Source organism: Siphateles boraxobius, unplaced genomic scaffold (genome assembly GCF_051911475.1).
Source record: "Siphateles boraxobius isolate OS27281-9 unplaced genomic scaffold, OSU_SipBor_1 24, whole genome shotgun sequence".
In the NCBI taxonomy this organism is placed as follows: Eukaryota; Metazoa; Chordata; class Actinopteri; order Cypriniformes; family Leuciscidae; genus Siphateles; species Siphateles boraxobius.
In genome coordinates this window covers 5,121,976-5,684,531 of record NW_027508855.1, presented here as the reverse complement: position 1 = coordinate 5,684,531, position 562,556 = coordinate 5,121,976, and the positions used below count along the sequence as shown (strand labels likewise).

The 562,556-nt window shown below is 40.8% G+C and overlaps 10 protein-coding genes and 1 long non-coding RNA gene across 19 annotated transcripts; 8 read left to right on the top strand and 3 right to left on the bottom strand.

The window, feature by feature from the left end:
* Positions 1 to 703: 703 nt before the first annotated feature.
* tbx3b (T-box transcription factor 3b) lies at positions 704 to 4,834 on the top strand. The gene is made up of 7 exons (XM_077240913.1): positions 704 to 1,227; positions 1,814 to 2,081; positions 2,322 to 2,468; positions 2,594 to 2,670; positions 3,315 to 3,448; positions 3,573 to 4,111; positions 4,322 to 4,834. The coding sequence occupies exons 1-7, from the start codon at positions 935 to 937 to the stop codon at positions 4,631 to 4,633; spliced, it is 1,770 nt and encodes a 589-aa protein (XP_077097028.1). The 5' UTR covers positions 704 to 934; the 3' UTR covers positions 4,634 to 4,834.
* A 2,730-nt stretch (positions 4,835 to 7,564) lies between these two features.
* tm2d2 (TM2 domain containing 2) lies at positions 7,565 to 12,858 on the top strand. The gene is made up of 4 exons (XM_077240912.1): positions 7,565 to 8,101; positions 8,223 to 8,310; positions 8,908 to 9,023; positions 11,870 to 12,858. Exons 1-4 carry the CDS (start codon positions 7,827 to 7,829, stop codon positions 12,081 to 12,083), a joined length of 693 nt encoding a protein of 230 aa, XP_077097027.1. The 5' UTR covers positions 7,565 to 7,826; the 3' UTR covers positions 12,084 to 12,858.
* A 50-nt stretch (positions 12,859 to 12,908) lies between these two features.
* htra4 (HtrA serine peptidase 4) lies at positions 12,909 to 25,353 on the bottom strand. Its single transcript, XM_077240911.1, has 9 exons — positions 24,745 to 25,353; positions 21,695 to 21,794; positions 20,540 to 20,744; positions 16,168 to 16,362; positions 16,042 to 16,074; positions 15,282 to 15,396; positions 15,146 to 15,203; positions 14,961 to 15,056; positions 12,909 to 13,876 (listed from the first exon to the last, which is right to left on the bottom strand). Exons 1-9 carry the CDS (start codon positions 25,151 to 25,153, stop codon positions 13,720 to 13,722), a joined length of 1,368 nt encoding a protein of 455 aa, XP_077097026.1. The 5' UTR covers positions 25,154 to 25,353; the 3' UTR covers positions 12,909 to 13,719.
* Positions 25,354 to 101,745: 76,392 nt separating this feature from the next.
* On the bottom strand, positions 101,746 to 104,371 carry LOC143748522 (uncharacterized). Its single transcript, XR_013206811.1, has 2 exons — positions 104,230 to 104,371; positions 101,746 to 101,995 (listed from the first exon to the last, which is right to left on the bottom strand). It is a non-coding gene; the product is annotated as an uncharacterized LOC143748522 (long non-coding RNA).
* A 51,353-nt stretch (positions 104,372 to 155,724) lies between these two features.
* On the top strand, positions 155,725 to 402,735 carry unc5db (unc-5 netrin receptor Db). 3 transcript variants are annotated; one of them, XM_077240896.1, is made up of 17 exons: positions 155,725 to 156,026; positions 312,363 to 312,578; positions 349,674 to 349,817; positions 351,394 to 351,497; positions 361,560 to 361,740; positions 362,956 to 363,123; positions 364,499 to 364,663; positions 365,730 to 365,762; positions 368,171 to 368,356; positions 371,935 to 372,291; positions 376,586 to 376,670; positions 385,531 to 385,702; positions 390,338 to 390,565; positions 391,831 to 391,980; positions 393,291 to 393,455; positions 399,577 to 399,755; positions 400,563 to 402,735. In XM_077240896.1, the coding sequence occupies exons 1-17, from the start codon at positions 155,936 to 155,938 to the stop codon at positions 400,744 to 400,746; spliced, it is 2,808 nt and encodes a 935-aa protein (XP_077097011.1). In that variant the 5' UTR covers positions 155,725 to 155,935; the 3' UTR covers positions 400,747 to 402,735. The 3 variants fall into 3 exon arrangements, with proteins under 3 accessions (XP_077097011.1, XP_077097010.1, XP_077097012.1); XM_077240895.1 differs by having other exon boundaries at positions 365,727 to 365,762; XM_077240897.1 differs by lacking the exon at positions 365,730 to 365,762.
* Positions 402,736 to 405,540: 2,805 nt separating this feature from the next.
* Positions 405,541 to 410,110, top strand: hdr (hematopoietic death receptor). 3 transcript variants are annotated; one of them, XM_077240904.1, is made up of 10 exons: positions 405,541 to 405,785; positions 406,809 to 406,950; positions 407,042 to 407,170; positions 407,355 to 407,466; positions 407,915 to 408,006; positions 408,216 to 408,305; positions 408,392 to 408,432; positions 408,592 to 408,690; positions 409,300 to 409,336; positions 409,426 to 410,110. In XM_077240904.1, exons 1-10 carry the CDS (start codon positions 405,765 to 405,767, stop codon positions 409,716 to 409,718), a joined length of 1,056 nt encoding a protein of 351 aa, XP_077097019.1. In that variant the 5' UTR covers positions 405,541 to 405,764; the 3' UTR covers positions 409,719 to 410,110. The 3 variants fall into 3 exon arrangements, with proteins under 3 accessions (XP_077097019.1, XP_077097018.1, XP_077097017.1); XM_077240903.1 differs by having other exon boundaries at positions 405,607 to 405,785; positions 408,216 to 408,293; positions 408,592 to 408,873; XM_077240902.1 differs by having other exon boundaries at positions 405,607 to 405,785; positions 408,592 to 408,873.
* Positions 410,111 to 410,720: 610 nt separating this feature from the next.
* cyb561a3a (cytochrome b561 family, member A3a) lies at positions 410,721 to 413,813 on the top strand. Of its 4 annotated transcripts, none has more exons than XM_077240908.1 (7): positions 410,721 to 410,978; positions 411,238 to 411,345; positions 411,597 to 411,793; positions 412,041 to 412,249; positions 412,794 to 412,948; positions 413,209 to 413,377; positions 413,564 to 413,813. In XM_077240908.1, the coding sequence occupies exons 3-7, from the start codon at positions 411,607 to 411,609 to the stop codon at positions 413,585 to 413,587; spliced, it is 744 nt and encodes a 247-aa protein (XP_077097023.1). In that variant the 5' UTR covers positions 410,721 to 410,978; positions 411,238 to 411,345; positions 411,597 to 411,606; the 3' UTR covers positions 413,588 to 413,813. The 4 variants fall into 4 exon arrangements, with proteins under 4 accessions (XP_077097023.1, XP_077097022.1, XP_077097024.1 ...); XM_077240907.1 differs by having other exon boundaries at positions 410,721 to 411,010; XM_077240909.1 differs by having other exon boundaries at positions 410,774 to 410,792.
* Positions 413,814 to 416,763: 2,950 nt separating this feature from the next.
* histh1l1 (histone H1 like1) lies at positions 416,764 to 418,607 on the top strand. Its single transcript, XM_077240894.1, has one exon. The coding sequence runs from the start codon at positions 417,119 to 417,121 to the stop codon at positions 417,836 to 417,838; it is 720 nt and encodes a 239-aa protein (XP_077097009.1). The 5' UTR covers positions 416,764 to 417,118; the 3' UTR covers positions 417,839 to 418,607.
* Positions 418,608 to 420,405: 1,798 nt separating this feature from the next.
* Positions 420,406 to 421,803, bottom strand: drd7 (dopamine receptor D7). Its single transcript, XM_077240901.1, has one exon. It carries the CDS (start codon positions 421,801 to 421,803, stop codon positions 420,457 to 420,459), a length of 1,347 nt encoding a protein of 448 aa, XP_077097016.1. The 3' UTR covers positions 420,406 to 420,456.
* A 1,064-nt stretch (positions 421,804 to 422,867) lies between these two features.
* Positions 422,868 to 466,486, top strand: loxl2b (lysyl oxidase-like 2b). Of its 2 annotated transcripts, XM_077240898.1 has the most exons (14): positions 422,868 to 423,435; positions 425,424 to 425,793; positions 426,280 to 426,455; positions 443,868 to 444,079; positions 448,970 to 449,186; positions 450,431 to 450,614; positions 452,376 to 452,533; positions 452,616 to 452,783; positions 460,253 to 460,418; positions 461,515 to 461,755; positions 462,530 to 462,645; positions 462,815 to 462,951; positions 463,083 to 463,194; positions 464,955 to 466,486. In XM_077240898.1, the coding sequence occupies exons 2-14, from the start codon at positions 425,454 to 425,456 to the stop codon at positions 465,023 to 465,025; spliced, it is 2,298 nt and encodes a 765-aa protein (XP_077097013.1). In that variant the 5' UTR covers positions 422,868 to 423,435; positions 425,424 to 425,453; the 3' UTR covers positions 465,026 to 466,486. The 2 variants fall into 2 exon arrangements, with proteins under 2 accessions (XP_077097013.1, XP_077097014.1); XM_077240899.1 differs by lacking the exons at positions 422,868 to 423,435; positions 425,424 to 425,793; positions 426,280 to 426,455; ... (4 more) ...; positions 452,616 to 452,783; positions 460,253 to 460,418 and adding an exon at positions 460,868 to 460,950.
* Positions 466,487 to 507,215: 40,729 nt separating this feature from the next.
* Positions 507,216 to 518,183, top strand: sfrp1a (secreted frizzled-related protein 1a). The gene is made up of 3 exons (XM_077240905.1): positions 507,216 to 508,025; positions 510,705 to 510,785; positions 516,138 to 518,183. The coding sequence occupies exons 1-3, from the start codon at positions 507,512 to 507,514 to the stop codon at positions 516,461 to 516,463; spliced, it is 921 nt and encodes a 306-aa protein (XP_077097020.1). The 5' UTR covers positions 507,216 to 507,511; the 3' UTR covers positions 516,464 to 518,183.
* The last annotated feature ends 44,373 nt before the right edge of the window (positions 518,184 to 562,556 follow it).

The following is a 562,556-nucleotide window of genomic DNA, read 5'->3' as shown; positions in this document are numbered from 1 at the left end:
GTCTATATTTCCAAATGTAAATTTCTGCATATTAAATGTTGAGGTTAAGTTGTTGCAATGGAACCATTTAACAATCTGTTTTAGGATCATCCTCAAAAATGGTACAAGTAGCCTAATGTACAAAAATATCAAATTAATTGTAATTGTATAAATGTAAAATATTGACTATAGCCGTGTGTGCCAAATATATAGGCTATATATATATATATATCAATGTCAGATATATAAGATAGGCCTATGACTTTCTAGACTGAATGTACAGTATTTCAGTGTGATTTTATTGTGTTCTTCTGCCATTAAACTATTATTAAATAATAGGGAATTTTTGTACATGTGTCATAGAATATACAAAATCACTGAGAAAGAAAACATACACCTGATCTGAGTAATTACTTTTGACACAAACTTTGTGACAACTAGATGGTCTCCTTTAAATGCCCTACATTCTTTCTTCACTTTCTTCACAAACATGAGCAGAACTAAACTCTGGACAGCTGATGTTCCATTTGTATCAAGTTGCAGTTGATTTGTTGCAGTTGATTCTTTATAAAAATCGATTTACCACGCCCTTATGAAGCACAATTGGTTTGCATGCGTCCGCGGAGCCAATCAGAACCCCCGACTGACCCGTCCCGACCAGAAACCACTATGCTCTCTGGAGATCCGGCATAAGGTCCCCAGGGTTCATCTGTGCGCACGAGACCCCTTAAAACAACCTTTACTGTCTCTGCAGTTGGGATTTTCTCTCAACAGGACAAAGACATGAAAGCATGAATGGATGACTCATTCAAAAACGCGAGATTAATTTTGATAAACAGTAGTAGGCTACAACTTCTGACACACTGAAACTAGCATGATTCCACATAAGGAGTGAATGCTGAAGATTTCAGGGAGGAGGTGTGGGGATGGAGTAGCCTAAATATAAGTTGCGAGAATGGCGTATCACTTTATACCGGCCAGTTCCACAGACTTCACGACTAGTTCGATGCTTGGACAGCAGTCACAGTTTTTTCCTGTTGGATACGGGAAACAGCAGTTTGCGAACGTTCTCCATAACTCTATTCGCCTGGCACTCAAAGAAGCCGCTTCCCCCGCGCACCTCTCTGTCGAGACGAGAGACCTCGGACTGACACCTGAGGATGACCCCGTGGTACACCTGGAAGCCAAGGAATTGTGGGGGCAGTTTCACAAAAGCGGAACGGAGATGGTCATAACAAAGTCTGGAAGGTAAGACAAATCTTTAAAACAACTCGACCCGTGAGTGTCTTTTAAAAATTCAGTGTGACGATATCAGTTATTCATGTGTAAGCAATTTATCTATTTTGTGGTGCCTGTGTCACTATGTAGCCTAATTCTGAATTGGACACTTGCAACATAAGGTTTTTAGAACTTTGACTGAAGTTCTGGCAAGGTTCTCTCAAAGTTAAGAAAGAAAATTCTTACAATAACGTGAATAGAATGTTCGTTCGAAGTTATCTGGCCTCCAAAAATGCTCTTAAAACGTTACTAGCCTACGCACGTTCCCCTGAACGTTTTAGTTGGACGTTCATGTAACATATTTCAAATGTTAGGCTACTCGTTGCAGAATGTTCAAACAAGATTAAAAAAATATCCCAAAATGTTTGCAAAATTGTTTCTTTAACGTTCGCTTAACCAAGATTTTTTGTTAACTGGTAATTATGAAATGTTAAAGAATATTTAGAATCAGAAATAACGTTTCCATATTTGAACATTAGGTAAAAAAAACATTCAAAGAACATATTTTTGTTATTTGAGTGTAAACGACAAGTGATAGATTGTTTGCTTCTTTGAGGCGCATGTTTCCAGCGTTTAAAGTGCGCTGCAGCGGCTTTGACAGGAAGGCGAGGTACATCCTGCTGATGGATATAGTGGCGGCTGACGACTTCAGATACAAGTTTCACAACTCCCGTTGGATGGTGGCTGGAAAGGCCGATCCAGAAATGCCCAAACGAATGTACATCCACCCAGACAGTCCTGCTACGGGGGAGCAATGGATGTCCAAAGCTGTCACCTTTCATAAACTCAAACTGACGAACAATATATCTGACAAACATGGATTTGTGAGTAGCCTATTTAATATGTGATTCATAATTTATGAACGACCTTTATTGTAAATTTCACCTTAAACTAATTTTCTCTCTAACCAAGCAAGTGTAGGCTACCCTTAAAGGCAAATTGCTCTATGAAAATTCATCAAGATTTAAAAAATGGTGGAATCCGAACAGAAATGTTTTTAAATTATTGTTTGAAAATCATTCATGTGCAATGATTATGAAAAAGGATATGATTTTGTTTTGCAGACAATTTTAAACTCCATGCACAAATATCAGCCGAGGTTTCATATCGTTCGAGCCAACGACATCCTCAAACTTCCTTACAGCACATTCAAAACATACGTGTTTCCTGAGACTGAATTTATCGCTGTTACGGCATACCAAAACGAAAAGGTGACAGGATGGATTAAAATGTTTCATCCATGAAACCATATATTATCCTAATAAAGTTGTAAACAATTTTCACAACACTTAAGAAATGTGATATCTTCATTAACACGTTAACATTACCGTTACAGATAACTCAGCTGAAAATCGATAATAATCCATTTGCAAAAGGATTCCGCGATACCGGAAATGGGAGACGAGAGAAAAGGTCAGTTTGGTCTTTCAGATTTCATAAATATGCCTATAAATATTGGCTACTGTTTCAATTTTCAATTAATGATTCTATTTAGCATTTTCATTTATTCTCAGGATAAATTATATGATCAGCCTTTAGCCTACTGAAAAGTTGAGCTAGACCTAATCCATAGGATCATTTCGGAATGTAGGCTATTTGGTCTGCCCTCTTTTGTTTTAATGACAGCAGCACTGGAGCTGTATGAACACAACTTTGTGTAAAACCTGATGATTATGTTCTCCAACATGATTTGACATTGATTCACAAAGGATCATTAACCTTTGGAATAAAGGAGTTCACATATTTGATTAGTGACAATCTTTCTTATTTATGTCTTTGTTCTGTTAGTATGTATGTAATACGTATGAATGTATGTGAAGTAACCTATGTTTATCCTGAGGTCCCCTTGAAAACGAGATGTCACATCTTAAGGGGTTTTCCTCTTAACAATAAATTTGACAAAGTATATTTATGTCATGTCTTTGTTTTTAATTTCTCACAAACTTTCTCTTTATTTCCATTTTGAATCTCAGATGTTGGACTTATGACTTATGATCAGCACGGTCCGAAAATAATCGTTTTAATATCCACTGACATGATTATTTTTCAATACTTAGGAAACAGATGTTGCATCAGAGGTGCGATGTGGAAGCGAAAAAAGCCAATGTGTTCACAGACGACTCATCGTTTGACCAAAGTTCATCAAATTATTTAATTCAAGAAACAAATGTCGTTACATCAACTTCAACAGGTTTCAATTGGAATTTAATTTATAATATATATATATGCTTTTATCATCTATTTTATAGGCTATTAATAGTATTGGTATTCTTAACACACATTTATGAGATATTTTTATTATATATATTATACAGATACGAATGAGAGCGACATTGATGGATATGGAGATGAGAAGGAAAGCAATGAAGATGAGAAGCAGTCAGTTTCTCAAAATGTGCAAAATTCCAGAGTAATCTCTACAACAGTGCAAGAGTCCAAGGACAATTCAAAAGAGAAGATACAAGGAGACTGGAACATAGAAGTCAACAACAAGGAAAAGCTTGGTGAGGAGGAGGCTACTGAACATTTACCCTTTGATAAAAAACATGCGGAACAATCCAAGTTTGCAGTTGATGTGACTGATGTTTCTCAGAAGGCTTTGCTCGCTCGGCCCTATTACATCCCCCATCCAGGCCTGATCAATTCGCTGCGTGTGCCGGCACAAGTCTTGTCAAATTTATGTCAGTTTCATTATTTTGGAACACTTCCACTTTTGGCATCTGAAGCAACTGGTCCTTGGTTATCTCGAAGGTCAAATGAAGGGGAGGGTCAAAGTCACACCACTTCAGTCTCAACCTCACAACAAAGACTTACTGGCATGCCAGATTTACCACCTAACAGAACAACCTCTCAGGTAGGTCCATAATTCATGATGTAAGCCTAATATATCACTAAAAATAAAAAAGAATTTAAAATAAAATGATTGATTTTAAAGTAATAAAATATAAAAGACACAAAACATGCTAAATGAAATATGTTGTGTTGTTTTATAGTCTTTAACTTGCATGTTCATTATAACAACAAATATATTTAGTATATATTTTTAATTAATTAATTTTCACAGAATGTGCTTGTTTCGAAGCATGGAAGTGTCTTACCTTATCCACAGAGTTACACGACTACATCTGCTGCCTCCTCCTCTGCGGTACCATACCAGGTTCAACACACACCTTTTCTCAACGTTGGCTACCAATCCCCATGCAGACCCTACCCTGTACCAATGTGGGTGCATGGCCGAAAAATGCCACAAACCTCAGTATTTATACCATATGGTGAAACTGATACAAATGAGCATGCTGGTATTAGAACTCCTGGATCAACTGAGTTTAGATCAAAACCGAATGAGGATCAAAACACAACGTGTCGGGATCTCTAGAGATGTCTGTACAGGAACAACAACAAATTTAGTAAGCTGTAATGATGTGCATTATAAGTCTATTGAATGTGTCAACTGAAGGTCTGGATTAAAAATAATATATACTATTTATTCTTTAGTCTTTCTCTGCTGTGTAAATGTATGAAAATGCATAAAAAACATGAAGTTGCAGAGCAACCATTAAATAAATTTCATAGCAATTTCTCTGTTTTCCCATTTATTTGCTTTACTTCTATTATTATTATTATTATTATTATTTAAACAGTACTAAAGCAACCCTATACTATAGATGTGGTAAACCTCTATTTCAAGATTTTTTTTAATAAAAAATGTTTTATTTATTTTCAACAACAGTCTGTAATTGATAGTTATGGCTAATCTATACTGTACATCTCACCTAAGTTGATTTTTACTATGCAATATATCACAGTGTTAGCAATATAATTGTTTATTTAAGACTGTGGAGAGGGCCATGCAAATTTTTTTAAAATAATATGTAAATAAATAAATCTTACATTGAGATTTTTTATTTATAGTTTAAGAAAATTTACATACAACCTCACACCTTTAGTATTCATGAGAGTATTTTTTTTTTATGGTGCAAGATCTACTGGGCTACTGAGTTAAAAACAACTTTAGTGATACACATTAAGATTTATTACATTTCTAAATATATTATTCTTTCTAAATAAAAAATTGTCATACAGTGGATTCTGCAGTAATGAGAATGAGAAATGAGAAAATCTATCCTGTCAAGTAACTTTTATTGAAAAAAAAAGTTTCCCATAATACATTTGCCACAAAAACGGACGTTGAACTTTACTCCGACATGTTTAATAATATCGATGTATTTCTTGATACAAATAATCCTGAAAAATTAATGTTTTTCTTTTTTCATTCATTTCTTTTTTTATTAAATGCTTGAAGAAAAGAAAAGGACAAAAACCCCATTAACAACAATTATTGTCATAACACAATACAACAATACTCGAGAGTCCTTTAGTCTTTCAGTCCAGATCAAGTTCCTTCAATCTTTCAATCTGGATTAAATTCCTTAAATTTTTCAGTCCAGATGAAGTGCCAAGTACTGAAAATGTTTTTTTTACATTTTTTTTATTGATTATGTATCAAACAATAAGCAGACAAAGGACAGAACAGATATAACTTCTACAGGAATGAAATTATATCAAATGTAAAGTTTAAAAAAGAATGTTATTTTATATACATATATATATATATATATATATATATATATATATATATAATATATAGGCTATATATATTTTTTTTTTATTATATATATATATATATATATAAAATAACATGATACACATATACAGAAAAAACATTATGCGTTAGTGGTATTACCAAAAACATCATCATAATATTTCAAGCAGGGACGTGCAGAGAGATCCTCAGGGGCAGGGGCTCAATATATATATATATATATATATATATATATATATATATATTAGTATTATAAGTATATACTACTATTTTTTATGTTTTTTAAAGAAGCCTTTTATGCTCGCCAAGGCTGCATTTATTTGATCTAAAATAAAAAATAAAAAAAGTAATATTGTGAAATATTACTACAAGTTGAAATAATTGTTTTCTATTATAATACACTAACCTTTGATACTTTTTTCAGGATTCTTAGTTAAAAAAATAACATCATCTTCAAATAGAAATATTTTGTACTAATATACACAGTGTATGAACGGTAGTGTATAATACACTACCGTTCAAAAGTTTGGGGTCAGTTATTTTCTTTCTAATTTTTATAAAAGAAATTAATACTTTTATTCAGCAAGGATGTGCTAAATTGATATAAAAAAGTGATAATTAAGACTTATAAAATAATTTCTATTTTAATTTAATGTTGTTCTATTTAACTTTTTCTTCATCAATGAATCCTGATCCTGAAAGTATTCAACATTGATAATAAATCAGCATATTGGAATGATTTCTGAAGAATCGACACTAAAGACTGGAGTTATGGCTGTTGAAAATCCATCTTTGCATCAGAGAAATACATTATATATTTTTAAAGTGTATTAAAATAGAAAACTATTATCTTAAATTGTAATATTTTTTTAAATTGAAGTAATTTTTACTGCTTACCATTAATGGTACTTTTGGTGCTGTTTTGTGCAGTGCTTTGTAGTCAGTTAGCATCCACTGTTTCAACGACCCAGATTCAGATCGCTTCATAAATGTAATTTTCAAACGATTTATGAATGACCAGAAAATTACAGCTTCACTTCACATTATCCAGTGAAATTTGAACTTCTTGTGCCCTGCAAGTGCCAGATGACGATTGGTCGGTGTATTATACATGACAAACAGGCTTCGATGAATTATGTAATATTTTAAAATATGTGATATGTTGATTTTTAATTGAATTGACACACTACCTTTTATTATTGAAAAAAAAAAGTTTAAAAATTGCCGTCGAGCCATATAGGCCTAACGTTACTCACTGAAAGATCCATATTTGGCTCGAGAGCATCGGTTCCCGAGCAGTCGAGTAGTCTAGGGAATACGTTTTACACCAGTGCATTTTCATTTTAAAACGCATAACCTTCGCTACGGTTGCGCCTGTCCACACACACTGAGAGAGAGAGAGAGAGAGAGAGAGAGAGAGAGCGCTTCAGAACTCCTGACCTGACCTGATATTTAGATACACTATTCAATAAAATATATTTGTTTGACGGGCTGTGCGCAAACAGGAATATATATTATTTTTTCAAAAATAAAAATAAAAGCACCCCAGAAAAAAGGGCACTTTTCTCCAGGAATAAAAAGGGCAGGTGCTCAAGCCCCTTTTGATGTCTATGTGTGCACGCGCCTGATTTCAAGAATCTTGAATCTTCTTGTTCTTAATCAACCTTTGAGATTTGACTGAAAAAAAATGTGAAATGACGTAACGCTACACAATAGCGTCATCATAATGCGCCGCCTATTTTGACTACTGTACAGTTCAGTTTTAGGCTTGTGTTCACTTGCAGCTCTGTAATATGGTTCATATTCGGTCACAATATGGTACACAAGTCGCATAATATTAAATAATACCGCCAGTAATATGTCGACTGGCATTTATAGATGTGACTGGCAAAATCACCGCTGAGTAACTTAGCTTCTGTCTCGTCCATTAACTGAAAGATCAGCTAATGTTAGCCGTTCAAAAACCATGCCTCAGATTTCAGTCAACTACATTTTATTATGCGGACAGTTCCTATTGCTCTTTTCAGTGCTACTTTTACAGTGTCTGGACGGGATTCACTCGGAAAACTCAACCGACCCACCCGGAAACATAGTAACGACCAGCAAAACAGTTCTGTACAGCGAACAACCGGGAGCAACACTTGTGACGGAGAGTGTTATAACGTTACCTACTGAAACATCAAATCACACGGAGCAGTACGAGTACAACCCTCCGTCACCTGTCGTCCTCTGTCGATACCTGTAAGTTCACTTCATCTTTCTGAAGCACGGGGCCTGTTTTTTGTAAACAACAACAACGACGTACAGTTCAGTGGGCGCTGTTATAGTTTATGAAGATGTGCTATGCTATTATCTCTTTTAGACCAGAGGAATTCATATTCTGCCAAGATCCAGTCGATCACGGAGGAAATGTCTCTGCCTTTCAGGAGATGGGCTATGGATGTGTAAAGGCAAGTTCAGTTGGGTTACACTTTATTTTAAGGTGTCCTTGTTACAGGGCAATTATACATTTAAATACTGAGTAGCATTAAATAACAATCCCCCGGTTTCACATACAAGGTTTAAGTCTAGTCCCAGACTAAAATGCATTTTTGAGCTGTTTTAACTGAAAGCAACTTGTACTGAAATATCTTAAAATATGTCAGTGCCATTGTTTTGTTTCAAGATGCATGTTTATAAAAGATACTCTAATGTCCTCCTAAGTCCTAATCCTGGCTTTATCTAAGACCTGTCTGTGAAACCAGGCCTATGTGTACTTAATATAAAGGGCTATGGTTAGGATTAGGTTTGTTGTAGGGTTAGTTGCATGGTATTATGCATAATTTTTAGTTGAAACTATGGTAACTACATGTGAGTGTAACAAGGTCAAGGACACTGTAAAATAAAGTGTTAAATACATTTTTATTGGAAAGTCATGTTTCCCCCATAATCTGCAGTTCAGAGCCTTGAAAAACTCTTGCTTTTTAATTTTTTCTTAAATAAAATCCCTTCAAGCTGATGTTTATTTCGCAAAGCTCAAAACATACAACATTTACTTTTTCTTGTAGTTTGGCGGCCAAGTGTACAAAGATGTGAACCATACCCAGGTGTTATGCACGGCACTGGATGACATAGAGTGTGCTGGACCACGGGAGTTTCTCAGAGGCAATGAGCCATGCATCAAGTAAGTGAAATCGAATATAGCAGGGTTCCATGTCCTGGGCATTCTGGAAATCTGGAAAGTGGAAATAACTGCATTTTCTTTTTGGACTAAGTATAAAACGTATAACATGCTATTCATACTTTAGTGCAAATAGTGGGGGATACTACAGTATTTGCATCTCAGTGTCTGTATTGTAAGTAAGTACAGTTTAAGTACAGTTTATTTATAGGGCACATTTAAATTCAGCTTACACTGACCAAAGTGCTGTACAAAACAAACAGAAAATACAATATTTTCATAAAATCAAAGATAACAGTTGCTAATCCATAATTTAAAAGAGTAAAGATGTGTCTTGAGTCTAGATTTAAAAACAGAAATAGGATGTCAGGTGGCAACTGATTCCATTCGCAAACTGCAAAGGCTCTGTCACCTTTCCATTTAAGACGTGGCCGTGGGACATGTAGTAGAGCTTTATTGGCAGACCTAAAGGACTTCGGAGCTGAATTCAAATAAATAAGATCAGAAATATAAGATGGTGCTTGTCTGTTAAGAGCTTTAAAAATAATCAGCAAAATTTTTAATTAAGTTCTAAAAAAGATAGAAAGCCAGTGAAGAGAAGCTAAAATTGGAGCGACATGATCACTTTTTTTTTGCACTAGTTAACAGTTTATAGCTGCTGCGTTCTGAACCATCTGTAAATGTGCCAATGAAGATTGAGGAAGACCATGGTATAAAGAATTACACAATAGTCCAGCCTTGATGTAATAAATGCATGAATACATTTTGTAGTACATTATAAAACAGTATGCAATAATAACAACAACAAGATATTTAGTCTATAAAATGTATTTCTAAAAATCATATATTGGATGCTGCCTTATAAGGTCCTTTTACTTTTCATTAACCTTAGATGATGGGCAGAGTTATTGTCAATAGCTTTTGCCAACAAAATACGCTATTTGCACTTAATGTAAATAGACGCTCCGATATTGTATTAGATAAATTATTTAATATTGTTACATCGCTCCCCGGTCAAGGAGTATTAGCAATGACGAAAAAGGTTAAATAATTTGAGAAAGACAAGGAGGTTTTCCCGTGTCCAACCTCAGCACTACAACCAAGACACTTAATCTGGTAAAACTAAATTTAGTCTTTTATTTTAGTAAGAAATAAAGAACAAACAGAATTAGTCATAGTCTCAGGAGGGGTTTAAGACAAAACAACAAACAAAAATTCTTTCCAATTCTTTCTATGGTTAAAGAAAAACTAACTTACCTGCTCAACAAAGGAAAAAAATTAAAATCAACAGGGAACTTCGCTACCTCCCTAACTAAATCAGGAGAAAACTATTAAACAAAAGGTGGCACCCGCCTCCCTACTCAAAAAGAAGTAATTTGGTTCAATAGATTAAATTTCTTACAATTCAATGTTGGGTGGCACACAGCACACCAATCATAATCATACAACAGATTCAGTCTTCATACTTAACAACAACAGGGTCTGGGAAAGGAACCCTCTCCTCACAACAAACATGGTGGAATAAGAGGGGAAAAAAGAGGAGAAATACACCAAAAACAGCAATACGCATAGCAATAACCTTAATCACATCCCGAAATATAATTAACAAAAGAAACAACATGTCCCGGGACGTAACAATATCATAAAATCATAGAAATGATTATAAACTAAAAAAAAAAGGAAATATCTATACTTGATTTAACTGTAAAATATTTCATCAGTTAGTTATTGCTAACTGTTAGTTATTATTCAATAGTTATTGCTCTTTTATAGAATAAAACTTGATTGCTAGCCATATAAATGTTTGTTTTGTAAGCGAAGTGTTCTTTTGAGTCGCTTTGTTTTAATGAATCACAAAAATGGTTCACAAAATGTCTGAATGATTCATTAGCAAGCTGTTCTGAATAATAATGATTTTTTTTAATCGTTATCCAGTAATCACAAATGACTAGAAAGGTAATGGAGAATAAATTTGTAAAAAACGTCGGAACCCTGATAATAGCTTTTACTGATCATTCGTTTCACATATTTATTATTTTAAGAAAATAACACTAATGAGATGACAGCCAGTTACAGTTACACAAAGTGTTTCCCGTTGTTTGACGTCTGCTTCACAAGAGAGAATCACATCATTTTTCATTTCTTGACCACAAGAGGGCAGTGAGGTACTGGAGATTCCTTTCACTAAGAAGTCTATACGTGCATAATGTATCTGGCCATCAGTAAATGAGTCCCTTGATGACAAAACCAGTCTTATGGGTCATTTTTTTGAAATGGAGATTTATACATCACACGAAAGCTGAATAAATAAGCTTTCCATTGATGTATGGTTTGTTAGGATAGGACATTATTTGGCCGAGATACAACTATTTGAAAATATGGAATCTGACGGTGCAAAAATATTAAAACATTGAGAAAATTGCCTTTAAAGTTGTCTATTTATGTTCGCGATTGTGCTGCATTCACTCACAAGTATAAATGTTTTATACATTTACGGTAGGAATTTACTAAATATCTTCATGGAACATGATCTTTACTTAATATCCTAATGATTTTTGGCATAAAAGAAAAATTGATAATTTTGACCCATACAATGTATTGTTGGCTATTCCCACAAATATACCCGTGCTACTTAAGGCTGGTTTTGTGATCCAGGGTCACAAATAGTTGTATCAATTCACAAGCTTTACACTAAACATTAACTATTATCATAATGAACTTAAACTGTCGACAGTGTGTTCAGTGCATGCATAGCTTACATGTGTTTGCGCAATTCTTTTTATTTTTTAAGTTATACAGTCTATTAATGCATTGACATTAATGGATTGTTTTCCTCTTTGATATTTAAGATACACAGGACACTACTTCATCACTACCCTACTGTACTCATTTTTCCTGGGGTGTTTTGGTGTCGATCGGTTCTGTCTCGGGCACACTGGGACTGCGGTGGGAAAGCTGCTTACCCTGGGTGGCCTTGGCATCTGGTGGTTTGTAGACCTCATTCTCCTGATAACAGGGGGACTGACTCCCAGCGACAGCAGCAACTGGTGCACTTTCTACTGACATAAAGTGACTGCAGCTTTTCACCTTTCTTGTAATCGCAAGTTATATTACATACACTGAATGCATGTGGGCTTACATGGGCCTTATTTGCCATTATTATTTGTAAAATACTGTTGCTCTTATTTCTTTTGTAAAGTGTTTATGTGAAGCAGTGATGTAAATAAATGCCATCTTCCAAGAGTAAAACTGTTACATTATATCTTGTTTATATATCAATATGTATGATGATCCAAGTGTAATCTTTACTAAACAAACAAAGTTGTCTCGGAAATTAGTTTGGTATTTTGAATACACACTACACTTCTCTGCCTTTGTTCTTTTTTGTTGTATGATCTGTCTGAACAAATGATGTTTAAAATCACCAAGTTTATTGCTGACCGTGCCAAAACAGCTGCAGAAATGTTACAGACCTTATTTTAGACTGAATATGTACAAAGAGCTGTCAACGGACAGATGTTATGAAACAGCTTGCAATTAAAAATACATACAACAATAGACTCTATTAAACATGCATCCCTTGGCAGAAGTCCCATGGCTTTTATCACACACTTTTCAAAAAACTATTGTGTGAAAAACTTTCCTTTTCATTAATTTCCTTTCATGTTTTGCAGTTTTCGTGTTCCTTGTTCATTATGTATGAGATTTATTTCCTGCTGAACAGTTGATCGGGCACTTTGGGGTATGATGCATGCAACACATCCAAGATTACTGCTTTAAAACATGTTCTCACAATTTTTGTTAAAACCATATGGATAAAAAGACTTGTTTGACTGGAGTGTGGCAGTGAAAATGATTCCTTACTTGACAACACTTGAAAGCAGCAGTTAGTACTTACACATGTACTTACATGTGGTGTGTTTATTGACCATGATTGAATTCAGCCTGACAGATTATCAACCTCAATATTTCATGCACTATAAGTCTCTAATTTAAAACAGTGCAAGAGTACAAGCTGTTATTTATTAAGTGGTTCCAACAACACCATCATACACTACTACAACATTTGAGGTCAGTAAGATTTATAAAAAAAAAAAGAAATGTGTACAAAAGATGAATATTTCAAATAAATGCTGTTCTTTTGAACTTTCAAATCAAAGAATCCGAAAAATGTGTCAAGGTTGCCACAAAAATATTAAACATTTCCACCAAATCAGAATGATTTCTGAAGCACCATGCGACACTGAAGACTTAAGTAATGATGCTGAAAATTCAGCTTTGCATTTACATTTTAAAGGTATTAAAACATTTAAATTGTATAATATTTCACAGTACTTCTGTTTTTACTGAAATTTGGTCAAATAAATGTGGCCTTTGTGAGCATAAGTGACTTTCAAAAATATAAAAATACCAGACTTTTAGGAATGCAATACCATATTGTGATGCTTGGCAAACTCTACAAATAACAAAAACGTGACATTAAACCCAGGAGAATATACACAGGAGAACATGATATCTATACATCATTCTACAGATAAATTACTTGTGTATTTGTATCAAAATGCATGGGCCTTAACACTTCATCATGAACCTCTATGTTATTACAAACTCTATTATAATGCCCTTTTCAAATAAAGCATGTTTGTGGATAATGCATTGTTTAAATGAAAACTATTAACAGAAATCTTTCTCAGTCCACTTAGTCAGGAACCACTGTTATAGTGATTTCTTCATTAGCACGTCGCACCACCAAAGAGAGGATTTCGTCCGACTGCACGGCCTGACTCACGTCCTCTGTAGAATGCACTGGATGTCCGTTAATGCTGATGATCACATCTTGGTTGACCAAGCCAGCACTACAAACAAATCACAATATGTGAAACATGTGTAATTTATTGTACCACAGAACAGAACATATATAAATGTTAATTGCAATAGAGAATCCAGGTTTTTTTATTTTTATGATTTGTTGTTTGTTTAATTGGACAATGCAGCTGAAGAGGACATAGCTCAATCCAATAGCTGTATCCACTTAAAGGGATAGTTCACCCAAAAATGAAAATAATATCATCACTTACTCGCACTCAAGTTGTTCCAAACCTGTCATTTTTTCTTCTGTTGAACACCAAAAAAGATATTTTGAAGAATGTTGGTAACCAAAAAGTAGACGGTAGCCATTGACTTCCATAGTATTTTTTCCTACTATGGAAGTCTATGGCTTTCGTCAATTGTTTGATTAACAACATTATTTAAAATATCTTCATTAATTAAATTAAATTCTGTTGTTTACTCACCCACATTTCATTCCAAACCTGTATGACATCCTTTCTTCTGTGGAACATAATAGAAGATATTTTGAAGAATGATGGTACTCAAAATGTTTTGGTTCAGACTTCCACTGTATTTTTGTCCACACAATGGAAGTCAATAAGAACAGAAAAAAATACAACAAACGTCAATGGGAACTGAAACATTTGTTTTACCAACATTCTTCAAAATATCTTTTATTAGGTTTCACAGTAGAAAGTAAGTCATACAGGTTTGGAAAGAAATGCGGGTGAGTAAAAAAGATTTTCATTTAATTTATTAAGGTATATTTCAAATAATGTTGTTAATCAAACAACTGACAGAAGCTGGAATGACGGAATTTTAATTTTTGGATGGATTATCCTTTTAAGTTTCAAATGCCGAACACTTAGCATATGAAATCAAAAGACCACAGGGGGAAATTTCATCATGGGACAGAGGTGCTTCAGAAAAAAAAGTGTATTCATAGGGTAAATATGTAAAAGCCCCTGTGGTACGTGATGAGGATATAAATCTTTATCTGACTGAAGGGTTATGATGGTATGAAACGGGCCTCTGGGCCTAGATGAGTGAAGAAAGAGCTGCGGTTAGAGTTAATGAGTATGATGAGGTGGTGTAGGCAAATCCCTTTACCTGAAGGCAGCTGTCCCTGGAATAACCTCATACACATACACTCCTGAGCTCACATCTGGGAACTTGCTGTCCTTCTCCTTAAGCTCCCTAATCAAACTGATTCAATAATGTCAAAAACGCTATCGAGATCAATTTATATCTTCATCAATGCATGTTTGAAAAAAATAAAAATAAATCAAACTTACGCAGCTGAAAGTTGAAGCATTCGCACTCCCATATATTTCTTTTTAGTCAGCATTCTTCCTGAAGTGCAAGAAAACAGCTACTTAATTCAAACAAGATAAAAACAAGCAAACAGCTAAACAGAAGTTGTTTGCAAACCTTTTATTTGTCTGTCATAGGAGTCTGCAAGGAACTGCCGTATGCGGTGTGAGGGAATGGCAAATGATATTCCAGGCGTAACCTTCAAAGTGTTTATGCCAATTACATCCCCATCCTTGAAACCGCAAACAGGGAGCATAATATTGAAATGCACTGTAATGAATGAACAGCTACCTTGAGTCACACGAGGGACGGTGGTCAATGGGTTTAACGATTTAATTGAACAGTAATAGGAAATACTGAGTTGACTGTTTAAATAACGGAAATGAAAGATGCTTTTATGAAGTATATGAAAAAATATATAGCATATATATATGAAAAAAGCCATTATTTGATTCCAGTTTTATGGTGCATCTGTGCAATACTTTTTACACGTTTTCAAGCTCCTATCATGCACTATAAATGGATTTTTTTTTTTAATGCAGAGCCAGATGCATGCTTGAGCCTGGGGCTTCTTCAAGGACACATGTTGTGTTTTCCTTTACAAAGATCAATAGAATAATATAAACCACCGCAGGTAATTTGCCCAGGGTACACTAAATTTCCAGATGGAAGCAGACATTGAAATAGTAGATTCTGCACAGTAATGATCCATGAATACCATCACTGAATGATGAACAAATAAAAACAAGAGTTATAACCTTGGGGGAAGTTTTACTGAAACAAATAAAGATACAAAAGAGCTGTAGCAGCTGAGAGAGAATTATTTTCAAAATGTATTTAATGCCGAATAAGAGACAGGAGAATAAATGGTTCTTACCAAGTTTACAAGGGGGCCTCCTGAGTTGCCATACTGTGAAAGAAAGAAAAAAAACTATTATATTCCATTCATTTACATGGACATACTGTCTATACTGACAATAATGTCTATGTGTAGAATGGTTACATTTATAATGGCATCTGTTTGAATATACTCCATATCAGAGTTCTGCAGGCCAAGTTCATGACCTCCTCGGTGGGTAGTGCTGATGATACCGGTGGTCACTGTGTTTTGAAGGGAAAACGGGCTTCCCACGGCCACTACAAACTCTCCAGGCCTCAAGTCTGATGAATGACCAAGTAAAAGCACAGGCAGGGGTGTCTGTATAAAAGAGAGAGATAGATATACTATATTTCATTAATTCCTCTAAAACAGATTTTGCCAGCTTGCTCATTTTTGCAGCTTGTCTACTCCATCATCTTGAATTGTTTTGACCCCTGAAACACATTTTTGTGCACAAATTATATCTTTAAGTGCCTGTCATAAAATAAAACTTTTGAGAAAAGGGCTCAAGATTACAAACAATTTTCTGACTTTTTTGATCAAATTAGATTTATTCCAGCCAGTGTTATTACTGTTAACTATATCTGTGAAAATATTTGTTAAAATTTCGCACATTGAAATCAAGCTACAATAAAATAGAATTAGAAATGTTGCCTTGACAACTAACCAAAATAAAAAAGTTTAAGTTAAAATTGTATAATTACTAAAAATTTAAAAAGTTACATATAAATTGAAGTCAAAGTAAAGTCAATAACAGCCATCTGTCACACCATACTAAAGAGCTTCAAAAAGACATTTAACATTTGAATTGGATTTATTTATTGTCATTGTATGCTTTACTCTCATTGCACCTGTCCAACGGAATTACACTCGAAGCTTCCTTAGATGCAGTAATGAAATAATAAGAATAATGGTAAGAATTATACTAATACTAAGCATTACATTATAAGATTATATTTTATATCATAAAAATAGATTAAATAAAATGAACAATTTAAAAATAAATAATCAATCCAGTGTGGAAATGACAGTGACAATAGCTAACAGCAGTACACCTAGTATACACCAATGTAAAAAGTATAAAACAATGTCAACAATATTAATTGTTCAGACAAATACCCCTGTAACAATTGTAGCAATTACACACCATTCTCTTAGCCTGGCTCCGCCCTCCTACGCACTTCCGCTCAATTTCATTTTCCTTCAGTACTACGTCTGGGATTGCGATGTAGACTTTGGTTTTCTCCGATCAATTTTTTACCGGGCCAATCAGCGAACAGAGGGAGTGGCTGAGAACGATGACGTTGATGTCGACTCGTGCGTTATTTTGAGTTGTAGTTCAAAATAAGAAAGATGCGAGCGAAGCCATTCGGTCCGTTGTGGCAACGCTGCCGAATATCAAGAAGTTAAAGCCGGAGCAAGAACAATCTTTGCTTAGTTTTGTGTTTATGGCCATCCTCCCACGGGGTTCGGGAAAAGACATATGTCACGACCAAACGTCAGCGATTGGTTATGGCAGATAGAGTGACTGGCCAAATCCAATAGTTTTAGACTTCAATAGAATACCCGCCTACAAAGAAGTTAACGCTTTTCAATGGAGCGGTGCCAGACTCTCTGTACAAATGAAATGTACGAGAGTCTGGAAGAACCAGGCTACCATTCTCTATGCATTCCATTAATTTTGCCAAACAATTAAAAGGTTACAAACTGATCGGCTTGGTTCAGACTGAGCATATATAGCTCTGGGAAAGAAAAAAACTATTCCTCAGTTTTGAGGTACGGGCATAAAATGCCTTGCAACGCCTGGCAGACGGGAGTATTTCAAACATGTAATGGCATAGGTGTGTGTGTGTGGTCTTCCTGATAGCTTTCATCAGACAGTGTGATCTATAGATGTCCTCTATTGCTAGTAGTTCAACTCATATTATCTTCTGTGCACGCAGGACAACCCTCTGGAGTGCTTTTCTATTACTAGCTGTACAGGAAACACACAGAGCATGACGCTTGTTAAAATGCTCTCTAGCACACCAATAGAAGGTGATCAGCATCTGTTAGGGCAAACATGCTTTAACATCCTTGGGAAAAACAGTTGTGGCTGTGCTTTCTTAATCAATGCAGTAGTGTTATGGACCATGTGATGTCTTCTGAGATGTATGTGCCAGAATCTTAAAACTGGACACTCTCTCTCCATTGATGAAGACTGGAGCGTATTAAAGCTTCTGTGATCTCCCAAAGTAGATAGTTAGCTCCTTGTTTTCTTTGTTGAGGGTCAGGTTGTTCTCTGAGCACCAGTTTACCAAGTTTTGTAGCTCCATTCTGTAGGCCGATTCAATGTTGTTAGAAATCAGACCCATAACATTTACATAATTTGAAAGCGGAAACTTAAATTTTTGTTTAAAAAAAATACACGATTCTCTACAAACGGCTCATTGCTACTTCCGGACCAACTCATGATACAGCGTGTCAAATCTTAGATAAAAAGCAAGTCATATGTCTTGTTCAGGAAAAAATAAATAAAATACTATCTTCTGTGCTGTCACCCTTTTAGAAAAGTCTAATAGGTTTTGGTGAAATGTTTAATGCCAGCAGCCAGTCTGGGCCTGAGCCTGTCCTTGCCTGCCTGCACTCTGTAGGGGGCGTTTTTATGACTTCAGACTGATGCACCAGGCTTGATTACCAGTGCTTCTAGAGCAGGACGGCTTTACACTCTGTCTCAACCTTGACTCCGCAGGCTACTGCTGGGGGCCTGAGTGCTGCAAAATAACAGATTGCCATCTGCCTCCCCAGCACTTTTCTTCTACTTTTCTACTCCTTTCTGAAACCACAGGCAGCCGTACACAGTCTGGGACTGAATTAAAGTGATTACCAATCATTGTGCTACATGCTGTTGCGATGGTTTGGGTTATGGCGAGACGTTATCGGTGTTGGCAGAAGATGCTCTATGCCGCTGATCAAAGACTCTGTTTAACATGCAATTGTAAGTTTATATCTCACAATTCTGACTTTATATCTCTCAACTGTGTGTTATTAAGTCAGAATTGCGAGATATAAACACGCATTTAAAGTCAGAGTTTATATCTTACAATTCTGACATTATAACTCATAATTGCGACTTTATGTCACACAATTTTCAGAATGTAAACTCCCAATTGTGATAAAAAGTAGGGGTGTAATTCGGACAGTTTATCACGATACAATATGATATCGATTCTTATCGATTCTCTCAGCCAGCGATACGATATTTGCCAATACCTCAAAAAATTCTGCGATATGATTACGTTTCGATTTGATTTAGGGCTATATCGATTGATTAATCGATATTTAGATAGTATGTGCCAAGTTTACACAACCAGTTACATTTTTATTAACTCACAAATGCAACCAAAATATAAAACATGAACGTTTAATTAAACTCTTTGAAAATTGCACACACTCTACCAATTTGGACATTGTTAGAGTTTATTTGCAAAAAGAGATCACTCCGTTCTTGTTCATTTTCATTAAATAATGTTTTTTTATTTTTTATTGTGCATTCCAAAGATCTTGGAAAGATCATTAGTTATTAACTTAGGGGGCGCTTACACAACACCGTAACAGAAAACCCTTAACGCGCTCCGGCTCGGCCAACCGCACAACAACAGTGCCTGGCGACTCGAGAACGCAAACCTTGAAATAGGTTTCAAGACTGTGCAAGCGTTGAAAAAGTTTGAAAAACACTATCATCTCCGCGCAAACCTCAACAATGCGTATTCGCAAAACGCTAACCGCGTGCAAATGCGCACCGCGTATTTAGTCTATAGGTATGTGCGTTTGAATATGTGCGCAGGATTGAACAAGACTAGCTAGCCTTGTCACCTGACCTGAATACGCGTGCTAAAACGGACTTATCGGGTTGTGTTCACAAACAACATGGGTGCTTATCGGTTTCTGCTGTAAAACATGAACTCGAGATGCCTTGACAGTGGACAATACCAGCTTTTGTGACAAAACTTATTTAGGGTTCAGTACTAATAAAAAGTCGCAATTACCTTTTTTATTCTGTGGCGGAAACAAGCTTCCATAGAAATGCCATTTTTACTGGTTGGGTTGTGTTTTTTTTTTTTGTCAGGAGATATTTCAGGGCTGGTCCTGTTTACAAATGTGGTCTGTCAGTGCCTAACAGACATGATATCTTGCATGGTCACAAGCGCACACCGAAAATAGGCAGAAAGTTGGAATTTGACCAATTTTCTCCTGAGAAAATCAGAAAACAAATTAACCATGTCAAGGAGAAGAATCTAATTTTTGGTGGCATAAGCCCTTGCTGACTCCAGAAACATCTGCTGGACTGCCTCCCCAAGATTAATTTATTTCCAGCAGCTGTGAAGCTACTCGCTGATGATAAACCAGAGGACCTGAGCCATAACATGCAAAGACAACATTTTTACCAAACAACCAAAGAGATTTTAACCACTTAAGACCCATGGAGGTTAGTTTTTGTCATTGGCCTACTTACCTCTGAGTCGATCTTAATTAGAGCAATGTCTAATTTTTGATCCACATCTTTGATTGTGGCATCATACAGCATGCCATTTTTCATCTCCACTTTGATACGTTGCTTATTGGACAGTACATGTGCATTGGTGACGATCCACCCATCCTCTGACACTATAAACCCTGAGCCACTGGATACAGGAACCTCTTGGTTGGAAAATGCTAGTCTGGAAGGAAATAATGAATCCCTTGGTGTACGAGTTCATGAAAAGCTTAGGTTGCCTATTATTTACAGAGAGATTTCTAAGTTTTGAATCACAACATTTTCATCTTGTCTGTTTAAGATACCACCAAATATATTTAAAATACTATATTATTGAAAGCATTTAAAACGTTTTTTTTTTTTTTTAAGAAAGGAATGCTTTTATTCAACAAGAATGCATTAAATTGATCAACAGTGACAGCAAAGACAGTAAAGTTTATAAAGTTACAAAATATTTCTATTTCAAATAAATGCTGTCCTTCTGAACTTTCTATTCATCAAATAATTCTAAAAATGTACCACGGTTTCCACAAAAATATTATATATGGAAATAATTAAATGTTTCTTAAGCAGCAAATCAGTATATTGCTATTTGCAATTACGAGAATAAATTACATTTATAAAACTATATAAAATATATATAGGGTTATTTTACATTATAATAACACTGTCTTTCATAATATTACTATTTTGTACTGCTTTTTTGTACAAATAAATGCAGCCTAGGTGAGCATAAGAAACTTCTTTCAAAAACATTACAAGAATCTTAGTGACCCCAAACCTTAGAAAGGTAGTGTGTTATAAACTGTTTTATGAAATATAACAGCAACTGTTTAAATGTTTGGTGGTGTTGAAACTGTTCATATTTTCTCACATAATTATATACTAATGTTTACTTATGCAAAATGAAATATCTTTACATACAAAAAATCTGATCTAAACAGCAGGTGTTTACATAGTTAATCTACTCTCATTTTTGAACCTCTGTCTAAACAACCTAGCAAAAACAATTATTTTCTCATAATTTAATCACATATGAAGAGTTTATTCTGAGCCAGCTTAGAATCCCAAGCATTATAACTAGCATGTGACACTCTGCTCAGCATCTAAACAACTACCACCATCTGTCCTTACCGACTAAACAGTTCTAGATGGACCACTGCAGGGGCAATCTTATCCACCACATCTGCTATGAAGTTAAATTTGTAGCGCATGCTGCTTGGATTTCGAGAGCCTATCAGAGCAAAGAGAACAGAAAAATTATACAAATTACATTAGAAAATATATCACCTGGGATGGAAAACTTGCCAGCTTAATAAAAAAACATTTTCTTTTAAAAATTGAGACCAAGCCAAAACATCTGAATAAAAAAAGAGCTTGACAACCCAAGACTAAAATCTAAAATGCATTACAAATGTCACAATGTAGCTCTTGTTTTGTCACACATCAACAGTAACATGTGGGCACAAGCTGAAGTAAAGCAAACAGCTATGTGGAGTTCTTTTCTTCACCCTGCTACCTGATGGCACTGGTGGGAGAACTTGTCACAAAGTCTCTGCATAAATTGATGTTACATGCCTATCTCCAAGTCTGTGGCAGCTGACAGCAGCCTTGCTCCTCTGAGTGAAAGTCACGGTCCAGACATTACATGAACAGGTTTCCCTGAGGTAAACCACAACAGGTAAACATACAAAAAAAATATCTATAGTTGTAAATGAGAAATCTAAACCACCGGTGCAGCACGTTAAATACCTGTTTAAATAAACATAGACATAACTGTTTAAATCATCTCCTCTCTTAAGTTTCTGTCAAAGACACCTGAGCAGAATCAGCTAACGCTTCATAAATCCAAATTTGTAGTGGAAGTGGATACAAAGCACAAAAAGAAGGTTATGTAATCCACATAACATGTTACCACTAGACGAAATTGATGTTCCCTTGACTATTTCGGCATACTGAGTCAACATTCAGAGCTGAATTGCTTGTGACACTGTTTTTTCAGCCCTTTGGGAACCCTGAATTAGGCAAGGCATAGCTGACAGAACATGCCACATGGTTTTCATAGATGGATCATATATCCTAAGGCATATCTGTCATAACAAAATAAATTTGAACCTCTTGGCCAGAAGCCACAGAACATTTGTATGCATAAAAGCAGGGGGTTCACCTGAAACATAAACCTTACCCGAGAATATCTTTTCAAAATTAGTCTGTTTTTAGTATATATATATATATATATATATATATATATATATATATACATATAATTATATATAATTATATATTATAATATATATATATAATTTGAACATTAATAATTTTATATTTATTTTCCCCAAAAAACTTTTGAACATTTTTCAAACAATAGTTTAGAGTTGCATAATATATTATTTCATTTTTAAATAAATAAATAAATTTACCTTTGAAAACCAATCTTACTTTATCCATCCATGGAAAATAAAAGGAGTCATTTAAAGTCAAATTTGCTCTTTTCCATACAATGAAAATGAAAAGTAACCAAACCATGGCTGTCAAGCAAGAGATTCAAGTAAGATTTTCTGTGAATAACTTAAATTTAAGATTCTTCCTTCACAGCTACCATATGACTTCAGAAGACTTTGAATATAATGCATGAGTCATATGCACTTTTAAGAAGCTTGACAGCCTCTGGTCGTAATCCACTTTTACTGTATCGAAGAGAATGGCTGAGGTTCTCCGGATGACATGAGGGCGAGTCAATTATAGCAGAATCTTTATTTTTGGGTGAACAATCCATTTAAAAAAGTAGACTTATTTACTATATACCAACATTTTCATTTACACAATTCCTTATCCTGAAGCATTAATTAGCTTCTTGTCTTCTCTGAAAGTAAAAGAAAATCCCACACTGTTCTCATCAGCTGGAATGATTCTGTTGTCAATGGGATTGAGGACTCACACATTGACAATGATCATCACTGCCTGCACCACATTTCATATATAGAAAATGGTTTCTCAGTGTACTAACAATGTAAGGGGAACATCTGACACAAACATTTGTCTGTCAAATCACAGTTCAAAGCAGTAAGCACGAGAGAAGAACACAATACAATTACTTGCATTATTGTTAGAAATTTAGATGGTGCGTGGAAATCACCCCGCAGTCATGACATGATGAAAATGAAGGCATTTAAAAATGTCAATAATCTCTGTAGCCTACTAATACTGTATGGTATGTTTTGGTAGTAGTAGCAATATCATTCCAAGTTTTCAGTTTATTTATAAAATCAATGTGCTATACTGATATTGATGTTTAAAAGTTGTTCTATGATTTGGCTTGTAACAACAAGTGTCAAAGAAATAAAGAAAGCGCTGACATTAGTCAACCACTGCTTCTGCAAAATGTAAAACAGCAGAATTCCAGCACTGACATGTGCTGAAGTGAATGCTATCAAAGTTCCTTTGACATTGAAATAGAATTGAAATGCTGCACCTCTTTTACTGCAGAGGTTTGTGGCTGAAGTCGTAAATCTATTATCACATAAATGCCTCTTCTTACTTTTTATGAGGGGATTTGGTTGAATTTTGCATGAAGCTGTAAAGTCAAGCTGTACTCACTCATATCTGATATATGCCCCTTGAATGACTTTTGATTTTTCACCTCAGTATTGAAAAGTAACTCTGCGCGCACAAACACACACACACACACACACACACACACACACACACACACACACACACACACACTGAAATGCAATAAACAAACAAAATTAAGAAGAAACTATATTATTAGAAATAAATCTAAATAAATTTTATTCACGGATCACCCCATACCCAGACAGCAACAATGTCGGCCCAGATCCGGGCTGTGTGGATTCCAGGTGTAGGCTACCATATGTGGGCCGATATGTTCCTGTCTGGGTAAATTCTAAGACAATTTATAGTTTTATATTTATTTAGGCTATATAATTTTCCTAGATTTACAATAGATTAATTTTGTTAGTTTAGTTGAGAATTTTTTTAGGCTATTTATGCTATTCTTTTTTTCTGTCATTCGTCGATCTGCTACATTATACTTTCCATTCAAATAGTTGCGTCCGCCGCAAGTAACTTGTGAGGGCGAAAAACAACTACACAGTTAGTTTACACTGTCATTCACTTCTGTCAAGGTGTTATGAACATCCAAAAATAAATTTCCCCCTCACCGGTCTCACAGGGGCCTCTCTGGATGAAAATGACAGCAGGTATGCCGCTCATCTTCGCTCGTCTGTTCTCAGCTTTCAGTCGACAGATACTGGGATAAGTTCTCCCATCGCTGCCGCACACTGGCTCATGGGAGTCGCAAACGCACGTACCGCGCTCAGAGGTGCGATATTCACAGTTCATCCCCTGACCGCAAAATCCATGTCCGGGCTCCCCACAATACTCCCCCTCTTCCGCAGCACACATCGTACAGCAGCCACAGCTGTCCTTCACCACGCCGAAGTAACAAAACTCGGGTGCAGATGAGCAGCGGGACAGGTCGCACACATCCATGCACATTGTCTGTCTTTTCCGTAGACCACGCGCCTGTAACTCAGAGGCCATGAGAACGCAGGCCAACAGTTTCCACATGATGAACAATAATCTTGAGAATCAATGTACAGATGTAATTTCAGTTTCAAGTAAACTTCGCTTTGATAAAATCAGCAGATGTCGTCTTGCTCAACTCCACAATGAAAATGTTCAAATTACTCAAGAATCGTTGCATATTGCTTTAATGACATATTATAATGAAGCTCAAGTTGCGGCTCGTTGTACGTACAGCTCTTTATGAAGGGACAACATGCTGTAACGCAGGTTTTGTGCTTGGGGTCTTCAAGAAAGGAATTAAGGGAGGAGTTCAAAAGTTTACCTCTCTCTGTGCCTTTCATCCCACAACTCATGATAGATCGCACGTGATAATATTGATAAATAACTTAAGCTAATAAATTTCTTGCAAAAAACTTCCCTTAGTTTATTTTTATTAAATTATATAACATTATATAACATTTTAAAGGGTTCACCTAAAAATGTAAATTATCCCATACACCACAAACCATCCTATTCCATGACGGCAGAAGACTGAACTCTGACCCAACGCATGATGCAACGTTAAGCAATAGAGATTGCTAATGTGACGTCATCGTGACGTATTACCAGTGGTGAACGCAAAGCATTTTGGGAATCCGCGGCACAAACAGAAGGCGCCAGACTTGATTGCATGGAGGGAAGAACGCAATATTCAAGTTGCCGTCTACCTGCTGTGTCATAAAACTGCAATAGTCCTTCTTGCACAGTTTTGAAAACGAACATTACGGGTTGTTTTAAGGACATGTTTGTGTATGCTCGCAGACACTCACTCTGAAGCGGTCAGAGGCGATTCTAAAAGATTCAAAAAGTCGAGACAGGACCCATCGTCAACATTCTACCCATCAAGTCAAGTCAAGTCAAGTCACCTTTATTTATATAGCGCTTTTTACAATACAGATTGTATCAAAGCAGCTTCACAGTGATAACATGAAAATAATATAACAGTTTGTTTCTAAAAGAAAATTGAGTCAACGTCCACCTTAAGCAAGGCAGATCAATAATATTATTGAATATTAAATGTCCCCAACTAAGCAAGCCAAAAGCCAAGGCAACAGTGGCAAGGAACCAAAACTCCATCAGGTGACAGAATGGAGAAAAAAACCTTGGGAGAAACCAGACTCAGTCGGAGGGCCAGTTCTCCTCTGGCCAACGAAGGAACAGTGCATGATTTATGATTCGGGCAGCATTACAAGTCAGATTGGATCGGAACATTTAGAATATTTATCCATTTCCATCTTTTGGAAGTCCAAGTAATCACGCCGGTGTTGAGACGAGTTGTTGAGGATCAGTGCCGTCCACCATAGAGGGTCCATATCGCCGGTGTTGAGTCGTCTCTTCACAGGCTTTGTGATTGGCGTATCTGAAGTCTCTGTGAAAGGCTGGATACAAACTGGAGCTGACGAACGCCGTTTTTCTCGGGACTCGCGTCCCGAGATAACAGCAGAAAAGCAAAAAGGGAAAATAATTAGCGTAGCTGCTGTTCATAATGATTTCCATAACACGGGCGTAAATGATAAAAAACATGAAGACAGTGATTCTTGCGTCCCAGAGTCACCCCCCTCCGTCCCCCACTCAACTCAGCCCTGCTTACTGACCTCTACATCCCTCCTGCTGCTGAGACCCAACCACAATCTCACAATCTCTCCGCAACCCAACCATACGCGCCGACCCGTTTGACTAAGGCTGTCGAGCCCCACTGTCGTCGTTAATGCAGGTTCAGTGGCAACGGTTCCGTATGGCATACCAACTACCGCAAAACACAATATCTACCCAACCACCCGTCATTCACGCAATATACACAGGAACGTAATGACTGTAAATACTATGCAACTTATACAAATAACCTACAGACTCTTCAAGTTTTATAATATTAAATGCATTTGATCTGATTCAGCAGTGGTATAAAAGGTAAGCATTATGTAAATGCTTGGCTAAAGAGATGCGTCTTTAATCTAGTTTTAAACTGGGACAGCGAGTCAGAGCTTCGAACAATATCAGGAAGGCTATTCCAGAGTTTTGGAGCTAAATGTGAGAACGCCCTTCCTCCTTTAGTGGACTTAGATATCCTAGGAATGACCAGAAGCCTCGAATTTAGTGATCTTAAAGAACGTGATGGATTGTAGGGCGATAGAAGGTCCATTAAATACACAGGAGCTAAACCATTTAGGGCTTTATAGGTCAGTAATAGTACTTTGTAATTGATACGGAACTTAATAGGTAACCAGTGTAGAGATGATAAAATTGGTGTTATATGATCATATTTTCTTGACCTAGTAAGAACTCTAGCAGCTGCATTTTGCACTAACTGTAGCTTGTTTATTGAGGATGCAGGACAGCCAGCTAATATAGCATTACAATAATCTAGTCTCGAGGTCATGAATGCATGAACTAACTTTTCTGCATCAGAAACAGATAGCATGTTACGTAGCTTTGTAATGTTTCTAAGGTGGAAAAAGGCTGTTCTTGTAACATATGAAATATGATTTTCGAAAGACAAGTTGCGGTCTAGTATAACACCCAGGTCTTTTACTGCAGTGGATAAAGTAACTGGACATCCTTCTATATTAAAGTTGTATTGTAAGTGAGTTTGTGGGTAGTTTTTTGGACCAATAAGTAATACCTCCGTTTTATCTGAATTTAGTAGCAGGAAATTACGCGTCATCCAGCATTTTATATCTTTGAGACACTCTGTCAAATTTGATAAGTTAGTGTTTTCATCTGGCCGTGATGAAATATATAATTGAGTGTCATCAGCATAACAGTGGAAATTAATTGCATGTTTTCTTATAATATTACCAAGTGGGAGCATATATATTGAGAATAGCAGAGGGCCTAACACCGATCCTTGCGGCACTCCATAGTCTACTGACGTTATCTTTGATTTTTCCCCATTTAAACAGACAAAATGATAACGGTCTGATAAGTACGATCTAAACCAGCTTAATGCCTGTCCCTGAACACCAGTGTAGTTTTGTAGTCGATCCAGGAGTATTTTATGATCGATAGTGTCGAACGCAGCGCTTAGATCGAGTAGAACTAGTATTGAGATACAGCCTTGGTCAGAAGCTAAAAGTAAATCATTTGTAATTTTAACTAGCGCAGTTTCTGTGCTATGATGCGGTCTGAATCCTGACTGGAATTTTTTTTATATCTCATTTTCTTGCAAGAAAGAGCACAATTGAGCGGACACAATTTTTTCTAGTATTTTAGACATAAATGGAAGATTTGAAATGGGTCTGTAATTTGCTAAGTTATTTGGGTCTAATTGCGGTTTCTTAATGAGAGGTTTTATTACTGCCAGCTTGAATATTCTTGGAACATGACCTAAAAATAAAGACGAGTTAATAATATTGAGAAGAGGCTCTTCCACTACAGGTAACACTTCTTTCAGTAGTTTAGTGGGTATTGGATCTAATAAACATGTTGTTGGTTTCGATGCAATGATAAGTTTATTTAGCTCTTCCTGTCCTATAGTTGTAAAGTGGTGTAGTTGTTCCAGAGGGGCGATAATTGAGGCTGAATCATAAGACACCATAAAAGAGTGTACATTTACAATTGTGTTACGGATGCTTTCTATTTTCTCATTAAAGTAGTTCATAAAATCATTACTACTATACTGTAACGGAATATTTTGCTCTGGTGATGTCTGTATATTTGTTAGTCTAGCCACGGTGTTAAATAAAAACCTTGGATTATTTTGGTTATTTTCTATTAGTTTGTGGAGATGCTCAGCCCTGGCTGCTTTTAGAGCCTTTTTATAACGTGACATACTGTCTTTCCACGCGAATCTAAAGACCTCTAAATTAGTTTGTTTCCATTTACGCTCTAAGTTACGAGTTTCTCTCTTGATAACATGCGTAGCACTGTTGTACCAAGGTGCTTTAGTTTTCTCTCTAACCTTTTTTAATCTAATTGGTGCAACAATATCTAATGTACTAGAGAAAATGGTGCTCAAACTGCTAGTCATTTCCTCTAGTTCATCTGTTTGTTTGGGTTCACTGAGCAGCTGAGATAGATCAGGTAAGCTATTTAAGAATCTATCTATAGTGGTTGGAACGATTGTTCTGCCTGGTCGATAACGTGGCGCAACATGACAAATTTCAGCAGTACGTATTATACAAGTTACCATGTGATGATCAGTGAGATCGTCACTTTGCGGTATAATATCTATATCAGTTGGATTGGTTCCATATGATATAATTAAGTCTAGTGTATGATTTAGACGATGAGTGGGACCACTGACGTTTTGCTTGACCCCAAAAGAGTTTAATAAATCTGTAAACGCAGTCCCTAACGCATCATTTGTGTTATCTACGTGTATGTTAAAATCTCCAACAATTATTGCTTTATCGGTATTGACCAATAGATCTGAGAGAAACTCTGCAAACTCTTTTAGGAAATCAGCATAGGGCCCTGGAGGTCTATATACAGTAGCCAAGGCTAGAGATAATAGGGATTTCTTTCTTACATCTAAGAGCGTAATATTTAGTACAAGTACTTCAAATGAATTAAACCTGTGACCTGTTTCCTGAATAACATTAAGAATATCTCTATAGATTGTTGCAACACCGCCGCCACGACCGATCAGACGGGGCTCATGCTTATAACAGTATCCTGGTGGAGTGGACTCATTTAGACCGAAATAATCATTTGGTTTAAGCCAGGTTTCAGTAAGGCAAAGTACATCGAAGCTATTATCTGTGACCATTTCATTTACAATAACCGCCTTAGGTGTGAGCGATCTAATGTTTAGAAGACCTAGTTTTAGAAATTGTTTTTGTTCACTGATATTTAGATTTTCAGGTTTAATTACAATAAGATTTTCCCTAGATCCTACAGTAGATTTATTATATGGCCTCACTAAACGAGGAATAGACACAGTTTCTATATAATGTTCTACACTACTTATTTCAATTAATTTGGCACAGCAAAGACTGTGATTTGGACTTTGATTTTCTAGTCATATGGTGTGTAACGTCTTGGAGATGTTGTCCGACAGAACAGCCGCTCCGATTCTGCTGGGGTGCAGGCCATCAGCACGGTAGAGCCTAGGTCGCTCCCAGAACAGATTCCAATTATTTACAAAGAGCAGTTTCTGTTCATTACATCATGACATTAACCATTCATTTAGTGCAAATAATCTACTGAACCTTTCCTGTCCTTGTCGGTACGTGGGAAGCGGTCCAGACACGATGATCGTTGCCTCAGGCGCTGTGCTGCGTACCGTCTCGATCAGGCTCTTGTAGTCCTTCTTCAGAACCTCCGTCTGCCGCAGCCTGATGTCGTTTACTCCCGTGTGCAGCACTACTGCTCCGATGCGCTCGTCACCGTTCAGGATCTCGGGAACCTGTGCGGCGACATCAAGAACACGAGCACCAGGAAAGCAGTGAGTGCGCACCGTACCCTTACCTGAGGTAGCGCGGACATGACGGACCATGGAACTGCCGATGATCACGGCGTCGTCGCGTTCCGACTCGCGAAGGGGGGAGAAGCGGTTCCGGGTGGAGATCTCGAAGACCGGGAGGGGCGGAGAGGTTCTTGCTCTGGTCCTGGCTCGTGTCTTTCGCTGTGGGATCACCCAGGGTCCATGGTGTTGTGTCGGTGCCGGAGTGAATGATGCCAGAGATGATCGCGTCCTCCTGGGCAGAGAAACGCACGGAGTAGACGAAGTCGGAGTCAAAAAGTTACTAACCACTGACTTATGAGCATCGGCGCGTGATGTTTCAAGCGCTGATCGCCGATCCCGCAGCTCGGCTTGTTTCTCCAGCAGACCACGGATCTGTTTCTCCACCGATTCCAGCTCCAATCGTACCGAAATCAGCTCGAATGTGTCCTCACCTGCACTCAGAGGTAACGTTAGACACACATCCGATATGTTCGCCATTATAACAGATGAACAGTAAATTAGTAGTGATACTATCAATATCACTACTAATTTAGGAGTGAAATGCTGGATATAACCTGTATCCTTTCAGTGAAACGGGTGTAAAATAAGACGGTCGGTAGGCGCGAGGCCACGCGTGAAATGCTAGCGGACTAAAGGCTAGTAGCCGAGATTCGCAAAGTTGGATCTAAGTAGCGATATCAAAGTAATCCGATTGTTTTTTATAAGGAATAGTAGCGAGGATAAGTTCCCATGATATAAAAATAGAAAGTGCTTGTTTATAAATTAGTTGAAAAGAAGAAAAGCAAGGATTAATGAATCAATTCGACGGAGCTCCAAACACAAACACAAACCGCCACTCACTCTAACTTAGTTCATCCAAAACAAACTAAAAAATAGACTCAAAGTGCTAAATACCTGAATTATCCTTTAAGAACGGATCAATATATTTGTTTTCCTTAATTTTAATGAACCCTAACTTTATTCTCATCTGAATGGTAAATAATTGATTTTCGTATAAAATTATACTACCATTAAAAACACATCTGATTTTTTTTTAAATCAATGTAGAATATGTAACTGCTCTGAAGAAAAGAAATGAAAACCAATGCGATATGATTAATGTCCAAAAGATGTAACCCACAGACTGTTTTGAAATGGGGTTGGATGTTGCTCTTAAAACTGTGTGTGTTTGGTTGGGTGACAGTTGTATGTTACAGCTTGACAAGAGTTTAGAGTGTGACAAAAGCACAATGTTGTGTTTTATTGCGAGTGTGAGTTAAATATAAGTAAACACTTTGCAGTTTGAATGATAACCTCTATGAACAAAATGAGGGAGTATGTTTTATGTTTCCACTGTTCGATCGCGCCTCTCTCTCTCTCTCTCTCTCTCTCTCTCTCTCTCTCTCACACACACACACACACACACAGTTCGATCGCGCCCGCGCCTCTCTCTCTCGCGGGCGCACAAACACACACGCACACACTCCAGCATTGCAATCTTGACATGAATTGCGATTGCATGCAGATAGATGAGAGAGAGCGAGGAGTGTGGTGCTTAAAACTTTAGCATACTTTTGAACGGACGACAGTTTTCTGGTATGGTCCGACAATGTTTTCTTTAGCCCGCTGCATTTTGTAGGATTATATTCTGTTTTTATAAAAAAAATTTAAAATGCACATGCGCAACACTCTATTTGCTCCCGAGAGGGAACGCCTATTAAACGTGTGCACTTCTGCACTAGAGAGCATGCACGAGCCTAGTTCACCTCGATACAATTTGGTCATAAAGCTACTTTAGGCTACTGTTGCTAAACGCATTGTTCACATGTAAGGGCCCTGTTCATGTTGTTCACATCGGAGCTGTGAATGTAAATGTTTGCGTACAAGTACGAATATTTATTGTACAAGTTCTCAAATTCACATCTACGTGCTCTCGAGTTTTGCTACTAATTTACCTTCATACTGGAAAACCCCATTAAAAGGACAAGATATGGCAGCGGACATTCAAACGGATTTTTTTTATTACGAATATAACCAGGACTGACCTGAAGGAGGATGCTATATCTACTGTAAATGCATAGGCCTACACTTGCTTACTCGATCTCTCACAATACTCTTCAAGTAACGATATCTGTGAGATTGAGAATATGTTTACGTTGCTAAGAGTGGTTGCTACGGGTATTAGCGGTCAGAAGAAGAAGAAAAAGAAAAAGAAAGAGAGCAGGTCCAGAGAGTCATGTTGTAAGCTTTATTATTGAGCAGTTTTAAGTCAGGGCGATATCACGAAAATATGTTGCTGATATAAAATATACACTGTTTGATATTTAGCCTACAGTGGTTAAAGTGGGATTTGGTAGGTGGGGGAACCCTCAAATTTTGTGTAGGTGCAACAGAGGAAAATGACTCACCGTGGGACAACATATTGAGTATCGTGGTATAGCAATACTTTTGGGACAAGAGTGTCACTGTGGCACCACATATCACAATACTTATTTACTTGATATTTGAATGGTTTTATTTTGGTCCATCAACACTGATATGATGACGATATTATGTTAAAATTGCTGAACACTGGGCCAAAAATTGAGCCCTGGCACTGTAGCCACATCAGCCCACATTACCCCCCACCCCCCACAGCCATATGCATTTAAATGTGAGGTAGTTAGGGGGGTTCGGGGACATGCTCCCCCTAGAAAATTTTGATTTCTCTGACCTACATATGTGCAATTTAATACTTTTGAAGGCCAAAAAAATGGATAATAAATAGCTTTAAAACCATGTCAGTGTACATTAGATTAATTGTCTATACCCTCATCTTAAAGGAGAACTCCGGGCAATTTTTAAGTTAATCTTGATCGTTAGACCTTTGTGAGTACTGACTATAGAAAAAAAAACGAACCGGATTGGTGCTTGCTACGCAGAGCTGCGACCGCGATTGCCCAGAGCTCCCACCCAGCTAAAACGGCAGCTATGGGGGCATCGACATAAAGAGCGTTTTTGAACCTCCTAACAGACACAAAATGCAATTAAAATGTCTGTCCAACATGAACAGGGACCCTACATGTGAACAATATGCGTTTAGCAACTTAGCCATTGTTTCAACTCACCTAAATAGTCTTTTAGACGGCAAGCTGTAGTCTCGCGCTGCAGTCCCGTGCTGTAGCCGGAAAAGGTAAACAATGTCCAGGTGGGAGGAGCGTTGATCATGTGCGACGAGTTAAGATCAGAGTTGCTTACAAGTGAAGAAGAAATGGTTCGTGTTTGTGCCTTTCCGAATTGTGACAACAGAATGCGAAAATATAAGAGCTTATATTTTCATCGTCTTCCTTTCCATGACCTCGAGATTCTGCAGTTTGTGGCTAGTTGTATTTCAACTTGATGTGCAAACTCCCGTAGAAGTACTACGCGCTAAAGATTACCGCATTTGCAGTGAACACTTTGACAAGGATGACTACACACACTCAACACAGCGGGGCCGTTTGAAGAAAAATGCCATTCCATGTACGAAGACTCGTCGCACATGATCAACGCTCCTCCCACCTGGACATTGTTTACCTTTTCCGGCTACAGCACGGGACTGCAGCGCGAGACTACAGCTTGCCGTCTAAAAGACTATTTAGGTGAGTTGAAACAATGGCTAAGTTGCTAAACGCATCTTGTTCACATGTAGGGTCCCTGTTCATGTTGGACAGACATTTTAATTGCATTTTGTGTCTGTTAAGATGTTCAAAAACGCTCTTTATGTCGATGCCCCCATAACTGCCGTTTTAGCTGGGTGGGAGCTCTGGGCATTCGCGGTCGCAGCTCCGCGTAGCAAGCACCAATCCGGTTCGTTTTTTTTTTCTGTAGTCAGTACCCACAAAGGTCTAACGATCAAGATTAACTTAAAAATTGCCCGGAGTTCTCCTTTAATCTTTCTTTTTCTCTCAGTCTGCTTATCCTGCCGTATTTCTTCCCCTCCTAAAGCTGAACTTTGACTGATAGTCTTTTCATTTTCGTCTGTGTCAGTGGAGAAGGTAAACATATATAGGCTTAAAGCTCCCGTCGGCAACAATTTTTTGATCATATTCAGTGAAATCGACAGTATAATCCGACAGAACAACATAAATAAAGTGGTTTTAGAAAAAAGACCGAGCTTCTAACTCCACCTGGAGTGTGTTATTTGTTTTGGAAAAATCCACCCGTCCCGGATCATCGGGTCCAATCAGCGCAGGGGGGTGTGAGATCTGACTGTCAAACACAGGTCGTGCACACGCCACCCCTCGCGCACGTTACAATCACATGCACACGCCTGAAGTTCGCGCAGTAATGACATCTCCTTGTACGCAATACAAGCCCTCCCGCGCGCGCATGATCATTTCACACGCTCTCACGCTTGATCTGCTCTCGCCTGCTGCTTTTGTTCGCTCGAACAATTTTATTTTTTGACAGTCGAGGGGTGGGACTTCCTGTTTTAATAACCTCAAATGTCATTGGTTACTTCCCATTTTCCGGAAGTCAGTTGTGATTGGACGCCTGTCCAATTACTCGTAATTCACTTGATTTGAGACATCACTTAATTTGTCTTTTATTGTGGTTTATTAATGTGTAATGTGATTTAATGCATTGTTAATGTAGAATATATTCTTACCAGATACTTTATTAACAGAAAGACTTACTAGTGATTGCATTGTGTTGTTAAGAGATATTTACAGACTGTAACAACGCATTTCCATGGTTATTGGCATTGTAAATCTACCAAAATTCTTATGCATTTTTACATAATATAAATGGTTCATTATATTTTATATTAAATGTAAAAGGGGTTCTGGCTTTGTAAGTTAAGATACAGTACACAGCATTAATTATAGCTTACAAATGCCTTTTCAGAATTTGCTAACGAATACAGATGAACAATATTAAACCCAGCAAATTATTAAACCCATCTTAAATCCAGCAAAGTAGCTATTACAACATTATATAGTGATCTTAATCATCTAACGTTTTGTAAGCTACATTGTATTTGCCTCATTACCATGAAAAGAAAGAGACAGAAAAGAGATACGCTAGAATCAGTGAACGTACATTAATATACTGACGAAATTAGCAGGGTTTGGGATTAATTAAAATCATGTCGGTTTAAGAGCACGACATACCTTTAAAATGTTATTAGTTTTATTATAAAACTAATACAATTTTATTACATACTGAAATGGTCGATGTGTCTCGGGAGTCTTCTTTATTATGTTGGCTTGAGAAAGCCAGCATATATTTAAACATTATTAGTATTTATTATTATTATTGTGAGAAATTGACTCCGCCTAGAACTTTAATGCTTCACCAAACTTGGCTCAGACCTTCAGACTGGTTAGACTCGCTTATATCTTTTCTAACTGGTCAGACTTACTTTCCCAAAAAATCCCATTGATTTGTAGCCTGGGTTTCCCCATACTGCCTTACCGCAGCGCGATTCAATTCACGCTGAAAGGCAGTCTGGATACCATGGCCAGATTTTTCGCCTCATTTAGGGAACCAATCACAGAACGGGGAGGGAGCAGCTAGACGATGACGACATCTATGCGACACACGGAAACAGTTTGTTTATATCGATTTAACATGGCTGAAGACGCGAAGCTACTCTTTGATGCAGCCTTAGAACAATGTCTAAGTAGTTTAGAATGCAAGTTCATTTTGAAAAAAGAACAGCTTTCGGCGTTAAACCATTTCTTAAACAAGAATGATGTTTTTGCCCTGCTACCAACAGGCTTTGGAAAAAGTCTGATATATCAACTAGCCCCGTTAGTGGCTAAGGCAATGGGGCTTCGCGAGACCCCAGTCGTCATAGTTGTTTCGCCATTAATCGCCTTAATGGATGACCAGTTACAGGAGGCTGTTAAGCTTGGAATTTCTGCCACTCAGCTGAGTCCTGATAAAGAAAATGCGATTAAAAATGGTCGATACCAACTTCTGTTCGGCAGTCCCGAGGCCTGGATGAGCGCAAAGTGGCAAGACATGTTAGCCACGGAGTTCTATAGAACCAACCTGATAGGCATCGTTGTAGATGAAGTCCATTTAACATATTTAAGAGCTTATTCATTTAAATGAGCTCTGCCCAGCTGGTTACTCGGCTATTGGGAGGCCCCGCCCTGGTCGTCGCGGTGGTGGACTGGCTATTGTGCACAAGGACATTCACAAATGTAATGAAATCTTGCCCCAAAAATTCTCTTCTTTTGAATTGCAGATGGTCAAGGTGGGTTTCTCATCCTCCTTCTACTGTATTTTGGTTTATCGACCTCCTGGCCCTGCTGCTGTCTTTCTTAGGGATTTTAGTGATTTCTTATCCTCTATAATTAAGCTGGAATCTGTCTTAATCCTTGGGGACTTTAATCTTCATGTTGATGACAGCTCATCTTGCCCTGCAATGGAACTTTTAACATTGACTGAAAGTTTTAATTTTAAGCAGCATGTATCTGGGTCTACTCACCAAAAAGGCCATATTTTAGACTTAGTTTTTACACTTGGTCTAGATATACTAAACGTATCTGTAAATGATGTCTTTATGAGCGAACATAATATTGTTCTGTTTGATCTTCACTTCAGCTCTGACCCAAAGCTTCCAGTAGTTAGGTCTCAGAGACGTGTTATCACGGCAAATACTGCAGATACATTTTCTGATTTGTTTGATCCTGCTCTAGTTATGGACTGCCTTGATGTGGATGATTTCGTTCACTGTTTAAACAATCACTGTGAAAAAATTCTGGATCAGGTGGCCCCTGTTAAATCAAACTTGGCTACTCGGGAAAAAATGTGGCCTTGGATTAATGAAGAGATTTTAAATCTTAAGAGACAGTGTCGAAAGACTGAACGCCTGTGGAAATCCACTAGCCTTGAGGTGCACAGGCTGTATCTCAGGGATCTTGTGTTGTCCTATAATGAGACGGTTGGAAAAGCCAGATCTGACTATATCCGTCATCTAGTAACATTAAACAAAAAAAATCGTAAAGTGCTGTTTGATACGATCAATACACTTGTTTGCCCTGCTGCCCCAGTTATCCCTGTTTTTTGTGAAGCTGACAGCAATGCCTTCCTGGGATTTTTCACAAATAAAATCAAAATGATCAAAGACAAAATCCCGTCCAATCCGTGGGGTACCGCTGCTGTCTTTAAGCCAGTCTCCAGCAAGTGGTCCACTTTTAGGACTGTGACGATTGCTGATATCTCCGAATTGGTGACCAGGATGAAGCCATCTTCCTGTTCATCGGACGTCATTCCTTTTAGATTATTCCAAAAAGTGTTGGAAGAAATTGGCCCTTGTGTAACCAAAATGGTTAACCTTTCGCTGTCTACTGGCGTTTTTCCAGATGCTTTTAAGCATGCTATAGTGAATCCGTTACTAAAGAAGCCAGGTTTGGACCCGTCGGATTTTAATAGTTTTAGGCCTATTTCTAAGCTCCCGTTTTTATCCAAGATCATTGAGAAGGTAGTCTGCGAACAGTTGACATTTTTCCTGGACAATAGTAACATCCATGAGCCATTTCAGTCAGGTTTTCGTAAACAACACTCTACCGAAACGGCTTTATTGAAAGTGTCAAACGACATTATGATGTCTGCTGACTCTGGAAAACACACTGTTCTAGTTCTCTTGGATCTGTCCTCAGCCTTTGACACCGTCGACCATCAGGTTTTGCTGAAAAGATTAAGTGATCAAGTAGGGCTGTCTGGGTCAGTTCTGCAGTGGTTCACCTCATATTTGTCTGGGCGTAGCTTCAGTGTTACAGCTAACCAAATAAGGTCTGAGTCTGCGGACTTGCTCTGTGGAGTGCCTCAAGGCTCTGTTCTAGGTCCTGTTTTATTTTTGTTGTATTTGATCCCTCTGGGAAAGATCATACAAAGGTTCAGTGATGTTTCTTTTCACTTATTTGCTGATGATATCCAACTTTATTGCTGCTTTAAGCCGTCAGAGATCTGTAAGTTAAACTCCTTGCTACTTTGTCTGGTGGAAATTAAAAAAATGGCTAAGTGATAACTTCCTGCAGCTAAATGCAGAAAAAACAGAAACACTGATCATTGCCCCGGAGGATGTAATCCCTGGGATTAAACAATACCTGGGTGATCTGGGCCAGTCTGCTAAGCCAAGTCTTAGAAACTTGGGAGTTATCCTGGACAAAGATATGTCATTAGTGCAGCACTGCAAGCAGCTGACGAGAAACTGCTTTTTTCAATTAAGGAAAATCTCGAAACTTAGAAATATGGTTTCACGCAATGATTTGGAGCTTATCATTCATGCCTTTGTGTCTTCGCGTTTAGACTATTGTAATAGTTTATTTTCATGCCTAAACCAGAAGGAGCTCTCTCGACTGCAATTAATTCAAAACTCTGCAGCCAGAATTTTAACACATACTAATAGGAGGTCTCACATTTCCCCTATCCTAAAAGAACTTCACTGGCTACCAGTGTCTTATAGGATAAATTTTAAGATTTTGGTTTTAGTTTTTAGAGCTTTGCATGGTCAGGCACCCTCCTATATTAGTGACCTGATTCAGCGTTATACCCCTGTGCGTGCTCTGAGGTCTGTGGATCTGAACCTGTTGACTGTTCCACGCACTCGCTATCGTACTAGAGGTGACCGATCTTTTCAGGCTGTTGCCTCTAGGTTGTGGAATGATCTCCCACCGTCTATGCACTCTCTTGACTCTGTTGATGCCTTCAAATGCAGACTCAAGACTCATCTTTTTGTTCAGGATTTTAATTAGCTGCTTGTGGGTTGATATGATCATGTACTGTCTATGCTTTTAGTGTGTGTATTTTATGATATAATTGTTTTTGTTGTGAAGCACTTTGTGGTCTTTACCTGTGAAAGGTGCTATATAAATAAACTTTTACTTTACTTTACTTACTTACTATATAAATGGTAAGTGGTATTTATTAATATCTTATTGTCATTATGTCTGTAGACTTCTTCCTTGTCTAATTTCTGTCGCTCTACATACGTCATCTGGTATAATCGAAACAATTGGCTATGAGCTACGTACAGGCATATTTGACAGACATTCTTAGCACCCAATAAACTGCGACGGGCTTTCTGAAACCACGCCTCAAATACGAGAAATTGCGCATGTGGTTCCCAGACCCAATTCTCAACGAGATTGGGTCTGGCGTTAGCCAGGCTAATTGATTTGCGTAATCTGAGCAATGAAGGCCGTAATACTTAATGCTGGCCACTAGAGGGGGCGACAGGTTAATACATCTTTTCTACTCTCTTTCCCTGTTTGCATCAGTTTAAATGACAAATACATGCATGAATTTCATTCATAAATAGGCCATATCTGTGTATGAGAACAAGCTTTACTCTGCAGAACAGGATCCTCCAGGGTCAGGACTAAGTGTTAAATCTATAAATGAATGTGTAAAGTTGGGTGTCTGCATGCAAGTCACTAAGAGTTTTGTGTAAAACATTCTTTTTTTCCCTCCACTTCCTGCAGTAACATTTGTTCAGTTAGTAAGGTTCAAGCATGTGATAAAGACAGAAATGTGATAAAGACATCTTCAAAAACAGTGCCGTTTTGTTTGCATGTGTTGTGAGAACAACTTAATAAGAGAAAGTATGAGGCAAGCACACAGCATAAATGATTACAACCCATCTGAACATAACATAGCCTATCTTAAAAAAATAAAAGGCATTCATGCTGCCAGAAGCACTTTTACATTTAATAGAAAATATAATAAACCACTCAAAAATGACATAATAGTAATACACAGGATGAAAACAAAAAGCTTACACAACAACTCTTTCTTATTGATATAAACAATTAATTTATCTTTTATTCAAAGCCCTTGTTATATTTACAACTATTTAATGGACATTTTTTACTTTTTACATTCTGAGGTTCTCAGATCCAATTTGATTTTGGTTGGATAAACGTAAATAACTGTTGGGGGTATAGTGGTAATGTAGTGGTGAACTACAGCAAATATGACTTTGCATTCACATTTTTCTCCAATTTCTTTTAGATATTTTAGATAGTGTTATATATACAAAATGTAAAAATACCTATGAATTTTGGTAGATTTACAATGCTAATAACCATGGAAATGCGTTGTTACAGTCTGTAAATATCTCTTAACAACACAATGCAAACACTAGTAAGACTTTCTGTTAATAAAGTATCTGGTTAGAATATATTCTACATTAACAATGCATTAAATCACATTACACATTAATAAACCACAATAAAAGACAAATTAAGTGATGTATCAAGTCAAGTGAATTAGCCTACGAGTCATTGGACAGGCGTCCAATCACAACTGACTTCCGGAAAATGGGAAGTAACCAATGACATTTAAGGTTATAAAAACAGGAAGTCCCGCCCCTCAACTGTCAAAAATAAAATTGTTCGAGCGAACAAAAGCAGCAGGCGAGAGCAGATCAAGCGCGAGAGCGTGTGGAATGATCATGCGTGCGGGCGAGAGCGTGTGAAATGATCATGCGTGCGCGCGAAGGCTTGTATTGCGTGCAGAGGAGATGTCATGAGCGCGCGCAGAGTATGAATGAGCTCGCGAGTTCCCGTTTCCTCGCGTGTAGATCTGTTATTCTCTCGCGAAAGTCATTTACCGCGCGCGCCAACATCAGTTGTGCGCTCGGTTATTATTGGCATTGATTTGCCGCCATACCATGAGAGTTGTAAACATTCAAAATTTTGCCTAAGTCCACTCAATCTGCAGGCTTGTCGACTGGAGCTTTAACTGATGAGTTTTAGGAATCATTTTCTTAGATAAGTTAATTTATTCAAGGCTACCAGATCAGCATTGCCAATACGAACCTTCTACAAGCGTTGGAATTTGAAAAGTAATTTTAAATAATACAAATTATAGGCAAAGTTTAACGCAGTTGGTGGAATTGGCAGACGTTCCCATAGGCATGCGTTATGGAAACGCGTCAAAGCATTCTCAGGTATAAATATGCTGCATTAATGCATGGTTATTTTGAACGAACTTTTAATGTGTAATAGGCTATTACAAGCCCTGGTCATTGGAGTTTGTGTATACAATGGGAATAAAAACATTGCTGTGCTGAAATGTGATTTTTTTAAATTTATTTTTTTACTGAAACAGATGTTAGCTATTATGTCGATCTATAGCAAATAGTATTATGTGCTCAAGAGCGTATTTACATGTTCATACCACTTCTGTGCTGGGTATTTTATTAATTTTATTATAATATAATTGCACATTAACAGCAGTGATTTTTTTTATGGTTATGCAGCTAGCCTAGGCCTATATGTGAGTGTTAATATTTGAAATTATTTTTATCCCGTAACTTAGATACGCAGATTAAAACATGAACTCAATGTGGTGGTGGATAAATAATTTATTTGATTTTTAATAGCCTAACTGATGTCACAGTCACCGAGTCGTTAACCGGTTCAAGTTGTTGTTAACCGGTTGACACTTATTAGAAAACTGGAATCTTTAAAAACGACAACATAGGGCTTTATAAAACCCTTTGTTTAATGTAGAAATGAGTTATTATAAAACTGTACTACATGTCTTTCATACTTTAGACTATATACAGTGAAATACATTTATAAATAAAATATATTTTTTTATATCAGAAAGTAAAAAAAGAAGCAGAAACGAACTATATACACATCCTATATTGGATATTAACATCCAATAGTGTAAATCGTGGCAGCAGTTTCAGGTTGGTAGTCCAAGGCATTGTTGTTTATCTTTACTTCCGGGGTTCTTCCCACCAGAGCCTCGCTTTCGATTTCAAAATAACGGCCCTCATATTTTATTATGGTAAACAACAAGGAAACATGAGTTTGCCATTTAACATTTTATTTGTACCAAATAATGCAAGCATTGGACAACAAATCTCCTTAAAAAATCAACAACAAAAAATGGTTGTGCTTTAGAATTTAAAATATTAAAATCCCCCCCATTCTGTGCTACCTGGAAAGTTTTTTTTCTTCTTGAACAACCTCTGGCAGTATTCCTGAAGAAAGGTTTGGCATGTTCACTTAACTCCCGCTGACATCTAAACAACTGCACAGTAAATGAGTGCAGAGATGTATCCTACAGCAGCAACAAAATCCTGCCTCTGATCTTGAGTTTAAAGCAGCATTTCACTTTGCCTCTCTCTTGCTCTGCCGGCAGGGTGTGTGAGTTGTGCTGACTCCAGATTTGATGTGGATGTTTTATACTTCAAAAGAACTTCACACATGAATACTGACAGTCTCCAGAGAAAACTCAGTAACCTGTCCATTAACGCCTCAGAGATACAGGTATTGTCTTACACTGAAAATGTTATGTCACATAGCCTAAAAATATTCTTCCTGGGGTAACATCTATACTACCTGATTTTGTCATGAAAATTATTTAAGTTATTCCAGCGAAAGGTTAGAGAGGTTTATAGTCTATTTTATAGTCTATTTGCAAAAAAGATTCGAAAAAGCTGAAGCAAAGACTGTAATAATGTTATAGAAACTGAACAAATAACCATTTGTGTAACCAAACTATTAGATTTTTTGCAATGATTTTTATTAAATGTCTTTCTTATGTGCCCTGAAATTAGACAAGTGCAGTGTTTTAACTTGTAATATATGTATGTCAGCTTGCATTAGTGATATTGAACATGACAGAAGGACCTTTATAGCCTTTCCACTTTAATGACTACTATAGTTTAATTGGCACATCATATAAGTCAAAAATTTTGATGGATTGACTTCATACACGTTACCGAACCATAAATCTGAAACCATTTTCCTCGTTCTTCAACCTATTCCATTCTGTCTTGTACAATTCCATGGTATTTTAGATGGAATACTCATAATTCATAAGCCTGTTAGAAAGACAGCAAAGTAAGCCTTGGGTCAGTTTTCTAACTCGGATTGGGCCAGTTTTAGAAGTCACAAACTGACTGAAAGAAAGTTTTTCTGGTTCCGATTTCATCATGGCTTTAGTGTGAAACAATTAAAGTGCCTGGATGATATGTGAACTGGATACTGTAAGTTAGCATGGTGTCTGTGTTGTTGGTGTGCTTCTTAAAATATTAATAGTCAAAACTTGTCAAAAATACATAGTTGCATCAATAAAATAATGTAAAATAAAGTGTACCCCACTGGAGGGGAAAAAGCAGGTAAAACCAGCCTTATTTTTTTAGCTAGTCTTCCCAGCCTGGTCGTACTGGTCTATTTTTAGAGGGGATTTAGAGGGGATCAGGCTAGGAGATGAGCTTAAACTAGCCAGTCATCAAGATACGGCTATTTCAGTGGGGTAATCATGATATATTTTTTTCACTGTATTGTTATTGATATTTTGTAGTGGTTTCCTATATGCTATAGAATTCTGGAAAAAAAAGCATTAGAAGCATCAAAATCTCTGTTCAATACTTGGCTTTATTAATGCACTGTGTAAGACTTTGAGAGCAATAAACACCATCAACAGTGTCACACAACACTCGTGTTTCTTTGTTTTGCCATTGCACCAATAGGGGGTAGTGGTGATCTATGCTCTCTTTTGAGATGAGACCCTCTGTGCAGAGTTTCATATCTGCATAGTCCTACAGTATGTTAATTGCATGGACTGGTGCTCTGCTTTTGATTTTTCCTTGTTCTTTATCACCTTGATTCAGTGGTCCTCAGAGAACCAACCTGATGCCTTAGGCGTCAACATGAACATACAGTTTACCGTGATACCGGTCACATGAGACTGTAGGAAAGACAGATATAGATATGATATTAGTTGGCTGTGGACATTGGTGGAAAACAAGGAGAACACTTTCATGCACTTTACGTCAGCTGCCAAGGGAGACATGATGAGAAACAAGCTAAGTCATGTATTTTACTAACAGTGCTGATTCAATCTATCTGTCATACATTCTGATGGTCCTAGAGAAAAAAGAGCTTTATTACTAAAGAGCACTGAGGTGCCTCCTAGATTATTTGGAAAATTACATAATAGAATTTGGAGGGATCGGATGAAGTAACATGCACTTTTCAAGTGGATCTGAATGCTGTTTTAGTCTCATTTATAGGACTTTGTAAGTTTGGAGAGATCATTGACAGTATGAGATCTCATTGCATTTTTGGTTGTCGTGGCTTAATTTACTCTTAATTGACTTTTTCCTAGCAGGTTAGCAACAGAGATCTGAACATTCTCTTGAAAGGACAAGGGTGTCCCAGTTCCCCTGTGCAATATCAATGGAAACCTAAGATTTAGCCACAAAGGCCAGTCTTTGTGAAAAAAACAAAAACATCTGCCTCAGTGATTTAAACAAGGATGACATTCACCTTTAAGATAATTAATTTAAACTCTGCTTTATTGTTATTTTTTTATACTTGGTAAAGAAGTTCAGTGTCTAATGGCTCAGTTATTTCCTTGTGTACATGATGAATATGGATGAGGATGTAAGCAGGACTCAAGACTAAGGGTACAAGTTGTAACATATATGAGCCATCTGCAAGGGGAAAACAAATCTGCCATGACAGAGTTGTTGCTTTTTTAAAGATTTGCCAGCGTATGTCCCTGTGTGTGTGATGGATTTGAAAGATGTATCTGTTGTCTCACACTGCTCTTTTTTTCAGTCCGAGCCTTCAGTACCGGGTTTTCCCAGACCTTTGGATAGTATCTGTCAAATGTGTTTAAAATTTGAAAAATGGCCATATTATGGGACCTATTATGCCAAATTTACTTTTACATGGTGTTTGAACATAAATGTGTGTTGGCAGTGTGCGCAACCACCCTGTAATGATAAAAATCCACCCACTCCTTTTTGGAGGACCCACCCGAATGTTTCAATCCAGAGAAATAAGCAATTTTAACCAGGGCGCCTAGCAATGACACCATAGTCGCGTTACCCTCGAACACCAAATATGCTTTAATATATTATGTGTTTTATAAGACAGGTGAGCTCTGTTTGGATACGTTCATTGACAGAAAGCTAATCATTGTAGCTCAACACAGTTAGTCTGAGTGTTTAAATCTTGTTTTCTTGATTTACCGTGAGTACTATGTTTTACCATACCTAATATTGATCTAGCATACTGCAGTGTGTAACAAGTTTCTAGTATTAGCGAACACACAGAGTAGCATTATAACATAACTTTCAACACACTCAAACATATATGACCTGAAGAAGCGTAAGAGGTCGTCTGCGGCATAATAAAAGCTCAACTGCTCTCGAGCCGAAATCACGGCGTCATCAAGCTGCGCCTTTGTTTTGAATAAGGCCTCGTTTACACTGCAGGTCTTGATGCCCAATCCTGATTTGTTGCCTATATCCGATTTTTTTGACCGTCTGTTTACACGTTCTTTCAATTGTGACCCATTTACGATTCATTCGTTTACACTTGACATATTATATCTGAAACATCGCGCATGCTTAAAGGGGGTTCTTGCACAGATTGACGAACACAAAATATGCTTGATGCTAGCTTTGTGATTTTTGGCGAACTTCCCATCTATCATCATGATTTTTAGGCGGAGGAGGACAAAAAGGGCCATCCGTGCAGCATGTGCTTGTGCTTCAGTTATTGTGTGCGAGAGAGATCTCAGGACTGGTGGGTACATACAACACGATCTCATGAAAGTGGGTATCTATACCATTTCATTTCTCGTGCCATTTATACGACAAAAATTGTTTTTGCGTGCATATGATACACACGGTAAACCCCTTGGGTAGGATTAGGGGTATGGAGAGTGCGTATGTATTACACGCCATAAAGTGCATATCTTATGCAGGTGAAAACTGTGTATCATATGCACGCAAAAACTAGTTTTGGCATAAATGGCACGAGAAATAAAATTTGTGCAATACAGAAGCTATGGCATAATGAGCAAGCCAACCTTTGATATGTTACGTGTGTCCACATTCCTCTCCTACGACGACACCATCCGTCCCTTTGCAGATCGGGGTTTCTCTCGTCATTAAACCGCAGAGACGTAGGCTAATGCCTCAGAAAATCCGATCTGCCTGTTTACATGACAGTCGCATTGGCACAAATCTGATTTATATATAATTTATTTCCACATATGAACGAGGCCTGAAACCGATATCGGAATATCCGAATGCATGCGTTTTTTTCCTAGAACACATCCAATCTGTGTCACATATGAGCAAAAAATCGGAATTGGGGCTAAGTGACCTCTAGCTGCGAAAAATTACATAGTGGGCCTTTAAATAGCCATAAAACCTCAACAGTCTCATAGAACAAGCTGTTTTCATTTTCTGAGCAATGTGACGTCACATTACGCAGGCCTCGCCCACGACTGCTGACGGACTTATAGCCCCCCCCCCCCCCCCCCCCCCGAAAAAGGCATAAAGTCTGTATCTGTTTACTGTTAGTTGTAACCATAGACAGTAAAAGAAATGGACACAGCGACCCAATTGATTTCAATGGAGAAGACTGAAGCCCGATTATTTCACTTCCTGTCTGATGGCTGAGCGACTGCTCAGGCTCAAACTGAGCGTGACGACAGTCTGACAGTTGTACATCTTGTAGTAGCTGTGGCAAAACAAATCTGAATCACCTAATTCCTCAAAAACGTTGTTGAAATATTTTGTACCCTTTGTTTTTATGGACTCTCTATCTATAGGCTTCTCCCTTGATTTTATGCCTCTATGTCCCCCCGATTGCCTCATAGACAGTAAAAGATTGCCTGCGAGCTTCTCCTCCTGTCTATACGGTAATGTCTCTATTGTGCGACATAAAGTCGCGTGGTTATGACGCAATCGTTAGCCTGTTTTTAACAAAAACGGCTTTTACGGGGCCATAACGTAAGATACAAAGTAATGGAGCCTTTTATACATTTTCGTGTTTATTTAGAAATAAATAATGGACAAATGAAGTCTTTGGACGCCTCAGATGTAAAGTTATTCGCTGTCAAAGTGACGCCAAAATGAATGGGAGTCAAGTCAAGTCAAGTCACCTTTATTTATATAGTGCTTTTTACAATACAGATTGTATCAAAGCAGCTTCACAGTGATAACATGAAAATAATATAACAGAGTTTGTTTCTAAAATAAAATTGAGTCAACGTCCACCTTAATGTAAGGCAGATCAATAATATTATTGAATATTAAATATTAAATGTACCCAACTAAGCAAGCCAAAAGCCAAGGCAACAGTGGCAAGGAACCAAAACTCCATCAGGTGACAGAATGGAGAAAAAATCCTTGGGAGAAACCAGACTCAGTCGGAGGGCCAGTTCTCCTCTGGCCAATGAAGGAACAGTGCATGATTTATGATTCGGGCAGCATTACAAGGCAGATTGGATCGGAACATTTAGAATATTTATCCATTTCCATCTTTTGGAAGTCCAAGTAATCACGCCGGTGTTGAGACGAGTTGTTGAGGATCAGTGCCGTCCACCATAGAGGGTCCATATCGCCGGTGTTGAGTCGTCTCTTCACAGGCTTTGTGATTGGGGTATCTGAAGTCTCCGCGAAAGGCTGGATACAAACTGGAGCTGACGAACGCCGTTTTTCTCGGGACTCGCGGGAACAGCAGAAAAGCAAAAAGGGAAAATAATTAGCATAGCTGCTGTTCATAACGATTTCCATAACACGGGCGTAAATGATAAAAAAACATGAAGACAGTGATTCTTGCGTCCCAGAGTCACCCCCCTCCGTCCCCCACTCAACTCAGCCCTGCTTAGTGCTTACTGACCTCTACATCCCTCCTGCTGCTGAGACCCAACCACAATCTCACAATCTCTCCGCAGCCCAACCATACGCGCCGACCCGTTTGACTAAGGCTGTCGAGCCCCACTGTCGTCGTTAAAGCAGGTTCAGTGGCAACGGTTCCGTATGGCATACCACCCACCGCAAAACACAATATCTACCCAACCACCCGTCATTCACGCAATATACACAGGAACGTAATGACTGTAAATACTATGCAACCTATACAAATAACCTACAGACTCTTCAAGTTTTATAATATTAAATGCATTTGATCTGATTCAGCAGTGGTATAAAAGGTAAGCATTATGTAAATGCTTGGCTAAAGAGATGCGTCTTTAATCTAGTTTTAAACTGGGACAGCGAGTCAGAGCCTCGAACAATATCAGGAAGGCTATTCCAGAGTTTTGGAGCTAAATGTGAGAACGCCCTTCCTCCTTTAGTGGACTTAGATATCCTAGGAATGACCAGAAGCCTCAAATTTAGTGATCTTAAAGAACGCGATGGATTGTAGGGCGATAGAAGGTCCATTAAATACACAGGAGCTAAACCATTTAGGGCTTTATAGGTCAGTAATAGTACTTTGATACGGAATTTGATAGGTAACCAGTGTAGAGATGATAAAATTGGTGTTATATGATCATATTTTCTTGACCTAGTAAGAACTCTAGCAGCTGCATTTTGCACTAACTGTAGCTTGTTTATTGAGGATGCAGGACAGCCAGCTAATATAGCATTACAATAATCTAGTCTCGAGGTCATGAATGCATGAACTAACTTTTCTGCATCAGAAACAGATAGCATGTTACGTAGCTTTGTAATGTTTCTAAGGTGGAAAAAGGCTGTTCTTGTAACATATGAAATATGATTTTCGAAAGACAAGTTGCGGTCTAGTATAACACCCAGGTCTTTTACTGTAGTGGATAAAGTAACAGGACATCCTTCTATATTAAAGTTGTATTGTAAGTGAGTTTGTGGGTAGTTTTTTGGACCAATAAGTAATACCTCCGTTTTATCTGAATTTAGTAGCAGGAAATTACGCGTCATCCAGCATTTTATATCTTTGAGACACTCTGTCAAATTTGATAAGTTAGTGTTTTCATCTGGCCGTGATGAAATATATAATTGAGTGTCATCAGCATAACAGTGGAAATTAATTCCATGTTTTCTTATAATATTACCAAGTGGGAGCATATATATTGAGAATAGCAGAGGGCCTAACACCGATCCTTGCGGCACTCCATAGTCTACTGACGTTATCTTTGATTTTTAAACAGACAAAATGATAACGGTCTGATAAGTACGATCTAAACCAGCTTAATGCCTGTCCCTGAACACCAGTGTAGTTTTGTAGTCGATCCAGGAGTATTTTATGATCGATAGTGTCGAACTCAGCGCTAAGATCGAGTAGAACTAGTATTGAGATACAGCCTTGGTCAGAAGCTAAAAGTAAATCATTTGTAATTTTAACTAGCGCAGTTTCTGTGCTATGATGCGGTCTGAATCCTGACTGGAATTTTTCATATATCTCATTTTCTTGCAAGAAAGAGCACAATTGAGCGGACACAATTTTTTCTAGTATTTTAGACATAAATGGAAGATTTGAAATGGGTCTGTAATTTGCTAAGTTATTTGGGTCTAATTGTGGTTTCTTAATGAGAGGTTGTATTACTGCCAGCTTGAATATTCTTGGAACATGACCTAAAAATAAAGACGAGTTAAAAATATTGAGAAGAGGCTCTTACACTACAGGTAACACTTCTTTCAGTAGTTTAGTGGGTATTGGATCTAATAAACATGTTGTTGGTTTCGATGCAATGATACGTTTATTGAGCTCTTCCTGTCCTATAGTTGTAAAGCGGTGTAGTTGTTCCAGAGGGGCGATAATTGAGGCTGAATCATAAGACACCATAAAAGAGTGTACATTTACAATTGTGTTACGGATGCTTTCTATTTTCTCATTAAAGTAGTTCATAAAATCATTACAACTATACTGTAACGGAATATTTTGCTCTGGTGATGTCTGTATATTTGTTAGTCTAGCCACGGTGTTAAATAAAAACCTTGGATTATTTTGGTTATTTTCTATTAGTTTGTGGAGATGCTCAGCCCTGGCTGCTTTTAGACCCTTTTTATAACGTGACATACTGTCTTTCCACGCGATTCTAAAGACCTCTAAATTAGTTTGTTTCCATTTACGCTCAAAGTTACGAGTTTCTCTCTTGATAACATGCGTAGCACTGTTGTACCAAGGTGCTTTAGTTTTCTCTCTACCTTTTTTGATCTAATTGGTGCAACAATATCTAATGTACTAGAGAAAATGGTGCTCAAACTGCTAGTCATTTCCTCTAGTTCATCTGTTTGTTTGGGTTCACTGAGCAGCTGAGATAGATCAGGTAAGCTATTTGAGAATCGATCTATAGTGGTTGGAAAGATTGTTCTGCCTGGTCTATAACGTGGCGCAACATGACAAATTTCAGCAGTACGTATTATACAAGTTACCATGTGATGACGTGAGATCGTCACTTTGCGGTATAATATCTATATCAGTTGGATTGGTTCCATATTATATAATTAAGTCTAGTGTATGATTTAGACGATGAGTGGGACCACTGACGTTTTGCTTGACCCCAAAAGAGTTTAATAAATTTGTAAACGCAGTCCCTAACGCATCATTTGTGTTATCTACGTGTATGTTAAAATCTCCAACAATTATTGCTTTATCGGTATTGACCAATAGATCTGAGAGAAACTCTGCAAACTCTTTTAGGAAATCAGCATAGGGCCCTGGAGGTCTATATACAGTAGCCAAGGCTAGAGATAATAGGGATTTCTTTCTTACATCTAAGAGCGTAATATTTAGTACAAGTACTTCAAACGAATGAAACCTGTGACCTGTTTCCTGAATAACATTAAGAATATCTCTATAGATTGTTGCAACACCGCAGTATCCTGGTGGACTAGACTCATTTAGACCGAAATACTCATTTGGTTTAAGCCAGGTTTCAGTAAGGCAAAGTACATCGAAGCTATTATCTGTGACCATTTCATTTACAATAACCGCCTTAGGTATGAGCGATCTAATGTTTAGAAGACCTAGTTTTAGAAATTGTTTTTGTTCACTGATATTTAGATTTTCAGGTTTAATTACAATAAGATTTTTCCTAGATCCTACAGTAGATTTATTATATGGCCTCACTAAACGAGGAATAGACACAGTTTCTATGTAATGTTCTACACTACTCATATCAATTATTTTGGCACAGCAAAGACTGTGATTTGGACTTTGATTTTCTAGTCATATGGTGTGTAACGTCTTGGAGATGTTGTCCGACAGAACAGCCGCTCCGATTCTGCTGGGGTGCAGGCCATCAGCACGGTAGAGCCTAGGTCGCTCCCAGAACAGATTCCAATTATTTACAAAGAACAGTTTCTGTTCATTACACCATGACATTAACCATTCATTTAGTGCAAATAATCTACTGAACCTTTCCTGTCCTTTCTGTACGTGGGAAGCGGTCCAGACACGATGATCGTTGCCTCAGGCGCTGTGCTGCGTACCGTCTCGATCAGGCTCTTGTAGTCCTTCTTCAGAACCTCCGTCTGCCGCAGCCTGATGTCATTCAGTCCCGTGTGCAGCACAACAGCTCCGACGCGCTCGTCACCGTTCAGGATCTCGGGAACCTGTGCGGCGACATCAAGAACACGAGCACCAGGAAAGCAGTGAGTGCGCACCGTACCCTTACCTGAGGTAGCGCGGACATGACGGACCATGGAACTGCCGATGATCACGGCGTCGTCGCGTTCCGACTCGCAAAGGGGGGAGAAGCGGTTCCGGGTGGAGATCTCGAAGACCGGGAGGGGCGGTGAGGTTCTTGCTCTGGTCCTGGCTCGTGTCTTTCGATGTGGGATCACCCAGGGTCCATGGTGTTGTGTCGGTGCCGGAGTGAATGATGCCAGAGATGATCGCGTCCTCCTGGGCAGAGAAACGCACGGAGTAGACGAAGTCGGAGTCAAAAAGTTACGAACCACTGAATTATGAGCATCGGCGCGTGACGTTTCAAGCGCTGATCGCCGTTCCCGCAGCTCGGCTTGTTTCTCCAGCAGACCACGGATCTGTTTCTCCACCGATTCCAGCTCCAATCGTACCGAAATCAGCTCGAATGTGTCCTCACCTGCACTCAGAGGTAACGTTAGACACACATCCGATATGTTCGCCATTATAACAGATGAACAGTAAATTAGTAGTGATACTACCAATATCACTACTAATTTAGGACTGAAATGCTGGATATAACCTGTATCCTTTCAGTGAAACGGGTGTAAAATAAGACGGTCGGTAGGCGCGAGGCCACGCGTGAAATGCTAGCGGACTAAAGGCTAGTAGCCGAGATTTGCAAAGTTGGATCTAAGTAGCGATATCAAAGTAATCCGATTGTTTTTTATAAGGAATAGTAGCGAGGATAAGTTCCCATGATATAAAAATAGAAAGTGCTTGTTTATAAATGAGTTTAATGAGTTTATTGACTTATTAAATGAGTCAATGGAATGCTACCAGCAGGTGAAGTTCTGCTACAATGGCGGCTCCCGCGAGGCTTCAACTTCCAGCTGATGGATTACCCCCTTGGTTGTAACGAGTGTTTATGTGTAAATCGCTGTGTGTTGATGATAATACAAGGTAGAGAGAGAGTTTATGGATACTTTAATCCGCACTTCTTTGTGTATTCAACTCTTTCTGGAGTGAAAACTACTGACTACTGACAGTTTCTGACATTTTCAGTGCATGAGATTGTCCTGTTTTGTTGTTGCTGGTATGCCAGAGCATGAGCTATTAAAGCTCCGCCATCTTCTTGAAAGGGGGCCGGGAGCACCAGCTCATTTGCATTTAAAGCGACACAAGAAACGGCACAAAAGTGGCAAATTTAACATGCTATACATTTATTTTATTAATATAAAAATTATTACATTATTTTAAATTGTTGCAATATGATTTCTATATTTGCCTTTTCAATAAAAAGTAAATTATCATAATAAATATTACTAATGATAATAGCAATTTTAAAATAATAAAGATTAAATAAAGTAAAATAATATCACCCTAGTGCAATGTTAGTGTGTTCAAGCATGTAGAATTGGCCAGCATGACAGGTATGTGTGGACAGCTGGGCTCTGCATGGCTCCTGTTAAATAAAGAAATGTCCACCCAACTCTCATTTGAAACAAATCATCGGCCATAGTGGGCTGAGAGGGCGTCTGTGGGTCATCTCCTTTCGTCCACAATATTCTCATAAAGACTCTTGATGAATTTCTTCAGCTTCCAACACATTCATAATTCAGCTCTAACAATTCTGACCTTGTAAAGTACTTTGTGGTTCACCTTCCTTGGAGTGATGAAACAAGACAACAATAGACCTAGATCAGGAAGTGTATCAAACTAATGGATGTGCAGACTCGCAGGAATTATATTTGGTTTCAGCGCCGCTGTGCTAATATGCGAACGGCGACAGTCACTCGCATTCATGAATCAGACTGATTGCTGGCGTGTCAGTGGAAACAGAGGTGGGGGAGCAAAGATGACACTTTCATATAGCGCTGACAGATGGGAAGTGATTTGGCGTTGGTGGCTCAGTCAGGATAGGTTAATTAGACTGATAAGCAAAATGTGTTTGGTTTGGCACAGTGACTCGTTTAGTTTAATACAACCATCTTACAGTTATCCTATGTCTTTCTCTGTGCTTTGGAATATTTGTTGATTTGTTTTTTCTCTGGATTTCTTATGGCATAAAATCAACGCGTGGGCCTACTGAATCGGACCATCCAGGCAAGGAATGTGTGATTTTTAAAAGCAGAATGTGGATTCTTATTGATGGCTGTTTTTTTTACTTCTGCCACTTTTTTTTGTCCCAGGGGTTGATTAAAATTAACAGATATTTTACCCAGACGTTGTCTTAAAATATGAAAATCTTTTATTAAAATATGAATTATTACATGTTTAAAGCTATGATCAATGAGTGAAATAATTATAAACCATTTTAATATACATTAACAGTCAAAAGTTTGGGTTAAGTAAGACGGCTGCATTTATTTGATTAAAAAATACAATTAAAAACAGTAATACCTGTATTTTACTTTAATATAGGCTATATAAACCGTGATGACAATACTGATTTTAAGCAGCCAGTCTTCAGTGACACATGGTCCTTCAGAAATCATTCTAATATGCTCTAATATGCTCAGTAAAATTATTATCAATGTTGAAAACGGTTGTGCTGCTTTTATTTTTGTGGAAATAGTGTAACGAGTGTTTATGTGTAAATCGCTGTGTGTTGATGATAATACAAGGTAGAGAGAGAGTTTATGGATACTTTAATCCGCACTTCTTTGTGTATTCAACTCTTTCTGGAGTGAAAACTACTGACTACTGACAGTTTCTGACATTTTCAGTGCATGAGATTGTCCTGTTTTGTTGTTGCTGGTATGCCAGAGCATGAGCTATTAAAGCTCCGCCATCTTCTTGAAAGGGGGCCGGGAGCACCAGCTCATTTGCATTTAAAGCGACACAAGAAACGGCACAAAAGTGGCAAATTTAACATGCTATACATTTATTTTATTAATATAAAAATTATTGAATTATTGAATTATATGAATTATTACATGTTTAAAGCTATGATCAATGAGTGAAATAATTATAAACCATTTTAATATACATTAACAGTCAAAAGTTTGGGTTAAGTAAGACGGCTGCATTTATTTGATTAAAAAATACAATTAAAAACAGTAATACCTGTATTTTACTTTAATATAGGCTATATAAACCGTGATGACAATACTGATTTTAAGCAGCCAGTCTTCAGTGACACATGGTCCTTCAGAAATCATTCTAATATGCTCTAATATGCTCAGTAAAATTATTATCAATGTTGAAAACGGTTGTGCTGCTTTTATTTTTGTGGAAATAGTGATACTGTTTTTCAGGATTCTTTGATGTGTTTAAAGTTCAAAGGGACCAGCATTTCTTTGAATTATAATGTTTCTGTTACATTATAAATGTCTTTACTGTGAGTTTAATTAGTAAGAGCCATTAGTAAGGACTATCGTTGTTATTATCTACTTTAACTAACTGTAATTGCTTATTGATGTCATTTTTATTCTACAGTGATTAAAACATTAATTGGATGTAAATGGCTTTAGTGACTCTGTTATCTCATTGAGTGATTTGTAACCCAGGTCATTAACTCGGGTCACTGATATTAATAATTAGTATTATTTTATTTATATCAATAAAAAAACTAATAGTAAGAAAAGAACATGAAGTAAAATTTATTTATTCTATTATACATAATCCCAAAGAAAGAAAAAGTTCCTAAACTGATTTCTGATTGGTGAAGTGAAAGGTTAGCTCCGCCTCTCTTGTAAAGTTTCAGAAGATCGAGTACAAGCAGAAATTAATGAGAGACACAAGAGATTACGTACAATGCGAGTGAGAGCAGATGCGATTGAGTGAGAACAAACTGTTCCAGCATTATAGATTATTAACAAGCTAGAAATAGATTTATGAGGTATTAATTCTTTAGAAAGCTCACGCTTTAAGTGTGCGTTGTGAATCTGAATGCGACGAGAAGAAAACACACTGACATGATAGGATCAATCTTCAAATATTTTTCCTTGAGAAACTATTTTTTTTGTTTTTTTGTTCTCCGATTTATATTTCTCCTTGGTGAGTACCAATTTCTTTATAAGAATTTTTTTTAAGTAATGTGCATACTGTTTTTGGAACATTAATGTGAAACATACATTTGAAAAAGTGATAAAATGTTTGAAAATGCTTTACGTGTTTTCTAATACAATCTGTGAGTGCATATAGTTAGGTTTAAATGTTTGAAAGGCGTAGAATTTGTTGATTATAACGAAGAAAACGAAACAAAGTAAAAAGAGAGTTGTGAAAGTTGTGAGAAAATAGTTTTCTGATTGGGTAGGAAAGAACTGCATACATTTCATTTTCTCAAGTTTTCCTGGATTTCTCTGAAGACTTTTTTCTTTCTTTTTTCTTCTTCATGGACTGAACTGTGATCATTTTCCGTGAACATTCCTACTCAGTAATTTTTTTGGGGAAAATTTGGAGAAAAAAAAGACATTGAACTTGAAATTGAGACACTGGTTGAATTTCAGAAATTGACATTGGTAATTTTTGACTCTCTGTCAGTGTCATCTATTTGTCTTTTTATTTTGTTTTTCTTTCATTCTCTCAATCCTTCCCTTTAAAAAAAAAAAAGAGGATACAACTCATGCAAAATACCAAACAAAGAGAAAAAATACACATACCTTTCATTAATTAGCTGCATTCCAGTGTTCTGAGTGGTTCATTTGTTTTATTCTTTCTTATTATCATCTTTGCAAATTTTTGCTTCAGCGAGTCGATCTAACTCTTCTGTTTCTGGTCCATAGTTTTGATTTCATAGGATCTAGTAACTGAGCCGTGTGCTACAGATTGTTTTTCTACAACCCCAAATAAGAAAAAGTTGGGACATTTTGTAAAATGCAATAAAATCAAGAATCTGTGATTTGTTCATTCTATTTAACCTTTTATTAGCAGACAAAAGTACAAAGAAATGTTTTCCAATGTTTTCACTGTACAACATAATTGTATTTTATAAATATGTACAAATTTTGATTTTAATGGCTGCAACACACCCCAAAATTTGGGACAGAGACCAAATAAAGGTGAAAAAATTATTCAAATTAGATTATCCAACTCTTTTGAAACAGTCTACAATGAGCAGGTGAATTGGTAATAGTTAAGGGTATCATGTATGGGTGTAAAAGTGTTCCTCAGTCTTTTTAATCAAAGATGGGTCATGGCTCATGATCACTTTGTACCAAATATCTTGAGAGAATTGTCAAACAATTAAAAATCCCATTTCTCAATGCAAGATTGCAAAGAATGTATGCCTTTCATCATCTTACTCTGTTAAATACAGACACATGTGCTTAGGAGTAATTTGGAAAACCGTTTTCACTGAACACAGTCTGACGCTGCATCAAGAAATGCCACTTGAATCTCTGTTACGCAAGGAGAAAGCTTTACATCAGTTCTATATGTGGAGATGCCGGCGAGTTCTCTGGGCCTGAGCTCATCTCAGATGGTCTATAATACAGTGGAAATGTGTGCTGTGTTCAGATGAGTCCATGTTTCAGCTTGTTTTTGGGAGAAAATGGACATCGAGTTCTCAGTCTCAAAGACGAAAGGGACCAACCAGACTTTCACCAGCGACAGGTGCAAAGCAAACATCTGTCCTGGTATTGAGGTGCATCATTGTGAAGGTACCATTGACATGGAGGCATATATTTGGATCATACAGAGACATAAACTGCCATCAAGATGACATCTTTCCTGGGAAGCTAGACAATGCCAGGCCTCATTCTGCACATGATAAAACTGAGTGGTTTCTAGACACTCCGCACCATAGAAGGGATGTGCCTGCCTGTTTACTGCAGTCCAGATATGTCTCTTATGGAAAATGTATGACCCATCATGTAAAGGAGAATCAGGCAAGGATGATCACAGACTGTTGAGCGGCTGTCTTGTATCAGACAAGATTGGGCAAATATTCCACTAGCAAAACTCCAACAATTAGTATCCTCAACTCCCAAATGATTAAAAAGTGTAATTAAAAGGAAAGTTGATGTGACAGAGTGGTAAACATGTCTCTGTCCCAACTTTTTTGGGGTGTGTTGCAGCCATCAAAATCCTAATTTGTTCATATTTACAAAATGTAATTATGTTGGTCAGTGAAAACATTGGAAAACTTTTCTTTGTACTTTTGTCAGCTAATCAAAGGTTAAATAGAATGAACAAATCACAGATACTTGATTTTATTGCATTTTACAAAATGTCCCAAGTTTTTCAGATTTGGGGTTGTATAAGATGTGTCTATGATGTTGCACTAAAATAGGATAGTGCACAAAATACTGGTTATTGTCTGGTGTATTTAGGCTTCAATATTTCATGAAGTGAAGGGTGCAAACGTCCAAAATAAGATCTCGCTCTCTCGTAGGCCATAGATGAATGGATAAAAACTTGAAGAGGAATTTTTCTGACTGGTATTGCTTTGAACATTTTGAATTTTGGTCCACAGGGATTTAAAAAGGCATTTAAACTAGCTGCATGTTTTTGCTCTTTTGTGCATATTCACCTCTGATGTGCTGAATATCTGATATTTTCTGATATTACAGATATAAAAGAGTGAAGAGCAGTAAGAAAAAGTACAAAAATAATGTAAAAGGTTTTATTTTTATTTGTTGTGTAAATCATAGATATTTACATGTTCTTTGGTTCTCAGGGCATCTTTTGAAGCTTCTAACCAAATGCAAGATGTTGAGATGCTGTTGGAAAGTAATCCTTGGATGTGCTTCTGTCAGTGTTTTTCAGTTCAAAGATAAAACTGACGGCCACAGTGGCATCATGTTTAACAACAACAACAACAACAAAAACTATTTGACCAAAGAACCCCTGGCCTTTATTGTAACTTTAATTAAAAAGTCAATCAGAAATTCCACACTGTACAAGAGTGTTAGAGGCAGTCTTAAAAAAAAGTTGAACCACAGGTTGACCTTACAACAAAAATAAACTAAATTGCTATAAATGAAACATTCTGTACAGGCAAACAAGCTCTCAAAGATCACACATATAGAAGATATCTGTGAATAAGAGTGGACAGAAATGTCTCCAATGTGGTTAAGGAGACTGATTGACAATTATATGCAATGCAAACAAGATTATTTTTATTGTACTTATTTTTTTCTCCAGGTAATTGCTTTCCTTACTTTTTGTGAAAAGATTGAAAATAGAAATTGCAAAAAAAAAACATATCAGATTTTAACAATCTTGTGGGAATCCTAATATGTCACACTGTTCTTTATTTCCAAGGATGATTAATTTGATATTAACTTAACAGTATAAAAATTCAGTTACAATTTTTTTTTTTTACTTATTATACAATTATTTTACATGCTCATGTAATGAGTTGCAGTGTATTATGAGTTTCTTAAGCATGCACCTATCCAATATAATTCACATCTGTGCATGTTCAAAATTGTTTTAACAAAAATATATGTCAGGCACATAATGATTTTTGTAGTGCCATCCTCCGATAAAGACTAAAGTCCCGTTCTTTTATTACGTCCAGCTGTTTCCAAGAATCCCCCCACTGAACTCAATCAATAGGACATCAGAAGACAGCTGGGCACTTAAAGAACCCTGCCACATTTACCCTTGACCTTCAGTTCTTCTTCTGCTCTTCTCCACTCACTGCACTTAAGGGAGAATTTAACAGCGTGCGGTAATAATAAGACCTTATGTTCAAATATGTTCTGCTAAGGTGACAAATTTTTCTTGCTATGTTGTATTCCTTTTTTTGTTCTTCAATGAACATAGTGCACATAACACAAGGCGTGCAAAATATATTATGTAGCCTATATTTAATTGTGTATGGCATGCTCATTTCACCCACTTTTACATCTAACGCTTTTTAAATGTAATCTTTAAAATTACTATTAATTTAGTAACCCTGTTAAATGTAATCTTTACCAAATCTCAAAATCATAAAAAAGTGAGGTCTAAAGTTATTAAACTTAAAAAGTAATTAAAATAGAGTTTATTTTTACTATTTATTTCATTATTTATTTTAAAACATAAAAAGATATAATATTTTTGCCTTCATGTTTTCCTTTTATCCTTTAGTCATCAAATTATATTGTACTCTGGAAAATAGTTATTCACTTTTTTTTCCACGCTATCCTTTTCCATCAAGTAGCGAGCTTGAGTCTATTAGGTGTTACTTGATATTCATTTTTTTAAGCAAATCATCAAGCTTTCTTCCTTGATCAACCACAAAGCAAACAGCACAGCGTCTTTCTATATTTTAATATTCAACAGCTGCCCAGGGCGCTGGGTTTGTTTGGACATAATAAATAGCATGTTTGTCTAAAAAATTATGCACCATTCAATTCCCTGGAACTGAAGGCACCACACTTTCCATCAAAATGTAATTCCTGCCGTCTTAAAGGTTTATTCTTTTGTAATCAAAATGTTCCTGCTTTAATGCAGTCTGGCGACCCCTGAGTTCTTTCACAGACTCATGATGCAGGAAATGATATCAGGCACAAATCAGACCTGTGTGAGGATCAAAAGAATTTGCTGGTGAATCACACTGAATATATTTCTCGCAGTATATAAGACAGTGTCCGCATCTAAAGAGGAAGACTTACAGGATCTTGTATCTACACAGAGATCCATAGCTAAATCTCTAGGAACGTCCTGATTTCCTTCTGCCTTGTCATATATAGCTTGAGGTGACGTGGGAGCATCTCTCCATTACCACCAGCACCATCTCGGGCTGGTTGACGTACCACACTTTGTAAATTACACGTCACATGGTAGTTTTTCAGCGCCTTCACTGCTGATTTCCTATCCTCATGAGGCCACTATATAGCTCGATGTTCGGTTTGGAAATTTCCATAAACGAGCAATTGCGTACAAGTGTCAAAGTGACACAGTTTGAATTAGAGTTGTTTCCCCCTGTTATGTCCTTCATGGATGATAGATGAAGGGAAAAAGTGTCATTGTTTGTTTTGTACACATAAACGAAAGATTGTACTATGTTATAAGTGTTGTATAAATAATGCATATTTTTAGTATATACTTTGCATTTGAAAAAAAACCCCATCTTATTCATTTTTTCAGTTCAGTTTCCAGTTCATGCTACCAGAGAAAGCTTTGAAATTTTGACCCACCATGACACCATTTTTATGTGACCTTCGTTATGAGTTTCATTTCTCCTATTTTAATTACTTTTTTAATTAGCCTCATCTAATTCTGTATTATAAGCCCATTTCATAATTTTCAGTGACTAAAATCTTTCTATTTGTCTTACAAATGTGTTTCAGCTAAGGAAAATGTAGGCTGCTACTTTTTACAGTTCTATTTCTGTTTCTGAAATGTTCTGTACATTCACCTGATTGGGAATCTGATTTGCAGTCCTGGATGTTTAGACGTTACACACACCTCATTACAAATGCTCTGCAGGGCCTCAGATTGAGCTGCGGTGTCTGAAGCCAGCTACTTAATCCTGCTCCAGATCTTTCTCAATACTGTTCGTTTGCATTGTGTTGACGGATATTCCCAGGTTATGCTGTATTGATTGCTGTTTTAACATCTAAAGGACAGATTCCTCTCCTCTGTCCAGCATGCTCAATATTTTGTTTCAGGCTTACAATTCACATTTAATTAACCCACTCTCCACTAAAATAAATCAATATGTAGATCTAGAGAATACTACTCATGTTTGGCCCTGGAACACAAAACAAATTATGGATTCCACAAGCGTTTCAAAAGGCTTATGAAGATCGAGGTTAGTTTCTGCTAAGAACGAGTCTAACATTAGAGAGCCATAGAAATCATACTGACTTTTTCATATCCTCAGCACTTATAGGCCAGTTTGACAATTTACATTGTAAATAAGGTGGCAAACCTGAAGTGGGGTTTATGTGTCTTATTTATAGTAATATTTCAAACAAGGTTTTCAAGTAATCAAATCTTGATCAGCATTTTTGGATTTAAATCCCCTTTTTTGACAATGGACAGCAAGAGCTCTGAAATCTCCACTTGCAGATAAGGTTGAAGTTTATAGCGACATATAGCGGATAGAGAGCAGATACTACTGTAGTTTCAGAGGAAGAGTACTAGATACAGATTTGCCTTTAGTCATTATGCAAGCACACAAGCAAATGCAATGAATGAGCTCTTGTTGCTATAAGCCGTTGGGAATGGTGATATTGAAGTTTGATTTACTTGCTGAAACTTGGCTTGGAGCTAATACTCTTGACTAAATGTATGCACTAAACTGATTTTACATCGTGTATTTCTTGTGTCTTTTGTGTTTGAAACCCTTCTATACCCACTTTTATCCCCTTTGGCTGATATTAAAATATGTAACTTGTTGGCTCGCATTAAAAGCACACTTCTGATATGTTACATTTGTAAGATACCACATAACAATTTACGTTTACGCAAAAAAGTTTACATCTATATTAATATTGACGTTCTTTATATTGTACAATAGCTGTTTTAAATTTTTTTTTTAAGAAATTAATACTTTTTGAAATACCTTTTTAATGCAAGGATGAATTAAATTGATCAAAAGTAAGTGTCAGTAAAGGCATTTATAATTTTACGAAAGATTTCTATTTCTAACTTTTTCTAACTATTTTAAACTTTCTATTTATCAAAAAAATCCTGAGGAAAAATTCCTGAGAAAAATATTAAGCAGCATTTTTCAGCATTGATAATATTAAGAAATGTTTCTTGAGCACCAAATCAGCATATTAGAATGATTTCTGAAAGATAATGTGACACTGAAGACTGGAGTAATGATAACGAGAATTCAGCTTTGCCATCACAGGAATAAATGTTTATATTGTATGAAAAATATATACAAATTAAAAAAACGAATAAATCATGCTAGCAACATGCTAAATAATGCTAGTGACATGTTAAATCATGTTAGCAAAATCATGCTAGCAACATGCTAATTCATGCTAGCAGCATGTTAACAACATGTTAATTAATCTTAGCAGCTTGTTAAAACATGATAGCATTATGCTAATTCACGTTAACAAAATGTTAAATCATGTTATCAACATGTTAAAACAATTTAACGTGTTAAATTATGCTAGCAACAAGGTACAACAACACTATAATTAATGCTAGAAACATGCTAATCCATGCTAACAACATGCTAACAACATGTTAAAACATGCTTAACAAATGTCAAATCATGTTAGCAACATTTTAAATAATGCTTGTGACATGCTAATTTATGCTATCAAAATGATTAAACTTTGCCAGCAACATGTTAAACCATGCTAGCAACATGCTAATTCATGTTAACATCATGTTAACAGCACACCCAAACATCTTCCTTGCCCAGCCAATCAGAATTTAGGAACAGATAGTGTTAATCTGTTTTTCGATTTGTGCATTGAATAAAAGCAATCTGAGGTTGTTTTTTGAAAGGTTTGATGAAGGGCTTTCGAAAGCCCCAAACAAACACCAGAAATGTGCAGTATTTAACCTTTATTAACTGAAAGTAACGGCGCGTCATGTGCGTCTGTAGCGGAAAAGCAGAGGCTGACAATCACGCAAAAACGGGCAAAAATGTTTGCATGTTATCAAGCTGTGAATTACGAGGAGTTGTATCTTCGTGAATACATATTTACTTGTATCCTAAATATTAATATAGGGTACAGCTCTGATTTGAGTTTTGATAGACAGATAGATAGATACTCAATTCAAACTTTAAGCTTTCAAATTTATTTCAAAACTTCCAGACTACACTTTTCAAGCCAACCTCAAAGTTTGTTTACGAATTTACGAATTTAGTTTTAAATCGTAATAATATTTCTTGGTGAGCATAAAAGACTAAAAACATTATCTTACCCACAAAAACATTTGAATGGTAATGTACTGTACATTTAATTTTTTTATAGTCTTGAAGTTAAATCTTCATTTAAGATTTACAGGCTCGGTCTCCATATTATATTATGTATTAATTATTAAGAAAATGTAAAAAATCTGAGGAAACATAAAGCTGGCTTAATATTGCATGTATGCTTGGCTCCTGAATATTAATTAGCTAACATGAATGAAAGATTTACCTACAATTGTCACTGTGAGTTCATTTTCAGGAGTGCGCACAGTCAACCTTCTTCTTAATAAACATGATGATTGTGATCATGTGTCTCGTTCTTTAGTGAATTTTGTCTGTGTGGATATTGTGGTCACATAATAAAGCTGCTTTTACATCCTTAACCCCTGCTCACTGACGGTACATAACACACGCTTGCATGCACGCACACACACACACAGATGTGTGAGCATGATCTGTTAGAAGACAGGAGGTGGACTTGCCATTTGTGTGAACAACAGATGGTGCAGCCCAAGACACATGGTTTGTAACCCATATGTACATCTACTCACTGTTGAATTGTGGCCATATTTTCTACTGCAGGACTTGCTCACATGCTTTTGTTTTTGACTGTGAACTCCCTGCCCTCTGCAGAGGCAATAAACACTAGGGTCAGCAAACTCAACACAATTAATTCATCTTTCAGGATTTCAATGGTGTATTCAACTCTGCTTTCACCAGTTGTTTGTCAGCCTATTGATTGCCTAACCTCAGGAAACTGAACTGTGATCTGTTGCTTTGCTTCCCTTGGGTAGATTGGAAAACAACTTGGTATATATTAATTTCCAAATACATACCGATCATCTTGCTGCTGTCCATCATCACCAGGACTATATGAAAGTGGAAAAAGATGAAAGAGTAAGCTGTGTAGGAGACTGGGATATGTTCTGCAAATCAAACTTTGGCATCATATCATTACTGGCTACATCAATTTCTGTCAAGATAATTCATTTCCCTCAAAATTGTGACATTCCAAACAACAAAAAACCTGAAAGACAAGCTTATTAGAATGAATTTATTCAAGTTTAAAAACGAAAAGGAGTTTTCCTACAACATACCATTAAAGTTAGGGGTTAGTAAGTTTTTTTTAACGTTTTTTTGAAAGAAGGCTCTTGTGCTCACAAAGGCTGCATTTATTTGATAAATAAATACTGTAATATAGAATTTAAAATCTATTTTAACATATTTTAAAATGTACTTTATTCCTGTGATGCAAAGTTTAATTTTCAACAGCAATTACGCCAGTTTTAAGAAACATTTATTATTACCAATGTTAAACCAGTTGTGCTCCTTAATATTTTTGTGGAAACCATAATTTTTTTCAGTATTCAGTGATCAATAGAAAGTTCAAAAGAATTTATATTAAAATATAAATCATTTGTTACATTATTATGTGTAATTTTTTGTCACTTTTGATCAATTGATCTTCCTTGCTGAATAGAAATTAATTTCTTTAAAAAAAAAAAATCTTACTGACCCCAAACTTTTAAACGGTGTACATAGATATAACAACACAGAGAAATAAAGGACTGATGTTAGCAACTTATGCAGGGTTAATGATCTTTGCTCCAGTTGGTTTGTGGTGTTTTTCAGCACCTGTCCTCCCGCTCACTGCTCAGAAAAAATAATCTTCTTTTATCATAGATTTTTTCTATCAGCAGGTACCTTATAATTGAAGTGAATAATACACCAGAAACAAATTTAAGTCTGCCTTATTTATTTAGTGGTGGAAATGTTCCATGATATTGACCCTGATTGATATCCCAATTGGTATAGTGCAAAAATCAGTTACTGTTTTGAGTAAGATATCCTAGCCATGACTTATAGACAGCTACAGGACAGCGTTATCTTTTTGTATCTTTAACATTGGGGGTATTTTAAGGTTGATGGTGACTAATTGCAGACATGGAGAGAGACACCAGCACAAATGTGATTAAATGTCTCCATGTTGTAGGATGGCAGGTGACCCATTTCCCAAGACTATTTAATTGGGTCTTTTAAACTGATTGCAGCCAATGACTCTTTAAGGGACAGTTGGCCTAAAAAGCTTGCGGATTTCAGATGAACTGCAACTGAAACTCATTTATTGGCTATTATCGTTCAGGAACTGACTCTGAAGAAATAAAACCTCCATCTGACTTAAGCTTGACTGAACTCTGATAAATTGCTGTGAAAGGAAAGAAATCTGCAGATCTTCCCCTCAAAAGCTGTTGATGGACAATTTATCTTCCCTTGTTTGTTGCAACCTAGCAGATGCTTTTGGAAATGAAAAACCGAAAAGAGGCAAGGGAATTTTACTCTGCTAAACATCATTTTGTCACTTTCATTCCACAGTGTTTACTCGGTCAGGTTTGTTTGGGTTTTCGTACATGGCAGATGCACAGATGTGAAAATGATAGCTGGGGAATGAAGAAAAATGCTGCAAAGTGATTTTTTCTGATCAATATTAATGCTGTCTGGACAAATCCTCCCACAATGTTAACAGGCCACTCCTAAGGAAAGACGGTCAATTTCCTGATTTTTATATATATTGATACATGTTGCTTTCGCTTGGAAATCATGAACGATAACAATTATTTTATTCTATTGTAAGATCTAGTTATAAACAGCACATAAAAAAACATATACATCTTTATACATCTCACATTACACTAATGTAATGTAATGTATATAATGTAATGTATATGATTCTACATGTATATGTAGAAAAAAGATTCACTGTCAACTTAATTCAAATTAAATATTCTCTAGATATTATTAAAATTATTAGCTTTGTCTTTAGTATAACATAAAAGTGAATTATTTAATTAATGAAACAGATTAAACTATGATGCTTAGCATTTTTTCCCACAGTACAAACTGTAAAGTTATAGAGCTGGCATATTTTGGAAAGGGGGGTCCCTTGCAAGGGGATCATCGTCTTTTGGGTTCTTGGTATCAATAGAAGAACAGAAAGATAAGTAATATAATAATAATAATAAACTTTATTTTATATAGCGCCTTTAAAAAGCATCTCAAAGCGCTTCACAAGAATAGAAACATGATAAAACATAATTAAACAAGCAATGCATTACTGACAAAAAACCCTGATAAAATGCAAAATAAAAACATTATGAAATGTTCGATTAATAATAAGGCAATTATAAACAATTATGTGAAAGGTACCCTAAACAAATAAGTTTTAAGTTTTAAATTGTCTTTTCATGTGTTTTTGGTGGTAAATATAACCTGCACAAATGTTCTCACTTCAATAACTCAATTTAATGAAATCCTGTCTTTAAGTTACAATGTTTGAGTTGTAGATGTCAAAAAAGACTGCATTAGGAATCAGGATGTGCCGTGTCGTGTCTGTGCCGGTGTCCATGTCGGTGTCCGTGTTTGTGTCGGTACCCGTGCCGGTGTCCGCTCTGGCGTCCGTGCCTGTGCTGGTGTCCGTTCTGGTGTCCGTGCCGGTGCCCGTTTCCGTGCCAGTGTCTAAGCCAGTGTCAGTGTCCGTGTCCATGTCCGTTTCCATTTATCTGTGCCGGTGTCCGATGCGGTGCTGATGCCGGTGTCCGTGCTGGTGTCTAAAGTGAAAGCAAACATTTGAGAGAAAATTGGGTACCATGCGTGTATATTAGATCAGCTGGTCTTAAAGTGACAGTAGCTTAATATGTTTGGTCCCCATTGACTTCCATAGTAGGAAAATATGGAAGTCACTGGGGACCAGGAACTGTTTGGTTAGCCACATTCTTCAAAATAACTTTTATTTTCAACAGAAGAAAGAAACTTATTTGGTTTTAAAACAACTTGAGAGAGTAAATGATGATAATTTTATTTTTTGGGGGGAACTATCCCTTTAATGTTAATAAAATAACAAAAAACAAAGAGAAATCACTCACTGCACTGAGAACGGTTCCTAACGATACTTTTTTCGATACCAATTTTATGAAATCCATTTTAACAAGATTACATAACACATTACCTCAGAAAAACTTTGGTTTTATTTTTTCAGTTTGACTCATGCTCCTTTTAGCCAGTGCAAAAAGGAACAAAAAAAGCACAAAGGAACACATTTTTTTATAAAGAGCTCATTCTCACCAAAGCTGAATTTTCTTAAATAAAAATTACAGTTAAACTTGTAATATTGTGAAATAGTATTACAATTTAAAATCTTATTTGAATATATTTCAAAATGTAATTTATTGAAATGAATTGAATTCAAAGCTGAATTTTCAAAATCATTACTCCAGTGTGAGATGACCCTTCAGAAATATGAAAACAGTTTGCTGCTTAATATTTTGGAAACTATGATACATTTTTTCATGATTCTTTGATAAATAAAAAATTCAAAAGAACAGCATTTATTTAAAATGTTTTAATGTTACCTTTGATAACTTTAATGCATCCTACTCCTTACTGAAAAAAAAATTCTGACTAACCACATTTTTGAACGGCAGTGTACATTTAGTAGGTTATTATTTATTGCAATATAAACACTGTCAGAGTGATCAACAAGGTATCTCTTCATTTACCTGTCGAAAACAGAGCAAGTTTTATGTTTACTCCGTGCGTCTTCATCATTTTTGTCGTGGTACTGGTCTTTGCAACAATTATTTAACCGCAAATACTGCATGCGCAGTATGCGCTTGGACCTGGAGAGTTTGTGCCTGCACGCGCGCGCCTCATATATGTGCGCGGAGAGTTCCACGCGTCTTGTGTGTGTAGAGTTTGCGTGTATGTGCATTTCATATGTATTTGTTTGAGCGCTGATGTTGACGAGTTAACTCCTTAGGTATCGAAATCTGGAACCGAAAAAGATGTAATTTTTCGGTACTCTATTGCAGTGTTTCCCAAACTTTTTTCAGTCGAGGCACCCTTTGAAAATTTAAAAAAATTTGTGGCACCCTACACTAGTGTTGTCACGATACTACTTTGATACTATACCTTGAAATGTATTGATTTTCAATACCACAGGGAATAACTGCCGTATATAGGCCTACTGTCATATAGATATTTTTTAATATTATCAATTTTTTTGTCCATCCATTTAAAGTCTAGGAAATCATTAATTTCTTCTGCAGAGATCACTTTACATGATGACATATTTAATTAAGGCTTTTATTCATAATTCAGCAAAACATTGCTCAATTACCATTGCAAATCTCACCTAAATGTTTGCTCACTCAGTAGGCCAATAGGCCTATTTGTGTTTTTATATTGGGATAATTTTGTTATAATTGCACAAGATAGCTTGTTTTTAATATATTTTATAATGTAATAATTTCACAGTTAATCTCCAAATTAATGTATAAACAACATAAAGACAGTATATTTTAAATAATTGTTTAATGGCATCTTTTTTATGAATGAAGCCCAGTATACAAATACTGCTGATGTCAGGAAATACACAGAAATTGAATAAAGTTATCAAACACTTTACAGTCTTCACTGCATAAATAATAAATTAAATATAGATGAATCCTTATTAAAGCTAAAAGCGTTCTTTAGTCAAGAGCAGTGAGTAATTTTCTCTGTTACCTGTTCTTTGATTCTGTTGTCACTGCTGCACTTGTTTATCTCACACGCGTCCCATCTTCTCACAACTCTAATTTAAGATTTTAACTAATTTAAGACTGCTCTCATGAGGATACTCAACAAAACGGACATTTTGGCATAACTGTGTGTTATTATTCGTTCAAGCACGAAAGAGAAGTCGATTCTGGCACGCGATGCGCGTCGTCCTGTGTCAGCAGGACATTCACAGACAGCGCGTTCTCTTTTGTCTTTTCGCGGTTGCATGGTTTAAAAGCATTTGCATGAATAAGAACGTGATTATATAATGTAAGGCTAGCCAAAGGATAACAGAAAAAACGGATGCTGCGTTAATCGTGTTTAAATATTTTTTAACGCGTAAAACTGAAAAACATTAATCGCACGCGTTACCGTTGACAGCAGCACGGACATAACCGATGTGTTTGTGAATATGCGGCAAGACGGACGTTGTGAAATTGTTTCGTGTGTATTTGACCGTAAGCGCAACAAGCCATGAAAAAGAGGCAGCTTTATGTGTGGACGCTGGGAATGAAGCACGAGAATGAAATCATGCGGAACCCCCGCAATTCAACGAACGCAGAAAACTTATGATTTGCATTTTTTATTATAAATTTGTGTGCATTATTTGTTGTTATTAGACGCTTCCGACGATGCGAGATTGATGATACATTTATTTTATTTTATTTTTTTACACATTTTAGCAATTTTAAAATGTTTAATGGAGTTTTTACACGGCACCCCTGCTCTCGCCAGAAGGCTCCCCAGGGTGCCGCGGCACCCCGTTTGGGAAACGCTGCTCTATAGTATCGAGGCAATTCGGTCGGTAGGCCTACCTAAAAAGTATCGAACTCGGTACCCAGCCCTTAGCCTATGTAGTGTTTAATTTTGTTTATTTAATTTCTTTCTAGAATACGTCGGTTAAATACACCTACTGTAGCTGAAAAAATAAAGCATTTTTTATTTATTTTTATATTGTATGTTGTGCATATGTAATTGTAACGCAGTTCGTTGTTGTGGGAAGAAGGCGAACATTTAATGACTTTAAAGGTCCCTTATTGTCAAAATTGGAATTTCCTGGATTTTTTCATGATAACAGAGGTCTAGGGGCTATAACTACCATATAAGTTTCAAAACAGTCAATCCACGGACAAATGCACACAGCCTGCATAAAGTAGCTGTGCTTTTTCACGAGCCGTTGTGACTTCCGTAAAAATGTGATGTCAGAACTGCTCAGTCACCACCTCAGTCACTACCCGAGCACTGCCCACCGTCCCTCCTTCATTTTTCCCAAACCCAGACAACATCGTTGCTGAGCAACAACAACACGGAAACATGTAGATAAAATGCTGTTCAGTCGATGGATGTAGAGACCTGCATTTCCGCGGGACCCAACGCAGCACAGTGTGGCGCGGGACTAGATTTGATGGCTGAGTGCGGGCGCGGGCGGTAAGGTACTCGTGTGTGTGCGGGTTGCAGGAGAATAAAACGATCAGAGGTGAAAATTCCAGGTTCAGAAAGTAAAAGTCGTCCTCAGTATTTTTTTCCAATCACCTGGATTTGCTAATTAGCACAGTTTTTCAGCCAGGAGACTAATTAGTGAAATAAAACATCTAAAAACAAATAAATTTTTATTCATATGCTGCACAAAAGCAACAAGAATAACTAAAACTAAATAAAAACGATGTACACAGGCCAGAGCGAGTTTCTATTTATAACATGTTTGCAGCGTTGAGCAATGTAGCCAATCACAGACATGAACTGCATTTAAGATAGAATCCACTCATAGCTCAAAACTGAGTTTTTGTTCAGTGCTGAATTTTGCATGCTGGCAAATCCTCTGATTATAACAAACGAAGTGTTGACATTATGAAAGATTTATTGTGCAGCAGCTTCATTGATAATAACAGAGCTTTGTGAGATCGCGATGAACTTTGATGTCAGCTTTTTAGGAATTATTAACGCACCATTCTTTGCGCTATTTCTGTCATGTCAAACCATGCACGCAGTAGCCTATGTTAAATTAACAGTGGTTTGTGAATGTTTATGCTTTAATAACAAATTATTTATCACCATCATTACAGGTGTTTTAATTTACCTTGTGTGTCACTCAGAAAACAACAGGCCAATCAGAAGAGAGGCTCATGAATATTAATTAGACATACCAAAATCGACCTGTGCTTGGTAGAGCTCCTGAGAAAGGAGCTGTAAAAATATATTGAGATGGTTTTTGGTACTTATACCGCAAATATATATTCTTAAGGACATAAAAACCTAAAATAAAACTCCAGAAAGGTGTACAATATGGGACCTTTAATAACACAAAGACAAAGAAAGATAACAAAATGAATAAACAACTACAAAATGAAAGTAAAGACAGCAGCCCCTCACGGACGACATATACATATAACAAAATAAAGCACAACATCTTCACTGTTGTCTCTCCTGCGTGAGAGATTAGAGGCCGGTGCGTCGCGCAGGTGTCGCTCATTATCAATCACGCCACCGGCCTCGCGCAGTTCTCTCACGGCCCTCGACCTTGTTCTGCTCGCCACAGTAATGTGTAGCTTTGTTCTTATCTTTTAATAAGAAAGAAAATAATGACAAAGATTTTGATCGCACGCGATATTCGCCGACGTTTAACGCCTCGTGATTAAACAAAGGGCGCCAATGTGAGTGTGCACTCCGACGCAAAAAACGCCACGCGTAAAAGCGTCATTTTAAAAAAAAATGCCTCTGGTCCGTTTATATGGTTTGACGCGCTGTGTCAAAAACTATCCGACCAATGAGATTGGCGCTTTTGCTCACGTGTCTGGAGCTTCTGAAGTTACAGTAAAACACAACTTGGGGGCGTTCAAATACAAAACGGTCTTGCTGAGCACACATACGTAACGGCGAAGAAGATATTCGCCGAGTAGCGTCTACACACTGCCGGAAAGAAGACGAGGAAGATGCAAGCCAAGATAAATGTAGAGCTGGTGGTCTCGTTGGTGTTGGAACATAAGGAACTGTATGACAAACGCGACATATTGATTATTGAAAAAAAAAATATTGATAAAAGAGAACTGTTATGGAGTGGTATTGCAGAGCAAATGGGCCTTGATGGTGAGTTTCATTTCACTTAATTGTCTTTCATGTACATAGGCTTGTAACTTTTAACTCTTGTAACGCCATATAATATCAGGGAATGAATTTCCATGTTCACTCGGCTCATCGTCATCGAAAATCGCTTGGGTGTGAACACAAAAAACGCGTCGAAAAACGCTGGCGAATAACGTGCTCCGATATTCGTCCTGGTGTGACATTAGTTTGGCTGTAATGCTCAGTCACTTGCAAAATAATAAAACCAACACAAAAAAGAATTGTGATAGAATCGGGAATCATGATTTTCTTGAAAAAAATTGTGATATGATATTTTTGACATTTCGCCCACCCCTACTTTTACCCGTCTTGCAAGGATAAGTGGAGTGGGGTAACAGTAGCTCACAAACTCAGCTCATTTAATTTGTTGGAAAAATAAGCAATTAGTCGTTAAGGATTCAGGTGGGATTTTTTGCGAACAAGCTGAACAGAGACTGCATGTGCTGATGGGAATTTCGCATTTACATGTAGCTCATGGTCGTGCTTGTATTTACATTTAAACCAGCTGGTTTCAATGTTGAGACTCCAGAGGCCTTCAGGCAGGAATGTGATGATGGAGAGTCCTTCACGTCTCCTCACTTAGCACCTGAACATAGACTCTCTGTCATAAAGCAGGGCTGTTTTACCATCTAATCTGTAAAGCAAGCAGGCTGAAGCAGTCGTTGCAATGTTAAAAAAATCACATTTGACAAAAGTGTTATGCATGTATATTTTTCAAGACAGCCACTGGTATGTGACGTGTGTTCGCCATCACCACTCATATGAGAATATATTACTCCGCCCCACCATTGGATTCAGTAAATGCTTGAAGGTCATCGTGAGAGCAGGGAGACATTGTCTAAATGTTATGGAAATGCAATGCAGGTTTTACTCGCACATCACTTTTGTCCGTTTGGTAAAACAGTGAGCACTCTCCTGTTGGCATTACATATTCCAACCTTTGCTGCTGAATTGCTTTCGTTACGATTGTACCTCCTGGATTGTGAGTCGTGGGTATTCAAATTCCTGGTTCGACTGTGAAGGTTGTTGTTTCATGTCTCTCTTTTTCATCCTTCCTTCACACATTCAATTCTATTGTTTCACAGTGATATACAAATGTTTTTAGAATTCTACCATGTAAAATTGGGTACACAAGGACGTCTTTCATGTATCCCTGTAGATGCATAACCTGAATTGGCTCTTGCATCCTTGTTTGCCTTTAGTTGTAAGGCACAAACCCTTTTCTTTTGTGTGGGCTACCCTTGTGGCTACAAATGATTTCCCATATGGCATTGCAGGGTTTTGTAACACAGTATGTGTCAGTGTTGATTTGTTGAAGACTGAAGATATCTTTCTGTGACCTGGAAAGGATGTGGCAGAAGGGCCCAGATATGATATCTGCTAGTTGTTGTGATGGTTCTTTGGAATCGAAAAGTTGAACTCAAACAAATGTCATTGTTTGTACCTATGTCAGGTGAAATATAGAGGCATTTGGAGTGAAATATCATTAAAGATGAGCTATGTAGAATGCAGAAACCCTTGTTATTAGCGACACCGGTGGCCGTTAAGTGAACTGCAGCCAGCAACTTATTGCTTGTGCTCGCATTCGTGCAGACGTAAGATACAAGAGACTGAACGTGATTCAATGCCACAATATACTCACTGTGAAGTTCTTTTTCGTTCTTCACTGAGGGGTAGGGCTGGGCGATATAGCCAAAAAAAATTATCACAATAATGTTTTTTTTATCAGTCGATATCGATAATTATCGCAATAAATGTCAAATCTTTATTTCTTTCAAGTTTAAAGGCAGATTTTTGCTCCTAAGTGAAAGTTGTAGAAACCAGAGTGTTAATTGTGTTTTAAAACTACCTTTTATTGTCAGAACATATCATGACAAACACTTGCCAAACAGGTGAACATTTCACAAATCTCAGGTAGAACATTCAAACATTTGTCCTTTTTCCTTAACAAAATAAATATCTGAATAGAAAAATATATTTCTTAGTTTCTGCATGTGCTAATGGAGGATATTGTTTCAAGTCTTGAAACAGGTTTGTGTTGCCTGACTTTGATGGCACGTATCTTCAGCACAGTTTGCAGTGCAGGCTGCAATATTAATATTACATGTTTTGTCTCGAAACGCAACTGTGACAGTGAATTGCCAGTAAATCTGCACTCTAACTCAAGCTAATACTACTATGTTAAATTTATGTTCATTAACAAAAACAGTAACATCTGTTAAAAAAAAGTAATGACTGCATTTTTATTTGGCAAAATGTAATATTCTGACTGTTTGAGTTTTATTAAAATGAACCATTGGTCATCCAGTATCATGCATTTATATCATGATAACCACAGATAAAACCAGGCATAGCCTATAGCTAACTATCATGGCAAAATGTAACTTTATGGTTTCTATGGTATTTGTATGAAAAACTGTAGCCTAAATACATTATTAAATACTGTAATTATATTCCTTTAGTCATTTAATACATTGTCTACATTAATAATATAATACAATTCAATATGTATATCCCACATTTCATGGTGCAGTTAGTAAATCCATGGTAAAAGGATTCAGTATCAATTCAGATTCTGACTGTATCGTTGCGCACAGTGTTTCTCCTGTTTGTCTTTGTCAGCGCTGTTTCATCTGCCTTTAAACTGATTTAAACTGGACATCTGTGTTCTTCGCTGAAATGAAGCGCTTCACTATGACCGATCAGAGTAAACGCGTCTGCTCTAGTGAGCTCGCGCTGCGCTGCGGTTTGGACTTTGAACCGAGCGGATAAATGGTCCGTGTGGCGCGCGGTTCAAACGAGTTTCGTTCCCCTTTTTGCGAATAAACATTATCGAACATTTATCGACCTCTTGTAAAAACAAGTTGAAAATACCTTTGCAGTGATATAATTTATTGTTAATGAACACACCAGCGACGTCCAAGTTTAGACGAATATGTCAGTAAGTGCTTCACGCTTTCCTCTCAATAACAAAATAAACAACAAAAATGTCAGCAGTGAGAAAGCTACAGTTCAGAAAGCATTGGATTATAGGGATGTGTCATGATCCTGTTTCTTCCTCACACTCACACATTACGCTATTTTCCCATTTTCGCACACACCTCCTCATTATCCTTGTTTCCCCCATAGACAGTATAAGAAGTGGAAAGAGCCATCTCATTGGAACTCAGTTGAGACAGTTGAAGCCCATTTTTAGCAATTTTTTAGCACTTCCGTTCCTGACGCGCAGACTCAAACCGACTCAAACTAAGCTTGATGACGTGAGCAACCTGTCTGACAGACGTAAATCTTCTAGTAGCTGTGCGTGAAAATTGCCAACGTTAATCACTTCATATGTATTCACTTGCCACATACCGAATAATTTCCAATTCCGCAAAAACGTTGTTGAAATATTTTGTCCCGTTGCTTTTATGGACTCATTATCTATGGGCTTCTCCCTTGACGGGACGTCCCCCCGATTGCCTGCGAGCTTCTCCTCCTGTCTATACGGTAATGTCTCTATTGTGCGACAAAAAGTCGCGTGGTTATGACGCAATCGTTAGCCTGTTTTTAACAAAAACGGCTTCTACGGGGCCATAACTTAAGCTACAAAGTAATGGAGCCTTTTATACATTGTCGTGTTTATTTAAAAATATATAATGGACAAATGAAGTCTTTGGAAACCTCAGATGTAAAGTTATTCGCTGTCAAAGTGACGCCAAAAAGAATGGGAGTCAATGGAATGCTAACAGCAGGTGAAGTTCTGCTACAATGGCGGCTCCCGCGAGGCTTCAACTTCCGGCTGATGGATTACCCCCTTGTTTTCCCCCTTCAGCTGTCTCTCGTTTACTCATCGGAGCTCTCTCCCCATCTTCACCTGAACCATTTTCTTCTGATTAGCGTTCCTATTTCTTCTCCTCTCTCTCCACCTATCTTTGTCTGAGTATTACATTCTCTAATGTGTATTAAGAGCCGTTTAACCTTGTTTTTCTTATCATGTCCTAGTCCTGTCGTGTTGGGAGCTGACTTAATCCTGTCGTGTTGGGGGCTGACTCATAAAGGGTGATCACAACTGTGCCGGAGAATCGCTGCTTGCCTCTACTCCCCTTCGGGAAACGCCAGCCCGCTCCACTTCCCCGTCATACGGAGCTTTCCTCGGAGTATTTCATTTCTTCTGGGCTGACTGCTGTTTTTGTTATCTACAAGCCGAGACTTTATTTGACCTTTATACTGCTATCAATAGCGCCAAGTTTCCCTTTGTGAAACCTTTTCTGTTGATTATTGAACCCTCTGGCAAGCTCTCTATTAAAGTGACATTATTTCTCCGCATCTGCTGTCTGGTCCTCTTACCTTCATGACAGGATGTGGATATGTTTGCACCAGCTCTACAATTCACCAGCATTATGTCGACACAGATGAGATAATTAAAAATACGCTAGCTTGATTATAAAGTAGGCTATATCTGAGACTAGGCTATATCTGAGACTATAGACTATCTAGATTTGGCTATGTGAGACTATAGTTTGAATTAATCCCTTTTCTTAGTATGACACATTAACATTTCAATTCAGAATAGCATTTATTACACATTTAATAATTTTTTAAAAATGTTAAATTTATTTATTTGTTAACTTATTATTTGCCACATGTTATAATTTGTTTATTTATTTGAAAAAAATAGCCACATTGTATTTAAGAAATTATTGATTTATTTAATGATTGCCAAGTTTTATGATTTAATTAGATATTTATGTTTATTTATTGGAAGATATGTTGGCATATTTAATGATGCTTTTAATGACAGATGTGTTTAACGTGTGTTACGTTCCCCTAGCCGTCTAGGGGTCGGAAGGAGGTAACAAAGGTAAAAAAAAGAAAGGCGAGAACACACTTCAATCCTCTGTCCCAGAGTGAAGACAACACCAGATGATATCAACGAAAGGATTTTATTTACAAAAAAAAGAAAATAAGGACCGAACATACGTTGTCAGGGAGCAATGGCGCAGGGGAGAGCAAGGCCTAAAATAACAAACAAAACAGCCCACTAACTAAGTTTGGGAGGAGTCCTAACTAACCTAAGAAAGGTTAACCAAAAAGAAATAAACAACACAAACCTCCCTAAACTCCCTTGCTATGCAAAAACAGGGACAAACAGTATTCAAAGAAAAAGGCACTCACCCCCTACAGCAGGGACTGGCAACTCCGGTCCTCGAGGGCCACTGTCCTGCAGAGTTTAGCTCCAACCCTGACAAAAAATATTTTTTAGTAATCCTGAAATCATTGATTAGCTTGTTCAGGTGTGTTTAATTAGGGTTGGAGCTAAACTCTGCAGGACAGTGGCCCTCGAGGACCTGAGTTGCCCATCCCTGCCCTACAGCTTCCCTCACAACAGTAACTGCTAAACAGGTTAACAATAACTTTAACTTCTGCTTAGTATTTTGCTGAAATGAGATCAGGATCTCATTAACACAGGTCAGTGACTCTCAGTTAGCCACAACTAACTCCCAACCACAGTCTCTGAATATCAGAACCAGCCCAATTTAACACCAGTGTTCAATCTGGAGCAGCGGAGAAGTGCGTCTCCCTCTGCAAACTCTGGACTGCAGCCTTATACTCTCCATCTCAGGCACACTCACAAAAGAGTGACAGGTGCTGATGATTAGGCCTGAGAGCGAGTAGAGAGAGAAGGAGAGACAGCAAGCAAACAAAAACACAGGGCACACAACCACGCCCACACTTTCAGAAATAAAGTAAATCAAAGGTTCAGAAGAAAATACTTATATTATTATAAGTAAATGAATAAATAAATAAATACGTCATAGGACATAACACATGGCACTCCCACTCCTCTATAAAGATAAAGGCAAGAAGTAATAAAAATCTTTGAGAGAAGAGAGATTTCATGGATGTAAGTGATCTGCCATATGATAGTAATCTCTCTCATGACTGATTTTATGGATCAGGCTGAGGATGAGCAAGCATTGATAGAGACATTAGGTAGTGCCATTTTCTAAAATCCACTGAAACTAAGCCCTGGTGGAACATCTTCAGATAAATGCACCAAGCTAACACCAAAAGACAAGGTGACATTTTCAACTAATTGTCACCTAATCTGTACTAGTAAGACCAATGTGAGATGACTGATCTTGGGAGTTTGGTCGAGGTAGCTTGTGAAATGTCAACGGAAATGAAAAATAACCCAACGGTGACTACAAAATAAGTGGATGTTCAACCTTAAGTTCTTGTGTTGAATATTTAAAAATCATTGTTAAATAAACATGGAGCAACTACAATGGTATATAAACAGCTACATAAAGTAGATGAAGAAAATGGTATTGCATTATATTAAGGTTAAATTCATTAACAGATAATGCAGTTAAAATAGATAATGCATTAAGGCTGCATCATGAACTAAAATTATGATGTTTTAGCATCTACTGTAGGTTGAGGTTAATTAATAAATGTAATATTATTCATTGTTATTACACTGCGCTGTGGATTACTTGATTTTGATTGGTCAATCGCGCCATTAAGCGGCATGTTATTCCCCAATTGCAACCGGTAAAAAATGATAACAGGCTCATCCAGGTAACTGAAGTCAACGCTAAACGCTTGCTAGGAACATTTTTTTCTTTGTGGAAGTTTGTTATATTATATTATACAATACATTAAATGGCTAGATCCCAGTGGTTAAGGATTTAAATTGCAGATAAAGCCCTTATATTCTCTAATCATATTACATGGGGAAACATGAGAGCTGAATGATTTCGGTGCAATTACTCATTTAGTAAACTAAAGCTGAGCATACTGGGACTGTATCTGAAAGTAAGTGACGTCCTCCCTGCGGAGCAGCACTGTGTGTTGACTTTCTTGTCACATGGTGATTGGCCCTCCAGGAACATAGTCAGAGCTTTAGAACATGCGTAGCAGGGGGCTTCAAACAGCTGGTCCCTGGAACTAACTAACTGTGCATATAAGGCTTTAATCCTGCACTGCATCTCCTTCAGCCTTTTGTAATTGCAGTTGCAAAGCCAGACTGCTGCTGTGCAGGGTGAAAATACTGAAAGTTTCTCTACTATTATGTTTTTTTTATTGTAGACCAATTTAATATTTGGTCTTCTAAAGCTTCATGATTATGGTTCTAACAAATCGGTGCCTCAAAAATATAGTTCAGTGATCTGTAAAAGGTAATTGTATTTATTCTCAAGCCTTTTAAATGGATAAGCATGAAATATTGTCTTAGGAAGCATGCAGTGATTGTGCACCTTGGTTTTGCTCCTATTTGACTAGGAGTCTGTCAGTATTCACACAAAATGCTTTGACTGGGCGGAAAGGTAGAAATTTCCCGGTGTGGAGCTGCCTGTTCCCCCCAATGTGTGCTGCCTTAGGGGCTTCTACCTGATTGATGTTACCTGTCATATTCTAAACACATCTATTTTTCTCCTGCTGTGCCATATGTTAAGAGAACACTATAGGTAAAAGAGGCTGTTTAGCTTTCCTGTCTCAACATTGCCACAAACACCCCACTGTCATTTACCTTTCCACAGAGGCTCCCATGTTTGAAAGTCATTCCCTGTATGAGAAAATGCATTTGCTTTTTTTTTTGTAGCTCAATTTATTTGTGAGTTTTATTTGTTTTTCAACCAAACTTTATTCTTAAATATTAAAAACCTGCATCATAGCCAGAGTTGTTGCTGCCATAACCTATCCACCATACCATTTAAAAAAAAAACAATTTCAAATATCATAATTTTATAAATTAGTAAGTTTTGCCTTCTAGGCAGGACATCTTATTTACCATGTTTTGTTACTGGTAGTCTCTCATCTATATTGCTTTATTCATGATGGCACTGCGCACTTGCTGTCTGCCTCATTCTATACTTATTTAGTCTTATTACAGTAATGTCCTCATAGTGAGAATGTGCTCCTGCTGACCTGAGAGAAGATATGTCTGGTCTAGCTCTTTGTATTGCTGTCTTTGTATTGTTTTAAATATATTCTGCATAATGATTAATTTAACGTTAGTTAATTACATTACTGAACATGAACTAGCAATGAACAGTACTTATTTATCAGCATTTATTAAGTTTAGTTCATGTTAATTTCAACATTTACTTTTATTATGCCATGCCATTTAAATATACCATGCTAACATTACGGAACCTGTTTTTGATATTTTGAATGTGAAGCAAAACTCAAATAAGAATAGACAAAACACCAATAATAAACAATTCTGTACTTTATTTAAAGATCACCTAAACATCATCTTGCTGTAAACAGGACAAAGCAAAGAAAGAATTGTGTTAGTGACTTTACTTTTCGTCTTCAATTGCATTAAAAAAAAACCTCATGTATAAGTCACTTTGGATAAAAGCATCTGCTAAATGAATAAATGTAAAATATAATGTAAATGCATAAGGTAAAATAATTACTTTCTGGTAGGCGAATGTTCCTTCTTTTTCATTCTTTTTGTATATATAAAAAATTACTCCAGAATTAATTAATTCAATTTATAGTTTTAGGAGAAAATGTCATGATTCTGCCATCATGTCTTTTGATTTCTCTGGTCTGTAAATCCTGTTATTGTGTATTCTTGTATGCCCTTATTAGAGTTTTCCATGTTTTGTTGGTTTTTATCCATGTCACGGTCTGTCTTTTCTTGTGTTTAGTTTCCCTTTGAGGAGCGTCTGGTAGCCGCTCCTTAAGGTGGGGGTTCTGTCATGATTCTGCCATCATGTCTCTTGATTTCTCTGGTCTGGTGGCAGAGTCATGACAGACCCATGTTTTGTGTACAAGCACATGGCCTTTTGCTTGGGCCATGTGCTTGTGTGTCTCGTCACGTAACCCCGCCCCCTTGTTATCCTCGTCTTGTCATTATTGTCTAGTCAGTTTCACCTGTCCTTGTCATTAGTGTTCCCTTTATAATCCCCTTGTGTTTGCTGTCCTGTGTCGGTTCATTGTTTGACTTTGTCATACGTTGTGTGAGTCATTGCTAACTTACCCGTGAGTACCTTTTGAAAGTGTTGTCTAGTGTATTACTGATCCTGTTATTAGTTTATGGTCTAGTTTGTCAAGTGTTAGTCTAGTTTAGTCTTCCCTCGTCAGAGTCCTTGTTTTACCCCCTCGTGGGTTTTGTTTTCTGTCTACAATAAACGTTCTGTGATTGGATACTGTCTGCGCCTGGGTTCATCCGTCAGCCACATAACAGAAAAGGTCTGGTAATTAATAAAAGGTCAAACGGTAAATCTGATTTAATTAATGATGACATTCTTTGATATTAACACAATGTATTTAATTGGTCTACTTTAATGTCAAAAAATGTTAATAAAATTTTTACAATGGCATATGTTGGTGTATCGATGAGTTATAAAGTAGTTTGATTAAAAAAGAAAACGAATGAGTATGATTCGCCAAATAAAATTGACGATACTCACGTTTTGGCTTAAGTTCTTCACATGTTTATCCGATCCAATTTGATAGGAGGCTCTGTCGAAAAACGAGGGGTCTGAGAATGCGGGACTCTGGGTGGGGGACTGTAGCTGCAGGCTCCGAGCCTCTATGAAGAGGGCGAAAACCAGATTGAAAGGGATCAAAGAGATTATTTTTGACTAGAAAAGACTGAAGCTGGGAGGCAACAACACTTTCTAGTAATTTTGTTATGAAGGGTAGATTTGAAATAGGACGATAATTAGATAAAACTGAGGGTTCAAGGTTGGGTTTCTTGAGAGCAGGGATAACAGCAGCAGTTTTGAGTGCCAAAGGGAATGAAGCAGAGGTAAGAGATGCATTGATGAAGTGAGAGATCGGTGCAGAGATAACTGAATGTCAGAGTTTCAGAAGAGGAGTTGGAGCAGGGTCAAGACGACAAGATGAAGGGTTGGATTTCAAAATTAACTCCGAGACAGAAGATGGAGTAGTCAGAGAAAAGAAAGCCAGGGACTGAGCAGATTGATTCGGCAAATATCTAATATTCGTAGCATCATTAGAGAAGCACTGGTGGACGGCATCTGTCTTTTCTAGCAAGTGATTCAGGAATGAAAAGCAAAGTTCATCTGAAGCTAGAGCAACTTGAGATGGAGGTTTGGTAAGTTTATTTATTGTGCTAAATAATGCTTTTGGCCTGTTGCTTGGTTTGTTAATTGTGGCAGACACTGTCGTGTCTTTCCCTTTCTATAAAGACAGAGGACACTAAAGAAGAGTCAGAAACATCAATTCAGGAACGAAGGAACTTGCATCTCTTTTAATGCTCACATTCACTTGTATATACTCTGCCGCACGTCACGACGTCATCATCACAAGACTTCACCCGTTACTTATGTCTTAAAGTAACAACGCTTTATACATAACACTCCTTCCCCCCAAAACAGAATGTCCTCTTTTTTTTTTTTTCAGGAACAAAATGTCAACACAAAAAGATCTTCAGTCAATTACTGAACTTAAATAAAGAACGTAAACTATGAGATTACGGAGTCACTCATTACCTTTTTTTCCCCCTTTTTTTTCACTATAAATCAAGTCTTTTAGGTGGGCGTCTTTCCCTTGTGGAATAACGGCGTTCTGCGTTTGACATGGGCTCTGAAACAGATATGTTGAATCCTGAGTCTGGTTGTTTTTCCAAGTTTTGCATTTGCGGAATGTTTTCAGTCTCGGGTGACACAGGTCCTTTTTCTGGTGTACGCGGTGTGTCCACAGTCACTTCTGGAACCATTGGATAGTCCGAACAAACAGTAGGTGTGACAACAGCAGACTCCACCTCAGTAGCAGATCCCAGCAACAGCTGATCCAAGTGTCTTTTCCAGGTAAGCTTGTCAGATGTTAGTACAGTGTATGACACTGGGCCGGTTTGAGCTATCACTGTCACTGGTACCCACTTTGGTCCTGAAGTATAGTTGCGTGCCAGAACATTTTGTCCAAGATGGAACAGTCTGCTTTTAGCCTTCATGTTTCTTCTGTGAACTTGTTTCTGTTGCTGACGAGTTACCACCTCTTTGACAGTAGAAGGTCTCAGTAAGTCAAATCCAGAGCGCAGCGGACGCTTCAACATCATAGAAGCTGGTGAAACCTTTGTTGTCCCATGGCTGGTGTTTCGGTATGACAACAGGAAATCATTCAGGCGCCGCTGAAGGCTCCCTTGTCTTTGGGATGTCTTTAAGGCGTGTTCGATGGTTTGAACCATTCTCTCTGCGAGACCATTCTTGGCTGGGTGGTACGGAGCTGATTTAATGTGTTGTACACCACATCGTTGTAAAAACACAGCAAATTCTTGTGATGTAAACTGTGGCCCATTGTCACTGACGAGCTGTTCAGGGTAGCCAAAGTGGCTAAACATTTCTCCCAGTTTCACTACTGTTTTCTCAGCAATCGTAGAGTGCATAACAACAACTTCAGGCCACTTGCTGTGGGCATCCACCGTTATTAACAACATCTTCCCTTCGATTGGACCAGCAAAATCCACATGTACACACTGCCAAGGGATTTCTGGCCAGTCCCACGGGTGTAATGGGGCCAATTGAGGTTCATTTCTAACTTGCTGGCAGGACGGACATGACTTTGCTTTTCCTTCAATGTCCCCCTCCAGACCTGGCCACCAAAAATAACTCCAAGCTATTTCCTTAATTCGCACAATACCACAATGGCCCACATGGAGCTGCTGGAGGACCAGTTTTCTCAATGAAAACTTGCGCCCTGACAGCAAACCGTAGGTATGGTCTGAGTCGAAGGGGAACGGAGACATAAAAGTAGGCGTCCTTCAGGTCGATCGCTGCAAACCAATCCTGTGGCCGCACACATCCAGAAATGCGTTTGGCCAGGAGCATCTTGAACGGTAGCCTGTGAAGGGAAGGGTTCAGATGCGTAGGTCCAAGATTGGCCGTAACCCACCAGACTTCTCCGGGACAATGAGGTAGGGGCTGTAACCCGGACCTCATTTCGGCTGGAGGGACAGTCTCAATCGCACCCTTCGCCAGTAGGGTAGCAACCTCCGCTCTCATGATAGGGGCATAGCCACAGACCAAAGTGGAGCGGACTCTCCTGAAGTGGGGAGGAGACCGTGCGAACTGAATCGCATAGCCGAGCTGATGGTTCGCGCGACCCGGCGGAACAGATAGGGAAGCTCTAGGCAGGCTCCCAACTGTGCCAGCGGCGTCTAGAACCACTGACGTCCCCCCGGTGGTGCAGCGAAGCGGAATGACAGGCCCAGACGTGGACGGCATAGCGGCCTGGTGTGGGGGCAAGGTCATAACCCACCCTGACAGAGGAGGCCAGGGAAGGACCAGCGTTCCACGGGGGCCTGCTCTGTCAGGGGTCTGGCGACAGAGGGGGACAGGGGCGAAGTGGTCCGTGGACGGCACGCCGTGTCAACCGCCTCTGGGACAGAGGGGGACGAGGAGAGCACGGCTTGTGGGCGGCACTCTATGTCGTCCGAGAACTCTGTATGCTCAGACACGAGAGAGTCAGTTCTTTCTGAATAAGTATTCTTCCCCAGCCCTCCACCGGGGAAAGGAGTGGCCCTGCTACCAACTCCTGGAAAGAACTGAGTCTCATCTCTGAGCAGCCCATCTCAAAAGTGCAGCTTAACCGGCGTTTAGCGGGGGGCGGGGCTGGAGAGGGCTGTGGCATCCTCCCTACGGTCTTCCAGAGCCAGGCCCGGGTGAACGGGCTCGGTTGGGACCGTGGGAGGGAGCCTTCGGCGGTGGGCAGACTGAGGGATCTGAGCGGACGGCGGGGCCATCGGGCAGAATAACCTCAATCTGCTCACGGGCGGTTGAGAACTGTTGGGCAGAAGCACTCAACCGCACCGCCGAAGAGGCCGACCTGGGAGATGGGGGTGTCGAGCAGACGGGTACGCCCGACATCGTGCACATCAGACCGGTCAGACCCAGACTGGTGAACATCACCTGACTCCGAGAGCGTACAGCCATTCTCGTCGCTCGAAGAGCAAGGTCAGTGGCGACGCGCAGCTCACTGAAGAGCCTCGGGTCAGTCCTGCCTTTCCCTGCATGTCCATGAGCATCTGGGTCAGGTAGACCAGCAGAACGGTCATGGGATGCAATGAGGCAGCTGCCTGTCCTGTGGCACTATAGGATTTCGCCACAGATTAGTGTAGACGAAAATAACTACAGGCTTTGGACGGGTGCCTAGGATTGCGCCGGGAAGCACTCTGAGGACATAGTAGCATGGCAACAGAGCGTTCAACCGGGGGAACCCCAGTGTACCCATGGGCAATGGCCACTGAGGGGAGGAAAGGCGGATGAGACCAACGAGAGGACCCGTGATCTCATCATGCACATCCGGGAGGAAGGATATTGGGGTGTGCCGTGGACGCGTCGGCGGCCTTACCCAAAACCAATCGTCCCGGGAAAGCATGGCCGTCATCTCCGGATCAGACTCAGGCACAGCCGTATGCACATCAGAGGGTTGCAGCTGTGACGAGTAGTCATTTCCAGAAGAATCAAGCCCACCTAGTGATGCTGCAACAGACACAGCATCATCCTCTGTAGCTTCAAATGAAAACACATGGGCCACACGAGGGTAGACTCGTGGAATCATCAGTTCGCTAGCGGGCACCGTCATTAAAGAGGGGGGGCTGGGGCGTGGACACGGAGTTGGCGCCTTATTCCAGAATAACACCCTCAGGTCACCCTGGCCACCAGCCGAAGATCGGGTGGTGGATGAGGGGACTCTCACTCTTGCGAGTTCACCGAGTCTCGACCTATATATGACGCGATGATCACGTTCCCAGAGAGAACATGAGTCATCCACGAGTGCTGTTCAAGCATGATCAAAGCCCAAACACACTAGACAGCGCTCGTGCCCATCAGAGTCCGATACCAGTCCGCTGCAACCAGAAATGCACGGGCGAGCCGTCTTTAAAAAGACGTGCCGCGTGCGAGCTCTTTTATGAGAGGAGAAAAAACTCTGCGATGTTGTAGTGCACAGGGAGACACACACACTGGCAGATTACTGCACAGATCAGCAGGCACTGTGAGCTCGCTGCAGATCGCCGTCACACCAACACCGGAGAGAGAAGCTCGTCTCGTAGAGCGAAATCAGTGATGATTGTGGAGTGAAGAAATACTCTTGGCTCCGCAGGGAAAACATATCTGCATGTTGCCGGCGTCTTCCTTTTATACCCACGCGGTGGGGGGGAGATACGCTATGCAAATTCCGCAGACCCATGGCATTTCATCGCCATTGGCTCGTTTTGTAATACTCGAAGTCGATAGGTGTTCTAAGCGAAACCCCCATTCGTCGTCATCCGACGTAACTCGGAGTGACTACGAAAGGGAACCACGTTAGCCAAACCCTGAACGTCACTTCACCAAAAACAACAGACTAAATAGGAGACAACGCACCCAGATAGTAAGCAGTAAACAAACAGCGCAACTGACTGAGAGAGCAGTAACTCACCCATCTGAGGAGCCGAGCGTGGTAGAGATGTAACAGGGTAGAGAGCTCACGGCAGCCCAATGGTAAACTTATAGACAGTCCAGTTCAGAGATCAACAGTGAAAAATGGAGTAATGCAATCAGATGCGAAGCGGCTGCACAGACACACACACAGCGTTCTCGAGGTCAAACTTACAGACAGCAGAGGTAGCTAGTGACAACAGTCCAGTTCAGAGATCAGCAGTGAGAAACGGATTCATTTAAACGAATCATTGAAGTGTCTTTATGCTCACTTTCATAATCCTTTAGTGAAAATTAAAATTGGATTGAAAATGAAGTCTCTGATCCTTCTATTGGTAGACGAGAAAAGGATGAAGATAAAGAGAAAATAAAGATTTGCAGCATAAACTGTAGTAGTAGTTTGTATCCTTTAATCGAAAAATTTAGCGGTTTCTTTACCCAAATATTTTAATGTCTTTATTCATTTTTACTCTACAGTAAATTGTCAATATTTTAAAAACATGTATGTGTTTTCGCATAAATATAGTCACCAAAAAAAAAAAAAACACCATTTAATTAAAACAAGTAGGCCTATTCCTGTTTTTGAAAATTCCCAATTCAAACACATTCAAAGACAGTCATTTAGAAGCACAAAGCAATCTATAGAGTTTGTGGTGATGTGCAAACAGTGTTGTTTGCAAAATTATGTTATTTTATTTAGTTCACCTCAAAGAGAGGTGTGTGCTTAGAGTTTGGGAAAATTACTTTGTGTACAGAATATTCTAACATTCATATGATATATTATGCAGACTTTCTAAAATGCTTAGAAGCTAAAAGTACTTTATGATTATAACTCATTATGAAAGTAAGAAGACTCGTCCCCCATCATTTGACTTCACATTTGCCTCTTCTGTATGGTCGTCTGCTGTGCTGGTTTACAATTTTAATCTTTGTGGATTAAAGTTAGGGCTTCTTTAGTGCATCGTTTTCAGATATTTCACTTCTCAGCTATAACTCCTTTGCATCTTTGGACTCACAGTTTATTGTTTTTATTTTAATGTGAGGACACAAAATCTGTGAAATTACCAGTTTTAAACATTATAGACTACTCTGGGATGGCATGAGCTGGTCATTTTTGGGTCCTGCTGAATGCATGCAGGACTCTTTTGCGAATTTAGCCTACTTTAAATGTCAGAACGGGCGAGTAAACAGGACAACTCTATTGGAGAATGAAGCTAAGAAAGATGTTTTTAAGACTGTGTGAGCAGGGGTTAGGGGATAGTGAGTTGTTTTGGGTGTCTGGAGATGTACTGGAAGGCTTGTGGTGACATGCTTGGCACAGTGGTAGGGTATAGGACAAAGAGATTGATCATATGAGTTCAGATTATATCCAGAGGTCCAAGGGCCCACTGACCACAATCTACTGTTAGATATTAGCTGAGGCTGGTTTTCAAATCAAAACCACAAGTCGAGTAATGTTCCTTCACGTTGTTTAACAAGCCTAGAGGTTTGAAAGTTTATAGGTCAGATGGATGCATGGATTTATTGATTACCTGAACTGAAGCCTTTTTTCAAAGCAAACCACAAGTCAAGACTTGTTCCATCACATTCTTCACTGTCATATAAAGCCAGGGTTGAGGAAATCTTGTCAATTCAGATTTTTAAAATGGATGGATGGTAGCAAGATAGATGGGTAAAGGGATGGATGGATTGATTGGTTGATAGGTAGGTAGAAGATAGATGGTGAAGGAATACAACTTTGTCAAATGTTTAATTTAACTTCTAATACTATCATATATAAACTGAGAAAGTTCTGTAAATTGAATTTAGCATTCAGCTGTGGAGCACGAAAGTCCTGTCTTATTCTGTGTCTCTATATACAGCTGTCAGTAAGGTTTTCTTTCTATTGTAAGTTAAATGAAACATGTTAGTGAAACTCTTGGAGACTCTCGCGAGCTTTTGTCTTAGCAAGAGAGAGTCCTGTCATTCCTGTTCTGGAGTCTCAGGGTTTGAATAGGTTTTTTCCCTCTCTCTTTTAATACAGGTTCCTAAACCTGTATATGAGTTTCCACCATCACAATGTAATCCCTCCCTCTTATAATGTATATATATTACAATGTTTGACTCAAGAAGTCAGACGATGTTGGTATGACTGCAGCGACAAGCAATTAAATAACTTCTGCTTGGAAAACTTCCTCCGTCTCCTGGTCTGAGCTTCTAACTTTTCTACAAGGAAAAAGTTCACTACAATGGGTAGATGGATAGATAGGTAGATAGATAAGTAAAGGGAAAGATAGATAGTTGGATAGATGGTAGATAGATGGATAGTTGGATGGATAGATGGGTGGATGGGTGGATGGATGGATGGATGGATGGATGGGTTAGTTAGTAGGTAGATGGATGGATAGATGGATGGATTCCAATCCATCCAATTCTTGAATTCTTAATTTTGCATAACTCCAAATTAAGCAAACCTCTTTCATATCATGACCTAAAACATTGAATGATACTGAATTAATGTATTACCATTGTGATTGAACACATGTCTGTATTGCATACATTATGTGCATCTTACTCGCATCAATCTTCCTCACTGTCAGTCCAGGCACTTCTTATCTATGATATTTTTTCCTCATATCCCCAAATGAGATTAAATGTTTGATCTGTGTAGTCTGCAGACCAGAGATCAGGGGTGGCTCCTCCAGCGCTCTCCTACTGCATCTACAATGAAATGATAGAGAGAAAATGAAGCCACACTTTAAAGGCAACTCGTGGCTTTAGGGAACTGAAATTACACCGACATTAGTGCTGCACAATGCACTTCAAAAGGAATTCCAAGATTGAACTGCCGGAGAAGATAGGATAGAGGGAGGCTAGAGCCCCAGTGATTTGCTTTATCTGTGTCACTGTTGTAGTGCTGTGGTTCTGTCAGACTAACAACTGATCTCCATGACTGTGAGGCTTTTTGATCATAGTGGTGTGGTCAACTTAACAAACAGACTAATCCTTCCTGCAGTTCAGGCCACTGATACTGGTTTAATCATTATAAAGCTACCACAATAAATAGATTAGAACTAAATTTAGAGATAATTGTCTCAAAAATGTAAATAATTTTCATCAAATTGTCAATTTCAGTCTAAAACAATTGGAATTTAGTACAAAAATTTTTATACTTTTTATTATGGTGCTTTTTTGTCATTCTTTGGAGTTTGACAGCCCTGCTCACCATTTTCTCTCATTGCGTGAACATCCTAAACATCTCCTTTCAGGGTATGCGTACAGTACAAAAAGACAATCACATGACTATCTTTTGAGACATTTATTCACCGATATTAATGCCACTGTCATGTTTTGTTTAATTCAATTTTCCCTGTTTCTGTTTGCCTGAGTTGTCATTGCTAACTATGGTTTCTGATTGAGTTTTGCACCTGCTCCTTGTTCTGTTGATTATCTTTCCCTGTGTAGTGTATATATACACTCACCTAAAGGATTATTAGGAACACCATACTAATACTGTGTTTGACCCCCTTTCGCCTTCAGAACTGCCTTAATTCTACGTGGCATTGATTCAACAAGGTGCTGAAAGCATTCTTTAGAAATGTTGGCCCATATTGATAGGATAACATCTTGCAGTTGATGGAGATTTGTGGGATGCACATCCAGGGCACGAAGCTCCCGTTCCACCACATCCCAAAGATGCTCTATTGGGTTGAGATCTGGTGACTGTTGGGGTCAGTTTAGTACAGTGAACTCATTGTCATGTTCAAGAAACCAATTTGAAATTATTCGAGCTTTGTGACATGGTGCATTATCCTGCTGGAAGTAGCCATCAGAGGATGGGTACATGGTGGCCATAAAGGGATGGACATGGTCAGAAACAATGCTAAGGTAGGCCGTGACATTTAAACAATGCCCAATTGGCACTAAGGGGCCTGAAGTGTGCCAAGAAAACATCCCCCACACCATTACACCACCACCACCAGCCTGCACAGAGGTAAACAAGGCATGGTGGATCCATGTTCTCAGTCTGTTTATTCTCCTTTATTGGTTCTTTATTTTTTTTAAACAGCAGACTTAATATTTATCCTTCTCTGGTCATGATTTGGAGACGATGAGCATGAATCGTTTTGCCGTGCTGCTATTGATCACGCAGTAAAACCACACGCCCAAAACCAGTCGTCCATGGATGATAATCTAAACCAAGCACTGGTGGGACGTTGTCCTGCTCCACTTCACAGACGCTGAGTGAAATGAGAAAATTTTTTAATGACGGAACACTCATTTATATTCACTTTATTCAACAGGAAGAACAGCTTGTTCCACGCGTCATACGTCATTACGCTATTTCAACGTCATTGCACATGCGCAGTCCTTTAAGTTTCGGTTTTCAATCCGATCAAGTGTTTACATGTTCTCTCGATCGGATTACAAAATGAGTAAACCACCCCTTTCAATCCGATCGAAATTTCTATCGGATCGAGCTCAATCGGATCGATTAAGGTGTTTACATGAAGGTTTTTTAGTCCGATTGAGCCATCAATCCGATTATAAGTGTCCATGTAAACGCAGCTAATGTTTAATGTGAATAAAAGTATTTTTGTTCCCATTTGCCTGCGTCACGCATTTTCCTTGTTCTGTGGATCATACTACACACAGCGATTACGGGACAATAACTCCATCAGTGCCTTTAAATCAGTTTGGAAGTTTCAAGTCTTTGTGTTGGTGTTTTCCAGCAATACATTTTATGTCAGAGGAAATTCATTACACTTTCCAAATCCAATTATTATGTTTTCAAAAAGTATTTAGCAGGTGAACACGATAAAAGACAGCCATTTGTGGAGGAGACGATTCTCATTTTCACTATGACAGTAGAAGGTGAAACTTGTAGCATTATTTTGAAGCCCTCTGCCCCTGCTGTGTCCTCTACTGCTGTAATTATTTAGCTGCTTGAAAGGAATGCTGCTTGACATTTTGTATTCCCTTTACAGGAGGAGGAAATTGGAACAAACCCGTGTATTACTGCTTGCTCTTTTGTGAGCTTACGGCCTTGAATAGATGTGCTTAGAGCACTTTGCAACACCGGGAGCAATGTTTATCTGACCATTATTTCAGAGTGCAAAGATTTGATATGAGGCACAGACAGAGAGTTTAACTTCTGTATGCATTTTGTTTTGAGGAATATTGCGCGACAATATTTCATAAACTCTCAAAATCCTCTCTCCTCACAGGGCTTAAGGTACATTTGATATTTTATTGGTTGTAAAGTCTCTGTTAAAGAAGTTTTCCTGCAAGGAACTTCCTGTGAATTTTGGCACTTTCTTGCATATCTCTCTTTATGACTTATACTGTATATTCTTATATTTAAATGCAACAGCTTAAATAATGTTTATGTTTACAGAATGTTGCTCTGTAATATTAGTTCACATGCTCATATCTTTCATATCATTCCTTAAAAGTGATACATGTTAAATGATTTGGCTTGCTCTTTGTTTGTAACTGTTGAAACTGAGAGTGGTGTGATCAGAGCGATGCCGTGGGGCAAGTGTTAATGAGCGTCCCATGGTGGAGCTCCAGAAGGATAAAAGGTGGAGTGACGGCAGTGCAAGACGAGAGAACCAGGCCTTCGACATTTTTTTTTTTGTGGTTATACTTTATTTTACAGTATTTGCAATTACGTGTACTTACAGGGTACTTACCTAAGAAAGTACTGGTTAATATAAGGTAACTACATGGTTTAACATTAGGTTTAGGGGTAGGTTCAGGATTAGTACCTAGTTATTACCTAGTTATTGTAATAACTATAATCAGTAAATACAAGACTGTAAAATAATAGAGAGAAAGTAGAGTGCTACCTTTTTTTGTTTTAGTTTACTTTCATTTGGTTGTTTGTTTATTTTATTATTAAAGTTATGTTTAACGTTTGCCGGTTCCCACCTACTTCATCCTTCCAAAAAAACCTTTCTTTCATTGGTGCCGAAACCCGAGAGGAAGGCGGGGCAATCTATTGGAGAGCCCCAGCTGGTGAGGGGGATTACGGTGCTGAGGAGATAGGGCAGCATGAAGGAGCGGTGACTGCCAGTGGTTGACAGAGGCGGTGGTGCTGGAGCGATGGATGTGCGACGGATACTCGCTGGTTCAAGGAGGGGTGGCTGCCGTCCTTGAAGGGACGTTTTGTTGTTTATTTTAAGTTTATTATAACACTTAATAAATAACACTTCTTTGGTATATTGAGAAACAAAAATGACCAACCACTATTAAATTACGAGATCTGACAAACACAAGGGCATAAATACACAGGGACACACTAAGGACTAAACGAAATAATTAACAAGATTCTGGTGTAACACATGAGGGCAAACCAAAATCAATGGCAACTGATGAGCTAAACATTGAAAAAACAACAAATATACGCCTGGTTGATCCTCCTCAATTTACATCCTGTCTCTCTGTTGACAATATTAATATTGCTGGTGTCCTAGTTTGACTTTCCACCACTGTTAAAAAACCTCTTTCTCTCCTCATGTCTCATCACTTACAAAATCAGCCTTTTTCCACCTCTGGAATATTGCTTATTTATGTCCGTTCTTAAATATCAATGATGCTGAGACCCTAGTTTATGCTTTCATTACTTCCCGCCTATAGACTACTGTAATTCTCTCTATTTTTTGGCTTACCCACTATAATATTAAATAAGCTCCAATATATTCAGAACTCTGCAGCCCGGGTCCTCATACATATCAATAAATCCTCCCACATTACTTCTATTTTACTCCATTACATTGGCTACCCATTTGTTTCCGTAAGCAAGACAAGGTACTTCTCATCACTTTCAAAGCCCGGTCCGGAAAACAATAAATAAGAAAGAGTAAAAACAACTGAAAAAAAATGTGAATAGGTGAGAATAGGTTTAACTATAGAAACTTAGTTTAAATATGTAAATATATAAATTTATAATAATGCTTTGACCTTAAGCACTCGACTTTCTTCTGAGCATCCATTCAATTCGTGGTGTGTTTTCTCAGCACATAATATTCAGACTTCCATAAACTCATTGACTCAAACCAAAGGTCAAATGTCACATAATCCCAGCATGAGTGATACAGAAGTGTCAATATACTTGTGTAATAAGATATCAGATATAAGTCTGTTTCTCTCTCAAATTGTCGTGAAAAGACTTTAGGTTCCAGTTTAATTCAATAGTTAACACATTTTGCATTGATTTTATCTTCACAAGGATAAATTCTATCAATTCTGTCCTGACCCACAACAACTAATTTCCAATTTAGTCCATTCTTATTTAAGCTCATATGTTGGTCCACCAGAGCGAGAATGTTCAGAATGTTAAAACACAAATATTGTAATGTAACCAACAAATAGTTAACAGTAGCAACATTTTCAATGATTAATTAGACAGTACTGTTTTCCAATTAGAACGTTGTTATTATTGAAAGTGTTTCCGAGAGGTTAGTTGCTTGAAATTAAGCTAATTGGCACAACCATGCAACATTTTAACCTTTAAGAGTTTGCTTGTTTATATATGGCAACTTTTTAAAAGATGGCTAAAAGGGAAATCAGTTGAAATAAGAAGACATTATTTACAAGTAAGAGTAGTAGAAAAGGCCTGCAGGTGGTTGAATGTGTGCAATTGCTGATATGTCTGTACAAATAGTACGCTTATTACTTGTAATTAATATTGAAGTGTTCACTATGATTCTGCTTAATGTAAATGTATTTTATAATGTCTTGCATTTGGATGTAGATAAAACATCATGTTACCATTTTATAATAAATATGTTGGTTCATATCTCCTATGCATTGCTTTTAAACTATTCAGAAGTATAGTAGAAGCATTTGTTCTTAGTTGGACGTTGGTTCTTCCAAAGGATACTGTTCCCTTAGTTCTTCCAAAGAAAACCGTTACATTTTCCACAAGAAAACAATTTCTGCAATTTGGATGGGATCATTTTTGTAGCTCCCCTGAGATGTTGCCTGCTTTCTGATATGATTTTATGAAGTCACAGAAGTCGTATATTGCAGTGAAATTTACAGAGCTTAGCAATAACTTATTGCAATAAAATATAATGTCTGGTGTCTCGACCTTTGGTATTTGAAGTGGCAACATTTGGTCCAAGGGACTACTCATCTGTGACAGCTGCTCCAATACATGACGCCCCATAGATATTCCAATGATTCCCCCAAAAAGCTTAATTTTTAAAGTTTTCCAGAAAGTTGTTTGATATTTAATTTGATCAGAAACAGGCATATAAAAACTGTAACAGTGCAGATAACACACGTTTTTAATACACCTGAGTTTAAAGTAAATCATCCACATACTCTACAGTATTTCCTCCTCTTGGCACCAAATCAATCCTGATTCTTTTAAAAATGAACACACTCATGTGTATCTCCATTCTTTCTTTTCATAAATAGATCTTTGGCTCTGACAAACAAGCATATGGTGCCATGTGGTGTTTTTGAACAAGTAACCTCCAAGTGTGGAGCATTCGCATTATTATTCTTTTTTTCCCCAATAAAGTCGTAGGCATCCATTTGGATTTGCATGATGTGTCATTTGGGCCACATGGGAGTGTTATTCGGGAGTCTGCTCTCGTTCTTCAGCTCCTCTGAAGACTTGTGGAGCAGATGTTCCTCTCTATGTCAGTTTGAAGGTAATGTGCCTTTAAACTTGATTGGGAGTGGAACAGCTTGTTCCTGCATAAGATCTGTTTGTTGTGCAAGTGATATGGTGAGCTTAAAATTATATGCTGTGAAAGAGCGATGGGATAGATGGTAAACAAAAGATTGGCAGTAAAAAACCTGGTATGTTAGCATAATCTGATTACAATCAAGAATCTGCTAAAAAGTACTAATCAAACACCTCGTATCGGGTTGTTTGTGCATTCATATGTGTTCTGGAATTTAAGAGCTGTGATTTTTGGATGTTTACAGATTTATTTTTGTTTATTAAGCTGTGAAGCTGTTGCCCTGCATTCAACACCAGAGCTCATCTTTATTAGTGATATGTACTCTGTATACTAATCCATTTTACTTTTCCTTTTTTCTTTTTTTTTTTCTTTTTTATATCAGCTAATTTCACTACAGGGAGCAAACTGCCATAATTTGCCAGATGTCCTGCTATTAAAAGCTAAGATGTAAAATCTAGCTGTTTGAGCAACTGGTTGCCTCCTAGAACCCGAGTACTATTTCACATCTGTCTATACAGTACAGTGCTATCTATAGGATTTTTTTTTTTTGTGCTGATTTTACAAAGCAGAAATGGATGCAAGGCATAATTTACAGTAAGGGTTTTCCTGTGTTCCTTTGTTACAAGAAGTTATGCAGAATGCAATGATTTTGTACAATTCACTGTGATATTGCTTTTTGTCTCTTTCTGTCTGTGTATTTGTCTTTACCTCAGAACAGCCCAATCTCGGTGGCACTGAATTGCACCCTGTTTGGGGACACTGTGCTCATTTCTTTCTTTCACACAGTGGGACTGATTAAAAGTGAATAAGTGAGGGCTACTGCCCTTGTACTCATTCTCTGCCTGTCCATCCCATCAGAGAAACTCTGTTCCCCACCATTTCTTTCTGGCCAGGTTGTACTAATTCAAACTCTTGCTCCTGCCTCTTGTTGAACACTTTATCAGTCACAGGAAACCTCCCAGCCCAGCTAGAATGATCTGGATGATAATATATAATTTTTGTAAACTATTGAATGCTTCATGTTTTCCATTTTCAATTTAAGAAGCATTAACCTTCAGCATCGAACTCTCCTTAATCAATAGTCCTTAGATTGCAATAGAAGTAAACCAAATGATGCGGTAAGGTAATCACTTGACCATAGATGTCACAAATCAACAAATTTATTGAACGATTGTGCTCTTATTAAGTGATTTATTCCATCAGGACAGTTAAATGTTAATTTAATCTATTCATCTATTTTTTGTTTTATTTGATAATAGTGATATGTGAATTTATTTTATGGTTGATATTAATCAATTTATGTCTATTTGTTGATAGGGGATTGATTGATATACAGCGATATCTATCTATCTATCTATCTATCTATCTATCTATCTATCTATCTATCTATCTATCTATCTATCTATCTATCTATCTATCTATCTATATGTCTGTCTGTCTGTCTGTCTGTCTGTCTATCTTCTAATCTATCTATCTATCTATCTATCTATCTATCTATCTATCTATCTATCTATCTATCTATCTATCTATCTATCTATCTATCTATCTATCTATCTATCTATCTATATGTCTATCTAAAAAGTATTAATTTCTTTAAAAAAATCTTACTAACCACAAACATTTTAACTATGTTGAACATTTCAGACATATTTCATATTACTTATAACCTAGACCAATTGAAAGGAATAATTCAATTTAACTAATTATATAGGCTTGTAAATGATTTAAATAATTAGAATATATAATTCGGTATCTCTTTGACTGAGATTCTATTATTTGATTTGTCATACACAATACACAAAAAAATACACAATACACACTTTTGTGCCCTTTTCATCTCTCATTCCTGTACATGCTAAACTCACCTCTAAATTTACTTAGTATTGCTCATCTTCCCCTGCTTATTACTCTAAATTCTGTTTTCGGTTTGCATGTTTCCATATTAGCATAACATTTGTAGCAAGAAATGAAAAACTGAATGACAACAACATAAACCACAGCATAAAAACATAAAAGATTTCCCTCTACGTAAATCATAATAAAGTCAGTACAGCAGAGTGCTCAATTTTTCTACTGATTGAACGAATGAAGTGAAATTGTTTTGGCAACTCTTCCCATGTTGAGAAAGTTATGAATCACATGGCTTGCCCTTTTCTCTGTCTGCAAAAGGCTACAGATGAACAACTGAAACACCACAAAGACAAGGCGCACCTACATTACCTGTAGTAAGGACAAATCCTCAAGAGATTGGAGGACGTTTCATCTGACTTCCTATCCTGAATCTGTAATGCACATGCCAATTGAATGCAAAATGAGGATGCAGAGGGACATCAGGCAAGAAAAATGGCAGTCACATTCACTAGTTTCATGGTGTTAGTTCTGAGATAAACTATTTCACTTTATGTAGCACCTATACCATAAATCTTATGAGGCTTTACATACACAGTACTTGCCCTTTTATTGTACTCCTTTATTGCTTGCGGTGCACTGGTAGGCCTGATGTGTTTGTGGGTTAGCCCTTCAGCACTGTGCCATTATTTTGCTGTATATATTTTCTAAGGTCATTTCACTCACTCACTAATAAGCTGAAAAGTGTAAAATCCTTATACAGAGTTAGCAATGACTCTCTTTTACCATTACAGCAGTGCACTCAAACAGTACTGTACATACTATACTTCAGTAATGATTTGCATTGAACAGCAAGGTTCATTAATAATAAGACATGATAGTACTGTAATTAAAGGGGCCATATCAGCCTTTCCTTGATCTTATAAATATATTATGAAAATACCGGTATACTGTAACTTTTGAAACTTCTGCTCCAGTCCACCATTTGTTGAAACTGAGCCACATACATTTCTTGTTTTGAACTTCTTCAATGAATATTTGGGTCAGTGTCAAATAAAGATGTCTAAGAAAGAATGAAAAGTAAAGAATTAATGTATTTCACATATTTCAACAGTTCATTTTGCTTTTTGAATAAATGTCTTTATTAACTAAGGTCAAACACCATATAATGGCAGTTCCTTAAAGTGTTTTAATTTGTTTTAATTAATTAATCAATTAATTAATGTGGCCTCTACACATATCTATAAATAACGGCTAATGTTGTTCACAACCTATTGTGCATTGGACATGGTGGATGTGTGAGACCAGCAGTGAAATAGGGTGGTTTGGAGAAAGGGGTTTGAGTGAGTAATAATCAGTATCTAACCTTACGACAATATATTTATTCAATGTTATCCACATTATATTTAATTTGCAACAGCATTATGAACTTTCATAAAGATACATTTGGTTGGTCATTTATTTTTAAATGCATCATTATGCAAACACATGAGGAGAGTCCTCTGAATGAAAGACTCACAACTGGCAGATTAACATACTTAATTTCTCTCTGATATGGTAGGAAATTAAATGAATTGAATGTGGAGGATTTTTACTGTGAGAAGATTGACAGGGCAGTTTAAACGGTGACAGACTGCACATGTCACGGAACGGGTAAGGCAAAAAGGTGTGAGGACTCAAATGCAGGAGAATGGTTTATTACAAAAATAAACAAACACAAAGTAAAAAACCCACGAGGGGGGAAAAACACAATGAATAAAAATGAAACAACAACTGAACCTTAACATGAAGCGGGGAACAGGGAATCACGGGGAACAGGAGACATTAGACAAACGATCCGACAAAGACTGCAAACAAGAGGAGACTTAAGAAGGGAACAAATCAAGAGGGGACAGGTGGAAGAAATCAAACAATAATCAGGTAACGAGGGGGAGGGATCAGACAACGACCAGAGCACATGGCCCAAAATAACAAAACACCCATGTGCAACACAAGACAGGACAGGCATGTGACACTACCCCCTCCCTACGGAGCGGCTACCAGACGCTCCATAAGACCAGGGCGGGACGGGAGGGACAGACCAGGGCGGGACGGGAGGGACAGACCAGGGCGGGACGGGAGGAACAGAACGCTTACTCCTGGGAGGCCAGGGCGAAGCAGACAGTCCATCGGGCGGCCAGGGCGAAGCAGACAGTCCATCGGGCGGCCAGGGCGAAGCAGACAGTCCATCGGGCGGCCAGGGCGAAGCAGACAGTCCATCGGGCGGCCAGGGCGAAGCAGACAGTCCATCGGGCGGCCAGGGCGAAGCAGACGACCCATCGGGCGGCCAGGGCGAAGCAGACGACCCATCGGGCGGCCAGGGCGAAGCAGACGACCCATCGGGCGGCCAGGGCGAAGCAGACGACCCATCGGGCGGCCAGGGCGGTGAAGACCCCTCGGGCGGCCAGGGCGGTGAAGACCCCTCGGGCGGCCAGGGCGGTGAAGACCCCTCGGGCGGCCAGGGCGGTGAAGATCCCTCGGGCGGCCAGGGCGGTGAAGACCCCTCGGGCGGCCAGGGCGGTGAAGACCCCTCGGGCGGCCAGGGCGGTGAAGACCCCTCGGGTGGCCAGGGCGGTGGCTCAGGTACCGCAGACACCGGCTCAGGTACCGCAGACACCGGCTCAGGTACCGCAGACACCGGCTCAGGAACAACAGACACCGGCTCAGGAACAACAGACACCGGCTCAGGAACAGTCACAAGAACAAACTCAAACACAGAAACAAACACTGGCTCTGGAACAGGCGCTGGCTCTGGAACAGACATTGGCTCCAGCTCTGGAACAGGCCTTGGCTCTGCCTCCGGCTCTGGAACGGGCACTGGCTCTGCCTCCGGCTCTGGAACGGGCACTGGCTCTGCCTCCGGCTCTGGAACGGGCACTGGCTCTGCCTCCGGCTCTGGAACGGGCACTGGCTCTGCCTCCGGCTCTGGAACGGGCACTGGCTCTGCCTCCGGCTCTGGAACAGGAGACACTGGCTCCGGCTCTGGAACAGCAGATACGGGCATGTCCAGGATCCGAGCCAGACGCTCCAGATAGTCCGTAAGTGCCTTGGAGGCCACACAAATGGGCATTTCCGGATCTGTCTCAGACTGGGCAGACTGGACTTGCTCAGTCTCTGACTGGGCAGACAGAGCGTGTACTGTCTCTCGCTGAGCAGACGTGACGTGAACAGTCTCTCGCTGGGCAGACGTGAAGTGAACAGTCTCTCGCTGGGCAGACGTGACGTGAACAGTCTCTCGCTGGGCAGACGTGACGTGAACAGTCTCTCGCTGAGCAGACGTGACTTGAACAGTCTCTCGCTGGGCAGACGTGACGTGAACAGTCTCTCGCTGGGCAGACATGACGTGAACAGTCTCAAGCTGGGCAGACGGAACGTGAACAGTCTCTGACTGGGCAAACGGAGCGTGAACAGTCCCTGGCATGGCCCCTCTTCTTCGCTGAGTCCTCATGAGGTCGGATCGTTATGTCACGGAACGGGTAAGGCAAAAAGGTGTGAGGACTCAAATGCAGGAGAATGGTTTATTACAAAAATAAACAAACACAAAGCAAAAAACCCACGAGGGGGAAAAACACAATGAATAAAAATGAAACAACAACTGAACCTTAACATGAAGCGGGGAACAGGAGACATTAGACAAACGATCCGACAAAGACTGCAAACAAGAGGATACTTAAGAAGGGAACAAAACAAGAGGGGACAGGTGGAAGAAATCAAACAATAATCAGGTAACGAGGGGGAGGGATCAGACAACGACCAGAGCACATGGCCCAAAATAACAAAACACCCCTGTGCAACACAAGACAGGACAGGCATGTGACAGCACATAACTAGGCGACAGAGCGGTCCGTTAAAGACACAATTATAATGAAGTATGATGATTAAGCTTGCCTATTCTGCTAAACAAAAATTATGTACCTTTTTTCTTCACAAAAACAGTACATACTTTCAGGGGATAGTATAAGTATGTTGTCGTTGATTCATTAGGGGATTGATTAGTCCCTCCCTGTGCCTTGTTTTCCTCCTCAGTTATCCTGTGGATAGTTTCCAGTTGTTCTTGGTCTATTCTTGTTGATGTATGTGAGGTTTGCGATCTCCTGTCACTGATTATTCTCTAGTGATCTCCTGTAAATTACGTCTATTTAAATAGACTATTTTTGCTTGATATTCCAAGTCTTCTTTGTGTGCAAGTTATATTGACAGACTGCTTGCGTATGTTTCTAAAATTTATTTTGACTGATTATTTTTTCCTCTTTTTCTTACTGAAAACTATATAGAAAAAAAGGAAAACTTTTTATTTAAAGTTTACCTTTTAAAAGTTTTAATTTAGCATTTTGAGCATTTAGCATTTTAAGTAGCATCTGTCACGGCAATAATGGCAAGGAAGCAATATGCAAGTAAAACTCTTCTTTATTAATGAATGTAGAATCTGATGTTGACTGGACACGGGGTGTGTCGCAGGGACGTCGATGGCCAACAGAGTGCAGCTGGAATGATGAGAAGAGGTGACGATGATGATGGTGGTGAGTAATCCAGAACACGGAGACGAAGACACGACCGGAAACCAAGGACAGGAACAAAGCACATGAACTGGACACCAACCGGGATCAGGAACACACACACGACAACACCAAACAACGATCTGACAAAAGAGAGGACAAAACGGTGAGTATAAGAAGGGTAAGGTGGATGAGCTGCAGCTGATGATGAAAGTGAAACCAGCTGCGCGCTGATGAGCGATGATGGGTTGGTCACTCCCCCTACTCACAAACCCACACACGTATAACAACAAAGACACGAGACAAGAAGGAACCAGTGAATTCATTAACCGTGACAGTACCCCCCCTCCTAGGAACGCCTCCTGGCGCCCCCAGACTCCCTTACCTTGCGATTGTAATCATCAATAAGGGAGTGATCCAGGATGTCCCTAGCAGGTACCCAACTTCTCTCCTCCGGACCGTAACTTTCCCAGTCCACCAAGTACTGGACTCCGCGTCCCCTCCGTCTTGAGCCCAGAATACGATTGACCGAATATGATGGTTCCCTATCTACGAGTCGCGGTGGTGGGGGAACCGGGGCTGGCGGATTAATGTGAGAATAAAACACGGGTTTGACTTTGGACACATGGAACACGGGATGAATTCTCCTGTACGCAGGAGGAAGGTTAAGGTGGACTGCCACCGGACTAACGATCTTGGTGAACGGGCCAATAAATTTGGGAGCAATCTTATTCGAAACGGACCGGAGAGGAATGTTCTTCGTTGAAAGCCACACTTTGGAACCGACGACGTATACGGGAGGCCAAGGCTTTGGCCTTCGTGCGCTTGGTGCACTTGGAGTAGAGTCTCACAGGCTCTAGTCCAAGTGCGGTGACACCTCTGGACGAATGCGTGAACGGAGGGGACCGCGACTTCGGACTCCAGACTGGGAAAAATAGGTGGCTGGTAACCTACACTACACTCGAACGGAGATAGGCCCGTGCATGATACTGGTAACGTATTGTGGGCGTATTCCACCATTGACAGTTGCTGACTCCATGAGGAAGGATTCTTGGAAACCAAACATTGCAACGCTCTCCCCAAATCTTGGTTGGCTCTCTCAGTTTGACCATTGCTCTGGGGGTGAAACCCTGAAGACAGATTGACAGTCGCCCACAGTAACTTACAAAACTCTCACCAAAATTTTGACACAAATAGGGGTCCTCTGTCGGAAACCACGTCTATCGGTAGGCCATGTAAGCGAAAGACGTGGTTAACGACGGTCAACGCTGTCTCCTTGGCTGAGGGTAATTTGGGCAAGAGAATGAAATGGGCCGCCTTCGAGAACCGGTCCACCACGGTCAAAACTACAGTGTACCCCTGAGAGGGTGGAAGGGTGGTAATAAAATCTAGCGCTATATGGGACCAGGGTCTCGAAGGGACCGGCAGCGGTTGAAGTAACCCATCAGGAGGTCGATTTGAAGTCTTACCAGTGGCACAAAACTGAGCAAGCCAAAACAAAACTGTGAATGTCGCGAGCCATAAGTGGCCACCAGAATCGTTGCTTGACTAAAAATCTAGTACGACTGACTCCTGGATGACAAGCCACATTGGAACAATTCCCCCACTGAATAACATCGGACCGCAATCCCTCCGGCACAAATAAGCGTTTCGGTGGACACCCGTGCGGAGGCGTTACCCCTTCTAAGACCTTCGATTCGACCCTTGACCTTCGATTCGAGCTCCCATGTGAGTGTGGAGACGAATAGGGTCTCGGGTAAAATGCACTCTGGAGTAGACGGGCGTTCGGAACGATCAAAAATGCGCGATAAAGAGTCGGGTTTTACATTTTTGGAACCCGGGCAGTACGAGAGAGAAAAATCAAAGCGACCGAAATAAAGTGCCCACCGAGCCTGCCTGGAGTTCAACCTCTTGGCAGTTCTAATATATTCCAGATTCTTGTGATCGGTCCAGACAATAAAAGGTAGCCCTGACCCCTCTAACCAGTGACGCCACTCCTCCAATGCTAGCTTGACTGCCAACAACTCTCTGTTACCAATATCATAATTACGTTCAGCAGGAGATAAACGATGGGACAAAAACGCGCACGGGTGCATCCTGTCATCTATGGGAGAACGTTGGGATAACACTGCACCTACCTCCACCTCTGACGCATCGACCTCCACCACGAACTGCCGTGAAGAGTCAGGGGTAACCAGGATGGGGGCTGAAACAAAGCGGCCTTTGAGTTTGGCAAACGCAGCCTCGGCTGCGTCTGACCACCTGAACGGAGTTCTGGGGGAGGTCAAGGCGGTCAGAGGTGCAGCTAGTTGGCTGAAATTGCGAATGAAACGCCGGTAGAAGTTGGCAAACCCCAGAAACCACTGTAGGGCCTTACGGGAATCTGGACTTGGCCACTCCACCACAGCCTTAACCTTGTCAGGATCCATACGTACTCCCTCAGACGAAACGATGTACCCTAGGAAAGGAACAGACTGTGCATGAAACGCGCATTTCTCCACCTTGACAAAAAGCCCATTCTCTAGCAACCTCTGAAGCACTCGTCGGACGTGCTCCACATGTTCCTGGAGAGAAGAAGAAAAAATCAATATGTCATCCAGGTAGACATAAATGAAATGGGCGACCATATCTTGCAGCACGTCATTGACGAGTGCCTGGAAGACCGTTGGGGAGTTCGATAATCCGAATGGCATTACCAAATATTCAAAGTGACCCCTGGGGGTATTAAAAGCGGTCTTTCACTCATCCCCCTTCCTGATGCGGACCAAATGATAAGCATTACGTGAATCCAATTTTGTGAAGACCGACGCTCCCTGCAACCTCTCGAAGGCTGAAGACATCAACGGCAAAGGATAAGTATTCTTTACCGTGATGCTGTTCAACCCTCGTTATCAATACAAGGTCGCAGAGACCCGTCCTTCTTCCCCACAAAAAAGAAACCCGCCCCCGCTGGAGAAGAAGAAGGGCGGATGAACCCGGCTGCTAGAGAATCAGAAATATTTTTCTCCATAGCCTCCCTTTCTGGAGCAGAAAGCGAATATAACTTGCCCTTAGGCGGAGACTTACCTGGCAGTAAATCTATGGCGCAGTCAAAGGGACGATGCGGAGGAAGAGAAGCAGTACGAGACTTACTGAACACTTCCTTCAGGTCGAGGTACTCTGCAAGCACGTTTGACAAATCCACTGTCTCCTCCTGAAACATAGGAACAGAAACAGACGAACAGGCAGACACAAGACAAGACTCATGACATTGACTGCTCCATGACACAACAGTACACTGCTGCCAGTCCACATGGGGGTTGTGATGTATGAGCCACGGGTGACCGAGAACGATGGGTGCAAGGGGGGAGTCCATGATGTAGAATGAAAGTCTTTCAGTGTGATTGCCAGACGTGACGAGAGTGATGATTTCAGTGGTGAATTCGATGGTGGGGAGATCTTGACCGTTGAGTGCACGAACTGAGATCTTGTGTGTGAGGGGTTTGATGGGAACATGAAACTTGAGTGCAAACCAATAGTCCATAAAATTACCTTCGGCTCCTCGAGTCCAACAGTGCACGGTGGTCGTGTGTTTGTGTTGACCATCTAAGTCTTACCGGGAGGAGGGTAGATGTTGATGAGGTCTTCTCGGCGGAGATCCCTCCCGATAGTAGCCTCATAGTTTCTATCGGGCTTGGCCTTTTACCGGACAGCTGTAAGTGTGGTGACCAGTCCCACCACAGTAAAGACATAGTCCCTGGGATCTCCGCCTCTCCTTCTCCTCCCGGGAAAGCCGAGCTCGCCCCACCTGCATGGGCTCGTGATCGTAAGTGGAGCTGACCGCATCCGCTCCGCTGAAACGCTGATTCTCAGCTCCACTGGAAAACTGACTGGGCAGAACCCGTCTCTCGACTCTGGTCAAACGAGCGTTGACTCTTAAAGCCAGTTCAATAAGCCCGTTGAGGGATGTTGGCAGATCCAGGGTGTAAATCTCTCTCTGGATGCGGTCAGCCAGTCCATGCAGGAACATGTCCCACTGCTCCTCCTCGTTCCATTGACACTCAGCTGCTAATGTCCGAAATTCGATGGAGAAATCTGATACGGATCTCTCTCCTTGACGTAGATCAGCAAGAATTCTAGCCGCTTCTCTCCCAGCCACTGCCCGATCGAAAACTCACTTCATCTCAGCGGTGAGTGTCTGGAACGAGGCACAGCATGGATCTTGGTTCTCCCACACCGCCGTCCCCCATAGCGCCGTCTTCCCTGATAACAGCGTTATAACAAACGCTACCTTGGACTGTTCCGTACTGAAGGTTCTGGGTTGCAGTGCAAAATGCATCGAGCATCGAGTGAGGAATGCCCTGCAGAAACTGGGCTCACCTGAATATAATTCGGGCACTGGTAGTCGAGGCTCTGTCTGGGAAGGGTTCGCTGGTGGTGTGGGGGGAACAGGCGGTGTGGGTGGCGCAGTGGGAGCTCCCAAAAGTTGGAACTGCTGGGTGAGCTCGGACACCTGCGCCACTAGAGCTTGAACTGCTCTCCCCCTGTCATTGATGTTCTTCTCACAGGAATCCATCCTCTGCATGCTGTTGTCAACGAACGCCTGAAGAGACGCTGACGACTCACCTGCTGCTTCCATGGTGGTCAGATCGTTATGTCACGGCAATAATGGCAAGGAAGCAATATGGCCAAGGACAGGAACAAAGCACATGAACTGGACGCCAACCGGGATCAGGAACACACACACGACAACACCAAACAACGATCTGACAAAAGAGAGGACAAAACGGTGAGTATAAGAAGGGTAAGGTGGATGAGCTGCAGCTGGTGATGAAAGTGAAACCAGCTGCTCGCTGATGAGCGATGATGGGTTGGTCACGCCCCCTACTCACACACCCACACACGTATAACAACAAAGACACGAGACAAGAAGGAAACAGTGAATTCATTAACCGTGACAGTATTTGCTCAATTTATTGAGTTCTTAGAAGTGTTAAAGATTATCATAGAAACATTTTTATCATTTGGACTTGTTAAAATCACAACTTGACAACTTATTTTTATTTCATATAGGTTTGAAATGAATGTTTTTATTAAAGATCTAGAGTTATGGACAGAAGTTTATATAATGTCCTTGAGGTTCATATGTTTATTTTCCTTGCCTCTTTCACCCTTGGGGCAGTTAGTTCATCAGATGTATTAGTCTTGTCTGATCTTGACTGATATTTTCTTACCGCATAATAAGGAGCTTAAAGGCAGTGTTATAATGGAATACCTTCTCCGTGACTTTTCTCTTCTTTTTCAGTGATAAACTCAACTTTTCAGCAGCCACTCTCAGTAGCTAATCTGTTACAGACTATCATGGTGACATTTGCACTTAAACATTTTTTGTGTGATTGCACAGGTAATCTATTTCTTCTGATTATATGGCTTGATTGAAAAATGCTGCATATAGCTGAATGAGCACAGCTGTTAATAGGAGAGAATGTGAATAGCAGTTGAAAGGAATGCTAATGAAAGTTATGTTTTGCCAACCCAATGTAAAGGAACCTTCAAGGCTTCAAATATTTTTGAGATTTCTTATACGCACATAGAAAATTACTGCTCGGCCTTGGTAAGAAAGCGCAAAAACACATTCATTACTGTAGTGGTATATAGCAAGTTTTTCCAAATAGAATTCTTTGTCTTATTTGAATTTTTATACAATAATTTTCTGTATTTTACATAAAAATGTGTTGCTTGATTTTGTGGTTATTCACAAAGAACTGCAGTCAAGTACTGAATACACCAAAACAGATTTTAGGATTCAGACTGAAATAGAGTGTGGATCAACAAAAAGTTCAAAATATGTTCTCAATTTTCAAGTAAAGTCATCTGAAAATTATTGCATCAATGGATTTCTGCATTGATCTGATATTCGACAAACAATGTTTATTTTCATGTCTTTATTGAATACAACATCTAAAGTATACGGAGCCCCTAAAGGGACGTGGTGGTGGAAAAATAATTCTTTTTTTTCTAAATCTTTTGCGTTCTTTCGCAAAACTTTTTAGCCTGGCATACCAGACCTACATCAAGATGTTAGGTCTGGGAACTCTCCATTGGCATGCCTCATTCCGAGGGGCGGGATAAACGGTTGTCTTTCAGCGCCACAACCAACCAGAGCAACAAAGAAGGTGACATAGTCAGAGTCAGAGCAAAGCCGTTCTTTGTTCTTGTTTCAAAGAAAAGTTTAACTTCAAATCCTCCAGAGTCACGGCCAAAGCCGAATCGAAAGGCCGCTGTTCGCCAGCAGCAGCAGTCATTCTTTGTTTTCAAGTAGCTGTGAACCGTCGCAACTCTGTCGCCATTACGTTAAGCCTGCCCGCCGACTCAATACACGATCTGATTGGCCTGACCAGTTTTTGGTTTTTCCAGCTCAAAAAAGTCAACGGAGAGTTGCTAGACTACACTTACTGCAAAATAATTTTTGCTGCCACTAGGCTGCGTCTAGATTTCTAGGCTAAAAACGTTTGCGTTCCCCCGTGAAACTTCGTGTTCCCTTGCAAAGATATTTGCTTTCCCATGCAAAGTTATTTGCGTTCCCAAGCAAAACCTGTTGGGAGCTCGGACAGACACTTCCTGTTTAATGTCCCGCTGGCAGTGCTTCAGAGCTCCGTACACTAATCTGGCATTACATAATGTTTGAACTTGCACTCAAATATAAAGAAATGCAGTCAATGCTTAACTCAAGGAGTTCAGAGAAAGTTGGAAATATATTCACATAGGCTATTCGAACTTCCGGGATCAATATTCTTGAGCTAAATGTTGTTAAAACACAAACAACACCTATTTACAATCACAGTAACCTAGACAACGAGCTACATCCCAACTCTCCTCAAAACTGTCTGTCCGGAAGTGTCTGTCCGAGCTCCCAACAGGTTTTCTTTGGGAACGCAAATAACTTTGCGAGGGAACACAAAGTTTCTCGAGGGAACACAAAAGTTTTGCGAGGGAACGCAAAAGATTTCGGGAAAAAAATTCTCCCATCCTAAATTTTTTTCCACCACCACGTCCCTTTAGGGGCTCCATTAAAGTATATGTGAATCCCATGCCACTGAATATTTCTCACAAAACCTGTCAGAAAAGAAATATCACCCCAAAACCTAAATCATAAAGATCTAATCTACCATTAGGGATGTTTCAATTTTTTGCTTTATGAAATTATTTTCAGGACAGTTAAGCAAAATTCTCATGGGTCTGGTAATGTTTTTCTTTTCTTTTTTTTTATGATTGTTCTCTTGTACTTTGGTTTTAAAATAATTATTGTATGAAAATCAGTATTCTTAAAGAAAGTGTATTTAATATACATGATGTATACATAAAAAACTTGTAAAAAAAATAAATAAAAATGTCCCCCCCGTTTGTCACGGATTGGCCAGGTTCTTCCACCACAATCACCCAACGATCACAGTCACCTGAGTTTTAACAAGAGACACCTGCACCCCATTAGCTACTCTGCTTCATAAGCACACACCTCTCATTGTCCGGGCTCGTTCATACCAAGCGGACTAATAGTGCTTCTCTCTACGAGTATCACTAACCTATCTACCCTGTGTTTACTTACCAGTTCTCTGTGCCGATCCCAGTCTGTCCAGATCATCTCTGCCGTGGTGTACGAGCCGTAAGCCTTTCAGTCCAGTCAAGGGGTGCGTGAGTGTGTGCCGTCAGCCTGTTAGCCTCTTCTCCACTCAGGATATCTCCATCCGACGTTCCTGCAAAGGAAATATCCATTATCCATCCACGGACTGCACTCAAGTATTATCCATATCTGAACTCTGTTACTCACCCATTTCTGCACGTTGAAGTATCCTGAAACTCTGCTGTTTGAATTAAACATTATCATCACTACCTACCTTGTTGTCCGTCTGCTTCCGTAACACCGTTTTTGTAGTAATCGAAATATGGGGTAAAATCTTAGAGGTCCCAATAGCAGACTTTTGTTTATGCATCTTTGTGAGATGATCTTGGTTATGCTGGAAAGGGTTACAAAAGTACTTCAAAGCTTGATGTTTAAAATGGTCTATAAATGGAGGAAATGGCTGCTCTCCTTAGGAGTGTATATCCTGCAAAAGATGACCATCCTGGTTTGGGTCTGTTTTGTTGCCTCAGGGCCCGGGCAGCTTGTAATCATCATCGGGAAAATGAATTCCCAAGTTCGTCAGGAGAATGTAAGGCCATCTGTCTGGCAATTAAATTAAAAGTTGGGTGATGCAACAGGACAACGACTCAAAGCACAAGAGTAAATCTATAACTGAATGACATCGTTTGGGGGGGGGGGGACAGGCCTTCTGGAGTGACCAGGTCAGTGTCATGACCTCATCCTGATTGAGATGCTTTGGTAAGAGAGCAATTCACACCAGAAATCACAAGAATATCGCTGAACTCAAAGGCTTTTTGTAAAGAGGAATGGTGTTGAATTCTTCCTTATCGTTGTGGAGGTCTGATCCACAATTACAGGAAATGTTTGGTGGAGGTGATTGCTGCCAAAGGAGGGTCAACCAGTCATGAAATCACACATTCACATTCCTCCAGCACTGTGAAGTTTGCATGGTGTGTTTAGTACAAACATGGAATTCTATCATTGTTTGAGTGTTGGGACTTTTTTGAAGGGTAAATAAAATGTTATGACCAATTTATGTAGAAATCAGTATTAATTGCGAGTGGTCCCATACTATTTCCTACATCTATTGAGTACTTTTTGATGAGCATTTGATGAAAAATATAGAAAAAAAAGAATACTGTGTAGTATTATTACCATTTAAAATAACAGTTTTCTATTTTAATGTCTTTAAAAATTAAATTTATTCCTGCGATGGCAAAGCTGAATTTTTAGTCTTTTCAGTTTGGAAATCATTCTAATATGTTGATTTGGTGCTCAAGACATGATATTTCTTATTATACTCTCATATTATTATATTATTACTTTTTAGGATTATTTTGATGATTAGAACGTGCAAAAGAACAGCATTTGTTTTAAATAGGCTAGATTTTTTTTGTAACAATGTAAAAGTCTTTGTTCGGCTTGTGGTTTTAACACATCTAATCTTATTGCTGCACAGTTTATTAAAAAAGTGCAAGCAACAATTGGAAAAAGTAGCACAAATGTTCCTGTTGTAATTTAAGATTGTTGAAATAACTCCACATTATTAGCATAATAAAGAGCTGAACATAATTCATGAGGATCAAATAGAATGAAATTTAGACAGACCCCCTTAAATCTCACATGGTAACTCACTATCGTCCCGTTTTGTAGTATTCTATCTGCAAGAGGTTTATGAAATGTCTTTTTCATTTACTCTACTTTAAGGGATTCTGGAAGTAACTGGATCACTTGAACAAAAAACTGAGGTCTCTAACCAGATTTTAGTCTATAAAACCAAGGTACAATGAGAACATTGTGTATTTTGATGCCACACAGGACATTTGCCAATATCCATGAAGACAAACTGCTCCTTATCAAAAGTTTTATTAGAGGCAATCATGCTAAAAATACCACTAAACCCTCTTCTGATACCACGGCATATGAGGAAAATGACCTGAAGGTCTGGTTCATGTTTAGTCCAATTGCCTCCCAGCAGCTCTAAATGTGTTGTTTACCAAGTCAAAAACACTATAATTTTATCCTTTAAAAACCATATGGGTCCTAATTTATTTCCTCACACAGACAATTGTACACTAAAAGTGGAAGACGAGAGAAAAACACTTCTGGTATCCATGGTGATGTCTTATTCCAAGTGCCGTCACTGCTGTGGTGTCTGTGTGTATCTTGAGGCAACAATTCAAATGTAGATTGCAGAATCTACAAATACAAGTTTAGAGTGCTCCAATCAAATCTAATCATACTATTTGCTTCTCATACTTGGAGTTGTTATAAAAGTGTTTTTCAGTCTATCCAACAGAGAGGCCGGTCTGTCTCTATCATAGCATTTTACATGCAGTTTACAGTCAAATGGAGAATATTCGTGCAGCACAAATGTGTTATTTCTTATAAGTAGAAAAGTCCTTGTTTTGAATCAACACAAAGGTCAGAAGAGTGTCATTAAAGGCATGAAATATGTGTCAGAATTCACATGTCTCCTGTGGGGAAATGTCAGCGAGATCAGTGAGTGACTGAATTCAAATGTCAGGCAATATGGATACAGAGGGGAGGAGAAACTGTTCAAACTTAGTTTACATTGCATAAAAATGAGCACTTGTGATGACCTTTAGTCAAGTATTAAGTCCAGACGGGTTTAGTGACAGTGTCATCGGACTTGTTCAGATAATAAATTATTTTTAAAAAAGCTTTAAAACTGTTAAAAAGTTTGGGGTCAGCAAAACTTTTTTTGGAGGAAGTCTCTGATGCTCATCATCAAGGCTGCATTTTTTTGATAAAAAAACAGTAAGAACATGTTACGAAATCATGAAATACTATTACATTTTAAAAGAATTGTCTTCTATTTGAATTTATTTTAAAATGTAATTTATTCTTGTGATGGCAAAGCTGAATTTTCAGAATCATTACTCCAGTCTTCAGTGTCACGTGATCTTTCAGAAATCATTCTAATATTGATTTGCTATAAAAACATTTGTTATCAATGTTGAAAACAGGTGTGGTGAATGGTATTTGAATAACAAAGCTTGAATTTCAAATTTGGATGGCTGTCTTGCTTGACGGAGTTTTTTGGCTCACATTAGAGCTAATGTAAACCCTTGGAAGCATTTGTTGTGTTTGAGCATTGATAATAAGAATCAATCATAATTCGTGTTTAATGTCTCAGCTGGAAATATGTTTTAATAAGAGAACCAGATTTGTTTAATTATTTTTAGTGGGCTTGTTTCATTCTGCGAACCTGTGGCAGTGTTTGAAATATACTCATTTATTCTTTCATCAAAGTAAGCGGGGGGGGGGGGGGGGGGGGGGGGGGGGGGCGGGGAAATGTTTTCCACTGAAAACATTTTATCAGTGGACTCCCAACTGCTATATTCACCTGATTTGATTGTTTTAAAAAAAGTAATAATGTAAAATTGCCACTTATTAAAATGCTTATTTCATATATCTTTAAGCATTTCATTATAACATGCCCTTTTCTCTTTTAGCATGGCGTGTCTCACCGCATTAAATGTTAATGTGATTTGTTTTAAAGAATTACACTTACATAATTGTGAATCAATACAAGGCCTATAAAACAGAGCAAGCACAGCTAATGGCACCTTTTCTTTATCTTTGCAAGGAAGCATATCTTAGACTTAATTAAAAAGACCTTGATTTACCACCCTTATCTTTTGTAATCATGTTAACCAATTGTTGTCTAAAAGCTCATTAAGAGTATGGATTTTAATTAGGAACCTTCTTTATGCTCTATATATCACTGACTCCTTAGTGACTTCTTGTGAGCAGACGGTGAGATCCATCTTTATCAAACTGGTGAAGATTTGAAAGCTTGTGAGTGGCTTCTTTTTACTTTATTTTATTTATTTGTTTCACACTGTAGCTCAACTGATGCAACACGAAAGGGGAGATATACTGACATAATATACTGTACTTTAAATGCACTACTGCAAGTCACTTTGTATTAAAGTGTTGGCCAAATAACTGTAGTTTATGGCAGATAAAACAAGAGTAAATTATATTGGCCAACCTGACCAATGAACATTTACTTTCCAAGCAGACACTTTTATTGCAGAATGATTTATTTTAGGCAAGAAATGGCAAAAAGAATGTAGTGGTATGAGTGTATTCTGTCAGTTCATTGGTTATTTTGATGTGTAGCCTACATTATTTTAATAATAGTTCAACAATAAGAAATGGGTAACACATAAGTTAACATGAGCTAACAATGAAAAATACGGTAACAATTTACAATAAGGTTTCATTGGTTAATTAGTTAACATGAACTAATAATGAATTGCACTTCTAAAGTATTTATTAATCTTTGCTAATGTTAATTTCATCCTTTACTAATACATTATTAAAATCAAAAGTTTTATTTGCTAAAATTAGTTAATAAATTGTGAACTAACATGAACAAACAATGAACAGCTGTATTTTTTTAAGTAACTAACCTTAACAAAGATTGTAAAACCGAACAGTTGTTCTAACTAACACTTTTTAGTTAACTTTACTTAATGTCGAATAATTAGTTGAACTTACTTAAAACAATTTAGTGATCTGTACTGTTTGCATGCTATGTAGTATGAAGCTGCAGACTCAGGGCCTGCAGCTACAGTCCCCGACCCAGAGTCCCGCATTCTCAGACCCCTCGTTTTTCGAGACAGCGCCTCCTATCAAATTGGATCGGATAAACATGTGAAGAACTTAGTCCAAAACGTGAGTATTGTCAATTTTATTTAGCGAATCATACTCATTCGATTTCTTTTTTAATCAAACTACTTTATAGCTCATTGATACACCAACATATGAATAGTCCATTTAATATTTGTAAAGATAGTTTGTAACAAAATTTGAGCCGTTATTGTATGTTTTTTCGCCTTTTTTCCCCGAAAATATTTTGATAGCTAACTTTAGCCTTTAACCTATGACTTTTTGTAGACATGCCATTGTAAAAATTTTAATACAATTAGTTAACATTAAAGTAGACCAATTAAATACATTAAGTGTGTTAATATCAAAGAATGTCATCATTAATTATTTAATCAGATTTACCGTTTGACCTTTTTTAATTACCGGACATTTTCTCCTAAAACTATAAATTTAATTAATTAATGCTGGAGTAATTATTTTACATTATATAATTTATGTAGACTACTTAAATTAGTTCTTATAAAACGTAAGTATTAAAATGAATCAATATTAATTTAACTGTGATATGAAGTTGTTGCCAGCCATTTACAACTCATACAATTGCCTAATAATCAAATTTACTATGCCTTCACTATGTATTAACCAGTCTATGGTATTAACATGTGAGCTGGAATGTGTCATAGGTATGCTTGTAATTTGCATTTGCAAAAAAATTAAACTTATTTATTATTACACAATATTTTTGACAATGACATTCAGTGAAGGCGAGGAATTTGACAGAGCGATTGCAAAAAGAAGGAACATTCGCCTACAAGAAAGTAATTATTATACCTTATGCATTTACATTACATTTTAAATTTTTTCATTTAGCAGACACTTTTAACCAAAGCTACTTATAAATGGGGATTTTTTTTAATGCAATTGAATTCTAACACAATTCTTTCTTCCTTTTTTCTTTGCTTTGTCCTGTTTACAGCAAGATGATGTTTAGGTGATCGTTAAATAAAGTACAGAATTGTTTATTATTGGTGTTTTGTCTATTCTTATTTGAGTTTTGGTTCGCATTCAAAATATCATAAAACAGGTTCTGTAATTTTAGCATGGTATAATGTTAATTAGACCATTATAGGTTAAACTGAGAGAAAAATTGGAATTTGAAAAAAAAAAACCATTGTATATAATATCACATAATATTTTTCTGGAGATCTGTAATTGTATCCCTTATCAGTAATTTTCTTTCAATTACACCCACACTCAAAAAATAATTACTGGGTAATTTGTTAGTCAGAGAACACAATGAGTTTTTTTTGGCACATGCATTAAACAGGAAACGCAGATATTTTTTTGGTTAGCTTAAGACTTAATAACAGACCGTAATATTGCATCCTATTGTTTTCAATTGCATTTGTATAAGGTGTTATACAATCTTCCGAACAGCAGGAGGCGCTGTCTCGAAAAACGAGGGGTCTGAGAATGCGGGATTCTGGGTGGGGGACTGCAGGGGACTGTAACTGCAGGCTCCAAGTCTGCAGCTTCATAATATTGATGCTATGCCTTCTTTACTCAGAAAACCCTATTAAACATTACTTGGAAAACAAACAAAAATAAAAACAAAGAAACAGGCGGGGCAAATGGTTTTTGAGACGGGGTAAATCTTAATAGACTTTTCACTCATTTCTTCGACTTCTGCAGTCATCATTCTTCTTAGTTGCATTTGCTAATTTTCCAGTCATCTTGAATGTTATTGTCAAAACAACTAACAATTTTGGGAGAACGTCACATAAGTTGACTTCATAAATTCATGTTGATTTCCTAAAACTTCACATAATTATTGTGATAAGTGTTCCCTTTGGTTGGACACTGGTTTATATTACTATATTACATTATAAACTAATTTATATTACTGTAATTTTATTCCAATTGATGCAGTGATGCAACATGAAATCAGTTATATGATTTCAAAGGAAGTGAAGTAACAAATATTATATATATTTATACTTAAATTATTTCCATGTTTTGAATGAATTTATTAATGATATATATCATAACTATATTTAATGTATAATAATGATCTTTTAACATTTTATTGCTAACACTTATGGCATAAACTTTTAACTGGGTTGATATAACCCCTCTATAAAACCACAACAATGGTAACAATTTTTTAAAATTAATTTAATTAATTAGATCATTACAATTTTATTTGTTGTCTCTTGTCAGTATAACCCCAATAACGATAGCAAATGCAATTGTAATGGTAAAATAAAGCCAACAATAGTAAAACAAAGCAAATCATTTATTAATGCCGCAATGCACTCTGGGAGTACACTTCCTCAGATCACAGACAGAATTAAGTTGACAAAACTTAAATGGATTAAGTAAGAAAAACTTGATGCAATTAAGTTATGCTTACTTAATTAAATTAAGGCAACGAGTTACCTTAGTTTTTTTAAGTAGATTTTACTTATCCGGGTTTACAGTGTACAGTAACAAATATATTGCGCATGGTTAGTTAATGTTAGTTAACAAAATGAAAACCTTTTTGTAACGTGTTACCAAAAAAAGCATGTATTATTTTTAGCTAATTTATATATAATCTATCTGATAATATTATATAATAGACCTGAGCTAACATGAAATAACAAAAAAAAACTACATTTAAAAATATTCATAAATGCTGTAACAAATGTATTGCTTATTGTTAGTTAACATTAGGTTACTAACATTAACTAAGGGAACCTTATTGTAAAGTGTTACTAAAAAATATAACAGTTTTAGTTTATTTACTGTTGGTAAACTGTTAATTTAAAAAAAATCAGGACATCAAATTATATGTGAGTGTTTAATATATATATAATATATAGTTTGAAGTAATTTTTTATGCTGTCATCAACTTAGCTCAGTGTCAGATTACACAATGTCATTTTTGATTAGACATTCTGTTAAAATAATGTTGCAGTCATCTGAAGGTACGTTTACACAACAATGATGTACTAAAAACGGACGTTTTTTGCGTACACAACAACGTTGTCAAAATGATTTCTGTTCACACAGATCCACGGAAAAGCAGAAAAACACTGTATCATGCATGCCAGGCCAGTAGTTGGCGATGTCACTTTGTAAAGAAACATTACATGCCTATAGGCTGATCAGAACACATACGCATGCGCATGATATCACCACTTTCACAAAATCACAATTTTGTAGTTAACATGGAGACGATAGCAGCATCGTTTAAAAAAACGTGCACTTTGGAAACTTTGTTTTCAAAATTTTGCATTCTCATGCCCCCAAAATGCATAATTTTTTCCGGTTTTAGTTGAAGACAGTGTTGTGTAAACAGCCCCTCAGTGAAATCATTGTACCAGTGCAGTTAAAGCCTTGGTAACTGTTGAAATAACTTGATAACGCAGGCAGCATATGCAGGGGCTATATTGATTCATTATCAGGCAGCATAGGTCACTCATTATTTTCTGAGATTTAATTAGCAAACACCTGTTTCCTGTTTGATTTTACGGTAATAAAAGATTTTCTCAACAGTCCTGTTAATGGTGCAAACCATTAATTAGTGATGACAGGCACTGCCGATTACACTGGTCTACAAGTTGTCTGCTTCAGAGATAAAATATGGTATTTATTATGTATATTATTATGATGTGCTTAATTCAAATATAACAATTAAAACAACTAATTGGCTACTGTTTCCAAGATTCTAAAGTTTTTACATTTTACATATATTTTGTAGATAGTACCTCCCTCACGTCCTGTTTAAGTAACACTTCAACTATCAGCAAAAGGGTTAGCTGCAGTTTAGTCCTTTTCAGTGTCTATTCTGCGCTTCTTGGCTTGTCTCTTGTATTCAATAAAAGGAGCATCTCTTGTCACTGTCCAGCAACAGCCTGAATGCATTGATGGGCTCCATTTGCCCTGATAGCGTTTCTCCATTGTTGCAATGTCCTGATGAAATCTCTCGACTAACTTTTAGCTCAGTGCTCTGCAGTTCGGTGGGAAAGAATCTAGATGAGAGTGCAAAAAATATATCTTTACTTGCATGTTGCAACCAAGGCTTTTGGATTCCTTGAGGAGGTTTTCCACCAACAACCTGTAGTTCTACTAGAAAGACTCGGGAGATAAAATTATGTAACAAAAGCATATATTTATTAACAGCCCAGCAAGCAAGTATTCTTTGGTGTAGGCCCCTTCCGTAGTGCCCAATGTAAACGCAGGGGCGCAGCCGACCCCCCGGGAGATATGGGAAGGGACCATCCTGGTGGTAGTGGGGAGGATGGAGGGGAAGGGACCATCCTGGTGGTGGTGGGGAGGATGGAGGTAATTGTTTTGCGTCAGCATCTGCAAACTGCTGTGCCCGACAAATCAGTGTTTATTCCTACGCTGATGACCTGTTGAGCTAAGAACGCAGGTGCGTGCCACTATGCGTTTGGGTTCGGCTACGTGCAAATGTGCTTTAGAATTTTTCCTGTGCTGATGTTGGTCTGAGAACGCCGCGTGCGTACAACTCTGCGGGATCACTCGTGTCTATATGCCAGCGTTTACGGACGTTTGTACGGAACAGACTGCGTTAAAACCCACTTGTGCCTTTCATTGAGACTGTTATGTCCCCGTCAACCAAGTGAACTATAGAGTATCGAGTCTCAAAACCTCCTTTGGGTGGTAGCTATCGTTTTGTTCCCATTGAAATATTGAGATTAATTTGTTTTGGTTATCTTTCGTTAATTGGATAATTATACCTTTTTCTTTTTTGTGTTTTTTTTATGGTAGTCATTTTGTGAAATCTTTTGTTTTATGTATTGGTATACCACTGTAAGGGAGGTCTTAGTTTGTGTGTTTTACGTATGGTTTGATTGGTTTTGACTTTTATTTGGTTTGGATTTTTGTTTCCTCCCATGTGGTGTGTTCTCCAATTTATGATTCAAGTTTGATTTGTTTCGAGTGTTCTATCTGTCATTTTCTTCTCTTATATAATTTAATTATAATTTATCAGCTCAATTAAATTTATCATTGTCTTCTCTGATACAATTTAGTCATAATTTGTCAGTTCAATCAAATCTGAATTCTGGATTCACTTTGTTTCTTTAATTAATTGTATTTCTTTAGTTAATCAATCCTGATTCGTTTTGAGTATTGTTTTCATTTTTGTTTTTTGTTTAATGTTTTCTTAAATTGAGTTGAATTGTTGTGGGTTGTTTTTGGTTCTTTTGGGGTTTTTGTTCGAAATCTCTGCTAAACAACATTGTTACCAATTAGGTTATTATTTCAACCACCATACCTGTGGAGAAGGATTGTGCCTGTCATTTTTAATAAATTAACAACTTTTGTACTCTGGCTTCTAGTTCATTTATTTGAACCGCCTGTGTTAAAAATATCATTGTTAGGGTCCCCCATCCCAGAAAAGTGGGGGTGGCATAGTCAATTTGGTCGACATTTCTAATAGCCATATTGTCAAGGTCACACAAGTATTAGAACATGATTGGTTAGATGTGAAGGCAATTAGTTAAGTAAAGATTGAGTCTTCCTGGCCGAACTTATGCTAAAGCTTTCATTTTTTTGCATTGTTGTTTCCAAGAAAATGTATTCCTACTGGAAGGCTTTCCATGTCGTCTTTATCCAGATTGATGTGTAAGGGTGGTAACAAAATCTTCCTTGATTCAACAAGTGGTGGATGCTGCACACTTTTCTTTCTAGGCTCCAATGACTGTTGGAGTGGCCAATCTTTCTTGATGTAGTGGGAATCTCTTGCACAACTATCCCATTCGCATGAGAAAACAGTAGTACTTTGTGTATCCAGTCTGCAGATCAAGAAATAGAGCAACAACCTTCAATTCGCCACAAAGCTGCCACTGATGTTGGTCATAGTTTACGTACCTAAAAAGTTGTTTCATGTTGTCATATGTTTCCTTCATTTGGACTGAATGACCAACTGAAATTGGCAAAACATTGCCATTATGCAGCAAAACAGCTTTAAGTTTATACTCTCGTATATGTCGTATATACTGACCAAATATCTTGATAACTGGAGCCAATCAATAATTGTAAGTATTATTTTCGTTCTCAGTGAGCCAGAACCCCAGACCCCCCACCCCCCTCCCCCCAAAAAACTGATTTCTGCTCTAAAGTGGGGTGACATGGACACCTTCATTCATTCATTCGTGAGTAGGTAGATTCAAGGTTTATGTGTGTTTATGATTATTAAAATAATTATCAAAATGAATGGCAAGCTCTTACACTGGACTCTTTGCATGAACATATCACTGACCATGACATTTTATTGATATTGCTGTGTAACAGACCTTGGAGTGTACTATTTAATATATTTAACGTTTCCCCATTGATTTACAAGCTCAACCTCCCCCCTGTTTATGAGCGTTAGCAGGCAGCCACTCAACTTCATGAGGAACCGAAAATGAAAAAATAATGACCCTCATCCATTGTAAAAGTTCAACCTGGTGCTGAAAGAAAGGTGCTGAAGTCAACTCTGGTAATAGATTGAAATGAAAATGTAGAGTACTTTCTCTACTTTTGGTCACAGCATTTGTACGCTACTTTTTTTTGCACATTTCCAAAGCTTTCTAGTTTTTTTCTTTCTTTCCAGAGCTCTGTGAATTACTATAGCCCTACAGTTAGATACTTGCAGAACTGAGTTGGCTCCTGATGAATTCTGCTGGAGACAGTAGATTCACACATGAGAGAATTCAATTGTGTGTGAATAAAATATTCCTCTGAGTGCAGAGATAATTTTGACATTAATTAAGAGGCCAGTAAGGTAGATGTCATTATTTTGATCCTTTTCTGTATGCGGTAAAACTCTTTGCCATAAATAACTTCTCCACTGTTGTGGTGCCAAAGTTGGACTTAGATGACAGTCCAATCAACAGATATGCTGTGTTGAGAAAAGTCAAAATTTTGTACATCTGGCTGAAAGTGCACCTACACAATTATATGTATTTTCATTAATTGTCTGTACATTTCCAGTGAGTGGATATTGCTTTGATATGCGTCTGACTATAGCCTCATTAAGTTGAAGAAATGTGAGATTCTAGCACTTAATGATCTCAGTGAAAGGCACTTCACCTACTGCTTAGATGTTCTAAACACCAAGTTTGAAGAGTATGGAGTACCAGGTGTGAAAAGCCAATAAACAACTAAACAATTTACAGTCTGTTGTTGTTGTGTAACCCAAGGACAGGACATATGTCTGGATTTGATTTACTCTTCAGCGTTGACTGCTTCTTTAATGATCGTCAGGGAAAGCATACTTTAAGTGGTACTCAGCTTTCCAATCCTTTTACTTCAGGAGGTGGTCTAAAATCTGCTTCTGTTCTGTTTTGTGTGACACTGTAGAACCATATGGAAGCGATTTCCAGAGAACAAAATAAAAAGTAATGGTGAAATAAAGTTTTAAAAGTAAAGTTACTAGATTATTGATACATGATTTGGATTTATGATGCATGAATTGACATAAGATCTGACGTCAAATTGACTTATATAAGATCTGAAGTCACACTGTGAGATGTAAAGTCAAAATGTCTTGCAAATTGCAAGAAATTACATCACATTGTGAGATACGAAGTGGCATTTTACAGTATTTATTTAGTTTATTTAAATCCAGAATTACGTTTTTGTATCTTGCAGTTGTAAACCCCCCGGTGCAACTCGCCCCATTCTGAGCGGGACTCGAACCATCATGTGAGGTGTGTGCACTATCAAGGACACTAAAGACCACAGTATTTAGTGCGCCTCTTGAGGCCAGGGGAGTTAGGTGTACATCTCCTTCTAACTAGCCTCCGTAACACTGACCCCCATAAACCTCACTCCCATCCGGGTCATAGCACCAATGTAACCTCTCTGGTCCTACTTGCCCCGCACTCGCACCGTTGTCTCCGGCATGGGAGGCGGGTTCGCTTACAAGGTCTCTAGAGACTGCAGTCTCTAGCATCAGTCGCTAGTGCGCCTCTTGAGGCAAGTACGCTGTATTCGCAGAGCTCCTACTAGCTAGCCTCTGTTACACTCACCCCCCTAAACCTCACTCCCATCCAGGTCCCCAAGGGCGCAACTACCCAGTGTTAGAGGGGTATGCAGCAACAATTTTGGCGCCCCCCAATACACACACAAACATATATATATATATATATATATATATATATATATAACAATGTTAACAAATTATAAAAAGTTACAGAATAAACATTACAGAAACACAATAAACATAGTTACAAACATACACATATACACATACATACACACACACACACATATATATATATATATATATATAATAATCATATTGTGTGTAGTTGTCATTTGTATCAAAATGATCATCCATCAAATCTTCCTTATCCCATAAAATTTTCTTTTTTTCTTTGCAAATCCCTGTACTTGTGACAATGACAACAATGATTACATAAATTATGTCAGTGAAAAAAAAAAAAAAACAGAAACCTGCTCGGAAAAGCCAGAAAAAAGCCTCGTTGCTGTTTGCCACTTGATCATACATATTATATAGTACAGATCTTTAAAGAGAGAGAGAGATGTGACCCTAAATACAGCTTCCATGTCACCCAGCAGATGTAACTATAGCTTGTATGTCTGATAGCACAGCTAACATGAACATACATGAATGGTAAAACAAAATCTATTTGTTTCCATGATAAACCAGCCTTATTGCATAAGTCATGTTTTCCAGCTTCTAGTCATTTATTGTGCATGCTACCTTATATTTTCCAGTTGTTATTTTACTTTAATAAAATTGAGATATGTCATGCATGGGATTGGTACCATAAGGTTTAACCAAAATCTAAATGTAGATATCAGCAATATTATTTTGCATTAAGTTAGCAAAAACTTGCTGTTAACATTAATATTTGCAAGCCTCCAAGCTTGGTAGCAAATCTACGCATGATTCCATGGTAAACCAGAGATATTCCATTAGTTGTTTTCCAGATTCTTGTCATTTATTGTACATGCTACCTTATATTTTTTAGTTTTCAGCTCAGCAACCTCGGTTTTGCATATTCTAAACTAGCTAGCTCTGGCTGCTACATTACCAGATTTGGCAAACGTTAGTCTGTTAACATGAATATTTGCAAGCCTCCTCCAAGCACAAACATCACATACCTGTTGCATTTCACCATCCACTTATTTAGCTGCTGTCGCATCCCTTGACATGCCATCTCCTTTAACCTCCTTTTTCTATTTTTAGCCCCCGACCGCTTTTTTTGCTTCATTCATCTTTTTCGAGTTTTAACGATAACGCACTCCTGTGCTGCTCACTCAGCGCTCACGCGCGCGCCCCCGCCCGCTCGCGATACCCTTCTATGTCAAAATAAATTCTATGATGGAATATTATGAGGGAGCCGGCGCCTACTCTAGCCTGTTAGTCCTCTAAAATTTATGTAACTTTTTTTTATATTTAACTTGTATAACTTTTATATAAATGTATATAACTTATAAAAAAATAGATTTTTTTTTTAACCATCGCTTTGGCGCACCCATGATGCGGCGCCCCTATGCGTCGCATATAGCGCATACCCACTTTTTGCGCCACTGCAGGTCACGGCACCAATGTAACCCTCTCTGGTCCTACTCACCCCGCTCCGAGTGGGACTCGAACTGGCGTCTCCGGCATGGGAGGCTGGCTAGCTAACAAGGACTCTAGAGACCGCAGTCTCTAGCATCAGTCACTAGTGTGTATCTTGAGGCAAGGGGAGTGTGCTGTAATTGCACAGCTCCTACTAGCTAGCCTTTGTTACACTCACCCACCTAAATCTCACTCCCATCCGGGTCACGGCACCAATGTAATGTAACCCTTCTTACTAGCTGGCTTCTGTTACACAGTGTGAAAGCTTTTTTTTTTTTACTCTAAGGTAAAGATAGACTACACAACCAAACACTATAAAACTATAACTCATTAATCAACACTAAGGCTTGTTTACACATAAAAGTGAAACTAATGCATGGGGCATTATATAAAACTGTCAATATAGCTCTTCAAAGTGAAAGGAAAAAAAGAAAACTAGTATCAATTGGATGGGTAAGTTTCCTTTTTTTGTTATCTGAATTGCATCTTAGATACACAGTAAGATAAATGTATGCACTGAGAAGAACACTAGGGCCAGAGTCAAGGTCAATCACTGTGGGACTGTTGTTGATTTAAGTACTTTGGCCAAGAGCAAAAGAGTGGATGATACAGAAGGAATCTGACCACAGCCACCCTTTAAATGATGTTTATCCACTCCAATGCTATGGATTAGGCATATGCCCCAAGTAAACGAAAGCCCATATCTTTATTTGTTAGGTTAGCATCATTACAAATTTCTTCTTATGAGACTACAGCTTTTCCCTCAGGCTAGTACTTATTCTGATATTAAATATTACCGTGTCTTAATGTTCATTTTGTAAGTGTTCCCTAAATAATTACGATACATAAACACCTGTAAATAACAGTATTTGCATAGTTCCTGCACGAAAACTCAATAATAATTGAAGCAATTTGTATAGTAGTGTTTCACCTTACATGGATGGTGCACATGCTGTCATTTGTCTGCTTAACGACCTCATTTAGTCCACAAAGCAGTATATAATGAGCTGTAGGATATTTTCGAGTTGTATAATGAAGCCATTACTATATGCTGCTCTCCTAACTCAATTAGTGGAGTACACAGACAGCCTGTTTTTATCAGAGGTGAGCTGCTTGATTTATCTCGGGGGCAAATTAACAACAGGGACAACGTGTGTTCCTTCATTTATTTATCCATCTTGCTAGTTTTTTCTTTCCCTGTGATAATTTCTTACTATTCTTGAAGTAACTTTCACTGAGAAGTCATTAAAGGTTCTTGGCCTGCTAGGATGTTCTTGGTAACAAAAGGGAAGATGTGTTCAGTGGTGACCATGACTTTAAGTCAGACACATTGAGCTAATTATCTTGGGAAACAGTGCAAATCTGTATGTGTGCATGCGGTCACCAATTACAACGTGAAATGATACAACGTTCAGGTAAGAATATTTTGTGCCCAAGCACCCCCTGAGAATCCACTTTAATTACCACTCTTAGAAGAAAAGGTTCTATGTAGAACCTTAAAGGGTTCTGTTAGACACTTCATATAGAATCTTTTGGTCACTGTGATTGTGCCAAGGCATTCATGTCTGAAAATTTAGTTCTAACCCTAACCCTATCCCTAAACCTAAACCTAACCCATATCATACTGTATCCCTAAAATCCCTGCTTGTAAGCCTAAACTTGACATAAACTGTAAACTTGTCCCTCAAATCTGATTGGTTGATTGGAATGTTGTTCCAGGATCAACAAAGTATTTGATCCAGGAACATGTTGTACTTGGTGAAATTACGTTCACCAGAATATTTTAGCTGGATTTAGATTTCATTGTATTAATTGTATTAATTAGTTTTTAATATTTATTACATTTTATGAATTTAACAGTATGTATATATACATACTTTATCACTACATACTTTATCACTAAAAAAGTGAAATAACCATTAAGCATAAAAGTATTGTGCAATCATTTAAGTCAAGTCAAGTCAAGTCAAATATATTTATATAGCGCTTTTCACTATACAGATTGTATCAAAGCTGCTTCACAGTATCAATCAAAACAACTTAACAATGTTTGTTTATTACTGGAAAAAAAAGACATCCAAGTTTGGTAGAGCTAATCAATGGTATGATTGGTTAATTAATTTGAATATCCCCAACTGAGCAAGCCAAAGGCAACAGTGGCAAGGAACCGAAAAACTCCATCCAGTGACCTAATGGTGTCCTAACACCCCATCAAATGACCCAATGGAGAAAAAAAAAAACCTTGGGAGAACCCAGGCTCAGTCGGGGGCCAGTTCTCCTCTGGCGTTTATGAACTAGAGGCCGAATTTACAGTAACTGTAAGATAAAAATGTATATGAATGCCTGGCTAAATAGATGCGTCTTCAGTCTAGTTTTAAACTGGGAGAGAGAGTCTGAGCTACGAACAATATCAGGAAGGCTATTCCAGAGCTTCGGAGCTAAATGTGAAAATGCTCTGCCTCCTTTGGTGGATCTGGATATCCTAGGAATGACCAGAAGCCTCGAATCTAGTGATCTTAAAGAGCGCGATGGATTGTAAGGCGATAGAAGATCCGTTAAATAGACTGGAGCTAAACCATTTAGAGCTTTATAAGTCAAAAGCAATATTTTGTATTTAATACGGAACTTTATAGGTAACCAATGAAGTGATGATAAAATCGGTGTTATATGATCATATTTTCTTGATCTAGTAAGAACTCTAGCGGCTGCATTTTGGACTAACTGTAGCTTGTTTATTGAAGATGCAGGACAACCAGCTAATAAAGCATTACAGTAATCTAGTCTCGAGGTCATGAATGCATGAACTAACTTTTCTGCATCAGAGACTGATAGCATATTACGTAGCTTAGCAATGTTTCTAAGGTGGAAAAAGGCTGTTTTTGTAACATATGAAATATGCTTCTCAAAAGACAGGTTGCGGTCTAGTATAACACCCAGGTCTTTTACTGTAGCGGATAAAGTAACAGGGCATCCTACTATGTTAAAGTCGTGCTGTGAAGGGTTTTGTGGACGGTTTTTAGAACCGATAAGTATTACCTCTGTCTTGTCTGGATTTAATAAATGAAAATTACGCGTCATCCAATCTTTTATATCATTAACACAATCTGTCAATTTGGATAATTTAGCATATTCATCTGGCCGTGATGAAATATATATTTGAGTGTCATCAGCATAACAATGGAAACTAATTTCATGTTTCCTTAGAATATTACCAAGTGGCAGCATATATATTGAGAATAATAAAGGGCCTAACACAGATCCCTGCGGCACTCCATAGTTTGCCGAAGTTATAATCGATTTATCTCCATTTAAGTAGACGAAATGGTAGCGGTCAGATAAGTATGACCTGAACCAGCTTAATGCTTGTCCTTGAACACCAGTGTAATTTTGTAGTCGATCTAAGAGTATTGTGTGATCTATAGTATCGAACGCAGCACTAAGATCAAGTAAAACTAGTACTGAGATACAGCCTTGGTCCGAAGCTAAAAGTAAATCATTTGTGATTCTAACAAGCGCAGTTTCAGTGCTATGATGTGGCCTGAATCCAGACTGAAACTTTTCATAGATGTCGTTTTCTTGCAAGAAAGAGCCGAGTTGAGCAGACACAACTTTTTCTAATATTTTTGACATAAATGGAAGATTCGAAATGGGTCTGTAATTTGCTAGGTTATTTGGATCTAATTGTGGTTTCTTAATAAGAGGTTTTATAACTGCCAGCTTGAACGTTCTTGGAACATGACCTAAAGATAAAGATGAGTTAATAATATTGAGAAGAGGCTCTTCCACTATAGGTAACACTTCTTTCAGTAGTTCAGTTGGTATAGGATCTAATAAACATGTTGTTGTTTTAGATGAAGTGATAAGTTTATTTAACTCTTTTTGTTCTATGGTTGTAAAGCATTGTAATTGTTCTTGCGGGGTGATAATTGCGGCTGAATTATAAGGCGCGAGCAGAGATCGAACGTTTACGATTTTGATTCTGATGCTTTCAATTTTCTCGGTGAAGAAGTTCATGAATTCATTACTACTAAACTGTAACGAGGTATTTTGTTCAGACGACGTCTGTTTATTTGTTAGTCTAGCCACGGTATTAAATAAAAACCTTGGATTATTTCGGTTGTTTTCTATTAATTTGCTGAGGTTCTCCGCCCTGGCCGTTTTAAGGGCCTTTTTATAACGTGACATACTGTCTTTCCACGCGATTCTAAAGACCTCTAAATTTAAGACATTTCTTCTTATGACCAATTGAAACGGTTTTCTAAAAGTAAGCAACATGCCGCCAAATTTGAAACTATAATAAAGACATGGCCCCATATACAGATATAATTCAGATAAATCATTTATTTTAAAAAAAATTACACGCATATATATATATATATATATATATATATATATATATATATATATATGCGTGTAATTTTTTTTAAAATAAATGATTTTTATTTGGGGTGGGGCGAGGATCCCTCCAAAAGGTAGCGGCCGCCAGACACAGGTGCACCTGTGTCGTGGCAGACCACTCAACTGGAGGGACAGCCTTGCAACCCTTCACCGCTCCTCCATCAAGGGTAGTGAGGGGGGAAAGCTATTCAGGCAGTTTCTGGCAGAGAAAGGTGCCGTCCACAACCTGATAACCTCTCCATGCATTTCGGCACTTATTTGATATAACACTGAAGTCTTGATTTCCTGATTTTCTTTCCAATGACCTTCACTTTACACTGTTCTTATAGTGATATGATATAGGACATGCTGGAATATCCTTCTTGTTATTAAGTTCCAGTGCAGGGCTCTTGTAAAATTCATCTCCTAATAAAATGCTCAATGAATTATCAATAATTGAGATTGTGCCTTCATCTTCACCTTATTTTAAATGCCCTAGCAGTGAGATTTCCTCCCTTCTCCCTCTTCGCTCTGCTGATGACCAGGTGAGGAAAAGAAAGCTGGGGGTCTGGTAGAATCAGCCACAGGATGTTGAAGACATTTGTCAGCCATTGTGGAGTTATTCAGCTTCTCATTCACTCATTTCATACAATTCTGTGCAGACATGAAATTTTTATTGGATGAAGGAGCGTCGTCCATATAAGGGCTTTCCGTACAACTTCAGATCTCTCTCTGCATGTGCATCATGATCTTTAAGTACCTTGTGGCATTTGCAAAACCTGGAGCATGTTTTTTGCACACACTGATTTGTTTTTAGTTAGTCTAAATTTTATCATAAGGTATCATATAGAGTTGATATTTTTCATATGTAAATTTTACACACTGATACATGTGAATGGTTAATAAATGACACATATTTGTTGAATGAGCATAAATGAATGAGTCCACAAACAAGCTGATCTAAAATAATAATCACCCCAATAAAATTACTTTTAAATCAAAGTAATTTTTTAAATGAATACGTTTCGGTTGTAAATGGTGAAAGAGGAGTCAAACATCCAACACAGCCATTCTAGCTGTGAGCTATATGCTCAACCCTGACCTACGGTATATGTTTCTCCTTATCAGCACTCTTTCAGCTACTGTGTAAAGAGCTAAACATTTGTTTGGCACATTATGTTAGTGTTGAATTCCCGTCAGTGTCTGTCAGATTATATTTTGTTCTGTTTTGTTTAGTTTATTGACTAGGCTGTGTGAGACAGACTGAATATTGTCCCAGAGGAGCTGTTTGGCACTTCCTTAGTTAGGTGACATGCCACACAAGATGCAAACTAATCCTCATTATCAAAGCCTCTTACTCCGTACCATGCTGAGAAGTAAGACACTTCTACTCTAATAACCAGGCACCTGAACACACATTTAATACCAAACATTTTTTCTCAGATAATGGAAAACACAGAAAGCATCAAAACCTTTATCTGGATTCTGTTTGAACCAAGGCATGTGTGCACGCACATTATATGATTAATTACGCTACAACTCTGAAATATGTTCGGTGTAAATTTTGCTGATGTCGTGCAACTGTGTAAACACTGTTTGTGGGTTACCCAAAAAAGACCCGAGTGCTTTGACTCATAGCCAAAACCAGGTTCATTGAAGATTTGCATTTAAAACTGTGACAGGCGATAAATAATGCACACACGGGAAAAAATCCAGACTCCAGACTCACTACAAAGCCTTATTTTATTAATGTTCTCGCCAGTGAAACTGTAGTTGATAATAGATGCTCATTTAATCCTGAAGGAATAGTAGGACAAAGTCGAAACATAAATATGTAAATAATAGCCCTGTGCTAGATTACTACTATTTGTCAATGTCAGGGCAACTGTCGCGTGCCCTCCTCTACTCTAATACACTGCACAGTGCTCTCACTACACCTTTAGAAAGTGTTACATCACCTTATATTTAATATTTGCATTAAATTTCATGTCGTTAAAATATAGATATTGAAATAAATTAGGGTATCAAATGACATAGAGTAGCATTAAATGTTGAAAAAGCACATCAAACTGGTTTTCAGTAGCTCATGATCTCAATTTTGTAATTTTATCTTTGATATCAACTGATTTTGTGCTAGATATGATATAGAAAATATACAAGCTCAGCACAATGGACAATAATAAAGCCCTGCGTTGTGTTTTAGTGCTGAAATTACTGTGCCATGATATGACTCTTAAAGGGAGTTGATGAGAAACCTTGATTCTTCGCTGGTTCAGTTACCTAAGGTTGCTTTAGTAATGATCATACAGTTCATAAACTCAAGACCTTGGGTGTGTGTCATCTTATTTTATGATTCTCCATCCTCTGAGCTGTAGGCTATCCCATGACAGTATGAAGCTGAAAATGCTTAAAATGATGATGAGAATAACATACTGTACAGCTGCTTCAATTGTCATAGTCAATAAAACATCTTCAAAAAAATGTATTACAGAATTGTGTTGCACAAATGTTGCTTGTATACACACATTCTGGGATATTTTCCTCTAATAATAATCCTTGGACTGGCAAGTTATATTTATTCGAAATTATAAAAGGATTAGTTCAACCAAAAATGACAATTCTGTCATTGTTTACCATCCTTCATGTCATTCCAAAACTGTATGCCTTTCGTTTTTTCATAGAACACTAAAGTTGAGGGTGATTTTGAAGAGACACTGGTCTTTATAAGAAGTCATAATTGCAAGAAAAAAAGTTTATATCTCACAATTCTAATTTCTTTTCCCTCAGAATTGTGAGATATAAACTTGTAATTGCGAGTTATAAAGTCAGAATTGCAGGATATATATATTTGCAATTCTGACTTGTGAAATGTAAATTAAAAAAGTCGCAATTATCTTTTCTTTACATTTGTTTATTTCCGTGGCAGAAATAAGCTTCCAATGAAGTCTGGCCTGCTGTGACACATCATCCAACCATTTTGGTTACCATTGATGTCTATTCTATGGACAAAAAACAAATTCTCAAATTATTTTCTTTTATGTTCCACAGAGGAAAGTAAGTAAAACAGGGTTAAAATGACATGAGGGTGATTAAATGATTACAGAATTTAAATTTTGGAGGGAACCATCTAATGCAGTGATATTCATATTTATGTGGAGCAAAATATTGTTGGGGCTACTGTATGTACTGTAAATAGAGTCGTACTGTAAGTCAATCTGAAGTTTTCAACAGTCCTCCCTGCCAGACCTGATGTTATTTGCAAACAGTGGTATTGACAGCTTTGATGGATGTTGTGCATGGCAGCAGAGTGAATGAGATAGTCTAGCTGCTCTCTTTCATCACCGCTGAAATACTTTACATGATTGACTACTGTTGCAGTGCTCCACCTATAAAACTTTGTTTACATCTGATTGCTTTGTTGTTTTCACTGGCATAAACATGAAAATAATTCACTTTATTTCAGTCTCTGTTGAATTTTTAACCGAATTTGGACACATGTCCGATGAAATATATTCAAGTCAAGTCACATCTTGTTGTCACTGCTCTCTCACAGAAGAAGAAAAGAGATGAATGTATTTCCTATAGGCAATAAAAATACAAAAGTATAAACAATGTAAATTTACCATGTACACAGAAAACACACATTATTATACAGTGAAACGGTCTGTACAATTTCTATACAAGGTGTTGCAGGCAAATGAAAAACAATTCATTGATTAAGTGTCTATACTTTGAATGAGCTACTTAGTATCAAAGAAAATTGCAAAGTGCAAAAAAATGTTAAAGTGCGTATTTTGTCAGAGATGACTGGGTGAAATGTCTTACCAAACAAAACATCATAGACAGATGTTGGCTCGCTTTGAAGGTCACAGTATAGACTTAGCACCATTTTACAAGTACACTACTGTTTAAGATTTTGGTAAGATTTTTATTCTTAGCCTTTTATCCTCACCAAGGCTATTTGTTTGATCAAAAATAAGTAAAAAGAGTAATATTGGGAAATACTCATATGCATGCAATCTGTTGTTTTCAGATTATGAAATACATTTTGATTCTGATTCCTAATATAACGAGTACATACACATTCACATAATTAAGGAGAAATCAGCCCTGCGAATAAACAAACGCCGGCTGTGCTGCTCACGTCCATTAAGAGCTTTATTGAACACTATGATAAAGAATGATTTCATGTGTATAAGCTGAAAGTGCCTTCACAACTCTTTCAGAAAATTTCACCTGCCATATAAGAAGCTTCAGATTTCATGTCAGCCCCTGAGGGAGTAAGTTACTGTTCTTTTGACTTGAGATCAGGTAAGTGACAGCTGATAAAAGCAAGATGCATCCTGTTACGTGATGAGTAACAACTTTGATATTAGAACAACAGCTGTGTTGTTTTCGTTTGACATCGACAAGATCCAGCGTTTTCCGAACTGTTCTGATTGGCAATCTGTCATTCGAATCTGTCATCTGCTTAGAGACTACTGAGGAGATGGGTGTAGGATGAGTTCTGTTGCCAGGATATCACATTATAAAACAAGGTGGGGAAATGACACGCATCTGTTCTAATGAGCAGGACCTGGAGATGAATGTAGAAAAAGCATAATTGAGTGTGCAAACAATCTGTCAAAAGCCAGAACAATCTGTCAAACTTCAAAGGTGAAGTGTGTAATTTCTTCGAAGTCAATCTACTTTCTTTAATCCCAGTTTAATTTGCAGAGACAACTTAGTGGAGCATTCATAAGTTGACATCCCAAAGAGATTATTATGGTTGAGGGGTCCCACATGAGTTTGTCTGAACATTGTCAGCAGGGGGCGGTAGTAGCTTTTGGAAAACCTGTTTGAAAACAATTGACCCTTTTCACGTTCCCGGGGTTCTCAGAGGTGGAAGTTGCCATACTTCTATAGTGGTGAACAGAAACTACTACAATATGATTTTTGTGTTCCCTTGTGCTTCAATAGTGTAATAATGTTTACGATTCAGGGAAGAAGGAGGCGGGAACCAGTGAACAATAAACATTTTTAATCAAATAAAACAAATACAAAAACAAAAGTAAGCCAGTAGCCCCTCGCGGACGACTGCTGGCCACACAAAACATAAACAAAACACAAAATAAACTCAGGCCTGTTCCTCTCTCAATCTTCAGCGTCGTCGCTCCTCCTTTTATGCTTCCGCTCCTCCGTGAGAGATGCGAGACCGGTGTGTCTCACAGGTGACGTTCATTATCACTCACACCACCGGCCTTGCGCCGTTCTCTCATGTCCCTCGCCTTGTCCTGTTTGCCACAAATAGAAACAGAAAAAAATCCATGATAATGTTTCTATGACTTTACAAAAGAGGAAAAAATATTGAGAGCTGTAGCGGCTCCTGACCGTAAATGTAGGTAGGGCAGATTCTGGGTCTTTATTCTAATATCTGAACACACGCTGAGGTACATGCAAAGAATGCTACATTTGAACTGTCGTAATTGATTGCCTTTGAATGATGTTTCAGAATATTACAAGTTGTGGAGGAATTCCAGAGAGGAAAAGAAAGGGATGTCTATTCTCTTAAATATATAGAACAAACACAACAGAACTATATAAAGGCTATTCACATGAACACGTTTAACCTAAAGCAGGGTTTCTCAACCCTTTGCCTAGTGCCTACTGCCCCACTTTTTTTTGTATGCCAGTCATACGACCCACTAAGGTGGGAAATAAATCAAATAAATCAACTGAAATGCCTCTTTATATCTTGGCTACACCATAGGCCTATATGCTTATTATAAATAATTTCACGAAAACACACAAATATTTTCAATAATTAGGCAAACTATGAGGCAAACAGATTTTTTTACTCATGTTAATGTGACACTTGAGACTGCGGCTCTGAAATTATCATATTCAGATGCGGTGGAATTTGGAAAAGTGCGAATCATAGTGTTGCACACAAACTAGCTGTTGTCAGCCTATTCCTGCTTTTTGTTTTCGTGGCTGCGTACAGTATAGGGGTCTGGCATAGCAATAGTGCTAGTGTGTGTAACACGTAAAGAGAGTAGGACTTTGTCCAATAAGAGCCGTTCACGGCAAAAATAAACGACTGTGATAGGACAGTTGAAAAACAGCGTTAGAAAGTTAAGGCTAGGCTACGACATTCGAAAATACGATTCGTTGGAGGACCGGCTACGTTTACATGCACAACTTTTGTTTCAATTGAACTGAATTAATTCCGGATGAATCTGAATTTAGTGTTTACATGAACGCTAAACGTGATCGGGTTGATGTGTGCGTTTACATATACTGTATGTTGCACTATATACATTAATATATAAACTGAAGGGGAGTGATGTTGTCTTGGAGTGAGGTTTATGTAAGTTTTACGTAAGGTAATGTGAAAACAAGCGGGGTAGTCTAAAATCTGCCCCAATTTTTCAGATTTCCATCAGAAAATTGTGGGACGCTGTAAGCTGGGCAGGGCTCAGGAACCCTGCTGCCTAGTATCATAAAACATGCCTGCCGAAGCCATACGTTACATTTTAATATATCCTCGTTACTTTACGCCTTTAAACAGTTTAGAAAATCAGAAAAACATTTGTTGCAGAATGATGAATACCATTACAATTTTTTATTGATTCAGTTTATAGAGGTCTATGTTTTGGATGAATATTTTAGTGCCCTTACCTGCCCTTCAGACGAGCAATGACTGATTGAGAAATTGATTATGACAGTCAGCAGAGAAATTGATGTAAAATTTGCCATCACTCCCTCAGCCATTGTGTTAGATAAACTCCTGCAGCAACATTGACTAGTTCCCTTTCGAGGGAACTCAACACTGCGTCGAGAATCGACACTTTGGGGACACTCCCTTAGCGTGCGCCTCTGAAGTAAGAATGAAACTAATCCAATCCTGATTGGTGTTGCGTCGTGATGTAACATGTGACGGCATAACCGGATGCATAAAAGTGACGCTGACACACACATACATCAGCTTTAGCTCTTCAGCAAGCGCTCTCTGTGAAACTGTCTGTCTTATTTGGTGTTGTTTGTCTGTGCAAAGCTCTGTATTATGGCGAGTGAACAATACACTAAGTGTGTGCACCCCTGCCCAAGATAATATATATGCCACGGGTGGGGACACGCATCAGCTGTGTGTGTGTGTGTATTGTTTAGGGGCGCAGCACGCACTGTCAGCTCTCGAGAGGGCTTCCTGTGCACACTGTGAAGCACTTCCTATTAAAGTGCTGCGCTCCCGCTTGGCTATATTATTTCCTGATGATGGCCAGGCTCACGATCCCCGCGGTTCGCAGAAGGATCTCGCGGATGAGAACGAGACTGCTGAGGCACCTTTTCTCTCATCATCCGCAGATTCTATGACACTCGTTCACGACGCAGAAGCCCGCGATGCGGCTTCTTCTGCCCGTGACAAGTGCCCAGTGCTCGAGCTATCTGTTTATAAGGAAGTAGATGTGCTCAGCATCGGGAACGAGCAAACATGAGTCACACTCGCCGGCTTATGTTTCTGCTTATGTAGAGCTCGTGGAGGTTGTGATGCGTGCGGTGGCCAGACTAAATAAATATATGAATAAATATATTTATATATATAAAATATATGAGCTGGCCACAAAATAAGCAGGATGATCCCCGTCAAAATGAACTAGACGAGAGATTCCTGCAGCACCGTTCACAACCTCCGAGCCGGGGCTTACTGTTTTTCCCAGATCTTTATAAAAATATAAATATATATGTGTAGATCCTGGGAAAAACCCCATTCTTTAGGTATCTCACCACATTCATTATATGTTTATTCGAATGTGGTGGGTGCGAGAGAGTCGGGTTATGGCAAGTTGCCGCAGATGGAGGAAGCTTTAGCGTGCTATCTTTCTCCTGATCTGGCATCCTCACTTTAAGCCCCGGCGCTGCCCAACAAACCGTGCAGGGACACCTCTGCACTGGTTGGCTGGGCTTATATGGTGCAGGAAATCGATGTTGCTCTTCCGCCGTTAAAAACGTTTCGGGACACATCGGTTTCCAGCGAACGCAGGCTGCACTGTCCGCCCCACATTTTTGCGGCCAGGCAGCATTCGCGTTCGCCAATCGAGAATCTTTTTCGGTCCAACCCTTCCGGAAACCCGCTTCAGGGGGTCGAGAACGAGTCCCGATTTATACCCGAAGCCAGGCTCGAGAGCCTGGTTCCTTTGGTAAAATATTTAGAAAAGAAAAGGTCAGGCTGGTGCGTGCCTGCACTCTAGGACGATTTTGCAGGCGTACCAGGTCGATCTTTTTAAAGATCTAAGTGAGGCAAATATTTCCTGTTGGCCGCTCCGCTATCTCCTTCTGGCCTGTTTTCCAACGCTGTCACTACAGTCGTTGACAGGTTTCAGGAAGCAAAAAAAAAAAAAAAAAGAGAGCGTTGCCTCTAGAGGCCCTCCTGCGGGAGTTTGGCAAACAGAGGAAGCACTCTCAACCGAAGTCCTCCAGCCAGAAGGGTGACCTGAGGGCCGTCCTTCAGGCGAAGAGGTCCTAATTGTAGGACCTCTGAGGGCTGCGCACTCCGTGGCGTTCGCCCCAAAAGCTTGCAACAGGGCACCGACTATGGTCACAAAATCTGTATCGACTTTTATCCTCCCGGTCCTCCGCTTCAGGAAGTCGAGAATAGTGAATAGAGAATAGTAACACCCGAGGCCAGTCTCGAGGGGCTGGTTCCCTTAGTAGATTTTGTAGAAGAATGGCAACGCCTTCCGAATATATCTCTATGGGTACAGATTGCAGTTCGGTGCCCGACCTCCCTAGTTTGCTGGGGTGGTACCGACTGCAGTGATTCCAGAACAGGCTCGGGTTATGGAACAAGAGGTACAGACTCTACTGGAATTTAGGGGCCATAGAATGTGTTCCCCTACCAGACAGGGAGTCCGGGTTTTACAGCCGGTACTTTATAGTTCCAAAGAAGGATGGCGGACTGAGGCCAATTTTAGATCTAGGGCTTTTTGAATCGTTCTTTGAGGAGATTCAGGTTCAAAATGCTTACTATTCCCATTATCGTGAGCCATATCAGATCCGAGGACTGGTTTGTCACGATGGATCTAAAAGACTCTTATTTCATGTCTCCATCCTTCCATGTCACAGGAGGTTCCTGAGGTTGCTTTCGGGGGCGAAGCATACCAATATCGGGTTCTTCCGTTCGGCCTAGCACTCTCTCCCCGCACGTTCACAAAGTGTATGGATGCGGCTCTGGCTCCACTGAGGCTTCAGGGCATCCGTATACTGAATTACATCGGCGACTGGCTCATATTGGCCCAGTCTCGAGAAATGGCAGTTCGGCATCGAGATGTCGTCCTTGGCCACATTCAGAACCGGGGGTTGAGGCTCAACACTAAGAAAAATGTGTTGGACCCAGCTCAGAAGACTACTCTTCTGGGCGTGGTATAGAATTCGGTTACGATGCGGGCACGTATGTCTCCCGCTCGTATCGAATCCATGCTGGCCATGGTGTCCGGGATAAAGCTAGGCCAGGCCATCACTGTAAAGCAATTTCAAAGACTGCTGGGCCTCATAACAGCGGCATCCAACATAATTCCTTTGGGCCTGTTTCACATGAGGCCCCTTCAGTGGTGGCTCAAAGCCAAGGGTTTTTTCCCCAAGGGGAATCCGTTCCATATAATAAAGGTTACGCGCAGATGCCTTCGTTCCCTATTAATATGGAAGAAAACCTTGGTTCTTGTCCCAAGGGCTAGTGGTAGGGGCGTCATGTCGCCGGGAAACTGTTTCGACAGACGCTTCCCTCGCTGGCTGGGGGGCGGTCTCGGACGGCCGCTTTGCCAGGGGTCTGTGGCAGGACCATCATCATTCTTGGCATATAAATTGCCTAGAGATGTTGGCTGTGTTCAGGGCTCTGAGGAGCTTCCTCACAGACATCAAAGGTTACCACGTCTCAGTGGTAGCTTATCTAAACCGACAAAGAACACTCAGATCGCGCCCTCTATCCAGATTGGCGCATCAGATCATTTTATGGCCCCAAGGGAAAATATTATCTAGAAGAGCAATATATGTCCCGGGGGATCTGAATCAGGAGGCGGACATCCTGTCGAGGCAGGGGCTGAGGCCCGGGGAATGGAGACTCCATCCAGAGGTGGTGGAGTTCATATGGCAGAGGTTTGGACCAGTGGAAGTGGATCTGTTTGCGTCTCGAGGGACGTCCATCCCACTGTCCACTTTGGTTCTCCCTCACTCATCCAGGCCCGCTGGGGTTGGATGCCATGGTACAGGCCTGGCCGAGGCTTCGCCTGTACGCTTTTCCCCCCGATCGCTCTGCTCCCGGGGGTCCTGGAGAGGGTCCGTCAGGAGGGCATCAGTCTTCTTCTGATAGCCCTGTTTTGGCCAGCACGAGTATGGTTTTCAGACTTAATTTCACCCCTGATAGCTCCGCCATGGCAGATTCCTATGAGGAGGGGTCTGTTGTCTCAGGCGGAGGGCACTATATTCCATCCTCATCCAAAGCTGTGGAAATTGTGGGTCTGGCCTCTGAGGGGGCTCAGTACCTAGATGCTGGTCTATCATCTGGGGTGGTCGAAACCATACTTATCTCTAGGGCTCCGTCTACTAGGAGATTATATGGCCTCAAGTGAAATATTTTTCTACTTGGTGTAGAGAACTTGAGTTAGACCCAGTTAACTGCCCAATGGCTTCAGTTCTGGAGTTTCTTCAAGATTGTTTCTCTGCGAATCTCTCCCCTTCCACACGTAGGGTGTACGTGGCTGCCATTGCGGCGTTCCATGCACCACTAAATGTTGGGCCTTTAGGGAGGCACCAACTGGTCATACTATTACCTGGGACCTGGCGGTGGTTCTCGAAGGGCTATCCCTGGCTCCCTTCGAATACCTCCAGTCGGCTTCGCCTAGGACCTCACGTTCAAGATAGCCTTTCTCTTAGCTATTTCTTTAAAGAGACTGGGAGATCTCCAAGCCCTGGCATTATCGCCAGTTTGCTTGGGGTTTGCCCCCGGCGGAGTTAAGGCCATCCTGCATCCGAGACCCAGCTATGTGCCTTAAGTGCAATTTATCATGGCTAGGTCCATGGTCCTGCAAGTATTTCATCCTCCACCTCATGTGTCGGCAGAAAAGGAGAGGTTCCTTGCTCTGCCAGTCAGAGTTCCGAGTATTACATTGAGAGGTCCTCTTCTTGGAGGAGGTCGGACCTACTGCAGTGTGTTTTGGATCACCTATTAGGGGCTCCCGGCTATACAAACCATAAGTAGGCCTACAAGGTGCGGAATTTCCCTTCACCTTTGGCCGTTAGGGCTCATTCTACTAGAGGCATGGCGTCCTCTAGGGCCCTCCTTTCGGTAGTTCCCATCAAGGAGATCTGTGAGGCAGCCGGTTGGGCTACCCCACACACTTTTGTTAGGTTCTATAGTCTGCACCTCCCTAGTACGCTTGGCGCACACGTGCTATCGTCCTAGCTGAGTGCCTGAATCAGTTTCACTCCGGGGCAGGCCTGTTTTCGGTGCGTGGCTTAGTGGGCATTCGTTCCCCAAAGTGTCGATTCTCGACGCAGTGTTGAGTTCCCTCGAAAGGGAACGTCTCGGGTTATGACTATAACCCTTGTTCCCTGAGAAGGGAACGAGACACTGCGTCGTCCTGCCACGCCCCTCGAGGCCTTAGAGCGTATTGCTTCATCGCGGAGCTGATGTGTGTGTGTGTCAGCGTCACTTTTATGCATCCGGTTATGCCGTCACATGTTACATCACGACGCAACACCAATCAGGATTGGATTAGTTTCATTCTTACTTCAGAGGCGCACGCTAAGGGAGCGTCCCCAAAGTGTCGATTCTCGACGCAGTGTCTCGTTCCCTTCTCAGGGAACAAGGGTTATAGTCATAACCCGAGACGTTTTCTGTAATTTAATGTCAAGGTAATAGGCCTATAAAAGAAAGTAAAGTGTACACTACTTTTTTTTAAAATAAATATATATACAAAAAAACATTGTCCATCGTTTTGCCATTAAAGTTTCCTGTCGCTGGAAGTGCAGAAATGACACACTTTGAGCAAAACTCTTACACAACTAAAATACAATATTGTCCAAAGGGAATTTACCTCATCATATGAAGCTCAGAAGTGTTATATAATAGTTTTAGAGAGATTACAAGAATGAGAACAGAGCGATTGATCAGCAATCTGGACCTGTAAGCCTCCTGTGGTTTTAAGAGGTAGTAAACCTCTGCATCAACACTGCCTTTTCTCCATCCAGGTCAACAGTATGAGCAAAGCTGCTGTAAAGTCCTGACCCAGCACCACCGTGCTGCAGCCCAGCTGAGATTACCTGCATGAGAAAGTGACCCCAGGCCAAACCTGCCTGATGAATTCTCGTATGAAAGGGAAAAAAAGGAGTGAAAAAGGGCTAGATTGTGATAGATGGCCAGGCCCCAAAGCCATTCCTCACGTGCCTCTCCAACAGCTGCACTACCAGTTGTAATGGCCTCCATAGGATGGCACGGAAATGCTATTTTTCTCTTTAAGTACACAAAAAGTTGCCATGTTGGTGCCAAACTCAAGATTTAAACCCTCCCCTGAGCATGCAGTAATTAAAGGAATTTATCATAATTGCAAATCAAAGTGCTCTGAGGGGGTGACTCCTTCTCGTAGATATTATTTGAGCCAAGACCTATTACCGTGCTTTGTTTAGAAATCATTTGCACAAATACTTGGTGTGTGTGAGAGAATAATGTGCTGGCGAGGTAATGTTGCAAAATTACCTTGAACTATAATCATCAGAACAGAAACCTTGTTGTTTGGGGTTGTTGATGTTGAAAATACAGACAATGTGCTCATTGTCTTTCAAGGACATGAGGAAACAGAGGAAAAGGAGCACTTAGGATTGAGAGTGAATAAAAAAGCGCTACATTATTTAAAAAAAAATCCCCTCAAAAGTGCCTTTAGATTTAAAACATCACATGATGGCAGTCACATCTTTCAATTTGCATCTAAATTGTTGCTTTGATGATTCTGAAAATATTCAGATCCCCCCATAAATTACATTCGCAGCTTTGAAGGAAACATCAACTATAGTGATGTTAGAAAAGCACACAGGGAGTTTTGAGTTCAGTTTATGGTGTGTTTATAAACAGTAGTACATTAAACTTTAGGAAGATCAAGATAAAATCCAGTATTTCATGATAAGACCCTTTTAAGCAAAGCTGACCTCCTCTTTTAAGCCACTGAGTGATTTATGAGAATAAAAAGCCTGTTCTAGCCTTTGAACATTTTACCTTCTACATCATACAAGGAATGCAAAGCCTGTGAAGCCGCAAAATGGTTTCTTGTTTTAATTGCTTTAATTTGTCAGAGTGTGAAATATACTTGGCGAGACACTTGCAGGCAGAAATAAAAGGTAACAGCTATATGGTAGGATTTAGAAGCAGCAGTGCTGTCTTCAAATGCTCATCAGGAAATGGGTAATGCATGAACTGCTGTTAGACAACACCGCGGGACTTTGGCTCACTCGCACATTCATCAAAGACAGCCTGAGGGTTCTGAACACCCCTCTGAGCCTCATGACACACCTAAAAAACACACTTAATTTGTACAACTGTTTCATTGGTTCATACATTCCTTTTTTTCCTCTGAAGGCTTCCATGAGGGCAAATGTATCAGCTACCTTATTCAACTTGCTCTGCTTCGATGCTCGTGCTCTATAGGTGACTATGAAGCAGAAGGAACAGTATGGAGCATGTGTTTGAATGACAAGAAGCAGAGCACACTCTGAGATAGAACATCTTAAAAGTGCTGCAAGTGAAGTTCTAGAACTTCTGCCAGACTTATCCAGTGAATTAGACATAGTACATCTCTTTCCATAAACCTGCTCTACAAAGGTACTGCTCAGTGTGCTGTAATCAAATGACGGTTATTTAGCAGTTGCACTTTCTAATTTTTCAGACAAACAGCTGTTCTGACTGTCTAAAAGACGCAGAACGCTCCAGATAGATTTTCAGCGCCCTGACAGGGCAGAGAAGATTAACTTCCCCATCCTCAGCCGAAGGGGGAAGGGCTGATAGCCAGTGTTGGGGAAAGTTACTTTTAAAAGTAATGCATTACAATATTGCGTTACTCCCCAAAAAAGTAACTAAGTACGTTACTTGGTTACTTTTTATGGAACGTAATGCATTACATTACTTTTGCGTTACTTTTTCTCACCTGCATGGGCTTGTTTGTTTGTTTTTTAATAACAGCTAAAACAATCTATTTTTGCCAATTGTTAAGGCCCTCTCACATCAAAAGTTAAATGAATAAGCCTAAGGCTGAAGGAAATGCATATTTACTACTGTACAGTAGAGGGCGCCGCTCAAACAAACCTTTCAGCTGCTGCTGTTCTTGATTAAATAACAATAGGATACAGGAGAAGGAAGTTCAACACTCTTATTTCTAAACCTAATCTAAAGTCATTTTTGCTTATTAGTATGGTTGAATTAGATCATTGTAGGTCAGCAGCAAAGACATTGGCTAATAAAGTGAGATTAAATACATAAAGTATATTTTTGCAATTTAACATAGTTAATTATAAAACTTTTGCACAAAATTCTGAGATTGCATTTGACTGTTTTTATTCATTTTGAGGAATACTGAATGTTGTTGTGCAAGTGAGATGAGTAAATGCATGTTCAATGCAAATGCACACAACACCTCACTTTATTTCTCTCAACATGGGGACAGGAGAGCTGTCAGTCAATAAATGTGAAAAAGTAACTAGCGTTACTTATTTGAAAATGTAACTAAGATATTTTGTTGTAAATTGAAAAAGTAATGCGTTACTTTACTAGTTACTTGAAAAAGTAATCTGATTACGTAACTCAAGTTACTTGTAATAAGTTACCCCCAACACTGCTGATAGCGTAATAACTCGTGCTCTAAACAGCGTTGAGAGCACCTTGGGTACGTACCCATGCCTAGGTTTGAGAATGGCTCTGGAGTCATCCTTCCCAAACTCCAAACATGCAGGACTCACAGAGAGAGCCTGCAGATCTCCCACTCGCTTGATAGATGCCAATGCCAACAGGAGAGCAGTCTTTAGCCAGAGTGGTTTTAAATCAACCGACTGGAGCGGCTCGAAAGGCGGTCCCTTCAGAGCCCTAAGGACAGTGGAGAGGTCCCAAGGCAGCACCGAAGGGGGCCTGGAGGGGTTAATCCTCCTAGCGCCTTTCAGAAACCTTACCACCATTATTTCTTCCCAGTGAGTGGCCAGCCACCAAAGCATGATGCGCTGCGATGGCTGCCACATAAACTTTGAGCGTGGACGGGGTCGGGGATGCCATATCGTTCCGTTGGCCTCTGTGAGGAGATCCTTCCTCATTGGAACAGGCCAGGGGATCTTGTCTGACAACTGAACCAGCTCTGGAAACCACAGTCTAGATTTCCAGAGAGGAACCACCAGAAGGACTGGGCATCCGCTCTCCCTGACCCGTTCGATGACCTGTGGGATCATCGAAACGGGGGGAAAAGCATAAAGGGGGCGGCTGGGCCAGGGATGAGCCAGTGCGGTTGCCTGACCTGATGCCACCCTGGCGATTGATGGAGGCCACCACTGACATGTTGTCCGTACTGACTAGGACGTGGTGACCCCTGAGGTTTGACAGAAAAGCTTTCAGGGCCAAACCAACTGCTTTCATTTCCAGACAATTGATATGTAAGCTCTGCTCCGTGCTCGACCAGAGGCCGGAAGCAGGCTTGCCCTCGTGCAGCGCTCCCCAACCTAGTTTGGACGCGTCTGTAAAAACCACCTTCCTCCGGGAAACTACCCCCATGGTCACCCCCATGTGGTACCAGTCCTGAGCCCGCCAGGGAATCAGTGTTCTTAAACACCCGTGATTCACCATAATGCGCAGGCTGTTTGACTGCCATGCATGGGTTGGCACACGGCTTTTCAGCCAGTGCTGCAGCGGGCGCATGCGCAGTAATCCCAAGTGGAGTACTGACGATGCAGCTGCCATTAGACCAATCGGTTTCTGAAATTTCTTCAGATGCGCACTCGCGCGCCCTGAATGCAGCCGCCAGTGTCTGTATAGAGAGCGCGCGCTCTTGAGTGAGCCGCGCTTTCATTGTCACCCAGTCTAAAACCGGGCCCAGAAAGACAACAGTCTGGCTGGGGGTCAGTTTGCTCTTGGTCACATTGATTGTGTGCCCCAGGTATTTTAGATGGCTGAGAATCAAATCCCTGTGAACTATCAGTTCGTCTCTCGACTGCGCCAGCACCAGCCAATTATCGTCGAGATAATTCAGCACGCGCACTCCCTGACTTTTCAGTGGGGAGAGCGCTGCATCCATGCATTTTGTGAATGTGCGGGGTGCCAGGGACAGACCGAATGGTAGAACGGTGTATTGATATGCCCTCCCCTTGAAGGCGAATCTCAAGAATGGCCTGTGACGAGGGTCGATCTGAAAATGAAAATATGCATCTTTCAGATCCATTGTAACAAACCAATCGCCCGGGCGAACTTGCGCGAGAATTTGTTTGAGTGTTAACATTTTGAAAGGCCGTCTCGTGAGAGCCTTGTTCAAATGTCTCAGATCTAGTATGGGTCTGAGTCCGCCGTCTTTCTTTGTAATTAGAAAATAGCGGCTGTAAAACACCGAATACATTAGCGCTGGAGGGACTGACTCTATCGCTCCTTTTGCTAATGAATTCTGAACTTCGGTGCGTAGCACGTGACCCACGCTGCTTCTCACCGACGTCTCGATAACCGCCTGGAATTTCGGGGGTCTGCGAGCGAATTGGAGCGAGTAGCCTCGGTTTATAGTGTTTATAACCCAACTCGACACACCGGGGTTGGCTTGCCAGGCCATGGCCCGTGTGGCTAGGGCATGACACACTGAATGGGACGGGCCGTCTAACATAGGGGGACCTGATACCCTTAAAATGTGATTTGTGCACATACTGAGTGTTTGACTGACTATACAGGCTTTTGCCCGGGGGGAAGTCAGTGTTACAACAGGGAGGGGGCCAGCTAGTGAAGAGGGACCGTGAACCCGTGTGTTGTGATTGTGAAACATGCTCTTTTTGTGCTTTATGTGGGTCGCCGTGAAAACGGCGTTTGTTTGCAAAGACGCGCTCACTGCTGCGGGCCTGTTTACAATAATAAAATCCCCAGCCGCCTGAACTGAACAGGGAGCTGTGGGAAGTTTTGCTGGTTTTTTCGAGGGTGGTCCGGCTAGCGCGAGACACAAGCCCTCTCTCTTTCCTCCTTGTGCTAGGATGACTTCGGAGGTACCTGGTCAATCATGGCGCTGGGACGCGGGTCTTGACGCCGGGGGAGCGGGTAGCGCTTCATTGGCCTTGACTGGCGGTGGCTATCAGCGGCCGCGGGGCGGGGCTGAGTGGCCTGCTTCACCGGTTTGGCTGGATGAGGCAAAGGCGGTGGCTTGGGCTTGCTGGTCGTGGAGCTCGAGTGTTTCGGCAAGAAGTGCCGCATAGCCTGGGACGCTTTCTGTGCCTCTGTGTACCTCTCCGAGAATCCCTTCACGGCCGGGCCAAAGAGACCGGAGCTGTAAACCGGGGCGTCGAGAAATCTAGTCCTGTCGGCTTCTTTGATCTCGGTGAGGTTAAGCAAAAGATGGCGCTCGAGCACGACCAAGCTCGCCATGTTCCTTCCGATGGCCTGTGCTGTAGCCTTAGTAGCACGCAGCGCTAGGTCTGTAGCACTTCTCAGGTCTCGAAAGGCCTCCGGGTCCGGGCCAGCCTCGTCCATAGACTGGAGGAGTTTGGCCTGGTAGACCTGCAACACAGCCATCGTGTGCAGGGCCGATGCAGCCTGACCGGAGGCGGAATACGCGCGTCCAGCGAGGGCTGAGGTGTTTCGGCAGGGTTTGTTGGGATGAGAGGCTCTAGCTCCCCAACTAGCTGCAGTGCCACAGAGGAGAACCTCGCGGAAACTGCAGATCCCACACGTGCTGAGTACGGAGCGTGCCAGGACTTGGTGAGCTCCTCGTGGACCTCGGGGAAAAATGGCGCTGGTTTGTGACGAGGGGCCTGCTGGCGCCCCGACAGGAACCATCCATCCAGCCGACTATGCGGCGGCTCCTCGGGCGTGGTCCACTCTAGCTCGAGGTCCGCGACGGCCTTCGTCAGGATCCGAAGCATTTCGGCGTCGGAGTTTGTCCTGGTCGCTGAACCACTAGCCACAGACTGAGAAGCGTTGACAGGGTCGAGAGAGCCCGGCCACTCATCCTCCGAAGCGGCGATGGACAGGCTGTAGTCGCGCTCGAGAGATCCGCCGAAGGAGACCAGGCCCTCCACGTGGGGGGAGGGCGCTGATCTCCTACAAACAGGACCGGTGATGTCGTCCGAGTAGGAGAAAGTGAAGCACGCGGGGACGCGGCCGGCATGCGTTCACCAACTTCCATACCCTCCGGTTGCCGTTGGCTGCGACGCTTCTTCTTCCTTGGAATAGACAGCATGGCTGAAGCAGCATCGCCGTCTCGAGAGAGAGCTAGCCGATTGCGCAGCACGGAGTTAGGCATGCTTTCGCAGGCATTCTCAGCATTCTCCGCGTGGTCGATCCCCAGGCAGGAAATGCAGCTCGAGTGTTGGTCTGCCTCGTGCAGACGGCCTCCGCACGTGGCGCAGGCTGAACGAGGCATCTGAAATAAAACACAAAGCTTTCGAACAAAGGACATAGGCTGTCGCCGGATAGCCACAGGTGAGACGGCGTCAGGAGACATCGGCGTGCAGGCGAAGTCTGCTGAAGAGAAGCTCGCTCAGGCTGAAAAGGCTTGTTCGACGGCGAATAACAGTAGAAAGCTCAGGGACATGTGTACTGTCGCTGAAGGAGTAAAAATCTGCTATAATGGCTAATTCGGGGGTCTATATAGGCTAGGCCACGCCCCCTCGGTGGGCTCTGACGTTGGGCTAGCTCATTGGTCGCACGTCAGAGTCGCCCGCGCCATTGGATGTGCAGTTGCTGCAGCACAGCCTATGAGAGTGCCAGACGCAGAGTGTGCTAGCTGTGCAAGTGCAAATGCGTTTTACATATAGGCTCAGTAAATCGAGGAAAAGGAGTTTCCCCACTGCGTATAGCTACGTAATACGAAGTGACCGTTCGAAAGGGAACTGATGTAGATGTATTTCCCCTTGCACTTTTATTCCTTGGATAAAAAAGAATGACATTGTCACTCAGAATGCGTCTGAAATCGAGTTATACTTTTATTGTAGTTAAGAATAACTCGCATCCTGCAGCAACTTTTAGAGTAGCATGTTGATGGTAGGATAAATGTAATTTTCCGTATTATCTTAAACGTTACCTGCTGCTCGTTTGAAGAGACTTGCGCGAACTGCTGCATAGTACGTACCAGAACCGTTAAATGCGTATGAGGCGCTGCAAAGGAAACTCCGCATTCCACTTTTCCGCAAATTTATTTTTAATATAATATTTGTTTGTATTATTGTTGTTAGTGGCAAGGGTGTGTGTGAGTTTCATTTATTATAATATTTATAATAATAATAATTATTATTTACAATTATCAGAAAAGGGCACAATACATTTTGAGACAAAAGGGGCAGGGTCGAGAGCCCCCCCGGGCTCCAGGGTAATTGTTTGGAGTGAATGTTTTGTTTCATTGGTATACTGTATGAGGGCAGTGCCGAATAGCAATGGTTATGTTAACATTCTATCCCAGAATACCCTGTTCCACCTTTCCCTGTACTCTCTTCCTCGTCTATACTTTCCAGATTCAACACTGTGCCAGGGACAAGACGGTGGGAGAAATATGGTTTAGGCTCACCCCATCCATCACAAGCTGAAACCGCCCGATGAAATACAGGCCGAGCTCCCCGAACAAGGAGTCCTATCTTGTATGTTAGACTCCTTGCCTGTATATTTATCACCTGAGCAGAGGCACAATGGCTGATTCACAGGGCAGTCAGGCTGATAAAACACACAGACGTGATCTCTGGGCCGATTACTGAGTCTCTCCCTATATCCTTCCTAGTCTCCCGTTCCTGTCTCCAATAACCTCTTCAGAATTAGAGTTTGGCTCTGGGCCTTTTCTTTTTGTTTTCAAATAGACCACCTTCATAGTGTTCCCTAGTCACAGTAGCTACTTAGGTAGCCTACTGATCATGTAGACCTACTTTTCTTTGAGGAAAAATCGAATCTGAGAAACAGTCTTATTTTTTTATTATCTTCCTTTCACAGTCCTTTGTCACAAGTCTAGTGTTATTTGCCAGTGAGTTTTCTTTGATTATGAAAATCATACCAAAATATCACACTAACCATACAGTATTTGTCATTTGGATGTTCATTTATTTGTCCTTTTTGCCCAAATTGGCCATTTAATATTTTACATTAGGGTTAAGGCTGTTGTGATTTATCAATATCATGTCCTAGAGATATAGTGCCACATATGCTGAGCTGGCTGACTGTTACATGGCTTTTTTTGTTTTGTGCAGTTGTGACTCTTTTGCAGCCCATTGATTCATTGATTGATTTACTAGCATGGAAAGGGAGCCAGACTGATGACGGGCATGAGTGAAGGTCTATAGCTCCTTTGGATAGCCTTGTCCTTGATTTAGACAAATTAATATCTAGCAGGCAATAACTCTCTATGGCTCATCTAGCCCAGTGTCTCCTCCACTGGGCGAGAGGTGGAACACACCACACTGCTGGTACTTATATCAGAATCATGATTGATGACAATTATATGCATAACTGAAAAGCATTCCATGTGGGGCCTCTAGAAAAAAATATCAGGAGAACGCACAAAAGTTTCAATAGTTTACATAATAAAAGTTGGTCTTGTGCAAATTAAAGATATTTTAAGGCAATTATGCTCAGAATACATGTCATACCATCAGCTTTCTAGATGCTATCACGTGCATGTAACTATAAATAAATGCTAAACTGCTTTTAGATTATTATATTAGATAAATATTTCATATGCATGTGTAATACAGTATATTCACAAAGTTCAGAGACTCAAATCGGTGAATTGCTTTTGTACATTTACACGAATCGTCTGAATGAACAGTTTTACTAAAATGAATCTGATTTGCAGTGCTACATATGAGAGAAAGGATTGTTTAGAACTAGCCGATTCACTAAAATGAATTGGACTTTCAAAAGTTACACATGAGCAAGTGGACCAACATATAAGACAACAGAGCAATGTGGCGTTTGGTACACTTGTAATTGAAGTAAAGTCAAATGTTTTGATGTGAGCTGGTGATCTGACTCGGTTGCCATTTTTTATCAATGAACAAACTGTGGAGGGTCCTCATGCTGAGGCCTTCAAGTGGAGTCAGAAATATTGGAAATGATGTGTTCCTAGCACATGACCAAATAATGTAGTGGGAAACTCTAAATACTTTATGATACACAAGTTGGGGGCATGTCGATTTGAAACATTGCAGAAAAAGATCTATAAAATAGATCCTATAATGTAATATATATATATTCTATTGATCCAAAAATTAGTGAGCTAAAACCAAGCCTTTGGTGAATCAAAATGTATGACTTTGCATTCATTTAAATTTTTACATGCTGTATTTCAATATTTTTTTAAGTGTGATGGGTACAGCTTAATCAAGTTAATCACTCGACTTTCCCTCAACTTTATTTGTTCCAAACATTTAGTTTTGATACAATGTATAAATAAGTAATAGAAATTAATTTCCCTCATTTTGAATGAACATGTACAGTAGTTATTTGGGTTTATTATTCACAATATAATTCTATTGGTTACTTCCATGTTGATTACCAATAGAATGCCAATTGAAATGCAATATTGAATGCCCAACTCTGAGGTACATGTTTTCCAGGTGCATTTGAAGGCAGCATAGATACCTAGGAATGGATAGGAAAGGGAATGGATGATTTTTCAGCTTTTTTTTTCTGCAGTAGAAATTATCGAATGCACCAATGAAGAGTGCATAATGATGATCTTTGAGAGACTCTTAACAGATGCATTAAAATCATTTATTTGTTCACCCTGTGATTCTGGTGATTTTAATTTCTTTGATGCACTTCACTGGCTCCCCTGCTGAGAGCCAACAGTCTCCCAGTCTATGCTAAACTCTTTGTGAACATGCTGTGTGCTAAATAATTGACTGGAGGTCTGATCAAGTCCCAGTAGCAGCTGGTCCAACAGACGCCATGCTGCTATCACACTTCATCATTTCATTTCAAACCATTGATAATATCTGTCAATGGTCATCATTTGTGATGGCCCTGAATTCTAGAAATGGAAATCTAACAATCAGTTAAAAGACATACAGAAATCTGTACTAAAAACTTGTACAAATTATATCTGGGCCACTGCATGATGAGACGCGCATTCATTAGTCAGGCAACATAGTTTTTGCCCGTTTGTAATGAAGCTCATGGTTAAGTGGTTAAGTATCTCTCTAAGAGCAGGGCTTTGAAAAAGCTTCTTTCATCAGAAAAAGTGCCAATACATATACAGTACAGCACCTACATACATACAATAAGACTCTGTTTTTAAAATAGACATATTTTCACTTTTTTGCATTTCAGACTATTGCAAGAAAGGTTTTACCTGGTTGAGCTTCTTGTCTGGTGCAAGCATCACCCTATGACACATTTTCCAGCTTAAATGGATCATTAATGCCAGCCGTATTTATAAAATAGTGAACAGAAACAAGCCTTGGATTGAGCGACCTTTTCAGAACAGCGTAAATGTGATGTATACCAAAAGAGTTAGAGAAAGAGTGCAGATGGGTGTCAGTATAGCCTTTGTGTGATATCACAGATTCAAGTGTTTCAACAAGCTGAGGAACTGTTTGCGATGATAAAAAGGCTTAAAAATGGAAGAGAGTGGGAATCTTTATTGACACTTTGCAATTCTTGTAGACAGTCACTTTCATATCTGAACATTTGAACAGCTTATGCGTTAATTACATCTGATGCTGTTTGTGATTGATTTATGTACAGCTTACATGACAAGATTCATGCTCTATGTTAGAGCTGAAGGACAGACATGCCCAACTTTCAACTGTGAAAAAATTGAATATCTCAGGCAGAGGCATTGTTCACATTAGATGCTAGTAGAGGCGGCCGGGATATACTGTGGCCCACTTCTCAGAGAAAGGACTAGCTGTTATATTTAAGTATGCTTGATGGACGCATTGTAAAAGAGTTACTTTTAATTTAGCCTTGATTTTTAAAAGTTTATTTCTTTAATTTGCTCATTTGTTGCAGTACATTAAAATAATGCAAGAAAAAGTTGAGAAATATTATCCATTTATGTGACATGGGAAACAAACATCACTGTGATGAAACTCTTGGTTATGTTCCATTTCATATGGTGCAGGAAGGTCAGCAAGTGAAAGAAATTGGTCAGCAAACAATCATATGAATATATATGGTTTACAGTATAAACTTGTTTTTCCTTTCTTTTTGAAGACCCCTTGAAGCTTGTGACCACCCTAATGACAGCTTTTTTTCTGAGTGTATGGACTAAAAAACAATATTTTTGCTAAATATATTTTGTGTTCCACAGAAAAAAGAAAGTCATACAGATTTGGAATGACATGGTTGAGTAAATGATGACAGAATGTTTTTGGAGTAACTATTCCTTTAACTGCAAACTATATGATGCTTCAATTTTCCTAGAAAAAGTCACAGCATAAACAAGCAGAAAGACAATTTTGGATTGCCATCAGATCTCACAGAGATATCAAAATGAAGGCAGATATTGATGCCTTCTTAGATTACCTATAAGTGCTGACTATCAGTTTGCCTTCTCCGTTCAGGGGTACAGCTCGAATGCCAGATTTTCATTCCATTCTTCTGCTCTGCCAGCTGCAAGTCGATTATTTCGTTTACTCACCCTGAGGAGGTTAGTTCAGGGCCGCTTAAGAGACTCGAAGGCTAGACCTCTCCAATAGCAAATGTTTATTGCAGACTCACCATATGGAGAATCTCTGTGGGAAAAAAAGAGTTATACCAGTGAATTGTCCATGCTGTAGTCTAGTCTCTGGTGTCAGTAACCTAATATCTAGCTTCTATAGCTGTTAACCAGATGGTGCATTGAAATCATACACAAGCGTGCCTTCAGACACATTTCAAATTAGGTTATCATTTGTGGATAATTTGAAGAGCATCTGACAATTTCCTCGAAACTGAAATATCAAAAAACTACACAATCCGTAGACTGCTTAACAAGTTTGCTGTATGCAAATAGATGAGATGTTTTGTACCGTTTGTATCATAGAAATTGTATCAAATTTTTAAGGGATTCAAAGAACAATTGTTTTATATCAGCAGTAAAATGGAAAAAGGAGTAAAATGTCTGTGCATGCATTTGATGAATGAGAAAACTGCCAAAAACACTGGCTCATTGCTCATTAAAATTTCTCCCTTCCTGAATATATTGCCCGTGGCTCATTTGATCTATCCCATTGTGTATTCTTACTGTACTTTCAATGTTTTGGTAAAGTTATAGCTCATGCAAATGGTAGCAAAGTCAGACCAGTTAGAACCTCTAGAAAAAAAAAAAATCCATCACCCAAAATGTATTTACTTATGAAGCTTACTGTTTAGAGAGCTGTTCAGAGAGCTACTTCAAAGTCCTGAAGGTTGATTCATATATTTACATGTTCAGTGATATCAGTATAATATATACTGATATGATATACCCAGCCCCCCCCCCCCCCCCCCCCCCCCACAATATTACAGCTTGCTTGTTAGTAGTTCTCCGACACTGTCCTTCTCTGTTCATGGAAGCAGTGCTTTCTGGTGCCCTACTCATCTTTAAGATTTGATACAAATGGTGAATAATACTCAGCTCACTCTGTAATTTGTCTGAAAGATTAAATTTCTGCTTACCATAAAAAGCTGAGGAAAACAAAGACGTTCAGAGCCTGCTGGAAGCTATCGTTGCTGAAACAATTAAATGTAACAATGAAAGACTGTCTTCAGGACTTTCACTGGCCTCAGATGAACTTAGGACAACTAATCCTACAGGAATCATTTACAATTACAACAAATTGCTCTTCTGTTTTTTTTTTTGGTCAAGCTGTTAAACGTATGGTGCTGTCACCTTTGAGAACAATAGGCCTATGTTTTGAGCAATCTTAATTAACACAATTTTATGGAGGGTATTTATAGCTTGGTTTGCTTTGGTTTGTGTAGGTTGATGGAGCTGTGTGATTACACAAGAACCATTTTTAAGCTATACTATATGGCATTAACTTTGTGTTTTTAAACCCGAACAACCTTAAATAGTTTGAATTTCCTTACAGATATAGAAATGTATCCATTTGAATAGTGACCTTTACCTCAAACAATGATATACAAACTACCACAAATACTCATACCCACTCTAAAAATCATGAAACTGTTTTTCGTCAAACTTTGTAATGCAGTTTTCCTCTGGTAGGAAACAAACAATGCATGATATTTCTCTTTTGCATAACTCAGTTTACAGAAAAACGTTATGTTTCTAAATGCCGCCCACTATGAAAGGTTATTCACATTATACATTCGAATTGCTTTCTCAAATGTAATATTGCCCCCTCAGGTGCATCATTTATGTCTATTGGATATGTAAATTGTTTCTTACTCAGTGCCTCTATCCAACTAAAGTGGAGATTATTGCATTATTGTGAATCTATAGTATGAAACCATTATAAATGTTTGCACATTCCTCCATTATGGGCCACATTACACATCCTTTAATGCTATATGCATTTATAACATGTTATTTGTGTTAAACTATTATGTAGATTTTGAGATGCCGCTATTTACAGAATAAAATGCTTGCTCAGCAAAATAAAAAACAACAACAAACAAACAAGCAATGGAAGACTGAAGATATTAGCCTATAATCTGGCCCTCAAATTTGTTTACATGTTCCAAAAGTTTAGACTACACAGCATAAGGATTTTCACTTTTTTTCACTACGCTTGTACGTGTTTGCAGCATTTCAGCGTAAACTATACTGTAAAAAATAATTAAAAAAGTGAACACAACAGAGTGGAAATGGAGTTTGCCTAGAGCAAGGAACAGGTTTTTTGAAAGTCGAAACATTTGTGTTTTCTTTGTCAAATGAATAGCAGGATTTCTCTCTTTAGCATGCTGGGAGTGTGAAATGAAAACTGGAGTGGAGCTGGAATCTCTAGTCCAACATTAAAGCTTGATACTTTGACTTCTTTTGGAACTGTTTTCATTGACTGATAAGAAATATATGAAATAGCTGGCGAGTTTTTGTCTGAAACATACATCAAAAATGAATCAAAATTAGCTAAATTGAATTTGCAATCATGTTGCAGTAGTACTAAATATATTAACAATGTTGCTATCTGTGGCCTTGTGCCTACGGCTGAATCACAGCTGTGCTGATAATAGATACAACAGCAATTCTGTTTTTAATGTAATATTGGTTGATTTACGTGCACTAAAGTCCAGGGGCAGGATTCATGAAAATCTTCTTAAGAAAGCAGGTAAGAAAATTCTTAAAATAAATTCTAAGAAGTTTATAAGAATGTTCCTAAGTGCAATTCTTGAAAAATTCTTAAGACATTCTCAGATAGGTCTTTAAGAACATCTTAAATGTTTTCTTAAGAAGAAAATCAAGGTTTGGTGTTATTTGTATTGCTGAAGACTTGGCAGATGAAAACAACCTGAAAGCCTTGCTGCATCTGAAATCGGATACTGTCTGAGCAGGTACTACATTTGAATTTAAACTTATTTCACAGCCGTTCGAGTATGAATGTAGGTATGAATTAAATTCGGACGTAGGCTACTACATCAGTCAGTTGTGTCGCTTCATAAATGGTCTCATGGGAGAGTGTCCAATGCACACCTCAGAATTTCTGAAAGTAGTAGGAAATTTAAGGCCTTTTTACCTATGTACTGTTTTTTGAATACTATGTATTCGGACATACTGCTTTATTGGCGTGCTGTTTTTTGCATACTGCTCTATGTAGTAGAGAAGTATTCGATTTCCGATGCAGCATCTGTCTTTTTGCGCTGCCTGTAGATTACCGTAGTAGAACTTTAAGAAGTAATTTACGATGACTTTTAAGAACATTCTTTTCAGGAATATGAATAGCCTACTTCTTAAACTCGTAAGAACAATCTTAAAAAGATGAGAACATTCCTAAGAAAGTTTTTGGGAATACATAATATTCTTATCTTTTTTCTTAAGTCAGAAAATAAGAATAAAATAGCAGTTAAGAATAATTTTATTCTTAAGAATGTTTTGTATAAACATAAAATATGAATTAAAGGTTCTTACCTCCAATTATATATTTTCACATGTAGGCCTATAGAAAAAAGTACAAAACCTTGTTTCTACCATGAATTATTGGAAAGACTATTTTTTTTAAATAGGAGGAGCGACAGTGCAAGTATTTTTTAATTAATTGGAAGAAATCCAGCAGCTGCCACAGTCGTTAAGTGTTAAACTGTTTTTAGTGAAGTCATTTGATGACAGGAGGTAACAATATTTCTCCCTATTAGATTCCAGACGACGCACTTCAAACGCAACATCAAAATTAAATTATAAGACAACGCGATTTCTTCCCAGCGTAACTGCGTACATGAATATTCCCACCTGACTGGTGCTGATGCTTGTGGTGAACTTGCCTCCGCCCACCACAGTGCGCCATTGGCTGGTTCGGCTAGTGAGCATGCGGCACCTGCAAGTCTGGATGCACTAGAACGAGGCTCTCAAGCAGGGAGGGCGCAAGCCTGCACGGTGTCTGAAGTTCAGCTCACAGGAATGATGTCTCCTGGTCAGTCAGAAAGAAGTCAGAGCATTAAAATGAGAGAGAGACCGTTAGAGCTGAACACAATGAACTGTCTCAACATCATAATAACGGGCGAATTTGCCCCCTAAAACTATTGAGAGAAACAAAATAGAAATGGGAAGTAACGTTACTGTGAAGGGACATCGGCGTGTTTTTGAGATCATCTTGGTTCTCGCGCTTTGTCCAACCTGCACCAACGGTCGAGGTAAGAGCTGTAAGCGTCAGGAAATATGTTGTGATATTTACAGTATTATAAGCGCAATAAATCTCCTGATGTCATTTGTTCAACTTTTATACTGGGTAGAGAAATTCAGGAGACCTGCTTGATCTCCCTCTTTGTCCACGCGATCGTTCCCGCGGAAGCGTCTATCTATGAAAAAACGGACACAGACTGCGTAGTTTTTAATACGTAGGCTATCTGTAGGCTTCCTACTAAGTGAGCATTTTATTTTTTTAAATGTTGTTTTGGCTGTATATTCGCCGTTTTTAACGGATTCGGTTGATGTAAACATTGAGAGGACTGACAGTTAAATTGAAAGTTTGTAACATTCAGTTCTGAAAAAGAGCAGCAGTTTTCCAATAGCATCAGTGTCAAGGTTATTGGGGAAATGAAAGGAAACTGAAGAAATGTGTTGATACAGCTGGAGTATTTTAAATATTTCGATAGAAAGTTCATGTTCAACAGGCGACCATATAGTAGCTCTAGCTTTCTAGATCACACACATTTAATAATCATTACTGTGACACTGTTAAATTCTCTAAATGCAACTCTGTTATTTAAACATTGTGCCGAAATCAGTTTGTGAGCGTGAGCGCATATATCCGACTCGAGACAAACATGATTTAAGATGGTATGTATTAAAAATGCTGTGTTCAAAAGTAGCTATTGTCCTGCTGTTTCTTCACTCTTGTTTGACTAAGGTGAAGTTGATGGATTGTCAGGCGATATGATGGCAGTTATTATTTTTCCTTAGATATACAAGGCTTCATGGAAAACATCAAGGGAAGTTAAAGCAAAGTATTGGTTTTGAGCATTTATATAGGCCTACTGGTATTACATGTTTTGTAATTTATTCGTGTATAGTACAGTAACACTTTACAACAAGGGCCCTTTACTTAACGATAAGCATCATTAAATGAGCAATACATTTGTTCCAGTATTTATTAATCTTTGTAAACGTAAGTTAATTAAAAATACATCTGTTCATTGTTAGTTCGTTAGCTCAGGTCCGTTAACGAACAGATACAACTTTTGATTTTGATAATGTATTAGAAAATGTTTAAATAAGTTAAGATGAATAAATGCTTTATAAGAAATTTTATGTTAACTAAGGTCATTATAATGTTAATAAATATTATGAAACCCATGTATGGAACGGTTTTTAAAAATATTTTAATAAAATGCTAAAGTATCAGACTTCTAAATCATAAAATCAAAATTTATCCAAAAACATTTGATCAAAAATCGATCGTTGTGAGTGCAATCTTTATAAAACTTTTATTTTTTTAACTATCCAGTTGTTACAAACGACTGTAAAAGCCTCAAGGCTGTGTAAGCTGCACAAAAAGTCAGCTTTTAAGTCACGGCTTGTTATTTTTGTCTGGGATGTCTTGAAGCCTGTCAGGTTTAGCTATTCTGAAATCAATGTGGATGAGCATCAAATCTTTACAATGAGAGCAACTGAAGTGAAGGAGCAGGAACTGAGACCTTTTGCGTGCTACACTGCTCTCAGGAAGCCCAATGGGGCCTATATGAAACTTTAAAAGGGTTCTCAATGCATCCACCCGAGCGTGCGTGCCCCGTGGACCACACATAACGGCACGCGATGGTTCGCTTTCTTTTCTTTTCCCTAGCAGAAGGTGGCACAGATTGCATAGACATGCAAATAAATTAAGGTGTGTCAGCACAAGGTTGGAAAAAACTGAGCTATATGACTCCATATAGGTAGGTTCATATTTGTTTGTTGGCGGAGGTGCATTAATTTATTCTCGCTATTGAAAAGGTAGATTTGGCAAAATTCTCTCATTCTCAGGCATATACCTCAGCTAGAATATGAAGATCGGCATGACAATGGTTTTAACCACATTTTTTTAACTAGATCTTGCTACAGATGTCTCTTATTAGAAGTTCACTTTTGCTGTACACTTAAATATGGATGAAATGTTATACCTTTTTTATTTTATAAATATGTTTACACACACACTTTAAAAATTCAATTTTAGGCTAAAACGATATTATTATTTTTTAATTTCATATAAATACTTTAGTTTGACTGAAAATGAACCAGTCCTTGTTTTTTTTCCGTTTCTTAGCATTAAGTAGGTCTGTGTTAGTCCGACTTTGCAAAGGTGTGCCATAATTGCGTGTATACATGCTAATCGGACTACACTTGTCCTTGTGCACTTGCTCCGAAAGACAGAGTATTGTTTATTTATGTTCAAGATTTTGATTGAGCATTGTGTAATGTACACTTGGGCACATGGATGAAGAATGTAGCTTAACTACACAAAAACCCACTGTAGAACTACGCAGGTAAACTTTTTTTTTGCCTTATTTGAATTTTAATTATTGCACACATATACAATGTAGGTTTAGCAGCAACAATCTAATTTTAGTAGCGGAATTGTCTAGCCGCCAAACTCTGCCAGTGGACCGTTTGGTGAGAGAAAGCAGCCAATCTGGAAGCGACTAAGGTTATAAAAAGCCATCACCAACTCAGGTCTGCTAACAGTGTGCCAATGCAGTGCTGCTCACTGCTCAAATTTACATTTAAATGAAACCAAATGACTGAACACTCACAGATGAGAGTCAGTAAAAAAAGTACCACCTCCTTGTTTTGCAAAAGTACAATTCTCTACCTGAAACTGTTATTAGGCCCTAATGGGACCTGTGTTGGTATATAAGGAAATTACATGATCGATCCTTGTTTTTGTGAAAGAAAAACTATTCTCATATATGGCCTCCAGAGGTGGAATAAATCTGGTAAGAGAAAGTACCTATAGTGTAACCTTGAGCATTATTAACTCATTGCCACACTTGAGTGTGAAGAAAATATGTGCTTGCTGTGACTGCTTTTCTGTGCACTTCTTCAGCTAGGGGCCCTGTGCAAATTATAATTTTTCTTTGGACGAAAGAGTGAATTTAACTTCATTAGTCTAAAGTAGAAGCTACGTGGGCTTATCTACCATCAGGCATTTTTTCTGTTTTTCATCAACACCTCTCCCACCTTCAGAACGATCAGTGTTTAGCCATGTGCAGTCAGTAAAAGCTTTTACATGCTATAAACAGACTCATATTCAAGAAATGTCCCATTTTAGCATTTTTGTGTCATTCAAATTTCCTTTATTCTAAGGATATGCAAGCTTATGTTTGAAGACGCAAGATAATATCTGGGCTCAGCAGATACATTCACACATTCTGCAACATTTGCAAGATAACTTCCGATAACATGTGGACATGTGCGATATTATGTATTAGTCATAAGTGTTAGATCTTTGGAATCAAGATAATTGGAGAATTACAATTTAAAAAAAACTCTTGCTGCCATCAGTGCATGATTTATACGGTAGCTAACTAAAATATTTACATTTAGAGAATGATTGTCTTAAGTAGACATCAACCGATATTGATTTTAGAAATTCATTTTTATATATAATGATACAGAATATTTGCATGTTTATGTCCCCGATATATAAAGAACCAATATTTGTTTAATCTGGACAATTATATATAATTATATATAATTATATTATAACACCACTGAACTGAACAAACTGTTTTAACACTTTTTTTCAAAACTGTAATTCCTGTAATTTAACTCCCTCCTTGCATACAAAACAAAACACACTTCTACATCAATAAATAAATAGTGTCTTTAAAAAAATAAAAGCTTTGATCAGGTTAACAAACAGGTAACAAATAAAGCATGTGAAAATAATTCTAACATTGAAAAAAAAAAATTGCACAAGAAAAATTCTAAAAGCCTGAATAAAAAACATCAATAAATAAATAGTGTACACTAAAATACTTTAGTGTAGCTAGTACTCCCAATTGCATCTCTTTATTTATAACAACAGCAGTAATATTAATAATAGGCTAAATACATTTACAAAGACTTAAGGTTTTAAACGTAGAACATAAATAAATGACTGGGGAGTCTATCAACTTTGCATAAATATAAACATTTGTTTTAAACTACAGTTTTAAAAGTTTTTTGTATAAGCTAAAGAGTTGAGAGAATAGAACACTCTGGAATATTTGCTGGAATACAAATATACTACACATACATTCGCTGGAATATGGATACATTGTCAGAAAAATAAACACAACGATAAATGCATCACTGTAATTTCCGAGTCCATCTCATCTGGCTTGTTATCAGAATTATTAATAGGCAAGGCCTAGAGTTTTTGTCGGTGATTATGAAATACCTTGCTGACAGAGCACTTTTTTTATCTATACGTTTATACAGAACTTCTCTTGTGAATGATTTAGATGTTATTAGTGAAATAAAGGTTATATAGTAAACGTTAATACAATTTAGGGAGTTTTAAATGAGTGGATCTTGTTAAAAGCTGAATACAGTGGCCATGCTGGAGCAATCCTGAGCATCAGGTGAGTGAATGGCATTATGAATGCAACTTTACCAGACAAATGATGAGCATATACAACAGAGAGAGAATTAAATTAATCTAACATGCACTCATTCATGGCTGTTTTATTTAATGAATGTAAAGTTACATCTTTATTGTGAGTTTGTCTCTATTTTTTAGCACCAATTTTGTAGCAACTGTCACAGTCTTCGTCTGCACCTGTCTGTCTTAGTCATCTTCACTACACTTCCCAGAATCCTTCTTGTCTCCACACCTGAACTCACTCCCTCACTTACCAGCCTGTCCCTCGTTATCATCATCAGTGTCACCTGTTTTCACCTTGTTATGTTTGATTCATGCTTGTATTTAGTTTGCTTCTGTTCAGTGTGTCCTGGTCGGTTGTTAAAGTTATATGGATGTGTTTAGTGTGTGTTTCTGCCCGTCATTCTGCCTGCCTGTCTGTACCTGTGAGTTTGATCAGCAAAACTGTTTGATTTGGAGCTTTTGACTCAGCCATCTTCTTCTACCCGCACAACACCGTGACAGAACAACCGACCATGAGGAAAAGGAGGGTTGGCAAGAAGGCAGATCACTGGATTTCCCAGGATGGGCGATCACTGGAGGAGTATGTGGAGGTCTATATCAACCTGTATCAGGACGTGAGTAGAGATGAGGAATCTCTCAAGCAGCAATTCTGGAGTGGGATAGACGATCTACTCGCCCAGATGCTGCTGTTGGGAGATCTTCATCTCCCTTTTGTCGAGTTCATCGACCACACCTTGTGGGTTTGTGGATCCTCCCTCACTGTGGGCCCTGAGTCATGTTCTGCCGAGCCTGAGTCTGAGCTTTTTGACGACCTTCCTGAGCTTCTTCCGCCAGAGACCGTCCAGCCAGAGACCGTCCAGCCAGAGACCGTCCAGCCAGAGACCGTCCAGCCAGAGACCGTCCAGCCAGAGACCGTCCAGCCAGAGACCGTCCAGCCAGAGACCGTCCAGCCAGAGACCGTCCAGCCAGAGACCGTCCAGCCAGAGACCGTCCAGCCAGAGACCGTCCAGCCAGAGACCGTCCAGCCAGAGACCGTCCAGCCAGAGACCGTCCAGCCAGAGACCGTCCAGCCAGAGACCGTCCAGCCAGAGACCGTCCAGCCAGAGACCGTCCAGCCAGAGACCGTCCAGCCAGAGACCGTCCAGCCAGAGACCGTCCAGCCAGAGACCGTCCAGCCAGAGACCGTCCAGCCAGAGACCGTCCAGCCAGAGACCGTCCAGCCAGAGACCGTCCAGCCAGAGACCGTCCAGCCAGAGACCGTCCAGCCAGAGACCGTCCAGCCAGAGACCGTCCAGCCAGAGACCGTCCAGCCAGAGACCGTCCAGCCAGAGACCGTCCAGCCAGAGACCGTCCAGCCAGAGACCGTCCAGCCAGAGACCGTCCAGCCAGAGACCGTCCAGCCAGAGACCGTCCAGCCAGAGACCGTCCAGCCAGAGACCGTCCAGCCAGAGACCGTCCAGCCAGAGACCGTCCAGCCAGAGACCGTCCAGCCAGAGACCGTCCAGCCAGAGACCGTCCAGCCAGAGACCGTCCAGCCAGAGACCGTCCAGCCAGAGACCGTCCAGCCAGAGACCGTCCAGCCAGAGACCGTCCAGCCAGAGACCGTCCAGCCAGAGACCGTCCAGCCAGAGACCGTCCAGCCAGAGACCGTCCAGCCAGAGACCGTCCAGCCAGAGACCGTCCAGCCAGAGACCGTCCAGCCAGAGACCGTCCAGCCAGAGACCGTCCAGCCAGAGACCGTCCAGCCAGAGACCGTCCAGCCAGAGACCGTCCAGCCAGAGACCGTCCAGCCAGAGACCGTCCAGCCAGAGACCGTCCAGCCAGAGACCGTCCAGCCAGAGACCGTCCAGCCAGAGACCGTCCAGCCAGAGACCGTCCAGCCAGAGACCGTCCAGCCAGAGACCGTCCAGCCAGAGACCGTCCAGCCAGAGACCGTCCAGCCAGAGACCGTCCAGCCAGAGACCGTCCAGCCAGAGACCGTCCAGCCAGAGACCGTCCAGCCAGAGACCGTCCAGCCAGAGACCGTCCAGCCAGAGACCGTCCAGCCAGAGACCGTCCAGCCAGAGACCGTCCAGCCAGAGACCGTCCAGCCAGAGACCGTCCAGCCAGAGACCGTCCAGCCAGAGACCGTCCAGCCAGAGACCGTCCAGCCAGAGACCGTCCAGCCAGAGACCGTCCAGCCAGAGACCGTCCAGCCAGAGACCGTCCAGCCAGAGACCGTCCAGCCAGAGACCGTCCAGCCAGAGACCGTCCAGCCAGAGACCGTCCAGCCAGAGACCGTCCAGCCAGAGACCGTCCAGCCAGAGACCGTCCAGCCAGAGACCGTCCAGCCAGAGACCGTCCAGCCAGAGACCGTCCAGCCAGAGACCGTCCAGCCAGAGACCGTCCAGCCAGAGACCGTCCAGCCAGAGACCGTCCAGCCAGAGACCGTCCAGCCAGAGACCGTCCAGCCAGAGACCGTCCAGCCAGAGACCGTCCAGCCAGAGACCGTCCAGCCAGAGACCGTCCAGCCAGAGACCGTCCAGCCAGAGACCGTCCAGCCAGAGACCGTCCAGCCAGAGACCGTCCAGCCAGAGACCGTCCAGCCAGAGACCGTCCAGCCAGAGACCGTCCAGCCAGAGACCGTCCAGCCAGAGACCGTCCAGCCAGAGACCGTCCAGCCAGAGACCGTCCAGCCAGAGACCGTCCAGCCAGAGACCGTCCAGCCAGAGACCGTCCAGCCAGAGACCGTCCAGCCAGAGACCGTCCAGCCAGAGACCGTCCAGCCAGAGACCGTCCAGCCAGAGACCGTCCAGCCAGAGACCGTCCAGCCAGAGACCGTCCAGCCAGAGACCGTCCAGCCCAGAGCCTTCACCGCCGGTCCCGTCCAGCCCAGAGCCTTCACCGCCGGTCCCGTCCAGCCCAGAGCCTTCACCGCCGGTCCCGTCCAGCACAGAGCCTTCACCGCCGGTCCCGTCCAGCACAGAGCCTTCACCGCCGGTCCCGTCCAGCACAGAGCCTTCACCGCCGGTCCCGTCCAGCACAGAGCCTGCACCGCCGGTCCCGTCCAGCCTTTCTGAGCCTTCACCGCCGGTCCCGTCCAGCCTTTCTGAGCCTTCACCGCCGGTCCCGTCCAGCCCAGAGACTTGTAATGACTCTGTCACTCTCCCCATTAATTTTTTTGGGGGGGGCCATAGGCCCTCGCCGTGGGCGCCCAAGGACCCACGGCCACCCGAAGGGGCTTCTCCGCCATGGCCGCCCGAAGGGTCCTGGCCGCCCGAAGGGTCCTCACCGCCATGGCCGCCCGAAGGGTCCTCACCGCCATTAAAGTTATATGGATGTGTTTAGTGTGTGTTTCTGCCCGTCATTCTGCCTGCCTGTCTGTACCTGTGAGTTTGATCAGTAAAACTGTTTGATTTGGAGCTTTTGACTCAGCCATCTTCTTCTACCCGCACAACACCGTGACAGCAACTACATATCAAGCATTTATATCCCTTATCTCATTTGTTAATTAATTGTTATGTTAAATAAAATGTATTAATTAAGAGAGGCTCATGTTGACTCATCTCCCCTCAGGCGCAATGCTTTAATGACGGTCTTGCATTTAATTTTCCCATTTTTTTGAAACCAATACTACAAAACCGAGACCTGGTTATGGAAAAATGCTTAAATATCGGGAAAAAGTTTTTGTAAAACTGATTATTGGTCGATGTCTAAAGAGTGCCTTTTCCCCCAGAAGTCAATGGCTGCAAAATATCTATAGGCAGGATTTTATGCTGTAGACAAAAATGTAATGCAAAATGTGAAACACTAACAAAGGAGTTGCATGTCAGGAATGTTAAGGCATATTCGTTTTTATCTTTAGAGACGCACAATATGTTTTGACCTTAAGGTTAAAAACAAATATTTACCAGCTTTTTTTTTTTGCCTTGACTAGAGAATAACGCGAATCTTCTTACAATGATCTACATATATGCTCTAAAAGGCATTGCTGATAAAATCTGTATCATACTTTTGTAGCAAAATAAAAATAAAATAAGCACACAGCAGTATCTTTATATCACTGTAGTGTGGAAGATCACCGTGGTAGAGTAATGTGGTGTACAGAATTACACAGGTTTTGCTGTTGTAAATTCGTTTAATGTCAAAGACAATAAAGAGGGCTGCAGGAATGAGTCCTTAAACCTGGAAATGAGTTAGCTTTTTTTCATTGGGAAGTCATGGTTTTTTAAATGGGTTTTTGGTTAGCTACCTGAAATAAGGTCTGTGGTGAATACAAGCTCATTTGTCAAGATATTTTCACATTCTATTCTTTGAGAAAAAAAAAAACCTTCAGTTGTGCTTGTACTGGCGCTCTCGCAAACTACACTAGTTTAAACTTTCCAACATGTAGATTTTGAAGTTTTAGTTTATTTATAGTTAATTTATAGCCTAACCTTAGTTTTTTACTGCTGCCGATTGTGTTTGGGCATCAAATTTCTTAAAAAGTGTTCATTTGTGAAGATTATCTTGATGAATAAATGTGTACAAACCATAAACTTTTGTTGGTCACAGAGCTTATTTTCTGCAGTAATCCAAAAGCCAATAGAAAAACGCTGTTATACTTAGACCTTTTTATAAGCCGGTTTTAAGATAGTCCCTTTTGCCCAGGCAGTTTTTAGGTTTGCAGGATTTATTTGAGTCTGTTCTGCAAGAAGATCAGTCTCTGTCTTCCAGTAAATTGTTTTATCCACTCACATTAAAGTGAACCATGAAATATCCAAAGTGTTCATCCTCTCTTTTACAGATTTATTTACCGCTACATGCAGTAAAGTACAATTTGCTGGCATCAGCAAAGGCATCAGAAAAATATTATTGCAATTCGAAAGTGTTTCTTAAAGAGGAAGAGTTTTCTGTCTCTGAATGAAGCCGCAAACCATTGGATATTTTTTTTTTTAAATCATCCTTTTGTCACTATTTATCAAAGTTTTTTTTGGATAACCAGAAATGCAGTGAGTGATACATTCCCCTATAGTTTGAATCAGACTTTTTTGGATTGTAAGTTATGTGTGTAGTATCACTGTTTCACAATTATGTAGGAGTGTATAACAGGAGATCAAAAGAAGCAATAGTGTGGGGGGAGAAACCAAACTTTCATAATCTCTGGTGGCATTTATTGATTTTATTTCTTCTCTCTGCTTGACTAACTTCCACATTATACAATACATACACACTTTCTCTGATCTGCTTTGAGTGGTGTAAAATCACTGTTTGAGTGCCTCAAGCCATTTTTGCCCTCTCTTGTCTGTGCTTTCCAAGTTTCGATCATGAGTGCCCTTTTCTTTTGTTCCAGTGCCTAAGTTTTTCTGAGTGCAACATACAGTGGGCTCCACCCGCCTCTCACTGACACTACATTCTTCTTATCCATCCCAGGAGGAAGCTTGGCAGCTTTTTTCTTGATTTAACCTACACCTACACCAAAGGTCATGGTAATTCTTGTGCTTTTTTGATGCTGCATTTAGGAGTCACAGAACTAGAAGTGGACAAAAGTGTTCTGGAGTGTTCTGTAGTAATTTCACTATACCTTTGATCCATTAGAATGAAGTAGGTCATAAATATTATACTGCAAAACAGTGCAGTTTCATGTATTAGCTTTCAGATTTTTCTTCTAAATTAGAACTGTTGATTATTCATATACCAGCCAGTTCTCCGTTCAAGCCAGTAGCGTAATCATTTAGAGGTTAATCTACCTTTAAATCACAAGCAACCAATTAGGCACCCCATGGCACTTAAAATTGAAGCCTTTCCCAGATTATAAAGCATTTTTTCTTCAGTCACAATAAAATATAGCCAATATTTCTACCCTAACATGAAGGTGACCAATATCAATGACTTTTCAAATTAAATTTGGCATAGATTATGTGTAGTCCAAAAATAGTCATATTCATATTCATGATGTCAGAGGCATATGCACAGAATAAGGATAAGTGGGAGGGTTTAATGCAATGTATAAAACCTGAAAAAGTATTCAAAGTGACAGTTTTTGTTGAAGACATCTCAAGCTCTTACATCAGACCATATACTCACATCCATATATAGAATAAGGGTCAGAGCATTGGGTCAGCTGATGGGCCAGATGAGATTTAGCTTACGCAGCAATAGGACGACAGGAGAAAGCTAGATAAAATGGAAAACCCTCTGAGTAATAACATTCTCACCTTGAAGTGCTTTACAATATCACATTGCACATTAGGTCAGTGCCAGAAATAACCTCTTTTTTATTAAAGGGCAGTACTTGATAACTACATTTTGATTGGCTTTTTTGCTTTTATGAGCGTAAACGTTTTTAAAATAAAAACACAGGTCATCATCAAATATTCAATTCATATCACATAAAATGCTTAGGAAGCTGTTTTGTTGGCTGCTGCTTAGGGGCTTGATCAGACAACGTTTTTGTTAGTAGCCTACCTACTCCGCATTAAATCTTTGTTTATGCATAGTATTTCAAAGTTATAGCTTGAAAGAAGTTTCACTTGAGCAATGAAGCTTTAATGAAATACCATTCTTTTTTCTCAGATTATGTTTTCTATGCTTAAAGTAATGCTTGCCTTGCAACATGTTATACATTTAAGTGATGGATCATGTCAGTTCACCATATGTGCACATCTAGAAGCATGTTTTTAGGACTGCTCGCATGACTGATGTTTACTTATACCTTGTCCTTCATTTCGTTCTTCATCTTCGTAGATGCAGCTGGCTGGGAGTGATTTAATGTCTCTGCACTGGAAGGACACGCAGATAAAGGCCATCTATGCAAACTGAAGGATGCCCCATTTCCATATAATACTCGTCCTTGTTGTGTATAAACTACCTACTATCCAAAGGGCAAATATCAAATTAGGAAATACTATTAAAATTACACCTGAGCTCTTTGAATGTAAAGACAAGGTCAGACAAGGTCAGACAAGGATTTTAAAACTGTTCTTCTACCGTTGTTAGAATGTCTTATGGTCAGGACTCAGGGACTGTTTGTATGAATACAGAGTTGGCAAAAATGACAGCATTAATGGCTGTGACATTTTATCAGGGAAACATGAGCCACTACATCAACAGAATGGGCATACATGTCTAACGATGTAATTTGTTTGTGTAAATATATCAATGAGTGGGCAGGTGAATATAAATTTTGAATAAACTGTAATTAATGGAAACACATTGATTGTGCATCCAGGGTTCAAATAATTAATGAGGTACTTTGAAATATTTATGCTGTCTAAATGAAGTGCTTCTCTGAAAGCAGTCTGGCTGAAAAGTAAACTCAGCCCCTCTACTAAATATTAAACAAAACATCAATCTGTGAACTCGCTTTTCATCAGTTAGCGCTGCGGGACAATATGAGAGCAGAATCAGAGTAATTATGTTCCCTACTAGGGAGAATTGCAGTGCTATGTCATTATATCATTATGATCGGTCTGAGGTCAAAGGTCCTAATGATTTCAAAGCCTAAGGCTACATATTCATGACATAAACATAGATTTGGTGTACTGTTATTGTCTTTTCTAGTTGCGTACCCCAAGGTATTAATTTATTTTTTCTAAAAATTTTATTGAATATGAAATTTTGGTTTCCATTAACGATGTTATGCGACTAAAACTTCATTTTTTCCTCTTGCGATAAGTCATTCCAAAAATCATGGCAACGGACGTTGGTAGGTTTATGTATATCCCAGCCACTGCACAGGCCATTATTATAAATCGAAGGAGACGTATGCGTGTTATCCAATCATTTTGGCAAGGAAAGACTCTTATACAAGTTGAGAGTGGTACATATGAGGTGTTTCTGGATGTTTCTCCCTTATATCTGCTTCGAGGTCTTGATTGTGGCATTTCTTTGAGGTTTAGAATCCAGTATTCCTGTAATTCTTTTGTCTTTTATGAATTTAATAAAGAACTCTGTCTCGTATTCTGTCCAAACATACTGTGTCATCTACGTCAGGTGACCTTCAAATGCGCAAAAACTGTTTCCATTGCAGTGGTTTCCATTGCACTTTTTTGCGAAATTGACGTGTTTCCATTGGGGGTATTTTCAATTTGCGCAATTTGAAGCGTAATGGAAACGCGGCTTGTGATTATTACATCCAGGCCTATTTTGAGATGTTTCTTCTCTGAAAGCTTGCACATTACCATTTGAAAAAAACATGCGCAGGCAAATGTGTTTAATTTTATGTTTAATAAGTAGTTTAAATTTATTTTCAATTAAGTTGAAGCAGTTACAATTTGTGTTATGCTTGAGATAGATTTTTTTTATAGATAATTATGCACACATTTCCTTAACCTTTAAAAAGCAGCAGACTGCACAATTATGTGTTCTTAACTTTTACTTCAGAGTAAATATATTTTTCCTAATTCTTAGTACTGTGTAGCTGAAGCCTCTCTTGTGTACTGCCGCATAGCATAAGATCACCAGTTATTTGTGGCACTTGAGGCAGCTCAATCCATTTGTGCTCATGGGTTTGAATCCCCACATAAATCTGGTGATTACTGTTGTGGCTCTGACTTCATTCAGATCAGTAAAGGGAAAGGCACAGAAAGCAGGAGGGGAATTAGCTGGGGTTCATTTGGTCTGTGATTAATCTCCAGCAGTAGTATTAGTGACTCTTAGACACAGTCGGGTGTGGATATTGTAATAAATACTACAAACCACTCTCTTGGGTGGTGTGTAGTATGTTTTTACACTCTAAAGCCCTATTCGGACAGGACTAGTTTTCTAGGGGGTCGTTATAGAAATTCGTGTTTCACAGACATATTTTGCGATTTTTATCCCATCCAAATCTGCCAAGTCTGTGTTTCACACAACCTCTCACACAAATTCAGGAGCAAATTACCTACTGTTTTTCGGCAAACTCATTGGTCCTCTGAGTATTCTAATCCTGTCCAAAAAGCACAATTGCGTCCACTGGACCCGTCCGAGGGTGGAGAGGATTGGCGTCCAAGCTGGCTGATCCACCACTGATATCTGCCCGATCAGCCGCAATCCCGAGATTTTCACTGGTCTCAGCGCTCTTAAATCCCCAGGCTGCCATGCCAGTGTCTCGTTCTGTCGAGACCACCCTTCCAGAGTTCCTTCACGTCATGCCTGACCAGCCTGATCTTCACGTCATGCCTGACCAGCCTGAGCTTCTTCACGTCATGTCTGCCGAGCCTGAGCTTCACGTCAGTCCTACCGAGCCTGAGCTTCACGTCAGTCCTGCCGCACAAGAGACTGTTCACGTCAGTCCTGCCGCACAAGAGACTGTTCACGTCATGCCTGTCGAGCCAGAGACTGTTCACGTCCTGGCTGCCGAACCAAAGACTGTTCACGTCATGCCCGCTGTTCTAGAGTCTCATTCCGAGATGGCTGCCGATGTTCCAGAGTCTCGTCCCGAGATGGCCGCCGCCACGCCAGAGTCTCATCCCAAGAAAATTTTGGGGAGTGGCAGTATGTTCCTAAATAAGGCCTCAGAGGCTAAGCCTCCTTAGCCACCTGAACTGCCGTCTCCGCCCTGGCCGTCCGAAGGGTCGTCTCCACCCTGGCCCCTCGAAGGGTCGTCTCCACCCTGGCCCCTCGAAGGGTCTTTTCCACCCTGGCCCCCTGGAGGGTTGTCTCCGCCATGGCCGCTCGAAAAGTGTGGTCTCCGCCCTGGTCGCCGGGACAGCCTGATCCGCCCTGGTCGCCTGGACAGCCTGATCCGTCCTGGTGGCCTGGACAGCCTGATCCGCCCTGGTCGCCAGCACAGCCTGCTCTACTCTGGTCGCCTGGAAACCTGATCTGCCCTGGTCACCTGGACAGCCTGATCCGCCCTGGTTGTCTGCACTGCCTGCTCCGCCCTGGTCGCCGGGACAGCCTGATCCGCCCTGGTCGCCTGGACAGCCTGATCCGTCCTGGTGGCCTGGACAGCCTGATCCGCCCTGGTCGCCAGCACAGCCTGCTCCACTCTGGTCGCCTGGAAACCTGATCTGCCCTGGTCGCCTGGACAGCCTGATCCGCCCTGGTTGTCTGCACTGCCTGCTCCGCCCTGGTCGACTGCACAGCCTGTGCCGCCCTGGCCTCCCGTCCTGCCACAGTCTCCAGGTCCTCTTCCTCTCCATGGACCTAGCCCTCTATCCCTCCCCCAAGACCACCACCGCTCCACCACCCTCCTGGACTGTTGTTTACTGAGGAGCGTCTGGAATCCGCTCCTTAAGTGGAGGGCTCTGTCATGATTCCTGTCTTGTTCCCCTCGTCTTGTGTGGACTTTTATTATTTCCTGTTTTGTGCCATGTTTTTGTAGTCCTTTGTAGTTTTTTTCTGTTCATTAGTTCATGATTGTTCCCAGGTGTATCTTGTTTCCTAATTACTTAGTTAAGCTTGTTTGTCCCTGTGAATTTATAACCCTTGTGTTTCACTTGTTACTTTGTCAGTTGTTGTACATTTAATGGTGGCCTCTGTGATCCCCCTGGTTTTGTTCCTTTCTTCTTCGAGTTCTGTGTTCTCTGTTTTATGTGTTACTTGATTAAATAACCCTGCGTTTAGATCCTTGTCTTCGCCTGCTTTCCTCAGCTCGTAACAGTTTATTATAAACATCCACTGCTATAAAGTTGACTTAAATGTTTTTTTTTTATTATAATAAATTAAAATCATATCAACAAATAACTAATTAAAAGACATGCGTGACGCATGCACAGCACATGACCTTCTGTAATGACCACGTCTACAAAACACACACTCAAACTTCTGTAATAAAAACAATGTTTATCGTTAGTCCCGTCCAAATTGGTACATGAAATCACAGACATCGAGTGATCAGAATTGTTACTCAAATGTCATTTAGAAAAGTAGTCCCGTCCGAATAGGGCTTAAGGTGATTTTTCAGATCTATCAAATTTTCTTTCTTTTTTTTCCAGATATTTATTCTAGATAATAATTCCTCATATTCCATCTGATCTAATAAATATTGCTGAATTTTTTATAAGGTACCTGGGATTGGAAGCTGTTAGCATGGCATGAGGGATAATCTGGGGATTGAGAAGGCATTGATTTTTTTTTTTTTTGGATAAGTCAAAGACTCTAGTGGTAAGTTTAAAGCCAAATCACAAATAGATAAATTATCAATATTTTTTTAGTGACCAACAATGGGGTTGGCTGACACTATAAACAATACCATCACAAATCCAGGCACAAAAAAAATTATATGCTACAAATCTTCCTCAGTCAAAACTGGGTTGTGGTCAAGTTCAAGACCTGTTTAAAGAAGATACAAAATTTAGGAATGATTTTTGTTACGTAACCTGGTTTAACAATTTCAGATATCTAAAAATATCTGCATTTAAGGCAAGACTGTTTTAGCAGAAAAATCCATAATAATGCTACTGGTTGTCTGGCATTGTGGCATATCTTGATAAATGACATTTTCTATTTGCATCAGCAGCATGGTATTAGACTTTGATAAATGTTATTTTCCTTGGTTTGTCTTCAGTCAAATGCCTTTCTTAAAGGCCACCTTTGTCATCATCACAGCTTCCTTTTGATGAGCTGAAACTTGCCACAGTTATAGGGATTTAAAAAAAAATACAGACATAAATGTCAGGGTAGGATTCATGTGCCCTGCTAGAATTAGCTTCTTTCACTAACTAAGACTGGTTTCAAATCCTATACTTCTCATTATACATGGTCTATTTTTAGTTAATCTTAAAAGGACAACCAAAGACTGCACTGGCGCTTTCCACAGCTTTATCAAACGTAGTTGTGACTTGATGTGTCTTCGGTCTAAGGGCAACAACAACACTAGTGTAATTACCTGCTGAAATCGGAGAGGGCGGAAGCCCAAAGCAAATGTGCAACAAAATAAGATCTTGATCTTGGACTGAGAGGCAGACCGGTTGAGAAGTAATAAGAAGGCATGATATCACAGGGGAGAACAAAGTGCAGTGATTACATTTATCTCTATTGGTCTGCTACAGGGCTGCTAAAGGAGAACAATCCCTGAGCTCTCGACGCAGCAGGTCTGCAGGCTTTACTTGCTCTGCTTTTATTCAAGGCATATCGGAAAACAATCCTCTTTGCAACAGTCCGAACAATTTGGGCCAAATTCATCTCTATTTAGATCATGTGGGCATTTCTGTGCAGAAACCATGAGCAGAGCATAGATCTTTTGTAGATGCCACTTACACCAATACAAAACATTGCAGAATATTCCTTTGCGCATATCGCATTTTAAATTGGTGTGTTGTTGTTGTTATTGTCTTTGTGGACTTCATGAATAAATAAAAAATTAAAAAAGTTAATATGAAAAAAATTACTAAAACAGAGACTTAAAGGACAATTCCGGCCAAAAATGAACCTCGGGTAAATAACACATAGGTACCGAGTCAACCGTTCTCTGGGATGCGTTTTCATGATAATCGAATGTACCCAGTTTTAGCTTTAGTTTAAGTTTTACCACAGATTAGCTTATAACACTAGTATATAGGGCATATAATAAGTAAAAATCGCTAGTTAATACCACTAACAAGGCTCAAAATAGCCCCACAGTAACACGGTAGCATAAATGAGGGTCTCTACCTGCAAACCGAAGCATTGAGAACTTTGTATGTGTACAGACAATTTAAAAAGAAGATACTTTATAAAGACAGTACACTTTGCGTATACAAGCAGGAGCCATCTTTGAAAAACAGTCTCAACCAGTCGAACCACGAACCCCGTGCTACGTGAGCTGAACTGTGACTATCGACCAGCATGTAGTATGGCGTTCATGGTTTGAATGGTCGAGACTAAAAACTAAAACTGGATACATTTGATTATCATGAAAACGCATCCCAGAGAATGGTCGACTCGGTACCCATGTGTTATTTACCCCTAGGTTCATTTTTGGCCGGAATTGCCCTTTAAGTCTCTGTTTTAGTACTTTTTTTCATATTAACTTTTTTTTTTAAGTTGGACGTTGAAGTTAACAATGTTTGCTCCCTGCAGTTTTTAAGTTCAAGCACACATCTTGTGTGAACGGCTTTTAAGTGTAATGACTGTAAATTAAACCATCAACCCGTTCATCATGTGTTTCTGTCAGAGCATGTCTCTATGTAATCCTCACTGACATTTCAAACCCAGCATGTGTCTTCTCTCCTATACTGTGTTGCAAGAAAAGAGCACTATCAAGAATGTTTGAACTTAAGAAATGTAGCTGACAGTTCATTATGTAACACAATATATTGGTATCTGAAGGCCAATTCACAATGCACCAACATGTTCAATTGGCAAAAACAAGAACCGACCAATGGCAACAGATGCAGATGGGTAAAACCAGAGGTGGAAAGAGTAATAAAATATTCTACTCAAGTAAAAGTGCTACTACTTCAATGAAATTTTACTTAAGTACAAAGTAAAAAGTAGCTCATTTAAAATTTACTCAAGTAAAAGTTACTGAGTTACTTTTTTAACTGTGGGGTGGGGTGGGGGGCTCTCCCGTATAGGGTTGTAATGGTATGAGATTTTCACAGTATGATAACGTCTAAGAAAATATCACGGTTTACAGTATTAATCAATTATTAAATAAATAAACGGTATTATTAAATTATGGTTATTATTATTATCATCATCAGTTAAAATGAAAATTAAATTAAAGAAAAAATTTTTTTTGGGTTGAACGAATGCTTTTATTATAACAAACTTGAAACCATTTGTTTGTTTTGTTTATTAAAATTTCAATAAAACGAATCAATTAAATTCAATAATTGATAATGAATTAGATTAACAACTTATCTTTAACATTAATAATTTATTAAAATGTTTAAGAATAATATAGTCCTATGAAATGTATTTTATTCAGAAAATTAATGTTTCCTTTTATGATTTAATCCAAATATATTATCAAAAACGGTGGTAATCAAATGAAAATTTAAACTTGTATCCTTTCATCTTTTGGGGAAGAGCTGCAAAAACAGATGTACTAAATTAAACAATGGACAAAAAATATATTACTTTATTAATGTTTAAATAAATTGTATTATTATTGTTGTTGTTATTATTATTATTATTTTGAGGAGTATTTTCTATTGTATGCCTACAATAATAATACATTTCTGTCATAATTGCTCCTAGTTAAATCAAACTTTTATTTTGCCGGGTTGTAGTGAAGACCTGTTTCAAAGTGTATTTGACAATATTTTTTCTCAAATAAAATGGTGAAAATGCTCAATAGGCGTTCTTTCAGAGCAGCTCTGGAAATGTTAATGTATTCATGTCCTCAAATTGTTTGTGAGACGCTGAAAACAGCATGTACTTGAGTAGCCTATGTATTAACTTAGACAAAGCGGACCAGCTCATTCACACCGATTCACACAGAAACGCAGAACAAGCAGGTTATATATTTACATAGCAGTCTTTTTGCGCTTAAATATTCACAGACCATGTCGCGATTGGAACATACTTTGGATACATCCAAAGTATTTCCATACTGGCCATAATTCGCTTCATAAGAATTCAAGGGCGCTTCGCTTTCAGCTTCACCTTTCAGCTTCACCGTCTGCGTCACCTTTTTTGCGTGTTTGTTCTCCCGCCCTTCAATCAATGCAGTAGTTTCCGGAGTGCGATTTTTTTTTTTTTCTCCCTTGTATTATTTTTTACTCAGTAACGGATATGATTTCAAATGTAGCGAAGTACAATACTTCCAACAAAACATACTTAAGTAAAAGTCAAATTACAGATTTTAAAAACTACTTAAAGTAGAAGTAGGGTGTCACGGTTGTGGTGTAGATGAAGACAGGCTGAGGCAAAAAAGCTCCAATTCAAGGATTTACTCAAAAGCAACAACAAACAGGTACAGGCAGGCAGAGGGTACACTCACAAAACACTATAACTTTACATAGACGAGAACCGACCAAGACAGACTGAACAGAAGAAACTAAATACAGAGACAAATGAACCATAATGATGTGAAGACAGGTGACACAGATGATGATAACGAGGAACAGGCTGGTAAGTGAGGGAGTGAGTTCAGGTGTGGAGACAAGGAGGATTCTGGGAAGTGTAGTGAAGATGACTAAGACAGACCGGTGCAGACGAAGACTGTGACAGAATGCCCCCCTTCAACAAGGCACGACCTCGTGCCGTAGAACATCAATGGGGTGGGGGGGGCGGGCGCCCTGAAGGCTGGCCAGGGCGTGGCCAAACTGGGACGGGAAGCCTCCAGGGCGGATCAGGAAGTGCAGGCGGCCATGGCGGAGCAGGACGTGGGCGTGGCCATGGCGGAGCAGGACGTGGGCGTGGCCATGGCGGAGCAGGACGTGGGCGTGGCCATGGCGGAGCAGGACGTGGGCGTGGCCATGGCGGAGCAGGACGTGGGCGTGGCGGAGCAGGACGTGGGCGTGGCCAGGGCGGAGCAGGACGTGGGCGTGGCCAGGGCGGAGCAGGACGTGGCCAGGGCTGAGCAGACGAACCCTCGGGCGTCCAGGGTGGAACGGTCGGACCCTCGGGCATCCCGGGCGGTGAAGACCCTTCGGGCGGCCGTGGCGGTGCGGACCCTTCGGGCGGCCATGGCGGTGCGGACCCTTCGGGCGGCCATGGCGGTGCGGACCCTTCGGGCGGCCATGGCGGTGCGGACCCTTCGGGCGGCCATGGCGGTGAGGACCCTTCGGGCGGCCATGGCGGTGAGGACCCTTCGGGCGGCCATGGCGGTGAGGACCCTTCGGGCGGCCATGGCGGAGAAGCCCCTTCGGGCGGCCGTGGGTCCTTGGGCGCCCACGGCGAGGGCCTATGGCCCCCCCCAAAAAAATTAATGGGGAGAGTGACAGAGTCATTACAAGTCTCTGGGCTGGACGGAACCAGCGGTGAAGGCCCGGCTATGCTGGACGGAACCAGCGGTGAAGGCTCAGAAGGGCTGGACGGGACCAGCGGTGAAGGCTCTGTGCTGGACGGGACCAGCGGTGAAGGCTCTGTGCTGGACGGGACCAGCGGTGAAGGCTCTGTGCTGGACGGGACCAGCGGTGAAGGCTCTGTGCTGGACGGGACCAGCGGTGAAGGCTCTGTGCTGGACGGGACCAGCGGTGAAGGCTCTGTGCTGGACGGGACCAGCGGTGAAGGCTCTGTGCTGGACGGGACCAGCGGTGAAGGCTCTGTGCTGGACGGGACCAGCGGTGAAGGCTCTGTGCTGGACGGGACCAGCGGTGAAGGCTCTGTGCTGGACGGGACCAGCGGTGAAGGCTCTGTGCTGGACGGGACCAGCGGTGAAGGCTCTGTGCTGGACGGGACCAGCGGTGAAGGCTCTGTGCTGGACGGGACCAGCGGTGAAGGCTCTGTGCTGGACGGGACCAGCGGTGAAGGCTCTGTGCTGGACGGGACCAGCGGTGAAGGCTCTGTGCTGGACGGGACCAGCGGTGAAGGCTCTGTGCTGGACGGGACCAGCGGTGAAGGCTCTGTGCTGGACGGGACCAGCGGTGAAGGCTCTGTGCTGGACGGGACCAGCGGTGAAGGCTCTGTGCTGGACGGGACCAGCGGTGAAGGCTCTGTGCTGGACGGGACCAGCGGTGAAGGCTCTGTGCTGGACGGGACCAGCGGTGAAGGCTCTGTGCTGGACGGGACCAGCGGTGAAGGCTCTGTGCTGGACGGGACCAGCGGTGAAGGCTCTGTGCTGGACGGGACCAGCGGTGAAGGCTCTGTGCTGGACGGGACCAGCGGTGAAGGCTCTGTGCTGGACGGGACCAGCGGTGAAGGCTCTGTGCTGGACGGGACCAGCGGTGAAGGCTCTGTGCTGGACGGGACCAGCGGTGAAGGCTCTGTGCTGGACGGGACCAGCGGTGAAGGCTCTGTGCTGGACGGGACCAGCGGTGAAGGCTCTGTGCTGGACGGGACCAGCGGTGAAGGCTCTGTGCTGGACGGGGCCAGCGGTGAAGGCTCTGTGCTGGACGGGGCCAGCGGTGAAGGCTCTGTGCTGGACGGGGCCAGCGCATCATGGGACTCGGAACTGGACTCATGGGCCAGAGCTGATGTGCGTGCCGCCCACACACACAGAACAGCCACAATCAGTACCGTGTCCTCATGAGCAGATCCAAGTGCGGCGTATTCAGTCTCTGGCGGGCAGGCGATTGGCTCTGGTTCTGGCAAACAGGCGACGGGCTCAGGCTCTTGCTCGAAGACTGGTTCAGGCTCTTGCTCGAAGACTGGCTCTGGCTCTTGCTCGAAGACTGGCTCTGGCTCTTGCTCGAAGACTGGCTCTGGCTCTTGCTCGAAGACTGGCTCTGGCTCTTGCTCGAAGACTGGCTCTGGCTCTTGCTCGAAGACTGGCTCTGGCTCTTGCTCGAAGACTGGCTCTGGCTCTTGCTCGAAGACTGGCTCTGGCTCTTGCTCGAAGACTGGCTCTGGCTCTTGCTCGAAGACTGGCTCTGGCTCGAAGACTGGCTCTGGCTCTTGCTCGAGGACTGGCTCTGGCTCTTGCTCGAAGACTGGCTCTGGCTCTTGCTCGAAGACTGGCTCTGGCTCTTGCTCGAAGACTGGCTCTGGCTCTTGCTCGAAGACTGGCTCTGGCTCTTGCTCGAAGACTGGCTCTGGCTCTTGCTCGAAGACTGGCTCTGGCTCTTGCTCGACAGGGCGGATGAGATGAGGATTGGGCTGGACGCAGAGATGTTGATACTGAAAAAGTCTAGACCCATATCCTCCCCTGTGACCTCCACGGTTCCCACGGAACACAGCTTGGCGGGTTCCCACAAAGGCTTGTTTCCAGATCTCCATCTTCCTTTTTTCCTTTCTTTAGGGTCGGTTCTTCTGTCACGGTTGTGGTGTAGATGAAGACAGGCTGAGGCAAAAAAAGCTCCAATTCAAGGATTTACTCAAAAGCAACAACAAACAGGTACAGGCAGGCAGAGGGTACACTCACAAAACACTATAACTTTACATAGACGAGAACCGACCAAGACAGACTGAACAGAAGAAACTAAATACAGAGACAAATGAACCATAATGATGTGAAGACAGGTGACACAGATGATGATAACGAGGAACAGGCTGGTAAGTGAGGGAGTGAGTTCAGGTGTGGAGACAAGGAGGATTCTGGGAAGTGTAGTGAAGATGACTAAGACAGACCGGTGCAGACGAAGACTGTGACATAGGGTTGTACCGATAGACGATAGTATCGTGTATCGACGATAGTCTGAGATTTCGCCGATGGCAGATGCCTTTGACGATATCAATACGATATTGGCTCGTTTTACCATGAACATATTAAATTATTATTATTATTATTATTATTATTATTATTATAAAGCTGGTATTGTTATTAAATTAATATTAGGAACTACAATTAATTTGCCTTGCCTAAATTCATAACGACATCACTTGCCTAACACTTGCGACAACACCGACACACGCGTATGAGGACTCCTCTAAGAAAATGTTTTTAAAAAAGAATAAAAAACTAGGCCTACATCCCACATCAACATTGAATTGCAAGGTGATCCATTCACAAATTATCAAGAGTGCTTGTTTTAACAGACGCACGCATATCTTATAGCCTACAGATCCAAGATGATAACGGCATCGTTATTCGTCGTCAGTAGCCTATTTTGTTTCCATAGCACATTAACAAAAAGTTTAAAGACACTAATAACACTAAAAACAATACAATTACTAAATATTAATAATAATAATATCACTAAAATTATATAGGCCAGTCTTTAGTTCACAAACACAGCACAACTCTGCCATCTGTGAAAATCAAAAGTAGCTTCAAACACTTGTTTAACAAGAAATATTCTTGTAATTTTTTCACTGTCATCATATAGGTCCACAAGAGAAATACTAAGCCAGTAAATTAAGATAGTCGCTATAGCCTACCGTTATATCCCATCGTCGACTCTGAGAGAACACGGCGTTAATGCAGCGACAGCCGAAATCTCAGTCCGTTTCTACTTTCACTTTGTTAATAAGCACGTTTACAGGCTCGTTCTTAACCCGAGTATTCTGAATAAACTGACAATGCATGTGGTCATGTAAACGCATTAACCTGTTTTCCTTTATCGGAATCAAGTCATAAGTTTAAGTATAAACCAATCGACTTAGCCAGATTTCTGCCCCTTACTCTGATTTCTCCCGGCATTAACACCCGCGTTCTTTGGGCTTATTGAAGTGCGCATATGTGAAGTGCATCCAGACAGAGAGAGCACTGGTAGGAGGACATATATCGAAAACTCCGACTCTTTCTTGACCTTAGAAATTATTAAAACGTGTTTTCATCTCGTGCAGAAGTACAGTCAAAATGCTGCATCTGTAACGGCTTGAGAGGATAATGTGTGTCCGTAAATTTCCTTCTGACATGTTGAAATACTCTGAGTCAGATACAAAAATGATTAGGATCTTTTTTTACCTCACTATACCGGGAAATAACCTGATCTAGCCTAGTAATAAACACTCCACCTTTGCTAGCAAAATAGAAAAATATTCTCGTATAAAATGAAGTAATAAAACAAGCAAATTAATGAGTAAATAATCAAGTTAATAATCAAATTAGTAAGCCCCGCCCCCTCACGATAATATCGTGTATCGCCGATCTCACAGGCTGACGATAGGACGATATGAAAATGGAGCATATCGCCCAACACTAAGTAGAAGTACACAAAAAAACGACTCAATTACGTAACGCGAGTAAATGTAATTCGTTACTTTCCACCTCTGGGTAAAACACTGATCTGACAAAATCTGTTATACAGTAGAATGTTGGCCTGCCTTTGTCCGTGCAATGTAAATTGATCTATAAAGGGATAGTTCACCCAAAAATGAAAACTATTTACTTGCCCTCATGTCATTTCAAACCCATAATATATCTGTTCATCTTGGAAATTTATTTTTAATGAAACCCCTCCACTAAGGTCTATTCCACCAAAACGGACATCTGAATCGTTTATTCCAAGTCTTCTGAAAAGATATGGTCGTTTTATATGATGAACAGATTTAATTTTGGCTTTTATTCATGCATAAATATTGATCAAAGAACATACATAGATTTATCAAATATGGTAAATGGAAGCTCGAATGTCCCTGCTCTTAGGCAGAATTATTATTTTTGGGTGAACGGTTCCTTTCAGTATTTCTAATATGCATACTTGCAATTATGTGCTAAATTATGAACTGTTTTATGCGAAAATTAATTGCAGTCTACTCATTTGATTTCATAAGCATTGCTCCAAGAGTGTCTATTTAGTCCAACAGTACTAGAATTTTTTACTTTTTGTATAACTTGTTTTTTTCTGTGTCATCTTTCTTTGGCACCTTTTGGAAGTATTTGCATTAGTGGGGCAAGAAAAAATAAGTAAATAAAAATAGCTTTCTCATTTCTGTTAACCCACTTTTTAGTTGTCTGAATGAGCAAGATCATGATCTTAATTCAGTGCTAATCTCCTCCTTTTGTCCAACATGTGTAATTTGTGTATTGTATTTTATAAAACCTTTCCTCTCAGCTTTTATGATTCTGCTTCTCTTCAGCATTTTTTCATGCAGATGTGGCTCTGGGAGGATGACATGACAGGCAAACAAGATGGATACGCCTCCATTATCAGTGGCCAATTTTTCTGGCTCCACATCCCAGGGGACAGCACTGGGGTGATGTTTATTAATCGTATGTGTATAATTTCTAATAAAAGCCCTTAAGCACAGCACCGCATTTGCGCTCCTGAACACTGTGTGGACTGTAAAGTCACATTAGTATGCCAGTCACTCAAGTGAATAAGAGGTATTGCTAATGCTTCTTGTAAGCCTTTTTTGGACCAAAATCCACTTGTGGGATTGGAGATTGGCCTGAATACTTTTTTAGATCGTTTAGAGGGAGAGAGATGAGGGTGGTGTTATTACATTAATGACAAAATGTTGCAGTGGTTCTTCTTAGTATGACATTTACATGGCATTGCGGCTGCCTTTGTTTTCTTGGAGCATGTTTTGTCACAATTTTCCTACAGTAATCGGGTTATCTCTGCATTTAGAGGAGATGCGTGAGAGTGCTAAAGCTAATTCAGTTTTGTTTTCACAGACTAAGATGGCTGTTGATGGGCTTGCAGCCAAGAAGGAAGTAAAGTTTTAATTAAAAACTTTTTTTCTGGAATTTAATCTGAAACTTTACAAGTATTCACACCAAACATAAGCAAGATAACAAGTCATGATTGATTTCATGAATTTTTGTTAGAATAGAAAGAAAAATGTGCAAAGTAGATGAAATATTATTGTTAACTTTTGAATATCATAAAACTGTAATGATTTTTAAGACTTTCTGTTGCTTTGATGGACAGAGTTTTGAGTTTTACCACCTAAGCACAGTGGTTAAATTGGGCCGGGGCTCTCCGGGGCTGAGCCCCGGCACATAAGCCTGCTCGTTTGTGTCCTGATGTGCCTGTTTGCAGTCAGTTGCCTACTGGAAATTGTCACATAAAATTTGATGAAAGTGATGCTTTTGAAAACATATTTCTGACAATAAATGAAAGATTTTTGAAATGGCATGTCTATTTTGTCTCGGCGGAGCTGAGATGAGAACAATCGGAACACGGCCGTATTCTGGATCAGCTGCTTAATCTCGTTGTCAGTCGACCATGATCGCGCACCACTCGCGCATGCGCATCTAGGTGACACGGATAAATGTACGCAGCAATATATAATGAATGTTCCTGGGAGATCCGTAGTTGCTTGGGATGTGGAAGCGCCCAAAAGTTCCAGAAATGTACAAAAAGTGCCCTGGCCTTGTTTTCGCATGGGCCCGGTTGCAGTCTCTCTTCCAAACTCTCACTCCAAAGTCTTTTGCATTTTACATCGGGTGAATCTCCAGCTGTCACTGCGATTGTCGTTTGAACCTTTGTGGATCTGCCATCAAATTGATAAGTTTAATTGTATCAAGTGCTGTGAGAAAAGGCTATAAATCTCCAACTCCAACATCCTCACACTCGTAGTCTACTAGCCGAGACCCCTTCTTTATGTGTACAGATGTGATATAATGACGCAAAGACATGCTAGAATTTCCCGTGGAAATCCACCAGTTCCACTGGAGTTATAAACATTATTACAAGCTTACCGTTTTGAATCGAGCTACGGCAAGCAGAGAGTTTTGAACACTGGCTGGAATATGTACTTGCTCAATTTATTTTGGATAATTTTAACCCAAAAAAGCTACGGACTGCAGGTGTGTGTGTGTGTGTGTGTGTGTGTTGTAGTAGTAAAGAGAGAGAATGGGAGAAGGAAGTTTGTGTGAGGTGGACCTGGTCACCACAGACACAAATCTTCTCAGCTGTTGCTTCTGTCATATGCTGCACTTTCTCTTCATGTGGCACATTGTATGGGTCACTATATCATAAAAAGGTAATACAATGTGTAATCACGTGATGACTGATTAACAGTAATGTAAATGCTAAGTGTCCTAATACCTGTTGTTACTACAAAAATGCAAAGTATATGCTCTTAACCTTGCAGTTTTTCACATATGTAATACTCAATTTCTCCATTTCTTTGCACACAACACTCCAGAAAGTGCCATTTAATAGTGTATTTTTTTTTTCAATTCCTGGGGGGGGGCATACCCCCGGACCCACCTAGGGAGAGCACCCCCACATAATAAATCCCAATTTAACCTATGCCTAAGCAGGATATAGGGATTGGCGATATATACCAGTAGACACGATTTACCGGTAGAAATTTGTCAACCGGTAGAGATTTTTGACTAGCATCTCTATCTCAGTTACGCTAATGTGATGTAATGTTGCTGTGCAAAAGCTTATCACGTAAAAGCTTGTTACGAAAGCTTATCGTTTGCGTATGTTTTTAAGTACTGCGGTTTAAAACCATTTTAAACCATTGAAGTGCAATTAGCAGTGAAAGAAAACTCATTTCAGTATATGTGTGCACTCTCTGAGAGAAGTCTCTCAGAAAGCACCGAGAAGCAGAGTGTCATGAAGCTGCTGCTCATAGCACATGAGAACTGAACTGAGTGCTTTTTGTCGACTAAATTGGACTTGAATTGTTAAATACACATACCTATGTAAAAGTGACATGTATTTGCAAGTAAATAGAGTAATTTATTTCTTAAGTGAACGTAAACAGTTCTGAGAAATTGAGCGGTGAAACACAAAAAACCGGATAAGTTAATATAACTCAAATAAATAGTTGAAACTGATTAAATCGAAAATTTTAAGTGATACTAAATTTTATAAGTTAAAGAAACATAATTTTTAAGTAAATAGTACTAGGTAATGTTATACTAATACTAAGTAACTGATACTAACTTGATATTACAAGTTAATGTAACATTATTAATCAAGTAATTTTACAAGGAGTTTTTGGGTTCACATAACCTATTAAAATTAATTAAAGATAACTTACATTTCTTTGTAACAATACAATTTATTTTACCTTCATAAAAACATTTTAGTTTAAATTTCTCGGTAACAAATTACTCAATTTATAAAAATTTTTGTACGTTTTTAGATTTACGTCATCAAAAAACTAAATTACTTACTATAAAATTCTGAAATGAAATAAAAACAGGTTAACACAGACAATTTAATGCAAGTTACTCTTTTTTTTAAAGTAACTACAAAACATCAACAATAAATTTGCCAACTGGAAATACTCCAATACAGTGCAAGGCCCTTCAGAAATGGTCTGAGATAACTATCACTTTTAGAAGTGGACAATATGTATATCTGGATATCTCCCAACTGTAAACACTTCCGTCAAGAAGAAACACTATTCAAAATTCAGACATAGCAGTAACCTTAACAATATAAAAGTTCCCTTTAGAACGGTCACTTCGTATTGCATAGCTATACGCAGTGGGGAAACTCCTTTTCCTCGATTTACTGAAGCCTATTTGTAAAACGCATTTGCAGCTGCACAGCTAGCACATTGAGCGTCCGTCACACTCATAGGCTGTGCTGCAGCAACTGCACATCCAATGGCGCGGGCGACTCTGACGCTCGACCAAGGAGCTAACCCAACGTCAGAGCCCGCCGAGGGGGCGTGGCACAGCCTAAATAGACCCCCGAAACCGCCATTATAGCATTTTTTACTCCTTCAGCGACAGTACACATGTCCCTGAGCTTCTCTGATTATTCTCCGTCGAACAAGCCTTTCCAGCCTGAGCGTGCTTCTCTTCAGCAGACTTCGCCTGCACGTCGATTGTCTCCTGACGCCGTCTCACCTGTGGCTATCCGGCGACAGCCTTTATCCTTTACAAGCTTTGTGATTATTTTCAGATGCCTCGTTCATCCTGCGCCACGTGCGGAGGCCGTCTGCACGAGGCAGACCAACACCCTAGCTGCATTTCCTGCCTGGGGATCGACCATGCTGAAAATGCACTCTCTGCCGGCGGATGTGAGGCCTGCGAAAGCATGCCTATCCCCGTGCTGCGCAATCGGCTAGCTCTCTCTCGAGACGGCGATGCCGCTTCATCTACACTTTCTGTTCCAAGGAAGAAGAAGCGTCGCAGCGAACGGCAACCGGAGGGTTTGGAAGTTAGTGAATGCACGCCGGCCGCGTCCCCGCGTGCTTCACTTTCTCCTGCTCACTCGCCATCACCGGTCCTGTTCGTAGGAGACCAGCGCCCCCCCTCCCATGTGGCAGGCCTCGTCTCCTTCGGCGGATCTCTCGAACGCGACGACAGCCTTTCCATCGCCGCTTCTGAGGATGAGGGGCCGGGCCCTCTCGACCCCGTCACCGCTTCTCAGTCTGTGGCCAATGGTTCAGCGACCAGGACTAACTCCGACGCCGAAATGCTTCGGATCCTGACGAAGGCCGTCGCGGACCTCAAGCTAGAGTGGGCCACGCCCGAGGAGCCGCCTCGTAGTCGGCTGGATGGATGGTTCCTGTCGGGGCGCCAGCAGGCCCCTCGTCACAAACCAGCGCCATTTTTCCCCGAAGTCCACGAGGAGCTTACCAAGGCCTGGCGCGCTCCTTACTCTGCACGTGTGGGATCTGCAGTTTCCGCGACGCTCTCCTCCGTGGATGGCGCAGCGGAAAAGGGTTATGAGTCTTTGCCGCCCCTTGAAGAGGCCGTGGCCGCTCATCTTTGCCCGAGCACTGCGGCTAGCTGGCGAGCTAGAGCCGCGCACCCAAACAAACCGTGCCGAAACACTTCAGCCCTCGCTGGACGCGCGTATGCCGCCTCCGGTCAGGCTGCTTCGGCCCTGCACACGATGGCCGTGTTGCAGGTCTACCAGGCCAAACTCCTCCGGTCCATGGACGAGGCTGGCCCGGACACGGAGGCCTTTCGAGACCTGAGAAGTGCTACAGACCTAGCGCTGCGTGCTACTAAGGCTACAGCACAGGCCATCAGAAGGAACATGGCGAGTTTGGTCGTGCTCGAGCGCCATCTTTGGCTCAACCTCACCGAGATCAAGGAGGCTGACAGCCTCGACACCCCGGTTTCCAGCTCCGGTCTCTTCGGCCCGGCGGTGAAAGTATTCTCGCAGAGGTACACAGAGGCACAGAAAGCGTCCCAGGCTATGCGACACTTCTTGCCGAAACGCTCGAGCTCTTCGTCCAGCAAGCCCAAACCACCGCCTTTGCCTCATCCAGCCAAACCGGTGAAGCAGGCCTCTCAGCCCCGCCCTGCGGCCGCTGATAGCCACCGCCAGTCAAGGCCCGCGAAGCGCTACCCGTTCCCCCGGCGTCAAGGCCCGCGACCCAGCATCGTGATTGACCAGGTACCATCGAAGTCGTCCTAGCAACAAGCGGGAAGAGAGAGGGCTCGTGTCTCGCACTAGCCGGACCACCCTCGAAAAAGCCAGCAAAACTTCCCACAGCTCCCTGTTCAGTTCAGGCGGCTGGGGAATTTATTATTGTAAACAGGCCCGCAGCAGTGAGCGCGTCTTTGCAAACAAACGCCGTTTTCACGGCGACCCAAATAAAGCACAAAAAGAGCATGTTTCACAATCACAACACACGGGTTCACGGTCCCCCCTCTCTAGGTGGCCCCCTCCCTGTTGTAACACTGACTTTCCCCCGGGCGAAAGCCTGTATAGTCAGTCAAACACTCAGTGCGTGCACAAATCACATTATAAGGGTATCAGGTCCCCCTATGTTAGGCGGCCCGTCCCATTCAGTGTGTCAAGCCCTAGCCACACAGGCCATAGCTTGGCAAGCTATCCCCGGTGTGTCGAGTTGGGTCATAAACACTATAAAGCGAGGCTACTCGCTCCAATTCGCTCGCAGACCCCCAAATTCCAGGCGGTTATCGAGACGTCGGTGAGAAGCAGCGTGGGTCACGTGCTTCGCACCGAAGTTCAGAATTTATTAGCAAAAGGAGCAATAGAATCAGTCCCTCCCACGCTAATGTATTCGGGGTTCTACAGCCGCTATTTTCTAGTCCCAAAGAAGGACGGCGGACTCAGACCCATACTAGATCTGAGACATTTGAACAAGGCTCTCATGAGACGGCCTTTCAAAATGTTAACACTCAAACAAATTCTCGCGCAAGTTCGCCTGGGCGATTGGTTTGTTACAATGGATCTGAAAGATGCGTAATTTCATATACAGATCGACCCTCGTTACAGGCCATTCTTGAGATTCGCCTTCGAGGGGAGGGCATATCAATACACCGTCCTGCCGTTCGGTCTGTCCCTGGCACCCCGCACATTCAGGAAATGTATGGATGCAGCGCTCTCCCCACTGAAAAGTCAGGGAGTGCGCGTGCTGAATTATCTCGACGACTGGCTGGTGCTGGCGCAGTCGAGAGACGAACTGATAGTTCACAGGGATTTGATACTCGACCATTTAAAATGCCTGGGGCTCACAATCAATGTTACCAAGAGCAAACTGACCCCCAGCCAGACTGTAGTCTTTCTGGGCACGGTTTTAGACTCTGTGACAATGAAAGCGCGGCTCACTCAAGAGCGCGCGCTCGCTGTACAGACACTGGCAGCTGCGTTCAGGGCGCGCGAGCGCGCGTATCTGAAGAAATTTCAGAGACTACTCGGTCTAATGGCAGCTGCATCATCAGTACTCCGCTTGGGATTACTGCGCTTGCGCCCGCTGCAGCACTAGCTGAAACGCCGTGTGCCAACCCATGCTTGGCAGTCAGGCAGCCTGCGCATTCTGGTGAATCACGGGTGTTTAAGAACACTGATTCCCTGGCGGGCTCAGGACTGGTACCACAATGGGGTGACCATGGGGGTAGTTTCCAGAAGGAAGGTGGTTTTTACAGACGCGTCCAACCTGGGTTGGGGAGCGCTGCACGAGGGCAAGCCTGTCTCTGGCCTCTGGTCGAGCACGGAGCAGAGCTTACATATCAACTGTCTGGAAATGAAAGCAGTTGGTTTGGCCCTGCAAGCTTTTGCGTCAAACCTCAGGGGTCACCACGTCCTAGTCCGTACAGACAGCATGATGGTGGTGGCCTACATGAATCGCAAGGGCGGCATCAGGTCAGGCAAACTGTATGCTATGGCGAGGGACCTCCTCCTGTGGGCACAGGCCAATCTGAGCTCGCTGAGAGCAGCGCACATCCCGGGCGTCCAAAATGGAACGTCTCTCTTTCCGTCTCTCTGGAAATCCAGACCAAGGCAAGGCAAGGCAAGTTTATTTATATAGCACATTTCATACACAATGGTAATTCAAAGTGCTTTACATAGAAGAAATTAAAATAATCAAAAGAAATCAGAATAATTAAAACAGTTTAGAATAAAAGATAAAATACAGAAATCAGAATAATTAAAACATAAAATAAAATACAGTGCAAACAGTCGGACGAACAGTGGCACAGTGCTCATTCAGTAAATGCACAGTTAAACAGATGTGTTTTGAGTCTGGATTTGAATGTGACTACTGTAGGAGCACATCTGATCTCTTCTGGAAGCTGGTTCCAGCTGCGGCTGGCATAGTAGCTAAAAGCAGACTCGCCGTGCTTCGAGTGAACCCTTGGTATTTCTAGCCGATGTGATCCTAATGATCTGAGTGATCTGTTGGGTTTATATTCACTGAGCATATCTGCAATGTATTGAGGTCCTAGGCCATTGAATGATTTATATACCAGTAATAATACTTTAAAATCAATCCTAAATGTAACTGGCAGCCAGTGTAAAGACCTGAGGACTGGTGTGATGTGTTCATATTTTCTGGTTCTGCTCAGAATCCTAGCAGCAGCATTCTGTATGAGCTGCAACTGTCTTATGGTCTTTTTGGGAAGGCCAGTGAGAAGTCCATTACAATAATCCACCCTACTGGTGATGAAAGCATGCACAAGTTTTTCTAAGTCTTGACTGGAAACAAAGCATCTAATTCTTGCAATATTTTTCAGGTGATAATATGCTGATTTAGTTATTGCTTTGACATGACTACTGAAACTAAGGTCTGACTCCAGAGACACACCCAGATTCCTGACTTGATTTTTAGGTGTTTGACCCCTAGACTGAAGGTATGCGTTCACCTTGAGAACTTCATCTTTGTTTCCAAACGCAATGACTTCAGTTTTGTCTTTGTTTAACTGAATAAAGTTTTGGCACATCCAATTGTCTACTTCATCAATGCATTGGCAAAGGGAGTCAATGGGGCTGTAATCGTTAGGCGATAGGGATAAGTAGAGCTGTGTGTCGTCTGCATAGCTATGGTAAGCGATTTGGTTCTTTCTCATTATTTGGCTCATTGGGAGCATGTACAGGTTGAATAGGAGTGGCGCAAGAATTGAGCCTTGAGGGACTCCGCATGTCATGGATGTCCACTCAGACTTATGGTCTCCTATACTCACATAATAACCTCTGCCTCCTAAGTATGACCTGAACCATTTTAGGACTATCCCAGAAAGCCCGACCCAGTTTTCCAGCCTGTCAAGAAGTATTTTGTGATCGACAGTGTCAAATGCAGCACTGAGGTCGAGTAGTACCAGCACTGATAATTTGCCTGTATCAGTATTTAAGCGAATATCATTTATTATCTTTATGAGCGCGGTCTCTGTACTGTGGTGCGGTCGGAAACCAGATTGAAAATGGTCAAAGTATCCATTCGAGCTTAAGAATTTGTTCAGCTGATTGAAGACAACTTTTTCAATGATCTTGCCTATGAAAGGAAGATTTGAGATCGGTCTATAGTTGTTTAATATGGTCTTATCCAGATTGCTCTTTTTCAGGAGGGGCTTGACAACAGCAGTTTTCAGGGAGGTCGGAAAACTCCCAGAGAGAAGTGAGGCATTTACCACTTCTAGGAGATCTGCTTCTAAGCTGTGTAACACATTTTTGAAGAAAGATGTGGGAAGTGCATCAAGGGCGCAGGTTGATGTTTTTAGTTGCTGTACGGTTACTTCCAAAATTTTGCCATCGATTTCTTCGAAATCAGACATAGTGGCTACTTTCTCGTGCTGTTGTCTGATCTGCCTGACACCAGCGCAACTCAAGGATGAGCTGATCAACTTTCTGATATTATTGATTTTCTCAGAGAAGAAAGAAGCAAACTCACTGCACTTTCTCACTGATAGCATTTCACTGGGAATCTGGCTTGGGGGGTTTGTCAGTCTCTCTACAGTAGCAAAAAGAGTGCGCGTGTTGTTTATATTGCTGTTTATAATATTCGAGAAAAAAGTCTGTCTAGCTTTGCTTAGTTCCTTATTGAAAGCATGGATGCTGTCTTTGTAGATGTTATAATGGACTACAAGTTTTGTCTTCCGCCACATGCGCTCTGCTTTTCTGCATTGTCTTTTCATATTTTGCACTGCTGTTGAGTTTCTCCAAGGTGCTTTTTGTCTGCCACTCTTCTTCCTGACTTTCACAGGAGCAATATCATCAATTACACTCTTAACTTTTGAGTTAAAAGAATCAAGGAGAAAATCAACAGAGTCAGCAGATATGCTTGGTGTTAAAGATATAGCCTTCATAAATAGTACACTAGTGTTCTCATTTAAGCATCTCTTCTTGACAGACACAGATCTAGCTTCAATGGCAGGAGAGATCAATATATCAAAGAAAATACAAAAATGATCAGACAGTGCTACATCCTTAATAAAAATTGATGAAATGTTTAGACCCTTACTGATAAGTAAATCTAGAGTGTGTCCACGATTATGTGTGGCTCCATGTACATGCTGAGTCAGATCAAAACAGTTTTGATTTATTTTGCCATATTGTTTTCTGCATTATCTATGTGGATGTTAAAATCTCCAGCAATGGCAAAGCAGTCAAACTCTGAGGAAATTGTTGATAACAGTTCTGTTAAGTTCTCAGCAAAAGCTGGAGAGTATTTTGGAGGCCTGTAAACAATGATAAGTAAAATGCGTGGAGCACCTTTTAACACAATACCCAGATATTCGAAAGACGGGTAATTCCCAAATGATATTTGCTTACATTGATAGACATCTTTATAAAGAGCAGCTAAATCTCCGCCTCTTCTGACAGCTCTGCAGACACTCATAAAAGTAAAGTTAGGAGGGGCTGTTTCATTGAGGACTGTTGCACTGCAACTTTCTTCTAGCCAAGTTTCATTTAGCAACATAAAATCCAGGTTGTATGTGGTTATTAAGTCGTTGACTAAAAGTGATTTATTTTTAAGTGAGCGGATGTTTAAAAGTGCTAACTTAACAGTCTTACTTTTTGTCCCCACAGCAATCTTGGTATGTCGTGTAATAGGCACCAGATTAGATGGGTTTGCTGTACGGCTTTTGAAGGCCTTAGACTTTCTATCATGTAATCGAACAGCAATAGAAAAAGATACAGGCACACTGGGTTCCCGCTTGTTCTGTAAACATTTGAGAAAGTTATTGTTATCATAGCGGGGACCCGACACATATCACTGAGAGCTGGTATCAGTTGTTTTTGGTTCACCTCGAGCCGCCGGAGGAGGGTGTGGGCCCTGGCGGTGTGGCAGAGGCCGAAGAGCTCTCACAGGAGGAGGGGGAGGGCGAGCTGGGCCCGTAGGCTTTGGTGGTTGTGGGGCCTGGCGTTTTTTGGTTGGTATCTGGGGGCTCGCAGCAAAAGAGTGGGATAGTCTAGTTCCAGCATGCACCAGTTGTTCCATTTTCTCTGAGAAGCACAGAAGTGGAGATGCTGGAGAGAGTGATAATGTTTCCGGTGAGAGTGATTTTTGCTCTGGTGTTATTGGAGGCTGTAATATGCTGTCCTGGTTTCCCTGGCTGTTTTCCAGAAAGTCGTCCTTGGGTGCTGTATGTTGGAGCAGTGCTGGTATGTCACAGTCTGTCTGTGGTGAGCTCTGTGGGCAGGGCTCAGCTGAGATTGTGTCCGTGAGCAGAGGTTGTTGTGGCTGAGTGGTGTTATCACTGTCCTTGTGTGATGTGTCAACCGCATGTCCATTCAGGGGCTGAAGTGAAATCCTGTGGTCATTCATACTGTATCCAGGTGTGTGTGTGCCATTCCGGTTGAGTGGATTGGCACACATTGCAGAAGGATGACGGAGGGAGAAGTAGATATTGTCCTTTAGCACTCTTGAACCAAGTTTGTTTGGGTGGTGGCCATCCCGTTGAAACAGTTGCCTCTGACTCCAGAAAAGATTGAAGTTGTCAATAAAGTTCACTCCTTTTATATTGCAGGTTTTTTGCAGCCATGTATTAAGCCCAAGCAACCGTGAAAACCTGTTTGTTCCTCTTGCTGGGAGTGGTCCACTGATGAATGTTTGAACTTTCAGTCTTTTAAGTGTTTCAAAAAGTTCATTGAAATCCTTTTTAAGAAGTTCCGACTGCTCTTTATGAATATCATTCTTCCCCACATGAATGATGAGTCGATTTGCAGTCTTATGTTTCATCAGAATGTTCTGAAGTTCCCTGTTTACATCAGATGTTGTTGCTTGTGGAAGGCAGCACGTTGTTGTATCCCTGCTATTAATGTTTCTGATTACGGAGTCGCCCACTATCAGAGTCCTGGGCTCGGCCGCACTGTGAGCTGAGTGCCGCTGTCTACTCGACCTTGAGCCCCAGTTAGCATCAGTGTTAGTTACTGGCTGATTCTGTCTGTGTGTGATCACATTCATCAAATTTGGGGATTCCTCATTCATTAATACTTCAAATCTGTTCTCAAGATGTATAGGCGGTGGTAGGAGACCAGTGTTTGCAGTCCTTGTCAGAGCCGTATTTGGGGTAGAGGATGCTACTGCAGTAATATGTGATGCTCGTGACAATCTGATGTCTCGAGTGCCTTTGGGTCTCGCACCCTGTTTGTGCCATCGATTAGTAAAACGATCGGCTTGTTTCTCTACACTCAGTATGGCCTGTCGAGAAGCACTAGATTCATGGGACTCACCGGCTGTATGCTGAGGACGTCCATGACGAAGCTCTGTTGTGTGTTCCGTCTGGTTTGGTGGTCCCGCAATTAACTTTGTTTCAAGAATTGCAATCCTTTGTAAAAGTCTGTGGCAGTTGGAGCAGCAAGTAGATTCCAGAGGAGGCATTTTCTTATCCGTATGAATGTAGGCAGTTTTGTTTTCTCTTCCCCGGAATGTAAGCTTTCAGTGGGAGGCTGGTTGAATAAAATAATTCTGCTTTTTTTTTTGTAGTAATCCAAACGTTTGAGCACTGTGCTGATTTGCTGAAGTTAAAATTAGGTGATAAAAGGAGATAAAATATAGAAATATAAAAGCGATAGAGCAAAGCGCGGAGCAGTAAGCGAGAGCGTCCGAACAGTAGCTGAGCAGGAAGTTTTCTCCAGTTTCTCCAGACCATGGTTTCTGGAACTGGTTCAGTTGTCAGATACGATCCCCTGGCCTGTTCCTATGAGGAAGGATCTCCTCACACAGGCCAACGGAACGATATGGCATCCCCGACCCGATTTATGGGTCCTCCATGTGTGGCTCCTAAACGGGTACCCGGGGACCTCCCTGACAGGGTCTTAAACACTATCTCTGAAACAAGGGCCCCGTCTACTCGGCGCCTTTATGCTTTAAAATGGTCAGGTTTTACCAGCTGGTGCTCGAAAAATCGTATTGACCCAGAGTCATGTGAGGTTTCTGTGGTGCTCTCTTTCCTGCAGGAGCTACTGGACGCGGGCCGCACCCCGTCCACGCTCAAGGTGTATGTGGCAGCCATCGCAGCGCATCATGCTTTGGTGGCTGGCCGATCACTAGGAAGGAATGACCTGGTGGTAAAGTTTCTGAAGGGTGCTAGGAGGATTAACCCCTCCAGGCCCCCTTCGGTGCCGCCTTGGGACCTCTCCACGGTCCTTAGGGCCCTGAAGGGACCGCCTTTTGAGCCGCTCCAGTCGGTTGATCTAAAACCACTCTCGCTAAAGACTGCTCTCCTGTTGGCATTGGCATTTATCAAGCGAGTGGGAGATCTGCAGGCCCTCTCTGTGAGTCCTGCATGTTTGGAGTTTGGATCGGGTGACTCCAGAGTCATTCTCAAACACAGGCATGGTTACGTACCCAAGGTGCTCTCAACGCCGTTTAGAGCACAAGTTATTACGTTGTTAGCCCTTCCCCCTTCTGCCGAGGATGGGGAGGTTAATCTTCTCTGCCCTGTTAGGGCGCTGAGAATTTATCTGGAGCGTTCTGCGTCCTTTAGACAGTCAGAACAGCTGTTTGTCTGCTTTGCTGGCAGATCTAAGGGTGATCCAGTCACTAAGCAAAGACTGTCTAGATGGATAGGTGATGCCATTTTTTTGGCCCACACCTCAGTGGGTCAGGTTTGCCCCATAGGTGTCAAGGCCCATTCGACCAGAGGCATGGCCTCGTCGTGGGCTTGGTGTTCTGGGGTTCCCATTCAAGATATTTGTGATGCGGCCGGCTGGTCCTCGCCTTCCACATTTATGAAGTTCTATAATTTGGAGGTACCTTCCCTGCAGGCAAAGGTGCTTTCGGTATGATTTAGGCCTGACCGTGTCTGGTCTTGTCTACAAAGATTACTGTGCATAATCACATACATATTATTAAACCCGCTTCGGCCGGTTATAAAGTTATACTAATAATCCCGACGGTGTCTGGTTTTGTTAGTATATTCTGTTAGTTGTTACTGACTTATATATATTATTCAGACCCGACAGTGTCTGGACTGTTATATATTTTCATATATATATTTATTATTGGGTTCTGGCTTGTTCTGTTAACTCAGGGGTCCTGAGTTTGCACTGCAACCAGTTACTTGGGTGCGGCGTTTTGCATGGCGTCCCCACTGCGTATAGCTACGCAATACGAAGTGACCGTTCGAAAGGGAACTACTCGGTTACTATCGTAACCTCAGTTCACTGAGAGAGGGAACGAGTATTGCGTAGCCGGCCGCACTGTGGTAACTGGTGAAGTTGTCGCTTCAGTCGTATAAACCTGCTATAATGGTGGTTTCGGGGGTCTATTTAGGCTGTGCCAGGCCCCCTCGCGGGCTCTGACGTTGGGCTAGCTCCTTGGTCGAGCGTCAGAGTCGCCCGCGCCATTGGATGTGCAGTTGCTGCAGCACAGCCTATGAGCGTGACAGACGCTCAATGTGCTAGCTGTGCAGCTGCAAATGCGTTTTACAAATAGTCTTCAGTAAATCGAGGAAAAGGACTTTCCCCACTGCGTATAGCTACACAATACTCGTTCCCTCTCTCAGGGAACTGAGGTTACGATAGTAACCGAGTAGTTATATATTAGAATACAATATAAAAAAAATATATAAAAAAAAAGGGGTTTAAACCGTCATCTCTAGGAGTGGTATATATATATATATAACTTCTACCATGGTAGTCATTTTTTACATAGTAAATCAACTGAGAAACTGTTCTGCAAATTGCACAATAGAAAAATAATGTAAAAATCCAATATTGCCATAAACATTTTGTTCAATGATTTACTAAAGTGAACATAATGATCTATGTAATATGTAATGTACTATGTATTAGCATACATACATCAAAGATATGATTACTAGTGTAAACTGCAATGCACTGCATTGTCTGTCGTACTGTATAACACATCAATACAGTGGAAACATGCCAACTTGAACAGCAACACATTTAAACTGTATGTTGAACAATCATACTTTAAAACACACATGTAAGCTGTTTTCCAAAAAAATAATTTCCTTGCACTATGGTGTGCACTAAAAGTGACAGAGGTGAAATTTTAAATGAAATGTCAAATAAAGGAGTACCTTTGTAATCGTTGTTCAAACACTGAGGTTATTCCACTGCAAAAAGCTCATTTTTAAGACTCAACACTCTGGGCCTTAGCTTTCCATCCTCCAGACCCATCAAGACTTTCTGCCGCAGTGGATAAGACACATGCCTTTGGTGTGAGAGACCCGGGTTCGAATCCACTGTGACACCAATGTGTCCCTGAGCAAGACACTTAAGCCCTAGTTGCTCCAGAGGCGTGCGACCTCTGAAATATAGCAATTGTAAGTCGCTTTGGATAAAAGCGTCAGCTAAATGAATAAATGTAAATGTGTTGGCCAACTCTTTTGGGTAACTTAGATCCAATGCGTAAGTTAGTCCAAAAAGCATGACAAATGCATCAGCCAATGTGGGAAAATCGATAACCATGTTACCCTCAAGTACAACTGCAATCTTCTCTGGGCAGAAGAACGTGGCATCTGTTGAATTGCCACAAATGGAGAGGAGACCGAGTGGTACGTCATCAATGCCTGGTTCATTAGATTGTTCAACCTGAAGACAAGAGCAAAGAACTGTTACTCTAAACTCTCCAAAGGATGACTGCTAATAAGTGACAAATATTTACATCTATTTCAAACCATTCTATCCCATACAGTAACTACAATTTAATTCCAATTAATATATTAAAAACATGGAACAAGAACCAGGATGACATCTGAATGGCGATGAGAGATTGTTGGTAATCAAACAGTGCAACACTTACATCCCACGTAAGCACGAGAGCACGGAGGACGGCAGCTCGTCGAACATAGACGTCCACGTTTTCCTTCAGTGTGAGAATTAGAGACACGAGTAAGAGAATCTTGATTTAACATGGAATATAATCCGAACAGCTACACAATACTATGCATCTCTCAAATGTCTAACCAACTGACCTGGAGGTCATATATCCTGAAGAGCTGACTCAGTACTTCAGACACTTTCGCTGTGCGAGCAGCTTTCTTTCTGAACAAAGTCTGAAGACGGGGAGCATGCTGGTCCAACATGGGCATAAAAATGGTTCTTCAGGTTGATGTTTGTAATTTTATGAAACTCTGAACAGATCTGCACAAATGAATAAGTGATTAAGCCAAGGTATGTATACAGTTTACATTTGTGATCCTGTAGAGAGAGAAAAAAACGTGCTGCAAAATAACATTTTGAACTTCAACTGTCAGCTATAAGTGTAAACCTGACACACTGAAAAATAACCACAAATAAAAATGTGCTGTCAGTTTACTTACCCTTCAACCACCCAAGATGTAGGTTACTTTCTTCAGATGAACACTAACAATTATTTTTTTAGCTGAACCTGTGGTCCTTGGTGATTCATAAAATGCAAGTCAACGGGTGCCCCCACTTTGTGAGTAAAAAAGAAGATGTAGACATCATATTATAACATTATTACCGGGAAAACAAGAGTCTGGAGCTCAAGATTTCTGTCTCACAGGTATATATATTTTGTATTGCTATTTTGTTTTTTGACTCGCAAAGTGACAGCACCCGTTGACCTGCATTTTATGAGTCAACAAGGACCATGAGTTAAGCTAAAAATCATCTTTAGTGTTTAGTGCTACATTTTGCATGGCCAGAGAGAAAGTAAATTAATAGCAAATGTTTATTTCTGGGTCAACTATTCCTTAAATATAACATTTTCAAGTGTACTAAGAAAAATATTTTTACCTGTGACTCCATTTTAAAGGCAGGCCAGCGTTCCAGGATATCACCAACAGGTAGGTTTTCAGTGATGACCTCTTTGCGTCTCAGGGCAAAGGTCGTCTGCATTAACTTCGTAATCAGGACAAGGTTTTTGTCACTATTCTTAACTTCTTCTACAATTTGTAGCCTGAGTTGTTCCAGGCTTGCCGTGTCTTCACCTATTGGGAAGTTAGGGAGGAAATTCACTTCTGCCCTCTTGGGGCGTTTGATATTTGTGTGAGGAGCTTGCCTGTCCGGGTTGTTTCTACTCCTCTTTCCACAATTTATAGCAACCTTGTGAAATCCTGCTCGACTCAATTTAGTGCGGTAATTTCCCATCTTAAACTTCAGACTGTTTTTCCAACCATACCACCCTGTCTGAGATCCTGGCTCTTTTAGACAATGATGCTTGGTGACAAGTGCTTCTGCTACCATTGAAACTTCTTTATCATTCGGGTATGCTTTGAAACTATGCATTTTGGCTGCAAGGGTCTCAAGAATGTCATGCTTTTGTCCCCTGGATAACTTGAGAGTCTTTCCTGTTTTCTCACATGTAGCATTTCCCTCACCAAGTATGAGTTCTACTTCGGAAGAAAAAGTGGGCACTGGAAAAACATAAGGCCATCTCTCAGTCCTGTCTGGAGTCACAGCATGGGACAATGTTATTGTGTCATCTGATGCTACTGAACTTGTATCAATCTCAGATTGTACAGCTTTTAGCACAGCCTTTTGTGGAAGTTCCTCAATGTCTACAAGAGAACATAGCTGCCCGTCAAAATCTTGATCTTCGTAAGATAGGTTAAAGTCAAAGTCTAGCTTAAACTTTCCTTTTATCATTGTTTTTAAATCATTCACAGATTCCGGACGTGAAGACAGAGTCATCTTCCTCACAATGTCTGATGAGATATGGACATGAAGCAGGAAGTTCTGAGCTGCCATTCTTACTGTTTAAAAGAAAATAAAGATTCCATTAATGAGTTTAAATGGAATGTTCACCAAAAATATGAAACACTCATTCCATATCAGATGTATATGACTCTCTTTCTTTATTTACAAAAATAAATGAAGATTTTTAGAAAAATAATCCATTTCTCTGAGTCCATATAATAGGACCATAAGTGAATAGGTTTTGAAAAGTTAACACTTCAAACAGCACATACAGCAATAATGATGCTATCCGTTCAATAACAGTAGATGAATCAATGTCTTCTGGAGTAAAATTATTGGTGTAAGAATTTTTTAATAAATGTAACTTTTTTTTTACTTGAAAGCATTGCTTTCAGTCATAATACGCGTGTTTGTACATGTTGTGAACCATGACGTAACAGAGAAGCTTGCACAAAAATAAATATCCTTGTGCGCTTCGTACGTGAGTTTCACAACATGTTTACATCATGCATCACAACATGTTTAAATTTACATCAAGCATGAACTTGACACTCTCCATGAACACGATTATAGATAAAAAAAAAAGATTCAAATATTAGAATGTTACTAACACACCTATTGTTTTGCTCCAGAAGACATTGATTCATCCACTGATGTTTTATGGATTACTGTCATTATTGCTATATGCACTTTTTGAACTTTCAATTTTTTGGAACTCATTCACTATGGACTCACCGATATGGTATATTTTTCTAAAAAATTATCAGTTTTGTTCATTTGAAGAAATACAGTCATATACATATGGGATTGTATGAGGTGTGTAAATAAGAATTTTCATTTTTGGTATTCCTTATTCTGTACACTATTCTGACCACAAACTGTTCTAGGTGACTGTATATTTTCCCATTTCCAAATGTGTTTAATCCTCCAAATCTCTGATCAAAATAGATCTTTTCTGTGTTAACAGCCAATGTCCATCGATAGTGTATGCTGTGAGACTTACTGTGTCATTTAGTTCTGACAGTTGATGCACAGAGAAGATGTCCAATGATGTCAGCTCAAATGATCTTAAATGTTCTCTGTACCAGGACTCGTAGTTCCTGCAAAGAAAGGAAGCAGAGTTGTTCACAAGCAGTATATTTGCAATCCTGCTGAATTTTGGAAGTACTCTTGCCTGCCCTGCGGAAACAAACATTCCATTTGCATACTCTGTGCCATCAATAGAGACTTTTGATGTACTGTATATGTTTCGGCTGTCTGTCTTGGTCTCTATGAAGTCTCTTGCCACTTGAGGCAGAGTAGTGACTTGGACAGTAGGAACACTTGAGACCTGTATGTGGGGTTTGAAAAAAAATGGTGCTTGGAGGTGATACGCCATCATGTGCTGATGCCTGGTAGCCAGGGTTTTCAAGACATTCTTGAAATTCTGTGTGTCATGCTTCACCCTTTTGAAAAAGCAGTGTTTTCCCTCAAATCTCATGGTCCACAGATGAACCAGAGGACAAAAACACTTTGTCAGTTCTGGGTAGTGTTCGATATAATGATGCTTGGGTCGGAGTTTAAAGTCTGGAAACACTGCTTTAAGAACCTGTCTGTGATCACTTATTTTAGTTTGCATGTACTGGATCGATTCTTCTGTGAAAGATGGAGACAACTCTAGCTGCACAATTTCTTTAAGGTCCATCAATATGGCCCATGCTTCATCTCCTTCAGGGACTTTACTTCCTACCATAAGTGGTAATAACCTCAGCAGAGTGGAATTTTCATGCCCATTCCCACCAATGTTTCGTTTGGCAGCAAAGGTTTTGGGGATTTGGTGAGGTTTATCGAGCCTATCAGTGTGCTGATATGGAAATGTGAGGATTTTTTTGTTTAGATCTTCAAGGGTGAAATACTTCTTTCGAATCATTTCACAGATGCACAAGGCCAACTCAACAGGCAAAATACCCTCAAACAAATCATGCAGAATATCAGGTGGGAATCCAGTAATGGGATGAAAATGCTGCAGTGCCTTGCTGAGAGCACAATCACCTGTAACCCCAAAATGGGTTACATTTTCTCCTTGCACAACATTTTGCACATGAAGATCATGGCAGGCCTTCGTTCTCATGCAAAACTGTCCTTCAGAAACTTCACTGGCTTGTCTTTGATCTGCAGTACAGCAACAAAATCAACAGAAAAATGTCCTCGGAAAGACTGCACAAAGTCTGCAAGACCATGAGCAGCCAAATTATCAGCTGCCACAGACAACACAGTGCCCCTGATGCACTGACCAAGACTTTCAATGAAAACACCATCCTTCTCAAGTGTTTGCAAGTCTTTCAACAAAGGTGACAGAACACTTTCATAACCACACTTCTGCACGTCTGGTACTTTGCATAGCAGAGCTAGCTGTATGACATGTAGGCTGGATCTATACTTGCTGGGTAAATTGGCAAGTAACCAATACACTGCACAAAGCTTGTGGATCTTTCTAGCTGTGCCTAAAGGATTTGCTAGTTCAAGGTCATCCACATACAGAATCAGTGACAATTTCACCTCTCCTACTTCAGACAATACCTCATTTTGTTTGAAGTACATTCCATCTTCATGAGACATGTACGTTCCAGGTGGCGATGGTTTGTCTTCTTGAATTTTCTCGAGAAGATCAGTATTTTTAAACATTGTTTGAAGCATCTGAAGTATTGGAACATACACGGCTGTGTGTCCATTGGAATCTACTCTATATTGAATTGGAAATACTAGAGGATAGTTAATCTCCACAAATCGTTTCCTTCGCTTTGCAGTGGACAACTGCGCACCTTCTGCAGTAGCACTGACAAAGATGTTATTTTTCACTACAGCTTCCACTAATTCATTAAGAAGGACTTCACTGAGAGTCTGATCATACTTTTGCAGAACCATGATAATTGAGTCTCTCACAAGAGGTTTGGAAAGTGAGAATATCTGTATCAAACATTCAACTATGTCTTGTATAGCCATCTCTGATACATGAAGAACACTGTGCATTTTCAAGAACAAAAAAGCCAAGTTGTTCCTCAATTGATCTTGCAATTCATCTGTGTCATATCTTGACTCAAGAGGATTAAAGTCAGTAGTCTCTAGCTCAAAAGAATCCTGAAAGGAATCAGGCTCATTAGATTCAACTTGAATTTGCATGGAGGACCTGTCAGTTACTGTCAAGATGATCTCGTCCTTAAAATCTGAGACATCACCATCTGGATGATTCCTACTTTTGCGGGCATTAAAGGAGGAATAGACATTGGTAGAGTACTGACAATTTCTGAATGGACAGTCCACCATCTCATGTTGTTTTAAATGTGTCCTTAAACGACTGAGAAGGGTTTTATCGCTAAACGGCTGCTTCAGTCCACATATAGAACAGATGAATGATACACATTCCAGATGATTTACACTATGCACAGCTGTCTGAGTATGCAACCGTGTTAAGTGAATTTTCAACGCATTTATTGACTGAAATGTGCAGATACAGTCATCATAGAGACATGGCAATGGGCTTATTAAGGAAACATTGCCATGATGCAAACGATAGTGTTCAAGCACCTGTACCCTTTTATCAAAGACTGCAGCACAAAGTTTGCACTTCCATGCCATTTTTTTTTTCAATTTGTGTTGTGCACTCAATATTCATTCACATTTTAGCATCTCTATGCAATGAATGTGTATTAATAATTGGACATAAACATACCAAAATGAACTGCCAGCTGCTTCACTTTTAGCCTGAAAAAAGAGAGATTGAGAAGTTAGTCAGGTTGTAATATTTGCCAAAATACTAGTTAAAATATGTGAATACATACACAACACTAATCAGCTATGTAACTTAATAGGCATTATGCTCATTCACTCTCAAACCTTAAACATTTCATTTAAATATTTTTTTATACTGCACAATTTGCTTTTTGAAATGTCACATTTTAAGCAAGAACAAAAATGTCTCCGCTAAATAACTAAATAACCGCTAATAAAGCTACTGGTATGGCTTTGGCAAACTATTTAAATACCATTTTATAAATGGCTGTCCTAACAAAAAATGTACAACACATGGAACAAGGTGCATCAAATTATTGTCAAACCTCTATGAAAACCACCAATTTACTTGTCTATTCATGTGTGCCAATTAAATTGAGTCACAGACCGCCATTTTGAGGTCATTAAAATGTGTTGCCCGAAAACGTTTTAATGTGCAAACTGATGCACATTACCGATGCACATTAACCGATGCACAAAGACAAAATGATATCTAAAAAAATAACTAAATACAGGTCAGTTGCTTCAACACTTGTAAAATGTCTCGAGACATTCTTATTTGCTTTGCAAATGCATTAAATACATTAACTGCTAAGACATTAAAACTATTTGCAGAAAATAAAACAGGGAACTTACCAGATTAGCGTCCCCAAAGAGAAGAGGAATAAAATGAAAGGCAGCACAACGAAGAAAAGATTGTCACCAACAGGTTCAGGAAACTGCATGTCGCGTTTCTCATCAAAGGTCCTCACAGGCAACACCACTGCAAATTCCCGATCGAAAAATATCACCACCTATTCTATTTTTATAAAATATGATCGAGTTTTTCATGTTTTGCAAACTTAGCTTGACTAATTTTTCATCAGAGGCGATCAACAAAAACATGGCGCGTTATCACGAACTTGCAACTGCTAACGTTGAAGGAGGAGCACGTACACACGTGCGTGACGTCAGACGGGAGTATAGTAAAATAATTTGAGTGCAGACAAAAACAAATGAAAGCATTTAAGTGCTGTAAACTTAAAATTTCACTTTTGTTTTAATTACACAAAAAATTAAAGGCGAATGAACGTTTTTATTTTTTTGAGTAATTACAACCCATTTTATTTATCTAAGTTGTACTGTTTGGTTTTACAGTGGATTTGTGCAGTCGGTCTTAAAGTGACAGCATCCAAATTTACCTGCTGTCATTATTGTATGCTAATCAAACAAAAAAAGAGAGAAAATCTCTCACTGCTCTTAACTGAATCATTTTTGTAAATTTAATAAGAATACATGTATATTTAATTTAAACAGTAAAGATGCATTGTTTTTTATACATTTGATTACTTTAGGCCTATCCCTTTATGTAATATTTATTTTTTAATGAAACTTACCCACATTAAAGTGTATTAAAAAAAGAATGCATGAAGCTAGATTTTTTTTAAAGCAGAGGGTCTGTTTTTTCTTTTGATATATTGTATGTACAGATGTTCATACAACAAAATATTCTGGGGGCCAAAGTTTTGTGAAAATGATCAAAAATAGTGGTGCTGGCTGGCAACTTTAAAGAAGAAAAAAAAAACACTGGCAGGGAAAGAGTTAACAGGGAGATTGTTGATTTACATTCAGACCCCTGTGAGTTTTTTTAGTCTGATCACATCAATACTGCTACTCAGTCAGAAATTATGGCACATGCTAGAATTTTAGTCAACTCTTAACCCTGCAGTTCTGAAAGCCTCAGACTGTTCTTTCTGTTCACTTTAGACTGCTATGCACTCTAAAAGAACAACCAAGCCATGATATTTGCTGATGACAGAATATTTATTAGCGTATCTGCAATAATTATCTGCATAAAGAGTAAGAGTGAGATGGCCTACCTGCTAATGGCACCACAATTACAGCTTTGCTTTAGTTTCTAACAAGTATGTTCCAGTAAACATGGGAATTAGGATTACCTATGCACCACATTTAATTCTAAAAACCAGCTGCACAATGTGTTTACATTGCTTTTGAGAATTGAGAGGTTCTTTGAGGGCTATATTATTAATCAAAATAAAACCAAAATTGTGATATGGCTTAGTGCATTTATCAGAAGCGGTGATTTAATTAAATAAATTAATGTGTGTTCTTGCATGTGAGCAGCTTCTTATATGCTGGTGTTTGCAGCATCTCAGAGTGGCTCAGTTCACGGTAAATACTGCTGCACATGAGCTCCATCTCTGCAAGTGCTCTGAGTTTAGGTCACTTTAATGTCCATCTGAGAACGCAACATGCGCCAACAATTCCCATACTTCTAATAAGACGTGCTTCTCAGCAAAAGAGAAGCAAAAGTACTCCTTGCAGTTTTGAGTCAAAATAAAAGTTTGATGGTATAAAGTTTAAAAATGAATACATTATTTGAGCTGTAGTGAAAAGTAAAACTATTATTCAAATTTTTATCTAAATATTACAAGTGTAATATTTCTTATTTTTCTTTATTTAGTAAATAACAGTACTACTATTACTACTACTACTACTACTGATTAGTATTATTATAAAGCCATATTGATATTACATTTTGGGCAAGTTGTGCAGCCCTACAAAAACAATCGGGATTAAAAAAAGAAAGAAATCACAATCACAGTTATTATCAGAAAGAATTTCCCCCCAAATCATGCATCCTTAGTATTCACTGCATAATAGAATGAAATAGCAATAATAATAATTACTGTTAGCAGTGCTTTAAACTGACTGGGAAAATGTTGTAGGCATCTGAATGGCTGAATGGGCATAAACCTGTGCTTAAGGTGGCGAAGCCGTATAGAAACATGTCACTCTATAATCCTGATTTATGCAGATTTATCGCCACGTCCTTCATGCAAATAAAGTGCAAGTCGCCTTGTTCACGAATACCATTTTCTGATTTTGGTACCTGTTACATTTCAAACTGGTCAGATTATTCCATATTTTAATTGCTTCTTGCAATGTAAAGTAATGTTTCTCAATATATGATCATATTTTTTGCGTAGCAAAATAGCGTTTTCAGCACTGAAACAAATTGAGGGATGAAGCAGATAAAGAAATATAAATTAATCCAATCAACATTTTTCTTAAATATTCCACCAGGGTGTCCCATATCTTTTTCTTCTTCTTCTTTTTTTTTTTAAGCATACTACATAAGTGATAATTCACAATCTCTTTATTTAGCACCTGTGGTACTAATGGACCCAACTGCCTTCAGTGACGACTGATAAGTACAAAGCAACATTGAAGCTGAAAGAAATGATGAAATCATCAAAAGGGACTTCGAATTGGCATCTTAGACTTTGTCATGCCAGTTAAACGATCATAAATGACAATGTGAAAACACAAAGCAATTTTAAAAAAATGTTTTTGTTGCTTTTATCACTGCCTTTCAGGAAATTGCTAGCCGAAAAAAAAACCTAGAAAATGATTGATGCACTGCATCTTATAATATACCTGTTGAAAGTAATGTGAAAATGGTGCCAAGGAAGCTTAAGAGTCAGCTGTGTGTAGAAAGCTTTTTCCTCTATGATTTCTGTTTCATTGCAGACGGCTCAGTGCCAGAATCATCATGCTAATCAATGGTAACAGCTGTTTCTCCTCCCCCTGGAATCATTCTCATTGACACATCATAATCCAATCCGTTCCCACCAAACCTTTACTCTTCATAATGTGTGCATGCGTGCAATGCTGCCGCAGTATATGCCCATATCTCTGCCGTAGGTTCCACCGCATACCCCTAATCATTATAGATTTGCTGTTACTGGCTCAAAAACAGATGGTAGAAACCCAAAGCCTGTGAGTGCCAGTGAGACTACAGTATTTCTGAATTTGAATTACTTTAGCCTATTAGGGGACTGTGTTTGAAGCAATGTAAATGAGCTTTCTGTTAGTCTTTTCCCTGTTGTAGCTAAGCATTGCCTATGCTCCTATTATTGAATACTAATTCCACCCTTCTTCTCTGGAAAAAGTGCTCAATTGTCCTAAAGGGATTATAGAAGGGTGATTGTATTCATTTGTTTTTATTTCACTTCATACTTAAAATGCTTACTGCTTCGGTAAGCATTTTCCCCCCTCTAATTGTGGCTTGTAAAAGACTGCTATACTGGTTTGATTGATTAGTTTGTGGTCTCCCAGATTTCTCTTAGTTTTATAAGCCATCAGTTCCGTCAAGGTTGCCTAAATGACATTTCCAATTGTATTTCCTATTTAAACATTGCGTTTACATTACAAGAATAGCTTTTTATATAGCTGTGAATCGAATGAGAACCTAGAAAGTCTATCGAAAATAGACCAAAGTAACATCAAGTCCCCAGCCACTATTTTTTCAGCACAAATTAATTGAATTTTTTTAACATGTTACATGTTTTTCACATGCACCACAAATAGATTGTATTTCCCCCCATTTTGTGTCCTTGATTGAGCTGAACTAGATGATGCCTGCTGCCTTGACACTTAGACAATGAGAGTGAAGCTGTTAATGTCAGTAGAGGCCCTTAGTGGAGTGGCTTTGAGGCAGTAGAGACACTATTCGTCTCAGGATGAGAGAGGAGGGATGCCGTGCCATAACACAAGGTCAGACATTGTGCTGAGTGATGGAGGACACAAGTAGCGAAGGCAGCCATAAGTCCTGCCTCTTCCATTTAGTATGGCCCCAATGGATGGGGTCATTCAGAGTTTTATACCGACCCTGCAGCTGCAGCAAAGCTGAGAACAAGCCAAAGATTTGACTTCCACGTCCTTTAAACTTCTCGAACTCGGCTCCTATGCATATTATAGGAGCCTGAGTTTATATATTAATAAATTTGTGTTTTCTGAGTCAGTGTCAGCTGCAGAGACGATGCTGATTCATCATCTCTGAAGTATAGTGGATGCGCCTTAAATGCACCTTTCATGTGGATGACATAACCAGAGAGTATTTGTTGCAAGCAGCCTATATGCTGAGTTTCGGTCAATTTTTGTGACGTGCTGCAGTTCAGGGAGACAGAAAGTACATCCTGTTTGTTTTCTTTATTTTACAAAAGCACAATATTTTGTTGTTATTGTGAGTTTACACAAATAAAAGTAGCCTACCCTTTACAATTTTGAATAATGAGGTGAAAAATTTTGCCGTGAGGGAGAAAAATTTAAAAAAATTGGGAACTTGCATGTGGTTTAATATTTTAGAGTCAATTGATTTCACCTACCAATCATATTCGAGGAACGCAGCTCTAACTAACATTACAAGCCTATCAGAAGAAGAGCAGGGCGGGTCCTGGCAACATAAGGTGATTGAGATCCATACCTCACGTTAGCGTCGTTGGTGAAAGCATGGAGCGCAAGCTCATGAAGCCTCCGTAAATTAGCTCAGGTCAGGATAATCATTTTTTGTCTTACACCTTTTGATGTTAGCCTTGTGTTGACCGAACTAACCTTAACGTACACTGCTGCTAGGTAACTTCAGACTGTTAGTTAAATATTTAATGTAGAACATTCTGTGTAGCTTACTAAAAAAACATTCTGTGTAGGCCTACCATGAAAACGAGTCCACTTTAAACCGAGCAGCATGTATGACAGCAATGTCAGACAGGTCAGCAATTCCGTCAGCAATGTATGACAGGTAACGTTATTGCTGTTAACGTAGGCCTATGCGATTTATTTTTTTGTCCAGCTTTAATGTGTTAAAATATTTAACACAATTAACGCAGCATCTGTTCTTTGTCATTCTTTAGCTAGGGTTATGATCACGCTCTTATTCACGCAAATGCTTTAAAGGGGACCTATTATGCCCCTTTTCACAAGATGTAAAATAAGTCTCTGATGTCCCCAGAGTGTGTATATGAAGTTTTAGCTCAAAATACCCAACAGATAATTTTTTACAGCATGTTTAAATTGTCACTTTTTTGAGGCTCAGAAAAACGCACCGTTTTATCCCTTTAAATTCAAATGAGCAGCTGCTTTCGGCCCAGAACGCGGAGCCTCACAAGCCTTCAGGACGTGTGTCAGGACAATCTCCATCTCACGGAATGATAATATCAAAACATAAACTCTCAGTACAGTAGCCGTGTTCATTTCGACCCAGAGTCGGACAATAATGCCCACAGAGCCAGATAATATATACTGTATGGAGATTGAACAGGTATAGTCTAGTTTAATTACGGTTATAACTTGTTTTTCCATCTTTCTTTTATCAACTATTAGTACAAGCCTGTTGTAGCGGACCGCGTCCGAATGTGGTAAAAATATACTTATGAGTTCAATGAAGTTTATTGTACATCACACAAAAGATGAAGCGTCAATTTAACTCTAAAAAAATCACCGTAAGAGCTGAATAAATACTGTATAAGAAGTCTGCAATAAAGTATTATCCATAAACTCTCTCCCTCTCCCTTTCATTATTATCAACATACACACCGAAGTACAAAAAACACTCGTTACAACTAACAGTAAACAAATATTATACACACCTTTTCAGGGGGTGCTTAATAAACTGGTAAACTGTATATCCGTAAAACAACTCTATGAACTGTAATTGTGTGCGCTCTCACTTTCATTACTGCCATGATCAGTAACGTTAGGCCTATTGCTACAGTAAATAAATAGAGCTATAATTTGGATTAATACATCTAGCTACACAACACCGACAACGCTTGGGAGACATTCTCGTCAGTGCTGCAATGGCGGATGTGTACAACTATCAACTCCCTGTGACCTCGATCAGGGCGGTTCTATGTTAGAACGGCAGTGTCTGTCAACACTCGTGGGTGGGGCCTGTGGCTTTAGTGACGTCTCCAAAGCCGCAATCTGAAAACAGGTCGTTGGGAGACACTGCTTATGATTTATGGGGATTAAAAAAAAGAGTGGGTGGATTTTTTATCACTGCAGGGTGGTTGTGTACACACACTGCCATCACACATTTATGTCCAAACACCATGCAAAAGTGAATTTTGCATAATTGGTCCCCTTTAAATCATAATGCGTGACAAGACAAAAGAGAAGGCGCTTCAGTGAAAGTCCTCCTGACACACACACACACACACACGAGGCACAGAAAGTCGTGCGCCAGTATAGAGTTCTCTTTCACGCTTGAACGAACAATAACACACACATTTATGCCAAAATGTCCGTTTTGTCGAGTATCCTCACAAGAACAGTCTTAAATGAGTTAAATAAAATCTTAAATGGAAGTAAAGAGTAGTGAGAGAATGAGATGCGTGAGATCCTGTCAGCAGCGGCAGATCTTAAAGTGACAGCAGCCACTAATTGTCTCTGTCAGTAAAGTTAACCAAAGTTGTTATTATTTTTGAAGCCTAACAAATGTTTAAAATTTTGGGGGAAATCATTTTCATCGAGACATCAGTAGCTATATTAATATCAGTGATACTGGCCTTCATTAATAGAAAGATGCCATTAAGATACAACAACATTTAGCCGTAATACTTGAAAATAAATGGTGCCATTGAAGATAAGTCCGTCTGGGCAGTTTCTCCCCCCTCCCCCCCAAAAAAGTTCAGGCTCAGGGATTTTTTTCACTTTAACTCCTCTAAGTGCTAGCCAGAAAGTGTTACTCCCGTTGTGGATGCACTCTTCCTGTAACAATGTTATTTTGATAAAGAAACATCTAAAAGGATTATGACTGTCTCAAATAACCCAATCATAGTCACCTAGTGAACTCGGTAAATATAGCAACTGCCTCACATAGCATCCAGGCACAGGACACAGCACACATGTGGCACAAGTTCACACCAGTCTGAAAGACTATTATATATACCTGTTTTAACAATAGCTTCCAAATTCTTGCGGTTTAATAATCTTGATCTTTTTTATTGTGGTTAATTGTGATATCGGGTGATCACAACATCCCCAATGATGATATATGATACATGTCTTCAGTATATTAAGCATTTTTACAAATTTCTAGAGCCATATGGGCTTGTTTCTTCCTAGAAGGACATTACTGGCAGTATGTTCACTTAGATGGTTACCATTGAACTCTCTCTCTTACTTGCGGTAGTGAGATTTCTCTTGTCAATTTTACCTGATGTGCCCTGAGAGGTTGTGGTTTTGAGAAGACCCATTTGCTATTGTGTGCAACTTTTCCGTGGTGGCCTGAGGAACTGTCAGGTTTCTTATCAGCCAAAGGAGAGCTGAATCCCATTACAGCCGTCAGTCAGGCAGACACAAAATCCATTACCTGATCAGAGAGATCAATTGCAAAAGGTTACATTTTTGATGTCTGCATTTAAAGTAGCTGAGGGGATGATGGATGTTTTTCAGCTACTTAGGTTTCCAGGAAGTTGACTGAAATTCCCTCTCAGGTTTAACCAGTGTCGATATGAACTGTGCAATGTAGAGCGACAGAAGCACAGAATGCCTCGGGGTGATGAGGAAGTCTGGTTAAGAGTAGACAAGTCAAATGCTCCATAAGACCCAACCGAACTAAAACAGTTACAGTAGAAACACTGAGATAGGATTTATATTCTTACCTCATCTGGCCTGGTTTCTGTCTCTATGAAGGATTGCTCATTATGTCCTCTCAGTGCTCAAACAGCAGGCTATCTTAACACCCAGAGACTGCCTTTTAATAAATGAGCTACTTTTCATTTGCATAGACAAAATGAGAAGTTGTTTTCGTTGAATTAGAGAGAGCCGCTTACATTCATAAAAGTTTGTTTTGCTTGGAAATCCTGTTTTCTCTGAGTGACAAAGCATGTGATCTAAGGCCAAATTGTCTTGGCTTTAAAATGGAATAACAGAAAGACGCTGTCTCCAAAGTGATTGACAGTTAAAACAAGCGTGTTGGTGGTGAGGGAAGCAGTTCATTAATCCATGGTAAATCCCCAGCAGTTACTGAGGTGGAGATTCAATTTTCACATTTTTTCTATTTAATTTCCGCTAAAAGATTAGTGACTAGTTGTTGGCAGTAATCTCACATAGATAGCAGTGAACTATGTAATTGGTTCATTTAATATTCTAGAAAGAGTACTAATTGTGTTTTTTTTTTTTAAACTTTGCTTACTTTTGCTACACACATCTTTGAAAACATACCGAATTAATGTGTCATTTAGATACAAATAGGCGTAATAAATAAAGAATAGACTTTGCTTTTACTATATTTGATCAAATTAATGAAGCCTTGGTAAACATAAGAGTATACTTTCAAAAACATTACAACATTTTACCAAGCCCAAACATTTGAATGAAAAAAAAAATCAAAATAAGTAACCGTACATGTACAATTCCAGAAACACTGAGAACAATACTACACTGAGAACAATACATGGACAATACTAATTGAGTATATAAGCGTTTAAGTCATGCACATAATCTAGACACCTCGCAAGTGCATAGACAATTTGTGCGCAACTGCGCATAGTCACGGTTTTGGTTTAAGTTGGAGGAAATAGCCGCAGGGGAACTTAACCTTCTAGGTGTAAGGGTAGCAGTTTGAATAAATAATAAACATAGCAGTTTGAACTCTTCTCCACTTTATTATAACACACATGATCAGATCACTAACTCCAAAACCCTGCGACACTCCAGTACCAAATGCGCACGACCCATTCCTATCTACGGCAAGCCCCGAGGGGAAAAATAGATTGCATACACACATACAACGAGCGCCAGTACATCATTACCAGTATTATAGTAACAGACTTTGTTGGATTCGGTCATGTACAATCCAACAAAGTCTTTTAAAATAATAATAATAATAATAATATAAAAGATTTTGAGGACAGTTACACTGTATTGAGACAGTTGAGAAATAATAATATTTTTTTACAGTTTTCAACAATAATTGTCATTGTTGAACCCTTGCTCTTATTATGTTTCTGATTTCTCAGTTTTGTTTCATTTTCTTTAGCAAATAATTTATTTTATATGATTTGAGACAGTTTGTTTTAAGAAGTTTCAAGGAGTTAGTAAAAGAGTAAAGTAAAAGTTAAAACATTTTTATTTAAGTAGGCATCTATTATTTATTAAGTATTTATTTTGTATTAATACATAACCTCACTGTATTAATTTATAATGTATCATTATTGCGTGACATTTATGTCAATATTCTTCAAGCACAGGTGACTTTGCGTAGTGGGAGGGGGCCCCCAAATCAAATTCTGCTTAGGGCCCCCAAAAGGCTCGGACCGGCTCTGGGTAGTACGCTCCTCTTTAAAGAACTTCTGTTTGGGATCATTATTGAATATTTATGCTGATTATATACCCAGTAGTTCTCGTGGACCTGAAACTGTTCATTCATTACCAAAGAATTGTAGAGCTTCCCTGCCATATGCTGTGGAGTGTAAGGGCATTAGAGTTAATTGTACCACAAGCTACAACCAACTCTTCCTAATGGCCCTAAACAAATGGACCATTGAAAGTGCAGGATGATACCTCTGTCCTACCTCTGAACTGATTACCCATAGCTAATCATCACTCATTTAATGAATGAGTAAATTAGGAGCATAGAATGTGGATATACTCATTGGAAGCCTCTTATGGGGACAGCATACATCAGGCAGACCAAATGGAAAAGGACTAATTGAATAAGGGCTTGGGTGCAAGAACAAAAGAAAGAGAAAATGAAAAGGAAAGGGAGACTGGAAGAAATCGCTGCTCAATGAGGTGTTCTGAATTGGCCTGTGCTGTTTGGCACATTTGTCTGTAATCCATGGCACAGTTTGAATTGGAGCTCCAGCTTAGTCCAAGACAACCTCTCAATCACAGGAACAATCTCCTCTCTGCATATCCTACGGCCTCCTGGACTCACATTACTTTCTGATTTCCACACCACTTCGAATCCGGGGGTCTAACGGTGTTTGCTTTGTACAATAGAACAAACTGTTCCTCCTGGGAGAAACACTGCTATTTGTGTTGTGCTCCCGGTGTGGCTCTCCATCTCCTTTAAGGTTATTCTGGAGGTCACCAATTGTTATGTTTTAAATTATGTTCTCTCCGAGGGCTCATTTTGGAGCTGTGCTGGGCAGCACTTTACCTGTCGAATAAGCATATATGATTCATGCAGTCCAACACAGGATGGGTGCGATAGTTAAATAAAGGGAAATTGCAGCTTTTGAATTGTCTTTTGGAAATGTTAGAACACATTTTTGACAAATAGGCTGTTAAAGATTGCTTTTATTTAAGCATTTTGCATTGAACACAAGTTGATTCATAACCATTTTTGTTGATTTGGTAGACTGTAGAGCCACTCTCTTATCAGTAGTGATTTTTGTTTCAAGATGTTTGTGCGAGTTCACTATTATTAATTGATGCCAGCCATAGGTTTGAAAGTGAAAGACTTTCCCCCCCATAAGGACCACTTGTTAAATTACTCCTCTTATTGCACCATTCAGAACGGTGGCCGCTAAATTTCATGCAAAGAGACAATCCATGGCCAACAAAGATAAATTGCCCATACTCAACATCTTAACATGATTCTTTATGATAATAAATCTTGAACCCCATATATCAAAGCGTCATTCACCGCTTCAACAGCCATATCAAGATGAATGAGGTGTGTCATAACAATCACATTAAATCAGTATTAGACTGGCTGTGCCAATCACCATATGTCTTGCAGTCCTAATTATACCCATTATTCAATCTGTAAAAAATCACTGCATGTATTCAGAGAGAAATTAAAAATAAATATAAAAATAGATTAGATCTGGAGCCTGCATTTGGACTTGTATTTGTTTTAGTTACAGTCCATTGAGTTACTTGATAGATTCATTAACACAGATGCATGCTGGGATTTTATAAACAGGCTAATGGTTACACTGCTGTCAAAGTTGAATGACTCTTAAGTGATTTTGAGCCTAAGATGAGGTTCAGCAATTTGGTTTCAATAGTACTTTATTGTTTTACACACATAATTTGTTCTGCCTTGGCTTGATGTTTCCACTGCGCATTTCTGCTCTGGTCTAATCGAAATCAAAGGCCTGTAAATTCTTAAATGATTAAATTTATGTATATATTATCACACAGCATGTCCGCTCCTGTTGAGTCAGTAAGATTTTGCAATGTTTTTGAGAAGCAATGTTTTTTCCCTTTTTTTCTATTTTAATATATATATATATATATATATATATATATATATATATATATATATATATATATATATATATATATATTGAAATATTTATTGAAGTATTTATAATCTACTTGGGCATAATTGTATTGATGTTTTCAACGATACCTACAAATATAGTGATAATACTAAGTTTATTTACATTTTTATGACATAAAGACTTCTGTCTCAGAATTGTGATTTCTCTAATGTCATTCCTGGATAACAGACATAAATTACCATTTTGGACCATAATGCATTTTGGTATGTCATGTGACATAATATTGTATCAAAAAGAAGACCCTGATGAAGCACCAGAACATGTGCAAATGTGAGTAAGCTTCTCTTAAAATGTTGATATTTTGACCTTTTCGGTCACTGGTGCACTTTGCAGCAATATCATGTGTTCTTTTGGTTAACACTAATACAATATTTATAATGATTTTATATTAAAAAACTATCTATTTGATCTAAAAGATTACCTTATAGCGATGATAGCTAAGTTGTAGTTTTCCATGGTGGTTAAGTTAGTGCCTGATTATAAAGAAAAAATATTTGTTTTGTCATCCCTGGATAACACATGTCATTCTTGAATAACAAAAAACCTCTGTTAGCCAGGACATGTCATCCGTTATCCAGAATGACATAAACGTAACAATCTAGTTTTTAATTAACATTTGTAAACTTTTAGGCATAGTTATTTTAGTTATATTATTAACATTAACATTATTTACATACATAATGAACCACTGACAGTTCCTACATAACTGGTTTGTAAATAATGCAATACTTCATTTAGAAATGATAAATTGATAAATAATAAAATATAAAAATACAATTATTAAACATTATAGATATGCTTTTAAATCAAGAATAAAGCATTTATAGCTGTATTTATAAAATATGTTAATATTTTATCACAAAATGTATGAAATACTGTTGCATTTAAGTGTTGGCTGAATTAATCAATTTACATGAAAAAATGTTGATTGACACGTTTTTAACGATTTAAAAAAAGTTTTAGTGTTTCTTACTTTGTTTAAAGTTTGAGTGTTGGAAAGAAAAATGATACCGAGGCTGGTTTTCATGGTAATCCTGAAAAATATTGCAGAATGTCCTTCCGTCTAACAGTATGTCATTCCGGCTAACAACGACACAGGAAATTAATTTAACCCGTATTTGTGGGTTAGATTACACAATTCTGTTTTTTGTTGAGTTAAGGATAAAACAAGTCTTATTTACTTTATTGGAAAACATTTTTAAACATTTCCCAGCTTTTTTTTAATTTGGTTCTGAATTTTGAGTTACGCGCAGCCAAAAATTAGCCCATGTCTATCTGAAATCCCATATTGATTATATTAATTATTATTAAAATGTAGTTTTCCGAGCACTAATTGTTTGTTGAGCTCCAATTATGGATATCAGTACATTTGTATATGTAATGTAAATGTAAATGTAATTAATTTAAAAATTCATTACGTTACCCAGGGATGACATTTTCATGGGGAAAAAGATCTGATTCACCAAAAAAAATGGTTAATTACATTCTTGAAATGTACATGTACATGTCATTGCATTACATACACAACACTCTAATAAGTATAGTAAGTCCTAAAATTTGAATTTTCTGCCAGTTTTATTTTTTTTCACATTTTAAATCCTTATCCGTCATTCACCCATATATTTCAATCAATCAATATATATATATATATATATATATATATATTGGGGATGCAACAATACAGTTAGCCCACGGTTCAATACATACCTCGGTTATTTAACCACGGTTTTCGGTTCGGTTCTGATGACTTGACACATAAGAGTGTTTTTTGTTATTCTATGCTTAGGCAATAGGAACAGTAATAGGTTAAGGGGGAAAAAATAAAAACGATTTATTGCACTCCTTTATTTTACTTAAAAGCTAAGAAAAGTCCACTAGTTCCTAGTGTATTGTATAATATAAAATGAACACTGACATTTCACCAGTTGAACCAGTTGGGTATGTATGCTGGAAGGATTCAATGAGGGACTTTTGTTTTTTGGAGGACTTTATTACCTGCTTTGCTATCCTGCCTTCAGACAGTGATATTGCTGGGTGATGGGGCCACAAATGTGCAGTCATGTTGGAAGTGTTTCCGTTTGAGTAGGGTACACGTGTAAAACAATGCTTGCACACAGTAGTTTTTTTGTTTACCGTTTTTTCTTCCTCGGCATTATACTCAACGGCAAAACCGAAATGTCCCCACACCACGGATTTGAAAGATGCCGGCGCTTCCTCGTACTGTAGCCTCACTTCACCGCCGCTCGCCATGTTAAAGTGTGGAATGATGGTTAAGCCGCGCTCCCTACCTTTAGAGCATAGTGATTTAGTTAGTTTCCTCATCTCAGCTCGTAGACATACAGCACACACAAACAGTCAATTCGGAGAGAAATAAAACGCACATAAATTATTTAAACGTAAAACCGAAAAAAACGCAATTCACAAGCGCGTATTGAACCGTGGATGTCGTACCGAACGGTTCAATATTATATTGAAAATTGTGGCATCCCTAATATAAATTTATAAATATATAAAAATTAATTATGAAAAGATTGATTCCTGTCAGGGCAAGCTGGATTGTCAGCAGCTATTACTCTACTTCACTGCATGGTGACATGATCCTACAGAAACCATCCTAATATGCTGTTCCCTTTCAAGGGAACTCGAGCTGCGTTGAGACGCGGTGGAACGCTCTGCGTGATTGCGTCGTGAAGCACGTGTATAATCAGTCCAATGGAAGAGCGAGACGTCATAGGCGGTGACGTCATAGACCAGAAAGCTATAAAGCACACCAGAAAACAGACCGCGACAGCTTCTGTTGCCTTCAGCAAGCGATCTGTGTATTCTGTCCTTGTCATATTTATTGTTGTCTGTCAAGTTGCAATATATATATATATTATGGCAAAAGAGAGCAAGCAGCTTTTGTGTTGTTCCCTGCCCACGTTATATCACGGGTGGGGACACACACATCAGCTTTTTGTTACTATTTGGGAGTGGAGCATGCCACAGTCAGTTCTCGAGGGGGCTGACTTTGAGCATTGCGAGAAGCTGTCCGTGAGGACGCTCCGCTCCCGCCGGGCGTTCTTCGAGGAGGACGGTTCGGTTCGCGCTCCCCGCGCGGGTCCCGCTGTTGCCGATGCACGGCGGCGACTCGCATTTTGGGGTTCGCAAACGGATCTGACAGCGGGGGTTGGGACGGGCCCCGCCCTATCTCAGCTTTCACCTGCCAGATCCAGTGCTGGCGATTTCCAGTTCCGAGGAATTGGTATCGTTAGTGTTTTGTTTAGAAAAAGAGAACAAAACAAATAAAGATATTAAGAAAAGGCAGATGTTTGAGTTTTCAATAAATAAATAAATAAGTCAGCTCATAACTCTGTTGAATAAAGAGGAGCTTTAAAAGGAGGTTTATCTAGTGCTGTTGCTAGTTAAATATTTTCTGGCCAGCTGAACATTATGAGAGTGAAAATAAAAAAAGTTTATTAGATGAAATAAATCTAAAAACAGAAAAACTCTGTATCTCAGCCTCCTCGTCGGGGACTGTTGTTTTTTCCCTATCTCCACACCACACTGAGGTGTCGAGATCGTGGAATAAGTCGGTTTCTATTTTATGTGTTTAATGCCCAACGTCTAACTATAGTAATGCTATGGGTATTAAGTATCATGGTATGACAGTGCCTCGGGTTAAAGAGACGCTTGCTAGCTTTCTCTCTCCCGAGTCGGCGTCATCATTTTTAACCCCGACGTTACCCACCAGCCATCTAAATAAAAAATGTTATTAGGCAACGCTGGTGGGTAAATTATAAAGACATGGATGAATGTGAGGTTGTCAGCACTGACGCTATTCGAGAATTGCGTCGTGCAAAAACAGATAAACTATACTGGGGAGGGACGGTTTCGAGAAATCGTTTCTCCTGTGTGTCCTCTGGGTGGCGACTGTCTGAGGAGGGTCGCAGCACGGCTAGTTCGGTTGTTTTCCTGCTGGTGGCCACAGAGTGATATATTTATATATATATATATACGTTTTTCTGATTTAAAAATAAAGAAAAATAAGATAAAATTATGTCTGTTCTTCTGGACGCTCCGCTTTCAAAAAAAAAACAAACTAAGAATAAACCGTTCAGCGGCGTTCCAGAGGTTTCTTCCTCACCAATCTAATGTTCCTGAGACTGCTGGGCGGAGCAGTCTCAGTCTACTAAGCTCCTCGCAGCACAGAGTGCAAGAACGAGCATCGCCATTTGGGCTCCTCCACAATCGAAGGGGACTTGGGTGGCGGTAGCAGTCTAGCCAGTTAGAGATATGCAAGATCTGAGGACTATTTTATCTCTAAAAAAGCTTGGACAATAGGAAGCCCTGACGCCGAGGCTATCAGGCTTCTAAAGGGTGGTCCCCTCCGGGGTAGGGATGGTTTTGAGAAAATCGTTTCTCCTCGGCGCCCTCTGGGGTGCGACTCTCTGAGGAGGGTCGCAGCGCTGCCAGTTCGGTTTTCCTGCCGGTTCGCCGTTCAGGACACCAAGGTGTCAGTGTCCCCAAACGATCCTCCGAGGGGGGTCGTAGAGCAGTCAGTTCGGTTTCCCTGCCGGTTTGCCGTTTCAGGGTGCCGAGGTGCCTGCTTTTTCCAATGATCCTCCGAGGAGGGTTGTTGGAACTAAGTTATTTAAAGGGAGGCAAGATCTGAGGACTGTCGTCATCTCTAATAAAGCTTCTGAGGGCTCCTCCGGGGCAGGGGCGGTTTTGAGAAATCGTTTCTCCTCGGCGCCCTCTGGGGTGCGACTCTCTGAGGAGGGTCGCAGCGCTGCCAGTTCGGTTGTTCCCTGCCGGTTCGCCGTTCAGGGCACCGAGGTGTCAGCGTCCCCATACGATCCTCCGAGGAGGGTCGTAGAACGGTCAGTTCGGTTGTTCCCTGCCGGTTCGCCGCTTCAGGGCACCGTAGTGACTGTTCAACCAAATCCAGAGCCCAGTCTTGAGAGACTGGTTCCCCTAGTAGAATTTCTGGCAGCGTGGAAACTACTGCCACATATTTCTCGGTGGGTCCTGCACACTATAGAAAAGGGTTCAGAGTTCGGTTCTTGTCCGCCCAGATTTCTAGGGGTCCTCCCCACTAATAGAAAAAAAAAAAATGAGAAAAAAGAAAGAAAGAAAGTGGTGGACCCCGAGCAGGCTTTGGTTATGGAGCAGGAAGTACTGACACTTCTGCAAAAGGAGCTGTAGAAGGGGTTCCTCCTCCCGGCAGACAGTCAGGGTTTTACTGCCATTACTTCATTGTTCCGAAAGAGGATGAGGGGTTGCGTCCTACTCTAGACCTGTGTCAATTAAACAGCAGGTTTCAGAATCTTAAGTTCAAAGCATGCTTACGCTAAATATGATTGTGTCACAGATTCAGTCCGAGGACTGGTTTGTCACAATAGACTTAAAGGACGCTTACTTATCTATCCATCCTCATCACAGGAGGTTCCTGAGGTTTGCTTTCAGGGGCGAAGCATACCAGTATCGGGTTCTTCCATTCGGCCTAGGTTATCACCCCACACCTTTTACAATATGCGTGGATGCAGCTCTGGCTCCTCTGAGATTCCAGGGCATTCGCGTATTAAATTATATCGACGATTGGTTGATTTTAGCTCAGTCTGAGCTTTTGGCAGTTCAACATCGAGATGTCGTTCTGTCCCACATAAGGAGGTTGGGGTTGCGGCTCAACACCAAAAAGAGTGTACTCCTCCCAGCTTAGAGGACCACTTTCTAGGTGTATTATGGGATTCGACAACAATGCATGCACGTCGGTCTCCTGCACGTATTTCTGCGATTCTCACAGCCGTAAAGAATGTAAAACTAGGTCAGTCACTCACTGCAAATAGTCTCTGAGACTGTTGGGGCTCATGGTAGTTAAGTCTAACGTAGTTACTTTTGGCCTTCTGTACATGAGACCCCTGCGGTGGTGGCTCGGGACCAAGGGGTTTTCTCCGAGGGGAAATCCGTTTTCGCATGATCAAGGTCACGCGGCTATGCCTTCGTGCCTCGGTCATGTGGAAGAACCTTGGTTCCTCACCCAGGCCCAGTGTTGGGGGCTTCTTGTCGACGCATAATGCTATCGACGGATGTTTCCCTCACAAGTCGGGGGCAATCATGAGTGCTTGGTCGGCGAAGGGTCCGGACAACACACTGATGGTCTCGTATATCAGAGCAGATATACTGTTGAGGCAGGGGCTGTGGCCCGGGGAATGGAGACTTCACCCCGAGGTGGTGGAGCTTCTTAGGGAGAACTTCGGTCAAACTACAAGTCGACCTTTCGCATCGCTTGTACAATGCATTGCCCTTGTGGTTCTCCCTCACGCATCCAGCTCCGCTTGGACTGGATGTAATGCAATAGGTGTGGTTGCCGCTACACCTATACGCTTTTCCCGATATCTTTGCTCCTGGGAGCTCTGGAGTTGTGGATACTGTGGGCTCGGCCTCTGAGGGGGCCCAGCTCATAGATTCAGGTTTCTCGACCGAGGTCGTGGAGACCATACTCCAGTCTAGAGCTCCCTCCACGAGAAGACAAATATGCTGTTCTCTGCCTGGTGCAGAGAACGCCTTCTGAATCTCGTTTCTGCCCTGTTGGTACAGTACTTGATTTCTGTAATGAATGTTTCTTTGCTGGGCTATCTCTGAGGAGAGATCCTTAATTTCGTCTTCTCCGTGGTACATGAGGCTGAGGCCTGCACGTACTTGGATTTGCACCTGGTTGGTGGTAGTATTTCTTCACCCCAGATCGGGTTGTATTTCTAGGTCCCTACTAAATGCTCGGGTCATTTGTGCTCCAGGCCTTCTGTCCTTCACCTTTAATACCCCAGATCAGGAAAATCTTAAATCTGTTATGCCCTGTCCGGGCTTTGGATGCTTAGGTCCACAGAGCTGCTCAGTGGCGTTTATCAGAACAATTATTTGTCTGCTTCGGGTAACCTAATGAGCAAGTGGGTAGTTGAGGCTATCTCACTTGCTTATGAAGCGGCCGGACAGCGTTCACCTGTGGCTGTTCAGGCCCATTCTACAAGGAGTATGGCTGCCTCTAGGCTTTAATTTCGGGTGTTTCCCTTCAGGATATTTGTAATGCGGCAGGCTGGTCCTCACCTCATACATTTGTCAGATTTTATGACCTACACCTCTCCACTCCCGGGGCTAGGTTGCTTGCTTCTAGTGTGCGCAAGGACTTCACACAGAACGGGCATTTGTCTTATGGCGTAGTGGGTATGGGGTTCCCACCGCGTCTCAACGCAGCTCGAGTTCCCTTGAAAGGGAACGTCTCAGGTTACGTATGTAACCCTGGTTCCCTGAGAGGGAACGAGACGCTGCGTTCTCCTGCCATACTTCCTGCATGCCCTGATCGACTTGCTTCAGGCTTTTTCAGAAGCTGTCGCGGTCTGATTTCTGGTGTGCTTTATAGCTTCCTGGTCTATGACGTCACCGCCTATGACGTCTCGCTCTTCCATTGGACTGATTATACACGTGCTTCACGATGCAATCACGCAGAGCGTTCCACCGCGTCTCAACGCAGGGTCTCGTTACCTCTCAGGGAACCTCTGAGACGATTTGATGCTATTATTAAAGATATTGAAAACGTCCCGGGTTACGTATGTAACCCTAGTTCCGTGAAGGAACGAGACGCTGCATGAAACGCTGCGGGAACGCCTCTTGCGTTGTGCGTCATGAAGCACGTATGGAATCAGCCCAATGGCGAGACGGAACGTCACGAGTGACGTCATCGACCAGGAAACTATAAAGCACACCCCTGAACACAATGGCGACAGCTTCTGGAAAAAGTCTGAAGCAAGTCGATCAAGGGAATGCCGGGAGTATGGCAACGACACGCAGCGTCTCGTTCCTTCAGGGAACTAGGGTTACATACGTAACCCGGGACGTTCCCTTTCAGGAACGTCGAGCTGCGTGAAACGCTGCGGGAACGCTAATACCCACGTCGCCATAAGAGCAAGTGACCGACTGTGTGAATCAAAGATTAAATTCAGCCGAAAGCACCTGCGCCCAGGCCAAACGGAAGAACACGATATTGGTACGCTTCGCCCCCGAAAGCGAACCTCAGGAACTTCCTGTGTTGCGGAAGTATGGAGATGTGGAAGTATGCGTCCTTCAGATCTATCGTGACAAACCAGTCCTCGGACCTGATTTGTGACATGATTTGCTTTAGCGTAAGCATCTTGAATTTGAGCTTGGCTACAGCACGATTTAATAGGCGCAGATCTAAAATTGGACGCAACCCCCCATCCTTCTTTGGAAAGATGAAATATCGGCTGTAATAACCTGACTCCTCGCTGGGAGGAGGAACCCGTTCTATAGCCTCCTTTTGAAGGAGCATTTTCACCTCTTGTTCCATTACCAGAGCCTGCTCGGGGCCCACCATGGTGGGCAGGACCCCGTTGAATCGAGGAGGAGGAGATCTGAACTGAATGGCATAACCCCTTTCTATCGAATGCAGAACCCACTGAGATATTTTTGGAAGACTTTTCCACTCTGCCAGAAAATCTACTAAGGGTACCAGCCTCTCGAGGCTGGCCTCCGGAATATTTTGAGCAGCAGACACAGCGCCCTGTAACGGCGCACCAGCAGGGGACAACTGGTCTGACTGCTCTAAACCCCTCCTCAGAGGGGGCGAGCGTCCCTCGGGAAAGCGCTCGCTGGGCCCGTCTGCGCCCCGACACGAAGGCGGGGTTGGCAGAAGGGACCCCTGAGGGCACCGTGAGAGAACGGGCACCGTCTGAAGCGGTGAACACCTTCTAAGACGAAGCCTTGCCAACCATAATGACTGTCCTCAGATCAGTCTTACCACTAGAAGGCTTCGCCTGAGACTGTCGCGTCTGTTCCCACTGTTTAGAAGGGGGGCCACGAGACGCGACACTCTGCCTTTGTTGCGCCCTATGTGAGGAGCTAGTCGACGGCTTGGTCTGCCAACGCCCAGCAGACCCTGGGACATGAACTTTAAGTGGGAGGAATTTTTGAAAAGCTGCAGCTTGTTTCTTTTCTTCCTGAAATTTATCTATGACCGTGTTTACCGCGTCACCGAATAAACCAGATGGAGAAAGTGGAGCATCCAAAAGAAAATCTTTCTCTTTATCCTTCATATCAGACAGATTAAGCCACAAGTGTCTCTCTGCGGCCACCAGGGCTGCCATAGAACGGCCCATTAGTTTAGCCGATTCCCTGATGGCACGCAGAGATAAATCTGCAGCCTGACGCAGTTCTCGAACCACGTCAGTGCTGACCTCCTCACTCTCACTCATATCTTTTAAAAGATCGGCTTGGTATGCCTGCAATATTGACATCGTGTGCAGACACGCCGAAGCCTGACCAGCCGCAGAATAAGCCTTACCCACCAGAGCCGAAGTATTTCTGAGAGGCTTGGTGGGTAAAGCTGGTGCCTTAAGAGACGAGGAAGACACAGCAGAAAGATGGCTAGCTAGAGTCTCCTCCGCCTTGGGCATCGCCCCATAACCATATAACTTAGCCCCCGATATATTAGAATATGAGGAAGTCTGGGGGCTAAACACACGATAAGAGGCGGGTCTCTTCCACGACCTCGACACCTCGGTGTGGAGATCGGGAAGAAACGGAAGGCACCGCCGTGGAGGCTGAACGCGGGAAGGCAAAAATCGTTCGTCAAGCTTGCTTTTAGAAACATATTCCTGCCTAACAGCTGGCCACTCAATTGCTTAGTTTTGACACAGCACGAGTGAGCACCTCCATAAGCTCCTCGTGTTCAGGGGAATGAGGTGACGAGTCCTCAACATCCCCTGTCTCAATACTGACAACATCCAACTCCTCAGAACTGGATAGCTGCAGTATTGGTGCCTCAGCCTGGGGGGAAGAAACCGCAATACGTGCTTCCACACCCGGAACTGAGGCACTGGAACTGGCAGGTAAAGGCTGAGATAAGGCAGAGCCCGTCTCAAACCCCACTGACAGATCCATTTGCGATCCCCACGACAGGCGCCGCCGCTCTGCCTCGACAGAAGCGGGACCCGAGCTGTGGGGAGCGCGAACCGAACCACTCTCCTCGAAGAGTGATCGGCGGGAGCGGAGCGTTCTTAATGGAAAACGCTCGCAATGCTCACAATCAGCCCCCTCGAGAGCTGACTGGGCATGCTGCACTCCCAAACAAACAACACACAGATCGTGTGTATCCCCACCCGTGAGAAAACGAGTACAGGGGGGAACACACTTTCTGTATTGCTGCTCGCTCGTCATACTGATAAATGTGAATATATATATATATAGTTTTTTAAGTGAAAAACTCCTGCCTAGCAATCACTAAGAACAGACCAAAACACAGGGACAGATTCACACACAGAGCGCTTGCTGAAGACAACAGAAGCTGTCGCCATTGTGTTCAGGGGTGTGCTTTATAGTTTCCTGGTCGATGACGTCACTCGTGACGTTACGTCTCGCCATTGGGCTGATTCCATACGTGCTTCATGACGCACAACGCAGCGTTTCACGCAGCTCGACGTTCCTGTAAGGGAACAGTTGTGCTGCTTCATTTTTATTTGGAAAGCATGATTTTTTCAGGTTTTTTTGAATGGAAATTGCAAAATAACAGCATTTGTTTGAAATAAAAATGTTTAGTAAAACTGTAAATGATTTTACTGTGTTTATGGTTGCGGGTAGTTATAATCCACAGGAGGGATGATGCATGAGACAGAATGAATGATACAGATATATTTAATGACACTAGGAAACAAGAACTACTACTCACATTATCATTGACACCGAACAATGAACAGAAGGAACTCTGGTCGACCGGAACGAAATCGGAACCGGACGTTTTTTTGCTCCAAACACACAATCGGTTGTTAGTTTTATTTTGGCCGATCTCTTTCTGGACTTGCACAGAAACTGCATTCATTTCCCAAAATGTAATTTGTTTGGAAATATTACTAAGTCTGTAAACAGAACGTTAACACTGGCCAGAGTTGGGACGCGCTGAGGACGGACACAAAGAAGCACAGACACGCAAGCAGAAAAAATACTGTACCGGGCACATCAAGCTCACTGTTCACAATGCTCGAAATATACGAATAAAAATAATTGGGGGTGGGGGTTTACTGTATATGAATGTATCTCTGAAGGGAACTTGCTGTCTTCAGAAAAGTTTCGATGGCATTTTCTTTTCCTCTTACCTATGTGTAAAGTAGTGTTTATAAGTGCAGCGCTGATTTTTGTACAGCAGTACAAAAAGAAACTGCTGCTGTTCCAAATGTGCCACCTACTTTTTTCAGAACTAATGTAGTATCTTTGTTTGGATCGTGATTAAAATGCAGTGGTTGCCTCTAATTTCAAATGGCTTCAGATATTTTTTGTTTAAGGCCAGTTTGCCTGTTATACAGCAAATTTATGTTATAGAGCTTTTAAAAAAAATCGTAATCGCCCGTTAAAAAATCATGATCGGGCGTAACTAAACTCGAGGCTTAAATATACAAGGATGTTATCAATGCAATGTGGAACAGGTGCATAACTCAAATCAGCAACCATGGTAACAAATGCATGTTTGCTTGTTTTGTTTTATTTTGTTTTATAATATATTATAGTTCTTAATAAATTCAATTATTTAGTTATTGTGCAAAACTACATATTTTCACAAATGCTGGGTTGTCTAATAAAACTCGACCAGACTAGTTTTGGTCATTACTCTTACTTGACGAAGCAGTTTGAGTCAGCACATCATTCCTTAGAGCAGTACAGATATTCCTGGCATGTCTTGCCCTTTCTTTCTTTTTAGCTCCTATCTATTTCCCTTATTTTTATTGCTGTCTTGCTGAAATGCTTTCTGGTAGCTTGGGGCTGTTTAAATATATTTTTGGAGATGTAGATACAAACCAGGAGTTTTAAGAGGGCTGACCGTGTTTGCGACAAATGTTTTAAAAGGAACGGATCAGGGGAGTTAGGACAGAACCTGCCTGTCAGATCGACTGTCTCACAGGAACATTCTCACACTTGCCCTGATTCCCTTGCTTTTTTTAAAGGACACAGTCATGTGTGTGTGTATATATATTGTCACGGATTCACCCAACGACACACCCCAGCCAGCTTCAACCCAACACACCTGGTCCCGATCGCAATCACCGGAATTCTGATTCACCTCACCTGCACCCTCATCACTTCACTCACCACGCCAGCTCTGCATATAAACCCCAGTCAGTCTACAGCTCATTGTCAGGTCTCGTCTTTCGATGCCAGTGACTCTCCGGTTCCTAAACCCTTCGGTCTGGTTCCAGTATCCTCAATATATCTACGCAAGTATTGTCCTTCTACACTAACCTCCCTGTGTGTGTGTATATTCCAAGCAGCCTCTGTGTGCGGTGGTTCCCCGGGATTCTCCAAACCGCCTCTCTGTGTTCTACAGTGGAATTCGCGGATCTCTATCAGGATTCCAGTGGTCAGCTATTTCCAGTATCTACAAGACGGACTCAAGTTCAAGTCTTCTCCCTGTGTTCCCTGTGTGGATCTCGAAGCTCATTCCTGTATTCAGGAGTTGCATACAGTGTCTAAAATAAAACCTGTTAACGCCATTCTCTGTGTCTTCATCCTTGCAGTAGTGCGACAGAAGACCTGACCACACACCATGCAAGCTTCCTCTGCTTCTGAGATCCATGCTGCATCCACGAAGCCCCTCGGGGTGCCGCCGCACCCCAGCTGCTGATGGATGCCTCTGCTAATGCAGCCGTCGCTCCGCAACAATCACTTCAAGAAACCCTCATTGAATTCCGTCACGCTCTTCAGAACTACCGACCTGCCTCAGTAAGTCCCATGGCCAAACCAGCTTCATATGCAGGCGGGGAGGATTGCAACGGATTTCTTCTTCAATGCAAACTCTACTTGGAGGTAAACGCTGCTCAGTTTATTTCTGAAAGAGCCAAAATTGCTTTTATAATTTCTCTGCTCTCGGGTCGCGCATTAAACTGGGCTCAAGCTCTCTGGGAATCCAATGCACCCGCATTACAGACTTTAAATGGATTCTTTGAACATTTTCACACTGTATTCGCTCAAACTTCTAGTGCCATCTCCGTTCATGATCAGCTGTTTCGCCTACGACAAGGCACCTCCTCTGTTTCAGAATACGCTTTGAAGTTTCGGACGATCGCGGCAAGCAGCGGATGGAACGAAATCGCTTTGATGAGCGCTTATCGTCAAGGACTCAACCCAGATGTCGGGCTACAATTGGCCATCTATGATGACACCATTGGGATTGAAAAACTCATCCAACGCTCGATCCTCATAGACCAACGTCGCACTGCATGTTTGTCTAATCTCCTTGCTCGTACTCGCATCTCCTCGTCCTTAAGCCCTCCAGTACCTGAGCCAATGGAAGTCGATACAGGACGTTTAACTACATCTGAACGTAACCGACGTCGAACTAATAATCTATGTCTCTACTGTGGTGCTTCTGGACATTATCATGTCGAATGTCCCGTCCGTCCCAGCCGTTCGGTGGTGAGTACTGTAGATCTACCATTTCCAGTGTTAAACCTAAAACAAAATCCAGTCTTAATAACATATCTGAAACACTCTATTCCAGCGAAAGCTCTGATTGACACCGGCGCGGCGGGGAACTTCAGCTTCTCTACTCAACCGTTTGCAAACCCCCCGTTGACGATTAAATCAACCACTGAATATTCACTCCATCCTTGGAAAACCCCTTTGTAAAAGAAGTATTCAGCACTGCAGTCCCGAATTACACCTGTCCATCGGTTGTCTTCACCAAGAAAGATGCTCTTTACTGGTACTGGAGGGCTCCACTGCAGATATCGTCCTGGGACGCCCGTGGCTTACTCAACACTCGCCTGACATCTGCTGGACTTCTGGAGAAGTAAGTCGTTGGAGTGATCACTGTAAAAAGCATTGTCTACGTCCTGTCAAGAAACAATCCTCATCCGCCATATCCGCGGTCTCAGCAGTCCTGGGTTCAACCTCCGTCGAAAGTCCAGTCACCGAGTCTTCCCACCAGATCCCACCGGAATACCGGGCCTTCCAGGACGTGTTTAGTAAACAACTCGCCACCACTCTACCACCTCACCGGCCATGGGACTGTGCTATTGACCTGCTGCCTGGGGCCACTCTACCGCATGGGAAGATCTACCCGTTGTCCATCCCGGAGCAGAAGGCCATGGAGGAGTATGTGGAGGAAGCCTTACGCCAAGGATACATTCGACCTTCTACGTCCCCTGCCGCCTCGAGCTTCTTCTTCGTCGGGAAAAAGGACGGAGGACTGCGCCCATGCATTGATTACCGCATCCTTAATGCTTCTACCATCAAGTACAGATATCCACTGCCCTTGGTACCTTCGGCTCTGGAACAGCTACGTTCAGCTCGGGTCTTCACCAAACTCGATTTGAGAAGTGCTTACAACCTGGTTCATGTACGTGAAGGCGATGAGTGGAAGACTGCCTTTATCACTCCTGCTGGGCACTATGAATATCGGGTTATGCCGTTCGGGCTGTCGAATAGTCCAGCAGTCTTCCAGGGCTTCATGAACGAGATATTCCGAGACATGCTCCATCGGTTTGTGGTCATCTACATTGATGACATCCTAATCTACTCCTCCAACCTCGATGAACATGTACTACAGGTGAAGCAAGTCCTTAAACGCCTCCGTGAGTACCAACTGTACCTTAAGTTAGAAAAATACGAGTTCCATCAAGAATCCATACACTTCCTGGGGTACGTGATTCAGCCAGACGGCATTTCTATGGATCTAAATAAGGTAGAAGCGGTGATCAACTGGCATAAACCCCAGTCCCTGAAGGAGCTGCAACGTTTTCTTGGCTTTGCCAATTTCTATCGTCGGTTCATCCGCGATTATAGTAAGATCTGCGCTCCAGTAACTTCCGTGCTGAAGAAGGGTACCACACGGTTAACCTGGTCTGCTGAAGCTTCCGAGGCCTTTGAGGGTTTGAAGAACGCCTTCTGTTCTGCTCCTACGCTGTGTCATCCCAACCCTGATCTCACGTTCATAGTGGAAGTGGATGCGTCCACCAACGGAGTTGGAGCTGTTCTTTCACAGCGGCAGGGGACCCCTCCTCGACTCCATCCATGCGCCTTCTTTTCACGCAAGATCTCCCCGGCAGAGCAGAATTATGATGTCGGTAATCGAGAACTCTTGGCTATTAAATTAGCTTTAGAGGAGTGGAGACACGGGTTGGAGGGAGCCAACCACCCATTTCAAGTAATTACAGACCTCCGCAACCTTGAGTATCTCCAGGAGGCCAGAAGATTAAATCCTCGCCAGGCTCGGTGGGCTCTCTTTTTCACACGCTTTAATTTCACAGTTACCTACCGCCCGGGTTCCAAGAATCTCAAAGCAGACGCTCTATCACGCCTCTATCAATCCGAAACCTCCACAGAAATCAACGAAACCATACTCCCTCCAGCCATGTTTGTCAGTCCCATCCAGTGGAACATCGACGAACTCATTGCCGACGCCACCCTTACCGAACCTGCTCCACCGGGGGGTCCTGAGGGGAAGGTTTTCGTACCTACCAACTTCCGCCTTCACCTCATGGACTCTGTACACACCTCTCCGGGCTCTGGACACCCAGGCAGCCAACAAACCCTCTCACTTCTCCAACAGCGCTACTGGTGGCCCGGCATGGCCCAGGATATCTCCCGATACGTGCAGGGGTGCACCGCTTGTGCTATGGCCAAGGTACCTCGACGTCTCCCAGAAGGGAAGCACATGCCCCTACCAATTCCGAACAGACCCTGGTCCCATCTCGCCGTGGATTTTGTTACCGATCTACCATCGTCCAACTCCAAGACCTGCATTCTAGTGGTCGTTGACAGATTTTCCAAGTCCTGTAAATTGATATCCCTCTCCGGACTCCCCACAGCCTTCAAGACAGCAGAGATGTTATTCACCGAGATTTTCCGCCACTTCGGAATCCCAGAGGACATAGTATCGGATCGGGGACCACAGTTCATATCAAGAGTCTGGAAATCGTTCTTTAAGCTTCTAGGAGTATCGGTCAGCCTGACGTCGGGGTACCACCCTCAATCCAACGACCAAGCGGAGCGTAAGATCCAGGAGATCGGGAGATACCTGAGAACCTACTGCCATGACGCACAGGACCGCTGGGACCAGTACCTCCCATGGGCAGAGTATGCCCAGAACTCTCTACGCCAAACATCTACAGGCTTGACGCCGTTCCAATGCGTTCTGGGATACCAACCACCTCTGTTCCCATGGACAGGCGAACCATCGGACGTTCCAGCGGTCCAGCACTGGTTCACCGAGAGTGAGAGGGTCTGGGACTCAGCCCACGTCCACCTACAAGGGGCAGTACGGAGGTTCCAACAACAGGCCGATGTACGTCGAGGACCCACACCCCACTACACTCCTGGTCAGCTGGTGTGGCTCTCCACCAGGGATATCCGCCTCCGACTGCCCTCCCGTAAACTGAGTCCCAGGTTCATAGGTCCATTTGCGGTGCTGAGGCAGGTCAATGACGTCACGTATCGACTTGCATTACCCCATCACTACCGGATTGCACCCACCTTCCATGTTTCCTTATTAAAACCCTACACTGCACCTCTCTCTTCCCCTTCCACAGAAGCTGAAGCTGGCGAAGTACCCCCTCCTCCTCCAGTGGACCCCACAGACGAAGCCGTATACCAGGTCCGCACCTTCTTGGATTCTCGACGACGGGGGGGCCAGCTGCAGTACCTCGTGGACTGGGAGGGGTTTGGACCTGAGGAACACTGTTGGGTCCATCGGGACGACATCTTGGACCCCACGCTCCTCCAGGACTTCCACCGTGACCACCCGGATCGTCCAGGCCCCCGTCCACGAGGTCGCCCTCGTCGTCGGGGTCTACGGCCCTCAGGAACTGGCCGTGGAGGGGGGGGGGGTACTGTCACGGATTCACCCAACGACACACCCCAGCCAGCTTCAACCCAACACACCTGGTCCCGATCGCAATCACCGGAATTCTGATTCACCTCACCTGCACTCTCATCACTTCACTCACCACGCCAGCTCTGCATATAAACCCCAGTCAGTCTACAGCTCATTGTCAGGTCTCGTCTTTTGATGCCAGTGACTCTCCGGTTCCTAAACCCTTCGGTCTGGTTCCAGTATCCTCAATATATCTACGCAAGTATTGTCCTTCTACACCAACCTCCCAGTGTGTGTGTATATTCCAAGCAGCCTCTGTGTGCGGTGGTTCCCCGGGATTCTACAAACCGCCTCTCTGTGTTCTACAGTGGAATTCGCGGATCTCTATCAGGATTCCAGTGGTCAGCTATTTCCAGTATCTACAAGCCGGACTCAAGTTCAAGTCTTCTCCCTGTGTTCCCTGTGTGGATCTCGAAGCTCATTCCTGTATTCAGGAGTTGCATACAGTGTCTAAAATAAAACCTGTTAACGCCATTCTCTGTGTCTTCATCCTTGCAGTAGTGCGACATATATATATATATATATATATATATATATATATATATATATATATATATATATGTGTGTGTATATATATATACAGGTCCTTCTCAAAAAATTAGCATATTGTGATAAAGTTCATTATTTTACATAATGTAATGATAAAAATTTAACTTTCATATATTTTAGATTCATTGCACACCAACTGAAATATTTCAGGTCTTTTATTGTTTTAATACTGATGATTTTGGCATACAGCTCATGAAAACCCAAAATTCCTATCTCAAAAAATTAGCATATTTCATCCGACCAATAAAATAAGTGTTTTTAATAAACAAATAAGGCACTGCTGAGGTGCTATTGGGGCCCAGGATGCTTGATTAGCGGCCTTAAGCTCATCCAGAGTGTTGGGTCTTGCGTCTCTCAACTTTCTCTTCACAATATTCCACAGATTCTCTATGGGGTTCAGGTCAGGAGAGTTGGCAGGACAATTGAGCACAGTAATACCATGGTCAGTAAACCATTTACCAGTGGTTTTGGCACTGTGAGCAGGTGCCAGGTCGTGCTGAAAAATGAAATCAGATGGAAGCATGAAGTGCTCCAAAATCTCCTGACAGCTAGCTGCATTGACCCTGCCCTTGATAAAACACAGTGGACCAACACCAGCAGCTGACATGGCACCCCAGACCATCACTGACTGTGGGTACTTGACACTGGACTTCAGGCATTTTGGCATTTCCTTCTCCCCAGTCTTCCTAGCACCTTGATTTCCGAATGACATGCAAAATTTGCTTTCATCCGAAAAAAGTACTTTGGACCACTGAGCAACAGTCCAGTGCTGCTTCTCTGTAGCCCAGGTCAGGCGCTTCTGCCGCTGTTTCTGGTTCAAAAGTGGCTTGACCTGGGGAATGCGGCACCTGTAGCCCATTTCCTGCACACGCCTGTGCACGGTGGCTCTGGATGTTTCTACTCCAGACTCAGTCCACTGCTTACGCAGGTCCCCCAAGGTCTAGAAATCGGTCCTTCTCCACAATCTTCCTCAGGGTCCGGTCACCTCTTCTCGTTGTGCAGCGTTTTTTGCCACACTTTTTCCTTCCCACAGACTTCCCACTGAGGTGCCTTGATACAGCACTCTGGGAACAGCCTATCTGTTCAGAAATTTCTTTCTGTGTCTTAGCCTCTTGCTTGAGGGTGTCAATGATGGCCTTCTGGACAGCAGTCAGGTCGACAGTCTTACCCATGATTGCGGTTTTGAGTAATGAAACAGGCTGGGAGTTTTTAAAAGCCTCAGGAATCTTTTGCAGGTGTTTAGAGTTAATTAGTTGATTCAGATGATTAGGTTAATAGCTCGTTTAGAGAACCTTTTCATGATATGCTAATTTTTTGAGATAGGAATTTTGGGTTTTCATGAGCTGTATGCCAAAATCGTCAGTATTAAAACAATACAAGGCCTGAAATATTTCAGTTGGTGTGCAATGAATCTAAAATATATGAAAGTTTAATTTGTATCATTACATTATGGAAAATAATGAACTTTATCACAATATGCTAATTTTTTGAGAAGGACCTATATATATATATATATATATATATATATATATATATATATATTCAAATGATGTCCTTCATCATCCACAGCTACTGCACAGAGAATATAATAAAAAAAGACCTGAAGCTGGTCTGGAGAGTAGACTCAAATGTTTCCTTAAATACACTTCTTGGAAGAATAATGATGTCATTATTGATATATGGGGCCGGTTTCACAAATATAGACTTTGACTATGGCTTAGATATAGACCAGACCAGCTAACAATGTTTTATTTCAGAACCGACTCCGAAGAGAGTTAAGCAGTCGGATGAATTATTGATATCAACTTTGTTGTGACATGGTGAAAAGACAGATGAAGTTCATTTGAGCAAATTCTTGACAGCTCTTCAATGGAGCTCCAAAAACTTGAGAGAAGCTCAGGCAGACGCCTCTCTGTTCTCTTTGCATCTTGATGTTTTGGAGGTTTGTTTGACAGTTTCATTTATACTGATACATATGTCTTCATTTTGATTGCATGTTACAATGAACAAATGATTTATTTTAGCTTTTCCTTTTTGAATTAAGGAAAACTACTGAGTGATTCATATGTGAATGTATCATCTGTTCATTTTCTAAATAGTGGTGCTAGCTAAGAGTATTACTGTTGCTCATACTTTGATTTTGAGTATTAGGCCTAAGCTTTTGAGGAATGCTTTGCTATTACATTTCTAAAAAACATTTGGCCTGGCGAACAATAAAACCTACAAAACGTTCTATAGACTTCCATTAAAAGAAGATCAGAACCGTATCTAGGAACCATAATGGTAAATATAAAAATGGTAAATGGACTGCATTTATATAGCGCTTTAACAGACCCAATGGCCACCAAAGCGCTTTACATATTGCCTCACATTCACCCATTCACGCACTCATTCATACACCGACGGCGGTGTCAGCCATGCAAGGCGCCATCCAGCTCGTCGGGAGCAGCTGGGGTTAGGTATCTTGCTCATGGACACCTTGACATTTGGTCAGGTGGAACCGGCGATTGAACCACCAACCTTTCAGTTTTTAGACAACCTACATGAACCACAATATAATAATTGTGATAATAATATAATAATATCACAGACTTGCCCTCTTTTGACTTGGTTCAGTGTGAAACCACCAAGCAACCACTGAGAACATCCTAGCAACCAAACAAAACACCTTGGCATTGTGGCAGTGAGTTTTGCATGGGCATTTTTTTTTATTGATTTTGCCTTCTTTGTCCTTCAAACTTCATAAATAATTGCGTTCTCATTGATTTAATAAAATGGTGTCTGACTGTCTCTTTGAATTTTCCAAATGTGTAATTTCCAGCTAAGCAATATCATACAAATGTATGGACAAAGTAATTGAACTCATCAAGCAGAGAGTGATTGATTTAAACCGCAATGATTACACTGTAATATAATCAGTCTTGCTGACCGTGCTTGGTTTACCCTCCTGCCACTTCATCTTAACTCAGATTTAATGGAGGAATCTTATTGAATCTTATTGTACCAGGTTTCCGGGCATCAGGCTATAACATAAGTCAAGACAGAGGTTGCTGACAAATCTGTTATAATTGTGGCCTATTTTTGTGTTTTCATTACACCCCTAAGAAAACTGACGGTGTAGAGCCCCACAGCTACAAAAGCACTTTGAAGCAAATATGTTTTTTTCTTTACAACAGCCCTGACGAAAAGTGGCATAGAAGACTCCTCCATTTCTATGATACACCTACATCTATGATTTCTAATTACTTTCTCCTCCCAATGTTATTAGTATTTCTTTTCACTTTCTTATGGATTCTTTCTTAGAGCGTGTCACCGCATCCATCTGTTGTCCTCCTCCTTGATGAGATTCATCTGTGTTACTTGAGAATAATCCGGAGGTGATGTTCTATCCACCACTCTCATATTTCAGCATATTAACATATTTTGTACTGCATTGCCTATAGAGAGAGGGTGAGAAAGAGAGAGGTGTAGGGCTGGTCAGCCTCAGGTTCCTCAGTTAAAGCCTTGCGGTAGAATGGAGTGTGACTCCATAATTAAAGTTTAATCCTTTTGGTAGTTCACACTGCTCTGGGAAAAGCGTATGAGTTTGAGTCTAATGGATTTTTCTTGCTCCGGTAAAATCTCATACCTTTGAGTTTTCACACCTCTATGACACTTGAGTTGTTTGCTGCAGACATCTGAATGGGAATCTCAGATAACTGAGACATGGTGGCTGATGAAGATGTATGTATGCTGATATATGTGCATGTGAATGTGTACATTTCTCATAAGAGATGTTTATTTCAGTTCATCATGCCTCAAACACCCTCATCCATCCTGTTTATTACTCTGTTTTTGTTGTTCCTTATTCTTTTGAATTATTCAAATACTCTGTTCTTGAAGGTTTTTAAAGCAATGTCAGCACTGTATATGAATCGTTGCTCTTAGTATAAAGTGAGATGGGATTTTCTTCAAGCTATCATAATCATTTTGGTTACATCATGCTGCTCTGAGAGTTTAGTGATTCGTAACATTGTTCATGATTGACCAGCTGCTTGGACATCAGAAGCAATGAATAACTAATGAAGGCAGGAATCTGATCTGCCATGCCGTGGAAAAGTGAGAATGAGTTTATGCCAGCTGAAAGATAATGTTTGGGACACTTGAATGCCAATAAGTTGACTTCCTCTATTCACAGACGGAAGGCGTGTTACACAGTGGATGCACAATGGCACAGTGTTAGACTCCATTAGGACCAGAAGCCAACAGAAAGACAATGAAATTTACATAAAATGTAAATATAAGTAATATTTACTTTTGCAGCCTATCAGATTATATAAGGACATGACTATAAGAGGAGGGGGAGGAGGAGGGAGGACGGAGGAGGGGGGGGGGATCAGAGGAAACAAGGCAAGAAATGAAACCCAATCAAAGCAATACATCAACACTCACTCCAAATAAATATTCTAGTGTTTCACAGCTGTAAAACATTGTTTGGTCTAACAATAGAGAGTTGTGCTGTTTTTCAAAACACTGAACAAAGCTAAATAGTTTAGTTTAGTTCATTCATTTATAAAGCACATTTGAAAACAACAGATGTTACTGTAAAACCGTAGTGCTGTACAACAAATAAAGAACATACTTAGAACATAATAAAACATCTGAAAAACCAATTGGACAAATGAAAATTACACACCCTCAAACAATAGTAAAACATAAATAATAAAAATAAGACTTCAAAGATGATTTCAGCATAGAAATAGAAGGGGGAGTTCTCTTTCAGTAGATAACGTCGGACGTAGTCGACGTCGACTGAATGGGGATTGCGTCAGAGAGCCAATGTTCTTCGAGTACTATTGAACGAGCCAATGGAATTGGCGTGCGTGATTCGCATCACACACTCTGCCCCCGCGGCACAGGTATAAATACGGAAGTGGATGTACGCACTAGTTGCCTTTCGCTTCGGAGCCGATCGTTTGATGTCTCTGAGTGCTGTTGTTTACAATGAGCGAGTGTGTCGGTGTTCTGTAGGAAGACTCTGTGCAACGCGAGTGCAGCGGTGATTGCGAGCTTTGAGCTCTCAACTGCTGTTTTAACAGCAACAAATTCAAAATGTTTGTTTGTGTTGACGGCTGATTAGAGGGCAGATAAGTGAGTGCTTCACTGTTTCAGTTCACTGTTCAGTGTTGCCACGGTCATTCTGCTGTGTGCTCTGGCACTGGTGATGGGTCCTATTTCCTGAAAGAGCAACACGGGTGCGTTTGCGTCTTTTTCAAGATATCATTCCACCTGTGCGTTTCTGGATGCGGTTCTTCCCTTTTCCTCTCTGATGGTCCCAATTGTTGCATCACGTGTTTGAGCTATATATTTATGTGTATATAAATATGTATATTTATATGTTCAGCACGCTGAGGCAGCTTTTTTGGACGGCTCATGTTCTCATTGCGGGTGTTGTGATGGAGACTTGCCTTTGTCTGCAAAGCGCGAGTCCCCATTACCATGCCCCACCCCCGGGTGCCTTGTGGGATGGGTGATCGGAGGATAGTGATGGATGTCTCGCCCGGTAACCATTCCCTGTGGGCTCCTCACTTCTCCATCACACCGCAGGCGATGGAAATTCCTGTTAAGCATGCTGGTCCCTCTGTAATGGACCGATCAGCTGTTTCAATGGGGGTTCCCCCAGAGGATAAGATGTCGATAGCAGCATCGGAGGGTGAGCTGGCCTCTGGAAATGACGACTCGGCTGTTTTATCTCCCTCTGGGAGTGTTTCATTTGGACAAATGAAAGGTTGAGTATCTCTTTTTCAGTTTTGGAGGTGGAATCGGTCCAACACGTCTCTCCAATGAGAGTGTGTTCAGCTGGTGCGTATAGAAATGAGTAAGGGTCCCACTGAAAGAACTTTCAGATGCCCCTGGGTAGGGCTGGGGCGGTATGGGTTTTTTCTAACCGCGGATGAAAAGCAAGATATTCCCGTGGTATAGCGGTAAACCGCTTTAAATATACACCACCCCCCCCCCCCCCCCCCCCCCCCCCCGACAGACGTTCGCGCATACACCAGAAGTCGTTTTTGCAAGACATACTTTAAGTATTGTCACCTACATCCGAAAAAAACGAGCACATTTTGAAATAGTCAAATTTTCATCAAGCAGTAATTTGGCATGAACCAATCACTGAATAGATTTCCTTATTTAAGAATATTCTCAGATACATTCACATTGAATTCATCATTTTCAGGAGAATACATTATGATGTTCACATTGAAAATGAAAGATGTGGATGTGGAAACAACACCTTTTCCAATATGTCTTAATTACAAAAATGATATTCCATATTTATGTTTACATAATATAATGTTATTTTTTATTTAATCTATGTCGATTATATGAAAAGTGAACAGCATGAGTAAGATAGAATCAAAAGATAGGTCAGACATGATTTTGACCACTTTATTAAGTTTTGTTTTGTAGAAACCTTTCTTTAAATTAAATTTAGTTTTTTATAAATTGTATCTTAATTTTAATCACTGTTTCAGTAACTAATTGCTTGGAATTAATAAATAAGAAGCAAATATAGCAGACATGTAATCAGGAGTTCGTGGAAGCGTTGGTGCGATCTCTTGCGCGTGAACTGGAGCTCGTCTCATAAATGAACCGAAACTCGGCGTATAGGCTAGGCCTACTTGCCTCATAGACATGAGAAATAAACAGAAAGCTTAAATCAGAATCAGAATCAGAAAGAGCTTTATTGCCAAGAGTGCTGGCACACACAAGGAATTTGTTTAGGTACTGAGGCTTCCAGTGGACATATACAAATACAAATACAACAAGAAACATAATACTACAAATTAGAAGAATAAAAAATAAAAATAAAAATATATGAGAATAAAAGTATCACAGTTGGGTTTAGTCAGAATAGACATTTTCAGATTTACAGATTATGAACATATTTACACTGTTTTGAATATTACAAAATAAATAAATCTACATATAAGTATCACCTGAGTTGTAGGATATTGCACTTAACAGTGGGAGTATTGCACTTAAAGGCATATGCCTTGGGAGATATGTTAACTGTTCAGGAGGGAATTTACTTTAGAAATGTCTACTTTTAAACAAAATTCAACACGAAATGATAAAATCGATCATTTCAGTGCCCTCTTTCCTGCAAGATGGTTCGGAGTATGCTGTTTTCCTTCACCCTCCAAATGATGTTACCTCTGTGTTCTTGATGCTCATCATGATTTAGAAGCGTGGGAAGCACGTCCTGATCGTCAGGTTCCTGAGGGAGCAAGGTAAAGTAAATCCTTGTGCCCCTCTTTATCCTCTTGGGCATTATCTCTGAAGAAACTGCACTGCAGAGAACACCCCTGAGCCACTGCAGGCAGTGAGTTAAAAATTCTGTTAAATCAGTTCTCCTGCTCGCATGGTATCTACTAGAGGTTAGGGACTTGCTCGCTTTCGGCCAACGTATTGTGCCTGGAGTTCGGGCCGGCTAACTCTTACGAGCTGAGACCCCGGCCTGGATTGTGCCCAAGGTTCCTTCCTCTCTCGTAATAGGATCAGGTGGTGAGCCTGCAAGTGCTGCCCCGGAGGAGGCAGACCCAGCCCTGGCTTCTCTGTTCGTCCGCTTCATAGCGTTAAGACGTGTACAGAATGCAAGCCTTAGACCTCACACGAGCTCTTGTCTGTTAGGAATTCAGCAGAGAGGGAAGGCTGTTTTCAAGCAAAGTTGGCTCACTAAATGTGCTTGCCTTATTTCGGCGAAAGATTCCGAGATGCTCATGTCCACTTAAGTGTTGAGCTCCTCCATAATGAGTGTTTTGCTTCGCCTGGGCGTTGACAGAGTGCTTTGCTGACAGATTTAGAGTTGGGGGCTGGGCGACACCTAGTTGAACCGCTGCTTCCTGTGGGCTCCCTTCTCATGAAGCCAGTTTCTCCGTGAGCCCGGTTCAAGTGTCGGCTTGCCGCGCCATTCCCCTCCTATAGACTGGATACATGCGCCTTTCTTCTCCAGGTGAGTTCCCTGAAACCGAACCCTGTTGAATTCCTCCACACCCCTCCGACGTCGGATGTGCGGAACGTCTGGTGTTAGGCCTACCACTCGTAAGCAGTGTGAACCTGTGTTAGGTCCGCCCAGTTCATATGTGTTTCTCCACGTTACCTCCCTTCAAGTAGGATGTGGCTTCCTCAGCGTCCCTTCCTTCCAATGTATGGGAACCCTTTCCCAGTGGTCCTGTAGGAACAACAGTGACTTCCCTGGCCTAAGCCCTGTCCTTCCCCGCCTTAAAATTGTGGGGGCATCAGGAGGCTTTGTCTAGGCACTGGAAGGTGGCAGCTTTAGTGGTGTTTTCAATGGTTATCCCCATTTAGTTGACGTCGACTACGTCCAACGTTATTGACTGAAACGGAACGTCCTGGTTGCATATGCAACCCACAGTCCCCTTGCCACTACTGCTGGACCACTGCTGACTCAGGGTTACGCTCGACTCCTCAGCGAAAAAGCAACTAGTGCTTGCATCCACTTCTGTATTTATACCCGCGCCGCGGGGGCGGAGTGTGTGATGCGAATCACGCACACCAATTCCATTGGCTCGTTCAATAGTACTTGAAGAACATTGGCTCTCTGACGCGATCCCCATTCAGTCGACGTCGACTACGTCCTCCGTTCCCTTCTTCAGGGAACAGTGGGTTGCATACACAACCAGGATGATCATATGTGAAAGGGACGACTATTCCAGAGCCTAGGTGCAGCCGTAGAAAATGCCCGGTCACCTTTAGTTTTAAGATGTGAACGAGGGACTGAGAGGAGAAATTGATTTGATTACCGAAGAGATCTATATATAAGGTAATATATGGTGTAAGGAGATTACAAATATACTGGGTAGCACATCCATGTAGAACTTTAAAAACAAATAGTAAAATGTTTAAATTGGCATTGAACTTGACTGTGCCAGTGTAGAGAGGTACAGGAGTAATATGTGGATATAGTAAGTATAGTTATACTTACAAATATGAGTGTTGTTTGTCTTTGGAAAAAGCTGCAATGCTAAGGGGAGCTGGGGTGTTCTGAATGATTGCTAGGGCACTGCTAAGGTGTTCTGTGTGTTCTGCTAGGCAGTTTCACTTTGGCTCAAGTAAAAAAATCACATTCCTTCAGTGCAAGTATAATCTAACAATGTTTGCCATGTTCCCAACCTTGTGTGTTTTGTTTGTTTAAACTGCCTTCCTGTGCTTGACCCTTTGCCTATGTTTGACCTCGATTCTGGATTACTCTATTAAACTGCATTTGGATCCTCACCCTGGTCTCGGAGCAGTTTTGTGACAAGTGTAGTTTAGCTGAAATGGTTGGCTGTGAAAATGTTTTGTCGGCATCAAGAATGTACAACTCGGTTATTGTTTTTTTGAAAACCCTTGAGTTAGCAACCATTTTGGTTGAAAGTGGAGTTGTTAGTGACAATATTTTTGTTCCAGTGTTACCGTTGTCTACTTCATCCAAAAAGGTTATTATATCAAACGTGCTGCCTTTTATGAAAAATGAGGTGCTTGTTCAATTGTTGGAATGATATGGCAGGTTTGTTTCCCCAATCAAGATGATCCAAATCGGCTTTAATTTGACGTTACTGAAACACGCAGTGTCATTCAGATGTTTTGTGTACATGGTAATAAAGGATAACAAAGAGGAATTGGATTTGACATTTAATTTCAATCATGATGACTTTAACTATGTTGTTTATGCCACAACTAATAGCATGAAATGCCTTAGTTGTGGTGAAATAGGACATCTCGCGAGGGTTTGTCCAAAAAAGATGAGAAATCCAAGAAAAACGTTTCAGCGGTTATGGTTGAAATAGTTGGTGAGGACAAGGAGGTAGCATAAAATGTTAGGAGTAAAGTGCCTACAACAGTGAATGTAGTTGAGGAAAACATTGTACAAAAACCTGTAGATGCAAACTTAACAGATTCATAAGGTGATGCTTCAATTTTGAAGCAAATGGGGAAAGAGCAAGTGGCAGTGGTAGATATAGAAGATGCTTCTGTATATGATGAAAGGCATCAAGTCAAGTCACCTTTATTTATATAGTGCTTTTTGTTTATATAGCGCTTTTACAACAAGCCTGGATTCAGAGGACTGCGGTAAACCTCAGGATAAACAGAGAGACTTATATTAGCGTAGACGTCATCCTTCTTATGATGTACCAAGTACATCAGGATTTATGGGAAGTGTTCCTGGTTCCGGCTGATCTAAACTATGCAGCCTAACATTGAATTATAGAAGTCTATAATGTGTTATGTGTATCCTAAGCCAAAGAGATGTGTTTTTAGTCTAGATGTGAACTGACAGACTGTGTATGCTTCCCAGACAATGTTAGGAAGTTTGTTCCAAAGTTTTGGTGCTAAATAGGAAAAGGATCTACCACCAGCAGTCGATTTTGATATTCTAGGTATTATCAACTGGCCAGAATTTTGAGATCGCAATAGACGTGAAGGACTATAATGTGTTAAGAGCTCGCTCAAGTACTGGGGAGCTAAACCATTTAGTACTTTGTAAGTAATCAGCAATATTTTAAAATGTATACTATGTTCAATAGGGACCCAATGCAGTGTCGAAGGAACCGGGCTAATATTGTCATAATTCTCATAACAACCATTTTCAGTCACAATTCATCTCTAAGTGGCAGTGTTGCTATTTTATTCTCTAAGAACTCCATTCCAATTTCTTATGAAGCAGAAGAAGTTGTAAAAGGCAGATTTTTAAAATAAGGGCTCTGTTTGAAAATGTATTTTATTGTTTTGGTTGTGTTTATGCTTCCACCAATGCAGTTGAAAGAATGGGTTTTCTAAATATATTATGTAAAGCAGTAAGTGATTGCAATACTGAAGATTTGTTCTTAATTGGAGGAAATTTTTCATTTGCACTGAATTTGCATCAGATAGAAATCATGTTGAGCCTCATATGGCTTCTCGAAAAAGGTTAATTCAATTTATAGAAACACATGATCTTGTAGACATTTGGTGGAATTTTCACAAGACACAGAGACAATATACATGGGTTCATTCTTATAATAATATGTTGTCTTTAGCAAGATTGGACAGATATTATGGTTTAAGTCATCAACTTAATCTTTTTAGAGATTGTTCTATTATTAGTGCAATGTGGCATTTTAATAACAGCCTTTTAACTGATATGAAATTTAGAGATATCTTTAAATTTCTTTGGAATGACTCTAGAGCCACTAAATCTGATTTCCAATCTTTGCAGCAGGGGTGGGATTTGGGAAAAATGCAAATTAAACAATTGAGTCAACAATATGCTTACAACATCACTAAAGAATGAACTATTTCAATAGTACATTTAGAAGATGATATAAAGAAACTTCAATAATCCATTGGAACTGAACAGAATCAAGAGCTTATTGAAAATTTTAATAGAAAAAAGAAAGAATTGGCAGGAATTTTAGACCTGAAAGCACAAGGGGCTCTGATCAGTCCCCAAGATTTGATTAATCTACAGAGTGGCAGCTTTTCGGCTAAAATATATACAAAGATTTCTTGAAAGTTCTGTAAATGAGAATTGGAGTTTGGTTGTGTCACGGTGTCTGGTTTGTGTTTCCCTGGGTATCCACCAGAGGTCCTCTTCCACCACGGTGTCCTTCACTCAGACTACATTTCCCATCATCCTGTTTGTCACTCATTGATTATTGCACACAGCTGCTTCCCGTCACCTTGTTAGTATCTGTGTGTATATATACCCTGTTTGTTTCTGTGATTGTCGTCGAGTCCTTGTTTTATGTCAACCGCACCTTGGAGATCTGTTCCTGTTTTTGTTTCTTGTTTTTGGACTGCTTTGTATGGATTTTGAACCTTGCCTGGATGACTTACGATTTTGGATTGCCCCAATAAAACCACTGCATTTGGATCCTAACCTTTTGTGTGTGCGTCGTGACAGAAGGACCTGACCATGAATGGATCCAGCAGTACGGGGCCTCCGAAAACATTATTTTATTATTTTGCCATGGCTGCTCGTAGGACTGAGGAGACCATGGCAGCCAACCGTCAGTTTGGAGAGGTGGAAAGCCCAATTTCACCACCTCATCACCAGAGAAGGAGAAGGAGGAGGAGGCCGGCATCCACCACCCCTAAACACCCAGAGGCTATCTCCGCCCTGGCCGCCCGATGGACCGTCTCGGCCCCGGCCACCCGATGGACTGTGTCCGCCCCGGCCACCCGATGGACTGTCTCCGTCCCGGCAGCCCGATGGACCGTCTCCGCCCCGGCCGCCCGATGGACCGTCTCCGCCCCGGCCGCCCGATGGACCGTCTGCGCCCTGGCCGCCCGATGAACTGTTTGCTCCACCCTGGTCACCTGTTAAGTCATCCATTCTTGTTCTTGTTCCCCTCCATGGACCTGGCCCCCCATCCCTCCCACTGATCCTCCACCATTCCACCTCCCTCCTGAACTCTTGTTTTTTGTTGTTTTGTTTGGTGGGTTCTGAGGAGCATCTGGTAGCTGCTCCTTAGAGTGGGGGTAATGTCACGGTGTCTGGTTTGTGTTTCCCTGGGTATCCACCAGATGTCCTCTTCCACCACGGTGACCTTGTTAGTTTCTGTGTGTATATATACCCTGTTTGTTTCTGTGATTGCGGTCGAGTCCCTGTTTTATGTCAACCACACCTTGGAGATCTGTTCCTGTTTTTGTTTCTTGTTTTTGGTCTTTGTTCTGGATGAATCTTAAGAAGTTCTCTGTATTTAAGTTATCAATTTTTTATTGTAACTTATTTAAAGTATGTTTACTTTTTTTAAAGTATTGAGAAGTGAAAAAACAGGCTCTTTGTACCGGACTCTTCAAGAACTGTTGACTTGTGGATCACGTTTGGATGTGTCAAATGAAGGATATGTTCTAGCATTCTCCCTGGTTTCATGTCTCTTGGTTTTTGGATTTCTTGCCTGTTCCGTGGATTACTCTTTTACCCGTGTTCCCTGCCTTGTTGTGTTTGTTATTATTTGGACTAGGGGTCGACCGAATATCGGCGCCGATATTGAGCATTTTATGGTTATCGGTATCGGTAATTACATTGTGAAATACGCTATATATGGCTCTGACGCAGCCATATCTGTCGGAACTCACCACTCTGTAGACTAGACCAATGTCCCCGCACATCTGATTTGTTGGGAGTCACAAGTCCGGCCGATCAACGCGGAAAGCTGAAGGCACTGAAAGTTTTGCACTCTCACACCGAAAGCACTTGCTGACTGGAGCTACTTCACTGATCACGCATCAGTTGGCTCTCAAAGTTAAGGCAGCAGCAGACTTTGCTGAAGTAGCAATAAATTACTACACTGAAGTTGCAAAACACCTCTATATAATGGGGCCCGTGATTTACGCAATGCAGAAAACACGGACAGAATCGCGGAATCCAGTCATAAAAACGGAATTTACTGTATAAAGCGGAATGTCATGGAATTTGTCAACTTTTTGATGAATTAATAAAAAGCAGGTCAGTACAAATCAAATCGAATTTCAAACCTCAAAAAGATTATTTAAATATGAATCCTGCCTGTCTCTAAATGAATGGCGTAGACGTGTGATTTCATTTACCACACACACACACACACACACACACACACACACACACACACACACACACACACACACACACACACACACACACACACACACACACACACACACACGTCTATATTACTAACAGGGGACTATCGCTCTACACTGGCCAAGAGGGGACTGGTGTTTCTAGTTCTGTTCACACACACACACAGGAGCACGCGTAACGCTTGCACTGTTTTCAACCTCAGCCACATCATAATATGAGGACATGATTGCGTAAACATCATCTCCAGAGCCGCTTAGTCACTTCATGAGCTTTTTAATGCTTCAACTGCAGAGACGGACAGAGTACACAGCTTCATTACTTGAGTAAAAGTACAGATACCCCTTGCTAAATTTTACTCAAGTAAAAGTACTACAGTCAGATGTCTACTTAAGTAAAAGTACTGAAGTACTTGTTTTTAAAAATACTTGAGTATCAAGTGTACATTTTCTAAATATTGCATTACTACTGCCACACGTCCGGATTTTAAGCCCCCTGTCCGGCGAAGCCTCAAGCCGGACACTCATTTGTCCTCGTTTTTGGAGTTGCGCTGAATTGTTTAAAAAAATTAACCTATAAAAATCCCGCATAATTGATAGCGGTTCCCTGATGCCAGTAAATTAGTTCAAATCTCATGTAATCTATAGCCGCGAATGCGAGACAGAACATAGCCAACTGTATGTGCTTCAAACCGTGTAGTGCGCGCACGGCAGAGAGGGAGAGAGCGAGAGACCTTCCGTGCCATAGCCGTGAAATGACTTCTTGCAGGTTGGGATGTCTGTGTCCTCCTTTTTGGTGTTATGGAAATGGCCACCCTAACCACAGTGCTCTACATGGAGTTATGAAAAATGTGAATGTTAATACCTTGGAGAATGTAAAAGGAATTGAAAGTAAAATCAAGTCATTTTCATCTTTTTACCAGGTTGCTTTATTTAACATTTAAGAAAATTTCAGATAATTCAGAAAATTGAAATAGTCTGGGGAGGTGGGGCCACGGGTTGGCACATTCCCGGGATCATCCATTGATTCGTCCATGGTTTTGTCTCTTATCTAAATCTGACCATGGAGTTGACTTTGGCGGAAAGCTGAAGGTGATTGCTGATAGGCTGTCCCAATCAGTGGCGCCTGCACAATCCAATCACGTTTGAGAGGGAAACAACAAATCGAGGGTTTCCGAGATTTTTTTTTTCTTTTTTTTTTTTAGAAGTAGTAACGGGTACTCACGGTTATGGATAGAAATGTAGTGGAGTAAAGAGTACAATATTTGCCTCTCAAAAGTACTTGAGTAAAGTCACGAGTATTCCCCGAAAATGATACTCGAGTAAAGTACAGATCCCTCAAAATTTTACTTAAGTACTGTACTCAAGTAAATGTACTCCGTTACTGTCCGGCTCTGTTCAACTGAGAAAAGTTATCATATCATAAACAGAAAGAAACTCAAAGATCTCCACGGCAACCTGTCAAAATAAAAGTTAGGTTTTTCATAGCGCCCTAAAATTTTTTGATTTAAAAAAAAATGAATAAGTTTGATTTAAATTAATTAGAAATGCTTTTTGATTACTAAAATGTAATTTAAACATTAAAATAGAGTCTTTAAGTTTTACAAAATGTTTACAGAATGCTGCTGGGTGCTCCCTGCACTTTTTAAGTTATTGTTGTTGTTGCTGTTGTTGTTAATAATAATGTTATTATTAACCATTCTCAGATTTAAAGATATGTTTAAAATCATTTAAAGAAAGTATTTGTCAAAACCCTGTTTTATTCTTAATTTTGACATTAACTTACATTTTTACACCAGACATAGACTATATATTGGTTCAAAATATCGGTTATCGGTCTACTTGGTCTATAATAATCGGAATCGGCATCGGCCCTGAAAATCACACCAGTCGACCCCTAGTTTAGACTGATTACCCGGTGTTTATGACCTTTGCCTGTTTCCGACTACGATTGTGTATTACCCTTCCAATAAAACTGCATTTGGATCCTCAGCCTTCCATCCATGTCTCGGACCAGTTTGTGACGTCACCATGTCTTAAAAAAAACAGGGGACTTGCAGTGAAAAGTTTTGGTTTTAAGTATTCGAGAAAATGTTCTTATGAATGTCAGTTGTTTAACTTTTTCTTGGGTCAAGCAAAAATGGCAATCCATTTAAGTAGAAAAGGTAAAATTGGAATAGATTCTGATACAGATGTAATATTGCTCTTTTCATTGTTGTTGAAATCAAGAATCCTAATTGATTTCCGGCATTACAATGCTACAAAGAATCTAATGTTGTTTGAGCAAAGATGGTGTATAAAATATGTTCTTTGTAATATATAATTAATACTATTTTAACTTGTATGTATGTACTCTCTTGTGTGACCTTTTTTGCTGTGAATGAAAAACTGAATTGTAATAAAAAAAATTTTAAAAATAAAAAAATCTCTCTCTCTCTCTCTCTCTCTCTCTCTCTCTCTCTCTCTCTCTCTCTCTCTCTCTCTCTCTCTCTCTCTCTCTCTCTCTCTCTCTCTCTCTCTCTCTCTCTCTCTCTCTCTCTCTCTCTCTCTCTCTCTCAGGGGCTTTCTGGCTCCCGAGAGATTTGGGACTGGCCAAGTTAGAGAGGCCAATTAAACGGCCATGCTTGGTTTATTTTTCAGCTAAATTTATGTCATCACTGTCTTTCAGCATTTTTCCCCCTCTCTGTATTGTTGTCTTGTTTCCTCCTGTTTTCTTTCTGCATGCACCCATGGCAGTAGTTTAGATATACCTTTCAAAACAGCTGCATGATTAATCTCAATTAAGATGAAATCGCGCTTAAATCGATTTGGCTTATTGCGATTATGAAATCGCAAAGGCTGCAAATATTTTTTTTATGCGCAGCTTGTCAGTGAAGCACAGCTCTGTGATCAGTAGTAAATGTTGCTCCATCTGAAAGCAAAGCGAGTTGCGAGTCTCTTATAATGCGTCAAAAATCTTTTTGAACATGAGAAGCATTTATGAAACTCTTGTCCAACAAAAGACAACATTTAATGACTGTTGAGCATTCTTCGGTCAGATGATGTGGCTTCTTACAGAGAATAATATATATATATATATATATATATATATATATATATATATATATATGTATATATATATATATATATATATAATTTTTTTTGGCAAGGGCACATTTAAATTGATGGAAAGTGACAGTAAAGATATTTGTAATGATACAAAATATTTCTGTTTTAAATAAATGCTTTTGAAGTGTATTTTCATTAAAGAATCCAGAAAAAAAGTATCATTGTTTCCTCAAAATATTAAGCAGCACAACAGAAATGTCTCAGCATACTAGACTGATTTCTGGAGGATCATTGTGACACTGAAGACTGGAGTTATAGTTGTTGAAATTATAACAACTATAATTGTTGTTATATTATAGTTATATAATATAACAACTATATTTAGTATAGTTATATAGTAGTTATATAATATAATACAATATAATATAACTCCCCGCCCCTGTATTTATGATCAAATAAATCATAATCCTTAGTGACCCTAATGGTAGTATATATGGATAATATAAACTCAGTGGACATAATTAGTGCAGAGTCAACAGCGATGCTCTATATTGTAATAAGATTTTATCTTCTTCCACCCTTGTCTGTACCAGGGGGCCTCACCATAGCTTCCCTTGTCTGTGCCTTGTTCCCCGTTCCCTGCTCTTTACGGAACCTCTGCTAAAGTCAGGAAGAAGAATGGCAGACAAAAAGCACCTTGGAGAAACTCAACAGCAATGCAAAATATGAAAAGACAACGCAGAAAAGCAGAGCGCATGTGGCGGAAGACAAAACTTGTAGTCCATTATAACATCTACAGAGACAGCATCCATGCTTTCAATAAGGAACTAGGCAAAGCTAGACAAACTTTCTTCTCGAATATTATAAACAGCAATATAAACAACACACGCACTCTTTTTGCTACTGTAGAGAGACTGACAAACCCCCCAAGCCAGATTCCCAGTGAAATGCTCTCAGACAGCAAGTGCAGTGAGTTTGCTTCTTTCTTCTCTGAGAATATCAATAATATCAGAAAGGTGATCAGCTCATCCTTGAGTTGCGCTGGGGTCAGACAGAACAGACAACGGCCTGAGAAAGTAGTCACTATGTCTGATTTCGAAGAAATTGATGCCAAAATTTTGGAAGAAACCGTACAGCACCTTAAAACATCAACCTGCGCCCTTGACGCACTTCCCACATCTTTTTTTCAAAATTGTGTTACACAGCTTAGAAGCAGATCTCCTAGAAGTGGTAAATGCCGCACTTCTCTCTGGGAGTTTTCCAAACTCCCTGAAAACATGCAGTTGTTAAGCCCCTCCTGAAAAAGAGCAATCTGGATAAGACCATATTAAACAACTATAGACCGATCTCAAATTTTCCTTTCATAGGCAAGATCATTGAAAAAGTTGTCTTCAATCAGCTGAACAAATTCTTAAGCTCAAATGGATACTTTGGCAATTTTCAATCTGGTTTCCGACCGCATCACAGCACAGAGACAGTGCTCATAAAGATAATAAGCGATATTCGCTTAAATACTGATACAAGCAAATTATCAGTGCTGGTACTACTTGACCTCAGTGCTGCATTTGACACTGTCGATCACAACATACTTCTCGACAGGCTGGAAAACTGAAAACTAATTTCTTCTATGTAAAGCACTTTGAATTACCATTGTGTATGAAATGTGCTATATAAATAAACTTGCCTTGCCTTGCCTTGCCTAAAGGGCCATAGGGATGGACCTGATTATGATGGCTCTGGTCACATCACAATTACTGCACTAGGGCAAACAGAACCTGTTATCTAATGAAATGTGTCTCCTTTTGTGCCTGAGCTTGTGTTGGGTAATGGGGCATGTTGAGTAAAAATGGAAAACTGCTCCTATTAAAGGCAAGTCTGCCCACTGAATCGTTTTCTATATTTGCAGGTTACATGTTCAGGAGAAACCACCTATTGGAACAGTCTTTTTCTGAGAGTGGCGAGTGAGGTGTGTTTACATTGAAAGCTAGGTGGGCTGATCCAGAGTGCTGAAGGGGTAATTACTTGAGGCAGCAGTTTGCGAACATTGCCTGGTGGTTGGTGATATGTTCTAGGTAGTTGTTCAGCCTCATTACGGCACAACATGCTGACACTGCTTACCCACACCGACACCACCAACAACAAACCACAATGTAAAACTCTCGGTGATGCACTTTCACTGGAACTTACGGCTGATACGGAGAACACTGAGCAATCATGTTGACGACAGTAGAAAGGGGATAGAGGGATTACATATCTAGTTGGATATCTAAAGGTGCTTCTGTTGTCTGTTTTTACTCTGGGGTTGTTGAGATAAGGGGAAATAATTGGGTTGCAGTAGTTCTTTTCTTTCTTTTTTGTTCTTCTCTTTTTTTTTTTTTTTTTAAAGGTCTGTTTTCTCAGAGTAGCTCTGCTAAAGTAGCTATGATCTTTGAGTGCTAGTAGCCTAGATCAGGGGCGGAGCGGGGGGGGTGGCTAATTGGGCTTAAGCCCCGAATGGTTTGTCAAAAGCCCCGAATCTTTTAGGTTTTTTAAAATAACTTCAACTTTGTTTAATTTCCTCTCAGAATTTCTGATGGAGCGGCAAAAAATTAAACAATGTGCGTGGTGGCGGACGGTAATGCATCGCGCATCACTCAGCTTGTTTGCCAACTGCCAATAAAAACTAACGAAGAAGAATATAAATTAATCTTCTTCGCCGTTGTCATCAGGGGTTGGCCGCTTGCGGGCTGTTGTATGTTTAAACCGGCGTCGTAGCGAGCTTACTGGCTAACCGGCTGAAGTTATTATGGACATCATAAAGTTTTTTTATACGGAACACTAACAGTAAACCTCACCGGCCGGAGAGAGGTTCAGAAGCAGCGTCAGACGAACCGCGGACAAGTGTTACATGTGAATCTGCTGTTATAGGCCTAACACTTGAGTTAAGTGATGACAACAATTCCAAGTACAGATGCATCAATATCGTCAATAAGTTATTTTTCCCCCCATACTTTAATTTAAAAAGTAAATCTTTAATATATTCTAGATTCATTACATAAAAAGTTAAATATTTCAAGCCTTTTATTGTTTTAATCATGATGATGGGCTTACAGCTCATGGAAATCAAAACTCCAGTACGCCTATCTCAAAATGTATTAGAATTTTAGAACAAAGAATTTTTTATACGACCTGACAAGATCTCTAATCAGCTAATCAACTCAAAACACCTGCAAAGGTTTCCTGAGAATTCAATCTGTCAGTTTTGTTCTGGTGGTGCAGCACAATGACCTTTTCCACAATATTACATTTTTTTGAGATGCGCCTGTAATAATGTAATAAACATATTAGTATTTACATAATTAAAGGAATTGTTATGGTGAACAGTGATAATGAATAAATGGTAGCAGCAGAGTATTGCTAATTAAATGAATATCACTGTCCACAATTTTATATGTAAGCTTTTTGGGCAACGCATCATTAATTTACTGTAACATATTGCACAATATCATCAATATTTAATGCAGCAATTCTGAACAAAAAGTATACATATTTAATAATAAGACACAGGTCTTTGGAACTTTTATTGCACACATGAGACTTAAATTATTCTCAGCGAGTTATGGTGGCGTTTTGGCCCCAGTCTAAAAGGGCTGCTATATAAGTTTTACACGCCACCAGATACCACTGTGTTTTACCTATTTAGGCTAACTTAAAAATAGTCAGATAATGGTTGCCTCTTTTTAGTTGCCAGGGGTGAAAATGAGTCATCCTTAACATTTTTGGTGTTTTGGATTCACTACAGCTGGAGAACAATTACATACAAAATAGGTTGTAGGCTTTTTTTTTTTACTGAGTAGGCCTAACTATCATAATTTTCCCAGGTAGTGTATAGATTTTTAGGCTTTCTAATATCTCAAACAGCCTGAAAAATAGTGCATTTAGCTGACGTAAATGGGGAAAAAATCTCCAAGGGAGTATGCCCCTGCCTGGACCGCCCCTAGGTTTGGGCTAAGCCCCGAATGTTTACATCGTCTGGCTCCGCCCCTGGCCTAGATCTGTTAAAGGGATAGTTAAGCCAAAAAGGAACCATCACTATCATGTTGCTTTAAATATGAATTGGTTGTTTTTTGTGCAACACAGTATTCATATTTTTCCACACAGTGAAATTTGAAGGTCAAAAAAGTAACAAATGTAATTTTCAGAAAATTGAAAGTTGTCTCGTTTAAAGCATTAGTTATTAGGGCTGTGAATTTTTGGCTCGGCATTCTTTAAAGAATAAAACAAAATAATGCATTTGAAAAAAAATGATTTGTGAATCTCAATGAATCATGAATTTAATCAATACACTATTCGCTATTTTTTTACAAGCAGAATGTTTTATTTCTATTTAATACACATTTCAATATAGTATGATTAACAGTGAATCAATTGTTGATTCACTGAGGAGAAGCAGTCAAGCAGCATGTTTATCATGCTAAAGTTGTGTTTGTTCTCGTGCTGTGTCATGTGGTTTGTCAGTTTCGTTCTGTTAAATACTAAGGCATGGCCAAAGCCAGGTAAAGTACTTAAACAGTGTTAGCAAACACTCATTATGAGAGCCAGTCAAGCAACAGAAGTGGACAGCATCCTGTAAGTATATTTGTTTTTATTCTCATTTGATTTTAGCACAGTTGTCATTGCTAGGAAACATTTTGTTTACTGTGTTTACCGTGCTGTGTCGCATGGTTTATCAGGTTCTGTCTGTTAAATACTAACGCGTGGCCGACTGAATTCAATAACAATGTATCAGGCGGGTTTATAATTAATTGGTATACTATGGTAAAGGACGCGGCAGCCTTTGTGTGAAGCCCTCATCTTGTAAAGACAGAAGAGTGTAAAGACTGTCAAGTCTACCTGTGCAAGGACACCGACATGGCACTTGAGTATTGCTTTTTGTGTTTCCTTCCTCTTTTTTTACAGCTTGTTCTCATCTGTTTGTTTCTGTCACTTATCTTCACTACGTGCTTCCAAATCCGTACTATTTCTAACTATTTTTAATATTATTTAATATATTTAATAGTAATTAATAGTATCTAATTACTATTTCGTAAATCATGTCACACATTGGAGGCAGCGCAGTCCTAACAACCTTGTACTTTCTCTATGTTCTCTATACATTACTTTCTTTTCTCATTGGTCTCTGGAATTGCCAGTCTGCTTTAAACAAAGTAGACTTCATTACATCTATTACTAGTCATTCAGGTCTCAACCTCATGGCCCTGACTGAGACCTAGATCAGAACACTGTCACACCTGCAGCCCTCTCCATTAATTTTCTCCACTTTTTCACTACCGTGTGACAATAGCCACTTTGAATCACATGCAATTGCTATCACCAGCCCTATTAAAATCCACTTTCTACTTGTTTATCATCCCCCAGCCTCGGATAAACGCACTTATTAAGATACCCACTCTAAATCCAGTACTTTTAGTAAACTACAGACTGGTATCCCTTCTATTCATTGCTAAAACACTTGAACGAGTTGTGTTCAACCAAGTCTCTACCTTTCTTACTTACAGTTTGGTTTCAAAAGTGGTCACTCAAATGAGACTGCCTTGCTCTCGGTTATTGAAGCTCTGAGATTACCAAGAGCAGCTTCCAAATCCTCAGTATTCATCTTGCTGGATCTGTCTGCTGCTTTTGACACAGTTAACCACCAGGTCCTCCTGTCAACCCTAATGACGAAAGGAATCTCTGGAACCACTCTCCAATGGTTCAAGTCTTACCTGTCAGGTAGGTCCTTCAGGGTATCATAGAGGGGTGAGGTGTCTTAGTTGCAACATCTAACTACTGGGTGCCTCAGGGATCAGTGCTTGAACCAATTCTCTTCTCCATCTACATGTCATAATCTGTCATACAGAAACATGGTTTTTCCTATCACTGCTACGTTGATGACACACAACTCTACCTCTCATTCCAGACATATGATCTAACGGTAGCTGCTCCCATCTTGCCCTGCCTGACAGATATTTCTTGCTGGATGAAGGACCACCACCTGCAACTCAACCTTGCGAAGACAGTTGGCCAACCCAACACTCCACCACAACTTTTCCATTCAGCTAGGTTCATCATCCATAACTCCATCAAGGTCAGCCAGGATCCTTCAAGTTTTGATTGATGATCAACTAAACTTCACAGACCATATTGCTAGAACTGCCGGTCCTGCAGATTTGCCTTATACAACATTTGAAGGTTCAGGCCCTTCCTCTCGGAGAATGCTACTTGTCCTTTTCAAAGCTCTTTTTCTATCCAGACTGGACTATTGTAATGCTCTCTTGGCAAGCCTTCCAGCATGCACTGTCAAACCTCTGCAAATGATCCAGAATGCTGAAGCAAGAGTGGTCTTTAACAACCCTAAGAGAGCACACGTCACACCTCTCCTCATAAAATTGCACGCGTTGCCAATTGCCCCTCTCATCAAATAATTTTTTCAAATGCATTTTCTCTAGTATTCTTTTAATATAACTTAAAGATAAAGAATTATACATCTTTATATAACTTAAAAGATAAAGAATACAGGGATTAAAGTTCTCCGTCGCTACGACGGATTTCTGTTATTTGCAGTTTTATGCAAAGTTTATGACGGATTTCCGTCAACTGCAGGGTTCCCGTCTGTCCTTAATGTCTTAAGTTCACTTTTCATAATTTTAAGGCCGTAAATAGGCTTTCATTTCTCAAATAGTGTGATAAATGTCTTAATTTTAGTTTGAATAGGTCTTAAATTAAGGAAAGACGAGGTGTATTCACCCTACTGAGGGGGATGTGATAAAGCCTGGATTGGAGCGAGAGCATGTTCCTCTATCCACTCTAACATTCTAACATTCTGTAATCACTTCGCTTATGGGCCAGTCCGGGTTTTCAATTCCCGCTCACGGAAAAACTGCTCCGTGTTAACTCAATTAATCTTAGTTTTGGAGAAGTGCATGTCAGGCTACAGCTGGTTCACTGCGGTCCGAATCCGAGCGCATTTTTTCCCTGCACCTCTTTTCATTTATAAATGAACATATTAATGGCCACACAAATGTGGTTCAGGCAACGCACATTGATTATCAACCCTGCTTCTTTTTGTTTTCATTTCAAAAATATGAAACATTATTGATCATTAAAACTGACATTTAACAAACAGAGACAGGGTTGTATCGTTTTATTTTATTATGCATGTAAACATACAGTGAAGAGAATGCATAGTAAAATATATTTAAAGAATATTTTATATATTTTAGAATATATAACATTACACAACCCTGTCTCTTTTTGTTAAATGTCAGTTTTAATGATCAATAATATCCATTATAAAAGTATAAGTAGCCTAATAGGTAGGCTATACGAAGCTATGCAATGAGAAATAAAGCAAACAATTCAGTCAAACATTAGTCAGCTCTCTAATAGGCTACACAGTTAAAGTTAAATAGCCTAAATATATAAAGTTATGAAACTTCACTTTGCCCTCAGCCAAAACGATTTGCCATGGAACAAACTATATATTAATGTAATTTAGCATTGTTTGGTCTTATAAGATAAATAAAAACATGCACTAAAAAGTTATGTAGATGGTTGAGTATTTTTCAAGCTAAGTAATTTTTTTTCATAAATGATTTCCATTACACGAGATTAGGTGTTAAAACTTCATGCTGATTTGTACTCGGCTTTCGCCAAGATAATCACCAACTAAGACATAGCTTTACAGTAACCTATGTTTCTCCATCCATTTATGCTTCTTTCCATCTGGTGACGTGAATCTCCTTCTGTCTGGTGGTAATAGCTGCAGTGTATTGCGCGTCAGCACACACAACGGCTGCAACCACAGTGCGGTCCCCCCATAACAACCCTCTGGATTGAGCGGAGTAGGGAACATCCCTAGGGTCTTCAAGTGGGCACCTTCCGTCCTCAGTGTTTCGTCGACTAGCCCACGACACCTCAAGAGGGCTCGACAGTGACTCTGGCGTCCCAGAGTCACCCCCCTCCGTCCCCCACTCAACTCAGCCCAGCTTACTGACCTCTACTTCCCTCTTGCTGCTGAGACCCAACCACAATCTCACAATCTCTCCGCAACCCAACCATACGCGCCAACTCGTTTGACTAAGGCTGTCGAGCCCCACTGGTGCGTTAATATGCAGTTTCAGTGGCAACGGTTCCGTATGGCATACCACCTACCACAAAACACAATATCTGCCCAACCACCCGTCATTCACGCAATATACACAGGAACGTAATGACTGTAAATACTATACAACCTATACAAATAAACCAACAGTTTATAAGTTCTATAAGTTCTAAGTTCTTTACTGTGCGACGCAACTCTTGGCCACTGAATCCGACATCTCTGAGGAACCGGGTTGTAGAGTGTGCCACAAAAACCTCGACAACCCACTTCCACTGGATAAACCTGGACTCTCCATCCTCGCTGTTCTGCCTCAGTGGCCAGATGAGCATACCGCAGTTTCTTCCTCTCATATGCCTCATCTACCGCATCCTCCCATGGCACTGTTAACTCTATCAGTTGAACAATGCGTGCTGATCCAGACCACAAAACAATATCTGGTCGTAGGTCAGTGGTGGCAATCTCAGGTGGAAAAATAAGCCGTTGATCAAGATCAGCAAGCATCTTCCAGTCCCTAGCAGCTTCCAGTTGTCCTGGGCGAGAATTGGTGTTACTACCTTTTCTTGATGGTTGCTCGCCTGGGCGGAGGAATATTGTCTTCTGCGTGTAATGTTTTGCTAGAACAGGCGGCAACTTATTGGTCATACTACGCTTGCATTCCAATGCTAAAGCCAAACATCGCAATACTTGGTCATGGCGCCAAGTAAACCGACCCTGGCTAAGAGCCACCTTACATCCTGTCAAAATGTGCCTTAATGTGGCAGGTGATGAACACAAAGGGCAAGAGGGATCCTCTCCTACCCAGAGGTTTAGGTTCTGCGTTAATGGGAGAACATCATATGTTGACGTAATAAGGAAACTGATCCTACTCTCTTCCATTGACCAAAGGTCTTGCCAGCCCATTTTGCGTTGTTCCACACTCTCCCATCTCATCCACTCTCCCTGCTTGGCCTGGGAAATGGCCTTTATACATCTCATCCTCTCCTCCTGCTTTCGCACCTCGTTGACTACCAGCTTCCTCCTTTGACCTGGGCCTGCCTTGTGCCATTTAGGAGGAGCTAAACTCAGCCCAAAACCCCCTCTTCCATGCTGTACCTGTCCCACGATATCCCCAATTAGAAGGTCAGCCTTTGTCTCTACTACAGATATCTTTGCTGACCACTTTCTACCAGTTATAATAGCTTTTAAAATATGCAAACTGACAATATTAAAGCGGTTTACAACATCTCCCCTTAAAACGCTATTGGTCTCGACTATTTAAATAAAGTTAAAGAAATATGACTTGGCCAGAGAAAAATTTCAGTCAGAAGAATTTTTTTCACTTTAATCCCTGAGAATATATCTTAAAGATAAATAAAATAAAACTGAATTGTTTATTGCACCAAAAGAAACATATTATCTGCTTAAACATAGACTACATGGCAGGGCCAAACTCGAAGGATTTTCTATTCGCACAGTCAGGCCTGTGGTTCAGATTTTACTTTTGGCCCCACCATAAATAGAAGTTATTGTTCCCATTGTTTTTTGACCTATGTAATCTTGTATCTTAATTAATAAATAAAACAAACTTTTAGATACCAGCAAAATTTAACAATTCTCGATTCCAGTTTAATACCACAGCAAAAACAACTAGCTTAACTAAACAGTATGTAACAAAATCTGAAAAAATAAGTTCAGTATCTGGGATACTATCATTGACCAGTTCACCTTGAGAGACTTTTAGTTTAATTATACATGTCAGGAACCTTGAAATTCTGGTCAAGGTCAATTTGGAGTTCAATGGTTTGGTCATTGGAGTCTCAGTCTCAGCTGAATTGTAATGGCTATTTTTGTATTTATACTGACAGATCAAGAGGCACTGATCTGCACACCTGCTCCTTAGAGCAAGGAGAAAGAGGGGAGTTGAATGGATACTCGTACATCATTATGTCATCAAACAGGGTTGTCCAGTAAGCCTGTGGGATTGAGCTTTCTGTGTTGTCATGCCCAGAGCTGTGCCAGAAATCTCTGGTTCTTACTGACCCTTTGACCTGAACTGTATTTTCACTTTTTTTTTTAAAACCATGTGGCCTCTACTTGTAACGTTAAGGTCTAGATGATAAAGATGAAAATTCAAAAGGTACAAAACCAAGGTATTTATTATAAAACAAACTCAAGTAGTCCACAGATGAAGAACAGGTAACGTAACAGCGTGCAATACACGACAATACCAGACAACTGACGTGAGAACAGAGGAATACACAGTGATAATAACAGCTGTGATGATTAACCAGTGTCCATGGAAACTGATGACTGGCAACTAGGAACAAAGGAAACTGACTTTAACCAAAAGTTCATCAGAGTACAACTAAATAAACAGATTTTGACAACTATAATGGTGTGTTCACACCAAAAGCTAAGCGAAAATTCGCATCACGTTAACTCGCGGGAGGTTTCTTGTTTTTCGCTTCACTTGCGCCAATAAAAACATTGCACGATTAGGATTGTTACGTATGTCAACATCAACAACAATAACATTTCTTTTTGCCATTTCCATCATCAACCATGTTGGAAATAATTACTCTCGCTGCACTGTACCTGTTGTGGAACTCCGAAGCGCCGAGGTGTCTGGGTTCACAGCACCATCCAGAGGCGCACACAACTTGGTAAATTGCACCGTCTACTCCAGGAACTGCGCCTGAATGGCAGCCGTTTCCAGCACTATACTTGAGGATGACAGGTGCCCAGTGTACGGACTAATCAAAAAGCTGATAACTGATTGGCTTGCGTGACAACGCGTCATGCGAATTTTACACTTGAGTTGAATTTTTTCACTTGCGCGGAAGACGTGATTGAGGCGAATATCGAGCGTTTCCAGCAACCGCATTGCCCAATTCACGTCATTTGCGCTGTCTGGCGCGATTTCGCGTCTATTCACATCTTTGCATTGACTTTGTATGTAATCTACGCGCACAAATAATTAAATCCGCTTTTGGTGTGAACACAGCATTAGATGTTATGCTCATTTCTGAGCGTTTTTTTAGAAGATTCATGTGGTGTCTTTTTGTTAGTTTACTTTTTAATGTATCTCCTTGTTGTGTCTGAATGGATACCATTCAACAACTTCTCCCTGAGCCCCAGGGTGTTGATTTACAGAAGTTTTAAAAAGCTCCCTTGGGGCATCTTTTGTAACTGCTTAACAGATGTTAATACCTGAAAATGCTTCTTTCATGTGAGAGTTAGCAAAGTCCTTTCAGCGGGAGACAGGGAGCATTTGGAAATTGTGATGATTTTAGAGACCTAGAGCACACACAAGCCTCACACAAGTCATTTGCAGCAGGTGAGCTGTCTGTAGCAGGGCAGCAGGCTGACAGATGGGTTGCTGAACCTCTGGAGAACAGGTGGGGCTGTTTAATTGGGACTCTCCGGCTCACAGGCTACAAAACAGCCAACTTTCAATGACCCTGTGCCACAGCTGTGGTCCAGAGATGCTATGGAGCTTTCCAGTGGCCTGGTGCAAGAGCAAAGATGAGAACTGTCATTGTGGTCTCTTGAGGCTCAAATATGTTGGTGTCATTTAAAAAAAGCAGCATTCGGTCCTCATTATCCATCCTCAACTTTGTTTTCTGGTACAAGTAAGCAGTTGTTTTTTATCTGTGTAAGTTGCAGCAGGGCAATGGTGCAATGTAATGACAATGCTTACCCACAAAAACCCATTGTGCAGAACTTCTCAGGTTCACACCTGTTCCCTTTGTATACAGTGCACTGCAGTTCAACAACACTGCGTTAAAGGTGCTGAATACACATACACAGTTTATCTTAGTCTCATTATGTCCACACTCAAGCACGGTGTAGGTGTTCTCTCTGTGGTTTCCATTAATTGCAAAATAGTATTTTTCCTATTGTCAGTATTTTTCTTATTCTCAGTATTTTTATATTAGTATTTGTATTTTTTCCTGTATCTAATATAATATATAAATTTACATGAGAAGTGCAATTGCTCAATTATTTTTCCTAACCCTTTGGCATATGCTTTTCCTTAGGTTGTTTCAAACAATAAACCTCATATAAAAAACCCCAAAATCAATTTGCTATATTTTCTGAAAACTGTAAGTTGAATACCTTATTCATTTAACAATGTTTAGATTTTTGTTTTTGTAAAATAAGAGAAACAAATACTGATTTTATTTTTTTCCCCAGTACTTATTTTTAACAATGTGCTTTCACATAAATTTTTATCTTCAGGTGTATACAGTCATTTTTTCCTCAGATTCTTCCCATTGTGGTGGGTGACTTAATAACAAAATAATTCAGTTGATGACGTATTTTAATACAACCGTTCAAAAAGTTTCGAGTTTCCAAGATTTTTTTTAATGTCTTTTATACTTACCAAGACATTTTAAAATGACTGTTTTCTATTTTAATATTATTGTCATTTGTAAATTTGTAATTTATTGTTGTGATTGCAATTAGTCCTGAAATCATTGTAATATGCCGATTTGGTGCTAAAGAAACATTTCTTATCAATGTTGAAAACATTTGTTCAAATATTTTTGGCGAACATTTTGATAACAAAATCATTCATTTGATGACACATTAATACAACCGTTCAAAAAGTTTCAAGTTGTCAATATTTTTTTTAAATGTCTTTTATTCTTACCAAGACATTTTAAAATAACTGTATTCTATTTATTGTAATTTGTCTATGTAATTTATTTTTGTGATTGCAATTAGTCCTAAAACTATTGTAATATGCTGGTTTGGTGCTCAGGAAACATTTCTTATCAATGAATGAAAACATTGTTACTAATATTTTTGGCCATTTGATGCATTTAAAAAAAATCTTTATTAAAGTTTATTATTTATTACGTTTTTTAAACGTTATTAAACAGCTTTTATTTGAAATGGAATATTTGAAATATTTTTGTAACAGTATAAAAGTCTTTACTGCTACTTTCGATCAATTTAATTAATGCTGGCTGAAAAAAAAATATTTCTTTCAAAAGAAAAAATCTGAAAAAATCATTGAAGTGGTATGGGTTTTTAATGGTTCATTTCCAACATTAAATAATATAGAGCAATAAAGGCTCCTCAACAACTTTTATCGTTGTTTGAATTTTCCATTTTCCTTTTGTCCTTGACTAACTGAAAGTCATCAGAAAAAGAAATAGATTTTATTGAGCCCAGAGTGCGAATTACCCCACCATAATCGGGGGGTACTGCCCCTTCACTTCTTCTATGACCATCATGGTCCACTACCATATCAATCCCCACCGCGATCGCCAAGTGCAACATTGTGTTGTGCAACACACATACAAGGTCTAAACATGCGACAAACTGATAATCAGTAAGCTACAGAATATCTCATTGTTATTATATATCCAAAAGAGAACAGTTTTGATCAACTCCCAAAAGTTAGAAGTTAAGTGCACTGAAATACCATTCTAATTACTAGTAAAAGTAATACCTTTTCAAGAAGCCTATTGCCTATTTCATGAAATATTGATTTGGTTTATTTTTAGATTTCATAAGACCTGGAGGTAAGACCCAACCCTCTCATATACTGTATAAACAGAAACCAATTTTCCATTGTAGTCGATGGTAGTCAGTGTCAAATCAACACAATCTTTAATGTGATTAAGGAGCTGTTGTAATGTCTGTCTGTGTTCCCCCGGTCTTTGTGCTTTTGGTTCAGTCCTGTTCAGTTTTCCCGCTCCTCGTTTGTGTTAATGTATACCACGCCCCCTTGTTATCTTGTTTAGCTTGTTTGGCCTTGTATTTAAGCCCTGTGTTTCAGTTCAGTCTTTGTGAGTTCTTAATGTTGTTGTTGTACCTTGATGTTGGTGGTTCTGTTCCTGAGTCTTGTGCCCTAGCCAGAGTCTTTATGTAGTTTGAGTTTATTAAATAAAGTGTGCTGCAATTGGATCCTGCTTCCTCCTTGCTTCCACCTCATCGTGACAGAAGAACTCACCGCCAATGGATCCAGCAGTTGTTAGCAACCAGGCCTTAAGTAAATTCCTATCATCTCTGTCTCAAGATGGCCAGCCCTTGGAGAGGTATGTGAGGGACTTTTTGGCGTGTTGTCATCTGGGAGCGCTAAATGACGCCCAGCTCGTGGACCTGTTTTGTAGCGGGCTGGATTGGCACATCGCTCAAGTGATGCCGGAGGATCATACTGGCTGGACCCTGAAAGGGTTTGTTGATCTGGCCCTTTCCTTGGGCGGTTCGGCACTTGCAGAGCCTGAGTTTCCCCGCGTCACGCCAGTCAGCGGGTCTGACACCGGATCGGTCTATGGGCGTTCAGGGCTGATGTCCAGCTTGGCAGATTCCCCGCTAAGGTCCGTACGGTCTGCAAGGATCACCGTCCTGCCTGAATCTCGTCCCGTCAAACCAGTTCCAGAGACCGTCCAGCCAGAGACCGTCCAGCCAGAGACCGTCCAGCCAGAGACCGTCCAGCCAGAGACCGTCCAGCCAGAGACCGTCCAGCCAGAGACCGTCCAGCCAGAGACCGTCCAGCCAGAGACCGTCCAGCCAGAGACCGTCCAGCCAGAGACCGTCCAGCCAGAGACCGTCCAGCCAGAGACCGTCCAGCCAGAGACCGTCCAGCCAGAGACCGTCCAGCCAGAGACCGTCCAGCCAGAGACCGTCCAGCCAGAGACCGTCCAGCCAGAGACCGTCCAGCCAGAGACCGTCCAGCCAGAGACCGTCCAGCCAGAGACCGTCCAGCCAGAGACCGTCCAGCCAGAGACCGTCCAGCCAGAGACCGTCCAGCCAGAGACCGTCCAGCCAGAGACCGTCCAGCCAGAGACCGTTCTCGTCACGTCTTCCCAGTCAGAGACTGATCACGCCACGCATGCGCCGCCTGAGCCCTCAGTGACCGCAACACTAGCCATTATGGCCACAGCCATGTGGTGTGTGTGGGCTACGCACACACTTGAGCCGGTGTCCGCTGATCCTGCGCCAGAGCCCGCTGATCCTGCGCCAGAGCCCGCTGATCCTGCGCCAGAGCCCGCTGATCCTGCGCCAGAGCCCGCTGATCCTGCGCCAGTCCTGTTCAGCCCAGAGTTTCCTTCACCGCTGGTCCTGCCCAGCCTAAAGCCCTCTTCACCGCTGGTTCTGCCTCTTTCTCCTGAGCCGGTGCCTTCTCCAGGCTACGACCCCGTAGCTACCCCCAAGAATTTTTTGGGGGGGGGCAGTAGGCCACCACCATGGCCACCCGAAGGGTCCTCTCCAGCATGGCCGCCCGAAGGGTCTTCACCGCCGTGGCCGCCCGAAGGGTCTTCACCGCCGTGGCCGCCCGAAGGGTCTTCACCGCCGTGGCCGCCCGAAGGGTCTTCACCGCCTTGGCCGCCCGAAGGGTCTTCACCGCCGTGGCCGCCCGAAGGGTCTTCACCGCCGTGGCCGCCCGAAAGGTCTTCACCGCCGTGGCCGCCCGAAGGGTCTTCACCGCCATGGCCGCCCGAGGGGTCTTCACCGCCGTGGCCGCCCGAAGGGTCTTCACCGCCGTGGCCGCCCGAAGGGTCTTCACCGCCCTGGACGCCCGAGGGGTCTTCACCGCCCTGGACGCCCGAGGGTCCGACAGCTCCGCCCTGGACGCCAGAGGGTCCGACAGCTCCGCCCTGGACGCCCGAGGGTCCGACAGCTCCGCCCTGGACGCCCGAGGGTCCGACAGCTCCGCCCTGGACGCCCGAGGGTTCGACAGCTCCGCCCTGGATGCCCGAGGGTCCACAGCCTGCTCCGCCCTGGTCACGCCCTCAGCCTGCTCCGCCGTGGCCTCGCCCTCAGCCTGCTCCGTCGTGGACACGCCCACAGCCTGCTCCGCCCTGGCAGTCTGTTCGTCCAGCTCCGCCCATGTTCCATGGCCCAGGTCCGCCATCGCAAGACCCCGGTCCCGTTCCCTGCACGGACCTGGCCCGCCATCCCTCCCCCGGGACCGCCTCCGCTCCACCACCCTCCCGAACTATGTCTCTAGTTTTGATGGGCGTCGGGAGCCGCCCATAGAGGGGGGGCTATGTTGTAATGTCTGTCTGTGTTCCCCCGGTCTTTGTGCTTTTGGTTCAGTCCTGTTCAGTTTTCCCGCTCCTCGTTTGTGTTAATGTATACCACGCCCCCTTGTTATCTTGTTTAGCTTGTTTGGCCTTGTATTTAAGCCCTGTGTTTCAGTTCAGTCTTTGTGAGTTCTTAATGTTGTTGTTGTACCTTGATGTTGGTGGTTCTGTTCCTGAGTCTTGTGCCCTAGCCAGAGTCTTTATGTAGTTTGAGTTTATTAAATAAAGTGTGCTGCAATTGGATCCTGCTTCCTCCTTGCTTCCACCTCATCGTGACAGGAGCATACTATGAAAAACCATACTACCACCTGGGGTGGCAAAGGGGTGGTATGAGGTTTCAGGAGGGGGGCCATGGACATTATTCATAATTTAAAATGCTACGGTTTTCATTGAATGTGTTTTGTTCTCTACACTAAATTACACGGAGTGGGAGTCAAATCAGAGATGTAGCTGGGTTTTTGGATGGTGTGGGTCTTCATTTGTGAATTGTGGACTCTTTCTCTGTGTAATCACTATCAACAGTCTGTGTAGTCTATACTTAAATTGTACTTTGTGAAAAAGCAATTCTTGGGGGTTTGCACCCCAGGAGATTTTTTTTTTAAAAAAAGACCCCTCAAATGATGTCTTCTAGTGAGTTTTGAGGAAATATGAACAGATTTAGTCATACGACACACACACACACAGTTCGATCGCGCCCGCGCCTCTCTCTCTCTCACACACACACACACACACACACACACACAAACAAACACAGTTCGATCGCGCCCACGCCTCTAATACACTAACAATGTTGTTTGTAGATCCGCCCCTGATTTTACCTCACCACAATGTAAAGCTTGATTTAAATTGAGAATTATCTTGCTACCTAACCTTGCTAACTAACCTTGGTAACTAACCTTGCTAACTAACCTTGGTAACTAAGGTCCACTTAACTAGCCTCAGTGGGTAAGAAGCAGTTAAGTAGCCGGTAATTCAATGTATGAAGACGTGACATGAGCTATGAAAGAACAAAACACGTTAATAAATGAAGGTTGTAAAATTAACAAGCTAGACGTCAGCTAGCAACTTACATTTATCCATGCACGTCAGCAGCAAACCGTCCTCTATCTCCGTCGCTTCTAGCCACGGTGGTTAAAAATGGTACGGTCCACAATAGGGGTGTCTGAAATCGCTTTACATTAAAATGTTCCTACAGTGAAAATAGGAGTTGACTTGTAGCCTATTGTTACTCTAATTATATTTTTTCACAATATCAGAAAAATTATCTGACCCCCCCAAAACTGATGTTTATGTCCCTTTGGGAGGTACTGGGTCTTCATTGGGGGGTATAGTACCCCCCAGTACCCCCTGTAATTCGAACTATGATTGAGCCACTTGACATGTTGTAGTTTCAGATACTTTACACTGTTTATACTGTATAATGTACAGCTGTAGTTTTGTGCATTGATTTACCTGTGGACCAGTGATAAAAAAAAAAATTGTATTTATTTATTATTATTATCTCTTAAATACGTCCAGGACACATGGACCGGATCTGATACAGATTCAACAAATGTTTGTACCATCTCTGTGATCTATTCAGAAAACTTGTATAAAAGTTTAACTTACTATTAATAATAGCAGTGCTGAACCATTCCTTAAATGTATTTAAAAAGCTTTTCGTAAGATGAAAGACTTATTTGGAGTCTGTCCATAACTTCCACTTTGTTTCCAAAAGATCCATTACTTGAATGATAAAAGGAGTGCTAAATTAAACATCACACATTATAATACAGACTGTCAGGGTTTCAGAGATTATAAGGAGGACTAAATGAATGATGGAATAGGTACCTGCCCATCTCCAGCGATGATCTGCTGAATATAAAATGCATAATGAAATCTATGATCTCGTAACCAGTCTTACTCTAGGGAAACTGTAGAGTTATTATAGGTTAGAACAGGACAGGATATTGATTTTCCCTGAAAGCATAACCATTTCAGAAAGGCTCAAAACAACATGTTTACTATTTGGTTTATATTCGGTTGACCCATAATGTCTCTTGCTGTAATGTGCTTTTTAAATCGTGGGGTGCACCTTGTCAAGTAAAAATACACAATGGGCATAATTACCTCAAGCCAAACCTCTGGTTTCTGTTTTCCCACATTTATATTCTACACTTTTCTTACCTCATCAATAATAGCTAAAGGTGAGCGTGAAATTGAGTGGTTGTCCTGCTCTTTCCTCTGACCCAGTGAGGTCCCAGAGCAGCGGTGTTATGAGGCCTGCTCCTCGGGTTTCTCCGCAGGCTAATGATACAGAGGTTCTAGACCTGTGTGTGTGTGTGTGTGTGTGTGTGTGTGTGTGTGTGTGTGTGTGTGTGTGTGAGAGAAAAAGAGAGAGAGAGAGAGAGAGAGAGAAGAAGAAGAAGCCCATCTTATCTATTGAGTGATGGAGATGCACTGACTTTCATTACTCTCTCTCTCGCTCACAGCTACGGATTCTCCATTCTTAACTCAATGCCTACAGGATGCTGGGCTGGCTTTAAAGAAATGGTCCTTCTTTTTCCACTGTGTGCTGTTCAAATGTAAAGAGATATAGTATAAAGTCTAAAGACTTTTGCACAGTACTATAGTTCACCCAAAAACTACAATTCTGTCATTATTTACTCACCCTTTTGTTGTTCTAAACATATTCAATATTTTGAAAAAATATTTAAACTGTTTTTTCATGCAGTTGGGGGTCTGACAGACTCCAATGACTTTTATTCTATGCACATAAAACACGTTTGTTGAAATGAACTCAACTTTAAGGGGCTACTCTCATGCTCACATTGGTGAAACAGCATACAGTTTAAAATGAAACCATTACACAAATTTGGGCATAAGGGGAGCCTGGAGAACATGTCAACAACTTATCGTCTGAGGGGACTGTTCAGCAGGCATCCCCTAGGCATGGCAAAAAGACAGAGTGTCTTGTTCCCTGTTATCAGTGAATATAGGTTACAGTCGTAACCTGAGACGTTCCCTTTTGAAAGGGAACTCGCACTGCATCAGAACGCAGTGATATTTCATTGAAATGCCAAAAACACTGCCCCTTCGGGTCACATACAGGCTGTCATTGACAGTATTCCCTACAGGCACTGCCCAAGCTATAAGCCTCAAAGAGGCCTCCTATACAATGAAGGCCTACCAAGGCTGCTCAAAGGCTTTGGAACCAACAACTTCCGTGGAAGGGGTTCCTTTAAGGGAATATGGCCAGGGGGTCGGAGTCCTGTCCAGTCACTTTCTGTGTGGGACATGAAGTCAACACCACATGCCACCAGGGAGGCTGATCTGGTCTAATTTAATGACTCACCTGGAGGGATCCGATCGGGAGGACTGCAAATAGTTGTTACAGATGTCTGTCCCTCTTCCCTCGAGAAGAGAGCAGATGAGAGAGGAGTTTTCTCAAGGGAAAAAAACTCACAGTGGCACAACCAGATCCCTCAGGAACTGATCGTGCATGTTCTGAGCCTAAGCAATAAACACACAAGTTGTGTGTCATCAAGTATCAATATCTTAGACACGAATGCACACACTTCCTGAAGCATTTTTCACAAGCCAAAAGTACCTTTTTGAAGTTTTCAGGTTGAAGCATACAATCAAAACAGTCCCTGAAGACGAAAAAGCTGTTGACATGTTCTCTAGACTCCCCTTATATACTTTCGGGGTCACACTAGTGATGATGCCATAGGCTGTTGCCGGCCAATAAGATTGCCGTGATTAGATAAGCGTTTCAGACACCGGTTCACGCGGAGGCATTCTCCACAATGAATGGGCTGAATGTGCAATACAATAATAATGTATTGCCCCATAGAAATTTCAAGGGGTCTTAAAAATATATTGGATATCAAAATATGGATTTTGTTAGATCATTAGACTCTACATTAAACCGCATTTATGAAAGAGGAGCTTCACGTACGAATAAGTAAAATAACATATAGCCTATATAGGCCCCGTTTGTGTTGACCATTTCCGTTGTGTTATGGCTTGTTTAACATTGTGTTATGGTAATTTCAATAATTTTTTTTTCGTTCGTTTTGTTGTGCTTTACTGGGCCACCGTACTGACTAATCAAACTGCAACAGTCCTTTTTCTTATGAGGATGGCTACTCTGCCCTACAAAGCAAAAAGGCAGTAACTGCATTTTTGGTCAAAAATGAGTTATTATCATTTTCATGACATTCAAGGCATCCTTTGTTATGTGACAAAACATCTTATCTCAAATGTGTGTTGTTTTGGAGAAAAATGGTAGTCGTTTCTACAGTAACTGCAAAAAGCCCTAGTGAAACAAAGCAAGAATACAGTAACATCCATTACTGTATTCTTGTAATGATTTACCTAACAAAAAATAACCGTGTTGCTGCGCAGTGTAGTTACTGTTGCCATGGTGAACACACAGCTGATTTCGCGGCATCCTCACGGGACGGTTTTAACATTTTTACCCTTCTAACTTCACACAAATTTTGTTTGAGATGGCACAAAGCCGGGGAAAGAAGATGGTCGAACTGGCGTTGAAAAGAAAATACCCGGAGAATGGTAAGTAAGAGTGACAGATTAAACATTTAGAGGCTAGGCTATCACAATATAAACTCCTGTCAGCCGCCAGGGCGGGACTTCCTCTCAGAGGTCCATTCAGATAGCATTATGCTAATTGACAGGCGATGTTTTAAATAGCTTTGCTAACCTGCCCCTGATCCTCCCTGCTTCGAGCTGTAACTTTATTCTCTGTAACTTCACATCATCGCCGATGCCATGTCATCATTTTGTTGTTCATGTCACAAAGTTATAATCCAACCAGCGGTGAAAAAATATTCAATAACTAGAAAAGCACTCGGAGAGCACTAACCTCTGTCAAGGTAGCCTAATAGGTCACTGAGGCAATTCCAAATGTCCCGTGTTCCGGATCACCACCAAAATGTAGTAATCTGTTCCTTGTCCTAATACCCATGTTGTCCGAAAATGTCATCCGAATTCGTACAGTACTTTTCGAGTTATCTTACTAACGAACAGACAAACATACACAGCACCAAAAGATAACCTTTGGGCGGAGGTAAAACTTCTTAAGGCATCAGGCTATCCCATAACATCCAAGCAGTCAGCGTGATCTTCTTCGCTCTTATTAGCCTACATGAACGGCGTCTTCTTTTTTCATAGGCTAATCATTCACAGCGTTGTTGTCCAGCAGGAGAATATGTGTCCATAAACACAGCTATCGGTGTAACAGTTATTCTTTAACGTGACAGGTGTCTGTTCAACTTAAAACACACTCTCTTCGCGGCCGCTGTTTGAAGACTATGTCCGCTGTTTAGATAAGTTAGCAAGTTGTGAGCAAAACTGACATCTTTTTCTTTACTGTTGTAAGCATCCATGCTTTCAACAAAAACAAACTTCTGCAGACAGAGCGAGCCGGCAGGTATTTACACCCCCCTTAGCGCTAAGGCTCAAACACATTGGTTCCTGTTCCTAAGCATTTATTTATTGCACGGTTTCTTCTTCGGAATATAAAATTATATATTTAATTTGGATTCCCCTTAATTATATTAACCTATGAAAATGTTGTCCCTCTGCATGAAAGCAAGCTTCTATGTTTTATCCTATTATAGGCCTAATGTAACTTATGAAGCCAGGCTGCTTTTTGTGTGTTGGCTTTTCTTTCTTCATTTTCATTAAGGGTGCAAAATTATGAATTTATTGTGTTAGCCTAATTCATCCATTATTTTGTCATGGACCTAATTTAAGTTATTTCCTGTACAATGAAATATTATGATATACAGACATCAATACATATATTGATCAGAGTGAAGATGCTGTCCTGTAGGTCCATATAATAATAATAATAATAATAATAATAATAATAATAACAATTTGTTGCAGTACACAGACAGACAGACAGACAGACACAGACACTTTGGCAAAATGTTTTTGCTTTGCTCTGTTGAATTGGAGTTTAACTTGCCTATTATTGCTCCAAAGAAAAGTTGTTTTGCAGTGCTTTAACATTAATGTGATTTGTAGGTATAGCAGATACTACATTACAGATACAGAAACACCCCCAGACACACATTAATCTAATACTCACACATAATAATGTGGTCCTATTCAAAATAAATTGTCCCCATTTGGGCCTTGATACAGCTTAGCAATGTGAGACTTTAAGCAGCCGTTTTAGCACCAGAACAGCTTCCGGGTGGAAAATATTGACCTAAAATGGTCAAATTAGTTTGGGTTTGGTATATCCATGTTCAGAAAAACAAATGGCTCCAATTGTTTCAAATACAGTGTATCTAACACACCCAGAGCCCAAGTTGTGGCAAAATAGTTTTTGGAGAATCTGTAGTTACTGCCTTTTTCCTTGGTATTGTGCCACGTTTTTTGTTAAGTAATACAAAGCAAGAATACAGTAACTGCAAAATAGGGGTAAAATATCAAATTAAATATGAGGATTGATATGTACAAAGAATAAGCTAATATAAAGTAACAAAACAGCCACATGTCCAATAATCTACCTACAACTACTTAGGCTGGATAACAGGATAACTTTAAAGTCATTTTTCTCAGTTCTGCACTCTGCGTAGTTACTGCCTTTTTGCTTTGTAGGGCAGTACTATGAATAGAGGAATTGCTGTCTGTCAGCAATGTGGCGGTTTCTACTCTTTGCAGTGTCTCTCAGTATGTACTCTCTAATCAGGGTTTCTTCAGTGACACTGGTTTGTAGAGGTTTGTGTGTGTCAGAAGAAGAGTGAGTGCAAGACAGGAAAGAGAGATAAGACATATATAGAAAAAAAACAGAGAGCAGTTTTTTTGGCTAAGAATAATCGGTTTGCCAGATGTTTTTGTAGAAAAGAAGAGGAAGCAAGAGTGCTGTTCCGTTTAATTTGTCCTTGTCCTAAATTGTGCACTTTTAAGTGTCTCAGTCTTGTGTTTGGCTAAATCTGACTGTGGAGTAAACATAATCCATTATCTATTAATTGGTTTTAAGTTTATTACTTATACAAATTGTTTTATATCAATTGCTTTTACATTTTTGTTTTACCAACATCCATGGCAAAGAATGGAAAAGTTATACAGTAATATGTGATGAATTAATATTAAATTTAACAATACCCTGGCTGCCGCTCCCGCTGGACCTCCGCAGCAACCTCCAGCCTAGCCTGAGCATGGAGCCAGCCGCAGTAGGGACGCCCAGCCCCCTCCAGGCATTGCCAAACCAGGTGGCAAGTGACAGCGAAAGCATTCCGGAGCAGGCCGCCCAGGGATGGAGGAGGATGCTCTGGAGTTGGTCACTGATCCACTCCCTCCCCCCGGGTGAGGGCCGGGTGGAGACTTCGTTTGTGTGTGTGTCTGTTCCTCCTCTGGCTCCCAAAAAAAGTGGAGCAAGCGGTACCCACACTTCAAAGAAAGAGCAAGTTCCTCTGTTCCTGGATCCCAAGAGGGCAAGTCTGGCGGTTTGCGACCCTGTAAAGCCTTGCACCCCTCAGCCCTACGAGCTGGTACTGGTCTGAACATCGCAACCGTTGCGCTAAGCTTCCCTTGCACTTCACAACTCGCCCTGTCACCTCCTCCTTGTAGTCAGAAGCTTCTGAGGTCGCTTCATTCCACTAGTTCTGCCGGCCTGCTCAATCATTCCGCCAATGAGCCTCATGACAGCTATGGCCAGGGCGAGTGGAGACTTCATCCCCTGGCGGTCCAGCTGGGCAGGGACCACTTTGGGGCCGCACAGTTACATCTGTTTGCCTATCCAGAGTTATACGATTCATTGTCGTTTCTTGCCTGCTCAAGTTCAGTGATGTTCATCACACTCACATGTTGAGCAGAAATGATCCTGAAAGCTCAGTGAATTTCTTCAAACTCAGGTGTTGAGCAGAGTCGCTCCTGAAGCTCAGTGATCTTCACATGTAGTGTTGAGCAGTGCTCCGGTCTTGTGCGTGTATGCCGCTTGCACCTATTGTGCTAGGTCAGGAGTGGAGCAGGTCTTTACAGTTGCCCCTTATTGGCCCAACCAGACCGAGATCCCCTCGAGAGCCCTCCTGACTTCCCCTGAGTACATTTCAGGGACGGGGCTTGATAGCACCCCTGGAGAGATTGCAGGCCGGTCCTAACTGGACGCGGAGGTTCAGGTGGCTACCACAGGAACACTTCTGCGAGCCCCCCCTAAAATAGGAAGTTGTGCTTACGCCAATGAAAGTGGAACCTATTCGTTGAGTGAGTCTTCTCTCCGTGAGGAGATCCTGAGAGCGTTCGATCATTCAGTGCTCTTTCCTGCAAGATTGGTTGGAGTAGACTGTTTCCTCCACCCTCAAAATGATGTTGCCTCTGTGTTCTTGATGCACATCATGATGCAGAAGCATGGGAAGCACATCTGATCGTCAGGTTCCTGAGGGAGCAAGGTAATTGCCTTGCGCCCCTATATATCCTCTTGGGCCTGTCTTTGGTGCTACTGCACTCAGAGACCACCCCTGAGACACTGCAGGCAGTGAATTAGAAATTCTGTTTTTAAACAGTTCTCCTGCTCGCCTTCTCTCTACTGGAGTGTAGGGACTTGCTCGCTTTCGGTTAACGAGTTGTGCCTGCTAACTCTCGGGCCGGCTAACTCTCACGAACTGCGACCCCGGCCTGGATATGTGTCCAAGGTTCCTACCTCTCCCTTAGTGGGACCAGGTGGTGAGCCTGCAAGCGCTGCCCCGTATGAGGCAGACCCAGCCCTGGCTTTCTCTGTCCGTCCGCTTCATTGCGGGTTACGTATTGCAAGCCTTAGAACCTCACACCAGCTCTTATCTGTTAAGGAAATCAGCAGAGAGGGAAGGCTTTTTCCAAGCGAAGTTGGCCCACTGAATGGTGGCTGCCTTCATCGTGCTGAAAATGCCAAGATCCACAGGTCCATTTAGGTGATGAGCTCCTCTTAAATGAGTGTGTGCTCCGCCTAAGCCTTGACACAGAGTGCTTCGCTGACAGAGATTCTAGAGTTGGGGGCTGGGCGACACCTATACTTGAACCGCTGCTTCCCGTGGGCTCCCTTCTCATGAAGCCAGTTTCACCGTGAGCCCGGTTCAAAGTGTCGGCTTGCTGGGCCATTCCCCTCCTACAGACTGGATACGTGCGCCATTCTGCTCCAGTTGAGTTCCCTTTACCGAACCCTGTTGAGTTCCTCCGCACCCCTCCGACATCGGACGTGGCGGAACGCCTGGTGTTAGGCCTACCAATCCCTCTCACCGGAATCGTTATCACTCTCTCCAGCATCTCCACTTCTGTGCTTCTCAGAGAAAATGGAACAACTGGTGCATGCTGGAACTAGACTATCCCACTCTTTTGCTGCGAGCCCCCAGATACCAACCAAAAAACGCCAGGCCCCACAACCACCAAAGCCTGCGGGCCCAGCTCGCCCTCCCCCTCCCCCTGTGAGAGCTCTTCGGCCTCTGCCACAGCGCCAGGGCCCACACCCTCCTCCAGCGGCTCCAGGTGAACCAAAAACAACTGATACCAGCTCTCAGTGATATGAGATCCCCGCTATGATAACAATAACTTTCTCAAATGTTTACAGAACAAGCGGGAACCCAGTGTGCCTGTATCTTTTTCTATTGCTGTTCGATTACATGATAGAAAGTCTAAGGCCTTCAAAAGCCGTACAGCAAACCCATCTAATCTGGTGCCGTTTACACGACATACCAAGATTGCTGTGGGGACAAAAAGCAAGACTGTTAAGTTAGCACTTTTAAACATCCGCTCACTTAAAAATAAATCACTTTTAGTCAACGACTTAATAACCACATACAACCTGGATTTTATGTTGCTAAATGAAACCTGGCTAGAAGAAAGTTGCAGTGCAACAGTCCTCAATGAAACAGCTCCTCCTAACTTTACTTTTATGAGTGTCTGCAGAGCTGTCAGAAGAGGCGGAGGTTTAGCTGCTCTTTATAAAGATGTCTATCAATGTAAGTAAATATCATTTGGGAATTAACCGTCTTTCGAATATCTGGGTATTGTGTTAAAAGGTGCTCCACGCATATTACTTATCATTGTTTAAAGGCCTCCAAAATACTCTCCAGCTTTTGCTGAGAACTTAACAGAACTGTTATCAACAATTTCCTCAGAGTTTGACTGCTTTGCCATTGCTGGAGATTTTAACATTCACATAGATAATACAGAAAACAATATGGCAAAAGAAATCAAAACTGTTTTAAAAACTTTTGATCTGACTCAGCATGTACATGGACCCACACATAATCGTGGACACACTCTAGATTTACTTATCAGTAAGGGTCTAAACATTTCATCAATTGTTATTAAGGATGTAGCACTGTCTGATCATTTTTTTATTTTCTTTGATATATTGATCTCTCCTGCCATTGAAGCTAGATCTGTGTCTGTCAAGAAGAGATGCTTAAATGAGAACACTAGTGTACTATTTATGAAGGCTATATCTTTAACACCAAGCATATCTGCTGACTCTGTTGATTTTCTCCTTGATTCTTTTAACTCAAAAGTTAAGAGTGTAATTGATGATATTGCTCCTGTGAAAGTCAGGAAGAAGAGTGGCAGACAAAAAGCACCTTGGAGAAACTCAACAGCAGTGCAAAATATGAAAAGACAATGCAGAAAAGCAGAGCGCAAGTGGCGGAAGACAAAACTTGTAGTCCATTATAACATCTACAAAGACAGCATCCATGCTTTCAATAAGGAACTAAGCAAAGCTAGACAGACTTTCTTCTCGAATATTATAAACAGCAATATAAACAACGCACGCACTCTTTTTGCTACTGTAGAGAGACTGACAAACCCCCCAAGCCAGATTCCCAGTGAAATGCTCTCAGTGAGAAAGTGCAGTGAGTTTGCTTCTTTCTTCTCTGAGAAAATCAATAATATCAGAAAGGTGATCAGCTCATCCTTGAGTTGCGCTGGGGTCAGGCAGATCAGACAACAGCACGAGAAAGTAGCCACTATGTCTGATTTCGAAGAAATTGATGGCAAAGTTTTGGAAGAAACCGTACAGCACCTAAAAACATCAACCTGCGCCCTTGACGCACTTCCCACATCTTTTTTCAAAAATGTGTTACACAGCTTAGAAGCAGATCTCCTAGAAGTGGTAAATGCCTCACTTCTCTCTGGGAGTTTTCCGACCTCCCTGAAAACTGCTGTTGTCAAGCCCCTCCTGAAAAAGAGCAATCTGGATAAGATTATTATTAAACAACTATAGACCGATCTCAAATCTTCCTTTCATAGGCAAGATCATTGAAAAAGTTGTCTTCAATTAGCTGAACAAATTCTTAAGCTCGAATGGATACTTTGACCATTTTCAATCTGGTTTCCGACCGCACCACAGTACAGAGACCGCGCTCATAAAGATAATAAATGATATTCGCTTAAATACTGATACAGGCAAATTATCAGTGCTGGTACTACTCGACCTCAGTGCTGCATTTGACACTGTCGATCACAAAATACTTCTTGACAGGCTGGAAAACTGGGCCGGGCTTTCTGGAATAGTCCTAAAATGGTTCAGGTCATACTTAGGAGGCAGAGGTTATTATGTGAGTATAGGAGACCATAAGTCTGAATGGACACCCATGACATGCGGAGTCCCTCAAGGCTCAATTCTTGCGCCACTCCTATTCAACCTGTACATGCTCCCAATGAGCCAAATAATGAGAAAGAACCAAATCGCTTACCACAGCTATGCAGACGACACACAGCTCTACTTATCCCTATCGCCTAACGATTACAGCCCCATTGACTCCCTTTGCCAATGCATTGATGAAGTAAACAATTGGATGTGCCAAAACTTTCTTCAGTTAAACAAAGACAAAACTGAAGTCATTGCGTTTGGAAACAAAGATGAAGTTCTCAAGGTGAACGCATACCTTCAGTCTAGGGGTCAAACAACTAAAAATCAAGTCAGGAATCTGGGTGTGTCTCTAGTCAGACCTTAGTTTCAGTAGTCATGTCAAAGCAATAACTAAATCAGCATATTATCACCTGAAAAATATTGCAAAAATTAGATGCTTTGTTTCCAGTCAAGACTTAGAAAAACTTGTGCATACTTTCATCACCAGTAGGGTGGATTATTATAATGGACTTCTCACTGGCCTTCCCAAAAACACCATAAGACAGTTGCAGCTCATACAGAACGCTGCTGCTAGGATTCTGAGCAGAACCAGAAAATATGAACACATCACACCAGTCCTCAGGGCTTTACACTGGCTGCCAGTTACATTTAGGATTGATTTTAAAGTATTATTACTGGTATATAAATCATTCAATGGCCTAGGACCTCAATACATTGCAGATATGCTCAGTGAATATAAACCCAACAGATCACTCAGATCATTAGGACCACATCGGCTAGAAATACCGAGGGTTCACTCTAAGCATGGCGAGTCTGCTTTTAGCTACTATGCCAGCCGCAGCTGGAACCAGCTTCCAGAAGAGATCAGATGTGCTCCTACAGTAGTCACATTCAAATCCAGACTCAAAACACACCTGTTTAGCTGTGCATTTACTGAATGAGCACTGTGCCACTGTTCGTCCGACTGTTTGCACTGTATTTTATTTTATGTTTTAATTATTCTGATTTCATTTGATTATTTCTGTATTTTATCTTTTATTCTAAACTGTTTTAATTATTCTGATTTCTTTTGATTATTTTAATTTCTTCTATGTAAAGCACTTTGAATTACCATTGTGTATGAAATGTGCTATATAAATAAACTTGCCTTGCCTTGCCTTGCCTTACCACTCGTAAGCTTGTGGAACCTGTGTTAGGCTGGGTCCATATGTTGTATTTTTCAACGGTACGGCTATAATATATAATATATAATATAGTACATTGGCGGCCCATTCGTTTAGTTTTGTTTTGCTTAATTGGCGGCGCTGAGATCTTTGTGCCGTTCTAATGCATTGGACAAAAAAAAGTCAGCGTAGGTTTTTTTTTCTTCTCACAGACCTGCCCATGAAACGCGTAGATCAGCGGCCCAATGGTTATTTTCTTGATTGACACTGGGCTGGTCCAGTCACATCTTTAAACACCTCCCCCTCTGGGCTCTGAGCGAGCATGCAGTTTCAGTGTGTATCTGTCAAAATAGTCAGAGAGATGGAGAAGAAACGTGCAAGAATATGCAGAGAAATAGTGTGAAAAAAAGGAACGGGCCCTTCAAGTGGTTGATGAGGATAGGGAGGAGTATAAGGAGAGAAATGAGTGAGTGTAGAGAACTGCGGTAAGCAGAACTAGGCTTCTTTCAGAACACTTTGGCTATGAGTGTAGGAACCCATTACCCAATTACGCATTATTTCCACATTTGCATATTTGACGATTACACATTTTACTAGAGTTGTAGTGAGACGTATTTGTAAACCATGTTTTCCGTCAAAAACAAAAGATCATGAGTTTATCTCTTTCAAGTATAGAAATTAGTACAAAACTAATTATGAAAGTTTCTTTTATTTTTCAGTGCATTTGTTTTACAATATATGACTATTACTGTCATGGGATTAATATTATAACTATTATAGTAGTGTAATGTAGACAGACACTATATCACAACTAAAAGAGTTTTGAGTTTTTCTGTGTTCAATTTTCACACTGAATATGGGTTGGAGCTCTTCATTTTTAACTCTCAAAGTGCACCAGATTAGTGAATTTAACATTAAAAAGCACAACATTTTCTTACGGGGGGCATGCTCCCAAACCCCCCTAGAGAGACCGAGGTCCACCCACCACAGTTTTACCAAAGTATGTAAATTATTTTTTTTTTTATTGTATTGCTATGCCAATGCAGCTTATAGCTTGTTTTAGGATTCATCACGGTGGAGTATAGTTAGGGTGACCAGACGTCCCAAAATCTAAGCTGTTGTCCCGAATCCGGAATATGGCCCTAATTGTCCCAAAAATTATACTTTAGCAAAATCTTGAGAAGTTATTGTCTGATAAAACATTAAAAACTGTCCGTGGAGGTTGAGTCGTTCTGCAGCCAGCCCCCGCCGGCTGCTCATTGGCTGCAGCATCTTTTTTGTTTCTTTTTTTAAGATACCGTAGGTGCGAATTTAGATATGCATTGATAAGCTTATTTTCATTCATTCGTTTCCTTGACATGGCTGGTGAACTGGAACCCCAACACGCCGCTAAAAAGCAAAAAATGTCTCTGCAGGTACCGGGAGGAGTGGGTGGGGAAGTATCCAAGTATCCATGTATCCATAGTAGGCCTTTTTCTTCTATTTGATTTAACTGTACAGCCCTTTGGTTAACAGTTGATTTAATGTTTTATTGTTGTGTTATATGAATAAATCTAAATGACTGACTTTTGTACTTTTAATAGTTCATGTGCACCTTGTTGAGTCAGTTTTTCTAAGTAAACAGAAAGGTATTTTCCTGGTCGGTTAGCACCACCACACCATTAAAGTTCAAACTTCTCGCAAGTCATTGTCATTTCAAACTCACTGTCTTGTTATACCACCCCCTAGTTACAATATCTGCTTTCCCTTCAGGTTGACAGTTTAGACTCAGTCTGAAATGCTCTCATTATATCTAAAGATAGAGTCAGGAACAGGATGGTCAATTCTCCATCTGGCCATTGTTAAATGTCATTCATTGTGCCATATCAATGTAAGGAGCAAAGACGGGCACCAAATGATGTTTTCACCATGGCTTTCAGTGCTCTTTTCTTAACATCTTTTGACAAATGGAAAAGAATACCAAACCAGACTCGTTATTCTGTTGTGTTCAACATGTCAGTCGGGGTGATGTAAAATCATTGCTTGAGTTGATAAGATTGTGAATAAAATGTGAGTTTGTGTCACATAATATCTGGGATTATAGTATAACGTGAATTTTCCTTACAAATAATCGTAAAATGTATCACTGTTTCCACATATTTCCGGCAAATTACAAATTTAAAATGTATTCAAATAGAAAACAGTTATTTTAAATTGCAATAATACTTCATAATTTTGTTGTTTTAACTTTTGTTTTGATCATGTATGCAAGCCTTAGTGAGCATAAGGACTTCTTTCAAAAACATACAAATCTTACTGACCCCAAAAGTTTGAAGTCATAACATTTTCTGTCTAATTTATCCAATAATCATAATCTAAATAAATCATTTTACTAATTGCAGTATATTTGGTTGCAGGAATGCTTGTCCCCATTTAAAACATCAAACTCTGAAATTGACACTTATTTTTTTATGGAATATTGCAGTATTTATTACTAAATGAGTTATCCATGCACGTCATTATTTTTAATTCACGTTTCCTCGTAATCTTTAATAAAAAAAATAACTTCACCTCCCTCATGCAGCGACATCTCTTCTCTGAAGATGTGTTTACTGGTGGGAGGGCAGGAAAACCTGTCAATCACACAGCAATAGCAAAACTGACTATGCAATGATCCAATCAATACCCGATGGACAAAATCAAGTCCCGCCCTACATTTTTTTTCTTGTTCAAGATGACATTTCACTCGGATATACGTCACAATAAGGAAGAGAAGACTATCACAATTTCCATACCAACTTGTCCAGATGTACTGTACATCACTGGATTTTAGTCGACTGAATAGCAAAGGTCAGGATTAGGAATGGGATTACTGCTGTATCTGACCGTGTGCTTTAGTTATACTCCGAAATTGTTGTGGATCTTTAAGGATGACCTGCTATTTAGTTTGTGCTGTACAATGACCTCTGAGCTATTAAATCCCGGTCCAAAATCAGCTGTGCAGCTAGTAATTGATTTTCCAGATCAATAGCGTCTAGCCCAGTGCAGCGATATTTAAACAAACCCTAAGTGATAGTTGGAGAATTTAGACATTGTTTTATTTAAACTGTGCATGCAATAACATGCTGTTATATTATCATCATTCATTGTAACTCCTGTACCAGGGATCATTAGCGGACAGCTTATTATGTAGTTTTTATTTTAAGGGGCTGCAGGATGAGGCTTTGTTGGCATTCAGGGCGGATTGTGAATTGCTCACCCTTTCTTGCTCTCTGCCTACAGCTCAGCTGACAACACACTTTCTTCATCCATCAGAGATACCACCACATCAATGTGAGACTTTGCAGAATTAACACCTCATCACTCCTTCCCCTCTTGTCAGTTTCCTTCGCATCTCTGCCTGTTGCTCTGTTCTCTTTGTATTTTCGTTTTAGTTTGAATATCATGGCACCAGAAAAAGTGTAAGTGTAATCATTCATATATATATATATATATATATATATATATATATATATATATATATATATATATATATATATATTAGTGCTGTCAAACGATTAAAATATTTAATCGCGATTAATCGCATTAATGCCATGGTTAACTCGCGATTAACCACACATTTTTATCTATTCTAAATGTCCCTTGATTTCTATTTGTCCCATTATTTTTTCTAATTTTTATGCTCTTATCAACATGGAAAAGTGGATTGGCAGTAAGTTTGTTCTTAGCTGTGGTATCCATGTGCTTCTGTCTGAAGTCATCCATTGTAGAGCTTAGATCGGGCCCAAAAAATCACACATAACTGTAATTATGAGCCCGAGCCTGATTTAAACCCGTCGATTTTTTAATACGTGGATCATTATAACTGACGTTCTCAACTACTTTCTATGTTACTTTCTCCCGCCCGCAACATTTTTGTCCCGCTCCCGCCCGCAAATAGACTTTTTTTTGTAGGCTACCTCCAAATACTTTCGCCTACGGTTCGCCACTATACACATCAGCATAAATGCTCCTGATAAATTATTTGTTATTAAAGCATTAACACACAAACCACTGTTATAACATAAAAGCAAGCAGGCTACTGCGTGCATGGTTTGGCATGACTGAATGTGCGCAAAGTGCGCTCCCTTAAAAATTCCTAAAAAGCTGACATCAGTTCATTGCAATCTCACACATCTGTTATTATCAATGAAGCTGACTGCACAATGAATCTTTCATAATATATACACTTTGTTTGTTATAATTTGAGGATTTGCCAGCATATAGAATTCAGCACTGAACAAAAAGTCAGTTTTGAGCGGTGAGGGAGTCTATTTTAAATGCATCTGATTGGCCATTGCGTTGAAGAAATCAACACATATGTCTGTGATTGGCTACATCCCTCAACGCTGCAAACATGTTATAAAAAGAAACTCTGGCCTGTAAATTGTTTCTATTTTGTTTTAGTTGTTCTTGTTGCTTTTCTGCAACATATTAATAAAAATGTATTAGTTTTTATGTTTTATTCATAGATATTTCTAGTTTGCGGGAGTCCCGCGAATCGTTTTATTCTTCCGTATCCGCACATACAGAGTGAGTGCATTACCGCCCGCGCCCGCGTTTGCACTCGGCCATCAAATCTAGTCCCGCGCCGCACTCTATTGCGTTGAGAGTGCACGTCTCTAGATCGGCGTCTCGCCTCCCGCTATCCACTCAAAACGTAACGTTAGCCTACTACTCTTTGGCCGGCGCGCAAGCCCAAACAAGTGTGTGCGGTGTGCCTGTTGTTTTGTTTCCGGTCTAGCTATCCGGTGTGATGTTGTAGTTTTTCTAACGTTACTAGTTGTTGCAACAGCATGTGAAAAAAACTACAAAGTTTGCTAGGCCAAAAAGAGCGTTAATCTCGCGATAAAAAAATTGACGCCGTCAAAATGTGTTTGCGTTAACGCCGTTAATAACGCGTTTAACTGACAGCACTAATATATATATATATATATATATATATATATATATATATATAGTGGCGGGAGGAGCAAACGACAGACTCTGTGTACACAGACACAAAAATAACATAAAATGTCAAAAAAAAAGCCTCGCTGTGACAAGGCTTCAATATCTACAGGTTTACCTCATCACGTGTCGCCAGTTCTCGTTGTTTCAGCGCCCCTCCTCTCTCTCACACCCACTCCAGTCGGGAACCTGGCGAAGGCAAGTCCAGACCGGAGATCTCCAAAATAGGGCGTGAAATCCAAAAGTGGGCAGAGCCTCCAAAATGGGGCAGAGTCTCCACGTGCTGATTCTTTCACCATTGACTCTGGCTTCAGCCAATAGCACAGAGCTCATGGCCATGGACTGGAATTTACTTCCTGGAAGAAAGTTTTTACTCTATCACTGTGTTCTGGGGCTCGAGATTTGCAGGGAAGGATGGGTCAGTGACATTGAGTACAACTAAAAAGGTCCTATTGTCCGGTGAGGTCCGGTTGGAAAGTTACGGATCTGCCCTGCTCGGCGATCTCATATCGCATAATCATATTAACTGCCATGCAGTCTATTTCACTTGTCTATTTTAAGGTTTGGGTAAGGTGTAGGGTAGGTTTAGGGGTTACAATTTGTTGTATCATAGCATTGTGTAGGAAATCAGCACTGTAGAATCGGCTGTCGGGCGGACTTTGCGCTGAACTGGATTGGTGGAAAAAATCATGCATGTGTGTCATGTGCTTACCTGCCAATGAGAGGCAGCCACGCCCTATTTTGGAGCTCCCACCCCGTTTTGGAGTTCCCACCACCATTTGAAGATGTTCAGGCTGCAGTAATAAACCTACTCGGCGAAGGGTGGCGATTTAAGGGTTGAGGTGGCGCTGGTAATTGGGGGAGGCAGTCGTCATTTATTTTTTGTTGTAATTTTTCTGTAATTAATCACACCTAACATTAAACTTTTTAATATATTTTTATATTGTAGTAATTTCACTTCTACCAGAAAGACTCGGGAGAATAAATACTGTAACAATAAATACATTTATTGATAGCCCAGCAAGCAATAAAGTTCTTTGGCGTAGGCCCCGTCCATAGCTCGCAATCCGAGGGTCCGTAATCTGCATTTCCTGCCTGAAGACGAAGGCAGGGGCGCAGCCGACCCCCTGGGAGGTATAGGAAGGGACCATCCTGGTGGTGGTGGCGAGGATAGAGGGGAAGGAACCATCTTGGAGGTGGTGTAAGTGTGTAAGTACCGGTGTTTTATACCGCAAGTATTAGACATGATTGGATAGATGAGAAGGTAATAAGTGATGTAGCAATTGAGTCTTCCTGGCAGAACTTATTGTTCTTTCAAGTGCTGTCTGAAGCAGCTTTCAGTGCGCATGAGTTTTGTGTGTCAGACAGACAGGAGATTCACAGACGTGCATCAGTACTGCACTGTGTTCTTATAACGTTTGAATGGTGTAAAAACATTTGCACAAATAAATGTGTGGTGTAGCGAATTAGCTCTACGAAATATTAATAACCAATTATAACTTGTTATAATTGATTATGAATATTTGTGTCAGTTAATCGGGTTAACTTGATGTAGCTACATTAACATTAACCAATTACCCAGTTCATTCTGTGAACCCTCAATATTGGTTATTAATTAGTTAATAGAAATGAACATTTCCGGGGCATGGGAAATGTCTTTCTTACTAAGTACTACTAAGAGCAAGTAGTTAAGATTGATATGATTAGTGACTCCGGATATGAGCTTGAGGCACGGACAACTTGACGTGTGATATGAACAAGACTTTATGGTAACACTTTAAGTGAAGGGTACAGAATTATCATAAATTCATGCATAATTTCTGCATTCATTCATGCATTAATATCTCATGAATCATCAGGAACTAACACAAGTTCAACATTTTTCATTCATGACTTCATGGATGAACAACACCTTAATTAAAACATTAACTAAGATGAGCACATCATCATGAGTTATGATTTATTTCGCATGATCATGACGTTTTCTTCGTTCACAGTTATGCCACCATTAATAGCACATTGTTCATCAGTGTTTCAAAGGACTAGTCATCACTTTAGTTGAGGGGCCACACACATGATGAAGTCATTGATAGATAATGCTTAGTTAATGATGACTACTGTATTTGAATATCAACAGAATTTGTGTGCTATGAGTTACGATTGGTCTATTTTGGGGTGTGTCCAATACAGTAGTCATCATTAACTAAGCATTATCTACCAATGACTTCATCATGTGTGTGGCCCCTCAACTAAAATGGTGACTATGTCACCGACCTAGACACAGAACAAAGAAAACATAATGATCATGCTTAATAAATCATAATTCATGATGATGTGCTCATCTTAGTTAATGTTTTAATTAAGGTGTTGTTCATCCATGAAATCATGAATGAAAAACGTTGAACTCGTGTTAGTTCCTGATGATTCATGAGATATTAATGCATGAATGAATGCAGAATTCATGCATGAATTTATACATGAATTCATGATAATTCATGTACCCTTACCGTAAAGTGTTACCGTGTTTATTAACTAGACTAAACATTTAAACTACTCTAACATACACATACACTCACCTAAAGGATTATTAGGAACACCATATAATACTGTGTTTGACCCCCTTTCGCCTTCAGAACTGCCTTAATTCTACGTGGCATTCATTCAACAAGGTGCTGAAAGCATTCCTTAGAAATATTGGCCCATATTGATAGGTTAGCATCTTGCAGTTGATGGAGATTTGTGGGATGCACATCCAGGGCACGAAGCTCCCGTTCCACCACATCCCAAAGATGCTCTATTGTGTTGAGATCTGGTGGGGGCCATTTTAGTACAGTGAACTCATTGTCATGTTCAAGAAACCAATTTGAAACAAGCAGCAATTACCGGGGCCAAGTGCATAAAAAGCAGACAAGACATGCCAACATGGCTGGGAGTTTCAGACCAACTACAGCAAGGAGCAGTTAAAGACATTTTAAGATGAATTTAGGCAAAATGGCTGAAAAATCACATATAGTAACTAAAAATATGATTTAATTGATTATCACTTTCGACCAATAGGCGGCGCAGTTACAAAACTGATGTGATCAGAGTGAGCTGACAATGACACATACAAAGTTTGGTGTCAAAATGTGAAAGCATTTTTGGCAAAGTAATTTTGGGCAGCATGCCTCAAAAAATTGAAAAACGTTTTTGTCTATCGTCACGAAATCCATAACTTTTAGTCAGCATGGTCTGGAGATGATACGATTCGATTTTGGTGAAAATCGGACAAACGGTCTAGGAGGAGTTTGAAAAAGTAGGTATTGAATAAAAATCGAGATGACGGACAGGAAGTTCAGCCAAAATACGGCAAACTTGGTATCTATGTTCTCGGAGTGACCCAAGGAATCTATTAAGACCAATGACATTTTAATAGGGAGATTTATTCAAAAGTTATTAGCATTTTTGTACATTTTATTATAACTTTTGACCAACAGGTGGCGCTGTCTCGAAATCTTTTGAATACCTTCAGGGGATTTTGCTGGTGGCAAATTCTGAGTTTCATAATGTTACAGCAATGCATTTGTTAAGTATAGCATTTTACATCACAAAACTGTATTGAAGTCAATGGGAATTCCATGTTGGGTTCTATTATAGCGCCACCAAGAGGAAAAATCCCACAATTTTTGTTTCATGTGTCCTCAGAATGAGCCCATACATGTGTGTGCCTAATTTGGTGAAAATATCTCAATTCGCTTCGAAGTTATAGACATTTATATGAAAAAACATGTCAAAAATGACTGACACGTGTCTTTGATTGAATTTTACTACCCCTTACTATCAATATTTTGGCATTTGGGTAAATTGAATTTAATTAACCAGCTATGGTTCCAAACTTCTGACAGTGGTTTCGTCTCGATCGGACTAACTGTTTCGAAGATATCGGCAAGTGTTTTTTAAGCGCTAAATCACAACGCTACACAAACCGTAAGGCAAAACCTAGCATATTTGGTATCTGTGGGCTCGGCAAGGATTCAGGAACCTAACGAGATGACTCCCGTGAAAATAAGTCAACCACACCCAGAGTTATAAGCATTTGAAATATTAATTTTACCACTAGGTGGCGCTGTTTCAAAACTTCTCAGACTCCTTCAGGGCATCGTACTGATGACCCATACCGCGTTTTCGTAACAATTCGTTCATGCGTTCAGAAAATACAGCATTTTAGCACATAATTCAAAATGGCCGACGGCCAAAATGGCCGATCTGGGAAAATTGGATATCGCTCGACTCGACATGATGCCCTGAATCTAACGAGACCCCTTTTATGATGTTTGGACAAACCGTTCAGAAGTTATAAGCAAAAATAGCCATTTTCTGTATCTCCGGACTAGTAGGTGGCGCTGCGCCGAAACACAGCATGTACCCTCAGGTCATGCTTGTGATGACATGGACCAAGCTTGGTCTGAATACGATAAAGCGTTGCAGAGATACAGCCTTATGTCTATTTTTGCAAGCACCTCATAAAATTAATTTGTGCGGTATTCGAGAATGTTTTGACGAATCAACTTCAATTCCATAACTTTTTGTCAGCACTGCCTGAAGATGATCTGGTTCAATTTTGGTGCTTGGCCCCTAATGATTCGAGCTTGACATGGTGCATTATCCTGCTGGAAGTATCCATCAGAGGATGGGTACATGGTGGCCATAAAGGGATGGACATGGTCAGAAACAATGCTCAGGTAGGCCGTGGCATTTAACCCTCTGGGGTCTGAGGGATTTTCTGGGTCCTGGAGGTGTCCTGACATGCTCTGACATTTGTGCTTTTTTCAGTTATTTATAAACATGTTAATGGCAAAGGTGTAAATTCACTCTATATAGCACAAACGGGGCTACCGTAATATGTGAGCAACATGTATGTACATGTTTGTATTTTTTAGAGAATAATGTTTATGCGTGGTTATTGAAAAAACTAAAACTTAAAGTGTCTGAAATAAGGCCACAAAACACATACTAAATATGTGTCCACAAGACTTTTGACTAATGTGTGTTGTTGCCCAGAATTTTTGCTTCAAAATGATCTGAAAATCATCCTGCCTAATCATTTACACAAAACAATACATTGATTTAAATTTTATAAGACACCTTTTGTTTGGAAAGGGAATATGCGTGGACGCGTGTTCACACCTGAGAAGACAAAGGCCGGATAATGTGCCACATACATAATGAGCTGCATATTAATTAGCCCTTTCACACAGGTGTGTCACTGGGTCCCAAAGAATGCAAAGACAAAAGAAGTTATCTATATATATATATTTTACAATTAGAAGTTGTAACCAATTACAAATAGGTTACAATTACAACAACAATTACAATTGTAACAATATTTCAAATGTATTTCTTTGTAAAAAGTATACATTTTATCATTCGTATTAAAAAAGGTAAGGATTCATTAGTTTGAATATTGGAACAAACAGTATAATAACATCTTAGTTGATAATTCATACCCACTTTATTTTTGACAAAACATCATATAGTATATTTAACTATGAGCAGAAATTGGTGAACAAAAGCGTACCTATTTAATGTGAAAGTAGTCTTTTCTTACAGTCAAAACTTTATAATCTATCCAAAACTAATCACAAAATATTGTCTAAACATTCATATTTAGTCTTTGTTACAATATTTGTAACATATTGTGTATGATATATTAGCATATACATGTGAATTAGCAGTTTGTTGCTTATACAGACATTTTATTTCAACATATTTCAGTCTATTTTTACTCATCTTAGTAGGCTATAGCAAAATAGTTTGGATGTGTTCATGTAAACATAACGTTTACTAATGTAGGTGCGAGAGTGAATGAACGGCACAGACACGCGCTGTATAACTGTAGTAAACAAAGCAGCACGCACCTGTGCCGTTCACTCATCATTTAGCCTACACACAGACGCGCAATTCATATTTAAACAGTCTTTTTGCGGTTTAAAGTCAGACATTATTCAATATCGCGATTAGAACAAAGCACTTAAGAATAAATGACTTACTACATCAGCTGGATCCGTTGCCCGCGAAATGAAATAACCAGCACTTCTGGTAAATTTTCCAGGGTTATTAGATAGTATTATTCATCACAGCGTAGGGATACACTGTGTACACAGCTCTAGTAAGATACTTACTGAACACGATGCGTTTTATAATCCAGCTGGTGGGCGTTGGCATGTTTGCATGGCTTGCCTTAGATCATTTGCGTTAGAATACCGCGGGCTCTCCGTGGGCGTGGCACATTAACACGTAATCAGGTATAATGAGCTGGAAAGAAAAAGACTGACATCTCTCTCTTTTCATACAGATTACATAAACTGAGAATAGTTGTTTTTTTATATAAATTAATTCATTTAAAAGAAGAGAGTTCAAGCTTCATTATGGAAAAACACTCGTTCCTGTATGACAAGTATTGACGGAATTACAGTTAATTTTCGGACGCGTTTCAGAATGGACTTAACTGACAGAGAGAAGGCAGAACGCGCATCATGTTTGTTTTTCTTTATTTGGCGACAAGCACAACGACTTTATTTTGTTGTGAGAATCCACAAAAAAAATAGACACTTATCAGGATCTAATGATGTACAACACTTAATATGTAAGATCAAAATCAACAGAGTATTTTGAGTTTCTTTTGCAGTGATAAGAAAAAAAGCGAGACTATCGCGCCGACCTCAGAGGGTTAAACGATGCCAAATTGGCACTAAGGGGCCTAAAGGTTGCCAAGAAAACATCCACCACAGCATTACACCACCACCACCAGCCTGCACAGTGGTAACAAGGCATGTGGATCCATGTTCTCATTCTGTTTACGCCAAATTCTGACTCTACCATCTGAATGTCTCAACAGAAATCGAGACTCATCAGACCAGGCAACATTTTTCCAGTCTTCAACTGTCCAAATTGTAGCCTCTTTTTCCTATTTGTAGTGGAGATAAGTGGTACCCGGTGGGGTCTTCTACTGTTGTAGCCCATCCGCCTCAAGGTTGTGCGTGTTGTGGCTTCAGAAATGCTTTGCTGCATACCTCGGTTGTAATGAGTGGTTATTTCAGTCAATTTGACATTTTCAGTCCTCTGACATCTAGCATCAACAAGGCATTTTCGCCCACAGGACTGCCGCATACTGGATGTTTTTCCCTTTTCACACCATTCTTTGTAAACCCTAGAAATGGTTGTGTGTGAAAATCCCAGTAACTGAGCAGATTGTGAAATACTCAGACTGGCCCGTCTGGCACCAACAACCATGCCACGCTCAAAATTGCTTAAATCACCTTTCTTTCCCATTTTGACATTCAGTTTGGAGTTCAGGAGATTGTCTTGACCAGGACCACACCCCAAAAATGCATTGAAGCAACTGCCATGTGATTGGTTGATTAGATAATTGCATTAATGAGAATTTGAACAGGTGTTCCTAATAATCCTTTAGGTGAGTTTACATACATACATACATACATAGATGCAACAGTTTACCAAGGGAAAGAGAGCTGAAGTAGAATACAGGAAAGCAAGAAGTTATAGCATTGTTTGAAATTCAGCAGATCAACAGCCTTGTGCAAACCATCAGTTTAGTTCTAACACGTCCTTTAAAAGTGTAAGGATACCTAATGTATCAAATAATGAGACTAAGTTTGATACTTGCATGTCTCGCCCATTTGAATTAAACTGTCCTGATGCAATTTGTTGAGGCTCCAGTCGATCTTTACAGATGTTGTTTTGATGAGAGAGAACCAGTTGAAGTCACAGGATCTTTGGTGAATGGAAAGATAAGGCCGCAGTCTGGCACAAGCTTGGGGGTCCTTAGAAAACTTCTAGTTTAGCATCATCTTCACATCAGGACTTCTCAGGAAGGACCAAGAGAAAGAGAAAGCTAAGAGAAGCTTAGAGCGCGAAGAGCAAAGAGAGTCAAGAGGGTCAAAAGGCAGCTGATCTTGTGTTCAGTGAATTTAAATAGTGAAGATGTCACATCCTCTGGAGGTGTGTGAGCCAATAAGAAGTTGTCCCTTTGGAGGGAGATTTTACGACCCTTTGTGTTCGAGCAAGGCGTTTGAATCAGTAATTTCATTGAGTGTTCAAGAAAAATAATCTTCAAGATTATTATAATACCCATGCGTCACAAAGTTAGCAAAATGTAATGTAAATTAACAAATGGAGAACGAAGATTGGAGTTTATAAAGACCAAACATGTCACACATATGATTTTGGTTAACCATAGTAGGCAAAGTCTGAAACATTAACCCATTAAAGTTTACAAGAAAAAAAGGGAAATTCATGAGATGGGAAAATTAGATACATGTTTATACCTTTCTCAAGTGGTTATTTATATAGGATATATAGGATTAACAGGGTTTATTTCTCCTTCTCAGAAGGAAATTCCATAAGAGTCACAGCTCCCAGAAATTTCCTTTTGGGGTCGTAAAAATTCTTATCAGTGTAATTGGACAGTGGTGTTAGTTTCATTGTGATGCTAGTTTCGGGGGAAGTTACACAGATCTTTGTTGGGAGAGTGAGTTTGCCAGATTATTCATTAAATATAATGAATAATTTGTTTGTGTGATTGGTCCAGACGCTACAGTGGTCATACATTGTAACGCTAGGCAAAGGATGACGGGAAAGAACAGATGCTGTGTTTATTGCGTTAAATATTTTTAACGCATTAAACTGATAAAATGTATCGCATGTCAAGTGACACCAGCTCAGGCCTCCCTGGAGGTATTTCGGGTGAGTATGTACCCCTGAATAGTGATTGGGAAACTCCTTTGGGATCTCTAGCCACATTCCCTAGAAGGGACCCCTCTAAATTTGAAGCTGTGGTCATAAAACGTTCCACAGGAAAACCTCCATAAACATTGTTTACTGAAAGGCCTACCTGGGCCTGCTCAAGGGCCTAGGACCACAGCTTCAAATTTAGAAGGGGTCCCTTCTAGGGAATGTGGCTAGGGAACCCAAAGGAGCCCCAACCTATCACTATTCAGGGGGACATTCTCACCCGAAATGCCTCCAGGAAGGCCTAAGCTGGTGTCACTTACATTGTACATTTCAGTCTGGCCAAATTATTGTCTGTCCAAAGACAGATACTCTGGACACTTGCCTTTTAGATAAGGCATCCAACCCGAGGGACTGCGAAGCTATCAGTGAACCACTCAGCCCAGATCTCAGATGGGTTATCCAGGAGAGCATGACTCAGCATAGCGCTTACAACCCTTGCCAGCGAGGGGAATTTATCTGCTCGATCCACAGATCTATCCAGCGCTAAGGACTGATCTAACTGGGAGGCCTCACGCAAGGCCTACGACTGTCTGACCAGACTCAGGAGGATGAGTAATCATAGTGACCCTAAGTGAGGGGAGCACATGGCCTGCCTGGTAGGCAAACCAGGCTGTAGGCTAGATAAAAGAAGTTCCGGGAGGGAACCAGTAGCAGAAAATGACCATTAGTTATGCTAGGGCGCAAGCTCGCCTTCAGAAAATGCCTGCTAAGGCCAGCTGAAATGATAGCAAGCGGCCACTAGCTGTCGGTGGATACGGGCAGACATGGTTCTTCCATGTCCTCTCAGATCTTAAAGACATGGAAGGCTCACTTGAGCTGGTGGTTTATGACAGGGGAGAACCTGCTCTTATTGCAAGTGATTACTCCCCCAGTGCGCTTCCACGGCAGCTGCAGCCTGCCCACGGCGCATTCCATAACACCAACCACGCTCAGCATACACGGGGCAGGATGGCTTAGAAGATTCAGGTTCAGAGATCCATCTCCTGTTCGTCCAGAAGAGCAGTCGCTGCCGGAGAAGTTCTCTTTTTTTTAAATGGATAAGCTTTGATCATCCACCTGCAGCTCACCCTCGTCAGCGGCGAATCGTCTGAGTGGATCACACTCATCTTAAGGCGATCGGCGAGCTCCATCTGGGAACCCCATAATGCATGTCGCCGCTCTGCCCTTTTTTTTCTTCTTTTTTTTAGCACGTGCGAGACCTGAGCCGCAAGGTCCAGACGGCGAACCCTCGACAAGAGGGCCAGACGAGAGTGGAGCGTTCTAAAAAAAAACGCTAACAATTTGCACAGGCAGTTCCCTCGAGACCTGTCTGTGCGTGCTCTTCCTTCCCAGACAGAAAACGCACAGTTCATGCGTGTCACCCGGCGTCAAATATCTTGAGCACGGGTCTGCACACTTCTGAAAGGACTCAGCCTTCTCTGTGCATTTCATAATTACCTGATTTTCAAGCGCTTACAGACAGAACAGTGCCTGAAGACGAAAAGATGATTATCATGTTTGCAAGGTGCCCTTATATACTTTCAGGTCACACGTTAATGATTCATGGGCTGCCACCGGTCAATATGATTGCCGTGATTTGATAGTAATTTCAGACAGCTGTCACAACTGAGGCTTTCCCTTTTATCGTCAATCGGCGCAGTGCAAGTTCACTTTCGAAAATGAACTCTTTTGTGCCGACTTCGGTTAAATTGTTAAATAGAAAATTCCAAAATTGGTATTTTTAAGACTTAGTATATTAGTTTCTAATATACATTTGGATTTTTGTACTATTTTTCTTCTTTGTTTTATTGTATTTTGAATTAAATGTGTAATGTGAGTCTAATGTTGAAAACAGGCCGTGTCATTTGAAAATTTCCCAAAAATGGGACAATAAAGTATATTAATCTCAATTAAATTCCATTTAATAGACTAGTATAAATAAATATAAATGATAGTTTTGTAATACTGTACATTCAAGTACATTTATATTAAAAAAAAAATATATATATATATATATATATATATATATATATATTCATTATAAAAAATATTGTAATATTTTTAATAAGACAAATGTTTTATTAACCTACTATATGTACATTTGTTTTCTTAATGTTATGTAACCTATGATCATGCATTGTCAAGCTCTTTATAGTGACGGTTAACTGCCTAGTAACCATTCCCGATATATGTAAATGGAGATGCCAGATCCTGTATTAGTGATGCGGTGTAGCCTGGTTAAAACCAGACCCTTCTCAATCGTAACTGAGTTAGGGTCTGGGGAAGGTTCATTCACAGATCATTTCCAAAGGGGCGTCACCAACGGACATCGCTCAAATGCCTCTGGGCGCAATTGGATAGACCTTAAAACCAATCAGATCGATCGTCATCTTGTAAAGCCCGCCTCAACGTTTGTGATTGGTGCCTCGATATGGAAAGATTGGAAATGAGCTTGAATGGTCTCTTCGCTAGACTAACTTGCAGAGCAAATCTAAATTTGCCGGAAGTTTGTCTGGGTTTTCCCAGGCTAGATGCGGTGAGCAATGAGCGGTGTGTACATTTCTCTCTCCATTTGTTAAGTACACTGTACTGTACATAATGGTTCTCTATTCTGTTTGCAGTGCCTCTCAGACTGAGCATATTTATTTTTTACATTTTGATTTCCCTTACTGAATACCCTCTGAAATCCATTTCCCAGGGCACCGGGGCCAGATTTCCCTAATATTGTGACATTCTGACTTCATTTATCTCATTTAAGACTGCTTGCAAGGTTGCAAAACGGGCATTTTGGCATAATTTTGTGTTTTTGTCTGTTCAAGTGCTGATTGAAGCAGCTTTTTGTGTGCACGAGCCAGGAAATTCACAGACATGCACCAATACTGCACTGCGTTCACTTTTGTGTCTTATCACGCTTGAATGGTGTAAAAACATGAATAAGAGCGTGGTCATACAATGTAACGCCAGCCAAAGGATGATGGGAAAAAAAGTATGCTGCGTTAATTGCGTTAAATATTTTTAGAGTTTTCATTTTTCATAATTGTCCATTTTATTGAACATGATTTCTTGTGCATCTGCCAATGGGTTTTTCCAACAACACTTATATACCGTCTCCCTTGCACTTTTCCGTTGTCTTTCTTTCCCCTCATCTCTCCCACCAGCCTTAATTAGCATTAATCACTTCTCACGCTTCTCGCCTTGTAAAAACTGCCAGCTGCCAATTATCAGTGATTCTTCACCTTTAGCTGGGGGGAAAAAAATCACCAGGGCAGGATTTTCCTCTATTGACAAAGGCAAAATAATTTTTTCTAAACCCCGCCCCACTGTCGGTCTGAAACCTTTTCAGGTTTTAGAAGATTTTTCTTTTAATAATTAAAAACTGTTTTGTCAAAGAGGATATTGGGGCTTTATATAGGATCATATACTTGCATGTGTCATTATATTAATAACATTTAGCCAAAATTAAGCTCAAATGAAGTTACAAAGTTTCTGACCAGCAAATGTTGTGGTTTTTTTTCCTGTCATTAGATCGGCTGTATAAGTGAGGCAATAAGAACATCGCATTACGTTTTCATCAACATCAATTTATGAAGTTTATTGTAGCTATGTGTATATTCAGTTTTTTTCTGTCATTTGACCAAAATCTCATGTTATAAAAGAGGAAGTGCTACGCAGAGGCCATTTAAGACACTATTGGCTATGACTCATTATGTTAGATTAATACTATTTTGTTCCACTAATACATTAAAGATTAATTTTATTCATTTATAAATATATTTTTTTAATTAATTTATCAATTTGACAATTAATTGTAGTAATTTATACATTTAATTGTTTTAGCATTAGAGTTAAATAATAAAATGACATTGCTTAATTAATAATTAAATTACATGCACCCTCATAATGCAATAATGGGATTTTGGCAATATTGCAATTAAACTTTACCTCATGTAAACGCAATACTTCAAACAAACTAATGTGATCATGATCGTAGGAACCATATCCGCATTAAACTATGTGGCATACACCGATTTTAATCACGATAAACAGGCATGTAAACACCTTAATCGCAGTAGGTTTAGGATTAGGAGTGGGGTTGGGATTAGGTTTAGGCAATCAGGTAGCGACTTCAACGAGGTGGGTAATAATTTGGCAGGCAGTTGAAATTCAGCACAACACCGGTATTGCGACGTTCAACACGGCGCCGAATAATGATGTGAGTAGATTAAAACAATGGCCGGTAACATGCATACTGTATGCATACCATACTTATTAACGAATAATCAGAATAGTGAAAATTCCATGTAAACTGGAGTGAAGAGTTTTTCTTGTGTCATGTAAACATCTCAACCACCGGACGCTGCCTAGAATGCCTATGCATGAATCCAGCCCTGCAGGGCACTATCAGGTTATTGTAACAGTTTTGTGTGGTCATTACAAAATTTTAATACCGGATTGTGGACTGGTTCATTCATTTCTTTCTTTTGAAAGCACCGCCCTCATTTAGCTACCATCAATCAGATAATCTGATTTAGACTTTGCAATAATTTTAGTGAAATAGTCTGTGCATGTGTTTTCTCCTAGTCTTTCATTTACATTAGTATTTTTTAAATTAGCATTGAAGATGTACCTCTGACTCTCAGACACTGTGGAGTATTCAAAACATTAAAACCCTTTTACATTTCAGATAATAGATTTTTCCCCACCTGTCTAGAATGTCAGTCAATTCTCTTCTCTTTTAGTTTTAATTAAATCCATGACTGAGTTCCATCAAGGTTACATGCCAAGTTTCGATCAATAGAGGGGGACTGACCAAAGATGGAACTGGTTCGATAAATCTATAACATCGCCATAGTCCTCCAGTTGGAATCTTCTGAATTACATTGTATGTTGCATGGGGGTTTATTTTTCTTAATCTCCTGCCTTCAGTTTCTTGTTCTGTAGTACTAGAGTAATTCATGTAAGGCACAGTAGCATAGGATGTGTGACTTTTTAAAATATCTCCTCTTGCAATTAGTGTTCCTTAGTTTAATGTATACCACAAAGAAATAATTAGTAGGTTTGAATTAAAAATGTGAAAAGTGAAAATTAAAACAGTTATTTCCTTTTTTTCAAATAGTTCTTAAAGTCCCTGTAAAGGCAATTTAAAAAAAAATTCTTAACACATTATAAATGTTAGAAATGTATTGCTAAAAAACATTACAAAGACTGTGAACTGTGAAGTACTGAATTGTGGAGTTAGACCGTTAAACAGTTTTTCACCATTGATATTTTACGTATTTTTTGGGCGGGGCTAAAAGGGTACTCGATGACGCACTGGAGACCCTGAGCTCCTAGACACGCCCCTACCTGATGACGCACTGGAGCCCCTGAGGCTGGCCGCTCCACTCACAATATAAATAGAGCACATTCGCATCAGTTTGCCCGCTCAATCGCGAGTTACTGTCAGAATTATTAGTTACTACAGCTTACAGTTTGCTAGTTAGCTATGTCTTCGTCACGGAAATCCGTACTACCTGGATGCGATCACGTACAAAACAGATCAGTGTCCTTATTTAAATTTCCTAAATACGATCACATCAAGAAGAGGTGGATTAATTTTGTGAAGAGCCACCTTGATGGAGAGCTGAGGATCACCACCAAAACCCGCCTTTGTAGTGATCATTTTACACGGGATAGTTTTATAAACTTTCGTCGGAGACAACTGGGATTCACTGATAATCCGCTGTTGTGTTACTGGTGAATGGGGCCAAACCACAATCTCCCGCCTCGGCCTTCCTCCTCCTGTCGCGCCGACAACTGGTGACATCATCGGCAGTGCGTGCCCACCAATGAGTGTAAGTTGCCTTGTGCGCTTATGTTATAATTAACCTAATAAGCTGCTAGGAGCATCCATTCCGGCTGTAGCGGGTGACAGTTGATTGTGGCGACGGGAGCTTTTCCACGAGTGGGCGTGGTTTCAGCGCAGCCAGCGGACACGCCCCCAGCGTTTGAGAGCAGAGACTACTGTTCATTTTTTCAAGATTTTGATAGCTTATTTTATGTACTTGCCGGCTTTTTTATCATTCAAATTTAGCTGGGTGTCTAATAACACTTTTATCTGTGATATGACAAACTCAGAACACATACTTCATTTTGACTTTACAGGGACTTTAAAGGGTCATGAAACCCTAAACCAAAATTTCTGAGATGTTAACAGAGGTATCTGTGTTGAACACCATTGAAGACAATGTTTGCATCTGTTAGATTTAATAGTAGGGTGAAAATGGTTAAATTTTAGTTTTTCCCAATGTTTTCGTCTTCCGGGTTTAAAATCTTCATCATGTCCACGTCACAGAGCACTGTTAGTGCTTTGATGACTCATCGGTGTCTCATAATTATTAATGAGACTGAGTTTTCATATCCTATGAGAAGACACTGTCTCTTAATTATTCATGACACCACGTGGATCTTTCCAATGACAGAAATGTCAAACTGTGATATCGCGTAGTAGATGAGAAAGCCAATCATGGGACGCAAGTGTTTGTTTTCGTGGTGCAAGTGCGTTGAATATTTTCCCCGCGATGCTGCCAGGACTAGACTGACTCTGGCTCCGGGTGGTTGGTTGGCCATTAACCGCATACACATCTAAATTATATGTGGGCAGCAAACATTTTCAGCTTCGAGAACTGGAGAATGGTGGACTTTGGCCTTGTTGACGACCAATGCCAGTTACGTCTTGCGAGTAATGCGAGGTATGTGTGTGTCTAAAATGTAACCCTGATCGTTTTACTTGCCTTTTGTTAAACAAGGGGCCGTTCGGTATTTATGGATTGGACCACCGGAGGAAAATAGGGGAGGGTCATGTCTTTTTTTTCTTTGTTGAGAGGAGGGTCATCCAACTTTTTTTAGTCTAGGGGGAGGGTCACCCAACTTTTGTATTCATGAAAACAGCAACATTTCAAAGTGGCTTGTTTGGTGCATAATTGTCCATGTAGCTCCATCTAGCTCTCAGTCTAGCATTTCCTCACGTTTTACCACTGATTTTTTGTGACAATCGATATGCATGGGCCACTAGCGATGATAGTTCCCCCCTCTCCCCTCCTGTGCCATACCACACTCCCTCCCTTCTTCTCACAGCCATCCACGCCCTTTTAAGTTGCATTTTTCAAAAAGATTGTGAGCTAGACTTGAGCTGAAAGAGGGGGGTTTCATGACCCTTTATGTTTGTTTTTTATCATGAAAAAAATGGTGAAGTCCAACATTGAATTTTGCAGTATCTATAGAAATGAAGCAAGGAATTGCAAAATTAACTTGAGCTAAAGAAGTATAAATAATAAATAAATGAATTAAATGAAAGGCTATTGTCATCTATTTTGGTAACAACTATTTATGTTTGCACTTTAGACTTTTACACTTGCACCCACATAATGAAAAGCCACCACTGTAGTCTGCATTTTACCCACCTATACTTTGTAGATTACATGTTAGAAGGGAATATCTTGCAGCTGATGCAGAAATGAATATGGCTGCTTCTCATGTGTGATGAAACAACATTATTTCTGATAACAGTGCCATTTTCAAGAAAATCTCTGAGAAAATGATGTCCAGCTGGGTTGGTATACCTTTCTGAATACTCTCATCTGTTGTGGTTAGTCATCATATTCCATAAGGTTAAATGTGCTTTGAGGGAAAAAAACTGTTACAGTGTTGACTTACAATTCTGCGGTAAAATGTCAGTCGATGAGTGGTGGCAGGTGGACTGAGATATGAAGTGAAAGATGCATTAAGGTTGGGCTGGATCATATGAGATTGCTCACTCTTTTGCCATTTGGGCAACTGATGCACAGCAGATGCCTCAAAAGTTTCGGTATTGCATGTCTGCCATGTCAATATCTATAAATATGATATACGTACCTATGATAGTCTGCTGGAAAAATATGATTGATAGTTACAAATAAGAGACCGCTCACAACCTAGACCTCAGACCATATTAAATAACCTTAATGGTGAGTATAAATGGATTGCATTGCTAAGAGATGTGATAGTATTAATTTTTCGGTTCCATACACCCAAGGGGTCTGGTTTAGAGAGTCTGAGCTCCAGAAAACACATTGCCTCAGGGGACAGCTGACCTTTCTTTGACTTTCTCTTAGTTTAGTATTGAGGCTTATATACCATGTTTTTACAAATAAAATAAAAAGGTAAGATCAAAAAGCTATGATGTTAATGTTCCCCTGATTAATTTGAGCTGTAAAATGATTTAAGTACATCTGTTCAAATTAATTTTATTATTATTATTTTTTTACATTTTATATCTCTGTACTATGTTTTTGTACTATTACAAATAGGCTACAACTATCTAGATGTCTATCTATTAGATGATGGCCTTGTTTTCAGGATCAGTGTTTACAGGATCTGCTACTGAATCCATTTGACATTCTGCTCACTGCTCAGTGAACATGTTACTTTTCTCTGGATAATGGCTTCAACTGTGGTGCTAAAGTGATGCAATATTGAAACTCTGTACCACGATTTGTTTACGTTTCGATATTGGGAGATATAATTGCTTGAGAGGGAAGAGAGAAAGTAATCGACTGTATTACATTAAACTTGCAGATTAATGAAGTGACAACATTTTTCTTTTTCCTATTTAAAGATCATTGGTTTGTTTCTTCCACTGCTATCTTAGAACATAGCACATTATGGTGGGCTAACTGGCTTATATTCCTATTTTTTGAAACACAATAGCTTTAATGGCAGAATTAAGAAATACAATTGGCTACAATGCGGCAAATGGATCTGAAATGGCCCTGTATATGTAGATCATCATTTTAATGGTGACTCATGAAATACTGTAAGTGCATTTGCGTGGTTAGCTATTGTTTTAGCACACTTGACTTAGTCCCCCCTCCCCCCCCCCAATTTATCCCTTAATTCACACATAATTCAGCTTATGTTTTTTTTTTAGAAGTGATGAGAGCATGCTGTGGGTAATAACTTTGAAGCAAGTCATTATATAGTAGAACTTGTTGCGCCACAAAAAAATTATCCGACTGGTTATTTCCATAGCTAAAACGGGTTTATTTGTTCTCCTTTCTCATGCATAAAGAAGAGTGGGTATTAAAAAAGATTGATCAGATAGGGCCAGTGTTGGTTTTATATGTAATTTCCCCTGGATCTTTCTCTTGCCCATGAGAGTCCTCGTAAGACCACATGGTAAATAAATCAGCCTATGTGACCTAACTTCCTAGATTTAATTTACCTCACAACCACTGAGCTGGAGAGGGCTGTTTTACTCACCTGCCGATTACAGGGAGGCTGTAGCCACAAAAGAATGAACTGAGACAGTAATGGAGGAAGAAAAAGGGGATGTATTTTAAGATTAGAATGCATTCTAACCTTTTTGTGCTTTGTGTCATCTAAAACAAGTCAAAATCAGAGGTTAGAACACAAGACACAAAGGTTCTGCTTAGTATTTGTAGAACAAATGTAGCAGCCAGTGCATCAAATACATTATTCTATTATTCACATAAAACTGCCTGAACATTTACTCATTTTTAATGAGCCTTTCAAACTCTCTCATCTTCTGCAGATGAGTAAGACATGACTGTCTGCTCTTTGCTGTGCCACAATAATATGTATTTGGTTGTATTTTTTTAGACAAATATCTGTGATATTTCTACAGAGGGCTTTTTATACATCATTATTTTTCAGACTTTATAATCTAAGTATAATACAGTAGAGTACAGTGCTTGTGTGTATGTACAGTTGTAGGTTTATGCATTTTTAATGTTTTATGACCCATTTTATGTTCATATTGATTGAATGCATTTCTTTGTATGATTACTCAAACAGAATGCTCTGGAAGAGTGCTGAATATGAATGCTGTTTAACATTCAATGCTTGTGCACGCTAAACTTAGATAAGCCATTGGACGAATGTTTTGATTTTATGTTGATAGGATAATAGCCACTACTGTATCTCATTTGATCATATTAAGTTTCATTTCATTTGTACTTTATTGCAATGGATCTTATTTCTTTTTGTGTTATTTAATTTGACTGGATTTTATTTCATAGCTTAGATTTATTTTCAAAAACACCCTTGAAAGTCTTTCATTTTAAGTCAAACTGCCATCGATCACTGTTCTGCTCTCAGATGGCAGTCAGGATAAAGAGCCCAAAATATATTTCTGCACACTCTGGTCATAGTATTTTCACTCTATCTTTCTTTTTTTTTACTCAACGGCAAGAAAGTCAGTAGCTCCTGTAGTAATATTCTCTGTGCTGATATAAAACATGCCTAATGTTATGCTTGAAACAGAAGATGTGACTTGATGAGGGTAATTGTTCTCAGAGAGAGTTTCTTTTAGCTTTACTTCCTCACCACTTAACATTCAATTTATTCACTTTTCTCCCTCCAAACGACTGTTGACTGTAATTTAATGAATTTCCATACCTCATCTCACTTTTAGAAGATTTTTAATGCAATACGGGAATGAATGTCTGTAAGGTGGGGTTGCATTTGAATGTAGAATGTCGTATTATATTGCTCATAACAGCATTTGTGACATTAAAGCTCTATTGTTCAAGTGCGTCTTTTATGTATCCACTGTGAATATATTGCCTTATCTAGAGAATGAAAAATGAAAGCCATTGGAGTAGGGCCCAAGCTAACTGAAAGTTTTTCTAATCTATTGCTACTTTATGAAATCTCTTGAAGTGAAACAAGTCAATTGTTATTTAATTGATATTACTTGATATTATTAGATATTTGGAATTTCAGGAAATACCAGTATGCAACATGAAGCAGAAAGAAAATGCAATCATGAAACATTTCTGATTTGCAAATGTAATTAATCTAGCCGCTCTTTGAGGGTTCTCAGACCCTACTTATTACTTGTAATCACCTGTGTAGGAAAACATCAGATAAGCTCTCTGGGAAATTACACTCTTTGACTTAATATCATTATTAGTTACAAAGGTGGAGGCTGGAGTGCTGTATTTTTCTCCTTGAACAAGCTCACAGACAGAACAAACTCTTAAAGATGCTTAAAAATGACAAATTCACATTCGCCAAAATCTGACATCCTCAACGGGCATCATTAGTGGCACCATGAGATGGCAAAATACGAAAAGCAAGTAGTGGCAAGGTCTTGATGTTATTGTTTTAGCCACTAAAAGGCACAGCCAACTCTGGCCTAACTGTGAGGATTGTTGATGCAGCAGAGCTTTTTTCCCCAGATCTCTTCTACCAGCCTGGTTTGATGGCTCCTAGTGCCTGGAGAGCAGATGGGCATCAGTGCCGTCTAAGGTAAATGTGAGAGGGATTGAGGGAGCCAGCAACCTCCTCTTTGTCACTGCTGACAAATCTGAGAACTAATGTTGCTGATAAGGTAAAATGACACCTGTAATGAATCCCCGACAATGAAAATGTGTGACCGGAGTGCTGAATGTGTGGAAATGAGAATAGAGTCAGATCTGTGAAGTAGAGGGAGAGAAAACAAGTGAGTGTAGGAGAAGGTTTCTGTGTGAGCTTCAAGTACTGGCTGCTTTTCACACTTCTGACCATACGTTCAGCTTGTGAAACTACTTTTTTAACATGCAGCCCACATCTGTTAGTGAGCAAAAAGCTGGAACTAAAACAAAAACTTCCTCTTCGAGCGAAAAGACGAGTTTTGGACGAAATGAGGCGTGCACAGACTCATTTGATTGTTTGGAGGGTTTTGTGGGTTGTACTTCTATAACTTGAAATCTCAACAGATTTAATTTACAGTTTTAATCAAATATTGTGAATTTTCTCTATTGCATGACAGTCTTAGAGCAGTGATTGCCATCCAGGGGTAGCTAAGCTGGTTCTAGTGAAGCGGCAAACCTATGGTTAACGAGACAAACCTAGCTCTTTAAACAAAATCATGTGGCTCGCCAGATCTCTTACCAAAAGATTGATTAAAAAATGACGCATATCTTGAGAGATCAGCTTTCTGCAGAAGACACAGCCAATTACAATTCCTTTGTTGTACAGCCTATACCGAAGTTAATGAAATGTTTGGAATAATATATTTCACGTTGTACTGGCCAAAGTGCGTGCTCAGTGCTGTTCACGGAGTTCATGGGACTGTTTAAAGTTTTTTAATAAAGAAACATGGATAAATGAGAAAGTAAAGAGCGGGATGCACTTGATATTAGAATTTAATTTTACGTATGTAAAATTAGGAGGGAACGGAGACGTTACGTCAGTGAATAACGAAATGGGGGTTTCGCTTAGAAGCCTATCACCTTCCAGTTTTCGAAAATGAGCCAATGGCATTAAAATGCCTTGGGTCTGCAGAATTTGCATGCCGCGACTCCGCCCCACCGCGTGGGTAAAAGGAGGAGCGCTGGCAATCTCGCATTATGTTTCCTCACTGAGGAGCCGAGACCGAACTCCAGACTATTACAGCGGTAGTGGCAGAGGGAAGTAATGTCTCTGTTCCCTCCTCAGGGAACGAATGCTACATACGTAACGAGAAGTTCCCTTACGTTCAGTCCCAGTTTGTACTATATCATTTGTTTTGGTACTTTTGATAGTTGTAGTTCAGTTTCCTAAGATGTTGTCATGGGCTGACCAGAAACAAGCTGAAAATGTTGATACTTATCAAAATAGAAATGAAGTGTCTCTCATCTAAGCATGAGAGGATCACTAATTTCACCATGAGTGTGATGTTAATTACCATGAAAGCATATTTCTTCAGTGGTAATAAGCCAGAAAGTTTGTCGAGCTTAGATGCATAGAGTGCCATGAAATGTCATGTGCTCTAAAGATCTTCATCAAATAATCAAAGCCCACTGGGTCCCTCAATTAATTTATGTTAACAGGATCTTTCCGACCCTGCTCTTTGTCTCCTGATGTGGCCAATTTTTGACGACACCTTTGGTATTGTATCTTTTGGTTTTCTTTAATATTCTGCTGGCTGAGAGACTATTGGCCCATATAACTTAATCTATCCATCTGGGGTCTCAATCTCAAACAATCTATCTAGCACCACCAACCATTTACATTTTCATGTACATATTTTGCGGATATCAAATAAAAAATATAATTTCTTCCACAATTCCTTGGTTCATGCTAGGTTCAGTGATCCTTGTGGGATTTCCACCCAACTAGATATGGTCAATATCTGCCCAGCTAGATTTTTTGCACAATTATGAAATTGTCAAACACTTATTTTGTATTTTTTTTATATGCCCTACAGTATACATGTTGACGGTTAAGGTTTTTTCTTTTACCAAACTATTCATGTGTAGCACATCAACAAATTTGGCAACGGGGACGCCAATCGAGAATGAGCTGGTATCTTAGCATTGCTTTGGTTAATTAAAATTAAAACTTGAATTTGTCATATTTCAAATTCTCCTCCTGGAGGGCACCTGAACAGTTTGAGAACACTCCACCAACTGGTAAAGAAAATACCAAAAAATGAAATGAATGCTGCTTATATTTTAAAGGAATAGTTCACTCATAATTGAATGTGATTTCTGTGTGTAACTACCTTATTTTCACCTTATTCCTGGATTTAATGAACATCACTGTTATATCTGTATTGGATTGGATTTTTTGTTATGAAACTAACAATGAATCATTTTAATAGTATCACTATTTTTCTTTATTGTTAATTAAAGGCAGCGACACTTTCCATATTTTCCTTGACCCCTGTAGACAGTGTTTGGATGTGTGATTGAATGAACAGTAGGTATATTTGAGACATCAATTATAACCCAAAAGCCACCTTCTCTTTTAAACGCGTACTCACTTTCTGTCACACTTCCTTTCTCTCACTCTCATCCTTTCACCTTAGCTGGGATTATCTTGTCTCTTTCTGACACTTCTGCCTTAAAATTCTCAGCTTGCTGAAATCGAACAGAGTACTCACCATATAACACCCCCCCTCCCCCACCCATGCTCACTTGTACACACACTCTCCTCCTCTCATGTCAAACCCTTTTCTGAAATCTATGAGAGGCTTGGGTAAGAAATTAAAGTCCATGGTTTTAAAGGGCAGGGGCTTTTGGTGCATGTGCTGAAACCGTGATGTGTAACTACATCAAGTGGGTGCTTGGTGATGAAGACTGATGTGTCAAATGCATTTCCATGTAATCCACTTCCACCAGCCAAGCTGCTTTCCATGCACTTTCATTACAGGAAGATTGAGAGGCCAAAATAGCTGGCATGGGAATTGCTGCTGACACATTATGAGCTATTTGGAAATGTGCTTTAAGATTATTAGAATGAGAGGTTTAGTGTTGCACTGACTCGTAATGACTGAATTCAGGCATGGTCAACAACATCAGTCTGACAGAAACACTGTGAAACATTTTGGTTGTTATAAAGACATATAAAGGTCTGGGTTTTTTTCTTTCTTTTTTTAATTAAAAGGATTCATTTTCTTTTTTAAATGAACATTTATCATTGAAAAGTTAGGGGTATTTTTTTCATGTTTTTTTGAAACGTGTCCTAGGCTGCAATTTTTTTAAATAAAAAAATACAGTAAAAAGGTCATGTGTAGGTAACAGTATTGTGAAATATTACTACAATTTAAAATAACTGCATTCTCTTTTATTATATTTTAAAATGTAATTTACTCCTGTCATGACAAAGTTGCATTTTTAAGTAGCCATTACTCCAGTCTTCAATGTCACACAAACCTTCAGAAATCCATTTAAATCAATTAAGTAAGTATTATTTTTTAATTATTGTTTATTTAAAAAATGGATCGCTTAATTTTTTTTTTTTTTACCGTTTCAAAATTGTTTTTGATAATGAGTCTATTTTATGTGGGTGAAAGAGATTAAGATCAAGAAGTTAGCAGGAAAATATGACAAGTAAGCTCAATTTTATGAATCAGACTAATCATTCAACTAGAATTAGCTGTACAAAATAACCTAACCTCCATTATATCATGGAGGATATGACATTGTTAGAACAGAAATCCAGCAAACCATAGAGACAATCAAAAAGTCATCACTAATTTAAATTAGGGCTGCACGATTAATCGCAATTAACATGAAATAGCGCTTAGAGTTGGCTTATCGCAATTATGAAATCGCAAAGGCTGCTATTCTTTTTTTTTTTTATGCGCAACTTGTCATTGATGTACGACTCTGTAAACGCTGCTCCATCTGAAAGCACTGTGAGTTTGAGTCACTTATAACGTTCATTTGAAAAAGCAACACATGTCAAACATCTTTCCAAACATAAGAAGCATTTACGAACCTCTTGTCCAACAAAAAACAACATTTAATAACATGCCTTTACTCCAAACTCACTTCATAAAGACAGCTGAGCATCCTTCTGTGAGATGATGTGGCTTCTTACACAGAATAAGGCAGTCGTGTGTTTATTAGTCATGTTTAATCAATCAAAGCTTTCCAAACTTGTATTTATTCAGCTACAGATAGTATGATGCCCATTGGGATTTCCTGGAATGACGTGCTTTCAGATGGAGCAGCATTTACTACTGATCACAGCACTGGCAAGCTGCACATAAAATAATTGCAGCCTTTGCCAAAACGCGTGTGGTTTCATTTCGATTAATTGTGCAGCCCTAACTTAAATGACAAATCTCACTCAGGACAGACAGGGCTGTGATTTAACAATCAAAACAGAGCATATTATACTGCATGTAATGAACTGACAGTTGAATTGAAAGCGAGAAGTGCACAAAATACACATTACAAAAAAAAAAAAAACTCTGGGGAGCTGGTGTTATGTGTCGCACTTCATAGTTTGCAGTTTTTGTAAGAGTGTGATAAACACATCATTATGCAGTTTTTGCAGTCTTTACTGAAACGCACATCATTATATGAATTGCCTGAATTACCTATATTATATACCTCTCTTTACCTCTCTACCCCTGCCTGTTAAATGTTGGACTAGCTTTGGAGCTTCTTTGCAGAGGTTGTATTAAAATTTACTAGCATGAGGAAGTGATTGACTTATTTGTAGCTTGCTTGTTAGTTATTGGGACTTGCGTTTATGCTAATTTATCATAGGAGGAACAGCCACAATGGCTTCTGCTGTTTTAATAGAGCATGGATTGTGCCAATTATCCATTACCTTTTATTGCAGTAAGTGTGCAGGCATTGCTAAAAGGATAAGGCCTACAATTAGCACTCTGGGAATCAGTGTGAACTTGAACATAGTTGGAAATATGCAAGGCCCCATTCACCTCCACACCTCCCTTTCATTCTTGTATACTTCATTACTTTTCATCATTGAATCTGCACATGGGAAGGTGTTTATAATAGGTGTGTTTTATGATGCCAACTGTATTGTTGTCTTGCTGCTGAATTTGGTGTTGATTAAATTTTCCTAGAAGACAAACTCTGAGAATTAAAGGGATAGTTCACATATTGTTTACCCACCCTCATGTCGTTTTTCCACATATAAAATACAAACTTTTTAAGAAACTAGCAAAAGTCCATGCAAAGGTTTTGTATCAGAAATGTTTTAATTCTTATTTACTGATAATAGTGAGATGTTAAAAGTAGAACTTCTGTGACTGGATCATTGATTGAGTGTGTTAAACTCTTGATTCTTAAATTAATGTAAATAAATAAGTTTATTAACTTGATCAACCAAGTGAAAACAAGTCGATTTTTGGTCTTTGCTGTTATTTCTGATTTAAATTTTAGGACTTCAGCCCCTGGTTTCACAGTCAAGGCTTAAGCCTAGTCCCAGACTAAAATGTATGTTTGAGCTGTTTAACTGAAAGCAACTTGCCCTAATCTTACAGATACAGTATGTCAGTGCCTTTGTTTTGTCTCAAGATTCATTTTCTAAGGCATGTTTAAAAATATTCATAATTGTCCTAATTGGACTAAGGTCAATCCTGGCTTAATCTAAGCCCTGTCTGTGAAACCAGGGCCAGAATGCTTTGAACAAGTAATATCAACATACTTGTATGATTTTAGTTTTTTTAGTGTCTGTTAGGGCTTGCACAGACTAGTCGAGTAGTCGAGAGATCGACTACTTCAACCGCTAGTCGGTACTGTCGTAAACAATCGACTACTCGAGCGTACATTAACCATAAATTAATAAAAAATGGCAAACGTCACCAGCAGACACCACACATCAGTATTTCATCAAAATGACAAAAATATTGTAATTTGCCAACTCTGTAAGGGGCCGTTCACATATCGCGACTAAAAACGCATGGAAAGCGCGCATGGAAACTTTCGCCTTTCCACAAGTGCTTGCGCTCCCGTGGCGTCTGTTGTTGCTATGCAACCATAGAATGAACTGCGCTCTCCATGATGACGATGAAGTATCAGCAAATGATTAATTGATTTCTAGCCCTTGCATTAGCTTTACTACTAGATATTTATAGAGATGAGAAATAAAAAGCCGCCCAGTACAGCTATGATCAGCTGTTCAGCCGAGCTTTTGTTGTTGTTACGGAAAGGCCGAACGGTTGTACTCTCTCGCGGTACTTTGATGTCATTCAACGATCTGTCTGTTTTCACAAGCCTGTTTTCATTTTGCCGCGGCACTATATTTATGCGGACATTGCATCGGAAATGAAAGGCAAGAACGGCCATTTATTTGGCTTTACGGTTACATGGAAATTTTAATATGTAATGTCATAATTATGATGTTTTGAGAGTTTACTTATGTAGTTGTTGAATTAGGCTATGAATTAATAAACATTTACTGATAAGAACTATTTCATGTCTTTTCATTTACAGAAGCATAAACCACGAGTAGTCGAATAACTCGAGCATTGTTTTGATAAGAAATCGACTAGCAAAAATCAGTTGTCGTGCAACCCCTAGTGTCTGTAATGTTTTGAATGTAACGGACAAGGTCACTATGAAAACAGTGAAAAAGAGCTGAATGAAGACTTCTATTTGTTTTGTTTCTCATTTAAATAAATAAAAGCACACAGAAACAACATTGAGAGAATGCAAATTACAGAATTTTCATTTATGGGTGAATCCCATTTAAAACAACTTTCCTTCCATACATGCAGGTTAGCTTGTGACTAGTCACTAGTAATTAATCTCGTAATTGCTTAAATATATAGTGACAAAGTCAAAGTACAAAGCGATCTTGCATATTCACCCATTGGCCCATAATGTAAAGGATCATTTTAAGCCGCTCTACTAATAAATCGATGGTATTAGTTTGTACAGATCAATAGAGGTTTGCATTTAGTTGACAGAGCAAGAGGTTAAAAACATAACATGCATATGGCATTTAAAGGGATAGTTCACCCAAAAATGAAAATTCTGTAAGTATTTACTCACCCTCATGTTGTCTATCCCTTTAAATCTTTCAAAATTTTTCTTAGTTTAGTGCTTGATACTGTGTCTGAGTCATGTTTAATTCATTGCAAGGCAGTTTGTGTAAAATAAAGTTTAGGCTCTCTTTACAGCAGGAGGTAGATCAGGAGTAATTTCAGGTTATTCCTTCTATTCATCACTGGGATTTGAGCAACAGATATGGGGAAAAAGTGTATTTGTGCTGGTATAGAAAGGATCAGACTACTCACAGGAAATTGTTCTTCTAATAATAAATTAACTGGAACAATTTAAATTGGAGATATACCAAGTGATGTGCAGGGTAGACATTTGCATGAAACAAGCTAATATAGCGGTGCACTTGGTTTTGTAGTGGCAGATCCAGACAGATTCTATAGGAAGAATAATGAATTCTGTCCAAAGGTTGTAGCTGCCTTTTCTACCATCGACCCTCTGTAGCGGAGGGAAGTGATGTCGCCGTATTCAGCTCTGGTCAACCACCTATCCGCAACACTGCACAGCACGATTGTGTCCCTCTTTCTCTTTCATTTGGGAGCAAAATGCAGTGGAAATTCACGTTTTTACACAATGGAAGGGAACTGATGTGATTGAAGCTTCAGGCCTGTTTTGTTAAAATCCATTTTTCGTTCAAAACAAGCTTTAGGAAGTGGTCTGTATGCATAGAGAAACAGATTTTTTTTTTTTTTTGAGTTTTGATACTTTCCAGAATTTTGAACTGTTATCGCCCCCATACTGAACTGAATAAATAACAGCTGTGAACTGATTTTGACACCAAAGATGGTTGCACATGGTCTTACCACCCTCTCAATTTTAGTCACAGGGGACAAAAACATCCAGAATTCACGAAGGATCTGAAGTCAAATATGCTTTAAAAACTGATGTAATTGTGCGGTTCCCCTCCCCCCAATAAATCTGTGCAACCAAGACAAATTCCTTCCCACTGTGAGACTGCCAGCAAACATCTTCAGAGGAAGAGTACATTTCATTTTGAATTATTTAGAGTGAGCTCTGTTTTGTACCTTGAACTTTGAAACCCAGTGTTATATTGTGCATCTAAGATTTCCTGCTTTTGCCTCCTTACCTATGGGGTGATGTGTGACAATCTCCTGACATCCCTAGTGTGACTATGCTTTTCCACTTGGTGATTCTGCAAATAGCCCAGAATGCACTTCATCGTGAACTAGGTATCACACTATAGGAATATAACTCTGAATAATGTCATTCTTTTCTTTAGTGCTTATTCAAGGTGTTTTTCAATACACAGCAAAAGAGCATTTAACAACGAATGTTTTTTAATTGGAGGTTAAATACTGTCGGCATGTTTAATATTATACAGAATTAACATGTCCACTCTTAAGCAAATTTTTGCCCCTCAGAAAAGCTCGTCAAGATGAAATCATGTAAGATGAGAGGGGAATTGTGCTATCTGCTTTTTCCTTAATCACAGTGCATTTGTCTAAAGATTGAAGTTAAGTAGTAGAGACCAGGGGCAATTGTAACACTACATTTCTCACAAACAAGGCAGAGAGATGACATTTGAGTGCAGCTGCTCACATTGACTGCAATTAAATTGCTGGAGGTCACCGGACTATTCACGCTGTTGGGTTATTATAGTAGCCGTTCAGACTATGCAGTGGTATCTAACTATATGAGGTGGTGTTTTGCTGTCTGCTCTTCCAATGCTAGTCTACACAATGTTCATTTACATAAAGTTGGTTGCACTTAGGGGTGCATGATGTATCTGTTCTATATAGTTATCAAATGTTTATTAGAGATTTTTTAATGATGTCTTTTAGTTTTCATTTATTTGATCAAAAACACAAATCAGAATTCATTCTAATATGCTAATTTAGTATTCATAGAAAATGTCTTATTACCATAAATGGTGAAAAGAGTTGTGCTGCCAAATATTTTTGTGGAAACATTTTTTTTCTTCAGGATTCTTTGAATAGAAAGTTCAGAGGAACAGCATTTATTTGAAATTTAAATCTTTAGTAACATTATAAATGTCTTTACTGTCACTTTTGATCAATTTAATGCATCTTTGGTGAATAAAAGCATTAATTTCTTAAAAATCTGTTCTCTTGCAGTATCTAAAGCAGAGGTCTTCAATCCTGCTCCTGGAGGGCCACTGTCCTGCAGAGTTTAGTTCCAACCCTAATCAAACACACCTGAATCAGCTCAACAAGCTCTTCAGGATCGCTTGACTATACAAAGGCAGGTGTGCTGAAGCAGGTTGGAACTAAACTCTGCAGGACAGTGGCCCTCTAGGAGCAGGATTGAAGACCTCTGATCTAAAGTAATAAAAGAGAATCTGAAATAGTATGTATCTTAACTGCTCTTCACAAAACATACTGTAAGTGTGGTGTGTATGTGTGTGGTTCAGGTATTCCCTATGTTGTGAGGAACCCAGAAGGATGGCAACGTGTTTCTGTTTATAATGTTTAAAATTGATTTCATTTTCGCTTTTGTTTGTTCCAGTTAAAATTTCTTTAGTTTCTGTTTTTTTTGTTTCCTTGTACTGGTTCAGAACCCTGGTTTGCACAGTATAAAAATCATTATGTCTATGGAAAGTCCCCATAAAAAAATGGAAACCCAGTGTGTGTGTGTTTGCCTAAATTATCCATTTCAAATGACAGCAAATGTGGGAGGTGGTATAGATTGAAAGACTATTAGATTTCAGTGGGCAGAGTTGAATTAGCTGCTTGTTTATTGGCTTTCATGGGACTATACGCATCTGACAGACTTTACAGTATTCAACGGTTTACAGCCGAAAGCGGCGAGTTTTATTCCAGAGTCCAAGGGATGCGTGTGCAATTACTATTATTACAATAGCATGGATGTAAAAGATCTCTACATAAAATCTTGTTTTCTTCCCTCTATCCTCAACACCCCTTAACCTGTTTATTTTTCTTCTTCTATATTGTTTTTTTACAGTTTTAATTCTTCCTCCCTCTAAAGAGAATTGTAGCAGAAAGAAAAAAAAAGAAAAAAAACACTTGGCCTAAGCAAAAGCTTTCTCACTTTCTTCTGCACCGAGGTGCATTTTAGCTCATCAGCCAAACACAAAGCAATCAGTCGCCCCCTCTTCCATCGCTAATTCTTTTATTCTTTTCATCACAAAAGCACTCAGGGAAACCTAATGCGTTTTTAAAGTAGAAAATGGCTCGAATTGTTTTAGTGGAATTGTCTCTTTGGCACACAGTTTAAAATCAATGGGAAGCTAAGAACATTCCCCAGAGGAAAAAGCACCATATTTACAAACCTGAAGCCGTTTGAAATGCAGACCACATTCAGATAAGATTATGACATTATTTTTCATCAAATAATTGTAAGTACTAGGCACACATATAAATAATGTGTCTGGGATGTTAATTAATCAAAAAATGGTCCTAAAATTAAGATTTTATAAGTTTAAATTCTGAATAAATGTGCTGGAGTAATGTGCTCATTTCTTGCATGCTTTCATTGATTTCACAGGAGCTGTCAGTGATACCCTTTCTGATTCCCTGTCATCAGTTGGTGGGACATTACCCCACTTCCTGCAAGAGCCTGAGGATGCTTACATAATCAAAAACAACCCAATCAAGCTACGCTGCCGTGCAACTCCTGCCCTGCAGATCTTCTTCAAATGTAACGGGGAATGGGTCCATCAGAATCAACATACCTCACAAGAGTACATGGACCAAAACACTGGTAAGACACATAATCTTACTGCTACTGTCTGCTACTTAATCATTTCTTTCCAAGGAATATTTTATGTATATCCAGGCAAGCCTATTGGTTAATCTCTAGTTCAAATTCACTGGCGGGTATAAATACGGAAGTGGATGCACGCACTAGTTGCCTTTCGCTTCGGAGCCGTTCGTCTTTGATGTCTCTGAAGAGTGCTGTTGTATTCAACGAGCGAGTGTGTCGGTGTTCTTGCGGGAAGACCTCTCCAGTGTTGGTGTTCTACAGCGTGGTGCAGCGGTGATCGCGAGCTTCTCAGCTCTCAACTGCTGTTTTATCAGCATCAAATTTCTATTGTTTGTTTGTGTGTTGACGGTTGGTTAGAGGGCGAGAAGTGAATGCTTCACTGTTGGTTGAGAGACTATTCAGTGTTTGCCGCGGTCATTCCCTGTGTGCTCTGGCACTGGTGACGGTCCCATTTCCTAAAAGAGCATCACGGGTGTGAGTGCGTCTTTTTCAAGATGCCATTCCATCCGTGCGTTTCTGGGTGCGGTCTGGCGCTATCCCCCTCTGACGGTCACGAAAGTTGTGTCGCATGTTTGGGCTTACAGCATGCCGAGGCAGCTTTCGTGGATGAGTCATGTTCTCACTACGGGAGCATGGCCATCTCTGTGTTGAGATCTAGACTCGCCTTCGTCAAAAGCGTTGGTGCAGTCCCCACCTCACTCCTCTTTAGCACCGCAACCGGTGGAGCTCCCCATTGATCCCGCTGGTCCCTCTGTAATTGACAGGCCAGCCGTGTCATTTGGGGCCCCTCCAGGGGATACCATGTCAATCTCAGCATCGGAGGGGGAGCTGAACTCTGGAGATGATGACTCGGCTGCACTGCCTCCCTCTGGTAGACCAGTGTTGCCCGAGCCAGATCCAGAAATGTCAGCTATGCTGAAAAAGGCCGCCGAGGCGGTAGGGCTCGTGTGGAACCCTCCACCGTGTCCCGAGCCGTCTCGGTTGGATGATTGGTATATCGGGGCGGGCCTTACTGGTTCTCAGTCCGCCGCCCCGGTTCCTTTCTTTCCTGAAGTGCATGAGGAGCTTACGAGGGCATGGATGGCACCTTTCTCTGCCAGAAACCTCCTGAGTGGCTCCTCCCCCCTCACTACCCTTGATGGGGGAGCGGTGAAGGGTTACGAGGCTATCCCTCCAGTGGAGCGGGCTGTTGCGATGCAGCTATGCCCAACGGCGGCCGCTTCCTGGAGAGGTGATCCTCGTCACCCCTCTAAAGCCTGTAAGTTCTCGTCCGCTCTTACGGGCAAGGCTTACAAAGCTTGTGGGCAAGCCGCTTCCTCTCTGCATGCCATGGCGTTGCTCCAGGTCCACCAGGCCCAGGCACTCATGAACATGTCCCGACCGTGAGCTCATGGGTGAGCTCCGCACTGCAACTGACCTCGCACTCCGGGCGACAAAGGTTTCAGCTCGCGCGGTCGGTTCGGCGATGTCCACACTAGTGGTCCAGGAGCGCCATCTCTGGCTCAACCTGGCCGATATGAGAGAAGCGGACAAGGTTCGGTTCCTGGATTCTCCCATTTCCCAGGTTGGGTTATTCGGCGACGCTGTGTAGAACTTTGCCGAACAGTTCTCTACAGCCCAGAAACAGACGGAGGCCATCCGGCACATCCTGCCTCGGAGGGACGCTGCTGCCTTCACGTCCGCCCGCAGCCGCCTCAGCTCCCGCCGGACCACCGCAGAAGCCTTCACCCAGGAGCCGCGGAAGGGGCGCCCAGCCTGCTCCAGGCGCTGCCAAGCCAGGTGGTAAGCATCAGCGCAAAAGAAAATGCTGAACCTGGACAGGCTTTCAGGGATGGAGGAGTTGCTCGTGGAGTGGTCGCCGATCCACTCCCTCTGGCTGGTTGGAGGGCCGGCTGGAGTTTTTTGTTATGTGTGTGTTTGTTCCGCCGCTGGCCCCTATAAAAACTGGGTCAGCGGTACCCACATATTCAGAAAAAGAGCAAATTTTCTATTCCTGGGTCCCAAGTGGACCAGTCTGGCGGTGTGACCCTGTAATAGCTTTACATCCCCCAGCTTCCCTTGGTCACCAGCAGGCAGCTTGGGGCGTTCGAGGACCCGGTCATCCGCCTTCCACGTCCCCCTGCCGCTAGTGGAGACAGGTAAGTGTTGCACTGCACACTAACACCACTATCTCTACTTTGCTGCCCCACCTCAGGCTCGGCTACCCCGCTCAAGTCAGTGATAATCATCACATTAGGTGTTGAGCAGACGTGCTCCTGAAAATTCAGTGGTATTCATCACACCGAGTGTTGAGCAGTGCTCCTGACTTGTGCGTGCTTATCTTATCCTGCTGGCGAAGGATTTGATATAGCCGCTCCTCCAGCCGGTACGAAGGCCAGTTGTAAACTCGTTCTTCGTGCTACTAGGTGGTGGGTCGTGACCATCTTGGCACAAGATTGGTCTGCAGCTCCGACCTGAAAGACATGTGCTTCAGATCTCTACCTTCCGCACCACAGGCCATCCTGTGTGTTGCGTGTAAGGGTGGAGTATCAGTACAGTGTCCTTCATCTCGAGTGCCCCAGAGCCTGTTGGGTCTTCAGGTCAACTGGAAGAGAGTAATCTCGCCCACGGGCTGAGTATCTCTTTTTCAGTTTTGGTGATGGACTCGGTCTAACACGTCTCTCCAATGAGAATGTGTTCAGCTGGTGTTGAAGTGAGAAAGGGTCCCACTGAAAGAACTTTCAGAGGCTCCTGGGGTATATGGTAGTTGCAGCCTTTGGCTTCCTCCATATGTGACCGCTTCAGCGCTAGCTTCATGATTGAGTCCCGAGGTGACCGTGGCAGAGCAGCTCACCCTGTGTGACTATAGTTCATCCTGGTCTGCTGCCAAACCCTCTTCAACAGAGGGGCCATGTACAAAGGGCGTGTTTTAACGGGGGCCTGGGCGACCCTCGACTACACGGGCATTCGTGCCTCGAGTTGTTAGACATTGCGACCGTTGCGCAAGCTTCCCTTGCATGTCACAACTCACCCCTCACCTCCTCCTTGGAGTCAGAAGCTTCTGAGGACGCTTTGTTCCACTCTTCCCGCTTTACTCAATCGTGCCGCCATCGAGCCTCACGACAGTTATAGTCAGGGCAAGTGGAGACTCCATCCCCTGGGTCCAGCTGGGTCATGACCATTCCGGGGCCGCTCAGTTGTCCCTCCGGTTTCGTCTTCCTGCCAGTGTTTGTATAAACCGAGCAGACTACCCTTGGACAAACACTGGCTCTCAGCTGCCCCAGGGGCTGCAGAAATGCGTTTAACCCCAGTGAGCCTTCTAAAAGCGACTGCGACTCATGGTCGCCTTGCGCCTGCTCAAGTCAGTGAAATCATCACACTTCATGTTGAGCAGAAATGCTCCTGAAACTCAGTGAAGCAGCAATGAAGCATCGCACTCAAGTGTTGAGCAGCAATGCTCCTGTAGCTCAGCGAGTTCATCACACTCAGGTGTTGAGCAGAAATGCTCCTGTAGCTCAGTGAATTCATCACACGCAGTGCTGAGCAGAAATGCTCCTGTTGCTCAGTGAAGTTCTTCGCGTTCAAGTGTTGAGCAGAAATGCTCCTGAAGCTCAGTGAGTTTATCACACTCAGGTGTTGAGCATGAATGCTCCTGAAGCTCAGTGAACTTATCACACTCAAGTGCATAGCAGAAAATGCTCCTGAAGCCCGGTGATCTTCACATGTTGTGTTGAGCAATGCTCCTGTGTTACGGCTGGCTCGTAGACCGCAACATAAAAGAGGCAAACCACAAACACTTGAACAATAAACCAATTTATTGACAAACCAAACAAAACAATTATTAACTAATCAGAAAAATCAATGTCTAGGGGAAAAATAAATACACGCGCGTTTCTACACAAGATAAACAATATCTGGCACTAACAATAAAGATGGGAGAACAAACAAATACCCAGAAGAAATAAGGTGGGAGAGAAAACAAAAAAAACGTGAGAGAGCTCAGCTCCCAAGAGAGACCGAGCCTCAGAGCCGCGAGCTGAGACTAAGAGCTGAGACTAAGAGAGACCGCTCACTCCCCAATCACAGATCTTTATACTACTCCATATAAGGAGTTAATTAGGGACGGAATACACCTGTTGCTCAACTAACGCCTGCACTGTGTAGCAGAGCCAGTAGAGGCAACCAGGCGGGCGTAACACCTCCCTCACAAAAAGTATTCCTCTAAGCTAAGGAATGCAACAAAAAACAACAACAACACAACAACACGGTTTATCCCACTCCACTCGGTTCCTGGTTCCTGCTTCCTGGGCCCTAGGAAAACAAGATAGAAAGAGAAGGGAGAAAAAGGGAAAAACACAACACATTATATACTCATGCTCGAGATAAGGCATCAGCGATGACATTTTCCGTGCCCCGGATGTGTTTAATGTCAAGGAAAAATGGCTGTAAGAAGAGACTCCACCGCATTAACCTTTGATTACGATCCTTCATTCTGTGTAAAAACACCAAAGGATTATGATCGGTGTAAACCACAATTGGACTTGTGGACGATCCCAGATAAATTTCAAAATGTTGGATGGCCAAGATAAGAGCAAGTGTCTCCTTTTCAACCACAGAGTAAACTCGCTGATGGACGTTGAACTTTTTTGAAAAATAACAGACTGGGTGGTCTATTTCATCTTGACTTTTCTGTAGGAGAACAGCTCCGGCTCCAGTATCACTGGCATCAACAGCTAAACAAAAAGGCTGGGAGAAATCGGGTGCAACAAGCACAGGAGCACTAGCCAACAGTGCTTTGGCTCCCTCAAATGCCTGTTGGGCAGCTGTAGTCCAATTAAGGGATACTCTTGGGCTTATGAGATCAGTCAAAGGTGATACAATAGAGGCAAAATTTGGGCAAAACCCCCGATAATATCCGGCCATTCCCAGAAACCTGCGCAACTCCTTGCGATTTGTCGGCACTGGAAAATCACAGATGGACTCAATCTTAGCTTCGATGGGGCGAACATGTCCGTTTCCTACTATTTTCCCTAAATAGGTAACCGTAGCTTTCCCAAATTCGCACTTTGCTAATTTTAAAGTTAAAGAAGCGTCAGACAAGCGAACAAACAACTCCCTTATTTGGACTAGGTGATCCGACCAAGAGGAACTGTACAGAACCACATCGTCCAAATAAGCGTCACAGTCAGGTAATCCACACAACACCTTATTTATGAGGCGTTGGAAGGTAGCGGGAGCATTTCGAACCCCAAACGGCATCACACGATATTGCAGGAAGTTATCAGGTGTTACGAATGCAGACAGTTCCCTTGCTCTATCGGTTAATGGAACCTGCCAATATCCTTTCAAGAGATCGAACTTGCTCACAAATTTTGCAGCCCCCACTCTATCCACGCAATCATCGATGCGGGGTAAAGGATAACAGTCAGGCTTAGTTATGGAATTAAGCTTACGATAGTCGGTGCAAAATCGGTAGGATCCGTCAGGCTTATTTACAAGAAGACAGGGGGAACTCCAGGCACTAAAGCTGGGCTCAGCCAAGTTGTGATCTAATAAGTAAGTCACTTCCTTTTTCAATAAGTCCCGCTTCACAGGGTTTACCCTATACGCATGCTGCTTAATTGGTGAAGCAGAACCCACATCAATATCATGTTCAATCACTGTAGTGCAAGTGGGCACATCCGAAAACAACTGAGGAAAAAACTCCACTAGCTGAAGAATGTCGCGTTTCTCAGAGGGAGATAGATGAGGTAAATGAAAAACCAAGTTTGAATACATCTTGGAATTATTCAACCGTCCCTCGACAACCCCTCGAGAAGGAAAATGTATGGAATCATCCCTCATGCAATTCAAGGAGGATGTCTCCGAAAATGGAGTTCTTTCCACGCTCAACTGTGAAGAATCAGCAGGCACAATGGCCACTAACCCCACAGAAGATCCAGAAGGAAAGTAAGGCTTCAAAAGGTTTATGTGGCAAACCTGTACTCCCTTACGTCGTTCTGGGGTTTCCAAAAGATAATTCTGTCCAGAAAGACATTTGAGAACCGGATAGGGACCTGCAAAACGGGCTTGAAAAGGATTATTTACAAGCGGCAACAAAGCTAGTACCTGGTCCCCAACCTTAAATTTCCGAGCCACTGCTCATTTGTTAAACAACCTCTCCATCTTACTCTGTGACTTCCCCAGTTTCCTCTGAGCAATAGCTCGAGCCTCATGTAACCGATATCGGAAACCGCTCACAAAGTCCAAAACATTTTTGGAGGGTTCAGAAGGACTCCAATTGTCAGCTAAAACCGCAATAGGACCACGAACTTCATGACCGAATACCAGATCATTTGGACTAAATCCAATGCTTTCCTGAGTAACCTCTCTCACTCCCATAAGCAACCAAGGCAGCCCCTCCTCCCAATCAGAACCAAGCTCCACACAGTAGGATCGCAGCAATGACTTTAAGGTCTGATGAAATCTTTCGACAAGTTCTAATAAACCTTGCCACGTCCCTTTTCAAACCAGGCCAGAAGAACCTGCGTTGCAATCGATCATACGTTTTCCTTACTCCCATATGTCCAGCCATTCCATCATGTGCTAACGCGATCGCAGACTGCCTAAATTTAAAAGGAACTATCACTTGAACATAAACCTTAGTAATGGGCTCAGATTCACTGACCCACCGTCTGAGCAACAATTCATCTTTCAGGAAGTAGCAAGAGGGTAACCGAGTCTCAACATCCCCCTCGACACAAACCACCGAGAACAAAGGCTTAAGCGTTACATCAGCTAACTGTTCTCGAATCAGGTCCTCTCTAGAAACATGGAAAATGGAAGATAGAAATTTCTCCGAAACTGCCGTCTCCCCAGAGGCAAACTCTTCTGAAAAAAAAACAGCTGAGTCTGAAATATTACCTCGTTCTACATCATCCTCAGACTGAATGGATAGCTGTTCCTCCATGGTTATTTCACCATCAGGATATAAATAAATTTCACCTTCACTCTGTCGTTCAACTTCAAGTTGTCTTCCCCTAGCTCGGGTGACAGCACAGGAAGGAAACACGTGGGGAAATTTCAAACCACACTCATCAGGAACATCTGTAAGCATAGGTGAGGAGACTACAACAGTTGATGGTACAGGTTTTAATGTTCCCCAGACATTTCCCTGAGCAAGATCGTTACCCAAAATAAAAGACACCCCTGGTACAGGAAGGGAAGATCGTACTCCAACAATCACATCTCCATTTACAATATCAGAGGCAAGGTGTACCCTGTGTAAAGGAACTTTTAAGAAGGTCATTTCTATCCCCCTAATTAATACATCCTTCCCGGTCGCAGTCTGACCTGAGAGTGGGAGAACTCCCTCTAGCAAAAACGACTGAGAAGCGCCAGTGTCTCTCAAGATCTTCAAAGAAACTTCTCCCTCTTGCCCTGGCAAAGACACTATGCCGGTAGAAATGAATGGAGCATACTCCGAATAATTATCTCCGACATCTACCTGTTTTGAGATTCCCTTTTCAATCTCAGGATTCTGTTGGTAAACATAACTCTCCAGCGGTTCACGTCCAACCAACCCAACTGGCTTAGCAGACTTCTTCAAAGCGTTACATTCAGATATCTTATGTCCTGCTTTGTGACAGTAAAAACAAATCACCTTACCCTTCTCTGATGAAAATTTCTGACTGACAGGGGGCACACTTGGGATTGTATTTGATGTACTCACTAGAGGCATCCAACGATTTCGGAATGACTTTCTATTCGGCTCACCTGAACCTCTATCAGGAAAAGAAACTCGGTGGGTCAGAACAAATTCATCAGCCAACACAGCTGCATTAGCTAATGTAAGAGCCTTCTGTTCATTCAAATAAGTAGAGACAGACGCTGGTACACAGTTTTTAAATTCTTCCACAAGAATTAACTCCCTCAACTGGTTCAAGGTTTCTACTTTCTGAGACTGACACCACCTAGTAAACGTAATTTATTTTTCCCGAGCAAACTCAACATATGTTTGCCTTTCAAGTCTTCTATAACCATGAAAACGCTGACGATAAGCCTCTGGTACTAACTCATACGCTCTCAAAATGGCTATTTTAACTTGTTTGAAATCTTTTTGCGCCCGTCGCTTGCACCTACGTGCCAAGTCAGGAGAGGAACAGGTCTTCATAGTTGCCCCTTATTTGCCCAACTAGACCTGGTTCCCATCGACAGCCTTCCTGACTTCCCCTGAAAACTCTTTCAGGGACGGGGCACGATGGCACCCGCGTTCTTCCCCCGGAGATTCCAGGTGGTCTTACATCTGAACGCGGAGGTTCAGGTGGCTATCACAGGGACATGTGATAGTTACCATCACTTCTGCGAGCACCCCCTAGAAATGGGTAGCGTGCTTACGCCTTTAGAAGTGGAACCTAGTCGTTGAGTCTGCCCTCCAGAGGAGATCCTGAAAGCTTTCGAACACTTCAGTGCTCTCTTTCCTGCAAAATGGGTTGGAGTAGGCTGTTTTCCTTCACCCTCAAAATGATGTTGCCTCGGTGTTTAAACGACGCTCATCGTGTTGCAGAAGTGTGCAGAAGCACGTTCTGATCATCAGGTTCCTGAGGAGCAAGGTCTTGTAAATCCTTGCGTCCCTCTTTATCCTCTTGGGCCTTGTCCCTGCACTGCAGAGACTGCCCCTGAGCCACTGCAGGTAGTGATGGGTTGGAGTAGGCTGTTTTCCTTCACCCTCAAAATGATGTTGCCTCGGTGTTTAAACGACGCTCATCGTGTTGCAGAAGTGTGCAGAAGCACGTTCTGATCGTCAGGTTCCTGAGGAGCAAGGTCTTGTAAATCCTTGCGTCCCTCTTTATCCTCTTGGGCCTTGTCCCTGCACTGCAGAGACTGCCCCTGAGCCACTGCAGGTAGTGATGGGTTGGAGTAGGCTGTTTTCCTTCACCCTCAAAATGATGTTGCCCCTGAGCCACTGCAGGTAGTGATGGGTTGGAGTAGGCTGTTTTCCTTCACCCTCAAAATGATGTTGCCTCGGTGTTTAAACGACGCTCATCGTGTTGCAGAAGTGTGCAGAAGCACGTTCTGATCGTCAGGTTCCTGAGGAGCAAGGTCTTGTAAATCCTTGCGTCCCTCTTTATCCTCTTGGGCCTTGTCCCTGCACTGCAGAGACTGCCCCTGAGCCACTGCAGGCAGTGAGTTAAAAATTCTGTTATATCAGTTCTCCTCCTCGCGTGGTCTCTACTAGAGGGTAGGGACTTGCTCGCTTTCGTTCAACGTATTGTGCCTGGAGTCTGGGCCGGCTAACTCTCACAAGCTGAGACCCGTGCCCAAGGTTCCTACCTCTCCCCTAATAGAAGCAGGTGGTGAGCCTGCAAGCGCTGCCCTGGAGGAGGCAGATCCAGCCCTGGCTTCTCTGTCCGTTCGCTTGGACGTGTACAGAACGCAAGCCATAGACCTCAGACCAGCTCTACAAATATCTGTTGGAATTCAGCAGAGAGGGAAGGCTGTGTCCATGCAAGTCGCACTAGTGCTTGCCTTCATTTCGGTAAAAATCCAAGATGCAACATGTCCACTTAGGTGTTGAGCTCCTCTATTATGAGTGTAAAGTGCTCCGCCTGGGCGTTGACGATATGCTTTGCTAAAACAGATTCTAGAGTTGGGGGCTGGACGACACCTAGTTGAACCGCTGCTTCCCGTGGGCTCTCTTCTCATGAAGCCAGTTTCACCGTGAGCCCGGTTCAAGTGTCGGCTTGCTGCGCCATTCCCCTCCTATGGACTGGATACGTGCGCCTTTCTACTCCAGTTGAGTTCCCTTAAAATTGAACCCTATTGAGTTCCTCCACAATCCTCCGACATCGGACGTGCGGAACGTCTGGTGTTAGGCCTACCACTCGTAAGCAGTGTGGAACCTGTGTTAGGCTGGGTCCATATGTTGCGGTCCCTACGGCGACCCCATATGTGTATTCTTCCACGATACGGCTCCCTGCGGTGAGCCCGTGTCTTCCCTTGGCAGAGTCTCTCTGCCGTCACTGTCCGGTGTGTCTCCCCCCGTCTTAGGCTGGAGCCACCCCAGTGACATTCCATATGTTAGACTGCCCGGTTTCCGCCCAGTTCATATGTGTATTTTCCACGTTACCTCCCTCTGGGTTGGATATGGCTTCCGCAGCGTCCCTTCCTTCCAATGTATGGGGAACGCTTTCCCAGTGGTCCTGTAGGAACAGCAGTGACTTCCCTGGCCTAAGCCCTGTCCTTCCCCGCCTTAAATTTGCGGGGGCATCAGGAGGCTTTGGTTTAGGCACTGGAAGGTGGCAGCGTTAGTGGCGTTTTCAAAGGTTATCCCCATTCAGTCGACCTTTGACTACGTCTGACGTTATCGACTGAAAGGGAACGTCCTGGTTGCGTATGCAATCCACCGTTCCCTGAAGGAGGGAACGGAGGACGTAGTCCCCTTGCCACTACCGCTGGACCACCGCTGACCCCGGGTTACTCACGGCTCCTCAGCGAAAAGCAACTAGTGCGTGCATCCACTTCCGTACTCATACCCGCGCCGCGGGGGCGGAGTGTGTGATGCAAATCACGCACGCCAAATTCCATTGGCTCGTTCAATAGTAATCGAAGATGGTAGGCTCTCTAGCGCGATCCCCATTCAGTCGACTGTCGACTACGTCCTCCGTTCCCTCCTTCAGGATACGGTGGGTTGCATACGCAACCAGGACGTTAGTCTGTATCATAGAAGAGGTTTAGAGATTTAGATGCTCACGTGATATTCTCGTGAATAAATAAAGATGACTGTTGGTGTGATTTGGCAATACAATGCTATATTGACATCTGTCATGATACAATAACATTGCTATTCTTTATCCTTGTGATTCAGAACTGTGATATAATACATTACTAACTTGTTTCTCATTCAGTATTACTGGACATCAGTGCTTTGTGCAGCTTGGTTGAAAAGAAATAGAGTGTGCACTGACCAATGCTACAATAAACTGAAAATATTTTTTCTAAAGAAATGACTGTAAAAAAATGTAGCTAAAAATATCTCATATAATTTTTTTCTTTTTCTTCCCCAACTCTACTTGTGAAGTCAGCTGTGATGTTGTTTTGTAAGTTCTGTAAAGTTAATTTCATGTTTCCTTGGCAACTTGCCGGCTACAATAATTTCCAGTGCAATTTAGGCTGAATTACAGGAACTGGCATAGGGACACACTCAACAGTGCTTTTATTAGAGGATTTCTGCTTTTGTATTACCAAAAAAGAAAACACCTAATCCACCAGCTCCTCTGAAGCACACCGTGATTAGTCCACATAGGCGTTTGCCTCACATGATGGCTTTGTAGCAGGAGGAGCCTTTTAATTGCTTCTGGAAGTTCATTATTGTGTGATTGCTGTGCTGTGAAATTGTTGAGGGCCTTATAATTGAAAAAATGAAAAATCACAACAAATTATTTTCTCGTTTACATGTGGGAAAAGTCAGTGAAGTTTAGGCAAACGTGCTTGCCACCGTCACATACTGTAAATGCATTGCCAAACAAAAAGTGATTTGCTAACTAATTTAATAACTCATTTAAAAACATAGATTTATATGGCTGTTCTCAGTTAGTGCTGTGGCTAGTTAGTGCTAGTGTTGTTGTGGCTTAGAACAGGAAGAGGAAGCTACAGTACATTGAGCATGTAATCACTGAAATGGAGATCTCAAGATGGTCTCAATTTCTGCTTTTACATTGATTATGTGCTTAGCAATTGGTCAGAAAAACATTGAACCATTCGTCTTTTCTGTCCTTTGTCCCCAGTAAAGATGGAGGTTACGTTATTTAGATGATGATTCATCTGGTGAGCTGACTGGCCGATTTAACACAGATTTTCTGTTTGCTGATCCCTGTTTCATCTCGATACTGTGCATGCATGCTCAAGACTTTGCAGCATGTTTTCTCACCCCTATTTCTGCACCCTTGAGCATTTGCATTTCACGTATCCTTGCACACAGATTCATCACATTATTGCCCTCAAAGGACATATTTACAACTTTGAGTCAGGTCCAGTGGGCATAAATGACGAACCACAACGATCACATTTCATATGTGAAATAGCATGCATTAGGTTCTAGGATGTCACATGCTCATTCCACTTAAAGTGTTTTTTCTTTATTTAGCTTGCTATCTGTTGTACGACAGATTTAGAGCAGATGTCTTAGGACAGGTTTTTCAGCGTTGCCTACTGGCCCTTCTGCCTCTGTCCAGCCACAATATGGAAAGCAGTAATTTCCTCTCCTGAGAATATACTTCCCCCTTTACCAGGTTCACTACCTTCAGTGTTGCCAAGGCGATGAAATGTATCAGCCTGGACCCAAGTGGATTTGCAATTAGAAGAGCCAGAGGAAGTCTCCATTCGGCCAATCACATTGCCAGCTTTACATCAGTGCTAAACTCATAACCAGTGATAACGACATCCTTTATAGCACCCCACCATGCCACCATAATGGATAACAAAAAAGGCGATAGGATTAGGAGGACGCTAATCAGAGCCACAGATCTACAAAGAATTGTTTTTTATTGATTAAAGCATGGGTCTTCAATGTCATTGCAAGCGGAAGATAAGATCTCTTACTTACCAGGCAGACAGATAAGCAGCAACACATTGCCCTTGAGTTTAGTCCATGTGCAGATCGAGAGGTACCAATCCAAACCTTTTGGACAGGGTCCACTTACCTCTGTGACAATGTCTGGACTTAAATTGTTACCTTATTTTGTGTGATTTATTTGTTATTGTAGCAACAAAAAAACCCAAAAAAGTCTTAATTTATGTTCACTTTTATGTTAGGAACAGAAAACAGACGACAGAAGGCCAGCAGAAGGGACTGTCATGTTTATAGCTGATAAATATAGCTGATTTCATAAAGAAACAGGAGACAGTGTTGATCAACTCAAATGTGTATCTGTATCAAATTCATTTAACGTTTTCCCATGGTGCATTAATTGGCATTTCTTTAATGTGGTACTCAAATTGGTGAATGCACACATAGAGGTGTGACAGAAAATGTTTTTAATGGCAGAAAGTTTATTTAGTTAGAATATGTTTTATTGCAGATAAAGTTCCTATTACAACAAAAAATATTGCTCTTCTCAGTTATAAACACTTCTGTTGACAATACAGATGGGAAGAATTGGTGAGAACTGACAATTAATGTGCCTTCATATTGAGTCACTCTCAACAAATGGACAATTTAATGAGAATGATCCTGAAAACTGCCGTATTCACTATCCATTTCACTATAATTATCTTCATTATACGGCTCTATTAAATACGTGTATTAAAATGTATTACATTTTTTTTTTTTTATTGTAATAATACTTCACATTATTATAGAATTTTTCACCAAATAAACACAACCTTGTTGAGTATAAGAGAATTCTTTCAAAACAATTCAAAAATCTTACCAACCAAAAACTTTTAAATGGTAGTGTATATTTTTTTATTAATGACCAGCTAACAGTTGTCTTTTATTTATAAAAGTCTCTTCTGATACACAGTGGAAATTTTCATGAGCAAAGTTGTTTATTATTGTTGCAAATTATTATTAATGTGGCTTATGATGCTAGTTACTGAGCATCCCTGGTGCTTCAATAATTTGCTCGGCTAAACTGTTGCACAGCAGGAGTTGAAGAAGGCCTTGTTTATGCTAGTCTTAAAGTGACTGTTAAAACAGCAAGATGCCCTTCCAACATGAGCATTAATACTGCTTTAAGAAACAATATATAAAAACTTGTTATATATTTCCTTTTTATTCTTATGTTGACTGGGGAAGAGATCTGAAATGTTCAAAGGTGTTCGATGAACCTCAGTATCAGCCCATGAGAACAGTTATAGAGCATAACCATCTTATGAAAAATCATCCTCCTCTAAGTCATTTATCACGGATTTGCCAAAGGAGGAAGACACGACTGCCATGCTGCTCGCTGTGCCTCTATTATTGTCCTTTACTGATAAATGACAAGCTGAAACTTCTGTGCAGCAGTATACATATAGGCCCCACAGACTACTACATTTAGGATTATAACCTGGGGATTTTGAAAAAAAAAAAAAATTCTGTGTTGATATTGTCGGTGGAGAGAGAATCCAATTGAATGTGACCAGAAACTAGACAAAGCTTTTTCTTCCTGTCTATAGATTAGAGGCAAATAGAAAGAGGCAGATCCAGACAAGTTATAAACTTCATAGGGGGCACAGGCAATGCCTAAACCCGATAATGAGCTCTTTGTGTCCCTGTCATACCTGAAGTGAAGGCCTTGAGTCCTGGCGACCAAGCAGCAGTGACAAACTAACAATGACAAGATCTGGCCTCTGGCAGTGTGACTGAATGCTTTTCTTCTTTGCCATGGAGTGTCACATTCTAATGGCTGCTATCGTCGGGTATCAAGTCAATTTGTTCCTGGAGTTTTATGGGTTGAATGAGTGGAAGTTGTTAACTAGGATCTGAAATATGCTTTGTGGTTTTTACAACTTAAAAGAGCAATTTTTATTTCAACGTTAAAGCATTTGGTTTTGTTCAGAGTCATTTATTTCATTCTTTATTTTCAGCTCCACATGAATATCGTAATGCAGCTTTCAAACAGAGTTGTTACCTGCTCAAAACCCTAGCTTTTCTCACAAAATTTAGAGAAAATTATGAGCATGCTCAGTAAAATTATATGAGCTCACCATTGCAACTGTCATCCACTCAAAACCTGTGAAAGTATATATAATAAAACAGAATAAAAACTCTTGTATGTCTTATCACTCTTGCATTGAACAGCCTAATTGATAATAATGTGAGCGATGTAGTTGTCATGTCATGCTGTTCGCTTTCACACTGCGATTGGCTGCTGTTTTATTCCTTTCCAAATCCAACTGAGAAAACCTGGATTTTATGGCTTTCAGCCATCATTAGTTCTGCTTTCGTTAGTTAGGCCTTCTGGGCAAACGTAATATAACAAAATTAATTATTGATAAGCATATTCTTTACCTCAGTAAATTGTATCTAGTAAAAAAAATTACACCTCATAAAGCATTGGTTTCGCTTTCATTAATTGGTATTCATTTCATACTGGTAAATGTAATACTTATCAATACTATTAACACACAATTATACCACATGTATAAAACACCTGTTACCTTGTTCGAGAACAATCATAAATCTCATTAAATCTCATAAAAGTCTCAAAAGTCAGAGCCCATTTTTCTTTTGCATATTGCATTTTCCCTAGAATTATTTTAAACTGTGCTATATGTTCCACTATTATACTTTAAAGGGGTCATATGATTCTTTAAATGTTTTCCTTTTCTTTAAGTGTGTTATGTATCTGTTTGTGCATGTATACAATCTGCAAAGTTGCAAAGTTACAAAACTTATAGTCTCCCTCAAAACAATTTACTCTATATAGCAGAGAATACTGATCCAGACCTGCCTAAAACGCCTCGATCGATTATAACTTCCCTAAATGTCTACGTCATATGCATATGTAAAGAGCGAAGACGAGGCTTCAGTGTGTTTGAATGCGAAAGCATACATATTTTGGTTTAAAGGATCTTTTCATCAAACATCCCCCTATCAGAAAATAGTAAAATAGAGAGTGGACAGTTGCGTTGCTTTGTGAAAGTAAAAACAAAGCTTGAGTCACCATGCAAGTACCGCATTAAGTTATTTTTCGCAGCTTATTGTGCTTAATAGCGTTCTGTGCTTTTACTCATTCATGCATGTTTCTTTATCGCTCAAATGTGTCAAACTTTAATCAAACTTTACTACAGTTGCTTTTGCTGCGCAAATATATTTGGGAATGTAATGGAAGCAGAGCGTTGCTAGACGCAACAAACTCTCACTTCACACAAACAAACGGCTCTGTCTCATGCACATAAAAAACTGTTGCACGCATGCTTTGGTAAATTTATTCATCAAGCAAACCGATTTTTTTTCCTTAGAATGTGCACCATATTATATGTTGCACTGTACAGCCCTGCATGAAAGTCTCATTCATTTCATATTTGAATTTTCACTAACTACTAGAAACATTTCAAGATTTGTCAAGCATGAAGTTTTTCTAATGAATAATGAATGTTATAAACCGTGTCATATATATTGGTTTATAATGTGATCAGCTGTGTCTACTGTTGATGCTGGTAACTCAATGGAAACTGAAAAAAATAATGCTATTTAAGATCTTAAAGATATATAATATCCTTTATCAAATATCAAATCACATTTTTTATATTTTTCAGTGCTTGCTTGTGCATAAACATATTTCATTTGAATTGTGTATCCTGTGTTGCTTTGTTTATTTTACTTTGTTTGCTTGTTATACTGTTTTTTTTTTTCTTCGGATTGGTCTGGATCAGTTGTATTGAGGCATTAAAAAGCTGACTGTGATTGTGCCTATAAATATTTGAATTTAGTGCTACAAGTTTTACTAAACACAAATCTAATAGTAAAGCCCTGTTACTGTGTCACTTCTTTTCTATTTATACTAATTTCTCCTCTCCTCTGTCTCAAATCATTTGGTAGTGACTGCACAAAGCTTCAGGGCAGTTGTAGCTCATGTGGCTCAGTACAGCTCTGTGTCATGGACGAGAGAGCCAGCTGACTACTGTGAATTATGACGTGTCGGAATTGACATGTGATGTGGTGTTGACATCTGTTAGCGAAAGTTTCTAAAAAAAAACTTCTCTCTGAGAAAGTGCCTCTGCGCTATAGATGGAAGCTGACTGCCAATGAAGGACAGAGAAAGAGAGAGATGACTTTTGCCGCACAACAAATGGAAGCTGACTGCAAAGCAAGGGCAATGAAAGAGGACAAGTACAGGGCATTAACCTTCATTTTGCTGTTTTTTTTTTTTTTTGAGAGGGAGGATATTATGAGAAATTACAAATTTAAATCAGACCTGCAAAACCTGTGCCTTTCAAGTTTCAGACTCTTGGACTTCTTTAATAGCAAGGGGTGAAGCAACCATGTAACTGGAGAGAATATGTCCTTGCCATATGTATTTTCAAATTTTAAGTTAGTCCTTTCCACTTTTTGTGAGGTAATCATTGTGTTTTAAGAGTTTTGGTTTGGTGTAGACAACTTTAAAGGTCCCCTGGCATGGGGTTATTTTATTATTTTATAATGTTTCCTGGGTTGCCCTTATAATGTTAGTATGTTTTTTAGATCAAAAATAGTCATAATTTAGAAATAAAAGGCATTTTTCCTAGCCTGATTTTAGCCTCTGATTTGAACACTCTGTTTGAAGGGGCGTGTCTGCTGTGGGATTCACTGTAAATGTGGCCACTGCTGTGATTGGCTGACATGCGTGCATATGAAATAGCTACATGTGAAATTCTCTCGAATACCTTTACTACTGCTATTATACGTTTTTACTAATACAGCTATCGAGATTAACGAATCGTGAGAAGTTTTTAAAGTATTTACATCTATTCCCATCACATAAAATGTTGCTGTGATGAGCATTGAGCAAGCAGATGACAGTCTGTAGATCGCGAGACTGAAGATCTTATCATTGCAACGCAGTTTCTGCACTCTCTCTAATGCTTTCACCAATGCAAACACGATGATGTACATACAGTAAGAGCTTCGTTGTGCTGTCACGTGCGTCATTGATTTCATAACTAGTTGTCCAGATAAACTCGCGCTGTGTGAAAAATTGTTCTTTGATCGATTTCTGTAAATAATTTGTTCACAATTTAAATAAGTTTATTTTTATCCTACTAAAAGAAACGATGTGAAGGTGATATTTTAGTCACTGGCTTGACTTACTTATGCATTAACAGTATTCAACGATTTTGAGGGAAAGATTACCTTTCTGAACTTGAACTTGAATTGTTGCTTGGTAGCTCGATCGATTTATTTTCAGACGTTCATCGAGGCCAGCTCTTTATTGGCCCAAGTTGAGGAAACAGTCGTCGGTGAAATGTTTGGACCATCCAAAACTTTGGAAAGTTGTATCGGCGCATTTCCAGAGAAAATAAAATGAACCCATTGTTTCTTCAGAGGCTCGGATAAAGGAACTAAAAAATACTTTTGTGTTCATTTGTACATCCGAACACTGATCAACTGCCATGCTTCGCTCGTTTTGCAAGCCATTATATCTCTCCATTCAACTTGTGTGCTTCGATAGGTCACACGCCATGATCTCTCGAGGATAAACTAAGATCGCGCGCGCGCGTTCGTACTTCCTAGCTCGTTTTCTCATGGGCGGGTCAAATTCTCTGGGCGGGCAAAGCAGAGAGGGGGGAGGTAACCTTTCCCCTATATGACGTCATATAGGGGAGATTCAAGATCAGCCCGTCTGAGATCTCATTTTCTCACAGGCAGAGAAAGATAGCCAAAACTCGGTTCACACCGACTGAAATTTCTAGACACGAGGGGACCAAATACAGGCTAGGGGAACTAATATTAATGTTAAAAAAACTCAGAAAGTGGAAATTTCATGTCAGGGGACCTTTAAGACCAAGTAAAAGCCTGGGCTAACCAATAGCGTAAGCAGTAGACCGAACAAACTGGTAAGCGGTAATCCTAATATGTATAGCACCTGCTTATCAATGTCTAACTTTTAGAAGGGTGTGGGTGAATAATACGTGTCATTAATATTCATAAGGAAAGCTATTCAATTTTAGAAAGCTGTTAACTAGCAAGCCTTAAGTCAACAGATCCAACAGAGGTGACGCATACTAAACCATTATTAAACAGGGTTACACAATGCTCTTTTTGCTGTACGCTGTGTAGTTTCCAATCTCTCTTAAAAGATTCAGATAAAGACATTTATGTATAATACCACACTCATATTTACATATGTAATTTGCTGTGTATAAGAAACCATTTATTTAGCTTTCATTTGTTGATGTAAAGCTAATATTTTGCCATGAAATAGAAATTCATCTATTTTCTAAATGCTTCTTATTGATCTTATTGTGAACGATTCATCCAAGCATAATTTAATTATTTTTGAGCTTGTTATTTTAAATAAAACCTCGATCTTCCAGTAAAACAAAAGACTATGTGGCATATGCTGATCTTCTCCAATCATTTAGTCTGCTTAAACTCCGCCCCTTTCTCACAATCCACTGCAAGCTCACATTCAGATCTGCCTAAATCCAATCAGAAACCGATAGATAGAACTCTGGCTCGCCTTAACTTTTCTTTTATCTTTTGCAATAAAACATTTCGCTCGGATTTATGTAACAATACGGAAGAGAATATATTACACAGCTTCCATTTCATTGTGACTTTAATGGTACCATAACACAAACAGCCTAATTCTAAGAGTGGGAAACAGGGTCGAAAATAGTAATGTGTAACTAATTTATATATAATTTAAAAACAATTGGTTTGAATAAATGATTCAATGACTGGATGATTCAGCATTTTTGAATGAATATCTTGAATGAATAATTCAATGACAAATACAATTTTTTAACAGTCACTTGTCACTACCTACTGGTATAACGATGTAATTATTTGAAACTTCAAGTTACTTTCAAAAGGTGATTTACTCCATTTTGTTACCGTAGACATCAGTGCTTATATCCTAACTATAAGCTTTTATCCCAGTACTTCTGTGATAATTTGAATTATTGTAACACACAAATAATGGTACTGTGTGGTTGACAAGACTGTGAAGGTGTTTCATACCTATACATGACAGCTGCTCTCTCTAGCTCAGCGACAGCACCAAAGCAGATTTTAATGTTTGCTGTGATCATACTTTCCAAAGGTTTAATAGACACAGCTGGATCTCTGTCATTTAGTAATAAGATTGTGTGGGTATTTAAATCGAGATTGCAATCTTTTAATGATTAATCGTGCAGCTCTACCTTACAAAGTGCAGTATATAATGGGAGAGAATAAAAAAATGAAATAATGTTAGCTCTGAAACATTGGTATAACACAATTCAAAGACCTGTAATGGTTCCTCAGGAAGGGTAGCTTGTAAAAGAATTCAAACCTTAGATGCAATGGATATGCTATTGCAGACACATCCTTGAATATAGATCTTGTACATATACAGGTCCTTCTCAAAAAATAGCATATTGTGATAAAGTTCATTATTTTCCATAATGTAATGATAAAAATTTATCAATTACTTTAATATATTTTAGATTCATTGCACACCAACTGAAATATTTCAGGTCTTTTATCGTTTTAATACTGATGATTTTGGCATACAGCTCATGAAAACCCAAAATTTAGGCCCAGGCCCAAAATCATCAGTATTAAAACAATAAAAGACCTGAAATGTTTTAGTTGGTGTGCAATGAATCTAAAATATATGAAAGTTTAATTTTTATCATTACATTATGGAAAATAATGAACTTTATCAGAATATGCTAATTTTTTGAGAAGGACCTGTATGTCTTTCAGTTAATTTTTTTATTTTTAAATTCTTGAAGTCTTCCCATCATTGCTCCTAATAGCACTTTGTGCCATGGCAGTTATGATAATTATTTATTTAGAGTTACGCTGGAGGGAGCTGCCATGTAGAGCGGGTGGGGAGAACATGAGCGTGTGATGGAGGATGACATTAATGTGCTATTAAAGCTTCTACCCCCTGAGCAAAGTGTCACATTCGCCACTGTGAGCTCAAGAACGCACACATGCACACAAAGAGATGAGTCCTTTGGAGGAGGTCACTCTAATGCTGTATAAGTTAGTTGAGAAATGACCTGTTACCCACAGCCATTTGGAATCTCACACTGTAGGCCCACATTAGTAATGCAAGTAGTCATTTAACTGATGCTTTAGTATAAAGCAACTCTTATTATCTGGTTAGTCCCCCTTGGAGCAAGCTGGGGTTAAATGCCCTGTTCATGGGTGCAATACTTGTTTGTATATCTGCTGACAGTGAGAAAATTGGTTAAAATGGTGTGTATATACATATATTAAAGGCAGGGTAGGTAGAATTCCCCAAAAATACTTTTTTTCCAAATTTGTTTAAACTGTTTTTATATATCAATGCATAATTAAAATGTAAGTAATCTGGAAAATAAATTATAAAAATCGAGTGTCTGTAGTCCTCTCAGGACTGCAATAAACACAGCTTATTATTCCATTAACTCCCACCCCCTCCCTTTTCGGCTCCTTCCAAAGCCACGCCCCTAAAACACATGAACGCCCGATCCCGGTCGTTCGCTCAATTGGAAGAGTCGAACACGTTAACCAGCGCTGAGCAGAGAGGATCGCAGTGCATGTAGTGACATCATGTCAAAATCACAAGTAATAAAATAACTAACTTTATCAGTATGAATATAAACAATTAACATGGCTGTTAGTACTCACTATCAAGCTCGCATATCGTATCGATAAGTTTAAAATATTTTACTAGCTCGTAACCGAATGAAACTCAATATAAGGCAAAGCTATAAGTAGCTTCATTGATACAAGTTTCCCGTAACTATCAGTTACACTGTGATGAAGGGGAATTTGTAAGATTCATAACATATACAGGTGTTTTGCATGTAAGAGCTTCCACGATGAAAGCACTGTTGGCTCTGATGTATTGAACAAACATGTTCAATACATGTTATCAAAACATCACGCAAAGTTCGGACTCACCCATTCCACAATTGCAGCAGTACCCCTGGAATGGATGTTGACCTCAGATGGTCTATTTGCCCCAAACTCTACATTGGTGTTTGTGTCCTTAGCAGTACACGTGTTGACAGGTGGAACAAGATATTCTGCAAGCAGCTTCAGACAATCGTGGTATGTGATATATGCTGGCTGGCCAATTATATCATCTTCAACCAGGACTTTAGAAGTCTCTGGGATTGGATGTATGTCTGAGTTAGTTGGGTCTTGGGAGTTGTCTTCAGCATCGTGCACTGTGTCCTCCATACTGACTGTTGGAAGTGCATCCAGACAAATCGGAGTCTGCAGCGCACCACCAGTCCTGTTGTAACACAAATATTTCTAAAACATCTCTCAAAAAAATAAATAACTACAATATAATAGCCATACAGTATTGAACCTACCGCACACAAATATGTGGCACATAATCTTCATCCTCACTGTCATCATAGTCTGTATTTATTTCCTTTGTTTCTTCTTCTTCAAATGATGACATAGACTCTGTCTCTATATCAGGACACCAGGTGTCATCTTCCCAGTCTATACTATGTAGTAAAGGACAAATTTGAAGAGTACATTTACACCAACAATAACATTTAAAACATATTTTCAGTCAACACAACAACTTACGTTGAGTTTTGAATGTTGTTAAATTCATCTTCACTAATGACATCAAGATCCAGACCAAGTGATGACATACTAATTGCAGAGAAAAAAGTATATGTCATAATCACCACAGGTGGTTGAAGTAATGAAGGAACCATGACTGCAGAGTGAAGTTTTGGAATTATTACATATACAAATTTCTCACTTATCAATACCTTGCATCCAATTGCTGAATGGTTTTCTCCTGAACGCTGCTATTTTCCAACTCCTCAACTCCAGCTACTGAGAAGTCATCATCTCTGCAATTGACAATATGACAATAAAACAGATAAAAATGTGGATTGTTGTACAAACTGTCACTCATTCACTGAACGACACAACATAAAAGTCTCACCTGTCAGAAAGCGACTCCGTGACAATAGTGGAAACAGAGGGTGGTGGCCTTGTAAATCCACTTTTTGATGGCGTGGACGTTGATATGTCTTTCTCATAACTATAAAACAAGCAAATCACCATAACATTTATATCACCACATTTTTTAAAATGTATTGTTTACAGATAAACTGAGTAACATACACCATAGCTAAGCCAGTGTAACATTAGTTATGCTACGTAACGTTAGTTAGCTATATTAGGTAGCTACGTGTGCTAGTGATACATGCTTCATGAAAAAATAAATTGCATCAAAATGAAAACAGCAAGATTACCTGTCCAGCACAAATAAAGACATCATGGAGTCACTTTTCAGCCCCTTGAGATCCCTCAGTTGTCGCCACCGCTGGAAAAGTGACGCCGATATCGACTCTCGTATGATTTCTTGATTTATTCAAAGACTTTTTGTTCATAGCCTTTTCAAATACTGTCAAATACTGTCATACTTCGCTGCCTCTATATGCAGGTACTGAGAATTTTGACTGTTCTTTCTCTGCCATTATTGTTATTACTAGCTTCCGTGCCTCTTCAAACGGGTGCGCGCATTTGGGCTGCTCCTGTATCAGCAGAGGTGGTATCCATGGTAGCGAGGGAGAGTGACAGTCGGCCCAGCCAATCATTTCTTTTGTCCCGAATGGATCCCGAATTCTACCTACCCTGCCTTTAATATACAAAAATCCATATACAATAATATATTGATATAAATAAAAAATACATTTAATTTTATTTATATGATTGTATAAGGCAACATTTTATTTAGGAGATGTCACAAGCATATTTATTTATTTATTTATAAGGTATTACTGTCACGGTGGGTTGCAGGAAGGCAGACGGAGCCGATATATTCCCAAAGCGAAGGTTTAATTGTAATTAAATACAGGAAAGTAGAACAGGCAGAAACACACACTAAATATAACAGAGATCGGACCGGAAATAAAATACAAACACAGATGACACTGATTAACGGAACACAGGTGATACAGATGATGATGATGATGATTAACTAAACACAGGCGATACAGCTGAACTTATAATGACAGTGAAGATAACACGTGACATGTGATGACAGGCAGACAAGTCCAAATGAAAACAAACTAAACCAAACACCACTGTGACAATTACAAGTGGCAGTTTTATTTACTTTAAAAAAACAAGCAATAATAGTGCAATTTAATTTCCAAAGAATTTCAGGTAATTGTTTTAGTGAGTTGCATTTGAAATCCACTTGGCTCAAAAATCTGAGGGGCATGTGCTTCTTTTAGTTTGAATGAGCATTGTACTTCTGTGTAGGGCTGGGCGATAAAACGGTATCGGTATTTATCGACGGTACACCCTCGTCAGTAACGATATAAAAAATGTTCGATATAGCACTCTATATTTTTATTAAAATGTGCACACATCGCCCGTAGATCTTAGGGGCCGTTTACATATCGCGTCTAAAAATGTGTGGAAGCATGGCTGTGCCACTTTCTCCTCCTTTCCAAAGGAGCTCCCGTGGCGTCTGACGATGCTATGCAACAATGAACTGTGCTCTCCACATCATCTTGAGTGAAGGTGCGGTGACATTCGACCGTGATTCATAAGTGGACTGCGAAGTTAAAGATGGCGCGACCACAACAACGTTGCCCAACATCAAATGGCACATCTAATGTTAGCGGAACGAAAACTGCCCTACTCATTATTTTGTGCTTCACGCTCAGTTTGTACCAATGTCAGTGCAGTGCGAGCCGATCTTGATCAAGCAACACTGTTACTACACAGCGCTAAGATCCATTTAAGAAAGCATTTGAATTCACCACAGAAGTAATAACATCACTGCGAGATCTAGTGATAAGCATTTAAATTTCTCCATTATCAACCGTAGATCTCTATAAGATCAAACAGGCTGGCGTGGAAACCAGGAGAAACATTGTGCCATGAATGAACTAGTTATAGGCTTTAAGTCCACAGATCAGCAACATTCACCATGGGTTTAATATAGTAACACTAAGTGTAAAAGTTTGGTGGGAATAGTAAAATGCTTTCAAGTATGTCACACATCTTTTTCCAGCACTTTAAAACTCAAATATTATCATATTTAAATGGTACTCTTTGTGTAATGTGATGACCAAAACATTATTTGTTTATCCTTCAAAGATTACTCCCATTTATCAACCTAAAAGTTTCAAGATGTAGGAAAACTCATACTTATTAAAAAAAAAAAAAGATTTTAATAAATAATAAATTATATATATATATATATATATATATATATTAAAAATCAAAGAAATTTCTCTGGCATTTCTTTCTTTTTGCTGAATCGAAAACATACCGAACCATGAATTTATCAAACTGAACCGTGAATTTTGTGACCCATTACACCCCTACTTATTGCAGATGTTGATCTACCTCAATGTTTGCCTTGATTGTTCTACATTTACACTTTTACATTGCACACACTTTGTAAAATTTTATTTAAGTTCAAGAGTTTCTTTAACACTTACTTTTTTATATTAATATAAAGACACAAAGAAGATATTTTTGTTTCAATATAGTTTTTGACTGCTAAAACTAATATAATTAGTTTTTTGCCTTAATAATGTGGATAAAAAAACTCAATTCAAACTTTTCTTTAAAAGACTTTCTTTTCTTGTCTTAAAAAAAAGGTTTAAAAAAATGTTCAATAATTATCGATACCGAACGATATGAAACATTATATCGTGGTAAATATTTTAGATATATCACACAGCCCTACTTCTGTGTGTGACCAATTAATTTCTAAAAGTACAAGATTTCCTTTAAGCTTGAACTTAAATTTGAGCTCATATGAATTAAGAGACTTAAAGGGAGAATATTTTATATTTTTTAGATTAATTTTAGAGATTAATTATTTAGAAATGTTTACTTTCAGTTCTGTTGGTTCTTTAGGATGCCAAGCTGCTATAGTGCCATTGGTTGTTTAAAGTACTTAAAATTAATTTATCCAGTCTAAATTCATACTTAATCAAAATATCTGACTTGGAATACACCAAATACTATATGAATGCAGCAGCTTCACTTGCTGGTCCTCCAATGGCTGACGCTCTCCATGGTGCTGAAATAATCTTTCTCTGCTACAGCGGGGGAGACAAAAGCTGCAAATCAGTTGCTGGAAGCCTTTGCTAAAATCACATGGAACAAAACATTACACAGTTCTCGCTGTGCTGTGCCATGTCCTGTTCTAAGTCTGTTCAAACACTGAAATACTACTAAAGTCAATCCCTATGGCTGCTGCCTCTTAATGTAAGCAGCTTTCTTTGAGTCTAGCTAGTGAAGTATTACGAAAGGAACCGGTGTAAAGCAACGCACATTAAAAGTGACTTGGAAATGTTGCTCATTGACGTTGTACTATTGTGAATGAAAGTGTGGTTCTTCTTGAGTGCTGCTTTTCAAATTCTATGCTGTCACAAGTATGTGCCTCTCATATAAACATCTTATTAGGATCTCAGATACATTTTAACATCAGGTTTTTAAGGTTATGTTCATGTAGCACACCTATTGTCTGGCTGTCGCTCATATAGGCTTACACAGACTTTGCTCTAACAGTCCATTGCACACAGAGCACCAGAAGCATCCGCTTAGTAGATCTAATACTGCTTGAGCTAAGGCTTCAAATGATTGTCATGTCCTGTCAGTTTCTGGCCATTAAATTGAGTCCGTGGCAGTGCCACATTTTGCAGCTGAGGCAGGCTGAATTAACTAGCTCTAAATAAAGCTTAGAGGAGACCTGAAATCTGTGTTTTTATTTTAATTTTACATTGCTGACATAGTTAAATCTCATCCTGACCATCTTGGTCATTGTCAAAAGGCAAATGAGATGCTGAAATGTAGAAATTGAACCATTCCACTAGGGGAAGTACATAGAGATGTTTCTTTTATTTATTCTACAGATCTGAGGTGGATTATCCATTGTTGCTTTCAGTATGGCTATAAAGGGCGCACAAAATTGTATTCAAACTCTCATTAAACACATATAACATTAAATAAAGAACATAAAGAGTACCTGAGATTACCATTGTCATACTTTGTGTTGTTTTACAGCCTCAACATCACAAACATAGAAACCGTTTCTAAAATAGAATAGCCTTGTATTGCCAGTGCAGCTGGTTAGGACAAAAACATGGAAAAGATACCTTTTATTGTGTCTCGTGTCTGGTTAGGACTGTAATTCCACAAAGTCCACTTAAAGTAAAAGATTGCCGTATACTGTATATTCAATATCTATACTCTAAAAAGAGATATATCTATATATATATGACCCCGATGCCAATTTAACCTTGTTTGTCCAGGTCCTTGCCTATTCCCAACCAGAGTTGTTTTAAAAAGTGATGCTGACAGATAAAAACTTGTCAGCCAGCTGGTCTCTCCAGAATATCACCTGTCACCTGTTGATATTCCTGCAGGAAATTTGACTTTCTAACAGATAGAAAGACCATCTCCTATTAACATATTACTCATATTTTCATCTATCAGGCAGGATTATGCGCTGTCATTAGTCATGATTTTCCTGCCTGCCGGCTGCCACTGAATTTTATCCCCCACACTACGCTGTCAATGGAACATTTCAGCTGGGGAATGATGAATAATGTCTGTGTCTCTCAGAGTGTCCATGAAACACAGGCGTCTGTCTTGCTTTGTTTACCCCTGACTAACAGTACCATGTAGAGTCAGCTCAGAAGCGAAGGCAATCTGCTTTCATGATCAATAAACCTGTGGGACAGACAGGATGCACCACGCTGCTCTGGTCTGCTTTTTTCTTTGCAGTCATTCATTTTTGGGAGAAAACCAATTCAAGAAGGCACTTGATTAAATAAGATGTTAGCGTTTCGCCTCCCCGCTCTCCCATGACTCTTTTCCGCAGTGGCTGAGAGCTGCTCATTTATTAAGGGAAGAATCACATCCAATTCTGCTAAATCAGACGTAAGTGCCGTATGTGGTGCGAACAACATTCATTTTGTGTCATCATCTCGGCAGGATCTGTCTTTAAAGATTTGTGTTCCTTTGCGAAACTTTGTGTTAACCACATAATGATAGAAGGTGAATTTCGGCAAACCTACAACATAATTGGGAATGGCCTAAACAACATATTTTCAAAATTGATTAGACAGTGGGTTGTCTGAATGACTATTTAACTAGTTGCTCTTAAAGAGATTCCACTTTTCCTGTTTCTTCTGAGAAAAAAATTATTTTGTGGAACACAAAAGAAGATATTTTTGAAAAATGTCTCTCTTTCTGAGATGTTGTTTGGACCCCAACTTTCTTCAAAATATCATCTATTGTGTCCCCACTTTTGCCATGAATGATTTTGCCAGGTCTTGCTATCTGTTTTAGGGAAGTCATGAAAGATAATGCAAACAAATGTGTCCCACTCCTGACACATCCTCTGACAAACCAGACAAAATGTATATTATAGTGATTAAAACCTTAATGTAAGGATCCACTGGAGACAAGTTGTAGATAGAACCCAAGTGCAGTTTAATTATATATAAACAAGATCAAACAAAAATATGGCGTGGCATGAAACTCAAGACTTAAACGTGAACTAAAATTTGAACATTAACATAAACTTCCAAACAGTGGTTACAGGTAACAAAACTTGACCAGGACACATGGCAAACATGAGGGCTTAAATATACAGACTAATGACAAGACAAGGGACACCTGTGAACAATGAACAGATATTAACCAATGACAAGACACATGGCAGGATCACATGACTAACAGGGATTCACATGACAGACATGGCCACCAACGAAGACCATTTTTGACCCAGGAAAAACCATGTACTTGTCTCCAAAACACTGCTTGCAAACAGACAGCTGGCCTATACTCATACTCAACCCCACAAGACCATGCTGATGAAACAGTGTAACCAGCTCAGTTTAGCTTGAGAACAGCATGAATTTGCTGGTCCACCAGTTAGACCAGCACTATACATGCATAAACCAGCCTGGATTCCATGCTGGTTTATGCTGGATTTTTCAGCAGGGATTGTCAAATTTTTTTTGGTTGAGGGCGGTGAATTTGTTGCAAAAGTAGTGCTTTGATGGCTGGAGTAGTGGTGCTTTAAAGGGGATGAATATAGAGAGGGATTCAGTGTGCTGACAGTCTGACAGTTACTGTTACTAAACTCTAAAGTGCAGACACTGCCAGCATGCTAAACCCCTTTCTTAGTAGCTTCATCCCTTCTACTGCAAAAAAATGTTGATATAGAAACTTTCTTGTCCAGTCTAGTTAACCATTATTATTGCAATATTTGTTCTCAACAACCAACCAGAAATGTCACTTATATAATGCTTTTTGCACCAGTTTCTAACTGTTCAAAGCTGCCCCGAGATCTGCCGAAATGTCACTAGTAGAGTCCCATCTGATTTGCATTGTTTTAGCTGCCTCAATAACAATTGTATTCCTCTTTAGCAATCACACCAATTTTCAGGTCTGAAATCCTCTTCGTTGTACATTGACACACTACTGTTCTTAAGTTTGGGGTCAGTAAGGTTTTTTTTTTCTCATGCTCTACAAGGTTACATTTATTTGATCAAAAATATATTTTAAAATAATATATTTTAAAATATAATTTATTCCTGTGATTGCAAAGCTGAATTTTCAGCATCATTACTCCAGACTTCAGTATCACATGATCTTTGAGAAATCATTCTAATATATTTTGATCTGGTGCTCAAGAAACATGTCCTAATATTATCAATGTTAAAAACAGTTGTGCTGCTTAAAATTTTATGGAAACTATGTTTTCAGAATTCTTCGATGAATGGAAAGTTAGAAAGAACAGCATTCATTTGAAATATAAATCTTTTGTAACATTTAAGTGTTAACTATCCCTTTTGATTAATTTAATGTGTTCTTGCTGAATAAAAGTATTAATTTCTTATCACACACACACACACACACACACACACACACACACACACACACACACACACACACACACACACACACACACACACACACACACACACACACACACACACACACACACACACACACACAATCTTACTGACCCCAAACTTTTTGAACAGTAGTGTTGGTATTAAGGAGAACCACAACATCCGGCTATATAGTTTGAGAGAGGAAAAGTGAGGATGTGAAACACTTCAGGATGAGAAGTATCATGTTTGTTTGGGCTTCTTTGCTGCCATCTTCCAGGGCAAAATTCAGAATGCAGTGTCAGCTAAATTTCCTCTGTTTATCCCCCCGCACTGGGGCTCATCCTAATCTCACAAGAAAAAAAATTGTTTCAAAATGAGCTGTGCCTTCTTGAACTGATCTGTTTACATAAAATGCATGCCATCCTTTTATATTTGAGCTGCAATAGTAATCCCTGTATAGTTGGCAGGCACTTTCAGATTTATTTGATATTTATCTGGTTAAAGTGTTCTGTTGTTAGGAGACGTATGGTACAGGAGTATTCCAGATTACAGAGTAATGTTTGAACAAGTGGAGTGCATTAAAGTGGAGGAGCAAACAATCTGGATTGGTTATCGTGGTTCTCAACATATAGCATACAATTCTTTTTAATCCACATATTTTTACTATTTTGTACTATTTTAAGTCTGTAGGGATACTGTTGGAAAAATGTAGAAGAAGAAACTGATTAACAGTGAAAGCCTTTACTAATGCAACAAATCTGCAAAGAGTGACTTCAGGTTCACAACAGGAAAGTCAGACATTTTGAAAGTCAAGGAACATTAAATTGTATCGCCTTAGTTTTAACAATTATAGATTTGAGAGTTTGAAGGGTTCAGATTGTGACAATCTCATCTGAAGATATTTGTCTTAAATGAAGCCTCAGGGGTAACAAGCGTCCCTGGCTGTTGTGCTTTTAGGCTAATGCAACTTCAGCTATCTATTTCCATCTTGCTAACGATCTGTGGCATAGACAACAAGGAAGGGCCTCCTGGGAGAGGGAGAAAAAAAAACCCTGTTTTTTTTTTTCTTTCAGTAATGCACTCAAAAACTTGGAGCAGAGAGACATGAAACGTCTCGGTTACTTATGTAACCCTCGTTCCCTGAGTAGGGAACGGAGACGTTACGTCGGATGACGACGAATGGGGGTTTCGCCTAGAAAGCCAATCATCTTCGTGTATTATAAAACGAGCCAATGGCGATGAAATGCCATGGGTCTGCGGAATTTGCATAGCGTAACTCCGCCCCACCTCGTGGGTATAAAAGGAGGACGCTCGGCAACATGCAGATATGTCTTCGCTGAGGAGCCGAGACTGAACTCAGGCGTCTACCCAGCGGTACAGCGGAAGTGGCAGGGAGACGTAACGTCTCCGTTCCCTACTCAGGGAACGAGGGTTACATAAGTAACCGAGACGTTCCCTTTCGTAGTCACTCCGAGTTACGTCGGATGACGACGAATGGGGGTCCCCGTGAAATCACGCCACCTTCACAGCTGTCTTCCAGTGCCCTGCGAAAAGTCTGATCCCCCTGTCGTGATACTGGCACAGACGAAGGAGTCCTACTTAACACAGGAATACCAAGGTACACTGGGAAGCATATCTCAGAGGAGATATGCCGCAGCATGCCTACCCGTAGGGAGGACTTAAGATACACATATGGCCGGAGGGCTACATATGGAGGAACACTGGAGTGACCAGCCCGAGGGGTGGCAACTTTCAACTCCAGGAGGGCAAGATGGCTTGCCAAGGGAAAGACACATGCTCAAGGAGGCTTACAGTGGAAATACACATGTGGGGGTTACTCAGGGAGGAACCATGCACACGGAGGCACCTAGCCGACGCCCAGGCAATAGACACTGGCGCCAGCATCAACAGTGCTGGAGGAACTCAGGGCTTCAGAGAGGAAGGCTCACCTGAGGAATAATCGCACGTATCCAGTCCGTGGAGTGGAAAGGCGAGCAAGCGAAGACACCTGAGCGGGTCCAGTACTAGCTGACTGAAGCGAGTACACGAGAGGACACAGGCTCCACTCGGAGATTATAGAATCTGGCGAATGTGTTGGGTGTCGCCCAGCCTGCAGCTCTACAAATGTCTGCCAGCGAGGCGCCATGCGCTAGAGCCCAAGAGGAAGCCACACTCCGGGTGGAGTGGGCTGTCACACCAAGGGGGCACGGTCGGCCTTGCTGTTGGTAAGCCAAAGCAATGGCGTCCACTATCCAGTGAGACAACCTCTGCTTTGAGAGAGCCTTTCCCTTCAGTCTCCCACCATAACAGACAAAGAGCTGGTCTGAGGTCCTGAAACACTGCGTTCTGTCTACGTAAGCGCGGAGAGCGCGTACTGGACAGAGCAGTGCCAAGGCTGGGTCTGCCTCCTCCCGGGGCAGCGCTTGCAGGTTCACCACCTGGTCCCGGAAGGGAGTGGTGGGAACCTTGGGCACATATCCAGGCCGGGGTCTCAGGATCACGTGAGAGTGACCGGGCCCGAATTCCAGGCACGCTTCGTCAACGGAGAATGCGTGCAGGTCCCCTACCCTCTTGATGGAGGCCAAAGCAACCAGGAGCGCTGTCTTCATAGACAGGAACTTAAGCTCCACTGATTGCAGAGGCTCAAAGGGAGCCCTCTGCAGGGCATTTAAGACCACTGAGAGGTCCCAAGAGGGAACGAGAGGAGGACGAGGAGGATTTAGTCTCCTCGCTCCTCTCAGGAACCTGACGATCAGGTCGTGCTTCCCCAGAGACTTACCTTGAACTGCTTCGTGATATGCGGCGATAGCGGCCACATACACCTTCAGGGTGGAGGGAGACAGCCTTCGCTCCAACCCCTCTTGCAGGAAGGAAAGCACGACAGAGATCGAGCACCTCCTGGGGTCTTCTCGACGAGAAGAGCACCAGTTGACGAAGAGGTTCCACTTCAACGCATAGACATGTCTCGTGGACGATGCTCTAGCGGAAGTGATGGTAGCCGCCACCGCTGGTGGCAGGGTACTCAAACCTGCCTCGTCCCGTCCAGGAGCCACACGTGGAGCCTCCAGAGATCGGGTCGAGGGTGCCAAAGGGTGCCCCGTCTCTGAGAAAGGAGATCCTTCCTCAGAGGAATTGGCCAAGGAGGTGCTGTCGCGAGGAGCACCAGTTCGGAGAACCAGGTCCGGGTGGGCCAATACGGCGCAACCAGAATGAGCTGCTCCTCGTCCTCCTTGATCTTGCACAAGGTCTGTGCGAGAAGGCTCACTGGGGGAAACGCATACTTGCGTAGGCCCCGCGGCCAGCTGTGCGCCAGTGCATCCGTGCCGAGAGAGCCCTCGGTCAGGGAATAGAACAGGGCGCAATGGGTCGAGTCGTGAGAGGCAAACAGATCTATCTGTGCGTCCCCGAACTGGTCCCAAATCAGCTGAACCGACTGGGGATGGAGTCTCCATTCGCCGGAGATGGGCCGAAACCGTGACAGCTCGTCGGCTGCAAAGTTCCGATCTCCCGGAATGTAGATAGCACGAAGGGACCTCAGGTGCTTCTGACTCCATAAGAGGAGGTGGCGTGCGAGTTGCGACATACGGCGGGAGCGTAGACCACCCTGACGGTTGATGTACGCTACAGTCGCGGTATTGTCTGAACGGACTAGTACGTGTTGACCCCTGAGCAACGTGAGGAAACGGTGCAGGGCAAGGCGTACTGCCAGCAACTCGAGGCAATTGACGTGCAAAAGGCGCTGGGGTCCTGTCCAGGAGCCCGCGGCAGCATGTCCGTTGCACATGGCGCCCCAACCCGTGGAAGAGGCATCTGTGGAGACAACAACATGCCTGGAAACTCGTTCTAGGGGAACTCCGGCCCGTAGAAAGCTGAGGTTCCTCCACGGAGTGAAGGACTGACGGCAGGTCGGAGTCACTGGGACTCGGAACGTGCCGTGATGCCATGCCCACCTCGGGACTCGATCGCGAAGCCACAGCTGAAGCGGTCTCATATGAAGCAATCCGAGCGGCGTTGCTGCGGCTGCGGATGCCATATGCCCCAGGAGCCTCTGAAACAATTTCAGTGGGACCGCACTCTTGCCATCGAACTGTCGAAGGCAAGTCAGCAGCGAGTGTGCGCGCTCGCTCGTAAGCTGCGCGGACATGGCGACCGAGTCGATCTCCATACCGAGAAAAGAGATCCTCTGCACGGGGCAGAGTTTGCTCTTCTCCCAGTTGACCCGAAGGCCCAGACGGGCTAGGTGCCGAAGCACAAGATCCCTGTGTTCGCAAACCTGGTCTCGAGAGTGAGCTAGGATCAGCCAGTCGTCGAGATAGTTCAGGATGCGAACCCCGTGTTCCCGAAGGGGAACAAGGGCAGCCTCGACGATCTTCGTGAAGACGCGAGGAGACAGGGCTAGCCCGAAGGGGAGAACCGCGTACTGGTATGCCTGCCCCTCGAAAGCAAACCGTAGGAACGGTCTGTGTCGAGGTAAGATGGAGACATGAAAGTAGGCGTCCTTCAGGTCTATGGCTGCAAACCAATCCCGTGGCCGCACACATTCGAAAATGCGTTTGGCCGTGAGCATCTTGAACGGCAGCCTGTGAAGGGAGCGGTTCAAGACGCGCAGATCCAGGATCGGCCGTAACCCACCGGATTTCTTGGGGACAATGAAGTACGGGCTGTAAAACCCTGACCTCATCTCGGCTGGAGGGACAGTCTCGATTGCACCCTTCGCCAGCAGGGTAGCAACCTCCGCTCTCATGATAGGGGCATTGCCACCGACCATAGTGAAGCGAACTCCCCTGAAGCGGGGAGGAGACCGTGCGAACTGAATCGCATAGCCGAGCCTGATAGTTCTGGCGACCCAGCGAGAAAGGCTGGGAAGCTCCAACCAAGCTGTCAGATACTGAACCAGCGGGGTCATACGAACCACAGGCGTCCCCCCGGAGGGGCAGCGAAGCGGAGTGACCAGCCCAGGCGAGGGTGGCAAAGCGGCCCGGAGCGGGGGCGCGGTCATGCTCCGCGTCCTGACAGAGGAGACCAGGGAAGGACCAGCGTTCCACGGGGGTCTGCTCTGCCAGGGGTCTGGCGATAGAGGGGGACGAGAGTGGTGAGGTCCGGAGACGGCACACACTGTCGCCCGCACCCTCCGGGACAGAGGGGGACGGGAGTGGCGAGGCCCGGAGGCGGCACACACTGCGGTCCGAGAACTCTGTGACAGAGGGGGATGAGAGCGGCGAGGCCCGGGGGCGTCGCGCACTGTCAACCGGCTCTGTGTGCTCAGTGATGGGTGTATTGATTCTTTCTTTGACCATAATAGGGTACTGCCCACCCGTGGGTGGGCAGCGGGAGAACAAAAGATTCTCCCCCGGCCCTCCGCCGGGGGAAGGAGGGGGCCTGCAACCACCTCCTGGGAAAAAACCGACACCATCACTGAGCAGCCCGTCTCAGGAGCGCCGCTTAGCCTGGCGTTTAGCGGGGCGCGGGGCTGGAGAGGGCTGTGGCGCCTTCCTGCGGCCTCCTCCACGACGCGGCCCGGGTGAAGGCTGCTGCTGGGGCCGTGCGGGAGGGGAGGGAGCCACAGGAGGGCGCCCTCGGCGGCGAGCAGTCTGAGGTGTCTGTACCGACGGCTGGGTGGAGGCAGCAGCAGGCCGTCGGGGCAGAATATGTTTAATCGCCTCAGACTGCTTCTGTGCGGTTGAGAACTGCTGGGCAAAGTCCTCAACCGCTCCGCCGAAGAGGCCGGCCTGGGATATGGGGGCGTCGAGCAGACGGGTACGCTCGGCGTCCCGCATATCAGCCAGGTTCAGCCATAGGTGACGCTCCTGGACCACAGAGGTGGCCATCACCTGACCCAGGGAGCGTGAGGCCACTTTCGTCGCTCGGAGAGCGAGGTCAGTGGCGGCACGCAGCTCATTGAAGAGCCCTGGGTCAGTCCCCGCCTCGTGCATATCTCTGAGCAGCTGGGCCTGGTAGACCTGCAAGGTGCTCATCGCATGCAGAGCGGCAGCCGCCTGTCCTGCAGCTCTGTGAGACCTCGCCACTAAGGTGGACGAGAATCTACAGGCCTTGGACGGGTGCTTAGGATTACCACGAGATGAAGCACTCTGAGGACATAGTTGCATGGCAACAGAGCGTTCAACCGGGGGAATCCCAGTGTACCCATGGGCGGCTGCCCCATCGAGGGGAGGAAAAGCGGAGAAAGCTGACGAACGTACACGGGAGGTCAAGGGAGCCTTCCATGATTTCGTCAACTCCTCATGCACCTCCGGGAAGAATGGCATTGGGGTTGGCTGTGGCCGTGAGGCGGCAGCCGCACCCAAAAACCAATCATCCAACCGCGAGCGCTCAGGGCAGGGCGGAGGGTTCCACTCAAGCCCGATGCTCGCGGCGGCCCGGGAGAGCATGGCCGTCATCTCGGGATCTGATACGGGCAACGCTGGAGCTCCAGAAGGAGGCAACGCAGCCGCATCGTCACTTCCCGATGACTCTTGCCCGCCTTGTGATGCCGCGATCGACATCGAGTCTTCCTCTGGAGCGCCGAATGAAACACGCGGGGCATCGAAGGATGAACCCGGTAGAATCACCGCGGCACTCGCGGGTTGCAACACTGTAGAGGGGGGCGTGGTCCGAGGACGCATCGTCGGATTGTCCCACACCGTAACCCTCAGATCACCCTGTCCACCAGCCGAAGTACAGCCTCTCGTGGAGGATGTAGATCGGGGTGTGGATGAGGGGACTCTCTCCCGAATGAGATCATTGAGTCTAGACCTCAGTGTTGCGATGGCCATGTTCCCACAGAAGGAACATGAGTCATCCACAAGCGCTGCTTTAGCGTGCTCTAAGCCCAAACACGCAAAGCAGCGATTGTGCCCATCAAAGGAAGACAGGAGACGACCGCACCCAGAAGAACACGGGCGAGACATCTTTAAAAAGACGTGCCACGTGCAGCTCTTTTAGAGAAAAAACTCAGCGATGCTGAGGCGACCAGGGAGAAACACACAGACTGGCAGATCACTGCTCAGATCGCAGGCAATGTGAACTCGCTGGGTACCGCCGTCACACCAACACCGGAGAGTTCGCTCGTCACAGAAGATGAAGTCAGGATTGGCTTGTGGAGTGAAGAGAAGCTCTTGGCTCCGAAGCGAAAACATATCTGCATGTTGCCGAGCGTCCTCCTTTTATACCCACGAGGTGGGGCGGAGTTACGCTATGCAAATTCCGCAGACCCATGGCATTTCATCGCCATTGGCTCGTTTTATAATACACGAAGATGATTGGCTTTCTAGGCGAAACCCCCATTCGTCGTCATCCGACGTAACTCGGAGTGACTACGAAAGGGAACTGGAGTTATGTAGGGCAGCTTGTGAATGGAAAAGTAACCAGAGGCAATAAAGTTTTTCACGGATAAAAAAACAAAACAAAAAAACAATGCATGAGATATTTTTAAACCTCAGTCTCAGTCAGTACCCTTTCATCCTTCTGACACCCAGAGTATATTCTTACAGTCAATCGCTATTAAGGACCCTGACTGAAGTGACCAAACTCTGAAAATCAATAGTTAATGGGTTTTGACCTGAATTCAGATGAAGATGTTAATGCTTTGTGTTTCTCGCCATACAGGGCTGAAAATCCGCGAAGTGACGATCAATGTTACTAGGCAGCAGGTGGAGGATTTCCATGGTCCAGAAGACTACTGGTGCCTGTGTGTGGCCTGGAGTCACCTAGGAACCTCAAAGAGCCGTAAGGCCACAGTGAGGATAGCCTGTGAGTATGCTAGGTTACAACTCTGGTGCATAGAAAAAGACAAATGCGAAGATATAATTTAATAAATTTGAGGGTCTTGGGTATCAAAAAGTTTGAAAATACCCCTTGTATTTAACAATTCGATTTTTTTTCTCCTTTAGCATTTGGTCTCTTGAAACTGATTTAGATAAAAGCTTGCAAGCTAAATCTGAAATGCAACTACACGTGATCACGTTTTCCACATCATGTTGACAACAGGCTTGTTCGACTTCATGCAGCGTTGTGTAGACCGATTGGCTGCTGACTTGAAGCAGTGCATGGCGGTTAGGAATTTTGTCCAACTTGAGACCGCGCCAATAACATTTGCCTGTGACATATGGCATCAAAGTACCACAAGAGCAGACGACTGACTCACCCTGCGCAGCTTCTCAAGAGCGGCTGCACAAGCTCTGAAGACGACACAGCTGTTCCACGATTGGCCGCATGACAACAATCACGTGTGTTTAGTGTTTATTCTGACACCTTCAGTTCCACTAATGCTCACAAATCTCTATTTTCATAACAGTAAAGTAATCATGTAGTAGCGATATTTTATTGTGGCGTTTATCAAAAAATGAAAACTGATTAAAAAAACTAGACCCTACTACATTAGTATTTAAATAGTATATGCTTATGTTGAACTTTATTCTTGTACAAACAGATGCTGTATTAAGCTGTACATAAAGTATTGAATGAAAATGTCTCTGAAACAATCTGTGTCTTTGACAAATATTGAATTTAAAGTATACAAACACAGCATGAGCGTCACTACGGGAGCAGAAAGTGTCCGACTTCACGGCTTTGTTTTCAGCTCTTCCCCGACTACACATGGCAACTCTCGCAGATCGGTTACACACCTAACGTAAATAAATGTCGAACAAACCTACCATGTCACCACATGTGATCACATGGATTTCACATGGGAACTGTTCCAAAACCACATGTTTCCCATCTGCAAATTATGTTTCTCACATGTGTTCCACATGTAACCACATGTGTTTTTTCTGTAACGTAATATAAACACATAGATGTAAAAAGGGCAAGAATCTGTGTTCTGTTTACAATTTTTTCCTTAATGCACTTAATGTGTTAAATCTGAAGGCATATTTAGATTTACAATCTATTAACAGCTTTATTTAGTTTTTATTATTATTTGCTGTGATCATCATTATCATCATTTATTATTGTTTTTAAGAATTATTATGTTGTATCCTAATCAGTTGTTATCAATTCACAACTTTATTCCACTTGAATACAGGGAGCATTATTTTGATCCTACCTGAAGCTGGACCATTTTTTGACATTTTTTCTAGTGTTTTCTTTCTACAAATTGAAAGATTTTTGCATTGTACATAAAAAAAAAAATCTGAACCAACGACACCTACAACTCTAGCTGATGGCCAGAGCACCATTGAGAATGTCTGCACTCTGCAGCGCTTTTGCGTTTTGAGCATAGAGAGTGCAGCATGCTGAGCGGTAAAAGCGATTGGCATAGATAGGCCAAATATCGCCTCGGACTCTGCCCGCTGTGACAGCTGCCTCTTATCTTTTCAAACAGACCTTCGCAAAAACTTCGAGCAGGATCCTCAAGGGAAGGAAGTGCCAATCAAGGGCATGATTGTGCTGCATTGCCGTCCCCCAGAGGGAGTGCCCATGGCAGAGGTAAGACCCCTCCTTACAGCCTCTGACATCATTCCCACAGGGAGGATATCTGGGAAGGGCAGTACATGCTCTCTGCTGACTGGAAAAGAGCATCAGCGCTTTTTTAAACATCTATACTGAGTGATGCCTGTTTCTGTGCTTGTTCATCCAGATAATTGTAATTTACTCATGTCTCTCATGCCGTTACATACCTGTTTGACTTTCTTTCTTCTATGGAACACAAAAGAAGATATTTTAAAGAACTGCTTTGGCCCATTTATATTGAAAGTCAATGGGTTCCAAAACAACACAGGACCATATTGACTTTCATTGTTGGAACAAACACTGTGATATTTTCAAACTATCTTCATTTGTGTTTCACGTGAAAAAGAAAGCCATACAGATATTTCAAAGAAACTCTTTTTGTCCATATAAAAAAATGTGTGTATTTTCAAAAATATCTCTTTTCCTGCTCCACACAAGGAAGTAAGTCATACAGGTTTGGAATTACATGAGGGTGAGCGATTGATGGACAGATTTCATTTTTTAGGGAACTATCCCATTAAAGAGAACCTCAACTTACAGTGCACTGACTGTTGTCATCAAATTTGATGGATTGATTTCAGTTTAATACGCGTTTGGGAGCAGTCAAGGGTCAGTTAAGGGTCAAGTAAGGGACAAAAACGACAGGTCCACAAATTATTGATTATGAGCAGGCAATATATCCATGTACGTGTTTGTGTGTGTGTGATTATAGTAGGATTTGATTCTTGGCAGCCACCAATGCTTTGTGAATGATTCAGTGATGAAATGGAAGAACTCTGCCAGCGTCTTTCTATTCAAGTGCACGTTGGACAGATACAGAGGGAATCTGGAAAGTACTGGAAGACAAGAATCTCCCTTCAAGTACTTTGTCAACATAAATGAAGTCAGCTATAAGAGGGGCTAGTGAATAATGTAGGGTGCAGACCAGCAATTGGCGATCGAGTCCATTCCAGCACACCTCCGCCATGAAAAATTTAAATCCAAGCTGTGAGGGGGAGTGCAAAGATTTATATGGCATCATTTTACCAACATGCTGGATGCTAACTCTCTCTCTCTCTCTCTCTCTCTCTCTCTCTCTCTCTCTCTCTCTCTCTCTCTCTCTCTCTCTCTCTCTCTCTCTCTCTCTCTCTCTCTCTCTCTCTCTCTCTCACAATCTCTTTCGCTCTGTCCTAGTGGACTGTGTTTGTGGTTTTAAACTGTCATAAACACCCCCTCTGAGAAATGGTCTGTAGGATTTTTGTGGTCACAAAGCTAATGAGACTCACATATTTCTGGATAGAGTCAGCTTGTCATCACTGTTGGCTCTTAGGATAATTAACCAGTCTGATCTCTGTTCTAATAAGTAAACAAATACCATTGTGTTTTGAAGTAAATGCGGTTGCTGGTCATTGTTACTTTGCATGCATTCTTATGAGGCAGATGTTTGAGCGGCTTTATTTTATGCTACAAAAGTGCATGGTGTTTTATACAGACCAGCTCCAAAAAACAGACAAAAAGCATAATAAAAGTGATTAAGATGACTATAAGTCAGTAAGTGTTCTGCACTATATCCTCTTATATAATAGCGTTGTGTGAGGAAGAGACTGAAATTTAAGCCCTTGTTCATTGATAATAATAATCTTCCCTCTCTCACACAAAGCTATAAGGCTTATAAAGACATATAGCAGTAGTAATATTGAGAAATAATATAGCACACAAATAACCCTATAAAGCTTGACATGAAAGAATAGTGAGACGGATAAAATGTTTGGAAATAAAACAGCTTATTGAGCCTTTAAACAAAATATGCATTTTTTTTAGTATCAAATTTGATACATCTGTTTTTTTATGCCTTATATAGTATGATATATGAGAATATGAAATGATCAAATTCTGATAGCTTACTCATCTCTCAGTAAGATTATATTTAAATGCTCAGTTTTATTATCAAAGCTCTAGTTTTTATTGTGGGGGGCAAAGCATATAATGCAATGAAACACAATTGCGATTGAGAGATTAAGTTGCTTCAGTCCAGTATAGTTATTGTAATATATACAGTATCTAACAATATAAAAGTTATCTTTATGTTTACTTTATAAAAATCTTTAAATATTTCACAGCAAAAAGACATGTGTAACCATGACTTGAAAGGGGGATGATTTTAGATTTATACTGAAGGCCTTTTTTCTTGCTAAAATGTAAACTATCAATCAGACAAAGGAAGGCGTGCAGTAGATTGTGTAAAACAGGTTTTCCAGAGAGTTTTGCTCAAGTTGATATATTGTAGGCCTTCAAATTAAAAAACAGCAAGCTTTTTATGGTTATTTGTGCTTTTTGTCATTTCTACAGTGACCATCCATATTCAATGTATTGAACACAAAAGCTTGGACATTCTGCTGCCTAATTTCTCCTTTTGTGAAGAGCAAAAATTACATAGGGTTAGAATGAGTGTAAAATATGACATCTTTATTTTGGTGGTTATCTATTCCTTTAAATGGGTGTGTTGTCCTTTTAAATAGTAGCAGTATTAATGTGTTGAATCTGAGTGGTGAATTAAACTGTGATATGATCCTGTGTCTACGCAGGGGGGCTTCTTAGCACTGTGGTACTTACAACTTAAACATTAAAAAAACCTCTGAAATGACCTTTTAGAAAGAACAAGTTTTCTATTTTGCAGCTAAACTGTAACTATAAATGGGTTTCCCCAGAGAGCTACTTAAGCCTTTCTGCATAGTTGGTCTAGACTCTGCTATCATAAAAATCTTCTTAATGAGATTATGCACTCTGAATTTGCTACTGAGGAATAGTGTTAATTTGGCCAAGAGATATTTTGCTCCCAAAACTTTTTGTGAAAAACACGTATTGATTTTAGACCATAAATGGTCTCAACTTCCCTTTTACTGTGTTTTCTTTACCCGCTATTGGCTTAGAAATCTTTAAGAGGATACCATAGGGAAAAACAGTTACATTAGTATAAATAGATATTTTAAATATTTTGCTTGTAAGAAAAGATCATGCAGCATGTTCCTCATCAAAGTTTTTTTTTTTAATTCTCCTAAAATAATTTGTCAAAATACCAGCGTTTGCAATCAAAAGTCAGATATTTTGACGTGAACTCATAAAATTCTTCTACGGCCAGATTATCTGAGCCTTTGCGATTCACATTTATAGCTCCATTACCTATTCTGCATGATAATCGTCTCATTTGTGTCTAATTTTATTTCTCTTTTTAGGTAAAACATCTGGGACCAAGTTGATACTTCAATGAAACATAATTGAGATCACCATTAAGTTTTCTTAGCACCATTAAATGCTTCATTCCATTCAAAAAGCGATAGCTCAGCGCTCACTTCATGTGTTCCTACCTGTTTCCTGCTTTTTCTCTCTCCTGTCCGTTTCCAGTCACCATGAAAGTGAGTGATGATCCCCATGATCTAACAAGCCAATTACAGGCCGGTCGGAGCTGGGTGGTATCCTGCCTCTGTGTTTAGCTGTGATAAGGCTGATCTGGAAAGAATGGTAATGTGGTTGTGTGTTGAGGAGAGGATGAAAGGGACAACTCAGTGCTCTGTGCTTTATGCTTGTGGTTGCCTTTACTTCTGTATTATTGGCCAGCATAGTCCTAGAAGTGTTTCCACAGCATTTTCCTCTGTGTTTGCCAGGTCTGGGGTTTATTCATTGTGTGTGTGTGTGTGTGTGTGTGTGTGTGTGTGTGTGTGTGTGTGTGTGTGTGTGTGTGCGTGCGTGCGTGTGCGTGTTATTTTAAGGATCGTAATTAATTCAAAGGGCATCAAGGGATATCAAAGCTTGGGTGTAAATTGAAATTTGACTTTGAAATTGAGAGGATGAGAATAAGAAAACAGTGAGTCTGTGCAAATAGAATTAATTTGTGGATTGAGACTGCAGGCTAGGGATGACTTTAACTGGGATGACTTGGATTACAAGGATCACATCCACCCATGAATTGACCTCACTATTTCTGACTGCACACTATTTCAGAGATGATTGCTGATTTAGAGTGACCAAGACTATTTTGCAAAAATTGATTGGCTGTAATATATAGGCATGTGAAATGTCAAGCACGTTCACTCTTGAATTTTGAAATGTGTTTTAGATAAACATAACAACGAAACAGAAAATCAAGTATGTTCTTAGTGTTCATTTATGTAAACTTTGGAATTAAATTATTAATCACACTCTTTCAAAAAGTCCAATAAATCCGGCATGATGGAAAGCTAAACTATATGCTTGCTAGTGAATGTTTATGTTGACAAGTCAGTGGAAATTGCCTCTGTGTCTGTAACAAATGGGAGTTACATCTTGAAATACCACACTAATAAGTAGGACTTGTTATCCAAAATATTATACAACAAGTTTAAGTAGAATAGTAGTTGACCTCAGTAAAACAGGGATGATGTTAAGTTAATAGTCCATCAGATCAGTTCCGCGATTTCAAAGCCCTGGCATTTCTGCAGTTAAGCTTAATAACACTAGTCACAACTCACTGTAACAAAACAGCAGTTTACTCACCCTGAGAACTTGGTAACCCTTTAATAACTTGGAAAAATTGGATAATTTTCAGAAACTGCGGACACTTTGTGTTGCCCACACTCTCTAGCTCATTGTCTTCTATTTTTCAAGACTGAAGTAAGCCCTTCCTGCCAAGTCCTTGCAAGGGTCCTAAGAAAGATTCTGCCATAAATAAACACCAGTATCTTGGTTAATTTTTATCTAATATATAAATCTCATTTCACATGCAAAACCATTATCCAGTCACTGCAGATGTTTTATATGTCTTACCTGTGGAAATATTAAAGGTACCATGGCAAAAAGCAGCATGTTTAATTCTAAATGTTAGAAGGAAAGGTGGACCAATGGTCATGTGAAAATAAAGCATGACTGTTTTTGGTGCAAGAAACCTTGCCTAATGTTATTAGTGGACTTTTGTGTAGTATATTGTGTACATTTGGACAGCTACTCATCAAGAATCTTTTATGTCGAGTCAACAAATACATCAAGAATGTGAATGAATTTACACAAGCATATTTTATAGATGTAACCGCCGTAGTTTGTTTAAACTTAATACTCATTTTAAAGTTGTTTGTTGAATTGCATGCTCATTATATACCAAAGATAAAAAACATTTGCAGAAATTCAGATTTAGCTGTCTGCACTATCAAAGGTTGGTGTCAAACGCAATTTAAAAAGTGATTGTAGGTGTGTCTGCTTGTGTCAGTCTTGTCAAAGTGTTGTGCTCGTGTGGGTTTGATTGAATTCACAGTCAGTGAAGCGGCGTTATATTTCTGCTCCCTGAGGGCCGTCTATCAGAGCTGTTTAATCTTAGTAATTACCCTGCTGAAATATGAAGCAGTTTGAGTTTCAATAGCCTCTTATCCACCATACACACATGAACACTCTTCACAGGTAAAAATAAATAAAATAAAAACTCCTCTAACACCACATCTTTTTTTAAAAACATTAAGCGGCTCTGAACTCCTGTCCCACATTTATGGGCGACAACAGAATAGCCCCTGTGTCTGTGATAATAGTAAGATCTTCACTTCGGCTGATCTCTTCCTGTCAAAAGGACCTTAATCAGTCAAGATAGAGGCACTAATGAAATCACAAGACCCTCTTGAGACTGTGGAAACTCCTCCGTCAGCCCTGCCACTGTTAGCCACGCTGTAATTGAAACAAATGTGCCAATTAGGCCATTCATTTCTCACATCTTCTGCCACACATTCACCCAGCTATTTTGTATCTGTCCCCTACCTTTCCTCTTCTCACTGCTTCTCTTCTTCTATCCTGTCTTCCCCCATTTTTTCTTTCTTTCTTTCTCACTCTGCTCTTCATTTCTGTGCTCTGCACCTTTTCAAAGGCTGAGGGGAAGTGGTGCTCAAGAATGCAGAGCATGGCAAATGTCTCAACAGAGAGCTCTGCTTTCACTGTGTGCTAATTGCCTATTTCAACTCCCAAGTTTCCCTGAAACGTTGAGTAAATACATTAGAGAAGTGTGTTCTCTGCTTCAATACACAAATAGTATGACTCCCTGCTGAAAAACAGCTTAAACCAGGTGATTTGTTTGTCTTAGCTTGCTGGCCAGCTGTCTTCATTGTCTGACTAACCGAAAAGTGCCCAAAATCCCTCTTAAACTAGCAAGACATACCTGGATGATAGGGTTGTCCAGACTGGGAGTCCAGCTAAGCTATTTTTTCCCCAGCAAATACACTGTAACAAAGAAAGAAAAAAAACTGGTAGCTGTAGTTGCCAGGACTTTACCATAAGAAAATGGTATCGACATTTTTACTGTAGCATATTTTTACCTTTTAAAATTAAAATGGTATTTTGGAGTAAATTTATCCAGCTCTATGGCACCTCTGACCTGTGGTCTTCCACAGGGCTCTATTTTGGCTCCTTCTCTATTTTCTCTATACATGCTACCTCTGGGCGCTATTCTAAGGAGTCATGGCATATCCTTTCATTTTTACGCAGACAACACTTAAATGTATATTCCAATCAAGAGAAACAACCCTGCAGCAATGAATTCTCTTCTGCCTAGAGGAAGTTAAAGCATGGCTAGCCCAAAATTTCCTCTTCCTAAATGAAGACAAGACTGAGGTCATTGTTTTTGGCTCAAATGAAAACTCTCAGTGTATAAGTCCAGCGTTAGAGAGTCTATCGGCTTTTAAATCCCCAGGGGTGCGAAACTTAGGTGTTCCTTTTGACCAGCCTTTAAAATTTGACAAACGGATCTCATCTGTAATCAGTTCCAGTTTCTACCAACTTCGTCTTTTGACTAAAATCAAAGCCTTCCTCTCCCCGAAAACTCTGGAAATGGCTGTTCATGCATTTATTACATGTCGGCTGAATTACTGCAATTCCTTTTATTGTGGTATATCAAGTTTTCAAATTGCTCGTTTTCAGTTAGTCCAAAATGCTGCGGCCAGACTTCTACATAAGTGTCGCAAATATGTCCACATCTCTCTGATTCTCAAATCTCTACTCTGGCTGCCAGTTGGACACAGAGAATAGATTTCAAAATTCTACTCTTTGTTTTTAAATCTCTTCATAACTTAGCTCCTGCCTATCTTTTCTTTTTATATTTGAGTCTGACACTGCTTTGCTACTCCTGTTTTACTATTTTATATTTGAGTCTGACTCTTATACTGTTTTGTCACTCCGGTTTTAAGGTTTCGCTTAGCTTTGCTGCTCTTATTTATTTTTTATGTGTTGTTGTGCAGGTCTAACTATATTTTAATCTGGTTGTTCTTTAAAGCACTTTGTTCAGCCTAGTGGCTGCTGTAAATGTGCTATACAAATAAAGTGAACTTGAACTTTTACCATTAAAATTACTATATATTTTTTTTTACAGTGTTTGATTTTACTTCAGACTTTACCAATTGTATTTTTACAGCTTCATAGTGCAACATTGTGAACCTAATTACAGTAATCATGCATCTGGGTTAGTTATAAAATAATTAAAGCATGCTGTGAGCTATGAACATGCGGGCTAATGTGATTCTGAGAAATGATCTGTGAATAGAGCAAAGTTTAAAGTGCTGTGATGAGATTGAGGAAGAGAGGGCAAAGAGGGCATCACTGCAGTTACTGCTCAGAACGCAGCATTAAAGGGGTAGTTCACCTGAAATGAAAATTCTGTCGTTAATGTCGTTCATGCCCTAAATCCGTAAGACCTTTGTTCCTCTTCGGAACACAAATTAAGATATTTTTGAAATCCGAGAGGTTTCTGAACCACCCATAGTCAGCAATGTCATTGCAAATTTCAAGGCTCAGAAAGGTAGTAAAGACATTATTAATATAGTTCATGTGTCTACAGTGGTTCAACCTTAATGTTATGAAGTACACAAAAAACAAACAAAAATAACGACTTTATTCAACAATCTCTTCTCTTCCACCTCATATGCTGTTGACGTAGTGTAAACAGTGCAGCGCTTACTGGTTCTACGTCAGAACATCGGCTCATTAATGGCTAGCTCCTGTGTCAGCATCACACACATGTGTCGTGGTGCTCACATGACCAGCGTCGACCAATAGTGAGCCTAAGTTTTGACGTAGAAACCGGAAGCACCTTGCACTGTTTACACTACGTCAACATCGTTGGAGAATGACGTGGAAGAGAAGAGATTGTTGAATAATGTGGTTATTTTTGGGTGGTTTTGCACACAAAAAGTATTCTTGTCGCTTCATAATTTTAAGATTGAACCACTGTAGTCACATGGGCTGCGTCCGAAATCGCGTACTATGCGAGTAGGTACTACATTTAAATTAGAACGTACTTCTCAACCTTTAAAAAAGTACGTTCTATATAGTATGAATACGGGTAGTATGAATGGAGTCCGGACGTACTACATGCGCCATGTTGAAATAGTCACGTGACATATCCTGTCATAACAGAGCGTCACGTGACAGACGCTGTCATAACAGCGCGAAAAATTAAAGAGCCCATTCCACTGACTGCACCAACTTCGCGCTATGTTTTTAGTTTTGCTGTCCGTTTTCATCGGCGTTTTTACGTCGTTTGAGCTTACAGTCCAGAGGCGGCGTAGGTCAGCTACTCGCAGATCACGCCTTCGTCGAGAGCTTCTCCGGAATTTCTCAAACAAGTCAATAGTTTACTTAGATGATGTTAAACAAGCACAATTTAACCACAAAGAAACAAAAAGTGTTTATAGTACTTACACTTGAAAACAGCCGCGTCTCCGTTTTCCGCCATTTTTCAAATATAACGACAACAACTCCGCTCCCGTGGCATCATGGGATAGTAAAGTGTCCATCGTATGCGCACTTCAGAATCTCGGCGGAAGTAGTAGGTCATCCGGGTACTTTTCGCCTACTGTTTTTCGAATTCTATGATTTCGGACATACTACTCTGCTCGCGTACTGTTTTTCGCATACTATATAGTAGGGAAGTACGCGATTTCGGACGCAGTGATGGACTATTTCAAAGATGTATTTACTAGCTTTCTAGGCCTTGAAAGTTGCAATGACGTTGCTGCCTATGGGTGGTTCAGAAACCTCTTGGATTTAATCAAAAATTTGTGTTCTGAAGACGAACGAAGGTCATACAGGTTTGGAACGACATGAGGATGAGTCATTATGTAGAATTGTCATTTTTGGTTGAACTAACCCTTTAATGTGACTATATTTTTGTAACCATGTTCTATTAAAAGAACTAACCAACTCGGATTGTTGGATTAAAGTTGGCATGAAACGGATGTAGTCTTTTCTTCCCTATTGTGACGTATATCCGATTGAAACTGCTTTTGGAATGAGAAAAAAAATGTGGGGTGGGACTGAATTTATTCCTCTGGAATTGATTGGATCATTGCTAACTATCATTGCTAACTATTGCTAATTGATTGCTAACTAAATGAAGGCAGATCTTAATGGCAGCTTGCAGTCAGTTGGTTATGGAGGATATTTACTCCCATCCTCTGCCGAGACATACGTCATGAAGAGAACAGATGCCTTTTCGAGGGGAGGGGAGTTAACGTTTTTAATTAAATATTATGAGTGCACATGAATTAAAAATAAATAAATATTTGCATAGATTAATCATTTATAACAAACACTGCAACATTCTGTAAAGAATAAGAATAGTCCATTTTGATTTCATGGTGATACCAAATCTACTATGAAGATAGAAACTGCAAATACTCATTGTACTGTTGTCACGTTTTGGGTTTTGTTCCTTGTTCCTGTTTCATGTATGTCATGTGATCCCTTGTTCAAGTCATGTGATGCTGCCATGTGTTCCCTTGTCTGTGTCATTGGTTCATTGTTTCATTGTTCACAGGTGTCCCTTGTCTAGTCGTTAGTCTTGTGTATTTATGCCCTCATGTTTGCCCTGTCTTTGTCTAGTATTGGTTGTTTCATGTAACTACTGTAATTTATTTATTATATATACTGTATTTTACATGTAAAATCCGATATTTGTCTATGCTTCCAATTACACTTTACTATTCTTACTGAGTCTAGAAACTGGTATCTCTTTTACTAATTGCAGCTTTGGTTAATAAATGCTTTTATTTTTGTCAGGTGGAATGGTTGAAAAATGAAGAATTGGTCACTTCCCTTGGAGACGACAACATTGACACTCGTGCTGACCACAATCTGATAATTAATGAAGCCAGACTCTCTGACTCTGCCAACTACACCTGCCTCGCCAGTAACATAGTCGCAAAACGCCGCAGTGCAACAGCTACTGTAGTTGTGTTTGGTAAGACGACACTGATATGCTTTATTGACTTATTGTTCTGTCTCCTCAGCTTTGCTAAAAATACTACTGAATGGCTTTCGGCTTGCAACAGCACTGTGAAGTCATTCATTATCACATTTTAACTGTCAACTCATTAAGTTGTACACCCCATTTAAGTGATAGTTTATCCAAAAGTGAAAATTGTCTATATTATTGACTTAGTATGTATATATATACACAAATATACTATTATTATTATTATCATTATTATTAACACTCGAAGTACAGAAGAACTGAAATTATACAATCTATAATCATATTTTCACATAAGCAATCATCTGCTCACTTTAAGAGTTTGCAGGTTTGATTCGTACACTCCACAAAACGAGTCAAACTAATGAAGAACACTATCAGTGATACCCCATTTGACAGGACTAATAGGAGAATCAGATGATCCACCATGTCGAAGCCAACAGAAAGATCAAGCAGAATTTTGTGGTTCTCTACAGTCATGCAGTTTCAGGGGAATTTCCACTTTTGAAGCACAATTGGCAGGTATTCATCAGGTTGTTCTATGAAAAAAAAAAAAACAGAATGGTGTTTGAAGGTAGATCTTTCAAGAGTTTTGGACAGGAAAGGAGCAGAGATACAGATCTGTAGTTATCTACTACTGCAGTGTTTAGTGTTGTTTTTTGAGGCAGACAATTGGATAGGAGCAGTTTGGAAGCAGTATGTAATTTTTGCAATGGGTCCTTTTTTTAACTTTGCATAGTTTTCGAAAATAAGTTTATGTCACACAAACTGTCCATATTGGTATCTGTCTATTTGGCTTGCTTTTGCAAAAGTGCCAGATGATTTTTGGCCAAATTGCAGTATAGAATTTAATTGGACAGACAGTACTTTGATGTCAACAAAAAATTTGATAACCCTGTATATTTTGCTAGTCTAACAAAGACCGATTATATGATTAGTTGTATTTTATTATTTGTATTCAGCATTCTATTTTTTCAGAATGCAGAAAAAGTTGGTGTTAATATGTTGTGCCAGTATTACTGGTTGTACAGCTAAGACATATCAAAGCAAGACTACAAAAAGTCAAACCACACATATAAGTGAAGATTTTCCTTTAACCTATTAGTCATCCTGTCCTCCGGGTGTTTCTTCTGGCAGGGTGAGAGAAAGGTAATCTCTTAAGTTCATTTGTTGTGTTGTTTATTGGATGATCTCTCTCTGCAGTGAACGGCGGTTGGTCTCTGTGGACTGAGTGGTCTTCTTGCAGCGTGAACTGTGGGAGAGGAGTTCAGAAGCGATCTCGGACCTGCACTAACCCCGCTCCTCTGAATGGAGGAGCATTCTGTGAGGGCATGTCTGTGCAGAAGATCACCTGCAATGCTCTCTGCCCAGGTCAGATTTTCTGCAACCCCAACACAACCCTGAGGTGCAGCTTGTCTTCCAGCATCCAAACTCACAGCACTTTTTAGTGTCAGTGTAGCACATAAGAGCTGTGTTTTTCATTCATAATACATCAGATTTTGTAATACCCTCTACTTCCTTTAACAAAGTAAGGGTGGAATTACTGAGGATCTACAACATACAGGAGACCTCCTGTTCTCTGATAATGAAGAAATAATCCCTAGTTAGTGTAATTTTATTAGAAGAGTTATTGTTCATGTTGCACTCAGTGGATTGCCTGGCTTTGTGATATTTAAATCAATTTAGCCTTTATGATCCGATTCATGGTTACTGTTGGATTGCATAATACATTTCAATTTGTTCAAAGTTAACTTCAAATGATTGAAACATATTAAATTTGTTTATTTCTTAATCATGAAATTGTATAAAATAGTTGTCACTATTTTTCAAGAATTTATTAAAAGACTCAATATACATTGTTTACTTATTGTTTATAATTAAATTCTTACTTAGAAAAACCTCATCTATCGAATTAGGTAGAGTAAGATATCACAGTATTTACTTTCTGTGGAAATGCATTTGTATAAGCAGCAAAACAAGTTATGAGCAACACAAGTACCATTACATATTCAGCTTAACAATGTTACAAAAAAAGTGTGAGGTTCGTAAAACTCTTATGCTCCCCAAGGCTGTATTTTATCAAAAATACTGTAAATAAAAAAAGCTAATTTCTGAAATATTATTATAATTATAAATAAGTTTTTTCTATTTTAGCATATTTTAAAATGAAATTCATTCCTGTGATGTTCAAGCTGAATTTTATGCATCATTACTCCAGTCTTCAGTGTCACATGATCCTTTAGAAATCATTCTAATATGCTGATTTGGTGCTCAAGAAACATTTGTTATTATTATCACAGTTGAACATGTTTTCATGAAAACCGTGATGCGGTTTTGTAACATTGTCTTTACTGTCACTTTTGATCAGTTTAATGCTAATTAAAGTAATTTCTTTCCCCAAAAAAAAATCTTACTGACCCCAAACCTTTGAACAGCAGTGTAAATATTTTGCTTCAGAACACAAACATTATTTATAATTTGTGTTTGTGGCTTAAAAATAAGATGAAGAACAGATTAAAACTGTGACTGAGCTAAAGGTTATATTAAGAATTTGTTCAATTGGCTGAAAATATGCTGATGCAATGCATGTAACCCTGCCAGTGGGGTCAAGAATTGGACTATTAAAACACTTTTAATTAAGTTTATGAAGTCTCTAGAAATCTCATAAGTTCATTGCGGAGTGCAGTTAATGCACAGAGCAGCTGTTCACCTTCCTTAAACGGCAACCATGTTGTGTGCTCTGCAGTGGATGGAGTCTGGGAGGAGTGGAGTGAGTGGACGATGTGTAGCGTGCAGTGTGAGAGGCAGCGATGGAGGGAGTGCAACGCTCCCCCGCCCCGTCACAGAGGCAAGATGTGTGAGGGAGAAGGTCAAGGCATGGAGAACTGCACAGGGGGTCTGTGTACGCAGAGTGAGTATGTGCTGATGCCGTAATATGTCATAAACACCGTCAATTCATCAATAACATCATCATCATATGTTGGTCATGCTATTGCTCACTTAGATCTTCACACTCATCGCAAAGCTGAAGTGTGTGAATTGTGATGTTTTAGGAACTGTGATAATTGTCTGCTAAAAATGGATGAAAGTGACGACATCATCCCTCTCAATATCTCCCAAATTAGCTATTATGATGAGATCCCTCTCTGATTTCTCCTTCTTAATGAAGGATGGAAACATCATGCAGCCTAAGTGATCCAAACCCATCTGCCAGTAGCTTCCCATGGCAACGATGCCAAGCAACAGTATCCACAGCTGATGTTGGCATAGCCTGCGGTTGGACATCGACCTATGATGTGAATCAGAGAGCGCATTTGTAATAAGTATAATGCCTGCTACAGACTGTGCGATTTCGGCAATCCTATAAGATCATTTCAGATCTCATAAACTTAGGTACGACATGTATGTACACTGTATGATGATGAAACCTATTGAATTGTAGTCTATGACGCAAGTTAGAATAGAAGAATACAATATCAGAATGCGCTACTGGCAAACAAATAGAGCGACATGAATCACACCGGCAATTGTGGTTTTATGTGCGCAAAAGAGGAAAATAAGGATGCGGTCATTGTTAGGGAAAAGAGGCAAACTTGTCATGCCAATTTAGTAAATGGAGCTTGAGGTAAGTGGTTTTAAGTTTTAGCGCCATGTCCCGTTTATCAATACGCCATTTCATGTTGGATTTTTATAGGCTAGTCAGTAGACATAGGTCGTAGCAGCAAGCAAACTGTGAGATGATCATGCAAAATTTCTGCCACTGTCAGAAAATTATTGCATGCTATCTTTAGTCACAAGACAGTGACAACAACCATCCTTGAACCTCTCTGACTGTACAGAGAGAAATCCCACTATTGGTCATCTTTCGTCTGGGACAGCCCAAAATCGTGCATTACAGGGATGGACTGTAATTCTCTCTCCCTCTTTCTTTCCCTTTATTTCTTTCTTTTTGTTGTTCTGTCTCTTTTTCCCAGCAGATGGGAAGCTGATGCATGATGTCAAGCCTCAGAGTGAGTTCTCCTCCATGTGAATTCTTAAGTAAACTTTGGTTTGAATCATTTTATCTTAAATTTCCTTTTTTGAAATTAGAATTTGTGTGAAAGCTTATTTTTTTACTCCCTCAATTAAGATAAGCTCAATCCCCTCAAATGTGTGTTCACTTCTACGCTTGGTTACCCTGTATCATTATGCAGACAACAGGTCTCAAGTGGAAAAAAAGATGCAGAAGATTAATTGGCAAGAATGCAATCTGTCTCTAAAATGTAAATTTTAGTATGGAAATTACAAGCCAATTAAAGCACCCACAGCAAATAAACTTGGGAAATAAGAGTTTATGTGCGGCAAAAAGGGTTGTTAGAGAGTATGAAATCAAATAATTCATTTATAATAGAAAAAGTCAAGAAATTTTTTTTTTGGGTTTATTCATAAAATAACTGAGGCAAAAACTGGCAGTGGAACAATCAAATAAATTTGGTTAGTTTTGAATTACTATTATTATTATTTTTATTTTAGATATCCAGAATATTTTCTTTAAAAACAAGTCTTTTTACCCTACAGCAATTTTCATATCAGCTGAATTTATCCGGAAAACAAGTCAAAGTAACTGACTAAGGTATCCTAAATATTTTGTAGGTTTCCTTATCAACTTGTCCAGATTATCCATTTCGCAGAATTTCAAAGTGCTAGTCAATGTATTGTGTCCTTTCAGATTAGAGAGAGTGAGTGATTGGATGTGGCGTTTGAACATGTGCTAAATTTAGAGGAAGCAACGAGGTGTAATCATTGAATATTGTCTCACCTCATCAAGCATATTATGTCTTCATTTCTCCCGTGTATTATTTTAACCATATTGAGGCACTTTGCACAACATCATTTTAAATATGTATTAGTACCAGGTGCTTCTGCATTGTTACAGTGCTATGGCCCTGAGACTCTTCCGTGTGCATTGATGTGTGAGCTGGGTTATAATGCTTCTAATTAAATCTATTAAATCTGTTGCATGATGGACTTGCAATTAATTCACCTTTACCCTTGGACAGAAACTTGTTTCCAGCTTGAAGCATGTAATCCTGTTCAACTTTATGTAGTGTGTCTTGATATTTGAAATTCAGTGCTGTAGTTTTAAAAACATATTCTTCCTCTCACGGCATGATTAATGTCCTCTGTGTCCTTTGTGATCTGGCGAGTTTGGTCCGCCCAACCCTCCTGCTGCAGAGGTCACTTGGGCCACTGCTATAGATGCCAGCTGAACAGATGTATCATTGCGTGGGGTGTTGGCACACCACCCTGCCAGTTATTAAAGTAGTAAGAGCCCTGGAATTCACACCTCCCAAACTGCCCTCACGTGCCAAGCATATCTTTATACATTGCTAAACATGTGCATATTGCACCTGTTCCATTTGCACAGGTGTCTGAAAGATTTGCAAGCCTAACCACAATTACCAGGTGTGACGGCTTTAAATGTTTACCTGTCACCAAAATGTATTTTTTTCCGGTGCCGTGAAAACATTTCACTTGCAAAATCTACAAAACTATTACACAAACTAGATCTTACTTAAAAATGTCATCATATCACAATAAAATAATCACAGAAATAATTGTATTCTTTTTTATTTCTTATATTTTATGGCACTGTGAAACATTTTACTTGCACAAATCTACAAAACTATTAAATTAACCATTTCTTATTTTAATATTTCATAACACCGTATAATAGTAGTAGTAAAAATAATTATGAAATATTATAAAATATTACTTATCATTAAACTTGTAAATGAAAACGAGGCAGCTGTCTATGCTACAGGGGTATAAACACGTAGCCACTGGTGCTCATTGGATACATGAGAGGTAAATACATGAGAGCTGAAACAACAAAATATTCCAAAACAGCTGGTAAACCAGTGGGAGTGTCTATAACCTGCCAACTCCTTCACAAATAAAACAGTAACTTCTAATGCAAAATAATAATAATAATTAAAATAAATTTTTTAAAATAAATTAAAAAAGAGCTAAAAAAGAAAAATAAATATAATAATAATAACGATGATGACACTACAAGAAAAAAAATCCTCATTATGACCAAGTAAATTTGTACCCTTAAGTGTATAAATCCAAAACGTCTCATGTTGTAGAAGACATTTCAATCTATTCCCAATCTATTCTTATGGTGCATGAAATAGATTTAATTACAATATTTATATTATTATTATTAAATATACATATTTTTTTTTATATTTAATGATAAAAATGTATATAGGGTAGCTCACATGTGTTGCACAGATATTTATTTAAATTGTTCAAGAACTTCCTGATCAAATGTGTGCTATTTGGCATATTTTCTTAAATTATTTCCACAATAAATAATAGTTTTCCCATGGAGCTTAAGTATGTGTTGTGTGTGTTTCTGGCTGTGTCCCAGGCATGGAGAACTCTATTGATGTTGCGCTGTACTCTGGTCTGGCTGCGGGGGTTATCGCTGTGGTCGTCCTCATCGTGGCCATCACCCTCTACAGGAAGAGTCAGAGCGAGTACGGAGTGGATGTCATTGACTCATCTGCTCTTGCTGGGGGCTTCCAGTCCTTCAACTTCAAAACCACCAGACAGGGTAAGAGTTCATTGTAGATAAAGTGCTTCGGTTAGATTAATTGATTTATTGTGATTCTGAAGTTCATGCGCCGCTAGACACAGTAATAGGCTAAACCATAATGAATATTTAATAATTCCAAAAAAAGAAATTGCTCGTAAAAGCATACAGACACACAATCCATGAGATACAGTGCATCCAGAATGTATTCACAGCTCTTCACTTTTTCCACTTTTTGTTATGTTACAGCCTTAGTCCTAAATGGATTAAATTCATTATTTTCCTCAAAATTCTACAAACAATACCCCATAATGGCAACGTGAAAGAAGTTTGTTTTAAAAATTAGCAAATTTATTAAAAATAAAAAACGAAAATTAATCACATGTACATAAGTATTATGGGGTATTGTTTGTAGAATTTAGAGGAAAATACTTAATTTTGGAATAAGGCCGTAGAATAACAAAATGTGGATAAAGTGAAGCGCTGTGAATACTTTCCGGATGCACTGTATATGCTCATATGCTTTTATTTCATCACAGTAAAACACTAAGATGTTTTTTTACTCACACAAACCGCTTCCCCTGACCAAACACATTCTCACCCAAAAAAAGGCATGCTAAGGTATGCTATGCTAACTTAAATTCTGCCTTTTTGTCAGCTGTGCCGATAACTTTTGTAGATAAGACCACGTCTACAGTCGTTTGAACCACATTTGGTTCTGCTACACGCGTCCATATTACTGCCACTGACACTTCTGGGTAAGAGAAAGTGATAGCCATCGCCCCACAGGGTAATCAATCCTGGCTGCTTGTGACAGCACAGTGAAAGCCTGCAACTAGCAGCTTGTGTTTATTGTGCTCAAAGCCTGGGATGGCAACACCCTCCTTTTCCATGCAACAGGAAAAAGGGGGATCAAGGCTCAGCTGAGCCGCATCTGTCAGGTCATCAATCCTATTTAAAAAGGCCAACTTTCTCCCAGCCTCCCGCTGTGCCCTATTCCAACAGCCAATCCGGTTCCTATCAGCGCTCGCAGGAAACACCAAATCCCATGCAATAGAAAAGAGAACATGTTGGATGTTCATTTAAGGATGTGGGATGTAGAATGAGAAATTATAAGCTTCACAAAACAGTTGTTCACTAAACATGTTAAGCATTTAAAAGTTCCAAATTGTAGCCCATTTGATTTCATTTTTATTTTGTATTATTTCTCATAAGGTACGTTTTGTATTATGCACTAAGCATTGTATAACTTTTCCTTTTTAGTCGTCTCACTACATGATATCTGTTGCAGTTTTCTCAGTGTGTGTAATTATAATAAAGCTTCTGAAGTATTCCTGCTGACTCTCTAAATCACAGGTAACAGTATGAGACTCCAGACCTTTGCCCATCTGTCTGCTCTTGAAATCTCAGCCACTGAGTCATTTTAATCACGACTCTAATTCCAGATCTTTCTCTGCAAGGTGCCCACTACATGCTTGTTTCATTAACTTCTATCATCCTGCTTTCTCATCCTTTCATTTCACTGCCATTTTAAAGATTTTGTGCCCCACAGTGATCATATCCTTCTTCTAAAGAGATGGGGGGGAGAATTTAAGAATTTGAACCATTTAATATGTTGCAATCTCGTTATATGTCTGCTAAATCTGGTTCAGTTCTCTTCTATAGGTAGTGGTCAAAGAGAAGAATTTTACCCAAAAATAAAATTGGTCATCATTTACTCACCCTCATGTCAGTCCAAACCTGCATTAATTACTTTCTTCAGTGAAATACAAATGATGATAATTTGAAAAATGTCATTGGGGTCCAATATTATTTTGGACAAGACCCATTGACTTTCATTGTATGGACAAAAACAGTGGAAATATTCTTCAAAATATTTTCTACAGAAGACAGACTGTCATAAAAGTTTGGAGCAACATGAGTGAAAGTAAATGATCAGACAACTTTCATTTTCAGGTGAATAAACCCTTTAAAAGGTAATGAATACGTTTTCATAATCCCAAATGTGAGTATGCATCAGCATATTTCCTAAACTCCTGCTGTTTTCCACCATAATTTGTCCCATCCTGACACCTTAGAACTTTGCAGGACCAGTCAAATTTATAATACAAACCTCTTGTCATTCTATAAAAAAACCTTGACCTGCCCAAGCATGACGACTAGAAATATCCCAAATGCCTGACACCGATCAGCCCATACTGGGGTAATTAACGATTTTCCTAAAAATAAAGACCCATTAGCCTCCTGCATTTCACCCCTCACTGTGCAGCAGCTGGCCAGCAAGGACTAAGTGACTCAAATGTTAGAGCTACTTTGGCACCGGGATGAATCGTGGGGGCCCTGTGATGGTGTGTGTCTGCTTCGAACTGGAAAAGGTGAGAGAGCAACAGCAAGAGATGAAGACCCCCTTCCAAGAGCTGTTCTGAGCCCAAGCTGGGAGGCGACAGATTTAAAAACTTGGAAAAACAAAAAGGTCACTAAGGCATACTTCATATATCTTTGTCTCCATTTAGTTGCTCTCTCACTTAATGAATAAATTTTATGCGGAAGTGCAAATTCCTAATGATGCCACTGGCAAACCAATGCTAACTGTGGTAATGGGTGATGACAAGCCATTTAAGGATGTGACTGTTAACATCAATAAATGCATGAAAGCAACTGTTGCCATGAACAAATCACTCTGACTAGTAGTAAAATAACATGGAAGCAACTAAGCTGGATGCTGGCAAAAGGGTCTGCACTTTATCTTTGATGATAAAGGTCTCAAAACACATGTACATAAGCTGTTCAGGTCAGTTTGCATAATCTAGAATTCCAAAGTTGTGTGCTCTAGAGTAGTTCAGAAACATGTAGCACAACAGTATACTTTTTTTAATTAAAGGTGCTGTATGTAATTTTCTTTGTTTGTGCTAAAGCATTAAAATGCCATTTGTTTGCAGATATTTAGGTAACATGCTAAGTTTACATACTAGTTTCTCTCAGAAATGTGCGTTCCATGTCGGAATGTCTGTTTTTGTTTTGGTCTGTGTAATCCTGCCCACTGCCAATTTACCCATTAGTATTTCAACACCCCAGGTTGCCAGTTGTTGGAAAACACAGCCTATTGCAGCCATGGAAGCCAGAAAACGAACTGGGTCATAAAATGGACTGTAACATATTAGAAAAATATAATATACTCTTACTATACTATACTATACTCTTAATATTCTAACACCTATTCAGAACCACGTTTCAGGTGGTTAGGTTTAGAAGGGCCATGAATTTAACAGTAAAAAAAAAAAAAAAACTAAACTAACCTAACTAAATAATTTAGTTGGTGCCAGAGCATTTACTTTTTTCATATACTTAAAATTGTCCTTTTCACTTTTTGTATTTTTCAAGATACATTTTTTCCCTTTTTCCAGCACTCTTAGAATGAATATTTTAGCCAAAACAGTAAATTAAATATTTATCCTTTTCTGTTGCACGACTTGATTTTTAAGCCATGGTCTGCTGCACTGGAGTTGTCGTGTCAGGACCCCATCTAACCGTATTCTTTTCTTTTTACCTGTATCAACAAGACTCCCAAAATATCAAAGACTGCTTTTTCATCTCCCCAGGCAATCCACTTCTGCTGAATTCCTCCATGCAGCCCGATATAACTGTCGGCCAGACGTACAGCGGTCCAATCTGCTTTCAGGACTCCATAGACAAAGAGCTCTTTGACCCCCTGCCAGACAAGGTCAAAGTTCAGAGCTCCTTTATGGTTTCACTAGGTGTGGCGGACCGGGCCGAGTACCATGTGAAAACCCACCTGGAGACCCTCCCTGCTAACCTTCACCCAAACTACAGCACAGTAGATGGAAAGAAGACGACCCTGATTGCTCCTAATGGACTTCACACACCAGGGAAGACTCGGTTGAAAACAAGCGCAGTGTTTGGGCACTTGGGTGGCCGATTGGTCATTCCAAATGCAGGTGAGAGAAAGTATGTGTTTTGGTGTTTTATTTTTATGCAATGATGACCAAGATACCCACTCTTGGGGTCCTTATGTTGAAGGGTTTTTAGGGCCAAAGAAAAACACTGTCTCACATCAAATTCAGGGGAACTGCACAGACCAAGAGAGTAGTAGATTGGGACTTTTTTAAATATTTTACATAAAACGTCTAGGTTATGACTGACACTGTTTGGCAGGCAGGCCCCGAGGCATGGTCTGATTCCCTGTTCTCAGAGAACAGAGGTTACAGTCGTGACTTAGACGTTCCCTATCGAAAGGGAACGCACACTGCGTCGATGGATGCTTTGGGGAACGATATACCAATGCCACCATGCTAAGGGGAGTGCATGCCATTTGGCAGTGACAACTGTCAGAACCAGCAAGTTTACATTTACATTTATTCATTTAGCTGATGCTTTTATCCAAAGCGACTTACAATTGCTATATGTCAGAGGTCACACGCCTCTTGAGCAACTAAGGCTTAAGTGTCTTGCTCAGGGACACATTGGTGTCTCACAGTGGATTCGAACCTGGGTCTCTCACACCAAAGGCATGTGTCTTATCAACTGCACCATCACCACCCGGGCTTAAATGAAGTTCAAATGAAATGCCAGAACCACTCACCCTCAGGTTACACTGGGCTGTCAGTCACAGCATTCCCTATGGTCAAAGCCCAAGCTATGTAGCGTGGTCAGCAAAGTGTGGTCTAGCAACTCTCCATTGGCAATCGAGCTGGAAAAACCAAACTCTGGTCAGGCCAATCACATCATGTATAGAGTTGGTGGGCGGGCTTGTTGTGACGGTTCCGCGTGATTTCCATAGGTGATTTGAATTCCCTGCTACTTGAAAAAAAGAAGATGCTGCTGGCGAACAGCAGTCTTTCGAATCAGCTTTGGCCGCGACTCTGGATGATTTGGAGTTAAGAGAACGTCACTTAAGTCATTCTTAAAAAAGGAAGCTGTTTTCGGAGTTTTAACAACAGGATACGGCAAAAGTTTAATATATAAACTAGCTCCTGGTGGAAAAACGCATGGGACTCAGCCACAGCCGTTCGTTGCTCTGGTTAGTTGTAGCGCTATCCTATTACGTGCAGAGGGAATTTGAAAGACAACCGTTTATCCCGCCCCTCGGATTGAGGTATGCCAATTGGTAAACTTCATAGTTCTTCACAGGAAAACCTCCATAAACCTAGTTTAATGAGAGGCCTACCTGGCCCTGCTCAAGGGCCTAGGACCACAGCTTCAAATTAGAAGGGGTCCCTTCTAGGGAATGTGGCTAGGGAACCCGAGGGAACCCCAGCCAGTCACTATTCTGGAGAATGTCCCACCCGAAATGCCACCAGGAAGGCCTGACCTAGTGTCACTTACATTGGACACTACAGTCTGGCCAACTTCCTGTCTGTCTGGAGACAGAGCCTCTGGACACTTGGCTTTAGGTAAGGCATCCAACCCAAGGGACTGTGAAGCTGGCTGTGAACCACTCAGCCCGGAACTCGCCTGACAGGGGTCTTGCTAGCTGTCAAAAATTACCCACGCTGTTGGGGGTTTTCCTTCTGGGGAGGCCTAAAACGGCCAACCGTACAGTGGCAAATCTTATTTGGCTGATCATAATTGGGGCTAGCCTCAAAGAGGCCCACTGAAGCCAACTGTCTGATCAGCCAGTGAGAATTAACAGCGGAGCACCCCATGTTGGGTTACTCAGGGTCAGGGAGGCCTGCTAAGGCCAGGCCTGACCAATAACACTGCTGGCTGTGTACCCTGACACTCGAAACCCACTTCGAGGATGAGAGGCCTACTAGGCCTGAGAGCCAGTGCTGTCAGCCAATTTACCCATACTGCTGGGCACTCACCTTCAGGGAGGCTTAATAAGGCCTACTAGCTGATAGTCAGTCTATTCTGCTACAAACATATACCGTTGGGAACCATACTACACCAACACAAATATTGAGGCCACCCACAGGAGGCCTAACAAAGCTAGCTACCTAGTCGCAGCTATAATGTATGTCCCACAACGTTAGGACTCCCTTCCGAGGAGGCCTGTTTAAGGCCTACTACCCATCAGTGAGTCTACTGAGCCCAAACTACTAAGGCCAACCACCTGAGGTAAGCTGGCCTACAGCGCCAACTACCTAACAGCGCAGTCTTTGTTGGCAGATATGCTGATAACATACCGCCTACAGCACATTGGTACCTAATCACATTGCCCATGGCATTGTACTCAGCAAAAGTGCAACACACTTTAAGCAAGGGGAGTACAACATACGCCAGTCTGCCTCAGTGGAGGCCCCAGATTCAGAGGCCTAACATCTATATGCATGGGCGTCAGCCCAGCATTGCTCTGGCTTCAAGGGAGAGTATTTCGTAGACCAAGACGAAGTAAAGGTAAAGAAGTAAAGGAGAGAAATTCTCTCTCAATCCGAGCCATAGTGGTGTGAGGTGAAAAGATACAGAGCTGAGAGTGGAGTCATCGAAACTACCCTGTGTCAACAGGGCAGTACCAACCACATTCCCCTGAGAGTTCAACAGGGTGCGGGCCTGCCAGTGGCTCTAGAGGTGACATACATTTTTTTGCGCTCAGCCCAGAAGAGTGGGGCTCTCTTGTAAGTCAACCACCTTCAACCCATCGCTTGAGCGGAGGCTCAGCGAGCTAAGTGGAGCCTACTCTGGCGGCCCAAATCCATATGCCAGCTCTGCATGGTGGGGTCGGACAAACCAGAAACAATCTCTTCACGGAGCGAAAGACGGCCTGACCCTGCCCGAAAAGACCCATTGCACTGGGCAGGCTTTATTTGAGGCCTAGGTCTTTATCAATCAAACCTCTACACCAACCTGCATTACTCTTCTTGCCCAAGAATGCAGAAAGGGGGCGGGCCTTGGCCTGACGACTCCCATGGAAGTAGGCTATCATATAGGGGTGCTAAAGAACCTACATTCACAAAGTGAAGGGCCAGAGGCAGAAATGCTTTAGCAGAACACCTACACTATCCCTATAATAGCCTAGGCCATCTACAGAGGCGGCCCTGATGAGCCACCATCGCCGCCATCGACCGGCCGATCTCTGCAGTTTCCTTGGTGGCCCAAGATCAGTTTCTTGGAGAGCAAGATCAGTGGTGCGGCGCAGCTCAGGAACTGCCTCAGTGGACATCCCTGCCCCCTGGTTTAGATCCCCCAGCAGATCAGCTTGGTATGCCTGCAGCACTGCCTGGCCTGAAATATCAAATATAATATTCAGGAATATCACCACCCTCATCACCCTCATGGAGAGAATTCCTCCACCTGCAACTCACCCTCGTCAGCTGCCGAACCGTTTGAGAGAGTTATCCCCTTCTCAAGGCGATCGGCAGCTCCATCTGGGAACCCCATGATCTGCGTCGCCGCTCTGCCTAAGCATGAGCAGGACCCGAACCACAAGGTCCAGACACTGAGCCCCCTTCGCTCAAGAAAAGGGCCAGACGAGAGTGGAGCATTCTCAAGGGAAAACGCTCACAGTTTGCAGAAGCAGCTCCCTCGAGAACTGCCTGTGCGTACTCTTCTTCCAAACAAAAAACGCACAGCTCGTGTATGTCACCCGGCGCCAGATATCTTGGGCACGGGTCCACACACTTCTGGAAGCTTTGTTTCTTCTCAGTGCATTTAGTTTTCTCTTACCGTGATTCTCAAACGCTTTACAGACAGAACAGTCCCTGAAGACAAAAAGATGATTGCAATTTGTGTAAGGCTCCCTTATATACTTCCAGGTTGCACGTAAATGATGTCAGCAGCTGTCGCTGGTCAGTGTGATTGCCGTGATTTGAATGTGATTTCAGAGACCTGTCACCCCTGAGGCGTTCCCCATTGCGACAATCGACAAATCAAAATATATGTTATTTTTACTTGTACGTGTTCATGGAAGTGAGGAAAATAAAGTCAGACTACATAAAAACAACTATTGTTATTCAAGTACACGTGTGTTTTTATTATATATAGGTTAACTGTAATAAATTAGAATAGACAAAGAAGAGGATTACAAAGTTTTTGTATTTTAAACACATTAAAAATGCAGTTTAGAAGCTGAGAGAATTTTGTTCATATTCACCTTTCACAAGGCTGTAATCATTTACAAATTTAAATTTGTAAATATAAGGACATGGTATCATTTTTGGTATAAAAAGTTATTTAGTATATTAATGAATCTCATATTGATAATAATTTAATGTAATATAGGAATAAATGTGTATTGTGTAGATGCACATAAATAGTATCTCAGTGTTGATGTTGATGGTGTTGGTTTTCTAGGAGTGAGCTTGCTGGTACCTCACGGGGCGATTGCTGATGACACCTCTTGGGAAATGTACATGCTCATAAATCAGGGGGAGTCTAGGTAAGACTGTAGACTGGCACATCTGTATCACTTTCATATTCTTTTGTGTAAGTTTTAGCATTCTTTCTTAACAGTTCAGACAAAACATCTTAATTTTCAAAATTCCAATTTCTGTTATTCAAGAAGCTTTTAACAAGGCCCAGCATTATACAGTACATTATAGTCAGTCTCGACACAGAAATGTTCAAACTATGGACCTATTTCAATTTATATAATCCACTCATGCCAAATAAGAGACTTATTTGATTAGCAAAATAGTTTAGGGCTATGTTCATAGAGTTTCTAAATACTTTGTTGAAAAACACATTCTTTTAATTAATTTAGGTAATTTGAAGACATATTTGTGCGTTTGATTTCAGCTTTCATGTATTTACTATTGTCTTTCAAGGACATACCGTAATACAATTTTAAGAGTTTTTTTTTTTGCTGAAGGAAAGACAAAAATCACTCTGCTACTTATACCACTGATGGGAAAAGTGCAGTTAAAATAGCTAAATATCTGGGAGAAAACTTCTAAAATGTGACTATGTTGTTAATGCATTGTGTACCATTAAATCAGCATTAAGTTTATTGCAGTGGTTTATGCAGTGGTTTATTGGGGTTTATTTACAGTACTACTTTGAATGGTTACATGCTTGAATTCAGATGCTACAGCTTTAATGGTAACACATTAGATGAATAGATAAACATTTGGTAAATGAACATTTCAGATACATTGACATTCACACATTGCAGATGGTGTTATATGTTTGTGCCTTTTGGTACTGGGATGGCGTCTGTATTATCGGAAGAAATACCATTACTTGGAACAAATGAATAGAAGATGAAAATATCAGAGTTGAATTTTATCGTCAAGACTCTCTTACCTTAAAGTAAGATCTGATTATGAATATTAGAGATGTAGTCTGACTTCACACTGGAACGTGTCATGCCGTAAAAGCTCTGTCAAACAAGCAGGATTCTGACTTCATGAGTTACTGAACTCTTTTCTGTGAAAAGCTGAAGTCTGATTATGACTTGATTTTTCTTTATCATGTCAAACATGAAGTTCACAGAAGTGAATCTTTTTTATCCTGATCATTGAGTGATCATTTTATGGGAGATGTTTTGGCATAGGTTATGGTCTACGCCCCCATCTGGCTGTTTCCTTATCAAACTTACTTGAGAGTTTCTGAAGGTCTTACATTTTGACACGTTGTTTATTATGTATTCTCGGCATGTAAAGGTAATGAGCCTGCGTGAGTCTTGATGTGTCTCTGGAGACAATATGTCTGTTGCATTCTGCCAAAACCTGAAGGAGATCTAACACAACTGGCAACTGTTATTGCTCTGACTGAATACATCTTCATAATGGCACAGGATGATGGAGGAAACAGTTACAACTAAGGAGTGTAAAATTAGGACATTATGAGTCATTGTTCACCACATCTGTGGCAGATCACCGATTTAACCTGAAGCTTGAGTTCAAGGTGCAATCTGTAAGTTCATCCACACTATAATGTTTTTACTTATAAATAAATAAATGAATAGCATTTTTCACAAATTATCTAAAATTATGTACACATGAGGTGATTGCTCCATCATATCATGGAATGGGTTGTGACTTCTCAAGATCACTTTCTAGGTGTGCAAAACTCCCAAAACAAACCTTTTCATAGAATTCACTGCAATTTCCAGTTGAAATTAGCACTAGAGGCAATACAACGGCAAAAACTCATATTCCTTTTTACACAAATTATTATTACTGTCAGGTGTAGATTATCGATTAATAAAGACTCCTTTTCACACGATTACTTGCACAACATAGAGCATTAATCGTTTAACGCCTTTCACCCGACTTTTCATTTCCGAACTGCCCTAATATGTACAACAACCATCATTGACCCCAATCTGTTTGGATAAAACTCAACACACTTTTGGCGCCATTCACTGGATATTTCACTTTGAAAGTGTTGTGAAATGTGCAAGAAGCAACGTAATATCATTTTGCAAAATTGTTGGTGCCTGGGTTCCAGGTGTATCTTGCAAAAAGTTACTACTACTATTATTACTGATAATAATAATCATTTTGAAATGTGTCTGTTTTAGGTCTGGTTTATTTAATGGTTTGTAGCTTATAAAAAAATCTAGAATGGAACAGTTGATTTTGCACAAGAGATAAAGCTCAACTCTGTGACTGCCTCAACTTAAGGTACCATGTAATCCTAAACCATATAAAAATCTTGAATTTCAAGACGAATTTTTTCTAATTCATAACTAAAATAGCATTTTAATATTTGCATCTTAGTTCAGTTTAAGATGACAAACCCCTTGTTCCAAATCTCGGACTTTCTTCTGTGGCACACATATAGAGAAGTTTATCATGGAGATTTTCTGTCACGGTATATGGATCCAGTGTCTCTTTCTAGTCTCGTGCTTTGTTGTTTACAGGTGTGTGTGTGTGTGTGTGTGTGTGAGTGGGTGTGTCCGGATCGTCACAGTTGATCAGCATCCAGCTGCGATCACTCACCAGCACCAGCTGCCACACATCTCATCTCCTATAAAAACTTACCACTTTCTCATTCCCATTGTCAGATCGTTGCATGAAGTCTTCGTCTTGTCTGTTTCTGTTCCCGTGCTTCGTATCCCGTCTCGAGTTCCTGTGTTCCAGTTTTCGTCGTGTTAGATTTCGTTTCATGTCTGGATTACGTCGTCACCCTTCAGAGCACCCTGCACTTCATCCATCACTCAGTGTCTGACCATCTCAGTCTTACCGGAAGGAGGGTAGATGTTGATGAGGTCTTCTCGGCGGAGATCCCACCCGATAGTAGCCTCATACTTACTATCGGGCTTGCCCCTTTTACCGGACAGTTGTAAGCATAGTGTCCGGTTCCACCACAGTACAGGCAAAGGCCCTGGGATCTCCGCCTTTCCCTCTCCTCCCGGGAAAGCCGAGCTCGACCCACCTGCATGGGCTCGTGATCGTCGACGGGGCTGACCGCGTTCCCGCCTCCAACTCGTGGCCCCTCGACTCCTGCCAGAGGGCGTCTACTCATGGCGTGGCCACCAACTCGGGACAGTCGGGCATCAACTCTGAGGGCTAAAGCGATGAGTTCATTAAGAGACTGGGGCAGGTCCAAAGCGTAGATTTCTCTTTGGACGCGGTCAGCCAGCCCATGCAGGAACATGTCCCACTGCGCCTCCTCGTTCCATTTGCTCTCCGCTGCTAGGGTCCGGAACTCGACTGAAAAGTCCGACACAGATCCTTCTCCTTGACGTAACTCAGCCAGCATTCTTGCAGCTTCTCTTCCGCCGGCCGTCCGGTCGAAAACTATTTTCATCTCAGCGGAGAGCTCCTGGAACGAGGTGCAGCATGGATCTTCATTCTCCCACACCGCCGTTCCCCATAACGCCGCTTTCCCAGTCAGGAGGGTGAGTACAAAAGCAACCTTGGATCGCTCATTCCGGAAAGTCTGAGGCTGGAGTGAAAAATGCATGGAGTACCGGGTTAAAAAGGCTCTGCAAAATTTTGGATCACCTGAATAGTGCTCTGGGGTAGGTAGGCGTGGCTCCGAATGGGATGGGCTCTCCGATGGTGTGGGGGAAACGGCCGGTGTGGGCGGCGCAGTGGGAGCTCGTAGCTGTTGGATCTGCCGGGTGAGCTCGGACACCTGCGCCACTAACGCCTGAACAGCGCGACCAGTATCATTCCTTTCCTGAATGTCCAGACGAGCCATACTGTTACTCACACAGTCTTCCATGGTCGGCGCTGTTGTACTTGCTGTATCCATTCTTGGTCAGATCGTTCTGTTACGTTCGAAACGAGGACACAAGATGCATCCTTGCGCGTTTTTGTCTCACCGTCTATCCCCTGCCGAACGCAATTATGACATTGGGAACAGAGAGTTGTTGGCAGTCAAGTTAGCATTGGAGGAGTGGCGTCACTGGTTAGAAGGGTCGGGGGTACCTTTTATCATTTGGACCGATCACAAGAACTTAGAATACATTCGGACTGCTAAAAGGTTGAACTCCAGGCAGGCTCGGTGGGCACTTTTTTTCGGTCGTTTTGATTTTACTCTTTCGTACCGCCCGGGTTCTAAGAACATCAAACCCGATTCTTTATCGCGCATTTTTGATCGCTCCGAACGCCCGTCCACTCCCGAGTGCATTTTACCAGAGACTCTATTCATCTCCACACTCGTTTGGGAGGTCGAATCGAAGGTCAGGAAGGCCTTAGAAGGGGTAACGCCCCCGGTCGCTTGCCCACCGAATCGTTTATTTGTGCCTGAGGGTCTGAGGTCCAGCGTCATTCAGTGGGGGCATTCTTCCAATGTGGCTTGTCATCCAAGAGTTAATCGCACTAGGTTTTTAGTCAAACTACGGTTCTGGTGGCCTCTCATGGCTCGTGACATTCACAGTTTTGTTTTGGCTTGCTCAGTTTGTGCCACTGGTAAGACTTCCAATCAACCCCCAGATGGGTTACTCCAACCGCTGCCAGTCCCTTCGAGACCCTGGTCCCATATCGCTCTAGATTTTGTTACCGCCCTTCCCACCCTCCCAGGGTCATACGGTAGTTTTGACCGTAGTGGACCGGTTCTCGAAGGCGGCTCATTTCATTCCCTTGCCCAAATTACCCTCAGCCAAGGAGACAGCGGTGATTGTCGTTGACCACGTCTTTCGGTTACAGGGGACCCCAGTTTGTGTCCAAATTTTGGCGAGAATTTTGTAAGCTTCTGGGGGCGACTGTCAGTCTGTCCTCAGGGTTCCACCCCCAGAGCAATGGCCAAACTGAGAGAGCCAACCAGGATTTGGAGAGAACGTTACGATGTTTGGTTTCCAAGAACCCTTCCTCATGGAGTCAACAACTTTCTATGGTGGAGTACGCCCACAACACGTTGCCAGTGTCATCTACGGGCCTATCTCCGTTTGAGTGTAGTGTAGGTTACCAGCCACCAATTTTTCCTAGTCAGGAATCCGAGGTCGCGGTCCCCTCTGCTCACGCCTTCGTCCAGAGGTGTCACCGCACTTGGACTAGAGCCCGTGAGACTCTTCTCCACGTGGGGTTGCGCACCAAGGCCAAAGCCGATCGCCACCGGTCTAGGCCTCCCGTATACGTCGTTGGTCAAAAAGTGTGGCTTTCTACCAAGAACATTCCTCTCCGCTCCATGTCTAATAAACTTGCTCCCAAATTCATTGGCCCGTTTACTGTCACCAAGATCATTAGTCCGGTGGCAGTCCGCCTCAACCTTCCTCCAGTGTACAGGAGAATTCACCCCGTCTTTCATGTATCCAAAATTAAACCCGTATTTCATTCTCGCATTAATCCGCCTACCCCGGTTCCTCCCCCGCCGCGACTCGTAGATGGGGAACCAACTTATTCGGTCAATCGTGTGCTGGACTCAAGGCGGAGGGGGCGCGGAATCCAGTACTTGGTGGACTGGGAAGGTTACGGTCCTGAGGAGAGAAGTTGGGTACCTGCTAGAGACATTCTGGATCACTCCCTTATCGATGATTACAATCGACAGGTAAGGAGTCCTGGGAACGCCAGGAGGCGTTCCTAGGGGGAGGGGTACTGTCACGGTATATGGATCCAGTGTCTCTTTCTAGTCTCGTGCTTTGTTGTTTACATGTGTGTGTGTGTGTGTGTGTGTGTGTGAGCGGGTGTGTCCGGATCGTCACAGTTGATCAGCCTCCAGCTGCGATCACTCACCAGCACCAGCTGCCACTCATCTCATCTCCTATTAAAACTTACCACTTTCTCATTCCCATTGTCAGATCGTTGCATGAAGTCTTCGTCTTGTCTGTTCCTGTTCCCGTGCTTCGTATCCCGTCTCGAGTTCCTGTGTTCCAGTTTTCGTCGTGTTAGATTTCGTTTCGTGTCTGGATTACGTCGTCACCCTTCAGAGCACCCTGCACTTCATCCATCACTCAGTGTCTGACCATCGAAGTCCCTGCGCCATCGCCTGCATCACCTGGACTATTCATCATCATCATCTTTATTTACACTCAATAAAGAGTCTTGTACTTGCATCTTGTGTCCTCGTTTCTAACGTAACATTTTCTTTTCCTTACAATGCAAGAGGATGGGGATCATCAGGCTGCAAAAATTAACATAAACACCATAAAAACTTTTTAAAAATCCACTGTAAAATTAGTGCACTGTATTTGCAGCCTTCCGAAGCAATATAACGTCATATGAAAAACTGGGTCATTATTCACAAATATTCTTGTTTGAAATCAATGTTTTTGAAATCATTGCTGACAGTCATGGTCACTATTTACTTTCATTGTATGGAAAAGAGCAGTTTGGACATACTGATATAAATTATTTTGTGTTCCACTGAATGAAGGTCATTCAAGTTTTAAAAGACATGACAATGAGTAAGGGATTATGGACTTTTCATTTTTGTGGAACTACTCCTTTAAATTAAGTTACTGATCAGTTTGCCACACTGAAGTTAAAAGTCACAGTCAGATGTCTAAATGAAAGAATGAATACATAATAGAAGCATTAAGTTTGCCTGTCGCCTCCTAGAGTGTCCTTTAATGCTCCGGCACTCTGCTGCTCGACCCCCTAGCAGTGACTCATCAGTCTTTTTGAATAATGCTTCTCAATACAGACCTAGGAGCTTGCAGGATAAGACCCTTGATGAGGAGGAGGAGAGTTGTAAAAAAACATGACAAGACACTTAAGGTACAAGAGTGAAGACTCATTTAAAAGTGCAGTTCCTTATGCAAACCAGATTAACCTGCCTCTTGTGTCCTTGACTCGCATGAAAAATGCAAACTAGTGTTGTGTTGCAATGAAGAACTGTTTACGTACAGAAATTTGGTTTTCTGTGATGTGAATACCAGAGAGGTATAATGAAATGTAGCTTTTAAGTACTTTCCTGACATTACATTGCAGTTTTATCTGTTTTAATCCTTTGAAACAAGTAGGATATTATTTGAAAAATGTAAAGACAATAAACTTTCGATTTAGTTGTTTTTTTTCACTATTAAAGAAAAGTTAATTGAAGGACGATGTTTTCGCTTTGAATGCTAATGTCAAACAGATACAGCTGAGGCATTTCAAACATTCATAAAGCATTGTTCTTCATACAGGCTCTTTTAGTTAAACCTGAATGTGGTTTAAATCGCATTGAAGTTCCTACAGACCTGACATGCCTGAATAGTAATTAGATGTAAATAGAAGAACACTTGGAGAGAGTTTGGAAGAGAACTCTTTACTCTTGACTGTCTGTAAAGAGTGGTTTAGTCCTTATTCCCTCTTCAGCAAAGCTGAATTAATATAGATTCAGATAAACTGAAAAGCTTCTGGCATCCTTTGGGCATACTGTAAAAATCCTTAAAGCAAGTTCTGTTGATGTGGTGCTCCATGACATTCAAAGTTTGTTGTGAATTCTATATTACAATGTGGTTAAAAGATGGAACAAAATTTTGGATATACATGGCACTTTGGTGTCCCATTACTTAGTATTAAAAGCACAAATCCCAATGTATTTTAGTAGATACATTTGACAAACTATTATTTAACAGAATTATTTATTCATGATCTAACTCAATTTTGGCTAAATTTACAGCTATTTACAGGCCTCCCTCGATTTTTTTATTTTTTTTTTGCAGAATTTTGTCTATTAAATGTTAATGACTAGCTCATTTTTATTGATAGACAATAACAAAATAAACAGTGCCACATATTTTATAGATTTATATTCATATGCAGTGAAAATATGCAGTGTTGTCAACCAGAAGGTTTCTCCTTTCTTTCTTTTTTACTTCTAAATTTGTATGAAAGGCCAAAGCCTTCATTAACTCTTTCTCATTAATGGGTTTTCTGTTATGGTTTACCACCACAAGGAAAAAATGGAAGGCGGTGATAATGGCGAGAAGATCATAAGCAATGACTAATGAATATGCAGGAACTGGTAAAACCACTCCGGTGCCCTCAGAGAATCAGTAGCTTCCCCTAAATCAAGGTTCTCTGAGTCGTGTTTGTAATGATTCTGTAGACTGCCGACGTGACAGTTTTTATCATTACGGTATGGCTGGATAATTGAGGATTGTAATGTAGATTTCATTGTGTTTTGTTTTTTAGGGTTTTTTTTCTGATCACTTTATTTGATTTAGCTAAATGTGTTCCCTATTTTGATTATTGACCAAAGGGGTCTAGTGTAGCTCAAGAATTTGAGTGTAGCTCTAGCCAAGGTCATGGGCTGATTCCCAAGAATTGCATGCACTGATCAAATGTACAGTATACCTTTATAGGGAATTTTACAGATATGATGAATGAAGACCAGGAGTCAGAGATGCAGTAAATTAAAGAACATTTTACTGAAGTTTAGTTTGCAGTTTCATCAGCAGAAGCCAGGTTCAACACTTAGCAAGGAGTTTGTAGTCCGCCCTGCCGTTCATTCTCAAAACAACAGCAATTTTATTCTACACAGGTCACTAAGCTACGTCATCATGTCAGGTTGAATGATTCTGATTTGGGTTAAGACACAAATAAACTTTTAAAATAGTTCAAATCAAATTTTCCACAAATGGCTGTTCGTCAGAAGAATATCTCCATAGATTATCTGGATGCCAGATGGTTATTTCACCTTTCCTGCGTGCCAGTTGTTCACCTCACGAACGTCAGGTCCTGTAACAAAAGATTTATTTGAAATAGAAATTTTTTCTAACAATATAAATGTTCAGTATTTACTGTTACTTTTGATCAACCTAATGCATCCTTGCTGACTAAAAGTATTATTATTTTTATTGTTATTTTCAAACCAAAATCTTAAACTGATACCAAACTGTTTACTTGTTTATTTTGAAATAACGAGGGGGGTTTCTCTTGAAATTGTCAGTGATATGTGATATCTTGTTTTGCTAGTGCCCAATCAGAGGAAAGGTGTGAGATTCTGTTAGGGCCAGAGATCACTTATGGACCTCTGGGGCTGAACCTGTCCTATCCTGTTGCCATGACGATAGCTCATTGTGCTGAAGTCAGCGCTGAAAACTGGAACATTAAACTCAAGAGACAAACCAAGGACAACAAGTGGGAGGTAGGAACAAAGACATGAGTTCTTTGTTTTTCACTGCAAATTCATTTCAAATTCCTTTTAGTGTGACTCATAAGAATGTTACATTGAAAACACTGTCAATTATTATCATTGGGCCAGTATAGTACAATGCACTGGAAACCTTTGTCAACATACCATTTGAAAATGATTTAACACTTTTGTAGCACCAGTCCCTGAAGATTAAACATTTTGTTTGTGTCCATTGAAATATATTTCTAAATCCTTGTGATACAGTTAACCTGCAAACTGTGCCATGGACCAATTGGAAGTTAAATGCATTTGAACCACATCCTTGTGGCAGCCTTCGAAGCTGTGAGCATTTTAAAAATGTGTTGATTAGGCGATCTTGTGCTCTCTACAAGAGATCCAGGGACAGCAGCTCCTCAGAGGAGGCTACGGCAGTGAAGTGCTCAAGGAAAAAACAATTACAGCCTGTAATAGCTGGGAAGACACACAGTTCATGGCAGTCAAACAGGGGGAGCATCAGGGCAAGCCGTCCCATCAGACCCAGGATATATCGATCTGGTTGTACTAGAGGACAACCTGAAATAGGAGCTGACTCGAGGCAATCAGGACAGGAGTCATGGACGGGGCCTCCTTCCTGACCCTAATACCATCACTTACATTTGTCCTATTCCCATGTGCTTCACTCTGGCATCAGCCTCCCAAAACCTAAAACTGTCATCATGATCTGAAAGTTGATGTATTAATGAAATTTTACCGTAGCGGCACAGTTTGTTTATTGTAAGCTGCTAGCATTATTGAAGATGATTAGATAATAACCTTCCTTTTGTGTCTGACCACTAGCAAAAGTCATTATTTAGTTGAATTTCTGATTGTTCCAATGTACGGTACTTATCCTTGAAATTGCTACCAAGAGTCTTCATGAAAACGCATTTGCTGTCAGAGTTTTTCCCTTGCTTTTAACGGTTTTATTTGAGCCAGTGACCGCTCCAGTGTTGGTGATGGCTGAAGTAATAACATAAAAACTGCTGGCTAAATCACTGACTAGTGAGTAAAAGACTGCAGTAGTACAAACTCCACATTTACTTTTTTATCAGTTTACAAAGGGTTGGGTTCTCCAAGGAGTTCGTTTTGTTTGGTATTTACGTTGCTTTGAAGAGCTGCAGTCACATAAATAAATGGTTGTCTGTCAGAAATTTGAAAAGAGCCTGTATTGTATGAATGTCTGTGCTTGACTTGATGTTAGCCTAACCTTGTCGAAGAAATACTGAAGTGACCTCGCAGATTTGTGAGTGATTCTATGTCAGTTTATCGGAGTGAATTTAGCTTTATCTTTCACCGGCTGATCACACAGTTACACTGGCAAAAATACTGGCTGAGATTATTTCACACTCTTGCAGAAAAAAATCTTGCAGCAGCTGTAAGTCTGTATATAGACTGTAAAAAAGTATGAAGATGGTTCCTTTGAAGGCTTCCATACCAATGAGAAACCTTGGAACAACTTTGTTGTTAGTCCAAAAAGTGCTTTTATTTGAAACCAAACCTAGAGAACGACTCATAGATAGGTGAAAGACCGCCACTGCTGAAGAAGAGCAACACCTACATCTACGGCCCTGTCCAAAATGGCACACTTCATACGCACTTTCGGTCTTGTGGACTTACAATGGCTGCCGCGTACGCATGTCTGTTAAGTTCATGAGACTGTAGGGTGTCCCTTTTGTCATTTTAGGTTTCAGAAGGGTGCTCGCGAGAGTCCCCTTTGCGGTCGATAAGCGCCCACGATGCACACTTTCGCTGAGCCCGCACTGATGCGAGCTCCACAGCAAACTTCTTCCCGACAGTCAGCATCACGTCATGAAAGTGCACTCGTAGGAAGACCGCAAGTGCTTAGGGTGCCATTTGGGACAGGACCTACATCATTACCACTGTAGCCTCGCCCACTGATAGTAGTAGGTAAATAACAGACGTGATGCTAACACTAGATCGAGCAACTAAGCGATAAACATGCCTTTAAAGAGTACAAAATGTTGTGCAGTGCTAGGTTGTGGAAAAACATAGTCACTACATTGCATTTTTACTTTCACTATTGCTTTGTTACAGATCGTTTGATATGCACTGTTGCTTATGTGTACACTACATGTCTAACCACAATCACCAGTGACCAGTGATTTCTGATATATAATGATTCATATACAGTACAGTCAGATGTTCTTTGTCTCAAACTCGTTTATTGTCAGTATTCAAACCAGTGACTAAATGGTCAACTTCGCATTGTTTCTCTTATTAGGATGAAAATTATCTGATATTTAAATTGTAGGGGTGTAACTATATATCTTGACGCAATATATTGCAATACAAAAATGCAATAATTTGTATCGTTGATAGTGACAATATAATGTATAATAATGCAATGGAGGAATATTTGTGGGTCCTGATGATGTCAAATGTCTGATGTTACCCGTAAAAAGTGGCCTGCATTATTTTAAATATATCTAGTCAGTGAAAGAGTGCAAGCATATTCGTCTAAAATAATTCTGTATTTTCATCTTCAGAATCATGAATATTGTTAGTCTGGTGTCTGGTGTCAAGAATATTGATTTACATCCACAATCTAATATCAAATTTACCATTTTAATCAACAGTACATTTTTTGTTAACCTTTTATATGTCTTGGAGTATCGCAATAATATTGTATCGTGAGTTCAGGATCGTGATATGTATCGAATCGTGACATGAGGGTATCGTTACACCCCTATTAAATTGTGATTAAATTATATACAGAAAGCGATCAAAGAACGCTCCCTTTACAATCTCTGGAGCTGTCAATCAAACGGCGCAAATTTATCAGTGACTGAGTTTGGGGCTCTCGCTAAAACTCCCGTCATAATCAACAAATCTCTTATTTACATCGTGTTTGCACTGTTAGTTATGATGAAAGCATTCGTGAGAGTGCAGAAATCGAGTTGCAATGACGAGATCGCTGCATTCATGCACTCAACATGTCTGTGATCGGCTACGATCCTCATCCACTGCAACCTTTCATGCCACGGGAGTTGATCTAATATAAAGTAATGTATATAAAGCTATAGATCTAAATATAATGCTAAAATCAAAATTTTTCATGATTAGTTGAGAGCTGTAACAGTAAAAACGTGTTAAAAGTTTTAAAGAGAGATCCACATGTAATTCTTAACTATTTCAAATGCGAAGATGTTAGCCAATCACAGCAGTGGGCGTTTACTCTGAAGCCCCTTCAAACGGATTGTTTAAAATAGAGGACTAAAGTCAAGGTAGGAAAAAAATCCTGTTTAATTCTAAATTATAACAGTTTTGAAAAGTGCACCCCAAGAAACATTATATAATAATATATATATAAAATAAAAATAATTGCAGTTCATGACCCCTTAAAGCTTCAATCTTGATACGTTTTACTGGTTGCAGCATAATATGGTCTCATTTCCCATTATAAATGTACACTTTGTAGGCAACCCTTTAGCACGTGCAGTTTCTGGTGATAAGCTTGTTGGCTGATAAAGTCTGATAAGGTTAATTAACTCTAATTGCTAATGTTCCCTACAGTTTTATTGTGACAGCACGACGGCTCCATTAAAGGGATAGTTCACCCCAAAAATTAAAAATCTGTCATCATCATACACCATCATGCTGTTCCAAACCTGTATGATTTTCCCCTTTATGGAACACAAAAGGATATTTGGGTTACACTTTATTTTAAGGTGTCATTGTTAAAGTGTAATTATATAATTAAGTACTGAGTAACATTAAGCAACTACATGTACTTACTATAGGGTTAGGATAGGATTAGGATTTGCTTGAGGGTTAGTTGCATTTAATTATGCATAATTTACTGTTACTACTATGGTAATTGCATGTAACATATGTAACAAGAACACTGTAAAATAAAGTGTTAACGATATTTGTTTAAAAATGTACTGGTGGTTCTATTCCATGCATCTATGATGAATCAGGACTGAGGCTTCAAGCTTCAAAAAGGGCACAAAAGCCCTGTCATTTACTCACCCTCATGAACCTGTATGACTCTCTGCATGAAGGTGAGAAAATGGATTTTGGGTGGAAAATGTTTAACCTTTAAAGTTCATATGTTCATGCACTTTATACCAAGTTTTCATACACTATCAAAAATTCACTGAAGAAGTGACTATTTCTGTCATGACAACTCTCTGAGTGTTTGGCATGGTAATAAAAATGACAATGTTGATATGTTTGGTCTTGGCAGAATAGATCTGCTACGTTGCTGCTGCAAGGCAAGTATGGGACTTGCTACTGCCAATACATACACAACACTCTGATGTGAGCAATGCTGCTGCTGTACATGAATTACCCTTAGCAGATCTATACAGGTGGAGCTGGGGAAGGTGGAGGGTTTTCTGAAAGTGCGCTGCAACTGCTACAGCAAATGCTGACCAAGTATTTGAAGGCTGATCAGCGAGCTCACTGGCTACTGATACAGAAGGAACCAATCAGCTGTGCCCTTAGAGAAAACAGTGTGATTACAATCAGGTTGAGTTAAGGACCTATTAGCCTGCGCCATCTAGTTTCATGACAGAGCTCTCTATGTATGATTTTTTGAGCATGTCATGTTATCATAATTTGATTTCTTTCTTGGGTTCACAGGAAATAATGTCAGTAGATGATGAATCAACATCCTGCTATTGCTTGATGGACTCGCATAACTGTCATTTGTTGCTGGATCAGCCGGGCTGTTATGCACTGGTGGGGGAACCCGTCACTGATGCCGCCATAAAGAGACTAAGAATTGCTGTGTTCGGCAGCATGGAGACCTCCTCCATGGACTACAACCTACGAGTGCACTGTGTAGATGACACACCACATGCCTTTCAGGTGAGAGCTGCACAGTCAACATATGCTCCCATTACTCAAATAGAGAGCAACAGTTGGGTTCAGGAAGTACAAATCCCATTTCATTTTCTCCATAGTGGAATTGATTTTTAACAATTCTAACTTATAAACTGATATATGTCAGGGTTCCGATGGATCATTAAAAAGTCTTAATAGTCTAAAATTTGAATCTCCTGATTTCAAGGCCATTAAAATGTCTTAAATATGTGTATTTATTGTTAATTTCTTGTTAATATTTGTGACTTTAAATTAATAGTTTTATATGTTTCCATCATTTTAATTTGTCATTAACCATGCTTCTTGGGATTGTAGTTTTTTCCCTTATTAAAGAATAATACATTCAAAATTAAAAATATGTTACAAATACACAGTCTTGTACATATGTATTTTTTGGAATACTTTTTTGTTTCAAATCATAGTTTAAATGTAAATCTGTGGTGCATCGCAATATTGTAGTAAATGTAGACTGCATGTGCAGTGGGATCCAAAAGTTTGATTAAACTAGTAATAATGTGAGTTTGGAGTTATTATAGTTCATTTGTGTAATCAGAATGACCGAAATGGTCAGTGCTATTTTCAAACAAGCACACACAGAGGATACAAAAGTAAAAGTCAATTACTGTTTTCTTGCACGAGTGCTCAGACTTCTGTGTGCTCAAACATTCACACACACACACACACACACACACACACACACACACACACACACACACACACACACACACACACACACACACACACACACACACACACACACACACACACACACACACACACACACAAAGAGAACACTTATCTCTGCAATGCAATGACACACAAAGACGTTTTGACAGATGAACACTGCCATGCTTGAAATCAAAGAAGCCAGTAATCAATTTAAATTCAATTTTCCTTTCAAAGCTTTAACCAACGCTTTGTTTGAAAGCACTTTTTTATATTTCTGAATGTTTATTAGCTGTCGAGCTTTTGTTCCCTCCAGAGATTGTACTTTTTTTAGCTACTCGAAATCAACTTCAGATAATATTTGTTATATTGAATTTTAACCACAATGTGTAAGTGCTTGAGCCTTTTTAGCCATTATAAGTTCTCTTCTGAACTGCATAAACATTCAGCACATTCTAAACAGATTAGCCACAGTACTGTGGTTCTAGGTTGTCAAATCTATCCACATTTTCGTTCTGTACCACTCTCTGCCCTTCCCTATGTGTTCTCACTTTATTTTTCTTGTACCTCCATTTTTTCCAAAGGGAGTGGTCACTGCTGAAACCAGCAGAGGAGGACAACTACTAGAGGAGCCCAAGACCCTGTTCTTCAAAGGAAACTGTCTCAGTCTACAGGTGTCCATCCAGGATATCCCTCAGTTTCTGTGGAGCATCAAACCCTTCACCACCTGTCAGGTAACATAGTAATATTAGTAAGCTACCGTACTAGTACCAGTGCTGTTATGTGCCATAGGCAGCTGCCTACACAATTGCATTGCAGACATCATTCCCGAGAAGGGTCTGTCGGCATCCCGCAGTGCTATAAACCACGCCCCCACGAGTTACGCCTCCTGCAAAGAAACAAGCGTGGATTTCATTAACTGAAACAATCTTTTCCAGAAAATGTATTTCATGTTTTATGTATGAAATGTTAATTTATATTGCTTTCGAATCTTATGCAGTAAGAAATAACAGCTATTATTAAAACGTAAAATAAATTATACAATCGAACACAGACCTATGGTAATCATAGCTATAAACCTACCTTTAACCCTACCCCTTCAATAAAATTATAAATTACTGTAGAAGTTCATAAATAAAATACTTTAAAAACGGAGGAAAAACAAACAGGATGAATTACGGTGTCTGCTGATCAGTGTAATATGATATGTATGCCTGATCACTAAGTGGTGATTGTGAACCTTTAAAAAGCTAGGAAAGTGAAGTAGAAGAAGAGTGCTACTATCATCGATTCTAGTGGAAGGTGCTAACTGGCTGTTTCATTGTAGGGGGTGTAACTTGTTGAGTTTCCGATTTCTGAACACTTTGAGATCGCAGGAATAGTTACAATATACATACAATATACATATACAATATGAGGTAAGTTCTTTCAACCCTGAAGAATTAAACTGTCCTATCTTGCATACAAATACAGTGATAAGACTGGTTCTAGGTTCATGCCATTGATCAGTTCAGGAGTGATTCTGTCTCCTGGAACATGCTTTTATATGCATGCTTGAGGGAGAAATTAATCCCCGCATTAAGGTATCCCATCAAGCATTTATTCTGCTCAGGGTTCCTATCACTGTTGACATTAGAGCATCTCACAGGTCATTTCAATATGCAAGGCTAGAGAAACGGTGCAGGAGAGGTCAAGGACACTCCCTGCAGACGTGCTGCTTCACGGAAATTGATAATTCATCAAAGGCAATTGCTTTCTCTTCCCCTGCCCTGCTCCCAGATTCTGTGTGTTGTACATACCCCAGCAGTGACCCCTATCATCGGAATTAACAGGGATTAGAGTTTGTGTCTCTTTTGTTCTGACGGTCTCATAGACGAGTCTCTTAACACGCATGCTTCCACGTTTTTCATGGATCAGGTGCTTTTCCTGACTCAGCTCTCTGATCTCTCTCTCTCTCTCTCTCTCTCTCTCTCTCTCTCTCTCTCTCTCTCTCTCTCTCTCTTCTTCTCTTCATTCCTGGTGTCCTCATCCCGCTCTGCTGCAGGAATTCTCCTTCACCCAAGTGTGGTATAGTAACCAGCAGCCTGTGCACTGTGCCTTCTCGCTGCAGAGACATAGCGCCTCAACCACCCAGCTGTCCTGCAAGATCAGTGTGCGGCAGGTCAAAGGTCATGAGCAGCTCCTGCAGGTCTACTCATCAGTGGGAGAGGTCAGATTCACTCTGATGTCATCTCTGTCACTATTTACTCAGCCTCATGTTTATTTTTTTACTGTTGATCAAAAAAGAAGAGTCTCTTCCAAACAATGACAGCTTACTGTAACAGGCTGTCAAGCTCCAAAAAAATATTTACTGATTTTTCACCTTCGCTGCATGCAGCTCTCAAGTCAAATATGCTGCATGTACACTCTTAAAAATAAAGGTTGTTTGTTGGCATCTATCGTTCAATGAAGAAATTTTGACATCCATGGAACCTTTCACCTGTGCAAAAGGTGGAAAAAGGTTCTTTAAGATTATTAAAATGTTCTTCAGACTAAGAAAATAATGGTTATTTTAAGAACTGTTTTTGGGAAACCCAATATAGTACTTTTATGGCATTGCTGCAAAAACTTAGTTTTGGAATATTGTGTATTTGGTTTTAGAGTCACAGCAGAGGTAAAGATCAATGTGAATAATGACTTAAATTTCAGTTTAAATTCATTCAGAACTGTAGAAGACTTGGGATATAGCGCACATAAGTCATCTGGACTGCTTTTTTGTCCTTTTTAGGGCTTAACAGCCCATACTGAACGTTGTTGCATTGACATTTTTTTTTTTTTTTTACAAATCTTTAGAAATTCTTTTGTACAGGTTTGAAATGACAAATATAGTTAAATTAGTTAATACCAATAATAAAATAAAGAAATATTGAAAGAGTTTTTGCTTTAATTTACTATTCTTTTAAAAATGTGGGTCTTTCACTACATGGGGAAAATATATTATAAACCTTTTCTAGTGTGTCAGTGGTTTTTCAAGCCCCTTTGTAGATGAACACAAATGCATGATAACGTCTCGGTTACGTATGTAACCCTAGTTCCCTGATAGGGAACGAGACGCTGCGTCAAACGCTGTGGGAACGCCCCTGCGTTGTGCGTCATGAAGCACGTATGGAATCAGCCCAATGGAGAGATGGAACGTCATAGGCGGGTGACGTCATCGACCAGGAAACTATAAAGCACCCCATAAACACAAGCGCAACAGCTTCTGATAGGCCCGAAGGAAGCGCTAGCGGGAATGCCGGGAGTATGTTGGAATGACGCAGCGTCTCGTTCCCTATCAGGGAACTAGGGTTACATACGTAACCGAGACGTTCCCTTTCAAGGGAACTCGAGCTGCGTCAAACGCTGTGGGAACGCTAATACCCACGTCGCCATAGGACCAAGTGACCGCCATGTGAGAACTAGCGCACAGAGGACGAGAGCACCTGTGCCCCAGGGGTAGAACTTAAGTCTAGGTCGTAGAACTTAATGAAAGTATGCGGTGAAGACCATCCAGCCGCATCACAAATGTCACTGAGGGAAACTCCTGACAGTAAGGCTTTAGAAGCCGCCATACTCCTGGTAGAGTGGCCTTGTACAGCCAAAGGTGAAGGCTGACCAGCCGACTCATAGGCAAGTGAGATAGCCTCGACCACCCACTTGCTCATTCTCTGTTTAGACGCTGGACACCCCTTCTTGGGTGGCCCAAAGCACACAAATAGTTGTTCTGACTTCCTCCACAGGGCAGTTCTGTGGACGTAGGCGTCTAACGCCCTAACAGGGCAGAGTAAATTAAGTTTCTCCTGGTCGGACGACAGAAATGGAGGAGGACAAAAGGCCTGCAGAACTGTAGGTCTAACAACATTAGTAGGGACCTTGGGAACGTAACCTGGTCTAGGATGCAGGAAAGCCTTAACCATGCCAGGCGAAAATTCCAGGCACGAGGGTGAAACCGACAGAGCCTGCAAATCTCCGATTCTCTTTAGTGAGGAGATAGCAAGAAGAAAGATAGTCTTAAACGTGAGAAACTTCTCAGGAACTTCTTCGATAGGTTCAAGAGGAGGTAGGGAAAGACCTTCTAATACGATGGCCACATCCCAGGCCGGCACCCTCGTACGAACTGCTGGCCTCAGCCTCAGTGTGCCACGAAGGAAACGAGTTATAAGCGGGTGTCTCCCAAGAGAAACTCCACTGAAAGGGACGTGGTAAGCAGCCAGTGCCGCCACATACACCTTTAGTGTGGAGGGGGATAGCCCTGTGGAGAAGCGCTCCTGCAGGAATTCCAGCACTGCACCCACTGGGCAGTTAACTGGGTCCTGCAGGTGCTCTCCACACCAAGAAGTGAAGAGTTTCCACTTCAAGGCATAAAGCTTCCTCGTGGATGGAGCTCTGGAGTGAAGAATGGTCTCAACAACCTCGGTTGAGAGACCAAAGTTCATGAGCTGGGCCCCCTCAGAGGCCAAGCCCACAATACTGGGCGGGGGTGAAATATCATGCTGCCCGCCTGAGAGAGTAGATCCCTCCTGACAAGGGAGAGCCGTCCAGGAGAGAAATCAGGTCCGCAAACCATACTCGGGCCGGCCAGAACGGGGCTACTAATAGTAGGCTGACCCCGTCCCGGCGAACCCTCTCCAGAACTCCAGGTAGCAGAGCAATCGGGGGAAATGCGAACAGACGTGACCTCGGCCACAGCTGCACCATAGCGCCAACCCCAGAGGGGCTGGATGGCTGATGGAAAACCACAGATGACAATGCGTGGTCTCCTTGGAAGCGAATAGGTCCACCTCGGCGCGACCGAAACTCAACCAAAGGAGCTCCACCACCTCGGGATGGAGTCTCCAATCCCCCGGCCTCAGCCCCTGTCTCGACAGGGAGTCTGCTACCACATTCAAATACCCAGGAAGATACATTGCTCTCAGAAATAGTAACCTCCCTTGGGACCACACGAGGATCTGACGGGCCAACTTGTAAAGCCGGCGAAACCGCAAGCCCCCCTGATGATTTATATAAGAGACCACCGACGTGTTGTCTGACTGAACTAACACATGATGACCTCTCAGGTCTGCTAGGAAGTGTTTCAGAGCCTGGAACACCGCCAACATCTCTAGACAATTTATAAGCCGTGATAGATGATGGTCCTGCGACAGCCCTTGGGCTGGACGAGCACTCGTGACCGCCCCCCACCCTGTGAGGGAAGCATCCGTCGTTAGCGTTACGCAATGACAAAGAGCCCCCAACACAGGCCCTTTGAATAGGAACCAAGTTTGTTTCCACATGACCAGAGTACGAAGGCAGCGCCGCGTGACTTTGACCGTGCGGAGCGGATTTCCCCTCGGGGAGAATCCCTTGGTCCTGAGCCACCACTGTAGCGATCTCATGTACAACAGGCCGCAAGGTATAACGTCGGACGCTGCTGCCATCAGACCCGACAGTCTCTAAAACTGTTTTACAGTAAGTAGCTGGCCTAGCTTTACTTGTTTCACAGCTGAGAGAATCGAAACGATGCGGGTCGGAGCGAGTCGCGCCTGCATCGAAACCGAAACCCAAACGACACCCAGAAAAGTGGTCTTCTGAGGAGATAATACACTTTTCTTTGCGTTCAGCCTCAACCCCAACTTCCTGATATGAACGAGAACGACATCTCAATGTCGAACCGCCATCTGCTATGTCTGAGCTGAAATCAACCAATCGTTGATGTAATTGAGGACACGAACACCCTGAAGCCTCAGGGGCACTAGTGCTGCGTCCATGCATTTCGTGAAAGTGCGGGGAGATAAAGCTAGGCCAAACGGAAGAACCTTGTGCTGGTACACTTCGCCCCCGAAGGCGAACCTCAGGAACTTCCTGTGTTGTGAAAGGATGGAAATGTGGAAGTACGCGTCCCTTAGATCTATCGTGACAGACCAGTCCTCGGATCTGATTTGTGACACGATCTGCTTGATAGTGAGCATCTTGAATTTTGGCTTCCCTACCGAGCGATTCAATAGGCGCAGGTCTAAAATTTGACGCAACCCCCCATCCTATTTTGGAACGATGAAATATCGGCTGTAATAGCCTGACTCCACACTGGGAGGAGGAACCCGTTCTATAGCCTCCTTTTGAAGGAGTGCTTTCACCTCTTGTTCCATAACCAGAGCCTGCTCGGGGCCCACCACTGTAGGCAGAACCCCTCTGAATCTTGGTGGACGACACCTGAATTGGATAGCATAATCCCTTTCTATTGTCTGCAGGACCCAATGAGATATTGTTGGAAGGCTTTTCCACTCTGCCAGAAATTCTACTAAGGGTACCAGTCTCTCGAGACTGGCCTTTGGTGTAACTTGAGCAGCAAACGCAGCGCCCTGTAACTGCACAACGGCAGGGAACAACTGGTCTAACCCCCATCTGAAACCCTCCTCAGAGGGAGCGAGCGTCCCTCAGGAAATCGCTCGCTGGGACCATCTGTGCTCCGGCATGAAGGTGGGGTCGGCAGAACGGGCCCCTGAGGGCACCAAGGAAGAATGGGCACGGTAGAAAGAGGTGAACACCTTTCCGCCTCGGTGGGGACCACCCTCAGTGTCCTGCACGCCGTGGCGCCAGGACTTCTTCTTGGCCGAAGCCTTCTTAGCTAATATAACTGTCCTCAGATCAGTTCTATTACTGGGAGATTTCGGCTGAGAGTGCCGCGGCTGAGCCCACTGTCCAGCAGGGGGAGCACGAGACGCGACACTCTGCTTCAGCGACCTATATGATGAGCTTGCAGACGGCCGGGGCTGCTCCCGCCCAGCAGCCCCAGGGACATGAATTTTTAAAGGGAGAAATTTCTTAAAAGCTGTTGTTTGCTTTTCCTTCTCCTGGAATTTATCGATGACAGAATTTACAGCATCGCCAAATAAACCCAGGGGGGAGAGAGGAGTGTCTAAAAGGAAAGCTTTTTCCTTTTCTTTTATATTTGTCTGATTTAACCACAGACGTCTTTCTGCGGCCACCAGAGCTGCCATAGATCGACCCACTGGCTTGGCCGACTCTCTGGTTGCGCGCAGGGATAAATCAGCAGTTCGCAAACCACGTCAGCACTGACCTCCTCACTCTCACTCACGTCCCTCAGCAGGTCAGCCTGGTATGCCTGCATAATAGACATAGTATGCAGACATGACGCAGCCTGACCCGCCGCCGAATACGCTTTACCCATAAAAACCGAAATATTTCTAAGAGGCTTGGTGGGTATTGCCGGTGACTTAACAGATGACGCAGCCTCGAGGGAGAGAAAATTCGCAAGCGCCTCTTCCACGCGAGGCATAGCCGAATAACCATATGATTTTGCCCCCACAATATTAGAATATGTTGAAGTCTGGGGACTAAACACTCTATATGACACCGGTTTTTTCCACGATTTCGACACCTCAGTGTGGAGATCGGGAAAAAACAGCAAGCACCGGCGTGGAGGTTGCACTCGTGATGGCAAAAATTTCTCATCTAATTTTGATTTAGAAACAGACTCCTGTCTAGTGACTGGCCACACAATGCTGAGTTTTTATACAGCTCTTGTTAATACCTCCACTAGCTCATCACTTTCGGGAGTGTAAGGTGGCGAATCCTCCTCATCTCCCTCATTTATAACTGGTGCCTCAGCCCGAGCTGAAGAAACCGCAGCGCGTGCTTCCGAACACGGGACTGAGGTACTGGATCTCACAGGTGAAGGGAGAGATAAGGCAGAGCCCGTCTCTAACCCCGCTGAGAGATCCATCTGCGATCCCCACGATACGCGTCGTCGCTCTGCCTCGGCAAGAGCGGGACCCGAACCGCGGGGAGCACGCACCGAACCGCTCTCCTCGAAGAGCGCCCGGCGGGAGCGGAGCGTCCTTAATGGCAGACGCTCGCAATGCTCACAATCAGCTCCCTCGAGAGCTGACTGGGCATGCTGCACTCCCAAACAAACAACACAAAGAACGTGTGTATCCCCACTCGTAAAATAACGCGAGCAGGGAGGGACACACTTCCTAAACTGCTGTTTGTTCGCCATACCTCTCTTAATATATATATAAATATATAAATTGTTTGTGTGGTGCAGAGTATGTAAAGACAGACAATATTCACACAGGGACAGATTCACATATAGCGCGACTGAAGGCACAGAAAGCTGTTGCGCTTGTGTTTATGGGGTGCTTTATAGTTTCCTGGTCGATGACGTCACCCGCCTATGACGTTCCATCTCTCCATTGGGCTGATTCCATACGTGCTTCATGACGCACAACGCAGGGGCGTTCCCACAGTGTTTGACGCAGCTCGAGTTCCCTTGAAAGGGAAATAAAGTTTTTTTTGTTTGTTTTTTTCAGAGTGAGAAAGAGACGGTCCCATTTTTTATGCAGGCAGATTGCACGGTGACATCAGAGACAGGGGCCAAAGCCTTCAAAATCCCCCTGTCCATACGTCAGCGGATATGCACCACCTTCGATACTGCCAACGCCAAGGGCAAGGACTGGCAGCTCTTAGCTCAGAAACTCCACATTCAAAGGTGAGCGCTGGAGAGATGTAGCCAAGGCAACAGGACTGATTGAAACTTATTGCGGCAGTGCTCACTTTGTTAACAATGCACTTGAATAATAAGCTGAGACTGCGCTCCACTTTGCTCGATCATTTCACTCAGAACCCATACTTTTCATCCTTATTGAATTCGGTTTCTGCAAAGATTAGAAATTAAAGAACCACTTGAGATTGGAGAGATCAGAGCCACCTTCCCTTTATCTATAAAGCGCTTGTATGACATATTGATGCTGATATTTATTTCTGTGTAGATGATCTACGAGCTGAAACCCTTAACTTTCCTTTAAAATCTGAATGATTTATTTGTCAGTTGCGTCTTTTTTAACAAGACTTGCAACCAAGTAACTCCACAAAAGTAAACCATGCAAATAAAAAGAGAACAGAGCAATTGAAGACGACTTCATTCTCCCTGGTACTACTAATACTTTAATGCGTCATTTATAAGAACAGTTCTGAAGATATGAACTGGTATTACAGCTCTGTAAATTGTGCCATTTAAAATAATCAAATAACAATTCAGATCCCCCCCTCCAAAGTAAGCATTATGTTATCTTTTCTTGAACCAATGCTGTGCTATATGACCATGTGAGTTTGGAATTATATTACAACACTGCCATCTACTGGCACTTTACATGTGACAGTGCACACGTCATGTATTTATTTAACCTGTTGTCCCTAATAAAACAATAGAAGGAGAGTAGGTTGACACTCAAAATATGCTCTTGCTATGTACTAACATTTTCTTCTATTGTGAAACCTCCATTTCCTTCCTGCACAGGAACCTGTCCTACTTTACCAAGCAGAAGAGTCCCTCTGCTGTCATTCTCAGTCTCTGGGAGGCCAGGCATCAGGACAGTGGAGATCTTGATTCACTTGCAAGTGCTTTGGAGGAGATTGGAAAGATCCACTGTAAAAGTCTGCCTCAGAGTCCAGATGAGAAAGAAACAGACTTTACGTTTTGAGGGACTATTGAAGACTACACTTATTCCACCAGGTGCAATTCGCCAGCATCTTCAACCAGCTAAGGTTTCCGGGCTGAGAGAAGCCTGGGACAGGAGGCGACCAATCAGACAGTTTCACGTATCTGACCATGTGCAAAGTTGTACATGTGCAAGTTGTCATGAATTCGGCACAGATTCAACAGCTTCAAAATGCTATTCTCGAAGCAAACATCACAGTGCCAATCCATCACATCTTACATGAAATTCCACCTCAGCCTTTCTTTGGTGTTCATGGTTTTTTTTTTTTATTGCGAGGGATTTGATTGGTGGCTTGGCTGGGATTTTCTTGAGCATTTCCTTAATCTTTTCCTATTTCTCCAACAGTGTTCCAGAGTTCCGCAGTATTTATATTCCTTCTGCATGTTACTACCGATGTGTGCTTTGTTTGCACTATATGATGTTTAGAGAAGGGAAGATAAGGAAATGCACTCCTGTAAACACATTGTGATCGTGGCTCACTCTGTTCTTTTATTTCTGTTGTTGTTTTATTGTCATTTTGCCGTCTTAATGAGATCTGTTGAGGAATAATTATGAATAATATATGGTGATATAAAGATTCTGACTTTTTTTCAGCTATGAGAGTTATACAGGTTAGGGGGTAAAAATCAATTACGTTTTTCCCTCCGAAGACCTAAAAGCATAACCCCATCACACATGCTTAAATGCATTACTCTGTTCATGTGAGCGTATGTAGTCATCAGGAGCGGTATCATGCCTTTTTTGGAAAGCATCAGGCCTGAGACTAATATTGACCTGAAGAAGCATTTACTCAGGCCATGCAACGGCAGCACATACCTTTTGTTAACATTTGAAGCTTTCTTTTGAAATGCAGCTGAAAAGGAAGAGCTCCAAGAGACCTCTCTAAAATTAGCCTCTCTTATCTCCTCTGACCAAATTCCACCGTGCAGTGAGAAATACAATGGGGGAACACGGGCCGGTGAGCAGAGAGAGTTATAATTAAGGTCTGATAAAAGGAAAGGAGCTATGTGGAAAAATGCTGTCAGAATCGAAGGAAAAAAAGTTGTGTCCTCCTTTTCCAAGTCATCTACTTCATTAACCTTCTCTCTCAAACGGAAATGCCTCCAAGAGCTCATTTTACTTGGTTTTTAGTTTTAGACACTACAATGCTCACCACTGCTTATACTGGATATTATTTTTTATATTTTAATTGTAGTTTTAACATAATTTTTTTTGAAGCATTTAACAAATCTGATCAGCACTGAGATCAGTAGCCCGTTTGACGTATTTAGACGCTGCTAAACCACCAGTTGTCCACATAACTATCAAATATATTAAATTCTTTATTTTATTACCAAATTTGCCGTCACCCCCACTAAAATCTAATTTAAACACATTGTGTCATCATTTTTATGAATTTGAAAGAAAATTGTTTTTGTGCTCATTAAACTTTATTCAAGTTCATATATATTTCCAAATTATGGAACATGACGTTAAGCTTCAAGTACAGAAATAATTCTAGCAAAAAAAAAAATCTAGAAATGCCTATCAAACCAAACTTTAGCAAAAACTTTCAAAAAAAAACCTTATTTTGCCCTATTTGATAAACTAGTACAAAGCCTTCAAATGGTAAAGTTAATAATCCGTCCCACATTCATGTTATATTTAGGCCTTTGCTTCAAATTATGATTCTTGTGCCTTGTATAACTTCTGTAAAGGGTGAATGTTGTACAGGTTCTTAAGATGGTTCTGAATCATGCAAATGTACTGTAAAATATCAGTTTTAAAAAAACAACACTATATTACACTGATATGCAGGGGTCAAGAGCTTTTCTAGTGCTAAATATACTTGTTTGGTATCGCCAGGCCAGCTTTGTGGTTAATTGTATCTATGATTATGAACATTTTGGATGTTTTCTGTACAGTAGAGTTTGCGGATGTATATGCAGTCTTTTGGAAATAAATGTACAGCGAAAGAGAGCTGCAACTCTAGCAAACATGCCACATGTCTTTATTCTCTTTCCATGTGCGGATGATTTTCTGTTAGTGTCAGGCAGATAATGTAATATGCCTGTCCATTTCTGTGCCTTACAAAAACGGCATAGGACGTTTGCATTGTTCTGCAACTTGTTCCTCTTCATCAGAGCAAATTTAGTTCTTAAAAATTTAATTAATATCCTGGGCTCGTATTCATAAAGATTCCAAGAATCCTCTCAGAAAACTCTTAATTTAGCTTAAAATCTTTTACGTAGGAGTCTTAGCTTAAGAGCGATTCGGGACCGATCTGAGAGCAACTCTGAGTAAGGAAAAGACAAAAACTCTCTTCATCTTAGTGAGGAGGCGGGGCTGACCCCGTTGCTATGTATGACACAATGTTTTGAAGACTGTGATTGGTTGGTTGTCCAAGAAGGGAAAAAAGAGTGATTTTAAGTATAGGGTCTATTCTAAGCCTTCACTTTGAAATTACATGCGTAATTTTGTTCTATTTGACCATTCTCATACACACACACACACACACATTATATTTGTGTATATAAATCCTTTTTTTTATTTACCATACTGTTAATTTCCTATAAGGTATTTGATTGGATTAGAATGATAAAAATTGTTCCACTGTCTATTTAAGTGGTGGTTTGAATGTTGGTTTTAATGTAGCAAACATGGAATAAAAAACAAGAAGAACAAGAAAGCTCAACTGTACAGAGGAACAGTGTTCACTGTGAGCCCATTTAGTGGATGAACATAAGGCCATCCTTAAAGGAAAATCAGGCCGGGTGTCACAGCACAGAAGCAGACGTGGGAGTTTATAGCGGTTAATATTAAATTATTTACGGTTCATTCCCCCTGCTTGTGTGGAAGCCTGCTATATTCATAAATGCATTTTTTTGAGCCTGCAATGTGGGAATGTCCAGTGGAAACAAAATGAACTGCGGCACAATAAGAGGTTCTGAAAGTGCTGTAATTGTTTGTGATCACTCTGCTTACAGAAGTTTGTGATAGACCCAAATCATCACTGCTGCATTGATGCATTTTCCCAGCTGCCAAATATCTTAATGTACAGTAGTGATTTCATTTCTGGCACTACGCAATTCCTGCGCTGTGTCGGAGATGTTATTGTGTCTCTAATAAAATCGGTCACAAACATGATCCCTGCACGATCTAATCTATAGTGTCTTATTAACTCACTGTCATCTATTGTCTGCAATGCATTCCTTCTCCCGCTTCATCTTTCTGGCATTTTCTCCTCTGCTAAAGAAACTCTTAAGCCTCTTAAAAGTCCTCGTCCGTGCTCCTAATAATTTTGACCTTAAGACCTCTTTTAAGGGTTAAGATGCTTTCTGAATTACTTTTTTCTTTACTAGGATTTTTTCTTTAATTTTAAGAGTAAACGCCCACATTTCTAAGAATTTTCTTAGAATTTTGTCAATAGCTACTCTTTGCATTAAGATTCTTTATGAATACGGGCCCTGATGAATCTCTGCAAAACAAGGTGATTAACACATAAACTTCTGTGTTTAAGACATAGAGTAAATCAGCCCAATATCCTCAGAACTGTAGTAAAGAGTTCAACAGACATCGAAAAGATGAAAACGTTCATTTCAGCAAATTTAATGTCTCAGACATGCCATAATTCAGTTTTATAAATGGCTGATGCAAAGTCCACAGCTGGTAGTCTTATCTCAAACAACCCCTCCTCTTTCAGTAACTTCTTATCAAAGGACACATAAGGGACTAAAGATTCAGCCCTCATAACCATAACTACGAGTTTTGTTTGTTCTTGTTAACGTTAGATCAATTTTTTGAGCAACACTAAGAAATATGAACAGCCTAAGCAAATATATCTTAATAAAACTGCAATTTGCAGATGACACAATAGCGGTGTGTAGGCTATATAGTTATAGCCTGCAATTGCAATAAAGAAAAGTCACTTTATGTTGACATAATTGGTTGTTTGGCATCTCTGTCTGAAGAAAGACAGAGGCAAGAAAACAAAATCAGTTTTCAGGAATCAACAAAACAATGTAGGTTAATGACTAGATTTGTCGAAAGGGAAGAAAGCTGCTTTCAATGGCCCACAGTAATGCCTTACAACAGACGATACAAATAGTGTAGTTTATCTGGAAAACTCATCACTAATAAAATTAAAACTTGGTTGAAAAATCCCAGCGTAGGCTAATCCAATATAGCTAATGAATGGATCACGTGGTTGATTGTGTTTGAGTATAAGGAGCGACCTTTGTCTGCATTCTGAAGCATCAGTATGAAATTCCCCTTAGACTTGACAAATGAATAAACAAACGTCCCACCTTCCTCCGTACACTGCAGTCAACTACTAGAGAATCCGCCAGTTTCCTGTGTTTTACACAGTGTCGCTCAACAGTCATAGTATCGCACTGTCACACAGTCAACTGTCTGCTAGATAGCGCCAAACTGACAGAGATGACCTTGCATTGCGGAAATTGATAAAAATGGTAGGCTATGTGTGCGTTCAGATGTCCTGAGACTATACGGTTGTTGGATTTTCACATGGTTATTTTACTAAATTTTACACGTAGAAAGATTATCTGGCCCTATATTTTCCCAAGATTTGAGAAAATATAGACAGACATATTTTAAAATATTTACATATAGAAAGTAGTTATTCAACACGATGTGAAGTTTGTAAGCGATTTGTGTGCCCTTCAGGTTGTCTCGGGAATTTATGAATCCCAAAAGCAAAGGCTTGGTTCATGGAAATAATTAGATCACGTGACTAGCGCTCAGACACTTATAAGCATCTATGCTTATAAGGGTAACGTCACAAGAAACGCAATTAATATTCATAAGGAAAGCCTCGGCCATATTCGTCACTTCGCATTCAGCGTGTTCAGGTTTGAAGAGGCGCTCAATTCCATAATATAAGACCGGAAGTTTTCTCGACAGCTAAATAAATACTTTGAGGTGCGCTATCAGTAGGATAGTGTTGGGACTTACTCTTCTCTCAGTTTATACGGAGAAAGTGACACAATGATTTGACTACTATGAGATGCATTATTTTCTCGGTAAGTGAATTTAACATGCATTTAATTTGTTTTTAGATACTGTATTTGAATGTCAATATAGAGCAACTTTTGAAGTTTAGTTTACTTCATGACGCGTTAAATGGAGACATGCTTGGACTGGTCGGCGGAGATAAACCACCTCGCACAACAGATCTTTGTCAATTAAAAAATACAAAAACTTTTTAAAATAATTAGAAACCATGGAGTAACCTCTGAAATGAATCAATATTTGATCTATCTCTAGATACAAATCCTCACATAACTTTAGTCTGTTTTAACAGTTTTAACGTGGAAATTGGAATGACAATGACTTAAAAAACTACCCGAAAAATGGATAGGCATGGAAATAAATATGTTGCGTGTGTGTGTGTATGTATGTATGTATATAGCCTTCACACACACACACACACACATATATATATGTGTGTGTGTGTGTGTGTGTGTGTGTGTGTGTGTGTGTGTGTGTGCGTGCGTGCGTGTGTGTGTATGTAGGCTATATATATATATAGGCCTATATCATATAGCCTAGTATAATACACACACACACACACACAACCTATTTATTTCCATGCCTATTCATTCTTCAGGTCAATATGTATATAAATATACACATTTATTTTGTTATGTGGAACATAAAAGAGAATATTTTGAAGAATGTTTGTAAGCAAACATTTGTGGGGCAATATTGACTTCTATAGTATTTTTCCATAGACATTCTTCAAAATATCTTCTTTTGTGTTCCACATAACAAAGAAATTCATATATGTTAGGAACAACTTGAGGTTAAGTAAATTATGACACAATTTTCATTTTTGGGTGAACTCTATCCCTTTAAGTTTCTAACACATATAAACAAACTTGAGTGTTCTAAAACATAAAATGAAAGGTGTGCTAAGATTTACACCAATAGGTGTCAGTATAAGATACAACACCCCTTGATCACAGGCTATCCATAATTATTTACCAGAGAGTCAGTCTTTATTGAAGCATATATCATATATTTACAGTTTCTTCTGTGTGTAGGTTTTGTTGTTGCTAAATATCAGTCACTTGGATCTGTCCTGGGCTCAAGGGTCCATCAAGAACAGATCAAGCCGAGATGTTTCCTGCAGAGAGAGCCTGGAGTATGAACATGATAACATCTGCTGCCTGAACTGCCCTGCTGGTGCATGAGAATTTTTGAAAAAACACTTTAAGTTCTGGTTAGACAATGTCTTGTATGTGCACTTACATTCCACCACATCATCTTTTTGCAGGAACATATGTGAAAACGGCCTGCCTTACTGCTTCAGAAAAAGGAGAGTGTAAAACATGCGAGTTTGACACATACACTGAGCATGAAAATGGACTGCAGAAGTGTTTATCGTGCACCATGTGCCGTATAGGTAGTTCTGTTATTTGAAAATATTGTCCCATACTGCCAAGTCTTTCCGATTTATGCAAATTCTTTTAACATAAACTTTTAAGGTCATGCAAGCCAAATCAATTTTGTGCTCACATGATAGACTTCCTTCAGATATATTTAATTGTAAATTGCCTGCTGTTTGTGCTCCTTCTTTCCTTCTGTAGATCAGGAAACCACTGAGAAATGCACAATTACCCAGAACACAAAGTGCAAGTGCAAACAGGGGTCATTTTGCTTACCTGACCAGGCATGTGAGGTGTGCAAGAAATGCAGCAGGTAAGTTCTCAATGTAAAATTTGATAAAAACTTAGATTTTGGACAAAGAAGTCTCATGTTAATCGATTAGCATGAACGGATTGCACACCCAATAATGAAAATGAGCACGAACAAACTTCATTGGTTCTGATATGACAAGCAAGCACTTTGAGCTTCTATTTACTATATTTGATGTGCTCTATTAATTTGCATTCATTAATGTTCATATGTGAATGAAATTAGATCTTTTCATTATATAGAGCAATAGTATCTCTTCAGAACTCTTGGAATAAACGGCTCGATTCACAGGGATTTCTGTCTTTTAGAAGCATCAAAGTTTTGGTGGAATTGACTTTCAGTGGTTTCATAAAAAATATCTTCATTTGTGTTTCAAAGATGAACGGGAGTCTTACAGGTTTGCAACGACATTTTTTTGTGGACTCAAAATCATTTCATTTGTTGAACCCAGATGCAAAGAGGATGAGGAGACTGTAAAAGGCTGTACACACATTTCCAACATAGTTTGCAGAAAGAGAAGCTCTTCGGGAAGCTCCATCTCAGGTAGTAGAAAATCTTTCTCACTCTGTAGCCCAATGATGTCAGCTGTATACACACTGTGCATGATTAAAGCTGATCAAATATTGTATTTTTACATTAAAGTAAAGCTAATTATAATTGTTAACTGGTATATTCTGTCCAACATTTGTCTTTTGTAAAGGCTTTGTTTCCATAGTGTTTCTCATAGCGATTACATCCCATTTGTCCTACAGTGACTTTCATTGTTGTGCCAATAATTGCAATGCTGGCATGCATTTTGAGTATCGTCTACTTGACAAAGTCAAAACCAAGTAAAGGAGCAGGTAGGGTACACATCTTTCCTCAGTTCTTTTAATATTTCTTCCTCATTTCTTTTTTGCTTATTGTACAAAATCTTTTTTAATTCCAGTAACATCAAGAAGTCCAGGGGAACTGGTTAAGATCTGTATGGTAGGTCAAAAAGACATGTATCTGATGCATTTGATTTATCAGCCAACACATTTCTAAGCTTTAACCACAGAAACTCATGTATTTTTGATGTAACTCAGCACTGATTTGAACTGTAAAATGTAAATATGACGAGCAGATGACGTCTTTCTTGCCCTGCAGGGTGACAGTGAGGAGGTGATAGAGGAGAGACAAAATGCCCAGGATTCCAAGATCGATGACTCCTCTCAGTTACAGACATTTCTCGAGCAAAATTATGCGGTGTGTACCCATGTACCTGCTTCATCAGAGATGGAGGAAGACAGGGGACTTGGGGACAGCCTCCCCAACACCGCCAACTCTTCACAAATTAGCCTGGCCATGTCTGCTGTGCCCACTGACCTCCAGCCCCTCCACACTAACCAGCCTCCAAGCTCTGCAATTGCCTGGCAGCCTCACACTTTGGTGAGAGTTGCCGCTTTCTTTGTTTTAACAACACTTCTACCGTCATAACCAATGCTTAAGGCTCTGCTTTTAATATTTCCGCCTAACAAGCCTGAATGCTTTGCCTTTGGTCATTCGGAGACAAGATTTGTGTGTGTGTGTGTGTGTGTGTGTGTGTGTGTGTGTGTGTGTGTGTGTGTGTGTGTGTGTGTGTGTGTGTGTGTGTGTGTGTGTGTGTGTGTGTGTGTGTGTGTGTGTGTGTGTGTGTGTGTGTGTGTGTGTGTGTGTGTGTGTGTGTGTGTGTGTGTGTGTGTGTGTGTGTGTGAAGTTTGATTGACTAAAACTAAGTTATTTAAACCTCTGTAATAAGTCACATTAATTTGCTATACAAATAAATTTGAATTTAATTGAATTACCATTAAAATGAAATTCTGCCATCTCTTTTAGGAACGAGAGTTGTCAAGAAGACTTGTTCCTTTGAACGGTAGGGTCATACCTTTTTTCCTTGCATAATTTCAGCATTCGTAAAAAAAAGTTATGCTGCAGTGTTTTTACTTCATCTCACCTTTTCAGGAGAGGAATCGTTGAAGAAAACATTTGATTTCTTTGAAGAAATGGATGTCCACTATCATAACAGATTCTTCAGGTTTATTGGACTGAGTGATAATTCAATCAAAAGTACAGATTCTCTTTTTCCAGAAGACCGAGTTTATGAACTGTTAAAAATCTGGATGGAAAAGGAAGGACTGAAGGCAGATTTCAACAGTCTTATTGAAGCATTAATCTATTTAGACCAAAGGCTGTCAGCAGAAAATATTGTTACAAAGGCAATTATTAATGGTTACTTTAAATATGAAGATGAGTGACTGGACACAAACCAATATCATCACCATTATAGTGACCTCAGGTAGCAAAGGTATGCTTTTCCTTTTGTTCTTTTTTTTTTGCATGGCTTACCTTATGTAGTGTTATTTCCTAACTATTCCAAAATGGACAGTGTTTCAATATGTTGGCCAAAATGTTCAAATGTTTAGAAAAGACAAATGATATGCTGTTGTTTACAAATATTAGTTTCATTTGGGTGGAGAAAAAGGTGATATTTAAGACTTCTAATATTATGAAATGTTGTGTTACTATTATTGTGGTCGCATTCTTTCCCATTTTGTAGACAAAATTGTTGTGCATTATGATCTCGAATATGTTCATATGTAATGTGGGTTATTTTGTTGTGAACTAATAAAATCAATTAATTTGTACATTTTGTGTTTCCGTTAATGAATGTGACTTTACAATAACATTTTAAATAATGTTAAGGTTCTGAATATAGTGTCCGCATACATCTCTCTCGCCACCAGAGGTCAGCTGATCTCCTGCGAAATATGGATTTCAACATCAAAATATATCTTTAGGCTTTACAACGGGTGGAAAAGGTGGATGACGGTGACACAGATTAGAGATGCAGGACCCACTGGTAGACAAGTTTCAAACCACCGTGGTGCAAAAGAAAAACGTTCATCCTAAATGACACAGGAACGCCTGTTTGTGCATTCTGAAGATGCGTGTGCAAAATCCCTAACTTTTAATAATAACTTTTCCATAATTTTGGGGGCATTTGCCTTACCGAGCTTATGTATTGGTTTTAGAAAACGAGCTTCAGTGTGTAAAAATGTGTGTAGTAATTTCCTTTAAAGACACCGTAGGCACTTGCACGTTATTATGCATTCTTTACTTACGTCACTATGCCAGTGTTTTTAGATTAATAATCAAATATTAAGAGATAATTAAAATAAATTAATAAATAAATAATTGTGTAGTCGTATTTAATTGCGAAATAGGTCGTGTGCACTACACTTCCCATGCACCCTTGCATTTAAACAGGAAATGCCATGTTGGGTTCTGCGTTTCCCAAAATCATGATCATCGTGAGCTTGGTCGTTAAAGTTTGTACACGCTTATTTTCGCTCTAGCATCGCATCTGTTAAAAGCATATTATATTACGTTAACAGTCAATACTGTTAATAGGCTATATTTAAAATAGTTTGCGTGGGTACCTCGTCTGTTTTTGAGTGTCCTCAGACTGGCATTACGTCACAACCAAAAACAACCTGTAAGACACAAACTACAATGTAAGAATACAAAAGAAAAGTATAACCGCTCCGTAAGTCTATTCATTCATACGACAGGTCTTTTGACACCAAAATGTTTTTAATGTTTTGTTACATTATGTCATTGCATCATGGAATCAGTTTGAATAGTTCTCTCTTTGTACAGTATTTATAGTGTTGAGTGACATAAATTCCATTTCATCCTTATTATCGCTAGTTTTCCCGTTTCTGTTGTTCCTCATTTCTAATGGTTGTTGTTTGCCATCTGGTCTGTTGGCAGACAAAATCGAAAATCATGATGGGGAATTGTGGAAAGAGGAACTGAGATCAAGTCAGAAAAAAAAACCCGTCACGAGGTTGTTTGATATTTGTGAGATACGAGATAAAGGTACAGTGCATTCAGATGTGCTGCTTTGCTTAAACAGCACTTTTATAGGTACACCTTGATTTTTTGGTGTGTTTGTGTGTGTTTTTTAAATATCACTGCATTGTATTTATTTGAGATTGAGACATCGCATTTTTATAAGGCAAGTTGAAATATTTTGAAACGCTTATTAATGTTGTTGTTTGTCTTTGTGAGCACCTCTTTGATTCAGTCTACATTTAATACAAGTTCATCTACATTCCTTGTCTCTGCAGCACTCACAGGATGAGAGGAATTGTTGCATTTTACGTTACTTATCTGCTGTGCCTGATATTGGGGATTGTCTGTGTAGTATTAGTAGCTCACTGGAATTACACCTACCGAGGTGGATTTGCATGGGACGGCTCAGCCAAGCAATTCAACTGGCACCCGGTCTTCATGGTCACTGGAATGGTGGTTCTTTATGGGAATGGTACGTTTGATTGGTTTTTATTTTGGCTTTTGATTCATGCTACTGTAACTGTAATATAACACATTGCACAAGCAATAGTTTCAGCTGTATGTGGTAGAAAGTTTGTGTTTGTTTTAGTTTGATGTGTTACATTGTTTGTGAAATTATATTATTTTAGTTTTAGGGAAAAATATTCTATTTGTTTTTTTATGTCAATTGAACAGACTTTCTGTTAGTTGTCATTAATGTCCTTTTCTCTTGTAACCAGCGGCCGTTGTGTACCGTATTCCTCTGACATGGGGTCACAATAAGCTCCCGTGGAAGCTGTTACACGCTGGGCTTCTGCTCCTTTCTCTCATTCTGTCTGTTCTCGGGCTTTGTGCTGTGTTCGACTTCCACAACAAAAACCAGACACCCAACCTCTATTCCCTCCATAGCTGGGTGGGGATTTGTACCGCTGCACTTTTCACTGCACAGGTGTGTATCGTGTCGAAACTGCTCATGTACAGTGTAGTAGTTTGTGTTCATTTGTTGTTGTAAACAAGAAGTTAAATAGTGGATAAACAATGAACTTGGATACAGAAAATGTAGTCTGACATATTTCATATGTATAATATGAAGGACTATGGAAGCGTGTTTCCGCTATGAAACAAACAATTAAAAAGGTAAGTGCAACTTTTTATCTTGTAATTCTGACTTTTATCTTATAACTCACAATTGTGGGTCTGTATCTCACAATTCTGACTTTATTTCTGGCAATTTTTAGTTTATAACGCACAACTGACTTTTTTTCTCAGAATTGTGAGCTTTAAACTTGCAATTGTAAGTTACAAAGTCAGAATTGTGAGATATAAACTCAAAATTGCGATTAAATAAAAGTCTGAATTGTGAGATAAAAAGTCACAATTACATTTTTTAGTTTTATGCCGTGGCGGAAACATGCTTCTATAGAGGAAGTAAATTAAAAGTTTAATCTTCCCCCAGGAACTAAAAAAAAGTTCATTTTGTCTATTCCCCGCAGTGGGTCATGGGTTTTACCGCTTTCCTCTTACCTTGCACCCCAATGTCAGCACGTGCCCTTATAAAGCCAGCTCATGTATGGATGGGAGGAATCATCTTGGTACTGAGCATTGTATCTTGCATCTCAGGGATCAACGAAAAGCTATTTTTTGCACTGTAAGTGACATGTATCTGCAATTGCAGATAAAGAACCTATGTACGTATATATGGCTACTAATATTTTAGAGATCTTCATGGATCGTTCATGCTGACTGATTAGTTAGATCTGATCATTATGCTGTAATCGATATGTTTTAAGATTTGCAGTATGATGTAGAAAGAAGATAAAAAAGAACATGTATTCATAAATGTAGAGCTCTCAATAGATTCAGTGTGGTGCCATAGCAAATTCCTTCTTCTATTGGTTCTTTCCTCAGAAAAGCAAACACAGAGGAGACGTTGCCTTATTCTGCATTACCACCAGAGGCAATCACTGCAAATTCTTTGGGAGTCATCATTGTAGCGTTTGGATTGGTTGTTTTAAAAATCTTGTCCAATCAGATATGGCAGCGTCCTGAGCCAGGCTATGATGAGGGAGTTTACAGGGTAAGAGACTAAGGATTTTAAGAAAAGAAAGAAATGGCTTGCTAATATTCTGATAAATGTCATGTTTAATTATCTTGCCTTAGTACAAATCTCTCTATATTCATAAATGAATAACTAAGAAAGTATTCATAGAGTAATTTTTTTCTGACATAAGTGTTTTATATTGTCCCTTTCTCTCATTTTCAGCCCCTTGCATATGACGGAAGCTGATGTCTCAAAGCTGAATGCCTGAATTTTTTATATTTATTTGCATTCTAACTGATCAGTTCTCTTCTTTGCTTAATTTGATTGTTGCTGCTGTTGTTTGAAATTGTGTAGAGCAAAGGCAAAATCTCATAAATAATCACTGCCTATTTGTCAGTGTTTTGTGCTAATTTATTTTTAAAGAAGGCCTCTGTATATAACAAATGATTAAAATCATTTTATGAAATATCAATGTTGTGTCTGTGAAGGAAAACCAGATGAAGGTATTTCCTCTTTGTTTGTCAAACCGGTTCAGACCGGCTGGATAGGGCATTCAAACCAGGCAGGGACAAACCACAATGCGTCATCATCAGCAAACAACCAATAGGAAACCGAGACAGTCTCGTACCAATCAAAGCACTGGGCAGAGGAGTTTTAAATTTACATATTTCAGTAAAAATCCATTCAGCTGTTTGAAAGTTTGAAACATACGCACTAAAACACAAATGTAATGCAAATCCATACTAAATTGGGTCCCATAAGTAACTAATGTAACTAGTGTAAAGTTACTAGAGTAATTATATTACTCCGAAAAACTAGCAAACAGCCTATTACAAAGATATAGGATTAGGAGGTCTGTCCTAATTACTAAAATGTCGCGAATACCCCAACATAAAGTATAGCACGCTTGATACATTTTTATTTTATACAGTCTATGGTTTATTTGTTATATATTTAATTCCATTCTGTGATCTATTCTCAAAGAAAAGAAACGGAAGCTCAACAGACCATTTTCTATTTCCCTTCTTATTTTGCACTGTCACATGATTTAATGACTCCGCCCGCAGGGGCGTTGTGACAAGGATGTTTTCAACCAGGTCCGCTTAAAATATACTTTTCAGTCTTCCCCAGTACCGCCGCCCATCTTGTTCCATTCGTGCTCTTTGAAATATCAGTTAGATATCATGTCTGGTCGTGGAAAAGGTGGAAAGGGGCTTGGGAAAGGTGGTGCAAAACGTCACCGCAAAGTCCTGAGAGACAACATTCAAGGAATCACAAAGCCAGCTATTCGCCGCCTAGCTCGTCGCGGTGGTGTGAAGCGTATTTCTGGTCTGATATATGAAGAGACGCGTGGTGTACTGAAAGTGTTTCTTGAAAATGTTATTCGCGACGCTGTAACCTACACCGAACATGCTAAGCGCAAGACTGTGACTGCTATGGACGTAGTGTACGCTCTGAAGCGTCAAGGCCGTACTCTGTATGGTTTTGGAGGTTAAATTTCACCCGACCCGGATTTTAAAAAAAAAGGCTCTTTTAAGAGCCGCCCAAACATTCGATCAAAAGAGCAAATTAATTTGTCTAAATGTATTCTTTATTTTTTTTTTAGGTTCCTCACAACACATTAAGTCGTGTTTTAATTAGTTTATATTGTGTTCATATTTTAAAATAGAACAGAACAAAAAAGCAAGCTGTTTATGGTTAATTATATGAATTAACATTAGGTTACTTTTAACAACATAAACATGACTTAACAGTTCATTAATTAATGGGTGCTCGGACAGAAATGCGAGGGTTTTTTGTTTTGTTTTCATTTACTCTTAAATGTATAAACTACTAATTATAATAACATTTATTGGGTAACATTTTTATTTTAATTAATAAATGATGCATGAATATGCGTGTAAAAATTAGCACAAAAAAACCCATCAGAAGTTGTGCCCTTTTTTATTATTGCTTTTATAAAACAGTTACACCATAATAAAAATATTAGGGACACAATTTAAAACAAGCCAACCACGCATTACTTTTTCAATAAGATAGTCCCAGACATCATAAAGCGTTCCTTTTCGGTGCTGATTGGTAAATATAGTAGGCTATAGCTACATGTTAGATTACACAACAGTGGTCATTTAGTTGCATAGCTACGTTTTGTAATGTCATGGCCTTTATCTTCAAGCAGAGGAATGACACTGGAAGTATTTGCTTAGTGAAATAAAATGTTAATAAAATTTTAACTTTTAACAACAAACTCGAGTAGGAACAAAATTCCTGGCCTGTAATTAGGCTAGTGTATTTTTATTTATAGAGGAGGTCTGCTAAATTGTGAATATAGCCATGCGTTGTTAGGCACAACACACAGCAGAGTGGCCCTATTCACAAACAACACCACATAAAATTAAGGACCCCAATTTTCATTAAAGCATATGCCTACTTTTTGTTGAATATGCCTAGCAGTTTTATGTGGTCTAGAAATGACAATGGATTTGCTTAATAAGAATTATTATTAAGAATAGCTACAAATATTCACTAAAACATAAGCACATTTTCATTAAGCAACTTCATTAAGTTTTATTCTTCAGCAAGCAGACATAACAGAAAGCTGCTATATAGGCATCACATCTGCTGAAACGACTTATTGACCAATCAGCATCCAGGGCCAGGACTACCCGTTTTGTGATTTGTTTTTGAGTGAAAATCAACTGTTAATAAAAGTATAATTTATCATAGAAATTTGCTTTTGGTGCCATAGTTGATGTTTTATAGTATTGCTGCTTATTGAATTAGGCTCGAGTCCACGTGCTTTCTGTTTAGCCTAATGTTTAAGTGAGATACTAAACTCAAATTATGTTAAAATTGAATTTTATTTATTTCATAAATATCTGTGACAGATAAATAGTTGTTTAAAGTCGATCAACATCGCAGTACACAAAGTGCAACATTTTATTACCCTGCTGGCCAATGAAGCAACGTGTTGAAAATCATCGCTGTTATTATGCTTCTTTGTAGAAAAAGGGAATAAATTGGCTTTTTTTACAACGACTTATTAGTGTTTAGTAGTATTGGTGTATTAATATTCAAGATATTGCAAAATTGTAATAAATACATCAATACAACATTATACTCCAAGATTGCTTCCTGCTGTTGTCGCACACCTCGACTACTCGTCCTCTTCAGGCAAACAATAGCCTATTCCCGTTTTATTAACGACGGACAGCGTCTTTAAATGTGTGTAATGTTGGGAAACTTGCTTGTAAATAAGTTACTTGAATCATGTACTGGATGTACAGATATGATTATTGAAATCGTTGTAGAAATAATGTCCGAGAGATTAGGGGAGGTTGAAATGGCGACAGCGCTGATCTGTGTTACCTCCACTAAAGAAAACCGCTTATTTTTTTTATTCCGTAAGTATTCTTTGTCTAAAACCACCACAAATGTGTACATTAGAGTCTTATTTATGCAAAACAGCTATCGTTGTTTTTGTGATTTTCGAATTTTAATATATAATCTACAAAAGAACAGAGGAAGTGCGACGTTCACCGCTTTGACTCGCTCTAAATTTGGACGCGTTTTTATTTTTGTACAATAAACTGATCGATGTTTTGCACGAAACATGAGCTTCCCTTAAAGAGGAAAGACTCAGCTATCTTGACGTGGTTTAAAGTCTGCAATCTATCACTCTGTATCGCGGGAAACCTTGTGTTTTTTACGATCAGAAAGCACATCTACAAACGACTCCGTCCTGTTCAGAGCGTCGGATGAGGCAGTTGAGTCTATATGGTTCTCATCTCCCGTTTAAATCCCGCCCTCAGCTGTTGGATGTGTAAACATTGTTTGTTTGACAGCTCTGTACTACGAGACATCGGCTCTAAGTTTACTGAAACTATGACAGAAACTGCTCCTGCTCCCGCGGCTGCTCCGGCCAAAGCCCAGAAGAAGAAGGCGGTAAAGGCGAAAAAGCCTGGAGCAAGCGTGTCAGACCTTATCGTGAAGGCGGTTGCTGCTTCCAACGAGCGCAAAGGAGTTTCCTTGGCGGCTCTAAAGAAGGCTTTGGCAGGTGGTGGATATGACGTTGAGAAAAACAACTCTCGCGTCAAGATTGCTTTGAAATCTCTGGTGAAAAAGGGGGCGCTTGTTCAAACTAAAGGCACCGGGGCATCCGGATCTTTCAAGGTGAGCAAGAAACCAGCCGCCAAGAAACCCGTCAAGAAAGTTGTGGCGAAGCCGAAGAAGCCAGCCGTGAAGAAGACGGCGGCCAAGGCGGCGAAGCCCAAGAAGGCAGCAGTAAAGAAACCTGCCCCGAAGAAGTCTCCCAAGAAAGTGAAGAAACCGGCGGCGCCCAAGAAAGCCACCAAAAGCCCGAAGAAAGTGAAGAAACCGGCTGTGAAGAAAGTTGCGAAGGTCCTAAAGAGTCCTAAGAAGGTGAAAGCAGTGAAGCCTAAAGCCGCAAAGCCCAAGGCTGCCAAGGGGAGGAAGACATCCGCCAGGAAGAAGTAGATTGACAGATTTCACTCCACAAACCAAAGGCTCTTGTAAGAGCCACCCCATCTTCACAGAAGTGCAAATGTTCCTGATGCATGTAAGAAGGCTACTGCCTTTTTAATAGACTGAGAAAATTACTTTTAGGTTGGACGTGACGCTGTTTTGAGCTGTCTTGTTTTAAAGTCTCATTGCTTCTAAAAATATCACCAGCGCGAGCGAGCAGCACGATGCTGTGGAAGACTTATCAAGATCGGTTTACTTTGTAGCCCATAACGTTAAACACATGACAGTCTCTACCTCTGTACCTGACACACAAAGCCGATTACTTGGTGTAGATTTTCAATCCTTCAGAGATTATACAGAACAGTCCGCTGGTTGGAAAGTGTCCAAAATGTGCATACGTTAACATATAAGTAACGTTAGCAGCTACAGTTTGTTTAAAGTTCATCGTGTGCGAGCGTGAGTGCACGTTGGTGCTACGTAAGTCACTAAAAAGATTATGAGTATGTTTTATCACTATGATTCGTTATATTTATATTTTGTATTGGATTATACGAGACTTTCCTGTAGCAATACAGAACAAACACTTAATTTATTCATAGTCAAGCGATGGTTTGTTAAAGATTACTACCAAAGGCAAAATACATTCCATCAGTGAAATGACTTGTTTTTTTTTGTATTGTTTTTTTTTTGTATAGGCTACTGTTGTTCTTAACATTTATCCATAAATTTATATTTTGTTTAAAAGTTGTTATAAAACTCCTAATAAAAAAATGATCAGAAAGATGAGTGCTCATTTGTCTTTATCTGCTCGATGTAGGCTGCATGCTTGTTCAATTGTTTGTTTGTTATTAAGGAGAATGTTTTCTTATTAGAAGTCATTAATGAACATATGTGGGGTGGGGATTAAAAAAAAGTAAATATAGGTTAAACTTCATGAATGTTTAAAATATCCTGTTACTGAATGATTTCAAAGTTTGACTATAGACCTTATTTACCACAGCGCCATCTTTGATTTTTATCGGGAATGAAAAAGTTGCAGAGATAGTGGGTCTAGTGAGATCTCTTCAGTGGGTTGTACAATTATTTAATGTGTTTTGTGTTTGTTCTGCTTACGAAACACTGCAAAACATTCCAGTAAAAAACAAAAACAAAAAAACTAGTAATCTAGGAGCCTTATAAGCTTTTTACAGCGGATGCCGTTGAAAACACACATCCTCTCTTTCATATCTCATGACGCTGCTCTGAATAAGGTTTATATTTTGTAAATTTTTTAAATTTTTTAATTTAAAATGGCCCTGCGGACTTGGAGTGGCAAATGTAAACATTTTCCAAGTAGTCAATCAAAAAATATATAGGTAAAACAGAAGATATTATAAAATAATGAAATATTTAAGATGTAGGCTAGTAGGCTATTGCATATCACACTGCAGGACAACAACTTCCTTAAAGGGCAAGTTCGGCGTTTTACAAGTAAAGCCCTGTTTTAAGATCGTTTCTGATGAAATCGAAATCGTGAAACACAAAAACCTAAAATTCTCGGGACAGCAGCATTTGTCCAAATTTTAATCTTAACCGTTCGATTTCATCAGAAACGATCTTAAAACAGGTCTTCACTTGTAAAACGCCGAACTTACCCTTTAACGCATTTAATGTAAACTATCCTTTTATACATCAATATATTTTAAGTTGTACAATACAAGTTTCAATTGTATTATCTTAAAACAAAATGTAATATGTCCAGGTTGGACATAGGCCTGCTGTGAACAAATCGATTCAATGAACAGAAGCTTTGTGTGGTAGACATGAAAGAGTTAATGTTTTTGAATGTCACGTGATCATGGTGGGGGGGGGGGTCACGGGATTACGTAGGAATGTGAATATTAGTCACCTGTTCACTGTTAGGTTAGAGGGGGTGAGCAGGGGCGAGGTATTCTTTGTTGACCACTAAACTTTGTACCATCAAGAAACATCAGCCAGCAATAAAGAGTTGCTAGAAAAACATCATTTGCCTCATTGATGGTTTATTTATGTGTCACAAGTACATAAAGTCCCTGTCTCAGTCTCTCAGCGGTAAAATCATCTGATTGAGTAGCCGCTATAATTTGTTTGGACAAAAGAGTTGCCAGAAAGATTATAATTGAACAAAAGATGGTTGCATGAATCTGTTTAATATTTTCCTTTGATCTCACATGCCATGCTCAAACAAACAAACAAACAAATAAACAAAAAATATGTCAGTACATTTCCCTTTAAGAGACAATTGAGGACATTTCAAAGTCAGAGGTTATTCATTTTCAGCAAAGTTTTTCAAAATGACAGAATATGATTATTATTTCCTGAAGTTAACCGAAAAAGATTGGGCATTTTCAAGAATAACAGTTGAAAATGTATTATGAGCTATGGCTGGTAAAAGAAATGTGTGGTTCTATAATCTATAGGATTTTTAATTATATCTCATAGTGAGTGACCTTTTGAAAGATTCATGAGCAGAGTAATGTGGAAACAGCAGTCAAAATCAGTTCTCTAAGCCAATTCAATTAGTCATATGCTAGTATATACTATACAGTTTGTCTAATACATACAAAATAATTACTCGTCTCAGTCAAAGTACACCTAAACATATTTACAGATCACAGTATTCCAGAGATAGGAGATTCACCTTTATTATGAACCACATGTTCAAGAGACACTAACTCGTCTGCTTTTGTAAATGGTATGATTTTATCCAAGGATAATTCTGTTTCTCCATGATCTAGCATAGCAGGCCTTTCCCCATAGACAAAGTTCCATTCAGTCTCAAAAGGGACTTCAGCCATCTGTGACACTGTATCAAAGCACATGTCTTTGTCACTTTCCTCACTGATAGCGTGAGGATGCAGACAGGGGTGACCGAAGAGGTGAACGTCTCGAAGGTTCGTGGAGTCGCGATGATAGGACACCAGCTCGTTGCTGAAGTCAACCGTTTGAACAGTATTCCGAGAGCACAGCTTCTCACATCCCAAGAGACTGGAGAACGCTTTGCGGAATTCTGCATTAAAGGCGTAAACTACAGGATTCAAGGTAGAGTTCGCCCACCCACACCACACAAACACGTCAAAGGTTGTCTTATTGACACATGGGATCTGCCCGGCATTGTGGAGGCCAGGGTCACAAAATGGCACCATGCAGTTGAGAATGAAGAAAGGAAGCCAACAGCAGACAAACACACCCATGATCATCGACAGAGTTGTCAGGACTTTGGTTTCCCTCCTAAATGAGCTTTTTAACTTCTCTTCAGGAGCTTTATTGCAGCTCTGGCAGGACTGAACATGTTTAACGGTGCACTCTTGCATTGATATCCTTCGGATCTGCCTTTGCGCTATGAGGAAGATGCGTGTGTAAGTGACAATCATTATGGAGACAGGGATGTAGAAGCTGATTAGAGATGAAGTGATGGCGTAAGTGCGGTTTAAACTGGCATCGCATTTTTCATACATTTCTACCAGGTCTTCTTTACGGTTGGGAGTCTTATGCCAACTCAGCTGCACGGGTATGAATGAGATCAGAACAGAGAGAGTCCATGCCACTCCAATCATGACAAATGCCACTGTTCTTGTCATTTTCTGCTCGTAGCTCAACGGGATGGCAATAGCCCAGTAACGATCCACACTTATGATGCACAGGTTAAGAATGGAGGCAGTGGAGCACATGATGTCAAAGGCTATCCATACTTCACAGAAACTGCCGAACGGCCAGAAACCCATAATTTCAGCTGCTGCCTTCCATGGCATCACAAGCGAGGCAACTAAGAGATCTGAGACAGCCAAAGACACTACAAACACGTACGCCACTTTGGAGCGCAGATGACGGAACCGTACCACCGCGGTGCACACCAGAGCATTCCCTAGAAAGGTGGATAGCACAAAAATAAAAAGCAGACAAGCAGTCGTGGAGCGAGTTAATAGCTCTGAGACATAACTTTCAGTCTGGTTTACCATCTTCTGGGATGTCCCTATTACACTGGCTGCAACCTGTCTTTTGATCAAGCATCCATCCTCTGGGGAACATTTGCCGCTAGTTTAATATCCAAAGACTTCAGGAATTCGTCCATTAATGAGAGAGTTGCCTGTGATAATTGAACATTTCTGAAATAACCTTCCCTCCCTCCTTCAACCAGAGAAGTGAGTGAGAATACAGTGCAGAGGGTGAGACTAATGATCTTGCAAGTAGGACTAGGGGGAGGAGCCTAAGAAAAAACCGGAGAGGGGGAGAATGTGACTCATGCCATGTAAATTATGGGACCATTATATTTTTTGATATATTTTATGTTTTCAATTGGGTATAGAAATAATTTGAAAAAAATAAATAAAGCAACATAGGTGGAAAATCATGTTTCTTTGAACAATGCTGTCTGACTATGGAGTTTAATTAGCTTTTATGGATTCATTTACAATTCTGCTCCCGTATGTGCACCATTATCCACAAGATGGCAGTATACATACATTAATGTCCCACAAGAAAACAGACAGGTTCTAGTGATGACAGGTCCCGGTCCGATAAATTCAGGCGAAACGATTCCTTCAAACAGTTCATTTCAAAGAACTCAGGATTCAGCTGTTTTTTACGTCTTTGCGGTATATTATATTAGGCTTACATCTTCAAATAATTTGCATTGCAATAAATAATAATAATAATAATAATTTGCATTGCAATACACAATAGTTTACAGTTTATTTAGCCCATATAACTTATATTTTTGTTGTAAAAGAGATATTTAAAACCAATATTTAGCCTACACCATATCAGCTAAAACGGCCAAATTAAGTAGTCGCCTAGCCTACTTTGGCTAGGCTATATTTCCAGTGTGTTTTATTAGTTTAGAGTTTATTAGTTCAGTGGCTATATTCAGGATATTATTTACCTTTCTACTACCTTAACGTTACATGTGGCAGAAATAGTAAGATGTAGGCTGTGTCCTAGGAGGAAGGCATGCGTTGTGCAGAAAGAAATTATGCATGCTGTGCTCTGTATGCTGTGCCTAATTAAGCCAATTGACTCGTGAACTACTCGGACCGATTCAGTCGGATGTGTGAATGAATCATTCAATCGGGGTTTGTCAACCCGAAAAGATCTGTAGACCGACGTTCGTCTTACTGGAACACACTCGCCACAACCACTCGTTAACCAACAAAACCAACCTACATAAGAAGCCTACACTATCAAATTAGGGAAGTTTTGTTTTCCTCCCCTCGTGAACTCCCCACCCTTCACGTCACCCAGTTCTCTCGTCGTACTATGGGATTATTTAATAGGTCATTATTATTATGTTTTTTTTTGTTTTGTTTAAAACAACCCTCTTCTTTTGGGCACGTACATAATGTCTGTCTGTTTCAAAAATAAAAACATAAAAAAATCAGTTATGTGCCCGTGAGACTGGAAGTCCATGAGGTCACCAGCTCACAGTGGTGGGCGTGAGAGGGCAGTTCAACAAGGCGTAACTTTGTTTCGACTTTCCTGAAATTGCAGGAGATCAACCAGTGAAAGTTTAGGGGATGTGCAACAGCTGAGAGAAGCAGAGATTCACATTACGGAGGAGTATTCTACTGTGAAATTTGCACTTCGCAGCAAAAGTAAGCTTACAACTGCATCTGATCTATTAAACTGTATTTTATAATCTCGTTTTTACTTCTTTCAAAGAAAAAGCATGAGAGTTGAACTGAATATTCCGTTTTTAATCATCTTGCATTCTGGCTTCATTCTGTTTTACAGTAGGCTACATCACGTTTTCTTGCAAGATATAAGGGGGGGGGGGGGGGAAACAATGTTTCTAATGATTACATATGACGTCATGCTTTAGTCAGTGGAATATGATGCAAGTACAAGCATTTTATTTCTAAATGAGTGATTCAAAATTTTTAACAACAAATTTTTATATTATTAATTTTTAATATATCAGGCTGAACACTGGGTTATTGTGTTTAGGTAGTATTACTCAGAATTGTAACCCTATATACATCTCTGAATCCTATTCAGGGTGGTCAAGGGACTTGCTGTCTGGAAGTGGGGTCAGAAACAGACACAGACGTACAGACAAAAAACAGGTCTTTAGGACAGGAATGTGAGTCATTTCCAAAGCTGTAGACGACACAAAGCTATAGGTTTTGACCAGACGAACAAAAACATGTCACAAATACATTTCCGAACTGTCTGTACTGAGAGGTGGGATTTACAGAGATTCTCTTCAGACCAAGCACATCTTTAAAGAAATGCGATGTTAGGCTGCTGTAGAGCAGAGGATGGAAATGTTGGATAATTCATTTTGAAGATGCAATGTTTTAATAATCCTGAAATATATATTTTATTTAGTGTTCACTTTTAGTTTTGTTTAGGTTGCAAGCTGCACCATTTTTATGTATTTCAGACAATAACATCTTGTGTGTATGTGTGTATGTGTGTATGTGTGTGTGTGTGTGTGTGTGTGTGTATGTGTGTGTGTGTGTGTGTGTGTGTGTGTGTGTGTGTGTGTGTGTGTGTGTGTGTGTGTGTGTGTGTGTGTGTGTGTGTGTGTGTGTGAAAGTGAGTGGAAGTCTTTAAAAAGTGCTTTTTTTTAGAAGTGCCTCTTTTATCTTGGAGTGGCAATCTTAAGGGAGCCCTTTGAAGCAGGTTACATTATTGTTTTTCTCGCCTTTGGAAAAAAACCGCTTACATGCCAGACTGGAGAACATAAAAGTCTTGAAGGCTATTAATCACATATATATTTTTGCACTGAGAATGTCATTTATTTATGTCGGAGAACCCTAAGTTGTATTTCGCTTTTTTCTAATTTTCTATCCATAATTTGTATAGTCAAATTATATTGTCATCACATGAATTTGAGTAAACTGGATTGGGAAAAAAACAGCATTGCACATGTTTGTGCAAAACCAGCATTGTTTGAGAATGACATTTTGCACAACATATTTCTCTGTCAAAAGAACTTAGTGTAGAATCCTAAACATTTATTATTCATTTTATATCCTAACATTTTTTTTGCATGTTTCAAAACCCTACAATTCTATTTATTTTTAATGCCAGATGTTCAATGTGGACTTTTGTACTCCATTTATATAAATTGTTTTTTCAGCCAGGAAAGCAGTTACCTCATCTACTCATGCTTACCATATTTCCATCAGCACATTATCTTGTGCCACTGAAAGAGAATATCTACCACCCTAATCAAAGTGTTTAAACATCTGTCAAACTGTTACGCTCAATTAAACTGTATTTTCTGTTAATAACATGATTCTTTTCCATGGTATTCAAAATTAATTTATGCTTAGGTCATGGGTAATGTAGATGAATAGTCACAGTGGGGTCTAAACAAGTCTCTGCGTTCTCATTTTTGCTCGCTTTGATGTGGGCTGGTTTGGTGATGAACGCGAATTCACATGCTATTCTCCCTCAGCTCATGACTTTAATAAATGTTCTTTTGATTAAAAAGTACAGATAAATGGGTGGCTTGAAATCTTAAAATGCATGAATTATGTCTGTTATCATCAAACATGTCCTTCTGTGCTGTCTTTTAAATAATAACAAAAAAACATCCATTTCTTCACTTTCACTTTTTGCTTTTTTGCAGGCCAAAAAAAAAACGTCTGAGCCTCTCATAATGCTGGCCCTCTGGTCTGTATCATTTGTACTATTGTGTGCATGGAGTCAGAGCTACGCACAGTATGAGCACTTGGGTTACCCTCCGGGCTACCAGGACTCTTCCCAGGATCTTTACACTGCTCCAGAGCTTCCTGCAGATACGCCCAGGATACAGCTACGTTTGGCAGGAGAGAAACGCAAGCACAACGAAGGGCGCGTTGAGGTCTTCTATGAAGGGGAATGGGGGACTGTGTGTGATGATGATTTCACCATTCACGCAGCCCAAGTTGTATGTAGAGAACTGGGTTATTTTGAAGCAGTCTCCTGGTTTCCATCATCTAAATATGGAAAGGGAGAAGGTAAGCTTGTTGTGTTCAGAATGTCTTTGATATAATCTGAAACAGATGCATTTTTCTCAACTAAAATGACGTCGCAGTAAATATTACAGTATAGTATAACATGTAATATATAACATAAATATAAGTGAATGCCAGTTTACATATTGTTAAACTTAATCATTCAATATAATATTCTTCAATGGAGAATTGATGACTAGTCAGAATATATGTGCATTGACTTATGGGGGTAGATCCTGATAAGCCTAGGGGTTCTACCTATCCCATTTCGAACAGGTTGATTATTATGCTATATATATATATATATATATATATATATATATTTTTTTTTTTTTTTTTTTTTGTGGTTATACTTGGTTTTGTTTTTATTTATTTTTTTGGGATATTGCATACATATTGCTGTCTTTTTTATGTGCATTATTTTCTATTTTAATTGTTGTTTGAAATAAAGATTTCATTCATTCATTCATTCACTTCCTGTGTCTTTAGGCCGTATCTGGTTTGACAATGTCCACTGCACGGGGAAGGAGAGGAGTTTGGCTCAGTGTGAGTCTAATGGCATAGGTGTGTCTGATTGCAAGCATACTGAGGATGTCGGGGTGGTTTGCAGCGACAAGAGAATCCCAGGATTCAAGTTTGTTAACACCCTGACTAACAACATCAATGTAAGTAATTTCAGCAAAGATGTGTTTCAATTGTTATTGTTGGTACTTTATTGATCCTGTACAGGAAATTGCATTGTCATGGCAGCTTGAACACACAAAAACACTGCACCACACATAACAAAGTCATTTCTACAATATAAAAATTAGAAAGAAATAATAAAAATTAACAAGAAATAAGAAATGAGCGCTAACATACTAAGGTCAAAAAGTGCAAATGATTATATGAGTGCAAAAGTAGACAGTAATAGGTCTCAACTATATATACGCTACCAGTGATGGTGTTATCATCATAGCCATAGGAGTCGCCATTCTCCCGGAAGAGGCGGCTGCCGTGAGAGCTCGTCGGCTACACGGTTGAGCGCACCAGGGATGTGAATGGCCCGAAGCGACCTTAGATGCTTCTGACTCCATAGGAGGAGATGGCGGGCGAGACGCGACATACGACGGGAGCGTAGACCACCTTGGCGGTTGATGTACGTAACGGTCGCAGTGCTGTACGGACCAGTACATGCTTGTGCAGAAGCAGCCCCTTGAGGCGGCACAAGGCTAAGCGTACTGCTTGCAACTCTAGGCAGTTGATGTGCCAATGCAGTTGAGGCCCCGTCCACAGACCTGAAACTGCATGCCTGTTGTATGTGGCCCCCCATCCGTTGGCAGAGGCATCTGTGAAAACCACAGCATGCCTGGACACCTGGACTAAGGGAACTCCGGCCCGTAGAAACACAGGGTCCGACCAAGGACTGAAGGTTTGGCGACAGTGTGGGGTAATGTTGACCCGGAACGTGCCGCTCTGCCACGCCCATCTCGGGACTCGATCGTGCGGTCTCATATGAAGCAGGCCAAGCGGCGTTACTGCGTCTGTGACTGCCATATGCCCCAGCAGCCTCTGAAACTGTTTCAGTGGGACCGCTGACCTGCCTTGATAAGACTTGAGGCAGTTGAGCACTGACTGGACGCGCTCCTCGGTGAGGCGTGCAGTCTGACCGACTGAGTCCAATTCCATACAGAGATAAGAGATCCTCTGCGTGGGGCACAGTTTGCTGTTGTCCCAGTTGAACTGAAGCCCTAATTGGCTGAGGTGCTGGAGCACCAGGTCCCTGTGTTCGCACAAGTTGGCCGACCTTGGCTACCAGTCTCGACCATGAGTGACCCAGAGGAAGTAGAAACTGCTCTTTCATACCGGGTGGTCAGCGGCAGAACAGAAAGGAAAGGTAAACAAAGATTCTCCACCCGGCCCTCCTCCGGAGTGAGTGAGGAACAGAGGAGTGAGAGGAACAGAGGTCCCCTCCCGAAGAGAAGCCACTGCGTCCTCTGGGTCGCCCGTCTCAGGGTCGCTTCCCTCTCCTCTTCCCGGGGGGTTTAGATGACTCCCGAGCAGGCTTAGCAGCTCTCTTGCGGCCGGCACCCTGCTACCTTGAGGGCTGTTGCTTAGGCTGGGCAGGGGCGGAGGTGGCGGCAGGAGGGCGCACTCGGCGATGAGCAGCCGGAGGCGCAGCCGACAGGGCAGCAGCAGGCCGTCTCCGGGCATGATGTTCTTGATAACCTCCGACTGCTTCTGGGCGGCGGAGAACTGTTGGACGTAGCTCTCCACCGCGTCGCCAAAGAGGCCACCCTGGGATATGGGGGAGTTCAGGAACCTACTTTTGTCCGACTCGCGCATATCGGCCAGGGCGAGCCAAAGATGTCGCTCCTGGACCACATGAGTGGACATCGCACTGCCCAGGGAACGTGCGGTGACTTGTATCCCTTCACTGCCCCGCCATCGAGAGTGGTGAGGGAGGAGGAGAGAGTCGATTTGTGTCTGCCGTCCACGATCTCGTCAACCCGTAATGCACTTCCGGAAAGAAAGGCCCCGGGCGGGGTGTTGAGAAGCAGCACGAGCAGCCCCGAGAAACCAATCGTCGAGCCACGAGGGTTCGGGACACGGTGGAGTATTCCACACGTGAGGGTTCTCAGTCTCAATCTCAGCACCGCGACGGTCATGTTCCCGCAGTGAGAACATGACTTGTTCACGAACGCTGCTCTTCACCCGTGTTGCTTTTTTAGAGAATGCTCTCTTATTGTGCTGAGGCACGCAGGGATCAATGCGGCAACACAACGGGGAAACTGCAAGCCCGCTGTGTGCACTCAACCGAATACCAGCTGTGAAAACAGCTCTTTGAAAGATGCAGATCGCGTGTAGTCACAACCGGCAGCTGGGAGCTCGCGAAGATCACTGAAGCGCTGTCACACTGACACAGAGAGATCCAGAAAAAGAGCAGACACGTTGAGCGCGAAGAAAACACTTTCTCAAACTCATTCACTCAGAGGACACAACCGGTCGGCTCCGAAGCGAAAAGCAAATGTGTGTGCGCTTTCTTCCGCTTTATACCCGCATTGGCAGGTGCCGCGCGGAATGCAAATCTTGCATGCCAATATTCATTGGCTCGTTTTAGTTCACTCGAAGGCAATTGGTCTCCCTAGCGTGATCCCAATTCGTTGGAAACTCCTCCGACGAGACGTAGGAGTTCCCACGAAAGGGAACCATGGATTTCTGGAAAATTCAGTCAATGGCGGGTACAAAGTTAATATTCTGGAATAGCAACAGTAAAGGAGTTAATAACTTGTGTTCTCAATTTGGTTCATAATTCAAAAGCATATAATTGGGTCTCACTGGCAGTTGAGTTCAGGGTCCGGGGACCAGGTGCAGGTTGTTGCTGTGGCCCCCCATTAAAATCGCATTCCAGGCTGGGAAAACTAGGTGCATTACACCTCTGAAACTATCCTTTTGGTCACTTTTCCAATTGCTGAATGCATTCTTTTCCATTTACTTTTCCACCCAGAGCTAAGTGGCTTTGGTTGCAAGGAATATGGCAATAGACTGTTCAAACACCTTCTTGACACATTCTTTATGCTACCCATATTTATGCTGCTTGGCTTTGTCTAAATTGATTTCTTTGTCCAGTTAGAGTAATAACAGGATTTGTCCCCATCCTCTGTCTCTTTCCATACACAATCTGCTTTGAGCCAACAGTGTCATCTAGAAAGAATGCATGATAGGCGCTCCTGTAAACAAAGGGAAGTGTAATTCGAACCTTATGGTGAAACACAGACTTTAGAAGTGGTGACAAATAAGATTTTGGAAACCCTGATTGTGATTCTCAGTGTAAAGCCAAATGGAAACCTCAATGAAAGCCCATCTGAGCAGTCAGAATTCACCACTATAATATGCAGTAAGAAAACATCTGAATAAATATGCACAATTTTCAAAAAGATGCCTATTGTGTCTGAATTTCATTTCAAAGTATTATTGCCTTTTCTAATATAACATGGAATATATGAGTCAAGCAAGGGCTAGGGGGAAGTCTAGACATCTTAGATCAGCTTCTACTAGTCTCCAGCTGAGAAACTTGGAGAGAAAGCCAGAGTCAGCTTTTCCATCTACTGATAGCCTGCACGGGCTCCACATTAAGGCAGTTAAATCACAGGGAGTTTCACCATAATGCTGGCCACATTTAAGTCATCTGGGAATGTTCATAAGCAACCCAATGTAGCCTTCCTTGGGTTAAAATGGGGAAAATGATGTAATGTAAGTGTGGTGCAGAGATGTACATTTACATTTACATTTACATTTACATTTAGCTGACGCTTTTATCCAAAGCGACTTACAATTGCTATAGATGTGGACGAGAGGCCAAAGATGAGACTCCAAAACAAGATGCAAACAGACCCTGGGGAGAAAACATAAACGCTACATTTTCCAGGTAGCGATATGGATAAAAAAAAAAAAACTGTAATATTTTTGGTCGCTTATACACTTTATCATATACATTTATCTAATTATTTGTTAAAGTAGTTTTTGGACTCAAAACCAGATCAAAGATAATATGTACTTTTCTGAGCCCATCTAAAAAAGCCACAAATATTTATAATCATGGCTTTGCATGACTTGTTTACAGCAAGACTTAGGGGATCGGCAGGTCGAATCTGTGAATTTTTATTTTTACAACCTAATTTTAATGTAAGTGAACAGGATATTCTCCCTGCTTGGAAAGAAAAAAATTGACTGGTTGGTTAACCAGTAATAAGTTTTTTTTTATTGTGTCCAGGCCTTTTAGTCCGTTTATTTAGCATCATGCCTGAAAGCTGAATAAATAAAAATCTAGACAGTCTGATAAATCTAGACAGTCCAAGTCCTGGATAAAATTAGCATAATTTGTCTCGTCCACCATTATCATGGGAGAGTGGGACACACAAAAGCAGCTGGAAGCCTGTGTCTTACAGACACATGTTATGCAATACCTTAATTACAATCATTGGGGGTTTGTGCCTGTATGAGAAACTACAGAGTTCAGAGGAAGTTACATTATTTATTTGTTGAAGAGTTGATGACTGTGTTTCTTTCAGCTCTATAGAGGACGCTGGAACATTCACAGTGTTACAACACAAATGGCTCAGAATGACATGGATGTATTTTTCATAGTAAGGAATTTCATAGCAATTCTTCTGGAAATAATTAGGTTTTGTTAACACTTTTACAATAGCTGAAGTTAAACATGATCACTGCCAGAACTTCTCAGACAGATGCTGTTGTTCAGCTCAGAAACATTCTATTATGTTCTAGTGAGTAATATGTTATGTGGCCTCTTCTCTGGAGTCTGGCCCAGTATGTGTACATTTATTCTTACTAAACATTTTTCAAATCAAAATTTCCAGATATTCTTAATGATATTCTTATTAAGCATGCATATAATGTAAATGTTATGGTGCTATGCGTTCCATTACAGACAAAGGTCAAATTGTGACTCGCTTATATCTTACATTTGTGCAGACAAAGGAAAAAGTAATACTTTTGGTTATAGGATTTCATTGTAAATGTTTTTTCCCCTGCTTTTAAAAACTGAGGAATGAGTCAAAATTACATTCTGTGGTAATGAATAGCATGCACAGATACTTGATGGATGATAGATTGAAAATAACCCATAATATTCCTTAAACTACTACATTTCGATTTACTCATTTGTTATTTGCTTAGCAACAAGGTATCACTTGCTATTACTTGTAATGCAGGGATTTTACTTGCATTGCTTTCTCTCTGTCTTTTAGACAAATTTCATCTTGTTTATTTATCTGCCTCTCCTTCCCTTCAAGTTACATACTTTTGGGGTGGTGACACTCCCTACATTTAACAGGATGTTTATCTCTATGAAGTAACAAGTGTAATCTCTGAAAATGACAATCAAAACACAGCTAATTGGACTTGCAGTATTATTTACTGTGGGAAGACTTGAAGTTATTCTATGTTCCTCAGTCTTAACTTGGCCTTTAATGCTTTGTTGTCCACATTCAGCATATTATGCGATCATTGCTTGTGGTTTTCATAGTACATTTTGCTTTTGACCCCAGTAGAAAAACACATGTTTCACATTTCTGAGGATTCAAAGATGTCTGTAGATGTAAAAGTTTTCCTTGAAAACCGACACTGATGTTCAATGTTTTTTTCCCCTCAGTGTTCTTGTAGGAGACTGTTTGGTCAGAAATAACTGGTCAAAGAGTTGCAGTCAGAAAAAGAAATAAGGCCAATTAAACATGGGCACCAGATAAGTGGAAAGGACCACGCTACTCTAATCCTGCTATTTTAAGAAAGAGATAATCATCAGTTTGTGCAATGGCTCAGGACAAGACAGGCCAGGACTGTTGTCCAGCAATGGTCTATGTGTTCTTTGTTAACTGTTGTCGATCTCTAGACCATTTTGAAAAGCTCAGTAACAGACCTGCATTCAAAAACTATGAGCTAACTGCTAAAACACTGTTCTATTATGAGTTGGGGGAGGGAAATGGGTTTGTTGGAAATCGGCTCCATCTGCAGAGGAGGCATTCTTTAACATGTCTTTGCAAAGAGAGAGTTAAAAACACAAACAATTAACGACAAGGGTCACTAGAGTTTTTAAAAGAGGGCACCATATTTAGTTACTTTAGTTTCCTCTGGGGGTAGCTCACACATAACAGAAACATTTTGAATCAGAAAAATTATTGTTATATTCGATTATTTAAAAAATGTTACCACAATGTCTTTGTTATCTTTGTTTCCATCCAGTTTTTTAGTGATAATAATATCTGCCATTAGTACCAATTTTAGTTTTCCGAGATTTATTCATTTAGTCATTAAAGAATCAAGGTCAAAAAGAATAATAAAATCATTACTTTCAATGTTAAAGTTTTTTAGGTTGAACATTTTAACGGACATTTGAGCTTCATGGTGCTTCATTATATTTTTGTATGACAATTGTGGAAAAGTTTTTTGTATTATTTTATGTAATCATTCCTTTAACAGAAAGTTGTGTTTTACTTTTTTTGTGGACTGAAAGTGTTAGTTTATCTGTTTAGTTGAAGAGAACACGCTCTCTCACTCTTCTTCTCATTTTAAGGGAAAAACAATGTGGGCTGTGTGACATTTTCCTTTGCACAGTCTGTGTATCGGCCAGTAGAAGAATGCCTGTCAGTTCACCACATGTGCCTCTGACTCCTTCTTCTGTATGAGCATTAGAAGGGCTCACTTTTTTTCTTTTTAAAAGACAGACTAATCTCCTGAGATGCTGACTTACATCTACAGAAGGACAAACCCTCACAAATCGCTATCCCAGCTGCTCTATTTTTCTTTCCTATAGCTGCAGAATCCCCTCTTCTTCCAGTTACCATAGAAGCCAGCCACACATGTTTAGGAAATCTTTTTCTTCCTCTTTTGTGTTAATAAATCTCACCTCAGTTGATTTTTCTTCCAACCTGTTTTGAAACCTTGCACATTGCCTGTTTAGAAAAGAGTTAATGGAAACCCTGTGTAGCTTCAAATATGTGCACTGGTCATTACATTTGCTGATCCAGTCACAAAGTAAATGGTGACTTCACTCACTTATTGGAAAAACCCATTTACCAAGACTACTGAGTTACTTTATAGGGCGCATGGGAAATTACTATTATTATCCATCAAACAATTTTTTATGTAACCTATTTAAAAATTCATGAAGCTGTTTGTTCAGATGCTGTGTAAGGATGGTTTTGTTGCTTGTATATGCCATTTCAGCTGGTGTATTCCCGTAGCTTTTTATTTTTTTTATTTCAACCTTTGATGGGAATGCATTGTTGCATCACAAAGTAGCTTGGATAACAAGAACTGTTTGTGAAAAGTTGACTTGGTTTTGCGCCATGACACGGAAACCACTTCTATATTTTGAATTATGTTGTTGACCACAGTGTCCAATTTAGATTTTGGAAACACACAGTTCCTCATTAAATCCGTTCAACCTGCAGCTGTAAAAGCTTGGTTAGAGACATTGGGAAAATGACTGACCATTCCATTCACAAAAAGTCTCTTGATTTACAGAAATGTGACCCTGGACCACAAAACGTCTCAGTTTACGTATGTAAACCTGATTCCCTGAGAGGGAACGAGACGCTGCGTTGAGACGTGGTGGGAACGCTCTGCGTGATTGCGTCGTGAAGCACGTGTATAATCAGTCCAATGGAAGAGCGAGACGTCATAGGCGGGCGACGTCATAGACCAGGAAGCTATAAAGCACACCTGAAAACAGACCGCGACAGCTTCTGATAAGCCTTCAGCAAGTCGATCAGGGCATGCAGGAAGTATGGCAGGAGAACGCAGCGTCTTGTTCCCTCTCAGGGAACCAGGCTTACATACGTAATCTGAGACGTTCACTTTCAAGGGAACTCAAGCTGCGTTGAGACGCGGTGGGAACCCCATACTAGGGGTGGCACGATCCGCTTTTTTTGCCTCCGATACCGATTCCGATACCTGGGACTCAGTATTGGCTGATACCGATCCGATCCAATACTAAAATAATAATTAAAAAAACAGTGCCAAATTACCTAATAAACTGTATCTGTATGCCTCACTGTGGGGAAGAGACTGGGATTATTCTTTTGTTAAAGGCATCAAAGCTTGACTTAAACATTATTTTCCTTACTTTGTAAAACAATACAGACAAAGTATATACTATATAATTAAAATACATTTATTTTAAAATTTTAAGCGCAACTTTTTAATGAAGCAGCAACATATGATACATAGATTGGACAGAAAAACTAAGGCTATCAATAAACTGTTAGAGCGGCACGAAACCTTATGCGCTTCCCGTGCGCAGAATGATGCGCTCGAAGCAACATGGAGTCACGGCGCGCAGCGCTTTGCATTGAAAAGTTCAAAGCACTAAAGTAAGATATACATATATTTCTTTATTTATTCATTAGTTTGAGGCTTTTAACAGTTTTAAATTTCAGTTAATGTGCGTGTGAAGAGCAATTATATCGCTCTCTACTCCAGTGTTGTGATCACTGAGGTATTGTGTTGTGATCTAACAGACACCCGGTTGAAAGTAACATGTGAAACTCCAGCACGTTAAAGTCCTTTTATGCAAACCATAGACCTTTATCTACATATCTACAGTATAATAATAGGAACATTGACTCATCTTGGAGAGAGTTTCATCGTGTTGACTGTTTTACCCGAGCGCGACGCGCTGTTTGAGTGCTGAGAATGACTGACTGGAGGGAAGCACTAGGTGAAGATTAATTTAACGATTTAAATCTGTACCTCACTTTAAACTATATGTAATGGCTTCAGAAATCTTGGAATACAGTACACGAAAAAATGATAGTGCTTTATAATGTTTTTGTGCCTTTTGTGTTGTATAACAATAACATACGTAGGCTATACAATATCGGATCGGATTTGGATGGTCTCGTCTGGCGATACCCGATCCGGCAAATATTGCTAGTATCGGAGCAATACCGATACTGAGTATCGGATCGGTGCACCCCTACCCCATACCCACTACGCCATAAAGACAAATGCCCGTTCTGTGTGAAGTCTTCGCGCACACCAAAAAGCAAGCAACCTAGCCCCAGGAGTGGAGAGGTCTAGGTCATAAAATCTGACAAATGTATGTGGTGAGGACCAGCCTGCCGCATTACAAATATCCTAAAGGGAAACACCCGAAATTAAAGCCTAGAGGCAGCAATACTCCTTGTAGAATAGGCCTGAACAGCTATAGTTGAAGGCTGTCCGGCCGCTTCATAAGCAAGTGAGATAGCCTCAACTACCCACTTGCTCATTATCTGTTTGGATGCAGGGCAACCTATCTTAGGTTACCCGAAGCCAACAAATAATTGTTCTGATATACGGCACTGAGCAGCTCTGTGGACATACCCATCCAAAGTCCGGACAGGGCGTAACAGATTAAGTTTTTCCTGATCTGGGGTATTAAAGGTGGAGGACAGAAGGCCTGGAGCACAAATGACCCGCACATTTAGTAGGGACCTAGAAATACAACCCGACCTGGGGTGAAGAAATACTTCCACCAAACCAGGTGCAAATCCAAGTACGTGCAGGCCTCAGCCTCATGTACCACGGAGAAGACAAAATTAAGGATCTCTCCTCAGAGATAACCCAGCAAAGAAACATTCATTACAGAAATCAAGTACTGTACCAACAGGGCACAAACAAGATTCAGAAGGCATTCTCTGCACCAGGCAGAGAACAGCATATTTAGTCTTCTCGTGGAGGGAGCTCTAGACTGGATTATGGTCTCCACGACCTCGGTCGAGAGAGCTGAATCTATGAGCTGAGCCCCCTCAGAGGCCGAGCCCACAGTATCCAACTCCAGAGCTCCCAGGAGCAAAGATATCGAGAAAGCGTACAGCTATTGCGGCAACCACACCTAATACATCACATCCAGTCCAAGCGGAGCTGGATGCGTGAGGGACAACCACAAAGGGCAATGCATTGTACAAACGATGCGAAAGGTCGACTTGAGTTTGACCGAAGTTCTCCCTAAGAAGCTCCACCACCTCGGGGTGAAGTCTCCATTCCCTGGGCCACAGCCCCTGTCTCAACAGGATATCTGCTCTGATATACGAGATCATCAGTGTGTTGTCCGGACCCTTCGCCGAGTCACCACTCATGATTGCCCCCGACTTGTGAGGGAAGCATCCGTCAATAGCATTATGCGTCGACAAGAAGCCCCCAACACTGGGCGAGGAGCCAAGGTTCTTCCACATGACCGAGGCACGTAGGCATAGCCCCTTGACCTTGATCATGCGAAAACGGATTTCCCCTCGGAGAAAACCCCTTGGTCCTGAGCCACCACTGCAGGGGTCTCATGTACAGAAGGCCAAAAGTAACTACGTTGGACGCAACTGCCATGAGCCCCAACCAAAGACCCTTCACCGGGCGGCCACTCAAGACCGCCCCCCATCCTGTGAGGGAAACATCCGTCGATAGTGTGACCCTGAGCTAAAATCAACCAATCGTCGATATAATTTAATACGCGAATGCCCTGGAGTCTCAGAGGAGCCAGAGCTGCATCCACGCATATTGTAAAGGTGCGGGTTGATAACCTAGGCCGAATGGAGGAACCCGATACTGGTATGCTTCGCCCCTGAAAGCAAACCTCAGAACCTCCTGTGATGAGGATGGATAGATAAGTAAGCGTCCTTTAAGTCTATTGTGACAAACCAGTCCTCGGACTGAGTCTGTGACACAATCATATTTAGCGTAAGCATACTTTGAACTTAAGATTCTGAAACCTGCTGTTTAATTGACGCAGGTCTAGAGTAGGACGCAACCCCTCATCCTCTTTTGGAAACAATGAAGTAATGGCTGTTAAACCCTGACTGTCTGCCGGGAGGAGGAACCCCTTCTACAGCTCCTTTAGCAGAAGTTTCAGTACTTCCTGCTCCATAACCAAAGCCTGCTCTGGGTGGGGAGTGGGGAGTGGGGAGGACACCTAGAAATCTGGGCGGGCAAGAACCGAATTCTGAACCCTTTCCTATAGTGTGCAGGACCCACTGAGAAATATGTGGCAGTAGTTTCCACGCTGTCAGAAATTCTATTAGGGGAAGCAGTCTCTCAAGACTGGCTTCTGGATTTGGTTGAACAGGCACTATGGTGCCCTGAAGCGGCAAACCGTCAGGGAACAACCGAACTGACCGTTCTACGACCCTCCTTGGAGGATTGTGTGGGGACGCTGACACCTCCTCGGAGTATCGTTGGAAAAATCAGGCACCTCGGCACCCTGAAGCGGCGAACCGGCAGGGAAACCGAACTGACTGCTCTACGACCCCCTCGGAGGATCGTTTGGGGACACTGACTCTTTGGTGCCCTAAACGGCGAACCGGTAGGAAAACCGAACTGGCAGTGCTGCAACCCTCCTCAGAGAGTCGCACCCCAGAGGGCGCTGAGGAGAAACGATTTCTCAAAACCATCCCTACTCCGGAAGGGACCACCCTTAGAAGCCTGATAGCCTCGGCGTCAGGGCTTCCTCTTTGTCCAAGCTTCTTTAGAGATAAAACAGTCCTCAGGTCTTGCATATCTCTAACTGGCTAGACTGCTACCGCCACCCAGGTCCCCCTCGATTGTGGAGGAGCCCAAATGGCGATGCTCGTTTTGCATTGTGTGCTGCGAGGAGATTAGTAGACCGAGACTGCTCCCGCCCAGCAGTCTCAGGAACATTAGATTGGTGTTAAAGGAACCTCTGGAACGCCACTGAATGGTTTATTTCTTAGTTTTTTGAAAGCTGAGCGTCCAGAAGAACAGACATAATTTTATCTTATTTTTCTTTATTTTTAAAACAGAAAAACGTATATATATATATATATATATATATATATATATATATATATATATATATATATATATATATATATATATATATAATCACTCAGTGGCCACCAACAGGAAAACAACCGAACTGGCCGTGGTGCGACCCTCCTCAGAGAGTCGCCCCCCAAGGACGCAGAGGAGAAACGATTTCTCGAAACCGTCCCTCCCCAGTATAGTTTATCTATTTTTGCACGACGCAATTCTCGAATAGTGCTGACAACCTCACAATCATCCATGTCCTTACAATTTACCCAACAGCGCTGCCTAATAAAAATGTATTTATTTAAGATGGCTGGTGGGTAACGTCGGGGTTAAACATTATGAAGCCGACTCGGGAGAGAGAAAGCTCGCAAGCGTCTCTTTAACCCGAGGCACTGTCATACCAAGATACTTAATACCCAAGCATTACTATAGTTAGACGTTTGGGCATTAAACACATAAAATAGAAATTTGCTTATTCCACGATCTCGACACCTCAGTGTGGAGATAGGGAAAAATGCCAGTCCCCGACGAGGAGGCTGAGATACAGAGTTTTTCTGTTTTTAGATATATTTCATCTAATAGGCCTACACTCTTTTTATTTTCACTCTCATAATGTTCAGCTGGCCAGTAAATATTTAACTAGCAACAGCACTAGATAAACCTCCTTTTAAAGCTCCTCTTTATTCAACAGAGTTATGAGCTGACTTATTTATTCATTTATTGAAAACTCAAACATCTGCCTTTTTCTTAATATCTTTATTTGTGTTTTTCTCTTTTTTTAAACAAAACACTAACGATACCAATTCCTCGGAACTGGAAATCGCCGACTGGAAATCCCCGCTGTCAGATCCGTTTGCGAACCCCAAAATGCGAGTCGCCGCCGTGTCTCGGCAACAGCGGGACCCGCGTGGGGAGCGCGAACCGAACCGTCCTCATCGAAGAACGCCCGGCGGGAGCGGAGCGGCCTCACGGACACCTTCTCGCAATGCTCACAGTCAGCCCCCTCGAGAACTGACTGTGGCATGCTCCACTCCCAAATAGTAACAAAAAGCTGATGTTTGTGTCCCCACCCGTGATATAACATGGGCAGGGAACAACACACAGCTTCTTGCTCTCTTTCGCCATAATATATACAGGTCCTTCTCAAAAAATTAGCATATTATGATAAAGTTAATTATTTTCCATAATGTAATGATAAAAATTAAACTTTCAAATATTTTAGATTCATTGCACACCAACTGAAATATTTCAGGTCTTTTATTGTTTTAATACTGATGATTTTGGCATACAGCTCATGAAAACCCAAAATTCCTATCTCAAAAAATTAGCATATTTCATCTGACTAAAAGAAGTGTTTTTAATACACAAAAAGTCAACCTTCAAATAATTATGTTCAGTTATGCACTCAATACTTGGTCGGGAATCCTTTTGCAGAAATGACTGCTTCAATGTGGCGTGGCATGGAGGCAATCAGCCTGTGGCACTGCTGAGGTGTTATGGAGGCCCAGGATGCTTCGATAGCGGCCTTAAGCTCATCCAGAGTGTTGGGTCTTGCGTCTCTCAACTTTCTCTTCACAATATCCCACAGATTCTCTATGGGGTTCAGGTCAGGAGAGTTGGCAGGCCAATTGAGCACAGTAATACCATGGTTAGTTAACCATTTACCAGTGGTTTTGGCTTGAAATCTTCATCTCCATAAAGCTTTTCAGCAGATGGAAGCATGAAGTGCTCCAAAATCTCCTGATAGCTAGCTGCATTGACCCTGCCCTTGATAAAACACAGTCGACCAACACCAGCAGCTGACATGGCACCCCAGACCATCACTGACTGTGGGTACTTGACACTGGGGAGAAGGAAATGCCACAATGCCTGAATACCAGTCTTCCTCCAGACTCTGGCACCTTGATTTCCGAATGACATGCAAAATTTGCTTTCATCCGAAAAAAGTACTTTGGACTACTGAGCAACAGTCCAGTGCTGCTTCTCTGTAGCCCAGGTCAGGCGCTTCTGCCGCTATTTCTGGTTCAAAAGTGGCTTGACCTGGGGAATGCGGCACCTGTAGCCCATTCCCTGCACACGCCTGTGCACGGTGGCTCTGGATGTTTCTACTCCAGACTCAGTCCACTGCTTCCGCAGGTCCCCCAAGGTCTGGAATCGCTCCTTCTCCACAATCTTCCTCAGGATCCGGTCACCTCTTCTCGTTGTGCATCGTTTTTTGCCACACTTTTTCCTTCCCACAGACTTCACACTGAGGTGCCTTGATACAGCACTCTGGGAACAGCCTATTTGTTCAGACATTTCTTTCTGTGTCTTACCCTCTTGCTTGAGGGTGTCAATGATGGCCTTCTGGACAGCAGTCAGGTCGGCAGTCTTACCCATGATTGCGGTTTTGAGTAATGAAACAGGCTGGGAGATTTTAAAAGCCTCAGGAATCTTTTGCAGGTGTTTAGAGTTAATTAGTTAATTCAGATGATTAGGTTAATAGCGTTTAGAGACCCTTTTCATGATATGCTAATTTTTTGAGATAGGAATTTTGGGTTTTCATGAGCTGTATGCCAAAATCATCAGTATTAAAACAATAAAACACCTGAAATATTTCAGTTGGTGTGCAATGAATCTAAAATATATGAAAGTTGAATTTTTATCATTACATTATGGAAAATAATGAACTTTATCAAAATCTGCAAATTTTTTGAGAAGGACCTGTATATATATATATATATATATATATATATATATATATATATATATATATATATATATATATATATATATTGCAACTTGACAGACAACAATAAATATGACAAGGACAGAATACACAGATCGCTTGCTGAAGGCACAGAAGCTGTCGCGGTCTGTTTTCAGGTGTGCTTTATAGCTTCCTGGTCTATGACGTCACCCGCCTATGACGTCTCGCTCTTCCATTGGACTGATTATACACGTGCTTCAGGACGCAATCACGGAGAGCGTTCCCACCGCGTCTCAACGCAGCTAGAGTTCCCTTGAAAGGGAACCAGTCACATGTGTAAATTTTTGGAAATTGAGATTTATACATCATCTGAAAACTGAATAAGTAAGCTTTCCATTGATGCATTTGTTAGGATTGGACAATATTAAGCCGAGATACAACTATTTTAAAATCTGGAATTTGAGGGTGCAAAAAAATCGCCTTTAAAGTTGTCCATTTATGTTCGCGATTTTGCTGCATTCACTCACAAAAATATATATTTAATATATTTAGGGTAGGAAATTTACAAAATATCTTCATGGAACTAATGATTTTTGGCATAAAAGAAAAATTGATCATATTGACCCATACAACCTAAATATACCCGTGTGACTTGTGACTGGTTTTGTGGTCCAGGGTCTCAAATTACTATTTTGTGTTTGAGTGTTTGGTTATTCACCTGTTTAGTTTTACCCCAAGTGAAAATGCTTGACATTTTAAAATATATAATAGCCCTTAGCCCTTAGGTCACCAGCATATGAAGAAATCATTCTATCCAAAGTGTATCCATGTTGGAATAAACCCACATAATTGCACTGCTTGCATTTCCAGTGTGGTACAGTAAGAATACCCTTTTAGTTTGCCACGTGTTTATCCACAACCACATTCCTCAAACCTAGTTTGAAATCCCTGACTTCAGCTTATATTACTTGCTTGCCTTTTTTTAATGAAATACACCTTCTTTTTTTCGGTTTATGTTGTCGGGGGAATCAGAGGAAAGAGGTTTCAGTGGTGACCACTTCATTTTATCTTACTCATTTCATGGAAAAATGATGTTCTACAGCAGGGGTCTTCAACTTTCTTTCAGGCCAAAGAGCCCCTTAATGTCTGGTCATTGCAGTTATTTCCCTTTTAATTTTACTTAATACAATTGTATTGTGGGATAGACAATTAAACGTTTAGCTCAACTTTAGTGCATTAATATTGGCTTTGGTAAATTGAACTTTAATGTTGTATTTTAACACACACACTACTGTTCAAAAGTTTGGGGTTGGTGAGATTTTTATTGTTTTGAAAAAATATTATTACGCTCATCAAGGCTGTTTTTATTTGATTAATTAAAAATACATTAAAACAGTAAAATTATGAAAAATTTTCTATTTGAATATATTTTAAAATGTATTTTTTTTGTGATGGTAAAGCAGAATTTTTAGCAGCCATTACTCCAGTCTTCAGTGTCACATGATCCAAATGCTGCTGTTTGGTGCTCAGGAAACATTTCTTATTATTATCAATGTTAAATGGTTCTTTGATGAATAGAAAGTTAAAAAGAACAGCATTTATTTATGAATACACACTATTTTGTAAATTAGAAATGTTTTTAATGTCAATTGATTTTGATTAATTCCTTTCCAAAAATATCTTACTGACCTCAAACTTTTGAATGGTTTGATTTTCACAAATATGAGTTCACAATAATTGGCAGACCTCAACTGCAGCCCCACCACTCTTCAGAGGGCAATGGAATGTTTAGGCCACTATAATGCTGAGCACAGCAACACACAGTCTCTCAAAACTCAACCCATATGGTATCATAGCACAGGAATGTAAATCTGCTGCTAAAGCCCTTCATGTAGTCTTGGAGTCTACTGAAATTATCTAGCTTCACTCCTCCTGATGGATTTACATGTCATGTAGGCCTAGATACACTGTGTAATAGTTTGATGTTTGTTCAAAATTTTAATAATAAATAAATAATTAAATGGGATGAGCTGCATTTAGATGCCGCTATGTAATTCTAATGCCATACAGTATGTTGAAGTGCCTTCTGATATTTCAGTGTTGCATAAGATGCTCTCCATGTGCTTCAATTTTCCAGACTTTCTAGTAAATTTTGGGGAAATAATTTCAACCACACACCTTTGCCTGATTATCGAGGTGTCTTGGATTATTTGATGTGAGCTTGAAAGCAGTTACCTCTTGTTTGCCTTTTAATCCATCTACTATATACGTCAGAAGCCATTAAATGCATTTTTATAGTCTCGCCACGGACGTGAATTGTTGTTGGCCTGAGGGTAAACAAAGTTGGAATATTTTTCAGAGGTGGAGCAGGTCAACAAGTCCTGCTAATAGGATGTTTATAATGAAGTAAGGAACTTTAAAACCAGTTTAGTTTTATAGTGGCTGTGGTTAAAGTGTCCAGTTACGAGTTTCACAACATGGGTACATTGAATAATGCTAACACAGAACGAAATGGAAGCTGTCCGCTATTCAGAGGGAACCTTATTATATATATATGAACATGGAGTAACCTTACTAACAGGACATTTCTTGTTAAAACTTATGTTTAATGTGTCTAAAAATGTCTGGCCTGCAGTTTGTAATTGCAATTGCTGCTGCAATTATATTTAATGATGTTTTATAAACAAGGTTCGGGAGGAGCACGTTCAAATAAATCATTCCAATCAACTCGTCACCAAACAATTATATGTCTACCCTATCAGCACGAGAGGAAGCATATATATATATATATATATATATATATTCTCTGTCAACTCACCTAACATTCCTTGACAGTTCAGCATCACTCCACCACCCCGACTCCTCACTCCTTGTTTATATTTCACAGTCAGGAATGGGGGGGGGGGGGTACTCTGGGTTCGGGCCGCATAGCAAGCCCGGAGCCCTCTCCTCGGACAGCACGCCAAATATGCATTTATTCTATCTGACTTATTTGTAAGTGTGAAATCGTGAATTGCTAATACAAGAATCAATGTCCATCATAAATCAACTTCAGTAACAATATTTGACTTTTTTTGCCCTTCAGAGTCTGAACATTCAGGTGGAGGATGTCCGTATTCGCCCCATCCTGTCATCATATCGTAAGCGTGTCCCAGTGACAGAGGGCTACGTGGAGGTGAAGGATGGAGGCAAATGGAAGCAGATCTGTGATGATGACTGGACTCAGATGAACAGCAGGGTCATCTGCGGCATGTTCGGCTTTCCAGGAGACAAGAGATACAATACCCGTGTGTACAAGTGAGTGCTCGCTTTCCCTTAAGTTGAGGTGTCCTTTGTGCAGATATTTCTTTAGAATATAACCTATAGGGTTTCTCTGCATACAAGCTAAAGACACTTTGGTGGCCTTAGAAAAATGGAAGATTATAGTATTTTAAAGTGCTCCCCTTATGATAATATTTCATACTTTATTACACTCACACTCCAGCAAAATGCTACATAACATGGAGGGCCACATTTGGTCATAGTTTCATTTGTAATTTATGCTGCCAAATGTTTTGCCTGAAAAGATGTTCATGTTGTCTGTGGAATTCCATCCCAGGATTTAAACTATGGAACAAAGCATATTTTTCATCCATTGTGCTTTAATAGTATCTAATCAATTATAGATCCAGTGACCCCTGGGGGTCCATAAAGGTACTGCTGAGGCTCTGTGAGCTGATGTATAAAACATATGCCCCCGGGTCCCTTTCAGTCGAGAACGTCAGACGTAGTCTAAGTCGTCTGAAATGGGATCACGCTAGGGAGCCTATCGTCTTAGAGTATTGTTGAACGAGCCAATGCACATTGGCGTGCGAGATCTGCATCTCACACTCCGCCTTGCGGCGCGGGTATAAATACGGAAGTAGATGCACGCACCATTTGCCTTTCGCTTCAGAGCCGAGCTTCATGTCTAGGTCTTCTGAAGAGTGTTGTTATACAACGAGCTAGTGTGTCGGTGCTTCTTCTGGAAGTCTCTCCTGGTGTCGGTGTTTACAGCGCGAGTGCAGCGGTGATTGCGAGCTTTCAAGCTCTCAACTGCTGTTTCCACAGCAACTAAATTTTTGTTTTGTGTTTGTTTGTCTGATGGTCGGTTGAGGACGAGAAGGTGAGTGCTTCACTGATACAGGCTGCACCATTCCTGTGTCAGTGTTGCCGCGGTCATTCCCCTGTGTGCTCCGGCACTGGTGAGAATTCTCACTTCCTGAAAGAGCAACACGGGTGCGTTTGCGTCTTTTTCAAGATGTCATTCTGCCCATGCGTTTCTGGATGCGGTCGTTCCCTGTCTCTCTCAGACGGTTACAATTGTTGCGTCATGTGTTTGGGCTTACAGCACGCTGAAGCAGCTTTTGTGGACAGTTCATGTTTCCATTGCGGGAATATGACTGTCGCAGTGTTGACATCGAGACTCGCCTTCGTCTGCGAAGCGCGAGTCCTCATTACCACGCCCTGCCCTCAGGTGCCGCGTGCGATGGGTGATGGGTAAGCGTGGCGTTCGCATTCCTCAACTATCTCGACGGCTGGCTGATACTAGCACAGTCTCGGGAGCAGTTGTGCGAACACAGGGATTTGCTGCTCCAGCACATCAGCCAGTTGGGTCTTCAGGTCAACTGGGAGAAGAGGAAACTCGCCCCCGTGCAGAGGATCTCTTTTCTCGGTATGGAGCTGGACTCCGTCCAACACACGGCGTGCCTCACAGAGGAACGTGTCCGGTCAGTGCTGAACTGCCTGAATTCTATCAAGAGCAGAACAGTGGTTCCACTGAAACTTTTTCAGAGGCTCCTGGGGCATATAGCAGCTGCAGTTACGCCGCTCGGCCTGCTTCATATGAGACCACTTCAGTACCGGCAGCTCCGTGTGATAATCACCCCGGCCTGCCACTAAACCTTCAGCCCGTGGTCAGACCCTTCGTTTCTTCGGGCCGGAGTGCCCCTAGAACAAGCGTCCAGGCACGCTGTGGTCTGTACACAGACGCCTCCAACACCGGCTGGGGGGCCATGTACAACGGGCATGCAGTAGCTGGGATCTGGACGGGGTCCCACCTGCATTTGCACATCAATTGCCTCGAGTTGTTAGCGGTACACCTTGCTTTGAGACGCCTCAAGAGGATGCTGCTCTGCAAGCATGTATTGGTCCGTACGGACAATACTGCGACTGTGGCGTACATCAACCACCAGGATGGTCTACGTTCCCGTTGCATGTCACAACTCGCCCGCCACCTCCTCCTATGGAGTCAGAAGCATCTGAGGTCGCTACGTGCCACTCACATCCCTTGCCTGCTCAATCGTGCCCGCCAACAAGCTCTCACGACAGATTGTGGCCTCGGGAGAATGGCGACTCCATCCCCAGGCGGTCCAGCTGATATGGGACCACTTCGGGGCCGCGCAGATAGATCTGTTTGCCTCTCCGGACTCGTCCCATTGCCAGTTGTTTTATTCCCGCACCAAGGGGACCCTCGGCACGGATGCACTGGCTCACAGCTGGGTTACTCAGATGCGGCAAACTAAACGAGTCCTGCTGCTTGAGAGGAGGGGCACAGATCCAGTGAGGGGGTCTCGCGAGGAGAGAGCGAGGCATGCAAGGTCTGGGCCAGCGTGGGCTGGGTTTAGGCATCCTTTGGCATTGTCGCTTCTTCCTTCGAGGTTCGAGGAGGGAAGGAAGCGCGGGAGCGCCAAGGGCGGGTCCAAGAGGAGATTTAGCCGCGAGTGCAGGATGGTGATGGGCATGCTCTTGCAGTGCTGGCAGCCGTCATTGTTGAGTGCAGTCTCTGCGTGGACGAGGCTCAGGCATGGGGCGCACTCGCTGTGTCTGTCAGTTTCATGCAGAGAGGCTGTAGAAAAACAATGCTGTAGAAAATTTGCTCTTTCAGCTTCTAGAGAGTCGCGACGGCGAACACACAGAAGTAGCTGAAAAGGATATAAAGGCTTCTCTTTCGCTGGATGGTTGCAGGTTAACGGTGATTCAGGGGAAGGTGGCACCAAGTTGAAGGGGCCGTGTCCGCTGATCAGGTCGCTCGTTCCGCTGCAGGGGCTCGTCGACGGCAAAGGCTCGGAGATCAGCGAAGAAGGTGTTCGCTGAAGGAGATTAAATCTGATTCTATGGTGAAATGGTCTGCTTATATAGGTGCGGGAACCTACGCCTCGCCATAGGTTCGTGCAGTTGCTGCAGCACAGCCAATGAGCGAGCTAGATGCTCTGCGTTTTAAAATAATGGCTTCAATATTCTTGAGAAAGGGAGCTTTCCCCACTAAGAATAGCTACACAATACGAAGTGAACGTTCTCGAAAGGGAACTGTTGGGAGGAGGCCTGACTGAAAATACTCCCATGGAAATAAAAAAGATAGACAAGCTGCTTTTCCATCAGGATTGGTCAGATAAACCACTGGTTTAGGCAAATGAACATCATTTGCCGTATTTGAAATCGCATCATGAAGAATGTTTCTAGCGAGTCTTCAAGACTACTTAAAGGGTTAGTTCACCCAAAAATGAAAATGATGTCATTAATGACTCCCCCTCATGTCGCTCCAAGCCCGTAAGACCTCCGTTCATCTTCGGGACACATTTTAAGATATATTAGATTTAGTCCGAGAGCTTTCTGTCCCTCCATTGAAAATGTATGAACGGTATACTGTCCTTGTCCAGAAAGGAAATAAAGACATCATCAAAGTAGTCCATGTGACATCAGTGGGTTAGTTAGAATGTTTTGAAGCATCGGAAATACATTTTGGTCCAAAAATAACCAAAACTACGACTTTATTGAGCATTGTATTGTCTTCCGGTTCTGTTGGGGATCCGCGTTCACCAGTCCGCAGTGATGCTGATGACGTAAGACGCTGCTGACATGTATCTGGTGCGTCCGTGTATTCGGGTTCAAATAAATATGGCTGGGCAAAAAAATGCAAGTCTTCCTCTGTGTGGAAATCCTTAGACATGTTTTAGAAGATTGTTTTGTTTCCAGCGTGCGTCTCCCTCAGACTGTAAATGAAGCTCGGGCGCACCAGACACACATCATTTTTGGGTGAACTAACCCTTTAATCTGTGTATATGCCTGATAAAAAAAATCTGCAAATAAATGAGAAAATCTGCAGAGAACATAGTCTTGAACTCATACTTTCTGCTAAGATATTACATTCCATACTGTGTTCGTAATGACTCTCATGAGTTGCATAAATCTTCATGAGCACTTTCATAACTGTGGAAATCAGCACTAAAATGCCTAGTTAGTAATTAATGGTAATTAATGTGTTTTATGAGCAATCACTTAGGCAGAAAAGAAATTAAAGCTTTATAGTTGGTTCTATGATCTCGGACTGTTCGGCTAAGCTACGTGTTTCCACGCACATGCTGCGCCTTATGAAATGTGCAGGCACTGTTTTTTTTTTTTAAATCTCTGCTTGGTGTTGGGGGGAGGGGGGACACGCAGCCAAAGGCTATAATTTTTTCAGCGTGGAGCCAAAATGGGGTTCCTTTCAACTACCTCTGTCTGCCCTGTGGCTTTATACCGTGCTTTCATGAGAAAACTTGGACAATCCTTTCAGAGGACCATGCATAAATGGCTCCTGTAAATAATATGGGTCTTTCCCTGGCTGGAACAAGCAGATGATGTTCTCAGATGATAAAGCATGGAATGTAACAACTCTCCCAGCTGTTCTCACAAACACTATAAATTAAACGCCAGGTTGTTAAAGCTTTTGTAACAATTTTTTTTTTAACTTTAGATCAAATCTGTGAGTTAAATGTTATGTCTACCTTTTCTTTTGTATCTCTCAAAGCCTATGTGTTTGTTTGTCTACATTTGTTTTCCTGATATTAGTCTAGTGTGAGACATTCTCTCCCTTAGAGTCTAAATAAAAAACAAATGTGGATTGTGTCTTTTTTTGTGTGAATGATGGCCAGTATACTTCAGACAGGGGAGCTTATTAAATATTCTGTATGTAGGATTAGCACTGGTTTTCCTGCAGGAATATATGACGTCACTTCAGCTGCGCTTCATCCTTTTACAGTTCAAAGTGTATTGAATGTTTAATGCAGTCATGAATCTTTACTAGCCCTATTATGGCTAGAATCTTCCACTTTGGCCTATACATGTTTTTTTTGTGTGAGTTATGTTTGTTCAACTCAGTTCTCAAATTCCCTTTCCTTTGTTTCTCAGGATGTTTGCCCGCAGGAGAAAGCCAACTTACTGGGATTACTCCATAAATTGCACCGGAAATGAAGCTCATTTGTCTAGCTGTAAGCTGGGCCACACGCTCACCATCAAAGCCAATAGCACGTGTGAGCAGGGCACTCCTGTGGTAGTCAGCTGCGTCCCTGGCAGAGCTTTTGCCCCGACTCCCATGTCAGGATACAGGAAGGCCTTCAGACAGGAGGTGAGGCCAGATGATACATTTTCTCCAAAAATACAAGAAGCCACATGTCTACATGAGGTATTGCATTTGCACAGAACTTCTGACTCTCACCTTTGAGAAGACTAAGTATGGAACAGATCTCAACACACTTTATCACCATGGTTATAGAAAATATTGATCTAGACTAAGCGACTACTTTAAAGTGAATTGTCTCTTACTTATTTAAAGAAGAATGTATGGCAAAAGTGGCAGTTTTCAAGTCCAGTATTTTAAGCTGCCACAAAGTGTGATTATATGAATACTAATGTTAGAGAGCAGAGAAAAGGATATTTTTAAATCTTTAAAGCCCAATGATGACAGACATTTTACCCGAAAATGACATCACTCTTTCCAAATTACATATTTACGTAGTCCATGTGGAAGCCTGTCTGTTACATAGTATTCAGCGAGGTCAGTGAGTTCATTAGCATGATGTACAGTATATCTGCACCATTGAAGTGTCTGTTGTATATTCCTGAAAGAATTCCTGCAGAATATATCCATTCTTTTAATGATGAAGGTTTTGGAATTTTGCAAGGATGTATCAAATTGATAAAAAGTTAAAGTTAAGACATTTATAATGTTACAAAAAAACACATATTCTAAATAAATGCTGTTCCTTTGAACTTTTAATCTTTTCATCAAAGAATCCTCAAAATTTTTTATCATGGTTTCCACAAAAATATTAAGCGGAACAACTGTGTTCAATGTTGATCATAAAAATAAATGTTTATTGAGCACCAAATCAGCATATTAGAATGATTTCTGGAGGATTATGTGAAACCGAGTAAAGACTGGAGTAATGAAATTACTGTAAATTCAGATTTGCCATCACAGAAATAAATTACATTTGAAAATTTATTAAAATTTAAATTGTGATAGTATTTGACAATATTACTGTTATTCTTTTTTTGTTATTGTTGCTCAAATAAATGCAGCATTGGTGAGCATAAGAGAAAAAAAAATCGTAATGTTACCCCAACAGTGTATTTTAATTTAATAATTATAATGGTTTTACCAACTTTTGTAATGAGCATCTTAATTATGATGTTTTAAAGTTTGTAATGCACATCTGATGTAAATCCATTTGCTGAATCACTGTAAAACTTGTATATGAATTCCTTTTTTGAGTTTAGCACTTTCTTTTAGCTTTTAGCTTCACGTTTAGCTTTTCTGCTAAAAGGAATCGTCTTTCTCATTCAGTCTTCCTTTTCCTTCACATACAGCAACCCCTGGTGCGTCTCAGAGGTGGCGCTGTAGTTGGAGAGGGGCGTGTGGAGGTGTTGAAGAATGGAGAATGGGGCACGATCTGTGATGACAACTGGAATCTCGTAGCAGCTACTGTGGTGTGTCGTGAGCTTGGATTAGGGAGTGCCAAGGAGGCGCTTTCTGGAGGTCAGCTTGGACAAGGTGCGTACAATTGAATTTATCTAAAAGTTCTAAAGTAGATGGAATGCTACAACCTCCCTGATCCATTTATTTACTTGTGCCCTTTTAAGAGATTCATAGCACACAATGCTCTAGGGAACTGGTATAATGTTATAACTAAAATTGATACATTGTTATAATGAATGTAATTTATTAAGTAAGGGGTGGGAGGAAGACAAATTGATTAAGCTGAAAATGTTTCTCTTCTGGTCTGACATTACAGATAATAATTTTCATATAATATTTTAATTATTTATTTTGGCCTTATATACATATAAACATATAAAAGCCAGTTATTTAAAGGGGTCATGAACTGCTATGATTGGGTAACATTTGCATATGAAGAAAGTATTACAGGTGGAACTCTTTTTAAAACATTTACCACATTTTTCTATTAGTTGAAAACAAGTTATTTTTGGAAGCTTGTTTTTAAATTAAAGCTGTTTTGATATTTATATTTATTTACATTTAAATATATTCATTTAGCAGACGCTTTTATCCAAAGCGACTTACAAATGAGAACAATAGAAGCAGTTAAACTAACAGTAGGACAACAATATGCAAGTGCTATGACCCTTCTCAGTTTAATCTAACACAGTACATGTAATTTGTAATATTTTTTTTAAATAGAATAGAAGAGAAGAGAAAGTGTTAGTATTACTAGATCAAGTGCTGCCGAAAAAGATGCATCTTCTGCCGTTTCTTGAAAGTGGCTACGGACTCAGAAGCTCTGGTTGAGTTAGGCAGATCATTCCACCTGCAGGGAACAGTCAGTGTAAAGGTCTGAGAAAGAGACTTTGTGCCTCTTTGAGATGGCACCACAAGATGACGTTCGCTTGCAGAGCGCAAGTTTCTGGATGGCACATAAGTCTGAAGTAATAAGTTTAGGTAAAAGGGAGCAGAGCCAGTGGTTGTTATGTAGGCAAACGTCAGTGACTTGAATTTGATGCGAGCGGCAATTGGCAGCCAGTGCAATTTTGTGAGGAGAGGAGTGATGTGTCCTCTCTTCGGCTCGATAAAGACCAGTCTAGCTGCAGCATTCTGGATCAGTCGCAGAGGTTTGACAGTGCAAGCAGGATATATTTGAGTTATGGAATTAACAGTATGGTTTTATAGTACAATGACCTCTTATTTATCAGTAGATCAGGGACAATGTGATTTCTCAGTTCATGAGATTTCCTTTTAATTTTGCAAACAGCATGCTGTATTTGTGTTATCATATTATGTTTTCCTCACACAAATGGGTCTCTTTAAAAAATTATTGATGACTTTATATTTTAAGGTGGTCCATGGGGATCATCCTACCAAGGGTTTTTCAAACACCTGGCCTAAAATATTAATATATCCTACAGTCTTAGTGTGTCCAAATATTTTGTAGTAGTCCCACCATGTTTTTTTTTAATTTTTTTATTTATTTTTACAAATTGCATGTTTCCATGTTTATTCAGGTTTAAAGTGTAGTTTTAGGTCACTAATCTACAGTTGTCCTAATTTTGAACATGGCCAGTAAATTCCATCTTAATGGCATGGTAGACTCACATAAACTCAGTTCTTTCAGTTCTTTCTCTCTTGAAAACAACAATTTCCCACATACTTTCAAAAATGTACTTACATTTCAGGGTAAATTATGTTTTCTTCCTATGATTATTAGATATGTGTATATAGGTAGGTATTTTATTATTAGGACTAAACGTGTCTATGACCATTTATGGTTGTGTCTGGATAAAAACATGTATTTTCCAGGAATGGGCCCTGTACATATGAATGAGGTTCAATGTTCTGGCTTTGAGAAGTCTATCACTGAGTGTCCCTTCAATATGGATAAAGACTCTGAAGGCTGCAGTCATGAGGAGGACGCAGGCGTGAGGTGCAATGTTCCTGCCATGGGCTTCCAACAGAGGGTAAAAACTCACTCAAATTGACTGACTACCGAAATGCATTTTTACAGTCATAACATGACCAGTCTGCTCTTTATTATTGCAGCTGCGGTTGAGTGGAGGACATAACCCCTTTGAAGGCCGCGTTGAGGTTCTTATGGAGCGTAATGGTTCTCTGGTGTGGGGGACTGTGTGCGGTGAGGGCTGGGGCACTATGGAGGCCATGGTGGTCTGCAGACAGCTAGGCCTGGGCTTTGCAAGCAGTGCTTTCCAGGTATGTTTACTCCTCGAAATGTACATTTGAGTCTCATATTGTGATCCTTTTACACTGCTGAGACCTCAACAGGCTGTTGGTAAGGTATGTCTTTCCTTCTCACTGGATCATCCCTTGATCTTTGTAAACTGGATGTTGGCCCTTTGAAGAAATTCATGGTATTCCAAACTCGTATTACTATTCAGCTATTTTTGTATAAGCAGGGATGGTGGAGGACTGCTGTTTGTGATATCAAAGCTCTGTGTGGGCTGAAAGTTTTTCAGTGACGTCCTACTATGATTTCTGAACTTTATTAAAACCAATTCAAATCACTTCTGGAATGTTTCAGGTCAATTTGATTTTTATCGACTATTTTGTGACAATGGGATTCCTGTGGTGTCCTTTAACTGTTCCTGCTGGTTGTTAATAAGAAATCGCAGCATTCCAACACTCAGGCACGTTGTCTAGTCTAATGACATTTCATTTGTCAATTCACAGAAGGGATTTTGTAAACACAGTAGACTGGTGTACCTTCTAAAGAATTTATTGTGATTTATTTGTCAAATATGTCCACAAAGTAACCATTTTTTTTTCAGTAGTAGTGCAATTGACTCTCTACTCACTTGTACCATGTACAGTGTGGATTTTTTTCTTTTAATAGCCTTAGACAAAATCAGTTACTGCAAGAAAACAAATTTACTTGTATATTTAAAGTCTGAAATGAATCCCAGTTTTATTAGAGAAACAGCTCAGCTTGAAGTCGTCCTGTGAGAAAGAATGATGTTTCTAATGGTAATTAGTAGAACAACCAGCTGTTAAGACATGTCTTTTTCCCTCAGATTAACCTTCTTAAATACATGGTTTCTGACAGTTATAGATGTCTGTGTTTATGGTTGCCAAGAGAAACCATTACTCCCTTCTGGTTTGACAGCGTTGAAGATAAACTGTTACACCTGGGAAGCGTTCAAGAGAGTTAGAGACTGTCTATAATTTCCAAGAGGAAATTATCTCTTCATCAAATGGATCTTAGATAGATAATGAAGAACGAAACAGTTGACTGCCGCAGGGAAGGAGAGGTTTGCTTTTGAAGATGTTACTGTTGTGTTGACAAGTAATTTTTTTTCTGGAAATGGTTAAATAATACGGACTCTGTTTGTTTTTATTTTAAATAATTAAATGGTTCAATTATATGAAACAGACTTAAATGTAGGTAACTTACTATAAAAAATATGACATCAAAGAGAACATTTTGTTGCTCTGGGTATTACGTTTAATTCTCCTTTGGCTACTATTTAGTGTTTTGACTTTGCCACGGATGTGCAAAGCTAGGTCTTGGCTGCTGAGGACTTTTCTCGATTAGAACAAAAAGTCCCAGAGGTTTTTATAAGGTGACAGGAAATAGCACCATCTTTTGGTTATTTTACATTTTACTGTTAGTGGTTTCTCTTTCTCTTTTGCCTCAACTTTATGGTCTTTCATTTTAATATCTAGCATGTTCTTTCATAAAGTTGCATTCAATAAGACTGGTGCAAAAAAAAAAAGTCTACGCCAGTCTTATAGCGACACCTAGCGATGTGAATGTTTTCAGTTACCAATGCCATTGGATAACCTTTGATTCATTTATTAAAAGAGTGACCAGTAACATACAGGTTACTGAGACAGTGTTTTTTTTAGTATTAATTATTAACAATTCTGTTTTTATTTCAGTGTTTAGTCTGAGTAATTTTAGACTAAAATGTAATTTTAGACTATGGCTCAAGCCTCTGCCCCTTTTGTCTCAAAATGTATTGTGCCATTTTCTGATAATTGTAAATAATAATTATTATTATTATTATAAATATTACAATAAATAACACACTTACACACCCTTGCCACTAACAATAATAATACAAACAAATATTATATAAAAAAAATTTGGCGAAGAAGTGGTAGGCGGAGTTTCCTTTGCAGCGCCTCATAAGCATTTAACGGTTCTGGTACACCGTACACGCACTACAGCAGTTCGCGCGAGTCTCTTCAAACGAGCAGCAGGTAACGTTTAAAGGCCATGTTGCAGGTTAACCACCACTGTTGATTAATGGGTACATAAATCACTCAAGATATGTATATCATTTGTAAAATCTCTCAAAAATTGTCTTAAAGACCAGTTTTTTACGTTTCTGGTAGTAACGTTTTTTTTTTTACACAACTCGGTGATGACGTCACGTTGGGGAGAAGCTGAGGAAAGGGCGCCTCAGCCTAGTATTAGAACTATGGCGACTGACTGAGATGAGGAAGAGTTGGCAAGAAGAACTAACATGTATGATGGCCCGCAGCCGTATAATTTTGAACCTGTTAGACGTGAGAGGGCAAATGAAGAATTGCGAAGAACTGATGGCCGTCAAAGCCAATTAAATGCATGGTCCGAGGAGAAAGAGTGGAGGGTTGGTGAAGTGTCCTGGTGAGTTGCTATCATTTAGCAACGCAGCAATGAACACTGGAGATGGTCTACAAGCTATGGCAAGCCGTTTGAACTTACGAGCAGCAGTGTCTACGCAAGTCTTATTGAGAGTGAGGAGTTGTCGTCATGGTACAGAGCCCCTCCCCTCGATATCACGGGATCTCGCGGGATTCTCACCCTCTCCGCCATGTTGGCAGGATTCCGGCGGCAAAACAAGATAGTTTACATGTGTTGTTAACTCGGTAGTAGAGGAGGTTCTCGCAATTCCACACTGTTTTACCATGCCTGGAGGTCACTGCTGCGTTAAAAACTGCTCCAGTACCTCACACGATACATTTGGAAAACATAGGAAGAATGGAATACAGTTTTTTAGGTTACCGAAATGGACACAGCATCAGGGAGAGCAAGTCTCTGACCTGACGAGGAGACGCCGGATTGCTTGGTTGGCTGATGCCTTTGATAAGTTGTCACTGTTTGCTGTGCCTTAACGAACATGTGCAAAAGTGTTGTTTGAGTGCCTTATTCATTACTTTTTTATTTCTTGAAATAAATGCTTGAAACAACTTGATATGGCTTAACAATATTTATCGAGGACTGAATATATATGTATTTTTTTCGGACAACATAAGTTTCATGGACAACATAAGTAATAATAATAAAATAACAATACTGTTCTTAGTGCAAAAGAACAAATATCTTGATGCTGCTTCTCCAAATACCGCTGTTTTGCGCTTGGTGTGAGCTTGTTCCTGTAAGGTCCCTTTTCTTTCGCCTTATCTTTTTGCATTTCTTTACTTTCTTCCTTTTTTTCTCGTATTCGTAGATCCGTCTCTGTCCCGCCGAAATAATAAATGCGCGAAAATAATAAATGCGCAAAAATGAAAGAGCTCTTGAATGTTTAGTCGCGCTTCTATGAAGTTCTGATGGCGTTGCCCCTGGCAACCGATAGCGTCTCCTACCATCATGGCGGACCGGCTCAGACCCCGCCCACATCGGCACGTGACTCCTCAATCTCAATAGCGACACCTAGCGATGTGAATGTTTTCAGTTACCAATGCCATTAGATAACCTTTGATTCATTTATTAAAAGAGTGACCAGTAACATACAGGTTACTGACACAGTGTTTTTTTTTAGTATTAATTATTAACAATTCTGCTTATATTTCAGTTTTTAGTCTGAGTAATTTTAGTTCTTCAACTTAAACTTATCAGTAAGTTGATAATTTTTTTATCTAATATTTGTACTTTATTTTTTATTTCAGCTTTATTTCAATAGATTTAGTTAACAATAACATCACTACTGAGATAAAGCAAGTATTATACGGCTTATCAGTGGGGGGGGGGGGGGTTGGCTCAAGCCTCTGCCCCTTTTTTCTCAAAATGTATTGTGTCATTTTCTGATAATTGTAAATAATAATTATTATTATTATAAATATTACAATAAATAACACACTTACACACCCTTGCCACTAACAATAATAATACAAACAAATATTATATAAAAAAAATTTGGCGAAGAAGTGGTAGGCGGAGTTTCCTTTGCAGCGCCTCATAAGCATTTAACGGTTCTGGTACACCGTACACGCACTACAGCAGTTCGCGCGAGTCTCTTCAAACGAGCAGCAGGTAACGTTTAAAGGCCATGTTGCAGGTTAACCACCACTGTTGATTAATGGGTACATAAATCACTCAAGATATGTATATCATTTGTAAAATCTCTCAAAAATTGTCTTAAAGACCAGTTTTTTACGTTTCTGGTAGTAACTTTTTTTTTACACAACTCGGTGATGACGTCACGTTGGGGAGAAGCTGAGGAAAGGGCGCCTCAGCCTAGTATTAGAACTATGGCGACTGACTGAGATGAGGAAGAGTTGGCAAGAAGAACTAACATGTATGATGGCCCGCAGCCGTATAATTTTGAACCTGCTAGACGTGAGAGGGCAAATGAAGAATTGCCAAGAACTGATGGCCGTCAAAGCCAATTAAATGCATGGTCCGAGGAGAAAGAGTGGAGGGTTGGTGAAGTGTCCTGGTGAGTTGCTATCATTTAGCAACGCAGCAATGAACACTGGAGATGGTCTACAAGCTATGGCAAGCCGTTTTAACTTACGAGCAGCAGTGCACAATAACGGCACATATTTTTTTTACGTTTTCTTTATATTTAGTGGCAGTATATGATCATGACGTTAGTTCAGATAAGTACCGGTAACCTTTGTTATAGTGTCGTAGTACTGGTAAAGTTTGTCTTTGTCATTTAGAAATAGAAAGCATCATGCTAGCTATTAGGGGTGGAATTATACATGTATTCGTATAGAGGGAATGCGTTAACGTCATTAACACACATCTATTTGCTTCTCTGTTCTGTAGCTTTAGGTAGTCTGTAAAAATATTCCTCATATTTCTTGTCAAATCTAGTTGTACAGTCAGTCTCAAAGCTCTTTCCCGTTTTAGACGCGTTTTGTGTGTTTTTCCGCAGCATTCACACTGAAAACCAATGCTGCCGCTCAGTCTTTTTGCCACTTGTGGGTAACTGCAGTAACTCCGGCCAACGGTGACGTCACATTAACGTCACATTAACATTAATGCATTAACGTCACTTTCCCGCCGGAACACGCCCCCTCAGCCGGACTGAGTGGCAGAATAGCAGCTGCGTGACTGGATTTAATAGGGGAAACTGCGAAAACGCAAGTAAAACAAACGATTATCAGTTTAAACTAAAGATTGGACTCAATATAGTGTTCCTTACAACTTACTAAAGAATCAGTGATCCATGGATATTAACATGCAGCCAGGAATCGTGTTTCCTGACATTTATATGTGCCTGATTTCGACACCAGGGAAATACATACAGCAAATTTGCCTGTGAACGCTTTATATAAATACAATATAGGCAGGTCTAAATCCAGGTGATCACTTATATCAATGTTATATAAATCATCATATCGTCTAGACTTAAAACTTGTATAGTTTTTTGTCAGTGTTTATTTAAAAATGTCAAATTATACAGAATATAGAGTGGTAAATATTTGATTGATGAGTTGTCACTGCAATATATAACAATACAATATATAGAGAATGATTTTACCACTAAATTCAGCATATTGACACAAAAGTGATAACTGCAAGTCCACCTTTCGCTGCCTGGAGTCCAGTTGTTTCTATGAATTGCAGCGATCTATTTGCTTCTCTGTTCTGTTGCTTTCGGTAGTCTGTAAAAATATACCTCATATTTCTTGTCAAATCAAGTTGTACAGTCAGTCTCAAAGCTCTTTCCCGTTTTAGACGCGTTTTGTGTGTTTTTCCGCACATTCACGCTGAAAACCAATGCTGCCGCTCAGTCTTTTTGCCACCTGTGGGCGTAACCGCAGTCACTCCGGCCAACGGTGACGTCACGTGTATTCCCTCTATTGTGTGTGTGAGTGTGTGAGAGAGAGGCGCGGGCGCGATCGAACAGTGGAAACATAAAAACATAACTTACTCCGTCATTTTTGTTCATACAGGATATCATTCAAACTGCAAAGTGTTTACTTTTATTTAATTATATTTGTGTACACTCGCAATAAAACACAACATTGTGCTTCTGTCACACTCTAAAGTCTTGACACACACACACACACACACACACACACACACACACACACACACACACGCACGCACATGTCTGTCACTGTGTTTGGCAGGTGCTTGTGTGGGCGGTGTCGTCACATGGAAAGTGCATTGGAAAGCTTGTGCTGTAGGGAAGTGAGTTTTGTGATACCCAACAACATAAAATACAATGGATAACAGTTTAAATGTTTATTACCAACAAGCAAATTGCACAAATTCGTTGAAAAATTAACCCTGCAACATGGCCTTTAAGCTAATACAGAAAATTACATTTATCCTACCATCACCATGCTACTCTAAAAGTTGCTGCAGCATGCGAGTTATTCTTAACTACAATAAAAGTATAACTCGATTTCAGACGCATTCTGAGTGACAATCACAATGTCATTAGTTTTTATCCAAGCCAGGGAATAAAAGTGCAAGGGGAAATACATCTAACATTAAGTTAAATTAAATCTTAAGTCCATGTCCAACTCTAAATTGTAAGGAACTTATATCTTTGATTTCATAGTAACGCTTTACAATAAGGTTCATTTGTTCATTAGCCTACTCATGTATGAACTAACATGAACTAACCATGATCAACACATTTGTTACTGTAGGCTATATCTTAGTTAATACTACAACTGTTAATTGTTTATTCATTTTATGTCACAGTCAGTGCATTAACTAATGATAACAAATACAACTTTTGATTTTAATGTATTAGTAAATGCTGAAATTAATATTAACTAAGATTAATAAATGCTGTAGTAGTGCAGTTCATTAGCTAATTTTAACTAATAAAACCTTATTGTAAAGTGTTACTGATTCATGATAGCTAACACTGTCTTTCATACATATAATACATACATTAAATTTACAACATCAACAAAACTAAAAAAATAATTTTCCATAATTACCTTCTTGATTCTCACTGTTTTGTTTGGTAAAGTAAATAATATTTAGTAATTATTTCATTTTCTAATAATTTCATTTTCTATTTTCATTTGATGTGTTATGCATTCTAATAATTGTATCAATATATTTTATTAGAATGCCAAGGGAAGAAAGAATAGAAACAAAAACAATCAAGAAGTAATATTTTTTTTATTTAGTGCCCTTTTTGGTACCTCCGCCCCTGCCCCTGAGGAGGTCTGTGCACGCCACTGCGTCTTATAAGTATTACACACACCTCAACATGTCTGCTCCCATGATGCGACTCGCTCCATTTAAAATAAATCAGCTATGTTACTGAGTCTTCAAACATGTTCTTCAAAAGTACTATTACTTTCTTTATGTTTAAAACTTTAATGAGTAAAAATGACTGGGTGCATCTTTAATACTGTAGCCATTTGTTTAATAATAAATTGTGTCTTTATATTCAGTGTATTTGCACTACCTTTCATTTCCCTGTGGGATGGATGAATCACTTGAACTGAGGTGGGATCTTGTGTTTGTATAGGAGACATGGTACTGGCCTGGTTCAGTGAGTGCAGATGGGGTGGTTATGAGTGGGGTGAGGTGTGCTGGAACAGAGATGTCTCTCTCCCACTGTCTGCATCATGGAGAATATCTCAGCTGCCCTAGAGGTGGAGGACGCTTTGCTGCTGGAGTTTCCTGCTCTGAGAGTAAGTATTATCATTAGAATATTCAAATACAGTTATTCTTATATTTATGCATTTTTATGTCTCGACTTTCAGAGTTCTTTATGTATGTAATTCTATTACCTTCAACTAATTATTTTCTGGAGAAACACTGACCTCTACTGGTCTCTTTGAAAATACCATGCAATCCTGTTTGTATTGTGTCATCAACACATAGGGCCCTATTTTCACGACCTAAGTGCATGGTCTAAAGCGCAAGGCGCAAGTGCACTTGCACAAATTGCAAAAAAGTGCACTTTGAAGTGGTTCAAATCCACTTTTGCTAGTTTAACGACGGGAAAAATGGTCAGTGCGCCCAGTGCATGCTCTAAAAGGGTCGCCCTATTCTCTTAGTCTCTAAATGAGTAATGGCTGTGTTTTGGGCATAACATGCAATAAACCAATCAGAGTCTCATCTCCCATTCCCTTTAAAAGCCAGTTGCGCTCGCGTCATGGCGGATTCGCTATTTACATGGAGGAATTTGCAAGCGGAAATACTGAACCCTTCTCCAGAGAGGTATCAATTATTACTAATCCGCCCTTTAAATAACAAAAAAATATTGCACCATTGACTTTAGACCAGGTTTTTGTTGGTCAATGGCGGAGTCTATTTCAGTTGCCTTAAAATAGCAACACGCCAACAATCTCGTTTTCAGATCAGCACGCCCATGGGTGTAGCCTGGTTAAAACCAGACCCTGCTCAGTCAGAGCAAATCTAAATTTGCCGGAAGTTCGTCTGGGTTTTCCCAGGCTACCATGGGTGCACAAATGGGGGCAAATGCATTTGCTATTAAAACAACGTGGCGCAGGAAGTGAATATGGTAACTGCGTTGGGCTGAAACTAGAAAAAAACACTTGCATCGCATTGCACCGCCACTGCATATATGATAGGGCCCTTAGCATACCACTACATGATTACTAATGTAGTTTGTGGTATAATATGTGTTTAAAACAAGTCTCTTTTTCTGGTCATATGGAGTTAAAAACAATGAAAAATAATGGACAAACCTTTCTTTAGAACTCTTGACAGGAACACTCGTTTTAAAACATAAGCTTGGAGTTTTTTTTATTTTCCCTCCAGCTGCCCCAGATCTGGTGCTCAACCCCCAGGTGGTGGAACAGACCACATACTTAGAGGACCGACCTATGATCATGTTACAGTGTGCCTATGAGGAGAACTGCCTGGGCTCAACCTCCAGTGCCACCCCAGCCAACTCCTATCGCCGACTCCTCCGCTTCTCCTCCCAGATCCACAACAACGGACAATCTGACTTCAGACCCAAAGCCTCTAGAGAGACCTGGGTTTGGCATGACTGCCACAGGTGAGGGGGGCCTGATAACTGCTGGAGACAATAGAGGTAGAATTCAGATATCATTCATAAGAGCATAAATATATTACATTTATCCATGTTTTGAGGCCATGAACAAAAAATAATATACTAAATGGGTAAACAACAGAGTGGGGCTAACTGTATCAGTTTACATTTTTGTACTCATGGAAAGTACCCAAGTATCGTTCAAAACCTGGGGGTCAGCTTTTTATTATTTTTTTAAAAGAAATTAATCATTTTATTCAGTAAGGACAGATTTAACTGATCAAAAGTGACAGTAAAGATGTGTATAATGATTTCTATTTTAAATAAATACTGTTCTTTTGAACTTTTTTTCTATTAATCAAAGAATCCTGATTTTTTTTATCATGGTTTCCAAAAAAATATTAAGCGGGACTACTGTTTTCAATGTTGATAATTAAAAGAATTGTTTTCGAGCAGCAAATCAGCATATTACGATAATTTCTGAAGGATCGTGTGACCCTGAAGACTGGAGTAATAGCTACTGAAAATACAGCTTTTAAAATTACATTTGAAAATATATTAAAATAGAAAACAGTTATTTTAAATTAGTCATATTTCACAATATTACTGTTTTTATTGTGTTTTTGATCAAATAAATGCAACCTTGGTGAGCATAACTTACTTACCGGCCTACTTTCAAAACAATTAAAAAATCTTACCAACCACAAACTTTTAAATGGTATGGTAGGTCTTTACTTGTAGGTAAAGGTTTTTAAAATAATTATCTTTTTACTGTTACAGGCACTATCATAGTATGGAAGTGTTCACCCACTATGACCTAATTAGCAACAATGGAACCAAGGTGGCAGAAGGACACAAAGCAAGTTTCTGTCTGGAGGACTCAGAATGTGATGAAGGTATGAAAGAATGTGCATGTTTTTGTAGCTGACAATTGTAAGAATAAGCTGACCTCACTCTAACTCTGTAGTTTTCAACTCACAGTTATGTTTTCTGTTCCTTTTTTATAGTAGTGTAAACTTGTCATCAACTTGATAATGTGCTCTTTGTATTGTTGACTTTTTTAAGGAATTGAGAAGAGATACGAGTGTGCAAACTTTGGTGAGCAGGGGATCACAGTGGGCTGCTGGGATACATACAGACATGATATTGACTGCCAGTGGGTGGACATTACAGATGTTAAACCAGGAGACTACACATTCCAGGTAATAATGACATTTCCGAAATAGCAATCATTTTTGTACTAAAGAAATACTTTTAATCATATTATCCTGATTCTTGGAAACTGACATTGTGATTAGATCTTTGAGCTGACTGTTTTCACTCTTTCTGACAGATTGTAATTAACCCCAATTATGAGGTTGCTGAGTCGGATTACACCAATAACATTGTCAAATGCAGATGTCGATATGATGGTCATCGTATATGGATGTATAATTGCCATATAGGTAAACAAAACGTCATGAATGCCTCTTCACATTGTCTTGCCAAGAAAATGACTCACCTTTTTCACATACACTGGTTCCATAAATTATTCACTTTTGGACGCTTTAGTTGCATTTAGAAATAAGTTTTCTTTTTCGTGACTAGTCCCTTCATGCTAACCATGTATATCATATTATATTTATTTTATAGTTTGATTTTTTTATCTTACCTGAAAAGTTAGTGTATTCTTGTACACTACTATTCAAATATTTAGGGTCTATTTTTATTTTTTAATACTACTACTCAGGGCCGGATTAACCATTAGGCCAACTGGGCACTTGCCCAGGGGCCCACGACATCTAAGGGGCCCCGGGCACCAGGGGCGGATTGGCAATCGGGAGAGTCGGGAGTTTCCCCGGTGGGCCGGTAGTGTTTCGAGGCCGCGAGGGCCGGTCTGATAAAATGTATTCATTGCAAGTTCGCCAAGCGCACTTGTGGCCCAAGCGAGGGGAAGAAAACAAATATTGTAGATAACGGAGCGTATATTTGCACTAAGTGCCTGTCTTTTTAGCAAAAAGACACCCTTCACGAAATGGCTACAGTGCCGCAGGTCGTAGCGCATGAAGTGCTAGAAAGCAGCTTTTGATGCGCTCGACCCGAGTTCGAATCCACCTTTTGCCGAACTCTCTCTTCTCCCTTTTCCCAACACATATGACATGTAAAATGTATAACCTTACCTAACATAAAGGTCTCTAGCGTTATATTTTGCCAACGAACTAAAATCGAAACCATGATATGGCTTTGTGCCTTTATAAAACAGCACAAGACTTTAAGAATAGACATCCTGTTTGTGCTGCGTGATTTAAAGAAAAGTGCGCTCTTTGCTCACACGATCAGCATGGTTATCTGGTGTTTTCTCCTAAATAAAAGCTCAAGGGTTTATTTCTTGCTAGTGAAGAAATTAGGACATTTAACCTTAAAATGTACAAAATGTTCTTGCGGGGGACCATGCCCCCGAACCCCCCTAGAGGCACAGAGGTCCACCCAACATAGTTTTACAAATTCCTATGGGAAAGAACGACCATTTATGAACTTTACTCCAGCATAGTGCAAAAAGGTTCCTTTTAAGTCAGTAAAACTGTAAATGCCATATTAAAATGTCCTTGGACAAAATATACATTTGGCCTGCCTAAGGGGGGAGACATTGTGCCCAGGGGCCTCTGAACTCTTAATCCGGCCCTGCTACTATTTGTACAAAAGTGACCATAAAGACATTTATTAAAGATTTCTGTTTTAAATAATATCTTTTATTTTGAACTTTCTATTCATCAAAGAATCCTGCAAAAAAATGTATCACGGTTTCCACAAAAATATTAATCAGCACAACTGTTTTTGACAATAATAATAATAAGAAATCATATTTTAATGATTTAATTCACAGGAATACATTACACATTAAAATGTATTAAAAAAAGAAAGTTTAAATTCTGTTAATATTTAAAACTAATATTTAGTATTTTTGATCAAATAAATGCAGCCTTCGTGAGCATTAAAGTCTTCTTTCAAAAACATCAAAACAATTCACAGACCCGCAAACTTTTGAATAGTAGTCCAAATGTAAAAAAGAGGCTTGGCTTGATATTGTTATCTTCGCAAATTTTAAAGTAAAATAATAAACGTGTTTAAAGTATAATCTAAAGTGTTCATGAAATAGCATGCTTCGAATGAACATGCATAGAACCCTGTATAGTGAACGTCACTGTGATTCTGTGTCTCTTTTTAGGGGGCTCCTTTAGTGCCGAGACAGAAGACACTTTCCCTGGCCTGATCAACAACCAGGTGACCCATAGGTAAAAGAGAGGTGATAAAGAACGTCTAGAAACCCCGGCCAATCAGTGAGATTATCAAGAGCCCTGAACCACTACACCTCTCTAGAGGACCTTTCATCTCTCAGAATTGTCATGGTACTCGTTCGTCTATGCTCAGTGTCACAACATTCCTTTACTGTATTACAGGACTGAACATCACTTTTTCAATAGAGAACTCGATTAACAGACTGAAAAGCTGTTTTTTTTCCCCTCTGACCGCTGAGCCAGTAGCAATTCTGAAACCTCATTCTTTCTCTGTTTGCTGCTGGTGTTGAAGATGAAACTGTGGATAACTCTCAAGTGAGCTCACTTCAGACATGTAAGGAACTCTGGTGCACTTTTTAACTTTTAAAAGGGATCTGTGGTTTAGGTCTTTTTTTAAGCGTTTGGAAAAGGTGAGAGGAGTTTCCTCAGATGAGTCTTCTGAAAGAATATTAGATAAATCTACAAAAAATAAAGGCTTGAAGAGACCATTTCCTTTTCTTTTTAGTGAGATGCATTTCAGGTGTATACTTTGGCATTTTGAAAACCAAGCTAATTACTTTTGCTTATAGATATTATTGGTTATAATTTAAGTGTCTTATGGGTTTGTAGAGGAAACAACTGATACATTAGAAAGATATGATGAGACCTATAATATGTTCGGTTACACTTTATTTTACAGTGTCCTTTTTACATATGTTACATGTACTTACCATAGTAATAACAGTAAATTATGCATAATTACATGCAACTAACCCTCAACCAAGTCCTAACCCTATAGTAAGTAAATGTAGTTGCTTAATATTACTCAGTACAGAAATATATAATTACACTGTAACAATGACACCTTAAAATAAAGTGTAACCATATTTTCTACCAAAGTCCTATTTTATCAGTATTATTAGAAATTATATTACATTATGATCTGTAATGTATGAATACTTTAAATATTGCTAGTAGCTTTAAGCATCCCAATTCAGATCAGAAGTTCATAAATAAAAACGTTCAAACAGGGTCACCTGCTCCTGGGGTGCCAGTGTTTGTTTTGTTTTTTTCCCCCGCCTGTTCTTCTCAGACCTTGACTGACGGTCAGTTTTTTGTGGACAATGATTATGAATTATTTATGCCCTCCATTCTGTAACTCTTATGAAGCTGACTGAAAATGTCACAAGCAGTTTGATCCTTTCCAACCATTCATACAAGAGTACTCATAGTATTTCATCATATAAGTTTTAAATAACTTATTTTAAGACAGGGATTTCAAATTCTATTTCATAATTTCTTCTTTTTTCAAAGTGGAATGTCTTACATTTGTTGTCTGTCATTGGTGCTTACATAGTGTTATCCTCTGTTTTTTGAGGGACCCTATCAGCTACTTTTTATATTATGCTTACTTGAATGGATGTAAAAATCATGGATGAATGCGATGTGGCATAATAAACATGCATTATTTGGCAAAGAAAAACAATATGTAGTATGCCTGTTCATTATCCTAGTTGTTTTCCAGGAGTCATTCTTTCCTCTCCTCATTGCGCCCTCTTCTGGTGTTTTCCAAGGTGGGAAACGGATGCTATTTTCACTTCATCCACTAAAGTCTGCTCTAGTAACAAAATGAAAAAAAGATAGACCTCAGGACTCTACAATACTTTAGTTTTTGGTTTTTTGTGGGGTTTTTTTTGCACAGTGTGCATTATGTACCCTGCCAACTATGTAGCTATATAATGATTGGATAATGTTATCATTGCACACTGTTTCACATACAATAAATATGCACCGATACTAATTTTCCCAGCCAATAACGACTGCCGATTATTCAGAAGGATATCTGCCGATGCTGATACTGATAGTTAGATTTTTCTTAAGAAAAGAAAATCTCCCAAACATTGCTGCAAACTATAGAACCCTGTAATTTGGTACATTACTCTAATATTAGAGGTTACAATTAACAACAGGGGTATTATTCAACTTCTATTTATTTTTGTATACAATAATTACACTAAAGTAAAAACTGAAATGTTTGTAGGCTATACAACTCAGTTGCACATAGTTTTAATAAGCACTTGTCTTCATGGCAATTTTTTACAAATATATAATATATACAAGTAAATTAGCTTATTTTATTGCTAACCAAACAAACTGTGAATATCGGATAACTTTCCTGAGGTAAAATGCAATGTTAAGTGACATTGTTCACACGTAGTTCACAATGTAGGCCTATATATCTCTGACTACAGCGATCTGTCACGTCACATTTAAGAGAAGAGTTTGAAAGATGTTTCTTATCATAAGTAACAAAGCACAAATCTCTTTGCGATTATTGGACGGGAGTCGGGCTACAAACAATATTTGTTGTAGGGAAAAACTGCTGGCCTGGCTTGAACTACGGGTGATTCATAGGGTAAAACAAAGACTGCTTTTAGCTTTTTTAACTGTTAAATAAACTTTTTTTTTAAACTGTTTATTATTGCATCAACTTGCCCTAAATTCAACACGAGAGATTTTCTTCACACATTATGAGTTGCAGTCTGACACTTTTTCCGCACCCTTTTGATTGACAGGATATATTCGGCCCTTATCATCGTCTGTTTTTAAACAATGATGGCCGATAGTGAAAATAATAGCTTTTATCGGCCTATATACTGATTATGTGCATCTCTACTGCATGCAGTACAATAGGCAATTTCATTTGGAACAACGGAACTCTTGAGATGAATCTGAGTGTATTTAATTTCTGTTCATATTCATTGCTAGGGTACTAAAAGAATAAAATATATTTTTTAATACTTTAAAAAAGTTTGATGTGAGATGTGAGGTTATAGGGTTAGTGGATTCAGTCCTGCAGTCCAACACAAACAGACCTGACTAATTATTGCTTGCTGTAAAGACTTGTCATACTTATATGATTTAAACTCTTTTATTTGTAAAAATTACTTTTTAGCAATCTGGACCTTTTAAACATGCCTGTCTGGACTCAATCAAGAGGATTTCTCCCTCCGTGTGTGTGTGCGTGCGTGTGTGTGTGTGTGTGTGTGTGTGTGTGTGTGTGTGTGTGTGTGTGTGTGTGTGTGTGTGTGTGTGTGTGTGTGTGTGTGTGTGTGTGTGTGTGTGTGTGTGTGTGTGTGTGTGTGTTTGAACACTGGAGATAATTCGATGCTGCAGGATTCACTGGGGTTTATATGTCCTTGCAATAATTTTTAAAGCAACATACTGTTGTAAACTTTTTCTTCTAAAGTGTTAGAAAACTCAGAAGCGAAGACCAGGAGACTCGGGTTTGTATCTTAAGAAGGTTTCTTTATTGAGAACACGAGCTGTGCGTTGCTGTAGTCTTCCAAGCTCGTCTCGAGTCTAACTAAGGGAAACGTTCCCTTGCAATTTATACACATTTAGGGGCAGGGCTTAACATTGTGATGAACAAAGCATGTAAATGATGTATACCGGTTTAGGCACCTGCCCTATACATGGAGTGTTACAAATTCCAATCCAATCAGCATAACTATTCAAATAGTGAGACTACCAAAGTTTCAGTAATCTGCTTACAATAGAGAGAAACAGGAATACTAGGTTCCCTTTCGTAGTCACTCCGAGTTACGTCGGATGACGACGAATGGGGGTTTCGCTTAGAACACCTATCGACTTTGAGTATTACAAAACGAGCCAATGGCGATGAAATGCCATGGGTCTGCGGAATTTGCATAGCGTATCTCCGCCCCACCGCGTGGTTATAAAAGGAGGACGCCGGCAACATGCAGGTATGTTTTCGCTTCGGAGCCAAGAGTATTTCTTCACTCCACAGCCATCTCTGACTTCGCTCTACGAGACGAGCTTCTCTCTCCGGTGTTGGTGTGACGGCGATCTGTGCAGTGATCTGCCAGGGTGTGTGTGTCTCCCTGTGCGCTTCAACATCGCGGAGTTTTTTCTCCTCTCATAAAAGAGCTCGCACGCGGCACGTTTTTTTTAAAGACGGCTCGCCCGTGCATTTCTGGTTGCAGTGGACTGGTATCGGACTCTGATGGGCACGAGCGCTGTCTAGTGTGTTTGGGCTTTGATCATGCTTGAACAGCGCTCGTGGATGACTCATGATCTCTGAGAACGTGATCATCGCGTCATATATAGGTCGAGACTCGGTGAACTCGCAAGAGTGAGAGTCCCCTCATCCACCACTCGATCTTCGGCTGGTGGCCAGGGTGACCTGAGGGTGTTGGTCTGGAACAAGGCGCCGACTCTGTGACCACGCCCCATCCCCCCCCTTTAATGAGGGTGCCCGCTAGCGAATTGATGATTCCACGAGTCTACCCTCGGGTGGCCCGTGTGTTTTCATTTGAAGCTACAGAGGACGATGCTGTGTCTGTAGCAGCATCACTAGGTGGGCTTGATTCTCCTGGAAAGGACGAGTCGTCACAGCTGCCACCTTCTGGTTTGCATACGGCTGTGCCTGAGTCTGATCCGGAGATGCGGCCATGCTTTCCCGAGACGATTGGTTTTGGGTAAGGCCGCCGACGCGTCCACGGCAAACCCCAATATCTTTCCTCCCGGACGTGCATGATGAGATCACGGGTCCTCTCGTCGGTCTCATCCGCCTTTCCTACCCTCAGGGGCCGCTGCCCTAATCTGTGGCAAAATCCTATAGTGCCACAGGACAGGCAGCTGCCTCACTGCATCCCATGACCGTTCTGCTGGTCTACCTGACCCAGATGCTCATGGACATGCAGGAGGGCGGGACTGACCCGAGGCTCTTCAGTGAGCTGTGCGCCGCCACTGACCTTGCTTCCCGAGCATGAAAGTGGCCTTTCGCTCTCGGAGTCAGGTGATGTTCACCAGTCTGGGGCTGACCGGTCTGATGTGCACGATGTCGGGCGGACCCATCTGCTCGACATCCCCATCTCCCAGGTCGGCCTCTTCGGCGGTGCGGTTGAGTGCTTCTGCCCAAAAGTTCTTAACCGCCCGTGAGCAGATTGAGGTTATTCTGCCCGACGGCCCCGCCGTCCGCTCAGATCCCTCAGTCTGCCCACCACCGAAGGCTCCCTCCCACGGTTCCAACCCCGCCCGTTCTCCCGGGCCTGGCTCTGGAAGACCGCAGGGGGGGTGCCACAGCCTGCTCCCCGCTAAACGCCGGTTAAGCGGCACTTTTGAGATGGGCTGCTCAGAGATGAGACTCAGTTCTTTCCAGGAGATGGTAGCAGGGCCACTCCTTTCCCCGGTGGAGGGCTGGGGAAGAATCCTTATTCAGAAAGAACTGACTCTCTCGTCTCTGAGCATACAGAGTTCTCGGATGACACAGAGCGCCGCCCACAAGCCGTGCTCTCCTCGTCCCCCTCTGTCCCAGAGGCGGTTGACACGGCGTGCCGTCCACAGACCGCTTCGCCCCTGTCCCCCTCTGTCGCCAGACCCCTGACAGAGCAGGCCCCTGTGGAACGCTGGTCCTTCCCTGGCCTCCTCTGTCAGGGTGCGGTTATGACCTTGCCCCCACACCGGGCCGCTATGCCGTCCACGTCTGGGCCGGTCATACCGCTCCGCTGCACCACCGGGGGGACGTCTGTGGTTCTTGATGCCGCTGGCACAGTTGGGAGCCTGCCTAGAGCTTCCCTATCTGTTCCGCTGGGTCGCGCCAACCATCGGCTCGGCTATGCTATTCAGTTCGCACGCTCTCCTCCCCGCTTCAGGGGAGTCCGCACAACTTTGGTCGGTGGCTATGCCCCTATCATGAGAGCGGAGGTTGCTACCCTACTGGCGAAGGGTGCGATTGAGACTGTCCCTCCAGCCGAAATGAGGTCCGGGTTTACAGCCCCTACCTCATTGTCCCGGAGAAGTCTGGTGGGTTACGACCAATCCTGGACATACGCATATGAACCGCTCCCTTCACAGGCTGCCGTTCAAGATGCTCCTGGCCAAACGCATTTCTGGATGTGTGCGGCCACAGGATTGGTTTGCAGCGATCGACCTGAAGGACGCCTACTTTTATGTTTCCGTTCTCCTTCGACTCAGACCATTCCTACGGTTTGCTGTCAGGGCGCGCGCATATCAGTACGCTGTTCTCCCATTCGGGCTAGCCCTGTCTCCTCGCGCCTTCACAAAGGTTCTTGCGGCAGCCCTTGTTCCTCCATGGGAACACGGGGTTCGCATCCTGAACTACCTCGGTGAATGGCTGTCTTAAGCTCACTCCTGGGACCAGGTTTGCGAATACAGGGACCAGGTGCTCCGGCACCTAGCTCGTCTGGGCCTTCGGGTCAACTGGGAAAGGAGTAACTTTGCCCCGTGCAGAGGAGCTCTTTTCTCGGTATGGACTTGGCCGCCTTCTCCACTCGGCCATTGCTGACTTGCCTGAGACTATCAAGCGCAAGAGTGCGGTTCCACTGAATTTTTTTTTTCAGAGACTCCTGGGGCATATGGCATCTGCAGCCGCGATACGCCGCTCAGATTGCTTCATATGAGACCGCTTCAGCTTGGCTTTGCGACCGAGTCCCGAGGTGGGCATGGCAACACGGCACCCTCCAGGTACCAGTTACTCCGACCTGCCGTCAGTACTCACCCCGTGGTCGAACCTCAGTTTTCTATGGGCCCGAGTGCCCTTGGAACGAGCTTCCCGGCATGCTGTTGTCTCAACAGATGCCTCCACGGGCTGTGGCGCCATGCGCAATGGACATGCTGTCACACTCTTATGTTGAGCAGGGATGCTCCTGAAAAGTTCAGTGAGATTTATCACACCCAGGTGTTGAGCAGAAATGCTCCTGAGGTTAAGTGAATTTCTTCACACTTAGTTGTTGAGCAAGGTTGCTCCTGAAGCTCAGTGATTCTCGCATGTAGTGTTGGGCAGTATGGCATGTTTATTGCCTCAAGTTGCCGGCAGTACGCCTTGCCCTGCACCGCTCCCGTTGCGCTGGGGTCAACACGTACTAGTCCGATCAGACAATACCGCCACAGTAGCGTACATCAACCGTCAGGGTGGTCTACGCTCCCGCCGTATGTCGCAACTCGCACACCACCTCCTCTTATGGAGTCAGAAGCACCTGAGGTCCCTTCATGCTATCTACATTCCGGGAGATCGGAACTTTGCAGCCGACGAGCTGTCACGGTTTCGGCCCATCTCCGGCGAATGGCGACTCCATCCCCAGTCGGTCCAGCTGGTTTGGGACCAGTTCGGGGACGCACAGAGAGACCTGTTTGCCTCCCACGACTCATCCCATTGAGCCCTGTATTACTCCCAGTCCGAGGCCACCCTCGGCACGGATGCACTGGCACACAGCTGGCCGCGGGGCCTACGCAAATTTGCGTTTCCCCCAGTGAGCCTTCTCGCACGGACCTTGTGCAAGATCAAGGAGGACGAGGAGCAGGTCATTCTGGTTGCGCCGTACTGGCTCACCCGGACCTGGTATCTCCGAACTGATACTCCTCGCGACAGCACCCCCTTGGCCAAATCCTCTGAGGAAGGATCTCCTTTCTCAGAGACGGGGCACCCTCTGGCACCCTCGACCCGATCTTGGAGGCTCCATGTGTGGCTCCGGGACGGGACGAGGCAGGTTTGAGTACCCTGCCACCAGCGGTGGCGGCTACCATCACTTCCGCTAGAGCATCGTCCACGAGACATGTCTATGCATTGAAGTGGAACCTCTTTGTCAACTGGTGCTCCTCTCGCCGAGAAGACCCCAGGAGATGCTTGATCAGTGTCGTGCTTTCCTTCCTGCAAGATGGGCTGGAGCGAAGGCTGTCTCCCTCCATCCTGAAGGTGTATGTGGCCGCTATCGCCGCATATCACTAAGCAGTTGAAGGTAAGTCTCTGGGGAAGCACGACCTGATCGTCAGGTTCCTGAAAGGAGCAAGGAGATTGAATCCTCCTCGCCCTCCTCTCGTTCCCTCTTGGGACCTCTCAGTGGTGTTAAATGCCTTGCAGAGGGCTCCCTTTGAGCCTCTGCAATCAGTTGAGCTTAAGTTCCTGTCTATGAAGACAGCGCTCCTGGTTGCATTGGCCTCCATCAAGAGGGTAGGGGACCTGCAAGCATTCTCCGTTGACGAAGCGTGCCTGGAATTCGGGCCCGGTCACTCTCACGTGATCCTGAGACCCCGGCCTGGATATGTGCCCAAGGTTCCCACCACTCCCTTCCGGGACCACGTGGTGAACCTGCAAGCGCTGCCTCTGTCACTGCTCTGTCCAGTACGCGCTCTCCGTGCTTACGTGACAGGACGCTGTGTTTCAGGACCTCAGACCAGCTCTTTGTCTGTTATGGTGGGAGACTGAAGGGAAAGGCTCTCTCAAAGCAGAGGTTGTCCCACTGGATAGTGGACGCCATTGCTTTGGCTTACCAACAGCCAGGCCGACTGTGCCCCCTTGGTGTGACAGCCCACTCCACCCGGAGTGTGGCTTCCTCTTGGGCTCTAGCGCATGGCGCCTCGCTGGCAGACATCTGTAGAGCTGCAGGCTGGGGACGCCCAACACATTCGCCAGATTTTATAATCTTTAAAATTTTATAATCCGAGTGGAGCCTGTGTCCTCTCGTGTACTCGCTTCAGTCAGCTAGTACTGGACCCGCTCAGGTGTCTTCGCTTGCTCGCCATTCCACTCCACAGACTGGATACGTGCGATATTCCTCAGGTGAGCTTCCCTCTCTGAAGCCCTGAGTTCCTCCAGCACTTCCTCCTCCTGGAGTTGAAAGTTGCCACCCCTCGGGCTGGTCACTCCGGCGTTCCTCCATATGAAGCCCTCCGGCCATATGTGTGTTCTTAAGTCCTCCCTACGGGTAGGCATGCTGCGGCATATTTCCTCTGAGATATGCTTCCCAGTGTACCTTGGTTCTTCTTCTTCTTCTTCTTCTTCTTTTTCTTCTTCCGTCATGGAAGTCTATGGCAGCCCATAGAACCGCTTGCAGGAAAGTTATGAAATTTGGCACATGGATAGAGGATAGCCTTAACTGTCACCGTAGCAAATTTGAAGTCTCTAACTCAATCCCTCTAGTGCCGCCAACTGTCCGAAGTTTCACACGTTTATGCTAATAACCTTTGAACCGTAAGGGCTAGAAACAAAAATCCTCTGATTCCTTAGCTCAAGCCAATTCGATTCGTAATTATCCGTCATGAAAAATATCATGATATCCATTTTTGATTTTTTTTAAAAACCTATATTTTCGAACTCGCTTCTTTCAAACTAATTTTACGTAACGCTTGCGAAAACAGATTTGAGGCTGTATGTCCACAACGCTTTATCGCATTCAGACCAAACTTGGTACATTTCATCACAAGCATGGCCTGAGGCGACATGCTGCGTTTCGGCGCAGCACCACCTACTAGTCCGGAGATACGAAAAACTCCTATTTTTGCTTATAACTTCTGAACAGTTTGAGTTTTGAATTTGGTACTAAAATGCTGTGTTTTTATGAACACATGAACTCGTCGTTACATAACTTGGTATGGGTCATCAATACGATGCCCTGAAGGAGCCTGAGAAGTTTCGAACCAGCGCCACCTAGTGGTACATTTTAATTTTCAAATGCTTTTAACTCTGGGTGTGGTTAACTTATTTTCACGGGAGTCATCTCCTTAGATTCCTGAATTCTTGCCGTGTCCAACGATACCAAACACACAAGGTTTCACCTTACGGTTCGTGTAGCGTTGTGATTTAGCAGTTAAAAAACATTTGCCAATATCTTCGAATCCGTTAGACCGATCGAGACGAAACCACCGTTGGAAGTTTGTAAACATAGGTCGTTGGCTCTATTAATTGTCCAAATGTCAAAATATTAATAATAAGTGGCAAAAAAATGCAAACAAAGTCAGGTGTGGGTCATTTTTATGTGTTTATACATTTAAATGTCTGTAACTCCAAAACGAAATGAGATTTTTTCACCAAATTTGACACACACACACATGTATGGGCTTGTACGAATGCATTGGTGTCCCATTACGAAACTCGGTATGTTTCTTCGGCATCATGCCTTAAAGGTACTCAAAATGTTTTGGGGCAGGGCCACCTTGTGCTAAAAAGTTATAACAAAATGTCCAAAAATGCTAATAACTTCGAATACATTGACCTATTGTAATGACACTGGTCTTAATAGATTCCTTGGGTTATGCCAAAAACATAGATACCAATTTTGCCATACTTATCGCCTTCTTGCGCATGGTCCCTATAATTGCTGCTTGCAGCTAGATGTTATTGTATTTGCATCAAACATAGAGCTTTTCTTTCAAGCCATACATCTCTATTTTCACCTCATTAGATCACCAAAAGTTTCTTCCAAAATGATTCATGTTTTGTCTTGGAATCTAGAAAACCTTGGACGTGATTTAATGCTTGCTTCTCTCACAGGCTTTCTTCCAAATCTGACAGGCTGAATAAATGGTTATGTCTGTTATATCAGTTGTATCTTTCTGCATGCCCCCAAATTGCAAGCCAACTTTGTGCTGGAGAGATGATGGCCAGACAGATTGAGAATCAATATTTGTTTTTGTGTCAGCTCAAGGCTTTGGTCTCTATAGGGAGAAAAAAAAAACAAGTTATGCTTCTCTGTGATTTCACAAGTTTGAAAACCTCTCAATTCAGTATTCAGAAGAACATCCCTGTGTGCTCACTCATCTCAAGGAACATTTGTTCTTTTCGTCTTCTCTTTTGGAACTTGTGGGGTGATACTGTATATTCTGGATATATTCAAAAATATTTTAAGGATCATTATAGGACAGCAGGAAAATATAAATAGATTCTCTGTTGTTTATTCATTTTCTGAAGATGTTAGATTAGAAGATTTGATCATATATTTAGGGATATTAGGTAGCGCCACAGCACATCATAACCAACACTAAATAATATAAACAAAACCCATCATTAAAATAAGTAATTAAAACATAATCAATTTGATGTTTGACTGATCTGGTTTTCATCCCCTGTCCTCATTGAACTGTATAAGTAATGGTAAGTTAATGTTAAATAAACAATAATTAACTCTTATGGGCCTAAATGAAAAGACAATGATAGATAATGATTTTATGTGCATAAATGAAGCAGTAGTCTAGTCAAGTCAAGTCAAGCCACCTTCATTTGTAAAGTAGTATGGATTGTTTCAAAGCAGCTTTACAGTGATAATAGAAATTACTGTAACAGATTGTTTAGGCACAGTGTAAGGCAGGACAGTGTAGTGTTGCATAACATAGCAGGTAGAATTGATAAGATTAATTATGTCTCAACTAAAGAAGACATGACCTTCATGCAGACTTAACTGTTACCCTACTTGGATGACTGATTTCATATAAAGAAACCATTCTGCCTAATCCTAGACAATTTTTACTAACTATGGTTTTCAAAATGTCTCAGTGGAGTATTTGCCTTATTAGACGATGACAGACAAATTGGGAGAAAAATAAACAGCAGGCCATTCTAAAATCAACTTGAAATAACAGTGTGCGAATATAAAGTAGCTTGTTATACAGTATCAGACATTGTTTAGAGAAGATAAAACATGCTAGAACTTCATCCTCATTAAATTCAAACACTATACGTCTCAGTTTTCAGTGGGTACATTTTTTTTTCACCCTTCAAATATCTTTGTTTAAACATTTGTATTGCAGAATTGAAGTTGCAGTTCTTATAATTCAATAGGCTTTTCATTAGCTTGTGGTTCAGAAAGTCAATCAGTTTTTTTATATTTTAACTTAAATGGGAAATTAGAAAAGTATTAGAAAAGAGAAGTGAAGAAGCAAAAATGGTTGATTTTTGTATTGTCTCTACCCTTACAAGAGAAAAATGTAATATAAATTAACTTTTTTTTTAATTATTTTAATATCCAAAAGTAATATCCAAATAACATTAGTCCACATTTAGGTAAACGTAAGTCAATTTTTTTTATTACCATTTTTTTTTTTTTTACAATGTATTTGTATGTGAAGTTAATAAGTGTTATTAAAATAATAGCTCTCCTAAACTAATACCTATACATACATATATATATATACAACAGGAATAAAGATTAAATTGCAAACAATACAGTAAAATATATATATATATATGCCAGTTATTGCAGGAAATGCATCTGATTCGGTTAAGTTAGCGACTTGTTTGGCTGCTGTGAGAAGCTGAATTCTGAATTCAGCAAAAACTGAGATGATAGCTATTGGACCAACTAGATTAGGACATTTGTATGGCAATTTTACTCTGTCCATTGATGATTCGGTCATTCAGTGCAAGGATAGAGTAAAGAATCTTGGGGTAGTTTTCGATCGGTCACTGTCATTTGATTTGCATATTAAAAAGGTGACTAAAGTAGCCTTTTTCCATCTCCGAAAAATTGCAAAGATTAGACCAATATTAACACTGAAAGATGCTGAGGTCCTTATTCATAATAGTAAAATAGTGAATGGCCTTGCACCATTGTATCTGTCTGATCTTTTAAATTCTTATGTGCCTACGCGGGTGCGGCGCTCCCAAGGGACAGGACTTCTGACTGTACCAAAGGTTAGGAAGAAAACGGTTGTTGAGCGAGCCTTTTCGTTTCGTGCTCCAACATTATGGAACAGTCTCCCAGCTGATATTAGGCTGGCAAGTTCAATTGATGTTTTTAAATCTAAGCTTAAGACCTATTTATTCATTGCTGTGTATGAGTCCTGAATGTTCAGTGATTCTGATGTTTCTGTATAGTGGTATTACTTCTTACAATTTTTTAATTTTTACTGTATTGTTTGCAATTTAAGCTTTATTCCTGTTGTAAAGCACTTCGATGGAAAGCGCTCTATAAATAAATGTATTATTATATATATATATATATAGCCTATGATTATCAAAATAATTATATATATATATATATATATATATATATATATATATATATATATATAATTATTTTGATAATCAGTAATAGTTCTTACAAAATAATATAGCAGGCTACAAATACTACATTTACAGAGTGACTTTAGCACAGCTCCCACGAGTAGGCCTAATTGTTGTCAAATGTTAAAGACCACCCTTTAGACCTGATACCTTTTTTTCTTGATTCATTGTACATCTAAGCTTTAAGCACAAATAAAAATAAAAGTCACCCGCTTCTGACGTCCGGTCACGCCATTCGACTGATTTTACATGTGCTTCAATAGCCTACATCAACACGCAAAGCGTTCCCTTAGCGTCAATCGACGCAACGTCTCGTTCCCTCTTCAGGGAACCGAAGTTACAGTCGTAACCAAGGCGTTTCTAGTTTACATGACATGTGGACTTAATAAATCCTTATCTTGAGCAAAATAAGCAAGCTGACATTCAGTACAACAACCCGTGTTTTCTATTTAGAATACATACAAATGTAATTTACGTCTTTTAGTTTATCAACAGATTTAAAACAGATTTAAGAGATTTAAAGCACCATTGTGCGAACGTGCTCTACTATGTAAAAACGAGCCTATGATTGAGTCTGGAAATAAAGCAAAATAAAACAGCCGTGATTAGCTAGTTGATTTCTCCAACGATGCATCGTAGGCTACTATGGTAGTGAAGCAGCGAGTTACTAGTTGTAGGCTGCGGGAAACGCACCACAGGATAGATCTTAATTAACCCTCAAGAGTAGGTTTTACTGTGCTATACCATTGTGTTGTCCCAGTATAAATCAAGGCTGTGTGGGCCAAACTGGTCAGTCAGTGAAGATGTATGCTGCTTCCATGAAAGAGCATTAATACAGACTGAGCAATAAAACCAGCCACTAGCTGTATGGCATCTAAATGGCCACCCAAAATGATGCTTGTTAGAGTCCTGTCTGATCCTGTCTGCTTAACCAGAGAAGGAATGCAAGATGACAAAGAAGCCCTGAGAGAGGCAATGAAAGATTTTTTTTTCTTTTACTGTCTGACTAGTTCACAGTAGACCCATATTCATAGAACATAGAACATCGAGGATGATGAAGTGCATTCTAGATAGTCTTATTACAGAGCATTTTTGATTGCAGTGACTTCAACGGACCAGTATTAATGTTGGATACATTTATTTTCTTAGTTGAAGCTTTAAGATAATAGCTTTATTATTATAATAATTTCAAGTCAGTTTTTCATGTCCATGTATTTATTGTATTTATTTGGCCATGTATTTACCATGTATTTATTTGGTGGTGAATCAATAGTTATGACTTTAAGAGGAAGTATTTTAATTAAAGATACTCTTCTGGTATCTTCTGGTATCTACTCTTTACTCTTCTTCAGCAAAATCTGATATTGTTACAGTTTTGGCAGAAATTATAGTATGTTAAAAATAAGTAACTTATTTCCTATTTCCTATACTGTAAATATTAATCTAATGTTAACAATATTTTAAACTTTAAGTGAAAAGACATGTTAATAGTTTAAATTTTGATATGGATCAAGATAACTGACCAGTACAGCAGCCAGCAAATTGTAAAATCCAGTCTGAATGAGTGGATAACATTGAATCAACGAAACGAAACAAATAAAATCGCTAAGTGAACAACATTCTTGTTACCTTTCGAATGGGAACTTGCACTGCATCCTCTAGAGGACACTTTGAGGAATGCCTCCAGTGTGACTGGTGTCTGAAGCATGTGTTTAAACACGACAGTGTCATTGGCCGACGATAGCCCCTGACATGATGACATCACTACTGGTGCGACCATGAATATAAAAGGGCATATGTATTAGATGACATCAGCTTTTTCGTCTTCAGGAGAGAAAAGAAGAAAACTGTTTTGAATCGTGATTTTGGCGATAGTGGTTGCATCTTCTGACAAGTGTTTGTGCCACCGTGTCAATTCAATTCAATTCAAATTTATTTGTATAGCGCTTTTCACAATACACATTGTCTCAAAGCAGAAAGCTCAAAGACGTGAGAGAACGGCGCGAGGCCGGTGGTGCGATTGATAATGAGCAACACCTGTGAGCACACGGGTCTCACATCTCTCACGGAGAAGCGGAAGCATAAAGGAGGAGCGACAACGTTGATGATCGAGAGAGGAACAGGCCTGTATTTTAGTTGAGTTTTTTTTTTGTATTTGTGTTTTATTTTAGCCAGCAGTCGTCCGCGAAGGGCTGCTGGCCGTTATGCTTATTTTGGGTAAGCCAGCAGTCGTCCGTCCGCGAGGGGCTGCTGGGGGTATTTTAGTTTGTTTGGTTTTATTTTAATAAAGTATGTTTAAATGTTCGCCGGTTCCCGCCTCCTTCTTCCCTGAACATTGCTACACTGGTGACGAAACCCGGGAAGAGGGAGGAACGCGATGTCAGAGAGTCCTCACCGCTGTGGGGAATCCGCGGTGCCATCGAGCATGGTGCGCGAGTCGCCGCCGCTCACCGTGGGCCGGAGCCTGCTGCCATCCGCCGAACGAGGGGAGGAGCAGGGAGCGGGGGACTCGCGGCCATGGGCGCTCTAGGCGGTGCGCTGGAGTGAGTTGCCGGTGGAATGGTCGAGCTCGCTGCCGGCCGCCTGGGAGTTGGAGGGGCGGCTGCCGTCCGGGAGGGAGCGGGGGAGTCGCCGCCGCTCGCCGTGGGCCGATTCCTGCTGCCGTCCACCAGGAAAAGGGGAGGAGCAGGGAGCGGGGGACTCCTACTGTCTGCCCTAGAGCCCAAGGAGCCGTCACCGTCCACCGGGCGGCGGAGGAGCGTTGAGCCGTCCACCGAGGGCTACCCAGCATCACCGCCAGGCACCGCGGAGGAGATCGCCCAGTTGGTGGGGGACCAGATGGCAGCGCGTTGTGGGACAACGTTAACAACTTTTTTTTAGTTAATGATTTGTAAGACTGGGGCTTTATTAATGCTGTTCATTGATTCGACTAAATTTTTTTACATTTGTATCCTCTTCCGCTCTACTTGCCCGTGGGCGGGGCCTAGAGCTACGCCATTATATAAAAAATTTTAAGGTTTCTTGAGATATTATCACCCCATATATGGTATGATTTTAAATCTTAAAATCTCATCTTTACACAGAATATAATGACATTTGTGTATATGGAACACAAAGAATTAATATAAAGCTTAAAAATACAAAAAAAGTATTCTCGTCGCTTGATAAACTTAAGATTGAACCACTGTTGTCACTATGACTATTTTAACGATATCTTTAATGACTTTTCGGGGCTGGCAAGTTTCAATCCCTGAAGAAGCCTATGGAGGAGTGATCCAGCTCTCAGATTTCATCAAAAATATCTTAATTTGTGTTAATTTGGGTTGGAACAACATGAGGGTGAGTAAATACTGACAGAATTTTCATTTTTGGGTGAACTATCCCTTTAATGACTGAAGTAGAGGCCGGTGCTTTTCGTGAGGGAGAGGACTTAGCGTTTGACGGGTAAGTTAATTTATTACTGCATTTACAATGGTGATAAGTATTTTAGAATTTTTATTTTGAAATTGAAAAGTACAGCAATTGAGCCAACTAATTGTTTCTTGGCAGAATATGTGGAAACTTGATTTAGCATTTATGTTTTATAAGCAAACATGAGTTGCGTATTCAGTATTTTAATAAAATCAGACTTTAATAAAATGATGTAATTTGGCTAATATATACAGGTCCTTCTAAAAAAATTAGCATAATGTGATAAAGTTCATTATTTTCCATAATGTAATGATAAAAATTAAACTTTCATATATTTTAGATTCATTGCACACCAACTGAAATATTTCAGGTCTTTTATTGTTTTAATACTGATGATTTTGGCATACAGCTCATGAAAACCCAAAATTCCTGTCTCAAAAAATTAGCATATCATGAAAAGGGTCTCTAAACGAGCTATTAACCTAATCATCTGAATCAACTAATTAACTCTAAACACCTGCAAAAGATTCCTGAGGCTTTTAAAAACTCCCAGCCTGTTTCATTACTCAAACCGAAATCATGGGTAAGACTGCCGACCTGACTGCTGTCCAGAAGGCCATCATTGACACCCTCAAGCAAGAGGGTAAGGCACACAAAGAAATTTCTGAACAAATAGGCTGTTCCCAGAGTGCTGTATCAAGGTACCTCAGTGGGAAGGAAAAAGTGTGGCAAAAAACGCTGCACAACGAGAAGAGATGACCGGACCCTGAGGAAGATTGTGGAGAAGGACCGATTCCAGACCTTGGGGGACCTGCGGAAGCAGTGGACTGAGTCTGGAGTAGAAACATCCAGAGCCACCGTGCACAGGCGTGTGCAGGAAATGGGCTACAGGTGCCGCATTCCCCAGGTCAAGCCACTTTTGAACCAGAAACAGCGGCAGAAGCGCCTGACCTGGGCTACAGAGAAGCAGCACTGGACTGTTGCTCAGTTTTGCATGTCATTCGGAAATCAAGGTGCCAGAGTCTGGAGGAAGACTGGGGAGAAGGAAATGCCAAAATGCCTGAAGTCCAGTGTCAAGTACCCACAGTCAGTGATGGTCTGGGGTGCCATGTCAGCTGCTGGTGTTGGTCCACTGTGTTTTATCAAGGGCAGGGTCAATGCAGCTAGCTATCAGGTGATTTTGGAGCACTTCATGCTTCCATCTGCTGAAAAGCTTTATGGAGATGAAGATTTCATTTTTTAGCACGACCTGGCACCTACTCACAGTGCCAAAACCACTGGTAAATGGTTTACTGACCATGGTATTACTGTGCTCAATTGGCCTGCCAACTCTCCTGACCTGAACCCCATAGAGAATCTGTGTGATATTGAGAAGAGAAAGTTGAGAGACGCAAGACCCAACACTCTGGATGAGCTTAAGGCCGCTATCGAAGCATCCTGGGCCTCCATAACACCTCAGCAGTGCCACAGGCTGATTGCCTCCATGCCACGCCGCATTGAAGCAGTCATTTCTGCAAAAGGATTCCCGACCAAGTATTGACTATTGAGTGCATAACTGAACATAATTATTTGAAGGTTGACTTTTTTTTTTGTATTAAAAACACTTCTTTTATTGGTCGGATGAAATATGCTAATTTTTTGAGACAGGAATTTTGGGTTTTCATAAGCTGTATGCCAAAATCCTCAGTATTAAAACAATAAAAGACCTGAAATATTTCAGTTGGTGTGCAATGAATCTAAAATATATGAAAGTTTAATTTTTATCATTACATTATGGAAAATAATGAACTTTATCACAATATGCTAATTTTTTGAGAAGGACCTGTATATATATATATATATATATATATATATATATATATATATATATATATATATATATATATATATATATATATATATAAAACCATGCAAATAACCAGTCTGTGTGTAATAAAAACAATGTTTTTTATTCACAACGTAGCGTTTATTCACAAAAATAAAACAATGCTACTTGGTCTCATGAATTTATGCCATTTTGCATATTGTGTTTCTCAGATACAAAGATTAAACTTGAATGAAAATGAAGAAAATCATCCAATAATCAAGTAAAGTATTTTAGCATATATTAAAAGTAGTATTTTTGGGGTAATGTCCTTTGTAAAAACATTTTTTGCATTTGAGTATTTGAAAACTCCAAAGGACACATATAGGCGCTAAAAATGATACTTTGCCTCCCTTTGATGATCTTCACGGACCTGAATCAAAACTGAACTGACTTCAGCTGAACAACAGCTGAAATGCTTTATTTTCCTGTTATCACTCTAAAGCTGCTTTGAAACAATCTGCATTGTATAAGGCGCTATATAGATTAAGGTGACTTTACTTGACTTATGAGCTCCCTCATGGTAGCTACCTCCATTCAGGGCTGCGGTTATCCGGTTATCCCTTTTGTTATGTGTTGAGGTTTCAAGGTTGCAGCTGCCTCCCCCTGATTGGGGTCTTATAAGCAGGCAGCTCCTGCAGAAGTCATGGCTACCTCCCCCAGAATTGGGTTCCCCTAAATTGGAGGTTCCTTCATTTACCTAGATGAAACTACCTTCCGATTAGGGTTCTTCAACAGGCAGTTTCCCTAGAACGCAAACTTTAGCATAATCACAAGGTCGAAGCTGCCTCTACTATAATGAGTTATTAAGTAGGCGATTCCCCTGTGTAAGCAGCGAAGTAGAAACAAGGGAGACTTTATTAGGGTCTATCGTCAAAACTGAGTTGGGGTCACAGTTTTGGGTGAGCATTGGACTCCCCTCACTCAGAGGGTCTTTCTGCGGAGTTCTTAGCTCCCCAGAGAACCCATCTCTGGGCCATGGTTGAGAAAGGATTTTTGCCTGAGCTTTGCATTCCTTCTAATTGGTTGATTCAGGAGTGCTTGCCTTCAAGAAGCTGATCCTACGTCAGATTTTGGGTTAAGCATTTTGCTAATAAAATGCTCCCCTGTGGTGTTTAGGGGTTTAAACAGATTCCCCCCTTATATATTTAAGGCTGATGCCTCCCCTAATGGTGGGTATCTTAAGTAGGCAGCTTTCTTATATTTCATGAAGCCAATACTGCCTCCCCACAGGTTGGGTTTCAATGCAGATGGCTCGTTCATGAGTCAATACTAAGGTTGAAGCTGTATCCCCCGATAGCGTAAGTATATACCTTAAGTAGACAGCTCCCTTAGGTCGTGAGTGACAGACGAGGGAACCATTGTTTTCCTGTGCCAGTATCCCCCTTAAAGTTTATGTCTGGCGTAGCTGCTGTCATTACCGGACCTTTGAACTCCACCCGTCTTGGGGCTTTAAGTTTTGGTGGTGGCCGTCGGGAATAGTGTCACTGACAGTTCCGTGGACCTGAGTAAGGGAATCTGACTCCGGCATCCAAGGCTGCGTTCACACTGCAGGGGCTTAATGCTCCATTCCGATTTTTTTTAAAAATTAGATTTTTTTTGGCAAGGCCGTTCACATTTACAATTAAATGCGACCTTTTGTGATCTCCTGTGTGAATGTGAACGTGAACGTGAAATGACCCAGAAGTGACCCGCATGCGCAGAAGAGTACTCAACGGTCACGACGTCACTTGAAATGTTTTCATAAACCGCCCAGTTCCGATAAGAGCCCTCGAGTTTGGCCTGAACAGAGCTGTCCCCCCAAATATTAATTCAATCAGAAACCTCGCTTCCCTTCCATTGACTGGTCACAGCATCGTCCGCAATAGTTGTTGTTTATCTTCTCATTCCCGCTTACTTCAACGCAGAATTATGACGTTTGTCGCATATCAATGACGTGCGGGTCAGATACATGTGACCTGGCCGTTCAGATTGAAGTCGCATTTCAAAAGATCGGATACATATCGGATTTGGACCACATACCCAAGTGGCCTGGGTTGCATTTGAAAAGATCGGATCTGTGTCGTTCAGACTGTCATGAAAAGATCAGATACAGGTCGCATAGGGGCAAAAAAATCGGAATTGGGTCGTTTCAGCCTGCAGTGTGAGCATAGCCTAATTACGTTGAGTCCGTGTATGTGTTTGTCACAGCCAATTAGGTCAATTAGTCATTCCCTCAGCATGGTGGAGTGGGCATTTGTTCCCCTAAGTGTCCTCTAGAGGGTGCTGTGCGAGTTCCCATTCAAAAGGGAATGTCTCAGGTTACGCATGTAACCATGGTTCCCTGAGAAGGGAAACAAGACACCGTATCTCTCTAAAATGCATCAGGCCTGCCTGTCTATATCTCCTTCAGACAAAGAAGTTGATGACGTCTAATAGTGGTGCCCTTTTAAACCCATGGTCGTACCAGTAGTGATGTCACAGACTGTCGTTGGTCAATGACATTGTCTTGTTTAAAGCACATGCTTCAGACACCGGTCACGTTGGAGGTGTTCCATAAAAGGTCTTTAGATCAGTAGTTCCCAAAGTGGGTGCCGTGACAACTGGTTAGGGGTGCTACAGAATCTCATCTTTTTTCCAATTTAAACAGCAATTTAAACAACAATAAGTATTGTACAATATAATAACTTTTTACATTATATATTTAAAAATATATCAAACCACCAACATATGAGCATGTCCAAACGAGAAAAAAAGAAAAAAGAAAAAGATATATTTCATTCAAGTTTAAATCCTCCGCTCAGCTCCGCCCTTTGTACTGGTGCGCGCTCAATTTTATATTTCACGCACATTGACAGGATAGGGCAAAGATGGAGCTAGGGTTCTCATCCCTGGCAAGGCAGCGCCTGGCGGCAGAGCACGATCTACGAGTTGCACTATCCTCAATCTACTCCCGTATCAAGAGGCTGTGCTCACAAAAGTAGGCACATGTATTCCATTAAAATGCCTGCGACACAGTTGCATGCACAGATATTTTTAGTTTAATTTTTTAAGTTATAAGGTAAGGTTTGAACAAAGCAGATTAGAAACTAAAGAAAAGACTGAATTGGAGTTGGTTATTATTATTTAAAGAGTTAATTATAAATCTTTAAATGTGTTTTGTTCTAATGATTCCCACATAGACTAATTGGTTCAAATCACTTAATGAAACGTCCTGGTTGCGTATGCAACCCACCGTTCCCTGAAGGAGGGAACGGAGGACGTAGTCGACGGTCGACTGAATTGGGAGATCGCTAGAGAGCCTGTCTTCTTCGAGTACTATTGAACGAGCCAATGTAATTGGCGTGCGTGATTCGCATCACACACTCCGCCCCCGCGGCGCGGGTATAAATACGGAAGTGGATGCACGCACTAGTTGCTTTTCGCTGAGGAGCCGAGAGTAACCCGGGGTCAGCGCTGGTCCAGCGGTAGTGGCAAGGGGACTACGTCCTCCGTTCCCTCCTTCAGGGAACGGTGGGTTGCATACGCAACCAGGACGTTCCCTTTCAGTCGAGAACGTCAGACGTAGTCGACGGTCGACTGAATTGGGATCACCCATTGAACACGCCACTAACGCTGCCACCTTCCAGTGCCTAAACCAAAGCCTCCTGATGCCCCTGCAAACTTAAGGCGGGGAAGGACAGGGCTTAGGCCAGGGAAGTCACTGCTGTTCCTACAGGACCACTGGGAAAGCGTTCCCCGTACGTTGGAAGGAAGGGACGCTGCGGAAGCCACATCCAACCCAAGGGAGGTAATGTGGAGAATACACATATGAACTGGGCGGAAACCGGGCAGTCTAACATATGGAATGTCACTGGGGTGGCTCCAGCCTAAGACGGGGGGAGACACACCGGACAGTGACGGCAGAGAGACTCTGCCGAGGGAAGACACGGGCTCACCGCAGGGAGCCGTATCGTGGAAGAATACACATATGGGGTCACCGAAGGGACCGCAACATATGGACCCAGCCTAACACAGGTTCCACACTGCTTACGAGTGGTAGGCCTAACACCAGACGTTCCGCACGTCCGACGTCGGAGGGGTGTGGAGGAACTCAACAGGGTTCAATTTTAAGGGAACTCAACTGGAGTAGAAAGGCGCACGTATCCAGTCCATAGGAGGGGAATGGCGCAGCAAGCCGACACTTGAACCGGGCTCACGGTGAAAGTGGCTTCATGAGAAGGGAGCCCACGGGAAGCAGCGGTTCAACTAGGTGTCGTCCAGCCCCTAACTCTAGAATCTGTTTAGCAAAGTATATCGTCAACGCCCAGGTGGAGCACTTTACACTCATCATAGAGGAGCTCAACACCTAAGTGGACATGTTGCATCTCGGACCTTTGCCGAAATGAAGGCAAGCACTAAGTGCAACTTTGCATGGAAACAGCATTCCCTCTCTGCTGAATTCCAACAGATATTTGAAGAGCTGGTCTGAGGTCTATGACTTGCATTTTGTACACGTCCAAGCGAACGGACAGAGAAGCCAGGGCTGGATCTGCCTCCTCCAGGGCAGCGCTTGCAGGCTCACCACCTGCTCCTATTACGGGAGAGGTAGGAACCTTGGGCACCATCCGAGCCGGGGTCTCAGCTTGTGAGAGTTAGCCGGCCCAGACTCCAGGCACAATACGTTGACCGAAAGCGAGCAAGTCCCTACCCTCTAGTAGAGACCACGCGAGCAGGAGAACTGATATAACAGAATTTTTAACTCACTGCCTGCAGTGGCTCAGGGGCGGTCTCTGCAGTGCAGTCGCACCAGGGACAAGGCCCAAGAGGATAAAGAGGGACACAAGGATTTACAAGACCTTGCTCCTCAGGAACCTGACGATCAGAACGTGCTTCTGCATACTTCTGCAACACGATGAGCGTCGTTTAAACACCGAGGCAACATCATTTTGAGGGTGAAGGAAAACAGCCTACTGCAACCCATTTTGCAGGAAAGAGAGCACTGAAGTGATCGAAAGCTTTCAGGATCTCCTCTGGAGAGAAGACGCACTCAACGACTAGGTTCCACTTCTAAAGGCGTAAGCACGCTACCCAATTCTAGGGGGTGCTCGCAGAAGTGATGGTAACTATCACATGTTCTTGTGATAGCCACCTGAACCTCCGCGTTCAGATGTAAGACCACCCGGAATCTCCGGGGGAAGAACGCGTGTGCCATCGTGCCCCCTCCCCGAAAGAGTTCTCAGGGGAAGTCAGGAAGGCTGTTGAAGGGAACCAGGTCTAGTTGGGCCAATAAGGGGCAACTATGAAGACCTGTTCCTCTCCGGACTTGGCACGTAGGTGCAAGCGACGGGCGCAAAAGACAGGAGCATTGCTCAACACAACATGTGAAGATCACTTCTTTTTTTTTCTTCAGGAGCATTTTCTGCTCAGCACTTGGGTGTGACAAGTTCACTGAGCTTCAGGAGCATTCCTGCTCAACACCTGAGTGTGATAAACTCACCGAGCTTCAGGAGCATTTCTGCTCAACACTTGAGTACGAAGAACCTCACTGAGCGACAGGAGCATTTCTGCTCAGCACTTGAGTGTGACAAGTTCACTGAACTTCAGGAGCATTCCTGCTCAACACCTGAGTGTGATAAACTCACTGAGTTTCAGGAGCATTTCTGCTCAACACTTGAGTGCGAAGAATTTCACTGAACGACAGGAGCATTTCTGCTCAGCACTTGAGTGTGACAAGTTCACTGAGCTTCAGGAGCATTACTGCTCAACACCTGAGTGTGATAAACTCACTGAGCTTCAGGAGCATTTCTGCTCAACACTTGAGTGCGAGGAACTTCACTGAGCACCAGGAGCATTTCTGCTCAGCACTGCGTGTGATGAATTCACTGAGCTACCTGTGATGGACTCACTGAGCTACAGGAGCATTGCTGCTCAACACCTGAGTGCGATGAACTTCACTGAGTTTCAGGAGCAATTCTGCTCAACATGAAGAGTGATGATTTCACTGACTTGCAGGCGCCAGGCGACCATGAGTCGCAGTCACTTTTAGAAGGCTCACTGGGGTTAAACGCATTTCTGCGGGCCCCTGGGGCAGCTGAGTCCCAGTGTTTGTCCAAGGGTAGTCCGCTCGGTTTACCCAAACACTGGCGGAAAAATAAAACCGGGGGGGCAACTGAGCGGCCCCGGAATGGTCATGACCCAGCCGGACCCAGGGGATGGAGTCTCCACTTGCCCTGGCTATAACTGTCGTGAGGCTCGATGGCGGCACGATTGAGTAAGCGGGAAGAGTGGAACAAGGCGCCCTCAGAAGCGTCTGACTCCAAGGAGGAAGTGACGGGTGAGTTTGTGACATGCAGGGGAAGCTTGCGCAACGGTCGCAATGTCTAACAACTCGAGGCACGAATGCCCGTGTAGTCGGGGGTCGCCCAGGCCCCCGTTAAAACACGCCCTTTGTACATGGCCCCTCTGTTGAAGAGGGTTTGGCAGCAGACCGGGATGAACTATAGTCACACAGGGTGAGCTGCTCTGCCACGGTCACCTCGGGACTCGATCGTGAAGCTAGCGCTGAAGCGGTCACATATGGAGGGAGCCAAAGGCTGCGACTACCATATACCCCAGGAGCCTCTGAAAGTTCTTTCAGTGGGACCCTTTCTCACTTCAACACCAGCTGAACACATTCTCATTGGAGAGACATGTTGGACCGAGTACCTCTCCAAAACTAGAAAAGAGATACTCAGCCCGTGGGCGAGATTACTCTCTTCCAGTTGACCTGAAGACCCAACGGGCTCTGGAGCACTCGAGGGGAAGGACACTGTACTGATACTCCACCCTTAGACGCAACACACAGGATGTCCTGCGGTGCGGGAGGTAGAGATCTGAAGCACCTGTCTTTCAGGTCAAAGCTGCAGACCAATCTTGGGCCAAGATGGTCACGACCCACCCCCTAGTAGCACGAAGAACGAGTTTACAACCGGCCTTCGTACCGGCTGGAGGAGCGGCTATATCAAATCCTTCGCCAGCAGGATAAGATAAGCACGCACAAGTCAGGAGCACTGCTCAACACTCGGTGTGATGAATATCACTGAATTTTCAGGAGCACGTCTGCTCAACACCTAATGTGATGACTATCACTGACTTGAGCGGGGTAGCCGAGCCTGAGGTGGGGCAGCAAAGTAGAGAGAGTGGTGTTAGTGTGCTGTGCAACACTTACCTGTCTCTACAAGCGGCAGGGGGCGCGTGAGAAGGCGGATGACCGGGTCCTCGAACGCACCAAGCTGCCTGCTGGCGACCAAGGGGGAGCTGAGGGGTGTAAGGCTATACAGGGTCACACCCGCCAGACTGGCCCTCTTGGGACCCAGGAACAGATGAAATTGCTCTCTCTTTGAAGTGTGGGTACCGCTTGCTCCGCTTTTTTTTTTTTTTTTTGGGGAGCCAGCGGCGGAACAGACACACACACAAACAAAGGCTCCACCCGGCCCTCACCCGGGGGGAGGGAGTGATCTTGCCACTCCAAGAGCATCTCATCCATTCCTGGGCGGCCCGCTCCGGACTGCTTTCGCTGTCGCTTGCCACCTGGCTTGGGCTGGGCGTCTCTACTGCGGCCGGCTCCCTGCTGAGGCCTGGGTGGAGGCTGCTGCGGAGGGCCAGCAGGAGCGGCGGCCGGAGAACGCCCACGGCGACGAGCAGGCGGAGGAGCTGCCACCGGCGGCGGGTGGAGGCAGCAGCTGGCCACCGGGGCAGGATGTGCCGGATGACCTCCGTCTGCGCTTGAGCGGCAGAGAACTGTTTGATGCAGTTCTCCACCGCGTCGCCGACCAGCCCAACCTGGGAAATTGGGGAGACCAGGAACCGAACCTTGTCCGCATCCGCCATACCAACCAGGCTGAGCCAACGAAGGCGCTACTGGACCACCAAGGTGGACATCGCCAGACCGATCACGCACGCTACGACACCCGTACCCCGGAGGGTGAGGTCGGATGCAGTGCGGTGCTCACCTATGAGCGCACGGTCTGGATTACCCTCGTGCATGCCATGGGTGCCCTAGCCTGCAGCAACGCCATGGCACGCAAGAGGAAGGGGCTTGCCCACAGGCTTTGTAAGCTCTGCCCGTCGGAACAGACGAAACTCACAGGCCTTAGGGGGGAGACGAGGATCCCCCCAAAAGGCAGCGGCCGCCGGACACAGGTGCACCTGTGTCGACAGACCGCTCCAATGGAGGGACACCTCGCAACCCTTCACCGTTCCTCCATCAAGGGTAATGATGGGGAAAAGCTAGTCAGGCAGTTTCTGGCAGAGAAAGATGCTGTTCACCACCTGACAAGCTCTCCATGCATTTCGGGAAAGAAAGGCACTGGGGCGGCGAGCTGAGAACCAGCGTGGCCCGCCCCAAGATACCAAACTCCAGATTCCAACCGAGACTGAACGGGACACTGTGGAGGTTCCACTCGAGCCCGGCAGCCTCGGCGGCCCGTTTCAGCATAGCTGATAATTCTGGATCCGGCTCGGGCAACATTGAACTCCCGGAGGGAGACAATGCAGCCGAGTCATCATCTCTAGAAATCAGCTCACCCTCCGATGCTGCAATCGGCGTCCTGTCCTCCAGGGGAGCCCCGAGTGAAATCGCTGGCCCACCCATTACAGATGGACCAGCAGACAACACAGGAGGCTCCAGTGGTTGCAGTGGAAGGGAGGAGTGAGGAGCCCACAGGGAATGGTTACCGGGCGGGACATCCAAGACTATCCTCCGGTCACCCATCCCACACAGCACCCGAGGGTAGGGCATGGTAATGGGGACTCGCTCTCCGCGAACGAAGGCGAGTCTCGCCCTCAACACTGCGACAGTCATGTTCCCACAGTGAAAACATGAGCTGTCCACAAAAGCTGTCTCAGCGTGCTGTAAGCCCAAACACGTGACACAACAGTTGTGACCATCAGAGAGAGACAGGGAACGACCGCACCCAGAAACGCACGGGCGGAATGACATCTTGAAAAAGACGCAAACGCACCCGTGTTGCTCTTTCAGAAAATAGGACCGTCACCAGTGCCGGAGCACACAGGGGAATGACCGCGGCAACACTGAACAGAGAACTGAAACAGTGAAGCACTCACTTTTCCGCCCTCTAACCAGCCATCAACACACACAAACATTTAGAAATTTGTTGCTGTTAAAACAGCAGTTGAGAGCTCAAAGCGCGCGATCACCGCTGCACTCGCGCTGTAGAACACCAGCACTGGGAGAGTCTTCCTGAAGAACACCGACACACTCGCTCGTTGTAGACAACAGCACTCTCAGAGACATCAAACGATCGGCTCCGAAGCGAAAGGCAACTAGTTCCGTATTTATACCCGCGCCGCGGGGGCGGAGTGTGTGATGCGAATCACGCACGCCAATTACATTGGCTCGTTCAATAGTACTCGAAGAAGACAGGCTCTCTAGCGATCTCCCAATTCAGTCGACCGTCGACTACGTCTGACGTTCTCGACTGAAAGGGAACAATTGTTTTCATAGAATACACTTGTTTGTTAACAATGAGTTGACAGTTTGAACGTTCTTGTTCAAATTTAGCCTAACTATTTTTAAAATCTAAGGTGAATTGTTGCTTTCAATACGGCTATAAAATATACACAAAATGATAATAAAACTCACACAGATGCTTATAACATTAAATAAAGCATATAAACAGTACCTGAGATATCATACTACAAAGGGGTGCCATGCTTTCAAAAAGTTTGGGAACCACTGCTCTAGAGGATGCAGTGTCTCATTCCCTTTCTCAGGGAACCATGGTTAAATGCATAACCTGATATATTTTTATTTTGTGTCAGCAGACCATTGATGTGCCAATGGAAAATACAGAGAGACAAGTAAAAGTATTCACCAACCTTTTCCACCACAGCCCCTGCTGGAATTAAAGACAATGATAGTACTGTTGTACCAATATTCCCTGTTTCAAAAGCAGTCCAATTACAATTGTCAGAGTGTAAAATGGCTTGCGTGTTTTGGGAATTGGAGGGATATAATATATTGCAAGCCATGTAACTGAAATGCAGTCTAAGATTTTACGTATTTCATGTGAACTACAGTTTGATGAGAAAGTCAAGTATTATTATTATTATCGTGTGTGTGTGTGTGTGTGTGTGTGTGTGTGTGTGTGTGTGTGTGTGTGTGTGTGTGTGTGTGTGTGTGTGTGTGTGTGTGTGTGTGTGTGTGTGTGTGTGTGTGTGTGTCTGTGTGTGTGTGCGTGCGTGCGTGCGTGCGTGCGTGCGTGCGTGCGTGTGCGTGTGTGTGTGTGTGTGTTTGTGTGTGTGTGTGTGTGTGTGTGTACATATGACCCACTTCGTCCAACAACACATCTACTCATAAATCCTTATTAATTCAAGCCTGTACAAAGCATTTTTAGTTGGAACTTGGAAGCACATAATTTACTGTTACACATACAATCCCTTTTCAGATTAGAAGAAACACAATACATAACAGAAATGCATAACATTAGTTGAGGGTTAGGAATTTACTTAAAAAGTAAATCAGCTTTTTTTGGTGAATTTTTTTGGTATTTTCCCTCCAGAGTAGTGGTAAGCTACAGTTTGCAATACAAACGTAAGGTGAAATGACATAATCATGGCAACACAGCAATCTGGTATAATAAATGGTAAATAATCAAAAAAAAATTATCAAGGGATGTGACTTCTATTGAAGCAGTACCTTATCTATGCTACAGATGGCAGTAAGTGCTATGTAAATGTATGAGAAATGTGCAAAATGGAAATAGTGGCAATAATGCAGTGCACTGATGTAAAAATCAAAGATAAAATCAAAATTGGTTAAAGAAAATGTGATTTAAACTGATTTTATTACAATATGACTCACATTTGATTTGTAGCATATGTGCAACCCCACATGTCACAATGCCAGCACTAATTACACACCAAAACTTGGTAATTAGTGTAACCAACAGATGTTAGAGTGACCATGACAGAATATAACAACACAATATCAAATCAATAATCAAAATATCTGTTCTTATGTTATCTCAGATCTGGGTAACTCAGGCAGAGAACTTAATGTTACATCACAGTAACACAGTGATGTCTATGTGCACTTTAAAATGGTAGCTTCATGGGCGAAATAAAAACAAATAGGCAACAGATGTGGTGAATCTGAGGCACAGAAAAAAGCTTCCTTTAACCACACCTGGATCGAGTCCATCAGCAGAATGCAATATGCCAAACGTCAGGATGGCCCAGCTATACAAGAAAAGTAAGAAAAAAAAGGTTGAGACATATCAACATTCAATGCAGTCTTTGTTTTTGGGTCATTTTATGGTCTGGACCCAAAGAGAGTAGAATATCAGCTTAATCCATCTCATCCAGTTGTGCATGCAACTCTGACACGTGCAACCTTGGAGCGCTCCCTGCCCAGTATTTTTCACACTTGAATAAGCCATACATAGTAAAGCATTAAACTAGCCATCCAACTGTTTATAGATGACATCATTCAGAGTGAGATAGATTTCTAGACAAGGGTTACCCTGGTTTTTGCCTGCTGCCCCGTTGCCTTGTAGATGTGCCAGCTGGTTTCTTTTAAAATGCCATTTATAACTGTGAGACTAATAAATATGGACACACAACTGGAACACATTTTCACTTTTATTTACCAGAATAAGTCTGTTTTACGTTCTGATGGATTTCAGTGTCTTCCTGGCTTCCAAATTTGTGTTTTGATAAATTATTTTAAGCTGCATGTATGAAACGTGTTAACACAGCAAGCATGCTGTCCAGTGGTAACAGAAATAATATTCAATAAATCATATTTTTTGCAAACACACATGTACTTGGCACAAAATAAAACTATATAAAGAAAGTAATAACATGTGTTCAACATATCCGGAATTAAGCTAGTCTCAAACATTGGTCTATAACTAATGAGGCCTTGTTTTTGCAACACACGACGGCTAATAGAAAATGTGCCCTAAACACATTAATTGAACTTTTCCTAGTGAGCCATGTTGTTTTGTCCAGCTGGTAAGGATTAAAAAGAAGCAAAGTGTGTCTCTTAATGTTTATTAGCTGTTTAATATCCTGCGTAGAGTCTCTTTTATCATTTTGGTTACATTTGATTCCTTTTTATTCATTGCATTCCAGTTCAACCCACTAGCTCCTTTTGCTCTCCAGTTCTCACAAGCACATTTTTAGGGTAACATTAAGTTTTGTTATTCTAGCTTAAGCTGTGACAATGAACCTGTGGTCAACGTCTTGCCACTATCAAAAGAGATTTATAATAACCCTTGTCCTTTAAACCAAATTTTCTCTGTTCTTTAATAAAATCAGAGTATGAATCACACTTGCGTTATCAAGTAAGGTTTCCCACCTTGTGGTAAAGCATGTGGCAAACTTGGACTAGTTATAGGGTTTGCATGCTGCTGATCACATTCATTGGCTCTGTGGGGTCATGTCTAGTTGTACCCAGCAAGGGAATTTAATTTACGTTACATGTTTGAACCAGAGGTGAATTACTTCATGTTGCACTCATCTCTATAAAAGCTGTTAATCAAACAGTTATACTGTGAAATTTGACAGTTTTATTATTCTCTCCCACACTGTGCATGTGTGTAAACTTGTGCTTGACTGAGTAATATACCTTCCTTGATTATTTGTAAAACTGTACACGCAGAGGCCAATGCTGCAAATGAAAACAATCATAATAGGAGTGCGTTATGGAAACATTAACCTTTTTTTATGTTTTTGAAAGAAGTTTCTTATGCTCACCAAGGTAGGATTTATTTAATTAAAAAAGTACACTCAAAAAAATGGTTTTGTGGCACTGTTCTTTTTACCCAAATATGTTTTGTTAAAGTAATACACATATATTTCTTTTACCCCCAAAACACTATTGTATTGCGTTTAATTAACTTAACCTGTATTGTTTTCCACTTTACTTAATTATCAATCGTTAAACTAATGTAAAGGGTTTCATTTCTCGATAAACAAAAACTTAATTTGATTGTGTTCAATCTGCTTAAATATGTAAAATTAAAGTTTACTTAATCCGTTTGTGTTGGATTACATGAATGATTTGTGTTGCATTAACTGAAACTGGGCGGTGCTTGTTAGTTCCCAGCATGCTTTGCATATAGCTGAATTAAGACAGAATAAATGTTGAAATGAAGTGTTATTTTATGTGTTTTTTAGAAAATGAGGAAAGGGGAAGACTTTATAGTGTGTAATTTTGTTAAATGTTCAATTACATTGCAATTATTAGAACCATTTAAATTACAGTGGGTTACCATTATGGAGAAGAGTAGAGCATTTGGTTAGGGTGTGGACTGATTCTAATAAATTTTCTCTTGTTGCTGAAAGAGCAAGGAACCACTGTCCATAATTGAATTAAGTTAGTTTAAAGAGTAATTTTTTTGAGTGTACAATAAGGCAAGGCAAGGCAAGGCAAGGCAAGTTTATTTATATAGCACATTTCATACACAATGGTAATTCAAAGTGCTTTGCATAGAAGAAATTAAAATAATCAGAAGAAATCAGAATAATTAAAACAGTTTAGAATAAAAGATAAAATACAGAAATAATCAAATGAAATCAGAATAATTAAAACATAAAATAAAATACAGTGCAAACAGTCGGACGAACAGTGGCACAGTGCTCATTCAGTAAATGCACAGCTAAACAGGTGTGTTTTGAGTCTGGATTTGAATGTGACTACTGTAGGATCACATCTGATCTCTTCTGGAAGCTGGTTCCAGCTGCGGCTGGCATAGTAGCTAAAAGCAGACTCGCCATGCTTAGAGTGAACCCTTGGTATTTCTAGCCGATGTGGTCCTAATGATCTGAGTGATCTGTTGGGTTTATATTCACTGAGCATATCTGCAATGTATTGAGGTCCTAGGCCATTGAATGATTTATATACCAGTAATAATACTTTAAAATCAATCCTAAATGTAACTGGCAGCCAGTGTAAAGACCTGAGGACTGGTGTGATGTGTTCCTATTTTCTGGTTCTGCTCAGAATCCTAGCAGCAGCGTTCTGTATGAGCTGCAACTGTCTTATGGTCTTTTTGGGAAGGCCAGTGAGAAGTCCATGACAATAATCCACCCTACTGGTGATGAAAGCATGCACACGTTTTTCTAAGTCTTGACTGGAAACAAAGCATCTAATTCTTGCAATATTTTTCAGGTGATAGTATGCTGATTTAGTTATTGCTTTGACATGACTACTGAAACTAAGGTCTGACTCCAGAGACACACCAAGATTCCTGACTTGATTTTTAGTTGTTTGACCCCTAGACTGAAGGTATGCGTTCACCTTGAGAACTTCATCTTTGTTTCCAAACGCAATGACTTCAGTTTTGTCTTTGTTTAACTGAAGAAAGTTTTGGCACATCCAATTGTTTACTTCATCAATGCATTGGCAAAGGGAGTCAATGGGGCTGTAATCGTTAGGCGATAGGGATAAGTAGAGCTGTGTGTCGTCTGCATAGCTATGGTAAGCGATTTGGTTCTTTCTCATTATTTGGCTCATTGGGAGCATGTACAGGTTGAATAGGAGTGGCGCAAGAATTGAGCCTTGAGGGACTCCGCATGTCATGGATGTTCACTCAGACTTATGGTCTCCTATACTCACATAATAACCTCTGCCTCCTAAGTATGACCTGAACCATTTTAGGACTATTCCAGAAAGCCCCACCCAGTTTTCCAGCCTGTCAAGAAGTATTTTGTGATCGACAGTGTCAAATGCAGCACTGAGGTCGAGTAGTACCAGCACTGATAATTTGCCTGTATCAGTATTTAAGCGAATATCATTTAGAAAAAAACACCATTAAAAATGAACATAACTGTTTTCTATTTGAATATATTCTAAGATATTATTTATTACTGTGATGGCAAAGCTCAATTTTTAGCATCATCATTCCTCCAGTTTTCAGTGTCACTTGATCCTTCAGAAATCATTCTAATATGTTGATTTGGTGTTCAGTGACTTCCAGCATGGAGGGCATTTAATGTTTCCTACAATATTCATGTTTGACACAGTTCATTAGTAATTAATATAACCGTGTGCTTTAGGCAGTTTAGACTATTTATCATTTATAAATGATAAATAATAAATACGGGCTGTTTAACTGGGTTTTGACTTTTCTCCCATACAAAAAAAAAAAACCTAACAAAACTATCATCTTTTTATTATTTGTTCTTATCAAATTTTATGGTTCATGAGAAACGAGGCTGGAAGTGTTGAAAAAAAGGCATTAGGGTTGTAGATATATTCAGTACAGTCATTTCATTTTAAATATGATGTGTTTAAACATTGAGGTATCTAAGAGACTTCATGTCTCAGAGTGCGTTTATCACTCAATCTCAGCTGTAACAGTATCTGTACCAGATATTTCTCTGGAATGCCTTTATATTCCATAAAGCCATTTCTTCTCCAAACCAGGACACAACATTTTTCTGCTTGATCATTGTTGAGACCTCATCAGGATTATAAAAAAATATGTTTCATTTTTCATTAAGCATAAGACTCTTATAGGAAATACACACAGGCTTTTTCCAAAACTATGATTTATGCTGGATTGGTAACTTTTTAGGAGGAAGTACAGCACCTTAATAAAAAAGCTGATGACACTGAGATAAAATTGAAGTTTCATATCTACAAATACAAACAGCCTCTCTTAATTCGAAAGTAACAGACAAGCTACATCACTCCATCTGATGTATAACTAGTGTAAAAGGAATGTAGCATGTTTCCAAAGCCTTTAAATCTTCTGATTATATTTACAGTAAGATCTGATCCCCATAAATGGAAGGATGTGGATAACAATAGAACCAAGACATTTTAACAAGCAACACAGGGGGGAAATGGAACATAGAAAAAAGGAAAGAGGGATATCATACTCCTGACAGCTGAGGATAGCTAATCTCTGCATAAGTGATTATATAAGAAAGACAGAAAGAAGCCAGAACTTTTCCGACTTCTCCATTCCGTGACTCACATTTACCTGTTTTATTATCCTATCATTTTAATCCCAACTGAAATTTCTCAATAAATATTTTGTTTCAATTACCAGCATGTCAAGCTGTTCCTAAGCAAGCAAACAATGTTGACTTTCATTCTCTTCTAATTACTTTCACTTGAAAACACTCATTTTTATATAAGCAAAGAAAATGGAATAACAAAAGAAAAATGCTTATCCTTTTTCATCTAAAGCTCAACTGTCTGGGTGACAAGTATATTTTTCTTGTGAAGAAATAACAAAAATAATTTTGTATCTTTAGAATTCCTTCATTTAGGATCAAGTGAGATCAATGAAGATTTTTGAATTCTGGATGTTTAGACTAAAACAACAAGCAAAGCAAATGTTTACATGATAGATTTTGGCACAGACTATGAATATATGATTATATACAAGGAAGGAAAGAACAGAAATAGCCTAACAAATATGTTCATTTGTTTAGAAAATGCTGAGGGAAAAACAAGGGGTATATACAGCAATCCTGACCATCACAACATACTGTGAAATAAAAGCCTTTGATGAGTTTGGGAGGATGAAAATCCACCTTGAAATGGCCCAGGTGTAGCCCTCTTAAAGACCCCTACAGGCATAAAGTGGGAAGAAATGAATATGGAGAGGTAGTGAACAGTGGAGGGGGTAGATGTGAAACCAGCTTAGACAAAGAGCCCCTTTTTCCAGGGCCCAGACGACCCCCACTTTTACCATTCAAGATAAATAAATAAATAGGAATGGAGAAAGAAACCATATACGCCCTCTGAAAGGCTCTAGGCTTGAGTGAGTGACAGACAATTGAAAAGACAAATTGTTACATTGTCTTTGGCCATGGAAGGCAGGAGGGTTGCTGCAAAAAGGCAATTATGGGGTGATGTGAACTGTGAGGTCAAAGGTCAAACACTGTGTCTGACCCCAAATTTGAAGGCGGCGTGTAACTGACCTCTTGTCTATCTCTTCATACTCTCTCTCTTTCTCTGAGTCTCTCTCTCCTTCTCTTTGTTTGGGTTTTTCTTCAACTATTTTTTTCAGTGGCCATTCCCTCAAAAAGCTGACTAGCTTTCCCTTGCTGTTGAGAAGTGCTGACAAGGCATTTGTCCTGTAGTCATTCACCCATGTTTGATTAAATTGCTTTTCCAGTGCCTTGAAATGCTCTCCTTGGAATAAGCTCTCAGGGGCGAGAGAAATATATGAAATTACTGCCAAACATTTTATATCCTAACAGTTTTAGGTTCCTAGATTTAGAGACCATGATTAAGTGTAATCATTGGAACGGTCTTGACCAGACAAGTCCGATTAGAACCACACTTAATGGCATCAAGTTGCTCATGGGCTGCCAAAACTCACATTATTTTGACAGTCAGTTGAGACGACGACGGGATGACCTACTGCGCGCCGGTGGAGGCAGCACTCCCATGAAGCTTGCGGGCTGGAAAACCCTCCCTTTTCCTGTCAGATCCAGCCTGTCTCCTTAAGCAAGGCACTGAACTGAACGCTGTTTTCTCTGGGAACATTGCCACCAGGCAGGTGACCTTCCTGGCCTGTACTTCACTCTTAGCAGCAGCTGGACCTTTCATTAATCATACGTCCATGCTGATATACCATACATGTAAGTCAGAAATCAAAAACAGATCTTGGAATATATGAACTTCTACCCAGTTAACAACTTTATGTTCAATGAATGATTATGCAAATGTTTTGCTACAGTTTGCATCAATCCTTTTGAGTTATTACGACTTCTAACTAAATTATGTTCAACCAACAAACTACATTGAGTTAGAAGGTTAGAAGAACTTAATAATTTGTAGCATAAGCATACATTTTTAAGTTGATTATTTCAACATTTAGATATTCCTTATCCAGTCCTTTATACAAAGCATGCTGGGAACTTCTCTGCCCAATTTCAGTTACTAAAGTTTTCTTTATAAATACATTAACGTAGGAATTACACACATTATTAAGTGAAGATCAACATTATCTCAACAGAACCAATATATTAATTTAGAAACATATTTAGAAATATATCGATTTTTAAAACAAAAATGATCAAAATGACATATATTACTGTTTAAATCCTATAGATTTCTCTCACAAAGTGTGATTAATGCTTTTCATTCATGCTATCATTTTGGTGAATGTTTATCTTATAATGTTGAAAGAAAGTTATATTATTGATTCTGTAGAATCTTTTGTTTGTAACTTTGAGAGAAGTATTACAGAATGTTCTGACAATGTTCCTTGTTAGCTAGGATAATGATCAAATGTATTGTACAAAAACTTTTGCAAGGAATATAAATCCTATTGCCAGAACACAAAGCCATGTTGTAGTAAACAGGGGAAAGACTTGTGGGTAAAATGTGGAGGTTCTGGAAAGACCTATTATTCAGTGGTTGGAATAACTAAATGCAACACACCATGCCTTCCTTGTTTAAATGCAATGAGTTCCTGATGAGACCACATTAAGGCTGCTTTGTGAAAAAAGGAAATGCATAGAGCTGGACAGGTTCCCATTTTGTTTACAAATGGTCACCAGTGTAGTGTTGCTCTCATTGCCAATGACGTAAAGACTCTGTATTGTAAAAAACACAATGCTAGTTACATTCTGTTCAGTTCACTGGACAATGAACAGCTGCTGTATACAAGTCACATAAATAGCCTTATCTGCAATAATCAGCAGCCACTAAATTTTAGGGTAATCAACACCATAATTTCTTTAATTATAGCCACTAATTTAACAGCATATCTCCACTGATTAAATAATACATCCACTGAAGTTAGCAGTGGAAGATTTGTTGTAATTTACTTGCTAATAGTCTCAGGCAAACAGTGAGTCACAATTAAATTAACTGAAATGACAGTTTATATGTCTCGCACTAGTTTTAGCTAGCATGGCTGTGAAATGTTGTTTGTGTGAAGGTTTATTTGTGCTGATGTTAAAAGAGGGTGTCCCAAGAGCCCTGTTTAGCATCATGCAAAAGAAAGACGAGAGCCTCGAGGCTGCAGTGCTGGACAAATGTCTCTGCCCATGCATGAAGTCACAGAGCCACCGCAACACATGTTTCTATGTCTGGTGAATGTCATGCATCAGCTGACCTAATTCCTATACTTTAGTCGTTCTTTGTACTGGAGTTCCCAGAGCCATGTGTGAAAAACTATTGTGTTTTTTATTTGTAAGCATTATAATTCTGCTTTTTAATTTATAGATCATAATGATTATTTACACGTCTGTTTTTTTACAGCTGGCAGCACTGTATGTACATGTAATGGAACAAAACAGATTTATGAAAGAATTAAAAAAGACAAACTAATTGTTTGTGTGCGGGGGGCTGGGGTCTATTATTTTTTATACTCTTTTTAAAGTTTGTCCTATTTATATCGAATTGAACCAAAAAGAGACCCCTCAGGAATATTGAAGCACTTCTTTAAGAAGGAAATAAAAGACAAACCGGCTGAATTTGATTTACGGATGAAAATATGTTTCAGTGGTAAAATACAGAAGAGAAAAAAGTATGTTCTTTGGTGGCGTGAGGTTCCTGTAATTATAAACAGATGGATGTCAAAATGGCTCTGAGCTCCAGCATTCCCTTCACGTTCCCCATTTTTATTAAGATGTTCTGACATGGATTTGGTAAAGACTCAGTTTGCGGTGTTCCTCTCTGGAACATAAAACCTTTTCGATATGACTGCCTCCTGTGATTTAAAGATAATAACCCTCCTCTCTTTTTATGATAAGCCCATTTATTTAGCTCTCCTAACTGGTTGGATTGAATTTAAATGTTTGCATTTAATATTGTTTAATTCCTGTTGTCCATGCCCCTTTTATAACAACATGCAGTCCATTTTTTTGTTTAATCCCTGTTGTTCATGTCCCTTTTATAAAAAAATAAACAAAACAGTAAATTTTCTGTAAGCCACTATTGTTAGATGGTTCTACAAATAAATATCCAAAAACATAATAAACTAGTAGTAAAAAGTAGTTTAGAAGATAAAATGCAGTCAGATTGTTATGCAGCTATCCTCTATTTTGCTCAAATTTGAAAATTTTGGTAAAAAAAGTGGTTTAATGCATGCTGTCATACTGTGATTATAAACATACATTAAACGGGGAACTAGGCAGCATCAGATCTGAGCTGATTTACTCAAACACTAGCTGGTAATAGTGTGTGAGGTTAGATGATGATATCATTGGTGTGCAAAATAGTGGGGTCGGTAGACTATAGACTAGAGTGGTTATCAGTTGCAAAGTTACTAACATCATGGGACAGGCTCCTAAATGGTCTTTTAGAGGCAAAGGGATTTTCTCTGCTTTCTTTGGCTTTGAGCTGTGAAAGAAAAGTAACAGCATGTTTGTTTTACTGCTCCTCACTTTTTCCTCTTTTCTCCTCGGTGCAAATCAATCTGTCATTCCTGCCGGCGGCTGGAACACTGTGAATGTCTAAGAGTCCATCTTTTACTTTTTGGCAAAGGCTTGCGGTGCAGCGTGGTGGATATATTGTCTCTTTATCCCGAGAAGCCCTGGAGATGTTATGGTGGTCTACAAAAAAAGGATTGAATTGATATGCCCAATTAAATGTGAATATTTTAAATATTGTCTCCTGCTAATCAACTTAGAATGCATCACCAAAATCAGCTTTAGGGTGCTGAGACCTCTTCATAAGATTCATCTGGCTTCACATTCAAGGGTTTAATGAGCATGAACTTTCAACTGTCAAATTTTTTCACTGTACAGTTACTTTTTCCTACTCCCACATAAACTAGTTGTTTGTTTATTAACATAATGGTTGCTATGATCCACCTTGGCAATCAATGTGACATAGACAGAGTTGGCTATAATTAATTTGTAATTTGGGTAGTTTAAACCGTAAAATTAAAGATTTACAGAGCAGCCAACCCCCAAAAGGCACAAGGATGACACCCTGCTTCATCTCATTTATAGTGTCTTGACAAGCCTTAACAAAGACACAAATTAAGCAACCAAATCAAGTCTGGCAGTGTCTTGAGAAACGTGCCATAAACCAGAATCAGTTTCTTTCTGATAAAGCAGTCTGCTTTCTCCATTCTGAGTGATTATGGAGTGTGAACATGTTTTATAACTTGACATGTGACATGTAGAGAGTAGCTCTTAGCCTAAATCAACAGGAGTGTAAGAAAGGGAGGGCGACAATTTCCTTCTCTCTCTCCGTTTCCTCATCCCAACATGAAAGTTCAAGCTGTCTCTAAATGTTAGTCATTGGCTTTGCAACACATGCAGACAAGCAATTACAGGTTGGTGTAAAATGTGGAAATGCGGTATACAGTCTTGTGAATTCCCCAGGTGTCAGGACAACACTATTTTAAATGAGGATAGTCTTCAATGGGTAGTGAGTAAATGAAATGGCATGCATATTTCCAATTTAACAGAACATATATAGGCTACTTTGGAATTCAATTTAATTAGTACTGACGCAATTTGTTGAGTAACTTAATTAAGAATTTTTATTTTTCACACATGGGTTTGGAACTACGGCGGGAGACAAAGACCTCCCATTATGCATCATCACATTCCTGCATTTAGCCCTCTATTCTCCTTTAAATCAGGAAAAGTTTATGTTTAGGCACTGCAGTTAGTATAAGATTAGACCTTTCGTGTATCTGCATGCGCATTTTACTGATAATGATCTCCATTGTGGCTGAGGAAACCACTTTGCATAAGGTCCAATGGGCACTCAATACAACAACCACAGCTATGCTTTGTTAGTTTAAATGTTATGTTAAGAGGCCTACTGTTGGGTCACTTTTTCACTCACAGCCTTTCAATTAGCATTCATGCAGGCATCTCTCAGTGTGATATTAGCTTGATCAAGTCCTTTTCCCTCGGACTATACCAGAGGCTATACAAACAGAAAAAGGCATTCATTTATTCAGCTTAAGAGACTCTGTAAACTCCCAGGCCTGCCGGCCAAGAAATTATCTGTTAAGGTGCTGGCTGAAAAATGCTTCAGTTCAGAGCTCTTGAGGGATTCACGTTGTTCCTTCCGATAAGCTAGCACTCTCTTTTACTGACCCTATTGCTTTTATTAGCCCCATATCTTTAAGATATGTTCACCCACATAGACCATTTCATGTTGTTTAGTTTAGCAGAGATGAAATGCAATTTCAGCTGACGTATGTTTAACCAAATTCATTGAAACATATAGTCTTTCATGATAGAAGACTTAATGCATAAGTGTGTTTGTGGAAATGTGAGTTATATTAATTAAGGTCTCTAAAAGCCTATATTCTGATACACTGGTAAACAAAACCACATCAAACATATTCAAATACATGGAGCATGGTACACTAATTTTGGCAAATTATTATAAAAAGCTATTGATTATCTTTATCTATAAAGTTTATCCTTAGTTACTTGTAGCCTACTGAAATAAATAAATAAATAAATAAATAGAAAATTAAAAAAAAAAAGAGTCAGCATATTTAATACAATTAATTAGAACAAACTTGATCTAAACAAAATCAAAAGTGTCTCCAAATTAATGTCTATAATTGTAAATGACTAAACCTATTGGACGTTAAACATGTAAAGCCTGAAACAATTGGCAAAAAAAAACTATTTTCTTTTTAAATAGAAGGTTTTTTAACCTTTAGACAAAATCATGTAAAGTAAATAAATAAAAGTGTCTAGAATGATATAGTGAGAATAGCTAACACTCGAGGAGGGGAAGAGGCCTAAACGGAGCAAAAATATGCAATTTAGTGCGGTTAGCCATACGACCACAAAGACATGACCAGTAGGATGAAATAGGCCTGTTTCAGAGCTTAGATTTAGCCAGGATTAGGCCTTAGTTCAATTAGGACATTTAAGTAGCTTTTATAAACGTGCCCTAGAATAAAACATTACTGGTGTGCATCTTGAGACGAAACAATGGCATTGACATATTTTTAGATATTTCTGTGCAAGTTGCTTTCAGTTAAAACAGATCAAACATGCATTTTAGTCTGGGACTTCCTGTGTTAAACCAGGGAATAATGTATTTAAAGATGATATTCCATCTTGAAATATTACTTACTATATAAATGTCATACTTATATTTACTTTATAGAATCATTAAAGATTTCACAGCTAAAAAAAGGTGGATATTTCTAGAATTGTACCGTTTACTTACTAAAAAAGTATGTTTTGATCATGCAGATAATTTAGAAGAGTTCATGTATCAAATATTATACAATATAGGGTTAAACGGTGCTGTGTAGAGCTAATTAAATTTAATAATGTCTATTAATTGGTGTTGTATAAACCAACAATTGCAATTTCTAAGGAATGCCACCCTATCTGTGATTATTTAATCATATTTTGAAAATAAACTGGAAAAAGAGAGATAACCTTGTGTTTTAACAGACACACCATTCCAGTGGCATCTATCCACATCATCATCTTACTCTTCCTAATTTTCTACACAGAATGACTAAGTTGAGGAAACATTTCGCGTGTAGCCTATTCTACATTGTAACAATTTTTGTTTTTATACTCGAGTAAGTTAAAAATCTGCGTACTGTAATGGCCGTGTTGCTTTAAATTGTCCTGACAACGGGAGTTGGTGGTAATGAGCTCTGAGCTATCTTCAGACTTCATTATCTCACCAATGTGATTAGCAAAACAACTGCGCAGAGGAGAGCTAACATGCGTTGGGCGATTTCACACCTCACATTTTAACTTAATTTGGTTCATTGAAATACAAATGAGACCATGAACATAGCTCAAATTATGTTGCCTATTATGGTAGGCTATTAAATGCACCTTTAAACGTTCACGATGTGTGGAGAAATCGCTTATATGACTGCTTAACAATAATTTGTTACAGCTAAAGTAGGTAACGTTAACTCACGTTTTAAAGAGACTTCATTGCCTGGTGTTAAAAATGCACGCCAGTTTCGTGGTAATGCGTGGATGTTTTGGGCTACTCTGCAGGTAGGCTAATGGCTCTTGCCGGCTTTTCAGAATAATGTAGTTATCACAAGTCTCAAGCGAGTAAATCCTCATGCATTTCAATGCCTCGAATAATGTTATCAAAATGAAGTTATTAAGGATCTGTTTCCACAGAGGGAGAGTGAGAGAAACGCGCGCGGGCGGGGATATTGGCTCATTCATTGGGTCTTTGAATACTTTGATTGACACACGAGGAGCAAAAGGTGCGGAAAGTTTCCTATTGGTCGCCGAGGCTGTGTCAGTCTCCCCTGGTGTCGAGCGCTGCGCATTTCAAGCAACTCAGTCGTGTGAGTCAGCAACAGCTACGGGGCTTCAGTTCAGAGGTGGAGTTTCAACAACTTCAAAACTTTGACTTCGGAGTCTTATAAAATTTGGAGGTATTTGGCTCTCCCTCCCCATTTTCTAGACAAAGAGGACTTTATTTCACTCAAGGCTCACCACTTTTGGGGGCTGCATTGACTGGGGGATCCTGAACAGGAGTCACAATGAAGTCCCTTGCATCTTTATTCCTTTGGCGGATCATCATCTTGTTTGTGTCACTAATCTCATTGGGCCAGACATCTGAGTATGTGTACGATACCTGGAAGTCAGAGTTGTACAATGGTGGCCGCATCTACGATAAGCCTCCCCAGTGTGTGGACATCCCAGATGACCTGAGGCTCTGTCACGGTGTGGGCTACAACCAGATGCTGCTGCCCAACTTGCTGGAGCATGAGACTATGGCTGAGATCAAGCAGCAAGCGGGGAGCTGGGTGCCCCTGGTGCACAAGAACTGCCACCCGGGCACTCGGGTATTCCTCTGCTCCCTTTTTGCCCCTGTGTGCCTGGAGAGGCCCATCTACCCATGCCGCTGGTTCTGCGAAAATGTTCGTGATGGCTGCACCCCCATCATGGAAGCATTTGGGTTTCCCTGGCCTGAGATGCTCATCTGCGAGAAGTTTCCTGAAGATGATGTGTGCATCAGTGCGCCCAATGCCACAGATGCCTCCAATCCCAGTGGTAAGTCCAGATGACTAATAATGAAAACTTTCAGTTTGGCCTCATTCATTTTTATCAGGTGTAATTTCATTAAATCGTGAAGATAAATTTGTAGCTAACCAAACACATGTCTTGTAAATATATTAGAATGCATATTTTGACATACAAAAAAATATTATTATTATTTTTTAGGTCAGTATATTTCAGCGATGGCACTTTTTATCATGTACTGTAAGGGTATACTGACTGTTTCAATGTATAATATATACATTTAGTATTATTTTACCCACTTTACCACCTTTCACCTTTTGCTGTGTGTGAAAAGTAACACCTGAACTTCTTAAAAGCAGTTGCAATGTTATTTCAGGGACTGGCGTCCATTTGGGGGTTTTCATCTAGAGTTATCACACCTTTTGTTGCCTCTTGGGCTCTTAATACCTCATGTTTGTGTCCGATTGGACAAATGATTCAGTTTTGGGAACATTTCTTGGTAACATGGTCATTAAAAAAAATCTGTAGAAGGCACAGGGGATGTGGCCTCTTTTTGTAAAGCTAGAAAGATGAATATTTAAGTTTTCGCTTGTTTAACAGCTGGTAGCAATTGATTTCAGGGTGTTAGTTGAGTTCCAGGACAACACTGGGATGTGTTCCAACAACGGATCATTACATATCTATTTATTTGGTGTTATTTCGCAACTGGAATAGATAATTGTCTTAGCAAAAAAGACACTGCAGGCAGGCAGCAAACATGATTTAAAATGAATTACTGTATATGAGTAACCATTTTATTTCTGTAAATGTACTGCTATTTTAAAGCAAACCCTCTTCCAGGCTTCCCTGCTGTGCTTGTTAACACATTTTTTTCATATGTTAATGCATGAGGATAGTACTCAGTTCAGACACACAGAGAAATTTGAACAGCTGCTTTTATTTACTGGTGGCACTTAAGCAGAAAATTTTAATTTTCAGTGGTTAGAAAATAAATAAATAAATTTCCACACTATTAGAGATTCTTGTTAAAACCCTCCCCTGTAATTTAAAGCAAATGTTGGTTATAGTATTGCAGAATATCTTCTTGTCGTCATGTGGAGTATTTTACCAGGTAAGTCAGGGCATCTGGCACTAGTCAAACTTTCCCTATGGAAACACTTGAGCCCTATAGTTGTATGTCTCAGACAAGGGAAAGTACAAACTAGCTTATTTAGATGGCTCATAAATTACAAGGGAATTTCCATTTCCAAAGTTACAACATGGTGTATGAACAGACTGTGTGCCAGAACGATGTACCACACTGAGAGTAGATACTTCTGTGACTTCAGCCATCTGCCCTAGCCTGCTGTTAGTGACGCACAGTACGGAGTGAGAGAACACTAGCATGGTGGCTTGGAAGCTGGAATACCAGAGAAGTTCAATTCATAAACACCCCATAGAGATCCTGTCAGCTGTTATCACATGCTGTCAGCATCACATTCAAATGAACCCAAAGCCACTGATACATCAGACCCTCCCTCACATATCGACCCACTGTTAAGCTTCAAGCAGTGTTGGGTTAAAGACAAGAAAGGACTTCCTATTCTCTACAAGGGGTTAAGCCTAACCATTTGTCCACTATTTTCTTGTGATTCCATGCTAATAATGCCTGTGGAGAATATAAAGCTCAAAAAGAAATTTGAACTGTTTTATCTTCCGCTGGACAGTTAAAGTTTAGAGCTGATGTCATAATCCAAAAATGCAGCATTGTTTTAAAATACTAGTTTTGGCACAATTTGATCCACTGGCAGCTTGTAATTGGGTAATAATTAACATTACACAGAAAAGTTGTGACATAAAAATGTTTACCTCTGGAATTCCTTGCGAACAGCTGTCTTTACAAACTCTTTCCACCTGAGTGCAATTTCCACAATAATCTGTTAAATAGATTCAAATGAAAAAAAACAACAACTAGTTAACAGAAATTAAATCAAAGTCTAGCATAATTAAAGACCGACTGGAGTTTTATCCTGTTGAAAAATACATTTTAATGATAATTTGCTTGAATTTGAATAGATTTTAAGAAAGGGACTAAGAGAGTTTTCATTCAAGGGTTAATTTCCCTGTTTCCATGACTTTAGGGAGGCATTCATGGAACAATAGTTGTTCTAATTACAGTCAGCCCCAGTTATTGGGGTGTTGTCCCATGACTTATTTTTCCAACCTGCGTAACTTGTAACAATAGTTATATACAAATGTAAATAACACAATCATATTAGTTTACTTCAAATTACCACGTGACAGGCAAAGAAAGAGACAGGCAACCTTTTTTTATTTATTTAAGTTTTTACTTTAATGTTTAGTACTATCAGAGGAGAATAGCAAAGCAAAACACAAAAGTATACTAACAATTCAAAGCACAGGATGTATTTCAGGCCCTTTCAAAAAATAGAAGAAACCCAGGAAGAAATTCCCATAGCTCGCCTGACGGGTAGATAATTAGAGAAAGTTAAAGAAGTTTGAATTGTCTTCTTTTTGCACTGTGATTGGTTCCCCACTGTTTAAAGTAAATTGCAAACTTGCCAGAGAGTCACACACATTTTTCTTTGGGACAACCAAAGGGGACAAAAAACTATTAAAAAATAAAATATTTGGTCACAATTACTCTGGTTTTTGATACTAATGGCAAATTTCTCTGATATTTTACTGACATCATGTCCTCTGTTTTAGGATCCTCTCCAGTTTGTCCTCCTTGTGACAATGAAATGAAAACGGATGTGATTCTGGAGCACATGTGCGCCAGTGAATTTGGTAAGAACACCAATACATTAAACAACCACATTAAACACACACACATTCATGCTATGTTGCACTCACACACTGAACTTGCCAAGACTGCAGCCCATCTTCCCCTCTCATCGTCTGTATTCTTGAAATGGAGCAGGCATGAAAGACAGCCAAGACTGATATATATTAGTTTGAAAGAACAGCCAAAACCACACAGTCCTGAACCAGAACTACTCACCTATTCCTTCAACTTCCCCAGCAGGCCCATAAAGATGTTTTGCTCATCTTAAATTTAGTTTTTAATGTCTTATGATAGAATAATGAGGGAAAGCTTTTTTCTTTCAGGAGTGGAAACCATAGCAATGCATTTTTTTATAATGACTTGCTTATTGATATATTGAATCTTTCAGTTAAGTTTAGTTTGAAGATGAGGACCACCTTTCACCAGTATTAAGTCATCATTTTGAGTCATAACTTTCTTTAGCCATAAATGTTGAGTGCCAGAATGATATTTTATTTCATGGCCATTAACACTGCTTTTGGGACAGATTCAAGCACTTTTAGAATCACTGGATCAAGATTTTGTTATTTTGCACATATTTGGTCGTATTGACTGCCAAAACCACTTTTAATAGAACAATGCAATGGTTTTAAACACTTAAAACAGCAGCAGCAGAATGTTTTAACCCTTGTAAATCTATGTCATGGTTTGGATTACCCTTTGAGAGGCCACAACTGTTTAGCTAATGAATTGAGGTAATTCGCAGAGGCCCTAAAGTCTTTATTTGGCTGTTACTAACAGCTCTAAATTGGGATGTTTGCTCTTCTGTCTGGATGTGACAACAGCCCAGGGGTTGACCTCTGTGCAGAATCTGACAAAGTCTGAGTTTACTCTTTGGTCATTGGGGGTAAATCAGAGTACCCATTATACCCTCCAGCAGATTCCTTCTCTCTCTATAGTTTCATAGGGTCAGTAGAGTTTTTTAAAGAAATTAATAATTTTAGTCAGCAATGATGCATTACATTGATCAAAAGACATTTATTTATAATATTACAAAAGATTTTGATTTCAAATCAATTCTGTTTTTTTTTACTTTATGTTCATCAAAAAATTCAGAAAGAAATGTGTCACTGTATCACTTCCACATTGATAGTGATAATAAAATGTTTCTTGAGCAGCAAAACAGCATATTAGAATGATTTCTGAAGGATCATGTGACACTGATGACTGGATGGGTGCAGAAAATTATGCGTTGCCATTGTATACATATATTACTTTTTCAAATTATAAAAATAGAAAGCAGTTATTTTAAATTGTAATAATATTTCAAGATACTACTGTTTCCACTGTATTTCTGATCAAATAAATTCAGCCTTGGTGAGCATAAGAGACCTAAAAAAAATATTTTAATTGTAGTGTATAGTAGGACATTGATACATTGGTGGTCTGTATTATTTACTTTTATGAAAAGCGGGTTTAATTATTAGATTTTCAGTGTGACTGAGCATTTATATTTGAGGATGGTTAACAACAATGACTGTTAAATGAGCCTATAACTGCAGCCATTAAGGCCAATCACAGCAGGAGTTAACCTCAACAAAAGGAGAGCAGTGTGAGAGTGACTTCCTGCTTTCCTCTGAAGAGGAAAACAAAAGCTGGTTTTGGTTAGCCTCTGACAAAACCATAAAGTTTCATTTGTGTTTGAAATAGGTAAGCTATCTCTGGAAAGCTGCCGTCTTTCTCGGGTCAGCTTTATGTATACCAACACCACTGGCACTCTCTCTGTGACCTCATGCTAAATTTCTAATCCAGGAAATTGAAACAGACTGACAGTGAAGGAAGACAGGGTTCACGCTGTGAAGTATTACATTAACGTAAACGCAAGGAATAGTTTCTCCGCTCAGCCTAAATACATATTGTTGTCTTATTAGACATTTCAAATGGCCCTGGATACTCCTATCAAGCATTAAGTTCCATTCAGATTTTGAATATATTTGAAGAATATGGAAACAGAAGACAAAGTATGGATAGAGTTGTATTGCCATGCCGGCTTTGCTCGTCTATCTTTCCTGTCCAACAAAACAGTACAGCATTAGCGCACTTTAGTTGGCTGTCTATCCTGTGGTCAGTGATGCATGCAGCTTTCCTGTAGTAAAACTGTATGTTGTAGCACTATTTTAACTGGAGCTCGCCCCGAGCCACAGGTGTCATGTTTGTGAATTGTTTCAGCCCAAATTCTCCCTACTGAGTTTACGGCATCGTTACATCTGGCTGCGGACATGTCTCCAAAATGACAGAGGAAGCGAGGTCAAAGATCAGGGACAAAGGTTAAATGTTTTTTTTAAGTAATATTTATCACAGAAGAAATGTGAATACTTTCACTGTTTTTTATCAAAATGATTAATTTCATTTTGGAAAGAACACTGATTGTGACCGCACGATTTCTGAGATATGCTTTCTTTGTTTATATCTTATTTATCAAATATTTACCAAAGCTTTCAAGCATGAAGTACTTATTTGGACCATCTGAGACTGAAACATTATCTGCTTGGGTTTGTGTTTAGAATATGATCTACCGCATGTGCTCGGAAATGTTAACTTTATTATGCCTGCTTGATGTTTTTGTGGTATGCGATATAGATGCAGCATCTGTATGTGGAGACTTTGAGCACAATATTTGCTTATTATCTTCACATGGTTCAGTAAACTAGTTCTGCTGTTGTAGATCTGTGAAGTCTAGTGGTGTGCTATTCAACTAGTATTGTCTTATCAATTTGAGGGAGATTAGAAAGGCACCTCACATGGCTTGATTTATGTGGCACTTTTTGTGGCGTGCCCTTTTCGAGACACTGGATTACAGTGAACAAGAGAGACTAACCCTATTATAGCTTTCCCATTGTTATTGTTCATAAAAGCGTGGCATTACATATATTAGCTGTAAAGCCACATCTGAAGGTATTCGACTGTACCCATGTCCTTGCATTTTATAAGGATTACTTTCACAAACACAATGTGGAAAATAAGTTCACCATGGGGTTAAAGTGGGATTTAAGCTAAGATAAAGTGGTTGTGGGAGGTAGGCAACACTCTTTCTAGCCTGACTTGATAATGCTTTAACCTTCAGACCATTTTTATTTTATTTCATCAAACACTAAGCCCTTCTATAGACTTCAGATCAAACTGTAATCCCTTCCATGTGCACTTATAATACTGAGAATACTCTGGCTTATTTCTGCAAGATTCATTAGAAGTGAGAAGGTGTGAGATGTGAGGTTATGGGTTGCAGAATAGAACACATTTCATCATGTAGCTTTTTGAATTACAGCATGTCTTAAAGTGTTAAGAGCTACTCTTCTGACTTAAAAGGGGTCTCGATGGGGACTTTAACTTTCCTTGGCAATGATCACGTATTATATTTTGGCACTTCAGGCTGCAGAGAATATATGTAAGTCAAGGTTCAACAGGATATGGGGAGGATTTAGTTTCATTGTGGTCTGCTCATTGACAGCCAGTGGAGACTGATCAGGTTGTAAAGCATATTTAGCAGTAAATCTCAATATAGATGTCTGCTCATTTCCACGGGTCTTTAGAATCGGCCTGCTAATTGGACCAAATTCTTCTGAAGGTGGCCTGAAGTTCACTTGTGAGTCTCTGATGTTAGACCGCTGAAGGTGATAAGATGTTACGCTCTGCATGTTTCTCCATCGTTAACCCAGAACGAAAAAACAAATCACCTGCAAGGCGGTGTGAAGGAAGAACAGCCATTGAAGTTTGACTCTCTGGCAGGACCACCGTGGAGTTGACTCGTGCATAGGAAGGTTAAGGAAATGAAAAGTTTAACAGGTTGAAGAGAGTTTACTAACAGATCAGACAGATTAAGATAAATCTGAGAATGTGGCATAAGATAGGGGTCAACATAGGGGTCATGACTGAGTTTGCCCTAGTAAAATTCATAAGAGTCTGATTTTACAATTAAACACGGCAAGGTACATACATTTTAAATGAAATCTTTGCATTGTTTTTTTTGTTTTTTTACCATTGGTTGTCTGTTACTTTTAGGGTTACACATATATTGGTACCACATCTGTTATCTACCACAATTAGAGTTTTAAAAAAAAATCATTTTATTGGCCAATATTAGTTTTTTTATCTGTATCAGTTAATATTGGATATTTACTTGATCATTTAAATTGCTAATTCCCCCCATTTTATATTTAAATTACTTTATTAATCACTTAGTCTCTAAAAACGAATAATTTAGCAGTTAGATGTATTATTTAGCAAATATTTAAGTTGAATGAATATCCATTTTCATACTGTACATTATAATGATGCTAAATTCACTCCTAGCATTTATTTAAAACGATTGATTTTAGTTTTTAGTTTATTTTTGCTATATATTATATAAATTGTAGGTAAAATGGTATGGAATTTTAATATCAGGCATTTATTGGTTATCAGCCATAACAGGAAAATAGTTCTTAAGGTATCAAGCAGAATTTTAGTTACTGGTGCATGTGTACTTTTGACATTTGATAAATGTTGATGGTTTTCTTCAGTGGAGTAACAGTTGAATGGGACCCATTTCACCTACAGCCAATATATCCATCTAGGAAATGTTTGACCTTTGACTAATTGCCTTAAGCTTATAAGAGAGGTATTCAAAAGAACAAAACCTAGTATCCTGTTACATCTAGAGGGGCAGAGGGCAGTGAAGCTGCAATTTGGGACATTCTTGCCCCCCTGGGAAAAGAATACAGCAATGAGAGCGGTTTTGGTTTGCATGGATATCGATGCTTTCTCTTGAACTTGACAGAGTTCATGACAGAGAGACCAGTATCATTATGGCTTTGCCCTAAGACCATTGGCAGAGAAGAAAGGCCTGATCTTGATTACACCTTCACATTTTTTCTTCCATTCCTTCATCTCTCTTTTGCCCCATGCATTACTTGGCAGCATAATCTCTCTTTTATGGCTTTGGACTTTGGGAACTGCCAGTGATACCCCTTGCAACCCAAACCCTTTTTTGCCTCTTTGAACCCAGCACATGGCCTGAGGAAATTAGATGACTTTGTATAGATGTGAGAGCGCTGCACAGTCCAGGACACAACATAAGTTTGAATGAAGCTTTGGAATATCATAGACCACAACAGATGCAGTAGGTGGGAGCAGTGTTTAAAAAACACTGTGGGGGCTTTTCCTGGCAGCTCTCAAAATCTCCATGTCATTATAATGAACACAATGGCTTATTTGAAGAAATACAGAATACTAATATTTACTGGCAAGATGATGTAATCTTCGGTCTCCTCTCCACCCACCGGAGAAGATATCTTCAGAAAGCTGATCGCAGTTCTCTCTTTTCTCTTTATCCACAGCCATAAAGACTAAGATCAAGGAGGTCAAACGGGAGAACATGGATCGCAAGGTGATCCTGCAGAAGAGGAAAAAAACCCTAAAGCTGGGCACTTTAAAGAAGAAAGACCTGAAGAAACTCACTCTGTACCTGAAGAACGGAGCCGACTGCCCCTGCACGCAGCTAGAAAATCTCGGAAACACATATCTTATCATGGGACGCAAGGTGGACAAACAGTACCTTCTCACCGGTATTCACAAGTGGGACAAATCCAGCAAAGAGTTCAAAAAGACCATGAAAAAACTCAAAAGCCACAAGTGCCCTGCTTATGAGAATGTCTTCAAATAAACACTCTCAGAGCTCCCACTTACTTTATGAACTTGCACATCCAGGCAACCCACAATATTGTTTTATTTTTCATTGTTTATATACTATATATACATATATATATATATATATATTTCTCTTGTATTTTGTAGATTAAACACTTGAGGTGTTTTGTCTTGGATCTGTGCTTTTTAAGACTGAAAAGATAATGAATGAAACAGTAGACAAACTCTCGACCACAACCAACTGATCACTTTTGTATATATCCAAATATGTAACTGTTAATAATATCTTGTGAAATTATCAGAATTCACCTGGAATTGATTGTTGACCTTTCTTTTCTAACAAAAAAAAAACTACAACATGACAGATTTCCAACCCATAGTTAAAAATGTATTGGTACAATTTAATACACACTGTGAAGGTACATACCAAATAAGCCATTTCTTTAAGCATATTGAGTCTATTACTAGTTGCTAGAATTACCGTAAATTTAAAAAATATATATTATTTTGCAGTGTTCATTGGTTACATACTTTTCTGTGACCTGTACTGTGACCATCAAGCTATCAGCCATCAAACTTGATTAGCAATTATCTGTTGACACTAGTGAACAATAAGAGGTCTGCTTTCTGTAAGTATTGACAAGATATATATGCATAACATTTATTGCACCGCTCAATCCATGTATATGATGAATTACATTGCCCAGTCCCATATGATTGGGATGATAATGGATTCTGTTTGATGGTAGAATACTGTATACATAAGCCTATACTTTATCTGCTGTAGAACAAACTATGTTTTCTGACTAGTAAAATTATTATAAAAGAACAGTACTCAACAGCATATAGCATTATATCAACAATACTGCTAAAAATGTTCATTGATACAATAATTTTTTTTCCATGTAATCCCACAACTCGCTACTGTTATTATAGCGCTGTTTGCAAAGGAGGTTTTAATAATTGCAAACTCTTGACATTTTAGCCAAAAGCTTTGTCTAAGCTAATCATTTAAGAATGCATAGTGTGCATTACGTAAAACATCTCTTATTTTTTTCCTTAAAATGATCTTGCTGTGGCGTAGAACTCTTAGTTTTAATGTTCCTCAGTTCCCATTTTTTATGTTGGCAATCATTTTGTATATAAAATTCTTGCACAAATATAAAATAAACACTATAAAAATGTTGATGTCTTCTGCACACCATGTTATTTTCAGTATTTGTTAAAATAGTAGTTTTAGGCAGAAAATGTTTCTTAAACATTTATTTATGTCGTCGTAGTCATTGTTCCATTTACAGCGATTTTCTGTGGTTAATATGTATAGAGCATCCTGACCAGTATGGTCACACCATTACAAAACACTTTCAGGTAGCACATTGGGAACATTAAGATTATTTGCTGGTTGACTTTGCTTAGTTGATATTAGTATATCTGTGAATTTGGTGCACTATGATTTATGAGGGATTTTTGATAATGCGAGTTATGCCATGACAGGTAGCAGCTGAAAAGTTCAGGCCAGACACACACACTGGTACATAATTACAGAGAAAAGAGTATGTGAATGCTGGCCAAGATAAATTATTCACAAAGTAATTTTACTTCAATATACTTTATAACAGTATTCATTCTTACCGTCTGAAGTCGCATGTTTTTTTAAGCATGTTAATCCTGTCTGGAATGTTGCAACAGTCTTATATCAACAATGAGCAAAAGTTCAATAAACTGCAATTCCACTGCCATGTTTCAGATGATTTATGGGCCATGCTCTACGTAAAAAAAAAAACAAGCCAACTCTGGAATTGATTGAATGGATGAGTACAAGACTGTCAGAGTTAATCAAACTGTCTGCATCCTCAGATATGACTTCCAGATACTGCTAATTATTGTTTTTTATGCTCAGTTGTTGTTTTTATGCTCAGTCTGTGTTTTGAGAAGAATCCCAACCATAGGCATGCTTTTCGTATTCAATTTGGTTATGGTATGAAATGCTACCTCTTACAAATCTCTTATGTTCCAGCTGTCAAACTGATTTCACAGAGTTGGTCTTGGTTGATGGCATATCCATACCAACTATACAGTGCAAAATATATTGCACGGTCGTTGCTGACAGAGCGGTTTTAATAATGACAAATGTGATAAGTTTTAAGGCTGGAAATGGTTCTTCACCTTTCAACATTTGTGTGCTCTGAAAATTACATTTGAATAGTCCTTGTTTGTGGTCTAGCTTGGCACTCTTGCCTTTCATAAAACAGCATTATGGCACAATGACTCATCTTTTCAGGTAACAATAAACCACATCAACCAATCAATTAACATGTTCAATAAATCAGTGAAAAAAGATTGATTGGTGTGATGTTCAAACACAGAACTATTGTTAAAATGCCAATAAATGCAGAGTTCCTGTTAACACCGGTAATGAATACAAACATAATTACTTTGGCTTGCATCTCAATAGAAAAAAACATAAAAGAATGAAAAATGCAGGAATAATACCAAAACCAATCTTTGGACATATGGTTTTAGAAAATGACCTAGTATTGCTAAATGTATTTCAGATGTGGTTTCATCCCTGTCATAGTCAAAGCAGCTGTCTTCAAAAGCCTGGAAAGAGTCAGGATGCAACTTGGCCTTATTAGGAAACAATCTATGATTAAAACTCTCTCTCTCTTTCCAAAGGTCAGACAACACCTTCTGCTTTTAATCAGAGTTTGCATACTTTCAGTGGGGTTTATTGGAGTTTACGATAGTAAAACATCAGTGAGATGAGTTTGAATAATAATGAAAGCTATGAAAATATGGATAAACATCATTTTGATCAAGAGAAAAGTTTGGGTAAATAAATTAGAAGCACAATCCACATAACAGGCTGAGTAATTAAGAGTCATTCTCATCTAAATTCTTAGTAGTATGTTCTGTCAATGACTGACTGAACTTGTTGTAGATCAGATAAGTCATTTTGGCATACAAAAAGCTTGACACCATAAATTTGAATACACATCAGTTACATCCATTATAAGTGGTACATTCCAGGTTAATTTCTGCCATTTTTTCGAGTTCTTGCAACAATGCTTATTTATTATACTCTGGGCGATGGGGCGAGACTAATGCGCAAGTAATCCCATTGGCTAGTTCTCATCTTTCACCATCAGTGTTTTGATTTCAGCAAATCATTTTGGACAAGTGCAAACTACATGATTAATATTCATAGTGTCAGACACACATCTGAGATTCATACCAGGTGGTATTCCAGAAAGAATGTCATGTTACACACCCGGGTAAGTTTACTCAGAGTAAACGGATAACCTCGACTTTCAGTTCCAAAAATGAAGGTAACTTTCAGGGTAAGTAGCAACTCAGTCTCTGAACATAATCTGCCCCGGAGCAGGCTCAGAGGTTCTGTTCAAGGGTTAGTTTGTTTCAGAGGTATACAGAGCATGATGAGGCTCCAGTGAGCATAACATATTTCACAGTATAATTATATAGTTATACAGTATATTAACATAACATAAAGCAATGTTATTTTACAATTTATTTATCTTATTTTATTCTCTTCTCACACATCATAGATGAATTTGAGTATTAGTTTTTAAATATGAAAATAAGAATAACATTTTCTGTATAATGTATTTCTACAAAAACATGCATTTGTTCTACATCTCACAACAATTGTGGAAGTAAATGGCTAAACTTCAAACAAAACTTACAGCAATATTATCTTTGAAAGCTCAGACAGTTTTTTAGGTCAACCCATCTCTTCTTTTTAATTTATATATTTAGCATCACACAAACAATATAATTCTTTTTCAGAGTAATAAAAAAAATGATTAAAAGATAAGATTAAAAAAATATTACAAAATCGCCCACTAAGTGGCGATATGCACTAAGGCCGTGTGTCCACCAAATCATATTTTCACGCTCCTGGCGTAAAATTCTAATTGTTTTCAATGGGAGCACCGCGTTTACGAGGAGATGAGCGTGTATTTAACGCTCAAGCGCTAAGCGTTCGCCGTTTTTTACTGGTCGCCGAGAGTTGAAAAATGTTCAACTTTGGGTAAAACGCAGCGCTCATCACTGTCACTTTTTACACAGCCGTCCAATCAGAGTGGAGGAGGGGGGGGACAAATACCACACCGACCAACTGTCACAACATTCTTTCTGTACAAGGACATCAACCAGCAGAGTTAACCGAACAAAATGTATGAAAAATTAGTTTTTAGTATGAAACAAAATTATCTGCAAAATCAGTTACAAGTAAACTGTGCTGCAGTTATTCTGTATCATAGCAACGAAGCGTCTCAACTGAAAAAACGCTGCGCTGCCAAAACGCTCTCAAGCGCCCACAGCTAGGCGTTTTCAGCAGAGCGTCCAGCGTTTTCAGCAGAGCGTCCAGCGTTTTTCAGCTGGCTAAAAACGCTTTGGTGGACACACGGCCTAAGAATGTAAATTGACATTAAACTAAAGAAGAAGAAAATAAGTATGGCCAAACACATATGGTGGGTCCCAATTCGCATACTATCCGTCCTAAATAGTATTCTAACATTTAATACTGCCCACAACCCACTGCTTGTTGGACGAGGATTCGATTAGAACTATAAAAAGTGTTTAAACAAACATGGTGGATGTGCGAGTCTGACGGTTAAGTAGAGAGGTTTAGATAAAGGGGTATCTAACCTGACAAAATTGATTTATTCAATGTTATCCACATTATATTATATTGAAAGACTCACAACTGACAGATCAACGTGCTACAACATTTCATGGGAAATTAAATTTAAATTTGTGGAGAATTTTAACTGACAAGATGATTTACAGGGCAGTTTAAACAGTGACAGGATGCACGTTACTAAGCAACAGTGAGTCCGTAAAGACGCAAGTATGACAAAGTAGTATGTCCCAAAGCTTGCATACTCTACTGCTACACACTCAAAAGTATGTACGTTTTCTTCACAAAAACAGTACACACTTTTAGGGCAAAGTATAAGTAGGCGAATTGGGGCGGAGCAATAGGCTGCATCCGAAATCGCATACATCCCTACTACTGTACATAGTAGGCGAAAAACAGTATGTGACAAAAGAGTAGGCAAAAAGTAACCGGAACTACTTCTTCCAACGAGATTCTAAAGTGTGCAAACGTTGGACACTCCCACGAGGCCACGGGAGAGGATTTGTGAATGGCGGTAACGTGACTCAATTGACGCTGATAGGTCACGTATATGCAGCATGGTGAATGTAGTACATTCAGATTACATTTATACAAATACAACACACATTCATATATAGATACTCTAGGTTGACTGAGCTTAGGCCCTACTCTAGACCGCGGTTGTGGAACCTCAATACCTCAGCAAGGTTTTGGGTTAATCGACCGAGAGTTCAGGGTATATGTGACGGTAAGATAACCTTTCTTTCTGGAATACCCCCCCTAAGGAAAGGTTTAAAGGCGAAACAGAAGCTTTTTTCAACTGTGATGTTAATCTCAGACCTCATTATCACTTGTTTCTCAGAAACACAGAATGATCAGTGATGTCTCAACACAGCTACTGGCCAGTTTAATACGAAAATTAGCTTTTTAATTCGCACATGATGCTTGATTGACTGTTTCTTAAACCTGTCCAGTTTTTGTGCTTTCAAATTGTGTCCCATATGAATTTAATTTTTTTAAAGACGTTTAAAACTGTGTTGTATTTTGAAGAGCAGCTGGTGGAATTTAAAACAAAAAAACGAAAATGTAAGAAAGAAAAAAAAACATTTCAGGTTGTTCCTTCCTACACCTCTTCTTGAATTGCATCTATTTACAAAACCAAAATGATACTTAAAAGGAATTTTCATGAGATAGTCTGATGATGCTCGTTTAGATTCCTTACACATTTTACGTTATGATTACTCTGTAAAATGCTTGCATCAAAGTATGCTAAGGTGCTTTGCATCTCTCAGTCACCTCTAGCCCGTTTTGTCTCTGACTCCTCTCTTACTTGCATAGGAATTTGCTTCATAATGTCCAGGAATAGATAACAAGCAACCTCTTGATTAAATAAATGCTGATAAAGCTGGGAAAAACAGCCTTTGTAATTTTTTAAGGCGTAATATAAACTGTAAGTGCTACTTATCTTCATGCAGTGGCCAAGACAGATCTAACATAGCGCTCTGGCGCAACGTGGGAGGTCTGGTCTTTCCAGCAAGTCTGATATTTGATGAGTGGACACACTCATCTGACCTGGCTGAATTCCTGTAGTTCTAGATGTTAAGATTATGCTCATGCCTTGGTACAGCTGACCTGACTGGAGAGGGAAAAAAACGTTTTCCCCTGAGTATATCATATAAACTTTTAGGACAACACTTTGACATATTTGTTAAATCAAATTATGTAGACAATCTTTGGTGGCTGGAACCTAGGAACAGATTAGCAATAATAGTTTTGTGGTGAGGCAAAAGCAAACAACCCACGGCAACTGAATATAAGGACATTTTAATTGTTAAATATTAATGCAACTCACTAAAATATTTGCAACATTGCCATTCATCACAAATATAGGCAAGTGAAACATATTTGAATCAATCACTTTTATGTTAAACTTTTTTTATTGCTTGATAGGAATGAAAGATCCGTGATTTGTTGCTGATGTTTATACATAACTTTGAATTAAAAATGCAGCTTAGTGGTCTAGCTTTCAAAAACAGATTAAACATCACATCACTCTTTACTTTTCCTTGTAGGTCACCTACTAATAATATAAGAAACCCAAGAGCATAAAATGAAATAAGTAAACATCTCAATCTTACAATCTAACATTCAAATCCTCATGCAAAGTGCATTGATACTTAAAAATTACATACCTAATTTATAAAATCAACTTAAACCTAATAGTTTGTGGAAAAATATCTATTTTAATATTGTTCCATTATTTGTTACAGCTGTCATGAAAGCCTCTAGTCTCTTCCATTGCTGGAAAAAAGGACGCAATTTGGCAAACCTAGGGTTTTATTTAACAGGTTCCCGTGTACTGACGTAGAGTTTGCAATAGAACGAGAGAAAAAAAGAAAAGAAAAAAAGAAATGTATTCAGTGCAGGAGTTTCAGTTAAAGTTCAGTGTTCTGTGCTGCTATATTGTTCGATTCCTTTGGGTATAGCAAGACCCTAAAGGGAACATGAATGTAAAAGTAATTTACAGCATGAAATGCTCGCCTTTAAGCCTTCCAAAAAACAGACGAACCAAATGAAGGTTAAGGGTTGAACTTTCTTGAAATTAGCCATACACATTACATTGAGTAATGAAGTGTTAAGTGACCAGGGAAATTAAAATGGTAGCATTACTGCAGAGAAATAAATGTACAGGTTAGCTGAGTGTTTTAGTGAAACATGTCGCACTAAATCTTTCAGCCTCAGGGAAATGTCCAGTAATTGTACATTACATATATGCCATATAATTTATGGTTCACAAGAACAAAACGTTATCATACAAAAGCAACTTTATAGTGGTTTAAATATAACAGACATACTCGCCGTTCTCTCTAATTTTCTTCTGGCCTCAAGGTGTCTCCTAACGAGACTAAGATGAACAGAAATGTGCAAAGCTTTCCAGACCCCTCACACTCTGAGAAGACGGGGTGCTGAGAGAGACGGGGAACTGAAAGATTGTAGGGGTGGGGATGTGAGAGGACAGGGTTTGCCAGCTAAGCAGCTCAGGCAGCTATTGTTGGTGCACCTGGCCACAAGACTCATTTCTAATTTATAAAGAGCCTCCCAGATCTGCCAAGGGGAGCTTATTCCTGAGGCACCTCAGACCACTATTGTTTATTATTCTCCCTCAGCTCCCACTTACAACTGACTGCAGAACGTTGACCAGAAACACACTTGTGGCTCGATTTTTCATTTTAGTGTAGAGCTTTTGAAGGTGAGTCATGGTTAGAATGTGTTTTATACCAGGCATATACAGCACCCACATTTATTCATATTGTAAACACACTTAACCCACTCGGACTCCAGCACACACAGAGCCATAAATGCACATGTACAAACTGCTCATTCCATCATTCAATCATCATTAGTTTGTGTGTGTAGTGCCTGTAAAGTATACAGCACATTCTCAAGAATCACTATAGTAATGTTCAGGTTATTTTTATTTTTTGGTGAAAAATTATGATCCTTTTAGAAAAACTTTTCTTTTTCCTTTTTTTTTTTTTTGGTCAGAGGATTTTGTATCTTTGTAACTGAAAAAATATTCATAACTGAATGGTGCTCAGTTTCATTTCTGCAATTTAAAGGGATAGTTCAACCAAAAAATGAAAATTATGTCATCATTTACTCACCTTCAAGTTTTTCCAAACCTGTAGGAATTGAATTTCTTTCTTCTGCTGAACACAAAGTATTCTGAAGAATATTGGTATCTAAACATTTGATGGGGACCATTGACTCCCAAAGTATGGGACAAAATAACCTGGAAATCAATGGGGTCCATCAACTGGTTCCTGAATCCTGACATTCTTCAAAATATCTTATTTTTTGTTCAGCAAATGAAAGCGATTCATACAGGTTTGAAACAACTTGAGGAAGAGTAAATGATGACAGAATTTTCATTTTTGGGTGAACTATCCCTTTAAATGTTGAAAATACTGTTTTGCTGATATGAAGTGTAACTGCTATAAAATGTAACGTCCTGGTTGCGTATGCAACCCATCATTCCCTGAAGGAGGGAATAGAGGAAGTAGTCTTATGTCTACTGAATGGGGATTGCGTCAGAGAGCCAATGTTCTTCGAGTACTATTGAACGAGCCAATGGAATTGTCGTGCTTGATTCGCATCACACACTCCGCCCCTGCGGCGTGGGTATAAATACGGAAGTGGATGCACGCACTAGTAGCTTTTTCGCTGAGGAGCCGAGTGTAACCCAGAGTCAGCGGTGGTCCAGCAGTAGTGGTAAGGGGACTACGTCCTCCGTTCCCTCCTTCAGGGAACGGTGGGTTGTATACGCAACCAGGATGTTCCCTTTCAGTCGAGAACGTCAGACGTAGTCTTACGTCGACTGAATGGGGACCAACCTTTGAAAGTGCCACTAAAGCTGCCACCTTCCAGTGCCTAGACAAAAGCCTTATGATGCCCCCGCCATTTTCAGGCGGGGAAGGGCAGGGCTTAGGCCAGAGAAGTCCCTGCTGTTCCACAGGACCACTTGAAAAGCGGTCCCTGACATGGAAGGAAGGGATGCTGCGGAAGCCAAACCTACCCGAAGGGTAAATTGGAGAATACACATATGAACTGGGCAAAGACCGGGCAGTACAACATATGGAAGTCACTGGGGAGGCTCCAGCCTAAGAAGGGGGAGACTCAGCTGACAGTGATGGCAGATGCTCTGCCGAGGGAAGACACCGTAGGGAGCTGTACCGTGGAAGAATACACATATGGGATCACCGTAGGGATCGCAACATATGGACCCAGCCTAACACAAGTTCCACACTGCTTACGAGTGTTAGGTCTAACACCAGACGTACCGCCACGTCCGATGTCGAAGGGTTGCGGAGGAACTCAACAGGGTTCGGAAAGAGGAACTCACTGGAGTAGAAATGGCGCACGTATCCAGTTCATAGGAGGGGAATGGCGCAACAAGTTGACATTTGAACCGGGCTCACAGTGATACTGGCTTCATGAGAAGGGTGCCAGAAGGGAGCCCACGGTAAGCAGCGGTTCATGTAAGGGTGTCGCCCAGCCCCCAACTCTATAATATCTGTCAGCGAAGCACCTTGTCAACACCTAGGAGGGAGCAGACACTCATTTAGAGGAGCTCACCACCTAAGTGGAATTTTCCACTTTACATCTCGGAATTTTCACCAAGATGAAGGCAGCCACCATTCAGTGGGCCAACCTCGCTTGGAAACAGCCTTCCCTCTTTGCTGATATAGAGCTGGTCTGAGGACCTAAGGCTTGCGTTCTGTACACGTCTATCCGCTATGAATCGGACGGACAGAGAAGCCAGGGCTTGGTCTGCCTCCTCCGGGGCAGCACTTGCAGGCTCACCACCTGGTCCCTTTACGGGAGAGGTAGGAACCTTGGGCACAATCCAGGCCGGGGCCGGAATTCCAGGCACAACTCGTTGACCGAAAGCGAGCAAGTCCCTACCCTCTAGTAGAGACCATGCGAGCAGGAGAACTGTTATAAACATAATTTTTAACTCACTGCCTGCAGTGTCTCAGGGGCGATCTCTGCAGTGCAGCTGCACCAGAGATAAGGCCCCCTGCGATAGTCAACTGAACCTCCGCGTCCAGTGTAGGACCTGCCCGAAATCTCCAGGGGTCAGAACGGGGGTGCCATCGTGCCCCGTCCCTGAAAATGTGTTCAGGGGAAGTCAGGAAGGCTGTCGAGGGGAGTTAAGTCTGGTTGGGCCAATAAGGGGCAACTATCAAGACCTGCTCCCTCCTGACCTGGCCCAATAGGTGCAAGTGACAGGGGCAAAAAAGACAGGAGCACTACTCAACACTACGTGTGAAGATCACTGAGCTACAGGAGCATTCCTGCTCAACATTTGAGTGTGATGAAATCACTGAGCTTCAGGAGCATTTCTGCTCAACACCTGAGTGCGATGAACTTCACTGTTTTTAGCAATGAATCGCATAATAACTTTTTAATAATAATAATAATAATAATAATAATAATAATTATTATTATTATTATAATAACTTTTTAGAGGCTCACTGGGGAACGCATCTCTGCGGGGCCCCGGGGGCAGCTGAGAGCCAGTGTCGGTCCAAGGGTTGTCCGCTCGGACAGAATCTACGCAACTGACAAGGGGACGAATCCGGAGAGGCAACAGAATGACTGTGCGGCCCCAGAGCGGTCTTGACCCAGCTGGACTGCCAAGGAGGAGGAGACGGGTGAGTTGCAACATGCGAGGGAAGCTTACGCAACGGTCGCAATGTCAACAACTCGAGGCATGGATGCCCGTGCAGTCGGAGGTCGCCCAGGCCTCCGTTAAAGCACGCCCTTTGTACATGGCCCCTCAGTCGGTGAGGGTTTGGCAGCAGGCCGGAGTGAACTGTTGTCACACAGGGTGTGCTGCTCTTCCACAGTCACCTCGGGACTCGATCATGAAGCTAGCGCTGAAGCGGTCTTCAAATGGAGGAAGCTAGCGGCTGCATCTGCCATATGCCCCAGGAGCCTCTGAAAGTTCACACACCAGCTGAACACACTCTCGTTAGAGAGACGTGTTGGATCGAGTCCACCTCCAAAACTGAAAAAGAGATACTCAACCCGTGGGCGAGATTGCTCTCTCCCAGTTGACCTGAAGACCCAACTGGCTATGGAGCACTTGAATGGAAGGACTCTGTACTGATTCTTCATACCCTCACACGCAACACACAGGATGGCCTGCGGTGCGGAAGGTCGAGATCTGATGCACATGTCATTCAGGTCAGATGCTGCAGCAAGCGGAAAAGAAGCGGAGCAAGCGGTACCCACACTTCAAAGAAAGAGCAAATTCATCTGTTCCTGGGTCCCAAGAGGGCCAGTCTGGCGGTGTGTGACCCTGTATAGCCTTACACCCCTCAGCCCCCCTTGGTCGCCAGCCGGCAGCTTGGTGCATTCGAGGTGGACCATTTTGGCCAAAGATGGTCACGACCCACCACATAGTAGCATGAAGAACGAGTTTAGACCAACTGGCCTTCATAACGGCTGGAGGTAGCGGCTATATCAAGTCCTTCGCCAGCAGGACAAGATATGGGCGCACAAGTCAAGAGCACTGCTCAACACTAGGTGTGATGAATATCACTGAGTTTTCAGCAGCATGTCTGCTCAACACGTAGTGTGCTGATCATCACTGACTTGAGCGGGATGGCCGAACCTGATGTGGGGCAGCAAAGTGGAGAGTGTGGTGTTAGTGTGCAGTGCAACACTTACCTGTCTCCACTAGCGGCAGGGGGCGTGTGAGAAGGCGGATGACCGGGTCCTCGAACGCACCAAGCTGCCGGCTGGCGACCAAGGGGGGCTGAGTGGTGTAAGGCTATACAGGGTCACACACCGCCAGACTGGCCCTCTTGGGACCCAGGAACAGATGAATTTGCTCTTTCTTTGAAGTGTGGGTACCGCTTGCTCCGCTTCTTTTGGGAGCCAGTGGCGGAACAGACACACACACAAACAAAGACTCCACCCGGCCCTCACCCGGGGGGAGGGTGTGGATCAGAGACTAACTCCAAGAGCATCCTCATCCATCCCTGGGCGGCCTGCTCCGGAATGCTTTCGCTGTCGCTTGCCACCTGGCTTGGCAGCGCCTGGAGCAGGCTGGGCGTACCTACTGCGGCTGGCTCCATGCTGAGGCCTGGCTGGAGGCTGCTGCGGAGGCCCAGCGGGAGCGGCAGCTGGGGAACGCCCTCGGTGACAAGCAGGTGGAGGAACTGCCACCGGCGGCGGGGTGGGGCAGCAGCGGGCCGCCGAGGCAGGATGTTCCGGATGGCCTCCGTCTGTGCTTGGGCGGCATAGAACTGTTGGATGCAGTTCTTCTCCGCGTCGCCGACCAGCCCAACCTGGGAAATTGGGGAGCCCAGGAACCGAACCTTGTCCGCATCCGCCATATCAACCAGGCTGAGCCAATGATGGCACTCCTGGACCACGAAGGTGGACATCGCCAGACCGATAGAGCATGCCATGACACTTGTGCCCCGGAGAGCGATGTCAGAGCAGTGAGGTGCTCACCTATGAGCGCACGGTCTGGGCTACCCTCGTGCATGTCCATGGGTGCTCTGGCCTGATAGACCTGTAACACCGGCATGGCATGCAAGTGGAGGCTGCTTGCCCATAAGCTTTTTAAACTCTGCCCGTTGGAACGGACGAGAACCCACAGACCTTAGGGGGGAACGAGGATCCCTCCAAAAGGCAGCGGCCGCCAGACAGAGGTGCACCTGTGTCGTGACAGACCGCTCCACTGGAGGGACAGCCTCGCAACCCTTCACCGCTCCTCCATCAAGGGTAGTGAGGGGGAAAAGCTATTCAGGCAGTTTCTGGCAGAGAAAGGTGCCGTCCACAACCTGATAAGCTCTCCATGCACATCGGAAAATAATAGCACTGGGGCGGCGAGCTGAGAACCAGCGCGGCCCGCCCCGAGATACCAATCCTCCAACCGAGACTGAACGGGACACGGTGGAGTTCCACTTGATCCTGGCAGCCTCGGCGGCCCGTTTCAGCATAGCTGACATTTCTGGATCTGACTCGGGCAATGTTACACTCCCAGAGGGAGATAACACACCGAGTCGTCATCTCCAGAGGCCATCTCTCCCTCCGATGCTGCTATCGACATCTTATCCTCTGGGGGAACCCCAGTTGAAACAGCTGATCGGTCCATTATAGAGGGACCAGCATGCTCAATAGGAATTCCATCGGCTGTGGTGTGATGGAGGAGTGAGGAGCCCACAGGGAATGGTTACCGGGCGGGGCATCCATCACTATCCTCCGATCACCCATCCCACATGGCACCCGGGGATGGGGCATGGTAATGCGGACTCACGCTTCGCGGATGAAGGCGAGTCTCGATCTCAACATCACGACAGTCATATTCCCGTAATGAGAACACAAGCTGTCCACAAAAGCTGCCTCAGCGTGCTGAAACATATATATATATATATATATATATATATATATATATATATATATATATATATTAGGGCTGTCAATCGATTAAAAAATGTAATCTAATTAATTACATACTCTGTAATTAATTAATCTAAATTAATCGCATACACAATTTTACAATGTTTACATGGTACAATTTCTGGTAAGCTACGTTTTTATTATTATTGCTTTACACAAATTTCACGATTTCAATTTAATTTAATTATTGTGATTTGATGCAATATTGACTCATTTGGATAAATATTAGGTACACAAGATAGGCATTCATTTTTCTCAAGAAAAAAAAAATCTCACCCATTGCTGTAAAAATACAGAGAGCCATATCAGCTGGTAGTATTTAAGGTTAAAAATAGCTCAAATTAAATATAATGCGTGTTTGTTACAAATAACAACTTTGATATAAGTAAAAATATAATACATACGTAATATAGTAGTAGGCTGCATACATTTTGAAAAATACTCTCTATAGCTCTTTTTTTATAGCCAACTATAAATGATAACGGCTTTCCTGAGGAAACTTATGGCTAAATGTTATGTGACATAATTGTTCTACAGCTGTTTTATTGACCTCTTTTCGCGGTTGAAAAACACTGATTGATCGAGGAATATACATTTCGGTAAGTTTTAGACTGCCCTACTGTATCTTTCAACATTGGTCAATCGTGTTTATTTACTATTATCTAGAGATGATCGGTTCACGTGCCGCTATAGGAATCTGTCATGTCACATTTACAAGCGCCAAAACGGTATTGTTTGATTTTCGTAATAAAATTAACAGAATCTGAGAGCTGAGATTTTTTTAATATCATAAGTAACGTGCTCTGTCTTGTCTGTTTCCGTGTCCTCTCTTTGGTGCGCAATTTTTCTGTGCGTGAGAAAATGGTTGTGTGACGTGAGAGCGCGTGAAAAGTTACAACACACACACACACACACAAGCGCGCTTTCTCTCAGACACACTCACCGACTCACGCACTCACACTCCTGGATGCTTTGCATTGATGTGGTACTTTAGAGTTTGACGAACTCTGTTTGTTATAAGTAAATGTTCCAAACAATGATCCAAGCAGCGCGTTCTTGTCTCCCTCATTTTTACACGAATGCTAGAACGGCTCCGCAAAGGTCAAAACGGAATGGATTAATCTGCGTTATTTTTTTTAACGCGTTATTTCTTCTCAGATTAATTAATCGAAATTAACGCGTTATTTTGACAGCCCTAATATATATATAAATATATAGCTCAAACACGTGTTGCAACAATTGTGACCGTCAGAGAGGAAAAGGGAACAACCGCATCCAGAAACGCACAGGTGGAATGACATCTTGAAAAAGACGCAAACGCACCTGTGTTGCTCTTTCAGGAAATAGGACCGATCACCATTGCCGGAGCACATAAGGGAATGATTGCGGCAACTCTGAATAGTGGACTGAAACAGTGAAGCACTCACTTTTCCGCCCTCTAACCAGCTGTCAACACACACAAACCTTTAGAATTTGTTGCTGTTAAAACAGCAGTTGAGAGCTCAAAGCTCAAAGCTTACTTTTTTTTATGTAACACAAAAAGAGATAATTTTAAGTAAAAGGTGACCATGAACATTATAAAAAATGCCCCAATGACAACATAAAAAAAGAAAAGAAAAAGAGAGAATTTAGAGTTACAGAATGTTTTTTTTATTTTCATTTAAATTGACCTTTTTCAATTGATATTTTGGTCTGTACTCACACAACGCATGTCATATGAACAATTTTGGTTAGTTTGACTTGTTTTGGTCATACTTGTAGCTTGACAGCCCCTAGTCATTTAACACATAATTTGATTAAAAAAAAACAGCATGAACTTTAACATCTCTTTTTGTGTTCATTAGAAGAAAGTATGTCATACAGGTTTAAAATGACATGACTTACATGATGGCAGAATGTTGATTTTTGGGCGAACTTTATATCTTTACGAGGTCAGCTTTTTTTCCTTCTAAATTTCCTCCTCTTCTCTTACTTTTGTATATGCAAAGTTACAGTATTCTGGATCCAGAACAAAATAAAACAGAATTTCTGAACACACATCTTATGTGAAGCACCGCACAAAATTGCCTTCTCATTAAAGAATGGGCTGAGATCAAGCTAACGAGCTCCAACTTGAGTCATACCTGTGTTTTTCTTCTGGACAGTGTGTCTTTGTGCTCGACTTGGAGATTGAGAACTATCATCTTTCGAAGTGCCTATGGCAGTGGTTCTCAAACTTTGTCAGTGCAAGGCCCCCTTTGTGTAGGGTGCATCACTTTGGGGCCCCCCAAAGACAATTCATGACACAAAACAGCCTCAAACTTACAATTTTAATTAAAGCACAAGCATATTAAATTATACACTGCTGGAACATCAATCATGTTGGTCGGTAGCCTTATTTCTCCGATGTTTTTCTCCGATTATAGTTCTATATTTCATAAAATTGAACAAATTGTCATAAAACTTTGACAGTTAGAAATGGTCTTGCGTTTAAATTTTTTGTTTTGGAAAAGTGCAACAAAACGATAGTGACCATTTTTATTTTTACCACCGCGGTGTTAAATGGCCAACCACTGACGGTTATGCAGAATTTTATGCAGAAATGAACAATGCCGAAATTACGTTTTAAATGTGATTCAAACTTTAAAAGTGAAATTAAAATAGAAATTACATGACATTTTTGTAAGACAGAAATTTCTGAAAGGAAGCCAAGTTTTATTATATTTCACCACAAAGATAGGCCAAGCTAAATGTTTTGTCATATATATCCTGCTTTGCGCTTTGAGATGACTGTGGGACACGACCAGAACAGAGCCCATCTCTTGTCATAATATCTTTGTGTTTTCTTCCAATGTTACAAAGCAATGAAAACTAATTGTAAAAGGTCAGAAGTGTGAATTTTATCTTCCACACGAGCAAGATATGAAAAGCCTAGCTATTTGATGCTGTGCTGCCGAAGAAAACTAAACTGAATTAGGCTAGCGTTACCTGCGCTTGTGAAATGCGCTATACAAATAACTTGATGTGCCTTATACCGTGTCCAACAAGCACAAAAAAGATTTGTTGGACGTGAGATAAAGATTGAAACTAGCCTGATACAGTGTATTTTTCCTTTGCCATAGTAAAGGATGCGAATACAGGGATTAAAAGTTAACGAAAGAAAGTAGGCTAATTCCCTCTGAAAAGAGACGTGAGTTACGATTTGGGAAAAGAAACGTCTCAGTTCTAATGTAACCCTCCTTCCCTGAGTGGGGAATGGAGACGTTGCGTCGTGTCGATGAATGGGGTTTCGCTTAGAAAGCCTATCAACTTCGAGAATATAAAACAAGCCAATGGCAGGAAAATGCCATGGGTCTGCAGAAATTGCATAGCGTAACTCCACCCCACCTCGTGGGTATAAAAGGAAGGACGCTGGCAACATGCAGATATGTTTCTTCGCTGAGGAGCCGAGACTGAACCACAATTCCCGCAGTACAGTGGAAGTGGACTTAAGAATACACATATGGAGGAACACTGGGGTGTCCAGCCCGCAGGGTGGAATGTTGCAACCCCACATGTGAGGGTCACCCAGAGGGGGAACCATGCACATGGCAGCACCTAGACAACGCAAAAGCTGACAGAGACATAACTCTGGCGTTGACGTAAACAGTGCTGGAGGAACTCAGGGCTTGTCAGGGAAGCTCACCTGAAGAGATATTGCACGGATCCAGTCCATGGAGTGGAATGGCAAGCAAGCGAAGACACCTGAGCAGATCCTAGTACCGGCTGGTTGAAGCGAGTACATAAGAGGACACTGGCTCCACATGGAGATTGTAGAATCTGGCGAATGTGTTGGGTGTCGCCCAGCCTGGAGCTCTGCAGATGTCTGTTAGCGAGGCACCATGCGCTAGAGCCCAAGAGGAAGCCTCACTCCGGGTGGAGTGGGCTTTCACACCAAGGGGGCATGGTCGACCTTGCTGCTGGTATGCCAAAGCAATGGCGTTCACTATCCAGTGAGACAACTTTTGCTTGGAGAGAGCCTTTCCCTACAGTTTCCCACCATAACAGACAAAGAGCTGGTCTGAGGTCCTGAAACACTGCGTTCTGTCTACGTAGGCACGGAGGGCGTGTACTGGACAGAGCAGTGCTAAGGTCCTCCAGGAGCAGCACTTGCAGGTTCACCACCTGATCTCGAAAGGGAGTGGTGGGAACCTTGGGCACATATCCAGGCCGGGGTCTCAGGATCACGTGAGAATAGGCCGACCCGAATTTCAGGCACTCAGTTGAGAAGAGCACCAGTTGACGAAGAGGTTCCACTTCAACGCGTAGGCATGTCATGGACGAAGCTCTAGCGGAAGTGATGGTAGGGTACTCAAAGGGTGCCAGAGGGTGCCCCGTCTCTGAGAGAGGAGGTCCTTCCTCAAAGGAATTGGCCAGGGAGGTGATGTCGCGAGGAGTACAAGTTCGGAGAACCAGGTTCGGGTGGGCCAATGAGGCGCAACCAATATGACCTGCTCCTCGTCCTCCCTGATCTTGCACAGGGTCTGTGCAAGAAGGCTCACTGGGGAAAACGCATACTTGTGGAGGCCCCGCGGCCAGCTGTGCGCCAGTGCATTCGTGCCGAGGGAGCCCTCGGTCAGTGAATAAAACAGGCTGCAGTGGGAAGAGTCGCAAACAGATCTATCTGTCGCCAAACTGTTCCCAAATCAGCTGAACCGACTGGGGATGGAGTCGCCATTCTCCAGGAAGAGGCTGAAACCGTGAGAGCTCGTTGGCTGCACAATTCAGGGAAGCGGTCCAGAGCAAGGCGGACTACCAGCAACTTGAGGCAATTGACATGCCAAAGGCACTGGGGTAATGTCCAGGAGCCTGCGACAGCATATCCATTGCACATGCCACCCCAGCCCATGGTGGAGGCATCTGTTGAGACAACAACATGCCTGGAAACCGGTTCTAAGGGCACTCTGGCCCATAGAAAACTGAGGTTCGACCACAGGGTGAAGGTCTGACGGCAGGTCGGAGTAACTCACATGAAGCAATTGAAGCGGTGTTGTTGCGGCTGCGGATGCCATATTCCCCAGGAGCCTCTGAAAGGATTTCAGTGGAACCGCAGTCTTGCCCTCGAATTGTCACAGGGGAGGCGTAGCGTCACGGAGTGGGGGCACGGTCATTAGCCGTGTCATGACAGAGGAGGCCAAGGAAGGACCAGCGTTCCACAGAGGGGGATGAGAGTGGCGAGGCTCGTGAGCGGCGCGCACTGTCATCCGAGACCTCTGATGGCTCAGAGATGGGTGTGTCAGTTCTTTCTTTAACCACACACACAGCCAGAGGGCAAGCAGCGAGAAGTGGAGAACAAAAGATTCTCCCCCGGCCCCTATCCTGAAAAGAACCCTATCCCTAGCCTGTCTCAGGAGCGCCGCTTGGCCTGGCGTTTAGCGGGGTGCGGGCTGGAGCAGGCTGGGACGCCTTCCTGCGACCACCTCCACGGCGCGGCTTGGGTGAAGGCTGCTGCTGGGGCCAAGCGGGAGGGGAGGGAGCCGTAGGAGGGCGTCCTCGGCGGCAAGCAGGCTAAGGCATCTATGCCGAGGGCTGGGTGGAGGCAGCAGCGGGCCGTAGGGGCAGAATGTGTTTAATAGCCTCAGTCTGCTTCTGGGCGGTTGAGAACTGTTGGACAAGGTCCTCAACCGCTCCGCCGAAGAGGCCAGACTGGGATATGGGAGCGTTGAGCAAACGGGTTCGCTCAGCGTCTTGTATATCGGCCAGGTTCAGCCAGATGTGTCTCTCCTGGACCACATTAGTGTACATCACCTGGCCCAGGGAGCGTGCAGTCACCTTCGCCACCTGGAGAGTGAGGTTGGTGGCGGCACACAGCTCATCAAAGAGCCCTGGGTCAGTCCTGCCCTCGTACATGTCCCTGTGCATCCATGCCTGATATACCTGCAGAAGAGAGGCGGCAGAGGAATTATCGTCGGCGCTTTGTTCCACACCGTCACTCTCAGGTCACCCTGGCCACCAGCCGAAGTACCACCTTTCGTGGAGGGTGTAGATTGGGTTGTGGATGAGGGGACTCTCACTCTAGTGAGTTCATGGAGTCTCGACCGCATTGTCGCGATGGTCATGTTCCCGTAATGAGAACATGAACCATCCACAAAAGCTGCTTTAGTGTGATCAATGCCCAAAATACACAAAGCAGCTATTGTGCACATCAGATGGGGAAACCATCCGACCGCAACCAGAAGTACACGGGCGAAACATCTTTCACTGTTGTATTGGAAAGACGTGCCGTGCGCGCAACCTCTATAATGAGAGGAAAAAAGAAGCGACCAGGGAGAAATACACGTCTCGAAATCACTTATCACGCTGACCGATACCCTTAACAAAAGTGAATAATTTTGAACATTAATGTACTATTCGCAGTAAATGCATATAAATATCGGACATTTAATTTAAAGATTTTTAATTAATTTTTTCTTTAAATAATACCTTTCTAGAACTTCTGTGCGCCCTCTGGCGCCATCTGGCGGCCCCCAGTTTGAGAACTACTGGCCTATGGCTAGTCAGACGGAGAGAGAAAGAGAGACCGAGGAAAGAGACCCATTTCAGAAGACCTTTTTTTTTCTAAATTTGACAGAACGTTACCTTACTTTAAAAAAAAGAGAAGAAAGAAAGTAAAAAGCAGAGAGAGAGCAACATATAATTCTTGGAAGATAAAGTTATTTTATCTGTTGCAGAATCAGTTTCCCTGAAATATGCTAAAACTCCCACAATCGTGTCTGTCTCAAGTCTCCCCCTGTTGGAGAAAAGTGGATAATGACATTATAGCCTTTCACCAGATCACAGAATGTAAAAAAAAATTAAAAAAAATGTTTCTGAAGCTAGACATGATTCGTCTTTGTTAAATTTGTTGCTATTTTATAGCTTAAGTTCTTCATTCTTCTGGCTGTTTATGTATGTCAAGGAGAAATACACATAAATTCATGAGTTTGTCTGATCAAATAATTATAGGGCAAAAATGTATAGAAAAATGTTTGACGTGCTGTCCATTGGTAAAGTTTGTTCTTAAATTGAGGGTGAGCTTTTGGATCCCAAGGTCCTTCTGAACTTAAGTCATAAACTTAATTAAAAGACACCAGCAGTGACATGCTCAGTCTATGCTGTCGCTGAAAATGTATCCATTTACTTTATGCACTAGCAATTTAACCCTCTATGGGATGAATTAATGTATTGCATATTGATAGATCCAATAACAAACAAATATTTGGGAAGTGCTGCCATATGGCAACTCACTTGTAACTTTTAGGGTTTTTTATTTATTTTTATTTTTTTTAAATATCAGTTTCACTAATTAAATTCATGTTTTGGTATATTCATACATGAAACTTCCACAAATAAATTAAGTTTTAGAAAATATGAACGTTGTCATTTGGCAATTCATAAGGAAAAATTACTATAGGCTAATGCATTTCCTACAAACTTTGCTTTATTGCCATATGACAACGTTTATATTTTCTAAAACATAATTTACTGAAACTAATGTATATAGATAAAATCTATCTGTGAACAGAAACATCTATTTAACTCAGTGATGCATCAAAACAACTTTTATGTTTACGGTTTTTCATCATATAGTGTTGTAAACTGTATATTCAAGGGTCAGCCTGGCCTGAAACAAACCTGAAACCTAAACTTTTTCATTCATTTTTACCTGGGAAAAGAAAATTGTCTTCTCTGGCACGGCAGGCAAGTTAGTCATTGTTCGCTATGATTCACTTACTGTGAGCTCCAGTGTGCAAGGAGGTGAGACGTTGTTGGACATTTACACCCCAACCCGATACTCTGTCTGGGAGGAAGATGGGGACTTCTCGTATGTGATGAAGAGGGATTCCAAGACTAACAGCACAGTCACTGGCTCTTCTCCATCCCTCTGGGCAAGGCTGGCTCCCATCATGCACTTCTCTGCCAGAACCTCATTGGCTCTGATCGCCTTCTCTAATTGCAAGCACCACACATTCCCAGAATGCCTCACTCAGTTTTCCAGCTCATATTCCCCCCAACCAAATTTTGTTTAAATGGAGTCAGACTAGAATTGTGGTTTAGGGAATGAAAGAGTATGGTATGAAGTGTGAAGAGGGAAGCCCAAATACTCTGCTGTCGTAATCCACAATAACTACAACCTTCCTTCCAGTTTTGTTGCTCTCAGCCGCTGACTCCCATCTGAATAAATATGTTTTAAAAACTATTTTTTAAAACTTTCTGTAGTCAATCAATATTTTCCAGACCACCACAAGAGGGAGACAACACCATTTGAAACAGCCTACTTTGGTGTTAGAGGATATATAAATCATTAACCATTTAGATGAGAAAATGCTGGTGTAAACCGACAGTTTCCAAGAGATACATTTTAATAGAGGCATTACAATGAAATTTTCTAAATGGTACTTGATTTCTTTATGCATATTCTACCTCCATCATAAACAGCACAGCCCCTTCTGTGTAGTTTGATGGATGCTGTATTTGCTCTCGGGCACATTGATCTGTGGGTGTTTGTGGGCAGATTGTATGAATATCCCTAGCCCTCTCTGCCAACAGTGTTCTCAAATCTCTAATGTTCTTTTTAAGTTGACAGACAGTGATGCAAGATAGGCTACTGCTATAAGAAAATAATGTATAGTTTGTCTGTGCACTAATTCACTGTATTGTTGCAAATACATCAAACAAAACAGGCTATTAATAAGGTTAGGGGAGGATTTGTGCCTCATTTGCTGGCTCTATAAGAATGTTTACTATTTAAAACAAATAGGTCACCTATCTCACTCTCTGTTGCATAGCAATAATACAAGTAGAGCATGTGAGGAAATGCTTCGAATTTTTTTTTTTAAATGCAGCATAGATACCTCAATATATCTCAATACATCTTAAGCCTTAAGGGAATATTCCAAGTTCAATTGACAACAGTTACAGTTAGGCACTTACAATGAAATTAAATAGGGCCAATTTTATGAAAGCACTTACATTAATTATTCCATCAAAGCTAGTATTATTTGAGCTAAAGTTGTTCTCGTCAATTATATGGTCATTTTATATGATCAGATGGAAGCAGAAATGAATGCGAGCTTGCGGGCGATTGTAAGAAAGGGCTGGGGTTTAAGTGGACTAAATTATTTGGGAAGTCTGGCATTCGTCACCAAAGAGAAGTCTGTCATTTTGCCGGAATGTCAAGACATTTTGATTAAAAATCGCTAGGTCAATAAAAAAAACACATATGCATGAATGGGTCATTCATCATAATAGATCAATAGCATGCATTTGCAAAAAAGATAGGGTGAAATTTAATTTCATGCTGGGTTTAGGGTATGCATTTACATCACTTTCCTGCCGGGACACGCCTCCTAAGCCCAACTTAGTGACAAAACTTCCTTCAACATGACTGACTTTTATTGGGGAAACTGCAAAAATGGGAGTAAAACGTCTCCGGTTACTATCGTAACCTCGGTTCCCTGAGAGGCGGGAACAAGACATTGCGTAGCAACGCTGTGGGAACTCCTACCTTCTCCCCTTTTGTTGAAATCTTATGGGCTAATGCCAGCTTGGAACAGCAGGCCAATTGTCGCAAAGTATGCAAATACTGACAGGCTGTATAAAATGCAGGGGCGCAACAATTGCGTCAAAATATGACTGAACGCTTGCACAGCTAATCAAACAGCGAACACGCCGGCTAATGCTGTGTTTCGTTCCCGCCTCTCAGGGAACCGAGGTTATGATAGTAACCGGAGACGTTCCCTTTCGAGAGTGGTAACTCTACATTGCGTAGCAACGCTGCAGGAACTGTATTAAATCCCGCTGTGAGAGTAGTGAAGATAAGCATTGAGAAACGGGGTGAAGCTACACCTGCCACAGAAGAGACAGACAGTCAGCCAATAGCCGCGCCACTAGGAGTGCTTTCATCTGATAGGAGGAACTAGACCATTGAGACATCAGCTCCGACCCTAATTGATCCAGGGCAGACACAACACAATAAGAACTCAAGCATGAGGGTTAAACACTTGCAACACCACAGACGGTACATCCAGCTTGTAAAATTTGGTGAAGGTGTTCTGAGAAGACCAGCCAGCAGCAAGACATAAATCCTGGATAGACATCCCTCTAAACCAGGCCCACGAAGAGGCAACCGACCTCGTCAAATGATCTCTCATGTTAAGGGGACAATCTTTCCCCTGGCATTCGTAAGCCCATGCGATTGCGTCCACAATCCATTGAGAAAGTATCTGTTGTGAGACAGCACATCCCTTAGTACATCCACCAAAGCACACAAAAAGCTGGTCCGACTGACGAAAGGCGGCCGAGTGATTCACATACATCCGCAAAACCCTGACAGGGCAAACAGCGCTCTGTGCATCAGCATCACGCGAGGATGATGGCTCAGTAGATAAAGCAGGCAGGGAAACAACCTGTGCTTTGAACAGTGTAGAGAGAGACTTCAGCACGTAGCACTGTCTTGGCCGAAGAGTGACGCTGCAGTCGCCGGGTCCAAAACCGATACAATTGTCGTTCACTGAGAATGCGGCGGCCGTGAAGGACACAATCTCCTCGCTCCTCTGAGAATGGGGGACGAAACGAAGCAAACTCCCGCTATCCAGTCTGTGCTGTAGGAAGCGCAATACATCGGACATGGAACGGATCACCGGGTCGATATCGATGTCCTGGCACCATTTTGCAAAATTTCCCCATTTTATAGTGCAAAAGCACCTAGTAGAAGGTGTGCGCGCCTCAGTGAGGGTCTCGCTCATTTAAGGTCCCTGAAGCGGCCACACATGAAGGTTCCACTGCTCGGGGCTGGGGTGCAATATTGTGCCGTTCGCCTGAGCCACCATTATCTCTCTCAGGTTTGCAAACCAGGGCTGGTTCGGCCAGTTCGGGACCACGAGGATCACTGACGCTCTCTCCTCCCTGATTTTGCATAACACCATAGGCAGAATCTTCACCGGCGGGAATGCGTAAAGCCTGGCTTTCGGCCAACGCAATGTCAGAGCATCTCCCGTCAGCGGGGAGTGAGACAGCAAGAAGAATGTCTGACAGTGCGTGTTCTCGCTTGTGGCAAACAGATCCACGTCCGCCCTCCAAAATCGATCCCAAATCATTTTCACCGATCCGGGGTAAAGCCTCCACACCCCTTGAGGAATCCCGTTCCTCGAAAGCATGTCCACTCCGCGGTTTAGGAGACCAGGGATATTCGCCGCTCTGATTGAGAGAAACTCTCGATCCGCCCACAACAGGAGACTTGCTGCCTGTTTGAAAAGAGCTCTGGAGCGCATGCCGCCCTGGCGATTTTTATGGACGAAACCACAGACATGTTTTCGGTTCGAATCAGTACATGCTGCGGCTCCAACCTCGACCGGAAAGCTTCCAGGGCTAAGGACACCGCCTTTAATTCCAAACGGTTTATGTGCCACTCTCTCTGTGACTCCGTCCACAGACCTGAGGCAGGCGTGCCTGCTCACTGCTCCCCAGCCTGAGGTCGACGCATCCGTCGAGACCACGGTGCATTGCATCACTATTCCCAAAGGCACTCCTGGGATGAACATATCCAGGTTGCGCCATGGTCTCAGAGTGCTGATGCAACTGCACGTGTGACCTGAAGACCACGCCCTCTGCAGGACTTGAGTTTTCAGCCCAAACTGCAGCGGCGCAGGGCCAGATGGCACACTGAAGAAGCCGCTGACATCAGCCCCAGAAGCCTCTGAAATTCCCTCAGTGAAACAGACCTGCCCGGTCTGAAATGGCGCAGAGTCGATGAAATTGTCTCTATGCGCTCTTGAGAGAGGTGGGCTCGCATCGCCACCGAGACGAAACACACGCCCAGATATGTTATGTTCTGACTCGGGATAAATAGCGCTTGATGGCGCTTGATGTGCTCGGTTGATGTGTCTCTGGTCCAAAATAGGACGGAGTCCTCCATACTTCTTGGGCACCACGTAAAATCCGCTCTCCTTCTCGCTCTTCTTGCTATCGCTCCTTTCTTGAGCTGACTGAGAACTTCCTGTCTCAGTTTTGGGGCAATGTCAGTGACGGGACCATGCCAATGAAGCAGGGTGGTCTGAACTGAATCCGTGTTGAATTATTCCTAGTAGCCACGGTGAAACGCCCGGAATAGTCCTCCACGCGTTTAGGAAATGACACAGCGGTCACGTTAGTTCTACGGCCACCGTTGCCATTGGCAACATGTTTTGATTGGAGCCCCTCCCCAGCAAGGATAGAAGCACTTGTGGGGAAACGGCTCGTGGCGGGGGAATATTGGCACTCTCGCGCCCTCAAGAGGCCATTATAGTTATGGGCTGTGACTCCGTGCTGCTCTGGGGCAGGGCGAGTGACACAGTCTTGGGTGTAAGAGGAAGCTCTATACACGTGAAGGGATACATGTTTTTATTGTGGAACTCACAAAAACAGACACAGCATTTACACAAACATTGCATTTGTCGCCTGCAGGAACACAAGGGACATGATCTAGAACACGGCGCTTGGGGGCAGGGCCTCCAGCAAACTCTCTCCTCCTCTAGACCGATCCGTCAGGATGAAGGCTTGGTAGCCGAGGATGGCGCGCTGATTTTCTCTCGGCGCAGGCTTCTCTTCTGACCCTGAAGATTCCTCCCAGGCCCAGGACCGGACGGTGCGCCGCGGTGGGCTGTCTAGCCGGTCCCTGAGCAGGGCGAGGCGCCGAGGAAGAGCAAGATCTCGACGAGGGCTGGAGTGAGCGACAGGGCATCACGTGACTCATCGCTTTCACGCACTTCTGCGTCTTAGAGAAACGCTCCGTGACTGACCCCACAGCGTCACCAAAGAGGCTGGAGGGAATGACTGGAGCGTTAAGGATTGTCTTGCTGTCCGTGTCCTTCAGGTCAGCTAGGGTTAACCACAGGTGCCTGTTAAGGACGATCATAAAACCCATGGAGTGGCCGATGGCCTGGGCGGTTCCCGAACAAAAGTGGAGAATGGAGGAGTTCCCGCAGCGTTGCTATGCAATGTAGAGTTACCGCTCTTGAAAGGGAACTGCTTTAACTGCTTTTAAACTGAGTAAAAGCAGATTATCTGCTTAAATTAAAAGCAATTTAACTCAACAGTGATCCTTACAACTTACCAAAGAACCAGTGGTTATGGAATTGTGTTTCCTTCAAAACCAGGGAAATACATCAGGAAAAGGCTGTTAACAATCTGCAAGTTTTTGCCAGAGGTCGCATTTTCAAACAATAACAAAGACAAAGCTTGATGATGCTATGAAGGAGAGTGGAACGATGGGAGACGTCATTTTCACCATCCAGAGATGTATGGAATTCATGAATCATATATTATATTATATATCAGGTAATAAATTATTTTTGTAATACCTGTTCGTTTGATCACAGTATTTTATGTCATCGTAATGAATTAGTTGCAAGGAACGTGATATGTAATGCTATATTAGCCAGTTAGCCTACTGATATGTAACTATTTGTCAAATGATTTGGTGGGTTAATGCTGCACACTTTTACACGACAAAAGTTCAAAGTAAAGTTTTCCAATGTTTTCACTGACCAACATAATTGTATTTTGTAAAAATGAAATTTTTTTGATTTTGATGTAATTAAAAGGAAAGGTGAAGTGACACAGTGGTAAACATGCCTCTGTCCCAACTTTTTGGGGGTGTTGTCACGAAACTGCTCTGAGACCGGCAAGTTAAGATCCAAACGCAGCTTTTATTATAAGATAAAGTGGTAATCCAGAATCGTGGTCGAACAGATAAGCAATAGGTCAAAGTCCCGGTAGGCAGTCCAAACAAACAAAACATAAAAGGCAGGGAACAAGGCAAATGGGAAATCCAAAGACAGGCAGGGAAAAAAGGCAAAATATAGAAACCAGGTAAACGCTCAGAGATGCAGTGGGACACAAACAGAACTTAGCCCTGAGTGAGTGAATGAACATGGAATAAATAGACAAGGACTAACAGGGTGATGAGACACAGGTGAATGAAATGATGAATGCTGATGAATCCGGGCAGTGAGTTATGGGAAATGTAGTTAGTGAGGAAGTGATCAGTCTATTGTGGAGCGCCCTCTGGTGGCTCTCGAGGGCACTCCAGCTGGTGATCGTTACAGCTGTGTTGCAGCCATCAAAATCAAAATTTGTTCATATTTACAAAATACAATTATGTTGGTCAGTGAAAACATTGGAAAACATTTCTCTGTACTTTTGTCAGTTAAAAAAAGGTTAAATAGAATAAAATAAAATGTCCCAACTTTTCTGGAAATGGGGTTGTAATTTCACTGCATAGACATGGTCACCAGACTTGATAAAAAGAGTTACTGAAGTACAAACAAAGTGCAATATAACTGTATGTGTACATAAATAATATATATATTTGCTTACATGTCTATCAAAACACATGCGAGAGCGGAGTCTCTGTCAAGCCAAAGTTTGTCGTGAAGCTCTCTCCTTCTCGAAAGCGCCACGCCGCTATTGTTCCTTGTTTTATTTCTTCGTTTGTCCCAAAGCCTGTTTGCCTCAGTTGATTTACACTTAGGTTTTTTGGGGATTTTCTGTACTCAACAATCAATAATCGTGAACCATGATGACTGAATGACACAACAGGGGCGTATGAGATACTGTATCATATATATACATAGAGTTATCATTAGCAACTTAAGTATAGCGGCGCTAATGAGGAATCTATGTATGTAATCTATGGTTTCTACAAGCGGGAACCAAGGATAACGCGTATATTACGTCATTGATATGCGACAATGACAAGGGACGAGCCATTATTTAAAACTGGAATTTCTCTGGGTTTACAAATCCTTGGGACCTTTTGGGATAATGTAAGTACACAACTGCATGAAATATATCACACTGTGCAAATGGTTTTTGAATATTTTATAACAAAAATCTTTACATATTGTACTTTTAATGCTTTAGCTGCTATAGTCAACACTATAAATACGAGGTAGATCTAAATCCAAATGATTACTTATATCATTGTTATATCATCATATGTCGAAAATGACGAGGACATCAATTAATATTCTGTTTCAATATATTTTTCACTATTAAACGTCGAAGGCAAGATTTTCTTCAGCATTCAATTCAATTCAATTCAAATTTATTTGTATAGCGCTTTTCACAATACACATTGTCTCAAAGCAGCTTTACAGAAATTGCATTTCGGAAATGTACATAGAAAAATACAGTTAGTTAATCAAGTATTAATTTATGGCATAACATATCGCCGGCTTTGAGTCGTCTCTTCACAGGCGTCGAGTCGTCTCTTCACAGGCGTTGGGGCATCTGAAGTCTCCGTGAGAGGCTGGATACAAACTGGAGCTGACGAACGCTATTTACCTCGGGACTAGCGTCCCGAGATAACAGCAGAAAGGCAGATGGGAAATAATTAGCATAGCTGATGTTCATAATGTTAATGCATTCGAACCGATTCAGCAGTATCAAAGGTTAAGCATTAAGTGAATGCTTGGTTAAAGAGATGCGTCTTTAATCTAGTTTTAAACTGGGACAGCGAGTCTGAGGCTCGTACAATATCAGGAAGGCTATTCCAGAGTTTAGGAGCTAAATGCGAGAACGCCCTCCCTCCTTTAGTGGACTTAGATATCCTAGGAATGACCAGAAGCCTCGAATTTAGTGATCTTAAAGAGCGCGATGGATTGTATGGCGATAGAAGGTCTGTTAAATACACAGGAGCTAAACCATTTAGGGCTTTATAGGTCAGTAGGAATACTTTGTAATTGATACGTAACTTAATAGGTAACCAGTGTAGAGATGATAAAATAGGTGTTATATGATCATATTTTCTTGATCTAGTAAGAACTCTAGCAGCTGCATTTTGCACTAACTGTAGCTTGTTAATTGAGGATGTAGGACAGCCAGCTAATAAAGCATTACAGTAATCTAGTCTCGAGGTCATGAAAGCATGAACTAACTTTTCTGCATCAGAAACAGATAGCATGTTGCGTAGCTTAGCAATGTTTCTAAGGTGGAAAAAGGCTGTTCTTGTAATATATGAAATATGATTTTCGAAAGTCAAGTTGCGGTCTAGTATAACACCCAGGTCTTTTACTGTAGTGGATAAAGTAACAGGACATCCTTCTAAATTAAAGTTGTATTGTAAGGGATTTTGTGGGTAGTTTTTTGGACCAATAAGTAGTACCTCCGTTTTATCTGAATTTAATAGCAGGAAATTACACGTCATCCAGCATTTTATATCATTTAGACACTCTGTCAATTTAGATAAGTTAGTGTTTTCATCTGGTCGTGATGAGATATATAATTGAGTGTCATCAGCATAACAGTGGAAATTAATTCCATGTTTTCTTATAATATTACCAAGTGGCAGCATATATATTGAGAATAGCAGAGGGCCTAACACCGATCCTTGCGGCACTCCATAGTCTACTGACGTTATCTTTGATTTTTCCCCATTTAGACAGACAAAATGGTAACGGTCTGATAAGTAAGATCTAAACCAGCTTAATGCTCAGAGATTGTCAACCTACCTATTAAAGAATGGCTTCATTGACACTTCAGTTCAAAAAGCGGGCATTCCAGGATTCTCAGGATGCTTAGAACACATCAGTGTTATCTGGCAACGAATTCAATCAGCTAAAAAGGAGAGGAAGGAGCTCCATGTGACATTCCTGGATTTGGCTAATGCATATGGTTCAGTGCCACATGAGCTTCTTTGGGCATCATTTGATTTTTTCAGGGTACCGATGTCGATAACAAATTTAGTGAAAGCCTATTTTGGAGATTTGCAATTTAGTTTCTCAACTCCAGAATTCAGCACTACATGGCAATGCTTAGAGGTTGGAATAATGGCAGGATGCACCATTTCTCCACTGGCTTTTACCATGGCAATGGAAGTAATCATTAGGGCATCAAAATGGGTAGTAGGAGGAGAGCGCTTGGCTTATGGGATGCGACTGCCACCAATCAGAGCATACATGGATGACATGACATCCATGACTACAACGGTAGCCTGCACTAATCGGTTATTGGGGAAGTTAACAGATAATATTGAATGGGCACGAATGCAATTTAAGCCCTCTAAATCAAGGAGCATCTCCATAATTAAAGGCAAGGTAGTAGATAAAACATTCTTCATTAATGGTGAGGCAATACCAACAGTTTCTCAGAAGCCAGTGAAGAGTCTAGGGAGATGGTACGATGGGGATCTAAAGGACACAGTTCGAGTGGGAGAAGTTAGATGACAAGCAGTGGAAGGGTTGAAGAGCATAAACAGCTGTGCTCTACCAGGCAAACTGAAACTCTGGTGCTTTCAGTTTGGTCTACTGCCAAGGTTGCTGTGGCCACTGACTGTGTATGAGGTTTCTTTGACAACAGTGGATAAGCTGGAAGCGTTAATAAGCTCATACATCAGGAAATGGTTGGGAGTTCCACGCTGCCTCAGCAGAGTGGGACTTTATAGTAAAGGAGTATTGCAGCTGCCAGTCTCTGCTTTAACCGAGGAGTTTAAGTGTGCCAAGGTCAGACTGGAAATGACTTTAGCAGAGTCACGCGACAAATGTGTAAGGGAGACAGCCCCTGTGGTAAAAACTGGTAGAAAGTGGTCAGCAAAGAAATCTGTAGTAGAGGCAAAGGCTGACCTTCAAATTGGGGATATCGTGGGACAGGTACAGCATGGAAAAGGGGGTTTTGGGCTCAGTTTAGCTCCTCCTAAATGGCACAAGGCAGGCCCAGCCCAAAGGAGGAAGCTGGTAGTCAACGAGGTGCGAAAGCAGGAGGAGAGGATGAGATGTATAAAGGCCATTTCCCAGGCCAAGCAGGGAGAGTGGATGAGATGGGAGAGTGTGGAACAACGCAAAATGGGCTGGCAAGACCTTTGGTCAATGGAAGAGAGTAGGATCAGTTTCCTTATTAGGTCAACATATGATGTTCTCCCATCACCGCAGAACCTAAACCTCTGGGTAGGAGAGGATCCATCTTGTCCTTTGTGTTCATCACCTGCCACATTAAGGCACATTTTGACAGGATGTAAGGTGGCTCTCAACCAGGGTCGCTTTACTTGGCGCCATGACCAAGTATTGCGATGTTTGGCTTTAGCATTGGAAGGCAAGCGTAGTATGACCAATAAATTGCCGCCTGTTCTAGCAAAACATTACACGCAGAAGACAATATTCCTCCACCCAGGCGAGCAACCACCAAGAAAAGGTGCTAACACCAATTCTCGCCCAGGACAACTGGAAGCTGCTAGGGACTGGAAGATGCTGGTTGATCTTGATCAACGGCTTATTTTTCCACCTGAGATTGCCACCACTAACCTACGACCAGATATTGTTTTGTGGTCTGGATCAGCACGCATTGTTCAACTGATAGAGTTAACAGTGCCATGGGAGGATGCGGTAGATGAGGCATATGAGAGGAAGAAACTGCGGTATGCTCATCTGGCCACTGAAGCAGAACAGCGAGGATGGAGAGTCCAGGTTTATCCAGTGGAAGTGGGTTGTCGTGGATTTGTGGCACACTCTACAACCCGGTTCCTCAGAGACGTCGGATTCAGTGGCCAAGAGTTGCGTCGTACAGTAAAGAACTTATCTGAAGCAGCAGAAAGGAGCAGCAACTGGCTGTGGTTGAGACGGAAAGATTCTAGCTGGCTGTGTACAGGCCGCCATGCTACGGTTTCGTAGAATTCTTGAAAACTTGAAAGGTCTGTTGGTTTATTTGTATAGGTTGTATAGTATTTACAGTCATTACGTTCCTGTGTATATTGCGTGAATGACGGGTGGTTGGGCAGATATTGTGTTTTGCGGTAGGTGGTATGCCATACGGAACCGTTGCCACTGAAACTGCATATTAACGCACCAGTGGGGCTCGACAGCCTTAGTCAAACGGGTTGGCGCGTATGGTTGGGTTGCGGAGAGATTGTGAGATTGTGGTTAGGTCTCAGCAGCAACTGTTGGTTTATTTGCATAGGTTGTATAGTATTTACAGTCATTACGTTCCTGTGTATATTGCGTGAATGACGGGTGGTTGGGCAGTTATTGTGTTTTGTGGTAGGTGGTATGCCATACGGAACCGTTGCCACTGAAACTGCATATTAACGCACCAGTGGGGCTCGACAGCCTTAGTCAAACGGGTTGGCGCGTATGGTTGGGTTGCGGAGAGATTGTGAGATTGTGGTTAGGTCTCAGCAGCAAGAGGGAAGTAGAGGTCAGTAAGCTGGGCTGAGTTGAGTTGGGGACGGAGGGGGGTGACTCTGGGACGCCAGAGTCACTGTCGAGCCCTCTTGAGGTGTCGTGGGCTAGTCGACGAAACACTGAGGACGGAAGGTGCCCACTTGAAGACCCTAGAGATGTTCCCTACTCCGCTCAATCCAGAGGGTTGTTATGGGGGGACCGCACTGTGGTTGCAGCCGTTGTGTGTGCTGACGCGCAATACACTGTATTAACACCAGACAGAAGATTCACGTCACCAGATGGAAAGAAGCGTAAATGGATGGAGAAGCATAGGTTACTGTAAAGCTACGTCTTAGTTGGTGATTATCTTGGCGAAAGCCGAGTACAAATCAGCATGAAGTTTTAACATCTACTCTCGTGTAATGGAAATCATTTTGTAGAACTTTTAAAGTTATCTGAAACTGTTAGCTTTTACCGCCAGGCAGACCATAGTTCTGTGGTGTAAACTGAATCTATTTAAGAACTCATTTATGCTCCTATTTTTTTAATCTATCTATCCATCCATCCATCCATCCATCCATGCATCTAAACTTGCTTTGTAAAGAAAACTGGCTTTGTCTAACATTATTTGCCTAACCCTTTGTAGAACACAAGGTTCATCATAATGGATGTTTTTTAATAAATGCTGACAAAAACTTTACAGTTGCGCAGAATATAAAATAGTACATATTTGATTGATGAATTGCCACTTTACAATAATAGTACATGAATAATCATGTACTAATACCTGAATTAATAATTACTTTACTATGAACTAATGATGAGTTAAGACATGTACTAATGAGGAACTAACCTTAACTACAACATGATTCATATGAATTCCTGCATGAAAATACCATCTTAACTACATGTTAGTACATGCTTGTTAATTAATGCATTAATTAACATTTTGGAGTAAACTAAATCAAACTTGCTCTAGAAAATTGAAAATCGACACATTTTGTGGCCCAAAAGAAGAGCAAGAACCCTAACTGACTAACATTCAACTGCATGATATAAAGTCAGTAAACCAATCCATAAAATAAGCACATAAATAACCATCATCTGTGCTAACACTGATTTTAATTTTGAAAATTGCATCTGTTAATGAATATGTTAGTGTAGGTATTTCACTCTTGATGGCAGCAGTGGAATCACTTAAAACAGAACGAGATTAAATTGTTTTTAATGATGCATGCATCACTGTGTGTTCAATGAGTAAGGTTAAATGTAAACATTGCAAGACATCTAGTGTCATTCACATGTTTGTGACAGTTGCTGGTGTCAAATTTATGAACAATTTTACATTGTGCCCTTTTAGTACATCTTTCTTCTGATCTAGAACATGTTTGATTTAGTTTACCCCGAAATGTTAATTAATGCATTAATTAATAAGCATGTACTAACGTGTAGTAAAGATGGTATATTCATGCAGGAATTCATATGACTCATGTCGTAGTTAAGGTTAGTTCCTCATTAGTACATGTCTTAACTCATCATTAGTTCTGTCACGGTGAGGTGGAAGCAAGGAGGAAGCAGGATCCAATTGCAGCACACTTTATTTAATAAACTCAAACTACATAAAGACACTGGCTAGGGCACAAGACTAAGGAACAGAACCACCAACATCAAGGTACAACAACAACATTATTAAGAACTCACAAAGACTGGACTGAAACACAGGGCTTAAATACAAGGCCAAACAAGCTAAACAAGATAACAAGGGGGCGTGGTATACATGAACACAAATGAGGAGCGGGAAAACTGAACAGGACTGAACCAAAAGCACAAAGACCGGGGGAACACAGACAGACATTACAACATAGCCCCCCCTCTACGGGCGGCTCCCGACGCCCATCAAAACTAGAGACATAGTTCGGGAGGGTGGTGGAGCGGAGGCGGTCCCGGGGGAGGGATGGCGGGCCAGGTCCGTGCAGGGAACGGGACCGGGGTCTTGCGATGGCGGACCTGGGCCATGGAACATGGGCGGAGCTGGACGAACAGACTGCTAGGGCGGAGCAGGCTGTGGGCGTGTCCACGACGGAGCAGGCTGAGGGCGAGGCCACGGCGGAGCAGGCTGAGGGCGTGACCAGGGCGGAGCAGGCTGTGGGCGTGTCCACGACGGAGCAGGCTGAGGGCGAGGCCACGGCGGAGCAGGCTGAGGGCGTGACCAGGGCGGAGCAGGCTGTGGACCCTCGGGCATCCAGGGCGAAGCTGTCGGACCCTCGGGCGTCCAGGGCGGAGCTGTCGGACCCTCGGGCGTCCAGGGCGGAGCTGTCGGACCCTCGGGCGTCCAGGGCGGAGCTGTCGGACCCTCGGGCGTCCTGGGCGGAGCAGACCCCTCGGGCGGCCACGGCGGTGAAGACCCCTCGGGCGTCCAGGGCGGTGAAGACCCCTCGGGCGGCCACGGCGGTGAAGACCCCTCGGGCGGCCACGGCGGTGAAGACCCTTCGGGCGGCCACGGCGGTGAAGACCCTTCGGGCGGCCACGGCGGTGAAGACCCCTCGGGCGGCCACGGCGGTGAAGACCCTTCGGGCGGCCACGGCGGTGAAGACCCCTCGGGCGGCCACGGCGGTGAAGACCCTTCGGGCGGCCACGGCGGTGAAGACCTTTCGGGCGGCCACGGCGGTGAAGACCCCTCGGGCGGCCACGGCGGTGAAGACCCTTCGGGCGGCCACGGCGGTGAAGACCTTTCGGGCGGCCACGGCGGTGAAGACCCTTCGGGCGGCCACGGCGGTGAAGACCCTTCGGGTGGCCATGGTGGTGGCCTACTGCCCCCCCCCAAAAAATTATTGGGGGTAGCTACGGGGTCGTAGCCTGGAGAAGGCACCGGCTCAGGAGAAAGAGGCAGAACCAGCGGTGAAGAGGGCTTTAGGCTGGGCAGGACCAGCGGTGAAGGAAACTCTGGGCTGAACAGGACTGGCGCAGGATCAGCGGGCTCTGGTGCAGGATCAGCGGGCTTTGGCGCAGGATCTGCGGGCTCTGGCGCAGGATCAGCGGGCTCTGGCGCAGGATCAGCGGGCTCTGGCGCAGGATCAGCGGGCTCCGGCTCAAATGTGTGCGTAGCCCACACACACCACATGGCTGTGGCCATAATGGCCAGTGTTGCGGTCACTGAGGGCTCAGGCGGCGCATGCGTGGCGTGATCAGTCTCTGACTGGGAAGACGTGACGAGAACGGTCTCTGGCTGGACGGTCTCTGGCTGGACGGTCTCTGGCTGGACGGTCTCTGGCTGGACGGTCTCTGGCTGGACGGTCTCTGGCTGGACGGTCTCTGGCTGGACGGTCTCTGGCTGGACGGTCTCTGGCTGGACGGTCTCTGGCTGGACGGTCTCTGGCTGGACGGTCTCTGGCTGGACGGTCTCTGGCTGGACAGGCGGGACGTGGATAGGCTCCAGGGATACTGTGAACTGGCAGGGTGCTTCATCAGCCAAGCCCACCGTAGATGCCGAACCCCCCAAGTAAAGGGCCAGGTCAATATATCCCTCTAGGGTCCAACCGGTATAATCATCCGGCATCAGTTGCGCGATATCCGCATCCAGCCCGCTCCAGAACAGGTCCATGAGCTCAATGTCATTCAGCGATCCCAGATGGCAGCAGTTCAAAAAGTCCCTCACATACTTCTCGATCCGCTGGCCATCCTGAAACATAGAGGCTAGAAATCTTCTTAGTACCTGGTTGCTAACAACTGCTGGATCCATTGGCGGTGAGTTCTTCTGTCACGATGAGGTGGAAGCAAGGAGGAAGCAGGATCCAATTGCAGCACACTTTATTTAATAGACCTCAAACTACATAAAGACTCTGGCTAGGGCACAAGACTCAGGAACAGAACCACCAACATCAAGGTACAAGTACAACATTATTAAGAACTCACCAAGACTGGACTGAAACACAGGGCTTAAATACAAGGCCAAACAAGCTAAACAAGATAACAAGGGGGCGTGGTATACATGAACACAAATGAGGAGCGGGAAAACTGAACAGGACTGAACCAAAAGCACAAAGACCGGGGGAACACAGACAGACATTACAACAAGTTCATAGTAAAGTAATTATTAATTCAGGTATAAGTACATGATTATTCATGTACTATTATTGTAAAGTGTTACCAAATATATAACTAGGGTATGATTTTACCACACAAATTCGACATATCTGAACACAAAATGGTAGCTGTATATCCACATTTCACTGCCTGGAGTCCTGTGAATTTCAACGTACTTTCCAGAAATTTCTTCAGTTTATAAACTGAAGAAATTTCTGGAAAGTACGTGTGCTTAACCCTGCGCTCATTGCATTTATAAGTAATGTTTAAAATGTTTCTGTTTAATTGATTTAGTCACTCTTTTTTAACCCGTTTTATCTTTGGGATCCTATGGAGACCAGAACAGGACAGCATCAAAACGTAAGTTAGAATCCATAATGGCGGCACTTATTGTTTGCAGAAAAAGGTGGATAAGTGTGTTCAACTTTAAGTGACTGTATAATGTCTTGTCACTACATTTTTGTACTAATTTAAAAAGGAAGGAATGGATGCACTCACCTCTATTTTATGTGCCTAACTGTAACCCTCATTTTTGCATTTTACAAGGAAATTCATTTTTGTAGTAATCAACATTATGCCACAAGTGCTGTCTATTGGTCTTACCTTGACATCTGAACTCATCTAAATTCTTCTAAAAAGTGTTTAACCAGAAGAATACAATATAATGTCTAGAAGTGTTTACTCTGTAAAAAGACAAAGGAAAATAGGAATGCTCTTTTTTAACAGTAAGCACACAGGAATGTTTATTAAATCAGCCTTGAACACTGGCACAGAGTGCTACAAGCTTTCCTTGCCCTTTACAACCCTCAGCATCACCAGTGGTGGCACACAAGAGCTTGCAGCGGCGTGAGTGACCTCAATTTCACAAGGGCCTAATTCTGTGACACTACTGGTGCACACTTGGAATGGTATCAGAGGAAGAAAAATCACATCTTCCTTGGGCGTATTCATTCACCCTTACTATTTATCCAACTTTAAAAATGACTGTGCACAGTGCCTGATAGTCCAGCAGAATCAACCATGCATTGATAAGACATCTTATATTTAAATTGAAAACGGAATTGATTTCACCAGGTTGAGGCTGCCTTCATGTGCTTATCTTAGACTAAAGCTTCTCTTATCCTGGCCTTGGGTGTTGGAAAGGAAATGGCAAAATTGGTCTTGAAGTGCCCAAAACCATTTCAAGCATCACCAAGAATGAGGTCTTGACACCTGTGGGTACACTGAATATGACATCACTATGAATGTTTTAGCCTGAGGTTATATCATTTACCTGTTTTTATGCTTTAAATAAATAAAGTGCTTTTTATAATGGTTCTTGACTTTTCCTCATGTATATTCACATGAGACATTAGCAAAGGTTTGGGGGGAAAAATATTGGTCAATTATAGTGGGAATTTTCCATTCAGTGGAAAGCAGAGCCAATATGTTCTAGCAGAGGTCTGTAGTATAGACACAACTTTGTGTCACATTCAGTTCATAATTTGTTGAATGTGTCTTGAATCCTTTATTACTAATTCCTTTATTACTAATTATTACTAATTACTAATACATCCTGGCTTACAGAGCATGAAGGATAAAAAAGGGATCAAATGCATTGCTGTTACAATCGTGACACACTACATGTCCATCTTTAAGTATAGAACATTTCTCTAGTGGACTGATTGCCCATTAGTTCCCCCATCTCTCTCATTTTTCTTTTCTCTTTGTGTTTTTGTTGGGGGATAGGAGTTGCCTAAGGAAGAAGCTGTGATATTACTGTAGGTGACCTTGGTTCCCCGTCAGCCACAGCTGTATGGAAACTGGTACGAGTGTGTGCGTGCATGTGTGAAAACGTGTGTGTGCTCAGGCATAGAGCTGTGCAGTGGCTGTGAAGCAGAACATTAGCTTAAATTTTGAGGTGCATTTGCCTAAAGCCTGAATGAAGGTGTAAACCTAGTTTTCTGTATTTTTTCCTGTCTTCTGGAGAAAGCTGCAACCTGTGTGGCTGACTGTGTCATAACATAAATACTTACAAAACTGACATAAATGCCTGAGTACAGAGCTCAGCATCCATATTGTCAGTAAGAAAAAACTCTATTTTTAGTACAGTGTAAAATAAAACAGGAAATTAAACTCATCCTAATCAACCTATTATCCCACAATATATCAAATACTGGCAATTATTGTCCCTTAATTCTGTTGACTTCTTTACCAGAAAAAATCATCTAAAATAAACAAATAAATGTAATAATAATTGATATAAAAAATATATAATATATATATATATCAAAATTATCTAGAAATTCCTCTAAAACCAAATCAAAATGGATGACTTTTCATATGGGATTCAAAACCAAATGTCCTGACATTTTCAGTATTTGTAAGATTAGTATGAAACTCTTCCTTGTTAACTTATTATGTTACAATATTTCAAATGCCAGCAAATCATTTATTTATTTATTATTGTCCCTTAATCATGTTTTTCCAGATAATATTAATACATTTAAATTGAATGAATGAATGAATGAATAAATGAACGTTCGTTCGTTCGTTCGTTCGTTCAAACCAACCAACCAACCAACCAACCAAACCAACCAAACAACCAACCAACCAACCAAACAACCAACTAACCAATCAATAAATAACCAAATGTAAAGTGCAAGAGACAGGGTCATGGGTGTCATCTGTGCAGGACCCCAGGCTGGGCTTAAGGCTATATGTCCTGACATGTCACATTTATATAGCAAAGATATATATCTACTTCAGCGGTACATTTAATTAATATTTATTTTAGCCTATGTTATGAGCTAAATTATATCACATTCTCTATTTTCAGAGGGCACTGCCACTAAATTTTAAAATAGTTTTTAATTGTTTCAACCATTTAGGCCTCCTCACACCGCACCGCTGTTTCAATCTGCTATGGCTGCTTTGATTGCCTTTGTGATTTATTATGCTGGTATGAAATGGCAATTGAACAGAGAAAGTCACGCAGTAACCATGCAGCAGCTTCTACTTTTGAATTCTAGATGCCTATTTACCCAGAATTCCTGAAGAGAATGTTAATGAGCTGTTGGGAATTTGAATGTAGTCAGCTACGAGACTAAGAATCAAATGGAAAGGGAAGAATATCCACAGGAGACTTTTTCTCCTGGCATTCTCCAGAATCTCAGAATAGTCTGTGAGAATGATAAGTAGGCTCTTTTTTTCTTTTTTTTTACTGTAATAAAGGAGTCTATTATATGATTAGTGTGATATAATAAGAACGTTTTATTATTATATTTAACATGATGGATTTGTATCACAAAGTATTCTGGTGTACACTGAAAATTAACAAACCAAAACATAATCTTTTAAAATCAATGCATGTTTAAGCCCTTTAAATTTTTGGAAATCTCTTATTTTTTTATATTTTAAGATATACAAGTCATTGCAGGTGTTCTGATACATCACTTAAAGTTAAAGGGATAATTCACCCAAAAATGAAAATTCTGCCATCATCTACTCACACAAATGTGCGTGACTTTCTGAATATACAATTATACCCTAAGGCTGCATACGAAATCACATACTTCCCTACTAAGCAAAAACAGTACATGAAAAGAGTAGTAGCCATATGTCAGAGTTCACAGTATTCATAAAATAGTAGGCGAAAAGTACCAGGATGACCTACCACTTCCAGCAAGTGCACATACGTTGGAAATTTTACCATGAGGCCATAGGAGAGGATTTGTGAACGGCAGTGAAGTGACGCAACTGACATTGGAAGGTCACATGACAATGATAACATGGTGAATGTAGTAGTCTACATCCAGATTACATTCATAATATATAGAATATACTTTTTAGCGGTCACAAAGTAATTACTTATTCAAAAGAAGTACTGTGATTTTGTACTCAGCCTCCTAACTTCAGTGCAGTATTTGAGGCGTATCCCATTATTCATCATGTTCAGGAACTCATATGCCTCAAAAGGTTAGAGGAAAACTTGTAAGTTAAATTAAGTTAAGTAAAAGTAAGTTAAATTAATTAGATAATACATATAATTTGGTAGTAAAATGTACTGTGTAACATTGTATTGGTGCAGACATGAGTCTGTATTTTGTTAAATGTTTATTTAAAACTGCTTTTTATCACATAGTTGCACCACAATTAAATTGTGTTGTCTGTTACATTAACTACTAAACATACATTTGGGGCCAGATTTACTAAACAGGGCAAATTAGCATGAGAGTGCAATTCCAAAAAAGCACAGATAGAAGTGGAAAGTTCTGCGCGTGATTGACTGACGACACGCAAATCAAAGAACAAAGATGCAGCCAGATAATTTTTTAGATTTGCGACCTTAACACCCACACTTGAGCTAAATACAGTAAATACATCATAGACAAGTTGACAAGTACAAAGACCACAAGTGTAGGTATTGGGACAGCCCTATGTCTCTGAAATTCTTGATAGTTTTGTATGTAAGTGGATCATTTGTTCTTAGCAGAAGATTTAACATGATTTTCTGGTCAGATAATTAAAATCTATATTCAATATGTCTATCTTTTTTTTTTTCTTTGGTGATCCATTTACAAGCAAAATGTGATACATTATCACAGTATTTTTATGTAAATTTCTGGGAACCACAGCTGCAAGATGGTTTGATTGTTGTTGTTGCTTTTTTAATTTAACATGATTAAAAAACTATTTTTGTTTTTTTTTACAATGCAGGTCTATGAATGAAGTCCTTTTCATATCTGACAGCAGGCTAAAATAAAAATTTCCTCTTGGGGCTTTCGAAGTTTACTGCATTTTCATGTGCAAGTGTTTACCTTGAAAGGTCCTAAAGAAAACATATCACGTGTTTTTACTCTGAAAAATCCATTGACTTTATACTGTATAGAGTGAATTTTGATTATGATTTGAAGTGATGCCAGGCTGTGTGGGGAGCAGTTCATCAGGATGACACTAAAGAGAATGTGGCCTTAGGCTAAACTTGACTTAGAGATCCTTTGCAAAACAGCAAATATTCTCTTTTGCTACAGAACCATTCATAAGATAGATTGCCAAACATCTGTGCATTACACATCAAATTAAAATGATTATAAAATAAAAGACAAAGATTCATATTGTGACATTAGATCCCTCAACATTTATAACATGTCCGATTGGTTTTGTTCATTCTGCTCAGTATTGCTTATGTTATGACATCAGCTCATTACTGACATAATTATCTCAATGAACGGTATTCTGTCATTAGCACTTCTTGTCTACATTGTTTATTAAAGCATAAATGCTTAAAAGACTGTGTTTATCCTTGGGTTTAAATAAACACTTAAAACCGTTCCACTCACTTCCTGTGGCTGTAGAGTCACTCAGCATCAAATCTCATTTTCAGGTAACAAGCCATTTCAGACTTTCAGGCCAGTTTTTTATGTGCTGTCATGCTCTGGAAATGTGTGAGCATTCGCTCAAGCTTCACAACCCCACTTGAGAGGCCATGCTCCAAATTTGTAAGGTATATAATGTAGGCCAAAGTGCGACACTAAATGATTAGAGACTTTTAAATAAGATGTTTAGAATTTTTCATCCCTGTGGTGTGCCAGTTTTTTTTTTCTGCTATTGTTGTTTTTTATTTTTTTATTTATGCGCCTGATATATTTGGACTTTATTTCTTGATTGGCGTTTTGGCACTCATGCTTCTGTTTGAATAAATGGTGTGACCACTGAAAAAGGAATATATTTGAATGTCTTGAGGATTTTTAAAAAGGAATTGATTTGAATGGAAAAGAGACAAATGTTTTATGGATTAATTTGTGGACAGATTAAGAGCACAAAGCCATTTGCAACTGAACTGACCAGCTGTTGTTGCTGTAGTCTGAGTCTCAGAGAGACTGATAAAGAACTCCCTGAAATGTATTTTACTTGGTGTATTCGAAATGATTTGTATTCGCATTTATTACATTTTATTCTATTTTACTAATTTATCCTTTTTATGAATGTTATTAATATTTTCTGCATGGATACTAGTCATTGAGAGCTATGTATTCATTTAATTATTATGAATGATCTTCTATCATATACTCTGATATGTTTGATTATTCAAAAATCTTTTGTGTCTCTTCTGTGCTGTTAGATTGAAGGGTTAATCCTATTGACTTGCTGTGTTTTCCAAAATTGATACCTGATGTAGCCTACCTTGGTATCAAAATATTTCTGTTTTCATATCTGTAGACATGAGATAATGCAAAATCTGCAATATTCTCTTAAAGGTCTTTCGGGAGATCACACTTACATGTAATCAGATAGAGTAAAGGTAATGCGTATTTGGCTTGCTGTCCGAGGGGAGTTCTCCGAGCTCGGAATTTGGCCAAAACCAAGAGTACTCCCCCAAAAAGTAAATGACCAATGGACAGCTACCAGAGACGGATTGACTAAAAGACTCCCCAAAACTGAGGGCCTTAAATTGGCAGGCTGGCGTTGTGGAAAGGAGTCTGGCCGTTTGATCAGGAGGGCCTACACATTTTCTGACAGGAGCACCTCACAGCGTTGTGAGAGTGGGAACTGCCAATGAATGAGCTCGAAATGATCAACTGGGAGGGCCCACACAGCCTCCGACGGGAGCAGCTTATGGTGTCGGGTGATTGGGCCCTATACTGGTCGACGAACATGGTAAATGTGATTGGAAACGCCCGGCCAGGAGAGCTCTCACAGCGAATGACGGGAGTTCAATACTCACAGCGTTGGACGGGTAGGCCTAAGCCTCACCGGCAGTCGAATGGAGAAAAGCATGGTTGGTCGACCGGGAGGGCTCTCGCGGGATTCCAACAGGAGTCCAATACTCACGGCATCGAACGAAGAAAACATGGTTGCTCGACCAGGAGGGTCTAGCAGCGTCTGACGTATTTATTTTTACACTGTTGACGCTATTGAGGTTTGGCTAGTGCGGGCTGATTAACCTATGAGGGTTTGAGGCTTTTTTGATGTGGAACCAATATTGGACCTGATGAAGCCTTTGAAGGTGTCTGATGAACATGCTGCCCTGATGCAAAAAGAGTAACTGGAAAAAAAATTCCACAGGGACAGCAGATTCTAGAAGAATAGATTTGTGCAGAGACGTTCCCTTTTGATTCGTTTACTTCGACATTGCATTTGCTAACACTTATGGGGAACGTATAAAATTTGCTAACACTTATGGGGAACGTATAAAATTACGGCATGTTACAACGAGGGATCCAGGTTTGGCTAAATATGTCAAGTTTCACACACAGAGTAGATAGCTATTTCCGCTTTATTCTATCAGAATTTAGTGTCTCGGGACATGTCAACTCGCATTTATTGATGTATTTACGGAGACACATTTATTGATGTATCAATGATTTTATTTAAATATTATCATCTGGTTTATTCACTGGTTGCTATATATGCACAAGTTTTAGTTTGTCTCAGCTTGCAATTTTCAAGGCATTGAGTATAATAAATATATTTCAGATGTATTATAGAGTTTGTTTGGAGGCACAGTAAATGGGACATCCTTGAGGTCACTGAGCTTTGGCATTTTTAATAGGTGGGAAAGTCTTGCGCACTTACTTCCTGTTATGTACGTACATGTGCCAAGACTGCAATTATGAATATTAGGAAAATCATGCTAATCTCATGTGTGTGACAGGTTGTCCCTCCCTTGTGCCAGTAAACACATCATCAGAGAAGAAATGTTGCAAGAGGGAAGGGAAGTTACATTGATTAGAGATTATGAGGGTATTTATAACAATTAGGCATATACTGCAATATTCTATAATAAGAATGATCAATTTTGATTTCACTGTGACTTTAACCTAGGGCTGCACAATCAATCGAATTTCTAATCGCGATTACGATTACGGATGCCACGATTACGTAATCGTTCAAAGCCGCGATTACAAAAGAAAGTCCACTTTGCGTGTGTGTGTTTAGAGCATAATTATGTTATGAGAGGCGAATCACGACTAGCCTACTTCAGAAAACCCAGCACAATATGACATACCAGGCAGTGACGTAAGTGTACGCTGAAATAAAAAGTCTTTCACCTCAGAAAAAAGGACTTTAATGTCCTGTCAGCCGTTATACTGTGCTCGTAGCGCGCACTCTTCAATTGCACGCGCAAATGCGGCGGCGCGCGTTGTGTATCGCTTCACTGTATAAAGTGCAAAAGAAACTACGTGCATGCAACGTCGTTACAATGCAAATTATTAAGTCACGAAATAAAAGTAAAATACCAATCAATCACGTGTTAGCTGAGAAGGACTTGCATGCAGGTATGATTTTCATTCTATTCACCAGGAGCTGTTTCATTAACAGTTCTTGTTAGTATTGTGTATTTACAATGGTAACTGTCCTTTCAAAAATGCCACTTTATTTTTACTTTGTGTTATTTTTTATATTATTAAATGACTGTGGTGGCTGATATCAACATTGTATTAACAAAAATTAGTTTGGGACTGCTATTTAATTGCTTTAGCATAGTCCTAATGTTTTTCTAGTCTTTACGAGTCATTCTTACAATGTATGTGTATGTTAAGTAAAGGGGAGCAGTACTTGTGTGTTAACAATTTTTGTGTAAACATGTATTATAATATGCCTATATATATTCAATGTAAATTGTGATAATCGTAATTAATAATCGCAATTACAATTTCAATGGAATAATCGGCAATTATGATTTTTGTCATAATCGTGCAGCTCTACTTTAACCTTTAACTAATAGCATAAAATGTTGTCCCTCCCTTGTGCCAGTAAACACATCATCAGAGAAGAAATGTTGCAAGAGGGAAGGGAAGTTACATTGATTAGAGATTATGAGGGTATTTATAACAATTAGGCATATACTGCAATATTCTATAATAAGAATGATCAATTTTGATTTCACTGTGACTTTAACCTAGGGCTGCACAATCAATCGAATTTCTAATCGCGATTACGATTACGGATGCCACGATTACGTAATCGTTCAAAGCCGCGATTACAAAAGAAAGTCCACTTTGCGTGTGTGTGTTTAGAGCATAATTATGTTATGAGAGGCGAATCACGACTAGCCTACTTCAGAAAACCCAGCACAATATGACATACCAGGCAGTGACGTAAGTGTACGCTGAAATAAAAAGTCTTTCACCTCACTAACTAAAAAAAGAGAGAGATTATCCTACTGCTCAAAAAACATTCACTACTAGGCTTAAGAGATATAACCAGTTTAGATGGAAAGGATCTGACTAGCTGAAGTCATTACAGTAGCTATACCCATTAGCTACTATGAAATTCCAGCTAAGCAT

Excerpts from the sequence above, each read along its gene's own strand:
- tbx3b (XM_077240913.1), top strand. The coding sequence starts at position 935 with ATGGCGTATCACTTTATACCGGCCAGTTCCACAGACTTCACGACTAGT. Across the intron at positions 2,671-3,314 it reads AATGGGAGACGAGAGAAAAG|GAAACAGATGTTGCATCAGA; the intron begins GTCAGTTTGGTC and ends TTCAATACTTAG. Across the intron at positions 3,449-3,572 it reads CGTTACATCAACTTCAACAG|ATACGAATGAGAGCGACATT; the intron begins GTTTCAATTGGA and ends TATATTATACAG.
- tm2d2 (XM_077240912.1), top strand. The coding sequence starts at position 7,827 with ATGCCTCAGATTTCAGTCAACTACATTTTATTATGCGGACAGTTCCTA. Across the intron at positions 8,102-8,222 it reads GTCGTCCTCTGTCGATACCT|ACCAGAGGAATTCATATTCT; the intron begins GTAAGTTCACTT and ends TATCTCTTTTAG. Across the intron at positions 8,311-8,907 it reads TGGGCTATGGATGTGTAAAG|TTTGGCGGCCAAGTGTACAA; the intron begins GCAAGTTCAGTT and ends TTTTTCTTGTAG.
- htra4 (XM_077240911.1), bottom strand. The coding sequence starts at position 25,153 with ATGTGGAAACTGTTGGCCTGCGTTCTCATGGCCTCTGAGTTACAGGCG. Across the intron at positions 16,363-20,539 it reads TAATTAAGATCGACTCAGAG|ACACCCCTGCCTGTGCTTTT; the intron begins GTAAGTAGGCCA and ends TCTTTTATACAG. Across the intron at positions 16,075-16,167 it reads AAACAGATGCCATTATAAAT|TATGGCAACTCAGGAGGCCC; the intron begins GTAACCATTCTA and ends TTTCTTTCACAG.
- unc5db (XM_077240895.1), top strand. The coding sequence starts at position 155,936 with ATGGGAAGTAACGTTACTGTGAAGGGACATCGGCGTGTTTTTGAGATC. Across the intron at positions 364,664-365,726 it reads AGGGGGTCTGTGTACGCAGA|CAGATGGGAAGCTGATGCAT; the intron begins GTGAGTATGTGC and ends TCTTTTTCCCAG. Across the intron at positions 376,671-385,530 it reads ATAAATCAGGGGGAGTCTAG|TGCCCAATCAGAGGAAAGGT; the intron begins GTAAGACTGTAG and ends TTGTTTTGCTAG.
- hdr (XM_077240902.1), top strand. The coding sequence starts at position 405,765 with ATGAGATGCATTATTTTCTCG. Across the intron at positions 407,171-407,354 it reads GTGCACCATGTGCCGTATAG|ATCAGGAAACCACTGAGAAA; the intron begins GTAGTTCTGTTA and ends TTCCTTCTGTAG. Across the intron at positions 408,433-408,591 it reads AACTGGTTAAGATCTGTATG|GGTGACAGTGAGGAGGTGAT; the intron begins GTAGGTCAAAAA and ends CTTGCCCTGCAG.
- cyb561a3a (XM_077240908.1), top strand. The coding sequence starts at position 411,607 with ATGAGAGGAATTGTTGCATTTTACGTTACTTATCTGCTGTGCCTGATA. Across the intron at positions 411,794-412,040 it reads GGTGGTTCTTTATGGGAATG|CGGCCGTTGTGTACCGTATT; the intron begins GTACGTTTGATT and ends TCTTGTAACCAG. Across the intron at positions 412,949-413,208 it reads GAAAAGCTATTTTTTGCACT|AAAAGCAAACACAGAGGAGA; the intron begins GTAAGTGACATG and ends TTCTTTCCTCAG.
- histh1l1 (XM_077240894.1), top strand. The coding sequence starts at position 417,119 with ATGGTTCTCATCTCCCGTTTAAATCCCGCCCTCAGCTGTTGGATGTGT.
- drd7 (XM_077240901.1), bottom strand. The coding sequence starts at position 421,803 with ATGGTAAACCAGACTGAAAGTTATGTCTCAGAGCTATTAACTCGCTCC.
- loxl2b (XM_077240898.1), top strand. The coding sequence starts at position 425,454 with ATGCTGGCCCTCTGGTCTGTATCATTTGTACTATTGTGTGCATGGAGT. Across the intron at positions 425,794-426,279 it reads TAAATATGGAAAGGGAGAAG|GCCGTATCTGGTTTGACAAT; the intron begins GTAAGCTTGTTG and ends CTGTGTCTTTAG. Across the intron at positions 444,080-448,969 it reads TACAATACCCGTGTGTACAA|GATGTTTGCCCGCAGGAGAA; the intron begins GTGAGTGCTCGC and ends TTTGTTTCTCAG.
- sfrp1a (XM_077240905.1), top strand. The coding sequence starts at position 507,512 with ATGAAGTCCCTTGCATCTTTATTCCTTTGGCGGATCATCATCTTGTTT. Across the intron at positions 508,026-510,704 it reads AGATGCCTCCAATCCCAGTG|GATCCTCTCCAGTTTGTCCT; the intron begins GTAAGTCCAGAT and ends CCTCTGTTTTAG. Across the intron at positions 510,786-516,137 it reads CATGTGCGCCAGTGAATTTG|CCATAAAGACTAAGATCAAG; the intron begins GTAAGAACACCA and ends CTTTATCCACAG.